Raw genomic sequence first — 551,235 nt, 5'->3', positions numbered from 1 at the left:
TCTGTCCATGGGTATATTGGAAAGATATGCATGTTTTATTAAGCCCAGAATAAGACTTCAATATTTATATATAAATCTCAAACTTCCCTTCAGCATTAGGAAGGCTAGCAAGAAGCAAGGTTAATTTGATAATGTAGGCAAATCCCTTTGCCATTAATCCCATGAATCATACATGTCTCCTCTAAGAGTCTGAAATATGAATATTTTAGCACAAGTAAAGTATCAGGAAAGTAAAATCTCACTAATTGGAACAAACTGGGAAAAGTTAAAGTACATCCTAGAAGATTTAAATTCAAGGTCACCTTTTTATGTAGTACGTGCATGTTTATATGAACTTTACGTTGAAAGTAAAGTTAACAAAGTGAACAGGTCCTTTTCAGATAGAGGTCTCACCTTAGCTGTGTTCACATTGAACTTAGGAGCTCAGGAGTTTCAAAGCTTATTTGTTAGTATGCTTCTAGGTGCAGCCAGTGTCTGAAAGAACAGTTTTGGAAAAACCACCCTTGCACAACTGTGGACTACAACAGCCTACTTAGTACACCTTTTTCTCCCAGACAATTATAATGGTTGTTGTCACTTCACTGGGATCCTTAGTACACATTCTCAGCTTCTAAGCCCAAAATTTCAGAGTGCTCTAACTTTAATGATCACATCTGGGGTTGGCGGGGGTTCCTTACTTTCCCAAGCACTTGGATCATGGCTGTGCCTTTAATTACCAAGAACTCCCTTTAGGAAGATTTTTTTTTCTTTCTCTTGGGGAGAAAATTTCTCTTTCTGGAATACCTACAATGGACCTCTAGAGTGAAAGCCCTTGAGGGCAAGTACTATATCTATATTCCTGGACCTAGAAGAGGCCTTACACACAATAAGTGCCCAGCAAATGGTTGTTGAATTAATGCTATCCAGCTATCCCTGAAGTGGGCCTTAAAAATGGGTGGTAGCCAGGTTCCAAAGTGGCCCCTAGTGATCCCTGATTCCTGCCATTTCCCCCGAGGGTAGTTATCTTCTACACTGTGCCAACACTGAATAATGTGATTGATCAACAGAATATGGCAACGGTGTTGGCATCTCATTACTGAGTTTAGGTGAGAGAAGGCTGAAGCCCCCTCCTCCACTACTTCGGAGAGAAGCCCTATATAGAGGTTCTTGGTGAACAACAGCAGCCTCCTGCCCATAGCCACAAGTGAACCTGGAAGCAAATCTTACAGTCCCATTTCAGTCTCCAGAAACCACAGCCCTGGCCACTGCTTTGAATGCAGCTTCATGAGAGACCCTGAGCCCCACAACCACCCAGCTCAGCTACTCAATGATTCCTGAACCCCAGAAATGACATAAGGTCGTGAATGTTGTTTCAAGCTGCTCATTTTGCCTTCCTCATAGAATCCCACATGTTTCTTCCCCATGAGGAAGGCACTGGCTTCCCTCATCTACCAAGAAGGACTCAGGATCAGTGCAACAAAGATGCTTGTGTGAAACATCTCAGTTAAACCCCGAAATAAAAGAAAATGGATACAAACCCAGATCCCACACCTGTTGTCTCTCAGAGAACAAAATCATCACATTTCTCTTGCTCAAATAATCTTTCCCTTAAGTCTGTCACTCTGTTATCGTCTGGAATTTCAACATCTGGTAATAATAAGAGTAGCGATTATTAAAAATATACCAAGGGAAGCTGTTTGCATAACCCAGAAATGTTCGAGGTTTCATGGTCATGATTTTCAAGTAGAGAAATGACAACACATGGGAAGGAACTGATATGTTGAAAAGAGAATCTGAAAGCAGCACGGTTAGAATCATCTGTGAGTGTTTTTAGCACAAAGAAAGAAATCCTGTTGGCAGACATTGCTAAGAAGGTAGGTCCATTTTCACGTGCTGTACATAGAAAGGCAAAATGTCTTGCAAGATAATTGCTTGTTTGAGAACACAAAGGAGCATGGAAAATCTGAAGCAGGTTTCAGGAATATGGGCCTGTTTCTCCCCAGCCCACACTAAAATAGTGCAGGGGGACCACCCAGATGCAGTACTCCGGGGTCTCATCTCCACCAGCTTCCAAACATTCAGTAAAGACGCTGGCTCTGCTGTGCAGAGCTTCCAGACAAATCCCTGAGCCTCCTTCCTATTCAGAACTTCTGCAGCAGCCACAGGAAGTGGAATTGGAGCCATCCAGATGGATGGCACCAAGAACTGAAGGAGGCTGAGTGTGTCCCAGTGGCTCTTGTTCACGGAGCCCTGAAGCACTGGTGAGTGGAGATCAGCATGTGAGATGGCTACAAGATCTTTGTCAGATGACTACTTAAATTACTGGCTTTTCAAATAATTTTATTTTTTTTTAAGGATGGAAAATAAATACTTGGGGATGGAATTGCTGAGTCATATGACAACTCAGTGTTCAGCATTTTGAGGAACTGCTGGACTATTTACCAAGCCAGCTGTACCATTTATGAGGGTTCCTACCAGCAATGTGATGGGTACCAGTTTCTCTAGATCCACATCAGTACTCTGTTGGGAAGGGGATGGGGCTACGGCCACGGGGTGTGATAGCTTGAAGGTATGAGGTTTCTGTTTAGTTGATGCAAGTGCTCAAAAGCTGTGATGGATTATACAATGGATTGTACAATATATGAATAAACATTGATTTGCATATATTAAATTAGTGAATTGTAGGGTGTGTGAATTATATCTCAAGACAGCTATTGATGAAAACAATCAAACAAACAAAAACAGCAAATGCCAGAGGAATGAGGAAGAAGGAGAGATAAGTGCAGGCCAGGCAGTCAGAGAAGGCTTCTCAGGTGAAATGCCCCTCAGTTCACCCATGCATTCATTTGCTCATTCACAAGGACACATTGAGTATTTACCTGTGCCACATGGTGTTGTAGGAGACACGTCTACAACAGTGAGCAGAACAAAGTCCTTGCTTTGAAAAATAAAGCATAATAAAGAAATGGACAAAATAGGGAAGAGGTTAGATAAAGTAGTAAAGCCTCTCCTAGGAGGTAGTAGCTAAGCTGAGACCTGAAGGAAGAGTGGGAGCCAGCCACAGAGAAGACCAGTAGGAAACACATTCCAAACAGAAGGAATAGCAAATGCAAAGGCCCCAAGGCAGAACCATGCTTATGCATTGGAGGATGAATGAGAGAAGGAGATCGGTTGGAAAGCCAGGGGCCAGATCAAGCTGGGATTTGAAGCCCTGGCAGGAGCTTGGAATCCCCCCCCCCATTGGCCCCCAGTACAATGGGAGGGTTTTGAGAGGAGATGGTGTAAGGTGATTTATGTTTTAAGAGGATAATTATTTGTTTTGAAGCATATAGCCTGAAAGGTAAGGCTGAGGCTCAGTGCCCAGTTAAGAGGCTACTGTCGTTGTCCCAGTGACAGGGGATGGTGGCTTGGTCTTGGTAGAAGCAGAAAGCTAGAGCCAACAGGATTTGCCAGTGGAGTGAATGTAGGATCTGGGTCAGACTTAAAAATAAAATACTTACATTTATACTTCTCTCTACATTCTGGTTGTAAGTCATATAAGCAGAGGTTTCAAACTGGGGACCTGATATGTGTGTTCGCGTGACTGTGTTTTAGTCGGTTTTATTGAAATGAAACGTACTTACATCTAATAACATTCATTAATTTTAAACGAGCAGTCTGAGGAGTTTTGATAAAGGTACACAGCTGTTGATGTACCAAAATCATGACGTAGAACATTTTTCTCTCTCTAGAAAGTTCCCTTATGCCCATTTGCCATCAATCCCTTCCTTTCACGACAGCTTGTGGCAACCACCACTGGTCTGCTTTCTGTCCTTCCAGTTTTAAAAATGTCATAGAAATGGAGTTGTATGTCTTTGTAGTCTGGCTTGTTACCATAGTGCTTCTGAGATCCATCCATACTGTTGCATGGATCAGGAGCATGGGCTTTTTTATGTTATACAGTGTAATACAACAGACCATAGATTTATTGATCAGTTAACAGGTATTTAGATTTTTTCCAATTTTCAGGTATGATAAAGTAAGCTGCTATAAACACCTGAGTATAATTTCAATCTAGGGCTACTGCTAAGCCATCCAACCCATGTGTGTTAGGACAGTCGGAAAATTCAGCTTCTATTTCTGACCAAAATTCAGAGAACTGACAATTGTCCATGAGAGTGAATGAAGTGTCCACCATTGACCCCGTGACACAATAACACACAATAAGTTCAAAATATTTTCAGCATAGTACCTGGTGATGAACATGATGAATAACTGTAGGCTTTACATACATTATGTTTTCACAGCTTTCAAAGTTGTCCTTTTCTACTCCATACATATTATTGGCACCATCTGTTGGTAGTATATCTTAGCCAATTCCCCTCTTCAGGTTACACTGACTCAGTGTTGTCTCAGCTTATTTGAAAATATCCCATCGTTCCATTCAGACTCCTCACAAAGGCCAAGCCTACAATCACTTTAAGCTTGGCCTTAGAATCTTTGAATAAACAGTATTCAAATAATAACAGTTATATTAGACAGTAATTCTACTCAACTAATATTGAGTAGAATTGGTAATATCTGTGAACTCATCCAAAGCCAAGGAAAACTGCTTGAAATAATTTGCTTGCTTTACAATTGATGATAGATGTTGTTCCCATGTCCTCCCCTCTTCTCACATAAAACCTCCTAGTATTAAACAAGTTAATTTTCTCAGGACACATTTTTTTTTCAGCTGCTATATTCAAACAGTTTTATCAGCTCACTATTAGTAAAATGACTCTCCTTGTTGAACAGATGAGGTGCTTAGAAACCTACTTTGGTTGCATTTTCTTTTCTTTTCTTTTTTCTTTTTTCGGTACTGGGGATTGAACCCAGGGGCACCATATTACTGATCCATATCCCCAGACCTTTTTTTAAAAAATTATTTATTTTTTTAGTTGTAGATGGACACAGTATCTTTATTTATTTATTTTTATGTGGTGCTGAGTAACCCAGTGCCTCACATGTGCCAGGCAGGTATTCTACCACTAAGCTACAGCCCTAGCCCCCACCCCAGACCGTTTTATTTTTTATTTTGAGACCATGTCTTGCTAAGTTGCTTAGGGCCTTGCTAAATTGCTGAGGCTGGCCTTGAACTTGTGATGCTCCTATCTCAGCCTCCAGAGTCATTGGGATTACAGGCATGTGCCACCATGCCCAGCCATCTTCATCTTTATTCTTTACATTTATGAAGAAATTCTGATATAATGAGATAATCTATTGTAAATGTCTCATATAAGATAACATGTTCTACTTAAAATTTTCCAATTTTTCTGAAGGCTGCTCTCCTGAAAGTTGGGAATGTGTGGTAAGTGGTTAGTTTGTTAATGTACACATATATTCTTTCGGCATCACTGCACAATACTTTGTGCCACTCAATAACAGAATAATTCATGTTCCATTGGATTATTGTTCAGGCCTGTGTATGGGCCCAGCTTCTCCCTCTGCCCAGTTCTGCTTTCATCACATTTCTCACACAAGGGTGGATCCTAAGGGTATACCTTAATAATTATCTTGTATCTAAATTTGTCTCAAAGTCTGCTTCCAAAAGAAGCAAGAATACATGAGCAGTCTGGAAGGGCAAGTGATAAGATGGGTTTGGGAACTATATTACTCTTTGCCAGATGGGCACCAAGGACTTCATCACGGCTGGTATCTGGACCACAGCTTCTAGCATAAGGTGGTGGTCCAATTGTTATAACTTATTGGTTTGAGATGGAATGCTCACAAAAGGGAATATACTGGACATTTGAGAAATACGGGTGAGATAGTAACTACAAGGACAATGGCATTGGGTGGCAACTGCTAACCTCCACAAGGATGCCCTAGGAAAATAATACAAAAGACTAGGAATGATTAACAGGTAATTGAGAGCCATGTATAAAAGCTGGAGGACCTCCTTGACAGCAAACAATGAGGTGAACTTCAAGTATTTGAACTTTAAGGATCATTTCCCATTTAATTCACCAGTGTTGTTCCTGCAGAAATCAGACTGAAGCTGGAACATGATAGTAGACCTGTAAAGTACACAATCTCACACAAGTGGTAGCTGTGTGGCAGCCACCACACCAATTCTGGTATCTTTACTATCCTTACTATAGCAGGTGAACATGGTCTCAAGTACATTTTATGTGGGCAATGATTTGGCAAATAGGTTCTTTTCTATCCCTGTGAGAAAAGTGGATCCAAACTAGTGTGCATTCACATGGAACAAAAACAGTATACATTTACAGCTTTGCCCCAGGGCCATTATCAACTTTCAGCATCTGTCATAACATGGCCTAAAGAGATCTGGACCATCTGGACACAGTGCAGAACATCACAATGATCCATTACATGGCTGACATCACACTCCCCTCCGTCTGATGGACAAAAAGTGGCTTGCACATCAGAGGTCTTGGACTGTCACATGTATTTCATAGGGTGGGAGATAAATCCTATAAATGTTATGGACCTGTTATATAAATAAGATGTTTAGGGGTCCAGAGTCGGGGCATGCCAGAATATCCCATCCAAAGAAAAAGACAAATTAAATTGGGCATGGTGGTATATGACTGGAATCCCAGTGACTGGGGAGGCTGAGGCAGAAGGATCACAAATTTGAGGCAAGCCTCAGAAACTTAAGAGAAGCCCTAAGCAACTTAGTGAGACCCTGTCTCAAAATTAAAAAATAAAAAGGACTGGTGATGTGACTTAGTGGTAAAGCACCTCTGAGTTCAATCCCAGTATGCTCCCCTACAAAAGAGTACCTCTTTAGGGTGGGTATTTCCCACAATAAAGAAGAAGCATATCACAGGAGATAGCTGAAAAGACCTTAAAGAAACACAAGGAAAGGATAGGGCACAGGTACTTTTCAGAATAACAAAGTTGAAGTCAAACCCACTATGATACCTCTTGAGAGCTCATGGCTATGCAGCTTCTAGGTCCTTATGATAGGCCAGGAGCTGGCAGAGGGTATAATAGCATTGGTGAGGGGCTGGTTTTGAGACGATGAGGCAATATGCCTGTGGTGGAGGGTAGGGAGGCTATGATGACTATGGTGGCTATAATATAGGGTCTGATAGATTTGGAAGAGACATCAATTACTGCTTCTCAGGAATGTCTGATCATTTTTCCAGAGCACCACAGGGCATTGTGTACATATGAGGGGTTTGCCTTACAGAGCCACTGAGAATGATATTTACAATTTTTAATCTCACCTCTTAACCCCATGAGGGTACACATTGAAATTGGACCAGATGGCAGAGTAACTGGTGAGGCAGATGTTGAATTTGCTACTCATTAAGATGCTGTGGCAGTTATGGCAAAAGATAAAGCTAATACGCAACACAGATATGTGGAACTCTTTTTGAATTCTACTGCAGAACAAGTGGAGGGGCTTATGATCACAGCTATGTGGAAGTCTTTTTGAATTCTAGAGCAGGGGCAAGTGGTGGTGCTTATGGTAGCCAAATGATGGGAGGAATGGTCTTATCCAATCAGTCTAGTTATGGGGGTCCTGCTAGCCAGCAGGTGAATGGTGTTTATAAGGTGGCTATGGTGGTCAGAGTAGTATGAGTGGCCATGACCAAGTTCTGCAGAAAACTCCAGTGACTATCAGTCGAACCTTGCGTAGGAGAGAAAGAGCACTGAACAGCTACTACAGAAATAAAAGCTGTGCATTCATGGGAGCTGAAGAGAATGGGAGGGATGTCTAGAATATCCAGTATGATTGGTAAGTGGGAAATAAAATGATTCTGATCACTCTTGGTCAACTTTCTTTCTCCTCTTTAAAGAAAACAAACAAAGTTAAGGTTTAACAGTTTCGCATTACACACTTGTAATTCATGCTTACTGTAAAGTGGAAGTCAAGATTGTTTTAAAACTTTTAAGTTTTAATTAGTTTTGAACACTGAAACATTCATCTAGGATGTAATAGCAAAGTTCATAACTGTTAGAACAACTTCCAGCTTTCTTCAAGTTAGTGATGTTGTAGGAGTATATCTAAGCAGCAAGCATATTTAGGTTAAAGCAGTTTCACTTATGTTGAATGTTGCTCTTAGGGCGGGGTTTGTAGCTCAGTGGTAGAGTGCTTGCCTAGTATGTTTGAGGCCCTGGATTCGATTCTCAGCACCACATATAAATAAAATAAAGGTCCATTGACAACTAAAAAATATTTTTAAAAAATGTTGGCCTTATACCACAATACATTGAAAACTTTAGCTGCGTGTTGAGAAACATGGTCTTCTGTAAAACTCAAATATAGGAGCTGTGTCTGTGACTCAAAGTGAAAATATTTGACATGTTTATTAATTCTAGCTTTTGATTTAATATCCTGGAAGGCATGTGAGTGTACACTTTCATTTTATTTTAAGATCTAAGACAAGTTTGATCTATAATACCAATACTTAGGAGTTTGGTCGTGTCGTTTGTATGATATTCTGAGGCTTTGATTTAAATCTTTCCTTGTATTACAAGTTCCGTTTAGATGTATTGTACCAAGTGAAACTTGTTAAATAAATCCTCCTTTTAAAAACTGGGGGAAAAAGGAAGGAAGCATAATGCCCAGTATATGCCACCTACAAATACTGCCCTAGACCATATGCCAGGTGACATAAAAGGCCACTAGCTGTAAGTGGAGCTCAGAGCAGAAGAGGTTTACAGCAGGTCCAGACTACAGTGCAGGCAGTCCTGCTATTTGGCCATTTGTGTTTGCATAGTGTTATCAGTGGCATAAAAAGGTGTTGTGTAGAGTTTATGGCAAGCTCTGCCTGGTAAACTACAACACAGGCCCCCATGGGATTAGAGCTAGGTCATGCCATCTGCAGCAGAGATTTATGTTCTTTTGAAGAAAAAAATGTTGTGCTTGTGTGCTATTGGGTCTGCTTATGGGAAATCAAGTGACCACATGTCAGGTATTATCTGTAATAATCTGGGTTCCGTTAAACCCAGATCATAATATCAGACAGGCAGCAACAATCCAGGGTAGGATGGAACTGGTACATCTGCGACTGAGCACAACCAGGACCAGAGGGCACACACAGGTTCATGAGCTGGCATCCTAGACCCCATGACCGCTGCTATACCAGCCCCTCTCCCCAAGTTCCCACTTATGGCTATATGCAGGATACATTACAACCAGCTAACAAGAGGAGGAAAAATCCCATATGTGGCTTATGGGGGTTCTGCTCAGAATGGGATTTCAGATTGAAAATGGAGGGCAAGTGCTCTGTAGCCTCACATAAAGGCAGGGTTGAAAGAGAATGGTGAAGGAAAACATTTGAACGGGCAGGGCTTCAGGAGGGGCACTTGATCATCCACTTTGTGTGGACAGAGAGGTGCCCCAAGTTTACAATGCATATGAGCTCAGGGACAGTGATGAAAGGCCTCCTTGGCCAGCTAGGGGCCTAGAAGCAGAAAGATTTGAAGACTGAGGACAAGGAGACCTGGGATAGAAGCATGAGGTTGAATGTTAACACCCACCATAAAGCCGCCATGGAAGAGGTACCAAGAAGTCAAGAAGACAAAAGTGTCCTGGCCACTTGATCTTGGCTAGCCTTTGTTATCAGCCACCTAGTGCAGACACTAAGGGCACATACATAAAATGACCACGGTGGCAGAGACAGTCTCCCTAACAGCATGGGATGCCACTTATAGAGGCTAATCTAACTACTGCTGCTGATTGAACCCCACTCTAGACCAACTGGCCCTATGGGGGCAAGTTGAGTATACTGAACCCCTTCCACCTTGGAAGAGCCATGATTCATCCTGATGGGGATTGACATATATTCTAGGTACTGTTTAATATTCCTGCTCACAGAACCTTAGCATCACTGAGAGAGAATCAAGTACATATTTGCCAGCACTGGATCTCACATAACAATTTACTGCAATGGTGGTGCAGAAATGAGTCTAGGATTCCCTAAGCATTCTACCATTTAGATATTCCTGGCACCTAAGTAGATATTCTGAGGTAGGTATTGGAATGGCCTGCTAAGAACCCAATTGTGGCAGTGGCTTGGAGACAGTACTTTACAAGGATGAGGATGCCATGTACATTTTTTTGTGGGGGGTACTGGGGATTGAACTTGGGGGCACTCGGCCACTGAGACATATCCCCAGTCCTATTTTGTATTTTATTTAGGAACAGGGTTTCACTGAGTTGTTTAGTACCTCACTTTTGCTGAGACTGGCTTTGAAATCTCGATCCTCTTGCCTCACCCTTCCAAGCTGCTGGGATTACAGACATGAGTCATGGCACCTGGTGCCATGCACATTTTGAATCAAAGATGATGCTCTGACTTTGGGACCTGCTGGGCTAAAGGTCTTTGTATCCAAAGGAGGAATCGTCCACCAGATGACTCAGCAAGAGTCCTCTTGAGCTACAAGCTATAGATGCCACCTGGGCACTTTGTGAACCCTATGTGCAGGAACCAGAAGTCAAGAAGAGTCATCAACATCTTGGCCAAGATTGATTCACTTTTAGCACTCTCTTGCCCAATCATGACAATAGAGAGGCAAGTGAAGTGTAGCAATCCTAGTTTGAGAAGTGCCTGGTGGTCATCAAGGGACCACAAATCTCCAGAGTACAAGGCATCAGGTAAACCAGAACCTGGTGGAGATACTAGCAGAGAGAAGGGCATTCAGAATGGATGATGAGGAAGGAGACAATGAGCACCAGTGGTGGTGATCCCCAAATAACTGCAGCAGCTGGGGTTATAGTTTGTCCCAATAACCTTCCTCTTCAATTTCAAGCAAGAGTCCTAGAGGAGCTGCTCCTAAAATTGCCTGGGTGAAGCCCGTCTTCAAAGGCTGGCTGTGGCAACTCTTCCAGCTCTCTTTCTTCTTTTCTGTCTGGACAAATATTTCTACAAATGCTTGCTGAACAGCCACAAATAAGAGGCAGCTAATGGAAACTATGCATCCTGCCACCAAGACAGCACATAACTGAGTGAGAAAACACACGTAAACATCTATGGGGAAAATCCTCTAACATCAATATTTTCATACACACATTTCTCTGGTACTTGACCTGCACGCACATTCCATACCCTGGGGAGCATCTCATGTATGCCCAGAGCAAGTTTGGTCAGTTGTTACAGACTTTAGCTATTTTCTGTCTCTTCCTTTGCTCTGTCCTGCTCTGCCCGGAACCATAAAGTCCCATGGGCATTGTGCCTCTGCTGGGCAAGGCTGCTGCTGCTGATTCACTGGAGCCTGGGAAGTGCCAAAACTGCCCTGTGGGGTAGGGGTGGGGAAGCTTCTCTCCCCTTTTGTGTTTTGCTTTGTCATGGGTGGGGAGACAGAGAAGAAGGTTAATTCATATCTCAATTTTTAAAAACATAGTTTTAAATAAAATCTTTCTTTCTTTCTCCACCCCTCCCCCCAAACCAGGGCTTTCTCTTTCTTTCAACTTAAAGTATCCTTCTCTCTTTCTTCCACTTCCATAAGACTTGGATTTGAGTCCAGAAACTGGGTTGGAAGGCAAATGCAGTGATAAATGGAATGTTAAAAGGCTCTTCCCACAGCTACTTGTGGGGGGAAGGGGGGTCCACGGCCCTACTCTATTGCTCCTGTACAGATTTATGTTTAAGGTGGGTTCTCACTTTGTTCCTAGAACCAGGAGTGTGAAGAATAAAAGATTAATTCATGTAGGAGGATCAAGGATGCTCTTACACAAGAAATGTTACTTGAGCTGGGTTTTAAAGACGAAATAAAGATAAGTTTGTGAGGTTGGGAAAGGTTTAGAGGTGTAGAGGGACATCTGAGGAGACATCCCAGAAGGCGGATGGATATGGAGATTTGGTAGTCGCTGGTATTGAAGTCAAGATGTGGGAGGCACTGCCCAGCAATAGCAGAGTGGAGAAAAGAGGGCCAGGGCGGGCTTCGAGTTCAAAGCCTTTCTCTGCCTGGGCAGCTCCAGCCGCCTGACCAGCTGCTACGCCTCCTGCAGGCGTGCACAGGGTATTCCGCCTTGTCTTTGCACCATCTCCCTTCCCTGTTGTGTCTATGTGCATCTCCTAGAATCCAGCTCATATATAACCAGTTCGGTGAACCCCTCTTCCCATAATAGTAATATGCTTATGTTTTCTCCAGAATTCCTAAGGCCCCCAGGACAGGGCAATACCTTAAGAATCCTTTTATTATGTTCCCCTCGCCTGGGAAAGTGTTTGGCACAAGTGCAGCACCGATACTGTGAATAAATGAGTGGGCAAAAGAATGAGTGGCGCAAGGGTGGCCTTCATCCGGAGAGCAGGGAAGCCAGGAAGGAACTGCGAAGTTGGCCGGTTCATCCTAAAAACTTTGCCCATTTTAGGGCTGGGAGACCGTCTGAGCCTCGGTCCCAAGCACCTCCTAGGCCCCGCCTGGGCAGCTCGGCGCCGGAACTCCCCCGCACCCTCCCAGCCAACTACCTCACCTTTGCCCCACTCCGAGCCCAGCCCCTAACTTTCCTCCGCCGCCATTGGCTGCGCGACCGCCCAATGGGCAGGCGGGAGCCTCAAGCTCGATTTCCTAGCAGAGGGCGTCCGTTCTCGTTCGCGCGTCTCGCGAGTGTTAGGGTGATTGGCGGAGGCGGTGCAGCTTCGCGGGGCTTGAGGTTGCTGAGGCCGAGGTGACAGCTTGGCCCACTAGAGCAGAGACTATGTTTCGGGTGGCGGCTCCAGGGCAGCTCCGGCGGGCGGTGAGTCCGGTCGGGGAGGGCCGAGCTGATGACTGTCCGGCCTCAATCTGCCGTCCCTGTGAGGGTCTTGGCGAAGGTCACCGGCTCCTACAGCTCCGACAGGCCCAGGCCAGGCCCAGGGACTGCCCTTGACTTCTCCCGGGCCTCAGGCTTGGAGCAAAGATCGGGCGTCAGGCTGATCAAATAGTGAGCCTGCACTGCTCTGCTGCTGCTGCTGCTGTTCCTGTCCCCGGCCGCCCTCCCCTTGCTCACTTCCTCACCTTTCTGGCCCGGACTTGGCTTTCTTGGCCCACCCACGTTCTCCACACCTGCAGCTGCCTCCCCGGTGAATCTTGATCCAAGGGAGCAAGATGTCGCTCTGGGGAATGTCCTCTGGAGAAAGTTTAAAACTCGGGTTCGCCCGGAACCCGACATTTCTGGAAGCATACTCACTTGGCGCTTACTGGCTGCTCTGACCCACTCGTGGTCAAGGGCTTGGGGAGGGGCGGGGTGTGAGGATGCCACGTTGCTCTGCTTTCTGCCTAATGGGCCAGCGCTGAGTTGAGGTGATCGCGTGTGCAAAGCCCGTGGATCAGTTTGACGGCTTTGACTAATTTGAAGAAGCAGGTGTCTTTTAAACCAGGTTGTAGAAAGATAGTAGTACGTTTTTGATGTTTTCGGTAGTGACAAATCTTGAGTTTGCATCATTTCTTTTTTGTTGTTGTTGTGGATGGACACAATACTTTATTTTTATGTGGCGCGGAGGTTCGAACCCAGGGCCTCACGCATGCTAGGCAAGCGCTCTACCACTGAGCTACAACCCCAGCTGCTTAATGTCTTTTTGTTGTTGTTGTTGTGTCAGGGACTGACAGGAAATATATTTTTGCCCTAATGCTCTGGGAGAACAGTAATTGGAGACTGACAAACTACAAGTCAATTTATATTGTGGATTCTGTGGGTTTTCTAATTTACATTTAGGTTAAATGAGAAGCTAGGTTGCTAAACTCGCTAGGACTCTTGTCATCCTACCTACTTGGGAGACTGGGGCAGAAAGACCCCCAAGTTCCATGCCAGCCTAGGCAATTTAAAGAAACCTAGTCTCAAAATATAAAGGGCCTGTGTCTCCTTGGTAGAGCACTTGTCTAACATGTCCATGGCCTTGGGTTCAATCACCAGTAAAAGAGATTGCTAACCTTGGGTTAAAAAATGTCCTGATGTTGTGCGACTTTCATACACACACACACACACCTTTTTTTTTTTTTTTTTAGTGTATATGTTTTTTCCCATGCACCACTGAGATTTTTCCATAGCTGGTGGTCTTTTTGGGGTGTCTATAGACAGTTTTTTCCCTTGTACTTTCATAAAGTCCTGACCTCTTCCAAAAAGTTCAAGCAACTCACATCTTTCACCTCAGAGTCCTGTTTTTCCCTCAGGAGTCTTTTTTTTTTTAACCCCCTTAAAGATCTAGACAGAAGTAAATGTCATGTTTTGGGGAAAATTCCAAGAACCAGAGCCAGAGTTGTAAAATACCTCTCTGTAGGAGTTGGAAGGCAGTTTTGTGGGCAGATTGCGCTTGTGGTATAATTGTGAATTTAGGACTCAGTAATTTTGGAGAGCTAATAAAAAGTGGAATGATTAGTTTAAGTAATTCTTAATATCCTACACAGTTGGCCAATATACATAGACAGTATTTCCAAACCTTTTTTTGTGGCTTGCCAAGGACTTTGACCTTGACTTATTTTTAAAATTTGAAGTCAAATAGTAGAATAGTTGCTCTAAACTGATTAAGAATATTTTAGATTAGAATTTCAAGCATATAACAAATGGTGGAAACTCTTCTAATACAGACATCTAGATACACATAACACATTTAGCTTTTTAAATTTTTAAGTAATTTCAAAATTGGAGAAAACTTGCAAGAATAGTACAAAGAATTCTCAGAATTCCCTTTCTAGGTTCACTAGTGGTTAACAGTTTGGCACATTTGCTTTCTCTTTCTACATATATATACAGGAAATACATTGACAGGAATTATTAATAATTATTAAATAATATAACTTATTATTTTTCCAGAGTACTTGAAATTATAATGCAGATATACCCTTTCCTCCTAAGTGATTCAGAGGGTATATCAAAAGAACAAAGGTTTCAGTTTCATAACCATAGTATAATTAGAAAAATCAGAAAGGTAACAGTGATACAATGTTCTCATCTGCATTCATATTTTGCCAACCTTGTTTATATTGTTTAGCAATTTTTGTTTTTATGGTCTAAGGTATGGTCCAGATGTCTTGCATGTGGTTTTCTTGTCCCTTTAGTCTTTGTTAGAAAATTTCTCCAGCCTTTCTTTGACTTTGATGACATTGACATTTTTGAAGAGTACAGGTTTTCTATTTTTTAGACTGTTACCCAATTTAGTTTTTTTTTTAAAAAATATATATTTTTAGTTGTAGATGGACACAGTACCTTTATTTTGTTTATTTATTTTTATGTGGTCCTGAGGATCGAACCCAGTGCTTCACAAGTGTTAGGCAAGTGCTCTACCACTGAGCTACAACCCCAGCCCCCAACTTCATTTTGTTTGGTATTTCCCTCCTGATTAGACTCTGGCCATGTACTCTTGGCAGGGATGTCACTAAAGTAACATTCTGTCTCAGTGCATCATATTAAGAGGCAGTTGGCGTTAGTTTGTCCCATTACTGGTGATGTTAACTTTAGTCACTTAGGTAGCAAGTTGTTTGCCAAGTTTCTCCACTGTCAAGTAATAACTCCTTCTCTGTAATTTTACTAGGTGGGGAGATACATTGAAACTATGTAACTCTCATGAATATCACCTATTAGTCTTAGAATTTGTTGATGAATCTTGCCTGAGAAATTATTGCTGTGATGAAAAATGGTGATTTTTCTAATTCCACTGTTTACATTTATTAGTTAGTATTCTATTCTGAGTAACAGTTCCTTCTTGCTTATTTATGTATTTAGGGATTCAGGAATTCTTTTTTTTTAAAGAGAGAGGTGAGAGAGAGAGAGAGAGAGAGAGACAGAGAGAATTTTTAATATTTATTTTTTAGTTTTCGGCTGACACAACATCTTTGTTTGTATGTGGTGCTGAGGATCGAACCCGAGCCGCACGCATGCCAGGCGAGCGCGCTACCACTTGAGCCACATCCCCAGCCCTCAGGAATTCTTATTTAGTAAGTTATCATCTCTTTTTACCTGTATTTATTTTGATCCTCAAAGTGGGATTATTATGTTGTGAAAATAATATAAGTTCAATTTGATTTATTTTTTAAGCTCTTTTTTTTTAAGTTATAGATGGACACAATACCTTTATTTTATTCATTTATTTTTTTATGTGGTGCTGAGGATTGAACCTATTGCCTCATACATGCTAGGTGAACACTCTACCACCAAGCCACAACCTCAGCCCTGTGATTTTTAAAAAAATATTTTTAGTTGTAGATGAATACAATACCTTTATTTTATTTATTTATTTTTATCTGATGCTGAGGATTAAACATAGGGGTTAAATTTCATTCTGCCACATATGGATTTTCAGTTTTCTCAGCACTATTTGTTGAGAGGCTATCTTTTCTCCAAAGTATGTTTATGACACCTTTGTCTAGTATGAGATAACTATATGTACATGAGTTTGTCTCTGTGTCCTCTGTTTTATACCGTTGGTCTTCATATCTGTTTTGGTGCCAATATCATGCTGTTTTGTTACTGGAACTCTATAGTATAATTGTGTTATAGTATAATTGTGATGCTCCTGCTTCACTTATCTTGCTGAGGATTGCTTTGATTATTCTGGGCCTCTTATTTTTCCAAATGAATTTCATGACTGCTTTTTCTATTTTTATGAGGAACATCATTGGAATTTTAATAGAATTGCATTCAGGGCTGGGGATGTGACTCAAGCTGTAACGCACTCACCTGGCATGCTTGGGGCACTGGGTTCGATCCTTAGCACCACATAAAGATGTTGTGTCCACTGAAAAACTGAAAAATAAATATTAAAAAATTCTTTCTCTCTTTCTCTCTCTCTCTCTCGTCTCTCTTAAAAAAAGAAAAAGAAAAGAAAGGAAATTCAATCTGTATAGTGAGCGCTTTTGGTGGTATGGCCATTTTTACAATATTAATTCTGCCTATCCAAGAACATGGGAGATCTTGCCATCTTTTAAGTTCTTCTTGAATTTCTTTCTTTAGTATTCTGTAGCTTTCATTATAAAGGTGTTTCACCTCTTTTGTTAGATTTACTTCCAAGTATTATATTTTTTTGAGGGTATCGTGAATGGGAGAGTTTTCCTAACTTCTCTTTCAGCTGATTCATTATTGGTGTGTAGGAATGCAGTTGATTTATGGGTGTTAATTTTATATCCTGCTACTTTGCTGAATTCTTTTATGAGTTCTAGAAACTTGGTTTTTTAAAACTATAATTTTTCAATAAATTAAAAAAGAAAAATTATTAAACTTTTTTAGAATGTAAGTTAAATGACTTTTGTTTAGTATCTATATTCTGTTTCCAGTTTTGATTGATTTGTGCTACCAAGCAATGTCCTTCGTCTTGGGGAGGGATCCCCAAAGTCAGTTGTTAACAAAGGTGGTTATTACATCTATAATATAGAGCTGGAGAACACACTAAGGAGAAAATGGAGAGGCAGACAATTGAAATTGCAATTAGTTAACTTCTTTTTTTTGGTAGTACTAGGGATTGAATCCAGGGTCTCTGCCACTGAGCTACATTCTCAGACCTTTTTATTTTTTATGTTGAGGCAGGACCTTGCTAAGTTGTCCAGGTTGGTCTCAAACTTGTGATTCTCCTGCCTCAGCTTCCCAGGTCTCTGGGATTACAGGTGTGCACCACCATGCCCAGCTACAATTAGTCACTAATATTCTTGCGGGGTGACTAATCTAAATTTATATTTTGTTGATTTATTTTTAAGTGGATTTGATGACTAATAAAAAGATGCCAAAAAGTAAAAAATAAATATTCTGTGGAGAGGGAAGCAATACTTGCAGGGTCATTTGAGTGTCCTTAGGCAGATGGGAAGGAATATCTATCATTATTGAAAAGCTGAGAAACTTGTGAAAAGGAACATGATAGTTTTCAAGTCTACTGTTTAACATTGATGAATGAGATTTAACTCTAATTCACATGCAAATTTTAATTTCTTTTTGAAAGAAGAAAGAGAGCCAATTTTGGTGTGGCTCTAAAAGAAAATTTATTGCATAAGGTGAATTTAGTAAAATTATGCTGCCTGCCAATGTGTCTAAGTGTCTTGTCTGATTTTAAAATGAAGTAAATTGACTGTTTTTAATATTGTAATCAATGTCATATGATGTTTCTAGTTATGATTAAAGGTGCTATATTTTATTACTAAGGAGGTTAAAGTATTTAGTTTAAGTATAGAAATGCAATATACATTTTATTATTATGAAATGTTAAAATAGAGATAGGTGACTTTAATTATATGATTTATTCTTTTGAGAAGAACTTTGAAAGATTTTATAGCTTATGACTGTTTTTTTTTTTTTTTTAATTACGAAGCAAAAAAAACTTCCTCCACCTCCCCCATCCTAGTCCCTCATCCCACTTAGTTTTCAAAGATGGTTGCTGGGAAGTAAGCTAAAATTATTCTAGCTGCTTAGGTTATGAATGGGTTTGTCAGGGTGAAGTAGGGAATTGGACTCCAGCTGTTTTTTCTTCTTCCAGCATCTGTGGTAGTTAATTGCATGAGCATGCGGTTAAAGTCGCAGGAAGAACTCTAAAGAACTGAAGAAGTAAAAACTGTGTCAAGAACTATTGAGGTTAAATAAGAGAAGGGCCAAATGTATTCATTAGACTTGACTTTAGTATGGTTCTTGGTGACTTTGAAGAGGTCAGATTCAGTGTTGTGTTACAACTGAAAGCCAGGGTGCTGTTAGTAAAACAGAAGAAGGGAGGTGAGGCAATAGAATTGGTGTCTATGGGTGTTATTTTTAAGTGGTTTGTCTCTGAAAGGGTGCAGAGAGAATTATGACCTCTTTAAATCCTAACCTCAAGAAGTATGCTATCACGTAAAGGCCCATCAATTTTAAAAAGATATGCAGCTGGTAAACAGAAGAAAAATTTTCACATTTTGCTATTTGGAACCAAGTCTATTTAGTAGTCTAAATAATTCTCTAAAAGCAAATGAGGTGTCTGTTTTAGTGATTTAACAAGTTTATGTACTGCTGAGGTGCCCTTAAGTATGTGTAGATGGTTATCAATGATACAGTTAGAATAATTGCTATTTAGTTTTTGATTATTTAGGAAAACTTTTTATGTAGTCTATAAGCATTCATTGAATGCCAGCTATGGACCAGGCTCAAAGGTAGGTACTGAGATCACAGTGGAGAACAAGTCACTTGTCCCTGCCCTTGTGCTGCAAATAGATTGAAGACAGATAATAAACATATTGAGTGTGGTCAGTATTGAGTAAGAATGAATATGGCATTTGAGGAGCATAAGATAGGGAGAGGGTCAATTTTGTTAGGAAGCTGGAAAAAGTAAAGCATCTCTGTGAAAGTATTTTGTAGGCCATGGGAGGAATGGAGGAACCTTTGGATTGGGCAGAGGGAAGGAGGGGGAGGGCTTATGAGGGTAGGAAAGATGGTGGAATGAGATGGACATCATTACCCTAGGTACACATATGATTGCATGAATGGTGTGACTCTACTTCATGTACAACCAGAGAAGTGAAAAATTGTGCTCCATTTGTGTACAATGAATCAAAGAGCTTTCTGCTGTCATGTATAACTGATTAGAACTAATAAAAATAAATTTAAATAAAAGAAAGTACTTTGTATATTAAGGTCCTTCAAACTGTTTATTGTAGGATAAAGTAATAGTAAGGGTGAAGGATTTTCTTTAGATTAAAAATGTCATTTTGCTTTTTGAATTTTGTCTATGTTAAATCACTTTATCATTGTTTTGGTTCTGTTCATATCATATGTATTTTTTTTAAGTTGTAGATGGACACAATATCTTTATTTATTTTTTTATGCGGTACTGAGGATTGAGCCCAGTGCCTCACATATGCTAGGCAAGCACTGTACCACTGAGCCACAACCCCAGCTCCTCATATGTGTTCTTATTAGATATGTATTTTACTTTTTTAAATACGGTATCATTTCTACTTCTGTTGAAGTAGAAAAAAAATGAAAGCCTATTAGTTTGGTTATTCAAAATTAAAAACAAAAACTTATACCCATGTGGATTCTATCTAAAGTAATATGAAACACATTGAAGCAACGCTGGAAATTAGGAAAAAATAGTTCTAGAATAACTAGACATAATATGAAAAGGAAAATATCCGACCTCTCCTGTTTTAATTACCATCTCTGAGGGCTCATCCCAGCTTCAACAATCCCTTGGGATCAGCTGCAGTCTTTGTTTTGACAGTAGTGCAGTTCAGCTTCTCCCACTGCCCAGTGGTATTCCTTGATTGTTGTAGGTCTCAAGAATTTGCTCTAAGCACCTACCCTGCTACATACAAAAGGAAGATAACTGAAAGGTGGTGACAAACATTTATAAGCATCCACAGTATATAATGAATCAATTTCTTACTTCTGTGTATACGGTTGTACTAACAATAATCATTTTTCAAAAAATTAAGTAATTTTAGTTATTTAGTTATTGGTTCAAAGGAGTAGTGTTGAAGTATGGCTGGGTTAGAGTCTTAAAATTGCTTTTTACAACTCAATTTATAGAGTAAAATTATAAAAATAATGTTCTTAAAACAATAAAGTTTTTTTTTTTAATTTTTATACTGGGGATTGAATTCAGGGGCACTTTACCACTAAGCTACACGGAAGAACCTTAAATGCATTCTGCTTAGTGAAAAAAGCTAGTCTCAAAAGAACTTTTTATTTTTTATTTTGAGACAAAGTCTTGCTAAGTTGCTGGGGGTCTTGGTAAGTTGCAGAGGTTGACCTCTAAGTTGTGATTATCTTGCCTCAGCCTACTGAGTTTTTGAATTTCAGGCATGTGCCACCATGCTCAGCTACCACCAACGTGTTTTTAAAAGTAGATTATTTCTTAAAGAAGTTTCAGGTTGACAGCAAAATCTGATCAAAGTTCAGAGAATTCTCATATATTCTTGACCCACACACCCACTACCACCCCCACTGTCAATATATAGCATCAGAGTTGTACATTTGTCATAGCTATGAACCTACATTGACATTATTGTTATGCAAAGCCTGTAGTTTACATTAGGGTTCATTCTTGGTGTTGTACCTTCCATGGGTTTGAACAAAAGTATAATGACATGTTATCTACCTCAATAGTATCAGATAAAACAGTTTCACTGTCCTAAAAAATCCTCTGTGTTCTGCCTATTTATCCCTCTGTCCCTGTAAACCCTGGCAATCACTGATCCTATCGCTGTTACCATAGCTTTACTTTTTCCAAAATGTCATATAGTTGGAATAATGCAGCATGTAGTCTTTTGAGACTGGCTTCTTTCACTAAGCAGTATGCATTTAAGGTTCTTCCATGTCTTTTCATGACTTGATAGCACATTTCTTTTTACTTTTGAATAATATTCTGTAGTATAAATGTACCATAGTTTTTTTTTCCCCTATTAAAAACTTCTCGGTTGCTTTCTATTTTTGGTAGTTATAAATGAATGTGTGCAGATTTTTGTGTGGACATAAATTTTCAACTCATTTGGGATGAGTCCCAAGGAGTGTAATTGTTAGATTGTACGTCAAGAGTATGTTTAGTTGTATAAGAAAGTACCAAACTATCTTCCAAAGTGGCTATACCATTTTTCATTCCTATAGAAATTTATGAGAGTTGCTTCCATTCCACATACTTGACAGCATTTGGTGTTCAGTGTTTTGGATTTTTGCCATTTAAAAATTTTTTTTTCATTATAGTTGGGTACAATATCTTTATTTTTTTTAAGAGAGAGAGAGAGAGAGAATTTTTTAATATTTATTTTTCAGTTTTTGGTGGACACAACATCTCTATTTTATTTTATGTGGTGCTCAGGCTCGAACCCAGAGCCTTGCGCATGCCAGGTGAGCGCGTTACCGCTTGAGCCACATCACCAGCCCCAATACCTTTATTTTTTTAAATTTGTTTTTAGTTTTTTTTATGGTGCTGAGGATGGAACCCAGTGTCTTACATGTGCTAGGGGGAGTGCCGTACTGCTGAGCCACAAACCCAGCCCTGATTTCTGCCATTTTAATAGGTGTATAGTAGTCTCATTGTTTTAATCTGCAATCCTGTAATGACATATGATGTTGAGCATCTTTCATATGCTTACCAGCCATCTGTATATCTTTGGTGAGGTGTCTTTTCACTTCCTTTGCCCCTTTTTTTTGGCGATTGAAACCAGGGCCTTGTGCATGCAAAACAGTTGCTCTATTATGAGCTACATCTCCAGCCCTACTTTGCCCATTTTAAAATCAAGTTGTTTCTTACTGTTGAGTTTTAAGAGTTCTTTGTATATTTTAGTTAGATATGTTGAATGTCTGTTGAATGTCTTTTGCAAATATCTCCCCTCAATCACTGGCTTTTCTTCCCATTATTTTAGTGAAGAATATTTTAGAAAGATGTTCTGTTCATTCATTAGACATCTGCTCTGTACTGGATACTTAAGTAGAGGCTTGTGTTAATATTAGAAAAATCAAACATGACCCTATAGTTAATATCAGATGGGGGAAGATAAGTTCATCAAATGAATATAGTGCAATTGCGTAAGTGGTATAATGAAGGCAAATATGGGTACCATTTGGTGCTAGCACAGCTAATGAGTTGTAGGAGATCCAAAAAAAAAGCTTTATATGTAGCTAACGTTTAATAAGCATTTAATATTTCCTGGCATTATTCTAAAATCTTTACATTTACTAATTTAATCCTCACAACAATTATGTGAGATCATCATATTCCCATTTTATAGGAAACTGAGGTAAAGAGAAGCGATGGTAGAGATGAGATTGAGACCTGGGCAGGTTAACAGAGTCTGTGCTCCTTACCACTGCAGTTGTATGAAGGCTTTTAGGAGGAATTGTACTTTAAGCAGAAAACTTAAGAATAACTAATTAAAGGCTAATCAGGTAACAAGGTAAGAGGCCCTCTAGGCAGAGGGAATAATATGTTGGAAGACTTGAAGTCAGAGAGAGCAGGGTTGAGTTTAGGTAGCTGAAAATAAGGTGTAAACGAGTGAAGTATGTATGGTTAGGGAGGTAGATTAGGCCACAAAATCAATGCCTGGTAAATCAACCTGAGGAGTCTAGTTTACCATATGCTCAGGAAACAACTGAAGTGTTTTCAGCAGGGGAATAACATATTATATTTGTATTACGAATAGAGAAATGGATTGGAGGGAGGCAAAATTGGGTTGGAAAACTTTCAGAATAATAGAGGAATAGTGGCATATTGGTATTGATGATGGAAAGGACTAATGAATATGGAAGATGCTCCATTTAGCAGGAAGAATTATTATGAGTTCAGAGGCTGATCATATGTGAGGGTTGAGATCATGGTTTGGACAGCTTGGTAGAGAGTGGTGCATCCCTTGAAGAAGTTGGAAGAGAGGAATTATGGGGAGGGGCTGGAGGAACATGGGGGAAAGATGAGGTAAGGTTGGGATTTGCTGAGTTGGAAAATGTTTTGATGAGACGGGCAGAGTGAGCACTTAGATGTGCAGATGTAACCAATTATAGGTCTGTAGCACTAAGGAAAGAGATTTGAACTGGAGATATACACAGATGTGCAAAATATGGAAGTCATTCTCATATAGGTGGTAAATTAAGCTGTGGATTGCAGAAGGAAATAGTCAATAATTTAAAACATTAGTGAGAACAAGTAAGGTAAAGCTTGAAAAGTGTTGGTACTTTTGGTGAGGGGCGGGAACCAGATGCAAGTAATTGAGGCATGATGAAACATGAGGGATTAGAGAAGGTAGTGGCTAGAGTGGAATGTGGGGCAGTGGCTTTAATACAGGAGTTCTTTAAAATTGGGAGAGCCTCAAACATGTTTCAAAGTTGATGAGAAGGAAGGAGAGGTAAGGGCAAGATTGGAAACACTACAGTGATGAGTGGGAATTGCAGAAAGACATCTGAGTAGATTTGTAAGAATGGTATCTAGAGCCCAGGTGAAGGGAGTAAGGCCCAGGAGGAAGGGAGGACCCTCCTGTTTCCATTGTAATAGAGCAGGGTCAGGAATCTATGTGTTCTGTCGGGAGGAAGAGCAGGTTCTGATGCTGGCTTTAGGTTCATTGAGAAGGAGGAGGTGAGGCCCTCTTAAAGTAGGTGCATAATGGTTGGCAGCTTGAGAAACATCAGGATATTTGAAATAGTTGACATGGAGGGTGAGAATGCTGACAAAGAAGGCATAGTAATATTGCTAAGGCAAGTTTTGTGGATTCCAGTAAGGCCAGTGACCAAAAATTTATGGATGTCACTGACCTGCATTAATATATTTTAATTTAATAAGCACTGTTTTGAAGAGATTGGGATTCCTTTTCTGGGCAGTCACATTGTTAAGTATTTCAGTAGTTATCTTTGAAGTTTAAGAATTTGACTGTCTTTCCTCCTATAACCATTGTTTGTTTGTTTTGGTACTAGGAATTGAACCAGGGTGCTTTACCACTGAGCCACATCCCCAGCCCTTTTTATTTCTTATTTTGAGACAGGGTCTCACTAAGTTACCTACAGCCTTGCTAAGTTGCTGAGGCTGGCTTTGAATTTGCGATCCTCCTGTGTCAGTCTACCGTGTCACTAGGATTACAGGCATGTGCCACTGCCCCTGGCCTCCCATAACTAAGAGGGTCCTAAAGTATAGAGAGGCAGTGGGTCATAAAATAATAAAATGAAAAATAATTTTGCTTTACAGCTTTTTCAGTAATGAATTGTACTTGTTGACTCTTTATTCTGTACTACTCTCGTACTTAAAATAGGATTTTGGAGTGACAGAAGATTATTAGATAGAAATATTACCTGATATTTTCCTTTCTTCTTCTTATTGTTATTTTTACTTTATTTTTTCTTTTTGGTAGTAGAAATTGAACCCAGGGGCACTTTACCACTGAGCTACATTCACAGCCCTTTTTATTTTGAGACAGGGTCTTGCTAAATTGCGAGGCTGGCCTCGAACTTGTGATCATCCTGCCTCAGCCTCCAGAGTTGCTGGGATTACAGGCTTACGCCACCGTGCCTGGCCAGTGCTATTTTTTTTTTGCTGTTGTTAATGAAGGAACAGGGGTGGGGTTGTGACTCAGCAGTAGAGTGCTCACCTTGCACGTGTGAGACCCTGGGTTCGATCCTCAGCACCACATAAATAAAAAGCAAATAAACAAAATAAAGATATTGTGTCCGTGTATAACTAAAAAATACTTTTTAAAAAAGCAGGAACATATTTGCCAAGTGAAATCTTATAGGTCTCATATTTAAAACAGCTATAAATGGTGGTACTTTGACGTGAGCTAATAATTAAGAACCCAAATACTGGAGTCAAACTACCTGGAGTTAGAATATGCTTCCTAGATATGTAACCACACAAAAGTTCAGTTTCCTCCTCTGTAAAGTCAGGGTATAGTACTTGCATCATAAAGTTTTTATGTGTTTTAAATAAGATACTACCTGTAAAGTAAAACTACTTTGTACAGTGCTCTATAATTGTTAATTTAATACATCTGGTTAAAACAAAGCTGAGGGGTGTGTTCTAGCAGCCCTGATTGCCTGGTCCCAACTTAACCTGTGTGGTGATTCCTGAGGTGCCTTCCAGGAACTCTTCTATGAAGGGTAGTTTGAAAACTTATGATCTAGTTCATCCTCCACCATTTCATATGAGGAAATTAGGCTTCAGATTGAGTACTAACATTTTAAAGATCACTAGGCTCCATACAACAGCTAACTGCTGAATTTAGCCACATAATTAAGATCTGAGGACAGAAAGGGAAAACACTGACTTAGAAGGAAGCTTAATATTTTTTAAATTATAAAGAAGTCAACTGAGAGGTTTATTCTGAGACCTATGGAGAGCTCAGCTGAAGTTCTGGATTTCAGATTTTTGTTCTGGATTTGAGATACTGCTTCCCCTACATTTAAAAATCTCAGGACTCATGAAGAGAATGAGTTAAAAGCCAGCATCGTCAAATTAATGAGACCCTAAGAAACTCAAAGGGACCCTGTCTCTAAATAAAAATATAAAAAAAGGGGTGGGGATGGGAATCAGTGGATGAATGCCTTTGGGTTGAATTTCTGGTACCAAAAAGAAAACAACACAGACACACACACACACACACACACACACACACACTCTCTCTCTCTCTCTCTCTCTCTCTCTCTCTCTCTCTTTCTCTCTCACACACACACACACACACACACACACAAAATAAATAAATAAATAAACAAACAAACAAATAAATAAATAAATAAAAAGTCAACTGATTATATAGCATGCCCTTTTGACGTATGTAGGTTTTTTAGTAAAAATCTGATCTGCTAGATGAACTGAGGGTTGGCTTTTTGTTTTGTTTTGTTTTGTCACTGGGGATTGAACCCAGGGATGCTTTACCACCAAGCTACATCCCCAGTCCTTTTTTATTTTTTGTTTGAGACAGGGTCTTGCTAAGTTGCTGAAGCTGGCCTGAAACTTGTGATCCTCCTGACTCAGCCTCTTGAATCACTGAGATTATAGGCATATGCCACTGTACCTGATGTGAAAGGGTTCTCAACTATATTATTTTGTTGTTTACTTAGAAATTGAATTTTGAACAATCTTTTAAAAAGCATATGCAACTCTCACTGGAAGTTTAAAAAAGTCTCACACTTCCTTATGAGAACTACCCAACTTATTTTATGATAGAACTATAATTTTCAGCAAATATGGGCCCTCTGCCACCAAATCTTGGATTTATTCTTCAAATGGTGATGGAAATCTCATAATTTTTATAGTAAATGATGTGTGATACATAATAAAAAATATGATGTCTGATATATATTGGTAATAGTTACTAGCAATTCTTGTGAAATAGTCAAATCATAAATTATGTTATTGGTTCTTAATTAGAAAGTCTTTTATATTGTGCTCTTCTGATTAAAAGAGAAAAAATATATAATTAATTCTTCAGATGTAAATTTTAAAAGTAACATTATATTAGATGTTGAGCCTAGAAAAATGAACAGGTATGGTATTTGCTTTCCAAGAACTTCTTTCCATTCTAGAAATTGTGAATTCTTATGAATTGGCAAACACCCCCTAATCCCTACACTGGGTCACTTTACCATTGAGCTCCACTGTTGACATTTTAAATTAATTAATTAACTAATTTTAATTTTTTAGTTGTAGTTGGACACAATACCTTTATTTTACTTACTATTTTTATATGGTGCTGAGGACTGAACCCAAAGTCTTGCACATGCTCAGCAAGCACTCTACCGCTAAGCCATAACCCCAGTCTAGTTCTTAATTTATTTTTGAGGTAGGGTGTCACTAAGTTGCCCAGGCTGGCCTCAAACTTATGATCCTCTTGCCTCAGCCTCCTGTGTGCTGGGATTACAGGCCTGGCTAATACAGTTTTGACAAACCATTTGTATCAGTCTTTATAAAAAGCCTTGAAAGCTTGCCTATTCTTCTTAATCAGCTATTTCTGGGAATTTGTCTTAAGAAAGGAATTGTGGGGGGGCAAGGTACTAGGAATTGAACCCAGGTGCACTTTACTACTGAGCCACCGCCCCAGTCCTTTTTATTTTTTATTTTGAGACAGGGCCTTGCTAAGTTGCTGAGGCTGACCTGGAACTTGTGATCCTCCTGCCTCAGCCTCTTGAGTTGCTGGGATTACAGGTGTGTCCCACTGCACCCAGCAAGAAAGGAATCTTGAGATGTGCATAAAGATTTCTAATTTATTAAAAAAATATTTATTTTTTAGTTTTAGGTGGACACAACATCTTTATTTTATTTTTATGTGGTGCTGAGGATCGAGCCCAGTGCCCCGCGCATGCCACGCAAGCGCGCTACCGCTTGAGCCACATCCCCAGCCCCGTAGATTTTTAATTTTTAATTTGAGCTGCCTCCTTTCTTACTAGAAATTTTTTATTTGTAAAAAAAGAAAAAAGTTCTATAAACAGGAACTTGATTTGGCAGTAAGCAATTCTCATTTTCTGTCCTTTCCTTGCTACCTTTGAGTAAACAATAAGGTGAGAAAAAGATAAGAAAAGACATCTACTGGTACCACAATGTAGTGACTGCATCCTGCTATGATGTCTTCTTTCTTCTTCCATCCTCAGGGTAGTGTGACCCTGAAGCATTACTACCTCTTGTTGCATGTCCTAGGGTCTTGGGCCCTAGCCTTGATCTTGGTTCGTTGGGGGTAAAGCAAGTGTAGAAGGCTGGGGATGAAGTGGTAGGGATAAGTAGTTTAGGGAAATGAGGTATCCATCTTGCTGCAGGTTGGACAGAATCTGGCTTAGGAAATCAAAGTTTTCAGAATAAGTAAACTGGCCAAGTTCCAGTCAGAGGAAGGGCCGTTCTACACCAGAAGGAAATTTCATCTGTTGAGGTTGAGTATAAACATTTAATTAAGAGGATTGTCTTCTCTGCATTGCTTATAATAAGAAAATATTGTGAATAATCCAGATCTTACACTGGTAAGCCTATATACTATGAAAACAAAAAGGTGAAGAATATGATAACATAGCAATTGATGTTTATAATATAATAAATGAAAAAAGCATAATTTTATGAAAACTGCATATTAGTTGTGTAACAAGTATTATCCATTGTCTTATTTCTGGCTTGCCTTCAGACCCTCCTTGTAAGTTTCTAGCTTTGAGTAAATTTCATACTATGCTTTCTTTTTTAAAAAAATTTTTTAGTTGGAGATGGACACAATACCTTTATTTAGTATTTTTTATGTGGTGCTGGGGATTGAACCCATTGTCTCACCCACATGCTAGGCAAGCCCTCCACCATTGAGCCACAACCCCAGCCCTTACTATGCTTTCTTTATTCCAACTTCAGAGCTGAAAATTTTTGCTGAATTAAACCACACAACCGTGCCATTTGATTCTCAGTTCCATTTTCTCATTTCATAATGCCATTTTCCACAAGGGTAGTTCTAAAGCTTGTAGTGCTGACCTTCCTCATCTTTTCACATGACAGAAACACCTAAACTTCTTTCCTTTCCTTCCCTTGACTGTATTTCATGATCAGCAGACTTCATTTTGTTTCTCTTCATTATTTGAAAAATTCTTCTATTGTATAATGTACATGCATAAGTCTTATTTCTTGTGAAATCTTTGAGCATGAGGGTTACTATCTACAAGTATTTCTTTTTAATTCAGAGGCATATTTGAGCAGTTAAAATTCCAGTAAAATTGCTGTTTATTGTCATTTTTTTTCTTTTCTTTCTTTCTTTTTTTTTGGTATCGGGGATTGAACTCAGAGGCACATAACCACTGAACCACACCCCAACCCTTTTTTGTATTTTTAATTTAGAAACAGGGTCTCACTGAGTTGCTTAGTGCCTCACTAAGTTGCTGAGGCTGGCTTTGAATTCTCGATCCTCCTACCTTAGTTTCCTGAGCTGCTGGGATTATAGTGTGCACCACCATGCCTGGCTATTGTCATATTTTAAAAATAGACTTCCTTTATAATTTTAGTATTGAATCTTTTTTGCTAAAAGCAATAAGAATCAACTTTAGTGCAAAATGTGGTAGCACATACCTACAATCCCAGCAATTTGAGAGTCTGAGGCAGGAAGATCACAAGTTCAAAACAATTTTCAACAACTTAAAGAGGCCCTAAGCAACTTAGTGAGACCCTGTCTCTAAATAATAAATAAAAAATAAACAAACAAATAAGTAAATAAATAGATAGGGCTGGAGATGTAGCTCAGTGGCTAAGTGCCTCTGGGTTCAATCCTTGGTACAAAAAAAAAAAAAAAGAATCAACTTTAGTAGTTGTTTTCAAACACTTTATTTCTGAACTTATTATATTCTTTAGTATAGTGCTCCTTAGTGTGTAATTGGTGGTAGAATTTGACCAGTTCCTACTCTGATGATTAACATTTTCCATCTAAGGATTTTAAATTTAGGTATATATAACAGTTACACATTGAACATAGGCTAGTGGCAAAATTGTTTGAAATAATTTTTAAACATTTTCTAGCAATAGAAAACTCATCTGGGGGGCTGGAGTTATAGCTTAGTGCTGGAGTGCTTGACTTGCATGTGTGGTTTGATCCTCAGACCATACAATCAATCAATAAATAAAAAATATTGTGTTCGTCTACAACTAAAAATAAAAAAGAACTTATCTGCATTTCAGTTTTTATTAGGTGAGAATATTATTACAATGATAGACACAACCCAGTTTTTACTATTGATATAAATGTATTTCAGAAATACATTTACAGAGTATTAAGTACAGAATAGTTTTATTTAAAGCACAGAAACTTAACAATTAGAGTAAAAAAAAAAACCCTATGAATAACTTTTTTCTTTTCCCCCCTTTTTAGGCTTCATTGCTCCGATTTCAGAGTACCCTGGTAATAGCTGAGCATGCAGATGACTCGCTAGCACCTATTACCTTAAATACCATCACTGCAGCCAAACATCTTGGAGGTGAAGTGTCTTGCTTAGTTGCTGGAACCAAATGTGACAAGGTGAGAAATTTTTAAGGTCAGCCATAGCAAATATAATCTCCATCAAGAGACAGGAAAAGATGGCAACAGAGAATTATGCTGAGGACTATAACCCAAACTGGGCTCTAATCCCCATTAAATGGCCAGTGTCACAACCATTACTGTGTGTGAAAAAGGAACTAAAAGGTTTGCTCACTAAGCATTTTATCTTTTGGAATGAGGTAGAATATTTGATTTAGTTCCACTGGCATCATCATATGCCATCAGGTACCAAGTAGAATGATAATATTTGAGTCCCCTTAAAGGTTAATAGCCAATCCCTTTTTGTGTTGATGAATATACTTACTAATTGCTTCTAATTCCTGAACGTGGTAAATCTTGACAAAGTATCATGGGTGTTAATTTTTAATTGGTAGGAGAATTCAAATGTATTAGTCTTACCAAATTATAGCTGGTACTAAAAAATGTTCTTGTCATTGTTATAAATAAGATAATGAAAACTTTGAAAACCAACCCTCAGGAAAGATGCTGTAATGTGGGTTGCAGGGTCTGTGCACTGAGCTGCTGTGAAAATGAGTACTTCAGTATTCTCATGCCATTTGAGTCCTCTCATATTCTAAAGGAGTAGCCAAGTAGATGATTGAGAGTTTGAACCTCTTAGAAGAGTAAATCTGGACAGGGTATGTTTTTTCTTAGGCGATTTTATTTTATTTTTTTACTAAACTATCAATGCAGGGCATGTGATAATTCAGGTTCTGAATGCTAGTGTAATTTCTTATATGAAATTGGTATTTTCAAAGAATGTATCCTAGCAGGTTTAGGGTTAATGTGGACTCATTACCTAATAACTATTAACATTTATTGAATCTTATATAGTTGATATTAACCACAACATCTGACAATATGGCTGAACTATCTTTTTTGTTTACTCAATTTTCAGATACATACAAATTTTGGATTTGTCTTGCTATAATTTTAAATATTATTCTAATATTGTCTTAACGATATTTGAAATGATATCTACTTACAGTGTTATGTCATGTTCTGATCTCAAAAGAAAACAACAAATGACCATGAATAATGTAGGCAAATTTCAACTTTGTATTGTTTTTTTTGGGGTTTTTTTTTTTTTTTTTTTTGCTATTTATCATAAATAGAAAGTGATTCTTTTGTGAGGTGCCAGAAGATAAAAGATAGGACAGATGTGTAATCCCAATGACTTAGAAGGCTGAGGTAGGAGGATCTCAAACTTGATCTCAACTTAGCAAGACCCTGTTTCAAAATAAAAATAAAAAGGACTGGGGATGCAGTTCAGTGATAGAGAGCCCCTGGGTTCAATTCCCAGTACCTGCCCCCACCACCCAAAGAAAAAGATTTGAGCCAGGCATGGTGGTGCAGCAGCTTGGGAGGCCGAGGCAGGAGGATTGCAAGTTCAAAGCCAGCCTCAGCAATTTAGTAAGGCACTAAGCAACTCAATGTGACCCTGTCTCTAAATAAAAAAAAAATTTTAAAAAGGGCTGGAGATGTGGCTCAGTGGGAAAACATCCTGGGTGAAAGAAAGGAAGGAAGGAAGGAAGGAAGGAAGGGAGGGAGGGAGGGAGAAGGTTTGATAGGAAAACTCTGTTCCCATTTTATTTCTAGGGAGCTATAGCTACTTTGGAATTAACTTGGTTTTGTAATTAGAAATTCTCTTAAAATTAGAGAAGCTAAATACAGATGCATCCATAATAATGGGCCTCCTGTACAAGATAGTGTACTTTCAGAAGGTGGACTTTTGTGTTGCATTCTTTCTTCATTGAATATTGTTGGACCATTGAGAGTGGGAAGGGGGCATAGCCTTTTTTGCCCACTCGTCAGTGGATCCCTGAATCATCTTGGAGGTATACAAGCAGATGGTAATATGTCTGGTATGACTCTAATAAACAGAAACTGATCCTGCTGTATTAAAGATACTAAAAGGGAGAATTCTGATTGCCTTCTATATATAGAAAATCTGAGTGCCAAAAAGCTTCCTTAGAAACCTATCTTGATTCCAAAGAGGAAAAATGAAAAATTAAAAAAGATAATATGACAAATGTTTTATTATAGATAAATATATGTATGTGGGCAGAACTCAGCAGTTGACAGTAGGCTGTATTATAAGATTTTATTTGTTGCTCAGCATTATTAATTTTAATATCCAGTAAGATGCAGTGAATTTTAAAGTAAGATGTTTAAGTCTTGTTTTTCATCTTATTAATTTTAATATCCAGTAAAATGCAGTGAATTTTAAAGTAAGATGTTTAAGACTTGTTTTTCACCTTTAGGAAACCCTAATTCTAAAATGTATTGACTGCGTTATTAATATGAGAGAGAGCAATGTTGATTTTGGTTTATCAATTAGTACTTTTGTTTTTCAAGGTAGAATTTTTGTTGAAATTCTTTGTTGATAGAAGTTGAGGCTGGGATTGTGACTTAGTGTTAGAACACTTGCCTAACATGTATGAGGCACTGGGTTTGATCCTCAGCATCACATAAAAATAAATAAATAAAATAAAGGTATCATGTCCATTTACAACTAAAAATATTTAAAAAGAAAAGTCTATGTAAGGTGAATACTTAGATCAATTGGCAGAAGATTTTCTTTGTTTAAGGATTAAAAAAAAAAAACAACAACATTTGTTTTATTCCTAAGTGTCTCTTTTAATAGGAATAATTTTTGTAGTTAACTGTTAAAATTTTATGCTGTTGATGGTGCCTCTATTTGGATATTTCTGATAGATGGATGATTAGAAACTTATCTTTTAATCACAGGTGGCACAAGATCTCTGTAAAGTAGCAGGTGTAGCAAAAGTTCTGGTGGCTCAGCATGATGCTTACAAAGGCCTCCTTCCAGGTGAGGTTTTGCATTGGAAAAGTGTGAGTTATGCTTGATTATATGAATGTGAAAATATTATGAGATGCTTTTTTATCAAATGTGTTTAATTCTCAGAGGAACTAACACCACTGATTTTGGCAACTCAGAAGCAATTCAATTACACACACATCTGTGCTGGAGCATCTGCCTTTGGAAAGGTGAGAAGACTGGGAATGTGGAGTCTCATGTCACCTACTTGAAAGAGTTAGATTTCATTGTGTTAAAAATGTATAACAGGGGCTGGGGTTTTGGCTTAGTGGTATAGTGTTTGCCTAGCATGTGTGAGGCACTGGGTTCTATTCTCAGCACTGCATATAAATAAATAATTTAAAGGTCCATTGACAACTAAAAAATATTTTTAAAAAATGTACAACAGACTTTGTTTAGACAGGTGATCCAGATTTATCCACATTAATGGGTTACTTTTGCTACACTTTATTCTTTTAAAATTTTTTGTCAAATTTTCTGTTAAAATGCCATTTACATATTTTCAAATTTTGTCACAGAGATCTCTTTTGTTCTCTCAAGATTTTGTCATATGAGAATGCTACTCTACGATTTTAAATTTTGCCTTGGAGAAAACTCTATTAAGGCCATTGTTAAATTATTTTTGTTTTAAAATAGTTGAAAAACAGTTCATTTCTCTCTGTGTGTGTGTGTGTGTGTGTGTGTGTGTGTGTGTGTGTGTGTGTATGTGTGTGTTGTTTCTATTAGTGACCCATCTTTTTTTCACCATATATTTTCGTACCAGGGATTGAACTCAGGAGTGCTCAGCCATGGAACTACAGTCTCAGCCCTTTTTATTTTTTATTTTGAGACAGTGTCTCACTAAGTTGCTTAGTCTTGCTAAGTCTTCGAACTTGTAATCCTCCTTTCTCAGCCTCCAGAGTTGCTGGGATTAAAGGAATGTGCCACCATGCCAAGTTCCTTATTTAGTTTTGGTGCATTATAGTTGTACATAATGGTGGGATTTGTTATTATATATGCATACATGCACACAATATTTCCCCTTTCCTTTCCCTTCTTCCTCCTCCTGGTCCCTTTCCTCTACTTTATTGATCTTCCTTCGCTTTTCATAAGACGCCCTCACTTCTTTTCTTTTTTCCTCTCTAGCATCTACATATGAGAGAAAATAAGACACTTGACTCCTGAATTTTGCTTATTTTGCTGAACATAATGCTTTTAAGTTGTTTCCATTTTCCTACAAATGACATACTTTTATTTTTCTTTAAAGTTGAATAAAACTCCATGTGTATATGTATATATCAAATTTTCTTTATCCATTCATCTGTTAATGGGCACTAGGCAGATTCCTGTTAGTAACCTATCTTAAAAAGTGGTTTACTTGTGTGACTGATGGATATTTAGAGCAGGGCATGGTGGTGTGTGTCTGTAATCCCATCTACTTGGGAGGCCTAAGCAGAAGGATTAAACTTTCAGGCCAGTCTGGGCAACGTAGCAAGACTTTATCCTTACGAGGGGGAAAAAAAAAACACCAAAAAACAGGAGGAGGAGGAAGGGAGGGGGGAGCAGAAGAACAAGAATTTGTTCATGGATTTTTGTTGTTCTCTCTGGCCACGTATCATCTTAGCTCCCTTTTCTTTTATTCTATCTTCATTAAACTGTAGTTTATAATCTTAAAAAAATAGTAAGTTATACACAAATACATTCATAGAAAGGGTGCACATAGGATAGCAGTATGGAAAGGAAGGTATGAAGTCCCACCTTCCTTTTTTGTTTGATACCAGGATTGAACCATGCAGGGGTACTTTACCATGAGCTATATCCCCAGCCTTTTTTTGTTTTGAGACAGAGTCTCTCTAAATTGCTTAGGGCCTTGTTAAATTGTTGAGGCTGGCCTCAAACTTGTGATGTTCATGCCTTAGCCTCCTGAGTAATTGGGATTACAGTTGTGTGCTGCAGCACCAAGCTTGAGAGTCCCATCTTCTTATTCCCAATTCATCCTTCCCTCTTTAGAAGTATAACTGTTAGCAATTATGCATTGTTTTAGGTCTCTTTCTATAGATTTAAAAATTGTACATGTTCAGATATAGTTCTGCTTCTAAAATGGATAATAAAGCACCAAGTATTTTGTGACTAGTAGTTTTAACTTAAGAGTATGTCTTGAAAATATAAGCTCATAATGTGTATGGGTTTTTGTTTTTTTAAGTGGCTGTATCAATATTCCATATTTAACCAAGAATACTTAGATTTTTGGGGGTCCTTTGCATTTACAGACTTTGCTGCAAGGAAACATCTCTGTGCAATCATCTTTGAATACATGCACTGGTATTTATTTAGAATAGAGTTCTAGAAGTGAAATAGGTGGGTTAAGAACTCTGTATTTTAGTGTGTGTGTGTGTGTGTATGTGTGTGTGTGTATATATATACACATACATACACATACGCATATATACATATGTGTGTATATATATGTGTATATATGTAGTTAAGTTGCCAAAACTTGCTATTACACATTTTAACACTTCCCCTGCCCCTACCTGATGAGTGAAAAGATCTCTGTGGACCATTCTATCTCTGAGAGTATTGTTGCTATGTTGGATGATTTAAAGAACTTTATAAATCTTGAGTTTCTGTGATGACAGTTTACCTACAAAATAGACCAAGCAAGGGTGTTTTTTTGTGTCTTGGTAGCTAGTTTTTAATCCTCTGGCTTTGACTAGTGTGTTGTGACAGGTGGGAGTTTTGAGAATAAGGATCACATAATAGAAGCTGATACCACAGACTGTAAATGGGCTTGGAAGGAGAAAAGAGTCCATTAGAAGAAGCTAAATAGATCTGTTATGTTCTTTTACCAACTGATAGTTTTCTGTTGCTGTGACAAAATACTTGAGAAAATCAACTTAAAAGGAAGAATGATTTTTTTGGCTTATGGTTTCAGAGATTTCATCTCTGATTGTTGACCCAGTCCCTTTGGGCCTGTCATAGTGCTGAACATTTTGGTGGGGATCACACTGTGGGACAGAACTGCCAGCTAGGATTTAAAAAGATAAAGAAGGACAGGTAGGGGTTCCAATATGTTTTTCAAGGGCACAACCCCAACAATTTTCCTCTTAAAGGTTCTCCCACCTCACAATACTGCCACAGGCTGATGACTAAGCCTTCAGCAGATGTCTTTGTGGGACATTTAAGATCAAAATTATAACACCAACTATGGCTTTAAGGTGATACACTTTTATATTGGTATGCTAGAATTTTTAGGATCTCATTTTTTTGTTTAAGGAAAGAACACTTTTTTCTTTTTCTTCTCAGGAGCCATGTGGTCAAACCTACTCTATAAAAAGTCAGTGTACTTTTAAAAAAGAGATAGTTTTATCCATATTCCATCCACTCTCAGGTATTTAGATAGAAGACAGATCCAGAAAAACATGATTTTAAGCACCAGGATGATTTTTTTAAACAAAGAACATTTAAAATACAAAAGATATTGCATTTCAAGCAATTAAGAAAGTTCTAAAACTTTAAAAGATGTATAGTCTAGCTAGGCACAGTGGTGCATTCCTGTCATCCTAGCTGCTCAGGAGGCTGAGGCAGGAGGATCATGAGTTCAAAGCCAGCCCTAGCAACTTAGTGAGGCATGCATGGGGCACTGGGTTCGATCCTCAGCACCACATAAAAATAAAATAAAAATATTGTGTCCACATATAACTAAAAAATAAATATTAAAAAATGAAAAAAGTAGATGTCTTCTAAAACTTTTCATTTAACCAAATTAGAACTACATTTAATGGCACTTTAATTGTTTTCCCAAACTTTTTTTTTCTGTGAGATCTTAATTTTTTTCTCATTGAGGTTTTACAAATTAAGATACTTCTCAGTAGCTCTTTTTTTTTTTTACAGTTGTAAGAAATTTACTGTGTAATATAGGTAATGATAAAATGGAAATTAGAAAACCTCTCATATTGGAAAAATAGCAGGAGGGAAATTAACTTATTCTGTCAACCCTTGTTATCATCAGTTTATAGAGAACCACTTGTTAGATATGGGAGAGGAACATGAGAAATAGAAGGCACAGCCCCATAAATCTATTTGAGGATAATATAAACCATATATTAAAATTATTCTAAAATAAAATGCATGTTAGGGCCACTTAATATAGTGTAATTTTACATGCATGTGAAAGGAGGCAGAGTAAAGTAGTAATTACAGGACAGTACTGGGAGATTTGTTAGAGAACAGAGAGGAACTTGAATGATGATACTGAGATTGTGCCCACTCAGTGCAGTATTGTGCCAAGTTCAAGAATTAAGAACTAAGGTATTTGGGGGAAATCAGTGTATGGTTCAGCTTTTCTATTTGTATAATCAAATCATAGCATCTCACTTTAAAAAAATTACATACACAAAAGAACCTTGAATCCATAAAGTACTGGATTCATTCTTCATTAACTAACTTTTGTTTTAGAGCTTTAGGTCATAGAGCTTTAAAGTAGAAGTGTAGAGATTATCTTCGTTATGAGATGAAGATACTGAGGCCTGGAGAGATCATGACTTTCACAAAGATCCTGACCAGTGAGAGAAAAATTAGCACGTGTATTAATTCCAGAGATGTTAACTAATTCCAGATATATACTTGTGTTTTGTTGTTCTTTTTTATATATAATACATAGGCTACTTGGTTCAGGTTTGTTTTGATCTTTTTATGAAATCATAACTTCAAAAACAGGTGAAATGTCTGCTGAAATATTTTCTCTCATATCCATTAGTAAATAAATCCAAGAATAGTCTTTTCAAGTATTTGAAAATTTGATTCTTCTAAATTTTTCTAAATTCAGTGATCCATAACTGTCACACTTCGATATTTATTAAAGCAAATAGTCATAATTTAACATACTGAATTTAGTTGACTTACTGCTGTAAGATGCATACAACTCCAGTTAGAGTAATGGTAGGCAGTCACTTGCTTTCAAAGTCTAACCAAAAAGCTGTGCTTGACAATTTAGTATATGCAAATATGCATGTAAAATATGAAATATTTGATTTAAATTTCTACTGAATATATATTTGGAAGATGTCATGGCTCATAATTATAGCCATCCACCAGTATGTATGTGTGTAACTCACAGCTCATTTTCCTTTTAGAACCTTCTGCCCAGAATAGCAGCAAAACTTGATGTTGCCCCAATTTCTGACATCATTGCAATCAAGTCACCTGACACATTTGTGAGAACTATTTATGCAGGTGAGTTCCCAAGAAAGATAATTAATCAACATGTTAAATTTCAGTTAAAAAGTATAAACAAGTCTTGAAGATGTGTTCTAAAGCCATACTATGCTTTAAATGGATCGTCTTAGTCTAGCATTGCTGCTGGCTCATGACATGGCATTTTCTCTGAGATCCCAGTGCTTTCCTGCCTGCCCATTCAGTTTGCAGAATGAGATTTTTTCCCAGTAGTCAATAAGAATTAGATTCAATTTGTTTTATAAGTGACATCTGAGAAAGCAAAACTTTTTTTTTTTAATAGCATTCTCAATCTTCTTTGCTTTTCCTACTCCATTTCCATGTACATTAAGAAATTCATTTCAGTGCCTGTTTAGTTGATTGATCTTTTACTGAGCACACTGGTCTCTGGTGGGGTTGGAGAAGACGGAGAACTCTTTGTTCCATCTGATCAAACTTGTATGTTTCTGTGTAAATGGTCAGTTCTCAAATCAGACCTTTCATCTTTAGTAACATTTGAGAGCAAATATTTGATCATTGTTTAGGTAATTCTAAATGTGATTGTTAATCCATAAGAAATGTCTTAAATCCTTTTAAAATCTTGGTCCATCTGAACTTGTTTTTTATGTCCTAAAGTGTTATATATATATATATATATATATATATATATATATATATCCTCCTTCAGCCTGCATAGCAGCTACAATCTCATTAAGTTGTTTCAGCTCATATTTTTAAGTTACTGAATGTGTGTTTTTAAGAGAAAGAAGCTTTGTTCAATATTTCTTTTTGTTCATATTCTTTTTAAAAATTATATTTATTTTTTAGTTGTAGTTGGACACAAAGGTATTATACCTTTATTTTTAAATTTATTTTAATGTGGTGCTGAGTATCGAACTCAGGGTCTCACACGTGTTAAGCGAGCGCTCTTCTGCTGAGCCACAACCCCAGCCCCTCCTGTTTGTTTATATTCTTAGTGACTATTCCAGTGTTTCAATTTCTTGCTTCCAGGCTGTCAGCACCTGTCCTGTTTTTAAAGACAATAGGAGTTGTACTGATATCCACTGATACATTTTTTCACTCTTTTTTGAGATAAAGTATCACTAAGTAGCTGAGGGCCTCAGTAAGTTGCTGAGGCTGGTCTTGAATTTGCAATCCTTGTGCCTCAGCCTCCCAAGTCCCTGGGATTACAGGCATGTGCCACCATGCCCAGCTATTTCTTCAGTCCTTTTTTTTTTAGGTGTAGTTGGATAAAATGCCTTTATTTATTTATTTATTTTTATGTGGTGCTGAGGATCGAACCCAGAGCCTTGCTAGGAGAGCGCTCTTCTGCTGAACTACAACCCCAGCCCTCTTCAGTCTTATAGTCCTCTTTTTCCTCTACTTATTAGAGATAGAAAACAACTGGTTCATATATATTTATCGTCTTTTCTTTCTGAAGTAAATTCTGAGCCTGGAAGGAATATTTGTGTTTTACCTTTTGTGGTTGCTTTCAAAAAAATAATTTGTGTGTTTCAGGAAATGCTTTATGTACAGTGAAGTGTGATGAGAAAGTGAAGGTGTTTTCTGTCCGAGGAACATCTTTTGAAGCTGCAGCAACAAGTGGAGGTAGTGCCAGTTCAGAAAAGGGTGAGTGATTCCCCCCAACCCCAATTCAATCCAGGGCCTCATGGCCTACATTCTATCACTGAGCTACATTTCTAACCCCATAAGAAACTATTTTTTTTCCTTGTTTTTTAGTTCATAGATTCCATTAGATAAGAGATGACTTCTTGTTAAATTGCTAATGCAGAGTTCTTAAAAGTCATATCTAAATGATATTCCCAAGGTTATACAAAAATAAGAAACAATTATGTCTTTTTCACATCATGTTTGGTACTAAAATAGTGCTTTGGTAGATCAAGAGAGTGAAAGAGGAGGTCTATCAAGATTAATTTCTTACATTGATGTTAGGACTTTTTATTCTTTCTTTCTTCCTTTCTTCCTTTCTTCTAAAGATTGAACCCAGCGGTCGCACATGCTAGGCAAGTGCTCCACTGATGAGCCATAACCCCAGCCCCATGACTTTTTACTTTCTTCTCACTATTTCTAATTATAATATTTGAATGATTCAATATAATAGAATAATGTAATAATGGCAAATACATGGGGGTGCATTTTATCATAGATAGCGTCTTATTTGAACCCCATAGAGAGATTTTTCTGATTTTTATAGATTAACTCAGAGAATTAAATGATTTTTTTATAGCTAATGAGGCAAAGCCTAGAATCTTGTCCTCTTAAGACTTTTCATAATCAAATAAAATGAAATTTAAGAACACAGAAAATTCAGAGTAATTAATAAACTTAAATTTCATGGAATTATATATTTGTGTTTCTCTTAAAAATAATTATTTTAGGACTTGAAATTATTATCAGTTTTTTTATCATATGTATCAATGTATGTAGCATCAAGTACTTCGCCAGTGGGAGTGTCAGAGTGGCTTGACCAGAAATTAACGAAAAGTGATCGACCAGAGCTAACTGGTGCCAAAGTAGTGGTGTCTGGTGGTAAGTACAATATTAATCTTAGAAGATGACTAAACTTTGCAATATTTTAATTTTTTAAAGTAGTTATTTTAAAGCAGAGCAGGGTTTTTTTTCCCCCTCTAAATGTAAGAAGCTGATATTGCAAGTATTGTTCCCATTTTATCAATTAGGAAAATAAAACTATGAGCTTAATACACAATTTGGATTTTCTGTTGCACATCTATGTCATTGGCACCAGGGGGAGCATGGTACAAATCTCATCTCTAACTTTGCCACTTAATACTTTGTCTTACTGATAGACTTCCATGTTATTCTGCAGTGCATGATTGGCTTCTGAATCATAGAAAAACTGTTGGACCCTCATTGCCATTTTGCATATAATGCTGCTCCTTCATTCTGCTTTCAAAGGACTTCCAGGGTTGTTTAGGTCTTTGTTATAACACTATGAAAGGTTCTTCATGTTTAATATCAAAACTTATTATTGCACAAGACTTGCTTCTTTTTGTATATTATGCTCCTTTTTTTAAAAAAAAATTTTATAGCCTGACATTTTGAAAAAAATAAGGACTTTTAAAAAATATTTTTTAATTCGTTGATGTACCTTATTTATTTATTTATATGTGGTGTTGAGGATCGAACCCAGTGCCTCACACATGCTAGGAAAGTGCTCTACCACTGAGTCATAACCCCAGCCGTAACTACTGTGATTTTAAAATCTTTACAAATTAAACATCAAACAAAATAATTAGTCTCCCAGATACCTTTCTATTGCAAGTGACATTGAGAAGAAAAATTTAATTTTTTGAAAAAGATATATTTGACCTATTTATTCACTTACATATTCAGGAAATGTTTATGAAGTATTTGTTCTATGCCTGGCTTGTAGAAAATGCCTGGAGAAATAAAAATGTCATGGCAAAGTGTTCTTACTCTCAAAGAGTTTAAACTTTAGTGGGTGACTTCCATCCAAATAACCTCATTCATTATGGAATTGCCTGTTGAAAGGTGCGGTATTGAAAAAAAAAAAAAACAAACAAATAACCTCATTCAGTCACTCAGAATATATTTATTGAATACTACATACTGAATTTTACCAAATACTGCAAATATAGTAGTAACCTAGACAGATATGGAACCTGAAGTTGAAGAGTTTTCTTTCTAGTGGGAAGAATAGATATTGGAGATTACTCTGTTGCTTAACTAGCTAATTAGTTGTAGCAGCATTGAATACTTTGTAGGAGAAATATATCGGTGTCATAGAAGTCAGAAAAGGTTTTACAGAGGACATGGTTTGCATAATATAGCAATTATATAATTTGAAAATTTATTCAGGTATGCAAAAATATCGAAATTTTTATGGAACAGAGTTTGTGTTTACTGTATTTTTTTAATTCTTTTTTTAAATGAGGTCGGGGTTTGAAGAGTGGAGAAAATTTTAAGCTATTGTATGACTTGGCAGATCAACTTCATGCTGCAGGTAAAGTTATTTTCAGTAGAATGATATTGCCTTTTTGTTGGAAACATTTTTCTTTATTACTCATTTACGTATAAGTGACTCACAGCTCCAAGCTATTTTATTTTCTGTGGTTTTCAGGTTTTTTTTCTCTGAAATAGTTTTTCTTAGGCCTTCCAATAAATGATCTAGAATTCAGTGAGAAGAGGATGTCCTAGTACTTTTATTCTTACATTTGCCAAATCTTACTAGTTCATTTATTTGTTTTTCACTTTTAAAATACTGAAAGGTCACTTTCAGTGCCTGATACAGATTCAGGAATTTTTTGTTATATCATCTTTTGGGTAGTCTAATACACAAATAGAAGAACATTTAAAGTTGTTTCAGAATTATCATTAATTATTTACAGAAAAGAAAGACTTATTAAAAGTATATCAATGAGATGGAATTTTTTTTGAAAAATCTAAAATATTTCATTAGTTTTAAATTATACAATTACCATATGAATTTACCTTATTTTATAAAAAAATCTCTTTCTCACATTTTAAGGATTTCATGGATAATTTACAGTTTTTCTATGCTTTCCTTATGTAATATATACATACCCATCAAAATAATAATTGCTTTAATCCTGATTCTTTATAACCAGTTTGGTGTTGAGGATGTTTATTTCATTCATTGTTGCATTGAACAAATATTTATTAAATGTTTGCCATAAGGCTGGCACTATTTTAGGACCTAAGAAAATAGCAGTGAACAAAATAAATAAAAGTATCTGCCCTTGTGGAAATTAGGTCTCTATTTGGATAAGACATACCCTGTATTAGTTTCTTCTGGCTACTGTAACAAATTACTGCAAAGTTGATGGCTTAAAATAACAAAGTTGTTCTCTCATTGTTCTGGAGGCCAGGAGTATGTTGAAATCAAGGTATTGTCAAGGCCATACTCCCCCATAGAGACTCTCTTTTTTCTGGGGTAGATAATTTCTTATTTTCCAGCTTCTGGTCATTGCCCCAGTGTTCCTGGGCTACTGGCAACATCACTCCAATCTCTGCTTCTGTCTTCATATCACTTTCTCTATGCATCTGGGTCTTTATCTACATCCCTGTTATTAGTGTACATGTACATCTTGGGCCCACCTAGATAATCCAGGATAAGCTCCTTGTCCCAATCCTGAACTTTATATCTTACCTGCTGCCACCTACTTAAGATTGACAAATTCTGGGGATTAAGAAGTGAATATGTGGGCTGGGGTTGTAGCTATGAGCACCTCTGAGGGAGATAGTCTAGGTAGAGGACCAGTAACATGTAAAAAGCCTGTTAAAGGTAGGAAAAATCTGACCTGTTTGGTGAGTAGCAAGGAGTCCAGAGTTGGAATTTAAAATGCAAAAGAGAAAGTAATAGGATATAAGATTGGGAGGTGATAGTGGGGCTAGATCACTCAGGGCCATCATAGGCCATTGTAAGAGGTTGCTTTTCTCTGAATAAAATGGGGAACTATTGGAAGGTTTGAGTAGAAGAGTAACATGAGCAAATGTATTTTAAAAATTTTTTTTCTTTAAAAATTTTATCTTTATTTATTTATTTATTTTTAATGTGATGCTGAGTATCAAACCCAGTGCCTTACACGTGCGAGGCAGGCATTCTACCACTGAGCTACAGCCCCAGCCCCAGCCCCAAATACATTTTAAAAGGATCACTTCAGCTGCAATCTTGAGAATAAGGTGTAGAGGGATGAATGTAGTAACAGAGAGATCAAATTAGGAGGTAGAGATACTGATAGGCTACTGGACCAGAATAATGGCAGTAGATATGAAGAGAAATAGCTAGTTTGGATATATATACTTGAAGGTAGAGCCATCAGAGTTTCCCAACAGATCAGATTTGGATTATGAGAGAAAGTATCCTAGATGTTGATAGGCTGTAGTTAGTTGCGATTAGCTGAGATGGGGAAACCACAAGTGGAAGAGTTTCCAGAAAGAGAGATCATGAGTTCAGTTTTGGGCATATCAAATTTTGAGATGTCTAAGACAGACATATAGAGATGTCAGTTAATCATTTGGTATAGGAATGTGAAGTTCATTGGAGAAATTTGGGCTGGTGTTATAAATTTGGGAATTGGTGACATTTTGATGGTATTTAAAGCCACCAGATTGGATAAAATCAGGGAGTGGATGTCAATTAAAAAAAAAAAAAGGCATTACCAAAACTAAGCCATAGACACTGTAAGATTAAGAGCTAAGAAAGGGGGCTGGGACTGTGGCGTTTATGGTAGAGCACTTGCCTAGCACACGTGGGGTGCTGGATTAGATCCTCAGCACCACATAAAAATAAAATAAAGGTCTTGTGTCCAACTGCAACTAAAAAATAAATATTTTTTAAAAATGCATTTAAGCTGGGCCTGGTGTTGCATACATGTAACCCCTGCTAATTTGGAGGCTGAGGCAAGAAAATCTCAAATTTGAAGCCAGTCTGGGCAACTTAGCAAATGAAATTCTGTCTCAAAATAAAATTTTAAAAAAGACCTGGGGATGTAGCTCAGTAGTAGAGTGCTTGGCAGCATGCTTGCTTAAGCATATATGAGGACCTGGGTTCAATCCTTAGTACCAAAAAAAAAAAAAAAATCAAAAGGACAAACCCCCTCAACTGATAGAATTTAAGGAGAAATAGATGTTGGAGACTTCAACCTTCAGCCTGTTTTCAGAAATGGACAAAGCTAGTTGGCAAGAAAATCAGTTAAGGGTACAGTTGAATTCAATTCCATCTATCATCTGGATATAATTGTTATCTGTAGATTCATCCAACAACACACTCTTCTCAAGTTCATATAGATCATTCACCAAGGTAAACCACATTCTGAGCTGTAAATTACACCTTAACAAATTTAAGAATAGAGACCACACCATGTCTGTTCTCAAACTACAGTGAATTTTAACTAAAAATTAATAACAGAAGGCTAGTTGGGAAATCCTCAATACCTGAAGGTGGAAGAACACATTTTTAAGTAACACAGGAATAAATGAAGAAATATCCAGAGATATTTTTAAATATTTTGAACTAAGTAAAATGAAGACATCAAAATGTGACTAAGTAGTCCTGAGAAGGTCTTTTATAGTACTGAATGCAAATATTAGAAGCTATAAAAACCACTCATCAGAGCTTCTACCTTTAGAAACAAGAAAAAGAAGAGCAAATCAAATCCAAAGTAGGCAGAAACAAATAATAAATAAAAATTAGAGTATAAATGGGTGAAATTGAAAACAGGAAACCAATACAGAAAATCAGTGAAATCGAGATGGTTGCAGAGGATAATAATTACCCAGAATAGTCATTGTAAAATGAAGGGGATTGACCTATGTACGGTTGATAGACAATGACACAGTAGTAAAGGGTGGCATAATCTGATGACATGAGCTTCACAGCTGAAGGCTTTTATGGTGGAAAGAGGAAGAATTTTCTAAGTCCCACCTTCAGGCCCAGTGTTATGAAGGTGATGGCAGACAAAGCTATCTCAGCTGGAGAGGATTGCAGGGAAGTTGGTGTCCTCAGGGAATATGTATGTTTTAGTTAGAACAGAAGAAAAAAAAAGAATTTTGGCTTGCTGATATTGGGATGAGTTTCAGAAATCACAGTTCTGGGTTCCTAGAATTGAGGAGGAATAAAAGATGCCTGCAGATTAGGGAGCTTGAAAAGTGCTACAAGGAGCTGTGTAGGAATTATGAAGGTCTTGGGCTAGTCTGGGGCTTCTTGCAGGATGTCTTAAGTAAAGGGCAGGATGTGATTAGTCCTGGCTGACTTTAGAGAGAGAGTGGTGGTGAGCCTGAGAGTGATGGGGGTAGTGAGTTATATTGTCTATTGCTCCCTCTTGTCCTCTCCAGCCAGTGATGAAGAGGCCTGAGGTTCATCCTTGATTCTTACAGAGGGAAGGAGTGGTTTTACTCTAAGGATAAGTTTCCTTGTTGACTCCTATTGACTAAGGATAGAAAACCAGTTAAATTTCTATTTGCTTATTTGAGAGCAAGCATTGGTTAAACTTTTATCCTGTGTTATATAGAATTCTTCATCTGGTCATAAGAGATATTAATATTTTAGTACCTTTATTCAAAAGTTGTGAAGTTATTACTTATTAAAGTTATTACTTTTTAAAGGAGCATTATATAGTGACATCCTATAGGATTATAATATAGGTTTTATGAATGCCTTTTTGATAAAGCAAGCAAAAGAAGTCAAATTCAAAATCTGAAATTTGTGTGTATTAAGTAGAAGGTATTTTCTTGGAAAATGTACTATTAGTATTTAGAATTCTCATGACAGGGATTTTCTCAAAAATAAGTCCTTTATAATAGATGTTTCTAACTTATTAATGTCTTTGTTTGCAATTGTTGAATATATCACTAGGTAAATAATAAAGCTTGAAAAAAAATTACCCTTTTTCCCTCCTTAGTTGGTGCTTCCCGTGCTGCTGTTGATGCTGGCTTTGTTCCCAATGACATGCAAGTTGGTCAGACAGGAAAAATAGTAGCACCAGTAAGTATTGCCATAAAATATGCCATGCAGAATTCTGTGGGGATAAGCACTGTATGTATTTGTTGAACAATAATCTCAGTGATTTATACCTTACTAAATGTTTCAGAGCAGTTTGCCATGCCCAGTGTGGATGTCTCCTTCCTACAAGGTCTGCAGATTTCTTGATCTCAATAAAATGTTTAATAGTTTTTAAACCAGAATTATTTTTCAAATTTTTCAGACCAGCAGAACATTTCATTAAATGAAATCATATCATAACATTAACTATGAAACTTACAAAAGTAGCATTTTATTATTGTTATTGTTGTTACTTTTTGTGTGTATATATACAATGCTGAGAATTCAACTTAAGGCTTTGCGCATGCTACGCAAGAGCTATATTCCCATCATTATTTTATTATTTACTTGACTTTGTAAATTCATATTGTTTGCCAGAAAGCCTTTAGAGTATAAGTCAATCAATAAAAATTATAACCTCTTTTAATGAAGCCAGGGATTTTGCAGTTGGGAGCTATGAATGACAATTTTTGTCTTATATCTTATATAAGACAATTTTTGTCTTATATCTTATATCTTCTTGAACACCTAGTTTATTTCTACATTTGTAGTAAAATTCTGATTCATGTAGATAAGTGATACTAGAATGTTACTTCTTGAGTTAAATCTTCCCAAAACTTGCACAGTAGGAAATTTTGATTTCAAAATGCACAGATAATATCTAATGACTGCTCACATTTATTAGGTAATAACAGTTTTTAGTGAATCTTATTTTCAGCCAGTTTAAACCTTTATTGCATGAGAAAATGTGTTTTATGTAATTAAAAGCAAAGTGTGTGGTTTTTTTTAAACATTTTTAGACCTTTATTTTTGTTTACTTTTTTAAAAATTTTGTGCTAGGGACCAAACCCTGTACCTCACACGTGCTAGGCAAGCATTCTGCTGCTGAGCCCCAGCCCGCAAAATGTGTTTTTTATTACTTCAAAACAAGATATTAAATCATATCCATTTAAAAAATATATCTCAGTGCCCTATTCACTGAAAATTTCAAAATAGCATAGTTTTTAAAGGCTTATCTTTGAAGTTTGTTTTGAACTATCTGCTTAAGTCTTTTGCCCTTTAAAATTGGGCTGTTTCTTATTGTTTCTTTTTAAGAATTCTTTACATAAAGTGTACAAATTATTTGGCAGATATGTATCCTGAGTTTATTTTAATTTCGATAAAGTCCAGTGATGCGTCTTTCTTCTTTTGGCTTCTTTTTGTTATTCAGCTCATTTGAAGTCAGGTAAGATCTCAAAACTTAATACAGGCACTAAAACTATTCATAAATTAAGTCAAAACACCATGTGACCTGCTTGCTTGTCACACTACATTAGTCTGGCTGTGAGAGTGGATTTATTGAGCAGATGAGCTTGAGCCTTCCATGGCATTTAATTAGGTGTGGCACACATATATTTTTTGTGGAAATCTTGCTTGTCCAGTCTTACATGAGTAGACATCTTCAGGCCTGAATAAAGGATCATCAGCTCTCCTAATAAAAAATACTTCTACAAGAAATTCAGAGTTGAGGTGACAAACTTTTACTTATTTTGTCAGAAAACGAGCTTTTGTGGTTGTTTAATAACAGGGGGCAGGGAGTAACTGGTAGCATCCTTTTTTGTATGGAATTAACTCATAGAATCAGTTTTATTCAACATTGCTCTTATGAATATAGAATTATTAAATTTTTTGATAAGGAAAATATATATATTAAATACATTGAAGACTTTAATGTAAGTCATACACTCCCCAGTGTATGACTTTTTTTAAAAAATTCTAATTTTTTTAAATAATCTCAAATTTCCAGAAGACTTTCAAGAACAGAACAAACCTTTTTTTAAAAAAAATATTTGGGGCTGGGGATGTGGCTCAAGCAGTAGTGCACTTGCCTGGCATGCGTGGGGCACTGGGTTCAATCCTCAGCACCACATAAAAATAAAATAAAGATGTTGTGTCCACCAAAAACTAAGAAATAAATATAAAAAATAATACCTTTATTGAAATGTAATTCACATATTATACAGTTCACCCATATAAAGTGTTTAAATTTAGTGTTGTTTTTTTTTTTTATATTCGTGGAGTGGTATACCTCAGTTTCAGATCATTTTCATTACTTCAAAAAGAAACTCCAGGCACTGGGGTAGAGTACATGCCTAGTGGTAGAGTACGCTCAATGGTAGAGTACATGCCTAGCAAGTGTGAGGCACTGGGTTTGATCCTCAGCACCACATAAAAATAAATAAATAAAGATATTGTATCCATTTACAACAACAACAACCAAAAAAAGAAATTCCATGCATATTTTCTTTCCAACTCCCCTACTCTGGGCAATTTGCTAATCTACTTTCTGTGCATACAGATTTGCTTTTTATATATGAAGTCAGAATATTTTATTTATTTGAAGTTTTTTATTTTATTTATATGAAATCAGAATATTTGGTTTTTTTGCGTTTTCTTCCTATTTAGTATGATGTTTTGAAGATTCATCTATGTAGCATTCCTTTTTATTGACAAATAGTATTTCTTTGTATCATTTTGTTTATCCATTCATCACTTGGTGGACATCTGTGTTGTTTATACTTCTTAACTATTATAAATAATGTTACTGTGAACATTCATGTACACATTTGTGTGCACATGTTTTCATTTCTCTTATTTATATACCTAGGAATGAAATTGATGAATCATTTGGTAACTTAATGTTTAACCTTCTGAGGAATTGCCAGTTTTTCCAGAACAGTTATACCAACAATGAACCAACTTCCATGCTTGTTAATTGTTTTCCATTCTTTACCCATTTTCCATTTTATTGATTTATATTTTTTATTTCTTCCTTATAATTTGGGTTTACTATGCTTCTATTAATTTTGTATTTTTCTTGCTTTTAAATGTAAATAATAAAGCTGCCTACTTTTCTCTAAGCACCCCTTTAGCTGCATTTCCCAAATTTTGCTGTGTTGTTCATCTCAAAGTATTTTTTTAATATTTATTTTTTAGGTTTTAGTGGATACAATATCTTTATTTTACATTTATGTGGTTCTGAGGATCAAACCCAGTTGTCTCATGCATGATAGGCGAGCACTCTACCACTGAGCCACAACCCCAGCCCCTCAAAGTATTTTCTAATTTAGAAAAATTTGCTTTCTAGATATTTGTAGTTTTTTCCTAGATATCTTTCTGTTATGGATTTCAAATTTAATTTCATAGTATTCAGAGAATAGCTCTTATTATGTTTTAGTCTTAAAATTTATTTAGATTTATTTTATGTCCCAACATAGGCACTATTTTGGTGAACATAATGTGTGCTCTTAGAAAGAATGTGTATTTTGCGCTTGTCAGGTGTGAAGTTCTGTGAATATTAGTCAACAGGCAAAATCTGGACTGCTATCTGTTTTTGTACATGAAGTTTTTTGAAGTATATAGCCATAATCATTCATGTCCTTATTTTTCTGTGGCTGCCTTAGCTGTACAACAGAAAAGTTGGGTAGTTATGACAGAGATTCTAGAACTATAGAACCCAAAGTATTTACTATCTAACCCTTTCCAGAAAATGTTTCCTGATGACTACTATATATCTTATATGTCCTATTGAATTATTTTTGTCTAGTTATACCATAAATGACTGGGAGAAGATATTAAAATCTCCAACCATGATTGTAAAATTTTTGTTTCTTACTTTAATTCTACCAGTTCTTGCTTGATGTATTTTGAAACTCTTATTATTGGGCATTTGTATATTCATGATTATTGTCCTCCTGATAATATGGATCCATTTGTCATTATGTATTCCTCTCTTTATCTTTTTATCTTTGTCTTAAAGTCGACTTTATTTGAAACATCAAAATTAATATATATATTATATATATTACTATATATATTAATCTCAGACATTATAGTTTTTAATCTCTAGAAGTTTGATTTGGTCTTTTTATCTCTGCCTAACATTTTCAATCTTTACTTTCTTGAACATTCAGAATCTTGTTATAATTTTCATATACCACTTTTCCAGTTCTCTCATCTTTTTCATTTTGGGATAGATGTCAGTTGAATTTTTATTATGAATCATATTTTACTACGCCTTTTCATGTCTTGGATGCCAGACATTGTGCATTCTACTTTGGAGAATGCTGGACATTTTTGTATTTCTGTACGCATTCTTGAGCTGAGATGCAGTTGAAGTTACTTGAAGCAGTTTGATCCTTTTAAATTTTGCCTTTGAGCTTCATTATGTTCGAGCAGAGCAACTGCCTTTAATCTATGACTAACTTTTCCTTTCTGCTGAGCCAGTCCCTTAGAGTACTCTGCATAATGTCCCATTAATTATGAGGCGTTCCACTGTTTCCACTAGGAATGTGAACTACTTCTGGGTCTTCATGAGCCTTTAGGATTATTCTTTCTTTTCTGACAGTTCTTTCCCCAAACTAGTTTTTTTTTTCTTTTTACTTTTTTTAAAATAAATTTTTAGTTATAGATAGACACAATACCTTTATTTATTTTTATGTCATGCTGAGGATTGAACACAGTGCCTCATATGTGCTATGTAAATGCTCTGCCACTGAGCCATAACCCTAGCCCTTTAATTTTTTTTTTTTAGTTGTTGTTGCACCTTGTATTTATTTATATATGGTGCTAAGAATCGAACCCAGTGCCTCATGCATGCTAGTCAGGTGCTCTACCACTGAGCCATAACCCTAGCCCACTAATACTAGTTTTGTTTTTTTAAAGAGAGTGAGAGAGAGAGAGAGAGAGAGAGAGAGAGAGAGAGAGAGAGAGAGAGAGAGAGAGAGAATGAATTTCAATATTTATTTTTCAGTTTTCGGTGGACACAACATCTTTGTATGTGGTGCTGAGGATCGAACCCCGGCCGCACGCATGCCAGGCGAGCGCGCTACCGCTTGAGCCACATCCCCAGCCCAATACTAGTTTTTATATTAAGCACTCTGTGTATTTTCAAGAAATTAAGATAGGAGAAGATACTTTTTATATTTATTACCACATATTTACAATTCTGGTAGTCTTAATTCCATCTGAAAATGAGTTTTCTTCTTATATCATTTCCTTCCAGTCTGAGGAACTTCCCCATTTCTTGTAGTACAGGTATGACAGTAATAAACTCTGTTTTCATTAATCTGAATATATCTTTATTACAACTTCCTACTTCAAAGACATTTTCCTAGACATAGACTTTCAGGTGGATTTTTCCCTAGTATTTGGAACACATTGTTCCATTATCTTCTGGTGTCTTATTTGTTTCCTAATGAGAATTCATTCATCATGTTTATTATTCTTCTCTATGTATTTCTTTGTTGCTTTCAAGATTTTCTTTTATCTTTCACTTTTAGAAGTTCGATTATGATATATGTAGGGTATGTTTCTCTTTAAGTTCTAGGTTTTTTATTGGTTGTTTTTAAATTTTTTATTTCTCTGCTGATATTTCTTTTGTGCAATCATTATAAATATCTTTTCCCTTAGATGCTTGACCATAGATAGCTGCTTTAAAACCCACATATGTTAATTCTAAATCTCAGTAATTTGAGGACTGGTTTCTTTTGTGAGTATATTTCACAACTTTTCCTGTTTCATCATATGCATAGGACTCCTTATTTTTGGGTTGTGTATGGCATTTGTTGATGTGTATCATATCTATCAATATTTATTGTATTAAATTAAAACAGAAAAATTTAAATATTTTCTAACTTATTTGAAAATAATAAAAGTGTTTGTTACATAAATAACATCTTTAATGAGAATAGTACTACCATTTTATATTTTTGGCTTGATTTCTGGCTTAATTCTCATTTCTGCTTCCAGTGGTATTATATATTGGTTTGAAAAGTATGAGGAAAATCTAGCATCACACAGATAGATCTTTACAAAAAGAAGAAGTATTTTGATACCATTTTTAGATAATCATGAATATTCTTTACTTATTATATCCAAACTTGACATATATTAGTTTCCTAAAGTTTATTTGTAGTATAGAATCTGACACCACATCAGTGTACTTTTCATACTCTTACATTGAAATCCACTGGTGTGTCTTACACTTTGAATGAGTCTTTTACTATTTTGTGACTTTATACATGGTTCATTTAGAAAATGATGATTTACTGAATTATTCATACCTTCCAAATGTTAACACATTTATTATTATATAAAAAAAACAGGTCTGGGTTTGTGGCTCAGTGGTAGAGCACTTGCCTAGCATGTGTGAGGCACTGAGTTCAATTCTCAGCACGGCATATAAATAAATGAATAAAATAAAAGTCCATCAACACCTAAAAAAATATTTAAAAAACCCCCACATTAGCTGGGCACAGTGGCACCTGCCTATAGCCTTAGTGGCTCAGGAGGCTGAGGCAGAAGTATGGCGAGTTCAAAGCCAGCCTCAGCAAAAGCGAGGTTCTAAGCCAACTCAGTGAGATCCTGTCTCTAAATAAAATATAAGAAAGGGCTTGGGATGTGGCTCAGTGATTGAGTGCCCTGAGTTCAATCCCTGGTACCCCACCCCCACCCCCACCCTCCAAAGCCCCCACATTCATTAATATCACTACTCATCAGATGAGTCTTTGAGGCTCATAATCATGGATACAAGCTTTTTTTTTTTTAATTCTGATTCTCACTTAAAAGCTCAAATTTTGTTCTTGAGAAGAAATACTTTCAGTTGTTTTCTCAGAATTGACGTTTATTTTATTTTCAATAAAATGCCTGCCAAAAGCACAAATGTGTACCAGTTGTTCTTTGAAGTAAAAATGGTGTTTCATGACAAAGTGGCTAGTTTTGCTTACAACTCAAGCCATCACGAATGTTGTTCCTCAAGACTGTCATTGTGCTTTGGTATGCAGCACAAGTGCCCTCTGCATATTTCACAATTTGTCACCCAGAATATTAAAGATATGAGTAATCAGAGATCAAGACTTAGTGAAATTAATAATTCTTACTGCTTCATTTATCAAGGACATTCTTAAGTGAAATGGCTTCTTCTTCTTCTTCTTCTTCTTTTTTTTTTTTTTTTAACAACGGAATAAGTGGCCATGAAGAATATAATGAGGATGACTAGTCCATTTGGTGCCACTGCCTTTGTTCATGCTGAGGCTGCAGCAGTTTGGCCCACCATTGTTTTCACATCATCAGTACAAATATCAGTGTAGTTTTTTCCAGTATATACCATGAGAGTCAAAAAAGTTGTTTAATATGTTAAGTATTTCAGCATCACTTGTGTTTGTTACCAAGCATTCACATCCTTCACATAAAATAATTCCTCAGGACTGTGGATGTAGCACAGCAGTAGAACACTTGCCTAACATGTGTGAAGTCCTGGTTCCATTCCCAACACTGAAAAAAAATATCTATTCTTCAGCGATTAGTTGGTGGTAGTGCTGGATAAATGCACGTAGAGCAGCAAACCCAATCACGTCTGTAGATTTGTCTGTTAGGCACCAGTACAATCTATAGATGATGTTGACTTAGTATTGATGTTTATAGCTAACTCTCTTACTGAGCAAGTTACTATACATTGGAATGTGTCAGAGCCATAGTTTCTTTTGCTAATTTTTATCAAACAGATATACAGCAAAGTCCCCTTTCTTAATCTTTGTTTATATTGATAGTTACCTTTATTAATCTTCTTTGGACAATGAAAAATTGATAACTTAAGATGCTTCAGTGACTTTTTCAAGTTTGGAAAGTTAAATAAACTGCTTTTCAATGTCACATCTAAGTTTAAATAAAATCTAGTTTATTTTACTTTAAATTCTGAATGATTGTTAAAATGGCTGTTGCTTTCCTTATCTAAGATACAGTAAATTATTAACATCTATAAAGCTAAGAGAAATATAACTCATTTTTATTTCTTTATAATTTTACATAGTCATTTTTAGGGTAGATTCCTCTTTTCCATAAGTTAGAGAACTCTTTTCAGTTTCATCTTTTTCAGCATTTTTAGACATGGATATTGCAGTTGAGGGTTGAAAAAGTGAGTTGTGTTTATTTTAGTGTAAATATTATCAAAATCTAAAATAATAGTTTTAGAGGAAAATTTTAAATATTTTGAAGTTTTAAAAATTGTGTTATTTACATTTAAGACAACAAAGCATGCTGCTTCTTGCATTTCTTTGCAGGTGCAAGGAAATCATTGGGATTTTAAATACTGACATTGAATAATAATGAAATAGTAGAACTTATATAAGTTATAACTCTTAAGTGAACAAATTGCTGGATTATACTGACAACAAACTGAGTTAATCTCTAAGCACACATATATTTATACCTAAAGTGTTCTACCTTAAAATTTTTTAGGAAACATAAAAATATAGATGGATGCATTCTATTAGCCATCAGAATGGTGAATTCCTCAAAAGTCAGGTAGCCTCTGAAAAACTCCATTATATACTTGTGGGAGAATGAGAGAAAAAAAGGGCATATATGTGTTATTGTGAAACTAGTTGCAGACCCTCTGTAAGATCTTGGGCTCACAGGGCTATCTAGACCATCTTTTTAGAATTATTATCTAATATTGAAGGGTTAAATTATAGAGATATTGAATAATGTGTTGTAGAATTCATGGACTATAATTTTATTGAGGATATTAATTTTTTGTTTTAGTGGACAGTTAATGGGCCTGAACTCTAACTCCAACCTCTGTCTTCTTTGTTCAGTTCTTTTAGTCCTAACTGGTGGCTTAGAGTCCACATCATATATGCCTAATGCAGGGGGCAGCCAGAGTTTTGAGTGACATAGATATCCAAAATTTGTCCTCTCCTTTTTGGAACTTTTTCCTCATTTTCAGCTTAAATGGCTCCTACAAATACTGTCTTCTCTGTGTTTTTCTCAATTAATAAGATTATAGATTTTTATCTGAATACCTGCTTTCTGATTGGGCTTTTATCCCTTTGGAGGATCTGCAAATGCCCCAACTGAAAAGAGGAGCAATCTAGACTCATTTCAATATGTCTCCCTCTCATATAATGAGTTCTGGCTTCTCAGATGCTACCTATCTGGGTTGATCTCCAATGTATCTAAGCAGTTGCTATCTATCTAATTTTAAACAGGTTTTATATTGTTTTAGCAGAAGGGTAAGTCCAGTATGAGCTGTTCCCTCAGGTCGATAAGCAGGAGTCCTGAGTCCTAGAATTGAATGCATTACTTCCCCATGTGCTCTGACTAACACAGATTGTATTATTATCCCCTTAATAATATCTTAATTAATGCTCTTTAATGTTACATTAGGGGTTTGGCAGCCATATTCCTATTGGCAAGAATTACACTGGTGAACATCCAGAAATCTCTTCCCATTTGAATTGCCTACTAATAAACCACATCTCTCTCATCTAGTACTAATACCGTGTTTCTTTGTAGGTAAAGCTGAATACAGTGTTTTCATTTATCCATATTTAATTTGGATCTGTTTTCCCTATCACGAAGCCTTTTGAATCTCCCCTTCCCCCTGTATTTGGGATTGAACCTGGATTGTTACTACTGAGCAACATTCTCAGCTCCCTGCCTCTTTTGTTTGAGACAGCAGCTCACTAAGTTGCTTAGGATGGCCTTGAATTTGTCATTCTCCTGTATCAGCCTCCCAAGTCCCTGGTATTAGAGGTGTGCACCTCCATGCCTGGCTGCCTTTTGAATCTTGTAAAACTTGATTTCTTTTCTACTCACTTTCAACTTTATTTTGAGGATAACTTTTATTTTGTGTTTTGTTGCTGTTTTGTAATGGCTTTGGAAAAACATAAACACTGTTCTGATGGTAAGTAGTAAATAGTTCTCTACTTCAAGTAAGGGAGCACATAAAGTCAGAGTTGTTACCCTCTCAAAAATAATAATTTTACTTTCATTTTTATTTATGTGAGAAAATATGTAATATTCAAAATATATTATGATTTTAGACTTTTAAATGCTTTGTCATTCACAATAATTTACACATATGAAAGATTATTTGGCACATATATATGAAACAGTTTTTTAGTATCTTATGGATACTTCTTATGGAGTCATGCTTCCTCTAATAATTCAGATCTAGTAATTGGAATCTACTAGTTCAGATCTTATTATTATGAAAAGATTCTTCTTGTTTTTTAATTTAACTTTTTATTCAGAAGTAACTTCAAGCCAGGTATGGTGGCTCATACCTGTAATCTCAGTGGCTTGGGAGGCTGAGGTAGGAGGATCTCGAGTTCAAATCCAACCTCAGCAACTTAGCAAGGCCCTAAGCAACTTAACAAGACCCTTTCTCAAAAATGAAAAAAATAAAAAGGACTGGGGATGTGATTCAATGGCTAAGTGCCCTAGGTTCAATCCCCTGGTACGAAGGAGAAGGAGAAGGAGAAGGGAGAAGGAAGAAGGAAGAAGAAGAAGAAAGAAATATCTTCAAACAAAAAAATGAAATTACAAAATATTACAGTGTGGTGTGTGTGTGTGTGTGTGTGTTCGTATGTATGTGCACATATATGCATATACATATATTTTTCCTGAACTTTGACAATAGTAATAAAGTGGCACTTTACCCGTGAATACCTCAGTGTATATTTCCTAAGAATAAAAATATTCTCTTATACATCCACAGTAATTATATTTTATGTGCCAGTTTTGTCAGTTTATTTTCAAATTACTGTTTTCTATATTTTATATTTCAATTTTATCTATTAGCCTAATAATATTAGTTACAGTACCCCCACCCCCAATATAGATCTACTTTAGAGTCAAGTTTTGAATGTTGTCATATCCCTTTGTGGTTTAGTTCTTATGAGGGGATGATCTCAGTTCCTATTTAGCCTTACTTTTTAGCAGATCCTCTGTACCTAGACTTCAAGAGTTTCTCAGTGTTCTTGTCTTATTCCCCACATGTCTACTTATGGCAGCCAGACTCTGCCTTTATTTCTTGGTGGTGGGTGACAGTTTGAATGGTCTTGAGAAAAGATGTATTGAAACTAGGCAAGAGGTTTTTTTTTCTTGTTGTTTGTTTGTTTTTTTATACCAGGAACTGAACCCAGGGGCACTTAACCATTGAGTCATATCCCCATCCCTTTTTTAATTTTTATTTTGAGACTGGGTCTTCCTAAATTGCATATGGATGCACTAAGTTGCTGAGGCTGGTTTGAACTTGCGATCCCCCTGCCTCAGCCTCCCAAGCTGTTGGGATTACAGGCATGCACCACCATGCCTGGCTTAGAGGAAATATTTTAAATAAATTATATGTGGTCCTGTCCATTTGCTATATGTGGGCTGCAAATTTGGCATTAGGTTTTCTAGAAGCCAATTTCTATTGAGAAACAAGATCAGTGCCCTGATTAACAGTGTCCCAAAGGTAAAAACAAACTGTTACACATGGGAAGTATCATTTGGATTGGTATCAAGATCAAAGAGCTATGTATCCCTTGAGTCCTCATAAAGAGGACACTATTGATTGACATCCTCAACAATACCTTTACTATAAATAGGACAGTAGTTTTGTAAGACTGTTTTATAATGTCTCTGAATGTGGGCCAGTTGCCTAATATTAAGTGCATTTTCATGAAGGGCAGAAATTTGTGCATTTGTGTATGTGTGTCTTCTGTTTAGACTTATGCTAGGGCAAAATTACAGACTGTCAATTTAATTGTAGGGCCCTTCTTCAAATGAAATTTTATCAGGAAGAGGTGAGATTGGGTGGTATATGTATTATGCTACTGGCACAGCTCTTTCTCCCTTTCTCATTTTTCTGAGGGAGTGAGTCTCTGCAGAATGACTAGCATGTAGAACACTTGTCCAGAAAAAAAATTGGCGAATTGCATAACCTCAGGTAGTTCTGCATAAATATGTCTACTTGAACTGAATTTTGGTTTTGTTCTTTAATATACTGCATTATCTTAAATATACTACATTATACTTTAATATACTATATTATCTTAAGATGCCACCAAATTTTAAAATACTTTTTTTATCATCATTCACTTTTTGTCAGACATTGACTTTTTCTTCTACTTCACAAATAAACTTACTATACTCTCTACAAAAGCAGAAATGACACAAAACAAAAACCCATGCTATCCATATGTGTTAAAAACCACATGATCCTTTCTTTGTTTGATGCTAATCTCTCCCCCTGTCTTCTGGAGCCATCATTTTCTGCCTTCTTTGGGACAGTGTCCCATTTGTTACCCATTCCCTCTGGGTTCAGTGTCTCCCCTCCTCTACTGGCTCCTCTTTTGTAACCTCAGAAAGAGACCCCCTGTTTAGCCAGCAGTCTCTTTTCCTTTCAAAGCACCCTTGAAAAAGTAGTTTACATTTACTAAATTCCTTTTCATTAAAATTTTTACATATGAATTTATATAAATATGTAAAATCATGTAGAAATACAACAGTGAATATTATGTTTCTACCACCAAACTTAAAAGCAATATTATAATCCAGTTGAAAGTCAGATCTTCTTCCTTAAATGCTTATCCTTCCCTACCCTCAATAGTAACAAGTATCTTACACTTGATGATGATTATTCCACTACATTTAGTTTTTGCTTTTACTGTTTCTACAGACCCCTAAACAGTATGTAACTGAGCTTTCCAACTTGAATACTGGGGATGATAGAGGGCCAAATGTTGATTCTCTTGGCCTTCAGAACAGTAGACCAGCCTTATTCCTCTGCCACAGTGTACCATACAGATGCTGTTTTCTGTGTGCTATGATGAAAGAAGTTGGGGAGCCTTAAAACTTTATGTTGGTTTTAGCGTGTGTTGTTTTCTCTTATTTTAGTCAATTTTTGTATGAGATTCATCTGTTAATGCAGGTGGCATTTTTCCCTTGTATTTCATTGGCATCTGGTATTCCATCATATGAATATATCACATTTTACCCATTTTCTTATTAATGGGTATTTATTTAAGTAGTTTATAATTTCTTGCTTCCAAATAATGTTACCATGAAGACTCTTACATGTGTCTTCTTGTATGTATTTAACTAGAGAAATTCCAATGAAGGAAATTGTGCAGTTTTAGGGAATCTTCTGGAATCTTTACCAGAATCTGACACATTGTTTCTGAAGTGGTTATACCAATTTACATTTATCAACAGTTTTAAGTCACCTTTGTTTTCATCCTGTTCTGGAGGTGGATGGTGGTGATCTCCAGATAATGATCTAGAATTGTAGACTTTAAAATGATCAGAATGGTAAATTTTGTCATATTTTACCACATTTTAAAGATGTTTTGTTAGTCTGATAACCATTAAATCTCACTATGCTTTTTATGTGCTCTTTCCTAATTGCTAGTGAGATGTCTTCATATGCTAAATGTTCATTTATGGTCCTATCCCTGGGATATTTCATATGCATATCTTCTGCCATTTTTCTAGTAAATTGTTTGTACTTTTCTTATCAATTCTTGGAAGTTTGTTTTTTTTAAATTTTAATTTGTTATATATGACAACAGAATGTATTACAATTCATATTACATATATAGAGCACAATTTTTCATATCTCTGGTTGTACACAAAGTAGAGTCACATCCTTTGTGTCTTTATATATGTACTTAGGGTAATGAAGACCATTTCATTCCACTGTCTTTCCTACCCTTATTCCCCTTCCCTTCCCCTCTTTTCCCTTTTCCCCTTTGTTCTATCTAGAGTTCATTTAATCTCCGCCCCTGCAGCATATTATGAATCAGCATCCTTAAATCAGAGAAATCCATTTGTTTTTTGGGATTGGCTAATTTCACTTAGCATTATATTCTCCAGATCCATCCATTTACCTGCAAATGCCATGATTTTATTCTCTTTTATTGCTGAATAATATTCCATTGTGTATAATGTACCACATTTTCTTTATCCATTCATCTACTGAAGGGCATCTAGGTTGGTTCCACAGTTTAGCTATTGTGATTGTGCTGCTATAAACATGATGTGGTTGTGTCTCTGTAGTATGCTGTTTTTAAGGCCTTTGGGTATAGACTGAGGAGTGGGATAGCTGAGTCAAATGGTGGTTCCACTCCCAGTTTTCCAAGGATTCTCCATACTGCTTTCCATATTGGCTGCACCAATTTGCAGTCCCACCAGCAATGTATGAGTGTGCCTTTTCTCCCACATCCTAGCCAACACTTATTGTTGTTTTTGTTCTTAATAGCTGCCATTCTGACTGGAGTGAGATGAAATCTTAGAGTAGTTTTGATTTTCATTTCTCTAATTATGTCTAGCTAAAAATATTTTGTTGATTGTATGTATTGTACACATTTTCTTTTAGTTCATGTCCCTATAGGATGTAGAAGGGCTCTTGCCCCCCACTAGATGTAAGATAAGAATTAATTGAAAATTTAAGCAAACTTAGGATCAAAGTAAAACCCTTTATTTTACCTCAAAGATGAAACTAAAGTTAAAAGAAGTAAATTGACTTAATGTATCACATTAGCAATGGACACAGCTCCTAAACTCACACCTTTCATTCAATTGCTGTTAGGTAGTAGAATTAGTAATGAGCTGTGCAACGTGAACCAACAACATAGCAGGATCATAGGGTTTCTCTGAATTGTCTTTAATGAACAATGAAGTAACTTGCAGAACAACAGGTGTACAAACCCTGAGAATAAATAGGTTGAAGCCAAGGGAGCCAATTAAGAAATATGTCAAGGAGAAAAGATCAATGGAGCTTACTCCTGACAGGATCTACTGAGGTCATTGTAAAGTTAGGATATATGGTCATGTTTCTCAATGTATTTCAGAAGGAAATTTTCTTTAGTAGCACAGGTAAACTAAAGTTGGTCCAGTCACTGACCCCAATACCCATATTAACATAGGATTGGCTTGTAGATAAAGTTCCCCTGAACAGGATGGTCACCATGACAATTCTGTAGAGGACCAACTATGGTTAAAAACTCCCCAGTCCAACATGAGGGAGTAGATGAGAATCTAATTGGTGAAGATTGCATAAAATGGACCCCAACTTTCAAGGAAAATATAAAACAATAATAAATTTGGAAGCAGCACTATTTCCTTTGCTGTTTTCTGCTCAGAGATGACCCACTCATTCTCTTGAGAGTGTACTTTGCTTGAGTCTTAATTTTCTCTTATTCATAATAAAATTATCTTGTTTGGATTTTCAAAAAAAAAGGAAACATAGATATAACTTATTACCCAAATTTAGTCTATTCCAGAAATTTTGTAAACAATAAAGCTTCAAAGTATCCAAATCTATATTTTATTACCTTAAAAAGCGAGTATTAATAACTAATTCCTAGTCCAAGCAAAACCTTAAATAATTTTTCCTAAGTTTCAAAATCTTCTTAAATACCTGATATAAAAATCTCAAGATTTTCTGCATAATATAAAGCATTTAAAATATCAGATGCTTACTTATTTAACACTTACTAAATTCATTGGTTTGTGTGTTTTGGACAGATTACCATACATTATCAGATATTTCTTGTACACTGCTCCAACGTGCCACTAGAGTGTAAATAATGAGAAAATGTTAAAGAGAGATGGTAAATGCAAATAACTACTAGTTAATATCCATATATTTTGTAACAAATATTCAGATAGCAAAAAGTTAAATGAGGAACATTGGACGTAAAGGTTAATTTTGAGAGAGTTGTATCTTTGTAACATTTGGTCTTCTACCTGTGACCATAATTTACTTATAAAGCCATTTTTAAGATGAATACTGATAGAAGAATTGCCCATATGAGATTTGATGATGAGAGGTGAGACAGGGGTCTGTAATCCCATTTGTTGTTCAGTAGTTTCAAGGTATATGGGAGTAAGCTAGAAGAGGGGCTCTCATCAGATTCAAAGGAAAGATAGTTTCCTCCTCTGGGCTCGTGAAACTGCAGAAATAAATGACTGTGAAGCATTGTTAGACCAAGTGATGAGATGAAAAAAAATCTCAAAATGGATGTTTCTTTGTGTTGCTTTTGCTTGTAGTTACATTGGAGCATAAGATATGATCTTACCTGGAAAGTAGCTGAGATACAGCTGCTGAATAGACTGGATAGTCTCACTCAGATTCATAAGCAGCTTAAATATGCACTCAGGCTGATTCCTACTTTTGTTATATAGATATATAGATATGTAGGAATATAATTGATAGTTACTATCTCTTTTTGGTAGATACCCTGTATCAGATTAGAAAAATTCCCACAACAAGGCAGTGTCACATAAATGGTTAAAGATGGTTAAGAGTCCAGATTTTCTTGCCAGGTTAACTGGATTCTGCTCTTTTGTGTTACAATTTGTATACTGTTTGACCTTGGACAAATCACTTAACCTCTCTATACCAGTTTTCACAGCTGTACAATAGTGATGATAATAGTCCCCTTTTCATACAGTAAAGATTAAATTAGTACATATGTACACATATATACACACTTATATACATACATACATACATATACACACACATACATACGTATATACATACACTTAAAACTGTGCCTGGTATGTTGTATATGTTATACGTTGTCGATTTTTAGTTACTATTACAAATTCTCTTTTGTTAATAAGAGATTATTTTTTTCTTTTGAAATTGTGAACAAGCGTTGAATTATTTCTGTAATTGATGTTTGACATTTTCACTGGATTTTGTTAGCACATTAATATTTGTTGAGCTTAAGAGTTTCAGATTTATTTTATGACTAGAATTTAATTAGTATAGCTTTTTAAAGGCTCAGCATTTTTGGTGGTAGTTCCTGTTTTATATTTATTTCTGGATTGCTTTCTTTTAGCTTTGTTGACTATGCTAACATTACCTTCTAACTATCAAAACATATAAGCATATTGCAACCATTAAAGAACCTGTTATCTGATGCCAGGGAAATGCGTTCTTACACTTGGTGCAACTTCTTAGTGGGGATAGATTACTTTGCCTGTATTTTGGTGTTTTACCAACAGACCAGCTGTTCATTTACAATTCTGAGATTAAGTGAATGGAGTCAGTTTATAGTTACCAGATGAATAGTTTTGGGAGAATTTACCAAAACAATAAATTTTGTTGTTTTCTTTTGAAAGTTTTCTTTTGAAAGCTCGCTAGTGTTGAGAAGTCTTCATAGAAACAAACTTTATAGAGTTATTTGTATACAACTGGGACTGAATTTATGAGCTGTCCTCTAACTTGCTAAAAAGCTGAAGATTGACAACCTCTTTCATACTGCATTATCTAGCTTGGCTTTTAACTCCAAGAGAACTGTGTTCACAAATTGATGCTCTGTTCCTTTGGGGTTGGTATAGAAGCATTAAATTGTACTAAAATATTCATATGTGAGTGCATTTAGCTGAAAGCAATTGATGTTCTATTCCCAAGAGGACAAAGAGAAATGCTGTATGGACCTGCTGTCCAGAAAACACCCTAAGCATGCTTCTTAAAGGTAATTACATGGCCTGGATGATCAAAGCCCTTATGGTGAAGCTTAAAATGACAAAGGAGAAGTTGTAGAATTTATAAACTGTGGCTAGGATGTGTAAGTTATTTGGTTGTGCAATTTAATTGCCAAAAATTAGAAATTCTAACTATGTCTTTGGTTTGTTTTCTCAGCTAATTTTTATTAGATTGCTTTTGCTAAAAATTTATTCCAGGGGACTAATATCATTGAAGTTTTTTTTAAATCCATTACCATTTCATTATATAAAGTTAAAAGTTTTAGAAGTTTCAGAAATTCTATTCTTTTTTTTAAACATATATACTGTTAACTGCTAAAAGCATGCCACTGATATGATAAATTGACTTGTCTTATAGTCAATCTAATTTAACAACTGCCATGGAAATCGATAAGAGTAGAGAGCAAGTCTATGTTGTAGCTATCTTGGTGTGGTAACTTAAAAGGAATAAAACTATTCTAAATTTCTGTTCTGAGAAACCAACACCATGTAATTTTGGTTCTTTTATACAAAAACTAATTTATTTTCTCATGTATAGCTTCAAGGTATGATAGAAATGCCTATGAATGTCAAAGAACCTAAGATGCTGCATGTACCAAATGGAAATGTTTATTCAATGGATAATTCGTCATTTGGCATATGTGATTCAATACTTATATTCACTTCAGAGCCAAAGAGAAGAGTACTAAGATTATTAAAGAGTATATTAATAACTTAGTTTAACTCTATGTTAATGTTAACCAAACTTAGTGTGAAAGAGAATTTGGAAAATGATATTTGGGGTAGGGGAATGTATTCCATTTCCTTACAGTGAGATTGCTTTAGAGGATTTTCAGTTAGGTTGGATGCAGAGTAAATTTATTATTTTTCTACTGGCATTACCTTTTTCTATACTATCAGCTCTATTCCAATTCTTAAAACTTCAGAAAGTGCTTAAAGGAAGTTTTGTATAACTTGGGCTGCACTTCACAACTCAAGTTGCTTTAAAAAATAACTATTTTTAGAACAATTTTAGATTTATAGGCAAATTATGAAGATAGTACAGAGGATTCCCATAGATAGCATATCTGTTATAATTCCCTGTTAATATATGTGAACTTTTTATTTTTGATGATTATCAAAAAATCTCAAGATTCTAGAATTTTCTTAAAGTGGAAAATTTTGTGATGGTTTCTGTCAAAGTGATCATTTTCTAATGGCTTTTCATTGTGGGAAAGCATAATATAAAATTTGCCATTTTAACCATTTTAAATGTCTAGTTCAGTAACACTAATTATCTTCCCAGTGTTATGCAACTATCATCACTGTCTGTTTCCAAAAATTTTCATCACCCCAACAAAAACTCTCTATCCATTAACCAATAAATAATTCTTTATTACTGTCTAACTCAACCTCTTTTAATTGCTAATCTACTTTCTGTCTCTGTGAAGTTGTCTACTCTAGTTATTTCATATAAGTAGAATCATAATTTTTTAAAAAAATTATTTATTGGGGCTGGAGTTTTGGCTCAGTGGTAGAGCACTTGCCTAGTATGTGTGAGGCACTGGGTTAGATCCCTGGTACCACATAAAGGAATAAACAAATAAAATAGAGGTATAGGGGCTGGAGTTGTAGCTCAGCTGTAGAGCATTTACCTCGTATGTGTGAGGCACTGCATTCAATTCCCAGAACCACATATAAATAAGCAAATAATATAAAGGTCCATTAATAATTTAAAAATATTTTAAAAATAAAGGCATAAAAAATATTTATTTACTTTTATGTGGTACTAAGGATCAAACCCAGTGCCTCATATATGCTAGGCAAATGCTCTGCTACTGAGCTATAGCCCCAGCCCTAATATTTGTCCTTTTGTGACTGACATTTAATTTAACTTATTTTCAGATTTCAACTATGTTGTACCATGTATCAGAATTTCATATCTTTTTATGGCTGAAGAATAGTCTAATAATTCATGAACATTTTGTTTAGTCATTCATCTGATGATGGATACTTGGGTTGTTTTATTTTTACCTCTTGGCCATCATAAATAATGCTGCTATGAACACTCATACAAATGTCTAATTATTTGAGTCTCTTTTGCCAGTTTTTTCGGGGATAGACCTAGAAGTAGAATTGCTGGGTCAAATGATAATTCTGTGTATAAGCTTTTGATATTTTTCTCTGGTTTGTTTATGACTCTCATGAGCTTCTTCCCACTTACCAAGTGGTGAAGGTTGGGAAACCTGGGTTCTAATGCTAGCTGTTTCCTGTGGCCTCGATTTTTTATTGATAAAGAGATAATATGTAGATACTCACAAAGGTTCTTTACAGTTCTAAAATCCTATATAAATATGTACAATTTAACATATTTTGACTTTGATCAGTTAGGAATCTTAATGATTAAAATTTGATATCAAAGTGAACTTTGTATATAATTTGTTAAAATGCAACTTTTGTAATAGACTTGTTTATATATCAAAGTATTTTGATGTCATATACCCAAGTTTTTCAGTATGAACTATCTATCTGAATATATTTGACCAAGTATACTTTCAGATATATTTGAAGTATATTTTCATATAATTAAAAATTTGAGAATTATTGTAGAAGCTAATTAGGTAAATGCAAATCAATTAAATATTAAAATTACATTTTAATGAGAAAATATTCACTTAAGAAAAACTTGTTTCAGATTCAGAACATTCTGTGTAATTGAAATCTGCAATTAAAAAACAGTATGAAAAGATTAAGGGCTGAAATTTCAGTTTTTCTGGTTTACATTTAAGTTTTGAATTGCATTTCACAATATAGTCATTGTTTATGTTTTAAAAAATTTGAACTTTGGGGCTGGGGTTATAGCTCAGTGGTAGAGTCCTTACCACTGAGGAAGGCACTGGGTTCCATCCTCAGCACCACTTAAAATAAAGGTATTGTGTCCATCTACAACTAAAAAAAATAACTTTGTATTTGAACAAATGGGTTATTAAATTAACATTTTGAACAAAAAATAGGTACATGATAAAATACGTGGTAGTGGTGCAATAGTGGTATAAACTGCCGTCTGCTTTTGGCATATTTATAATTAGGCTAGTTGTGAAAAATATATTAACTTGATTCCCTCTACTTAGGAAAAAAGATGGGCTGGTAAAAAGAATATGGAGGAATTTATATCTACGGATGAATTTACAGTTTCAGAGAACCTTAGACCAAAAAGTCCCAGCTACATATTCTCCGAGTAATAAGCACCAGTCCATCTGCTGTGCCATGAAATGTCCACTTATGTAAAAAATCTTCAGGGGCTAGGTGAGGACTACCATTTCTTCTCCCAACTAAATCTTCTGGCTTTGCTTCCTGACATTTCTTTTTTAAAAAAATCTTTATTTTGTTTATTTATTTTTATGTGGTGCTGAGGATCGAACTCAGGGCCTCATATGCATGAGGCAAGCCCTCTGCCATGAGCCACAACCCCAGCCCCAACATTTCTTTTTAACAGTTATTTGAAACCAGTTATTGACTTCATTGAAAGCCAGATCCAAAATTTTAACCAAAAAGTATAAGCTAGTTTTCAGTACAGGCCTCATAAGTTAAAACTAACAAGCATTATCAACTATAAAATCAAGAAATAGGGGCTGGGTTATAGCTAGCAGTAGAGCACTCGCCTAGCACATGTGAAGTCCTGGGTTTGATCCTCAGCACCACATAAAAATAAATTAACAAAAAATATATATTGTGTCCAACTACAACAACAAAATATATATATATATATTTTTTAAATCAAGAAATAATTTCAGTTTTGCCCCTTCTGTGAGTCAGTCTCCTTGGTATCCTTGGAGCTGGTGCACATCTGCACTAGAGGCCTTCTCACTGACATGTGATCATTGTTAGAAAATAAAGCTAAAGGGTGTTGCTCAAGTCAATATTTCTGGTAAGGAGCCTAGAGATGATGTACAGACTAGTACTTCTAGTAGCACAGGGTTAAAGCTAAAATTAGCTAAAATTGACAGTACTGTTTTTTTAACATGCAAATGTGTAATTTTGCTATTCATCTGATCTCATCTTCTTTTAGAGTTTTTTCCATCTAATATAGATATATTTGTTGGAGTTTTAATAGACTGGTGACATCAGTGAAGGCAGTGCTGTCCACATTGTGTGGTATAGTAGAAAAAATGCTGAACATAGAATCAAAGGACTGAAGTTAACAAGTGCCTTTTAAGAGAGGAGGAGCATGGTGGGGGCTGGGGCTGTAGCTCAGTGGCAGAATGCTTGCCTAGCATAGGTGAGTCACTGGGTTCAATCCTCAGCACCACATAAAAACAAATAAATAAAGTTATAAAAAGAATATGTTTAAAAAAAGCATGATGGTTGCCAAGGGGTGAGGGAAATGGGAAATGTTGGTGAAAGTTTCAGTTGTGCAGGATGAATAAATTCTGGGGATTGAATGTACAGAATGGTGACCATAGCAAATAATGCTGGATCAAATCCTTGAAATTTGCGAAGAGAGTAAATCTTTTTGTGTGTGTGTGGTGCTGAGGATAGAACCCAGGGCCTTATGCATGCTTGACTATCCTTGAGCCTTGCCCTGGGCACTAAGAGATTAAATCTTATGTTCTTACTGCCAAAAAAGAAAAACAATAGGTAACTGTGAGGTGATGAGTATGTTAATTAGCTTTTTGTGGTAATCTTTCACAACATATACATATATTAAATTGTACATTGTATGCTTTCCATTTTTTTTTTTCAAAAATACCTTAATAAAGGCTGGAGTAAAAGCCTGCCTTTCACTAGATATATACCCTTGGAACACTTAGCAAGCCTGCCTGAGCCACTGCTGTCTTCTAGTAAATGTATATAATTTCTGCCTTATAAAGATGTTGTAGTTAAGTGAGATAATATATCTAAAATACAGTGTGGTTACTGGCAAATCATGGGCAGTGTATGCAGTTGTGGTGATTGGTAAGCTGTTTTGAATTCTGATAAAACATGAGCCCATCTCTGCAGGAACATTTTGTCTGATGGTTGGGACATAATTTCAGCTTCAAATCAAGAATGTGATTTAGCCAGAATCATGCCTGAGAGTCTCATAACATGGCAGAGGGCTGTTTTGAGAACAGAGCCATGGAGAATTGTACTCTCTTTTGGGGCCTCTTCCAAAAAGAAGAGTCTTAAACACAATTTGGCAAACAGAGGAAATAGTTTGGTCTTTTAAATGAGCAGCAGGATGAAATATAGCAAGATTAAAGCACAGGAGGCTCTCAGTAATTAGAAAATAGAATTCAGTCAATCTACTGCTCAAAGGCATTCATTATTTGCTATGATAAATTCATTTAACTTCTAACCTGGCATTTATCCTGTGTTATATGTATTATGTTTAGCTGTAACAGTTGCTATTTAAGGTTATGCCTAGAGTCTATTGAGTAAAGAAGGCTGAGAAAGTGTTTTGTTCTATCTGAAACAGTTTAAGGATATTGTTTTTAATCATATAGCAATCAACCTCCCTCCCTCGCTTCCTTCCTCCCTCCCTCCCTCCCTCCCACCTCCAGTACTGGGGATTGAACCCAGGAGTGTGCTACCATTGAGCTACATCCCCAGTTCTTTTTAACTTTTATTTTGAGATAGGTCTAGTTAAATTACTGAGGCTGGCCTTTAACTTATTATCCTCCTGCCTCAGCCTCCTGAGTTACTGAGACTACAAACATGCCACTGCACCCAGCAACATTGGACCTCTTAACTTCAGTAAGAAGTTTTTAAATTTTTTATTTAAAGAGATGCAGTTTTTCATATTTCTTGCCCAACTCTATCTAGAAAGGTAGACTGTTGGTAGAAAAGAAATTAAAAACCTTAGTTTTTAAAGAGGAAGCAATATTAACTTGGTTTTCCTGCTCCGAATGCTCCAGATTTAACCACTCTAAGCATCTCCATGTTTCATATAAACAAAAAGTTAATGTTTAATTCTCTCCATTAGTAAAGAGGATCTGAAGTTGCTGCAGGCAGAATACTGTTCCAGTTCTAGAGAAGTGAATTTATGAGTTTGTCTGTCATAAACTCATGATTTCAACTTTATTTATTTTTATTTTTTTTTACTATGTGATGTGTTTTGGTACATGAATCTGGAGTGTGTATTTCTGCATGGATATTATTAAGGGATTTATTAAGAAATTTACTCCAACATCTTATGCCAGTTCTGCCTAGGAATTTGAATAGAGGTTCCAATGTAGCCCACCAAGTTTTTGCCCTTCTGTTTTTTCGTGTGCATCTATGGTTATATAAATGTGTTTCTAAGTATCATGTGAGCTGCATCCCATAGGTTGTGACACACTCTGCCATGTTTGGTGCTTTGTTCCAACTATTTTTAAATTTCTGTTTTAATTTTTCAACTCAAATACTTTAGGTGCTTATTTTGAGAGTTGTGGGGTTTTGAGGATAAAATTTTCAAGTCCTTATAGAGTTTTAAGAAAAAAATGTACAACTTACCAGAGAGAAGAATTTGGTCCTTGGAGTGTTGCTTTTCAAAATATAAAACTTCCTGTACCCTAGTTTTCAGCCACTGTTGGTTTCCCTACAGGGGTGAGGGATTTGCATTATCTGTTGGTGACTCTGTCCCCTGACTGCTCTTTGGCTCAGGCCTCCTGTCTCTGATCCTCATCTGCAGCTCTGCCACACCATTGATTTTCCTCTCGGTCCACCCTCGCTGAGTTGAAAACAATCTATAGATGGATTTCTGAGCCAGTGCAAGCCATTCTGTCTCTAGATCTGCTGTTAGGCCATAGCACCCTAGTAGAGCTTATGTTCTATGATTATTTTAGATTAGTGCTCTCCAACTTGGTAACCACTAAGCCAAATATGGTTTGAGGGCACTTGAGATGTGGTTAAGTCTGAACTGAGATTACATTAGAATTAGTTTTATCTTAATGTGACTACTAAAATTTTAAATTAAATATGTGTCTTATAAGATACTTATGTTGAATATCTATTTGGGGCTTAACAGTAAATTGGACTAAAATTACAATGTGCAGCTAAGGGATGTCTTTCCCCCATGGTTTCAGCACTGAACTGAAGCAGGGCTCAGGTAATACCCCTTAGAATCCAGGTTTCCTGCCCAAGGTTGGGTAAAGCAGGAGTGGAGCCAAAACCTAATCATCTACCATCGTTCTCTGACAGTGTTGAATCAACCATTGTTAGATTTCTGTAAAAGTATTAAGATTTCAATCTGGTCGCCTTTTTGATTCTCAGGCATGAAGTTTTGTCATACAAGTAGGACCTTTAAAAAGCCTTTTGAAAAGCCCGAGGGAGCAGAGAGTAGATGGCAAGAGCAGGGTCCTGTTTGGCAAAGGGTACATAGTTCACCCCCTGATCTGCTTCTTGCTCTTCAAACCCTTCCCACTCCCCAGAGGCAGGTGCAAGTGAGGGGTTGCATAAGAGACCAGAGCCCTGTCACCCTTCTTTGCTATTTTCCTTTATTATGACCATGCTTGGCCTGTGTGGTTCGACTGTAAGCTTCTTGAGGACAGGGGACTGAAAATTTGTTATCCTTTATTAACTGTTAAGTACAAAAGAATGTTAATTAACAATAAAATCAGCTCACCAGCACCACTGACTATTCCCCTTTCATAGCATACTTAGAAAATTATAATATTTGTACCTCAAGGAGATTCTGGCTGCCTAGCATTTCCAGTAGTCCATTCAGTAACTCCTTTGTTTAAGTGTACAGCATACCCCATTCTCAAATCATTGTATTGCCATCTGTTGGAAAGTTATTGTAATAAAAATGCAGGTCAGTAAGTGTTTAGAATGGTGCCTCCCTCTAGAGTTGTTCAGTGTACAACCTGCTCAACTGTTCGTGGTCATCCTGGGACTACCCTAGGACCCCTCTCCACCACCCAGTGGGCTGAGGGAATTAATAATATTTGAATAAACCTTAATCCATGAGAGGCACACCAGTATTTTAGGAAACTAGATAATTCTGTGAGCACTGAAGCCTTAATAGTAACCTCGAAAGTAGGAATTATTATAATCTCAGTTTTTCAGATGGGCAAGGGGGGATGAGATGTTAAATGATTGATTATTAGTTGGCAGAGCTGGAATTTGAACTTAAGCCATGAGACTGCAGAGCCTGGTTTTTAACCACAGCAATATATTCCTCTGGCAAACTTGTTAAAAACCACATCAGACGTAGCAGTTCTAAGTCCTGTGGCTCAGTCCATTGTAAGACCTCAGCCCCGAGTTCTTTGGAAGAGTCCATGGTATTTTTCAGGTTTTGGCAAAGGAAGGGGGATCTGTGCTCTCTTTTGCCAGTGCTTGTCTGTGTTGGGTGAGTGCTGTTTCTTCTCTGCATTTCATGGTGCCCTGCGGTCCTCTTCCCGTCAGGTGGCTTGGCTTCTTCCAAGGGTCCCCATTCTGGTACTACACAGTGACCAGCCAGCACTGCTCCCAGCCATGTGGGTGGATCTGTCCTGCTCTCCTGTATTTCCTTCCTGCCTTTGCTAAAGCTTCGAGGACTATCTCCAAGACTACCCCTTCTTTTGGTGTCTGTTCTTTTTCTTTAACCCTAATTTCTTGAACCTCTAATTGCTGTTCTTCTTTGGAACATCTTTGCTCATTTTCTCTCCTGATTATTTTACTGATTTAGAAGGAAGGTGCCTCAGGGCAGGGATTGCCTTGTTATGTTGTGAAGCAGAATCTGAAGTGCTCCATAAATTAGCATCTGTAGAGAATTTCGTACATACTAATTATTATTATTGAAATACAGAAATGCTTTCTGAACCATGAGGAAGCATCTAGGATATTAGTCTAATTGCCTGTACGTGTTTTTAAAGAGGAAGAAGAAAGCCTCCCTTCCTGCCTGAGAGAGCTGTCAGGCCCAAATCCCTGCTGGCTTCTTGTTTCAGTGCTTTTGTTTTTATTCCCAGAACCATGTTTGCCAGACAGTGAAATGAAGTCCTGTTGGGCTATTTATGCTGGTCAAAAAAAAAAAAAAAAGGTAGATATGACCCCGGGCACCTGTCTTTACTTGGCTTTGGTCTGGAATCTGTTATTTCTTTAGCACACTTATAGTTAAGTCAATGGAATTCATTTTTGTGGGAGGGGGGACAGGAAGTTTAAAGCAGACATTTATCCTATGTTTGTGTTTACTGCCAGAGTGAATCAACATTTTTATTAGCATTTCATGATGGAATTGGAGCTTTTAAGACTTGCTGCATTTTAATGCCGACATATATGTCAGAAGATTCATTTATAGGGCTATTTATAGGACTATTGATCTTCTCCAGTGCTTGCTTTAAGAGCATACCTAGACGAGTGGTTAGTGAGGCCCTTTCTATCTGTCTAAATAACTTGCTTTAAAAATCATTATACTAAAATCTGTTGGCTTGATTTTCTTGGACATGAATTTTATTAAATGTATTTTGATTAACAATTTAATGAGTGTCCCTTTATGAATGAAATCCTGGTCAGAATAAATTGAAATGACCTTAAAATCATCAATTGAAGTTACCTGTACATCTGAAATAGAAAATAGTGGTGCATATTCAAAGAAACTTGTTTATCATTCATTCGACTGCCCTGAGTCTGAGGAGACAGTATAGTGACAGGGCCTTATTGCATTGTCCAGTTGCTCAGGGCATGATTGACACACTGGGTAGGTTCAAGATAGAGACAGGAAACCTATGTTAGCTTTTTACCTCTACATTTTACTTTCTGCAGAGACCTCCCCACTCTGAGACAGCCTCTTTAAACCACATTGCTTCAGGCTTTTGAGGGTAACTGTAGAACAAGTTGAATCAGAAAACAAGCTCAGCTCATTTTTTAGATGAATAATTTACTTTGAGGACTATATTAATTTTTTTCTATGTTATATAGAGGTATCCAGCTGCTCTGGAAGCATTTGGGCATTTTATGCCTTTAAAGAGAAGGCCCAGGATTATATTACCAATATACTGGACCGAGTCACAGGATTCAAGCTGCTGGAGAGCTGAGGGGTCTTCTCTCCTAGCGATCCTCAGCTTTGGATGCTCTGTAGAGTATCTTGGGGAGCTTTTGGAAGAGCACCAATGCCAGGACCATTCCTCCTCTGTTCACAGTTAGGAAAACTAAGACTCAGCATGGGGAATTGGACATACACACTCGGGTGCTATAGAAATCATGACGTTAGGAGTCTTTAGCATTATTCCCAGAGCCTAACTGAGATGCTCTCTTGTTTTGGAGTGAGAAGTTGTTAAATTAGATCACAAGGGGTGCAGAACACAAGCTGGGACCACATGACACTGTCATTGGCTTGGAATTATCTGCCCTGTAATAAAACTAAGTAGGACAGAGCCACCTCAGGACTTTCTTCATGTTGTCCATCTTGATGAAAGCCTTAATGTCAGTTGTGACAAAACTATAGTGTCAGTCTGGCTACGTGGTAGGTGCACCTCCTACCCAAGCTGGGGCTTGTTAGTTCAGTTTATGTATGGGAAGTGTTTTCAGCAAGACCTTTAGTCATACCTAGTAGGGGGAATGCAATAGCTAAGTTCTTTAATTAAGCACTTGTTAAATCAGTTTTCCGTGATGGCAGTGAGTTTAATTTTCAAACATACATACTTCAAAAGTTTTAATTAAGGGGATAGAACAGTAGTCAGTCATCTTTCTCTTCTAATTATTAGGGGAAGAAGCTCAGGGAGAGGTGTAATTATCATCAACATTTACTGAGAAACTATGATGTGGGGTCCCTTTAGTTAGGTGCTGAAAATTTTCAGCCCATGTCTTTGAGAAATGTTATTTTTTTTGTTCTGGGAAATTGTGTGTGTGTGTGTGTGTGTGTGTGTGTGTGTGTAACCTCTTGACACTGATTTGTATTTCTACTCTTCCTAAATATGAAGTTTAATAAATATTTCCTAATTACTATTTTCTTTTTTTACTTATTTATTTATAAATGGCAGCAGAATGCATTACAATTCTTATTACACATATAGAGCACAATTTTTCATATCTCTGGTTATATACAAAGCATATTCACATCAATTCGTGTCTTTATCCATGTACTTTGGATAATAATGTCCATCACATTCCACCATCATTTCTAACCCCATGCCCCCTCCCTTCCTGCCCTATCTAGAGTTCGTCTGATCCTCCCATGCTCCCCCTCCCTACCCCACTATGAATCAGCCTCCTTAAATCAAAGGAAACATTCAGCATTTGGTTTTTTGGGATAGGCTAACCTAATTACCATTTTCACAAATACTCTCAGAGAAGGCAGACAGCTAAATCAAAACCTATTTTAATACATTTGAATACAGCATGCATATGTTAATATACAATGTGTACATATTGTGGATGGGACATTCAGCACCTATGCTGCGCTGTAATATCTAAATGAGTGCCACAGGTAACAAGAAGATTTTTGTGAGATTGAGACAGTTGCTGTAAGATGCTTAGCACAGTGTTTGGTACATAGTAAATGCTTAACAATTCTTATTATTCATGAATCTATTATTATACCACCACTGCTATAGGAATTCATTGGAAAAAAAGAACTGGGTTAAGATTAGGGAAAAGGGAAAGCATAATTTAAGTAATGCATATTGTATCTATTTTACTTAACGTATCTTTTGCCTAAAAATTTCTCATGACAAACACTTTGGGAAGTATGGTATAATATAAATATGCATTAATAATATGGTCTCTTGCTTCAGGAGCTGTATATTGCTGTCGGAATATCTGGAGCTATCCAACATTTAGCTGGGATGAAAGACAGCAAGGTAATTGTACATAATAACTATGGTGCTTTGAGAAAAAATTTTCACTTTTTTTTTCCTTGTGGGTCTGGGGATTAAACCCACAGCCTACTTCCCGCCAGGCAAACGCTCTGCCACTGAGCCACATCCTCAGACCCATGTTTAGGTTTCACTGCATTTCCGTGTAGTTTCAGTGTGTATAGTTAAACCCTTCGTATTCACTTAAGCTGGGACTGAACGAAATAGAAGCCACTGTTTACCGCCTGAAGATGTTCTGCTGGCAGGACAGTCAGTGCTATGTCATGGGGGTGCCTGGCCCCAGTGGTGGCTCCACCACTAGCTTCCTACATGGCATGTCCTGTCTGGGCCTCAGAACACAAGTGTCAGGTGATGGCCACGAGCATCCTCTTCAGCTCTGACATTCTTTTTTTTTTTTTCGGTGCTGAGGATCGAACCCAGGGCCTTGTGCATGCAAGGCAAGCACTCTGCCAACTGAGCTATATCCCCAACCCTCAGCTCTGAGGTTCTGTGTGTAGAAAACATTAGGCTTCAATAGCCTGATGAGGTTCTAGCCATCTCAGTGGTTTGTGAAGTCATCATCCCTGAATCTCTCTTTGTCCCTTCAGTCTGTCCCCTAATTGTTCTACTCTCATATGTCAGGAGAGTCCCTCTTCTGGGTTATTACCAAACAATGTGACTGGCACATTTTGGGTTGGAGTATCTGGCTATTTTAATACATCAGTAATTACCAAAAGTGTGCTGTGAGACAGAACACTTGATTTTAACTCACTGCATGGACTACTTCTGAAAGTCCTGTGTAATGACTCTGTGAACATATATTTCAGAATATGACACATTAATTCATGCATAACAATGTACAGTTTGAATTATGAACTTATCTTTCATGAAGTCGGAGATGCCTCTGACACTACTGCATTTATCCATTCAGATGGAAGCTTGATATAAAAGATAATAAAACTTTTAACAGGCTTAACTTCTGACTTGAAGAAATGCATGCACTACCTCTTTGTAGCTTCTAAATGAATTGGTCCAAAACCAGTCAGATTTCACAGTTGGATGGCAGGTTTCTTTACTAAGCTCTGAAAACATCAGTGCCAATAGGGAAAAATGTGATTTATGCATTTAAAAAAAACCTTCTATACCAGCAGCTTTAAAATATATCTTCAGGTAGACCAGTTCAGACAGATCTAGAATTCAGTTTCCCTAAAATAAAAATTCTACATGCCAAGAAGATCCTGGTAAAAATTCTCTTCCCATGCCAACAGAGCTAGATTGTGAAATAAACAAACAATAGTATATGCAAAACAGAGAACAGTTGAAGTAAGGAGACCCATGTTGGGGGACAATCCATGAGAATAAAGTTCAGCTAAGACTTTGTTTCCATCCAGTCAACAAATATTTATTAACTATATTCCTTGTAATAGGTGCTAGAGATAGTTAAATGACAAAGACAGTCCCTGTTGTCACTTTCTTTTGTGGGAGACAGATGATTTCTAGTTGTTATTTTGGTTAGGTTCTAAAATGGGGTATTAGAATGGCTTAAATCTAGCAGTCGCATTGTCTAATATAAGCTGCAATTTTAATTATCATCATGGTTTACTTGAAAGAATTCGAGATTTGACTGTTACATCAAATGGGTCAATGTAATAAAAGCACTTTTTAACTATATACATAATAATATGGTTGAATATGATATGTGCATTTAAAAACTGTTAGGAAGAAGAGCTTGAATTTATAAGGAACTGTTGAAAGCTCTTAGATACAAGCAAGACTTTATCATAGTTGTTTACAGTTGATAATTCAGCAATATCATTTTAGTAATCTGAAAAATGATAAGCAACCCACATCTTTTTCCTTAAGTCACCATAGTAATTCTTTTCCACAATTAAGTGCTCTTTTAGAATAACTTTTGTTTAGTGGGATTAAAAAGCTTTCAGATGATTAAACTGGAGTTTTTTGAGTAGGTGACTTCCAGGAGAATCGTTAGCCATTACTAATTAAATAAATCTCTGCTTATAGCTGTGAAGCTGGCTATACATTCCCAGAAGAGAAACACTTAAGTGAAAATCAGTGCCTGTGATTTTAAGTATTTGTCCTTATGACTTTGAATTTGAGATTTATCTGAAACACCATTATCTCTTATTAGCCATTGCCTGGACTATCCTGTGCTTCAGTCTCAGATATTCTGGCATATTCTGCCCATCCCTTTGAGGAGCTCTGCTTAGGGAATTACATGTAGCCTGTATTTTAGGTCAGACTGTATCAAAATACTTAATATATTGATACTAGTGGTTTTCAAGATGCACTAATAGGTTAAAGCTTTACTTCTAGAAATTTGAATTATTCTGATATCTATTAAAATAATACCATATTTGAGTCAGAACTCTAATTTTAAAAACTTGCAGTGGTCTTAGAAGGATCCATGGGGAATACCAAATTACTACTACTTTTTTTGTTTGTTTGTTTTTTGTTTGTTTACAGTGCTGGGGATTAAACCCAGGGCCTTGTATATGCAAGGCAAGCTCCCTACCAACTGAGTTATATCCCCAGCTGTTGAATTACTTCCTCTTACTTCACTGTTAATAATCTCACATCACCTTTCATTTTTAAGAATACATTTATAAGAAGTGTGAGAAGTGTTTGACAAGTTTGTAAGAGATACAGCAATTTGCTTGTTTTATGACATTTTTTGCATACATAAGGACTTAATTTTTTTAAATTCTCCTTTAATAACAGGTTGACAAGATAGTTAGCTTTTTTTTCCTTAATATTTTTACATTTATGTGATGCTGAGGATCGGATCCAGTACCTCATGCATGCAAGGCAAACACTCTACCATTGAGCCACAACCCCAGCCCCAAGACTAGCTTTTTATTCTCATAACAGACCCATGATAATAATTTAAAGTAATAAATGGGACAGACTATATGGAGGACAAAATAGTTTGAACTACAATGGCTGTGAATTTGGGTATACACTTGCTACCCTTTTTTAACCCAAAACCAAACACTAGTTTTCACACAAAAAGAACTTTGTAAATAAATATTGATTTTAGGCCTGAGATTGTGGCTCAGTGGTAGAGCGCTTTCCTTGCATGTGTCAGGCACTGGGTTCAATTCTCAGCATCACATATGAATAAATGAATAAAATAAAGGTCCATCAACAACTTAAACACTTTTTTTAAAAACAGTGACTTTTAAACTCTTTATATTGAGACAAACTAGTGGTGAGTATGAGATAATCATGCAACCCAGAAACTTCTAATACATTTATAATATTGGCATAGAAGCATCAAATTCATATTATTTGATAGACATTTTAAGGATGTTAGTATGTTGTAAGAGGGAAGTGAAAAATAGAACCACCAATCTGTGTGGTATGTTTTCTTGATAAAAACCAAATGCTTTGTTTTTATTTCATAGACAATTGTGGCTATCAACAAAGACCCAGAAGCTCCAATTTTCCAAGTAGCAGATTATGGAATAGTTGCAGATTTATTTAAGGTAAGATGGACTTGAGAGAAATTACTGTTGTCCAGATTGTCATCTAAGAATCTCTTAGAGTTGGTGAGGGATGAAGCTATTAAACAAAGACTGTGTGTTTGTGTACATACTATTAATATATCACACATTTTTTCCTCTACTTAAAGTTAAGTTGCCCAAATAAATATGTGTTGCTAATATAGGGCACTGTAACTGTCCCTTTAAGGAGTCCAAATTGTCTTTAGAATATCCACATGGTTCTCGGCATCTCACTTAGCACACAACTCAAAGTGACTGGAGTCGCCATCACCTCGAATTGTATTTGGCAGCCACCCTGAAAAAAGACCATCAAGGCCACTCACTCAGGGTTGCTGAGAGTGGTGGAGCCTTTCAGGGGAAGAGCAGGTGCTTGAGGCCAGCATATCAGGAGTGCTTTGCTTGCTGTGTTTGAGGGTAAAATCTTCCACATGTAACAAGCTTAGAGAGAGTACTTCCTTCTCGCTCCTCACTCTCTTCACTTCTGAGCTTTCCTCTTACCCTGTCATCACCTCTCTATTTGCTTTCCCACAAGAAAAACATACTTTAATCATTAAGCTATTTGTTCAAGTAGCAAGAATTTAGTTCTTACTACGGTGAGAATAGAGGGGTAAATATTTCTATTATTTAAAAGTGAAATGAAATTTTCTAAACCCTGACCATGTACCATATTGACATGTTTGCAAATAGGCATCTGCTATGGTTGCCTTTTGTTTTCTACAAGAGGATATTTCAATACATTTGTAAGTGATTTTGCTTATTTAAAGGTGTTTTTCTGTCTGCCAGTGCACTATGTATTGCAGCTCTCGTGGGGGGCTTACATGATAAATAGATGAAGTGTCTAACAGTTGGAAATTATCAGTGTTCATCCAGTGGATGGATATCTGCCTTGGGGCAGGAGCGTATTTTTAGCAGTTGTTGAGGGAATGGCACTGGACCCTGCCTCCTGCATTAAAAGCAGCCCTCAGTTTTAGCAGGAGAGAGAGAAAAAGGAAAGAGAAAGTCTGTGAACTCAGATATCTCAAATGAAAGAAAGTCCTAAGACAGCAAAGTGAACAGGGACCTTGAAACTTTCCACAACTGGATTTCCAACCTCAGGTTCTCAAGCTCTTTTCAAGCTCTTTTTGGTGTCGTAAGAGACCCACATTTGACTAGAGAGAGACTGTTGGGACCAACACAGCACCTTATTTGGGTTTGGCTAGCATTGTATGAAGGCAGCAACCACCCCATGCTGCTCAGAAGTTCTTTCTATTTTTGTTTTGTGGTACTGGGGATTGAACCCAGGGCCTCATGCTAAGCAAGATCTACCACTGAGCCACATCCCTGACCCTCAGAAGTTCTGAAATGCAGTTAAGATGTTTTGGATTAATACAAAGGTAGAGAAGTTACTCAGCCCTTAAAATGGAGGTTGGAAAAAAAAAAACAAGTTAATGACTATGAACATATTAAAATACTGCTTTAAGTACAGAGTCTCATTTACTACTACACAAATAAAACCAGCCAGGCATGTGCTTCTTTTTCTTGGCGGTATTGGGAATTGAACCCAAGCATACTCTACTACTCTGCCCTTTTAAACTTTGTTTTGAACCTGTCTAAATTACTGACATTGGTGCAAAATTATGATCCTCCTGCCTCAACCTCCCAAGTCACTGGGATTACAGGCACACACAACCAAGCCCAGCCAAAGAGGATCTAGAGTTAATTTTGTGTAAAAATTTTAAATTGCAGACTATCATATGTAACAAGTATTAGACTAATAATTAATAATTAACAGTTATTAGACTAATAATTTCCAAGGTAATATTTAGCTCACCAAATGTAACCATATAAAGAATAAAAATTAGTATGCATAATATTTTATTCTTTTGTATTTACTGTTTTACTTCACCCTTCAATAATCAGGAATTAGAAAGGACAGGTTTCACACCCCTTCATAAAATATGAGAAGTATATGATACAGAGATTAAGAGCTTCAATTCAAATTCTCTGTTGGTCTCATACTAGATAAATGATCTTGGCCAGGTTAGTTAATCTCACTAAATGTCAGTTTCCTCCTTTGTAACACAGATACTACACTGCCCACCTTAAAGTGTAGTATTATATAGTACCCAATACAGTCTGTGATAAATATTAGCCTACCTGATTATATTCTCTTCCATCCAGGTACATAGTAAGTGCTCAATAAAAATAATATAAAAGGAGTTAGAGTGAGGGGGCATAGTGTACTACCTGACTTTGCTTTTAATACAACAGCTTTACTGAGATATAATTCACATGTTATAAGATTCACTTTTTAAAAATGAATGAGTGGTTTTTAGTATATTCACAGAGTCATGCAAACTACTATCTAATTTCAGTACATTTTTTTATCACACTGAAAAGAAACCCCATACCCACAATACCTATTCCCATAATCTCCCCAATTCTGAGCAACCATTAATTTACTTTCTGTCTCTGTAGATTTGCCAGTCCTAGACATTTCATGTAAATGGCATCATATACTATGTGGCCTTTTTTGGTTGACTTCTTTCACTTCACATAAGTTTTCAAGGTTCGACTGTGTGCTAGCATGTGTCAGTAATTTCTTTTTTTTGCCAAATAATATCCATCATATGGATATGCCACATTTTGTCCATTCATCATTTGGTGGATATTTCAGTTGTTTCTACTTTTGACTATTATGGATAATGCTGCTATAAACATTTGTGTATAAGATTTTGTGCATGCAATTTTTCCTTTGGGGTATATGTATAGAAGAAATAGAATTGCTGGGTCACACATGGTAACTGTATATTAACTGCCAAACTCTTTTCAGAATTGTTCTACCATTTTACATTCCAATAAAATATATATAAAGACTCCATTTTTTCCCATATACTTGCCAACACTTATTATTGTCTGTCTTTTTGATTGTAGTTGTGAATGTGTGTGTATGTGTATGTGTGTGAATGAGATAGAGAGAGGAAGAGAGAGACAGAAGTGGTATCTCACTGTAGTTTTGAGCTCCTTTTCTCTCGTGGCTAGTGATGTTGAACTTCTTTTCCTGTGCTTATAGGCTACTTGGTTTGTTTTCTTTGTAGAAATGTCTATTCAGATTCTTTGCCCATTTTTAAATTGCATTGTCCTTTTGTTCTTGAGTTGTAAGGGTTCTTTACATATGCTGGAAACAAGTTCCTTATCAGCTAAATGATTTCTAAACATAAGCATTTCTCCCATTTGTTGAGTTGTCCTCACATTCTTTATGACATAAACATTTTAAACTTTGATGAAGTCCAACTCATCTATTTTTTTTTTTGTCACTTGCACTCCAACAATTATATCTAAGAAACTTTTTCCTGATCTGATGTAGTGAAAAGTTTCTGTTCAAGTGCCTGTTTTCAGTTCCCTTGGGTGTATCTCTAGGAGTAGAATTGCTGGATCATAGGGTAATTCTATGTTTAGGGTTTTGGTGGGGTTTTTGTTTTTTTGTGGATTTTTTTTTTCCGAGAGAGAGGATCTAAGTTGCCCAGGCTGGCCTCAAACTTGCCATCCTCCTATCTCAGCCTTCCAAGTTGCTGGAATTATACGTGTGTGTCACCATGCTCCCAACTATGTTTAACTTTTTGAAGGACCTCTGATTTGCCTACCATAGAGATTGCACCATTTCACATTACTTTACTACTAGCAGTGTACAGCTGTTCCAGTTTTGCCACATCTTTACCAACACTTGTTATTTTCTGTTTTTAGATTATAGCCATCCTAGTAGGTGTGAAGTAATATCTCAAGTTGTAGTTTTGATTTACATTTCCCAAATGTCTAATGATGTTACGCTTATTGGCCATTTATATGTCTTTGAAGAAATGTCTAAGGTCCCCACCTCCCCACCCCCCCAGTACTAAGGATCAAACCCAGGGCCTTGCACTTGAGCTACATCCCCAAGTCCTTTACCCATTATTTAGTTGAGTATATCTTTTTTTTTGTTGACTTGAAGGAGCTCTTGATATTTTCTGAATACTAAATCATTACCAGATATGTGATTTTCAAATATTTTCTCTCGTTTAATAGATTTTTTCAGTTGTTGAATGTATAGTTCTCATTTTGACAGTGTTCAAGTTAGCTATTTTTTCTTTTGTTGCTTGTACTTTTACAGTACATTTAAGGATCCATTGCCAAATCAAAGGTAATGACTATTTACCCTGTACTTTCTTCAAAGAGATTTAAAGCTTTAGCTCAAATATTTAGATTATTGGTCCATTTTAACTTTTTTTTATATGATGTGAGGTTGGGGCCCAGTTTTATTCTTTTTGCTTATGGATATCCATTTGTCCTCTGTTGAAGTGTCTATTCAGTCCCCATTGAATAAACTTAAATTAAGTTGCCTCTTTGATTTTAGTGAGTAGTGACCTGCCTTTGTAATATTAAAAAATAAAAAAGGAAAAAGAATCTAGACTTTCAGATGCCCAGTGCATTAGACACTCAGTGAACCTAAGTTAAAATATTTCTTTTCCCTAAATAAGACATTGTTTGGTATCCTTGGAAAATTTGAGGTTGGTATAATTTAAAAAGTGTAATGATGGAAAGAGAAAGTCCCCTCAACCCTTTTGTGGGCAATGTGATGGTGGGACATTCTATAAGGTCTTTTTCTCTCTTTTTTTTAAATTTATTTTTTAGTTATAGGTGGACACAATACCTTTATTTTATTTTTATGTGGTGCTGAGGATTGAACCCAGTGCCTCACACATACTCTACCTGTGAGCCACAACACCAGCCCCTCTATAAGGTTTTTAAAAATTGTGTATTCTACCTGTGTTCAGTGGCACACATCTGTAATTCTATCGACTTAGGAGGCTGAGGCAGGAGGATCATGAGTTCAAAACCAGCCTCAGTAATAGCAAGGCACTAAGCAACTCAGTGAGACCCTGTCTCTAAATAAATAAAAAATAGGGCTGGGGATATGGCTCAGTGGTCAAATGCCCCTGAGTTCAATCCCCAGAACAAAAAAAAAAATGTGTATTCTAATCCAAATTAATGTTTCACCTCCTGGGGAAATAAATTGGGCTCTAGCCTATTTTTTTGCGAAAAACATTGATCCCACATGAGGCTCAGTTAGCATGTCATCTGTGTGACTGGCATGAGCTCATGGTCCCTCCACTGAGGAAAGCCAGGAGAAGCGGTGCCAGCACTTAATGCCACCCCTGAGCAAATGCCTGCTGGCTCCATGGTAAACATGGGCCTTTTAATAGGCTGGAGACAAAGTGACATTCGGAAGAAACAACATGTCGACAATTTCCTTAATAAATTTTGTACGAACACATTATTTCCACCTAATGGAAATGTAGCTCTCTTAAATAATTGAGAGGCTATATTCATCAGTGGCAAGTTCAACTGGGATCTTTGTGAGCTAGGGCAGCCGACAGCCCCTTGCAAGACTGGGTAATTGATATTTTACACAAGTGGCTGGGCTGGTGTTCAGAATGTCTGTGTGGCATTCCCCTGCAGTTCCCACGTACAGTTCACTCTGTTGTCCAAGCCATCACAAAGCAGCTCCAGACTGGGAGTGCTAGTAGTTACTGAACTGCCAAGACTAAGGATTAGTAATTAATAATTTTAAAAATAGGAATCAACTCAGTCAGTTTCCCTTTGCTGTAATTTCTATTAACCCAGGGGCATTTTACCATTGAGCCACACCCCCAGCCCATTTTTATTTTTTATCTTGAGACAGGGTCTCGCTAGGTTGCCCAGAGCCTTGCTAAGTTGCTGAGGCTGGCATTGATTTTACGATCCTCTGCCTCAGCCTCCCGAGTTGCTGGATTACAGGTGTGCATTTATTTATGTGCCACATGATAGTAATGTGCTCAGAAAGCAACTGAAATGTTTAGGAAATAAGTATGAATGAGTAAATGAACAATGAGCGAGTAAGTGCTAGAGGATATTGGCAGGAGTCCTGACTAAGACGGTGACTTTGGTGTGGACTTTGAAGGGAAGTGGTGAATGAAGTAAGGGTAGGAAGAATGCGGGGAAAAACAAGAAGGTAAAAAATACACCAGATACAGAGGTTCCCCTATAATCTCAGCTATTCAGGAGGCTGAGGCAGGAGAATTGTAAGTTTGACACCAACCTCAGCAACAAAGCAAAAAAAATAATAAGAATAATAAAAGGGCTGGAGATGTAGTTCAGTGGTAGAGTGCCCCTGGGTTCAATTCCCAGCCAAAAAAATTTTTTAAATTAGAACAGCACTGTGGTTGTGGTTGTGTCAGAAAGGCTCCTAGGCATAAGTGTGTGGGCCCTGGGCGTTGCCAGCTCAGGGGTTTGTACTCTCCCGCGGTGAGCGGGGAGTGGTACTTGATACTCAGTGTTGTACTCTTTTTAAAATTTTTTAAAATTAATTTTTTAATTTGTTCTAATTTGTTATATATGACAGCAGAATGCATTTCAGTTCATAGTACACGATGGAGCACAATTTTTCTGTCTCTGGTTGTACACAAAGTAGTCACACCATTCATGTTGGCATACATGTACCTAGGGTAATGAGCGTTGGACCTTTTCTGGTGGCCTCCACGAGCTGCCAAGAGCTGGGGATCTGTCACAGTGAAGGCTCTAATTGCTTATTACTGCTTTTTTTGTTTATTTGTTTTTGCAGGTGGTTCCTGAAATGACCGAACTATTGAAGAAAAAATGAATCATGCTCATGTGTCGAGAAGGAACGCTATGTCAGAGTATTCAACTGAAATCACAGAAATTTACAATTTGATGAAAAAATTTAACAGCAGCCAGATGCTTTTTATGGGATTATTATTATATTTCTTTTTAATTATGTGTAGTTCCAAATAATTATTTTTTGAAATTTTCTAATTCTGTAATAAAATCTGTAATAAAGCCTTAACTACAGCTTTAAAGCTACTATCAGAGACATGCGCAACTTCTTAAAGAAAGAGAAGAAAGGGAGTGAAAGTCCACTTACCATTTTTCCTTCACCTGTCTTGTTCGTGGAGTGCTTTGTTTCAGGCAGATTCTAAACATGAAAGTTCCCACCAGCCTGATCAATATAATGTAATTATGGAAGGACGTATCTCATAGGAGAAGGGAATGAGGTTGGTAAACCCAGAGTTTAAAAGCTGGCTACAAAGCAGGAGTATTACCCTAAACATACCCCAGTCTTCAGAAACCATTGCTAATGTGACAAAAGCAGACCTGACTTAAATCTGACCTTGTTGAATGTATTTAGTTGGCTTAAGATAAATTTAATTTTCCAATTCATTTTAAGATTTTTTCAGTTTTTATGACTTATGTCTGTAAAGGAGGACAAGTGGAGGAGGGGCTGCTTTGAAAGCATGACCTCTTATGCAAACAGATAGTTTGATATTATTATAAATGTTTAAAATCCTGCTCAGAGAATGCTTTGCTCTTTCCTCTATGCTCCTGATGGCCTCCTTCGTGCTCTTGAGAAAGCAGCCAGGCCCGGGAACCAGCCTGTGTGGTCACCTCTGGCACTCTCTGCTGCCCTGGGGCACAGCCCAAACCTGGTATGGCAGGGGCTACAAGCTAGTGGAGTGCAGGTATAAGGACAGGGGCAGGTGAGCCTTTGGCCAGGTCTGCAGGAAAAACGTGGACAGCTATATGAAGTCACAGAAAGACCAGGAGTTGACTGGCAAATAGAATAAAGAGAACTATCATCAGGGAGTAGGAGAGATGGGAAACATGACGGTTAAGAAGCAGCCCCAGTAGAAGGTGTGCTGGCTCAGGGAGGAGCATCCTGGGCGGTGCCTTTGGCTGGTTCCATGCCTGCAAGTTGAGCTGGTCGGTCCCTCTCCCTGTTGCTCACTGTTGTCATGGCTGCCCTAAGCTCAGCCCCAAGCAGCTGTTCAGTGAACCAGCATTTACTGCATACAGTTCATTATCATCATCAGAGCATTAAGAACAGTCGTGTCACCTAATGAAGGGGTAAGTTCTGAGAAAGGTGGTGTTGATTCATCTTTGTGTGACTCTGCTAGTGTGCACTCACACACCTAGATGCCCTAGCCTAGCACACACCTAGTGTATGTCACCACATGTGTAGCTTTTATACGGTGCAGCACAATAGATTTCTTTCCACCAGCATCACCCAAACACATGAGTAGCATGTTGTACTGTGGTATCCCATGTGATAGGGATTTTTCGACTCTGTTGTAATCTTATGATACCCCTGTCATACATGCCATCTGTCACTAACTGAAACATCACCATGCACTACAAAGCTTTGTAGTGGTTGCCATGTGCCAGGTGCTGTTCTGGCTCTTCACACATGTGCTGCTCCTTCATCCTCAGTAGCACTGTATAAGTCAGATGCTATGACTACCCTGTTTTACAGATGAGGAAGCTGGGGCTCAGAGAGATTATATAACTCACCCAAATTCAGACAACCTAAAAATGACCCAGAATGTGAACTAGGAAGTCTGGCTCCATTGTGGTGACTTTGTTAGGGTGTGATTCTCCCCCACCTCCTCTCAAGGGACAGGGAGACTTGCTGCATGGTAACCTCAGGTAAAGAGCACCAGTGCTTTCTGCCAAGTGTGCGGAGTACATTTGGGACCCTGGTAGAAAAGGAGAGACAGTGTTCTGGGATGGTCTCACCAGCAGGATTTCATGCAACTTGAAAGTTCTCTCAGTGCCCAGTTAGATTTACCTTCAAAAGTCAGTCATGGGGGGCTGGGCTTGTGGCTCAGTGGTAGAGTGCTTGCCTGGCATGTGTGAAGCCCTGAGTTCAATCCTCAGCACCACATATAAATAAGTAAATAAAATAAAAGATCAATTGACAATTAAGAAAAATTTAAAAAGTCAGTCATGGGGGACTGTGGTTGTAGCTCAGTGGTAAGTGCTTGCCTAGCATGTTCCTAGCATGTTTGAGGCACTGGGTTAGATCCTCAGCACCACATAAAAATAGATAATCAAAATAAAGTTGTTTTTTTTTTTAAAGTCAGTCAAGGGCGGGGGCGGCAAATTGTTGAAATTCATATATCCCAGAAGGTGCAATTTGAGGCACTTTTTCTCTGTTTTATTGGAAATCAAACTCCGTTCCTGCAGGTCCTCGGTGTGAACAGTACATACAGAGAGCGCTCCCTTTGTGGGTGGGCATGGCCCTTCCTCATGGATGGAAGAATGCGGGGGAGTGGGTAGAAGTGGAAACTTAACTGAGAGCTCACATGGTACTCAAGGCAGTGAAGGGCAGAAACGTGGCAATCGCGTGTTGGTTGGGAGTGATGGTTGAGACCAGTTTGTAGAGGACATTGACTGACAGGCTGAAGAGGCATTTTTCCTCATAGATCAGTGTTTCTCAGATTTTGTCCTCAAGGTACATTGCATTTCAGAAGCAGGACCAGTGATGGTAAAACGAAAGTCATACCACAGACATCTTTCCCTGATTTTTAAGAAAAGTTCATCAAAATGTACCCATCTTAAGTTTTGCATAATTTTAAACTCTGCTACCCCTTGTCTCCTTTGGAGTGTGAGCAGATCCCAAAGTGAATGGACAAAGGGCAGCTGATATTAACAAAGGTCAGCAGCCCCTGGCCCTTCACAGCTCTTGTTTTGTCTTATGGACATATGGGTGACTTTGTGGAATACTTAAAAATACCTTCTGCTAGATCCTTGTTTGCATGGCAGAGTTAAATATGTCAGTATAGTGAGTGTTCCACAAAGAGCTGCAGGCTTTCTGAGGCCCTGCCACCTGAGCAAGTCTTAAGAAGCACTCCCTGGCAATAGGGAGCCATTGACAGTTTTTGAGAAGGCCCTTAACCTCATCTGTGGGAAGCCATTCTTGCACGTGATTGGGCACCTCCCGGACTGGGTGTGAGGCGCTCTGGCCAAACTGTGTCGGAGCTTTCCCCCCCTCTCCAGGTGCTAGAGCCTGTCCGTGTGGGGGTGTGACTGACCACTGACCCTGAGGCCAATCACTGACCCTGACCTTGGAATGCTGCCCCCCTGACCTTCATTGGATGGAATTTTCCCCTGAATTTCTTGTTCCCCAATAAAAGGCCACTCCCTGGTGTGCTCTCTCCTGCTAGCCCTGAGTAAGCCTTGCTGCCCTACCGGGTGGTTCGAGGTATGAGCCAGAGAGGTGAGAGCTGTCTCGGACCTGGTCATAGAAAAAGGTAATTGAGTCTGTGTGTTTTATTTTGATCTCACTAGTTAACTTTTATGCCACAAACCTCTTTAATGAAACCAGTGTGCTGGTCGCCTGGTGGACTCATCTAGAGGAGTACCCACCCTGGTGGTATACTCAGGACAATGGTGAAGGAGGAGAAGGTGGAGGCACACCTAGGAGGCTCTCGCAGGAATCCTTTAGCTTATGTCCTGAATGCGTTTGACTAAAACCTCTTGGGCTACAGATGGACCTCTGGAACCCATGGAAGTGGGTCCAGCGTTGTGGGTGAGGTTTGCAGAGAGCAGGGCTCTCCCTCTAGAGCATGGGTGTGTCTGGGCTGGGCTGGAAGCTGGAAGCCCAGCCATAAATGCACTTTATGTTCTCCCTCTGAAAGGGATGGTCGGCTTGGCTGCTTTTCACGCTGACTCTGACTAGATGTTTTGTTGTGGTCTATGGAAAGGTGGGTTGAAGAACCTGGGGAACCTAGAGAACCCTATTGATGGTCACAGATGGATTTGGTAGCCAGAGGCTTGGCTGATAACCTTGTGAAAAGTCCACAGAGGATGATACACTGCTTCAATTTCACATGGCCCTCGGGTTCTTTAATTTTTGCAGAGAGCCTAAATGAAGAAGACTTCCAGATAATCCTTAGTGTACAAAGCACTTTTATGACTGGAATCCCAGTGGTGGGTGGAGAAGAGGAAATATTCAGATCAGGTACTGAGGCAAGGAAGCAGTTTTCTTCAGGGCACGGAGCAGGTAGTAGAATTGGAACAAACCAAAATTTTTAGCAAATGTTACTTACTAGGAATTCCCTATGTGTTGGGTATATTATGTGCCTTTATTAAAAAAAAAAAAAGATCTCCAAAGTGAGTGTCACCACTCCTACTCTGTAGATGAAGAAGTGGGCCTAAGGGGTAATGACCAGAGGTGCTGGAGGAGCTGTGGGCCCCCACTGGTCTCCAGCTCTGGGGGATTTGGCCTTTTCCCCATCCCTGGCTGTCTCTCCACACCCCAGCTTCTCCAGGGCTCCACTGTTTGGTGTGCATTGCCTCAAAGCAGCAAGCTTGTCACTAGAAGCAAGGAGCAGTAGTGGACTTAGGATTTACTGGCACGCACTTGTGTGGCATCTGCAGTGTGAGAAGGAGGTCCTTGGAGGCTGCCCGGCCCCGGCTTCACCTCCTTCACCACCCATAACAGGTCATGTGGATCAAGGCAGGTTGCTGCTCCCTTCTGAGGGCTCTCTGTGAGCTCATGATCCTTTCCCAGTGTGGGGCTTCATGGGAGCCTTGAGCTGGTCACCAGGACACTTGGGTTCTCATCCTGCCTCTTGTACTGCCTCAGAGACACCCTGGCCTCCTTCCGTCTCTTTTCAGGTTTCATTCTCTTCATGTGTGAAATGGTGACTTGAACTAGGTAATCTTTAAGCCTTAACTTGTGAATGTGCAGGCAGATCTCATACAGCCTGGGTGGATGGAGGGAATAATAATCATTTTTTAGAGCTTTTTATACCCAAGATGCTGTGCTCAGCCCTTTATATACAGGCTCTCATTTAATATCATGGCTTTAACAATGTGTAGTGTTGATTCCCACCTGGCAGACAGGAAACTAAAGCCTGTATAGCTTACAGCACCTGCTAAATCTGCTGCCAACCACATGCCACATCCTGAGTCCTCTATGGAAGCACAGAGGACTTCCTATTCCAGCTGAGCTGGGGTGGGCTGAAGTTTAGGGACCAAGGTGTAGCAGCATAGTCAGGCCAGAATGGCTGTCAAAATCAACCAGATGAAAATGCATCCCAGGCAGAAGGCCCAGCATGGCAAAGCACAGAAGTTCCTAAAAGCATGACCAACTCAAGTTCTTTCTCTGGGAAGTGCAGGTGTTGGACCCTTGTTCCTGAGTCCCCTTCTACTTTGACCCTCTCCATTCTGAGCCACTCCTTACTCAGGAAGTAGCTGTCTTTGCACTGCATTGTGGGTCCAGGCCTGATGTTGGCTCCCTCTTGGGGCGCTGAGTATGGCCCATATTGGGGATTGAACTCAGGGTCTTCTCGATGATAGACAAGTGCTCTACTACTAGCTGCACCCCCAGTATGTAACTGGGGTATATAGGGAGGGACCTGCTAAGTTGCCCAGGCTGGCCTCAGACTTGGAATCTTCCTGTCTCAGCCTCCAGAGCAGCTAGGATTACGGGTGTGGGCCACCTCACATGGCCCCCGCCCCTTCTTTAAGCAGTGAAGGTGGAAGTGAGTCCTCCTAGTTATGGGGTCTAAATTGATGTTGAGGAGGCTCCTGGAGTGCTCGGTGAAAGGTGCCCTGTAAATCTCAGGCACTGAAGAATTCTGCCACATTCATCACAGTGTTTAATGACTTGATTGATCTCCGGGGTAGTCAATTTCATTTGCTTGTTTCAGGATGAATAGGCAGCCTGGCTCCCCTGTGCTGCAGCCTGGGGCTCTGCATAAAATTATGTCAGCGCTGTCTCTTTGGTAGCTTGCCATAAATTAGCAGCAAATGTTCCATCATTTTCTTTCCATAATTAAATTAAATATTCACCAGGAGACAATACCAAACTTTTTAGCAGTACAGAAAAAACTTCAGAATAGTTATGATTTCCTACACATTGGTTAATTTGGGGGATTTGTAGGTTTGGGCCAGTACTGGAAAAGGGAGATGAAGGCAGGTAATGGGCCTCCTGTGTGGGGAACAATTGTGCTCTCTTGCCTGGCTCTGGGTGACTTCAAGGTACTGTTTACAGGGGAACAAATGGGGGTGTATGGTGGGATGAGCTCAGGGCCTGCCGTTCTGGAAGGGGTAGGGCACACATCCCTCCCACTACCGTCCTCCCCATACCAAACTATCAGTGGCAACAAATGAAATAACCGCACATCTCCTGGGCATCTGCCCCAGAAGTGCTGAATGTGCACTGGCAGGAAAGCACCCCGGGCATCTATTATTTATAAGGATGCCTTCGGTTCGTGTCTCCCTTGAAACGTTCTCAGAGGGCTTTCCCTTCCATTATGTCATTAGTCATCCCAGCCACCCTCTCAGGGGCGGGTGCACAGGAGTTATTATTCCTGTTGTGCAGAGGGAAGAAGCAGCTCCAGGACTTGCTTGGAGCCACAGAACAAGGCAGAAAGGGGGCTGGGCTAAGAAAGCAGGTGCCAGGCTGTGGCACACCCTGGGTAAGCAGTTGATTGGGTGGGAGGCAGGGGACCAGACTTCTCTCCAACCCTGAGATGTCCATTCAAAATTCGGGTTTGACTTGTTCAGCCCCCAGAATTTTGGGGTGTCTTTGTTAAGCAAACCTACACAAGTGTTGGGTGGGTACAACGTATCCAGGGTTTGGATCGCTCTCATTGGGGTTCTCAACAGTTCCGGGAACAGAGGGCCTTAACTCTTTAGAGACCAGCAAATGGCAACAGGACAGGAGCCTTGGTCTGCTGACAGTGGCTGCAGTCAGACGCTGCCCTGGGGGAGCTTGAGAAGGAGTTCCTGACGCAGGTGGGGTGGATGGAACCAGCACCCTCCAAAACAAAGAGAATTCCAGGCCACACAGGGTCTGTGAGCAGCTTCTTTCAATCCCTTGGTCTGTATGACTTGACCTGAAAAACCAAGCTTTGGGGGCTGGGGATGTGTCCGCCGAGAACTGAAAAATAAATATTAAAAAGTCAAAAAAAAAAAACAAAACAAAACAAAACAAAAAACCAAGCTTTGGGTTGGAGGCCTGGTCCACAGCCGGGAAGGGCTAAGTTGTTCCCTTTAACAAAGGCCTACAGCTCCCCATCCTGGGTGGACTTTGGGCCAAGGCTGTGTGCCTCCAGCCAGCTCCCTGGGGCTGCCACCTGAACTATTGGCTCTGAGCCTTACTGTCCTTGCTCCCAGGTTTAGCATGTCAGGGTGGCACCCTGGTCATGGGTCTAGCTCTTGAGGTGCCAGTGGCAAGGCTGAGCCTGGGGGCTGGTTCTGGAGGTGGCTGCAGGGTTACAGAGCTGGAGTCCTGATTTTTATCTCTGGCTTTCCAGATGGCACCAGGTTTGATTGACCACATCCAGCATGGCCCCTCACCCAGAGAGACCTGGGTTTAATTCCTACAATGACTAGTTAGCTGTGTGTACATGGGAAAATTGCTTAATCATTCGGTGGTGCCTCAGTTTACTTCCTTGCAAAGCAGGGAAAATATCACCCTCTGTGATGAGGAGGGGAGACCATGAAGAGCACCCGTCACCATGGGAATGAGTTAATGGGAGCCATTATTGTTACCAGCCTTCTGTTTCCTGCAGGAGACAGCAATTGGTACCCAGGCCTTCTTCCCTTCTGGGAGAGCCCCAGACAGCTCCCCGGGGTCCCCAGGCTGGGCTCTCTGAAAGGGTGGATGAGCAGAGAAGCCATTTCCAGGGCAGCAAGCCTCCCAGGGAGTGCTCGGGCCCATCTCCTCCAGCCCCCAGCTGCCACAGGCCGTAACTCTGGGCTACAGCCCTCGGGGGAGCTGTGAAAGCCTCAGCTTTTACCTCCATCTCGTGCACTCCAGGCCCTCAAGACCCACCCCAGGACCTGCACAGGGACGGGATAAGACAGGCCTGGCCCCCACCCTCCGCCAGGAAGGAGGGTAGGTAAGTTTGCAGAAAGAACTGCCCTGGAGGCTGGGGCTGGAGCTGCAGCTCAGCATTAGAGCATTGCCTAGCAAGAACGAGAGTCTGGGTCGATTCCCAGTGCCACCAAAAACAAAAAAACAAAAAACCAACACAGCAGAGGAAAGAGTGGCATGCTTTCCGTCTGAGGCACCCTCCTCTGAGCCCTCAGGGTAATCCCAACAGCCCAGTCTGAGACACTGCAGACTGGCCTTGGTGGCTTCTCCTCCCTCTGCCACTTCCCTTCCCCTCACTCCCCATCCAGAGGGTGCCATGACCAGTTCGGTCTCTCTGATGTCCCAGCTGCCCGTGGCCTTCATCCTCCTGCCCCTGTGAAGCTCCTGTGAACCCTGTGATCTCTCTAGACCCTGCCCCTGCTCTGGCCCCTCCCTGGTCACCCTGGTCACTCCTCTGCTGGCAGTCCTTTCTCTAAAGATAAAGGTCAACCCAGCCTGACCTTGAGGCCTTCGTCACTGTCCCACCCGCTGTCCCCAGGGTGTCCCTCACAGGGCTCCTTCCCGCCCTGCTCACATCTCCTCTTCCTGCACAGACTTCTCTGGAGCCCAAGCAGCCCTCCCGACACCCCGCTGCTCCCCTGCCCGCCCGCAGTGCTGTCCTGCCCCGTCCCCCTGCCATTCCCATTTGTTTTCAATGGTTTGACGCCTGACTCTAAGTCAGGGAGGCAATTCAAAATTCTCTGTTCACATTTTCTGGAAGTGGGTCAATTTTACATCTCAGTGTTTAAACTACTGCATGAAAATCACTTTCATAAATCACAAAAATAAAAAAGCTAATTCTGGTATTCTTATTCTTTTAAAATCCCCCTTTAAAAGTTTCCATCACTATGAGGTTTTCAGACATCCACAGGAAGGTGAGCAGCTTCTTCTGCCTGCACCTCTTACGCTGTGAATTGTCGATGTTGGGGAGGCAGGGGCCACCTGTCCCTGGTCTGTATATTCCTGTGGCAGCTCTAACACCGCGTGAAGGCCACAGCTGATCTCTTTCCAGGCACAGTGGCACACTCCTGTAATCCCAGTGACTTGGGAGGACAAAGGAGGAGGATCTCAATTTTGAGGCCACCCTCAGCAACTTAGTGAAGCTGTAAACAACGTAGTGAGACACTGTCTCAAAATAAAAAATAAAAAGGGCTGGGGGTGTAACTTAGTAGTTAAAGCATCCCTGGGTTCAATCCCCAGAGCACAAGTGCGCGCATACACACCACACACACACACACACACACACACACACACATGCTGATTTCTTGGGGCGGTCACAAGTTGCTGTGAGGCAAAACCCTGCCAGAGCATTCCCTGTTGACTTTACGTGGCCCTAGAGCTGCCATGGGAGTAGACGAAGACCAGGGACAGAGATGACGCTGCTTTCTCCCTTTCCTGTGGTTCTTCCCTGGAGTAGAAGTCCACAGCAGAGGTGAGTGCTGGCCAGTGGCTGGGGCTTGCCGTGCCCTTCTGGCCTGGACTCAGCTTACTGTGACATGTTGGAGTAGCTCTGGCTCAAGAGCTGAAGCAAAGGGAATTTGGCAAAGAAGATGTCACAGCTCAGCAAGCTGGGCCTGGCTAGGAGGGCGGCTGTCGGTCAATGGGCCCCTGCTCCTGTCCTGCAGATTACAAATCATGTGATGCCCTCTGGTTCATCACGTGGCAAAAGACAAGAATGACCTCTGAGCTTCTAAAAGCTCTAAGCTCTGGGAGCCCCAGTGTCTTGCACAGTGCCAGGCAGATTTGGGCTCCCATTTCAGTGCATCTTGACTACTGTTTGACCCTCAGGAAGTTTCTTTAGCCTCTCTGAGCCTCAGGTTCTTCATCTGTAAAATGGGGCTGTAATACCTGCCTCACAGGGTTGTAGACATGGGCACAGGCCTGAAGTTCCTTCCACTCTGTAACTAGCTGCTGGTGACCCAAGCTGCTCACAACAGCTACTCTTATCCTTTGCTTTGAAAGCCTCCCTGTGGCAGATCTTCTGGTGACATCATGAGAGTGGGTTGGTTGGATGCTGCCACATTAATACCTTTTTTTAGTGTGCAGTGCTGGAGATAGGGCCCACAGCCTCACACAGGCTAAGCAAGCACTGTAACACTGAGCTGCAAGCCCAGCCCTTTTGAACCAGGCACGGTGGCACATGCCTATAATCCCAGTGACTCAGGAGGCTGAGGCAGGAGGATCACAAGTTCAAAGCCAGCCTCTGCTTATTGAGGCTCTAAGCAACCCAGCAATATCCTGTCTCTAAATAAAATATAAAAAAGAAAGGGCTGGGGATATGGATCAGTGGTTTAGCACCCCTGGTACCAAATAAATAAATAAATTTATTTTGAGACAAGATCTGAGTTGCCCAGACTGGCCTCAAACTTGTTCTTCTTCAGCCTTAGCCTCCGAAGTACAGAATTACTGTGCCACCACCCTACTTTAACACTTTTTTTGACAACTGCTGATCTCCCCAAGAATCAGGAGGATGCTCTTTTCCAGCACAAGGTAATTTCCCTTGCTTTTAATTCTGCCATCTTTCTTTTTTTGGGGGGGGGGAGTACTGGTGATTGAACTCAGGGGAACTTGACTACTGAGCCACATCCCCAGCCTTATTTTGTATTTTATTAGAGACAGGATCCCACTGAGTTGCTTAGTACCTCACTTTTGCTGAGGCTGGCTTTGAACTCACAATCCTCCTGCCTCAGCCTCCTGAGCTACTGGGATTACAGGCTGCACCACCGTGCCCAGCAATTCTGCCATCTTCCTGATAGACTCTGTGTCCTTTTTCAGGGTCCTGGACTGCCAACAGGACTCAGGCCTGAGCCAGGCTCTTGAGGAACAGCCTGGGAGGGAGGCAGGGCTGACGCTGACCACGCCATGGGATTACTGTAGTGTCAGGGTGAGTCCCAGGGGCCGCAGAATCCAGGAGGACACCTGACCTCCAAAGTGCAGGGGAGAGGGAATGGATTGGAGAGGAGGCCTGGGCCAGCTCACAAACAGCTGTGAGCCACACTCGAGCTCTCTGGATGAAAAAGGAGTCCTTAAAAAATAAGTTCCCACCCGCTGCACATAAAGAAAACATGATGATCATAAACACAAAACCAATGTGGGCCTTTACGCAGGGAAGATGAGGCTGAGCCTCCTGGGAGGATGATATGGGGGAGGGTCAATGGGAAGCCTACACCACCCAGCCCCATTCGGATCTGAGCCGTAGTGAGGCTATGATGGGGCTGAGGACAGATAATTTGGAAAGTAGAATGGCCAGGAATCAAGACTGCTCGTAGGGGATGAGGAGGGAGCCAATGGACGCCATGTACATTTGTGACCAGCCAGATGACCGTACCTGGCTGGGAACCCTGTGGGTAAGTTTGGACCCGCTGAGTTTGAGGTCTCTATAGGGTCCCTGAGTCAGGGACTTGGTATGGGAGTCACGAGTGAGGAAGGCAGAATGTTGAGGTCCACTGTGGCAGGTGGAGGGGAGGGGACTAGCCTGAGGTCAGGGTGGGCTTGCACCAGACCAACCTGGCCCCGGGGCCTCTCCGCATGCTCCACCTGGGCTAACAGCCGAAGGAAAACCTCGCCAACTGGGAGTCTCAGTGCAGCTGGTTTTTATTATTAAAGCCAAGGTCAGAAAATGGCTGTGGCCCCTCCCCAGCCCCCCACCCTCCAGATCTGTCCGTCACATTGTGTGAAGGTGAAAACTAGATTTGTCTTGAAGAACTCAGAAATGCTCATGCCGGAATGAGAAATGAGGACAAATGAAATAGGCTCAGATGGTGGTCTGTGTCGGCTCCACCCAGGATTCCTGGAAAAGACGGCTTGGGGTGGGGCTGCAGCCCCTGCTCACAGTGCTGTTCCCGAGGGTCCAGGGTGGGCATCAGGAACGAAGGCAACGGAAGAGGCTGAGCTGGCCCCCGTACTCTACCCTGCTGAAACTGGGCCACAGGCTGGTTTTTGTAAAAATGGTTAAAAAAAAAAAACAAAAAACCATAAACAAAAACAAAACCCCAGCCATGAGCACCACCCTCCCCTGAGCAGGGCAAGAGGAGGCGCCAGCTCTGGGCTTTGAGGTCTGAGGCACGTGGCCTCCTGGTCTGGCATCACCTCCCTGGAGGCAGGCAGCACCCTGAGGGAGGCCAGGCAGGATCCTGGGCCCCTGTGTGGCCTTCGGTGGCCTCCTGGGTCCCGAGAGAGCTTCAAGATGGCTGTCTCCCCTCCTCCCCCAGTGAACTTGCAGGCTCTAGGCCTCAGGGACCCTGTGCAACTTTTGCTCTTTGGATTCCAAAGATCTGAACTTCTCCTCCAGCACGGCGGCGGCGGGCTGGAAGTGGATGACAGGCTTGATCTGAAAGACAGTGAAGCCCTCCTGGTTCTTCTGGTTGAACAGACTTACCCTGTGCTCCAGCTCAGGGCTGGCGTGGGCCGAGCCGGCTGGGCTAGGCCGGGCCAGGGGGGCTGGGTCCAAGGCCCTCTGGGATGGGCAGGGGTCCTCTGACAGGGAGGACAGCAGGTCCCGCACCGTGGCCTCTGCCATCTGCGGCTGGGGTGGGGGCGGCAGTGGCAGGGAAGAGGGGCCGGGCTCAGAGGATGGCTCTTCTCGGGCGGTGCTGCAGTCTGTGGAGGAGCCCAGGGTCTGGCTGCTGTCGCTCTGGGCCCAGGTGACTGAGCTGTGGGTGGCACCCTCCGAGGTGGCACTGGCGCAGGTGCCGTTGCCACCGAGCTTCAAGGGCACATCAACTGAGAAGAGGTCTGAGGAGATGTTGGGCTGGTGGATGTCGATGGCCGCCGTGGTGACCACACACACAGCTGGTTCTGGGACCCCGCTGTCTGCAAGGAAGGAGGCGATGCCGGTCACACCTCGCCTTTGGCCATGCCCCGCCCAGCCCTGGTATGAGCGGGGCTAGCAGTGGGGTTGGTGGGGTGGGCAGTGAGTGTGGGCAGCCTATGGGAGGCAGCCTGCAAGGAGGGAGGCCTCAGGGGAGCCCCCGTTCCTGGTCATTCTTCACTGCCGCTCATCTTGTTGAATTCAGGTGCAGATATGGGACATATTTTGATGTCATCTATGAGAAGTGACTTGTGGCACTTCTGAGTGAAAGTTTTATGAGCCAGTATCTTAGAATCAATGGTGGCTGCTCTGTGTGTTGGGTACTGGGCAAAATGACCTGGGAGCAGAGCCCGAGGCTACTTGCCTTGGGCCATTGGTGCTTTATTTAAGCCACCCAGGGGCAGGGGCATTTGTTACACTAACCTAACCCAGTCCATCTTAACTCAGAGGGCACCACGTGCCCAGACAAGGGGCATGGACTTCTCAGTCTTCGGAGTCACTGGATGTTTTTGAGACCAGCATGGGGAGTGGGGAGTGGCCCGATCAGCACTGGTCTGCAGAAGATTGATTGGCCTGTCAGGAAGCATGGCAGGGGCAGGGGACACTCCTCAGTTCTGCTCTGGGTGACACAAATCAGGGGCTGACTGCAGTGGGGGTAGGGAGGGAAGATGGGGAGAGGGGTCTGGACTAGAGACTGATGGTCTTTGAAACCAGCAGTTTGGATGAGGCTTGGAGAAGAGGAAAGAGGTCTTTAGGAGCCAAATGATAGAAAAGAAAAAAATTCAAATACATCATACATTGTGCAACTTAATATTCTGTCTCTACAATAGACATGCAAGGATTTAGGGGCTATGAATTCCAAACTTGGGGTTTAAGGTGTTGGCAAAAAGGAAACAAGATGCCAAAGGACAAGGCATTGTTTTAATACCTTGTCCAATCTTTCCTGTAAGTAAAACCCACTAGGCTTCCCTGAGACTTTATGGTAAGAAGGAAACAATCTGTTGCCCCTCGGCCCAGGCACATGGCCTCCACCTGGCTCACCTGAGGGGGTTTCAGGATGGGGGAGCCCATCTGGATCTCACCCCCCTTTCATTGTAAGGCTCCACTGCAGCTTTCATGGGTCAGTGATCACAAAACACCCCACTCCAGCACCCGCAGGCTCAGCCCGTGGCCACCCCAGCTCTGGCCCTGGAGTCTGCTGCCATCTCTGAAGCAGGACTGAGTTTTGCCGGTCCTCAGGTGTGGGGGTGAGGGGGTCGCAAGGACCTGGGGCTGCACAGTGGTTCATGCAGAACAGCTCCATCCCAGACTCACCGCTGCTGGGCCCGTTGTAGTACTGACTGATGTAGCTGTTCATGTCGTCCTTCACAGCAGCTTCTGTGAAGTGGGAACAGAGAAGAGCGCGTGGGGTGGCTTTCAGAGTCCAAGAGACAAGGACTGTGGCAAGTTCATGCTTCACCCCAACCTCCTGTCTGTACACCTATGGCCACGAGAAGAGGCACCTGTCTCTCAGAAGCCCTGCCTATGTGGGATGGAAGCCTCCTTGTTCTGCACAGAGCCATGTCTCAGAGTCCCAGGGTTGGGCTGTACCAGGAACCAGGGGACCCAGGTTCTGATGCATTATGTACCTTGATACCTGACCTGGACAGACCCTTTCCCTTCCTGTCCCCCAACTCTGAGATGAGTGGTATGGAAATAATTCCTCAGGACTTTTCCTGTCTAGATGCCCTCAGTGTCTAAATCTGCCTGAAGTTTTCAGGGTCACCAGAACTGCTGGTCTCAATGCAGGAGACCCAAGATGCTGTTAGCAGGAACACACAGCCAGCCACAGGACTGAGTATCCCTGACGACAGTACCCCTGGGCTCAGTCCACCTGAGGCCTCTAGTCTTCCATGCCATTAACCCTGGGGGACAGTGCTGGGGATCCCTACTCAGTTCCTACCCTGTGTATTATTGTTGAGAAGGCTATTTAGTGGTTGAAGGCTGAATGGATCAAGGGAGATGACATGAAACAGGGTCTTTAAAAAACATCAGTTCATTGTCCTGAGAGGAGTGAGGAGAGAAGGTAGGTGATTCCCAGAGTGGCCTGAGAGCAGGAGGAAACAATGGGTCATGGGAGACCCCAAGGCCATCCTGAGGAGCTTGGTCTGACCCAGTGAGGAGCCCCAGGAAGGTTTGAACATGGCCAGGTGGGATTTGGAGGGGGTCACTCCTAAGGTTGTAGGGACAGTGTCTGGAAGGGGACAGCCTTCAGGCAGGGAACAAGAGGTGCAACGCCCCAGGGGGGTGACAGGCTCTGAGGGTGGGCAGTGCCTCATGGGACAGGCAGGGATGGAGTCGAGTGATAACAAGAGAGTCCTGGCAGGGGTTAGAGTGATGGGATAGGCAACCTGTCAGGCTGGGATTGCTCACTCCACACCCCAGCTCCACGGTGAGTCTCTGAGCCTCAGTCTTGTGCCTATAAAATGGGGATGGTGACACCCAGTTTCCTGAGTTGTTATGGAGATGAAAGGAGCTAACCCTGAGTCAGATTTCTAGAGTGGGGCCAAGCCTTGCTCCTCCAGGCAGCCCAGAGCTCGAGACCACACCCGCGGGACTTCTCGGAGGAACGGAGCTCTGCAGACGTGATGCTCCTGAGGCCGCCCTCCTGGTCACACCTGAGTTAGCTGCAGAAGCCCATCTGCCCTCATACAGGGAGGCCGAGTGACAGCACAAGCAGAGGCCTGGCTCTTAAAAGCTTTTTTGGCCTCTTTTTATCTTTCAGTGCCTGCGGTCAGAGGTGTGTCTACAGTAATGCAGGAGCTGAGGGTGTGGCCGGGGCTGGCTCCAGGCCCCCTCCAGCATTAGCTGGCAATAATGTTTGCTGTAAATGCTGTCTGGCCCTGCTGGCCACCCCGGGAAGCTGGAGGTGGCAGGCATGGCTGCTGTCATTCAAGCAGTAGAGGTAAAGGACCACCAGGCCCGCGGGCCAGGCAGGAGGACCTCACTCTAGCTGTGTCCTGGTGCTGCCAGGTCACATTCCCTCTCCAGGCCTTAGTTTCTTCATCTGCACCTCGGCTGGGGAGGCGCCTACAGATTATGATGTGGCCGTGTCCGATGGCTCTGAAGCTCTAAGAGGTGACACAGCAGAGGGGGAAGGGGCTGGAGGCATCTGGGCTATCCCCTTGACCCCCAGTGCAGGATCACCTCAGAGCCCTCTGCCAGGTGTTATTGAGGCCAGGAGTCCTGCCTCCAGGGAACATAGTTGGAGCCCCCTGGGCATCCACTCCAATCTCCATTTCATCAGGAAGTGCCTACTATGTGCAAAGCTTGAAGAGCCTGCTTCTGCCTTCCCCACTGGTACCAAGGAGAAGCCTGAGGCTACTCACAGTTTAGACAAAACACCTTCCAGCTCTTACAGACCCCTCAGGCCCATCCTGAGCAGTGTCCTCTGCGGGTAGCCCCTGCCCAGCTCTGGCCCTCCCTACTTTCCAGCCTTTCCACACTGAATGCTTCACTGTGGGTTCCAGATGGGTACCGAGGCGGGAGGAGGCAGGAAGGGAGCCCCAGTCCTGATCAGTGCCACACACACTCATTTTGACCCTTAGCAGGGCCCTGCATGATGGGGACCATTGAACAGACTGGTCTGGCGCCATCATCCCCCCCAACGTCCTCTGTGTGTTGAGCAACTGCCCTCTCTACTGACTCACACGGAGCTTGGCTAGCATGGACGCCCAGGTCTCCTCTGAGGAGTGGGAGCCAGGCCAGGTCTCACCGCCCCACCGGGGCTTTGCATCCACTATCCCAGGTAAAGGTAGGCAAAGGTGGGCATGTCCATCTCAGTACTGAGGTGCAGCTTTCTGGAAGCATTCTGAGTGTGGGTTCAGCCTGCTGAGGTCTCTGACCCCTCTCCCATACATATTTGAGGATGCTCACATCTTAATCCAAGTAAAGATAACCTGAGCCTGGTGTCCTCCAGACCAGACCTTTTTCTAAAAAAAATTTTTTTTTAAAAATTGTAGATGGGCACAATACCTTTATTTATTTATTTATTTGGTGCTAAGGATCAAACCCAGTGCCTCACACGTGCTAGGCAAGCGCTCAACCACTGAGCCCCAGCCCCCAGACCTCTCTTTTGAGCTTAGACTGGTCTGCCTGTTCCCCAGGCAACTTCTCCTGAATGGCCTCCAGCTGCCTCTAACTCAACAAGTCCAAAATTGAACACAGCTTCTCCCTCCCCTCCAGCATCCTTCGCCTTGGTGACTTAGTTCCTCTGCCCACCTGCAGTGGGACCCTGGTCACTTCTCTGTGCCTCCTTTCTTTCTTTACCAATGACCCTGACTCCCACTAAGTTGCGGCCAGTCAAGGGACCCCTGAGCCCTCTGCTGCAGCCCTGTGTCCAGCCTTAAGTGAGACCTCACATTTTCCCCTTTGGGCTCTTGCCCTACGTGGGTTTGATGAATGGGATCACTCACTCATTACAGGTGTCTGACAAAGAGCCTGGGCCCCAGGTGGCCACAAAAACTCTGACCAGTATGCACTTTCTCTGCCGCCCTCACTCCCTCTGATCCAGACCTGAGTCACAGTCTGGGAGGGGGCCTGTCCAGACATCCCTGGGAGTGCTGACGCGGGCCTCATCTGCCCTCTGCTTCACACTGGCCCCCAGGTTCTCACCTCCCAGAACTGACTCCTTGGGCTGGGGTTCTGTCTGCGCCCCCACAGGGGTCTCAGGAGTCACACTTTACTCAGATTCCCTGTCACTCAGTCTGGGGTTTGGCATATGACAGCTGCTGATGGTGGCCTGGACAGAAGGCTGTGGCTGAGTCAGAGGCCTGTCTCCCTGGCACCACTCCAAGATGCCACAGGGCCACTGTGGGATGCTGTCTGCACTGGTCAGCCTGCAGCCTCACCCTTCCCACACTTTCTACTGAGAGACCCACAGGTGCTGGGTGTCTGGCAGCTAGGGAGACAGAACGGGAGGGGAGGCAGGTGCAGCCAGCCTCACAGAGCTGCCCTCTTCCACCTAAGCCCCTGCCGCAGGGTTTGTTTGGATTCAAGGAAACAGCCTGGGCACCAGCTCCAGCTCTGCAGGCACTTGCTCTGAGGCCTTAGGCAAATCCCTAGGACCAGCTTCCTCACTCATAAAATGGGAATAGCAAATACTTAGCTGCAGGTGTCCTGTAAAGATCCCAAGATGACAGTGGATCCAGAAGCTGAGGCAGGAGGATCACCAGTTCAAAGCCAGCCTCAGCAACTCATTGAGACCTTAAGCAACTTAGCAAGACCCTGTCTCAAAATAAAATACTGAAAAAGGGGCTGGGGATATGGCTCAGTGGTTAAGCGCCCTGAGTTCAAAAAACCCAAAACAAAAACCCGAGATGATGCGTGTCTAGCGGCCACAGTGCTTACCGTTGGCCCAAAGTCTCTGGTGGCTTCTGTGGCCGCTGCTCTCTGCCGCCTGGCGCCTTTCTTCTGGGGTGTGAGCACTTTCAACCCCACCTGACTAATCCTCCGAAAGCCCTTGGAGTGTGAGGTGCCAACACTCATTACGTGGGTTTTACTCCTTCAGCAGCCCCAACCTACTATTGAGGCAGAGAGGGCTGGTGAGTCAGCTGGACCAGGTTTCTGGAGGCGACAGAACCAGCCGTGCCTCACGTGCTCTGTGTGACAGAGTGGCAGGAGGTACCTGAGCTCACATCCTCTGAAGATCCATGCCCCCAAGACCCGGGGGAAGCCCTGATTCCTGGTTTGGGGTTCTGAGTTTGCTGGCTCAGCAGCCCTCACTGAAGGGGACAGTACACACTGAACACCTACTGTATACCAAGCCTGAAAGCTAAGCACAGGATGGAATGCCCAACCCTCCTCAGCGAAAAGACACTGCTGCTGTCCTCATTCTAGGAAGGTTGGGGCTCAGAGGCAGGACCAGCCACATAATTTATAGGCCTCTCATTCAAAAAGTATTAAGAATTTCAAGAGGGCGAGAGTAGAGCATCAAACCAACCTCAGGTCCCTGTGGGATCATGCAGATCACGACCATGAAGCCGACCCAGCTCAGAGGTCAAAGAACTTGTTCAAGGCCAAGTTGAGACTCAGCCTGGACCTGAGTCCTGAACCATGTCCATAATTGCTTCAAATGCTACTCTGTGAGGCTCTCTCAGCTCCAGTGCTACAGATCTGGGGCTCCCTGGGATCCCAGTGCCCCCATCAGGCATACACACTTGGGGGCCAGTAGAGGCACCCAGGAGTACACAGGTCCTGTCCTCTCCACAGGTAAACCCTGGAGTCAGCTCAGCTCCCTGCCCACTGCTCTTGTGGGGGGGAGGTGCAGCCAGGGCTGGCCCAAGGCAACTCTGTGGCCGTTTCCCTGGACGCTGGCGCAGTGTGGGGGGAGACGCCAAGGTCCGCTCACTGTGATATACGGTGAAATCTGTGGCACTCCTACCAGGGGCTGTAATTCATAAGTTATGGGCGAACTTCAAGACTAATAAATTTGGGAGAGAAGTATTAATGACTACACAGGGGCACTGTGAACTTGGCAGGCCCCAAAGCCTGGAACTTTGCAGCCCAGGTTTTAAAAATGATTTGTGCTACAGCAAGTCTAAACAGAAGCCCGTCCGCGTTGTCTGACTGACCTGCTGGCAATTGTTGAGACTGCAGAAGCCACTTCCTCCTCTCCAGACTGAAGCTGCTGCTGGGGCCGGCACCCCCACCTTCCCGGGGAGCAACAGCCTCACAGGGGAGGCGCTGGCCCCCTCCCAAGGTTCCTGTGACTCATCGCTCATGTCTGCAGGTTAATGTCCAGATCCTGTGTCCTATTGTGAATGCAGCAGGTCTCAGAGCCCTACTGGCCTGAAGGTCATGGAAGGCAACAGACGCTGCCCTTTCTTCATCTCCAGAGTGGCCCAGAATGCCCCCAGTTTGTCCAACCATAATTTCTAATGACCTGAAAATCCCTCCCTGAACACAGCTCCTGGTCAGAGAGAGCTCAGCTAGGGGATGCCCTGGGCCACTCAAGGCTGTGAATCCTTCATGCCTCCCATCCACCCCCACGCTCTGTCCTCAGCCTTAGAGGCACTGGCTGTGCTATTGAGGGCTCTGGGAATTGGCTGTGAAGTGGTAGATGGGGAATGCGTTACGTGGCTGCATAGATGGGCATGTGCAGGGCAGGTGAGCACCTGTGGAGCAGGAGGTGTCCAGGTGATGTTGCATAGGAGGTACCAGGCAGCCGAGGTGGGGTTCCAGGGCTGGGGAGGAGGGACATTTGCAATTGTTCCCAGGGGTGCAGGTTGGGTCCCTGTACAGGAAGCCTGAGCCTGCCTTATTTGGAATTCTCCCTCAGTGCTTTAGGAGGGTGAGAGGTGAGTGCAGACCCCATGACACCTGGCTAATGACATGCACCCCAAAAAGTTGACCCTTGAACCTGCCTCTGCCTCCCTCTTCCTCCTGGAAGTTGCCACTATGTGGGCTGCTGACAGGAGGAGCAGGATGGACAGTGACTCAGAGCTTTGTTGCACTGCTAGAATGTGTGGTGGGATTTGAAAGACTTGGTGTGTTTGGACTCAACTGTGGCTTCCAGTGTCCAGCATCTGCAGGCCACTGGCTAAGGGACAACAATCCCACTCTCATCTTCAGAGCCAAGAGCTCTGATGAGAGAGATGATAAGAGGCACTGGGGAGGGCAGTAGTGTTCAGACCTGCCTCAGGGAACTGGGCAGGCCCAAGCCCCATGAGCCTCAACGGTGAGGCTTCAGCAGGGACAGCAGCACAGCAGCCTCTCACTCACTTTGCTCCACCAGGGAGGAAAATCCAGGATGGGTCTCATGACTGCAGATCAGCCCCTCCTTTTCTGTGGAAGCCAGACCAAGGGGTCAAAAGTTGTTGCTCTTTTCCAGAAGAACTTTCAGAAAGTTCTTCCCTTTCTTAGGAAGAGAGCAGGGGGATGTGGCACATGGCTGAGGAAGGGGATGGCAAGTTTGAGGCTACCCTCTGCAGCTTAGCAAGGCCCTAAGCAACTTAGTGAGATACTGGCTCAAAAAATCAAAAGGACTGGGGACGTAACTCAGTGGTAGAGTGCTCCTGGGTTCAATGCCCAGTACTGAAAAGAAAAAGATAGTGGTTTCCACAAGCCTCAGGTTGGGGAGTCAAGAGTTAGGAGTTTGGGGTCTCTGGGTGTGGACTGTGTGGCAGCCACTGAGCACCAAGAAAGCTGAGCTGCAGGGACCCAGAGGGGATGAAGCCAGAGCCCTGCTTGGTTCAGTTATAGACTGGTAGACTCCATTCAGTCTATTTGAAGAGCTGCTGAGGCTCAGGCCTGGAGGAGCCCTGGAGACACAGGAGCCAGACAGATAGACAAACAGGGCAGTCCTGCATGGGGCCTAGTAGGAGTTGATGTGAGATCCCGAGGGCTGGGTGTGGTGATCCAGGAGCACACAGAGTTGGGTTCCAAGGATGAGAAGTTTGGCACGGTCCAGGCCATCCACTGAACAGTGTGTGGAAAGGCTCAGAACACTAACAGAGGCTCCTGGGTGAAAGCCAAGATGGGGCGAAGGAGGTGAGGTTGGGGATCAGCAGGGATCTCCTGCCACCTATTAGGGGATGAACTACTGTGTTCTTCCCAAATTCATGATGTTGAAGTCTTCAACTCTAGTGCTGGAAGGTGATCTTATTTGAAATCAAGGTGGCTGCATGTGTAATTAGTTAATAGGAGATCATACTGGAGTAGGTAGCCCCGATCCAACATGAATGGGGCCTTTATAAAAAGAGGAAATTTGGACACAGACACAAGGGAGAACGCCATGTGCAGACAGAGATTGGGTGATGCTCCTACAAGCCAAGAAGGGCCAAGGAGTGCCAGCCACCACCAGAAGCTCAGGAATCACCTAGGAACCAGCTCTCTGTTGCAGCACTGAGAGGAACCAACCCTGCCAACCCCTGTTCTCAGACTTCTAGTTTCCAGGACTATGAAAAAACTTGCTGCTATTAAGACACCTAGTTGATGGCATTTTGTTATAGGGGTTCCAGAAAACCAATATACCACCCTAAAGGACTTGGGTGTTTTCCTGAGGGACCCAGGGAACCAGTCAAGGGTGTCAAGGCATGAAGTATTTTGGGAAGATGGCTGTACAGTGAGGAGAAGGGACTGCAGAAGGCACCTAGGGTACAAAGCTGAGATCAGGAAGCCTTGCAAGGTCCAGAAATGGTGAGGACTGAGATGTGAAGATGAAGAAGGGAACATTTCAAGGTATATGTAGGAAGTAAATCCAGCAGGTACTGGTGATGGGCTGTGAATCCCATCTCCCGGGCCCTGGAGTGAAGGCAGGACTTGACAAGCTATGGCGGAACACAGATGAGTGTCCAGTTCAGCATGGGAATATGAACAGCCAGTTGCTCGCAGGTGGGCTACAGGGACGGGGGGCTCCGCAGAGCTATGTGTGGAGAGCGTGAAGCCTGGGTCTGCTGGGAGCTCAGGCCAGGGAGTCAGCACAAGGCTCAGGAGCCTTTGGACTTCATCTGGGAATCTGGGGTCCAGAACAAAAAAGCAGGAATGGCCCCTCATTACTGTCCAGGCCTTGGAGCTCCCAACAATTGCCTCAGTTCTGGATGTTACTCTGGAGAGCCCAGGGCAGGGAGAGTGAGCAAGAACCTGGAGAGTCTGTGCCCTGAGGACTGCCTGTGAGGATGCAGGTGACCATCCCCGGAGGGGAAAATAGTCTGTGAAAGGATGTCGCACCTGGGAGGGCACCTCTCTGTGCATAAAAACCACATCCACGAGGGGAAGGCAGGTGGGGGGCAGGCCTCAACCCTGTCTCAGGAAGCAGGTCTTAGAGCCATTTAAAGGAGGGTGGGCTGCTCAGGGAGGTGCTAAGTACCTCTTAGAGAAGGGTGAGCTGGGGTCTCATGGCCTCTTGGGGGAGTTAGAGATGGGCTTCTCTAACTAGTTTCAGCAGTCCCTTCTGGCCCCCAAATTCTGTGGTTCTAAGATCTGAAAATTTATCAGAACATCACATAGCAAGCTCATTGCCCACACCCGTTCTCAGCAGCATCAGGCCGCAGAGCTTCCTCCCAGCCACCAGTTCCTCATACTTTCTGTGAGGCAGACAGAGCTGGAGCTGAGTCCACTTCATGGAAGGAGCACTGAAGCCTCAAGTCATGGGACTGGGGAGTGGCAGAGCCCATCCACAACCTGCTCATTGCTCCAGCAAGGGGACATGGCATGCCAAGGTGAAGTCACCACCAGACACTGCATCAAACTGGGGTTTTGGGTTCTGCAATCCAAGTTCCAAACCCAGTTCTACCATTTCCTGGATACAAGGCCCTGAGTACATCTTTCAACCACCCCATGAGGAAGGCTCACTTTGTTCCCATTCGACAGCTGGCCAAACCAAGGTGCATAAAGGTTAAATCCCTGCCCAACGCCATAGCTGGCTGACAGAAAACCTGGGATTTGGATCTAGAAACATCTCATTTCTCTACAATGCCCTGCCCTGGATTGTGGCCCTGGTTCCCATTTCCACCCACATTGTGGCCATAAATTTGCTACTATCTGCAAAGCTTAGGTGCTGGGCTGTTCTGGCCCCAGGACTGGGCTTCTTAGCTGGGCCTTGGTAGGTGGCAGTACAATAGGAAAGTCCCAGGCATCCTGACTCCACCTTCTTCGTGAGGTGTCTTTGGATGGCTTTCTTGTGTCTCCATTTCTTCCTCCATAAAACAGGGAAGTCATGCCTCCCCTGTCACTTGCTATGTGAGCCCTAAAAAGCCTCAAAGAGCGGCCTGCACTGCTGGAGCACGCATCCAGTACAAGTCTCTAAGATCATGTTCTAGTTTGGATCAGGGTCACTTGACTAAATGCTCTGTCCTAGACTTGGAAAGGTACTCTTGAGGGCACTGACCTGGCGGTGCCTCCCAACCATAGGCAGAGGAGGGGGCGGAGTCCTGCAAGGAGCTCCACTGAGCCCCAGCATCTGTGCGCAGAATGGGGGGCGCGGGTGGGAGCGAGGCAGGAAATGCCCTGAGACTCTGGGGACCCGGAACTCACCTTGCGAGGGCCGCAGCTCCTCCACGACGCTCTCCGCAGCTGTCTCCTCGTCCCACGTGCCGGCCTCCACCACCTTGTAACGACTCCGGGGCTGGCTGAGCACGTGCGGAGCCTGCAGCGCAGCCTCCCGCTCCGCCGCCAGATCCAGGTCCTGCTGCGCCAGGTGTGCCCGCAGTTGCCGAATCTCAAACTGCAAGAGGCAGAAGGGCTGGGCTGGGTGTGCCTGCAGAGGCAGGGGAGGAACAGGGACCTGTACCCTGACACTTTACTCCTGAATGGGGGACATAGGCGGGAGGAGAGGGCTGAGCATCCAAAGGCCGAATGCTGTGTGCTCCGAAGAAATATCCCAACAACGAGAGTTTCTTATGTTTATGGAGCCTTTTCCAAGTAGTAAGGTGTGATCCTGTGGCTCAGATACAGCATCGCGGGACCCCACTGTGAGGCCATGAGAAGAAACACAACCGTGGTTTGTGGGAAGACCCCTCGATGGGGAGTCAGGAAACTTGGGTTTCAATCTGGTGCTAGCTGCTTGCCCAGATGTACCACTCCCATGGGTGCTTGACAAAATGAGAACCTTGGCCAGGTGCCTTGTACCGACAGGAGACCCAGGGAGACCCAGGGCTCATGCAACCAGCCCATCTTGGTATCACACGCCTGCTTGTCCATCCACTGGCTTCCCTTCCAGAAACATCATTTCCCTCTCCCATGAGGTGTTGGGGAGGATCCTCAGGCAGACGGGATTGGGCAGTGGTCCCTAGCCCTGTGGATGTGGCCTTAGTAATTTCCTTCACCTTCCCCAGTCTTGGTTTCCTTGTGTGTAAATGGAGTCTTCACCTGAGGACTTTAGCTGCTTCCTAAGGGTTTTGTAAAAAAAACAAAACAAAACAAAACAAAACAAAAAACTATACACTTTAATTTTGATTTCTTTCTTTATTTTTTGCTGGGGAGAGCTTCTTAGAAAGGCTTCCAGATGCCTCTTGGGTTTGTGGCTGGGATGGCTGTTTACACTCCCAGCCTTCCCAGGACTTCTGGGTGGAGGTGGGCTGACACTGAAGAGCCTTCACTGCCACCTAGTGTCTTGGGCTCCCATTGCGTTGTCTCCGTGCAGTGAGAATGAGCAGGAGGGAGGGGACTAGCAGAGTCCAGGGTGAGGTTCCTTCCCTAGAAGGTTCTCTAATTGCCACTCATGCCCAAAAGCATATCTCAAGCTCTGAACCACCCCCCCCCCAACCCCACCGGACTCTGGAATATCAGACTCACACCTTCAGCTACCTAGTGGCAGCACCATGTAGCAGTTCACAGGAGTTGCAAACTCAACCTGGCCAAAATAGGACTCCACTTTCCCCCCAAACCTGCTCCTCGGGTGTTTTAATCTCATGTTAGTTAGAGTCAGTGTCTGGTCTGCTCCCCAAACCCAGCTCCACCTCCAAATGCTATGCCAAGCTGCCCACTTCCCACCTCTCCTGCCAGCTGTCACCTGGCCAGCTACAGCTTCTGCATCCCTCAACTGCCATCTGCAACAGGAGCCACAGGGATTCTGGCCGACCTAAACCACCTCATGACACCTGTCCATAGGTGTCGATGGTTTACCACCTCACTCAGGAGAAAATCCAATCTCCTCACCCTTGGTTCACAAATCGGGTGCATTATCTGGCTCTCCCCACCTGACCAACTGCATCTCACCTGATCTTCCCTTTCTCCGCCCCCACCACACAACCTTCTCATTGTTCCATGTGGACACCAAGCACAGGTGGTCTCAGGCCTCTTCCCCAGCTGCTCCCCTAACCCAGATCACCTGGCCAACTCAGAAAGTCCTCAGAGGACTTTCCCTGACTCTCATACCACATCCACCCAGGCACTCAGTCACATCAACCTATGTGATTCTCTACATTTCATTTACCACATTCTGATGATTTTGTGTGTTTAATTATTTATTTTAATATCTTTATTCCATTCATTCATTTTTTTGTGGTGCTGAGGATCAAACCCAGGGCCCCACACGTGCTAGGTGAGTGCTCTATGGCTTGAGCCACAACCCCAGCTTAATTACTTTTATTTTTATGAAAGTAGAATATACACATAACTAAGCATTTACTAACCCTATGGTGGCCAGGCAACAAACCAGCATTGGACAACTTCCCAGTGTCAGTGTCTGTGTGTTTCGGTCTTTGGGACCACTCAGGCTTTCCAGAATTCTCCAGCCTCCTGCCTGGGGATATTCTTCTGTTTGCCTCTGGGCTGGGAGCAGGGCAGGGAAGCAGGCAGAAGGTCACTATTCTAGAGGAAGGAGGCTCAGCCCCGCACCTCTCCCCAGACCCCCACCTTACCCACTGCCTGTGTGTAGAGCCTCCTGGTTCCGTTTCTCCAGAGGGCAAACCTCCTGACTCTTGCAGGGTGGGGCATAGTCTCCTGGTCCTTTAGGATGTGGAAGGGGTTCATAGGGATTTTTAAAACTGTGTGTGAAGAGTTTTAGCCAACCCCCTTCCTGGTGTCGATTCACACCACATTGCCTTCCTCCTAGAGCCTCAGGGTTTTACGGGGAGAATTATTCCTTTCCTCTCACCACCCTTCTTTGTAGGCACGTTACTTATAAATTCTCCATTTTGCTAGATCAGTTACACTTTCTCATCTATTCTCCACCTTCCTAAATCCCCTGAAATCTCTCTCCTTTTTCTCCTGGTGGACAAAACTTAAAGAGACAGTTTACTTCTTATGCCTTTTCCACTTTCACTATCATTTTAGTGAAATGATAGTGCAAAAAGAAAAACAGAAAGGAAAAAAACACAGATAATTATGTGTGGCTCCTCCACATTTTCTGTAAGATCTGTTTACCTCTCTTTCACTTTCAGTGGTGTGCTGATAAGAAAAAGAAGAAGAAAGCCTGATTCACTGTGTATGATAATTTTATAATGTAAATACTCTTGCCATGACAAATTTCAAGTCACTGATATGATGTCATAGGGAATATGGAAGAAATGTACACAAGCAAGGGACAACTCCCCCACCAATGACACCCTTCACCCCCCCACCCATGGAGTATAATCTCCAAAACAGCAGGGACCTTGCCTGTGTTGTTGCTTGGTACACAGGAAGCACTGGGTAGATTGGTAAATGAAAGAAAGAATGAATGAATAAAACTAATTAGTTCGGTTCTGTGATTTCAGACTGAGCCTAACCCCAGTCACAGCCTGAACACCAATGCTAGCCCAAAGCAGAGACAAAGACTGTGCCCTGACCCTGGCCATGCACTGAGCCCTGATCGTAGTCCCATTCTGAGCCTTCACTTGGATCAGAAACGGAGGCAAATCCTGGTCATAGATTTAGCCCTAACTTTGGTCTCAGACTGGGCTCAGACTCTAGACCTCAACACTCAGCATGCAAATGGAGCTGAAAGTCTCAGAGAGAGTTGGTCTTGGAGTGGTCTTTTGTGCAGGGGCAAGGGTGTGAGCCACCTCTCTGGCAGCAAGATCTTTTAGAGGTCATGGAAGGTCCATGAGGTAACCCTGCTGAGCTCTGCTGGGGCCAGGAGCCCCTCCTTCTTAGACAGATCTGAACTTCCCATGGGCACACCCAGCCTGCTTTCTCCAAGGCCACACAACTGGGCCTACAGGCCCTGCTAATGGCTTCCTAGGCCACTCTGAAGGGATGCATTATTGATGGCTTGTAATTGATATGGAGCTGCCCTAGAGAGTCCCCCTGGAATTCAGGCCAGACAGCTGGAGGCCAGGGCTTGCCCAGCCCCAAGCCCACATGTACACACACTGGCACACACACAAAAACAAGTTTTAAACAAAAGATGTGAACTCCAAGTGTGCAGTAGTTCTCCCATTCATTCATTCACTAAGAGGTCAGGGGAAACCTTGTGCACACCATGTTAGAATTGTTATATATTTTGCAATGAAAATTCCTGTCCCAGCCCTTGAAGATGGATGGCTCCAGCAAGATGGAGTGCATGTGAAATCTGCTATACAACAGGGAACAAGTTCCCTATGAGAGTCACAAGAGCTGACCCTGGGGTGGTACTTATGACAGAGGAAACATGATACATACAAGAGACAGATGATCAGCTGGTGGCGGTGGGAGTGGGGGTTGGCAGGTGCCACTGGGCAGAGTGTGTAGCCATGGAAAGATGATTTAAGGATTTCCATCTTTATTTAAAGAGCAAGAAACCACTGGAATCTTTCACAAAGAAGGGTGGAGCAGGGGCAGTGTTGGTGCAGTGACTCAAAGGAGCAGTTTGAAAGGAATACACAGAGGGGGATGGGTCGGATGAGACCTGGGGGATATGGGGAAAACCATTGGGGTTACTGCAGTGCCCAGGTCAGAGAGGACCAGATTTGGACTAGGTGGAAACAGTGGAGATGGAGAGAGGAGGAAGACAAGAGAACTATTTAGGAGGTGAGAAAGTCGGCACAGGGCATGAACTGGGGTGGGGATGAGGGAGAGGGTACCTACTTATGGTGCAGATTTTTATAAGCTTCATATCCAGAGGGTGTGGGGTGAGAGCTGGATGCTCTCACCCTGAGAAAGAATGATTGACTCTTGAGAGGGAAACTGCAGATGACCAAATGGCTCTCAGCTCTGAGATAGGCCAGCGGTCTCAGGATGTTCTAGGGAGACCCTCAGAACCTGACTCCTCCCATACTTAATGTGGTAGCAGGTGCTTCCCCAGCCAACCAAAGGGCTATCCAAAGGTCCTAGGATGTCAGAGCCTCTTCAGTCAGATGGGTAAATTGAGATCTGAAAGTGGGAAGGAGTCCCACGTGCTGGGGGAAAGGATGAGGGAAAGGCTAGGACTACCTGGCGCCTCAGCAGCAAGCAGCAAGCAAAGCCTGGGCCTCTGGCTTCCAGGCCCTATGTCCTTGGGTCACAGGTCTTGTAGCCTCATCAGTGAGATGGAAGGGAATCAGCCAGGGTATAGGGCAGCTTGATGGAATCAGGCTCCAGGAAAGAGCAAGGACAAAAGCCAGGGCTGGAGGCAAGAGCCTGAGCTCTTGGCCCATTAGCCCTCCCTCATTCTGACTTTGACAAAGTCCCTTTTCCTCTCTGGGCCTCAATTCACTGTGTGTCCAATAAGAGGAAAGACTCGTGGAGTTCTGAGTCTCCAGGGAGCTCTCTCTTAGCTCTGGGACCTGAGCTAGGAGGGATGAAGTGCAGGTGTTAGTTAATCCTGGCTGTGCCTTTAGGGCCACCCCGTTCCCTGCTGAGATGTCCCACTCCTAGAGGACCTCCTCTTTAGAGAAAGATACATAATCCAGAACCTTTAAAATGCATCATCCACAATGCAGAGCATACAGTAAAAATTGCTGATCAGGCAAATCATCAGGGAAAAATGATCAACTACCAAGACAAAGAGACCCATGTAAATACTTGAGTTAACAGTTAAAGACTTCAAAGTAACTATGCTTAATATGTTAAAGAAAATAGCAGAATAGAGGGACAAAGTGAATCCAGCATTCCAGCAGAGAATTATAATCTAAAAAGCAATAGAGTAAAACTTTGAGAACATTAATATATAGTAACTCGGGGCTGGGGTTGTGGCTCAGTGGTAGAGTGCTTTTCTAGCATGCACGAGGCACTGGGTTCAATCCTCAGCACCACTTAAATGTAAAATAAAGATATTGTGTTCACTTAAAACTAAAAAAAAAAAAATTAAAAAAAATATAGTAACTGAAATTAAGCACCTAGTTGGATGGGGTGACAGCAGTCTGGACATAGGAGAAGACAGGGTTTTTGAATTTGAAAGTAGGCTTATAAGAATGCCAAAACTTACAACCCAGAAGGAGAGGGGCAGGGGAGGGAATGAATGCAGGATGGATGGAGAAAGATGTGAGATGTGCTCAATTGACCTAACTTACAAAATTAGAGTCCCAGAAGGAGAAGAAGGAAACAATGGGAGGCACAAAATTAAAAAAATCACTGGGGCTAGGAGTGTAGCTCAGTGGTAGAACATGTGCTTAGCATATGTGAGACCCTGGGTTGAATCCCCAGCACCAACAAAATCAAAACAAAAAAGAAATCATGGCCAAAAAGTTTAATGAAAAACAACAACCACAAATACCCTAAGCAGGATAAAAACCCTCACACCCAGACGCCTTGCAGTCAACATGCTGAAAACAAAAAGGGAGAAACGCCACAGCACTCCAGCTCCCCAGGGCTCAAATGGGCCTGGCCTCTGGGAGAAAAGGTGCACAGTGGCTTTGATGACGGAATGAAGCCAATCTTCCATTGGTAAACTGGACTGGCAGGAAAAAAAGACTATCCCCAGTCTTGGACAGAATTAAAGTGCAGTCACAGCCCCACTTAATGCACATCATTAGCAAAGCATTTCTAATCAGATAACCTGACCAGATCAGCTGAGATGCACAGGGAAGCCCGAAGCGTGCATTACTGGAGTGGATGGGCCCCTTCCGTGGGCTGGGTTTTTAATGCATGCCCTGGCAGGGCCAGACCCACTGGGGCCCAGGGTGGCCACACCCAGCTCTTCTCTGCCTTTAATGCTGTGGTTGTGGAGTCCAATTGACACGGGCCTTGGCCTGATCAATGCACACTTTGGCCAGAAGCTCGACAGTATCTAATGCAATGTAATAATTTTGCTCCATCCTATTAGTGCTGTCTGCACAGGCTGTCCTGCCTTCAAACCCATCTGCTATTGGGATGGCATCCAATGTTTATTTCCATTAGTTTTGCCATTGTTGGTAACAATAAAAATCAGGAGACAGTTGCAAACTAATGATTTAGGAGCAGGGTGAAGCTGAAATTGACCTTGGCCCCTTTCCATCCACTGTGAAGATGACGGGTAGTTGGCCATAAATTTAAATTATGGCAAAAGGATAACATAAGTTATTCCTCTGATGGCTAATTTTATCAGCTAAATAGGCTTGTCATTAAAGCTATCGGCTGGGGGCTGGGGATGTGGCTCAAGCGGTAGCGCGCTCGCCTAGCATGCGTGCGGCCCGGGTTCGATCCTCAGCAGCACCACATTACCAACAAAGATGTTGTGTCCGCCAAGAACTAAGAAAAAGATAAATAAATGTTAAAATTCTCTCTCTCTCTCTCTCTCTCTCTCTCTCTCTCTCTCTCTGTCCCCCTCTGTCTCTCACTCTCTCTTTAAAAAAAAAAAAAAAAAAAAAAAAAAAAAAAAAAAGCTATCGGCTGTTTTACAAATCACTTCCCATGTTAAAAAAAAAATTCACTTTCCACAGTAGAGATCTTGAATAATCCAGGTAACAAAGGCTATTGTATTAAGCTGGGGGATTTTGGCCTTTGCAGGAAAAGAGGAACTCTCGGGAACAAACTATTCTCAAGCCCCCTCCTCACAGTCAGGGTAGAACCCCTTGCCTGTTGTTTTCCCGCTATTTCTGTCCTGCAAAGCTCCTTCTCCCAATTATGGAACCATCTTCAAAGGTGAGCGGTTTGTGCAGATCTGTGGACATTCTCTCAGAGATGATGAGCACCAGGGTCCAGGGCAAGGCCAGAAAGGGAGGTGGGCCCCAGTTTCCATTCTAACCCCCCTGCACCTACCACGTCTGCCCTGAATGTGAGTATGGAAGGGAGTGGCCTGATATCACCTCCTTTCCCCGGCCTACCTCTAGCAGAAAGAGTCAAGATTACCACCATGGGTGCAGCTTAGTGATAGAGCATTGCCTGGGTTCAATACTCGGTGCTGAAAAAACATTGTCTTTTGTTTCTTCAAGAAACAGGCCAGGGAACTGAACTGTCCACCAGGCGCCTGCTGTATGGGAATGAGGAAAGGGGAGGGAGTCCTTGAGCCTGTTTCTTTGGTTTATGGGTTAGGTGACTTCTGTAGGTGACTGTTTTCTCTTCTTGGGCACACAGACCATTTCTGTCAGCATCTGGTACTTTAGGTGGGGGACCATGTAACTGAGTCTTGCCAATGAAATAGGGGCAGAAGCAACATCACCACTTCCAGGCCTGGCCAATAAAAGCCTGTGGTGCCCAATTCTCCAGTCTCCTTGCTCACGCACTGGCTGGCTTTAGAAGACCCAGTGGCCTTAGGGGAGCAAGGAGCCACAAGATGGAAGGAGCCTGGGGGCCAGAGTGACTGTAGAACAGAGGATCCTCCATGTCCCACACATTGCAACCAGCCCATGCCATGCTGTTAGTGACAAATGCACTCTTGTATTAGGCTGCTGAAATTTCTGGATTTGTTTAATGTGGCAGCTAGTGGCACTCACCCTGACTAAAATGCCCCACATGGATGCGCTACTTCCACTTAGGGAGATGAGGCTTCAAGGTCTGTTCCCAGCCCTTCCTTGACAAAGTGTACCTGGGCAACCTCTGAGCCTCAGTCTTTCCTCCTGTACAGGGGTTTAGTAGGACCTGGCTTCCCAACCTCAACCATCAACATCAACGTGAACTCAAGTATATGACAGCACATTTGTAAATGATCATCATTATGCAAATCAAATCAGTATTACCTGTACTCTTTCACACTTACCAAGAGCCTCTCTATCTAGTACTAGATTTAGTGTAACACTCACAGCATCCACATGATACAGCCTTGTTGCCTACATTTATCCAATGAAAAGCCTGAGTCTTGGGGACAGAGGGTTGAACTGAGCCCACCAGCTCCCTGTGTTAAGTGAATTTTCTCCACCCTCCAGCTACCTACAGGCAACTCCTCTTTTAGGAACTGAGGTTTATATAAGTTATAGACCTGTCCTAAGGGGCTTGCAGGTTCCATTGGTCTCCTTGGAGGCTGGGTTCTAAGTCACCCTACATTGAAACCTCTGTTCCTCCCTCAGTATTTTGCTAACAGTCTCAGGCTGCCCAGGAAGGAAAAAGCAGAGAAGAGGGACTAACTCCCATAGTGAATCAGATTGGATCACATGATGTTGGACCAAAGGCTGTTGCAAGACCTAAAGGGCAGCCAGGCATGGTGGCACATCCCTGTAATCCCAGCAGCTTGGGAGGCTGAGGCAGGAGGATCATGAGTTCAAAGCCAGCCTCAGCAAAAGCGAGGTACTAAGCAACTCAGTGAGACCCTGTCTCTAAATAAAATACAAAACAGGACTGGGGATGTAATTCAGTGGCTGAGTGCCCCTGAGTTCAATCTTTGGCACCAAAAACAAAACAAAACAAAACAAAACAAACCCTTAAAGGGCAAAGGGCAGGTAGAAGAGGGGTTACTGAATGTGCTTCAGTATTAGAGCAAGATCCTGGGCATGGATGTACATGATATTTCAGAAGTGGGTTTGTAAGACAAGCCAGAAGAATTTAATGTTGCATTGATTTAACTGCTGCATCTAAGTTAGCTTTGATTTCTGAAGCAGCCAGGACAAAGACAAAAAGTTCACACTGTCTCCCTGAGGGACAGCCACGAGAATCCCTCTATGTACCAGTGACACTAGAAACTTCTGGCTTCAATTGAGACAGAGAGCCAAGTAGAAGTGAGTACAAGAGCTTTCAGCTGAGCGGGTGTTGGATTTGGGGGTCTAAGGTGATTTGCCTCTGTCTTAGCAATGGACAGTCTGGATGCAGACTGTGAGGGTTGGCTAGAGCTCAAGAAGTGCCTTCCTCCCCTCCCTGGGTAGGTATCTTTTAGAGATGAAGTGCACACAGTGGGAATCATGGGAATGAGGGAAGCAGTGAATCCCTGTGACAACTGGAGGGACCCTGTGGTCCAGCATGGATGATACTGGAAAGAGCCACAGAGACCTCTGTTTCCATCCCACTCCCCCAAACTGTGGTGCAACGTTGAATAGACCTTTCTCTTCTCTGGGCCTCGGGTTCCCCATCTGCAAATCTTGGTTTGGCCTCTTGTCTTTAATACAAGGTGTTCTGGGGGCACTTTGGGCAGGGCCTGTGGCAAGAAACGAGCTGCTGTGTGGTACAGATGAAATGTAGACGGTCTCATGCAAACTGGAAAGCCATGTCACCTGAGAGTCTCCACAGGGTCACAGTAAGAAACAATTTAATTTTTCTAAAAAGCTAAGATTTTTTTTAAAAAAGTAATTTTACAGTGGAGCAGTGGAGAAACATGACCGACTCTGCCTTGGCCAAGTGATCAAGGTCAACATTGACAGTGACAAATCACATTGACAGATATGTCCTTGATGTGATGTGATGAGAATGGCATTTTAACCTCTATGGTCTTCCTTCCCCAAACCCAAAACCTACGTTATCATGAGAAAAAATCTCACACGAACCCCAGTGAGATGTTCTGCAAGAATACTCTTGAGTGCACCTCAAAACCATTAAGATCTTCAAAAACAAAGAAAAAACTGAGAAACCGGCAAGAGGAGCCCAAGGAAGTGTGACAACTAAATGCAGTATGGGATTTAGAGAGGTTGGGAACTGTTCTGTTACAGAAGCTCTGGGAACTCTGGCAGGGAGAGAGAGAACAAGTTTGTGACAAAGGTGACTAACATGTCAGGGGATGGGAACAGGCTGAGTGGGCAGCAGGCAGGAGACCGGAAACACCACTGAGACAACCCAGCAGGCGGGCTGGGAGGGAGAGCTGCTCTGGGCTGCTGATCGAGCTGCCCGGTCTGATCTGGGCAGTGTTTTCACGGAGCACTGAGAGGTGACTTGGGTAAATTGCCCCTCAGCAAGGTGGGCTGCGGGGGACAGTGTTCAGGACACTCGGATCTTTCCTGGCTGTCAGAGCCCTGGATGAGCTCAGTGCTCCTGGGCAAGTCATCACTCTTCGGATTTTTAATTTCTAAAACAGTGAGTGGGACAGCCAGGGCTTGGGTGGGTGTGGCGGGCCATTTGTGTTACTGTCACTATTTAAAATATCACAATCATCCTTCAAGGATTTTATCACTATCCCCATTTATCACATTAGCAAAACCAAGGTCTGAAGCCGTTTCCAGAATCACAAGATCAGTAAGTGGCAGGGCTGGTTTTGAACTTGGGTCTGTCCCTAAAGTCCATTTTTTAAAAAATAATTTTTTTATAGTTGTAGACGGACAGAATGCCTTTATTTTATTTATTTTATTTTTATGTGGTACTGAGGATTGAACCCAGTGCCTCACCCATGCTATGCAAGCGCTCTGCCACTGAGCTACAGCCCTGACCCCTGAAGTCCATTTTTAACTATTCCATGGGCTGCTCTCCAAGAGCAGATCCCCACGTTCCACGGGCAATTTGTTCATCTCTTTAAGGGTACTTGTTGCCCCGTCAAGTCCCAAATCTGGTCTCAAAATACTGCTGAAAAGTCAGGGTCTCCCCATCCTTCCCCCTGGGGAGTGGGCACTGGAGCTTTGGAGAGTGGCCATCCTGGTTTCTCTGCAGAAGCGGGACAGCCCTGCTCACCCAGGCCTCCCCATGTCCCCCCTGGGATTCCAACCCGTCTGGCCCCTTTAGCTGTCTTAACTGAGATGACAGCCTTCGGGTGTTTTTTAAATTAAAATGGCTTATTTCTGTTCATCTCTTTTCCAGATGTCACTACCTAGAGGGAATCTGTCTTTATTTATTGGCTCTTTCCTGTGCAGAAGCCAAGGGAGCCTCCCTCTGGCTAAGACCCCCCGGGAAGGAGGCCACATGTGGGGAGCGATTTGAACTACAGAAACCTGGGGTCCCCAGGGGGCTCAGGACGGGGGTCACGGTGGAAACTGTGGGAGGTGAGTTTGCCATTAGGATTTTCCTCTGGGCACGTGGCACATGGCACATGTGCTGTGGATGTGAGGCGTATGGCAGGTTGGCGTGTTCTCTGCTGAGTGCTATAAATTTACCAGCGGCGGATGCAGCCCTGGGCCGGGGTCTTTCCCCTTGCCGTCTGCAGCAGTGGATAGCACTCATCTGCCTATTACACAGTGGACTGAGAGCTACCTGATCACTTTCTAGTTGGTTTCATGTTGACACCCAGAATCGTCCTTTACCCCCATGGCCTATACTTCCCTTTGCCCAAACCCAGTCCTTCTCTCACTTGGCTGGTTGCAATGGCCTCTCAACCTTGTCTTCCTGTCCCCCTTCTATCCTTTCCTGCCCATCCCCAGCTGCAGCCAGAAAATTCCACCAAAAACTCAAATTGGAGAAGACAGCTCTCACCCCTGCTTCCATCCCTCTGGGATTCCTCTTCCCTGAGATGAAGCCCAAATGCCCTGGTCAGCCCAGAGCCCTTCCCAGGCCCACCCCAAGCCCTCTGGCTGCCCCTGCTTGCTCACACTGAGAACAGCCTCGTGCTCCCACCACAACACCCACGTCTGGGCTCGCACAGGCCCTTCCACTTGGCTCCCTTCCCAGGTGACCCTGCTCAAGGTCAGCTCTTCTGCAAACCCTTCCCCATCCTGGCCTACAGAGCCCCAGACACTTCCCCAAAGAAGCATGAAGGGCACCGTACTGCTGCTGTTGGTACATGGGCTGCCAAACTCCCTGAGTCACCGAGTCCCATGAGGTCAGGGACCATGACCTGGCCGGCAGGAGGCACTGCTGAGAGAATGAATGAAGCCACTGTGTGGGGGCTGCGATGTTCCTTCTCAGTCTAGGACCCCCTAGAGATTTCCCTGCTCCCAGGGTCCCTTGGACAATGTGCTCCTGTGGGTGGAGTCCCGGATGGCCCCTCTTGTCACTCAGAGGCACCTTATACTAAAATGAAAGGTTTTGTGTCCCCAAAGTAGATAAAAAGATTTGGTTTGTGACAGACATTCCAGGGGGATGATTTTGAAGATGCTACATGTGTGTGCCTGTGGGGACTTTTCCCGGGGTCACATTCCACAGACTTCCCACCCCCATCCGCTATGAGAGGTTGGGGAGGAGGACCAAGAGAATCACTGAATCTGCATTTAACCAGCCCCATCTCAAACAGAGCCGGGCTGGGCTGGGCTGGGGCACACATGTGAGCTAGCCAGGCCTACCCTGAGGGGCACCCAGTGCAGGGGACACGCTGCCCCTGTGTGCATGCCCACTCATGGTGGCGAGCACCCACCATATGAGAGCCACACTGGGAGCTGCCGGGCTAAGTGAGGACCCACTCTGCAGCCTTACTGCAGATCCCAGCTGGTACCCACCCCCTGAGCACCCCAATCCCCCTCCTCTGAATTCCTGTAGAAGGGGCTGTCTTCCCCTCACATGAAAGATACCCCTTCACTTTACAGATGAGGGCAGAGGTGGCATCATGTGGCTAAGTCCCCGTGAGAGGGAGCTGTGGAGCTGCACCTTGTGCAGGTACTAGATTCTGGGGCAGTGCCCCACCTGGCCCGGGTGCCTGTTCCCCTTGGCTCCACTGGGCACGTCCTTGGTACACAGTGGTACCCAGCCACCCTTCACACACAGATTAGTGTCCGCCTGAGGGACTGTTCCTCTGAGAATACTCTATGAATTGAGTTGGTAACTTGGCAGATCAGGTTGGGGAGCTGAAGGGTCACCATGGTGTAATGACAAGGACCCTGGCATGGGAGTCAGAGCTGAGTCCAGGCCTGGTTGGGCTGAACACCAGTGACCATGGGGATGTGTTTTCCTTCCTGGGCCTTAGGTTCCCCATGAGCCCAGCCATGGGCCCCTGAGTTCCGACATGGGCTTAGGCACAGCAGTGTCCCCAGCAAGGCCTAGACATAAAAACAGAACTGAGAGTGGCAGTGCATTACCCCTTGCTCCTGACAGATCTGCGTCAGTCTCTCCAGCTGCTCGTCTTGGGTGACCTTGGCCTTCTCATACTGCTGGATGACCATCTCCATCTCCACCTTCACTGGCAGGACGTATGCTGGAAGAAAGAGACAGCCCGTGAAGAACTGGGTAGGGGCAGGGCTCAAGCTGGGGAGGAGTCGGCCCTCCATTTGGCCAGCATCAGCTCTGAGGCCCTGGCTCAGTTCCCTGAAGATGGGAGGGGGGGACATCTAGGTACCCCAGAAAGTACAACCTGAACTTCTGGTGTCCAAGAGATCCGTGTTCCTCCTTTCCCATGGTGATAAAACCCTTCATTTTTGGAGGTGTGCACAGCTGCTGGAATAATGAGTAATCCCCAGCCTGTGCAGCTACCAGTGGCCAAGACACATTCTGGACAATGGGGTGTCACTGGAGGAGGCATGCTGTGGCATCCAGAAGCCTTCCTTAAAAGGCAGCTGGGGTTGGTGGGGTGCAGTGGTGTTGGAACCCTCGTACATTGCTGTGGGTGTGACCACTTTGGAAAACAGTTTGGCAGTTCTCCAAAATATTAAGCAGAGAGTGGCCATCAGACCCAGCAATTCTATGCCTACATACCTAAGAGAAGTGGAAACATACAGCCACACAAACACTTGGACATGAGCCTTCCTGACAGCATCATTCATAATAGCCCTAAAGTGGCAACAATCCAAATGTTCATCAAGGGATGAAGGGATAGACACAATGTGTCCTGTCTCTACAAGGAGACACTCTGGGAGGAATGATGTACTGTTAAATGTGACAACACAGATGAGCCTTGAAAACAGTATGGTAAGCAAAAGCCACCAGACATAAAAGACTACATATCATATATCTGAAATGCCCAGAGTAGGCAACTTCACAGAGATGGACAGATGCATGTCCAGGGCTGAAGGGGCATGGAGGCGACTGCTCAAGAGTATCAGGCTTCTTTGTGGAGAAAGGAAAATGCTCTAACCTTAGGTTTTGGTGTTAGTTGCAAAACTATTAGTATACTAAAAATCGTTCAGCTGCTTACTTTAAATGGGTAGATTTTATGGTATGAGAATTACATCTCAATTTAGTTGTTTAAAAAGAAAAGATAGCTCTTGTACCCTGGCTCAAGATGGCAGACAAGGACACGTGTCCTGTGATGTTGTGTCTGGGATCCCAGAGCGGAAGAGTACCTGGACCCCAAAATTGTGAGTTATGGGTGTAGTGACTGAAGGAGAAATAGCAGTCCCTTCTCCACTATGTAGAGGACAACAAGAATGGACTATGATTGGTTCTGACTGGAGTCCAACAAGGAAGGGGACCTTGTGGTTTGGAAATTGCTGGTACACCCATGACTCTTCAAATAGAAGTGTGACATCGAGTATGGGATTCCTATCACACATTCCACTACTGCTCTAGAAATTGTACTCCCTGCTGGATGGAAAGACAGTAAAGGTGTACAGGGGTGGAGAAATACACCTCAACAATCACTTCAGAGCTTCACGGGCTGGGAAGGCATCCAAGTTTGGACTGCCACATCTCGTGGCTGGCAGTAGAAACCCCTGGTCTGATTCAGAAAGGCATGATCTCACACGGGGCACTGCAGCCAGTGAAAGATCACAGTGCTGAGGGCTACAAATGGGCTACCTTCCTGTTTCTCCACCATATCACTCTTTATATGCATCTAACTCTCCCCACCCCTCCCCTCTTCTTTTTCTGTGTGTGACACTGAGCATTGAATTCAAGGGTGCTCTATTCCTGAGCTATACCCCCAGCCCTTTTTATTTTTTATTTTGAGACAGAGTCGGGCTAAGTTTCCAGGGCTGGTCTTGACCTTGTAATCCTCCTGCCTCCGCCTCCTGAGTTGCTGGGATTTCAAGTCTGCGTCATCCACGTTAGTTCTTACTAATAGCTGCAGCAAGCATTGCTGGGGGGAAATAGTACCGGGTTGCTATGCTAGGCTGCACAGGAAGGGGAATGGCCCGGGCCTTGGAAAACCAACTGGCAATTTAAATCACCTTCCCAGGTGGAGCAAGGTGAGGTCCTGGAGGCGGGTAATGTGGGTAATGAGGACATAGTGTTTTTGGTTTCTGGAGACAACCCATCAACCAAAGCTGCTTTCTCAGATAGATAAACACATAGCAGTCGGCCTTCCTTTTACTTATCTTCTTTCTCCTTTCTCCTGCCTACTGGCTATAATGAGGATGTGATGTCCAACATTGGAACAGTCATCTTAGACCATGAGGTGACTTTGAAAAGTAGGCCATGTGCAGCAGAGTGACAAAATAGGAGCCTGGGGTCTTGACTGCAGAGAAAGAGTGCCATGTCAATACCTGTCGGTAGTGATGGCAGACTTCCATGTGAGAGAAATAAGCTTCTGCTTTGTTTATGTCATTGTTATTCTGGGCCCTTTATAGATAATCCTACTCATAACTCATACACACAGAAGACCCGGAGGAGAAAGCTAGATTCTGAGCATGAGGCCCCATGCTAGAAGCAGCCCCTGCATCCCTCCTTGGAAGTTCTCTGAGTTTAGCAGCCGTGGGCTCCTTGGAAGTCTCAGGATTAACTTAACCTGACCTCTGCCTGACCTTTACACCCTTCTCACCCTTCTCAGAACCCAGCCCTTCCTGATTCTTCGGAAACTTTGCTCAGATGTGTTTGGTCTTGCCACTGCATTCTAGAACTCTGCAGGTCCACACTTTGCAAGACCCCATTCTACCCACGGCGTCCCCAACTCCAGATGTTCTCTGGATATTTGAGGCATCATGCAAAGAAGAAAATCAGGACTTTTCTGATTGCTTCTAGACTTAAGAATACCACGTGTCCCTGAGACCTTTCTCCAGGTCCAGAAGCTGCCCTGAACGATCACCTCCCAGCTCCTGATGAAGCCAGTTTACTCCAGGGTGAGAGTCGCAAATTAACACCCATTGCATTCACCAGTGAGTCTCCATTGTGAGGCTCCCAGTGCCTGAGGTGTCAGGGAAAAAGGGGAACAGCTGGGAAGGGTGTTCACAGTGGGGCTGTCAAAATCCATTAGTATGAGGGTGTGCAGCTGTTCACAGCTTGCAGAAGGAGCCAGAAGGCGCCGTTCCTGCACTGAAGGGAGCGGATGTTCTCATGGATGGAGCCAAGAGCACAGCCCTGAGCAGATGGGGTGAAGTGAACCACCAGAAGAGCACCGGAGGGTGTCACAGGTCCTGGGCTCCACTTGTAGCTCTGAGCCTGATTCACCGTGTGACCCCATTCCCTCTGGCCTCCATTTCCCCATCTGTCAAATGAGGGGAAGGGACCAGATGATCTCCAGAGCCTTCCCTGCCTTCCGAAGCTGGACCACGGCTCATTGGAGTTTGATGAAGATTCTGTGTTGGAGATGAGCTGACAGTGAGGAAACCAGGATCGATGTGTGTTCACAGGGTGGGATGGAGGGTGGGGAAAGGGAGAGGCTGCCCTCCTGGGGAGGGGAAACCCTGAAGGCTATCCCTGCTTGCCTTCAAGTGCTGGGCAAATGCTGTTGGCCAATCTCATAGCCACAGTTCCTATCATTAGCAGTCAAAATTCAGGGCTGGAAAACACCTTGACATCTATCCCAGTGGTTCTAAACTGTGCCCCAACTGCTCCTTAGAGGTGCCTTGGGGACAAGGAGAGGGCATGGAGGTGGGCTCTGGGCTGTCTTCTCTGATTCAACCAAAGCAGCTCCACTTTACACACCAGTGACTTTGGCACTGAAAAAGATAAAATTTGGGAATCACTGTGACAGGATTTCCATGTCACTCCAGGAGGGGACCTTGCTGGGAGAGTCAGACAGCACCTCTGTGGTTGGCTCTGTACCTAATGTGGTTGACAGAAGGTGGACCTCCTTGTCATGACGTCTGCAACCAAGGAGCACCCTCTGAAATCCAGAGACCTGGGTCTTCCCTCCTCCCTGAGATGATGTCAGCCCCCCTTCCTGTGTCTTTGTCCTCTGTGTCCCCATCCCAACACCCCACACCATTTTTCGGGGTTGAGGTTTCTAGTCCCCTCCCCACCAAGGCTTCTCTCCTCTGGGTTGTCACCAATTCTAGAATATTAGAGCTGCCCAGATTTGGGCACAGCTCTCTAGGGACGAGTGGCTGAGTGGGAAGGGCAGCCTCTGCCTTGACAGGAGCAAAGGCAGCGCCAAAACCGGAGCAGATCAGACTCTTTCTGGGAATGAAAACCCAGAGATAGGAAGATGCTGAAATGAGTGAAGCACCGGCCCTAACCCAGCCTGAGCCAGCCGTTCCCATGGGGATGTTTTCTGCTTGTTGGCAGGTGGACAGGCTCTCGGGGCACCCACCTTGTCACTGAGAGACACAGACCCGGCAGGGGCAAGCCTCGACTTAATGACCTGGACAGACTCACCACTGACTCTGTGGGCCATGGGGTGTGGGGGCAGCAGCAGCTGTGCGTCAAAACACCTGGGTTATAAAAAGTTGCTCTTCCCAGCATGGCAGGCCCTGCTGGAAGCTCTTATGAGAGGGGCTGGCCATGCGGGCACACATACATGGTTGGGTCAGAATGAACGAGTGCCCTCTCAAGGGGTGTTTGGAAACTCAGGTGTGCACATGCGACACCTGAGCAGTGTGTGAGTGGATCCCAAATACACAATGCTGCATGGCAGGGGCAGGCTTGGCTCTCTCCCTGCTGACATGCCCCCCAACAAGGATGGGGACACCCCTGCCCCCCAGGGCTCTCTCCTCTTTCAGTTGATTGATCTGGTTTCTGTCAGTCTCACTGGCCCCTCTCAGGCCACTCACCGTCAATGACCCTCTTCACACGCCAGATCCGGAGCATGATGATGAGGCTGATGGCATCCCAGGGGCTCCTGGGCCCATTGGCCACGGTAGACGCCACCATCGGGGCCAAGGACAGGATGATCACAGCCCCGTCAAACACCTGCAAAAGGAAGCATATTTCAGTGCTTTGGGCCATGCCACGTGTCCAGGACCAGAGAGCAGCCTGGCAGGCAGTTGGTGCTGGTCATCTTCTCCAGGGGGCCTGAGCCTGTCAGAAGGTCAACGGTCTCCAGCTGCCTCTCCTGACCCTTCTCAGTCCTAAGGAACCTCCTCACTGAGCTGCTCCCGGGCATTTGGTCCTCCAAGTGACTGCAGCCCATCTCCAGCTCTTGGTTCAGGTGGCCTTGGTCAGTCTTTTTCCCTTCTCAGGATGGGGCCTGCATTCTGTGCTCTGGACCCTGGGCAGAAGCTGAACTGAATCCCTGGCAAGGTGGGGGCTGATGTAGGTGTGGGGGGCTCTTCTTTCTGCATGGGTAGCTGGAGTCCAGGGCCCACATGTCATCTCTAACAGGTTCAGAGTTCCTAACCCCATGGAGAATGGGGGCAGGGCTAAGAAAGGAGGGGGCCCAGCTGGCACCACTGGGCCCTGACCCTCCCTTGCCTGCCCCAGCCTGGCCCTGGCCAGAGCTGTTTACAGGCTGGCTCTTCAAGTCAGCTTCCTGCACTGGGCCTGAGGCGAGGAAGGAGAGGGCAGCAGACCCTGGATACCCTGCATTGGCCTGAGTGCACAAAACTGCCTGCGACAGCCAGGGTTCTCTGCACCTCATCTCTACCCTGCCCCCCACCTAGCCCCTTTTACCTGAAGCAGAGCAGAAACCTAGGTGAGAGGGACTTTTAGTTTCCCTGTGCAGCTCCTGACCACTGTGTCATTTTGGAATGGAATTATTTGTTTTAAAACGCATTTCAAAAAATTTTCAAGTTGATTCAAAAATAATTTTGTTGTTGTTATTGTGCTAGGGATGGATCCCACCCCCTCAAGCATCCTGAGAAGATGCTCTACCACCAAGCTACACCCCCAGCCCAAGAATAAATTTTAAATGCTTGTAGAACTTCAAGGAGAATGTTTTAGAATGTTCTTTTGCTTGAAACCATCTCGGCTCACTCCTTCCCAGCCTCCACCTCCTCCTCACCCCATCCCATGTGCACAGCTGAGGAGACTCTTGTAGTCAAGGGCAGAGAGGAGGTGAGCCTTTTGATGGTTCCCACACTACAATGAGTGGGACAGTGACACTTTCCAGCAGCCAGGATGTCTGGATTGGGGGTTGGGGAAGCCACTGATCTTTACCTCTATTTTGTTTTCGATGTAATCCCAGATCCCCAGGACCACGATCCGTAGAACAGTCTGAGGAGACGAAGTGAGAAAAATGGTTATTGTTCTGCAATGCCTCCCTGCAGCAGAGAAGATTCCAGAGCTCAGAACCCAGAGCAGCGTTTCTGCATTCAGCGATATGCCTTCCCCACTCCCATGCCCTCCCCATCCCCAATGCAAGTGGAGTGCCCACCTCCAGTTCTCATGGTGGCCCCTCTGCTCACAGGCTTGGCCCCTCCCACACATATTCGTGCCACTCCTGGCCACCATTCATGTCAGCCCTCACTCAAAACCCTTCAGAGCTCACAGTATACAGAACATACTCCGATTCCCTCAGAATGAATCACAGGACCATGTCTCGCTCCCTCTCCAACGTCATCTCCTGCCACTCCCATTATAACACAAAATTCCTTACAAATCTTTGATCATGGAAACTCTCTTTCTTATTGCCTTGTTTTTGCATGTGGTAGAGGCTGAGGGTTGACTCCCCCCATATCTTGCCCATCTTAGGATGATTGCAGGTGAGGCTCAGCTGCCCAGCTAACAACTACATTTCCCAGCTGTCCTTGCATCAGGAGTGGGCATGTGATTAGATTCTGACCAATAGCCATTGAGCAGAAGCACTGTGCATAGCTTCTGGATTGTGCCCTTCAATAGACCAGGCTCTGCTTTTCTTCCTCTTTCCTTCTTCCCAAAGACTAGAATATGAGCATCTGGGTGTGGTGGGGAGCCATCTTCAACCAGGCCCCCAGCCACCACCAGCCTTAATTGCCTACCCCGAAAATTGGCCTTCCATGAAAGATATGAACCTTGCCTTGTTGAAGCCCATGCTTTTGGTTTTCTTGTTAGAGCATCTTGGTCTGTGTCCTCTCCCCCCTTGTCCTTCTAGCCTCAAGTCACTTCTGTGAAGCTCTTTCCCATCCTCCTGGCTCCCTGGGTATCTCTTTCCTGTGGCTTTGTACACCATGCTCCCATAGCTCTGTGTCATGTCTTGTCATCACCCACCCCATCCCTTAGTGAAGGCTTGAGAGACCATGTGACCTCTCCCTCCCGTTCCTCCTCCCTGGCACGGTGCAGCCCTGCGTGGTGTGCATTGTGAGTGAACCAGTGCACGCCTGAGTGGATTCTTCCTAATATCACTGCCTTTGGGAGTGGTTTTTCCACCACAGGGCACCTTCCCCCAGAGAAGGTTCTTAAAAGCTATCTTAGTGCATTTGTTGCAGGCTCTCCCTTGAGTCATGATGACTTTAATTCACACTGGATGGTGTCCTCCTTCCATGTGCCTTGGCACCAGGCCAGCCATCTGAACCCAGGGAAGCTGTGTGAGTCCACGGGTCACCAGCTTCCTATGCTGAAAAAAGACTTGGCTGGTAAAATCTGCTTTTCCCCTTAAGGGACTATCTTGGTTTCCATGAAGGGATGAGAAGGGGGACCCTGGTGGCAGCCAGTTATGTCACCTTCTTTGAATGTAGAAGGGAACATGTGGCAGCCTGATAGCCATTCCTCTATACTTGCCAGTATCTGAGTTTGTTCAGCCAGGCTTAGCTTCAAGACAGCTCCTAAGGGCTGAAGAGATCTGGGTGGGGACCCAAGATATCTTGAGGTTACAGTTCAGGAATGGGAATTGAATCCCCTCTCTGGGCCTCAGTTTCCCCTTCTGATGGAGAGGTGGTTAGGTGATACAATTCTTTCAGTTATTGATGAGAATAACACCTGCCATGTGTATATGCCAATAAGAGCCAGACCCCTGGGCCAGCCCTCCTTGCATGTGATTCTCAGTTTACAGAGAGTTTAAGGAAGCCGCCCAAGGTCACATAGGCAGTTAGTAAAGAGGTCAGCATTTGGGACCAGAGGCTTTCCACTCTGCATGGTGGACTCCAGCTGGGTAAGATCACCACATATTGTCTTGGTTATTTTGTTGTAATCTAATCCCTCTAGTTGGCTGAACTTGAAACATGGTGCTTGTTTCCTCTGAAATGCTACATTGACCACATCCACCCCAAAGTCCTAATTCTGGGGTTCTCAAAGCAAAAAGACCAGGCTAATAGAAACCAAAACATGTCCATCCAAATATGATTGCTGCTGTTGTTTCTCCTCTTCCTTCTTTTTTTAGAATTGGGGTAAAACACACCACAGGGAGCTTATCCATTTTCTCCACTCTTAGTGCACAGTTCTGCCATATCCTGCTCACGTGGTTGTGCAATCATCCCCACCACCCATCTCCAGAACTTCCTCATCATTCCAAACTGAAATTCTGTACCCATTCTCCCCTCCCCAGCTCCCAGCAGTCTCCACTCTACTTTCATCTCTAGGAGGCTTATGTTGGAAACAGCAGTAAAAGGCAGCTGTAGAGAGGACTGGGGACACACCTCAGAAGTGTGGCCTGGAGTCAGCTGCTCCGGTCAGGCTCAGAGCCAGAGTGGGAGCCCAACTCTGCAACAGCCACCCACTGGCTTATTCCCTGTAGCAACCGTCCTATCCCCAAACATGGTTTCTGAGAAGTCCCCTCTCCACAGAGACAGGGACTTGCTCCACCCTCTCTACCTGCCTGAGAATATAGGCTGACTTAGCCAATGTGCAGGTGAGGACTCCTGCATCAGCAACACCAGGAGCTTTTGTTTTAAATTCCGGGTTTTTCTCTTGGAGACCCCAGATATCAGAATCTCTGAATTCAAGGCTTGGGATCTGATTTTAAAACAAAGCCCCATGGGACACCCAACAGAACCACTGGCCTGTGTAAGGTGACACTGGTCCGAGTTGTAACAGGAGAGACCACATGCCCAGCTACAACTAGAAAGAGCATGAGATGTGGTCAAAAGTCTGGTCCTCTTTCTGGCTCTCACTGTCCCCACTAACCACATGACATTGGCCAAACCCCCTCAGCCCAACTGGACTGGGAGTAGAACTACTGCCCCTGGTGCTGCCTGCCTCACTGGGGCTGCTGCAGAGCTCTGGTGGGAAGCTTCCGTGCAGGGCAGAGCAGGGATGGCTTTATCACCCACCCTACTTCAGTCTTATGTCCTGCCCACCCCTGAGAGTTGCAAGGGCCTTTAAGGGAGGACCTGAAGGAACTGGGCTCCTCAGCTCTAGTTGACCTTTTCCCACCTGGGGCCAGAGGTTTTTGGCTTCCTTCATTCCAATCCTGCCTCAGGAGGCTGCTCTGATAAGCGAGACAGGTCAGACCCAGCAAAACCTCAGGGATGCACCATTTTTTGAATTCTTACTCTGAGCCAAAATTTTCTGTCATTGATAGATGCAGAAATGGAGGCTTTGGTGGCAGGTAAATCTTTTGTCTCCTCGGTACCTCTCTCCTTCCACCTTGCTCTTCCAGGGAGAGACTCCCTTCATCTCTTCCAAGGAAGGAAAAGGTGACTTTCTCAAGGGAAAGGGTTCAGTCTTTGGGCAGCAGGAGAGGAGGGTGGGAATTTTTGGCCCTTGTGTCTGGTCCAGGTCCTGCCTAAGTCAAGTGGCAGTGAGGACCTCCTGCCCTCCACCTATAGCCCTAATCCTTCCCCTCAATCAGCCTCTTTCGCTGGGAGGGGCCTGATGAGGCTCCTATAGTTTGGGAAACTTGGGGGATGCAGGCAGAAGCACCTGATAGTCTAGAAGTTGGTTTTGTTCAAATTTAAAAAGAAAGCCTTGTCTTGGCAGAAGGAGATCCTTTGGCTCACTGCTTCATGAGCAGAATGGGGACTGGACACCTTTGTGCCCTGCAAAGCCACCCCAAAGTGGGGTCCCCAGCTGGGGAGAAGGGACCCCTGCAGGGCTAACCCCTGAGCCTGTGACAGCATCCCTGGGGTCAGGGGACTGGTGGTGCATGAATCAGGGAGGTGGGGTTGACTCCTGGTGCTTCCTCTAGAAGCAGTCAGCTCTTGGGAAGGTTAAACTAAAATTGCAAGAGGAAGACATGGATCCCAGGATCGAGTTACAAAACAACAGTAAGAAATGTGGGCAACCAGTCTTGAACTGGTAAGTACTTGAGTTTTGCCAGGTGACTAGTCCTGTGGTTTGACAGAATTGCAGGGCAGCCCAGGAGCACCCCCTGGGGATAGGAGTGGATAAAACAGGGGCTCGCAGAAGGGACCAAATTCTCCAAACCCCTGAGAATTCAGGCTGGTGACCCAGGACTGCCTCTTCCCAGGGTGCCGCTTTCTCTAGGATTATGAAGGTGAACCCTCTGAGCAGACACAGTGGCTGATCCCTCCCAGGGGCCAGATTACTGTTTGTCTCTCCTTGTGCTGGGGTGGCAAATGACCAAATGTCTGTCAATTAAGGGACTGAGGTCAACTGAGGGCTCCTAGTGCGTGGAGCACTGCCCTTGGCCTTGAGTGAGGAGGAGAAAGACTGAAATACACAGGGTGTGTGAGCTTTAATTCCACAATTTCCTTGCAGAATAGGGTCATTCTCAAGTCTCCTGAATGCACCCACCACTCCCACTGACCCCAAGGCTCTCTCCCTTAAGACGCTGTCCTTCCTTTCTCACTCTCTCTCTCCTCCCCAGGCAGAGTCTTGAACAAAGCCTCTCCACATAACTGTTGTAACCTGACGTTAGCCCCTGCTGCTCAGGTAACCCGCTCACCCCTGGGCTACTGCACCCCTCATTGCCTCACCAGTCAGAGTGAGAACCTCCTTCTGTTCATCTCACTTACGTTCAAAGCACGTGGCTCTGCTGACTGCCTGGCTGGGAAAGTACACCTCCTTTTTTTCCCCAGAACATTCCCTACTCTGGTTTTTCCTCCTGTCTCCCTGGCTACACCTTCCTAGTCACCGCTATAGGTTTCTTGTCCTCTGCCCACAGCAAAATTGTTCCCCAGGGATCACTGTCTTCTCTCCTCAGTTTCCCTCTTCTATGGACAATTTTGATTTCAACTATCACCCAATGGCCTGAAGCTCCCAAATCCATGTCTCTAGCCTGCTGCTCAGGAGAGAAGGGGGCATCATGGTACCCTTGTTGACTAAGCCAGACCCCTGGGAATCGAGCTGTCCTGCTCCTTGTCCCTCACACACTCCCCACCCCTCTTGGATCAATCCTCCAACCCTGCCTGGTTTAGCTCCTTACTCTCTCTTCATCTCCACTGCCAGTTTTCTGGTTCAAACCTCTAAACTCTCAGCTGAACTGGACCTCCTCTGTCTCTAAATCACAGTCCACTCCCACCTCTAAGCCCTGCTCTACCCTGGCTGCCAGGGTGGTTACTCAGAAATGCCAACTTCATCATGCCCCACTCCTGCCTTGACCTCCCCTGTCCCTGGTCGCCAGGGACCCCACTTGCTATGAGGCTTGTCATCGGCTCCAGCCTCAGCAGTCTTTCTCCGCAGTTATGCAAAGTTACCATCCTAAACACCCTGCCTGGGACCTGTCCATTTGTCTGCTGTCAGTGCAGCCTGGTGTGTCCCCTGTGTGGATCTGCGCTCTGTGGTTGGAATAAGAGCACACCAACAGCAGGAAAATAATCTGTCTCCCGACAGCCTGACAAATACCCATTAAATCATAATAGTTTAAGATAAACAAGTTTCATAGTGAGTTCATAAAATATTCCTCGACTCTGTTGCTACTCTCTACTTTAACGCTCACGGTCTTGTTTTCCTTACTAGTCAGTCCTAAAATTCATTAACAGAATGTTTCGATTTATTAAAAACAGCGTCAAATCCAGCTGTTCTATAAGCCAGCAGGACAAGAAGAGAGCACGGCTTTGGACCTCAGTGGGTTCCCTCTGACAGAGTGACTTCACTGTTCACTTGTGGACAAAAAAACATGGCACCTCACTGAACAAAACGAACACACCAAACTGTGCTTCACCTTTTGGAATAAAAATTGGTAGTATTTCTCAAAGAATAAAAAGGTTTTAAAATGTCCACAGAATAGGCTAAGTGTAGAGTGTAAAAACAGCACGTGCTCGGCATTCGCAAAGCCGTATCTATTTGCGTTTTGTTCTATAGAATAATCGATACTCCGAGAATCAAATTTTGAAAATTTCTTTTAACAAATCAACTAGCAAGGCAATGAAATGAAAACTACCTCTTTCTCTTCTTGAAAATTGCTCCAAAGCACTAAAAAAAAAAAATGTAAATTCTCTGCATAAAGCCACCAGGCATCTTTGCCTAAACCTCAAAATGTGAGGACAGAAAGTAGACGTAGAAATAGTGAATGATATGAACTGAACTGGTCCCTTGGGTGAGAAGTCATGACAATGGGTGACATCGGAAATGGTGCCAGCTGAGGGCAGGGGCTGAGAGAAATTTGGTACAGAGGAGCAGGCAAGGATGGAGTCACCCACACCTCACCTGAGGAGGTGCTAGGACGGAAGGATCACTGTGAGTCATTGTAAGTTTGGCTGAGAATCTAATTTCCTTTTTGCTTCTAAGAAGCTACTTTTAAATCAATGTTGGAGGTTGTCGAGATTGGGGTGAGCTTTCGGAGCTGGTGCTGTTTATGATAGCAGAAATATGGAGACATCCAAAAGTTGAGGTGAGAGTCAAAAAGGGACATGCTCATGATGGAGTTGTTAGAGATGGGGGAGCAGACAGGGGAGATGTTAGGGCTTGACAGGGTGGGTGATGGGAACACAGGCGTGCATTAAATGACTCGCTGATTTTTGGTTTGCTCAAAATACTTCCTAATACTGGGTAGAATGCTCCTAAATATGTTGTTGAAAATAAATGTAAAACAACATGGAAGGACATTTACAAAATACAACTGGACAAAAGGGAAAGTGAGGGAAACGTGTAGATACACAGGAGTGGGGAAAGGCCTGGTGTTCTAAGATGAAATCAGTGGTGGTTATCTGCAGATGATGAGACTATGAGGGGTTTTGGTTTTCTTATTTTGGCTTTGTGCATGTTTAATTTTATACAGTGGGAAGAATTATTATTATTATTATATAACATCAAGACTTGTTTTTTTCCTACATCACAATAATCAGATAGAGTCTTGAGTCTCCCCTTGATGAGACGTCATCAAGATTGTGGCTTGGTGGGCTCCCAGCCCCTTCTGAATGTAACCCTGAGGGCTGAGGATCAGGCTCAGTCTGCTTCTGAGGCTGAGGGTTGGCAAGCATGTGCTTTTTCAAGAGAATGTTGTGGTAGGTAGAACATTCTGGATCTGGGTCTATTTCTAGAATCTCAGAGCTAGAAGGAGGATCTTAAGTATCATGTTGCATGGCCCAATCCCCTTCTAATGTTTTAAATCCTGTTCTAGCGGCTCAGCGAGTCGCCATCTAGCCTGAACTTGTAGAGTTCGGCTAACAATGAGCGTGGTACTGTCTAAAGCAGTGCATTCCAATTTGCTTAGAAAAGTCATCTTTAGGAGCTAGGATTGTGGCTCAGCGGTAGAGCATTCGCCTCGTACGGGCGGGACCTGGGTTTGATCCCCAGCACCACATAAAAATAAAGGCATTGTGTTGTGTCCATCTACACCTAAAAAATAAATATTAAAAAAAGAGAAGTCATCTTTATATTTGACCTGAAAGCCCGCCAAGATCATTGTCAAGGTGAAGGCAAAGAAAAAAGTGGGAGTGACATCCTAAAGAATTTCTCACAAACATACTGAATTTATGTGCTTCTTTGGTGGTGTGAGCCCTATTCCCAGCCCTGTGCCAGGTGATAAAGGAAGACAGAAGACTATAATAAGGCCCAGTGGAGCTGGGGACAAAAACCTCTGCCCAAGGAGGAAACAACAATGGGTTACACCAACAAGCTGAGAGCAGCGCTGGTCCATGTGTGGGGGGCGGGCAGGACAGGCTGCCTGGAAGAGGGATGCAGGAGCAGAGCTGAGCCTGAGAGGAGGGAAGGACTCAGAGATAGCACCAGTGGGAAGGTCCCTCCAGACAGAGAGCATAAGCCTGGGCACTTCCAAAACAAGAACATGGAGTCTGACAAGGCTGGTGCCAGCTCTTGTCTATTTACTGGAAAACTGTTAAAATATACTGACTTTTGAAAACTATGCATTTGACTGCCAGCTTCCAGGAAACTGTCATAATAAATAAACAAAGCTACAGCATGATCTGAACCACCTTTGCCATCTACGTGACCTTACACAGTGGGGCTGTTTTAAACTCTCCAACCAAGCTGGGCACGGTGACACACACCTGTAATCCCAGTGGCTCAGGAGGCTAAGGCAGGAGGATCATGAGTTCAAAGCCAGCCGCATCAATGGCGAGATGCTAAGCAACTCAATGAGACCCTGTCTCTAAATAAAATACAAAATAGGGCTGGGGATGTGGCTCAGTGGTTGAGTGTCCCTGAGTTTAATCCCCAGTACCAAAAAAAAAAAAAAAAAAAAAAAATCTCCAACCAAGCATCGCACAGGCCCTGTGCAGGAATTCTGAAGGTTTGCTCCAGTGCCTTCCCACTCAGGGCAGGCAGAGTCTGGGGTCTGGGGAGGAAGAGTGAATCTTTTAGAATGAGGTCTGACTCTAAGAGAACAAACATCGGCTGCTTGAGGTCCCCACCCACGTCCTCCTCTGGCAGAGCCATGTCAGGCATTATCAATCCTGCTGGGCTTGTCCTAACAGGTGGCAGCTACTGTTTATTCTGTGGATGGCCAAGTGAGGCTAGAAGTCCTTTCCAATGTTTTAACCTCTGGTCCAGTACCCCACAGACAGGGCTGGAGGGTCTGTGCAGGGGCTCTCACAGCTAGAGGGCAGCAGGCTTGGAACCCTGACTTCCCTGCACCATTCTCAACATTGGAGAGGGTGAGACAGAAAAGAAAACCTCTTCCCTGAAGCCTGACCACTGGCCCCGCCTTCCAGAGGGTCAAGAAGACATGAGATTGGGTTTTCTCACTTCGATGCCGGGGAAGCAAGGAACAGGCCAGGACAGTGACTTATTCAAGGTCACAGGGTGACTGGCTCCTTCAGTTGGATACTGAAGGGAATGAATTCATCCTTCATCTCTCAGAGCTTAGAGCACAGCATCCCCCTCTCCCCTCTCAGCCAGGGATGGAAGCTCACCAGAGCCCTTCTAGAGAATGCATAGGCAGGAGAAAGACCCCTAGTATCCAGAATCTTGGAATGGCTGCTGATGCCGAAAGATAAGGACCTTGCTGTTTGGTTTGGCAATGGATGTCTCTTGGCAAATGGTACAGGTAGCCCAAAGGCCAAGCTCCTGTGTGACCCCAGTGCAGCCCTGGGACAACCCTAAGAGGCTGCTGTCTGGAGAAGGAGGTGGCTCAAATAGCTGATGTGAAGAGAAGATTTGATGGGTTGATGACCAGATAAACAAATGTGGTCCATCCATACAGTGGAATATCATTCGGACATTACCGAAGTACTAACGCCTGCTAGGGTGGGAACAAACCACGTTATGTTAAAGTGACTGAAGCCAGACACAAAAGGCCACATAGTATATGGTTCCAGAATAGTTAAGTTTCCAGAGACAGAAAGCAGATGAGTGGTTGACAGCGGCTGGGGTAGAGAGGGCACAGGGAGTGGCTGCCTAGTGACTAAGAATCTCCTTTGGTGGTGGTGAAGATGCTTTGGAACTAGACAGAGATGATGGTTGCAGGACAGCTGTGTGCACTGAATGTAGAAAGAGTTATGCTGTGGGAATCCCACCTGCGAAGGAGGCAGAGGCGGGAGCAGGGGGAGGGAAGCAGGTATGGGAAGGGGAAGAGAAGTAGCAGCAGCAGCAGCCACCCCACTGCCACTGCTACCACCACTGCCACCACCTTGAGGCTCCTATCTAGAAGGTCAGCCATGGGTCAGCTTTGTCCTCTCCAGGGGAAAAAGCTGGGGCTGCTCAGGCCTTTCCATACCCTAAGATGGGGCCAACACCCCATGGCCTGCACTGCCGTGGGGTGGCCTGGCCTTGGTCAGGAGGTCCTAAGAATGTGTGCAATCTCAGGAAGAGTGAGGCCTCCTGGTTCCAAGTGGCCAGCTGGGCCAGGTCTTGGCCAAGGGCGGGGCTGTGCTTTGGAAAAATCTTTTGCACAATTCTCCATTGGATTTCAAAGGCTCTGCTTGTTCTTGGTGCTGCAGGGACACATGGAAGGGCAGTGACCCCATCTGACCTAGCTGAGCAGGGCCCAGAAAGCCTGTGGGTACCCCCTCTCACTGTGGGCCCCTACTAAGACTACCCCCACCCCTGGCCTTCCTGATTGAGCACCATTTCACTCCCTTGAGAAGTACCTGTCTTACTGTTCAACAGTGTGGACTGTTTGAACAGGTGTCCTCCAACTGAGCCCAAACCAGCCTCTCACCTCCATTCTGGGGCTAGCTCTGTCCTCTGGCAGGGCAGTGGACAGCTTGCCCAACACAGGTCTGCATCTGGCTCTCCACGGCATTCCTGCATGCCCTTGGCAGGTTTGCACTCCTCTCCAGCCCTCAGCTTCCTAATCTGTAACATGCTCTGCCCTTCTTTACAGGGCTGTCCGAGGCTCGGCTGAGGCAAGAGGACAGGCAAAAGGCTCCATGGAACAGGAGTCTTAGAGTGCAGACTTCTGGGAATTTGCATGTGCAGTACAGCCCACTCACTAGGCCCAGAAGGCCTGGAGTGACCCTTCACCCTTGGCTCTCAGCTGTACCCCTGGGTCCTGCCAGAGAAAGAAGGGGCCAGATCTGAAGGGTGACATTCATTTCTCCCAGAGGAAGAAGGAGGGCTGGTTGTTCTTGGGTTTTGGTCAGAGGTCTTGCTAGGTCAGACTTTTTCTTTCTTAATTCCTGGTCCTGGACTTTACCCCAGATTCCTAGTCCCCTCCCAACCTGCTGGCACCAAGGCCCACAGAGGAAGTCAGTGGTGTGAGACCAGGTGAAGTACCAGAGTCTTGGGTCCAGTTTTGGCTATAACTGGCCATGAAACTCAAGGCTGCTTTTCTGATGTGTGTGGGGTTTTTGACAGGCAAACATGCAGGTCTGATGGGCTGCTGAGGGACATTGGGCTCCCCCAGCCCTTCCTATTCCAGGACCCCAGTCATTGTGAGCACAAACAGCCTCATGCATTTCCAAACCTGGGGCAGGGACCCCTCTGACCATACCAGCACCAAAGTTCTGAAACTTGGTTGCCCGCAGTGCTCTGTGAGGCTATATTGGTTAGATAGGCTGTTCCCATGTGAGGCCACCTTGCACCAGCCTCTTCATCCACACTGGGCAGGGTGCTCTGGGGGAGGCAGGCAGCCCTGCTGCTGTGTTGCTGGCTTCAGTCCACCTTTACCAACTTCGACAAAGACCAAGGCAGGGACCAGCCTCTGTTGGCCTGGCTCCCCCTGCAGAGCCTGTGGGAAGCCCCAGCCCTGTCCACACTCTGGGAGGTGCTTGCTGGGGGGCTCTGAGGCTGCGATTCCTGCATACAGGCCCCTGTCTGTTTCAGGTGGCTCGTCTCCGACAGTGACAGGAAGGGAATGCCAAATTAACGCTGGGTAATAAATTCTGCAAAAGCCAATAAAACCAAAGCAGAGGGATAGAGGGGAAGAACCACAGCAACTGATTAAACATTTTTGTTGGCAGTCACAGACACATGGTACATTTTCCAAGGTTTGCATCAAGGAACCATCTGGCCCTGGCCCAGGTGTTTGTGGGAGGGAATCCCAGAGAGAAGAGACGAGGGCCAGGGAGGCCAGAACCCCCATAGGGGCACTAAGCCGGGGAGCAGCACCCCCAGGGCTGTGGTCTCAGGGAGCTCGTTGGGAAACTTCCCAGGAGGACAGGGTTGGGATCTGCTCCCGCAGTCTGAGCCTCAGGCCCAGGCTCACCGGCCAAGTCCACGAGCCGCAGGAGCTGAAGCCTGGGGAAGAGAATGTTCTGCTGTGCAGCCAGCACAACCCACACCCAGACTCGGGATTTTGTACTCAAGACCCAAGGCCCAGCTCTCCCCTCTTTTCTAGGGAGAGAGTTATCAGGGCCACTGGACCTTCAGAGCTGGCCCATAGGAGGCCCTTGGACTCCTGACTCCCTGGGTTCCCTGATCGTACCACAGAATGCTCTCTTCCTCTGTCCCCCAGCCCATGCTCTCCTACAGCATCCCTGTACCCTCCTCCCTCTGAGGCTGCATTGTACTGTGAGGTCCAGGGCCCTGTGCCTTCAAGGTAGAAGAGCTGAATGTGTTTGTGTGTGTGTGTGTGTGTATGTGAGAGAGAGAGAGAGAGAGAGAGAGAGAGAAGGCTCTGAGCCTTACTTGTGTCTGCTTTTCTCTAAAAGGCCCCCCTGGGGCTCTGTGGGCTGATGTGTACCAGTGGTGAGAGGTGGGGACACATGAGTGGAGTGGGACAGTGGCCAGCTGACGTGCCCAGCCCTCGACTCTATTAGAAGGAACTATTTTTCCACAGGATGCTCTCCTGACCCTCAAGGACCGCCCCCCCCTTTCAAACTTTCAGCCCCTCCAGGAGGTCCTGCCTGTAGCAGCTCCAAGCCAGTGTCCCCCAAATGCAAGCCAGAGTACCACTGTGATGGCCTGACAACTGCTCAAAAGAGAAGTCACTCAGCCCACGTAAAAATAGAAGAATGTGCTAGAATCCCAGTTTCTTAAGCGTTTCAGTCCCCACACGGGGGCTACTCCTGGACCCAGAGGCCCAGGAACCTCCAGTAGCTTTTCAGACATGGTTTTTATCCACTAACTCCAGAAACCCCAAGGAGACCTGATTCACCACTTCAGAAACATAACCCTTGGCTTAGTCACACCCTATGCCCCTGGCAGGGCCTGCTCCAGTCCACTGTCCAGCCTGGTGACCGCATCCTCTGTCCTCTGCATGCCTCAGCCTTAGGGTCAGCCTGACTGTGGCCTTCCTAGCTGCTTCCCATCTCTAGCTTCAGTCGCGACCTGCCTGCTCCTTACCAGCCACACCAACCAATGCTATTCTTCAGCTCTGCCTACTCAGCCTCACCTTCACAAGGCCCACCCCTCACCTGGACAACCCCTGCTCATGCTCTGAGATTCCACTCAGGGGTCACCTGCTCAGGCCAAAGCTCCCTGGCTGGGTTGGCGGACGCTCCTGTGCGTCTCTGGCTCCTCCCTGAGCCATCACCTACTATAGAACTCAGGTGCTTGGATTGTGTCCCTCTTTGAAGCCTCAAGCGCTAACAGAGGGCCTGACATATAAGAAATATGTGGAAAAGCAAAGCTTGGTTTCCCAGAAAGGAGTTGCTCTAAGGAAGGGGCATCAGGGCCCAAGTTTTTACCTACCTCTGAGAAGAACACAGACAGAATGACCAGACTGATCCAGTGGATGACGCTGGCAAACTGGAATGCACTGGAAACTGCAAGGAACATAGTAAGAGCCAATTTTAGGAGCAAGGAATTAGGTGCATTGGTAGGGGGGCTTCACAGCATCAAGGGGGACCTCTGGGACTCTAGGGCCCACTCTGGTTGAAACTGGGTCAGAGAAGAAGGGCAGCTTTAGAAGTGCCTGTGGTGGAGGTCTGGGAGCCTGGTGGCCAATGGTGCTGTGGGCTGCTCTCCCTCCAGTCCCCGGGGCTCTTTGCTCCCCACAGGCCACCTCTCTGAGATCCTGCTCAATCCTTGTGGGTTTCTTGCCATAGCCTGACTTCAGGAAAGGAGCCTCCAGAGGGGGTTCTCAAAGACACCTGTGGCTAGCGGACCTGTGCGGGCAGCTCAGTCAAGCCTGGATGAGCTTCAGAAGCTCACAGCACAGTGCACCCCCAAAGCACTGTGCACTGTCAGCGGGACTCAAGGCAGCTTTCCTGGACCATCACCCTGAAACTTTGAGTGGCAGAGATGGTCGCATCAGCAGCATGTTTTGGAGAGGTGGCTGGAGGGAGGCCGGAAAGAGGGGCTAGACATGGGACGAAACTAGCAGAGCCTGTGGGCTGGGAGCTGCCAGAGTGCCATTCACCTTCCAGGCTCTGGAGTGAGAGCAGGGAGCTGTTGGCCACTGACGGCTTCAACTCCACCGTCTGCTAACAGTCCTAGAAGTGAAGGTGCCGTCTCTGGGGGAGTCTTCTAAAGTCCAGGAAGCCAGGACCAGCCTCCGAGCCCTAGCAGGGTCTAGTTTACCAGTTAGTGAGTCCACAAGTGGGTGCTGTGGCAAGGGTCAGGTGAGTTTTGATGGAGAAAGGGTGGGAGAGATTCCTCCCAGAGGCAGGCCTCAAAGAGATATGTAGACATCTTAGGGCAGCGGACAGAGCAGAGAGAGGGCAGGGATGCACTGCCAACAGGCCTGCACTGCCTCCCTAGCAGGCCTGCTTGGTGTGCTGTTCAGAATCCCCTAGAGCTGACCGTAGAGGCCCAGTACCTTCAGTGGAGAGGGCTGGCTTCAAAGAGGAACCTTTGGCCTTTCCTTATGTTCTGCGACTCCTGGGGTGTGTAAAAACCAGGTCATGGAGTGAATCTAAGGGGGAGAAGGCTGCAGGTTCCAGGTGGGAGACCCTGGGGTCCCCTGGCTTTGGGCCTAGGTGACCCTCAGAAGCTGAGCCCTGGAGATGCTGTGGATTCCTTCCCCTCCCCAGCCACAGGAATACCAGTGGGAACCAAGAGGCTGAGGCCTGTGTGACTCTGAAAAGACCTCCAGATGATTCTGAAAACATAAAATCTCTCCCCATTATTTCTCAAATGAATTCCTGTGCCTTTTTTTACGGTTTGCTTTAGAAGAGCAATAAATCTCTGATTGTGCATTTTATGGAATTTAAGATGCCTTTTATGAGCTGCTATTGGATCTCCCACCAAAATCAATCTCCTGGATACTTAATTTTAAGCAAAATTCCAGTGTCGGCTGAGTTCTCAGTTCTATTCAATGCCTCGCAGCCGAGGGCCCCAACGACAATCCACCACAGGGAAAGAAAGACCCCGTTATGGTCAGACCTCATAAAAAGCAGACAGTATGGATGAGTGGGAGGGAAAGTCTACAACATGGTTTAATTGAAGACAGGTTGAGTGTAAACCCAGTGCTGGTCACTTTACGCTGGAAGATCCTTTAATTGGAACCAAGGGGCCACCAGCTGCATAAAACCCAACTAGGCTTATCAGACAAAAGCAATTCTGTGCTCGCCGTCATCCTCACTTAGAGAGCAGAGGAGGCTAATGTGACTTGGAGGGAAGATTTGACAGACCCTGACGATGGATGATCCAGTAGAGGAATTGAGGGCACTGGAGAAAACAGAGCCCATAACAACCAAATGGGTTTTGGGGTGACTGAATCTGCAGTCCTGGATTTTGTCAATGACGGGGAAGGAAATTTCTCGGGGGCCAATAATTTCACCTCTTTTTTATTTTCACTTCAATGACTCACTTTCTGAATCAGGAAAACAGGGAACCGGGATCCCAACCAGAAACCACTTACTCATTCAAGGCCAAGGGAGTCAAGACCCTTGGTCCCTGGCCCTCTGGTGTACCAAATGGCAGAGAGCAAGGGTCTGGGCAGGAAGTGGGCCTTCCACCCTGATAGCCAGGAGCCACAGCCAGGACAAGAGGAAGCGGCCAAGCCTCCTGCTGCCCTGTACATCAGGCTCCAGCAAATGTGAAGCGAGGACAAATCCCGAGAGGACCTACGCGGGAGGACGGGCCAAGCAGTAAAGTGATCCGGTGACTGGAAGACCCATTTCTGCTACCTCTGACCTAGGGCAAGTCTCTTAACTCATCCAAATCTTAATGTACTCTGCCATAAAACAGAATCATGTCAGTCTTGCCCATCTCACAGGGGGGTCCTAGGATCAAATGTGTGGAAAAGTTCTTTCAAAACTATCACACTACATATAAGTAACACTGCCAACTTACAACTGCATACAAACCCCGGGAATCTTAGCCTCATTGTAGCTGCTGTCATTATTAGTTACCACACGGTGATATGCCTCCACAGATGAGGACTCTCTTTACACTACAAAAAAAAACCCTCCAACCTGGAAAATTCTAAATGGGAACGATAAAAAAATAAAATGCACACAGGGGTCCCCAACATTTTTATCTCATCAGTTTCTGATCATGGAATGCTGGGGAAGGGGGCTGAAGAGGACACATTGGGCAGAGAGGAGCAAATGCTGCTGACCAAGAGAGAAGCTGCCAGACACATTTCCTCCCCAGCGGCAATCCCCATGAGCCCCCTGGGCCAGCGCCTTGGCAGTGGCATGCTGGTTGGGGACCCCTGATGGATGCAGATGCACAGTGAATATTGACATCATACGTATTTGCATATGTATCTCTCTGGCTACTCACACTGGAGAAGCTTTATATCTATTAGAAGTTCCAGAGTCAGGAGAATCACCACCAATATTACACAGGCTACCAGGAAACTGTTGAGACTTGCACTGAGCAAAAATACCTGCCATACGGCTGCTCTCTTCCCACAGCATGGCTTCAGCCAGTTAGACCTGTGGGGACAAAAGCAGGGAGAGGAGGGGCTGAGAATGGAAGGGGACAAGGGTAGATCCCGGCCACAGCCCTGCCTCAAACCCCAAACCATACCCCTCCTGGACTCTGCGTGGCTTCACCATGAACATGATCTTACTTCAGAGGCCACTGGGTAGGGTCATAAAGAGATGGAGCTGGATTTGCATGCTAACTGTGGCAGCTCACAGCACCATCCTGTGCTTCAGTCTCCTCATCTTTAAAATGGGTAGGAAACCCACACCCCATGGGTTAAATGTACAGTGCCTATGTGGCAACCGCTACACAAAAACGAGTTGTTATTCTTTTTCTGTGTATCTTAGAACGTAGCTCGTCACTTAGGAGAAACTCAGTTTGCATTTAGTGAATGCTCAAGGAATTAGTGAATTGGTTTTCCGGTTTTTCAGCTATGTAAAGAAAGACTTGAACTAGCATCCTGTTTTTCAAAGCAGGTTGTCTTCAGAACACTAGTTCCATAGAACGTTACAAGTTGTTACTTGATTTGAAAAAAAGAATTCCACGGTTGGGAAAGTTTGGGAGAATTTGGGTCAAATAAAGTTCCATGGATATTTTTCTAGGTGGGACATTTCGGTGCTTGTTGGGCCAGGGTATCCTTTTGTCACAGAGTGCCTGGTGGGACTCATGTTCTGTGGACCATCTTTTGGGGCACCCTTGACTAGGTGATGGGGAACAGTCCCAGGAAAGATGAAGCCACAGACTATTTTCAAAGTAGGTTTGAAGTAGGGAGGGACCCACAGGAAAAAAAAAAAAGCTGCCTGGGTCCCTTCGGGTATTTGATCCTCTTTCCTCAGGAACACAAGAGGGGCACCTCTAAGGTGGGCAAGGAGCACCAGGCTGACTGTGCCGAGGTCAACTGTCATAGTTTGATTACAGGCTGGACCTGACTGCCCTTCCTTGCTAAGGAAGAACCAGGCATCCTGTAGAGGCACAGTGCCAGCCGGGGAGTCCTTACTTCTGGCTCTACCTTTGGCCACTTGGGGGCCATATGTGAAGGTACTGGGCCACTCTAAGACTCTGCTTTTGGTTTGCAAAATAGGAATAATACTCCTTAACTCATAGGGTTATTGAAAGCTAAATGAGAGAATGTATCTGACCTGTTAAACGCAATGTAGCTGAAATGGCGTGGTGGTGGTGGTGGTGGTGGTGGTGGTGGTGGTGGTGGTGATGATGATGATGATGGTGGTAAAGTATCTGATGGCCCGTCACCCCCTGTCCTTCCCATCCAGAGAGAGCAAATCTGCTGCAGCCTGCCGCAAGGGGGCCAATGCCCACTTCCTGAAGATCCCGAGGGTATCACTGGGCTGGGAAGGCAGCTTGCTTTGAGGTTCTCCCTTCTCTTTGAAGGAACGTTGCGAATGCTTCCAGGTGGAGAGTTCTTCCTCACAATCCATCCAGGAAAAGCTTGAAGGACAGGGCCCAGCGCTCTTCAAGAAACTGGGCTCACTCAAGCCTTCCTAGATATTTTCTAACACTTTGGTAATGGCAGGCTGGTCCTCGGCTCTGTGTGGGATACAGAGTCTGGGGTTTGGTCCCCAGTCTTGGGAAGCTAATCCCAGAAAGAGAGAGAGGAGGATTTTGACAGGTGATGGAGGAAGGCAAGGAGGTTGTTTTGGACAGGGGGGTGGTTGATGTGGACCTCCATATGGCCCAAGAGCATGGGACAAGGGATGAGGAGACTAGCCAGGTCAGAAGAGACGGCTTCTCTTGAGGAATAAGTGGAAAATGGGGAGAAAGTTCAGTGGGGGGCAGATGGTGAAGACCATGGATGCCGCAAGTGCCCCTTCATGGATTTCAGAGCACCACAGAGGCACCTTTCCATTTTTTTGTAGGCACCCAGGGCCAACCCACAAGCTAGAGGCTACCAGGCAGGCCCCACACCATGAAACCTCAGGGAGCTCAGCAGGGTTGCCAGATCCAACACAGGCCATCCAGTGAAATTCAAATTTCAGATAAATAATGAGCAATATCCTAGTGTGTCCCAAACATTACAGAGGATCCATTATACTAAAAAAATTATCTGCTGTCTATCTCAAATTCAAAATTTAACTAGGCATCCTGTATCCTTACTTGGGAGATCTTGCAGGTCTAAACTCGGAGCCAAGCATCTCAAGGGGGCCCGGTGAGGATGGCTGTGATGTAGTCAGAGAAATGCAGGAGCAGCCTCGGACACAAGAAGGAGCCAGGTGAGAAGGCCGCCTGACCCAGATGGGCAGGAGGGCGGGACTCAGACAGGGAAACCTCCACTATGCATTCAGAGGGACATCCCCGCGCCCGCCGGCTGGAGGCCCCCAGAAGCCGAAGGCTGCTGCCCACAGGAGCAATGGCCACACAAAGATCCCTTGAACGTTAAGGTCTCTGGGACTCTCATCAATGCCCTCCTCACCTCCGGATCCATCCCACCTGTCTCACTCCCCTGCTTCTTTTCCCACCATGTGACATTCCTGCCACCCCCCTCGTCTCTATTTTCATCTTTCACACCTCTCACCTGCCCAGCCTCCCAGCTGCCTCAGCACCCCACCTCAGCACCCCTGCAACTTTCCTTCCTCCCAGCCCCAGTCTATGAATCCTCTCCATGGCCGCTGGCGCTGTCTTTTCCAGGGCCCGAAGAGACCTAGCTCCAACCCCACATCCTCCCTGAGACCCACCACAATGTTGGTGGCCCCTAAGACTGATGCCATCTCATTGTTATTTGGAACTGGAGCCAATCTGTAAATAGAAAGGGCAGCTGTGAAGGCTGTGTGCCCAGGAGTGTCTCCTCTGGGCAGGGAGCCTCGTCCTCACGGTCAACAGGTGCAGTCAAATGTCTGCCCACCCTGTACCGTGTGCATCCAATGAGTGTGGGGTACTCCCCGGAGAGACAGCCCCTTCTACCCTGAGAGGGGAGGCCCACAGGGAGAAGGGAATGAAGGGAACCCCAGCAACGTGACTTGAATCTTCACTCACTGCTGTGGGAGGGAAAGGCTACTTTGTGCTGCTGTTTAAAATGTGTAAAGATTGATTCTCTTCTTTTTAGGGGGTTTGAACTCAGGGGCACTTGACCATTGAGCCACATCCCCAGCCCTATTTTATATTTTATTTAGAGATAGGGTCTTAATGAATTGCTAAGCACCTTGCTTTTGAAGAGGCTGGCTTTGAACTCACCGTCCTCCTGCCTCAGCCTCCCAAGCCGCTGAGAAATACAGGTATGCGCCACTGTGCCTGGCAACTTCCCTCTTCTTTTGACAGATCTTTCTTTTTCTGAGCTGGGGTCTCTCTCTGTTGCCCAGGCTGATGATCTCCAATTCCTGGGTTTAAACTACTCTCCTGCCTCAGCCTTCCTTGTAGCTGGGACTGCAAGAGGCCCAACCCCCGTCTTGAGATGCAGACAGGTATCTATGGTCACCTGTGGCCTAAAGTTAGCCAGTGGCTGGCCTGGCTCTGAAATCTAAGCCAGGTAGAAGACCAGGCAGATAGCATGATTTACAGGCATGCTGGACACCCACCTGGTGCTAGGTGGCACTGTGAGCAAAACAGGGACCCCCCCCCCCACTCCCCGACTTTGGGCAGTTTGCACACTAGTGGAAGAGAGTCCAACAGTAAATGGAACAAGTTACTGTTGAATGAAGGGAATGAAGGGAACCCCAGCAACGTGACTTGAATGCTACAAGGAGCATGAATGCTACAGCATGCTACAAGGAGATAGACACTGTAGGGAAAAGGCCAGAGATGGATTAGGAGGGATTAGGATGGTGAAGGGTGAGCTGACATTTTAAATAAGGTGGTCAGGGTAGGCCTCATTGAGAAAGTGACATTTGAGGAAGTTGAAGGGAGTGAGGCCTGCAAACAACCGGGGGGCAATCCAGGCATGGTCGGATTGTACATTTAATAAAAACTGTAATTGGTCAAATTCTACTCAGCCCCCTAAATACCTTCAGCACTAGAAGGACAGGAGACAGGAGTTGGGATGTGGGAAAGGACAGCAGTGGGTGTAGCTTACCAACCATTTACCCCTCAGGGCAGATGTGCTGGTGTTGCCAATGCTCTTGCCACAACCAACGCAGCACCCCAGGAATCGCAAGGCAGCTGCAAAATTGAGACTTACTGCTCTGGTCCTGCTCTTTCACTCCTATGCCATCTCAATTGGGCACCCACCATGAGCTTGGCCTTCAGCTACCAGTCGCTACTGAGCCAGTGTGACGGTCAGTTTACAGAGGCCCCTTTGCTACTCAACTTCTAGGGGATGCCATTTACATCACTTCTGTGTGGCCCTCCTTCTTCCCAGTGACAGCAGTGGACTCCACTGAAGCAGATGACAGAGGTCTGCCTGGCAAGGAAGCCATAGTTATGGTATCAAGGGATCAGTATCTGGTGAGGATGGCTGCCTTGGGCAGGGAGGCAGGGAGGTATAGGGGTGGGTGGGAGCATGGATCTGCATCCAGGTCAGTGATTCTCAGCCTGGGATGCAATTAGAACCACCAAGAGAGCTATAAAAATCCCAGTGCCCAGGCTGCACACCACACCCCTTCAACCACCACCTCCAGGCTAGGCCCCAGGCTTCGGTGGTGTGTCACCTCCTCAGGTGATTCCAATGTGCAGTTGAGATGGAGAACCACTGTCCTGGGTCGTGACACTCTTGGGACCCATGGACCAGAGCCATCAGCATCACCTGGGATCTCATTGGAACTCCAGAAACTCAGCCCTCCCCTATGCCCACTGAATTAGGGAGTGCATTTTAGTGAGATCCCCGGTGGTATAGGTGAGAAACACTGCTTTATGGGGCAAGAGGTGATAGGTATCTTAGAAGGTGAACAATGTATGGCAAAGGGGGTTTAGGAGCAGGAGAGATGAAATGGCAGGGATCCAGTGAGCTCAGGGGTTGGGAAGCATCGACCTTGCACTGGGGGCCAGGCGAAGCAGGCAGGCTATGTGGATAGCTGTGAAGGGGTTGGGATGGGGACAAAATAGGCTCAGGGCTTTGAGCTTCTTTTTGAATAGCAGAGATGGGGGAAGAGCTACACTACTGCTGTAGGGACATGGACCCCAAGGCCCTAGGACAGAGCCCCTAGTATAGATGGAGTCTTGCTTGAGTGGTGGGGCTGAAGCTGTGCATTTTCTGGCTGACCCCATATTTGGAAATCCCAAGCTGCTAATAAAATTTCCTCTAAAACTCAAATGACTCAGACATTCCTAGGAGACTGTGTTTTAGTAGCAAAACAAAATGTGTCCAGTTCCCAAAGATCCCTGAGTGGCTTACTAATGACTCAAGGGCCTTAATGGGCCACAGGGGTAATCAGCATCGACTGTTTAATTAGAGAAGGTGCTTTCCTCCATCTGAGGCATGTAGCACATGCAGGGCTGGCTCTCAGGGTGGTGTCATTCCTTAAATCACCACCAGAGGGCGGGTGTCTCCCTCTTTTCCATCTTGGTGCTGCAACAGCGAGGGGACTGCTTTGGGGACCGCTGGGGCTGCCAAACTCTGCAAATACCAACAACCAGATGGCTTTGCCTGGCAGGTGGACACATATTCTACCTTGAGGTTCTGCCAGTAACTCCTGAGGCCTCAGGGGAATCCTGGGGCGGAAGGGGAGGTAAGCATCTTTGCTGTTCCTGCTTTAAATTCTTAGGCATTTGGATAAAAGTTTAAGAGAACAAACTCTAGAATATGAAAATGGACTTTGGCAAATTTCTGATGGTGTTTTTAGGGGCTAAAAAGCCACAGGAGCAGCCTGAGAGGAGGTGGCTCAGGTCACTGCTACATTGGGCAGTGTTCCCAAGCCTGGCACTAAAAAAGGCCCATCCTGAAAGGTGAAGGAGAACCATGTGCATGGGATGGCAAGGGCTTGGCTTGCTCCTGCAGTGCCCAGTCTCCCCCACCCCACTGTCCACTGTGCGCTCAGGCTGCGATGGCTATCAGGCTGGCTGGGGATAGAAGAATGCACGATGGGGCAGGGGTGGCTGCACTAATTCTCCTCGCCTGGAACTTGGGGAGGGGCTGGAGTATACTGTGTATAATTATAACAGGTGCATAGACTCCTTGAATCTCACAGATAGGTCATCTAAGGAGACCTGGGCTCCTGATTAAAATCCCATGGTTGGGTGGTCTGAGGCTCCTCCTGCTCTACGTGCTCCAATTCTATGATGCTCAGCACCTGTGTGCTGGGTGCCTTGCCAGACTTGGTGTTGGTTTTGATCATCAACAGCACATCCTGCCCCCCCCTTTACTTTACTGTGTATACTCCAGCTGAGTAAAATAATGTCAGAAAATCTAACTTTTTTCATTGACATGGGCTTCATTTTTATTGATTTAATTGGCACTTACATGGTACATCCTATGCACCAGGAGCTGTTCTGCACACTTACAAATGTTATTTCAGTTGTTCAAGAGGCAAGTCCTTCAACTTTCTTCTCTGGTGGGGAAGAGCTAGGCTTTTTCTAGCTTGGTTTCTGGGGGCAACTATCGTCTACAAATCACAGCCTCACATTGACTGAACGCTGAGTGCAGTCTTTTTTTTTTAAGAAAAAAAAAACTAATGTATTAGTTGTTGATGGACCTTTATTTTATTCATTTATTTATATGCAGTGCTGAGAATCAAACCCAGTGCCTCACATATGCCAGGCAAGTGCTCTACCACTGAGCCGCAACTTCATCCCCTGAGTGTGATCTTTGAGTCTTAGTTTCCTAATCTCCAAGGTGGAGATCTCTGCCTTTTCAGGGGTGTAGTGAAAGTTTAAAATATTAAAAAGAGCATATGTAAAGCATACACATTACTTACCATGCACATCTATAACAATGATGGTTCAAATACAGGTACATTAAAAACGAATCTAATTATCTAACCCTGGGTAGTTTCAACAACCATTCTATTCCACATCTAGTTATTACGTGCCCACTGAATGCTAGGCACTGCACTGGGCACATGAGGCAGAGAGGGCCTTTGTTTCCATGGAGGCTACAGCCTTGTAAGTGAACTCAGCCTGTGCAAGGAGCTCCTAGCCTTAGACCATGTGAGAAAGCAAAAACAAAAACAAAAACAACAAGCAAAAACATCCATAAAACCACCAAGGGAGAAAAAATCAGGTGAAGGATGACCTATTACAACTACCTACCTAATACTTACAGGGACACCCTTTTACTGAATATGTGAGATGATTACTGGAACTTCTTCCTCCCTTTCTCAGGGAGACTAAAAAGGAAAGCACCACTGAGCTTTTCCTTTGTCCCTGTACCCATTTCTAAGATATCTAGAATTAGATTAGCTACCCAGAGTTAGATAATCAGTCCCCTTTCCTGTATCTGACTCATCATTGTTGGAGATATGTGTGGTAAACAACATGTTATGCGTTAATACATGCAAGCCACAGCAGTACACATAGACCCAGGAACATGAGCACACAGCATTCTTCACCAAAGTACTCTCGGGGTGGAGGTGAGAGGTGACTCTCCCTGCCCTCTGGGGAACTAAATAAATTGCAATTCTCAGGCAGACAGCTTCTGTTCCACAGTCGGAGCTAAAGGTTAGCCCCAATGCCATGGGGAGGAGGGAAAGGGATGGTGTGCAGCTGGGGTCCCCAGAGCCTGGCATTTGCTTGTCCCAGAATCTCACATGTTTTGCATCCTCAGAAATGTCAATTCTGGGAAAGACAGCAGGGTATGGTGGCAAGAGCTCAGGGTTAGGAGGCAGGAACTATCACTCTACTTGGCAAGCTACTAACCTTCCAGCCCTCCTGGGAGGGAGTACAATGGCCAACACACACCATGAACTGGCTGTTCCTACCCAAGGGACCACAGGCGTCATCCACACATTTCTGAAGGGCTGCCATCTAGGTAGGATGTGGTCAAGAAATGGTTTCCCAGTTACTTGGCAAGGGGTTCAAGCTTGACTCAGGGGAGTGAGAGGGGTACTGCTGGACCAAGGGCCCATGAGGCCTCCTTTAACCCCTGGAATCCTCAATTCTGGGAACTGACCACAAGAATCTCCTTTGGGCTGTGCTTTGCCAGCAGGGCTGCCTGGTGAGGCTGCTTCGTAACTTAGTAGAGGTGACTTAGAAGTTGGCTGGAGTTTTCCAGCACACCCCTCTTCTCCACTGTGGAGCTCTCTGGGTTGGCTGTGGTTCTGCAAATCCTGGGTTGGCCATGTTCTCCCTCCTTCTCTTTGAAATCTGGATCCCAAGCACCTTCCGGGATGATTGGGGGGTGGGTGTCATTTTATCTCAGGTGCCATTAACTCCAGTGCCATTAACTCTGCTCATTTTCCTTGGGGAACCTGGCCTTACAATAAACTTTAAACTTTTCTCCCCTCCCTGTGGGCACCATGCACCACCCCCAGATATCTGAGGCGCTCTGCCGCCATCTAGTGGTCTCCGATGGCTGTCATGCATATGCGTAGGTGGCCATGGGTGGATGTTTTGCTGAGAAATCAGGTATCTGAACTTATCGCCCTTTTCATGGGTCTTTAGGGTTCCTGGACTACAGGAAAATGAAATAGCATGCATTCACCAGGAAAATATTCTGATCTGAATTAAGCCTGTATTCACTGGTTGGGGTTTTGAGAGCTCTGGCGAAAGCCTGAGTCTTCTAAAATTATAAAGAGGGTCATGGATTTGCAAGGTCAGCTTGGGGACAGGGGCAGCTGGTACACTAGAAGGGTGGTGTTTTCTTATAGACAAGTCTCACTGCATTAATAAAGTGGATTAATGAAGCTCTAACAGTCTTCACAAACCACATGATGCAGAACTTCTGGACTTCCCATTCCCATGATCGTGGCTGGGTGAACTGTTAACCCTGAACCCCCAAAGGATTTTCCTTCTTCTAACAGGATGCTATTCTTACTAAGTGAAGCTGGCATGTTCTGTGGCAAATACTATTTCTTTTAGATTTAGTGGGGGGGAGGTGTGGAGTTAGCAAGGATGCTCAGAGTGAGTGCGCCATCATGTCCTTCTTGACATCTGGGCATGAGAAGCCTGGTCCCTCCCATGTGGCTCTTCCTCCTATCAGCAGTCACCTCTCTCTGAGGGCACCTGACTCCCCCTTCTGTCTTCTGATCCTTATCTTTACCCAGCCCCACCCACTCACTCACTCATTCATAACAGGCTCAGTGTTCCAGCCCCTGGCCCAGTACTGGAGACAGACTTGGAAAGAGAGGAGGGGCTCAGGGTTGTTTCTGGGCATGGTGAAAATGAAGGCAAAGGACTGTGGGAGCACTGAGGTGAGGGCGAGGCTGCGGGGGTGGGGGATGGGAGACTTTCTGGGAGGACCTGGTCCTTAAGCAAGACATTCTGGGAAGAGAGGGAGATATTTTGGGCCATGGCTTCACAGGCTGCTCCCCCTCCCTTTTCTTTGCCCCCAGCCTTTGCTTGCTGGCATATCTAAAATTACTTCAGTCCTTATTTAGAGATGTTTGCTATATTGGATCGTCTTATTTTTCTAACCTGACATCTCAAAAATATTCCTGTGCCCCCGTTATGTTGTCTTCCTCTTACTGTGAAATTTTGGCAGACATGTGCTGTTGGCATCATCTCTAAGTAACAGCACCCCTTTTGGCCTACCCAAGACCTGTACTTCCTCTAGCCTTCTGCTGTCTGGGAGTCCAGCCCTTACCTCTTTTAGGACCCAGTTCTGAACACTAAGAGAGAAATAATCACTTCACTAAATGTGGAAGAGCCATCATTTCTTACTTTAATTTTGGACAAAGATTACTCCACAAACTCTTCCTTCACCCCCTCTGTTCCCCGTCTCCCCCTCTGCTGAGTGTCTGTTTACCCCTGTGGACATGCATGGAGGTTTTGTTATCACTATTGAGGGAGGGAGGCACTTGGTTGGGGGGACACAAATAGGAAGGGAAAGGAAGATGGCGGAGCCGGCCTGATGTGCCAGCACAGTGGATTGAACTGGACTGAATTAGAGTCCTGGATCTAGAGAGGTAATGGCCAGAAGCATAAAGGACCAGAGCCAAGGCCATAAGCAGCACATCGACAGCACTGTGTAGAGCTGGGCTGGGGAAGAACTTTTCTGGCTCACCCCGCATGCAGCCCATATTGCACTGGCTTTTGGTTCCCAAAGCTGCTGGACTTGGCACTAGCATTTTTATAATGGATGCCATCGGCAGTTATAGCTTCATGGGCACTAGAATGAGAGTGGAAGGAGCCAGAGCAGAGGAGGAAAACAAAATCCAGGGCTGGCTGTAAGTGGCAGGCTTCACACAGCTCTGGTGTGTCTTGGAGGACGCTGGTTCCTGTCAAGGCAAGAAGGAGGGTTTGGGTCTTTGTAAGTGACCATTGTATTTGCACGTGTGGCTCGTTTTGGTGATAATGGGTCGGTGAGGCCAGGCAATATCTAGGTTCCACTGGCTGGAGCCGTACATTCTGGGGATAAAACAGTCCCATTTGGGGCACACTGGGTTTGAGATGGCCAGTTGTGGCTCCTTGGGCTGGATTTGAGGGCTGCCACAGAAAAGGCTATTTTTAGCAATGACTTAGGTGGAGACAAGAACAGTTCTCCTCTCACACATGCAGGCAACTTGGAGGCACCAGGGCAGATAATCGTGTAGAAGCTTGTCAGGATTCTGAGGTGTTGTTGGGATCCCCATGAAGATGTCCAGGAGCCTAGGTGGATGGATATATGTCAGGCGTTTGAGCGAGAGATTCAGGCTAGAGGTACGGCTTTGAACATCACCAGCAGAAGGATTTAATTTAAGTTATGGGAATGGATGAAATTACCCAGTGTGCAGAGTAAGTAGAGTGGAAATGGCCAAAGGCAGAAAATGGAGAACCCCAACATTTACAGAACATGCAGAGGAAAAACAATTTTAAAAAGGTCTAAAAGGAACAGTCAGGGGAGGAGGAAGAAAGTCCGGAGGGTTTATATGTGATGGCAGATAGGGAAGACTGCTTCAAGAGGGAGGCAGGGGCTGCCAGTTTCAAACGCTAGACAGAGGACAGTATCAGGATCCTAGCAGCAAAGAGGCAGTTGCTGTCCTTGAGGGGGACAGTTTCCAGGGCATGGATAAGGCTGAAGCTGGACTGCAGCAGACTGATAGATGGGAGGGGAGAGAGGGTTCTTGGCAGGTGCCAATAAGGCTTCTAAGAAGTTTGACTGCAAAGACAAGGAGGGGTGGTGGTGGACAATGGGGACGTGGGGTCAAGGGAGGACATGAGGGCCTTGAATGTGTGGTGAGACAGGGAGGGGCTATAGCTGATGGAACAAGGTTCCCCAGAAGGCGGAGGGGTGAAATCAGAGCTCAGCAGCTGAGACTGGGCCTGGAAGGGAGAGCGGTGCAGCCCACGTGAGAGAGGAAGGAGGAGAGGGGGTCATCTGCTGGAGAAAAGAGAGGATTGAGGAAAATGGAAGAAACGAGGAACAGCTGCTGGGGACTGTCCAGGACCAGGGAGGAGAACTGTCAGGCACCACTGAAAATCAAGCAGAGGCTGGAGACCCTGAGTCTGGGGAGGAGCCAATTGGTACCATTGTCTGACTCTCCTCCCTGGGCCCGGAGCGGCCTGACAGTACAGGTGACCAGGTGGACGGCAGATAGTGCTGCAGTGTAGTGCTGCTAGGTGGATATGTCAGAAAGACAGAGGGCTCCTGGGCAGGTCAAGGAGCTGGACCCAGGCGGCTCTCCACCTGTGCCTCGGGGCTTAGCCTGAGTCAGGAGGACTGTTCCTTCCACTCACCTCCCAGGCTCTCAGGGAAATGCTCTTACAAGCACACCAAAGCAAATCAAATGCATTAGGGTGGCTGCTACCATCCCCCCAAAACAGAGAATAACAGGTGTTAGTGAAGCTATAGGAAAATGGAATGCTTGTGCACAGTTGGTGCAAAGGTAGAATGGTACAGTCACATGGTGGACAGCCTGGCGGACTCTCAGACATTAAAAACACAATCACCACATGATCCAGCAATCCACTTCTGGGTATGTATCCCAAAGAATCAAAAGCAAGGTTGTAAAGATGCTTGCTCATTTGTTCATAGCAGCATTGTTCACAATAGCCAAAATCTAAATGCAACCCACATGTCCACTGGCAGATGAACTGATAAGCAGAATGTGATATAGACAGACAATAGAATATTATTTGGCCCTAAAAAGGAAAGACATTCTGATATGTGCCTATAACTCAGATGAATTCTGAGAGCTTTATTCTCAGTGACATAAGCCAGTCACAAATAGGTGTTTATTATATGATTTCACTTATGTGAGGTACCTGGAGTAGTCAAAATCAAAGACAGAAGGGAGAATGGTGGGGGGAAGGGAATTGTTTAACAGGTACAGAGTTCTGGAGACAGATGGCAGTGATCATCATGTGGCACTGTGAAGGCACTGAATCATACACGGAAGATGGTTAAGATCATAAATGGTATGTTATGTGTATTTAACCACAGTTTGAAAAAAAATGCTTTTTGGGAAAAAAACAACAACAACAAACACACTAAGAAGTTCAAGGTATTCATTCAACCGAGCAGCCTGGCAGTGGTATCTCATGGTCAGTGGAGGGTGCCCACAGCCATAGGAGTGACAGGTAAAGGGACAAGTGATAAATGGAAAAGCCCAGTGTGTTGGCCTAGATCAGGAGCCAGGAGATGGGGCTATCCCTGTCTCTGTGTGATCTTGAGCAGGCTCCTTGCACTCTGGCCCAGTATCCTGTTAGGATGCTTAGAACATTCACCTTGTGAAGGTCTCCCCCAGCTCTAACTGTCTAGAACTTCAAAGCACTGACTGTCACTGAGCCCGAGAGAAGTGAGTGCAGGGCAGCTGAGTCCCTGGGCACCTTCTCTGTGGTGTCCCCGAGAGCTTTTCATTTAAAATAGAAAAGATACATTCCTATCTAGAGCACTCCCCTTAGCAGGAAGAAGGGTTACGGAGGAGGAAGAGGCTTAACCGAGCTCAGCACTGTCCATACAGACCCTTCGTTTTGGTTTACATTGCTTTGGAAAGGGCCAAGCTGGAAATTTGGGAAAACCCCAGGAAACGTGGCACGAGCCAAGATTGTGAGGAGAGGCACTGTCCCTGCACAGTGTGCTCTTGTGCCTCTGTCCTGTGCCTGCTCTTCCTTCCTCCAGGAGGCCCTGTGGCTGCCAGTTGAGCCCCTCCACAGGCTGCTTCCTATTGACCCAACGGGAGCAGCTTCCTGGGCACACCTGGAGACCCAAATCAAACCAGGGCCTCTCTGCCTGCAGGCACTTCATCTGTATTCTCCCGCTGATTGGAAGAAAGACTTGCAGGCCCCATTCAAAAGCAAACTTAATGATAGAGCAAGGCCTTTCTGACAGCCTTTTCTTTGAGTTCAGGTGGGGGAGTGGCACACCTCAGTGTGGCATACCTGGGAGGGAGGGGTACACCTACATGCAGTGACACACACGAGGGGAAGATGTGAACATTGCTCTGAAATAGAATCATTGGCAGTATTCCTGCCTCTCTCCACGCCCTTTCACTGTTGACTTGGAAAGAGTCTAAGGTACCCTCAAGCCAGGGCCGGGAATGAGTTTTAAGAACATCCATGCCATTCCAGGTGGCTGCACTACCCTGTTTGACCACCAGGGTGCAGTCACACAGAGACTTGCTGGGGGCTCAGAGAAAGACTCAGTGAATTTCAAAAGGAGAGACAGGCCTGACTGTTGACAAGGGCTGAGCCTACTTCACAAAAGACAGCGCTGCCACCACCTAGCATCCCTCAGCTATCTCCTGCCTGCTTGCCTGTCTTTTTATTCCAAGGTCCTGCTGACTGTATGCACAATACTTGGAAAAATTATATTTTCAGTGAATGCCACTGGGGTATCGTTTCTGCAAAAGAAAGTGTAGGGTTTCACGATTGTTAGGCAGTTTATCTTGGAACCAGGAGAGCCCCTTCAGGAACGAAGCACAGGGAATCCAAGCTCTTCAAATCTAGCTATAGCTAAGACTTCTTGTTTGCTTCTAAAATACCCACAAACCTTAATTTTGTAATCAAAGCAGCCAGCATGTTCTAAGTTATTTACAGGTATCTGGGAGAGTCGCCCAGAATTGGCTCCTGAGGTCCTCACTGGTGTTTACAATTCTATGTCTAAGAGCTGCAGGGTTGGGCTGGGGAAAGCAATGTTGTGAGCTGCTGTGTGGACCCTAGGACTTGTTCCTGCCCTTCTTGGGCCTTCAATTCTTCAACCTGCTACTGCTACCAAACAGGGCATCAAACATCCAGCTGGAACACTCTATCATTGCCCTGCAGAGAGTACATTGGTGAAGACAGATCAGGCTAATGAGAAGTTAATTGGGAAACAACTGATTGACAAGTTAGTATAGGATGATAAGGGGCAAACTGTTCTGAATTAGGGACTAACATTTCCTGTTGTTCCTTTCTGGAAAGGGGGGCAGATACTGTCTGCAAGGTCCTAGTTATATTCTGTTAAATTTCCTTACATGATGAGCATGTTCCTTCATGCAGAGGGCTTTGCTTGATAAAGAGAAGTGCAGTCCAAGTTCATCCTTATGGGCTCTGTGACTTGGGCAAATCCCTCATCCCTGTGGTTCTCCTGTTTCCCAAGTGTACAGAGGGGGAGTTGGATGGGCCATTTAAGGTCCTTCCAGACCTAAGATAGATTTTATTCTCTGAGTTCCAAGCAAAAGACACATAAGACATAAGAGGCTTTCTAGCAACAACAGGTATTTTCTGTGTCCAAAATCTTTTCCTGAGTAAATAATGTCTGAGGACAAAAAGGGCCAGAGAGGCCTGGTGTGACCCTCTGCTCTCTCACTGTTCAGTATCTCTAATCTCTGTCCCTGGCTCTTGGGAGGGAGCCAAGGACACTCAGGGAGTCACACAGGAGACTCCTCAGCAGGCTCAGCGGCAGCACCTACCCTTCTCTTTGGTATTCTTCATCCAGATTTGACAGGAGCTGCGAGCCGGCCGTGGAGAGGTCGACGGCAGCCAGGGGCAAGTCCCGATAGGCAAATGTCACCAGCTGTGTGGGGGCCATGCTCTTGGTTTCTTCATCTACTTGTTGGGAGATGACCTCAACTTCAGAAATCCCTCCTTCGACAGCAGGCCTGAGTTGGAGAAGAGGAATGACAGGAAAGGTTAGCTCCTAGGACCAGACTACTTTGTCCATTCCAAGAGAGGAGAGCAGGGGTTCCAGAATCTACGCAGTGCTGTTGGAAGGCTGGGGAAGTGCAAGGTTGCCATTCTTCCCACGGGCCACCCAAAGACAGGATCAAAGCCCTGACTAGTCCATTTTCTTCACCAGCTGGGAAGAAAGGGAGATGAGAAGAGGAATTGTTCACGTCTGGACACAGGCAGGTCTTCTATCATGGGGTGGTAAAGACCTAGATGATAACTCTGCCAACCAGCAAAACCACGGCTCAGACTTCAGGACTCTGAGTCATTACCCTTTATATGGGAATAGTATGTTCTTTTAAACTATCTTATGGGTTTTTGTGAAGGTCCTTTGAAATGTTTCTATCATCTGTGCCACAACTGGACATACTGCTGGTGGTTGGGACTCTCCTGGAGACGTGGAGGGCCCTTGTAGGCTTTGGGGTGGTGAGGGTGGGAGGGTGTCGGATGACTGGGGGTGCCTGCTGCCTTCCTACCTGAATTGGTCCTACCTTTTAAAGGTTGGGAGTAGGAAGGAGAAGTCAGCTGATCAAATGTCTGAGAAACTCTGGGGCTCTGTGGGTACCTCAAAGAACCCACAACTCTGGCATTGCAGGATGCCCCAGCCAGGGGCAGCACCACCTCCCAACCCACCAGCAGGTGTCTGGCAATTTGTGAGGCATTTTTTGGCAGTCACTGTTGACATCTGAACAGGGCAGGGATGTTATTAATTCTGCAGTATATTTAACAACTCTGCACCACCCTGACAAACTCTGTTGAGAGATGCTGGACAATTTTGCTTTTACTGCCTGGGTTGCCATTTTGGTTTCCTCCAACACATTCTTGACCCACTTTCATCCTGTAGAATCTGAGGCATTGGGTCTTGTGCCTCTGGTCAAACAAGAAAGGTTAAAAAGTTAAAAAGCACAGATGAAGAAGTATAAAGATTAAATGTTTGAGCCAAGTGCAGTGGTGCACGCCTGTAATCCCAGCAGCTCAGAAGGCTGAGGCAGGAGGATTGTGAATTCAAAGCCACCCTCAGCAACTTAACGAAACCCTGTTGTCTCTAACAAAAAAAAAAAAAACAAAAAAAAAAAAAAGAAAAGAAAAAGATTAACTATCTGAAGGAACACTAAGGGTCAGTGTCCAGGGAAAGGAGGCCAGTTTCAACACTGAGGTGACAACCCAGGCCGCCCTGCAATATTTCTGGGCTCTGGGGCCAGCCCAACTACCTCCTTCAGTGAGGCTCTTCCTGGGCCTCAGTTTCTCCAACTGAAACATAAGGAGTTGAAATAGAGGCTTCCTAAGAGCCATTCCTCCTTAGTCTGGGATCTGATATGGATAAGAGGAACACACAGCAGGCTGGAGAGCTCTGGAGTGACAAGCCCTGTCGCTTGGATGGGGAACTCTAAATTCCAAACTTTTCTAGCAACTGTTGAAACCTAACCAGTGACACCCAGAGGCAGTGATCCAGGAAGTTCAGAGATGAATCTGCCTACTTCTCCTTTTCTTGGATCACCCAGATTAATGGAGGGAAAAATAGGTTTTTTTTTTTTTATTTGAGTGCCACAGGTAGACTGCCTACACTACCTGAATTCACCAAGTAATTCCCAGAGCCCCAATTCTCTTTTGTAAGCCTTATTTAAACCTTTGCTTTTTGCTACCTGTCAAGTGTAGATAATAGTATTCATCACTGTGTGACATTTACAGAATGACTCGAGATCTTTAGGTGGAACAGTCATAGGATGTGCTGCTTCTATGTTTCTCAACAACTGATCTAAAAGCGTGGGTGTTTTATGGGGGGAATCCCACCTCCTCCAGATATTTCCAAAAATGTAGCTGCTGAATTGAATCTGTTCTCTTTTCTTTGAGACTATTGAAGGAAACTATGGATTTTTCAACTGTACAAATAGAACTTTCTGACCAATGAGGTGTTCAAGGAGGGCTAGAGAATTTCTAAGACCAGCAAATTATGGCTCCAAGAAGCATGGAACAAAATTACTTCTGCCTTCTTAACTCTCCCACTCTCTGTTCCCAATCTGCCAATGGTCATAGTGGACCAGCACCATCTCTAGCCCAATGGTCATCTAAGCAGAGAGTATTGAAGGTCCCACAGTTCATGGCCTGAGTATTAAAACTAAACCCTGGCCTTGGGTATGAAGTATAGTATGGTGAACAAAATGTGTTAATTCTTTATCCCTCCTTGATTACAGCCCTTTGCCGCATGACTTTACAGTCTCTCTCATCAAAAGGAAGAATAAATTTCCCCAATCTCTTATTCAGTCTTCTATTATGTGACTTGTTTTGACCAATAGTATATTAGCAGACATGATGCCAGTGAGGCATGATAAGGCGTTTGTGAATTTCTGCCTGTGCTCTCGCCCCTCCAACATCACCATCAGAGGGTGACCAGCCCAGGCTACTGAAAGATGAGTCACCTTGAAGAGTCCAGTCTCACCTAGATCAGATGACAGCCAGGCCAGCCCCATATCCAAGGGTGAGTCCAAGCAAGATCAGAGCAATTACCCCAGACATGTGCACAATAAGCACCTATTGTTGATTCTACTGAGGTTGGCTGTCCTTCAGATAACAGGTGCATGCTGTAGATGACTGTGTAGCCAGGCCCATAGCTAGAGAGGCCAGGAGAGCGTGGTGTAATAGAAGGAGTGTTATTCTCATCTTAGCATTTTTACCAGTGAGTTGCAAAACAAAATAAATCACCACCTGGTCACTTACCAAGCTGGTGCTTGGCAAGATAAAGTGGTTGGTCCACATGGTGCCTTAAGTCTGGGGAACTGAAAGCAATTCTCCCTGAAGAGTTCTGAGGCTGGTTTTAAAAACCCTTTCATGATTTCTAAATTTCCTTGAATTCCCATATTGTTAATTCCTTCAATTGCTTCCGAACCTTGTGTTGAGCTGGCTTTTGAAAGGTTTCCCCCATATTTTGTGGCCTCCCGTTAAAGCAAATGTATACAGTGGTTGCCTGAGTAGAAGATCCTGGTCTTATGGAGATTTATAGCAACATTTTGGATGCAGAGAGCGGTTCCCAACAGTACTTACTGTGGATCTGTCATGTTGAAAGATGCAGCCAGAGCCATGGGTTTTCTTGGTGTCTAGTGGGGCTCAGCTGTCCCGAAGCCTGCTGTCAGCATTTCCAAGTGTGGGTTCTACAAGACACATACAAATATAGTGCCCTGAAAACAAAAATAGGAACTTATTACCTTCAGATGCCAAATCAAAGTCCTCCTAAGCTCATCTAAAAATGGGAATCCTTAGCACTTTCTCCCATGTAGCACTTTTCTTCATAGTAATGTTGAATAGATTTTTCCAATAACCCTATAGAGGGATAACAACAGCATAATTTTTATTTTTTTTAAGAGATGAGGAAATAGGACCAGACTGACAAAGTGACTTTTCTGTGTTACCCAGAGATACAGGAAGAGCCAGGTTAGACCCAGGTTTTCTGGATTCTCATTCTTAGCGCTTTCACTAAGCTGCTATGCTCTCTGCCCCCCAAACCCAGCCTGAGCTGTAGTTCTCTCTATTCTTCTAGATTTTTCTTTTAGCTTCTTAGTTGGAACTGCAATGACAAAAGATGCAGAGCAAAGTAGCTAAGAGGACAGACCCTGGAGGCAGACTGCCTAGGGCCAGACCTCACTCCCACTTACCCCTCTGTCCTCAGCTTCCCCAGCTACAAAATGAGGATAATAATAGAACTAACTAAATGAGGCGATGTAAGTAAGATACTTAGAACAGTGCCTGGCACATAGTAAGTGCTATATAAGTGCTAGCTTTTAATTATCATAATTCTAACTTTTTATAAATTAAAATTGCAGTCTGTTGAACCTGAGCACATTCCAAAGCATTTGGAGGGCTGAATATAAGATTTCCTCCTAAAAATTTGGCCTAGGTAAACAGAATATTACTTTTCTATCAATGTGACAATGTGACAGTGCTACCCAAAAGTCTTCTGGGAGACAGTACAATTCAGCAGAAAGTACACAGACACAGACGCACCCTGCTCCTGGGTGATCTTGAACAAGTTATTGGGGGAGGGGGCCAACTCCAATGGGGTCATTCTTTTATAAGTTGCACTCATCTGCAAAGTGATGCTTCTACAAGAAATCAAGGCAGGATATAACCCACTCTCCCAATCCTGAAGCTCAGTGGGGCGGGGGAGGGAGGGTTCAACTAGGGAGCCCAACGGGGAGGATGGGTGTGTCACGTGGGAGGGAAACTGCTCCCACCTTGAGACTTACTGGGGGATGGTGGTTCATGAGCAAAGAGAGGAAGCTCTCTTAAGTTCTGTGTAACTAGGAGAATATGGAGTTCAAGCTAAAAATGCTTCAAAAAATCCTGGAGAAGTTTGACTATAGAGTAACTGGAAATAGAAGATGGGGAGCTTTTCTATTTGGGAAGAGTACCACCCAGTCCTGGAAACCATCAAATATTGGAGGGAGAAAGCTGGGACAAAGGGTCCAGGACAACACTAGGGAGCATCTGAGCAGATGTTTTGTAGTCACACCTTACAAGGATTTCACTTTGCCTTAGTTACCTTGGTAAGGAGGGTCTAAACAGGAAACAGAATTTCCTCTACAGTGTTTAGAATTGTATATTAATTTATAAGTAATTATATAAAGTTCTCCATTTAATAATGAAGATTTAATTAGTCTCAACTTTTTTCCTGTTCTTTTCATAAGTTCTCAAGTTAACAGTCTTGAGCTAGGCATGTTGGCACCTCCCTGTAATCCCAGTGATCACAACCTCCAGGGGTAATCTTATAACCTCCAGTGTAATCTGGAGGTTGCAGCAGGAGGATTACAAGTTCGAGGCCAGCCTTAGCAATTTAGCAAGACCCTAAGCAACTTCATGAGGCCCTGTCTCCAAGTTAAAAATAAAAAGGTTTGAGGATGTAGCTTGGTGGTTAATCACCTAAACAACAACAAAAAAAACCTCCAAATCTTCCTGGTCTAGAGTGATCATGTGATCTGTGTAAACTCTCCTGACAATAAAGTCAGGATGGAGATACTGCAACTGGAAGGTCAGGTGGGCAGTACCTGCTTCCAGAATGGTGTCTTAATAACTTTCACTAGTTTGAAAATTAGTGTTGAGATGCTAAAATAAAGTATTAGTGCTGTGAAGGATACAGTAGGAGGGTCCTTATGTTCATGGATCATCCAGTATGGCTGGGTAGGCAAGTTTTAAAATACACAAAAATCTAAACTTTTTGCATATACTAACTAGTGAAGACAGGTAAAAATTGATAAATCTATGCATGCAAATAATAAGCATGAGCTACTGCACTAACACATTATGGCCAATATAAAATGCATACATAAAGTAGAAATTAAAATGATGCAAACCATTTTAATTTTAAGAAGGAAAATGTCAAACATACTATTGTAGAGAGCTGTATAAAGGGCCTTCATTTCCCTCCCTTCTGACTTCAGTTACCAGCTTATGATTGTCTTATTTTCTCTACATCCCCGCCTACTCCCTACCACTATTGATTATTTTGAAAGAAATCCTAGATATCATATCATTCATCTGTGTCTGACTATGTAGCTCTAAGGAGAGGGACAAGGGCTATTTTTGAAAGACATACCACAAAATTATCATTGCCCCCAAGTCAACAATATTTTCTCAGTATCATTAAATATCCTTGTTTACATTTCCCTATTTTAAAAAAATGTTTTTAGTTGTAGATAGACACAATACCTTTGTTTTTTTGTTTGTTTGTTTGTTTTTTGTTTTTTTAATGTGGTGCCGAGGATCAAACCCAGTGCCTCTCACATGCTAGGCAAGCACTCTACCACTGAGCCAAACCCCAGCCCATATTTCCCTGGTTTTGCCTATTAGTTTTTAGAAGTATGTTAAATCGTTCAGACAGAGTCCACACATTTTGATTGACTAATGTGATGTAAATCTTATTTAATCTGCAGTTTTCCCCTTCTTTCTCATTTCCCCCATGCAGTCTATTGGAAAAATGGATCATTTGTGTCACAAAGTTCCCACAGTCTGGATTGGGGTGATGGTATCCCTTCAGTGGTGTTTGGCATATCCCTCTGTCCACTATCTATATTTCCTGGAAATGTTGATCAGTCTGTTGACTTTTTAAAAAATATTTATTTTTTAGTTGTAGCTGGACACAATACCTTTATTTTATTTATTTTTATGTGGTGCTGAGGATCGAACCCAGGGCCTCGAATGTGTTAGGTGAGCACTCTACCACTGAGCCACAACCCCAGCCTAATCTGTAGAATTTAACTAGATTCAAGTTTAAATTTTCTCATAAGTGTCATAACTTTCAGTAGGTGACATGCCATATCTTCTTGTCTCTATGATATGAACAGGCATTGATGATCTTTTCCTAGATAATTCATTCAAGTTTGCAGAATTATGCTTTTAAAAATATATTCCCTTTTTCCTTTTTCTTCTCTCTCTCTACCCCATGCAAAATGGTGATATTCTAATTAGATCCCTCTTCATTAATTAGCTTCTATGAAGACAAACTTTGCCTGCTCAACAATTATATTAGCCTTAGGTACAGTACATATAGGGAAAGGATAAATGTTTAACTTTCCTCTTTCATAATTTGATGCTATCTTATTTAATATTTATTTATTTAGTACCAGGGATTGAACCTGGGGTGCTTAATCACTGAGCTGCATCCCCAGCCTTTTTTATGTTTTATTGTGAAACAGGGTCTCACTAAGTTGCTTAGGGCCTCGATGAGTTGCTGAAATTGGCTTTGAACTTGCGTCCTCCTGCCTCAACCTCCTGAGCAGCTAGGAGTATAGCCAGGCTGGCTATACTTTCCTCTTTTTATCTTTTGATTTTAGAAACAATGACTTGGTATCTCGTCATCTTTTGAAGTGATCAGTGAGGTGCTGGTTGTTGTCTGGCAGCACCTGGACCCCCTCCCCCACTCTATAGCAGCTGTGGTGGGGGACAGAGGCCCTGAAGGGGAAGCAGTTTCCTGGAAGGGAGAGAGGGGTGTGGGGAAGAGACCCCACACCTCCTTCTTCCCCTTGTTTCCAGGAGAAGGGAAAAGATACGGAGGAGAGAGGGCAAAATCACATTACCAGAGAGTAACTGCTTCAGCTGGGAGCTTCGATCCTTCACAAGCAGTGCATTTCTAGAAGGCAGAATGCCTGAAGATGGTGGGAATACTTAGCCTGTATGTTATTTTAAAATAATATTTTCCAAACAAAACCACCCCCAAAGCACAAGCCCAGCACAAAGCAGGTGTCGTCTAGCACTCTATAAATGAACATCTGAAGTGCAAACCTGCTGCCTCATAAACCTGGTAAAGGAAGAAGACAAAACCTGCTTTGGATCGACTGCTCTGGCTCTGACGGGTGATGAGGTTGCTTTATCGACTTTAGTAAAGTGACAGCCTCTTCCTCCTGTTGCTCACACGTCTGAGAAGTTTGTTAGTCTTAACCTTCACTAGCACCGTGTTTGCTTGTTGCAGCCAGGTCTGCAAAGTCTCCCCTTCCTGAGCTGGCGTCTCTGGAATTTTAGGGCTAAACAGGGCTGCTGAGACGAAATACTCAATTTCCTCATCTACAGGTGAAAAAAACCTTATGGCAGCTCCTCTGCCTCTGCAGACCCCCATGTCTATTTCTTATCCCTTACTTGAGTGACAGCCCCTTGGTGCATGTGACCTGTTTTCATACTCATTTTGTTGGTTCCCATGTCCAGTTTTACTTAGACCTTTCGGGAAATATAAATTTATAGGCCACATTGCAGAAATGCTGCAGGTAGAGTCTGAGAAGTCGGTGAGATGCTCCATGTGTTTCTGATGTGCAGCCACACTCCACCTTGACCCTCCAGATCAGTGGTTCACTGGGGTCCTATCAAAACCTGCTTTGCTCAGTCCACCCATGAAATATCTAATTTAGCATGGCTGGAGTGGGAACCTGGAAGTTTACGTTTCCAACAGATTTCTAGAGGACACTCAGCTGCTGATGCACACACCACACTGATCTCCTGAATCAGTTTGCTCGAGATCGAGTAGGCATTTTTATCTCTCCTTTGCAGATGAACATAACTGATTGCAAAGCTACTCTGGTGAAGTGACCAGCAGAACCTACTCTAGCCAGATGGTAGAACCAGGGAGGCACTGTATCAGCCAGAAAGGCTTTTGTTTATAAGTCAGGGAATACCTCCTGTGGCCGAGGCAGTGAAGGCTGTCCTCATTTCTAACAGGGGGGCTGGAGGAAGGTGATTTCAGGACCAGAGCAGTGGATCAACAATACCATGGACCACACTCTTCCCCTCCCCACAACCTTATTGAGGTATGACTGACAAAGAAAAATTGTATAAATTAGGGTGTAAAACATGCAGTTCTGGCAGTGGGGCCAGCCTATAGTCTCAACTACTCAGGAGCTGAGGTGGGAGGATCCCCTGAGCCCAGAAGCTCAAGCTCAGATTGAGTAGCACCCCATCTCAAGAAGACAACAAACCCCCCATATTTTGACATATGTATATATTGTGAAATGAGTATCACTCTCTAGCTAGCTATCATCTCTATTACCTCAAAAATTTACTTTTTTTTTTTAATGGTGATGAGGACACTTGAGATCTACTCCAATCAAATTTCAAGTACATGACACATTATCATTCGTCATTATTGGTCACCATGATATATACTTCAGGTCTCCAGGACCTATTCATCTTATAACTGAAAATTTGTACCCTTTTATCAACATCTTTTCTTTGGCCTCATCACCAGTCCCTGGTAACCTACATGCACATCTTTGTTAACCAAATTCAACATTATTTTTAGATTTCACATGCAAGGGAGATCATGTAGTATTTGGCTTCCTATGCCAGGCATATTTCACTCAGCGTGATGTCTTCAAGTTTCACCCGTCTTGTTGTAAATGGAAAGATTTCCTTCCTTTATAAGCCTGAATAATATTCCATTTGTGTGTAAGTGTATGCATCACATTTTCTTATCCATTCATCTGTTGGTGAAGGCTGGATATATATTTGGTTTGGATCTTAAGTGTCCCCCTAAGGCTCATGTGTTGAAGGCTTGATCCTCAGGGTGGTGCTACTGTGAGACTGTGGAGCTTTTAAGAGGTGGGGGCCTGGTGGGAGGGCCCTCAAACGGGACAGAATGATCCTGGCCTCTTCCTTTTCCTTTTCCTGCCTGGCCATGAGGAAAGCCATTTTGCTCCATGATGTGCTCTCGCCACTGCCATTCAGCACCCTATCCAAATCCCTAAAAGCAATGGGTCTGCTTGATCCTGGATTGCAACCTATAAAACAATGAGCCAAAGTAAACCTTTTCTCTTTATAAGTTGATTGCCTCAGGTATTTGTTTTAGTATGGAAAACTAACTCACACAGAGCCTCTCGTTATTTCCATGCCTTGGCTATTGTGAATAATGTTGCAATGAATGTGGGAGTGCAGGTATTGCTTCAAGATCATGATTTTATTTCCTGTGTGTGTGTGTGTGTGTGTGTGTATACAAAAGTGGAATTGCTGGACAGATGGCAGTTTTATTTTTAATTTCCCTTGTTGGTTTTTTCATTCTAGTTGTACTAATATACATATCTATCAACAGTGGACAAAGGTTCCCTTTTTTCTGTATCCTTGCCAACACATATTAATGTTTAAGCTTTTAATTCATTTTGAATAGATTTTTATGTACAGGATAAGGGTTCAGCTTCATTTTAAAAATTTTTGCATGTGAGTATCCAGTATTCTGAGCACCAGTTATTGAGACTCTATTGTTTGCTTGGCACCCTTTATTGAAAATCAGTTGACTATGTATGCACAGATTCATTGCTGCTGGCTATTGTGTCCCACTGATCTCTGTGTTTATTTTTGTACTAGTATCATACTATTTTGATTACAGTAGCTTTGTAATATAATTTGAAATCAGAAAGTATGATGCCTCCAACTTTTTTTTCCCCACAAAATTGCTATGGCTATTTGGAGTTTTTTGTGATTCCATGTGTATTTTAGTTTTGTTTTTTTTTTCTGTTTGTGAAAAAAGCCCCTGGAATTTTGATACGGATTAGGTTGAATGTGTAGATATGACTTTGGGTACTACAGACATCTTGTGTTCATTTTAATCCATGAACACAAGATACCTTTCCATTTATTTGTGAGTTCTATAATTTCTTTCCATTGATATTTTATAGGTTTCAGTGTACGGAGAACCCAAACTCTTTTTATCCTTCTCTTCTTCTATCTTATATGTGATGCATTTCTCATGCTTGGTACCCTGTGTTTGCAGAATGGCTACTGTAGCCCCAGCTTGCACATTCTCATACCAGCTTCCCAAACACAATGATAATAGGCATTCTCTTTCTAAACTCTCCAGCCAACATCTCCTGATATTTTCCTGGGCAGAGCTGTGTCACATGGTCACAAGGCTGCAAAGGAGACTAGGACACAGGTAGTTGGCCAAAGGGCTTAGTAATTCTATGAGAGCCTAAACCAGTCATGACTCATTTTGGGGGGGGGATGGATATGTTGTTTCCATAAGCATAGTCTCAGTTCCCTTAGCAAGGAAAAAGTAGGAAGGAGTTGTTACATAGGTAATTAGTGTCCATCAGACCCCATTCAGACACTTCCAATATGTTCTGAGACTCAGCTGAATAAGCTTCATATGAGATTGGACAAATGTTGGTGAGTGGCTGGTAGAAAATTTGAAGGATGTGCTCTAAAAAAAAACAACAACAACAACAAAAAAATCCTGGGCCATTTTATTTGGAGATTACATTGCTTGTATGTGAGGTTTAATCTGATACTCAGTTTGATGTTCATGCCCCTGGGAGAAGAAGGCTGGGTTTTTGCGCTAGATGAGAAGGTGTCTGTACAACAGCACAAGGTCATCCTTGTTGTTGCCTTGACCCATTAATACCTTGCTCAATGAACAAGAAGCTAAAATGAAGAAAATCAATCATGCACCAAAGTGTCCTCCTGCTCCAATCTCCAGTCTATTGCAAAATTCTTAAATGCAGACCTGCTAAACAAGTGACCAGAGAGCCCACAGTGGCTCTTTTTAGGTGCAGCAGGGTCTCCTGTGGACCCCTCTAACTTTCTAGTGTTAGCTCTTTTTCACTCACACAGTCTGTCTGTTACTACCAGTCTCACAAAGCAGGGGAAGCACAAAACAAGACCACACAAAACTGCTGGACTTGGTGCACGCCTATAATCCCAGCAGCTCTGGTGGCTGAGTCAGGAGGATTGTGAGTTTAAAGCCAGCCTCAGCAACTTAGTGAGGCCCATAAGTAAATCAGTGAGACCCTATCTCTAAATAAACTACAAAAAAAGGGGGGGGCTGGGGATGTGTCTCAGTTGTTGAGTGCCCCTGAGTTCAATCCCCGGTACCAAAAAATAAAATAAGAATAATAATAATAAAAAATCACATAAAACTAGATCAAACCATCCAAAGGTGCTCAGGTATTCTGAGGTGAAAAGTATAAGAACCATTATCATAATTCTTTTCTTCCCTTTAGTTCCTTTTTTCCAAGGTTGAGCTTCTCAACAAGCATTTCGTAAGCTGAACATACCATGTGACCCTGCTGGGACAAAAGATTCATTGGCTCCTTGCCCCTGGCTGGCTTACGCATAAGATAATGCCATCCAGCAAGCAGGCATTTCTCAATTCCAACCTGATGTCCTTTTCCTTCCAGAAACCTGCGGGGCTTCTGTGGAGCTCAAATAGCTATGACTTTGGGAACCACCATCAGTGAGTGGGGCTGCAGTGGCTAACTCTAACCCCTTTTTACCCCTGATGAAGCAAACCTTAAGTGTAAATGCCATATTTAAAGTACTCTCCAATTCTTCAAGGCAATGTTCTGCTGTATATGATGTTCAATAAAATATGTTAGAAACCCAGATAAAATTAACTTTTCCCTTGAATTCGACCTAGCACTATGCAAGTGACTATTTTTTGGTAAAAGTTCTCTTTCTTCTTCTTTTTTTTTTTGGTACCAGGGATTGAACGGGGACCCAGGGGCGCTTAACCACTGAGCCACATCCCCAGCCGATTTTCTATTTTATTTAAAGACAGGGTCTGAGTTGCTTAGGGCCTCGATAAATTGCTGAGGTTGGTTTTGAACTCATGATCCTCCTGCCTCAGCCTCTGAAGCCACTGGAATTACAGGAGTGGGCCACCGTGCCTCTTCAATATTTCTAATACAAAAGCATGGTAAGATTGTCAAAATGACTCCATTTCTTACCTGCATGTTTCAATGCCTTCTATCATGATACACTTTTCATTGCCCTTTTACCCTATCCCTGGCACGAGGATCACAAGTTCAAGGCCAGCCTCAGCAACTTAGTGGGACTGCCTCAAAATAAAAATTAAAAAAAATTAAAAATGTCTGGGTATGTAGCTCAAGGGTAAAAGCACCATTGGTTCAGTCACCAGTACCAAAAAGTAAAATAATAAAGGAAAAAGATTTTTTTTGAGCCCACTGTGTTTTTCATGGAGTTTGTTAAGGACATGTATTTTTAACTGAACCTCTTCCCACCCTCCATTGGAACCCTCTCCCTTCTGCGCTCCAACTCTTTAGGACCCTGTGTCAATCTCATGTATAGAAATCCTTGCTTGGGATTATGCCAGCATGTGCTATTATAAACAGGCTAGTTTTTGTGAGTTTGTGTTTTACAAAATAAAATTAGCTCTATACTTTGCTTTCATCACTTATCAACAAAAAGCTGAGCATCATTTCCCATCAATATACAATAATTCACATTTTTTTCTAATTTCTTAATTCATACACACACACACACACACACACACACACACACACATGAACATCTATAACTTTGTGATAAAGTGGTGATAAACTCATGTTTTTAGTGGGGTCTTTTCCCTTTTGTGTTTGTTCCCCATCATGGCCCCACTGCTGGTCTCCTCCAACATGCATGTGAACTTGTACATACCAATGTTAACAACCTGTGTGTATATTTCTTTTTCTTTGTGCTCACAAAACTGCGTATTAAATATTTCATTGTTGGGGCTGGGGCTGGGGCTGGGACTCAGCAGTAGAGCGCTTGCCTAGCATGTGTGAGGCACTGGGTTCGATCCTCAGCACACATAAAAAATAAATAAATAAAATAAAGGTATAAAAAAATCTCATTAATCTTTTAAAAAAAGTATTTCATTGTTTATTGTATATTTAAAATGTATGTTGTTCATTCTTACCTGCTTTTGATTTTCCCATTCAACAATATCTTGTAGAAATCTACCCTCCTAAGTTAAGTAGGAACATTCTAATTCATTCTTTTATTAATAACTGCATTATAACCCATGGTATGAATGCCGCATAATTTAGTTAATAATTCCCCTGCTCATACCCAGTTTATTCTTAGTTTTTTTTCTTTTATTTTTTCTTGCCACTGTGAAAAATGCTTGTATACATTTTGTTACATTCTGGTATTTTTACTTATATGAGATAAATTCCCAGTAGTGGCATTACTGGGCTAAAGAGTATGTACTTTAAATTTTAATAGTTAAAACAAAATTGCTTTCCAAGTTTTCACAGTCCATAGCACAGTGTGAAAGTTCCTCTTTGAGGGAGACTCTCTTAATCCATCCATCACAAGCTGTTATGGAGCAGACAAGCCTGGCTACTTTCTTAGTTGTCTCCTCTTATCATGGAGCACTGGAGTTAAAACCAGAAAAATGGAGGGTAGTGGTAACACCAAACCTAGTAACAGATATCCTTACACCAAAAGAGAACCAAAAGGAATTACTCTCATCACAAAATTTCCATAACTTGTTTCAACAACAGCCAATTCCCTGAAGAATCTGTTTTCTTCCTTGTGCCATAAACCCTAACCCCCCAAACTAAACCAATCCCATAACCAGTTCTTGCCCTTGCTCTCCGCACACCCCAGGATGTACATGTTGGTAATGAGAGTACGTGCGATATAGCAGGCTTAAGTGTGATAGAGTGCTGGTCAACCAGATCAAAATCATCACCAAAGGAGGGGCACCTTAGGGAGAGTCATTCTCTTTCAACAACTAGCCTATCAGTATGGAGGGCAGTGCCTATTACTAGAAACTCTAAAGTGACACCAGAATTTCCTGGATTTGCCCCCTCCACTGTAGGGCATGCCTCTCCTCATTCCCAGGAAGTCAATCTATTATAGATCGCAGGTCCTTGTGTGAGCACAAGGGTCAGGCAGTGGACACTGTTGTATTTGAACACTAGTGACGCAATGCCCCTTGGCATCAGGCAGAGCCTGGTTTAACTGAGGACCTGGGGAAGTGCCACTCACCAGCACCTCTCTTTAAAGAACAAGGTCTTTCTGGGAGCCCCCAAATCACAGCTGTCCTCTGCATGATGCTCTGATGTGATAATTCTCTATACAAATCTCAGGGGATGCTGGAAGGATCTCAGTCCCTTGTAAACAATGTCATTCCCCAAAGAGTAGTGACTGGACAGCAAGCAGCCAAGGTCTCTCACTGCGGATGGCCACAGTATTGGTAACTAGCATCTGCAGAGCTGGTAGGAAGGGGAACCACAATGCAGTGATAGTGGGGTGTAAGGCCATTGTAGCAATCCCTGCCCTCGAGTCGCACACTCACAGTGGAGGGCCCAAGGCAGTACGGTGTGAACGGTGGTGGAAGAGGGCTTGCGCTGCATGCCACCTGGATGGTACAGAGGAAGGTGTGTCAGGATGGAGGCAGGATGAGTCAGTGTGGGCCACACAACTACAAAGACTGTGTTCTTCCTAAAGGTGTGGTGAGTGGGCCTTACCCTGGACCGGTTACCCAGTGTATGGCAGGGGGACTAAGAGAACTTCGTTTGGCCTTCTGGCCTTGAGACCACTGGTGTCCTCAGTAGCTCTAGCAGCAGCAGGACTGAGAACCACTCACAGAGTGTGAATTCCTGGGCCACCCTAGTGATTCTGACTGAGGAGGCATAGAACAGAATTTCCTTAGTAGCCAGGTGACTGACCACCTGAAGAACACTGGCCTACCTGTCCCATCCCATATCACTGTCACTGTCATGTCCTTCTCTCAAGAACCATAATCAGTGTCTCCTTAATTTCAGAAACACCATGAGGATTGAGTCCACTCCACTGCCCTCTCCTCCTCCCTACCCTCCTGTGGATCAATCGTCATTCTCAGCCTGTCTCCTTAGAAACACTTCTTCATTTCCAGAGGTTCCTGGCCCTGAGTCCATCTGTGACCCTTTCTTATCTGCCTTGAATCCCAAACTGCAGATGTATTCTCAACAGGGTTTGCATTCAGATCCCCAAAACACAATAAAACTACTCTAAGATGCAAACTGGTCAAAACACCCACCTGGCCTCTCTTAATTAGCAACACAGACTACATGGGAGGTGGGTGTGAAAATGGGCTAGACAAAGCAGATGTGAAGCTGGCAAACTCCTGAGTCAGAACTCAGTTTTGTTACAAGTGAATGAAGATGTCTGACTGATCGACCTCAGGCACTCTGTCATATTTCACTTGATCCTGGTTCATGACAGAATAGTACAACATGTGAGGAATTTTTACTCTTACCACCACACTCCCTGTCTCTAAGAAGCCATCAATGTAAGGCACACAGTAAATTTAATAACAGCTTGTCAATGAAAAAGATTTATACACTGTCATATCAAATTTGTGCATCAAGACTCTGATCAGGGATCCTGCGCAGTGGCTCATGCCCGTAATCCCAGCGACTCAGGAGGCTGAGGTAGGAGGTTTTTGAGTTCAAAACCAGTCTCAGCAACTTAGTGAAGCCCTGAGCAACTTAGTAAGACTCTGTCTCTAAATAAAATATAAAAAGAACTGGGGATGTGGCTCAGTGTTTAAATGCCTCTGGGTTCAATCCCCAGTACTGCTCCACTGCCCCCCAAAAAGACCCTGATCAATTCAACAAGGGGGAAATATGGAAAAGGGCTCTTGAATTAAACTTTCTCTAACTCAGGTCATTGCTTCCTTCTGGGGACAGTGGGAGGAGCCATCTTTCCTTTCTCTTCTGCCCACTTCAATTGTCCCTCTCTCAAGGGTATGAATCACTTTTCTGCCTTACACTCATGTACTATCCACTCTAGGTTACACATCCCTTCAGGTCAGGGTTCACAATCAGCAAATTAAAAAAGCATTCTCTCAGGCATATTTCTATCTGCTAGATTTTTAGTTCAATGGCTTTCTAAAGGCTGGAAAATAATGCAAGGCCCTTGGATAGCCTTATGCATGTGCTTTGTGAATTTAAAAAGTATTCCACAATAATACATCAAACTTGAAGGTCGGTTCTCAACAAGGTGATGCAATGCTGGGGACAGCTGGGTTGGAGAAGCCGTCAGCAGCAAATGTACAAGGCCATCTTTGCTCCAAAGAGAAATATAGTGGAGCATCCTCCCTTGGAAGTCAGTCACATGTTTAAAAAAATTAGTGAAAAAAATTTTATAGAAGCTTTAGGTTTGCAAAAAAAAATTGATTAGAAAGTACAGAGCATTCTTACATGCTGCACTCTTGGCCTTCTATATTTTCCCCAATTATTAATATGTTGCATTAGTGTACTAAAGTTTATAGTTTATATTAGGGTTCACTCACTGTATTCAGCTAAATGGGTTTTGACAAGCCCATAATGTCATGTATTCACCATCACAGTTATCATTCAGAAGAGTAAAACTATTAGCCCTAAAAATCCCCCCTTTTTCACGTCTCTCTCCCTCTGTCCTCCCAAAATGTTTGGCAACCCCTGATCTTTTTTATGGTCTTGATACCTTTTCCAGAACATCATATAAGTGGAATTATATAATATGTAGCCTTCTCAGATTGTCTTCTTTCACTTAATAATATGGTGGCTCGATAACTGGCTGTCTCATTACTGCTGAATAATATTGCATCAAATTCATCAATTGAAGGACATTTTGGTCACTTCCAGTTTTGGGCAATTATAACTATAAACATCCATGTGCAGGTTTTTGTGTGGACATAGTTTTCAACTCATTTGAGTAAATACCAAGGAATGCAGTTGCTGGATCATACAGTAAGACTATGTTTAGCTTTGCAACAAAATGCCAAACTGTCTTCCGAAGTGGCTGTACCATTTTGAATTCCCGCCAGCAACGAAATGAGAGTTCCTGTTGTTCCACATCCTTGCCAGCATCTGATGTTAGCAGCGTTCCAGATTTTAACTATTTTAATAAGTGTATAGTAGTATCTCGTTTTAATTTACATTTCCCCGATGACAAATGATATTGAGCATCTTTTTTCCGTGCTTCTTTAACATCTGCATATCAATTTAGTGGTGTCTTTCAGATCTTTTTAATTAGACTGATTTTTTTGTAGCCACAAGTTCTTTATCAGATCTGTTTTGCAAGTATTTTCTCCCAAGTTATGGCTTGTCTTTTCATCATATTTTTTTTCATCATATTTGGGAAAATAACTACCACTGCAGATAGGCAGACTTGGGATATGTCTGACCTCCAGCATTTATGGGCAATCCTCTTTGGTGGTCTGTCTGTGGGTTTGTGCCTGACTATATATGTGCCTTGAACAGAACTCAATTCACTAGCATCAAAAGAGAAACTAATTTTTAACTCAAAGATCTGCCATTACCACTTTTGGAGCATGCCAAGTGTGTAATCATTGCTGAGCATGTGGAGTCTTTTAATATGTTTGGTTATTACTGCTGTGTCTTTTTTGACCTTTGCGCGTTTATTCAACAAATGTTAGGGCCCTTGGAGACACTCAGAGCTGGGCCTGGCTCCTTGCTTGAAAAGCAATCACACTGCCCTTGTCACATGCCCTGGGCATAAGGTGATGAGGTGAGCCAGCATCTTTCTCCCTCAGGCCATGGACTGAGTTCAGAATGACTCAATACACCCCTCTGAGGCCCTCGCTAATTCTTGCACCATGGGTATTTCACTTCTATCCTCACCTTGCTATTCAGGTCTGGTACCCACTGAGCCTTTCTGGTCCCAAACTGGGGTTCAGCCCACTATGCTTCTGATCCCAGCAGCACCTGCCACAAAGACAGCCCCAATTGTCCTAACCCGAGCTGAACTTGCTTTACACAGCTCATGTGGCTTCCTGCATGGGAACAAGAGAGATCCACAGGAGAAAAAGATACATCCTTGCTTCCCACAATTTGGGTGGAAGACCAAGGTGTTGATGCAAGTGGTCTCTGATAAATGCCAGAGAATTCTACAGGTGGTAGATAAAGTTAGTACTATAGGGCATTGTACTGTGAGTTTAATTACGCCCCCCCCCAACACACACACCCCTCAGTCTTCTCACCTACAACAAAAGGCTGACAGGGATGGATTAGTCCCTTGCTTTCCAAGATGTGGTCCCTGCATCAGTAGGCGCATTGGCATCACCTGGGAGCTTGTTAGAAATGCAGATTTTCAGACCCCATCCCACACTAGGTGAACCAGAAATCTATTTTATCGAGATCCCCAGGAGATTTGTAGGACATTATAGTTTGGAAAGTGCCGGGATGCATGATCTTTAAATTCTCTTTCAATTCTAAGCTTTGATAATCTGTGACATTTCTTATGACCCTGTCAGGAGGAGGCTGACTGGCTGGGCCCTGAGCAAGCCTGAGGGTGCCTCAGCAACCAGGCTCTGGTGCCAGGCATCCAGGCGTGGCAGGCAGCCACTGGATGCTGGTCAACGTGACCCTCCTAGAGAGTCATGCTGCCCTCCTGCCAGGGAAACAGCTCGAGTTGTCACGATGGAACACGACCCTGAGATGGAAGCTGGGGGTGGTGCACTTTGCTCATCTGTGTGTGCTTCACTTGGAGACCTGGGCTCCTCATCGCACAGTCAGGCTCAGCTGCTCTGCTCGTCCTTTAGGTTGCTGGGCAGCCAGAGTAAGGAGAGGGGAAGGGAATTAACAAGGAAGACTTATGGCATGTCCTGAGGACATGGACACAGGGGACAGGGTACCTGTGAAACAGTCTCCTCTTGATACAAAGAAAGCTTCAGGTGTCAAAACTCCTGTGGTTTCTTGGGGCTCATCAATTGTTGGACAAAAGGGCAAGCAATAACAACAGCACACTGGGAACCAGCAAGGAGGGTTCTAGGCCCAGACTTTGCTCTCTTGAGTGATCTAGACCATTTTCCTTCCCTTTCTGGATCTGAATGTGCGCATCTATAAAATGAGACTTGATCTATCCATTCAATTATTTGAGCCCCTCGGACATGTGTGATATGTGAGTAGGTGCTGGGAAAAGGTGATGTCTATGGAGCTGAAGTTTGGGTAATTTTCTAAAGAACCTTTCAGCTCAAATATTATATTTTAAGGATAGGCTTTGAACTCAGACGTGGGTTACATATTTGAGCTTTGTGACTTACCAGTTGGGCACAAGCAACTCATTACTCAGTTTTCTCATACAGAAAATTGGAACAACAGTTCCTTTTTAATAAGGATGCTGAGGATCAGAGGTAAATGGAAAGCACCCACAAGATTGCTCAGTGCAATCACTTATTGGACATTTACCTTGTGCCCTGCATGAGCTATATATTCCAGTATGGAAGCCATAAGCCATGTGTCTACTGAGCACTTGAAATGTAGCTTTTCCAGTTGAAATGTGCTATTCGTGTAAGAAACACACTTGATATAGAAGACCTAGCACAAGTAAAAGCAAAATATCTCCTTGATAATTTTATGTTGATAACATATTGAAATAATATTCTGAATATACTGATGAAATAAATGCATTAAGATTAATTTTTTCTGTTTTTAGTTTTTAAAATGCTGTTAAACATTTTAAAATTGTACACATGGCTTATGTTTTATCTGTATTGGATACCACTGGCCTGGATGAAGTGAAAGCAGAGTATGCTTCTTGTCCAGAGACATAACAGAGTATTCTGTTAGTGTATGATATGTTGGGAAGAAAATGTGCACACCCGAATTCTTATCCAAGAGAATCCGCTGGAGGACAGGACTGGGGAGAAGGAGAAACGAGGACAAATTGGTGACTATAGGTAATATTAACTGAAAATTGCTAAGAAAGTAGATTTTACATGGTCTCACCCCAAAAGAATAAACATGTGAAATAATGTTTATGTTAATTAGTGTGACTTAGCCAATGCAGGATGTATGCATGTTTTAAAACATCATGTTGTATACCATAAATATGTATGATTTTTGTGTCAATTAAAAAATAAACCATGCTGGGAAGGTAGCTCAGTACTTGCCTAGTATTTGTGAGGCCCTGGGTTCCATCTCCAGCACAACAAACAAACAAAGAAACAAAAACAAAGAAGTAGGAAGAAAGGGTGAAATCAGATGGATTGGGAATCACTGAAAGGCTTAAGGAGGAGGTCATAAGTAGGCAAAGGGCACTCCCGGTGGGATGGACCAGACGGAGCTCCTTAAGGACGGCCATCTATGATTCTGTATCTTTCCTAACTTTTTTAGGGATAGTTGTCCTCTTAATATTCCCAGTACTCTGCCGAAAACCTTTTTTTTTCTTTTTTTTCTCTTCAGTACTGGGGATTAAAACCAGGGGCAATCTACCACTGAGCTGCATCCCTACCCCTTTTTATTTTTTATTTTGAGGCAGGGTCTTGCTAAATTGCCCAGGCTGGCCTTGAACTTATGATCCTCCTGCCTCAGCCTTTGGGATCACAGGATGACAGGCAGGCCCCACTGTACCAGGCTTCACTGTGGCCATACTGCATTGTTGCCATGTGTTTTCATCTTCCTCTATGATACTCTGTCAACTCCTGGTGAGCCAGCTCTATGCTTTACTTATTGGCAACCTTAGCACCTGACACAGGTGTCACCACTAGAAGACACACCAATGGATGCAGAAGGAAAAACAGGGGATGGAACCTGGGGGAATGATTATGTTCAGGGAGCAGGAAGAGGAACCCTGGTGGGGTGGTGTGAGTGTAACGTCTATGGAAGAAAATTTCAGGGATCTGGTCAAATACTGCAGGGAGGTTGCAGGAGATGAGGCTGTCACTAACTAGGAAAGGCCTAATAGGTCACTAATTTGGACAGGTCTCTGGCCACCTGTTGGACAAACATTCTAGTAGCATGAGAAGGGGTCATTGGAGGGGGTTGGGAGAAGGAGTGGGAGGAAGCAGCTCTTTCTGATCTGACCTCAACAACACCTGAATCACTTTCCCCTTTTTTGGCTTCTATGACACGACATTTTAACATCTCCTCAGATTCCTTCAAGGGCTTCTTGTTCCCTCCTGCCCTTTAAATGTCAAGGTTTCCAGGATTCTGTTTTTAGCTCCTATTTCTGCTTCATCCATACACTTCCATTGATGATGATTTTAACGAGCCTCTTTCCTCATGACCCCATGTCCTTATTCCCAGCCCAGGACCCTCCTGGAGCCTCAGATCCATTGTTAGTTCTGCTCCTGACATGTAGCTGTCCCAAAAGAAAAACAACCTCAGCCTTTCTGAAATTCATTTCCAATTGCCAAAAATCTCCCCCCCCACACACATAAATATCAAATATACCCACACCACCAAAGTTTTTTTGATGCTTCCCTCTAATCGCTTTTTATGTCTTGTCAATTCTATCATCTCAATAATCCAGAAATTCATCCTCTGCTTTTCTAACCTCACTTGCTATTGCTTAAGTTCTGGACCTAAAATGTCTCAGTTGCATTTCTACAGTCTTCCTGAGTCTACTCTCAATCTCCTCTACCATTCTTCATGTCACTTCCAAAGAAGTCTTTTTAATCTAGAACTTTTTAAAAATCGGATGTATAATTTGCATACAGTGACACACATATTATAAGCCTACAGCTTGATAGGTGTGAACACAGCCAGCAATGCAATCAAGATTTAAAGCATTTCCATCACCCAGAAAATTTCCTGTGACTCTTTGCAGTCAGCTTCCACACCCAGAGGCAACAGCTGTCCTGATTTCTATCACCATAGATTAGTTTTGCCTGTTCTTGAACAGTATATAAATAGGATCATATGGTATGGGTTATTTTGTATCTGGATTCTTTAGCTCAACACAGTGTTGGTGAGATTCAGGTAGGTTATTGCATTTATCAGCAGTATGCTCCTATATATCACTGAGTAGTAGCCAAATGTATGGGTGTACAGGCTACACTTTATTTCTCCATTTACCTACTGATGGAAAATTCAATTATTTCCAGTTTTGACTCTTCTAAAAAAGTCATGAGTGTTTTTGCATAAATATTTGTATAGTAGAGATATTTTCATTTCTTTTAGGTAAATGTCTGGGTAGATTTGCCAGTTTGTTAGATAAGTTTAACTTTATAGGAAAATTACAAACATTATAGGAAAATCAGAAACAGCTTTCCAGAGTGGTTACACCATTTTAGTACTGGAGATCAAATCCAGGACCTCCCACACACTAGCCAAGTCAAGTGCTTTACCACTGAGTTATTATCCCCAACCCTAAAGAAATCTTTTTAAAAATAAAATCTTACTGTGCTATTTCTTTACTTAAAAATCATCCCTTTCCAAATAGGCTTTAGTTCCACAGGAGATAGGCCAATTCTCCGTTATCTGGTCCTAATTCTCTGAACTCAGCTTTTCTGTGTCTCCATAAGCTCCATTTACTCCCAATCATAACCACCTTGCTCAGCTCACATCTTAGTTTAAGGCCCTTCCCTTTGCCATTCTCTTCCTTATCTGCATAGCTGGTGCCTATTCATCATTTCAGAGGTGTTTGTGATTACTTTACACAGGCACCTCCATCCCTACCCTTATGAGTTTATTGCCACTATTCCATGTTCCCAAAACATACAGGGACTCCACCATAATGCTCTGCTCAAAGCATTGCAATATATTAGTTTCTCCTCTCTCCCTGACCTGCTCTTGTAAGACACCTTCTTTCCTTCCCTTTCTTCTGTCCCTGTTTGATGACAGCCCACAACCAGTCAGACATCATGCTAGGAAACATACATAGGGATGTTTATTTACATACATAGGGATTTTACTTTACCAGTTATGTAAAGTAAAACAGTTATGATCCCTGCTCCCACAGAGCTTAGGGTAGACTGGAAAAGACAGTCAAATGATTGCACTCCTAAGTGGAGAGTTAGAAACTAAATTAAGTATTCTGAACCAAGTGGGAAATGAGCCCACCAGTCTGCAAAAGAATCCTACCTAAATGGGGTGGTAGTGTGGGGGTGGCAGGTTCTCCTGAGAAGAGAGTGCTTGAACTGGGAATTAGAGACAGAGGAGTTAAGTGGGTGATGTGTGCTCCCTCCCCATCGTGGGAATGAACATGAGACTTTTCGTGATATTGACTTTTCATGATATTGAAATTTCAAGACATTGAAATTCAGCTGAGATGGCTGGAGGAGAGAGACTGAGGGATCTTGAGCAAGAAAGGAGAGCTGGGCCAGGGCCAGATCAGAAGTTGCTAAAGATTTGTTCTTTATCTTGCACAAGAACAAAGAGCAGTTGGTATTATCCTCTGTCTACAACCTTGAGGGCTCCCTAGGCCTGTCACTGTACCTGTTAGTGGTCACATGTAATACATTTTTGTTAAATTCAAAAAGTCTGAAGTGATCAAGAAGTTTGACAGCTGAAGGAGTGAAAGGTACATGTAGCAAATTGAGTGGGCTGCAGGTTGAGGGAAGATTGATCTTCTCCCTTTATCGGTGGGGCACCTGTTCCAGGGACAGCACTAAATCCTATATCTACTACATTTTTCCTATCTATACTTACCTATAATTAACTCACACTGAATTGTGCTTTGGGACCATTGTTCTGTAAAGTAGGGGTTACCTGAACACAACACTGTGGCACTTGGACAGTTAATCTGATAACCCAGATAGATACTAAGTGACTAATGATGTATACAGCATGGGTACAATGGATAGAGGGATGACTCACACCCAGGATGGGACGGGGTAGGACCCACTTCTGGTGATCTTTTGAGCTCAAAGCACAAATGTCAAGATGGTAACCAGAGCAATCACAGGTGGGGCTGCCCTTAAAAGAGAAATCTATCCCAACAGGAGAAAAGAGAAGCCTTTGGAATAATTTTCAGAATGTCCATGTAAAGCTACAAAGCTCTGAAGGCCCTGGGCCAGGAGACAGGTGGCCACACCAGCAAAGAACAGCAGGTGATGTGGGAACTGGCTCCACCCGTAGAGAGCAATACTGCTTCAGTAATCTCAGCTAGAGGAGGGCAGGGGAGCCCCGTGGGTAGGCAGTTGTTCCCAGTGTGGAATGAGGCTTTTAGGGACCTTAAGAGAAGGCTTTGTGTCTCACTGCTGACACTAAATAGAGTGGCTTCTAATTCCTTCCATGCTTCCTTATGTTGTCTTATAGTTCTTGCACTTATACATTAAGAACTATTTAGTCTGTGCAGCACACTATTTATTTTGCCTGATCCAAGATGCACTCTGGCAGTGTTATCTTTTCCAATCGTCAGACCTGCAGTGGGTTGCATTTCCTGCCACCCCACCCCCCATGATATATGTCCATCCAGAACCAATGAATATGATCTTATTTAGAAATAGTGTCTTTGCATAGTTAGTTGAAATGAGGTCCTCCTGGATCAGGATGGGTCCTAAACCCAATGACAAATGCCCTTATAAGAAACAGAAGAGAAGCCATGGAGAAGCCATGTGAAGACTGAGGCAGACATTGGATGTATGTGTCCAAAAATCAAGGAATGCCTGGCTTTACTGAAAAAGACAAGGAAGGATTCTCCCCCAGAGGATTTGGCAGACAAGAAGCTCAGCCCTGCGGACACCTGGATTTTGTACTTGTATTTCTCAGAACTGTGAGAGAACAAGATTCTGTTGTTTTAAGCAACTAGGTTTTTACTACCCAGTTTGTGACACAGTGTACTTTGTCACACCATCCATAGGAAACTCATGGAGGAGCTAAAGGGGCACATTAAGGAGCTCTCTCCAGCCCTTAGCAGTTCCTCTGTTTTCCACATGTGAGCACTAAGAAAAAAATTCCTCAATACATATCCCAGATACTGATTTGAGGGAGAAGGGTGATATTCCCTTAGGTTGCAGAAGGATCAACAGTGACATGTGATAGTATCCGGAAGACCCAAAGGCTGCACATCAAAATCCCTGTGTGTCTTGAGCCTGGCAACTTTACTGCGTGTCAGGGTGGGACCTTTAATTTTGTCCATCTCAAGGTCACGTCAACCTTGATATTACTAGCTAAGGCATGCTAATCAAATTCACAAGCAAGAAAAATCAGGCTGAAAACTTTATCATCTCTATGTATGTGAGAAAGAGAGCAAACTTCTGGCATACAAAACCCTCGTGTTCTCTACCAAGGGCCCAGGGTCAGGCACCTGCAAGCTCATTGGCTAGTTATGTGGAATCAAAAGCAAAGAGGCAGGACCTTGAGGGGACTCCAGGCTATAGAAAAGCCCAGTGGACATCTTTCCTCCCCACTACCACAGCAAAGAATTTGTCTCCAACCACGACCAAGTTCAGGCCTGATAGTCTGAGACATTCACAGGAATGTGTAATTTTCTAGCTTTTCTTCTTTATATCCTGGGGCCACATGCCCTGCTTCCACCCACATAGCTTTCTCTAAACAGAGTGTTAAATAACTATTACTGGGTTACAATTATGTTTTGAACTTGCCTCCCTAATAGCACAAGGCAGGTCACCTTGAGTAAGGTATTGAGTTCTTCCAGTTCCACATTTACAATGTTTATTCCCAGAAGAACTAATACCACTCATATCAGTTTCCTGTGGCTGCTATAAAAATTACCAAGAATTCAATGGCTTAAAACAACAGAAATTTATTCTCTCAGAGTTCTGGGGGCCAGAAGTCCAAAATCAAGGTATCAGTACAGTTGGGCTCCCTCTGAAGGCTCTGGGAAGAATCTGTTCCTTCTTCCATCTTCTGGTGTCTCTGGATATTCCTTGGCTTGTGGCTGCATCACTCTACTCTCTGTCTCCATTGTCATATTGGCATATCTTCTTCTGTGTGGATCAAATCATTCTCTACCTCTTTCCTATAAGGACACTTGTCATGATATTTATGGCCCATCTGATAATCTAGGATTATTTCCTCAATATCCTTAGTTTAACAAATGGCCAAAACGTATATGAAAAAATATTCACTATCTCTAGCAATCAGGGAAATGCAAATCAAAACTACACTAAGGCTGGGTGCAGTGGTGCACGCCTGTAATCCCAGCGGCTTGGCAGGCTGAGGCAGGACAATTGGAAGTTCAAAGCTAGCCTCCGCAACTCAGTGAGGCCTTAAACAACTCAGCAAGATCCTGTCTCTAAATAAAATATAAAAAGGGCTGGGAATATGGCAATGATCAGTCAGAATGGCAATGATCAAGAATACAACAACAGCAGCTGAGTGCAGTGGCACACTCCTGAAATCCCAGTGGCTTGGGAGGCTGAGGCAGGAGGATTGCCGAGTTCAAACCCAGCCTCAGCAAAAGCGAGGAGCTAAGCAACTCAGTGATACCCTGTCTCTAAATAAAGTATAAAATAGGGCTGGGGATGTGCCTCAGTGGTTGAGGGCCCATGAATTCAATCCTCTGTCCCTCCTCAAAAAACAAACAAACAACAATAAATGCTGGTGAGGATGCAGGGAAAAGGGTACACTCATACATTGTTGTTGGGACTGCAGAGTAATAGAACCACTTTGGAAAGCAGTGTGGAGATTCCTCAAAAATTTAGGATTGGAAATACCATAGAACCCAGCAATCCCACTTCTTGGTATTTATTCAAAAAAACTAAAATCAGCTACCTCAATATTTATAGCAGCTCAATGCACAATAGCCAACATATGGAATCAACCCAGATGCCTGTCGACAGATGCATGGGTCAAGAAAATGTGGTATATATACACAATGGAGTTTTACTCATCCATAAAGAAGAATGAAATAATGGCATTTTCCTGTAAATGGATGGACATGGAGAACACCATGCTAAGTGAAATCAGGGGTTAAAAGTTTTCTCTTGTATGTGGAAGCTAAAGAAAAATGAGGGAAAGAAGGCAGTGGGAGAGAGGACTGGATATATAAAGATATAGGGAAGGTCAGTGGAGTAGAAGAAGAGTGAGAGGGAGGGAGGGGAGGAGGAAGAGAAAGGGAAAGAAATACAGAGTGAATTTAACAGAATCATGTTATATACATAGATAAATGTACCAAAGGATATATCTGTTTTATGTATATGTAGAGAGTACCAGTCAAAAATAAATAAAGGGGTGAAAGGAAGATCAGTAGAGGGAAGAGGGAGGAAAAGGCAGCATGAATGGGGATTGAAACCAAATTCTTTGTATGCATAATTATGTCAAAAGGAACCCAATACTATGTATAATTATAATGCTCTAATAAAAAATTCCTTACTTTAATCACATGGACAAAGACTCTTTTTCCAAATAAGGTAACATTCATAGAGTCCAGGTACTTGACCTGGATAACTTTTGGATGGGGCGAGGTCCATCTTTTGGCTGACCATATCACTGTTTGTGGAAATTGAAGACAGGAGCCTTATCTGTTTTGATATACATCCTCAGTGTCTCACACATGAGTGAGAATAAATAGATAAATTAAGGAAATATTTCCCCCAAATTCTAAGGTATCTTACCATCGCTGTGCACTACTAACTTTCCTCTAAAAGACAATCTAGAACTTTTATACCATAGATCCCTCAAGTACATGGATGGTTTCCTGGGTGTACAGGTTCAGTGTGAACTACCTCTGACGATGACTCTCTTCTGGCCAACCTGTCATATCAACTGTACTCTCACTGAGCATCACCTTAAAATTTGGTATCCAATAACCTCACATGGTGATCTTTTGCCACACCTGTTCAAATGCTAGCCCGACTAGTGCTCCACCTTCCCAGGAATCCTTTATGACATTTTTTTGACCCCTTCTCATGATCTTGCTTCATCTGAGGTCTTCTTGCACTGCCTGTGTGTATCATGGCTACTTGAGACCTGGCAAACTCTTCCTGAATGGAATTTTCTTTCTTAAATTATACTCAATGTATACACTGAGTATACATTGTATACTCAATGTATACTCAATTTTGGTAAAAAAAAAATCATTGCCTGATACACGAAAGGGAAACTAGTGACTGATAAAGCAGCCCAGAGTCTATACCCAAACAAGACCATCTGTTATTCTGAGACAGCACAAAATCACCCATTTTCTTGAAGGGCCCAAGGGAAGAGAGCATTTTGGACCAACTAACTTAGAAAATTCAATCATCTCCTGGAGGGTCATCCACCTCCTAGAGGTGTCTAGCATTCAGTGAGAAGAGGAAATTCTCTTATGTACCTGGTAACTGGTGAGACAGGAAATGAGAGATGTGGGTTTTTTTTAATGTTTTTAGTTGTAGATGAACACAATATTTTAATTTTAATTAATTAATTAATTAGTTAATTTATGTGGTGCTGAGGATCAAACTCAGTACCTCACATGTTCTAAGTAAGCACTCTACCACTGAGCCAAAACCCCAGTCTGAGATGTGGTTTTCTTTCTTTTTTTTTAAAAAAAATATTTATTTAGTTGTAGATGAATACCCAGTATCTATTTATTTTTATGTGGTGCTGAGGATTGAGCCCATATGTGAGGCAAGCACTTTACCACTGAGCCCCAGCCCCAGCCCCAAGATGTGGTTTTCTATTGAGAAGTAAGACATTGATTTTCTAATAAATGGGGTTGTATAAAACTAAAAATCTTCTTTGTAGCAAAGGAAACAATCAAGAACATGAAGAGAGAGCCTACACTTGCACCTCAGATAGAGCACTAATTTTCAGTATATATAAAGAACTCAAAAAACTTACACACACACACACACACACAAAATAAATGGCACAAGAACTGACACTTCACAGTAGAAAAAATACAAAGGTCAACAAATATAAGAAAAAGTGTTCAACATTTCTAGCAATTAGAGAAATGCAAATTAAAACTGCACTGAGATTCCATAAACTCCAGTCAGAATGGCAATTATCAAGAACACAAGTAACATTAAATGTTGGCAAGGACGTGGGGAAAAAGGCACACTCATATATGGTTGGTGGGACTGCAAATTGGTGCAACCACTCTGGAAAGCAAAATGGAGACCCCTCAGAAAACTTGGAATGGAACCACCATTTGACCCAGTTAACCCACTCCTTGGCACATGCCCAAAGGACTTAAAGTCAGCACAATTCACAATAGCCAAGCTATAGAACCAATCCAGGTGCCTTTCAACAGATGAATGGATAAAGAAAATGTGGTAATATACATAATGGAATATTACTCAGCCATAAAGAGGAATTAAATTATAGCATTTGCCAGTAAATGGATGGAACTGGAGGCTATCATGCTAAGTGAAAATAGCCAGTCCCCTCAAACCAAAGGCCAAATGTTCTCTGACATGAGGATGCTAACTCACAATAAGCAGGAGTAGGTAAAACAGAAGTTCACTAGAGGGCTGGGGTTGTGGCTCAGAGGTAGAGTGCTTGCCTAGCATGTGTGAGACACTGGGTTCAATCCTCAGCACCACATAAAATAAAAAAATTAAATATTGTGTCCACCTATAACTCAAAAATAAGCATTAAAAAAAAAACGTTCACTGGATTAGACAAAGGGGAATGAAGGGAAGGCAGGGGGGATGGGAATAGGAAAGACAGTAGAATGAATCAGACATAACTTTCCTAAGTTCATATATGACTACATGACCAGTATAATTCCACATCACATACAACCTCAAAATGGGAAGTTATACTCCACATATGTTTCATATGTCAAAATACATTCTATTGTCATGTATAACTAAAAAGAACAAATAAAACTTTTTTAAAAAGATATTGATTTTCAGGAAGGAAATTGGCTCAAAGAGCTATCTTCTCCTCACTGACAGGTCTTGGAAAGGAATCTACATAGGCAGAATATAGTCCCAGTTTCAACGTGCATGTGAATAGAAGAATAGAACCCTAGAAAATGAAAAGACTTGGATCAGGCTCCCTATACAGCTCAGCCTTAGACTCCTAACCCACTATGAGGCCATGGGCTGTGGTGTGATTCATTTTAGTCACTCTCAATTCTTAGAAGAGTGGAAGGCACATAGGAAATCTTTGATAGGTGTCAGACCCATAACTGGAGCAATAAAGTGTAGGGGGATTGCTTGATTCAAGAGCCTCCAGTTAGTCCTTCCACTTGGTTGTCACAGACTCTGATGTCTGAAGTCTCATCTCAAGCCTAAGCCATGACCTTCATTTCAATCTCTCAGACATACCATGCCACTTCAGACTCACTCACTCGTCTCCCTTGAAATACTTTATTTGCTTGGCTTTCAGGAGACAACACGGTCTGGGTTTTCTCTCTTCTCACTGGATGCTCCGTCCCAGTTTGCTTCACTGGGTCTTCCTCTCCCTTTTGGGCTCTCAATGTTGACATCCTTCATGCCTCATCCCTCTGACCTCTCTTCTTCATCTACCCCTTCTCCAGGGTTGAGGGGAGCTCATGAAGTCTCATGGCTTGAAATGTCACCCATATTGGCTATCTCTGCAACTTCTATCTCGAGCCCCCATCTTCTCCCTTGAACTCTGGGCATCTCCTGCTGCCTACTTGACATCTGCAATTAGATCTCTGATAGGCTGTAAAATGGGACATAATGGAAACAGAATTCTTCATTTCTCCCACTTAAAATGTTCTCCCCCTCCATCTCCACCTCAGCAACTGGAAATTCCATCCTTCCAGTTGTTCAGACCAAAGACCCTGAAGTCAATCTTGACTCCTCTCTTTCTTTTCCACTCCACATACAATCCATCAGCAAATTCCACTGGTTCCACCTTCAAAATAGATCCAGAAACCAACCACTTGCCCCCTCTTCCGCTGATAGCACATATTCCAAGCCACTTTTTACCTGGGTTACTGAATCTCCTCTCTCCTATTTCCTCCTGATCCTCTGCAGTCTGTGTGTACATAGCAGCCATGTGACCTTCATGCCAAACGCAATCATGCCACTCCACTGCCCCACACTACAGATGTGTCCCAGTACACTGTAGGAAATCCAAATCCTTGCTATGGTCTATGGAGTTCGATAAGCTCCCTCTCCAGTTTTATTTCCTATCCCTTTAATTTTGGCATTCTCATTACATAGGCCTTCTGGCTATCCTCAGCAAGTTATTAAGTTGAATATATATTATAAAATACAATATAAAGAGGTAATCAGAGATATCAAAACATAAAGAGTGGGGGGTATAAAGCTTGTGTTTAATGGATACGGAATTTCAGTTTTGAAAGATGAAAAAAGAGTTCTGGGCATGGCAATGGTTGCAAGACCGTGTTGATGTACTTAATACCACTTCAAAGAACTAAAAGGGCAAATTTTAGGTTGTGTGCATTTTACCACAATTGAAAATAATTTAAGGGGCTGGGGATGTGGCTCAAGTGGTAGCGCGCTCGCCTGGCATGTGTGCGGCCCGGGTTCGATCCTCAGCACTACATACAAACAAAGATGTTGTGTCTGCCAAGAACTAAAAAATAAATATTAAAAAAATTAATAATTTAAGAACCATTCATTTAGGTATATATGTAAAATAAATTTGAAAGGACAGGCACAAAAATGGATCATAATTATCTATAGGCGGTAGGATTATAAGCAATCTTGTCTTATTACCAAAAAGGGTTTCTAATTTATCTACTCCTTATGTGTAATTTTTATACATTATATAATAAAAATACATAATAAGCCATGCATAAAACTGATACCTAGTGTGGCAATAGTGTTTGACTACAAACAAAATCTAGCAGCAAACCATATGTGTCACCAGCTATGGGCCTGAACCTTCCCATGGAGTGTGGTCACTTTCAATGGCCTCATCTCTAGAGCAAGTGGAGAGGCCTTGAATCTAAATACAGGAGGGTTCAGGTTTTCAATGCAGACTTGGTCAAAAATCTGGAAGCACTGTGTTAGACACAGACCAATCATGCCACAGATGAACAAGCTGTTGCAAAATTTTGACTCTCTCTCCGATGTGTCATTTGATAATGTGGCATCTTTTGACACAGACCAAGTTACAAAGCAGCCTACGGTGTATAATTAAGGGTTTCAGATAGACTAAGGTTTTCTCCTGCCAAATGCCATTCATCTATGCTTGACTCTTCCAACAAATATAACTGAAGTACAATTTGTAAAGCCAGCTCACTGTGTGAATTATTTTTTTCCTGCTGTTTTAAGGCATGGCATGGTTTAGAAGAGTAGAGAAATTATTCTGGGATACCTAAACCTCAAAGCCCAATCCCATCAGTGGGCAGGAGAAGATGCCAGGGCCCGGAAAAGTTAAGCCACTTGTCTGAAGTTACACTCCTAGTTTGTGGAAGAGATAAGACTAGACTCCAGAAATTCTGATGCCTTAGTCTGGTGCTCCTTTTCAAAATTTGGAATAAGGCAGACCCTAGAGACATTGCAGATTCAGTTCCAGACCAACAAAGGGAGTAGCACAATAAAGACAGGCACATGAATTTTTTGGTTTCCTAAAAACTTATGTAAAAGTTATGTTTACACTGTAGTATTATTCTGTAGTCTATTACAAGTGTAATAGTTTTACTTTTTTTTAAAAAATAAAACAATGTGTAAACCTTAATTTAAAATATTTTATAGCTAAAAAATGCTAATAATCACCTGAGCTATAAGAAAATGGTGCCAGTAGACAAAAAGCCCTACATTATCTGTGAGGCTCAATAAAGTAAAGTGCAATAAAACATTTTTGGGAAAGATGCAACCAGTAATAGTCAGAATATGATTGCAAGTTGACATGGCTTTATTTTTTCTCAACCTTCGTCTAGGAACTGGCTCCACTGGTTCTCTCTTCTATCCCCTGATAACAACTTTGACAGCCTCCATAGCTTTCGGGTTACTCACAATTTCAAGAACCACCTCATTTAAGGCTAATTTTCATATGTTAAAAAAAAATCTCACCAGGCATAGTGGCACACGACTGTAATCCTAGCGGCTCTGGAGGCTGAGGCAGGAGGATCAAGAGTTCAAAGCCAGCCTCAGCAACTCAGAGAGGCCCTAAGTAAATCAGTGAGACCCTGTCTCTAAATAAAATACAAAAAAGGGCAGGAGATGTGGCTCAGTGGTTGAGCATCCCTGGATTCACACCCCAGTACCAAAAAAATTTTAAAATCTCATCTAGTTTAAATCAAATCATCTTCAATCTCACATCCAAACTCCTCCTGCATCCTGGGACTGAGCCACAGCCTGAGGCTTGAAGGGGACCAAGTCTGCTCACTCTGTCCTTTTCCCCTTCCTCCACTGTTTCTGGCTTTCCAGGGTCAGCAGTGAGCCTGGGTAGGGATGGGGACTGAGTAAAGGAGAGTCTTCACTTTGCTTGTTTGTAGATCTCCCCAGCTAAGAACATCCTCCGGATTGCAGATGTCCAAATGCTGAAAGGTCCAGAGGATACAGCTATGGGTTCTCAAGAGGCCTGTGGGCATCTCTGGAGGGTCTGAGTCAGGAACACCACAAATGAGGGTGTCCCTCATGAAACCTTCTCCCATGGTCAGGAGGAAAGAGCCTTCTCCCTGTACCTATTGGGAGAAGTAGAGACAGATCTTGGAAGTCTCCTCCACGTTCTCCCAGGAAATCGACTCTCCCTGAATGTCTAGACTTTCATTCACATAAGGCTACTGGTGGACAGTGGGGGCAATGAGCTCAACCCTCGTTTTACAAGTCTGGAGGGATTCTGCCCAGCTGTTCCTCTATAGAAGGTGGGGATACTCGTCTCTTAACATCTTCACAAGATACTCCCTTCAAGATGCTGCCACAGGAACACTGAACCCTGGCTTTGGGGGAGTCGTACCTCTTTAGGGGAAGCCCTAAAACAATACCAGGAGGAAGCAACTACAGGGAAGACCCTAGGGGAGGATGGAATCTTTCCAGGGGCTGCTGGGGAAAGGAAGGATGCTTTGAAAGACAAACCCCTCACCCTATGGAAGGTCAAGGAGCCCAAGGAAAAGACTGAAGGCCTCTACTTCCAGGGACCAACCAGATTCCAAGGGTCTGCATGAGAAAAAATTCTGGCTCTGCCCCTCACCTACTGTGTGGCACTGACTGAGCCCTTTCTTCTCTAGGGGCCTCAATTTCCCCAGCTGAAAAATACTCCTATGATGCCTTTTTGTCACTTTTGGATGTCTAGCAATGGAAAGCCCCTTCTATTTGGAGGGATCCTAAAATAAAGTGATAGACAAACTCCCCTTTGCCCCACTGTGGAAGCCTCATGGGGAAGGGACATGTAGTCTTCCCCCTGGCTCTGCCATGTAGCTGCATTGGGTCACCAGGTCAGCATGTGCCCTGAGCTCACCCAAGGAAGGCCTGTGAATCCTTAACAAGAATGCAGAAGTCTAGCTGTGGTGGAATGAGAACTGGAGGGACCTGGGAGCAAGTGGTGCCTGGAAGCAGTCATCCCAGACTGGTGAGTAGTGCCCCATGCCCAGGGCTCACTAGCTGTGCCTGGCCACCCTGCTTATTTTCTGACTGGCTCTCCAACATCTTATGATTCTGCAGAAATGCCACGTTCTTCTATTATAAATATGCTGGTGTGGCTCACAACCCCTACTTCAGTCCATTTCTTCCTTGACTCCCTCTAATCTAGTGGCCAAAAAGCAAAATACTTGAATTACGAAACTCATTAGCATGAAGAAGTGATCATGTGATAATGTTCTGTCTAATGAATCAAGGAATAAGTTTCTAAATATGAAGGAAAGGCCTGGAGAGGAAACGACTTTAACACTTCATTTTCATCCTTCCTCTTTCTTCCTAACTGGTATACTGATGAAAAGCCTGGAGGTGAAGCAGCCATCCATGACTATGAGGAATAACAAAAAAGCTAAAGAATATCAGCCTCTGATGACATCCTTAAGCAGCAGAACCAGCCAAGGACTGCTGTCTCCAGAATTATTACACAATGAAACAAGTTCCCTATTAAAGCCACAACTTCTCAGATTTTTTTCTATTTATTTCTATTGCTCTCAGATAACATATTCCTTCCTGACATACTTTCCAATAAACTTGATAAAAGTTGAGAATGGTATATAACATTTGTAAAATACTTTGTAGTTTATTTACTGTTGTACACTGCTTAAACCCATCAGGGTTTCTGTTGTTTACCACCAGAGACTGACTGGTACCACAAGCTTTCCAGGTCTCCTCCAGCTCTGATATTCTGTCCTTATAAGAGGGACATATGTTCCTCTGACTATGCAAACTCACATCACTCACAGTTTTTATAACACAACAAAAAAGAAGAGCAATCATCTTCATCTTGCTCTCAGTGTCACCTGAGATGGTCCATCACTGATCCTGGTCCCCTACCTCCTCCTGCCTCTGTTCTCATTCATTCCCTAAGGCTAAGGGCCAACCCCTAACCTAGTACTCTTACAGACCTACCTACTTGACAACATGACTGACTTACAATTTTCAGAGGCAGATTCCTGCTAACCATGCACAATCTGAGTTAAGTGTGGTATCGAGGATTGAACCCAGGGGAGATCAACCACTGAGCCACATCCCAGCCCTTTTTAAAAATATTTTATTTAGAGACAGGGTATTGCTGGATTGCTTAGGGCCTTGATAAGTGAGTATGACACATTTAAAAAGCATTTTGTAGTTTGGAAACTTAAACCTTTTTTGTACTTTGTCACTGACCCTCACAGCAATCCTAGATAAAGAGGGCAAGTATAAGATCCCTGATGCTCACAGAAACGATGCGCCATGGGTTGTAAAGACAATAAGAGCTCTGTGGGACCTCAGAAACGGTGCAGAGGGAAATGTGTGTTGCACTGGGAATCAGAAAGCACAGGTTCTAAGTTCTGGTCCCATCACTACTAGTATCTTGACCTCAGGCAAATCGGGTACCTCTCTAGGTCTCATTCCCTCATCTGTACGATGAAGATGCTAGATAGATTAGTTAGCTTGGGCTGCCATATCAAAACATCATAAACTGGGTGGAATAAACAATAGAAATTTATTTTCTCACACTTCTGGAAGCTGGAAGCCCAAGTAACAGCAAGGTTGAGTTCTGGTGAGGGCTATCTTCCTGGCTTGCAGATGGCCACCTTCTCCATGTCTTCACTTAGAGGAGGTAGAAACACAAGAATCATTCTTCCTCTTCTTATAAGGCCACAGTACTATATGATTAGGTCCCCACCCTATGAGCTCATTTGACCTTACTTACCTCCTAAAGAGCCTGTGCCCAGGAATAGTCATATTTGGGGATAGGGCTTGAACACATGTATTGTAGAAGGACCCATTTCAGGCCACAGCACTGGACATGATCTTTGGAGTTCTTTCCACCTGTTAGCTCAAGTCTAGAACATTGAAGGTGTTCCCAATCATTTGTGAAATGAGTAATGAATGCTTCCTTGCCTCTTTGATTCAAGAAACTACCCAAGGGGCTACTGGGGTTGTGATTCAGTGGTAGAGCTCTTGCCTAGTATGTGTAAGGCACTGGGTTCGATCCTCAGTACCACATAAAAATAAATAAATAAAATAAAAGTATTCTGTCTTTCTACAACTAAAACTCTAAAGAAAAGAAAAAAAGAAATTACCCAAGACTATTTCTAGACTCTTGGATAGGGAACATTTTGAAGGGCTTCTATGTATATTTTTCCTTCCCAAAGGCAATGAACAGTTCAGAGGTTCTTTGGTCAAAACAGGTCTCTCCCAAGGTTGGAGCTTTAAAGTTTTTCAGGAAGCATGTATTTATCTGTCACCCTCAGTCTTTGGGTGTGGCATGCAATTTCTGCAAGCACATTTCGAAAGAACATAATGGTGGCTGTCAATTGGAGTTAGGTTTTAAATCACAAGGCTATAGCTAAATTTTGTAACAGCCATGAAGATTACTGAGCAATTGTGGCTTTTCACCAAAGCACAAAATACCTTGTCACTCTGACTTCACCCTTGAAGCAGCTGAAGGTGCTGTCTTAGAGTGTGGCTATGTGGCCAGGAGCAAACTCCATGGGGAGAGCTGGCACACCTCAGGTGAAACATAATTCTTCCAATCGTAACCAACTATGATCTCTCTAGAAATGTTATTTTTGGTTTAAATACACTTATTGTCAAAATACCTAAAAGTATTTTGAGCATTTAAATACATGCCAAAAATACCCAAGAATGATTCTAATAGTCTCTGCATGTGCAGTTGCATCCAACCCCTGACCCGCTGAGACCTTTAGGAGCAAGATAGTCTGAACTTGTATAACTACTTTGTTTACATCTTGTTATTTGTGCCATAATCTGTAACTGCTTCGAAACATGAAACTTTCCTTTTTTTTTTTTTTTTTTTTGAGAGAGAGAGAGAGAGAGAGGGGGGGGGGAGGGAGAGGGAGAGGGAGGGAGGGAGGAGAGAGAAAGAGTGTTTCAATATTTATTTTTCAGTTTTTGGCGGACACAACATCTTTGTTGGTATGTGGTGCTGAGGATCGAACCCGGGCCGCATGCATGCCAGGTGAGCGTGCTACCGCTTGAGCCACATCCACAGCCCAAACTTTCCTTATTAGTAATTTCAAACTCAAATTTACCTTTAATTTTATTATAATATTCATCTTCATTTGACCCAAACTGTTCGAATTCTATATTTTACAAACTGGGAAGATGTTGAGTTTTCTGTACTGATCCTTTTGGGCAGTGGTTCTCAACTGGGGGACAAATTTTGCACCCAAGGGACATTAGGCAAATTCTGGAGACATTTTTGGTTGTCACAGTGGGGAGGGGATTAGTGATAGTACTACTGGCATCTAGTGGAGAAGGGCCAGGGATGCTGTTAAGTACCCTACAGTGCTCAGAACAGCTCACAACAGTTATCTCAAGATGCAAAGACCATGGTCCATAATGGCTTCCAGGGTGATAGAGAGAAAATTGTTTCATTAGCTGTTTAAGAAATTGTGACACTTCATGACCTCAGGGACATGGCAGATACTGATGTAAATGTAGGTTTTGCAAGGTTTTTCTTTGTTTTTTCCTTTCTTCCTCCTTCTCTCTGCCCACCCCCTTTCCTTCCAAGGTGGCCTGTTCTTTAATTTCCACCGAACTTCAGGGCTTTCTTCCCCTGGTACTGGGTAAAAAGAAAGCAGGACCAGAATGCAGAGGCTCAGCAGCAGGCCTGTGATATGGTCTGAAGGGTTTATATATTTACAGCTCTACCTCTGAGGGTAGAGGATGAGGATGGGGAAAACGAAAACAACAACAACACACAAACACACACAACTCCAAATCTTAAGTAAATCAATAAATAAAAATTCTAACTGCTTTCACTTGGTGGGAGTTCAAGCTACTTTAAAAAAGCATTCAGGGCTGGAGTTGTGGGTCAGGGCTAGAGCACTTGCCCAGCACGTGTGAGGCCCAGGGTTCAATCCTCAGCACCACATATAAATAAATAAAATAAAGGTATTGTACCTACCCACAACTAGAAAAAAATGTTAAAAAAAGCACATTCAATTAATTCCCTATATTCCCATTATTTTAATTATTTCTAGATATTCTTTCTCATTCCAAAAGGGTTCACTGTTCCAATGATGTTGACTCAATTTTTCTCATAGAAAACTTAAATGGGCTCTGGAATGCAACTGACCAAGTCAGGTTTCAATTTAGGAGGAAAAAAAAGAATGGGGGAGGACCAAAGAAACTATTATACTTTGGCAGATAAAAGATGCGGATGCGAGGTAAATTCCTACTATGTGTAAACTAGAGCGCTAAATGCCAAGGAAGGGTATTTTTTGTTGTCCTTGTTTTGTTTTTTGTTTTTTTAAGGCATTCATCACAACTGCTGTCCTTCCGTGATCTGCAATATGCGGGGGGGGGGGGGGGGGGGGAGGGGCAGGATACCGGGCACTCTGTGCTCCCTTCCTCCCCATAGGCGCATCCCTTAGACCCTCCCTCCTCTGGCTGTGAAGCAGGGGCAGAGAAGTAGGCGGTGAAGACCCTGCAGTGGGGACAGCACTGACTCAGAAGTCTCAGAAGTGGCAGAGCCTGGGAGAGGACAGGGATTAAACTAGAAGGGAGCTAGGTCCAGGGAGTTAGTGTTTTATTCCAAGATACAAGGGCATCTAAAGTTATCTAAATAGAAAGTCAGGTTGATCAGGGGTGATGTTTTGTGAGCACTTACTCTTTATTTGGAACACTTCATTTAATCGTTCTCCTGAGAATGCCATGATGTGGCTCCTCTTCTCCCTTTTTTTACCGATAAGCATAAAGGAGCCAGCCGTGGGGGCAGGGATGGGAGGTGTTAAATGTCTTATTTAAAGTAACGGAGTTAGTAAGTGCTAGGGCCAGGATTCAGATCATGGGCAGAACCTATGCTTTTAACATGTCACCAGATGGCCTCTCTCTCTGGATAGAACAGGCAGGATGAGAGAGCAAAGGGGAGACCAGAGAGACAGAGGCACGGCCAGGAAGGAGCTGCCAACAGAGAGCATTTCAAGGAGTAGAAGAAGTCGATGGGGTCAGATGCTGCTGAGCCATCAGGAACGAAATCTGAGAAACGGCCATTGGATTTGTGATTAGGCAATCACCGGTGACCTTTACGAGTTGTGTTTCAGTAGAGGGGCAGGGACAGGGGTTCCTTGTAGGGCATCAAGCAAGGAGTAATAGCAGACAGAGCTCTGGGTAAAAACTGGCAGTGTAAAGGCTGGGAGAGACAGAGAGAAATTGCCAAGACTTTCTTTTGAGATTCTGTCCTTAAACACTGGAACCTTTTCATTATTTGAGGTATTGCAATATGTTTCACCCTCTTTTGTTTTGATGGACAAACAGAACAAATTTTAGCAATTGTGGTAAAGGAGAATTAGGAAGTATCATAGAAGTTTTGTTGTTGTGTGGTGGTGTTTTTTTAATGCTGCATCATTCAAGTAAAATGCAAAGATTTAACTATTTTGAGGGAAACTGTTGCAGGGAAGGTTAATAGACCTTACACATTGCATGGGCTGGACAGAGCAGCAGTTTTATCGCTAAGGCAGGGTGGTGTGAGGGGATCCAGGATGTGATAACTTGCTTTGGACTTGTTTTGTGCCAAGCATCTCAGGCAATATGGTTTGATACTGAATCTGGGAAATTAGTTGCCTGAACCCAGTTTGGACTTCTAAAACCTGGGCTGCAAAACATAAAAATTCTCATAAAAAGTATTTGTTTTAATGAGAGTTGGGAACTGGGGTTATCAGCCTCTGCCTAGCTACTGGGCAGTTCCTATTACAAATCAAAAGCAGTTTTAGGGAAGCTGTGTTTTGAAGGGGAATTCTACTTATGAAAGATAATTCAGACCACAGACAGCAGCAATTAGAGCCACCAGGAGGAAGAGGTGGTGGCAGCAGTAGCTACTCAGAGGCCGAAATATAGTTTCACCAGGACTTCTTCCCAGGATCATTAACTCTCTTCAGCATCCAAGTCTGGTCCATTCTAAAGTGTTTCAAAGTTGAATTAGTTCTTAAAATTTTGCTCAGCCCAAATGAACTCCTGAGAACTATAGATGTATGAAGGATATATGGATAAGAGTCTGGGACTTCTTGGGCTGAAAGACCCTCAGATTACAATGCTCTTGGGATATGCTTCCTGCCAAAACATCTCAGACATACCAAGTAAGTACTTTGGTAGTGAACTTCCACACCCTGGCTTAAACAGGCATTTATAATGCTTAAAAAACGGCAGCAGGCTACTGTAGATAGTGCAGTGATCAACCTGCCTGGGTGCAAAGCTGGTGTGTGTGACCAGAGATTCCTTCTTTTTATTTCTAGTGACTCAGGCCACTGGAAAAGTTGGTGGTTGGCAAAGAAGTCCAGTTGTCTTCTTTGGAAGTCTTCAAAAACCTTATGCACCTCCAGCAGAGGGAAACCCATACAGGTCTCTTCTCTATCATAGGCCTTCTCCCCACAAGCTTCTGCTACCTCGTCACACCTCCAATTTTCAGGTGACTTTCTTTCTGTCTTCACAGGACCTGACTCTACCTGGGAGGTTCCTCTCTCCCCAACACTGGCCCTAAGGAAGACAAATCTTCCCTGATTCTTTTCCACTTTCCCCAAACAACACATAAAGTCTTTGCATCTTAGAGGTTTCATTGCTCACTAGAGGGTACAGTAAGGCTAAAACAACAAAAAAAAAAAAAAAAAAAAAAAAAAAAAACCAAGAAGCATGAGAAACTGCAAAGATTCAAGGATGCAAAAGTGGCTTGTCAGTTCTTTTACAACAGAACCAAAGTCAGGGAGTGAACAAAACAGAAAAACAAAAAACAAAAAAAAAAACTGTCTTCCAGAGTATTCACTCTATGGGGGAGATGGGCCATAAGCCTAAGAATGATTTAAAGCAGTATGCTAGGAGGTGCTATGAATACAAGACAGCGAGAAGGGCTAGGAATGCCTGTGGGGAGGTAGATTTAAAGGAGTGGTTAGACTTAAAGCCATGCCTAGAAGAAGTGAGATATCTTTCATGCAAATATCTTCAGGAAGAGAATTCCAGAGGAGGGGTACACTAATACTAAAACCCTGAGGTGGGGGACCAGCAAGAAGGCAAGTGTGGCTGGGGCAGAACAGGATGGAGGCCAGAGAACTATGAGGCAGAGAACAGTTCCTTCTTGCAATCAGAGCAGTAAAAGGGAAAGAACCTGGAGTCTGAGCTATGCTGACCTGGCCTTGAACCCCAGTTCTGTTCCTGTATCATCTATCCTGTACTCCACATCTCCTACTCTATAAACAGTTGAACACAAAACGTCACTGCAAAGGGATATGGAATGTGAAACTGCTTATCACAAGACACAGCCATGCAAGGTTCCCACTCATCAGTCACCAGTTCCCTCCTTCTTTCCTGGTTACAGGACTCTCCAACCCCACTTAGCTCCAACTCTGGCTGAATGGATGTCGTCTAGAAGAAGGCCATTCAAGGTCCTCCAAGAGGTCCCAGCTGTGTTACCAAGTACAAGAAAACAAACCACCAAACAACATTCATCTATGTATGTAGTATAGTATTGTTGGCAAACATTTTAATTTCCACATTCAAAAACCTGAAGGAATTTAGACTACACTATTAATAGTTGTCATTGTTGAAGGTGAAGATTACCAAAGATTTGGGACACTGACCTTCAACCATTTCTGAAGTTTGAACATTCTACAAGCACGTGTTGCACTGGCAAAAAGAAATCACAACACGAGTGTTGACGCAAGGGAACATGTCTCTTGGACCTGCCTAGTATCAGCACTATGTAGTCCCTATCCCATCCCACACCCAAGGGAGCCTGGTATGGTCTGACTTCAGGAACTCTTAGAGCTTCTTTATGGAGAGACTGAACACAGAAGGAACCAAAGGGAGCTCTAGGGTTCTCAGGTGAGACCTGGACCACAAAAGATCTTGGGATGTATGAAACTGAGATGGACCTTGGCTGGTGTCTATGAATTCCAACTGGTTCCATTTGAATAGGGGTGGAAAGTGAAGCACTTTCTAAATTAAATCAAACACCCTTGTTACAGCTGCCACCAAGGAGAGAAATAGAGACTGATGAAAATCCAAGTATTTCAAAGTACAAAGCCGATTATGAACATCTTTTGTGACTCAAGATTGCTGATGTTGAAAAAAAATTCACTTTAAAGAATACTAAATTAAGGGATACTAAGAGAAAAACTATATTTCACAACTAAGTGAAGCCTGCAAGGTCATCCAAGGAAAGACAAATATCCCTGTTGCCAGTGTCTTACTCAATAGTGTATTACAATGTGCATTATAACCAGTCACAGCAAGACATGTGAGTTACATCACTTGGAAAACTTTTAGTCCTCTCCCCCTCTCCAAAATATACATTCCTGGTGAGGGGAATAAAAAACAATGTCTAAGCATCTTTAATTGCCCATATGGCTTTTCCCAGTTTAAATATATGTTGCAAAAGAAAATGTAGTTCAGAAACATTTTTACATTCCCTGAATTGGCCTTTGCACCAAAAAAAAAAAAAAAGTGCTCAACTCTGCATTAAATGAAATTCTGCTTGAATGGAAGATGATTGACTAGTATACCTCTCGTTTTGCAATTATAAGATTCCCGATTGGAGAAGACAGTGACACTTCCCATAGGAAAGTCAATTCCCCCTCCCTCCCCAAAATTAAGCAATACCTCTCTTCTCTGCTTCTTCCCAGGTACCATCAGGACTCATCTTGAGTTTATCTTATCACAGACTGGAAATTCCCAGGGCAGAAAAATTCCAGTTCAGCATTTCCATAAGCACTCTTCCCAAACTGAGTGTTTTCCGTGAAACAAGATCACTATACAAATTGCTTTACTGACAACAGAACACAGAGCTGTATGATGAAAAAGGTAAAATATTGGTGCTCTAAAACCAGTCATATTGCCCAAGGAAGAAAATGAACTTATACAATTTACAAGAGGCAACCTTATATTTCCTGTTTAATATTATTCATCATTGGTCATTAAAAGTTGTAATGTCCATAGAATATACTTTTTAGATAATTCCTTATATTCACCTATACCTTGCTAACTACTCTCTCAATTTATATGACCTGATTACAAAAGCTAGTAGCTCCATTGAGAGAAAGTTCCACTGATGCAACTATAGTATTTTTTAAATAAATTTTTTTTTGTAGTTGTAGATACACAGAATGCCTTTGTTTTTTTATTTTTATTTTTTATGTGATGCTGAGGATCAAACCCAGTGCCTCATGCATGCTAGGCAAGCACTCTGCCACTGAGTTACAGCCCCAGCCTAACTACAGTAATTTTTAAGTCCATGAGAACTGCTAGGAATGTGTAACAAAATCCAGTACCTGCATTATAATAATGCACTTGCAAAAAAAGATTAAATAATCGTCCATGAGTAAATATACAAATTCCAAGAACTTTAAATGAATAATTGCTATAGTCACAGACTATATGATCTGTGATTATGGTCCATGGTACATGGCTAGTATGGATTCTTTCCCATTAAGGCACTCATACCAAAGTGTGATAGGCAGTGTTGTGAAGACCAGCAGTTAGATGAGAAGAGAGTGTGTGTGGGGGGGGCAGTGAGAAGGGTAAGAGTGGGATGAGATAATGAAAAATGATTCATTCTACTGGATTCATATACACTTAATAGGTTAATATTGGGAGTGGAACAACTTTTTGAACATAGCTGCTTGTGTGGGAAAGTTCAACAGAAGCATGTCTTAGACCCCAATTCTTAAAATAGGCTCAGGGCCACTGCAAAAAGTTTCACACAGACCCTTTCTGAAACAATGGTTTCTCTTTTTGGAAAACCACAAAGTGTGTGAAATCTATGAAGTGGAAAGTCAGATCTGGGCTAATGGTCTTGTGAATAAGTTTGATCTTAATGAAAAGGTAGAGGAACAGCAGCATTGGGGTTAAAGCTACCCTCTCTTCATTAATCAGATATTGTTGAGTTTGCATCCTTACCCTGTGCTGGACTGTATGACCTTGGACAAGTCTGTTAACCTTTCTAAGTCTTAGCTTCAACTTCAACATGGAAATAACAGGTTTGGGAAGGGGCCGCCAGGAGATCATGCACAAATGGATTTCAGCTCAGTATCTGGTGCATATGAGCATCCTTTTCATGATCAGATGTGGCACTACAGTCCAGCTGTCATATCCCAATATCTTGTGATAACCATTTTCATCTTATGCCACTAGCTCTTACTGTTCTTTTCACCACATTATTTGTGGGGGAGGAAAAGGGGTAAGCAGTTACATTCATCCCACTTGTCCCACTATTGCTCAAAACAAGATGAAAAGCCAGGGAAATAGGTAATGTACACTGAAAAGAAATTTAGTCCTTAGGACATGATGCTGTAGGAATATGGAAAATAGACAAATCATATAATTTCAATCTATAACATAAGGCATCAAATCATTGGTAGGTTTTATTCTAAAAGAAACAAAAGCCAAGCATCATGAAAGAGGATAGAAGGCACACATATGGGCCTATGACTATCTCAATATTGGTGACTATGAAACAGGGATTGGGGGGATATAGTATGGGGGGACTCTTATGGGGTCTGACTTCCAACAGGTGGCTAGTTTTAGTCATCTTCAGATGCAAAGCCTTAATGAGTTTGAGTATTCAAGTCGTGGGGATTCTGTTCAAGGCCTCCTCTTAGCTATCAAGCAAGATAATTTCCTGGGTTAAAACCTCATTGGCAAGTTAGTAAGCAGGGAACTGTCTGCTGTAGCTTACACCTGTCCCCTGAAAGGAATTCTGGCCTGATGGTGAAAACCCACCATTCTTTCCAAACAACCATCCGGCCGCTGGGGCGCCTCGCGACAAACGGGGGAAGCCCACTAGGAAGTGGTCACGATCAACCAAGCCACAAATCCCTAGGGTGTGGGATTTCCACCTCTATACCACGTCTAAAATCTGAAAATAGACACCCGCTTGCCATACTGCAATGGGATTCCCCCAGCAGCAACTCCCCCCCCCCCAGTTACATGTTTTATTAATAAATGCAAGATGGCACACGGAGGCAAAGAATGGGAGGTAAGGCATCTGCAGCTGGACCCGAACCAGGGCAGTTTGCAAAAATAAATAAGAAGCATGTGACAAGAAGCAGGTCCCCAAGCTGGAACTGAAGACCTGGGCTGCCCCACGCACCTTCGCCTGGCTTTCCCCACCAGGGGGATGAAGGTCAGCGGCAAGATCCCAGTCCTCCCGGGCACGCACCCTGCAAACCTTGACCGGTCCCTACCCCTTCCCCAGCCCCAGGACCCAGGCAGTGAGGCAGGGGAAGCCCCGGCCTCAGCCGGCTGCGAGGACACATACCTGCTGCCCGGGCTCGGGATTCGCTCGGCTCTGCAGCGGCCCGGGCCCCGGCTCTCGCTCCCTGGGCTCCCCTCTCAGCCCCCCCCGCCCCCTCGCGGCCCCGAGGCTCCCTCCGCCCCTCCGCCCACCGCGCTCAGGGGCGCGCGCGCGGCCTCGCGCCGGTGGCTCTCCCGGACCCGCGCCTGCGCCCTCGCCGCTCGCCGGTCGCGCGCGCGCCCCGGAGGCTGCGGAGCGGCGGCGCGGCTGTCTAGGAAACCGTGGCCTCGGCGGGCCCGGGCTGGCTGCGGGATCCCCGCAGGGGGCGGGGGCCGGGTCTCAGCCACCACGGGGGCCGAACACAGCGCGCGGGCTTCGTGGCCTGGGTGAGGCGGTCGCGGGGCAGGGCCGGGCGCCCGCGTGTGTGCGTGTGGACAGAGGAGAGGGTCACGAAGGGGAGGTCTGAAGGTGGAGGCGCGCGGGGCGGAGAAGCAACAAGTGCCGAGGCCGAGGGGGCGCTCGGGGAAGCTGGGGGCCCAGCCGGGGCTTTCGTACAGCCGAGACTAGAGACTGGGAACCTCCTGTCGCTTTGGTGCAGCGCTTTGCGGCTTCCACAGCTCATTCCCAGTTGTGCGGTTTTATCCGCGCCCTGTGAAGAAGCGAACGGTATGCAGTGTCCTCTGAGTTTGAAGGCCACAGAGAGGACAGCACCTCTTTGTGGTTGTGGTCGTAGCAGAATGAGAGGGAGACCCCTGACTCTCAGTCTACTGTCTGGGAGAAAAACAACTGTCAGTATTCTCATATGATGGTCTCAACTCAGGACCTCTGTAAGGCAACATTTCTCGCTCCATCTTCATTATCCTTAAGGCTTTGAAGACATTTCCCCCTCTCATTCCCACCCCCCGCGGTGAAATTCAACTATCACAGATGCAATGTGCACCTCTGCATATACTGTATGTATATCAGTGCTTTATATACACTGAGCAGGTATCCTGCCCGGATTGAGAATGCTCGTTCTAGAGCCATGATCACTAGTTAACTGGTTGGGTAAGTGGAGTCACTGAGCAATCTGGATGCAAGACAAATAGTCTCTGTAGATTAAAAAAAGAAAAGTCCTCACGCATAAATGTACAACTCTTTCTAATGTCTGCAGGTGCTGCTGTGAGCACAGTTATTTAAGCAGCTTCTGGGTTTATTGTAGCTTTTATTATTTGTAGTCTTTGTCAATTCAATAGCCATTTTTCTTATGGAGACCTGGCCTTTTACGTTAAAATACTTGAACAGATTGGAAACACTCATTTCTAGGACATAAAGTTCTAGATGGCCTTTGTTCTCATAGCTCTTATAAAGATTTTATTTAGTTAGGCCCATTTGGCCTCCCAGGAATGCCCTTTATCTTTCTTGCTTCCTTTTCCCATCTCAGCTGTTCTAGTGAGATGATGGAAACTAGAAGACTTCCAAAACCCACGTCAGATTTGCCCCAGGAGCTTGCATCAAAATTTTCTTAGTTATAGGAATATCTAGATAGGGAGTGAGTATCTAATTTTGGCAAACTTGGAGTATCAAATTCCTCTTCAGTTCTCCTTCACCTGTCAGCATTTCTTACCCAACTGGAGTAAATTGTGGAATTTCAGGGGCAGGGGAACTTTGAAGGAGATACCAGTAGAAGCTGCCTCATTTGGTAAGGATTTTCCTTCACATGTTGAGAGGGAAGAAATATGGATTGGAAAGGGAAAAATGGGAGTGGGTTAAGAATACTTAATGGAGGATTCAATGGATGGGAGATATAGTTTTCTGGCAGGTGGTGGCAACATTTCAACTGCACTTGATCTTGAAAGAGCTTTGGCATAGCTCACCCAAGTTATTACCCACTCCATGTTTTCCCCACTTAGTAGAATTCTACTTAAGATTTGAATGCCTTTGATTTGAAAAGCATTCAGTTACAATGCTAATTAATTAAAGTAGAACAAGTATTTTGAAACCTGTAGAGAGAAATTGGAAGACCACTTCAGCTTAACTGGAATCTTTGTATTCTAATACAATTTAAAAAAATTCAAATGAACATTTTTTTCCCTACAATGACTATCTATAAAGACCTAGAGAGATCTGCATAAAAATTACATGCTAACGTATTTTACCCATGTCTTTTAAGTATGCTGTTTCTATCTCTGTTTCTCTCTGGTAATCTAAGTTCATGGAAATTGTAGGTGCAACCATTTTATGTTGTAGTGTGAAGTCAAAAATCCCCAAACATTTATAATTTGTCAGCTCTATGTTTCCCCCTGGTGGTGTGCTACTTCCATAGCACCTATCCAAAGTAAAATCTTCCTCTATTTTGATAAATTCTTCAGGATGTTGAAAACCTAAATCAGAAGTGTAGAAGAGATGCCATTTGCTTTTCTCCATACTTGGCCTTCTTTGTTTTCAAATATCCTAGGATCTAACATCTGGAGAAGGATTAGCCCTTGAGGTTGATCCGTCTAGAGGAACTATGAAGATCTACAGCTGGTTCCCCTTTTGCTTAGGGCACTATTTTTAAACTCACCTAGTTTTTAAGAATCAATGGGGAACACTTGTTTACAAATGATTCTGGAACATCACCTCAAACCTAAAGCTATAAATAGTATAGGTGCTGCTTCAGTAGACTTCAGGTGACTAATGAAAGGAATTTTGTTGGTTGAGCTAACCAACCAGGGTTTAGGAGCTATAGAGCAGGAATGGAAGAAATGGTTTAAGCTTTGTATGTCACTTTCTTGCCAGATAGACCTGTTCCTAAGGTGGCTGTAATTGGCATGATCTCCTATACCAAGATAAGGTAAGCTAGATTTTCCTTTTGTCAAAAATACTGACTTTTCAGAAATGCCAAGATCACATAAGTATAAAATTTATGTGTGTGTGCAGCTGCAGGGTTATGGGAGGGCAGATTGGAGATTATGTTGATCCTGTGAATGTCTGAAAAAGATTGATGTCAGAATTAAATTTTTTATTCTCTTGAAGTGGCTACTTGAAAAAATAGAACAAATGAATCTGATGCCACATGAGTTTTTAAAGTTTGAATAATACCCAAAGTCAAATTGTTAATGTTTATGCAAATGTTAATATTTTGAAAGCTCTTCTAAATGTTGTTTTAGAAAGCTTCAATTATTCAGAATGCTGAGGGAGAAAGCCAATTTGAGTCAATGGAAAGCTTGCCGTGCAGAATATATGTAACTGTTATTTATTTTGAAATTTAAGTATGCACAGTTAACCAGAAGGGTTTTTAATTAAAATCCTTAATTAAAGTTTTTTAAGATAACTTAAATAAATGAAATTGACCTGTAATTAGCAACATCCTTGTATAAACAGTATATGTGGATACAACACAATTCAGTGCACTCAGTAGGCATTCAATAAACATTGTGAAGAGGTTTTCTTACAACTAGGTTAAATATGCTAACACAGCATTCTCATCTTTTTTTAAAATCTTTATTTTGTTTGTTTGTTTATTTATTTATTTATTTATTTATTTTTTATGTGGTGCTGAGGATTGAACCCAGTACCTCACACATGTGAGGCAAGTGCTCTACTACTGAGCCACAACCCCAGCCCCATCAGCATGCTCATCTTAAAAACAATACCATATGGATAGATTTCACCTTGATAACTGGTATACCAACCTTGGGACACTTAAAAGCAGTCACCTTGGACAAAGGTGGTAATTCTTATTACGTGTAGATTAAAACTATAATAAGACCACTATCTGCATTTTATTGCCAGTAATTTTTATATATCAATAATTCTCTATGATGTTGGTGACAAAATACATCTCCTTGAAAAATCTCATGTGGGGTCTAGGTTCTAAACAATTTAGACGATTCTGTTAAATTTTAATAATATATATAAGTTTCAAATTATCACATTTTGCTTGTGTAAGGCCCATTTTGCTTGTCCCCAGCCCCTTGCAAATAATTTATCAGATTGTAATGATTTATCCTTTAATAAACATTATATTTCATAAGGAAATTAATGTAGAGAACTACCTCTGATACAGTTGACTTTCACTAAACATAGATTCAAATACTGAATATGTTTCCAAGTAAATTCGTAAAAGTGTAAGGTAATTCAGTACTTCAGGCATAGTTCATGTAACAATCCCTTTGGTCCTACATAGCCTACATAGCCGTGATAGTAAGAGTAAAGGAACAATTTGGTTATTTCAGTGTTGTCATCCTGTGTGACCACTTAAGTTTTTATTTCTATGTCAAATACAAGAGTTAGAAAAATGCAAACTGAGGTGTAATATTTTTGGTTATCAAGTGCAAATTTTATTTCATATGTGAAATTATTTTTTAAATTACCAAACCAAAGTATCTTTAACTTTGAAATTTATTCTTTTTTAATTGTTCATATTTGCTTTAAAACTGACTAAAAAAAAATAAAATAAAATAAAACTGACTGAGTCTCAAGAAAATAGGAGATGTAATATTTCTTACTACTGGAAAAGACCAATATGTAGGCATAAGTTTTTTTCCTTTTTTCAAAAACAATAAATTATACATTTGGAACTACAGTGTTTTATCTCAGATTGTCATGTAAGTGGAGCTAAATAAAAGAATTTTCAAGGGACTAGGGCTGTGGCTTAGAGGTAGCTCACTTGCCTGGCATGTGTGAGGCACTGGGTTTGATTCTCAGCACCACATATAAATACATAAATAAAATAAAGGTCTATGAACAACTTTTTCCCCTGGCTACTGTTATTTCATGATCATTAAAGGAAATAGTCTCATCATATCAAAGAGGGGATATTAAAAAAAGATATTAAAAAGGATCTGGATGTCAAATATTCTGAGTATACCACACTAGGCCCAAAGCATCACCAAATGAATGCTATTTAATTTTTAAGGGCGTTTTATTATGTGTTTAACATAGTGTTTTATTATGTGTTTGGAATTTACATGTACTTCATGATGAAATTGTTCCTTTGACTGCATAATTCATGGGCCAAAATGAAATATCAACAAATATATATTTGGGAGCACAAAAAATGATCTAATGTTCCAATTAATGTAATTAGGTTACATTAAAACCTGGCAAATAACATGTCCATGTGTTTGTTATAGAATCTTAATAATTGTAGTCATTTATTGAATACTTACAATATGTTTGATATTATTTTATGTGTTCTAAATCTATATTTCATAATGATCCTTTTGGGAAGGTATATTTATTATCAGTTTCATTTTATCAAATGAGAAAACTAAGGCACAGATAGATGAATTTAGTAACTTGCTCAATATCACACAGATAAGCAAATGAAGGAACCAAGATTCCAACGTGGGCAGTCTGATTCAGAGACCTGAAGTTCAACCCAGGGTGTCTCACTGCCTCATATGTATATATAGAGTTATACCTACATAAGTTTAAGGAATCATTATGTAGTGGGGAAGCCATTCTGGATTTAACTCATTTTGTAACCTATAGTAAGGCAATCAAGTGAATGTCTCTGATTTAGAGAAGTTCTAACTTAACTCCATATAGAAATTCTTTTTGTTTTTTCTTCCCCAGAGTTATAGGCATGAATTTTATTGAAGGGAAAGGAAAAGGGGACACTCTCAAGGGAGACAGTAGGTCTCTCAGAAAAGAGAGGGACCCATATTTTTCTAGCTTTAAATTTTTATGATTATATGATTATTTTATGTAAAGAGTAAAATTTGACTTTTCACTTACTAACAGACTAAAAGTGAACCAGACAAAACCCAGCATGATTGAATTTGAAAGCAGATCAACTCTGATGTTTTGTGGTTGAAAAATACACTATTATTAAACCCATTATGTTCATTATATTACTGCATTCCAACAATTGGCTTGATATAAACATTTTTAATACTCATATACACCATTTTATATAATGAAGGTATTTGGAGCCACTGCCTTGATCTTCTTAGTGTCATATAGAATAAATGTTTTTTGGGAAAATGAGCTTTTTAAATTTTTATTTATTATTTTATTGTTTTATTTATTATTATTTTTTTGCAGTATTAGAGATCAAACCCAAAGCCTTACATGTGCTAGGCAAATGCTCTATACTGATCTATATCCCCTACCTTTTCTAAAATTTTAATTTTTTTTGAGATGGCGTCTTGCTAAATTGCTGAGGCTGGCTTCAAACTCTCATCCTCTTGCTAGTCTCTCTAGTAGCTGGGCTTACAAGCATGTACCACTGTGCTGAACTGGAAAATGAACTTTTAAGTGGAGGACAGATTATAATATATACCAAGTTCCCCTCTTTTTTCTCATGAATTCTACTACTTTATTGAAATAATAATCCATATTAAGCCTTTATGAAAATGCATGTAAAATTATTTCTCAGGGTACACAACACAAAGACTAGCATTCATAGTAAAAATATATATAATTCCTTGCCCTTTCCAAAAATCCCTACTTGTATGTTTGAAAGGACCTCCCTCCCCTCCAATAATCTTTTTAATAAAATTCTATTTCCTTTTTAACCCAACTTCTAGCCTTGTGTTTGGAAATAATAACAATAAATAGTTTTCTTGGGACCTTAAAAGATAGTAAAGAGGGCTGGTGTTGTGGCTCAGAGGTAGAGCACTCGCCTAGCATGAGTGAGGAACTGGGTTCAATCCTCGGCACTACATAAAGACATTGTGTCCACCTATAACTAAAATAAATAAATAAATAAATAAATAAATATTTTTTTAAAAAGATAGTAAAGAAGCAGGTAAAATTAAAATATTAACAAAGTGAAGCTTCTACTTATAAAGTCCTTTTAGGTATCACTAAAAATTCATATGAAATTTATAAACATAGCCTAATGTCTTGTTTTTAAGCATTATTAAAATTGTTATATTTTGTATTAATTTTTCCTTTATGGTGTCTACATTTCTTATTTAAGCAGAAGAAGTAGAGGTGAACCATAAAGAGAAAGTCAGTTTCCTTTTACTTTGCAATTTAGAAAAAATCTTTCATCCAAGAACAGAACAGGTAAGTAATTATTTATTCTTTCTTTTTAACACCTTAGGGCTGTATATGTCACCATAATTTGTTAATTATACTCCTAGATCATTGGTTTTCATTTAACTAAGAGACAATAAAGGTAGTCTCTACAGAGTAAAAAATCTTGCAATTTGTAGTTTTACAAGCCTCAATTCTAATATTTGAGAACTCTATACGTATAGAACTATGTTCAATTATATGTTAACTATTTATTTTTAAAAAAACAGGAACAACAAAATGCTGTAAGCTTGTTAAGTCTAGCCCAGTCTTTGTGATTTAAAAATAATATGAATAGAATTGGATAAAGTTTCAGAGAGTAAGAGTCTGGAGAAAGCCCAAGTTGTCTGCTTAGAAAATTGAAGGCTCAGGGTGACTATAGTGCTTTTCAAGTAGATAAGATGCTATTATTCTGAGAATGGTGCTGCCCTTTTTCAATATCCATAGCAGAAAAGTAGTAGGACAAACTTAGGTTAGAAAAGTCAGATTTTGAAATTAAGAATGCTCTAAGATTGGAATTATTTATCTTGGGAAGTTGAAGAATTCCCTTTCTAGAAGATCTTCTAAGTAGTGATTGTCTGCCAAGAATAGCTTATATATCTGCTTAAGTACCCACCATCAGACCTCCTAACCTTGTAATGCTATGGTTATTTTGAAAATCAGAGGGTGATTCAGGGCAACAGAACCTGACTTTAAGAATGTTATGGGGTAGGCACAGTGATGCACGCCTATAATCCCAGCTGCGTTGGAGGTGAAACAGGAGGATTGCAAGTTCAAAGTCAGCCTCAGCAATTTAGCAAGTCTCTAAACAACTCAGTGGGACCCTGTCTCTAATTAAAATATAAAATAGGGCTAGGGATGTGGTTTAGTGGCTGAGTGCCCTGTATTCAATCCCCCAAAAAAGAATGTTATGAAAAAGTACAAAGTTATTTTGTGAGTAGAGATACAGTCATGTATTTTATTGCATTATTGACCTTATGACTATCATTAACACATTCCATTTTTCTGGTTTGTGTCATGTTCAAGTACATATATGTTAACATTGATAGAAATTGAAATGTGGACGCTTAATGAATCACCTCTACCAAGAGTAGAGAGGAAGGTAGGATAAATTTCAAGAAGAGTATGTAGGATTGTTGAGGCCTGTTCTCAAAAATGTGGGATAAGGTGGATATTTCAGACAGTGAGAAGTAGATCAGAATGTGTTAATCTGAGAATAGCATTTGGGAGCAAGGAAAAAGCTGTTCCTCATGTTTTTCCATTGGGTCAGAGGAAAAGGACAAAACAAGGAGAAAATAGTTATATTGGAAAAGGCTCCTTGTGATATAAGGGAGAACAGATTGTCACTAGAGTGAAGTATCAAGAAATTAAAAATAAATTTATGACCGAGTTTGTCCTCAAAGAATTGACTTTCTAGTAGATATGGTTGAAGGGTAGGGTTGAGGGCGGAGGAGGAGGACCAAGAAGTTGAATTGTGTGTAGAGAAAGTGTGGCTGGGAGTGTTTAAATATGAAGATGTGAAGGTCAAAGGCAAAAGAGGCATGTGCTCAGAAGTCAAATAAAACAGAAACAAAAGAAAAAGAAGTCTTTGTGTAGGTAAGGAAGTAGAAAATTGTTAGAGGAACAGTAGGACCATTATGATCTTTCTCATAAACAAGGAAATATGTGGATGATCATTTATGTATCTAAGGACAAAGTGGAGTGGGGTGGAGAAATGGTAATTCAGGCCTGAGAAGGGCACACGCATGTGAAAAGTCTCAAGGTGATTAGCTCCCTTATTTCATAGGGCAGTATTCAGATACATCCTTTTGGGCTTTTTATTGATTGTAGTCAGAGTTTCTAGGCTTTGAGGACATAGGAAACCTCTAGGAAGATCAGGGTAAGGGACAACACTGTAAGGGGATAATGGGGCTGGGAAAAAATATAATATCCCCCTTTTTGCCATTGTTGTACAGAGCTGCAGCATTTTGTAGGAAACATGCATAATTCAAGACTATTCCTGGCAGTAAAGAGTGGAAAGTTTCCTATTGTCAAGTGATAGTAGTTTAAATGAGTTTATGAATCACTTACCAAATAACTTTGGTACTGTGACTTTTGATGAATTATTAATTTTGGGAAATTTTTATTTCATAGTTTTCATAAAAAGTTAATCTTTATTATCAAGTCATTTTTATATTACATAAAATATAGCCATTCACAATTTAGGTTTTCTAATTAGGAGTAATGATGATGGTTGACACTCATTGAGCCCTTCTTAAGTTCCAGGCATTTGCATACACAAATTCTTTTTATACTCATATATCCTTTTGAAATAGGTATAGGTTGAGCATCCCTTATCAGGAAAGCTTTTCAGATTTTGGAGTTTTTCAGACTTTGGAATATTTATCTAGATTTACTGGTTGAGCATCCATAATTTGAAAATTCAAAACCTGAAATGCTCCAAGATCCAATATCCAAAATTTGAGTGCTGATATGACACCCAAGAAGTTTCAACTTTTGAGAATTATGGATTTTCAAATAGGAATGCTTACAGTATTACGCATTCCTGTACTATTAATTTTACTATTACTCTGTTCCTCTTTCTGCCTTCATATGTAGATGAGGAAACTAGGCCCAGAGTCACACCTGTTATGGAGTGGGATTTGCACTATTATCAATCCTTCTGTCTTTAGATCCCAGATGTTGGATCCTGTATACTACATACCTTAAAAAAATATATATATATATATATATATATATATATTTATTTATTTTAGTTGTTTTTAGTTGTTGATGGAACTTAATTTATTTATTTATATATAGTGCTGAGAATCAAATCCAGTGCCTTATACATGCTAGGCAAGTGCTCTACCACTGAGCCACAATGCTAACCCCATACCTTTTTTAACAGGTAAAAAGATGAGTTGAGGATAGGGTTGCTTGCCAAGAATTATACTTTGAATGCTTGGTAACTTGAGCATATTTATGTTGGGACAATTTACACAAAAGTGGCTTTCGTGAGTTGCTACATAGAATGAGATTTATTGCTTCTATAAACATTCTACAAAAATTCAGTGATACTCAGTGATATGAAGGGCTGTTGTCTAGGATAGGCCAGCTGCTATTATTCAAAAGAGCACATCAAGTGGTACAACCATAGTAAACTTACAAAGATCTTATCCTCAGTCTTGTGGTCCTGAAAACTCAAACTGGTCAGTAGGGTCCCAGAAAGGATAAAATTACTCCTACAACATGATGCACCTAATGCATAATGCCAGAGTACAAATTAATTAATTTACAATGAGATAAAACAGTTACATAAACCATGTACCAGGATGATCAGTATATTTTCTTTTTTTTTTCTAAGAGATATTTTTTTTTATTGTTGGTCGTTCAAAACATTACACAGTTCTTAATACATCATCTTTCACAGTTTGATTCAAGTGGGTTATGAACTCCCAACTTTACCCCGTATACAGATTGCTGTATCACATCAGTTACCCTTCCATTGATTGACATATTGCTTTTCTAGTGTCTGATGTATTCTGCTGTCATCCTATTCTCTACTATCCCCCCTCCCCTCCCCTCCCCTCCCCTTTTCTCTCTCTACCCCTTCTACTGTAAATCATTTCTTCCATTTGTATTATCTTGTCTTACCCCTCCTTTCCTCTTATATATTATTCTCACTCCCTTTCCCTCCCACCTCTCATCCCTGTTTAATGTAAATCTTCTTCTCAAGCTCTTCGTCCCTACCCTGTCCTTGTTTACTCCCCTTATATCAAAGGGGTCATTTGGTATTTGTTTTTTAACAATTGACTAGCTTCACTTAGCATAATCTGCTCTAATGCCATCCATTTCCCTCCAAATTCTATGATTTTGTCGTTTCTTAATGCAGAGTAATACTCCATTGTGTATAAATGCCACATTTTTTTTATCCATTCATCTATTGAAGGGCATCTAGGTTGGTTCCACAATCTTGCTATCGTGAATTGTGCTGCTATGAACATCGATGCAGCAGTGTCCCTGTAGCATGCTCTTTTTAAGTCTTTAGGGAATAGACCGAGAAGGGGAATAGCTGGGTCAAATGGTGGTTCCATTCCCAGCTTTCCAAGAAATCTCCATACTGCTTTCCAAATTGGCTGCACCAATTTACAGTCCCACCAGCAATGAACAAGAGTGCCCTTTTCCCTGCATCCTCTCCAGCACTTATTGTTGTTTGACTTCCTAATGGCTGCCAATCTTACTGGAGTGAGATGGTATCTTAGGGTAGTTTTGATTTGCATTTCTCTGACTGCTAGAGATGGTGAGCATTTCTTCATGTACTTATTGATTGATTGTATGTCCTCCTCTGAGAAGTGTCTATTCAGGTCCTTGGCCCATTTATTGATTGGGTTATTTGTTATCTTATTGTCTAATTTTTTGAGTTCTTTGTATATTCTGGTTATTAGGGCTCTATCTGAAGTGTGTGGATTAAAGATTTGTTCCCAGGATGTAGGCTCCCTATTTATCTCTCTTATTGTTTCTTTTGCTGAGAAAAACTTTTTAGTTTGAGTAAGTCCCATTTGTTGATTCTAGTTGTTAACTCTTGCGCTATGGGTGTCCTATTGAGGAATTTGGGGCCCGATCCCACAGTATGTAGATCGTAGCCAACTTTTTCTTCTATCAGATGCCGTGTCTCTGATTTAATATCAAGCTCCTTGATCCATTTTGAGTTAACTTTTGTGCATGGCGAGAGATAGGGATTCAGATTCATTTTGATGCAAATGGATTTCCAGTTTTCCCAGCACCATTTGTTGAAGATGCTATCCTTCCTCCATTGCATGCTTTTAGCCCCTTTATCAAATATAAGGTAGTTGTAGTTTTGTGGATTGGTTACTGTGTCCTCTATTCTGTACCATTGGTCCACCCGCCTGTTTTGGTACCAGTACCATGCTGTTTTTGTTACTATTGCTCTGTAGTATAGTTTGAAGTCTGATATCGCTATACCGCCTGATTCACACTTCCTGCTTAGCATTGTTTTTGCTATTCTGGGTCTTTTATTATTCCATATGAATTTCATGATTCTTTTATCTATTTCTACAAGAAATGCTGTTGGGATTTTGATTGGTATTGCATTGAACTTATAGAGAACTTTTGGTAATATCGCCATTTTGATGATGTTAGTTCTGCCTATCCATGAGTGGGGTATATTTCTCCATCTTCTAAGGTCTTCTTCTATGTCTTTCTTTAGGGTTCTGTAATTTTCATTATATAAATCTTTCACCTCTCTTGTTAGGTTGATTCCCAAGTATTTTATTTTTTGGGGGGATATTGTGAATGGAGTAGTTGTCCTCATTTCCGTTTCAGAGGATTTGTCGCTGATATACAGGAATGCCTTTGATTTATGCGTGTTGATCTTATATCCTGCCACTTTGCTGAATTCATTTATTAGCTCTAATAGCTTCTTTGTAGACCCTTTTGGGTCTGCTAGGTATAGGATCATATCATCTGCAAATAGTGATAATTTAAGTTCTTCTTTTCCTATTTTTATGCCTTTAATTTCTTTCGTCTGTCTAATTGCTCTGGCCAGTGTTTCAAGGACTATGTTGAACAGGAGTGGTGAGAGAGGGCATCCCTGTCTTGTACCAGATCTTAGAGGGAATGCCTTCAATTTTTCTCCATTCAGAATGATGCTGGCCTGTGGCTTATCATAGATTGCTTTTACAATGTTGAGGTATGTTCCGGTTATCCCTAATTTTTCTAGAGTTTGATCAGTATATTTTCTTCTGGGTGACCTAGATGAGAAACCAAATCAAAATCAAGGTGTTTCTTAGTAAACAACAGGCACTTTGAATATGTTTTGTTTTTCTACAATCTTTATCTATTTGAGAAATTCTTCAAGGATTTCATCAATAATAGCTGCTATTGGCATGAGCTGTCAGTCTTTAACTTATAAAAATAGCCTCCACCTCTGGGCCCCACCACTAGGGACTCTGCTGCCATAGAAACAGTTGTTAGTAAACATGGGTATTTTAGAGAATATGTGGGTTCAGAATTGAAGGAAGGGAAGAATCTGTGCAAAGCAGAAGTCCCAAAGGGCACTCATTTCAGCAATAGATTCTAAATAGGATTAGTTTACTTAATTGGGGATCTCTTTACCTAAAATGTATTTCTGTAATATCACTTGAGTCCTTTCCCCTCCACTTTTGTTATAGTGTCTAAAATTTCACCAAATAGCCATTATTTGCTTAAAACTATAAATATCTATGTGTGCCAGATAATCTTGGTAGTTTCTCTAATACCCATTCTCCATTGCTTACCTTTATTTTCATAGGGCAGCAGTGTCCCAGAAAAAAAGCCCATACTAGTTGAAATCAGTCACGAGAATCCCATCCCCCTTTGCCAGTGATTGTGAAGGGAGAGTCTGCAGAGTTCTGGGAGGTCTTTGGCTTTCCTGACAAAAGGGGCCTTTAGTGGCTAGTATTATCCAATTTTACCTTTCTTCATGTCTTAAATGCAAATGTGAACCCTGGAACTGTAGCAGCCATCATGCAACCATGAAATGACAAGCATGAGGCTGCAAATGTGATTCCCACAAGGTGAGGGCTTTGAAGGAGAAAAATTGAAAGAGTCAGGGACATTGTTGAACTTCTGGACTTATAGGAAAAGGTAAGAAGAAGAAAGCTGTAGCCCTTGTTATTTGATAGCAAAACATTTGGTTAACCTGTGCCTGCTATTCCATGGATGGCTGACTTTGTGCAAATTGAGACTAATAGCATTAGGAGAAATGAGAGGAAAAATTTGGAATATTGTCAGGTTTTGGTTATCTCTTGTGACTTTGGTAGAATCCTGCAGGAGGGTGTAACTCAAATGAGTGCTCAGCATGAAAGAGAGGGTGTGGGTAAACATAGTTTTGCTTTAGAGGCACTCTGATTTTAACTCCTACTCTAAATTGACAATGAGCCCCATAATTTGGAATTTTGGCTATTGTTGGAATTGCCTCAAGTATATTATAAAAGTTCAGAGTCAACAGCTAAGAGATAGCGTCTAGGCCCAAAGATTATTTGGAATATTTGAGTAGGGGGCGGGTTGCGGTATTCATACAAGGAATTGATCTGAAGCAAATAAAACAGAAGTTGGATATGTTTTTGAGAGAACTGTGAAACAAAGCTAGCAATTAGTTTGATCTTTTCCTTCCTTCCTTCCTTTCTTCCTTCCTTCCTTCCTTTTTTCCATGGTGCTGGAGATCAAACCCAGGACCTCACACATGCTAGACTAACACTCTACAACTGAACTACACCCCCAGCCCTTACGAGGTTTTATTTTAACCTTCAAGCAATTCTCATCCTTACCTCCTTAATGAAACCAATGTAAGTAGCCTATAGAAGCTGTGGAGCTGTAGGAAGGGTATCCATTTTAAAATCTATCTTAGATAAGGTTGCAGAGCTTAATGACAAGATTCTCAGATTCAGATTAGAAACTACTATATTGTGTAATCAAAGAATTTGCTTTATTGCCTTCCAGGAAGTCTGTGATTTCTGTCTAGTGAGATATGATATGGATTGTGGACCATTGACCATTGTGTGCTTCCCATTATCCCCTTTTTCTGAATGGGAATTTTTATTGAGGTATCCCTGTTTTTTCTTTTTCATCATTATTTATATGGGAAAGGAGAAATTAAGAAACAGATGACTTTTAGCTGTATAGATAGGCAGATAAATGATGTCATATTTGGGCTTGATAGACAAGACAGAAAATCACCAAAGCTAGATATAGTAACTGGATGACATAGAGTTGTCTTTCTTCAAGAGACAATGGATATATTCTGTTTCATGCACAATATTTGCTGAGATTCCAGTAAACTCAAAGTTCTGTGGAAGCTTGGCAAACGCTTTCAAATGAACATACAGGAAGAAGTATGTGTGTATATAGGTTTGAGGACTATAGCAGATAATTTTTGTTGGCCAATCTAATGCCTGTTTCTTACCTCTACCATAAAAATTTAGAAAAGTATTTGATTTTCTAACATTTCTTACTCCTACAATGGCCATATTATGCAATTCTAGCCCATAAGTCTTCTGGAGGACCTCACAGAAGGCTTTCCTTTCTTTATGGAGAAAAGGGTCAGATAGGGCTGAGGTAACCCCTTTTGCTTGCTTTGACTTTAGATGTTGTGTTAGTTTTGCTTTACTGTGACCAAAATACCTGATGAGAACAATATAGAGAAGGGAAAGTTTATTTTGGATGATGGTTCCAGAGATTTAGTCCATGGTCGATCAAGTTCCTTGCTCTGGTGAGGCACTACATCGTGGTGGAAGGGCTTGCCAGAGGGAAACTCTTTAGTTCATGGCAGCCAGGAAGCATAGCAGGGAGGAAGGGGCTGCAGGGAAGATGAACCCTTCCAGGGCATGCCCTCAGCAGCCTGCCTCCTTCAGTCACACCTGCCTGCCTACAGTTACCATCTCAATAGTCCATTCAAACTAGGATGAACTGATTAGGTTATAGCTCTCACAAACCAATCATTTTGCCTCCAAATATTCCTGCATTAACACAGGAGCTTTTGGGGGTATAACTCACATACAAACCATAACATTCCATCCCTGGACCCCCCAAATTCATGTCCATCTTACAATGCAAAATGCATTTAGTTTATCTCCAAGAGTTCCATAGTCTATTCAGTTCCAACATTGCTCCAAAGTCCAAGTTCAGAGTCTCTGAGACTCAAGGCAAACTCCTGGCTATGAACCCCTATAAAATTGAAATCAAGTTACACACACACACACACACACACACACACACACACACACACGTATGCATAAAATATCTCTCTCTCTCTCTCTCTCTCTCTCTCTCTCTCTCTCTCTCTCTCTCCAATATACAGTGGCACAGAGTAAACATTCCCATTCCTAAAGGGAGGAATAGGGGCATAGAAAGAGGGATGGGACCAAAACAAGATTGAAATCAAGTCAGCAAATAAACAAGTCTTATATAATGTCAAATAAAAGTATTATAATGTCTAGGACACATGGTAGTGAGACATTCTCTCCAGAGCCTTGAGCAGCTCCAACCCTTTGGCTTTGCTGGTTGCAGCATGTATGGGCTCTCTCCCTAGCTGGCAGCTTTGCTTGGCAGACAGTCCACATTACTGGCATCTCTTAATTCCTGAGGTCTCCATTCCAGCTTTGGCTTCATCATTACAGCTTCATGCATCATCCTCTTGGGCAGCACAGGAATTACCACCCTGATACACTTTGCTTAGCCTCCCAGACCTTTGAAATATAGAAGCCTCCCTGACCCCTTAACTCCAGCATCCTGCATTCCTGCAAAACCAGCATCACATAGATAATGCCAAGGTCTGAAGACTACTCATATAATATCTGGTCCCCTTGGAAGTTGCAGCAGCTTCTGAGTGCCTGTGTAACTGAACATTGTAAAACAACTTCCTAGGTCACCTGTGTGAGCAGGGTGACCCCATGATCTTTTCTCAAAGGAATTTTCCCTTCTACATCCTTGAACCTGCAATGGGTATGGTCTTTCAAATTCCTGAGATGCCCCAAAGTCATCTTTCCTATTGTCTCCATACAAAGAATTTACCATCTCTTTAGCAGCTATAATTTCTTTAACCACCACAACTTCCTTGGCTCCAGTTTTACTTGCAGTTTTCTGGTCAAACTGCAAGTATTTAATATCCTCTGGCTTTGTTACCACCTCCCCCCTACCCTGATTCTTAAGTAAACCTAGCTAAAAATCTGTCAGCAAAATTCATGCCACTAACTGCTGTGCTGTCTTGAAATTTCCTCCACCAGATTAAAGTCAGCCTCACACAGTCATGGGCAAAATGTAGGCAACTTCTTTGCTAGAATGTAACATGGTAGCCTCTATTCCAATTCCCAACTGAACACCCATTTTCTTCTGAAACTTTATGAACACAGTCTGCATTCCTATTGTCATTCTGGTCTTCTGAATTCCTACCAAAATAGCTGATTAACTCCACTTACAATATTCGAAGACTTCTCCAGCCTGCATCCCCAGACTTTTTCAGATTTCTCCCCCAAACTAGTTCCAAAGACTTCTGAACCACATGGTCAGGTTTCTCACAGCAACAACCCCACTCTTGGTACCAATTTTTTGTGTTACTTTACTTTGCATCCCGTGACCAAAACACCGGATAAGAACAAATTAGAGGAAGGAAAGTTTATTTTGGCTCACGATTTAGTCTGTGGCCAACCAAGTTCCTTGCTCTGGGCCAAAGGTGAGTCAGCACATCATGGTGGAAGGGCTTGACAGAGGGAAACTCTTATGTTCATGATAGTAGCCAGGAAGCGGAGGAGGGGGTAAGGAACTGTAGGGAAGATGAACTTTTCCAGGGCGTGCCCCAATGGCCCACCTCCTTCAGTCACTCCACCTGCCTAGTTACCACATCTGTTATTCCATTCAAACTAGAATGGATTGATTTAGCTGCAGCTCTCACAATCCAATCATTTTACCTCCAAATATTTCTGCATTAACACAGGAGCTTTGGGGGGACCTCTCATATCCAAACCATAACAGACATGGTGCTTGAAGCTTCTGTGACTATTTTGGAACCATTAAGCAATAATCATGAGTGCAAAAAGTTAATAGGAGGATGGAGAAAAAATATTGGCAATATTGTTGACCTCAATGGTTAGTAATGTTATGCTCGAATTCGGGACCCCCAAAAGACCACCAGAGACCAAGATTGATGTAAGCAGCAAAGAAGTGTTTATTTCGAGCTAGCTCAGTCCTCCACGCACACACAGCAACTGGCAACGCTGAGAGCCCCGAGCCCAGGGTTTGCAGCAGTTTTATACACTCTTTGGGGAAGGCAGGGACTTCACATAGCATCTCTTAGTAAATCATCACACACTGCGGGAAAATCATAAAACAACTCTAAAACATGATTAGCACATTCACTGGTGGGAACAAGTTGGGTAGGGGTGACTAGTTACTACAAGAAGGGGATTCCTTTGAACTGATTGGTTTAAGCCAAGAGGGGTATACATTATCAACCACCATAAACTACTGGGAGGGGGGCTGGGTATGTGGCTCAAGTGGTAGAGCGCTCCCCTGGCATGTGTGCGGCCCAGGTTTGATCCTTAGCACCACATACAAACAAAGATGTTGTGTCTGCCAATAACTAGAAAATAAATATTAAAAAATTCTATTTCTTTTTCTCTCTCTCTCTTTAATAAGTAAATAAATAAACAAACAAACAAACAAACAAACAAACTACTGGGAGGATCATCTGGCATCCCAGGTATTTCCCTGTCTCATGCTGATTGATGGCTGCTGGGGGTTGCTATGGATCCCCACCTAGCCTGACTAAGTCAGGGACACCTGGTGCAGGGGATATCTCCTGTTATTTGTAGATAAACAACTTAGCTGTATGGGAATGTGCCCAGGAGTGCTTTGTGGGTCTTTCCAAGGACAAGGGAAAGGCTTTGATCTGAGGTACAGGCTGGTTTCTCAGTAAACCAACCTTAGCAATTGCTCAAGTTTTCTTGCCTTATGAGAGAAACTAGTTCATATTTGCTTAAGGTATTGTGAACTGTGTACCTAATAGCTGATGGCATCCTAAGGGCCAAAGATGTGTGGGACAAAAATCATGTTTTAAAACAGGAAGCCAGAGGTTCATTCAGGGGCTGGGTTTGCTCTTGTAACAACATACTCTTAGGACAGCTTAGAGTTCCCATTAGAGCTACTTTAATTCCTTCTGAGGACAGCTCCCACCATGACCTAAGGACCTTGCACTCAGCTTCACCTTTTTTTTTTTTAATGAAGATTAACACACAAAGCAAATATTAAAACTCAGTATAAATACCTGGACTGATATAATGTCCATTTTTGGATGATTTTTTCTTCTATTTAAATGTTTTTTTTTAATCTCTAAAGAAATCTTAAAGTGCTAACTTTATATAAAACAGACAAATTGTTCAAGTAATTAAGCCAATTTTTATATAACTAAACAAGGAACTAAAAGTAAACGTTAAGTGAAACAGAAGATATACCTGGAGGAAAAAACTGACAAGTTGTATCTGGACAGAGCAATAGAATGCTATTATATCATTGATACTTAACTGGTCATTCCCCAGTGTTAAAGATTAAACACTCAAGAAATGCCAAGGCAAGCATAGAAAGCAAGTTTTATTTAAGAGAGGGACAGAGATGCAGACTTTCCCAGAGAGAAGTGGGGCCCAAAGCTGAGTGCTTATGGGAGGGGGTGGTCTTGTCTCTTATAGATCCAAGAATTCCCCTCTCACCTTCTCTTCTCCATGTACTTGCCTAAGGGCAAGAAGGATCAGCACTGGGGATAATGGCTTGCATTGGAAGTATGAACCCTGGAGATTGAACAGGGAAGTGAGATGGATTTGGAGGTTAGCTGTTAGTTACCCATTGTCTTTTCTTTGATAACCAGCCCTCATCTTCTCAACCCTCATCATTCATTCATTACCTACAGGGCCAGGCCTTCTGTCACTGCCTCAGTTTGTTGAGGAATGTGACATTTCCTGTTCCCTCAGGCCAGACAGGGCTGTGGGCACATTGCTTTTTGGCTAAGAAAGCATGTGGGGAGTCAGAACTGGGGGCTCATTTTATAGAATGATTCTCTTAACTTCACATTCTCATCTATTTGTCCCCTTACAACATTGTGGCCTTCTCATTTTGATTGAACACATAAGCTACAGTTAGGTATCTGCTAGTTTTAGTACACAAATTCCCTTGGATTTGCTAAAATGTGTACTACAATCAATAGGTACACATGAAATCCTAAGGAAAAGCATGTCTCTTAAAAAAATCAACATTGCACACTAATTAAAGCAATCTTAAAAGATTGTTCTACTACTATAAACGAATCTAAAAAGTAATAGATCTTAACAAACTAAGAACTGCACTCTTGTCCAAAAGTTAATTACTCCTGCCCTCACTGCTTTTTCAAGGAAGTACATAGTAACAAATGGCAATTGAGGTATTTGCTACAATGTTTTTCCTTGCTAAAAGAAGGATCCCAGAAGATACAAACAAAATCTTCCTCAGTCACTTTGACTGCCAAGTCTTCCTTTGCATCTTTTGTACCAGCTTCTTGTGGAACTGGATGAGCCCCATGCTGAAACATTGTCATGTAGGTCTCTTCCATCATGACTGTGGATGCCTTTATCTTTATCAGTTTCCTGAGATTCTTTTACTGCCACAGTAACAGGAGGTAGGCTTTACCTTTTAAAGGTTTCACACCATTTCCCTACACTGCCACCCAGGACCAGGCTTCCCATACATGGATAAGAAACCATAATCGAACCATAGCAACAGGCATCTTCTTAATATGTGGCCCAGTCCACATTTTTACTTTTTGGAATAGATTGTTGGCATAGCTCAGCCTTGCACTTTTAATATAATTGGGGAACACCATCTGAAATTTGGTTTCCCATATTGAATTGTATGAAATGCTGAAAATGTTTACAGCCACATAAAAATCTTCAGAAAGAAATTGCCAAGTCTAATAGAATAGGTTTAATATAAAGTCATGGTTTTTGTATAGAGTAATCTTTTAGTTCTGCATTATCAACTGCTGGTAAATTTTTATTACTTCCAAAGTGATATTTTACTCTATATGTTTTATATCAGAATATGTACTTTTCCTTCCAGTTGGTCCTTTAAAATGTTTTCATCGTTTCAGAAAATAATTTTTTCCAGTTGTTTACTTAACTCTATGGGGGTTCAAGATTTTGCTTTTCTATTTTTGCCCTTCTAAAAATTATTTAGTGGTAATAGTCATGTGGCCTGTGTTTTATACCTTAAAAAGATGCTTGAACACCAACCAGAGGGAAATCTGAGGTTAAGGAAAACAGACATCTTTCTTTGGATGCAATTTATAGAAAAATCATATTTGACCTTCAAGGAAAGGTAGGTTTTTTGTTGTTGTTGTTGTTGCTGCTGCTGCTTATTCACACATAGACAAGTTGTGATCTAAATTTTCCTAGAAAAATATTTTACTCCAAAGATTTTGTTCATTTAGATTGAAGCCTAAAATTGAAAGCTTTAAAAAATAATCTGAAGGGGCATGGTACTGCAAATTATTACTAGATCTAAATGCATAAGAAATATTTGAGTGTTGAAATGTGTGGTCTTTACTGTGATTTTCTTGCTGCCTTCATACATAATAGTTTTGTTTTCCTTTCCTGACACACCTGAGTAAAGGTGGCAAAAACTACTAATGTTTTAATATTATCAATGTTAACATCTGAGTGAGAGATTGAATGGATGTTATAACTCCCCCATCCTCTGCCCTTGGGGTACAAACTGTCAAATCTCAACCACTGTGTAAAGGACTTAGAGTGAACTTTAACTTATTGCATTGCTCTACTAAAAATAATAGCTTGTTATTTTAAAATCCAAATATTAGTGTTTTTTAATCATTCCTTTTTGAAAGCAATTCAAAGAAAAAAAGAGGCATTCTTAAAATTATAAAGCAAAATCCAATCAAATGTATTAAGCTGCAGTGTACACAAGGCAAAAAATTCTAGAGTGCATTAAAATTTAATTCTTCTCTTCTGTGTGACTATGTATTGTACCACAGTAGTTTCATAAAATAATATAAGAAAAGTAGGTATGGTAATGAGCTTTGAAGGAGAAAATTTAAGACCCATTACCTCTTTTTAGATATTTTGTAAGATCTCTTCCTCTGACTCAACAAGAAAATTTTAAGACCTTGATGAAATGACTTATTAATGTTTTATCTTTATGGAAATAGTATGTGACCCTTCTGCTGCTCCTCATTCCATTTTTTCTTTTCTATAATAATATAGTTAAAATCCTTGAAGTATAAAAATCTGAGAACCTTATAACTTAGATCATATAAAATATTTAGTTGCTAGATCCTGTGGACATGGAATTAACAATAAACCATACCATCTTCTGCTCTGATAAGATTAGTTTATGTATATAACTTGGAAATCTTTTCTGTATTTTATATCATAGATGAGTCTTGTTTTTAGAAAACTTTTAGGAAGTGAAAAATAGAAAGGTCCACATGATATGATAAGCAACCATTGAATAAAAAGCTTTTGTATCTGGCTTCCCTTTTGTTGAAGAGAGGCTAGAGCGGCTCATTCCCATTCACTAGGTCCCTTTTAGTTACAGAGATGGGATAGAGTCATGAGGGGTTCTGATGATACTTTGGGCTCTGTTGCTACTGTAGGGGGAGGTCATACCTAGTTGCTTCTTTATAATATATTGTATTTTAAACTCATCAATTGGAAATTTCTTGATGAATCTGCTCCTTTCTTAATGTTAACAGTATTTTGGTTAAAGAATAATTTATATACTACAAAGTACACAGATCTTAAGAGTAGAGCTCAATCAATTTTGACATGTGTAGTGAAAGAATAAAATGTATTCTGTACACCCACAATGTATCTAAGACTTAGAGACTGCTTTTGCTAAGAGTACTGGCTCTTCACCTGGACCCACAGATGCCCAGTGAATAACTAAAAGCAAGATAGTAGCTTAGCATCACTGCCTCCATTTTGCATCTGTCTCCTTTGCTCTGAGTCCTTCTTCTCTGAAGTAAATTGGATTAAAAAAATGTCTGATGGATAATGAAAGCACAAATAACCAAGATGGGAGCAGACCTCAACAGATCCAGTGATTCCTTTTATTAAGCTGCGAAGTCAATCAGTCAAGCATTGGAGGGGCTCATTTTCAGGGTAGAAAATGGCCCCTTACAAGAGGGGTCTGTATTTTATAGTAAATTACAATGAGGGTTATTCACTCATTGGAGACTTCAGCAGAACATGCCAGTCAGGAAATTATAAAAGTCTGAAACCCATTTTTTCTGGGAAAGGATCAAGTCTCAAGCCCAGAATTCACTACTTATCTTCTTCCTCCAGGGTCCATTGTCACTGAAAAAGGATTAATGTTTCCCTTCTTCCCAGGGATTTTCCATATCCTTCATATAAATATCATATGACAAGATTATGTACCAGATCCCATCTGACTAATTTGACCACAGTTTGACCAAGACTGCTTGATTATGCATGCTTTTTGCCCCATTCCTGCCCTGTTTTGTTCTGTGCACTATTTAAACTTGTAACTCATGTTAGTCCCTAGACAGGCTGAGGATGGTTGGTCCCCCTTCTCTTCCTCCCATAACTATATTGAATAAATTCACTTTCTGCCTTTCATCATTACTGTTTCCATTTGGTTTCTGGGGCAATTGGCTGGATCTGATTTGTTCGGAGTCCCTAAATTCAGGTCTAGGCCTTCTGGCCTAGGGCTCCATTTGCATTAATACTTCTGACATTAAATATGTGTGTTTTCTACACCAAACAGTTTTCCAGTTTCCTACAGATACCATCTGAGTGGACTACAATTCAATTCTCTGACACTAATTACCCAGAGTTAGCACAGATCCCATGGATTAAGGTTTTGGCACCACAGTACTGTCCCTTAGGTGCCAATTGAAAGTCAGACATCTACTGCACTTAATGATTGCTTGACTATAAATTGGGAGTTGCTATGACCTTCCCTTTGGGTTTGATAATTTGTTAGAATAGCTCATAGAACTTACGAAAATAGTTTACTTATGATTACTGGTTTATTATAAAAATGTGTAATTCAGGAATAGCCAAATGGAAGATATGCATGGCATAAGATACCACGGAAGGAGCACAGAGCTTCCATGAATTTCCTAGGCATGCCGTTCTCTCCTAGCACTTATAGGTGTTCACCAACTTGGAAATTCTCCAAACTCTGTTGTTTAGATTTTTTTTTAGGTTCCATTACATAGACATTATTAAAATTAATTCATGAGTATTTGTGATTTGAACTAAATCTCTAGTTCTTTTCCCCTCCCTGAAAGTCTGGGAGTAGAGATTAAAGTACCAACTCCCTAATCACATGGTTGGACCAGCCTCATCCTGAAACTATCTAGAGGCCTCCAACCACTAGTTATATCATTAGCATACAAAAAGACACTTGTAACTCCAGAGAAATTGCAAATGTGGTTGTACCACTTAACATCCCCACCAGTAATAAATAAGAGCTCCATTTGTTCTGCATTCTCACTAATATTTGATGTTGTCAATCTTTTTGATTTTGGCCATTCTGGGGATGTGCCAGTGGTATCTTATTGTGGTTTTCATTTGCATTTCTCTGACATTGAGTATCTTTTCTTATGTTTATTGGCTTTTTGTGATACTTCTTTTGTGAAGTGTCAAAATCTTTCTATAAGAAGTCTATATATTTTCTTTATTTACCCATAATGTTTATTTATGTACACATATAAATGTATATATATTATAAGTTATTAAAGCTATATACAGGTATTATATATAGGAAAGTTTTAAAATACAGGTAAACAACTTGGCATTTTTACAAAATGTTTTATGTAATGCCTACAATTTTATAAATTAAATGTATCACTTAACATTTTGACACATTTATGAAATGACTTTTTTATTAAAAAAAAACCCAGCCTCACTTTTATTTTTTTTCTTCCTTTTTTTCTTTTTTATTGATTTTTTATTATATATGACAGTGAAATGCATTACAATTCATATTACACATATAGAGCACAATTTTTCATATTTCTGGTTGTATATAATATAAAATATATTCACACCAATTCGTATCTTCATACATGTACATTGGATAATGATGTTCATCACAATCCACCATCATTTAGAAATGATTTTGATGATGTCCCCCTGCCCCCTCTCTTCCCCTCCTGCCCCTCTACCCTATCTAGAGTTCATCTATTCCTCGGCTCCCCTTCCCTACCCCACTATGGATCAATCTCCTTATATCAGAGAAAACATTCGACATTTTTTTTTTTTGGGGATTGGCTAAAGGAGTCTTTATATATTTTCTACGTTAGTTCTTTGTTGGATATATGTGCTATGAATATTTTTGTTCATATTTGTGGCTAGCCTTTACTTTTTAAATCACATCTTTGAGGAGAAATTTAATTTCTTTTTTTTTTTTTTGTAATGCTAGAGATTGAACACAGGGCCTTGTGCATGTAAGGCAAGCACTCTACCAACTGAGCTATATTCCCAGCCCAAATTTAAAATTTTGATGATGTCTTGATATAATTTTTCTTTAATGGTTAATGCTGTTTGGGTCCTAAGAAATCTTTATCCAAAATTGTGAAGATATTTCCTAAAGTTTTCTTCCAGAAGCTTTATAAATTTAACTTTCACATTTAGGTCTGTGCTGCATCATAAATTAATTTTTGTATAAGATGTGAGGTAGGAGGTTACGGCAAAGTAAAGGTCTCCAGCTGGCATAGGTTTAACTTCTACTGTATTTGTTGGTCAGAAATTTCAAAAGGCTCCTCAGTTACAAGGAAGGGAGAGAAATTCCACATGTTGATGGAGTAAGACTGAAGGAATTGATGTTGGCCATCTTTGGGACAGGCTATTGTGTTCCTACCTAGAATGCAATTGATTTTTGATTATTGACCATATATCCTGTGGTCTTACTCAATCCACTCATTAGTTTGAGTAATTTGTTTGTAGGTTCTTTTGGATATTCCATACATAATTCTTCTATCTGAGACTATAATTTTACTTTCTTTCCAATTTTTAATGTTTTATTTTATGCTCCTAATGTGCTGGTTAAGACCTCTAGTATGTTGGTGACTAGAACTAGTGAAATTGAACATCTTTGCCTTGTTTATAATATTAGGGAAAATACTGTCAACATTTCAACATTAAATGTGTTAACTGGAGATTTTCAGTAAATATTGAAGTAATTTCTTTTCTTTTTTTCTTTTTTCAGTGTGGATCTATTAGTCAAAAATTTTCTCAGGTTTTGTTTTAAAGTATCATTATTTTTACCTTCATTTCCTAAAGAATGTTTTTTTTATAGCATTCTAAGAGGAGGAATTTTTATTCTATGGACACTTGGAAGATATAATCTTGTTATTCTGAATTGAATGTTCAGTTATTTGTAAGACTTTAACCTATCCCTGTACATACTTCTAAGTCTGTAAATATCCCTCTAAATGCTGCGTTTTTAAATCATAAGTTTTTTAAACATATTTTCACAATTAAAGTGTTCTAATATCTATTTTTAAATTTCTTTATCGACCCTTTATTTCTAGTTTAATGTCATTGTGGTCAGAGAAATAATTCTGAATAATTTCATTCCTTTGAAATTGTTCAATATTTATTTCCTTTGATGTACACCTGGGAGTGGTATAGCTGGATCATGTGGTAGTTCTATTTTATTGTTTGGGGGAATTCTTATACTGTTTTCCATAATGACTAAAGTAATTTAAAGTCCTACCAACAGTGTATAAGGGTTCACTTTCCCCCACATCCTTGCCAGGATTTATTTTTCTTTGTTTTCTATAATAGTCATTCTGATTAGGGTGAGATGGAATCTCATTGTAGTTTTAGTCTGCATTTCCCTGCTAACTAAACATTTTTTCACATGCTTATTGGTCATTTGTACTTTTTTTTTTTTACACCAGGGATTGAAACCTGGGCGCTTATCCACTGAACCTCATTTCCAGTCCTTTTTACTTTTTAGATTTTTTCCTACTTTCTTTTTACTGGTACATTATAGTTGTAAATATGATGGCATTTGTTGTTAGGTATTCATACATGCATACAATATAAAATATAACAAAGCAATTTGACCAAAATAACTCCTACCACTTCCCTCCTCATTCCCCATCTTCCACTCCTTGGACCTCATTTCCAGTCCTTTTACTTTTTAGATTTTTTTCCCACATTTTTTTTTTACTGTTACATTACAGTTTTACAAATGATGGCATTTATTATTAGATACTCATACATACATACAATATAACAAAGCAATTTGACCAAGATAACTCCCCAGCACTTCCCTCCTCATTCCCCATCTCCCATTCCTTGGACCCTTTCTTCCACTAATCTGCCTTTGATTTTCATGAGATTTGCTCTTATCTCTCTTTTCCTTTTCTTCTGTAGCTTCTGCATAGTAGAGAGAACATTCAACCCTTAACCTTCTGAGTTTGACTTATTTCTCTTAACATAGTATTTCCTAGTTCCATTCATTTTCTTGCAAATGACATAATTTAATTTTTCTTTATGGATGAATAGAACTCCCTTGTAAATATACCACATTTTCTTCATTCATTCATCTGTTGATGGACACCTAGGCTGGTTCCATAGTTTGACTATTGGGAATTGTGCTCCTATAAACATGGATATACAGGTACCACTGTAGTGTGGTTTATTGTTTGGGGGAATTCTCATACTGTTTTCCATAATGAACTAAAGTAATTTAAAGTCCTACCAACAGTGTATAAGGGTTCACTTTCCCCCCACATCCTTGCCAGGATTTATTTTTTTTTAAGATAAATATCAAGGAGTTCTATAGCTGGCTCATATGGTAGTTCCATACCTAGCTTTCTGAGGAACCTCCATACTGATTTCCATTATGGTTGTACTAATGTATAATCTCATCAACAGTGTAAAAGTGTTCCTTTTTCTCCATATCCTCTCCAGCATTTATTATTATTTGTATTCTTGATGACTGCCACTCTGACTGGTATGACATGAAATCTTTGTATAGTTTTGATTTGCATTTCCCTAATTGCTAATGATGTTTAATATTTTTTCATACATGTGTTGGCATTTGTATTCATTCTTTTGAGAAGTGTCTGTTTAGTTCATTTGCCCATTTCTTAAAAAAAATTTTTTTAATATCTTTATTTATTTATATGTGGTGCTGAGGATCAAACGTGTTAGGGGAGTGCTAGGCGAGTGCTAGGCGAGTGCTAGGCGAGTGCTCTCCCACTGAGCCACAACCCCAGCCCGATCAGTTGCCCATTTCTTACTTGATCCTTTTTGATACAGAATTTTTTTGAGTTCTTTATATATTCTGGATATTAATCCTCTGTCAGGAGTAGCTAGCAAAGATTTTTTTCCCCTTCTGTATGTTCTCTCTTCACATTCCTAATCATTTTCTGTGCTCTGCAGAAGCTTTTTAATTTGATGCTATCCCATTTATGAACTCTTGGCATTATTTTCTGAGCTTTAGGGGTCCTATTGAGAAAGTTGTTGCCTTGCATATATGCTAGACTATTGACCCTACATTTTCTTTTAGGAGTTGCATAGTTTTTGGTTTAATTCCTAGGTCTTAGATGCATTTTGAGTTAATTTTTGTGCAGGTAAGAGATAAATATCTACTCCTATTCTTCTACATATGGAGAACCAATTTTCCCAGAACCATTTGTTAATAAGGCTATCTTTTCTCTGGTGTATGTTTTAGGCATCTTTGTTAAGGATCAGATGACTCTGTGTGAGTTTATCTTTGTGTCTTCTATTCTGTGTTATTGCTCTGTGTATCTGTTTTTATTCTAGTACCATGCTGTTTTTGTTACTATAGCTCTGAAGTATAATTTGAAATCAGGTATTGTGATGTCTCCAGCATTGCTTCTTTGGCTTAGAATTGCTTTGGCTATTCTGGTCTTTGCTCTTCCAAATGAATTTTGGAATTATTTTTTCTAGTTCTGTGAAGAACATCATTAGTATTTTAATGGGGATTGTATTGAATCTGCTGTTGGTACTATGGCCATGTTAATAATATTAGTTCTGCCTTTATAGTTTTCAATGTAAAGATAGTTCACCTCCTTGGTTAGGTTTATTCCTAGTGTGGCTTTTTTTTTTTTTTTTTGAGGCTATGGTAAATGGAATTCCTGATTCCTTTTTCAACAGATTTGTTGTTGGTATATAGGAAAGCTAGAGATTTTTGTATGTTGATTTGTACCCTGCTGCTTTGCCAAATTTGTTTATTAACTCTAGCAGTCTTTTGGTGGAGTTCTTTGCATCTTGTAGGTATAGGATCATATCACCTGTAAACAGTGTTAAATTCTTCCTTTCCTATTTTTATCTGTCTTCTTTATTCTCTCGCCTAACTGATCTGGCTAAGATTTCTAGCACTCTATTAAACAGGATTGGTGAGAATGGACATCCTTATCTTGTCCCAGATTTTGAAAAAAAATGCTTTCAATTTGTTCCCATTTACTAGGATGTTGGCTTTGGGTTTTTCATATATAGCCTTTATGATCTTGATTTAGGTTTCTTCTAATCCTAGTTTCTTCAGTGTTTGTTTGTTTGTTTTATCATGAACGGGTGCTGCATTTTGTCAAAGGCCTTCTCTACATCTGTTGAGATGACTAAGTGATTTTGGTCCTTCTGTTTATGTGATGAATTACATTTATTGACTATCCTTGCATCTCTAGAATAAAACCAACTTGGTCATGGTATCCAATCTTCTTAATATGTTTTGAACATGATTTGCTAATATTTTATTAGGTATTTTTGCATCTAAGTTCATCAGGGATATTGGTCTATAGTTTTCTTTCCTTCATGTGTCCTTATCTGGTTTTGGTATGAATGTGATGCTGGCTTCATAGAATGAATTTGGAAGTATTCCATCCCTTTCTATTTTATGGAAAAATTTGAGGTGTATTGGCATTAGTTCTTCTTTAAAGGTTTGGTAAAATTCAGCTGAGAATTCATCTGGTGTTGGCCTCTTCTTTGTTGGAAGGGTTTTTATTACTACTTCTGTTTCAATGCTAGTTATTGGTCTGTTTAGGTTTTCTATGTCCTCCTGATTCAATTTTGGCAGATGTATTTGTCTAGAAATGTATCCATTTCTTCTAGGTTTTCCAATTTATTGGAGTATAAATTTTCAAAATAGTCCCTAATGATACATTGGATTTCTGTGAAGTCTTTGGTGATTTTCCCTTTTTCATCTCTAATTTTATTAATTTGGGTCTTCTTTTTATTTTGGTTAATTTAGCTAAGGGCTTATCAATTTTGTTTATCTTTTCAAAAACCAACTCTATTTCGGGGCTGGGTTTATGGCTCAGCAGTAGAATGCTCGCCTAGCATGTGCAAGGCCCTGGGTTCGATCCTCAGCACCACATAAAAATAAATAAATAAATAAATAAAAGCATCAAAAAACCTGTATCTCATTGATCCTCTATATTTTTTATTCTCAATTTGATTGATTTTGGCTCTGATCTTATTTCCTTCCTTCTATTGGTTTTGGAATTGGTTTGTTCTTTTTCAAGGGCCTTGAGTTGCATCGTTAGGTTGTTTACTTGGGATCTTTTTTTTATTTTTTTCTTTGTAGGCAGTCAAAGTTATAAACTCTTCCTCTTTGAAATGCCTTTATAGTGTCCCAAAGGTTCTGATATATTATATCACTATTCTCATTTGATTCTAAGAATTTAAAAAATGTTCACTTGATATCTTTTGTCACCAGTTCATGATTTTAAAGTATATTCTTTAGGCTAGGGATATTTTTTGATAGAGTGCTTGACTAGCATGCACAAGGCTCTGGGTTCAATCTCCAGTACCACACAAAAAAGTATATTCTTTAATCTCCATGTGTTTATATAGTTTCTTTAAGGTTTACTGTGTTGATATCTAATTTCATATCATTATAACTTAATAAGAAGCAAGGAGTTTTATTAATTTTTCTAAATTTGCTAGGAGTTACTTTGTGATCTAAAATAGTGTCTATTTTGGAGAAGGTTCCATGAGCTGCTGAGAAGAAAGTATATTCAGCTTTCATGGATGAAATATTCTATAGACATCTTTTAAGTCCATTTGATTTATAATATTATTCAGGTCCAAAAAGCCTTTGCCCAGTTTGTTTGTTTTTATTTAAGTCCTTAGCTAAATTAACCAAAACAAAAAGAAAACTCATTTAGTAGTGAGAGAAGTGTGTTGAAATCACCCAGTAGTATTGTACCAGGGTTTATCTGAGGCTTCAACTTGAGCAGTGTCTCTTTTATATAATTAGTTGCACCCACATTTGGGGCAAAAATATTTATTATTTTGTTGGATTGTTCCCTTTACCAGTATGAAGTGATCTTTTTTTTTTTTTTGTCTCTTCTGATTAATCTTGGTTAAAGTCTGCTTTGTCAGATATGAAAGTAGCTACTCCTGCTTGTTTTGGTATTCCATTTACATTGTATATCAGTTTGCATCCTTTTATGTTCACCCTATGGCTATCTTTCCTGTAAGGCACATCTCTTGCAAACAACATATAGTTGGACCTTATTTTTAAATCTATTCTGCCAGCCTATGTCTTATAATCGGAGAAGTGAAACCATTTGCATTCAATGTTATTATAGTGAGATGTTTACTAATTCTTGCTACTTTGATTTATTTATAATGTTTAATTTAGTTCTGTCTCTCATTTGCTTAGTTACTCTTCAAAAGAGATCTGTTCATTGTGACTTCTGGGGTTTGTTTTTTATTTCTTCTGTGTGGAGTATTTCATTAAGTAAGGTCTAGAGTGCCCATTTAGTTATCACAGTTTCTTTTAGTTTCTGATTATCTTGGAAGGTTTTTATTTCATTTTCAATTTTGAAGGCTAGCTTTGCTGGATATTGCAATCTTGGTTGACAGTTATTTTCTTTCAGGACTTGGAACACATCATTCCAAGCCCCCTGGATTTTGGAGTTTGTGCTAAGAAATTAAAAGTGATTCTGATGCTTTTAACATTCTATTCTTGTCCTGCATGTTACATATTGTAATTATAATTTGTTGTGGAGAGGTTGATTTTTGATCTTGTCTATTTGGGGTTCTGAATGCTTCCCATACCTGAATGTCCATCTCATTCTCAAGGTTTGGAAATTTTTCTATGATTATTTCCCTGAAGAGGTTATCAATTCCCTTAGATTACATATCACAAACTTCTTGAATTTGAATGATTCTTAAATTTTGTCTCCATGTTGTCCCAGAATTCTTGTATATTCTGATCATGGTTACTTATTTTCCTTAATGTTGTCTGAATGCTCAAAGCTGGCATTTTGTCTTCTAGCTCTGAGTTTCTATATTTAGCATGGGTTCCTTTGTTAAAGAGACTTTTAACATTTTATTTGATTTATTATGTCTTTCATTTCCAAGATTTCTATTTGTTTTTTTCAATATTTCTGTCTCTTTATTATTGAATTTCTCATTCATGCCCTGTACTAATTTTTCTCTTAGAATTCATAGGTCATTTTTATAATGATTCTTTTGAATTAATTATTTGATATCTCATCCACTTCAATATCTTTGGGATTAGTTGCTGGTGAATTACAACCATAGGAGGTGTCATGTTACCTTGTTTTTTCATATTTCTTGTATTTATATGTTGGTTTTATGCTTCTATTGAGATGGATTTCTTTTCTGCTCTTATTTGTGGGCCTTTTTAGGGCACAGTCTTCACTTATCAAAGTGTGATTTGGATTGAGACCCCCTCATAGGGGGGTCTGCAGACTTTGTGTTAATTCTCTTGTTTTGCTGTACTTGTGAATGTCCATAGGTGGGACTTGGGTGTGGGGGGTGGTCCACCCCTATCTGTTTCTGCTTGGGGCCTGGTTCTTAGTTTGGTTTTTATCTCTTCTATATTTTGTATTAAAGTATAGCTGATGATTGAGTGTCATTAATTTGTGTGTAGAGCAAGGCATGCTGTCTTTGGTTGAGTTTAGTTCAACAACAGATTCTCAACTTCGTGAGTATGTAGTGTTGTAGTGTCCCTGTAGGTTCTCAGTACCTCACAGAATAGGGCAATCAAACAATAGCAACAACTGATTAAAACAATATGTAGCATTAAAATAAATACCCAATTCCTACTGTGACATCTACAACATTAATTACCACACACACACACACACACACACACACACACACACACACACACTCACAAAATTTTTTAAATAATAAAACAACAAAAACGAAAACAGGAATGGTGGATTCAGCAATTGTCAACAGTAAAAATAATAACCACGAACTAGATCTGGCTTTAAAGCAAACAGCAGGTGTCAACTGTGTTATCAACAGCACTAAACATTACATCAGCATTCATTGTGGGAGCAGGAATTATATAATCCAGTTCTAAAAGATGGTAAAAAATACAGCTAAGAGAAAATAAAATGTTCTAGGAAGGCAGAAAAGAGTTTATAATTTCAAAAGCTGAACAGAGAGAATGCAGAAGATATGTAGAAGTATATGAGGTAGGATGGAGTAGGATATATAGTTAGTTGACGTTTGTCTACACAGACAAGATCAGTGCAGCCCCAGGGTGAAGCTGCTGTAGAGTTCTATGAACAGAGTTCTAGTAGGTTGGACTAAGATCTATTGAGGCCTCAGGAGCTTCATTGGGGGCTGTCTGCTCTGGAGAGATTAGATTAACACACCGCTAGGGCCTGGTAGTTGACAATCTTTGTTGGGAGTTTAGATCTCAGAAGCATCTTAAGAATTCTATTAGTGGGGCTAAAGAGCCAGTCTTCCACATGCTCTGCTGCATAGGAATACAATCTTCCAACACTTAGTCTCTGAGTGTATTCATACTTGCCTGTTTAGATTCCCCACCCAATTCATTTGGTCACATAAGTTTCCAGACTCAAAGAAGAAGCCAGTTGGCCTCCCCTTTGCTTTTCTGCTTTGAATCTGCCTAGGTACAATCTTCTTTGTGCCTATTTCACTACCTTCTTCTAGGTAAATCCTAGGCCACATGGCAGACACTTGCCAGGACAATGTGACTGTGATCTCCTAGCTCCCACAGTAGCTGCTGCAGTGTGACTACCTTGTGATGGCTCTGCCTTAGCTCTCTGTAGCCAGCTGGGAAATGCAGAGTACTTTTCAAGCACCAGTACACAGTGCAACTAAATTGGATCAGTTAAGTTATGGCCTCTTTTCTGATTTCTGTTTTTTCTGTGCCAAATCTGTGTTTCTCCTTATGTTTTCCCTCCCTCTATGGTGAACCAGTGCTGCCTCAGCTACTGCAGCTATAACCAGTTTGACTCTAAACTACTCTTTCTCCTTTGTTTAATATACCCAAATTTGCAAGTCTCTCAGACACTCTGACTAGACAATATTGAATTTTAGTGAAATCCCTCTATCACCCACCTTAACGAGGATCAATATTTCCGCCACTTGAATTTTTTAAAAAAATTATTTATTTATCCTAATTTGTTATACATGACAGCAGAATGCATTTCAAATCATAGTATACAATATATAGCACAATTTTTTGTGTCTCTGGTTTTATACAAAGTAGTGTCACACCATTCGTGTCTTCATACATATACTTAGGATATTGATATCTTTTTCATTCCACCATCTTTCCTACCCCCATGCCCGCTCCCTACCCCTTCCTCCCCTTTGCCTTGTGTAAAGTTCCTCCCTTACTCCCATGCTCCCCTCTACATCCCCATTATGGATCAGCATTCACATATCAGAGAAAACATTCGCACACTTGAAAAAAATGTTTTTTGGGGATTGGCATACTTCACTTAGCATGATAGTCTCCAACTCCATTTATTTACCTGAAAATGCCATGATTTTATTCTCTTTTAATGCTGAGTAATATTCCATTGTGTATATATATACACCACATTTTTTTATCCACTTGTCTACTGAAGTGCATCTAGGTTGGTTCCACAGTTTAGCTATTGTGAATTGTGCTGCTATAAACATTGATGTGGCTGTGACTCTGTAGTATGCTGTTTTTAAGTCCTTTGGGTATAGACCAAGGAGAGGGATAGCTGGGTCAAATGGTGGTTCCAAGTTTTCCAAGGAATCTCCATACTGCTTTCCATATTGGCTGTACCAATTTGCAGTCCCACCAGCAACGTATGAGTGTGCCTTTCCCCCATATTCTTGCCAACACTTATTGTTGTTTGTGTTCTTAATAGTTGCCATTCTGACTGGAGTGAGATGAAATCTTAGTTTTGATTTGCATTTCTCTAATTGCTAGAGATGTTGAACATTTTTCATATATTTATTGATTGATTATGTATCATCTTCTGAGAGGTATCTGTTCCGTTCTATAGCCCATTTATTGATTGGGTTATTTTTTTTTTGGTGTTAAGATATTTGAGTTCTTGGGCTGGGGAATGTGGCTCAAGCGGTAGCGTGCTCGCCTGGCAAGTGTGGGGCACTGGGTTCAATCCTCAGCACCACATAAAGATGTTGTGTCCTAACTAAAAAATAAATATTAAAAAGTTTCTCTCTCTCTCTCTCTCTCTCTCTCTCTCTCTCTCTCTCTCTCTCTCTTTCTCTCTCTAAAAAAAAGATAAAAATTTGAGTTCTTTATATATCCTAGAGACTAGAGATTAGTGCTCTATCTGATATGTGTGTGGTAAAAATTTGCTCCCATTCTATAGGCTCTATATTCACCTCACTGATTGTTTCTTTTGTTAAGAAGAAGCTTTTTAGTTTGAATTTATTCATTCTTGATTTTATTTCTTGCGCTATAGGAGTCTTATTAAGGAAGTTAGTGCCTAATCCAACATGATGAAGATTTGGGCCTCCATTTTCTTCTATTAGGAGCAAGGTCTCCGGTTTAATTCTTAGGTCCTTGATCCACTTTGAGTTAAGTTTTGTGCATAGTAAGAGATAGGCAATTAATTTCATTTTGCTGCATCTGGATTTCCAGTTTTCCCAGCATTGTTTGTGGAAGAGGCTATCTTTTCTCTAAGATATGTTTTTGGCACCTTTGTCTAATATGAGATAACTTATTTATGTGATTTTGTCTTTGTGTCCTCTATTCTGTACCATTGGTTTAACCAGTCTGTTTTGTTGCCATTAACATGCTGTTTTTTCTTAGTATTGCTCTGTAGTATAGTTTAAGATCTGGTAGAGTGATGCCACCTGCTTCACTCTTCTTGCTAAGGATTGCTTTAACTATTCTGGGTCTCTTATTTTTCCAGATGAATTTTATGGCTGCTTTTTCTATTTCTATGAGGAATGTCATTGGATTTTGATTGGAATTGCATTAAATCTGTATAGTGCTTTTGGTAGTATAATCATTTTGACAATATTAATTCTACCTATTCAAGAACAAGGGAAATTTTTCCACCTTCTTAGGTCTTCTTTAATTTTTTTCTTTCATGTTCTGTAGTTTTCATTGTAGAGGTCTTGCATTTCTTTCATTAAGTTGATTCCCAGGTATTTTATTTATTTTTTTGAGTATATTGTAAATGAAGTAGTTTTCCTAGTTTCTTTTTCACAGGATTTGTCACTGATGTACAGAAATGCCTTTAATTTATGGGTGTTGATTTTTATATCTTGCTACTTTGCTGAATTCACTTATTAGTTCTAGAAGTGTTCTGGTGGAATTTTTTGGATCCTCTAGGTGTAGAATCATGTCATTGGCAAATAGTGATAGTTTGAGTTCTTCTTTTCCTATTCTCATCCCTTTAATTTCTTTCATCTCTCTAATTGCTCTGGATAGAGTTTCAAGAACTATGTTAAATAGAAATGGTAAAAGAGGGCATCCCTGTCTTGTTCCAATCTTTAGAGGGAATACTTTGAATTTTTCTCCATTTAGAATGATGTTAGCCTGGGGCTTAGATAGTTTTTACAGTGTTAAGACATGTTCCTGCTATCCCTAGTTTTTCTAGTGTTTTGAACATGAAGCGGAGCTGTATTTTGTCAAACACTTTTTCTGCATCTATTGAGATAATTATCTGATTCTTTTCTTTAAGTCTATTGATGTGATGAATTACATTTATTGATTTCTGAGTGTTGAACCAACTTTGCATCCCTGGGATGAACACCACTTGATTGTGGTGCACTATCTTTTTAATATTTTTTTTTTGTTTTTGATTTGCCAGAATTTTTGCACATTAGAAATATTGGTCTAATGTTTTCTTTCCTTGTTGTATCTTTGTCTGGTTTTGGAATCAAGATGATATTGACCTCATATAATGAGTTTGGAAGTGTTCCCTCTTTTTATATTTCATGTAATAATTGAGGAGTATTAGTAATTAGTTCTTCTTTGAAGGTCTTATAGAACTCAGCTGTGTATCCATCTGGTCCTGTGCTTTTCTTGGTTGGTAGGCTTCTAATTTGTTGATGCTTTCGATATTTTCTATTTTATTGGAGTACAAATTTTCAAAATAATTTCTGGTTATCTTCTGTATTTCTGTAGCATCTGTTATGATATTGATATTTCCTTTTTTATCATGGATGTTAGTAATTTGAGTTTTCTCTCTCCTTCTGTTTGTTAGCATGGCTAAGGGTCTGTCAATTTTATTTATTTTTTTAAAGAACTAACTTTTTGTTCTGTCATTTTTTTCCTATTGTTTCTATTTCATTGAATTCAGCTTTGATTTTAATTATTTCCTGTCTTCTACTGATTTTGGTGTTGGTTTGTTCTTCTTTTTCTAGGGCTTTGAAACATAGTGTTAGGTCATTTTTTGTTGACTTTTTTTTTTTTAAGGAATGAACTCTATGCAATGAACTTCCTTTTACTACTGCCTTCATAGTGTCCCAGAGATTTTTATATGTTGTATCAGTGTTCTCATTTATCTCTAAGAATTTTTAAATCTTATCTTTGATGTCTTTTGCAACCCATTGTTTATTCAGTAGCATATTATTTAGTCTCCAGGTGTTGGAATAGCTTCTATTTTTTATTTTATCATTGATTTTTAATTTTATTCCATTATGATCTGATAAAATGCAGGGTAGTATCTCTACTTTTTTGTATTACTAAGAGTTGCTTTATGGCTTTGTGTATTTTAGAGAAGGTTCCATGTGCTGCTGAGAAGAAAGTGTATTCATTTGTTGATGGATGAAATATCCTTTATATGTCTGTTAAGACTAAGCTAGTGATTGTATTATTGAGTTCTATAGTTTTTTTGTTTAGCTCTTGTTTGGACGATCTATCCAGTGGTGAAAGAGATGGGTTAAAGTCACCCAGAATTATTATTTTGTGGTTTATTTGACTTTTGAACTTGAGAAGAGTTTGTTTGATAAATGTAGATGCTCCATGGTTTGGGGCATATATATTTATAATTGTTACATCTTGTTGATATGTGGTTCCCTTAAGCAGTATGAAATGTCCTTTTTTATCCCTTTTGATTAACTTCTACTTGAAGTCTACTTTATTTGATATGAGGATGGAAACCCTGCTTATTTATACAGTCCATGTCAGTCTTTGCATGTCTTTTCCTATGAGATAAGTCTCTTGAAGGCAGTTTATTGTTGGGTCTTTTTTGAAATCCAATCTGACAGTCTATGTCTTTTGATTGGTGAGTTTAGGCCATTAATATTCAGGTTATTATTGAGACATGGTTTGTACATCTGGTCATTTTTGTTTATTTTTGGTATTTAACTTGACTTGGTTTCTCCTTTGATTGGTTTTTCCTTTAGTGTAATACCTCCCTTTGCTGATTTTCATTATTGTTTTTCATTTTCTCCTCATGGACTATTTTGTTGCGAATGTTCTTTAGTGCAGGCTTTCTAGTTGTAAATTCTTTTAACTTTTGTTTATCATGGAAGGTTTTTATTTAATCATCAAATCTAAAGCTTAATTTTGCTGGATATAAGATTCTTGGTTGGCATCCATTTTTTTTCAGAGCTCAGTATATGTTGTTCCAGGATCTTCTCGCTTTCAGGGTCTGGGTTAAAAAATCTGCAGATATTCTAATTGGTTTCCTCCTATATGTAATGTGATTCCTTTCTCTTATGGCTTTTAAAATTCTCTCCTTATTTTGTATGCACACTACAATAAAAATTTGCATTATAATGTGCCTTGGTGTGGTTCTGTCATGACTTTGTACATTTTATGTCTTGTAAGCTTCTTATATTTGATTTTCCAATTCATTCTTCATGTTTGCAAAATTTTGGTATTATTTCATTGAATAGATTGTTCATTCCTTTGGTTTGGAACTCTATGCTTTCCTCTATCCCAATAATTCTTAAATTTTGTCTTTTTTATGTTATTCCATAATTCTTGAATATTCTGCTCATGGTTTCTTACCGTCTTCACTGTGTGGTCAACATTCTTTTCAAGATTATATATTTTGTCTTCATTGTCTGAGGTCCTGTCTTCCAAGTGATCTAATTTGTTGGTAGTGCTTTCCATTGAGTTTTTAATTTGGTTTATTATTTCTTTCATTTCAAGGATTTCTGTTTTTTTCCCCCAGAACCTTTATTTTCTTATTGAAGTAATCTTTTGCTTCCTGTATTTGCTCATGTAGCTCTTTTTTGAAATGATCTTTTGTTGCCTGTATTTGCTCTCTTATATCATCCTTTAATTCACAGAACACTTTAATTATGTACATCCTAAATTCCTTTTCTGTCACTTCTTCTGTTGTACGGGCTGTGGATTCTAATAATGTGGTATCTTGGTTTGTTTGGGGGCCCTTTCTTCCCTTACTTTTTCATGTATCTTCCCTTCTAGCAGTGTGGATCCAAAGCATTACAGTTTTTACCCTAAAGGCTTATAGTGTCCCTGCAGGGTTCCAATACCTCTCCTTTAAGGGGGAGAACAATGTTAACAGATCCTAATACAAATAATATACAGCCTTAAACCAAGTAGCTGCTTTTAAGAAGTTTACAGTTTTGTCACAATATACAGAAATGGTGAGTTCAATTATTATCTACACTATAAACAGCAGGTCTGCAAAAGGGTCTGCAGTTTCTGATGATGGACAAAGAGCCAGGGGTGAGGTATAGGATGAGATGTTAAGGATGTAGGAGTTGTTAAGGATGAGTTGTTAAGGATGTGTAGATGTTAAGGATGTAAGATATAGTTATTGGATCTTAGAAAGCTTGAAAGAGGAATCTAAAGAAGTTGGTTAGTAGGAGGAGAAGACAGAGAAAGTTATTTTGGGGAGATAAGTAAGTGGAAAAACAATAGAGTACAAAAAACAAACATAAATATTAAGAAAAATAGGAAATAAAAGAATATACAACACAACTATAATATATTATTCAGACATCCTAGTCCTCAGTAGCCTAATTCATGAAAAGTACTTGGTTTCACAAATGTTAGGAATGTGAGGGCACGAGAAGACAGAGAGAGAGAAAAGAGGAAAAAAAATCTCGAAGGAAGATACAAGGATTGTGTTTGTTGGAGATCAGTCTTTCCTGCTTTCCTTCTCATCCATCAGGTGGGGTTATCTATTGTTTGCTGGTATCTCCACCCTCAGGATGGTGAAGGTTATTAGGGAGGGTTGGTCTTGGGGGCGGAGCTCCTGCAGGTGGGGTATAGCGTGTGCTCCCTGATGGAGGAATGCACCCCAAGGATTTCCGTTGGGCCCTGCTTGTGTGATGTGGGTGCCTGGACTTATTTTTCTCCTTATATCACCTGTAGACCTCACAATTCCTAGTCTCTAGTTTCTAAACTGTATCTCACTCACCCCTCCCTTTCTACTTCCCAGTCAAGAAGGTTTGAGAGCTGCCCACCTGTGGCAGAGAGCTGGTTTTGTATTGGGCAGTTCAGGACCCGCATTTGTGAGGTACAGACTAGCTGCATAGAAGCAAGCACTGTGCCGGGTTAGTGGCTGCCAGGGAGAAGAAGGAGTTGGGGACTATAGGTACCTTGATTTTGCTTCTAAGCCCCAGCCAATGTCCCCAGCTGAGAGTTGCCCCAACTAAAGATGGCAACAAAGGTATCCCAAGAGGGAGGTGGCTGCTTTCAGTAGTGGGGTGTTGGGTAGGTGGGGCCAGGTGGTGGCATTGGGTGATGTGATCAGAGATGCAGCTCTTTGGTGTGCAGTGTTGTGGCTGGCGACTATCTCCAGACCCTGTGCATTGTCCCCATGGCAGGCTACCACGTGTAGGGGACTATGGCAATGGTTACAGTGTCCCAAGATAGAGGCCACCAGGGAAGCCCCATGTTGGTAGATGGGGGTTCACTTGGGAGTGGCAGAAGAGATCATGATCGTGGGCAGCGACTGGGTGTCCTGTGGGAGTGCTGATGCTGGGGGTGCTGATGCTGGTGGTCCTGCTCGGGCACCCAGAGGTCCTGTGTGGGTGAATGGCCCGGAGTTTGCCCTGACGCTGAGGCCTGAAGACCTGCACAAGCACAGAAGCTGTGATTCCTGTGCAGAAGCAGCTGTTGGGGGTCTTCTAATAACTCACAGAGAAATAGTATTCACACTACTTGAATCCCAGCTATTCTCCCCATCCCACCCTCCATCCCACTTGAATTTTGAGCCATGGAGCAACTAGCAATGCAGTCTTCCTCTTAACTGCCATCTTGAATCCTTTTTTTTTTCCTTGAGTCAGGATCTTGCTAAATTGCTGAGCCTTAATTTGAACTTGGAATCCTCCTGCCGTAGCCTCCTGAGCTGCTAGGATTACAGGCATGTGTCACCATGCCAGGCACATTTTTACATCTTCTTTTGAGAAGTGTCTGTTCAGCTCATTTGCCATCTGTTGATTAGATTACCTGTCCTTTTGGTGTACCATTTTTTGGGTTCTTTATATATTCTGCATTTTAATCCTCTGTCAGATGAGTAGCTGGCAAAGATTTTCTCCCATTCAGGAGGCCATCTCTTCACTCTTGATTTTTTTTCTTTTGCTCTGTACAAAGTTATTAATTTGATGTAATCCCATTTGCTGGTTTTTGCTTTTGTTTCCTGAGCTACTTGAGGCCTGTTCAGGAAATCATTGCCTATACTTATATCTCAAAGTGTTTCCCCTATATTTTCCTCTAGTGGTTTCAAGGTTTCAGATATTACGTTAAGGTCTTTGATTTATTTTTACTTGACTTTTGTATAGGGTGAGAGATAGTGATCTAATTCCAGTCTTCTACAGGTAGAAGTCCTATTTTTCCAACACCATTTGCTGAAGAGGCTATCATTTCTCCAATTTTTGTTTTTGTCTCTTTTATCAAAAATCATATGGCTATAGAATGCATAGGTTTATTCCTGGGTTCTCTATTCTATTCCATTGGTCTACATGTCTGTTTTTTATGCCAATACCATACTGGTTTTGTTACTATTATTCTATAGTATATTTTGAAATCAGATATTGTGATATCTCCAGAATTGTTCTGTTTGCTAGAATTGCTTTGGTAATTCAGTGTCTTTCATGTTTCCAAGTGAATTTCAGAGTTTTTTTTTCTAGCTAATTCTATTAAGGATGTCATTGGAAATAAAAAAAAAAGGATGTCATTGGCATTTTGATGGGAATTGCAATGAAAATGTATATCACTTTTGGTAGTATGGCCATTTTAACAATATTAATTCTCCCAATCCATGAATATGAGATATCTTTCCATCATCTAGTGTTTTCTTCAACTTCTTTTTACTGTGTTTATAATTTTCATTGTGGATGTCTTTCACTTTTTTAGTTGTTTATTCATAGATGTGTGTGTGTGCACGCTCATGTGAATGTGTGTGTGCACACATATGCTCACACACACACATATGAATCTATTATGAATGGGATTGTTTTCCTTCTTATTTTTAATCTTTTTTGGTGTGTGTGTGTGTGTGTGTGTGTGTGTGTGTGTGTGTGTGTGTTGCTGGGGATTGAGCCCAGGGCCTTATTCCTTATACATACCAGGCAAGTGCTCTACTACTGAGCTATACCTCCAGCCCTGTTTTCCTGATTTCTTTCTCAGCAAAATAATTGTTGGTATATAGGAAAGCTACCTATATGTTTTCATATGTTGATTTTTGTATCATGCTACTTCGCTGAATTTATTAATTCTAAGAGATTATTGTGGACTCTATGGGTTTTCTGAGTGTAGAATAATATCATCTGCAAACAGGGATGCTGTATCTTCCTCGTCTCCTGTTTGTATTACTTTTATTTCTTTCTTTTGCTTGATTGCTGTGGCCAAAGCTTCCAACACTATATAGGAATAGACAAATGGTAAGAATGGACACCCTTGTCTTATTCCTGATTTTAGAGGAAATACTTTACTTCCTCCCACCCCTCACCCCCCCCCCGCATTCAGTATGATGTTGGCAATGGATTTGTTGTGGGTAGCCTTATTATGTTGAGGTATCATCCTAGTTTATTCAGGATTTTTATCATGAAGGGATGTGGAATTATTGAAGGTTCTTCCAGCATCTATTGAGATGATGCAGTTTATGTGGTATATTACATTATTGATTTTTGCTTCTTGAATTAACTTTACATTCGTGGAATGAAGCCATTTTCATCATGGTATATGATCTTTTTCATTGATGTTAAATTCAATTTATAAATAACTTATTGAGGATTTTTGCATCTGTGCTCATCAAAATTATTGGTCTATGTTATTGTATTTTGGGATTACAGGTGTGCACTATTGTGTCTGGCAGTCTGTGTCTTTTAATTGAGGAATGCAGACCATTTACACTCTTGGTTGTTGTCGTTATTATTATTTAAACATCAGGCCCAGTTCTTATTTTTTTAAATATTTTTTTAGTTGTCAATAGACTTTTATTTTATTTGCTTTTATGTGGTGCTGAGAATTGAACCCAGTGCCTCACACATATAGGCAAGCGCTCTACCACTGAGTTACAACCCCAGTCCTGGTTATTATTGAAATGTTCCAGTTCCTTACATTTTGTTGTTTTTCTTTTGGTTGTTTTGAGAATTTTATATTTTTTTCCCTTTCCCTCATTCATCTTAGGGGTTTGATGATTTACTGAAATAATCAGTAAAGAGAAGAGGCTGTTAAGTCTTAGAGATTTAAAAATGTAGGGTCCCTTCCTATTTTTGATTTGCATAAGTACTCTTCTAGTGCAATTTATTCTTTCCTATGCTTTTGTGGTCGTATTTATCTTGCTTCCTCCTCTAGACATAGGATTTCTTTGAATATCTTCTGTAATGCTGATTTAGGGGTCATGAATTCTTTTAGTTTATGCCTATCTTGGAAGGTCTTTATTTCTTTTTTCAATTCTGAAAGATAAATTTGCTGGACATTGTCATCTAGGTTGGCACTTACAGCTTTTAGGCCTTGAAATGTATCATTCCATTCCTTCTGGCCTTTAGAAGTTCTCAGAAATGTGCTGCTGTTCTTGTGGGTTCGTCTTCATAAGTGAATTGATGCTTCTCTCTTGTAGATTTTATTACTCTGTACTTTTGGTATTTTAACTATGATATGTTATGGAGAGGTTCTTTTCTTGTCATGTCTCTTTGAAGTTCTAAGTATGTCAAGGTTTAGATATGAGGTTTAGATATGAACTCATGTGTGAGACAATGCAAGAAGATTCAGAGGTGAAGTGATTAGATGATGATAGTTATAATCCAGTCAGTGGATTAATCTTCTTATATGGATTAACTGAGTAATAACTAAAGGTAGATAGGCTGTGGCTGGAAGAGATGAGTTATAATATGGGTATAAGCTTTTGGGGCTTATGCTTTGTCCCCAGTGAGTGGAGCTCTATTATTGCTTTCTGATTTCCATGTCCTGAGGTGTTTTCCTGCTCTACACTCTTCCACCATGATGTTCTGCCTCACCTCAGACCCATAGCAATGGAGTTGGCCATCTGTGAACTGACCTCTGAAACCATGAGTGCCAAATGAATTTTTCCTCTTCTAAATTGTTCTTGTCAGGTTTTGGTCACAGTGGTGAAAAAGCTGAATAAAACAAAAATGGTTCTACTATCTGGATTTCCATATCATTCTCATGATTTGGAACATTTTCTGTCATTATTTCACTGACAAGGGAGAACAAAACAACACAGAACCAAAAAAAGACAAACACAAGAACAAGAAAAGTCAAATGTTCCTCCTTGATATGATATTTGAAATTGAGATGCTTCTTTCCCAGACCTCTACTTTTGGAATCTGCCAGTGGGGTGGGTCATGGGTCTCAACTGCAATCCAGTGTGTTTCTTCTTACTTCCGAACAAACCAGTTATAGCAGTATTTAGGCTAAGTCTCCACTGCATATTTACCCACTGGCTCAAGCTAAACCAAAGTTGTCTATAGCTGGGACAACTTTAAGAGGACAACTTTAAGAGAGATCCTACAGAATGGGAAAAAAAATCTTTGTCACTTGCACCTCAGATAGAGCACTAATCTCCAGGATATATAAAGAACTCAAAAAACTTAACACCAAAAACAAAACAAATAATCCCATCAATAAATGGGCAAAGGAACTGATCAGACACTTTATAGAAGAAGAAATACAAATGGTCAACAAATATATGAAAAAATGTTCAACATCACTAGCAATTAGAGAAATGCAAATTAAGGCTACACTGAAATTTCATTTCATTCCAATCAGAAAGGCAATTATCAAGAATACAAGTTACAATAAGGGTTGGTGAGGAAATGGGGGAAAGGGCACACTCATCCATTACTGGTGGGACTGCAAATTGGTGAAACCACTCTGAAAAGCAGATTGGAGATTCCTCAGAAAACTTGGAATGGAACCAAAATTTATCCGACTTCTCAGCACATACCTAGAGGACTTAAAATCAACATAGTGACATGGCCACATCAATGTTCATAGCAACTCCATTCACAATAGCCAAGCTTTGGAACCAACCTGGGTGCCTTTCAACAGATGAATGGATAAAGAAAATGTGGTATATAAACACAATTGAATATTACTCAGCCATAAAATGGAATGAAATTATGGCATTTGACAGGAAATGGATGGAACTGGAGGATATCATGCTAAGTGAAATTTTCCAGTCCCACCAAACCAAAGGCCAAATGTTCTCTCTGATATGTGGATACTGACTCTCAATAGGTGGTGGTATAGGGGGTAGACAAGGAGAGAAGAGTGGAGGTTCACTGGATTGAACCGGGACAATATGGGGAAGAAATGGGGGATGAGAATGGGAAAGGCAATAGAATGAACTGGACACAACTCTCCTATGTTCATGTATGAATACATGACTAGTGTAACTCCACATTATGTACAACCACATGAATGGGAAGTTATACTCCATGTGTGTATATGATATGTCAAAATACATTCTTCTTTCCTGTATAATGAAAGGAAAAAGAAAAAATAAGTAACCCTTTTCCCCATATTTTTATATTTTTTCCTTCTGTGACTTCCATAATGCAATCATTTGTTCACTTGATGTTGTCTCATGAGTCTCTTGATGGCTGTCTTGATTCCTTTTAATTTATTTTCTTTTTCCTCTGACTGAGTGATCTCAAAAAGACCTATCTTCAAGTTCACAGATTCTTTTATTTTGTTTGCCCTATTCTTCTATTAAAGCTTTTGATTGTATTTTTAATTTTGTTTTTTTTTTCAGCTCCAGGATTTCTGTTTGCTTCTTCTTTTATGGCATTTATCTCCATTGAATTCCTCATTCAGGTAATGAATTTTTTCCCTAACATCACTGAATTGTCTATTTGTATATAGCTAAGTTTTCTTAAGATATTAATTTTGAATAATTTTACAGGTGATTAATACATTTCCACTTCTTGGGGGTTAGTTTCTTTTTTGGGGAAATTATTATGTTCCAATAATGTGCTGTTATGTTTCCTTGCTTTTTCATGTTCTTGTGGCCCTGCATTGATCTTAATGAATTTTTTGTTACTGTCACCTCTTCAAACTTAAGACTGGTTTTCAAGATTTTTACCTGGGATGGGCCTGAGGATACTGTTTGGGCAGTGTACAGTGGTTCTGGTTCCATGTGGGTACAGTGGTATGACCTCCATGCCGCTTCTTCAGTTGTCATCAATTTAGCTGTGACTGGTTGCCTCAGCAGTGTGGGTGCTAGATGTTTGTGGCACTGATAGTGGCTGCAAAGTTGTTTAGGGAAAGAGCTTTAGGAATCTTCCTGTTCTTGTCTTCTTCATAGTGGAGAGTCTTTGATGAGGTGATCTCTCATAGTTTAGGGTCTGACATATCTCACAGGCACCCACAAACAGCACTAGGATTCAGGGCACAGGTGCATATGGTGACTGTGGAGCCAGATTCCTAGGATCATGGCCTTGCAAAACTACCATATCACCTGAATCGTAGGGTCATTCTCCAAGACATGAGTGAATGCAGTTCTACTATGCCAGGATTTGTTGTTTTGAAGCATAGTCTGGCAGCTCAGGCTCAGGGGGCTGGGATATAGTTATGGTTCGGATTCTGGGTGGTAAGAGGACGAACTGGCATGGCTCCAAAGAAGTGTTTTGGAGGCCCAGGCCTTAGGGACCAGGGCACAGCTATAATTTGAACCAGTAGACCACAGTGGCAGCTCCCACTTCAGGATGAGGTACTCTGCAGTTGAGACTCTGGATCCTGGGATAGTGAGATACAGCAGTAGCCCAGCTCTGTGAGGCTTGGTGCAGCAGTAGCAAGGACCAAGGAATGTCAATATGTCTGGGGGTGCAGGAAAATAGCACAGCAATGACTTTACTTCCCACAGAGGGAAGTATCTCAGCAGCTTGGTCTGTTAGGGACTAGTCTAGTTCTGACTAGTATGGAAGAACATCATACTAGTTTAGCCAAGATTCTGATTCCCTGGCATGTGAGGCACCATATCTCCTTGGCCTCAGAAAGTGTGACTACATGAGTCTATGGAGCCTCTGGATACTTGCGGTTGAGACCCTGCATTAGCTATTATGCTGAAAGATGCAGCTGCTTCTGTGCCAGAGGCTTGGAGTTCATAGGGGATGGCTACTGCCTCACTTTTGACACAAGGGAGTATGTTTGCTCCACATGCAGGTGGCTTGAGATTCCTGGCTAGTGGGGTGCTGCCTCAGCTTTGGCACTAGGGGTATAACTACTCTAGTAGTCTGAGACTCTGGCTCTTTAGGGATGGGTACCACTTCAGCTCAGCCATAGGGGCACAGTGCATCGGTGAACTGGGAGAGGAGGATGGAGCAATTCTGGTGTAGCTTGCCCTAGGGGCAATAGCTCTGTTTAGGGATCCTGTGCTAACTGGTGGGAGTGGTTTGGTGGAACCTCAGGTTGAAGAGGTGCAATGGCTATTTTCACTTGGAGCAGGACACAGTCTAGGAGTATCTCTGTTTCCCAGATGGTGAAGCTCAGAAGCAGCACAGGAAGTTGAACATAGTATCAGTGCCTTCTCTGGAAGCAGCTCAGAATGTGGCCTCAGGGGAACTCCCACAGTAGTGAAGACACTTGATTTTGTGGTGATGATGGGGCTGTTGGGGTCCTTTGCCTTGCCTTTTCTGCTGCAGGTTGAAATCCCACCTAGTTTGTGGCTGACTCTGACTGGGGGAATGGGTTGGTAGAGGCAAAGTGTGTTTCTTCCCTTCTATATATGGCTATCTTGGGTTTCTGTGCTCTGCAAGATTTCTGCTACATCCTTGTTATTCTCCACTGCTCTCCTTTAGTTATTTTGGTTGAAATGTAGTTTATTGATTGCTTTGGGGTTTTTGTTGGAGGCAAGAATTGTAGGATTGTCTGGTCCCCCATCTTGCTGATGTGCGCCCCAATGTGAATTCTTCACTTACCAAAGTTTAATGTTAATCAGTACTTTTCCTCTCCTCCCAGAAAACAAAAGGACCTTTGGACTCATTTCATCTATCCCTTCCAGCTTTTGTATTTTTGTTTTCAGATATTTAATGCTATGAGTATGTTAATTAAACCCAAAGGATAGTATCATTTTTATATAGTGCTCAGTTAAATATACCACGACATTTACTGTTGGTTTTTGTTTTTGTTTTGTTTTGTTTTGTTTTTTTACCTTCACTTCTTTTTACATCTTAAACTTTTTAGCTAGGATCATTTTCCTTTATTCTAGTTATCATTTAGAGTTTACTTTAATGAAGCAATTTTAGCTCAACCTCTTTTTTTTCAGTTTCAGTTTATCCCCAAAGTTAAAATTTTGAAAAGTAAATCTGCTATGAACATTTTTGTGTTAATCTTTGAACACATATTTTCATTTCTTCTAGGTAATTTGCTAGGAGGAGAATTGCTGCATTGTATGACAAATATATGTTTAAATTTTTAAGAAACTGCCACACTTTTCCAAAGTGGCTGTATCAGCTTACATTTCTGTTAGTAGTAGCAAGCTCTCAGTTTCTGTATATCCTTGCCAACATTGTATTATCAGTATTTTTTATTATATCTGTTCTAATAGGTATGTAGTGGTGTGTTATTAACATTTTAATTTCAGTTCCCCTAATAATGAATGATTTTGAACATCTTTTCATGGGTTTATTAGTCATTTATTTATCTTCTTTGGTGGAAGAGATTACAGGTGTGCACCACTATGCCCAGCCAGATATAAACCTAGTGCTTTTAAGTGTAAACTAAACGTTGGCTCTAGGAGCTCTTCATCATCTCTAGGTGCTTCATCCATGAGTTTTTATTGATATAATTAGGGTCCCCAAGAAAGAATATAGAAATTGCCCTTTAAAGTTGCAAATATCTCTAGCCATCTTATAAGTTGAGGATTAGTCATGCCTTGAAGAAAGAGGGGAAAAAAAGAGAATGTCTTAAAAAGGATAACTCTCTTCTTCAAATTCGCCTGCTTTTCAATTTTTTTCCTTTTTTTCAAAAATATGCTTTATTTTTTTAAGAGAGAGAGAATGTTTTAATATTTATTTTTTAGTTTTCAGTGGACACAACATCTTTAGTTTATTTTTATGTGGTGTGGAGGATCGAACCCAGTGCCCTGTGTATGCCAGGCGAGTGCACTACCGCTTGAGCCACATCCCCAGCCCCCAAAAATATGCTTTATTTTTAAGAGCAGTTTTAGGTTCACAGCAAAATTGGCTGGAAAGTACAGAGTTTCTATAAATCTCCTGCCTCTGCATATTCACTTTCCTCCCCACAGCTACCAACATCCCATTGACACATGATTATCCAAGTCCATAATTTACATTAGTGTTCACCTTTGGCATTGTATATTCTATGGATTTTTTCAAATGTATAATGACATTTGCCTCCCATTATAGTATCATAAAAAGACTTTTACTCTCCTAAATATCCTTTGTTCCACTTATTCATCCCTTTTCCCTTTAACCTATGGCAACCATTGATTATTTACTGTCTTTTTTTCCCACCAATTTGTCTTTTCTGATTGTAATCATACAGCCTATAGACTTTTCAGATTTCTTTTTTCATTTAGTAAAATGTATTTAAGGGTCTTCCCTGTCTTTTCATGGTTTAATAGTTTATTTCTTTTTACTGCTGAATAATATTCCATTGTCTGATGTTCCACATTACTTACTGAAGGACATCTTGATTGCTTCCATGTTTTGACAATTATAAATAAAGGTGCTATAAATATTTGGGTGCAGATTTTTCTGTGGGAATAATTTTCCAACTCCTTTGGGTAAATACCAAGGAGTGGCAATTACTGGGTTGTATGGTGAGTATGTTTAGTTTTGTAAGAAACTGCCAGACTTGCATTCCCACTCTCAAGTGGAAATTCCTTTGGTCCTCCATCTTCCCCAGAGTTGGCTGTTGCCAGGGTTTGGGATTTTGTCTATTCTAATAGGTCTATAGTGCAATCTCATTGTTTAAATTTTCCCTGATGACATATGCTGTGGAGCATCTTTTCAGGCACTTATTTTTCATTTGTCTATCTTTTTTGATGATGTGTCTATTTGAATAAAGTCTTTTACTCATTTAAAAAAATTGGGTTGTTTCCTTATTATTGAGTTTAAGAATTCTTTACATATTTTAGATAAATAGTTCTTTATCAGATGTGTCTGTGGCAACTATTTTCTCCTGGTCTTGCCCTTTAAATATTTTGTCTTTTCATTCTCTTGACAGTGTCTTTCTTAGAGCATAAATTTTAATGAAGTCCTGCTTATCATTATTATTCATGGGTTATGCTTTTGGTGTTACATCTAAAAATTCATCACCAAACTCAAGGTCATCTTGATTTTATCTTATGCTGTACTATAAAATTATTATTGTTTTGCATTTTACATTATGTCTGTGATGAATTTTTAGTGAATTTTTATGAAGAATGTAAGGTCTGTGTCTAGGTTTTATTTTTCTTTTCTTTTTGCATACGGAGGTCTAGTCATTCCTGCACTAGTTGTTGAAAGGACTGTCCTTGTCTTGTCTTTATTACTTTCTTGTAAGTTTTGAAGTTAGGAAGTTTCAATTCAATGATTTTATTTTTCTCTTTCACTATTGAGTTGTCTATTCTGGGTCTTTGGCCTTCATATAAAATTTAGAATCAGTTTGGTGATATCTGAAAAATAACTGGCTGGGAATTTTGATTGAGCTTGTATTGAATCTTTAGATCAAGCTTGGAGGAACTGAGATCTTGATAATATTGAATCTTCCTTTGCATGTACATGGAATATCTCTGCATTTGTTCTTCCTTGATTTCTTTCATCATTTTTTTAACTTTTCATTCCACACACACACACACACACACTTTTTATATTTTTACTTACATATTTTGTTAGATTAATACCTGAGTATTTCATATTCTGGGGTGCTAATGTAAATGGTACTTTGTTTTTAGTTTTAAATTCCATTTTTTCATTTTCTAGCAAATAGGAAATTGACTTTTGTATATTAAATTTGTATTCTGCAAACTTGCTGTAGTTGCTTATTAGTTAAAAGGAGTTTTTTTGTTTATTCCTTTGGAATATTTACATAGATAATCTTGCCATCTGTCAACAAAGGTAATTTTATTTCTTCCTTCTCAATTTCTTATTATTTGCCTCCACTTCCAGTATGATGTTGAAAAGGAGTGGTGATAGGGGATACCTTACCTGATTCCTGATCTTAGTGGGAAAGCTTCTAATTTCTCACCATTGAATATTATGGTAGCTATGGAGGGTTTTGTAGATGTTCTTTATAAGGTTGAGAAACTTTCCCTTTATTCTTAGTTTGCTGAATCTTTTTTGTGAATCTATGTTGGATATTTATCAAATGCTTTTTCTGTATATATTGATATTATGGTGTGATTTTTTTTTTACATTAGCCTGTTGATATCATGGATTACATTAGCTGATTTTAGAATGTTGAACCAGCCTTGTGTAGGAGGGATAAATGCCATGGGTTGTGATGTATAATTCACTATGTACATTATTTGTTTTGATTTGATAATATTTTATGGAGGGTTTTTGCATCTGTGCTCATGAGAGATATTGGTCTATTCCTCTTCTTGTCCGGTTTTTATATTATGGTAATCCTGTCTTCAAAGAATGAATTAGAAACTACTCCCTCTGCTTCTGTGTCCTGGAAGAGGTTATAGAGAATTGGTATTAATTCTTCCTTAAATGTTTGGTAGAAATCACCAGTGAATGCATCTGGGCCTGGTGTTTTCTGTTTGGGAAGAATATTAATTATTGGTACAATTTTTTAAATATATTGCCCTATTCAGATTGTTTCTTATGTGAGTATGATAAATTATGTCTTTCAAGAAATTGGTCCATTTTACCTTGGTTGTGAAATTTGTGGGCATGGAGTTTTGAAAATACTCTTTTATAATTCCTTTATTCTATTAAATGTATAATGATGTTCCCTCTTTCATTCTTAATATTGGTTAGTTTGTGTTTTTTGTTTTGTTTTTCACCTGATGAGAGACATAAATTATATTAATCTAAAAACCCACTTTTTTCAAAGAATTAGCTTTTGTTGATTTTCTCTATTGATTTCCTATTTCAGATTTCATGGGGGAAAAAAATATATATATAATTATATGGCTTACTTTGGATGTAGTTTTTTTTTCCAGTTTTCTAAGGTGGAATACTAGAAGATATTTCTTCTTTTCCTAATATGTTCACTTAATGCTGTAAATTTCCCACTAAGCACTGATTTTACTGTATCCCACAAATTTTGCATTTTTTAAATTTAGCCTCCAATTTTTATAAATTTCACTTTAAATTTCTTCTTTAACTCATGTTTTATGTAGAAGTATATTGTTTAAAAGAAAACTTTCATAAACTATATAAACACAAGGATATCGAATAATACACTTTTGAATGATGAATGAGTGATAGAAGACTCAGGGAAGAAATTTAAAAATTCCTGGAATCGAACAAGATCGTGATACAACATACCAGAACCTCTGTGATACCATGAAGGCAATTCTAAGAGGAAAGTATAACTACGAATGCCTACATAAGAAAATCAGAAAGATCCCAAATAAATAGCCATGAGGCATCTGAATGTCCTTGAAAAACAAGAACAAACCAATTCTAAAACTGGAAAGAAGGAAATAATTAAGATCAGAGTTGAAATCAATGAAATTGAGAATTTTTAAAAACCCCATAAAGGATCAATGAAACAAAGAGTTGGTTCTTTGAAAAAATAAACAAGACTGATAAACCCTTAGCCAAACTAACCAAAAGAATAAGAGAGATGACCCAAATGAGTAAATCTCTAATTTAGATTAGAGAAACAGACATCATGAAAATTTAAAAGATCATTAAGAAGTACTTTGAAAACTGATACTCCAATAAATTGGAAAACCTAGAAGAAACGGATATATTTCTAGACACATATGATCTGCCAAAATCAAATCAAGAGGCCATAACCTAAACAAACCAGTAACTAGCAGTGAGAAGCAGTAAAGAAAAGCCTTCCTACAAATAAAAGACCAGAGCCAAATGGATTCTCAGCTAAATTCTCAGTCTTTCAAAGAAAAACTAATGTCACTGCTCCTCAGATTATTACATGAAACAGAAAGGGATGGAGCACTCCAAATTCATTCTATGAAGCCAGTATCACTCTTGTACCAAGCCAGATAAGGTTACATCAAGGAAAGAAAACCAGACCAATATTTCTGATGAACTTACATGCAAAAATCCTTTAATAAAATGTTAGCAATCCATATCCAACAACATATTGAGAAGATTGTATATCATGACCAAGTTGATTTTATCCCAGGGAGGCAAGAATGGTTTAATAATATACACAAATCAATAAATGTAACTCACTGCATAAATTGAATTAAGGGTAAAAATCACAGTCATCTTAATTAATACAGAGAAAACCTTTGACAAAATTCAGCACCCTTCATAATTAAAAAAAAATAAAAACACTGAAGAAACTAGGGATAGGAACCTACCTCAATATCATAAAGCTAAATATGACAAAACCAAAGCCAGCATCATAGTTAATGGAGAAAAACTAAAGCATTTTCTTTAAAATCTGGAACAAGACAAGGATGTCCACTTTCATCTCTCCTATTCAGTATAGTTTTTGAAACTCTACCTGAGCAATTAGGCAAGAGAAGTGATGAAAGTAAAAGGGATAAAAATAGGAAAGGAAGAAGTCAAATTTTCATTGTTTGCAAATGATAGCAACTAAGAAGATTCAAAGAACTTCAATAGAAGACTTCTAGAGCTAATAAATTTAGCAAAATAGCAGCTTAAAAAATTAACATACAAAAATCATACCAGTAATGAATCTGCTGAGAAATAAATCAGGAAAACAATCTCATTCATGGTAGACTCAAAATAGAATATTTAGGAATAAATCTAATCATGGAAGTGAGAGACCTTTACAATGAAAATTATAGACCATTAAAGAAACTGAAGATACAAGAAAAAGGAAAGACCACCCATATCTGTGGATAGGCAGAATTAATATTAAGATGACCAGACTACTAAAAGCAGTATACAGATTCACTGCAATCCCCATATAAAAATAAATAAATAAATAACATTCTTCAGAAAACTAGAAAAAAGTAGTCCAAAATTTCATTTGGAAAAATAAAATACCCAAAATAGCCAACGCAATTCTAAGTTTAAAAAAATAAAAACAGTGCTGGAGACATTATAATACCTGACTTCAAATTATACTGCAGAGCTATTATAACAAAAACTAAATGATATTGGAATAAAAGCAGACACATAGACCATTAGTACAAAATAGAAGACACAAAGATGAATCTACATGTTTACAGTCCTCTGATCCTTGACAAAGATGCCCAAACCATACACTGGAGAAAAGACTGCCTTTTAAGCAAATGATGCTAGGAAAATTGGTCATCAATATGTTATGGTTTCAATGTGAGGTATCCCCTGAAAGTTAATGTGTGAGACAATGCAAGAAGGTTTAGAGGTTAAATGATTGTATTTTGAGATCCTTAACCCAATCACTGAATTAATCCCCAAATGGGGATTGGCTGAGTGGTAACTGTAGGAAGGTAAAGTGTGGCTGGATGAGGTGGATCCCTGGGGGCATGACTTTGGGATTTATATATTGTCCCTGTTGAGCAGAGTGCTATCTCTGCTTCCTGACACCACATTTCCAGCTGCTTCCCTCTGCCACACCCTTCTGCCATGATTTTCTGTCTCACTTCAAGCCCCTGAGGAATGGAGCCAGCCATCTATAGACTGAGACCTTTGAAACCATGAGCCCCAAAGTAAATCTTTCCTCCTCTAGAATTATTCTTGTCAGGTTTTTTGATCACAGCAGCAAAAAAGCTAAATAATACACCATAAGTAGAAAAATAAGATTAGATCCTCCTTTCTCACCCTGTACATTTTAAGTAAACTTAAAATGATTAAAGACCTAGGAATTAGGCCAGAAACTATGCAACTCCTAGAAGAAAACATATAGTCAACACTCCTCATAGTCACAAGCAATGACTTTCTCAATAGGACCCCTAAAGCTCAGGAAATAATGCCAAGAATTAAAAAAGGGGATAGTATCAAATTAAAAAGCTTCTGCAGAGCAAAAGAAACAATTAGGAATGTGAAGAGAGAACCTGCAGAATGGGAGAAAATCTTTGCTAGCTGCTCTTCTGATAGAGGATTAACACCCAGAATATTTAAAGAACTCAAAAAACTTTACATAAAAAACTTAATAACCCAATTAACAAATGGGCAGATGAACTAACCACACTTCTCAAAAGAAGAAATACAAATAGCCAACAAATATATAAAAAAATGTTCAACATCTCTAGCAATTAGAGAAATTAAAATCAAAACTACTCTAAGATTTCATCTCACTCCAGTCAGAATTGCAGCTATTAAGAACAAAAACAACAATAAGTGTTGGCAAAGATGTGGGGGGAAAGGCACACTCATACATTGCTGGTGGGACTGCAAATTGGTGCAGCCAATATGGAAAGCAGTATGGAGATTCCTTGGAAAGCTGGGAATGGAACCACCATTTGACCCAGCTATTCCACTCCTTGGTCTATACCCAAAGGACTTAAAAACAGCATACTACAGGGACACAGCCACATCAATGTTTATAGCAGCACAAATCACAATAGTTAATCTATAGAACCAACCTAGATGCCCTTCAGTAGATGAATGGATAAAGAAAATGTGGTATATATACACAATGGTATATTATTCAGCAATAAAAGAGAATGAAATCATGGCATTTGCAGGCAAGTGGATGGAGTTGGAGAATATAATGCTAAGTGAAGTTAGCCAATCCCCAAAAAAAACAAATGGCAAATGTTTTTCTCTGATATAAGGGAGGCTGATTCATAGTGGGCTTGGGAGGGGGAACATGGGAGTATTAGAAGAATTCTAAATAGGGCATAGGGTTGGGAGGGAAAAGGAGGGCACAAGAGGGTAAAAAGATGGCGGAATGAGATAGATATCATTACCCTAAGTACATGTATCAAGACACGAATGGTGTGAATATACTTTATATACAACCAGAGATATGAAAAATTGGGCTCTATCTGTGTAATATGAATTGTAATGCATTCTGCTGTCATATCACATATAGAATAAAAAGTATAAAAACAATAATAAATGCTGAAGATGATGGGGAAAAGGAACACTTTTATACTGTTGGTAGGATTGTAAATTAGTACAACAACTATGGAATCAGTATGGAGGTTCCTCAAAAGGTAAGCAGGGAACCACCAGATGATACAACTACACTACTCCTTGGAATTTATCCTGAAGAATTAAGATCAGTATACTACAGTGATACATGCATACTCATATTTATAGCAGCATAATTTATAATAGCTAAACCACAGACCCAACCTAGGTGTCTGTCAATGGAATAATGGATTAAGAAAATGTGTTATAGATACACAATGGAGTTTTTTTTTCATCTCTAAAGAAGAATGAAATGGTCATTCTCGAACGTTATGTTAAGTGAGATAAGCCAGACTCAGAAATTCAAGGATTGTATATTTTCTCTGGTAAGTGGAAGCTAGAGAGGAAAAAGGGAAAGAAGGTTGGCTGGATGTGTGTAGGGGTGTCTCATGAAAATGGAAGGGATAAAAGTAGAGTGAGGAAAGGGACCTTGTACTAAGGGAGGAGAGAAAGGGAAAATACTGGGGACTGATATTGACCAAATTATATTGCGTCCTGTATGAATATGTAACAATGAATCTTACCATTATGTACCATTATCATGTACCAATAAAAATATGGAAAAAATGAAAAACAACACATAATAAAGATTTATCTGTCTCCATTAAAGTTAATTGTTTAATTTTTCAAGTATTTGGGGACATTTTCCAAGTATCTTTCTGTTAGTGATTTTTAAATTTAATTTCACTGTGATCTGAGAACAGACATTGTACTATTTCTAGTCTTTAAATTTGCTAGTATATGTTTTGTGTCCTAAAATGTGGTCTACCTGGGTGAATGTTCCATGTGAGCTTGAAAAGCTGATATTCAGTTATATCCAGTTAACTCATAGTGCTGTTGAGATCAACTATGTCTTTAATGGCTTTCTGACTGCTGAGTCTATTACTAAGATAATGGTGTTGAAGTCTTTTTTTTTTTAGAGAGAGAGAGAGAGAGAGAGAGAATTTTTTAATATTTATTTTTTAGTTTTCGGCGGACACAACATCTTTGTTTGTATGTGGTGCTGAGGATCGAACCCAGCCCCACGCATGCCAGGCGAATGCACTACCGCTTGAGCCACATCCCCAGCCCGAAGTCTTTCTTTTCTATTTCCTAGTTTCGTTGAAGTAAAATTGACGAAATTGACAAAAACAGTATACATTTGAATTGTATAACATATCTTGATATACATTGTAAAATTATTACCAAATGAAGCTAATTAACACATCCATTCCTCACACAATTACTTGCTGTGCATGTGGTGAGAACAATTAAGTTCTAATTATTTTTAGCAAATTTTAAGTATATTATATAACATTATTAACAACGGTCACTATGTTGCACATTAGATCTAGAACTTCTTCATTTTATAACTGAAAGTTTGTACCCTTTGACCTATATCCCCCATTGCCCCTTCCTAGCTCCTAGCAACCACCATTTTACTCTCTGCTTCTGTGAGTTTGACTCTTACAGGTTTTTCATATAGGTGATCATACAATATTTTTCTTTCTGTGTCTGGGTTATTTCATGTAGCATAATGCCCTCTGGGTTCATTCACATTGTCAGAAATGACAGGGTTTCCTTCTTTGTTATGGCCAAAAAGCACATACACCTACATCGATCACATACACACATCCACACCCATACTCACACACACACACCACGTATTTTTATCCATTCATCTGTTGATGGTTGGTTAGGTTGTTTTCATGTGTTGGCTGTTGTGAAGTCCTTCAATAGCTTTTCACACTTTATCCTCACCAGTTGAGCAACTTGCAAGGGGTTAATTCATACAAATTTAATTGAAGAAAGTACTGAATACACATGCAATTTAATTTTAATTTTACTTGCAATGAGAGTAGATGAAAATATCACATGAGGAAATAAGAAATCAGCATAAATAAAAATCCAGAAATAAGTTGATTCTCTTAATTATCTCAGTTTAAATTCTCAAAATTATAGATTTAGGTTTTCACACTGTACTTAGGATACAATACAAATAGCCATCCAATAGATCAATTTGAATTGTGTACATTATGAAGCCTTTAGCCATGTCTCCCCCACCCACCGTTTTTAATCTTGCTCAACTTCAGCCCAGGGAACTCTGAAGGCATTCATGTTGAGATGACTTGAGAGATCACGTCTATTGAATGGTGCTGTGATCATCTGACAAAACCAGTTTTCTATACTCCAGCTATCTTGCATCTCTGTAAACTGACCATCTAGATATGTTTATTCTAAGTATAGCATAACCTAGTTGAAACTAATAAGAGATTATATTCACAGCTAATATTTAGTAATTACTCATGACAAGCCAGGAACATCCTAAGGGCTTCACAAAATTAGATTTTCCTTTTGAAGATTAATAGAGATAAGGAGTCAGTTGTATTACCATCTATTTTACAGATGTAAAAAACTGAGGCTTAGAAGGTTAAGTTTTTGCCCAAGGTAGTTTAAGTGGCAGAGCCAGTTTCCCACTTTCACTCCAAAGTCCACTCTCTTGATTATGTTACCATGCCTCTCAATCATCAGGACTTTCTAAGTTAGTTTTAAAAATCAATTGAAAGTAATAGAACATCATGAAACTAGTGCTCTTTTGACAACAAAACAGGGTTTTTTTTGTTGTTATTTTTTCTAGTTTTGTAATTCTTAGCCACAGAGATTATTCTCAGAAATACAGCTTTAGCACTCTTTACTTCCAACTAGTGATAAATTATAATTTATATCAAATTGAGAACATAAGATATAGCCAAAGCACTTAGATGGCATTCCTTTGAAGCTATTGCTTTCAAGGGAGAAAGACAATATATTGATGAATGTTTAAGTGATTGTATTATTGTCAGTCAAAATTCTTCTTTCATTTTTTTTTCATTGATTGTGGCACCTTGAGGAAATGACCTTAGCATTTGATATTTTAGTGTCTAATTTTGTAAAATGTGCCATTTTATATGTTCCCTTAAGTGAGATTTAGGGTGAAATTAATTTTATGTTAATGGTGCTAAATGATTTCATCTGTCACTTTAACTTATGTGTTTAATAAAACCTCTCTTGTAAAGCTTCAACAAAAATATAGTTACACGTTTTCTTTCATAGACAGTGGCTTTGTATAAAAATTACTTCTTTTGTTTTCTATTTATTAAAAATATGATGCAAGTCATCTCTATTCTTCTCCACCAACAAACAGAATATTTTTATATGGTGGTTGGTATTTATTTTTCTAAAAAGTACTGATTTTGTGTTTTTATATCAATTTGTAGTGAAAGCTTTGGTATTTAACATTCTACCAATCTATAAAAATGTTAGTCTTTTTCCCATATAAAGTTAAGAGTGGCCTCATCATTCTATAAAAATGCAAAAGCTTCCTTTTATGGAATTAACAGTTTTTAATGAACAGTACCATGTCTTGCTTACATTTATGTTTCTTGAGGATTTTCGAGATGGCTAACTGAAATACTTGAAGACCAAATGTGGAATTATAGCTTGAATTGTCTGCCTTCCACAAAATTGGCCAGACAGTGTGAAGTGTCAAAATGGAAGAAAAACTGGTTTTAATGTAGTCTCTAGTTATAAAACTGAAATGATCTATTAGCTGGAAGTTTTTATAGTTTCTGAAGTGTGTTTGAAAAAGTATGTTCTGTTTGAGTACAAAGATCTATGGTATTTGTCAGATCAAGCTTGTTAATTGTATTACTATTTTTCCTTACTCTATCACTTCTGTTTGCTTCCAAACAAAGCATGTTAACATCCTCCGGTGTGTCTATGGATCTATCCATTTTTTCTTGTATTTCTATCTATTTTTATTTTATATATCCATCTCAAAATAGTGTAGCTAGATACATAACAACATTATTTTCTCTTGATGAATTGTATATTTTAAAAGCATAAGGTATTCCTGTTTGTTCCATTTCATCGTTTTTGCCTTAAAAATATTGTTATTATTAAGTATGTTATTATTAAGTATGCCAGGTTAGCATTTGGCTGTGGTATCTTTTTTCTGTTCTCTTTTTTAACTTTGTCAGTTTGTTTAGATATGTCTCTTGAAAATAAAGCTGGATGTTAAATGTGTCTTATTGTACTCAATTTAAAATCTTGTCTTTTAATCTGAGAATTTTGATTACTGATTTTATGGAATGGTTACTGTCAACTTATGTTATGCTCTTTAAATTTTCTATTTTCTTTTTTGCCTTTTATTCCCTTAAGTTGGTCAGATTTTCACCACCACCATCCCCCACATCTTCCCGTCTCCCTCCCTCATTTTCATCTAATGGTTTGAGAATTTTCATGTTTTTATTTCTCATTAACTTATGTTTGCAGGCAGAAATATCTTAACTAATGGAGACTTGATCAAATTGTGACATTTTTGATAAAATCATGTTTCATAACATTATTTTGCTGGGCAAGCAGGTGTACTTTCTGTTTTTAGAGTTAGAGGCAGGGATTTAGAGTTAGATGGTCATGTTCATGTCTTAATACTATATTCTTCAGACTTAAGCTATGTACACACGAGAAAGTTACCTAATTTCTCTGAGCTGGGGTGGGCAATTTTTTTTCCTGTAAAGTACCAGACAGTAAATATGCAGGTTTTGTGGGCCAATATCTAATGCAGTTACTTAATTCTGTGTTGTAGTGAAAAAACAGCCATAAATGCTGTGTAAATAAATATGTGATCATATTCCAGTAAAACTTTATTTATAAACAGTTATATTTTAATTCTATATAATTTTTATATATCACAAAATATCCTTTCTCCCCACCTATTTAAAACTGTAAACAGCTATTTTTGGCTCAACGGCCATGAAAAAATAGGTGGAGGGCTGGGTTTGATCCATAGGGCATAGTTTGCTGACATTTGCTCTAAACTATAAATTTCTCACAAAAATCTGATTTTGAAGTAGCAGATTTTTTGATCATTCACAGTTTGACAGTTCTTCATCTAGGAAGCAATGGATTTGATGAATTGGATTTTTAGGGCATAATACTTCATGGTGTTGATTGTTTTATTCCAAAAGCAATTTTTTGTAAAAAAAAAAAAAATTGAAGGAAATGGAAGCATAAATGTCCTTCTGAATTATTAAAGCTTGATCTCTGAAGATATTAAATCAACTTGTTACTTTGTATTATTTCTTTTAAAGAATAGGGCTTGGGCTGGGATTGCAGCTCATTGGTAGAATTCCTTCTCTAACATTTATGGGGCCCTGGGTTTGATTCTCAGCACCATATATAAAATAAAGGTCCATTGACAACTAAAAAGAAAAAAAAACATTTTAAAGAAGAATAGGGCTTATGGGCTGGGGATGTGGCTCAAGCGGGTATCGAGCTCGCCTGGCATGCGTTCAGCCTGGGTTCGATCCTCAGCACCACATACAAACAAAGATGTTGTGTCCGCCAGAAAAAAAACTAAAAAATAAATATTAAAATTCTCTCTCTCTCTCTCTCTCTCTTTCTCTTTTTTAAAAAAAGAATAGGGCTTGTATCTCAAATGAGAAAAGTTGTGATTGCAGATTATAACTAAAACTCTGTTGTTAGAATAGGAGTTCATGTCATTTGTCCATTTAGGAAACAGTTTTCAGGTCATACCTACAGAGTTTAACTGTGGATGAACATTTTCCCCCCATCTCTTCTAATACTGACTGACCAAGAGTGGGGAGTTTAACTGCCCAGGCATTGCAAAGAGAATCTTACTAGTCAAATGTTTACAAACCATAAAAGCAATATCTGAAAATAGCATAATATTAACCTGCATAGATATAAAGGAATCTGTAGTGAAATGAATTTTGTCTGATTTCTGTCCCTTAGATTTTTGAATTTTTAATCTTGATTTTTTGTTTGTGAAATAGAGCTATTAAATAAGGCCTGGAAAAAGATAGTGAATTTCTTTTTGATCTTGGTCAAGGATTCCTTAGAATACTAACTTGGAATTCTTGTAGAGTAAAGGAAATAAAAAGTAGTTAGCTTTATGAGAACTCAAAAGTTAGCTATCATTTTATTTATTTTTTTATTATCTTCTGTATCCTTATTTTATGACAACTAGAAATGTTGATAAATCATCATTAGTTTAGTATTTTTGTTCATTTCTCTTCATATCTAAGTTTTGGTTTAAAGATTTTAATTTATCTGATATGTAATTTTATTAAATTATTTAATTCACTTAATTTTTATTAAATTCTAATTTTAATGTTATGTAGTACAAGATGGTTTTATGATATTTTCATTAAAATTATACCTTCTCATTATTTATTTACTTTTGCCTTAAACTAATTGGTCTGACATATCACAACCTAGGTTCTGTTGTCCATCTTCTGTAATCCTTGTTGTTGTTGTTGTTGTTGTTTGAGATGAAGTCTCACCATGTTGCCCAGAATTCAAATATCACTGAATTCTATTCATAGAATTCAAATGTCATTGTCTATCATGGTCTCAAACTCCTGGGATCAAGTGATCCTCCCAGCTCAGCCTTTCAAGAGCTGGGCCTACAGACAGATAACACCCCATCTGGCTCATGCTCTGAATTTCTTGATATTTAATTTTGGGTGTTTTTCTTGGAGCAACACATAGTTGATTTTTCCTTTTATCTCAAATTATTGACAATAAATGTAAATCAATAAATGATGTATCTTTTATATTCCTTAGTCATCTTCATGTAATTTTTAAATTCTTTCTTATTAATAATTAATAGCATTTACTACATATTTTATTTCTTTAAATCTTTACTAGTATTTTGAAATTTGCATATTCTGTTTTTAATTTTAACAGTAGTTTCTTTTACCAGTTTATAAACACCCCTTTCTAATCTGTAGCTATTTGTCAGAGGTGGGAGTGGAATAGTGAGAACTGATTTTCTGGATCAAGTTGATAGACTGCACATATTAGTTATGCTCTTGTCTCAACCTAACCTCCATTAAAATAGGTTAGGGACATATGAAAATGACAAGAAAAGGGAAAGGGGAGTTAAAGATTACCAACAGACATGTGATTTCTTTAATTTTTTGGAAGATGTAAATTAATATTGGAAGGCTGAAACCACAGCCCAAAATGTGCTATAAAGAGGCCATAGTGACTTGGAGAGTTTCCTTCATGGTAGAACCCCACAGAGGCTTAATCTTAGACTTACTATGCAATACTAAGAGCAAAAGTAATAAGACTGAATGCACTTGGTGGGGCAGTAATGAAGGTCGATATACAGAACAGCCTTGATAATAGACCCCACCCACATATCCTCCCTTTCAGAATAGACTGGGAGGAGGGCACTCTGGTATATCTGCCCTGGGGTGGCGGGAATCTCTTTCCTAAAGAAATTTAATGAAATCGGGACTTCAACATAATTGTTGGCTCTGGAACAGGGACTAGAACTCTTTATGTAAAGTATCAGATGGTAAATATCTGAAGACTTGCAGGCCATATAAGACTATGATTTGTCTTCATGCTGTTATAAAAAGTACCATCAATTAGATAATTTATATATAACAGAAATTTATAATCATTCTCCACATAGTGACATTTCAGTGAACATAGTACCACAGATATAGCAGTGGCTATGCTGTGTAGTCAAGGTGTGTAGTAGGCTCTATCTTTTAGGTTTGTGTAAGTACACTCTATGATATTTTCTCAAGGACAAATTTCCTAACACATTTCTCAGAATGAATTCCCCATTGATAAGCAATGCATGGCTCTATTTTCTCACAGTTCTAGAGAGACAGGGAAGTCTATGATCAAGGGGCCAGTAGGTTCAGTGTCTGATGAGAGCTGCTCATCTTCCAAGATGACCCCTTGTTGCTGCGTCCTCTGGAGGGAGGAGCACAGTGTCCTCTCATGACAATAAGAGTAGAAGGGCAAAAACTCTGAATGCTGTATGTATCCTCTTTTTTAAAGGCCGTAGTCCCTGTGATCTTCTAAAGGTCCCAGTTTAATATAGTTGATAAATTTCAAGATTTTTGGAAGAAGTACAAACATTCAAGTCATAGCTGTTTTTGTGCTATATCCCCATGTGGTTTTTTTTTTTTAAATTTTGGGTGTTTTTTTTAGTTGTCAATAGACCTTTATTTTATTTAGATGTGGGCTAAGAATCAAACCCAATGCCTCACACATGCTAGGCAAGGGCTCCACCACTGAGCCACAACCCCAGCACCCCCATGTATTTTTTAATGTTTGTTTGGCTTTTATGGCTCTTTAAAATGTATTTAAAAAATTCTCAGCTCAAAGGTCATACAAAAACAATCTGGCTTGTGGTCTGTACTTTGCTGTAGAAGAAGCTCCTTCTCATTCTGTCATCTGATAGTTCTGCAGTCTGCTAGCTGGCTCCTTATAGCTTTTCCTGAAAATAAACCTGCCAATCAAATGTTCTACCAGGTACACAGAGTACCTAAGCCTACATCCCACTCAGAATTTGAGGTGTACTGGGAAACAGATGTACTTACATAACATCAGAGGAATGCACACCTCTTGCTGGAAATGAATAGTCAATCAAGAATAAACAACCAAGACATCTGAGCACACAACCAAGGCTTAACAGATATTTGAAGAAAATCAACTTATTGAAGAAGACCAAGATAACAATTACTGATCCTGGAAGTAATGTAATACAGGGAGCTAAAGAGATCCTGGAGTATATTGTGAGAGATATAACCAGTATGTTGTGAAAGATTTGAGATGCTGTTGCCTTCCTTAAACAAGAAAAGCTGTAGAAAATGAATAAGATATCAAAGAACTCTTTATAGATGAAAAATATTACTAACATCTTAAAAGGTCAATAAAAGGGATACAAAGTACAGTTGAAAAACCCTTCTGGAGGCTAGGGCTCTAGCTCAGTGGTAGAGCATTTGTCTGGCCACTGAGTTCTATCCTTAACACCACATAAAAATAAATAAATAAAATAAAGGTATGCTGTCTATTTACAGCTACCAAAAAAGTAAAGATAAATAAATAAATTAAAAAGAAACCCCTCTGGAACATTGTTTAAAAAAATAGAAAGAAATTATGATAAAATACAGAAGTGAAGGTGATAAACCTAGAAATTATAGAAGTTTTATAATGGAAGGAAATAAACTGTTAAAACAAACAATAGATGAATTTTCCAAGATGTAAGGAACATAAGCCTTCAAATAGGAAAGGCCCAAATTGCTGTCTAGCACTATTTGAGAAAAAAATTTTGAGGATAAGGCTAGGTAACATTTTCATAAAATTTTAGAACCCTGAGCAAAAAATAGATCTTAAATACTTCAGGGGAGGGGACAAACTGGTAACTTAAAAAGTTTTAATGATTAGATTGGCATCAGACAGACTTCTCTGGATACTGAAAAAAGATAGTGTGCATATCTAAATTATTTTCAGTGTAAATCAACATGACTAGCCCAATACTCTCATTTAGCTGTGAAGACAAAGGAAAAATGTCTATAGTCATGCAGGAAATTAATGTTTTTGCTGCGCTCTGTTTTAGGGAGTTGGTTGATGACCGACTCTAGCAAAAAAAAAAAAACAGAAAACAGAGGATGTAGGAAACTAGAATCAATCCAGAAAATCACTGAAGAGAAATTTTTGGAAAGATAGTTGCATTCAGATACAGTTTTAGAGAATATTCAATTCAAATTTAAGCTTTGGAAGGGATGTTTCAGAAAATAAGAGGACTACATGAAATAAATAGCATGATTAAGAAACTAATATTTGTTATACTATGATAAAGCACATTATTCTTTAGCCTCCCCTTCAAAAAGAAAGACAATATAAGAAAAAGTTGTATAAGAAAAACATAGTACAAATATATGCGAATTAAAATGTGGTATGATTTTAATCATCTTACCAAGTTTGAGAAAAGAGAATCTATTTTATTTTGCTGCTTGGAATATTATAAGTGGTATCATGATATGAAATAAAATGATACATTATTCTTATGTACTTCTTGGATCTGTCATGAATGATAATTATATAATAATAATAATATAACTACTTCTATTGCTTTTCAACTTTTAGAGTAAATTTAGAGACAAGGTACGAAAGACTTTATTAGGGTTATGGACCAAAATGTAAATGTTAAATTTATATTTAATGTTGATATTCATGATATAAGAGTCAAGATATAGCTAACGAAGAAGGGAGTGGGAGGAGAAAGATAGAAGGAAGGCTAATGGCACAATTGATTGTTTCACATGATAAAGAATCAGTCTGTGAACTGATCTGGCCTGTATTAAGACATGGTACATTGGTGGACTTAACCAACTGGGGATCTAAAATAGTTTAAAACATTGTTGCATCTATACTGAACCTGGACATGTCTTTTTCTTGTTATTGTTTCCTAAACAATGTAGTATTATAACTATTATATAGCATTTACATTGTATTAGGGAATGTCTACCACTAAGCCACATCTCCAGCCCTTTTATTTTTTATTTTGAGACAGGGTCTCACTAGGCTTCAAACTTGTGATCCTCCTGCTTTAGACTCCAGAGTTGCTGGATTACAGGTAGGCACCACTTTTCCCATATAGAAATGATTTAAAATATATCAAATATATGATTATTTGCATTTACTTTAAATTTCCAGCCCAAGTCAACCATCAATCTACCCTCTAGCCATATAGATTTGATTTTCCTAGACATTTCATATAAATAGAAATGGCTTCTTTCACTTAGCTTTTTTAAATATTAATTCATGTTTTAACATGCACTAATACAAAATTCCTTATTATTGCTAAGTAGTATTCCATTGACTGGCCATGGAACATTTTAGTTATTCATTCATCAGTTACAGACATTTAGATGATTTCCAGTTTAGGACCTTTATGAATACAGCTGTTCTAAACATCTATATACAGGTCTTTGTGGGATATACATTTGCATTTCTCTTGGAAGCATTTATATGATAAACTTATGTTTAACTTTTTAAGGAATTCTCAAACTATTTTCCTAAATAGTAGTCCCACCAGCAATGTATGAGTGCACTGGTTCCTCCATGTTCTTGTCAGAACGTGTTATTGTCTATCATTTTTGTTTAATCATTCTTGTGGGTATGAAATTGTATCTTATGGTTTTTAATATTAATTTTTCTAGGGGCTGGGTTGTGGCTCAGCGGTAGAACGCTCACCTAGCACATGCGAGGCCCTGGGTTCGATCCTCAGCACCACATAAAAATAAATAAATAAAGATATTGTGTCTGACTAAAAAATAAATATTTAAAATTTTTTATAATAGCTATTCCTTTACTTGTTTAATTTCAACAATACTTGAAAATCATCTTTGAGTTTTCTTTATTTCTTACCATACTCATCTATTTTGTGGTTGTACACCTTAGTATTTTTTAAATTACCCTTCTCCGTTATCTTAATTCCTATTGCTTTGTTTGTTCACTATTCTTGATGATTAAAATAGCTTCTAAACTGCTTTCTCTGATACCATTTCCTCTACAGGTTCCAATCTGTTTTCCATACTTCCATCAAAATGAATTTCATAAAATGTAGATACAACCATGTCACTCCTTTGCTAAGAACCTTTCAAAGGCTTCTCAATGCCTGCAGATATGGACTCTGTTTGCCTCATACATACTACTTATTCTTGCCACTTTTATCCCCACTATCCCACTTTCTTATAAACCTGTGTACTCTCCATATACACATACCTTATACATATCTTGGCCCATGATCTATCTATAATTATCTGACTACCTTGGAACTTTTTTCTTCTTTTATCTAACTACCTTGGAACTGTTTCCTCTATCTGGAATGCTTATCCATCTCTGTTTACAAATTCTCACTCGTTTCTTTAAGGTTAAACACAAATAATTGTACATCTTGGAATCTTTTACTGATTTTCCTTAACAGTTAAACTGTGTGTGTGTGTGTGTGTGTGTGTGTGTGTGTGTGTGTGTGTGTTAATGTCATGGTAAACATATGTTTGTGATAAGATTACATTGAATCATATAAAATTTTCCTTATTCTAAGTAAAAATAAGGTATATATGAATTTCTGTGTGAGTTAGCTTTCTGTGTTGGTGAAAAATACCTGAGAAAATCAAATTAAAAGAGGAAAGGCTTATTGTGGCTCATGGTTTCAGTCCATGGTTGGTGGCTCCATTACTTTTGGGCCTGTGGAAAGGCAGAACATAATGGCAGGGAGCACATAGTGGAGCAAAACTGCCATTTCGTGGTAGCTGGAGAGCAAAGAGAAAGAGAATGGGATGGAGTCCCACCCACATCCCCTTCAAAGGCATTCATTCATGACCTAACTTCCTTCAATAGGCCCTACATCGCAAAGGTTCTACCACCTCTCAATGGCACCATCAGCTGTAGACCATGCCTTCAGCACATGAGCCTTGGGCAAACAGTTAAGATCCAAACCTTAACAAGGAGTCAGTCTAAAACATTTTTGCAGTTACTTTTTTTGTATCTGTTATTCTCCAATCTAGCAAGAGACTGTCATTTGTTTAAGGGCAATGGGCCACCTAGTGCTGTTTGTTGACAGGTTAACAGAGAAATTATTTTTAAATACATTGCATTTAGAGTTAAATGTTGCTCTTTAAAGTCATTATATTTTCTACTTTGGAGTCACTTGGCTCCAAAGGCTGTTTATATGCATTGTGTCAAAAATAACTCAGTATAAAACTGTCATGCTATATCTCTTAATAAGTACATCTTCAAATGTCATGGATAAAGTCACAGATTCACAGATTATTTCTCAAGTGCAATTTAATAGTCATTTCTGTGTTAGTAGACAACATAATAGTTTCATGGTTCAAGTAAAATAACAAAGGATACTGATTTTTCATAAACAAAACAAAACAGCATTTTGCTGGACATGGTGGTGTATGCCTGTAATCCCCGTGACTTGGAAGTCTAAGGCAGGAAGATGGCAAATTCAAGGCCAGCCTGAGCAACTAAGCAAGGCCCTGAGCAACTTAGTGAGACCCTTTTTAAAAAAAAAAAAAATAAGGCTGGGGATGTGCCTCAGTAATTAGGCCCCTGAGTTCAATCTAATATTAGAAAAAAACCAAAACAAAATAAAAATATCATTTTGGAATTCTTACACCATAAGCTAAAATGACTTAAGTATGTGTGTATATATACATATATAATGATTATAGCTATATAAAATTTGCCATTGAATGTGGGAGATAATATATGGCAATGAAAAGAAATGTTTTCAGAGTATGTAATTATGAGTTTATTTTAATACTTTTTAAAAGAACAAATATATTAGTTTTTGTGTTTTACATCAGTCAAGTAGTGATATTGTCTGAATTGTGGCTTTAGAAAAGATAACCATCTAAATACTTGACATAATTTAGATAGCTATATCTAAGAACCCTGTACTTCATTTAAACAAAATTATAGTTTTAGTCAATATTTTAAAATATTTTTAAAATTTAACTTTCCTTAAGGGATATATAATAGCTTTGCTATAGTTTTAAAGTCATTATATTGTTATCAGTAGTAGGTAAGTTCAATAATTATATTTTAAATCAGACATGGGGTTATAAGTTCTATTAGAGCTATTATCATCTTTCAGTTCTATAAATTCTTCAAGTCATCATAAATAAATTTTATGTGGTATATAAAGAAACTATTTTTTTTTAAAAAAAGCCTTGTGGAACAATTGTCCATTAGCTCCACATAAAAATTCCTTTTCTTCACAAACTTAGATAGTACTCTTGAATTATCCAGACATGCAAAGGTAAGTAAGGAATCTAAATAATGTGATTTAATTCATAACTTTAAAACACGAACAGTGACTTGGAAGTACAGCTTAGTACAACTCCTTTTCTAAGTAAAATTCTGCCCCATTTGTGACTCTGAGCATGTAGACTGAAGGGTAGCTTTCTTAGTGGTGCCTGACCTCTGGGTACACCTTGGTCTATCTGCCTCGCTCTGGTTCACACTGCAGCCATATAAATCATTTTTTTGACATGTTATAAAATGTAAGTCACAGCTGCTATAGTCTACAGTATTCAAAAACTTTTGCAAAACTGCATGTCTAAATTTATTTTTTAATGAATATAAGTTTTTATTGAGGTAAGCCCTGTTTCTTTGGAAAAAAGAAACTCCAAATGAGAATTTCAAATTAAATAGTTTTAATGTGTATATACACTCTTTCTCTCTCCCTCTTTCTACCCCCTACCCCCTCTCTTTCTCGCTGCTTGTGTAAAAAAGAAAGAAAGGGAGTGATTGGGTTTGGGAGAAGACCTTGGAGTTACACCTGTGTAAAAGGAAGTTGTAGATTAAGATTTCTGTTACAAAATCTTTATGCTTAAGTCAGAAGTAAATAGATTTTATAAAAAAGAATTAAGAAATTGTAATCATTATGTAAGTATAAATGCTTCATCTCTTCAAATTTATCTTAATTCCTTGTTTCTGTTATAGCAGAAAACTTCAAACATAAGCATGCCTCTTTAGCTGCTTGGCTTTACCAGATGCCCAACATTTTTTAAAGAAAGGCATGTGTAGATTGATAAATGTAATGTGCAAGGTATGGTAAACTCAAAAGTGCTTTTAATGGTTCTAAAGAAATTTTAAAATTTTTAATGCTGTTGGAGATTTTTATATTCCCTGTTTGACCATTTTCAATAAATTGAAAAATTGGAAGCTACTGATTCTACTTAAAAGTTAGATTATTAACAAATAGGCTTTATGAAAAAGCAAGAAGTTCAGGTCATTCAGTTTCATTACTACCATATATGTTTCATATTCTCATATAGTACATTACTACATTAAAATGTTTATTAAAAACCAGCAATAGAACAAAAAGTTTTAAGATTAAATTATATTATTTTAGGAAATTATTTGTATTTAGTGCACTTATACTTTATAATGTTGATCCTTTGGTTTTATCTGCACAGATTTTTTAATTGATATATTCAAAACATAGATATCTAACTAATTTTGTCACTCACAAATAAATGTCTTACTTTCAACATTTAAAGAGTATCACTATTAGAATATTTGATGTAACTCCCTCAAAAGAATATTTTTTCTTAAAGTATTAATTTTAAACTATTTTAGGTGCTGTTTTTCAACCCTAATCTTCTGACCAAGGATGAAACTATTTAAAAATTAAGATGCCAACAGGTAATTTCTTCTGTTTATACTTTTGTCAATGTGTGTTATTTTGAAATAGAACAACAGATGTACATTAACACAAGATTATATTGTTCCTTATCTAAAATCCTCCCAAAAATATGAAATATTTTAGTTTTGAAGTACTTTCCTATATAACATAAAACTTTTATTTTGGGTTTATGTGTTTTATTGTTCTTTACAAACTGACCAATTCTAGCTTTCTCTATATCTAATATCAACTTCCCAAATAATAAGTAAATTTGAAACCAGAGCAAAGAATGAAAATAGATTCAGAGATAGTGATTCAGGTTAGATGAGGTTTTTTTTATTGATATAATATGTGATATTATTTCAGTAAATATATGTCTGGATATAATTAGTTAAAAAGGACATTACTTTCAGCTGTGATAAAGTTAATAGAAAATCATATGGGATGATTTCCATGATTCTGATGTAATGTAGTTTTAACTGGGATTTTTGTCAACCAAATTATTCCTGAAAAATTGTATAGATTATTAAAAGTTGTTTAATTTTAAAGATGCATGCATTGTGTAAAAAAGAAAAAACCTTAAAGTATTAGTTTTAGCTGGCTTACTTTCTTTTTCTTCAGTTCTTTGTAGTTCTATTTATGTCTTTATATTTTTGTACTTTTATGGTTATAATATGCTGAAATAGGTTTTTCTCAATTCTGAAGTAAAAAGAAAGTTTCAAACTTTCAAATTCTGATTGTGAAGACATCTGGATCATAGTAGTTATCATTCATATGTGTGTGTGTGTGTGTGTGTGTGTGTGTGTGTGTGTGTATGGTGTAGATGGACACCATACCTTTATTTTATTTATTTATCTTTATGAGGTGCTGAGGATTGAACTCAGTGCCTCATACATGCTAGATAGGTGCTCTATCACTGAGCTACAGTCCCAGCCCCAACAATTATATCTTAACAGGTATCAATATCTTAGTGGCAACCATGTTAGAGAAAGTTTGTTTTTAACTAGTAAACTATCTTTAAATGCCAAACTAAATGCTAAATGAGAGAATTGTCATTGTCTGCTTCACATTAGATGATTCTAAGTAATTTTTAGACAATCAGGAACTACCAAGGTAAAATTTTAAAATCAGTATCATTCTCCTTTTAAAGCCAAAAGATAAATTTTTCAGCAATTTCCTAATCACAAATAGTAGTATAATGACCCAATAAATTTGACTATGGTTACTTCTGATTTTTTCTATACTGGCTGTGGTTAAAAAAAAAACTTTTTGTAAAGAGATGGTGGGGGTGGGGGTGGGTATGAGGCTGAGTCTAGAAGGAAAGAGAAATACCAACAAGAGAGGGAAGGCAGAGAGAGGAAGAAAGATAAAGGAAAGATCAAAGATAAAGAGTGAGGAAAAGAAAAAGGAAAGAAAGAAGGAAGTGACATGGAGAAAGAGAAGGGAGAGAAAGGAAGCAAGAGGAGTGGAGGGTTATTTTCTTATTATTCTGAAAGTTTTGGCTATATGTTAAGCACAAACTTAGATTTTTAGTTTTACTTTAAGATTTTAGTCTTGTCAGTTATTAGCTTTTACCTAAAGTTCCCTTGCAAATAAAAACCTTATGAGATTATATTTTATTTTTCATGTTTGACTTTGGTTGTCATAGAAGAGGAATATTTTAAAATAAATTTGGAAGCAAATTTATTTCAATTATCTAAATTTTTTTTCCTATCACAACTTCAGATTTTAAATATTTGAAACATCAAAAGAAAAAGAAGAATTTAAATGCAAACTTAGGACAGGAAAGCTCTAAGTAATACTGTAAAATCTTGGTGCTAAATGAGAAGGACCTATTTATTCTATGATCCTAATCACTGCCTTTTAATCTAACTAATGCAGAGATTTATTATTTCTGTTATGTAGCTTCTAAATTCATTATAATTAACAACCATATCTGTAAGATGGATTCATTTTTCTTTCAAAGTGATAGATTTTTCTTTCAAAGTGACTATGAAATAAGAAATAAGATTCTTTCATTTTGAGGAAAAATTCCTCATTCTAATTTTTAGTATTGCTGCTTCATTCTAAGACTGGTTATTCCTGTTTCTAATTTCATCAGAAGTATTTTAATATGCTTTTCTCTGTTCCATATGCATGTGTGTTTTAGATCACGAGGAGCCCTGTGGTCCCAGTTACAGGTCATTTTGCCTGAATGGGGGGATTTGTTATGTGATACCTACTATTCCCAGCCCATTTTGTAGGTGAGTGAAATGGACTGGGGGAGAGGGTAATATTATTTCCTACAAACTTATTTGAGAAGTGAGAAAAAGTAAACAAAAAGTGTAAGAAATATATATATATATATATATACACATATATATATACACACATTTACATATATATATGTAAATGTAAGAAAATATGAGAAATATTCTTTGTGTTTTTATTATTTTTAAAATAGGCATTGGTAGTTTCTAGCCATATAGAGTATTGAAAATAATCCATTTTAATGAACTCTGAGTTTTAGCAATTTAGGGAAGGCAGTTTATGTTTAATATTAATAACAAAACAACTAGAGAATTTATTAATTAAAATACCCAATATAAGACACATTGTTTTGAATTTAGACTGACTGAGTTGGCACTAAAACTTATATTTGGTATATTAAAAAGAAAGTGAAAAGTTAAGTTTTTCTAATGTTGGTACCAAATCTTAACCACTATTGTTTTAAAATAATATATTATTTTGGGAGTACAGACATAGCAGAAAATCAGTAAAATGATTCAAAATAGAATTTGTGTAGTACTTCCTGTGAGTTTAATTGACTAGTATTTTTTTTGAGAGAGAGAGAAGAAAGAGAGAATTTTTTAATATTTATTTTTCAGTTTTTCAGTGGACACAACATCTTTATTTTATTTTTATGTGGTGCTGAGGATCGAACCCAGCGCCCCGTGCATGCCAGGGGAGTGCGTTACTGCTTGAGCCACATCCCCAGCCCCTTAATTGACTAGTGTTTAAGGGTATTAAAAAAAAAAAAAAAACTTTTTTAGTGCATGAGCTAGGAACAAAGAACTATCACTGAGGCCCATAGATTTTGTGGAGTAACTCCCTACAACCTCAAGATATTTTATAACCTGTGTGAATTACTTGTTTGCTCTTTAACTGAAATAAGAAGTATAGAATATAAATTTAAGATTTAAGTTCTTATTGAATATAAGGATAGAAAAGTCAAATTTATGGGAAAAGTTAAAGATATTGGGATCTGGTTTAGAGGAAAGGAGAGAGGTAAGTAACGTCATTCTTATCTGGAAGTTTTTAGTGAACTCTGACTTTTAGCAATTTAGGGAAGGCAATTTATGTTTAATATTAATAACAAGACAAAAAGTTTTTAGGGTTTTTTCATATTGGGAACAGTATTCATATTGGGAATAATGCCTAGAGTTTTTTTTCCTCAAATGACCATATAAAGGGAATGGGGAGGAGGAACAGACCAACAATTACTCAACATCCACCATGTGTCTCAACAGTATGTTTTTTAAAAATCTATCTTACCAAGATATAATGTATGTATGATAAACTACACTTGTTTAAACCACACATTGAATTTTAGCAAATGTCAAACCCATGAAACTGCCACAACCTCCACGTCAAGATATAGAACATCTCCAATGCCCCCCCACCCAAAATTTTTTTGTTGACCCTGTTCTTTATTTATATTTTAACACTTTATTCTCAGCAACCTTAGAGGAAGGAGGCAGGGGAAACTTAAGAAATAGAAAAGTATGTAGAAAATGAGAATTAAAGTGATTTGCTAAAGGTCATACTTCTTTTGACCCCAAAGGCTGAATCCTTTTTCCTTCTCAGAATAGTGGAACTAATAATAAGACCAGGCACCAATTGAGTAGCAAAGAAGACTTTTATTCTTGACCAAAAATATGAGAAGTGCAAGATACACTTGCAAATCAACTTTTCTCAGCGGTCAGAAGGTTGTAGATACAGGGCACAAGACATGAGGGAGAAGGGTAAGGTAATGCTGGCGAGGAATGTTCAGGTATTCTATTATAATGAAGTGAAGTTCCAACCTACTTTATCTAGCCCAGCAGAGGAGGAACTTCTAGTCTTTGGGTGTCTTGTCATCAAAGATGTTTAGGAAGGATAAAAACTAGGCCACCTAGGCAGTCATCACCAGAGCAGGGAAGTAATACAGCTAGAAAGAAGAAAGGAATGACCTTTAGATTCAACTTTCAAGATGTGTTTAATCTTTTAATACATTTATGCTGCATCCTTTCTAAGGGGACATGGCACATGGCATTTATACAATGAAATTATAATGCTTATCAGAAGATATATATTTAATAATTAAAATGTACTATAGTTTTTTTTGTCTTGATCTTGGTGGTGACAACATGGGTGAAAAGACTGTTCTTCTTTATTGAATTGCCTTTGTACTTTTGTCAAAACTCAATTAACCAAATATGTGTGGGTCTATTTATGGATTATTCTGTTCTGTTGATTTTTTTCTGTCTTTTCACCAACACCGAATAATTTTGATAATTATAACTTTATGATGAGTGAATTGTGTTCTGTGATTCTAAACCCTATTTTGGGGGTTAGGGAAAGGGATGTTCATTGGTCTTTGGCCTTCTTTTCTAATAGATAGTGTGTATTGCTTAAAAAAATTCAAAATAGTTTAGTGTCATCTTTAAAGAGACTATAGTTGTTGAGTTTTAAGTTTAAAATTTTTGTTATGGGGGCTGGGGATGTGGCTCAAGCGGTAGTGCGCTCCCCTAGCGTGCGTGCGGCCCGGGTTCGATCCTCAGCACCACATACAAACGAAGATGTTGTGTCAGCCGAGAACTAAGAAAAAATAAATAAATATTAAAATTCTCTCTCTCTCTGTCCCCCCCCTCTCGCTCTCTCTTTAAAAAAAATTTTTTTTGTTATGATTTTTTTTATTAGCCAATGGGTTTTTTTTTTTTTTTAAGTTTATTTAGCTCACAGTTTTTGAGGTTGAAAGTCCAGGATCCTGTGGCCCCATTGGTTTGGCCTCTGGGTTCCTTCATTTACATCACAACATGGTGGAGGAGCAGAAAGGGAACCCAGAACATGCAGAAGGGGACCAAGCATGTGGCCTGACTTTATAACAACCCACTCTCATGAGAACTCACTCTATGAGGCTAGCCTTAATCCCCTCAGAGGGTTTGCTTCCATGATGTGATCACCTTCCGCGAGGTCCTATGGGGGATTCTGATTATCCTTTATAGTTATATCTAATTTAATTGCATTGTGATCAGAGTACTTGATACATCAAGCTGTCTGCACTGAATAAATTGAAAGAATTAGAAGCACTGGGATTTGGAAATTCATTAAATTGGGAAGTTTGTCACCCTGCCTTTGTACCTTGGATAGATGCATTCCTAGTGTACTTTTAAAAAGGTCTATGAAAGACAATGGGCAACTTGACTGGTAACCCACACCAAATTTAAAAGTCTAATTCTTTCCTAATTTTGTATTTTAAGAGGAGTACTTAGGGAGTGGTTGAAAGCATGCCCATGGGTTTTGATGGATAGAGTTTGAAGCCAGGTTTCCATGTGGCACAGCCTCAGGAGGTGAGTGAATTGGCATCCTCTGTGTGATCATTAGTGCATCCAAAGAACTGTGTGGCACCCTGGGAGGAAGTGAGGGGCTGGGATTGGGGAACATGAGGAGGACAAAAAGAACACTGAGAGAAGGAAGGAATTCAGGGGTTGAGGGTTCAGGAAAGTTGAAAGGCAGGTTTATTTTAAGTCACATTTTATAAAATGTAATTGCAGCCAGGTGCGGCAGCGCACACCTGTAATCCCAGCTGCCCAGAATTACAAATTTGAGGTCAGCCTCAGCAATTTAGTGAGAAAAGTTTCCCCGTAAAAAGAAAAGTAATTGCTTTCCAGTGATCTTAGGACCATATTTTTAATATGGCTCTATAGACTGTTATAATAATATCTAAGAGTAATAAACTCATTTTCTATGCCAACTCATACATTCATGCACAGGGATGTTTCTATCAGTGACATCCCAGCCATCTTGTCACTGAGAAATGCAGATTCACCTTTGACTGTATTATTGGCTCCTCATCTGGTTGTCAAATTATAGTTCTTTGTCTTTGATCTCTCCAGTCCATTCTCTTCTGATTATCATTATACTAACTCAAACCTTCTTAACACCTTGCTGTTGTCCATATAAATAGTCCCCAGATGAGTTTCTCTTGAGCTTAATTCTCATCACTACTCCCACTAAAAAAACAGTAAAACTTCAGTGACAGTGTTCACACCTACGCATCTACCACCTATGAAATAATATCTCACCTTTTAGTTTAGCTTTTAGAGCCTTTAACAGTTGGGCTCCAGACTGCCTTTTGGCCTTCTCTTCTTTGGTCTGTGTTCTATTCAAAATCATTTACTATTTTTGTTAGATATGTTTTGCATTATGTTGCTTGCCTTGAATTTGTTCTCCTGCCCTTTCTCTATAACTATGCATTTTCAAATCCTTATTTTTCAAGCCACCCTCCTCCCTAATTCATTACTCTATCATAATTCAGAATTAATCTGTCCCTCCTCTGAACTGCCACAGAAATATGAGAAATTTATTAATTTTTATTTTGTATCATTTATATACATGGGCAAATCATTCTTATTAGAATATTAACTTTCCTCACTGCATCCCACCACCTAGAATAGTGCCCTTCCCACAGTCAACAACCATATAAGTACTGTTGACTGAATAGATGGAGAATTTTTAGAAATAATTTCTTTTCTTCTTTTTTTGGTACCAGGAATTGAACTCAGGAGCACTTGAACTCAGGAGCACTCGACCTCTGAGTCACATCCCCAGCCCTATTTTGTATTTTATTTAGAGACAGGGTCTCACTGAGTTGGTTAGGGCCTTGCTTTTGCTGAGGCTGGTTTTGAACTTGCAATCCACCTGCCTCAGTCTTCCAAGCTGCTGGGATAATAGGCATGTGCCACCACACGTAGCTAGAAATAATTTCATCTCTGAGTCAGTGGGTAGTGTATTTTCTTGAGGGAAATGGGTAAGTAAATTTATAAAATTAGAAATGCTAAAATGGAAATGTACAAGTGTGCTTTACAAATTTGATTAATCTCAACATATATAGAAAGTAATCTTTCCTCTTTATTTTTTTATTTATTGTACTTTCTTTGAACATATTCTGGTTTTCTTATCTAATTTCATTTATTTTATTAATTAATTTTAAGATAATATTTTAAAATTACTTGATATTAATTCTTTAGTGTCTGTTGAGATTTTTTTTGAAGACTGGTTATTGACAGTGTTTTAAATGGTCTATGTGTACTAGAGAAGAATCTAGATTCTTTAGTGATAAGTCCAAAGTTGTATATTTGTGTATTAGGTCAAGCTTGTTATAATGTGCTATTTGAATTTTTCATATCCTTACTGCTTATTTATCTGTTAGGTTTGTCAGTTACTAAAGAGGTATGTCAAAGTTTCTTGCTGTGACTTTGCCTTCTCAACACAATTTCTGTTAATTTTTGCTTAACATGTTTTGAAGCAGTGTTATTAAGCCCAGGTGAATTCAAATGATTGTATCTTCTGATAAAAATTTCCTTTATATTTTATTTTCTGGCAAAATTTCCTGCTATATAATGACCTTTTTTTCCTAATAGTACTTTTTTATTAATTATTTTTATTAGGTTTATATGACAGCAGAATGCATTTTGATTCTTTGTACACAATTGCAGTACAACTTTTCATTTCTCTGGTCAAACCCGAAGTAGTGTCACACCATATGTGCAGTCAAACATGTACCTAGGGTAATGATGTCTATCTTATTATACCATCTTTCCTGCCCCCATGCACCCTTCCTACCCCTAATACTGCGTTTTGTCTTCAAGTCTATTTTAGTGACATTAATGTAGCCAAACCACTTTTTTGTTGTTGTTACCAGGATTGAACCAAGAGGTGCTTAAGCACTGAACCACATCCCTAGCCCTTTTATTTTTTATTTTGAGACAGGGTCTCACTAAGTTGCTTAAGGCCTTGCTAAGTTGCTGAGGCTGGTTTTGAATTTATGATCCTCCTGCCTCAGCCTTCTGAGCCACTGGGATTATAGGCGTGCATCACCACACCTGACCAAACAACTTTCATTTGTTTAATGTTTAACTAGTCTAGTTTTTTTTTTCCCTTTCAACTTTTTATTGTGTCTACAAAATGGATTTTCAAAAATTCAGTCTAAAATTTTTCTTTTAAACAGAGTTAATTTATGTTTTTTGTAGTTATTACTGAATTTTAAAATCAAATTTTACCATCTTGTTTTATGATTTCTATTTATCATTCTTTTTAAATTTCCTTCCTTTTTGTCTTCTGTTCATTAATTTTTCTTTATTTTTCTATCCCACATTCCATTATTTTTGTTTACATGTCTTGAAATCAATAGTATTTATTTTTTAATAAAAGAAAAATATTAAATAGTGCATAGTAAGTATAAGTAAGCGATAGGGAGGGGTCCAAACTGTTACAGTTTGAATCTGGAATATCCCTCCTCCTTGTATTGAAGGCTTGGTCCTTAGTGAAGCAATGTTCAGAGGTAGGGGAGTGCTTGAGCCATGAGGGCTCTAATCTCATCAGTAGAATAATCCACTGAGGGATTCATAACTGAATGGACTATTGGGAGGTAGGGAAAACTGTAGGAGGTGGGACCTAGTTGAAGGGAGTGGGACCTTGGGGCGTACCCTTAGGAACTGTGTCTTTTCCCCAGTCTCTTCCTCTCTCCCTGCTTCTTGGCTGCCATGAAGTGAGCTGTTCTTCTTCTCCATACTTCTCTACCAAGATGTTTCTGCCTCACAACAGGCCCAGAAACATTGGAGCTAGCCAACCACAGACTGAAACCTCTGAAACCATGAACTAAAATAAACCTTTCTTCCTTTAAGTTGTTATTCTCAGGTTTTTCTTACAGCTATAGAAAACTGACTAATACAGTCACATTTCATTATTCACTAAGTCTTGCCTAGATTATCTCTGGAATTCCTTCTTCTATTCTCTTTGACCCTTCCTTAGTGTCATTGCCCTACTAAAGTAGTTTTAGTACCCTTCTTTCTTCTATCTTAATCTCATTTGCAACATTGCTTATAGTGATCTTCTAAAGTGTAGATCTGACTTCCTTCTGTATTTACAGACTCTTTCAAGGGGTTCCTATGTCCACAGTATAACTACAAATTTCTTAGTCTAGCACTCAAGGTTCTTCATTGTATCTGTGTATTCTATTTGGCATCCTCTCCAGTAACTGCTTCATACATATCTTGAGTCCTAACATTATGAACTGTGTGCAGTTTGGCACACATGTTAGCCTGACAGTAAGCTTTGTCTGATGCTAGTCCCGTGCCTGAAATGCCTGTCGTCCTTTGTCCATGAAGTAAGGTAACTAATCCCATCTTTTGTGAAGCCTGATTTGTCCTAACTAAGCAAATTTAGGAATTCATTCCTTTGTGCTCCTTTCAAAGGAATGCGATATTGGCATAGGGGGCTGACATAGGCTGGTTGTATACAAAAAGTATTAATTTTTATAAAATTCAGTTTGTCTGTTTTTTCTTCTTTGTCATATCTTTAAGAAATCATTGCCAAATCCAATGTCATAAAGCTTTTCTGTTGTGTTTTCTTCTCTGAGTTTTATTTCTTATATTTAGATTTTTACTCTATTTTGATTTTTTTTTTCTTTTGTGATATAAGGTTTTTTGAATGTGACTTTCCAATTTTCCCAGTACCATTTATTGAAAAACTGTCCTTTCCTCATTGAATGGTCTTGGCCACTTGACCATGAATGTGAGGGTGTGTTTCTAGATTGAATTCTACTCCACTGTTCTACATGTTTGTCCTCATGACAGTATCACAGTGTTTTAATACTGTATCTTTATAATTTATGAATGCAAGACAAGTAAGTCCTCCAATTTTCATTTTTAAGAATGTTTTAGCTATTTGGCATACCTTGAAATTCAGTATGAATTTTAGAATGGGTGCAACTGAATATAAAGAAATGCAACTAATTTTTTTCTTTGTTGACTTTATGTCCTACTACTTTGCTAAATTCATTTATTAGCTCTAACAATCTTTTTATGGAATATTTAGGGTTTTCTACATATAAGATCATATAATTCATAAACAAAGACAGTTTTACTTCTTTCTCTCCAAGTTGGATGCCTTTTATGTTTATTACCTAATTGCTCAGGACACAATAAAGGAATTTAAATATTTAGCTATAAAAAATAGACCTTCTACTACTATGTTGAGTTCTATTTCTTATTGAATTACTACTTCTACTAGTAAAAGTGAGCACACTTGTCCTGTTTCTGATCATGAAGGAAAGTTTTTCATCTTTCACCATTGTGTATGATATTCACTGTGGAGTTGTATGTATGGTTTTTATTTTGTTACAGTAGTGTCTTTCTAGTTGAGAGTCCCTCATTTTCTGCACTTGTGACATCTTTTGCATTTTTATAGCTAAATATTTAAATTCCTTTATTGTGTCCTGTTGTATGTATTATGTAGGTTTTTTTTTTTTTGTGTGTGTGTGTGTGTGTGGTTACCATGAGGATTACAGTTAGCTTCTTAAAGTTATAACACTCTTATGCCAGCTTCAATTGAATTTATTCCAGCATAATTTCAATATCACACAATAACTCTGCTCCTTTATAACTCCATCCCCACTCCTTTCAGTTACTGATGTCACAAAATGTTTTTATATATTGTGTACCCCTAAACATAAACTAATAATTCTTCTAAATACATTAGTATCTTAAATTATATAGAAAACAATGTAGAACTATAAACCATTGTTATAATCATATTAGGTTTTTGTTTTGTACTACTGGGGTTTAAAACCAGGGGCCCTAGACTACTGACAACATCTTCAGCCCCCTTTCATTTTTTATTTGATACAGATCTTATTAAGTTGCCCAGTCTGGCCTCAAACTTGTGATCCTCTTACCTCAGCCTCCTGAGTAGCTGGAATTATAGGCATGTGCCATTATACCTAGTCACACTAGCTTTTTAAATTACCTGTGTATTTACCTTTATGGAGGTATTTGTTTCTGCATGTGGATTTTAATTACTGTCTAGTATCCTTTTATTTTATTTCATCCTGCAGGACCGTAGGACTTCCTTGAATATTTCTTGAAGGATGGGTGTAATGGTCATGTACTCCTTCAGCTTTTATTTATCTAAAATTGCCTTAATTTCTGTAAAAAGTGTGTGGGGGGGTTGCTGGGCGATCAAACCCAGGGCTTTACACATGTTAGGAAATCACTGTAAGCACTGAGCTACAATCTCAGCCTCCTAAATTTTCTGTTTTGAAGGGTAGTTTGTTAAATACAGGATTCTTGGTTTGCAGCTTTTTTCCTTGAGCCCTTTGTGTATATTGGCCTTTTGATCACCATGTTTTTTTAATGAGAAATCTGCTGGTGAACTCTTTTTAGAGTTCCCTCTTGGAAGGAGTCACTTCTCTCCTGCTGCTTTCAGAATTTTCTTTTTGTCTTCTGAGAGTTTGATTATAATGTGTGATTGTCTTTGAGTTCATATTACTTGGAGTTCATTGAGCTGCTTCTTGGATTTTAAGAGATGATGGGATCTTTAAGAGGTGGGGCTCATTGTTAGTTTTTATAGGTCACTGTGGTGTTTCCTCAGAAAGGATTCAAGTAGTTCTTCTCAGACCACAGTGTGTTCTGACTTCCTATTTCACTAGGTAAATGCTCACCCCTACATGTTCCTTGTTATTATAAAGTAGGATAGGAGAGGCTGAACACCTGAGGAATTTTTAGGAAGCAGATTTATTGACTGCAGGTTTCAGAGGTGGCTCTTGCTTAAGAATTCTTCCTTGGAACAAAGATTCTGGAAATTTTTTAAACTTTATTTCTAGTTGTGGGGGTTGGCTTGGAGGTTTATATGACAAGTGTTCTTTTTTATCCCCTAGACCAGACATAGGTTTTATAAGTTTTTGTTTTGTTTTGTTTTACCAAGAAAATATATAATATCCTTTTGTACAACAAACTTGCAGACTAACTCTGTCACACCTTTTGTGTGCAAACCTGGCATTTACAAGGAAAAGGAAGCCACTAACTAGGCAATCCTACTGATCTGACAGGAGGAGAAGCTTAATTATGGCCAGAGTCTTTTGGCTGGGGGAGCTGATCTGCTTAATTTATGCCATTTATTATAATATCGTGCACTCAGGGAGGCCCTCACAAGAGTCAGTGCCATATGTTTGGACATTCAGCTTCCAAAACAATGAGCTAAACAAACCTCTTTTCTTTATAAAGTACCCTAACTCAAAGATTTCACTATAATAATAGGAAATATATTAATGTCATAACTCAGACTCAGTGATTTCCATTTCTTTAAGTTGACTGATTCTTCTACATGCTCAATTTCTTTGAATTCTTTTAGGCAATTTTTCATTCAGTTATTATAGTGTAGAGCTCCAAAATTTCTTTTTGTTTTCTTTTCAAGTTTTCTGACTTTATTAATACTTATTTCCATTTTGTTCATTTTTTCCTTGACTTTTTCCATATCTTCCTTTATTCTTTTTTAAGATATTTATTTTTTAGTTGTACATAATATTTTTATTTTGTTTATTTATTTTTGTGTGGTACTGAGGATCGAACCCAGAGCCTCACACGTGCTAGGCGAGCACTCTACTGCTGAGCCCCAGCCCCAGCCCTTCCTTTATTCTTGAGCACATTTAGGACAGCTGTTTTGAAATTTTTTTTTTTTTTAAAGAGAGTAAGAGAGGAGAGAGAGAGAGAGGAGAGAGAGAATTTTTAATGTTTTTTATTTTTTAGTTCTCGGAGGACACAACATCTTTGTTGGTATGTGGTGCTGAGGATCGAACCCGGGCCGCACGCATGCCAGGCGAGTGCGCTACCGCTTGAGCCACATCCCCAGCCCTGTTTTGAAATTTTTGTCTAGCACATCTTCCAATGGGTCTTTTTCAGGGATACTTCTGTTGACTTGTTCTGTATGTCATACCCTCTCCTTTCTTTATATGCCTTGTGATTGTGTGTTTGTGTGTAAGAAAACTGGGCATTTAAGTCTAATAATATGGTAACTCTTAAAATGAGATTCTCTTCCTTCTCAAGGGTTTACTGTTTTTTGTTATTGTTTGTATATTATTGTTTGTATTTCTTTTTAATGTCATAGGCTCTCTTTGTAATGAGGATCAGCCCAAAATGTAATCCTAAGGTCTTCACAGGTCTTTTCTGATCTTCTTAATAAATATACAAAGGGGCTGGGGATGTGGCTCAAGCGGTAGCACGCTCGCCTGGCATGCGTGCGGCCCGGGTTCGATCCTCAGCACCACATACAAACAAAGATGTTGTGTCCACCAAAAACTAAATAATAAATATTAAAATAAATAAATAAATATACACAGTCACACTCTAATTTTCCCCATGTGTGCAAATTTTAAAAAATGTTTTGGTTTTTAATAACTGGCTCCTAGGAGAGGGAAAAAAGAAAAATGAAAAGGGTGTGGCCTGGCTCTTTCATTTCCCTGAACATCACATCAACCTGAGGGGAAAGTACCTACAACTGTGAAGGAAGTGGTACTTCTGTCTGCCCGTCCTTTTATGACCTGAAGCAGCACCTAGTGACCAGGATACACATGCCTGATATTTGGTGGGCAAGGTCCTTTTTGTCTATCCGACTCCTGCAAACTGTGTGTGAGCTGCTCCAAAAATATGACAACTAAAAAAAAATATTTAAAAAAAATATGTGCATAGCCATTTGCCATAGGGATCAGGGTGAGGGTAAATAGCTGTTACTATGCTCAGAACTGAAATTGACCAAAATTAACCAGGATTTACTGTCTGTGGCTTTTCCTTGAAATTGTAAGCCTCCTGTAGACTCGCAGAGTTCCAATAGCATTACATCAGGCAGATTCTGCTAGTACATTTTTCTAGGTGAGATTTCTGGGGCTGCTTATTCTATCATGCTCCTAGAATTCTCATAATCAACTTTTTGCGTGGAATATAAGGTGTGGTCAACTTTTTTGTTTAGCATTACCTCATAGATGCTTTTTTACATTATATCATATTCTTCACATTTCTAATTTTAATTCCTGCAGTTATATCTTATAGGTTGCTTAACTGTATTTCCTGGCACATAATGAGCAATGACCAGATATTTGTAGAATAAGTAAACTTCTCTATACATATGGAGTTCAGTATATTTGTTTTTATGATGGAGTAATATTCCATCATGTATATTTACCACATTTTCTTTATCCATTCATCTGTTTAAGGTCATCTAGGTTGGTTCCATAGCTTTGCTATTGTGAATTGTGTTGCTGTAAACATCGATGTGGCTGTGTCACTGCAGTATACTGATTTTAACTCCTTTGAATATATGCAAGGAGTGATATAACCAGGTCAAATGATAGTTCCATTCCTAGTTTTTTGAGGAATCTCCATACTGCTTTCTAGAGTGATTGCACTAATTTGCAGTCCCACCAACAATAGATGACTACTTTCTTCCCCACATCCTCACCAACATTATTGTTACTTGTATTTTTGATAGTTGCCATTCTGACTAGAGTGAGATGAAATCTCAGTGTAGTTTAAATTTCCATTTCTCTAATCATTAGAGATGTTGAACATTTTTTCATATATTTGTTGACCGTTTATATTTCTTCTGTGAAGTGCTTGTTCAGTTCCATTTCCCATTTATTGATGGGTTATTTGAGGTTTTTTGGTGTTAAGTTGTTTTAGTTCTTTATATACCTCTTGGTATAGCCTATAAGCCTTCTTTTGACTGGTATTTTACATGGCTTATCTCTTCCTATCCTCTTTCAATCCATCTATATCTTTATATTTGAAGTGTAGCATCTCCTGTAAACAAAATATAGATTGGTGTTTTTAATTAAACCTGATAGTCTGTGTTTCAATTGGAGAATTCAGTCTATCTGCCTTTAATACAGTTACTAACACAGCTAAGTCTGAACCTACCATATTGCTGTTGTTTTCTCATTGTCCAATCTGTTTTCTTCCCTAGCATTTCTTTTTTTCTTTTCTTTTATTGGTTAATCGAGTATTTTTTATTTCATTTCATTTTGTTAGCTTTTTAGTTATATCTCTCTATGTTATTCTTTGATCATCCTAGATATTGAAGTATACACCTTAATTTGATACAGTTTATACTCAATTAGTATATTTATTCTTTCTGAACAAGGCTAGGCTCTTATAACAGTTTGAATTCATGTAACATTTTCCCCCTTTGTACTATTATTGTGCTGTCAATTATATTTGTATTTGTATTTCATGCAGTTTTTGAAATAGCTGGGTTAACATTACCCTTTTCCTGTTTTCTGTTTGTCCTGTGTGTTCTTTATTCCTGTTTTTCTTTGGGAGATTTCACTTAGCCTTTTTGGATTGACCCAATTTTTGGTTGTGTGGCTTTCTAGTCTGTGTACTCTAAAAGTTAGTCCCTTTAGAGTTTTGAATTTAACTTTATAGCTCTTTTTTTATTTTGGGGGTACTGGAGATTGAACCCAGGGGTGCTTAAGCACTAAGCCACATCCACAGCCCTTTTTATATTTAAAGACAGGGTCTCATTAAGTTGCTTTGGGCCTTGCTAAGTTGCTGAGGCTGGCTTTGAAGTGGTCCTCCTGCCTCAGCCCCATGAGCTTCTGGGATTACAAGCATGCACACTTTATAGCTTCTTTTTTCATACAAGTGCTAGATATGGCTGCAGTGTAGCTGGAAAAAGGAAACCTGTCATGTGTTTATTGTAGCCCCCTCCCTCTAGCATAAGATTGTCTCCCAAATGTCATGAAACAAAAAGAAATCGATTCTTCCTTTATGGGTTGATCCCTGTCCTCCTGTGCCACTCCACAATTCTATATGTTTCAGAGGGAGAGTTGACTGTGTGTTTGGGAATTTTATAAGCCCACTTGGCAGTCTGTCATCAAGAATTCTGCTGGCCCCTCTTTCTCCTACTAAAGTCCCCTTGCCAGTGGCAAACCAAGTCCTCAACCTATGCTTAGACTCTGTAAATGCTCGCAGGGGAGAAAATGGTAATCAATCTGAATTCACCAATGAAAAACATTTTTCTGTCTCGGATTTTAGTTCATCTAGTCTTCTTTGTTTCTACATACTTCTGATATTTTTTAAAATATGAATTTTCTGATTTATTTTTTATTGTGTAGTTATTGTAGTGGAAGTAATGGCTTATTGTAATCTATCTTGCCTTGTCCTTACAAAAAAAAAAAAAAGAAAGAAAATTGAATTAAAGTTTAAAATAGGTAATATGTTCACATCTTCCAAAGATCCAAAGTGAAATCAAAAAGTATATTGAGACATATTTTCACTTCTCTCTTTATTGATGTTTTTCCTCCCTGTGTGCTATAAAAGCAATAAGCTTTTACCTAGGCTTCTAGGTAACTTACTATCCTATCAGCCTTAATTAGACCCTCTCAAACTATTTCTTAAAAACTAAAACTCCTTATTTCTTCTATTTCCATTCTTTGTTCCTCCAAATTTCTCCCCATCTACTAACATACTACAAAATCTATAATAAATAAATAAAAATCTACTTATTTATTTATTGTTTCTAAAGTAGAATATAAACTATGGGTAAAGATATTTTTGTCTTTTTTGTTCTTTGATGTTTTTACATGCATCTAGACAGGTGTAGAATAGGCATAAAATGATTATCTGTTTAATCAATGAATACCCCCACTACTTTGAATTCTTTTATTGTTTGAAAAATATTGTTTGAAATAATATTGTTAATTATCTTGGATTTCTTGTCATGTAGAGTGGAAATTGGTAAAGTACAGTGCTCTGAAACTCACCAAAGCTTTCTATTCTCTATGAAGCTTTTCAAAGTAGAATTAACCATTCTCCATTTTATGCCCTGTGGCAGAGACTTCTAGTGTCATATGAACCCCATGTGGTCCTCTTCACTTCCCAGACTCACTTATAGTTAGATGGGGTCCATTTGATGGAGTTCTGGACAATGGGATATCAGCATAAGGTGTGCAAGCCACCTTCAAGTCTGGTCCTGATAAAGCATCTCCTGAAAAATTCTAGCCCATGTGTTTTCCTGCCCAGGTGACCTTTAGGCCATGTTTTCCTGGAAGCAGAGCTAAGAGGTGGAGAAGGCTACCTTTGGGCATTGAACTGTACGGTGAGCAGGAAATAAATTTATTGTATTAATCCACCAGTATATGAGACTTTTCCTTTAGTGGCAGGTAGCATTAATTTTGTTGATTATTATATGCCCAAGTTGTAACCAGACATATTTCTATCTTTCATGTCTTTACTGCACTTATAGGCTGCTCCCTAATAAAGTCTAAGTTCCTTGGGCAGAATTATTCTCTTATTTGTCTTTGAATTTTTTCTGTCTAGCATAAAGCATGGACTTTAATATGTATTTATAAAGATTATTGAGTAAATTATTGAGAAAAATAGGATAGACAAGAATTTTGTAACTCTTACCATTAAAAACAATAGAGAAGGCCTAGTAATGTAGCTCAATGGAAGAGCACATGCTTTGTATGCTGGAGATCCTCAGTTCAATCCTCAGCACCAGAAAATAAAAGAAAGAATAAAAAGGAGTATTTAAGAAAACAAGACTGAGAGAATATAATAAAGAAGAAATTCTGTAAAGATTATCTTTTAATATAGTAGATTTTAAAAACAGTTGTTGAATTAGTACAAAAAATTAAAAATTTCTTATTAGGAGAAGTCAGGGAATGAATTCCCTCATGAAATGTTATTTATAATTTTTACAAGGATGTTAATGAATGTTTTTCTTTACTCTTCTTATTTAGCTTATTTTTCCTTCTCTCATATCAAGTTGTTATCAAGTTGATAACAAGTCAGCTCTCCTAAAAATCTCAAAAATGTTTTAGCCTGATAGAGACTTAAGTGAAAACAGACTCAAATGAGGGGAAGGTCGTGAAAAGTCCTTAAAAATACCATTGAAATTATTTTCTCTGTTTTGCACCTATCTCATCCTTTTTACAAAATATCTCAACCAATATGTGTTAACTGAAAATCCCAAATATAGAGATGATCCTGACCATCAGATAGCAATGTGTAATACAGATATTTATGGATCCTTATTTTGCAATTCCCATAATACATTTCACAAGAAATTTCTGAGGTTTGATTTTCACACTCTGATACAACCATTTCATTTTATCCTCACCAAAAGTACAAGCAGATATAGTAATGATAAATATAATATTGAGATAAACGCTCTAAGCAAGTTAATAGCCAATGTAAAAATAAGTGATTAGAAAGGAATTTGGCACTTTTTCTGATTTTGTGAACAAATTTCTTTGCTACATCTAAGGGAGTTTTTAGAGAAGGACTTTTTATTGGTGCCTTTTAGTTATACATAACATTAGGATTCATTTGACATTATTATAAAAGGATGGAATATAATTTGCTCTAGTTCAGCCCCCAATACTGCTCTTCCCTTCCCCTCCTTTCTCTCGCTCTTCCCTTTCCTCTACTGATATTTCTGCTGTTTACTTATAGTTTTTATTTTGTTTTGATTTTTAATTAGTGTCTTGTGGACATACATGATGATGAGATTCACTGTGGTTTATTCATATATGTACCATAGAAAAGTTAGGTCAGATTCATTTGCTTTTCTTCCCTTACCACATCCTTTCCCTCTTCCCTCCCCTCCCCCTCAATCCCTTTTGTCCATGCCACTGATTATTATTCTCTTTTGATGGAATCCCTTCTCTTTTTCCCTTTTATCTGCCCCCTCCCCATTTTGGACTAGATTCTGCATATCAGAGAAAACATTCAATCTTTGACTTTGGGGGTCTAGATTATTTTACTTAGCATGATAGTCCATCCATTTTCCTGGCAAATGCCATAATTTGATTCTTCTTTATGACTATGTGTTATGTATATGTACCACATTTTCTTTATCCATTCATCAGTTGAAGGGCACTAAGTTGGTTTTATAACTTGGTTATTGTGAATTGTGCTGCTATAAGCATTAATGTGGCTGCATCCTTATAGTATGCTGATTTTAGATTCTTTGGATATATATTGAGGTGTGGGATAGCTGAGTCATATGGTGGTTCTATTCCTAGTTTTTTGAGGAATTTCCATACTGCCTTCCAGAGTGGTTGCACTAATTTTCAGTCTTGCCAACAATGTATGAGTGCGCCTTTCTCCCCATATCCTTGCCAACCCTTATAATTATTTGTATTTTTGATAATTGCCATTCTGACAGGAGTGAGATGAAATCTCAGTGTAGTTTTGATTTGCATTTCCCTAATTGCTAGAGATGCTGAACATTTTTCACATATTTGTTGACCATTTGCATTTCTTCTTTTGGGAAAGTTCTGTTTATTTATTATCATTTATTAATTGAGTTGTTTTGTTGTTTTGGGAGTTAAGATTTTTGAGTTCTTTATATATTCTGGATACTAATGGCCTATCTAAGAAGCCAGTGGCAAAGGTCTTCTCCCATTCTGTAGGCTCTTTCTTCATGATCTTGTTTTCCTTGCTGTGTAGAAGCTTTAATTTGATGCCATCCCGTTTATAGGTTTTTAAATTTTATTTTTGTGCTTTAGGAGCCTTGTTAAGGAAGTCAGTTCCTCTGCTGATGTGTTGGAGTGTTGGGCCTACATTTTCTTCTAATAGTTGCAGAGTTTCTAATCTAATTCCTAAGTCTTTGGTCCACTTTGAGTTGACTTTTGTGCAGGGGGAGAGATAGGGTTTCAATTTTATTCTGTCTTTTCTCCAATGTATGTTTTTGGCACCTTTATCTAGTATGAGATAACTCTATTAATGTAGGTTTGTCTCTGTGTCTTCTCTTCTGTGGGTCTTAAGTTCTGTTCTATGTCTGTTTTGTTGCCAATACCAGGCTGTTTTTTTTTTAACTATAACTCTGTATTAAAATTTGAGGTCCAGGATTGTGGACCTCAAATCCCTCAAGTGCCTCCAGCACTTCTCTTTTGGCTCAGTCTTGCTTTGGCTATTCTATTATTTTTCCAAACAAATTTTAGAACTGCTTTTTCTTGTTCTGTGAAGAATGTTGTTGTTATTTTCATGGGGATTACATTGAATCTGTGTAACACTTTGGGTAGTGTGACCATTTTGACAATATTAATTCTTACTGCCCAATAACATGAGAGATCTTTCCATTTTCTAAGATCTTCAATTTCTTTCTTGAGTCTTCTGTAGTTTTGTTGTAGAGTTCCATTACCTCCTTCACTAGATTAATCCCCAAATTGTTTTTTTTAAGATTATTGTGAATGGTATGGTTTTCTAATTTGTTTTTCAGGAGATTTATTATTGGAATATAGGAAAGCAATTGATTTGTATATGTTGGTCTTGTGTCCTGCTATTCTTTAAATTTGTTTATCAGCTCTAGAAATCCTCCAGTGGAGTTTTTTGGAGTCTTCTAAAGATAGGATCTTATTGTCAGCAAAGATAATTTGAATCTTTCTTTTCCCATTTGTATACCTTTAATTTCCTTCTCTTGCATGATTGCTCTGGCTAGACTTTCAAGTACTATATTGAATAGGAGTAATGAGAGTAGGAATCTTTGTCTTGTCCCTTGTGTCTTTATTCTACTTAGTCTTATGTAGTTAAGCATACATAAAATTTTTTTTGAAAAACCAATTTGTTTAATAATCTGAAGAATTGGACTTCAAGCTCTTGTAGTTAAAGCAAAAAATTGCAATACTCAATGAAGTTAGCATATCTAGAGAATAAATGGCTTTGCCAAATATTGTGTGATCATGGTATTATCACAATCTGAAATCTCCTGTGAGCTTGTGTGGTTCAGAATCTAATTAAGTACATTGTGAAGGGCTCTTATCTCTCATAAACAGATACATATGGACTAGGCTTATAAAGATTAATATCTAAGCATTACAATTTATTAATTTATAATGAGGTATAACTGACCCAGAAAGGAAGCCAGATTTGTAGTCAGAACATTGTTTAGTGGATATGGAAAAACCAAGAAAAACTATAAATTTGAACGTATATCTCTAACTAGCCTGATGCATTGATTTCCATGACAGGTATAATTTTGCATAGAATTATAGTAATGGGAAGTTTTATGGCTACATCTGCCTCTCTACTTGATAATGCTTAAATAGATGGGCATTGCTGGCATCTGTCTCTGTGCCCTTTAAATCCCTGGATTTCCCTTACTGACCAACAACTTCTCAGATTAATGGGCTCTTTCTTTACATCTATTAATTCATATTCAGCCTCTCTCTCTGTTATTTAAAGTTACTTTGCTGTGTTTCGCTCTAATTCACTAACTTTATAATTCAATTTGAATTTGATAATTCTTTCTTTTAGTTCAGGTATTGGAGATTACATCCATTTCCCACTTACACTTAAATATACAATCTAAACATAGTTGGGGTGTATTAAAAGTATATTCTTATGTTGCTTATTTTTCTTTTAGTGTCTAGGTTCTGACTTCAGGAATATTATTCTTATTACCGATACATCATTATTCTTTAATCTGAGAGAAAGTACATATATTTAAAATCCTGTGGGTCCTTTTCTGATTGAACAATCATCAGTATAAGTTCTGATTAAAACCATTTGCTTTATGTAAAACTGGAGAAGCTCATATCAGACATAACTCCTCACCTTTTTGAATGAAAATGATAAACTCTGTACAATTAGAAACTATACTATCTGAAAGCATCAGAGAGTAACTAAAAGTAGGAAGAAACAGAAAAGGAGTTGTCTTTGGAAAAAAAGGAATATCACTAGAAGCTGAGTGCTGTGGCATATATTTGTGATCCTAGCTACTTTATGGGCTGAGGTAGGAGGATTGCAAATTCTAGGCCAGCCTGAGAAACTTTGAAAGATCATGTCTCAAAATAAAATATAAAAGGGCTCAGATACTTTCTACTGATTCCGAATGAAAAATATAATTAAATCAGTGACTTATCAAAGCAATGTTAAAAGATCAATATACTTGTAATAGGAAACTCAGTAGAAAAGAGAATACAACAGCAAAAACAATAAATTGAACCCAGAGACACATTACTATTTACTAACTCAGTGAAAGACAAATTTTCAGGCTCAGTGGTAGAGTGCTCACCTGGCACGCATGAGGCACTGGGTTCAATTTTCAGCACCACATAAAAATAAAAAGTATTGTGTCTGCCCACAACTAAAAAAAATACATAAAAAAGAAAATACAGTTTCTATAAAGTGCATATTTCTTTCATACCATCATGAAGTTGAAAATGTGTAAGTCAAACCATTGTAAATTGGGGACATTCTGCTCAGATAGGAAAAAAAAAACAAGAACAGAGCTCTCAGGGACCCATAAAATGATATCAGGAGGTCTGACATATATGTGATAAGGTAAAGAAAGTATATTTGAAGAAGTAATGGTCAAAAGTCAATAGATGGGCCAGCAGCAGTGGCGCATGCCTGTAATCCCAACGGCTCAGGAGACTGAGACAGGAGCATAGCTAGTTCAAGTCAGCCTCAGCAAAAGTGAGGTGCTAAAAACAACTCAGTGAGACCCTGTCTTTTATTTATATATATAATAGGGCTGGAGATATGGCTCAGTGGTCAAGTGCCCTTGAGTAGTTCAATCCCTGGTACCCAAACAAACAAAAAAAAGTTGATGGGATATTTTACATCCTCTGACTTTTACAGACAAGCAGTGGCTGAGAGCATTCATCACTATGCTATAAGAAATGATAAAGGAAGTTCATTAGTAAAGGTAAACTGAGATCAGGTGAAAATTTACATCTCCACAAAGGAATGAATGTTCAAAATTTTGAGAGCATCACAAATGGTGCTCTTCTACCTTAAGAAATTAGTGCAATTCTGTTTGGTACCTTCTGGGATAAATTTTTGTCTTCAGTCTCTTCCCTCAAGGAATCTGTGCTCTCATCTGTAATCTGATTCCTGATATATCTTTCTACCTGACTACTTCTGTTAAAAGGATACAGATTTGTTGATTCACATGAGAGCTAATATCACTAGTTGTCTCCTTGACATCTTATATATTGTACCATTTACGATCAATGTTTAGTGTGTGATACAGAACATAAGCAGTTCTCCATTCAACTAAGACCTACTTTTGTTGTCAAGAGATCAGGATATTTCGCATCCTGAGGAACTTTTGTTACCTCTGAACTCTGTGAAATGTTTCAACATAAAAGTGAGAAAGTTAGGAGTTGTAAGAGTCACCTTTGAGGCTGGCACCATCTTTGACACATGCTGTATTTGTAGAACTTCTTTCATCTAGCTGTTGAATCTTCACAAACTGTGAAAAAGTTTGATCACATCTTGAACTGCCTTCAGTATTCAGGTAATGTCAAGATAAATGTTCTATGTCTGAAACTGCTCAGTAGTGGAAACACTCTTTGGGAACTTCAGAACACTTGTCTATATGACTGTAGCCATTCAGGCCTACTTTCTCTATGGAAGTCACAGTTATATCAAATTCACATGCCTTCCTGCTTTGATTGTTGAAGATCCTCGACGTTTGAATGTCATAGATGTCAGTGCCTTGACAGCATTACCAGGATTATTGGGAGCCTGAATAATATGCACCTCAAGGCTCCTTGCTGGAAACAGATCTTAGAGCTCTTTCTCTAAACAATTGGCAAGAGTTGCTCTTTGCATCGGATTCTGCAGTGTGGTATTCAGCTGGCATGATTATCTGTATTCTGGAACAGCCATTTTCAGTGGGTTCTATTGCTTCATGGAAGTAAAAATGGATTTTGGAAAATCCATCTATAGACCATCTATAGACCATCTAAAAATATGTATCCAGACCCTCTTTTGACTTGAACTTCCATCCAATTTGAAGTCCAGAATTTGTGGGTAATTGATAGTTTTATCGAGCAGGTTCACATTTGGGTCCTCATGGCACAACAACCAATGTGCTATCATACTAATTATATTAGCCACCACCACTATCCTTTGTGTCTTATTCTGTATTAGCTGAAGTATGAGAACACTATAGACTGGGTGATTTAAACATCGAAAATTTATTTCTAACAGTTCTGAAGCCTGGGAATTCCATGGTCAAGGTACTAGCTGATTTGGTTCCTGGGAAAGTTTGCAGATGAACTGTTACCTGCTGTATACTTATATAGCAGAGAGAAAGACAGAGTGCACTCTAGAGTCTCTTGTGAGACACTAATCCCATTCTGAGGGATCTACTCTGGTGATCTAATGACCTCCCAAAGATCAAACTTTCTAATACCATAATAGTGAAGGTAAGGATGTCAGCATATGAATTTTGAAGGGTCACAAACAGTTGATCCATAACACTCCCAGTATACAGTAGTAGTACAGGAATTGGATAATAAAGTCAGGGAAAATAATAAACATAAAATAATCACTGGTCTATAACAGTGATCATATTACCTTTAACAATAATTGTGAAACCTCCTTGCTCCAAAGCAAAGAAAATTCCTTGGTTAGCCACTCTGGCAGCTTTTCTGGGAGGAGCTTTCAGTCCACTGACCTTCATAGCCCCTGGCTCTGTCCTCTTATGGTCTTCCTTAGTTATTTTCTTCCAAAGCCAAAGCTAAGGTAGTCATTGAAAAGTACAACCTCCTTGGGGACTCAGAGCATTTGTAGTTCACTTCCTGCTGTTGTTTTTGGATTTGAGCAGACTTTGCAGGCCAGAGTTATGGTTTCTTTGGCTGTGCAATTTGCTCAAAAACCAGTAGACTAGATATCTCCCTATTTCCACTCAGTTTCATATGCAAGCAGCCACAGCTAAAGTTCTAATATAAAAAGTTTTTAAACTTAAAAGACTTAGCTCTTTCACCTTAATGTCTCTAGTCTCATCCATCCCTTCCCTTCCAACTTCATGGCAGTTAAGTTAAGGCCATCTGAAACTATGGGTTTTGTTTAGAAAGGCCATGTCCTTAATCTGATTTTTGCCTCTAAGCTAGCCACCATTGTCTGGCAAAGATATGACTAGAACAAGGCTTGGGACAGTTTTTTATGTCACGTTATGATTATCCCTTAGCAACTATCTCTTACCACTGCTTCAGTGTTGGTTACAGAAGCTGCTGATATTTTAAAAGTTGATAATAGATTCAGGTGGTTTGAAACTTAAGCAATAGTGAAAGGATACAATGAAAATGATTTCTACCCTTCACTGAGAGTGTCTGTTTCTACTCAACTCCCACTATTCAGTTTTTGAAGTGTAGTTCTTATCTTCTAACATGTTTATGTGTATTAGTCATGTACTAATAATGGGAGTATGTTCTAAGAAATGTGTTGTTCTATGATTTCATCATTGTGCCAACATCATGGGGTACAATTACACAAACCTATAATGGTACAGGTCAGTCCCTATAACACAAACCAGTAACACAAACCTGGAAGGTACAGGTCAGTCCCTCAATGTGGCCTCTTTGTGTAGTCAAGAGATGTTGTAAACAAGTGTACAAGCCTGCCACTGGCATACCACAGCATATTGTTTCACAGAAAACTTACATTTTTTACAAATAGGATTACACTAAAATAATGATGAAAAGTATTGTATGATAATTACATAAATAAGTAACAGAGTTTATCATTGTAAGTATTAGGTACTATACATATTTGTATGTGTCATACTTTTTGGCAATGCAGTAAGGTTTGATTACATCCACATGACCACAAGCATGAGTAATGTTTGTGTTACAACATTATGATAGCCTCATGTGGCACATAAACATATAAGCTGATAACAGCCTGAAATCTTATCTTCTATCCATTTTTACACTGTTTTCTACCTTGCCTTTTTCACTTTGTAATGTTTTAGAGATCTTTCAATGTCAATACATAGAGTATTTTGTTATATCTGCATAGTATTAGATTTTATGCAGATACTATGATGTATTTGTAAAATTTTTTTTCTTTTTAGTTGTACATGACAATAGAATGTATTTTTATACATCATACGTACATGGAGTATAACTTCCCATTCATGTGGTTGTACATGATGTGGAATTACTCATATATGAACATAGGATAGTAATGTCCTACTGTCTTTCCCTTTCCCATCCACCTGCTTTGCCCTGTTCCCTTCTGTCCAATTTGGTAAACCTACACTCCTCCCTTCCCACTCAACCTATTGTGTGTTAGCATCCAAATATCAGAGAGAATATTCAATCTGTGATTTGGGGGGATTGGTTTATTTCACTTAGCATAATTGCCTCCAGTTCCATTGATTTATAGGAAAGTGCCATAATTTCATTTCTCTTTATGGCTGAGTAATAGTCCACTGTATATATGTACCACATTTTCTTTTTTCATTCATCTGTTGAAGGGCACCTAGGTTGGTTCTATAGCTTGGCTATTGTGAATTGAGCTGGTGTGAACTTTGATGTGGCTGTGTCACTATAGCATGCTGACTTTAAGTCCCTTGGGTGTATGTCAAGGAGTGGGATAACTGGATCATTCTAAGTTTTCTGAGGAATCTCTATACTGTTTTCCATAATGGTTGCACCAATTTGCAGTACCACTAGCAATGATTGAGCGAACCTTATTCCACACATCCTCACCAACATTTATTGTTAATTATGATAATTGCCATTATGACTGGAGTGAAATGAAACTCGGTGTAGTTTTAATTTGCATTTTTCTAACTGAACATTCTTTTCATATATTTGTTAGGTTCTTTTTGGGGGGGGGTGTTAAGGTTTTTGAGTTTTTTATATACCCTAGATATTACTGTTCTATCTGAGATGCAGGTGGCAAAGATTTTCTCCCATTCTGTAGCTCTTTCTTCATGTTCTTGATTGTTTCCTTTCCTGTGAAGAGCTTTTAGTTTGATATGAACCCATTTGTTGAGTCTTGATTTCACTTCTCTGCTTTCAAAGTCTTGTTGAAGAATTTGGTTCCTAAGTTGACATGATGAAGATTTGGGCCAATTTTTTCTTCTAATAGGTACAGAGTCTTTGGTCTAATGCCTAAGTCCTTGATCCACTTAGAGTTGAATCTTGTGCAGGGTGAAAGATAGGAGTCTAATTTCATTTTATTACATATCGATTTCCAGTTTTCCCAGCACCATTTGTTGAAGAGGCTACAATTTCTTCAATGTATGTTTATGGTGCCTTTGTCTAGTATGAGATAACTATATTTATGTAGGTTTTACTCTGTGTTTCAACTCTGTACTATTGGTCTTCATGTCTGTTTGGGTGCCAATACCATGCCATTTTTGTTACTCTAGTAATGTAACATAATTTAATATTTGGTATTATGATGCCTCCTGCTTTACTCTTCTTGCTAAGGATTGCTTTGGCTATTCTGGGTCTCTTTTTTTTTCAAATGAATGTCATGATTGCTTTTTCTATTTCAGTGAATAATGTCATCAGGACCTTAATAGGAATAAGTTAATAGGAATTGCATTAAATCTGTATATCACTTTTCATAGTATGGACATTTTGACAATATTAATTCTGCCTATCCAAGAACATGGGGGATCATTCCATCTTCTAAAGTTTTCAATTTTTTTCTTTTGTGTTCTGTAGTTTTTATTGTAGAGGTCTTTTACCTCTATTGTTAGATTGATTCCCAAATGTTTTATTTTCTTTGAGGCTATTATGAAAGGGATAGTTTTCCTAATTTCTCTTTCATTTGATTCATCACTGATGTATAGGAATACAGTTGATTTATGGATGTTAATTTTATATCCTGCTACTTTGCTGAATTCTTTTATGAGTTCTTAAAGTTTTCTGGTGGAGTTTTTTGGGGTCTTCTAAATATAGAATCATGTTGTCAGCAAATAGGGATAGTTTTCTTCTTTTCATATTTGTATCTCTTTAATTTCTTTCTTCTGTCTAATTGCTCTGGCTAGAGTTTCCAGGACTATATTGAATAGAAATAGTGAAAGAGGGGGCTGGGGATATGGCTCAGTAGGTATAGTGCTTGCCTCACATGCACAAGGCCCTGAGTTCAATCCCCAGCACCACATACACACACACACACACACACAAAAAAAAAAAAGAAGTAGTGAAAGAGGGTATCCCTGTGTTGTTCCAATTTTTAGAAGGAATGCTTCCAATTTTTTTTTCCATTTATAATGATGCTGGCCTTGGGTTTAGCACATATAGCTTTTACAATGTTAAGATATGTTTCTAACTAGTTTATCCCTAGTTTTTCTAGTGTTTTGAACATGAAGGTGTGCTGTGTTTTGTCAAATGCCTTTTCTGCATCTATTGAGATTATCCTATAATTCTTGTTTTTATGTATATTAATATGATGTTTATTGATTTCCATATCTTGAACCAACCCTGCATCCCTAGGATGAACCCCACTTGATTGTGGTGCACTACCTTCTTAATATGTTTTTGTATGCAATTTGCCAATGTTTTATTAAGAATTTTTGCATCTGTGTTCATCAGGGACATTGGTCTAAAATATTCTTTCCTTGTGCATCTTTGTCTGGTTTTGGTTTATGGTTATACTAGCTTCATAGATGGAAGTATTCCCTCCTTTTCTATTTCATAGAATAATTGGTGTTAGTTCTTCTTTGATGGTCTGGTAGAACTCAGCTGCGAATCTGTCTGGTCCTGGGCTTTTCTTTGTTGGTAGGCTTTTTTTTATGGTTTTTTTTAATTGATTGTTCACAACATTACAAAGCTCTTGACATATCATGTTTTATACATTAGATTCAAGTAAGTTATGAACTCCCATTTTTACCCCAAAAACAGATTGCAGAATCACATCTGTTACACATCCACATTTTTACATAATGCCCTATTAGTAACTGTTGTATTCTGCTGCCTTTCCTATCCTCTACTATCCCCCCTCCCCTCACCTCCCATCTTCTCTCTCTACCCCATCTACTGTATTTCATTTCTCCTCTTGTTTATTTACCCATTCCCCTCACAACCTCTTATGTGTGATTTTGTATAACAATGAGGGTCTCCCTCCATTACCATGCAATTTCCCTTTTCTCTCCCTTTCCCTCCCACCTAGTGTATCTGTTTAATGTTGATCTTTTCTTCCTGCTCTTCCTCCCTGCTCTGTTCTTGGTTGTTCTCATTATATCAAAGAAGATATTTGGTATTTGTTTTTTAGGGATTGGCTAGCTTCACTAAGCATAATCTGCTCTAGTGCCATCCATTTCCCTGCAAAATCCATGATTTTGTCATTTTTTAGTGCTGCGTAATATTCCATGGTGTATAAATGCCACATTTTTTTTATCCATTCATCTATTGAAGGGCATCTGGGTTGGTTCCACAGTCTAGCAATTGTGAATTGTGCCGCTATGAACATCGATGTGGCAGTATCCCTGTAGTACGCTCTTTTAAGGTCTTCAGGGAATAGTCCAAGAAGGGCAATAGCTGGGTCAAATGGTGGTTCCATTCCCAGCTTTCCCAGGAATCTCCATACTACTTTCCAAATTGGCCGCACTAGTTTGCAGTCTCACCAGCAATGTACAAGAGTACCCTTTTCCCCACATCCTGGGAATCAACCTAACAAAAGAGGTGAAAGATCTATACAATGAAAACTACAAAACCCTAAAAAGAGAAGTAGAAGAAGATCTTAGAAGATGGAAAAATATAAACTGTTCATGGATAGGCAGAACTAACATTATCAAAATGGCGATATTACCAAAAGTTCTCTATAGATTTAATGCAATCCCAATCAAAATCCCAACGGCATTTCTTGTAGAAATAGATAAAGCAATCATGAAATTCATATGGAAAAATAAAAGACCCAGAATATCAAAAGCAATTCTAAGCAGGAAGCGTGAATCAGGCGGTATAGCGATACCAGATTTCAAACTATATTACAGAGCAATAGTAACAAAGACAGCATGGTACTGGTACCAAAACAGGCAGGTGGACCAATGGTACAGAATAGAGGACACAGAGACTAATCCACAAAGCTACAACTATCTTATATTTGATAAAGGAGCTAAAAGCATGCAATGGAGGAAGGATAGCATCTTCAACAAATGGTGCTGGGAAAACTGGAAATCCATTTGCAACAAAATGAATCTGAATCCCCTCCTCTCGCCATGCACAAAAGTTAACTCAAAGTGGATCAAGGAGCTAGATATCAAATCAGAGACTCTGCATCTGATAGAAGAAAAAGTTGGCTCCGATCTACATATTGTGGGGTCGGGTTCCAAATTCCTTAACAGGACACCCATAGCACAAGAGTTAATAACAAGAATCAATAAATGGGACTTACTTAAACTGAAAAGTTTTTTCTCAGCAAGAGAAACAATAAGAGAGGTAAATAGGGACCCTACATCATGGGAACAAATTTTTACTCCTCACACTTCAGATAGAGCCCTAATATCCATAGTATATAAAGAACTCAAAAAATTAAACAATAAGAAAACAAATAACCCAATCAACAAATGGGCCAAAGACCTGAACAGACACTTCTCAGAGGAGGACATACAATCAATCAACAAGTACATGAAAAAATGCTCACCATCTCTAGCAGTCAGAGAAATGCAAATCAAAACCACCCTAAGATACCATCTCACTCCAGTAAGATTGGCAGCCACTATGAAGTCAAACAACAACAAGTGCTGGAGAGGATGTGTTGGTAGGCTTTTAATGGCACCTTCAATTTCCTTTCTTTAAATTGATCTGTTTAAATTTTCTACATCCACTTGATTTAATTTGGTAGATCATATATCTCTAGAAATTTGTCGATGTCTTCAAGATTTTCTATTTTGTTGGAGTATAAATTTGCAAAATAGTTTCTGATTATCATCTGTATTTCAGTATTGTCCATTGTGGTATTTCCTTTTTCATCACAAATTTTACTAATTTGAGTTTTCTCTTTGTTAGGTTGGCTAAGTGTTTATTATTTCTAGTGATTTTTTTCAAAGAACCAATTTTTGTTTTGTTGAATATTTATTTCTTTTGTTTTGATTTCATTGACTTTAGCTTTGATTTTAATTATCTCCCGTCTTCTACTGCTTTTGGTGTTGATTTGTTCATCTCTTTCTATGGTTTTGAGATGTAATGTTAGGTTATTTATTTGTTGACTTTCTATTCTTTTAATGAATGAGCTCCATGTAGTGAACCTTTATAGTGTCCCAGAGATTTTGATATGTTGTATCACTATTCTCACTTACATTTAAGTATTTTTTTTATTTCACCTCTGATTTCTTCTGCTACTTATTCATCATTCAATAGCATATTAATTAGTCTCCAGATGTTAGAGTAGCTTCTATTTTTTATTCTGTCATTGATTTTTAATTTCATTTCATTATGCTCTGATAGGATACAAGGTATTATCTCTATTTTCTGTATTTGCTAAGAGTTGCTTTGTGGCCTAAGATATGGTTTATTTTAGAGAAGGATTCATGTGCTGAGAAGAAAGTATATTCAGTCATTAATGGATGAAAAATTCTATATGTGTCTGTTAAGTCTAAATTATTAATTATATTTTTTAATTCTATCACTCTTTATTTGGTTTTTGTTTGAGGATCTATCCAGTGGTAAGAGAGGTATGTTAAAGTCACCCAGTATTGTTGTGTTATGGTCTGTTGCTTCAACTATCAACACTTATTGATAAGGGTTTGTTTGATGTACATAGGTTGCTCCATCTTTGGGGGCACAAGTATTTGTAATTGTTATGTCTTGTTGATGTATAATTCCCTTAAGCACTATGAAATGTTCTTCTTTGTCCCTTCTGATTAACTTTGGCTTGAAGTCAACTTTATCTGACATGAGAATAGAAACCCCTACTTGTTTGGTTTTTTTTTAATCGATTTTTTAAATAATTAAATGACAGCGGAATGCATTATAATTCTTATTACACATATACAGCACAACTTTTCATATCTCTGTATATAAAGTATGCTGACACCAATTCATGTCTTCATACATGTACTTTGGATAATGGTGTCCATCACATTCCACCATCCTTGCTAATCCTCTGCCCCCTCCCTTACCCTCCCACCCCTCCGCCCTATCTAGAATTCATCTATTCCTCCCATTCTCCACCTCCCTACTCCACTATGAGTCAGCCTCCTTACATCAGAAAAAACATTCGGCATTTGTTTTTTTGGGATTGGCTAACTTCACTTAGCATTATCTTCTCCAACGCCATCCATTTACCTGCAAATGCCATGATTTTATTCTATTTTATTGCTGAGTAAAATTCCATTGTGTATATATGTCACTTTTTTTATCCATTCATCCACTGAAGGGCGTCTAGGTTGGCTTCACAGTTTAGCTATTGTGAATTGTGCTGCTATAAACATTGATGTGGCTGTGTCCCTGTAGTATGCTGTTTTTTTAAGTCTTTTGGGTATAGACGGAGGAGAGGGATAGCTGGGTCAAATGGTGGTTCCATTCCCAGATTTCCAAGGAATCTCCATACTGCTTTCCATATTGGCTGCACCAATTTGCAGTCCTGCTAGCAAAGTATGAGTGTACCTTTTCCCCCTCATCCTCGCCAACACTTATTGTTGTTTGTCTTCATAATAGCTGCCATTCTGACTGAAGTGAGATGATATCTTAGTTTGATTTGCATTTCTTTAATTACAAGAGATAATGAATATTTTTCCATATATTTGTTGATTGATTGTATATCCTCTTCTAAGAAGTGTCTGTTTAGGTCCTTGGCCTATTTGTTGACTGGGTTATTTGTTTTGTTTATTTTTTGTTTGTTTGTTTGTTTTTTGGTGTTTAGCTTTTGAAGTTCTTTATATACCCTAAAGATTAGTGCTTTAGGGAGCATGGGAGGAATAGACAAACTCTAGATAGGGCAAAGGGGTGGGAGGGGAAAGGAGGGGGCAGGGGGTAGCAATGATGGTTGAATGTGATGGACATCATTATCCAAAGTACATGTATGAAGACATGAATTGGTGTGAATATACTTTATATACAAACAGAGATATGAAAAATATGTGTAATAAGAATTGTGATGCATTCCGCTGTCATGTATTTAAAAAATAAAAGTGTTCTATCTGATGTATGAGGGGTAAAAATTTGCTCCCAGGATGTAGGCTCTCTGTTCACCTCACAGATTGTTTCTTTTGCTGAGAAGAAACTTTTGTGTGTGTGTGTGTGTTTGAGATTTTATTGGCTGTATTGAGAAACAGTACACAGACATTTCACTTTGTACACAATTCTTAACACACGTACCGGAAATCTAAAAAACCTTATACTGTGATTCTTTTTCAGTTATTCCAGTGACTTTCCAGCTTTTAATTTGAAGTCAATTTTTTCTTAATAGAATATCAAGTACCAGTGACTTTGAGTGTTGTTGTTACTCAGGTTCCACTAATTCAAAACTTTGTCACACACAACATACTCAAATTTTTCATCTTTCACAGCACATTAAAAATATTAGGAAAACTAGATTTCCACAATCAAAGTTGTTACAGAGTACATACGATTCTGGCAGCAATGATCCAGTAGTGGTCTTATTTAGGAAACAATTCTTCTAAAAAACACAAAAATAGAAGTAATTTAAAATATTCAAGACATTAAATGCAATATTGTGACTCCAAACTGCCATTTAATATGCTTTGTATTGTAGGATATAAAACTAACACCCCCCCCCACCTATGGAATGTTAAGCTGACACCAAAGATAGTCCAAGCCTCCCATAATTCAATATCCCACTATTTTCTGGTTGTACCCAAAAATAAACAACCAGCAAATGATTTCACTTCTAAAAAAAAAATCATTTACACTTAAAAAATGGGATGAGGTGGGATTCCCTCCTTTTTAAAAATGTTTTTAGAGCTACTAAAAAAACTTGCATTTACAAAATAGTTGATAAAAATATTCCTCTGGACTGTACAGGAAGGGAGACGGGACCACTGAAAAGACATAGTGTATGATTAATCAGACTTGGCTTCTTTCTCTTCTGCTTCATCAGAGGCTGGACTCTCCTGCAGGTAAATCTTCTGCAGGTAAATCTTCTTTAGTTTCTTGGGTAGCCACTTCAGCCTGTTTTCCCTGTGCTCCCCTTTTCCCTTTTTGAACTTTTTTGTCTGATCATTTATCCTTGCCGGCCGCCTTCCTGGGCTTGGGCTCCTCCTTTACCTCGCCTTTAGCGGAGCTGACCTTCCTCTTGGGCATCCTGGAGGCGCACAGGGCATGTGCAAGTGCTGCGAGCTGAGGCGTGCCTAAGCCTTCCGAAGCTCTGAGAAGAAACTTTAATTTGATTTCACCCCATTTATTGATTCTTGATTTTAGTTCTTGCTCTATAGGAATCTTATTAAGGAAGTTGGGGCCTAATGCCATATGATGAAGATTAGGTTCTACATTTTCTTCTATTAGATGCAAAGTCTCTGGTTTAATTCTTAGGTCCTTGATCCACTTTGAGTTTTGTGCATGGTAAAATATAGGAGTTTAATTTCCTTTTTTTGCATATGGATTTCTCATTTTCCAGCACCATTTGTTGAAGATGCAATCTTTTCTCCAATGCATATTTTTGGCACCTTTGACTAATATAAGATAATTGTAATTTTATGGGTTAGTCTCTTTGTCTTCTATTCTGTACTATTAGTCTATTAGTCTGTTTTGGTGCCAATACCATGCTGTTTTTGTTACTATTGCTCTGTAGTATAGTTTAAGGTCTGGTATAGTGATGCCACCTGCTTCCCTCTTTCTGCTAAGGATTTCTTTAGCTATTCTAGGTGTCTTATTTTTCCAGATGAATTTCATAATTGCTTTTTCTATTTCTATGAGGAATGTCATCGGATTGTGATTGGACTTGCATTAAATCTGTATAGTGCTTTTGGTAGTATGTTCATTTTGATAATATTAATTCTGCCTATCCAAGAGCAAGGTAGATCTTTCCATCTTCTAAGGTCTTCTTTGATTTCTTTCTTTAGGGTTCTGTAGTTTTCATTGTATAGTTCTTTCACCTCTTTCATTAAGTTGATTCCCAAGTATCTTTTTTTTTTTTTTGGGGGGTTATTGAAAATGGGGTAGTTTTCTTATTTCCTTTTCAGAAGATTTGTCACTGATATACAGAAATGCCTTTGATTTTTGGGTGTTGATTTTATATCCTGCTACTTTGCTGAATTCATTTACTAGTTCTAGAAGCTTTCTGGTAGAGCTTTTTGGGTCTTCTAGGTATAGAATCATATTGTCCGTCAGCAAATAGTACTAATTTAAGTTCTTCTTTTTCTATACTTATTCCTTTAATTTCTTTCGTCTGTCTAATTACTCTGGCCAGTGTTTCAAGAACTATGTGGAATAGAAGTGGTGAAAGAGAGCATCCCTGTCTTGTTCCAGTTTTTAGAGGGAATGCCTTTAATTTTTCTCCATTTAAAATGATGTTGACCTAAGGCTTGGCGTAGATAGCCTTTACGATGTTGAGATATATTCCTGTTATCCCTAGTTTTTCTAGTGTTTTGAACATGAAGTGGTGCTGTATTTCGTCAAATGCTTTTTCTGCATCTATTGAGATGATCATATGATTCTTACCTTTGTGTCTATTGATGTGATGAATTACAATTATTGATTTCCGAATGTTGAACCAACCTTGCATCCCTGGGATGAATCCCACTTGATCATGGTGCACAATCTTTTTGATATGTTTTTGTATTCTATTTGCCAGAATTTTATTGAGAATTTTTTCATCTATTTTTCATTAGAGATATTGGTCTGAAGTTTTCTTTCTTTGATGTGGCTTTGCTTGGTTTTGGGATCAGGGTGATATTGGCCTCATAGAATGAGTTTGGAAGTGCTGCCTCTTTTTCTATTTTCTGAAATAAGTTGTAATAAGAGTATTGGCATTAGTTCTTCTTTAAAGGTCTTGTATAACTCGGCTGTGTATCCATCTGGTCCTGGGATTTTCTTGGTTGGTAAGCTTCTGATGGCGTCTTCTATTTCATCACTTGATATTGGTCTGTTTAAATTGTGTGTATCTTCCTGATTCAATCTGGGCAAATCATATGACTTAAGAAATTTGTTGATGCCTTCAACATCTTCTATTTTATTGGAGTATAAGATTTCAAAATAATTTCTAATTATCCTCTGTATTTCTGTAGTGTCTTTTTTCATCACATATGATGGTAATTTGAGTTTTCTCTCTCCTCTTCATTAGCATAATTAAGGGTCTGAAATTTTATTTATTTTTTCAAAGAACTAACTTTTAGTTTTGTCAATTTTTTCAATTGTTTCTTTTGTTTCAATTTCAATGATTTCAGCTCTAATTTAAATTATTTCTTGCCTTCTACTGCTTTTGCTGCTGATTTTTTCTTCTTTTTCTAGGGCTTTGAGATGTAGTATAAGATCATTTATTTGTTGACTTTTTCTTCTTTTAAGGAATGAACTCTGTGCAATGAATTTCCCTCTTAGTACTGCTTTCATAGTGTCCCAGAGATTTTGATATGTTCTCATTTACCTCTAGGAATTTTTTAATCTCCTCCTGATGTCTTCTGTAAGCCATTGTTCATTCAGTAGCATATTGTTTAGTCTCCAGGTAATGGAGAAATTTTTATTTTTTATTTTGTCGTTGATTTCCAATGTCATTCCATTATGATCTGATAAAATGAGTGGTAGTATCTCTATTTTTTTGTATTTGCTAAGAGTTGCTTTGTGGCATATTATACGGTCTGTTTTAGAGAAGGATCCATGTGCTGCTGAGAAGAAAGTGTATCCACTTGATGCAGGTTGAAATCTTCTACATATGTCAGTTAAGTCTGTTATTGATTGTATTATTGAGTTCTATAGTTTCTTTATTCAACTTTTGTTTGGAAGATCTATCCAGTGGTGAGAGAGGTGTGTTAAAGTCACCTCAGATTATTGTGTTGTGTTCAATTTGACTCTTGAACTTGAGAAGAATTTGTTTGATGAACATAGCTGCACCATTGTTTGGTGCATATATGACTGTTATGTCTTATTGGTGTATGGTTTCCTTGAGCAGTATGTAATATCAATCTTTAACCCTTTTGATTAACTTTGGCTTGAAAGTCTACTTTATTTGATATGAGGATGGAAACCCCTGCTTGCTTCCACAGTCCATGTGAGTGGTATGATTTTTCCTAACTTTTCACCTTCAATCTGTGTATATCTTTTCCTATCAGATGAGTCTCCAGTAGGCAGCAGATTCTTGGGTCTTTTTTTTTAATCCAGTCTGCTAGCCTATTTTTTTTTTTGATTGGTGAGTTGAAGCCATTAACATTCAGGGTTATTATTGAGACATGGTTTGGATTTCCAGCCATATTTGTTTATTTTTATTATTTAACTTGACTTGATTTTCTTCTTTGATTAGTTTTTTCTTTAGGGTACTACCTCCCTCTGCTGATTTTCATTGTTGTTTTTCGTTTCCTCTTCATGGAATATTTTGCCAAGGATGTTTTGTAGTGCAGGTTTTCTAGCTATAAATTCTTTTAACTTTTGTTATTGTGAATGGTTTTTATTTCATCTTCAAATCTAAAGCTTAATTATGCTGGATACAAGATTCTTGGTTGGCACTCATTTTCTTTCAGAGCTTGGTATATGTTGTTCCAGGAACGTCCAGCTTTCAGGGTATGGGTTGAAAAATCTGCTGTTATCCTAATTGGTTTTCCCCTATATGTAATCTGATTCCTTTCTCTCATGGCTTTTGAAATTCTCTCCTTATTCTGTTTGTTGGGCATTTTTATTATAATATGTCTTGGTGTTGGTGTGGAAGTGTTGTGATTTTGTACATTTGGCATCCTGTAGGCTTCTTGAATTTGGATTTCCAATTCATTCTTCATGTTTGGAAAATTTTCTCATTTATTTCGTTGAATAGATTGTTCACTCCTTTGGTTTGGACTTCTATGCCTTCCTCTATCCCAATAACTCTTAAATTTGGTCTTTTTATGCTGTCCCATATTTCTTGAATGTTCTGTTCATAGTTTCTTACTATTATTGCTGTGTGGTTTATGTTCTTTTCAAGATTATATATTTTTATCTTCATTGTCTGATGTCCTGTCTTCCAAATGGTCTACTCTGTTTGTGATGCTTTCATTTGAGCTTTTAATTTGGTTTATTGTTTCTTTCATTTCAAGGATTTCTGTTTGGTTTTTTTAGAACCTCTATGCCCTGTTGAGGTGATCTTTTGCTTCTTGAATTTTTTTATGTAGCTCCTTGTTGAAGTGATCTTCACTGCTTGTATTTGCTCTCTTATATCTTCCTTGAGTTCACAGAACATTTTAACCATGTATATCCTGAATTATTTCTCTGTCATTTTTTCTGCTGTAGCTGCCAATGATTCTAATGATGTGGTGTCTTGATTTGTTTGTAGTACTTTCTTCCCTTGTTTTTTCATGTTGCTCCTGTGTCTTCCTTTCCAGCTCTGTGGGTCTGGGGTGTTATTGTTTTTATCCTATAGGTTTGTAGTGCTCTTGTAAGGTTCCAAGATCCCTCTTTTGTGGGGAAAGACAATGTTAACAGATCCCAGTATCCACAATATTTCACCTATGAACAATTTGTTGTTATTAAGACATTTACAGTTTAGTCTCAATGTACAGAAATGTTGGATTCAATTATTATATAAAATATAATCAGTAGTTTCATAAAAAGGTTTACGGTAGACATTGATCTGGGGGTGGGGGCGTAGGATGATATGCTGAGGGGGAATGATGTGAGGGTATGGGGTTAATATATCTTAGGAAATGTGAAAGAGAAATCTAATGAAGAGAGTTGGTAGCGAGAAAATAGACAGGAAGTAATTTAGGGTAGACAAGTACGTGGGAAGACAGCAGAGTATATGAAACAAACACATATATGTATTTAGAAAAATACAGGATGTTAAAATTTGGAGGGGGGAAGAAAAATCAAAGAAGAAAAAAGAGAAAAGGGGCATATACAACACCTCTATATTATATTATTCAGATGACTCAGTCCTCAAAATTCTATTTCATGCAAAGTTCTTGGTTTCACATATGTTGGGGATATGAGGGCTGGAGTATAGAGGGGTAGAAGAGAAAGAGAGAAAAAAATACTTGAACAAAGAAACCAGGATTGTTGCTAGTTTTAGAGATCAGTATCTTTTCTGTTTCTCTTCTCGTCCAATAGGTAGAGTTTCTATTTTAAGCTGGTGTCTCTGCCCTCAAGATGGTGTAGGTAACCAGGGTGGGAAGACTGGTCCTGTTGTAGGGTGTCTGGAAGTAAGGAGTGCCACCCGCCAGTCCCTGCAAGGAGACTGCACCTCAAGGGTCTCTTTTTGGGACTGCTTGTCTGACTTGAGTGCCCGGTATTGTCTCTCTCTCTTGCCTGGATATTTTCCAGCTCCTGGTGTCTCTGTTAGGCTCCAAACTTTAGTCCCATCCCCTTTCACTTAGCAGTTCCCCCTGCAGGACCTCTCACACCAAGGCTCATACCAGGTGGGTGGCACCCTCGTCGTACTGCACACCTGCCCAACTGGGAGCTGTTTTAGTGTTGAGTGGTCCCTGTGCCTAGTTATCGCCGCTGGGGATGGTGGGTGAGTTGGATACCTGGTACCTGGCCAGATGGGGATCTGATCTGAGGGCTGCCCCCACCAGATATAGTGAGAAAGGATATCCAAGATGGAGGCAGACTGCTTCCAGTGCCAGGGTATCTTGTGAGGTGGGGGGAGCCATGTGGTGGTGTTGTGCTGTGGGTAGGTAGTAACCAGGGGACCTGTGTGGGATCGGAGCGCAGTCTGGAGTTCTGCAGAGGTGTTGATAGGTGATTCTGCTAAGGTGCTTGAGAGCTGTGCATGGGCTAGAACTGCAGGCTTTAGGTTTTGGGAGCCAGGTGTCCGGAGTCCTGCTCGAAAGCTGAGGCTCTGTTCCCTGCATGGGAGTCACAACGCTGGTGATTTCTGTGGAAATCAGCTGTATAGGAGTCCTCTTACACTCTCTGAGATGCAATATTCCGACTAGGTAAGATCTGGGTCACTGAGCATAATATAAAGGCAGATAGTAGGTTAATGATCTACATGACTTAACATTTCAAGATAGGAAATAAATTTATATCCCAACATCAGAATGTATGAAGTGCCACTGAGGTTTTAGAGAGGGTTGTTATCTGGTCAGAGAAAGCCAGGTATGGGTGAGTTCAAGGCATGGGCAGGAATTCCAAGCAAGTTTAGAAATCTCGGTAATTTATAGTAAAACAGAAATTAACTTTTCATGACTTTGTGATGAGATGGCTCCCAATCTTAAAATGGAATTAGGCTGTGTTCATCAGTCTAACATTTAGTATTTTTTTTTTACTATTTTTTGGCATTGATGTAGAAGGACTACCCTCTTTAGGACAGAGTGTTGAATATATCAGTCAGATCTTCTTAATAATGTTTTTTGGTTCCATATTCTTGTATATTTTTCTATTTTGTTTATTATGGACTATGAGAAGTGAAGTTTTCTATTACTACTGTGTTTCTCTTTTCCTTTACCTATTCTAACTTCTACTTCATGGTTAGTTCTGCTATATTATTTGCTGTAAAAATATTAATAACTGTTACATCTTCATTGTGAGTCAGCTTTTTGCTTTATAAAATAATGCTTTGTCTACTTTAATACTTTTTATCTTGAATTTTATCTTTTCTAATATTAAGAGCATGATTTCTGATCTTCATTTTCCCACAATCTTTCATTTTCTATCTTTCTGATAGAAAGTCACTTCATTTTAAACGTGTGTCACAATAAAATTGAACTTTACTTTGTGGCCATCTTCTTCTTTGAAACCCCTTTAATACTTGTTGTTATGGTGTATGTTTGGTGTTAGGCAATGCTGTGGTATTTTTTTGTTTGTAACCTTTCTCAAAAGTTCTCCCCCATTTCTTTAGATAACCTCCATTGGTTCCAAGGAACAGTAATGGGAAAAAAACAAAAACATGTATCTTCTTTTCCCCTTCTCTCTTTCACCCTTCAGTTTTAGGTAAAATTTTTTTCCAAAGTGTTAAAAAAATAACTTTAATATGATTATCCTTCTACTATCTAATCTTTTGTTGCTAAATTATATTATGACTACCAGCCAATATACGCTTTAACTATGTCTTCACTCCACCCTCCATTTTATTTTCCCCTTCTCTTCACAGTTTTTTTATAAGTTGTATAGTTTCTATTTTGTTGATATGTAATCATCCTGTTTTATCAGTTCATTCTCTCAGTTTTTTTAGTCTAACCGTAGTTAAACATATTCTTTCTGCCTACCTTCCAATGCTCTTCAGTTGTGTAATGATGAGCTAAAGTTCATCTTCCAACTGCCATCCACAGTAAGCCTTTCAGGTCAACATTTCCTCCGTGTTTCAGCATACTCAAACATTTATGCTATTTTCTTTCTCTGATCTTCTATTCTTTGGTTGCATCACAGGCCATTGTAAATAAGAAACCTAGTTCCTGTGAGTCAAAATGAGTCCTTCACTTTCTCAAAGCATTTTTAATGGTGCACACTGACATCTACCACCGGGCTCCTTCGATAATCCCTACAGCTGTTACTTTGTGGCTTCTGCCCAATCTCAGATTCTTCTGATTTTACCATTCATATTTTAGTAATCTTTGGTTTACACCTTTTTAAAAAGTGTGAAGGAGGAAAAGAAGACGCTTTTCTTTAAGACCTTTTCTGAAGTTGGAAGTTACACCATCACCTTCTGATACCCTTTTGGTTAAACTTTGTTACATGACTATACCTCCCACAGAGGGACTGAGAAGTGCAGTTTTTATTCCACACAGCCCTATGCCTACCTAGGGATTCTAAAATTGGAAAAAGTGATAATATAATGGTCTAGACAGGACATCTAACATTCTTGGCCATATTCCCACTGTTTTATCAAACATACAGAGCATTATTGTCTAAAATACACATTTAAATGATGAAAAATAGCATGTATAGCATTGATAAGGATCAAAGAATAAATATGAACTTTCAATCCAGAATATGAAATATTTCTTCTAACAATGTGACTTGATTATTATCTATAAATTGTGACGTTCTATGTTACATGCAGATGATCCTGAGGGATTAATGCTTTAGTTATGAATAAGTATTACTTGATAGGTATCAATTTATTAGAACCAAATAAAACCTCTGAGGGATATAGGAAGCACAGAGTAATTTGGAACATGGAAGCTTCCCTAATTTTGCTGCATTAGGATGTCCTAAGTACCTTTGATCCATGTAGCAACAGAAAACTGTGAAAAGTGAGGTGAAAGGATGCCCAAGAAAAGAGAAGACCTTAAAACACTTTACCTTTTGCTTGGAAATACCCTAGATTATGCCTGACATTCATACTGAGTGTGCCTGTCCTTATACTTTCTGTTGGTTTGTTATATTTGATTATACCAAATAGCATCAGTTTAAAAAAATCCCCAAAGGAAAAAAATTATCCATTTTGAATTTTTTGTTCAGTGTTTTTCAATCCATTCCCACTATTTCTGCTTTTACTAGTCTCCTTTTTCCTTTTACTATCCCCTGGAGACTACTACAGTTTGGAAAAGCTAGCAGGTTTTTGTGTGCTTTGTAAAAGTTGCTTGAGATGTATTCTTTTCAGTTTGTTTTTCTTCTGAAACTACTTGTTTTATTATCAAACATTTGGTTCTTGTCCAGTTCTAGACTGTAGACCCTTGTGAAGCAAAATTTTTTCTCATACATGTATTTTGAACATATTCTAAGATTATCAGATGAGAAATAATAAAAGAGTCAATAAAAGATAATGTTTTAGGTACTTTACATATGTACACAAATGTTTTTCAGGAAAAAATCATAAATGTCCTGGTTTTGCTGCACTTAATAAAATAATTCTAAGTCTTTCACATGATAGCTATAAGATTTATAAACTAAAACTAAGAAAAAAGCCCAAAACACTTGCAGTGTAATCTCAACTCAACTCTTTATTGTTTCTCTTATTTTGTTTTAAGAGGAATTCATTTAAATTATTGAGAATGGGCATATGAAGGAGACATGAAGATTAATAAGTTAATTATATTAATAATTAATAATAGATTAATTAAGTTAATTTGACATGCAAAAAATTAAATACTAAAACACCAATATATTCCATTTTATAACCTCTTACATAAGTTGTTCTAAACATGATACTCAGAAAATGGAATATATCAGAGTTGGGTGCACAGTGAATAATCATTATTGTTGACATTGGGACTTAGTATATTTTTGTGTTTTTTTGGTCAGCACTTTACTGATCTAAAATAGTCAGAATTGGAGGAAATGTAACATTTTAATAAAATGTAAACTTTTAAACCAAATTTTAATTTCAGCTATTTTGATCTTTATAGATAATATTTCAAAGTGACAACAAAATTGTGTTTCCCTTCTATACCCACATGTTCAAATAAGTGTCATTTAAAACAGCTCAACTGAAAAAAAGGGGGGTACAAAATCCACTCTATTGGGAGATAAGGAAAGAACAGTATGAAAGAGTTTTGCTGACATAAACACAGGCTAATGCTATTACTGCCTAACTATGGTTATGCTGAGCCGTTCTGCTATATTCAGGTGTCAGCATTTCTATTATGTACTTACATTGTACTCGTAAGAATTTACTGTAATTTATAGTCTGGAATAAAGTACACTATTGTTTCTGAAATTCCAGCTGAGTGCATTAACACAATAGGAAGAAAATATAGCACAAGTTAGCTGTCCAGTCAAATTAATTAGCTTTATACTCACTTTACAAAATTATATGCAACTATCAAAAACTTTTTGAAGAAATTTTAGAAAACTGATTATCCTGTCTTCATTGACTTATGTAGATAGTATTAGTTTATAATCAAATACTCTATACATATAAAATTTATTTTTTTTAATAAATAAATTCCAGAAGTTTACAATCAAACCTTTTGTGTGTGTCATATTCACACCATTGGGCTGAGGGTATGGCTCAGTGGCAGCAGTATCCCTTTCTCCACTTATATACATTTCCTTCTCAGACTTTTCCTACTTATCACCATTCATAAATAAGAAAGCAGCAAGCAATCAGTTGCTCCCAACTATGATATATTCCATTTTCTGAATATCATGTTTAAAACAACCTACGTAAGAGGTTATAAAATGGAATATATTGGCATTTTAGTATTTACTTTTTTGCATGTCAAATGCAGCTCATTTTCAAGAGCTTAGAGGATAATTTATTTGCTCATAAACATTATTGAGCACCTCCATATGTCAAATATTTTGAAATACATTATTTCATTGAATCATCCCAAGATCCTTATCAGGTAGGAATGAGATTCCAGATAAAAAGTAACTTATTTCAGGTTATTGGCCCTTTCTGCTACCACACAGCTGCTTGATTTTGTGTCCCCAAGGCTTAACTTGGAAACAGAATCTAATGACTGCCCAAGAAAAAGGTGGTTGTTATCAGGGACCAACTGTGAAGTAGCAGGAATTTTTTTTTTTGTTGCTTTTTAATTCATGATTATTTTCCTTATACTATGCATTCTTTCTGAAAATCTGCATTCACAGTGAGGAATCAATGTCAATGTAGCTTAGTGTCTTATTTTCCAGAGATATTGATATTTTAACTTTCTGTAGGAAGAGAGAAGAAGCAAAATCTTATGCCTCCAATTTGTCAAGACTTTTACTTATTTTTCATCAAAGCTGTCGTTAAATTTGTTGGACCTAGCCAGGTGTGGTGGTCACACTTGTAATTCTAGCTACTGAGGAGCCTGAGGCAGGAGGATTACAAGTTTGAAGGCAACCTCAGCAAGACTTTGTCTCAAAAATAAAAAGGGCTGGGGATGTAGCTTAGTTTGAGAGCCCTTACCAATGGTTCATTTCAAATTCTTTTGTAACTCTCTGTCAGTCTTTCTCATTATGAATATAAAAATCTCAAAGATTATTTTTTATCATAAGAAGTGCTGGTGCTGCCTTAGGTGGGAGCATGAAGAATGTTAAATATATAGGTCTTGAGTGCTTTTGCAAATTTCATTCATTCAATGTTGAATATCCATGAAGGTTACAAAATTAACTTCTGCTTTTATCTACTATCCCAAGGCCAAGAAGCCAAGCCTAAGAAACTCACCAGATTTCACCTGTAGTACCTAAATTTATGTGAGTTCCTTTTGTCTTGAAGGCCCCCAAATTTACTAAGGTTCCTAGACTGACAAAAAGTGACTTCCTTACCATCTGGAGCCTATAACTTAGGTATGAGGCCAGTCTTACTAGGTGGACTTTGTAGTTATTGGATCTGTAAGCACAAAATGATGGTGCAGACCTCAACAGATTCAGGGAAGCTGTTTATTGTTCTTTGTGGACTTGGGCACCTAGGGTACAATTAGGGTGGTTTCGTCATTGGAAATTGTGGATTTGCCGTTCATATAGTCAGGGGCTGGTTATGTAGATTAAAACTTTTAACTCAGGAGGGCAGCTATAAGAGATTGAAACTCATTATTACTTGGAGTGATAGGAGTTCAGATTGTGAGGGATGGATATTTCTTTTTCTGGAGTTTATTGTTTCCCAGAATTTCAATATTTGCCTCCTTTCTTCAGGGCTCATTGTTCAGTATATACTGTGTGTTCTTTTAGGAATAATTTGCAATGGAGGGAGGTTAAAGTCCAGAGCCTAACATTCAGTACTCCCCTCCTTCCTTTGGGGCCCATTGTTATCAGGGAAGGATTTACTGGAAGGTTAATATTTGGCTAGTTTCCTCTCCTTGCTCCCAAGCTTGCAGTACTTTGCATGGTCCTTTTCTTTGCAACTCTGGAACATTTTCTCTGCTTTTCTTTTGGGGTTGTTTTGTAGGATTATTATTTTCCATAACTCTCCAGGAGCCACAATTAATTCAGCATAGTTCTGTAAAAGTGGCTCACCTTACCTAATGGAGAATCATTCTCAAATATGACAGTTCACCTTAGGCTTTGATAGTCCTATGATTTTTCTAGTTTTATCTTAATACAAAGGAAAACAGATTCTTGATGAATATATGCAAATAACTACATTGCCATGAAAAGTGAAGAGTCAGAGCTTCAGAACTTGGGGGTCAACAGAAATCAGATCATTCAAAAATATTTTGTTTTAGTTTATAAAAACAGTGTATACTAAATTTTTGTGGGATATTGATAGCTTTAAATTAAAGAGAAAGGATTTTTAATATCAAAAGTTTAGAGCACTAAAATGTCAACAGAAATATGAACAATTTCCAATAACAAATGCTCCTCATTAGTTCATTAAGTCCTGTGCTGTTTTTATTTTGGGTTACTAGTCTGCTTTCCTAAACTGTCTGCTTCTGAATCATAAAGAATCCTTGAAATTTTGACTCAGCTTGTTGGTTTTGTTTAAAAGTAGTGTAAACCATAGCCAAAAGCCTGAGAAGCAATAATAATATCATATCAGAACCTGTACCCAAGACTATATTCTGTAAAGAAAAGATTGCAGTACTTTGCATAGTCCTTTTTCTTGCAGCTCTGGAACTGATCTTTTTGGTTGAAAATAGAAACTCTGGCCAGTATCCTAGAGCAGAGCCTCTGCCAAATGTCAGATTAAATTAAAAAAATATGTGGATGACAAATAATGCCTGTGGTTAATTTATATTTGCAACCCATAATATTATAATGGAGAGGGGTAATATTCTCTATTGGAATTCATTGTATACTGTTCCATGAGTTTTTAATCTGTATTTGCTCTGATATTGAAATCATGGGAGCTGGGCAAAGTGATACGGGTCTATTGTCCCAGCCAATGGAGAGGCCCAGGGTCAGAAGGAATCACTTGAACCCAGGAAGTAGGGATCAGCCTGGGCAACATAGTGAGAACTGTCTCAGAAAAGAAAAAACAAAATATACTGTGAAAGTAAGGACATGGAGAACTCTCCAGGAACTTCTCAGGATTGTTTATTGTTGTTGTTGTTACTATTGGGTTACTATTCTATCATCTTTTAATTTTTTAAGGTAAAAAAAAATTGGGCTGGGGCTATAGCTCAGTGGAAGAGCACTTGCCTAGCATGTGTGAGGCACTGGGTTCCATCCTTAGCACCGCATGAAAAACTGAACAAATAAAGGCATGCTGTAATTTGTAATTTTTTTCCAGCAATCTTCTTTAGGTATATAGTATCTGGAAAATGTAAGGTCAGGCAGTGGGGACCAAAAGGAGGCAGATTGAAAAGGCTGCTGAAGGAGGCTTTATTGAGATTTGCTAGGAGTGAGACCCTCCAGACCAACAGAGTGGGTCTGGGGAGAAGGGGGGCTCAACTGACTAGAAGTTTTATTGGGCTTAGGGCAGAAAGGGAGGGCTTGGGACAGGAAAGGAGGTTTTTAGAGTCCCTTGTCCTACTGGGGTTGGTCGGGGGAGCTTGCTGAGATCCAGGATTGGTCAGGAGACCGCACTAATTGACAGGTAGTTCTATCAGTGCCTGATTGGTGGTTCTTCAGCAGGTGCTAGTTGCTTGGTGCTTTGTTCCTCAGCCAACCTCAAATCGACCAAACAGAAAATTATATTTTATTTTCCCTATATTCAAGATACAATTGAGGGAAAGCCAAATCAAAAAATGACCAGAGATTTGGACACTTGGTTAAGATACTATCATAGGCGCCTGAGGAATAATACTTTTTTACTTCTTTACTCAGAGGGACAACAAACATTTAAAATAACATAAAAAGTAACATGTTTATAAGGAATCTTGGTTTCCTTCCTCTTCCTCCCCAATTTTCTTTACTTGCTTTTTTTCATAAATAATGAAAGAATTTAAAAGTCAATATTGAGTGCAGAAAAAAAATTCTGATAAGACACCAAATCACTGCTTTATGAGCAGATCACACAGAAGATAAGTCTTTGATATTGTACCTTAAAGCATTAACCAGTAAACCAAGAAAGCAAGTCCATTATAACTGAGAAAACATTACTAAAATTTTAACATATCACTTAGCTTCTTTTCAGATTCATAAGACAAAATGAAATATACATAACAAGTTCTGTTTTTTATTATGCCTTTTCATTTTCTGAAGCAAACTAACCCTTTAGTTATCCTTCTTCTTTCCTAGGGGTTCTACTAGGTCAAAATCATTTTCATAACAATTCTAAGATGTTATTTTTCATATGCTATGTACTTATTATTCTTATTTCAAATGAATCAGTAAATATTTTTTAACAATTGTTTCAATTTCCAGTTTGGCATAAATACTAATACTTCTAACTTACATAAACCAAAATATTCTGGAATCCTCAGTAAGTCCTAGGGTCCTTTGGTTTCAAGGCTAAAAAGCTTGAAAACTACTACTTTTGAAGAAAACTACCAGTTTTCCTTGAAAAACAAGAGTAGTGTACACTCAGGTGTATCTCTCTGTCATGATTTCTCTCTCATTACTATCAATTACAACTTTCAGCCAAGGAACTAATTTCTGTTTCTCACAGAGAAAACTAGGTGGGGCGGGATGGATAATTTAGAGCTGTTGAGCATACAAAAGCAACTTACTAGAAATGCATTCTAATTATACATGATAATGGAATTCATTGTTACATATTCATACATGTACACAATATAACAACACACTTTGGTCAATCAATTCATTCTCCAGTACTTCCCCTTTTTCTTTTTCCCTCCCCCCCAGGGTCCTTTTCCTTTACTGTACTGGTTTGTCTTCTATTTTCATGAGATTTCCCCTCCCCACTCACACACCCCTTTCTATTCCTTTTTCCTCTCTAGCTTCCATATATGAGAGAAAACATATAACCCTTGACTTGACCCCTGACATCTCACTTAACATAAACTTCTCAAGTTCCATTCATTTTCCTGCAGATCACACAAATTTCATTCTTCCTTATGGTGGAGTAAAACTCCAATGCGTGTGTGTGTGTGTGTGTGTGTGTGTGTGTGTGTATATATATATATATATATATATATTACATTTTCTTTATTCATTTATTCGCTGACAGACACCTTGGCTATTGTGACTGTCAACATGGGTATACTGTACACATGGGTATGCATGTAATGTTGTAGTATGCTGGTTTTAATTCTTTCAAATAAATACTGAAGAGTGGTATAGCTGGGTTATATGATGTTCCATTCCTAGTCTTTGGAGGACCCTCCATACTGATTTTCATAGTAGTTGTACTGACGTACAGTCACACTAACAATGTAAAAGTTCCTTTTCCCCACATTCTCCCTAGCATTTATTGTATTCTTGATGGCTGCCCATTCTAACTGGAATGAGATAAAAATCTCAGTGTAGTTTCAATTTGCATTTCCCTAATTGCTAGAGATGTTGAATATTTTTTTCAGATATTTGCTAGCCATTTGTATTTCTTCTTTTGAGAAATATCTGCTTAGTTCATTTTCCCATTTATTGTATGGTTTTTTTTTGTTTGTTTGTTTGTTTTTGTTTTTGTTTGGTGGTACGTTTTTTGAGTTCTCCATATACTCTGGGTATTAATTCTCTGTCAGAAAAGTAGCTAGGAAGATTCCCTCCCATTCTGTAGGCTCTCTCTTCATACTCTTAATAGCTTCCTTTCCTGTGCACAGCTTTTTAATTTGATGCCATCCCACTTATTAATTCTTGGTATTAATGGTGCTTGGGATTGAACCCAGGGCCTCCTGTATGCTAAGCACATGCTATACCACTGAGTCACACCCCCAGCCAAACATATATCCTTTATACAACCTTTTAAAGTGTCAAAAATGAATATCTTCATTAACGTGACACAAGCCATAACCTTTACATTGTAAACAAAGAAAGAAACATAAAATTAACTTGACTATTAATGTTTAAATATTGGTACTTAAAAGGTAGCTATCTAATGATATCCATTAATTAATTCAATTCAGTATCAGTCCAAAGATTTACCCTGGAAATTATCTACTATAAAATATAATTATGGCTTAAACAAAATATCAGAACTAATGATTTAGTTGAACACAGTTTTACATTTTTCTTAATTTTTAATAATATATGTAAAGTAATATTAATTTATTGATCAATAAACCTGTATAAGTTTAGGAAAAACAGACCTCAATAGAATAAAATGTATGTTTGTGTTATACTTTTTTCCCATGCATGTACATAATGGTGGGATTTATCATTACATATTCATATGTGCACATAATAGAACAATATAATTTGATCATTAGCACTCTCCAGTATTTCCCCGGGTCCCTTTCCTCACTTTACTTTTATCCCTTTGATTTTCATGAGACCCTGTCACCAACCTTCTTTTCCTTTTTCCTCTCTAGTTTCCACTTTGAGAGAAAACAAAAAGCTTGACTTTCCAAATTTAGCTTATTTTGCTGAACAGTGCCCTCGAGTTCCATCCATTCTCCTGCAACTCACATAATGCCATTCTTCTTTATGGCTGAATACAACTTCATTGTGTATATGTGTATATACACATATTTTCTTTATCCATTTATCCATTGACAGACACATAATTTGGTTCAATAGTTTAGCTATTATGAATTGTACTGCTATAAACATGGGTATGCATGTATTCCTATACTATGCTGACTTTTAATACTGAGGAGTGGTATAGCTGGGGCATATATTGGAGCCATTCCTAGCCTTTGGAGGAATCTCCATATTCATTTCCATAGTGGTTGTTCTAATTTATAGTCCCACCAACAGTATAAAAGTATTCCTTTCTCCCACATCCTTTTTAGTATTTATTGTTATTTATTTATTTTTTAAAGGTTTTTTTAATTGTAGATGGACACAATACCTTTATTTTATTTATTTTATTTTTATGTGGTGCTGAGGATCAAATCTAGTGCCTCACATGTGCTAGGCAAGTGTTCTACCACCGAGCTACAACCTCAGCCTGGTTATTTGTATTCTTGATAACTGCCTTTCTAAATGGAATAAGATAAAATCTCAGTGTAGTTTCAATTTGCATTTCCCTAATTGCTAAAGATGTTGAATAATTTTTTCATACATTTGTTGGCCATTTGTATTTATTCTTTTGAGAAGTGTCTGTTTAGTTCATTTGCCCATTTCTTACTTGATCTTTTTTTTTATTTTTTAGTTGTAGTTGGACACAACACATTTATTTCACTTGTTTATTTTTGTATGTGGTGCTGAGGATCGAACCCAGGGTCTTGCACGTGTAAGGCAAGCGCTCTACTGCTGAGCCACAACCCCAGCCCCTTTACTTGATCTTTTTTGATGTAGAGATTTTTTTAGTTCTTTATATATTCTGGATATTAATCCTCTGTCAGAGTGTAGCTAGCAAAGATATTCTCCTATTCTTAAGCTCTCTCTTCACATTCCTAATAACTTCCAGTGCTCTGCAGAAGCTTTTTAATTTGATGCTGTCTCATTTATGAGCTCTTGGCATTATTTCCTAAGTTTGGGGGTACTATTGAGAAAGTTGTTGCCTGTGCATGTATACTGGACTGTTGACCCTACATTTTCTTTTAGGAGTTGCATAGTTTCTGGTTTAATTCCCAGGCCTTAGACCTATTTTGAGTTAATTTTTCTGCAGGTAAGAGATAAATATCTAGTCCCATTCTCAATATATATATATATATATATATATATATATATATATATATATATATATATGGAAAACCAATTTTCCCAGAACTATTTGTTAAAAAGACTGTCTTTTCTCCATTGTATGTTTTGGGCACCTTTGACAAGGATCAGATAACTCTGTCTGTGTGAGTTTGTCTGTGTGTCTTCTATTCTGTACCATTGTTCTGTGTATCTGTTTTTATGCTAGTACCATGCTGTTTTTGTTACTATAGCTCTGTAGTATCATTTGAAATCGGGTATTGTGATGCCTCCAGCATTGCTTCTTTGGGTTAGAATTGCTTTGGCTATTCTGAGTCTTTCATTCTTCCAAATGAATTTTAGAACTATTTCTTTTAGTCCTATAAAGAATGTCATTGGTATTTCAATGGGGATTGTACTGAATCTGTCTATTGCTTTGGTAGTGTAACCATTTTAACAATATTATTTCTGCCTTTCCATGAACACAGGAGTCTTTCCATCTTCTTGTGTCTTCTTCAGTTTCTTTCATCAGTGGTCTAAAGTTTTTATTACAGAGGTTATTCACCCCCTTGGTTAGATTTATTCTTGGGATTTTTGTTTGTCATTTTGGTGTTGAGGCTACTCTGAATGGGTATGTTTTCCTGATTTCTTTCTTGGCAGATTAATCATTGGTGTATAGGAAAGCTATTTATTTTTGAATGTTAATTCTGAAACCTGCTATTGGCCAAATTTATTTATCAGCTACATAAATCTTCTAGTGAAGTTCTTTTGGGTCTCCTAGATATAGGATTATGTCATCACAAAGATAATTGACTTCAGCTTTTCCTATCTGTATCCCTTAAATTTTCTTCTTTTGCCTGATTGCTCAGGCTAGAGTTTCAAGAACAGTATTGAATAGGCACTCTTCGAATGACCATTCTGACAGTGGACATCCTTGTCTTGTTACAGATTTTAAAGAAAATGATTTCAGTTTTTTTCTCCACTCACCAAAGTGTTGACATTGGATTTGTCATATATAGTCATTATGATGTGGGATAAGTCCTTTCTCTCCCTAGTTTCTTCATTTTTTTATCATGAATGGGTGTTAAATTTTGTCAAAGACTTTCTCTGTATCTATTGAGATGACTGTGATTTTTGTCCTTAATTCTATTTATGTGGTAAATTGCATTTATTTATTTGTATGTGTTAAACTACTCTTGCAACCCTGGGATAAAACCAACCTGGTCATGATGTATAATCTTCTTAATATGTTGTTAAATATGGTTTGCTAATATTAAGGATTTTTGCATCTAAGTTCATCAGGGATAATGGTCTGTTGTTTTCATTCCTTGCTTTGTCCTTATCTGGTTTTAGCCCCAGGGAAATACTAGTTTTATAGAATGAATTTGGAAATATTCCATCTCTTTCTGTTTCACAGACTAATTTGCATTGGCATTAGTTTTTCCTTAACGGTTGTTTGGAACCTTTCTGATTTTCTTATACAGGCATTTATAGTTATAAACTTTCCTCTTAGAACTACCTTCATGGTCTCCCAGAGGGTCTCATATTTTGTATCACTATTCTTGCTGGAGGCTAAGAATTTTAAAATTTCATTCCTTGTTTCTTCAGTCACCCATTCATCATTCAAAAGTTTATTGTTCAATCTCCATGTGTTTAGTTTCTGTAGGTTCTTTTGGTGTTGATTTTTAACTTCATACCATTATGATAAGATATAAGGAATTTTTTGTATTTGCTAAGAGTTTCTTTGTGACCTAAAATATAATATATTTTGGTGAAAATTCCAGGAGCAACTGAGAAGGCAGTATATTTGGCTATTGTTGGATGAAATAATTTATAGGCATCTGTTAAGTCCATTTGATTTGTAATATTTTTAGGTCTAAAGAGTCTTCACTGAGTTTATGTCTTGATGACCTATTTATTAGTGAGAGAGGTATATTGAAATCACACAATTATGTTTTGTTCTGAGGTCTATCTGAGTCTTTAAGTGGTATCTATTTTATGTATTTAAGTACATAAGCTTTTAAGGCATAAATTTACTATCATTATTTTTTTGTGATTGCTGCTTTACTAGTATGAAGTGACTCTCTTTATCTCTTGATCAATTTTGGCTTGAGGTCTGCTTTGTCAGATGTGAGATAGCTACTTCTGCTTTTTGGGGGGGCTCCATTTGCTTGGTGTATCAATTTCCATTCTTTCACTTTCAGCCTATGGTTCTCTTTTCCTGAAAAGTGAGTCTCTTGCAAACAATATATAGTTGTATCCTGTTTTTAAATCCATTCTTCCAGCATATATCTTCTAATTGGAGAGTTGAGACCATTTACATTCAATGTGTTTATAGAAAGATGTTTATTAATTTCTACCATTTTGATTTAATTCTAATATTTAATTTGGTCCTATTTCTCATTTGTTTAGCTACTCTTCAAGTGAGATTTGTCCATTTGTGAGCTCAAGGCTTGTTTTTTTTTTTAAATTTCTTCAGTGTTTAGTATTATCCTAAGTATTTTCTGTAGGGCCAGCTTAGTAGTCATGAATTCTTTTAAGTTTCTGCTTGTCTTGGTAGGTTTCATTTCCTGTTCCATCATGAAGGATAACTTTGTTGGATATAGATAGCAATCTTATTTGACAGTCATTTTCTTTCAGGACTTAAAATCCCCTCCTGCATTTTAGAGTTTGTGCTAAGAAAATAGAAAAAAAAATGGCTTACTTCTAAATGTGACCTGATGTTTTCTCTTGAGGCTTATAAAATTCTATCCTTGTTCTGTATGTTAGACATTTTAGTGTGTCATGAAGAGGTTCTTTTTGATTTTGTCTATTTGAGTTCTGAATACATCCTGTATCTGGATGTCCATTTCATTCTCAAGGTTTGGAAATTTTTCTCTTATTATTTTCCTAAAGAGGTTACCCATTTATTAGCCCACATCTTACAACCCTCTTCAATTTCATAGTTTCTTAAATTTGGTCACTTAAGTGTCAAAGCTGTTATATATTCTGATCATTGTTACTTCTTTTCTTTAATATTTTCTGAATGTTTGGGACTTGCCACTTTGTCTTCCAGCTCTGAGATTCTCTCTTCAGCATAGTCTACTCTATTTTGGAGACATTCATCTGAACATTTTATTTGATTTTTTGTGTCTTTCATTTCCACATTCTTTTGTTCTTTTTCAGTATCTCTATCTCCTTATTGTTTTTTCTCATACATATCCTGTACTGACTTCTTTAATTTATTCAGTGGTTTTGGTGTGTTCTCTTGGAATCCATTGGTAATTTTTATATTAACTCCTTTGAATTCTTTATCTGGTATTTCATCTACTTCAATATTTTCGGAGTCAGTTGCTGATGAATTATGAACTTCAAGAGGTGTCATAATACCTTGTGTTTTCATACTTCTTAGGTTCCTATGTTGGGTTTTATGCATATGTTGGGATGGATTTCTCTTCCAATCTTAAGTGTGGGCCTTTTTAGGGCACAAAGTGTTCTAGAGTGGTTAGATTGAGATCCCCTTGTAGATACACGTGTTGTCTATCACCTTTGTGTTCATTCTGTTTTTGCTGTAGGAGTAGATGTCTATCAGTGGGACCTGAGCCCCCTCCCCTAATAGCTATTTCTCCTTGGGGCCTGGTTATCTCTTCTTTGTATTCAAATATCACTGAAATTTGAGTTTGGTCAATTTGTGTATGGACCAAGACATAGTATCTGTTGGCTGGGTTTAGTTGATCAGCAGAGTCTCTACCCTCTGTTGATCAGTAGTGTCCTCATAGATTCCAAGCATCTCATAGAAAAGGAAGAAACAAACAATAGCAATAACAGAAGCAAACAACGTATAGCATTAAAGTAAATACCTGTTGCCTACTATGACATCTTCAGCACTAATTACCCCCCAGACACTAATGGTGGAGTCATCCATTGTTGAAAGCAAAAACAATAAATAGCCGTGAACTAGATCTGGCGTTAAACAATATGTGTCAACAATGCCATCCATAGTATTAATCACTGCAGCAACATGAATGGTGGTATGGGTAGGAGTTATATAAACTAAATAGTTCTAAAAGATGGTAAAAATACAGTTCATTAAGAGAAAAGAAAATGTGATGTGAAGGTAAGTCTGAATGAAAGAAGTCTAGAATGTTCAAAATGTGAAAAGAGAGAAAGCAGAAGAGATGTAGCAAGTAATAGCTATAAAGGAGGAGAAAAATAATTTTAAAAAACAAAGTAATGAAAGAGAAAGAATGATAGAATTTTGGTTGTTAGAGGGAGAGGAAAAGAAAGAAAGAGAAACAAACAAAAACAAAACAAAAATTAACAAAAAATCCTAACCTGCAAAAGACAAGGAAAAATAGCAATCATTTAAAATGCCAAAATGAGAAAGAAACAACTATGTATGTGTGTGTGTGTGTGTGTGTGTGTGTGTGTGTATATATATATATATATATATCCAAATATGTACAGGTATATATGCACATATATATATTCATAAACCAATCAGCACAGCAAGAACACCAAAGGGGGGATGATTCTTAATGAAAAATGAAAGAATTGTCTCTACTAAGTTGGTCAAAACTGTCGATGAGGTTGGATGGTCACTACCTACATCTGATTGTCCTCCTTTCCATTTCTTCTTGGGAGAGAGAGAGAGCGCGCACGCACACACATATATGCATGAGAGAGAACAAATAAGTGAGGACTAGGGGTTTTTTTTTAAGTTGTAGTTGGACACAATATCTTTATTTATTTATTTTTATGTGGTGCTGAGGATCGAACCCAGGCATCGCACATGCCAGCTGAGTGCTCTACTGCTGAGCCTCAACCCCAGCCTTTGGGTTTTTTTTAACACCTTCCTCTTTTGTGTTGCTCACCAAGCTGCTAGCTGGAATGGTCTAAAGCTGAAACTGCTTAAAATAACTTACATCTTCCCTTCTGACCAGCAAAAGGTAGGATGGAATGGGAAGTACTGTAGACAGATCAGATCACTAGACTCCCAGGGTGGGGCGGCTACAGAGTTCTTCTAATGAGGAGTTCTAATGGCAAGGGCTTAGTTCTGACCAGGCCTTAAGGACATTTTTAGTTGGTATCTTCTCTGGAGAGATTTGCTAGCCTACCTCTAAGGCCAGACAGATACCAGTCTCTGCTGGGAATCTCAATTTCAGAAACCTCCTGATAATTCTACTTGTGGGCCAGGGAAGCCAACCCTTCAGAGGTCTTACACATTACAGTACCCATGAACACAGCTTTCCCAGGCTTAATCCCTGAGGTTAATCACATCTGCCTTTTCAGTTTCCTGACCCTCCTCAGCTAGTTGTGTGGGTCACCAGACTCAAAGGGAAAGCACACCCCTCCATATCTCTGAATTCAATTCCCCTGGGTACAATCTTCTTTGTGCCTGTTTCACTCATGTTCTACTACATACACCTTAGGCCACATGGTAGGAACTTGCCAGGGCAGTATGGCAATATTTGCTATAATTTCTCGGACTCCTGTAGAAGCAAGTTGTGTCATTACCTCCTCGAGATAGCTCCCCGCTTCAGCCCTCTGCTTGCCAGTTGAGAAATACACAGTTCTTTTCAAATAAGTTTGCTATACAGCCTCTTGATCAGCTAAACTCAGGCTGCTTTTCTGATCTTCAGTATTTTTCTGTGCCAAGTTTGTCTATTGTCTTTCTCTCTGTTTGTTTATCCCTTCCTCTGTGGTGACCCAGTACCACTGCTCCTACTGTAACCAGGTTGGCTCAAGTGTACTCTTTCTTGTTATTTTTTTCTTTTTAACGTTCTTGTTCTTTGTTCAATGCACCCACATGTCTGGTCTCTAAGAGACTCTGACTGCCTAATATTGAATTTCAGTGAAGACTCTTTCACCCACTTTGCTTGTCTCCCAAGCCATGGAACACCTGGAAATACAGCCTTCTCTAATCTGCCATTTTGAATCTGTAATACATAAATGTACTGTTGTTAACCCAGGAAAAAGATATAGCTGTTTTTATTAAACCAAAACTATTAAGTTAGTCTTGTTTGTGAAAGATTTGCTCTTATTAATATGAACTGGATTCTCAAAATATGTCTTAGTGAGAAGGATTTTATTTAAGCTCAGCATATTTCAAGCATTAGAATTTCAGTTTCCTTATTCTGGGAATTTTTGGAATATTCAGTTATATAAGAGCTTCTTTATCCCTATGTCAGTCAGAATAGTACTCCTTTAATTTGAGAGGCTCCATACTGTCATTTATTAATATTCCCTGTAGATACTTCATCCTCACATAATGAGATGTAAGAGCCTTTCTGAAATTTAGTCATACAGAGACAGAGCCTATCATTTCAGCTGTACATATTTGGCACAAGTCAAGAGTAAGCACAGAGACACAAAACTCACTGGTCCACATGTCAAAGAGATGTTCTCCTTTCCAGTGAGCATAACATTTTTAATCAATTTGAACTAAAAAAAAAAAGAAAGAAAGAAAAGAAAAAAAGACAAATAGAGAAATAATTATTTTCCAAGCCTGACAAATCAGATTCTCTTATCCAACATATATATATCATCATCTACCTACTATAATCTTTAGATAATCATACTATGAAACCAAAGCCCTTATCATTGCTCTTACTAATGGGAAATAATCTATGTGCCATAAATGAACAACAACAACAAAAAGACATAAAATTAGTAGAGAGGGAAAAAAATCTAATGAAACAGAGAACCAACTAATTTAAAGTTCTGCTTTGGATTTACCTCTGAGAACCACAAAAAGACAGGCTAGAGTATAAACTGCTCAGGAGGAAGACTTCTCTTGGAATTCCATTCATCTGGCTCTGCCAGGTGAATCCATGGGCATCCCAATGGATTTAAAACTGATTTTTTAAAAAAATATATTTTAAAAAATCATGATTTTCATACACATTGTAATGAGTGGGCTATTCCATTTACATAGATAAACAAGTTTGCATCTTTCCACAATGCCAGGATTTATTGAACATCAATAAATTCACAAGCTACATCAGTTTCATCAGCTTTAGTTCACTAAGTACTCCTGATTTTACTTGGTAGTCATGACTGAGGCAATTCAAGTTATTTATTCCATTCCAATCTTAATTACTAATATCTATAACATGCAAATCACTCATCACAATTCATGTAGTGGTAAAAAGGTTACAAAGAGGCTGAAAAAGAGTTAAGGTGGCCACAGAATACGAAGAGGTAATACAAAGAACAAATACAAATACAAAGAACAAATACAAAGAGCCACTGCAGATGATCAGAAAAGGAGTTAGTGAAGACAGCCATGAAGCTAGCTGTCAAGGTGAAAGGGTCTTGATAAGTCCTTAAATCCATGTGCCCCTGATTTAATTTGATAAGGTAGTAATTTTTTATAAGCATGAATAAATTATCAGTATGTGCCTTATAATTGTTCTTTAGAGCTGGTGGTGGTTCTTTTGTGTGTCCAACATGTGATGGTTTTCTACTTGCACAAACAAGATGCTGGTTCATTTTGCCTTAGCACTTGTACTGCAAATGGAATAACTTGGGACAGGGCACAGCCTGCTCTCTTCAGATATAAAAGGAAGATGTATCAAAATGTATTCAACTGATTAATAAGGAATAAATTATTTAATGAGGAAACCAATAGATGTCAAAATTGACCCAGAAGAGAATTTACTAACACAAACATATGTAAGTTATCAGACATGTTGAAATGAATTTATAAACAGGTATGAAACTGATCAATACTCACAGGGCAGTTTTTTGTCTTACACTAAACAAAATGTATTTGTATTACTATAAGTTGTCTACAATTTACTGAGTTGTAAGATAAAGACAATGAAAAGTGCAGCCATATAGTATCAGATAACCCCAAAAGACACATTTGACAAAAAACCTGGTAGTCTTTTTGCTGTTGTTGTTGTCTACTTCAAACAGAACAACCCAGGTAGCAGCCCTTTCAGTCCTTGGCTTTTTGGCAAAGTTAGACACAAATCAAACAGCCTTCCGTCTACAACTTAGTAGTCTCTTAGAGTAAAAGTGGGGGGAGGGTTTGTGTTCACCTATGCCTGCACTACTAGCTGGTGAGGCCTTGACTTGTGGCCTCACTTTCCTCCGGGCATCTTATGACCTATCCTGGGATCACCTAGAAATAAGCATTGCAGGGTAGAGGTCGGACTTTGTGATGAGTTTAAATCAGCAAAGCATGATCTGTGGAAGAGTTACCCAGAATGACTATTAGTAAGCTCTGGTTTCACCAGAACCCTCCCAAGTGGTATTTGCTCACATGGCCAGAAGTTCAGATCAGAGAGGGGCTTTGCTGCCTTGGCAGAGATTAAAGTCTGTGCTATCTACAACAGTAGCAGTCTCATTGTTGACAAGTCTCATCACTTGTCAGGTGGTAAAATGAAGACAGATCTATTTAAGAGATGCAATATAGAAGTAAAAACATATCATCTCTGAAAAGCTAGTTACAGGAAGCTAAAATGATTACAGCTAAGAATCAATTATAATTGGAAAATACAAGAAATCCATTGTGCTTAAAAACTACTGCATTTGATATGTTGCCTCATTGAATTATATGTTGTATTTTTGGCTATCAGCAGTGTCTATCGCTATATGTTTTATTAAACTTGGTTTCCAAAAGGAATATTAGTATTTTGAATCATTTTATTAACCATAAAAAATTTTATATTTTTCTTAAGGTTAGTTGGTTAAGATAGGCTGGTTCTTGGCATTTTTTTTTCAAAGATAAGACTTTAGCTTTTGCATCTCTAAATTTAGTAGAAGGTTATAGTTCAAAGAAAAAGTTCAAAATGCCCCTGTGATTAATTGGAGCAAAATCCTTTTTACTTTGACTTTTGGCATTGTGCCATGTGCTTTATCAAACATCAGGAATTATCTTGATCTTTAGAACACCTTTATGGAACGGAAATAACAGCCTCAAAGCTGATAATAGAAGAACAGATGCAAATGCATAAAACAGCTGTTCTATTTAGCTATGCATTATAATGCTTTTCATTTTAGTAACCCTCTGATTAAAGTTCTCAGTAGAAACAACTGATATCGTTCTTGACCTCACCATATTTAGAACAAAACTTAATAGGATGAATCTCCTTGACACCTCATATTTTGCAACATCATTGTACTTCTCATACAGGGCAGGATATGGTTATACAACAATGGAAACGTATCTGCTCTCTCAGGACGACTTCTCTTCTACTTGAGTTTTTCTCACTGATTTGTGTCACTTGTTCAAGAGTTAAAAATTACCCTTCAGAACCAACTTGGCTTATCTCATGCTGTTGAAGCTGAGGGCCAATGAAAAGCAAGGTATATCTTGCTTTAAATTTCTTCATTTTCTTCTTATTGTTGCATAATGAAGTTATATCAAATTATGTGTTTTTTCCTGAGGTTTTTATGTTTTGTTCACTCTCTATCATACACTATCTCATTTGGAAGACAGCTAAAAATATTCCTTTATCTTATCAATAAGATTTCATTTGCTACACAGGAATACCATGCAGAGTGACAACTGTGACTTCTGCCCAGCTCTAATACTTAACTTCTTTTGTCAGGAAGTGAACTGATGCTGGCTTCTCTTTGTCTTATTCCAAGTTGGGGCATGACATTTCCCCTGCATTAGAAGGTTGTTGAGTCCTGAAGCCTGGGAAGGTAAGATGCCAGCACGAATACATTTAGAACTGTGGTTTAATTGTGTAAGATTTTCCAGATGTTCCTGGTTTACAGTCTTGAGCCCTCAAGTTTTACCAAACATGAATGGGGAAAATCTCTACAGTTGGAAGGCCCACTTACATATTATTCATAATATTTAAGTATGACTTTATATTTATTGAAAATACTACTTAAAGGGAAAACTAGTATATACCAATTTTATGTATAAATACTTTGTATATGTATAAATACTTTGTAAATGTATATTTTTACCAAGAATCATAATAGGTTATTTCAAAACATATATATGTGATTTGATAGTTTTAATTTTTTCTTCTTATCATTTTTTATTTTTTTAAATTTTTTTTAAAGAGAGAAAGAGAGAGAGAGAGAGAGAGAGAGAGAGAGAGAATTTTAATATTTATTTTTTAGTTATCAGCGGACACAACATCTTTGTTTGTATGTGGTGATGAGGATCGAACCCGGGCCGCACGCATGCCAGGCGAGCACGCTACTGCTTGAGCCACATCCCCAGCCCCCTTATCATTTTTTAAATAAAATTTTTTAAAGAATAGTTTTAGATTTTTCTCCCTGATCATTTTTTTGAGGTAGACAAAATAGGAAGAACAGAGACTTGATCAATTGTTTTGTTAATATGGAGAAACAAGACCACATTAAGAAACTAACAAATCACAAAATTTTATCTCATTGCTCTGGTTAACCCAGCCAGTAGTATTCCAGGGTGTTTCTCTAAGAAAGTATTCATTGGAGAAGACTGGCCAATGCAAACTCCATAATGAAAATCATATTTTTATCCTGCTGTAGTTGACTCTCATCATTTTCTTGACATGCTTCCTTTACTTCCTGTTCTTTAGCTAGTTTCAGTAAATAAAATACTTCACATTTTCACAGTAATTTACTTAATCTAAAAACTTACAGTCCTTCACATTAAAACTATAAATAATACCCTGACTAATGACAAACATGGATTATTCTCTATGCAGTCTATTTCATCATTTATATTCAGACATAATCTATATTGTATTTCAGCATATGAATTAGCTGGGTAATAGTCAATCTTGAAGAAGTCTAGGATTTTGCTTTTTAATCAGGCTTATATTAGACTCATAATTATCTAGAGATACAACAAAATTTTTGCAAGATTGAATATTAGTCAAGTTATCTATAGACATTATTAAGAATATAATAAATGCTTAATAAGGTTACATTTAGGGAACTAGTTAATAAAAGAGGCAAAGGTTGTGATCCAGTCTTCCCTGAGTTTTTGGCATGTCAAATCTGGTAGGAGTTTCATAGGATTTTGGCTATATATGTTATCATATGGCCTTGAATGAACTATTAAAGGGATCCAAGCCCATGTTGCCAGTTTATTTTCTTAAACACTTCTGGTAGTTTTCTTTTTCTTTTTGTTTTGGTTTTTCATTTTTCACATGTTACAGATTGAACTTTGATTGCCACACAGAGTATTCGTTAACTAGAAGTCACCTTTTGCATATGCCAGTATTTGAATTTTTCTTTCTAGGATAGCTGGAAGTGAGGTGGCACTGACATTGAATCTTTCTTTGGCTTGTGAATTCTTTGATTATTATTTTATAATTCTGTTTCTTGTTTCTGAGAAATACTTAATACAACTAACAGAACATTTATTGATCACCATGCTCTTACCCTTTTCTAGCTGTAATTTTTCTTAGGCATTTTATTCCCTACAGATCAATATTAAGTAAACACGGCCTTTGCAAAATGACTACTTTCATTTCAATTTCACTTGTATGATTCAGTATTCACAACAATGTTTGACATTGTCTTATTTCATTCTGACAATAGCCCTATGAAATAGTTAAGGCAGGTGTTGCTCCTTTGATTTTGACTTTTGAGTAGCCCAAGATCATATATCCAACAAGCACCATAGTGGGGTCAGGAAACTAGTTTCCAGCTTACAGTCCAGTGTTTGTTCTTGAAACCAAATGGCACTCTGTTCACATGATTCAAAACCTGGTTCTTTTTACTCATGCTAAATGTCTCTAATGTGTTAACAACATACCTTGAACACAGCAGAATCTGAAATACTTTGCAGTATACTCAACATAGCTACAATATTTAGGGTCAGATTGTTGGTGGTATAAGCTGAATTCTGAGTTTTGGAGCTGCTCATCCTACTGAGCATTTGTATACATTCCAGCATTAATCTTAGGATTCCAGGAAATGGGCATGATCCCTTAGTCCTTGGTATTTACCTCATTAGGTAGCACAACTCTTTACTACTTGGAAATCTATGCAGTAATGAGGCATATAAGTAATTTAACAAGAGAGTTATTCACATAAAGACAAAAGCTACTTAGTTTCGCGTAAATGTGGGTACAAAACTCAACCTTTCTGTGTTTTTCTCGGCTGGTACAAAAAGTTCTCTGTCTGTACTTCATTAAACCTGTTTACCTATAAAAGAGTTGTTTGAAATTCTACATTTGTATTGTAACTGGGTCATAACATTTTCATAAAAGAGCTAGAAGTTTAAAAGTGGACTCCTTGTGCACAATCATTGGTAGGCAATATTTGCTTTTTTATATAATAAATACCTAAAATTGTAAAATTCATTTTTAGGTTAGCCAATTCTACTTCTTAGATAAGAGTATAATATTTAAATGTGACTTTGCCTTTCTCTAAATTCTGATGACTCATTAAACTATAACAAAACTTTTTTCTTGAATTTAAGTTAACCATCAGGATTTCCTTTCCTGCAAGTGCATGTGTTTGCTTTGCCCCTGCAGTGAGACAGAGAAACCCCTCTTGTTGACTGGTTTCCCTCCTATGCCTTTTCCTATTTGCTTACACCCTGATCTGACCCCTGGGCTTATGTGTACACCATTCTCCTGACTCCTTCCAACTTAGAGCATGGTCCAGATGAAAGATTTATGTTAGTTACATCAGCTAGTTTGTCTTTTTTTTTCCCCCTTAAAGTCTAATCTTATCTGAATTTGAACAGCCTTAAGACATCCAAGTAATAAGTTTATAGTTTTTTTTAAATAAATATTTCTTATCAAAAGAAATTATACTGCTTCATTTCAGGATTTATTTATTTAAGGCTTAAGTTAATTTTTCTAGAATATAAATTGAATGCCATTTAAAACATTATTTCAAAAATTGAGAACTTTTTTTTTAGTTATGACAGGATTTTCTTTCAGTGGTTAAAACTTAAAAGAAAAAAAAGTTAGAAGGCATGAATAATTGGTACTTGCTCAATTCTTTGTTTTGTTCTTGTGGTACTAGGAGTTGAGCCCAGAGCACGCTACCACTGATATACATCCCCATACCTTTTTATTTCTTATTTTGAGACAGGGTCTCACTGTTGCTGAGGCTGGTCTCAAACTTGAAATTCTCCCTCCTCAGCCTCCTGAGTCACTGGGATTATACTACCATGCCCAGACTACTGAATTCTGTTTAAAAACAAAAATAATTAAATTGTGGAAGAGTTTTCATTTTATGTTTTGGTTACCTGGGAGATACTTTCCTCTGCTTATCTGTGACAGGGTGTGTGCTGACTGTGATTGTGTGTGTGTGTGTTTGTGTGTGTGTGTTCCCCTTTTGGGAAATGGGAGGTGGAGAGAGGAGAAAGAAATTTTTTCGCTTTATCTTTTTTCTCCTAGTGCTTGTTTAACTGACCTTACTTGTGGAAAAATTAGCATATTTAGACTTTAAGTATTTGTGATTTTACCCCAGAATATTTCCACTTAAAAGCATTTCAGTCTGCCCCCCAGGTCTCATCCTTACTTTTCCTTGTTTACCTCCTCAACCTGATCTTCATAGTAGTTTGAAAGAATATGGATGCTGCTTTACCTAACCCAACTCTGGCAGTGGGAGCTCCCACAGTAACACTGCTGCCTCACACAGCCCGGCCGGAGGCTCATGTGGAACCTTTCCTCTGCTCAGCTGGCTAAAGTTGATCCTGTGTGCTATACCTCAACATCCTTTCCTTTTATTTATATGTAGACTACTTTATTAGTCTATCACATTAGTTGTCAAAGCTACTGATTAGTTTGTGTGTAACTTTTAAGACCTGTGTCTTTATTAGTCTAGAGAAATGACAGTAAATTTCTAAATATCTACCTAAGCTAGAAAGAGGTAAGGAGGAGAATTAACTTAATACTTTCTGTTTTTGATAAAACAGCTTAAAATATAACACCCTTTTTTTTTTAAACACAGAATTAGTGCTAAATTTAGTTTACTGTGGATTTACTCCATGACTTCTTGGGTTGCTTTATAAATAAAAATTAGTTATATTAAGATACTATATCTTAAATGCAACTGCAAAATAGTAAAATTAATCTAATGTTATGTCATTCTTGTTAATTTATATCAATCTTTGCGTTTTATAATCCTTTGAACACATTGACAGGGAGAAAGGAACTTGTTAATACCAAAGATTATCATTCTTTGTCATATAGTATTATTTCTTTTGTTTTTGTGATGCTGGAGATCAAACCCAGGGCCTTGCACATGCCAAGCAAGTGCTCCACTACTGAGCTACACCTCCAGTCTTGTCATAGGCCTAGAGAGCTAAGGGTAATTTGCTTTAAAATATTATAGTTGGCTCATGAGAATATTAAAAAGTATTCTAACAAAGACAACTAGTAATGTAGGGAGTAGAGCTACACTATAAAGTCACAATATTGAAGCAATGTGGTAGAAGTCAAGATTAGATGTACAGATAATTGAAGAATAGAAATACTATTATTTACACAAATTTGACGTGTTCAAGTAGGCATTGTTAAACAGTGGGTAAGGTATTGAATACTTAATAATGAGGTTGAAATAACAAGTTAGTAATTTTGAGGAAAAAATTCATTTAGCGCTAAACCTGTACCCAAATGCAACAAAATTAATTTTAGATATGAGTTAATTTGAGTTATGTTCAAACAATCACATCATTGAAAATCTAGAGGATAAGTCAGGTGTCATGTTGCTGGCATCACAACTCGAGGCTGAGACAGGAGAATCACGTGAGCCTGGAAGTTTGAGACCAGCCTGGGTAACTTAGCGAGACCCTATCTCAAAAGAAAATCTAGGGGCTGGAATTATGGCTCAATGGTAGAGCACTTGCCTAGCATGTGTGAGGCACAGGATTTGGTTCTCAGCACCATATATAAATAAATAAAAGTTAATCGACAAAAAAAAATTAAATAGAAGTCTGAATATAATTTCTTTATAGTTTCTTAGCCATTAGAAAAATGGAAAAAGAAGACAGCAAACATTGGTCTAGAAGCCCTTCCACTTCTTACCATCCTTAAGTGGGATGCACCCTTATAGAATCTGCCCCTATCTTGTAAGAAATCTATTTGTTTCATTGTAACTGTATCCCTTGAGCATCATAGGGCATGTCTCTTCCACAGTTATAATCTGAAGATTAGTCTCTCCTTCCTTCATACAAGCTACCTTTTGCTGTCCAGATTAGCTAATGGAGCAGAGATGCATTCTTTATCTGATATTTTATCCCTATAGGTGCGTTGAAAATTACACAGGAGCTCGTTGTGAAGAAGTTTTTCTTCCAAGTTCAAGCATTCAAAGCAAAAGCAACCTGTTTGCAGCTTTCCTGGCATTGACCGTTCTTCTAGTAACACTTACCATTGCAGCCCTCTACTTCCTTTGCAGGTAACCAAAATAGAAACATGCTCTTGAAAATAAATGTAGCACATAAAGTAGTAATTCCACTAAATAATTAATATGCTTTCACTCTGGGAGGTTTTATGTTTAGAATTATTCCTCTAATGCAGCTTTTGTAATTAATTTAAAAGTAAATTTTAAAGCATCTTATTACTAAGTAGTCTCAATTTGTCCTTTTTTACTACCATCATAATTTGGACTTTTTGGACTTTCTTAAACAACTAAGGTTTAAACTTACTAAGGTAAGACGTCACCTAAATATTTACGTGTTTGCGGCATGATGACTATAGTGAGGGTGGGTCTACCTTCTCCTAAATATTTAAGTGAGGTCTGTTTTAAGTTAAGTCTTGAATATGAAAGAAAAAAACAACTTATGCAATACTGGAAATAAAAGTTTAAGACATGTGGTTAATATGTAGAATTTAGAGCCTACTGTACTGTAGGCACTGTGCTTCACATAATTAATCCCATACTGAATAAGGAAGACTTGTTCCCTAACTTCATAGGAGATTTAAATCTATGTAGAGAGAGACAAATAAGCAGGCAATTAATTTGGGAACACTGGTAACTCATAAGAGACAAAAGGAAAAATTACTTTCATGGAGAATGCTGTACACTGAAGATTACTTTCATTCATCAGTTTTAATCTTCAGTGTTTTTTGAAATTGTGTGAAAATGTGAAATTTATTAAATTTAGGAGTTATCCAATATCATAACTCATCATTAACATTTACTAAATGCATACTGTATGCTATTCATACTTGTGAAAAAGAGCTAAGAATAATCATAAAAGAGGTACAAGTTGGCTTAAGAAGTTTATATTCTAAAAAAATATGTAGGTAAAATAGTATTTCATAAAATATTGATTTCTCTCTCAATTGTTTTATGTCAAGGAGTAATTAAGATTTGGAAGGAGTTCTTTTTTAAATATGTGGTATCATGTATTTTATTTCAAAATACATCATGAAGGCAATCCAGTAGGTTTTGTCTCTCATAATTTTAACATCTGACTACTTAAGATACAAAAAGTTACATACAAGCCCATTGGATCAGGTTGTGTTTCCCAAATATAGCCGTACAATAGCTTTCATTTCCACATACTCTTCTGCAATGTGATCTTGCCACTCTCCCATCAAGAGGTAGTTTATTTCTCTAAATCTTTGAATATGGGCAGGCACTATTATTCCTTGGGCCATAGAATTCTGTTCATTTCAGTTTTGAAGTGGCCTAAAAGCTTCCACTTCTTGCCACCCATACACAGGATGCTCCCATATAGAATCCATCCTTATCTTGTAAGAAATCTAAACAGCACAAAGAACCAGCCCCACAGCCAGTGACAACTGTCAGCCATTTAAATGAGCCATCTCAGACGTCCAGTTCATTTGAACCTTTGATTGACTCCTGACTTAGCTGCTGATTGCCTATAATCACAGAGACTCCAAGCTAAAAATGCTCAGCTATCAATCCACAGAACCATGAGCAATAATTTTTTTTATTCCACTAAATTTAGGGTGGGCTAGGTGCAGTGTAATGCCTGTAATCCCAAGTGACTTGGGAGGCTGAGGCAGGAGGATCGCGAGTTCAAAGCCAACCTCAGCAATTTAGCGAGGCACTTAGCAACTCAGTGAGACCCTGTCTCTAAATAAAATATGAAAAAGTGCTGGAGATGTGGCTCATTGGTTAAACACCCCTGGGTTCAATTCTCAGTACAAAAAAAAAAATAGGGTGGTATGTTATACAGTATTAGATAATGAGAACAGACATTGGGATTTGATTTACCCTTGACTTTAAATGTGTAAATGTCTGGAATAGTGAATGATCTATTCTTATTCTAGTCTTCTAAACATTTGTCAGTCAGTATGCTAAGGGGAAAACTAGCTGATTAACTACTCTAGTGCTGGCTTCGGATAGAGTTTTAAACTTTTAATTGGACAATGAATTACTCTTTGTACCACCAGTTATGATCGTCTAGGTTTGGCTATAGTAACTATCAGCGTACTATGATTTGAATTTAGTGAGCTCCAAATTTTATGCATTGGAAACTTAATTCCCCAAGTAATGAGGGTTCTACCAGCATGAATGAATGAGTAATCACTAGAGTGGCTTTGTTATAAAATAAGTGCTCTCTGGCTTGCTGGCTCTGTCTCCTCAAGTGATGCCCTCTGCCATGACAAGACCCAGATCAAAGGCCCTCATCAGTTACTGAGCAAAATACCAGTGCTTGTAAATTTCCCAGGCTGTGGTATTCAGTTTTAGCAACAGAAAAAAAGAAAGACTAAGACACAACCTTAATAGTTAGTGACTCAAAATGTTAAAAGACTATTCCTCATATTTAATATGTAATTATTATGAGCTAGTACACATGGTTTTGCTAATCATATTCACTTAAGGACTCAAATTATGGAGTAATCACTAATTTCACTGCTGTCAGTTGTCAAGCCAGAGGAAAAAAAGAGCTGGAGGGTCTCATACTTGAAATGATCTGCCTAAGTGACACACATCACTGCCTACTTAATTAACTGGCCAGAACAAGTTTCATGATCCTACTCAATTACAAAGAGTGTCAGAAAATGCAGTTCAATCATTTGCTTATAAGTTAGAGAACCAGAAGTACATGTCTAACAGTTACCAAAAGTCTTAATAAGGAAATTCGATATTCTAGTGGGATTTGTTGCCAGTGGATTTGTATGGTTTTTAAATCCATAGAATTTAATATTCCTATAATTATCCAAAAATTATTTTGTCAATCCATAGAGTTTGTGAAGAGCATGATATGTTGTACCCCACAGTGCTCAATGCCACTGAGCATCAAAGTCTCAGATATGATACCTTTCTATTCATAGTTGCTCCCCAGACTGCCAGAATTTAGAAATATTTTTAATATGAAGAGCACTAAAGTAGACAAAATAATGTCTTTGGGGTAGAAAGCATAGTCATAATAGAAGAAATAGATTATATAAGAACAATTAGTTCTAAATAAAAGAAGGGGGAAAAATTCTTTAATTACAAATGCTATGTGGATTTGCATTCTTCCTGAATTTAGACACTCTGAAGTGGGAGGTGGGTGGTAAGAATATAAACTAGTCCAGGCTGGAAATGTTTCCAGGCTGTTGACAGAAACAAATACAAATCAATGCTGGAAGAACCTACTTTCATTCTTTACCTTAAAAAGCATCTTAACATCATAAAAAGAATACCAAACAGAAGAGAAAAGGTACCATTAGTTAGAACTACCAGAAATAACTGATAGTAGACTCAGATATTCAAAATTTTTACTTTTCCAAAAGAATCAGATGTGATATAAATTACTTATGTTTTATATCTATCAAAAAATAAATGAGAGACTTAAAAATAAGCAGATTTTACAAAGACCAAAACAGAACTCCAACAAATAATTATAATTTTTAAAAACTCAGTATATGTCTTAGTTCAAAAGAATTTATTTAAAGATTAGCTAAGGGCTGCCAGCTATGGGTCAACTCATTAGCATATGAAAAGAAACCAATCATTTCAGAGATTCCAAGGATTATATGAATTGTGTGCCAGGAAACAGGGACTAAGACTCCATTCTCATGACCTGATTATCTCCCAGAAAATCCTATCTCCAGATACCATCACATTGGGGAAGACTTCAACATATGAATTTCTTTTAGCCTTCAGGGACACAAGGCAGTATATAAAATTAGCAAAGTCTCAAAATACAAATCAAAATTTGAAATATAAAGGAAAATTAAACAAAACTACTATAATAGTTAAATTGTAATGTATGACTCAGAAATTTATAGGTAGATAAAAATCAGTAACATAAGATTTTAACAATATAATTAACAAGGTTAATCTACTACTTATAGTAGCCAATAGCTACAAAATTCTTTACAAGCTCATACAGAATATTTTTTAAATTCTTCTGTCAATAAAGAAGTTTTTATCACAAGAGGCAAGAGGATCATAAGTTTGAGGCCAGCTTTAACTACTTAGCAATATCCTGTCTCAAAATAAAAATAAGAAGGTCTGGGGCTATAATTCAGTATACATGAGGGCCTGGGTTCCAGGCCCAAACAAACAACAACAACAACAACAAAAAAAAAAACCAGGCCCAGTTTTACTAGTGAGTTTCTTAAAACAAACCACATGCTATCATTGAAGATAGATAAACAGAAATATTCACTTTTTTTTTTTTTTTAGACTAGCATCATTTTGATACATCTACAAAGTGTACTAGTCTGCTAAGGCTGCCAAGACAATATGCCACAGACTAGGTACCTTAAATAACAGAAGTTTATTTTCTCCCAGTTACAAAGATTAAAAGCCCAAAATCAAGATGCCACTGTAGTTGATTTTTGGTAAGGCCCCTCTTCCTGGCTTGTAGATGGCCGTTTCTCTGGGTGTGCATGAAGAGGAAAAAAACCTCTCTGGTGTCTCTTCCTATTATAAGGACACCCATCATTTCGGGTTAGGGCCCTACCCTTAGCCTAAAATTACCTTCCCTAAATACCACCTTCAAATACAGTCACGTTGGGAGTTTAGGGCTTCAACATATGAATTTTGTGGGGACACGATTTAGTTCATAACAGATAACATTATGTATTAGAACTCTCAGATGAAAGAGAACCAGTAGGATGTAAATGTGTGTGTGATACACACACACACTTTTTAAGAAACTGACTCAAGCAATTATGGAGGCTGCCAAGTCCAAAATCTGCAGGGGCCAGCAGGCTACAGATCCAGGGAAAGACTGCTATTGCATTTCAAGTTCATAGGCAATCAGGTTGGGAATCTAGAGAAGAGTCAGTATTCATTTCAATTCTATAGGACACAGAATTCCTTATAACTCCAGGGAGATCATTCTTTAGTTATTAAAACCTTCAGCTGATCAGATAAGGCCCATCCACATCAGGAAAGCCACTCTGTTTTACTCAAAATCCAGATTTAAGCATTCATCTCATCCAAAAAACATCTATCTGATGATCTTGGATTTATTCTAGGAAATGCAAAGTTAATGGAACATTAAAAATTAAGCTAGCTAATATTAAAAATTACAGGTGGAATGCACCTGTAATGCCATCAACTCAGGGGGCTGAAACAAGATTGCAAGATCAAGACCAGCCTGAGCAACTTAGTAAAACCCTGTTGTTGTTGTTGTTTTGTTTTGTTTTGTTTAATAGAGTTGGGGATGCAGTTCGGTAATAGAGCACTTGCCTAGAATGCAGAAGGCCCTGGCTGGATTCAATCCCCAATACTGAAAAAATAAATATTTCATTTTACTTATAGATTGAAGGAGAAAAATCTTTTAGCCTTCTCAATAAAAACTTATACCAAACTAAGAAGAAAAAAAGTATGACTATAAAAAGCCTAGAGCTTTTCCATTTTCCATTTGTGCAACATATGTAGATATTTGACATACAAAAGGGATGGTATTGCAGAGCAGTGGAGAAATAATGGGCTTTCAATAAAAGTTTTTGGCATTATTGCTTATCCATACAGAAGAAAGTAAAATTGAGGTTTTGCCTTACAGCATACGTCAAAATCAGCTCAGAGAGATTAAAGGCTTATATTTGAAAAGCTAAATGAAAACTATTAGAAGAACATTTAAAGAATATCTTTGTATCTTTAGAGGATAGGGACAGATTTTGGAAATAAGAATCATAAAGCAAAAGATGACAAAAGAAATGGCTAATAAATTTGCTTTTATCAAAATTGAAAACTCCTAGTTTCCAAGATACCACTAAAAAAAGACCAACCAAGCTACAAACTAGAAGAAGATATATGCAACACAAGAAATATAGTCATGGATATTTATTTCTTGAATATATCAGATCACTAAGAAAAAGGTAAACATGTAGACAAATGGGAAAAAATAATTGAATTTATAAAAGATGAAAGATCCAGAAAATAAACATGCAAGCCTTGCAACCTTTTTATAGAAATGCAAGTCATACCCACAATGAAAAACCATTATTTCACCTGTGAGCCTGGCAAAATAAGTTTTTTAAATCATAGCCAGACAATATAAAATGGTTTTATATTAAAATTTGAAAAGTTTTAACACTTTTGAATCAGTTTGAAAATACCTTGTAAAGCTGAACAAGTGTGTGCCCATTCTTCTTCTGGCTACAGGTATCTGATAAATTCTTGCAGATGTTTACCAGGAGTTTATAGTAGAATGGGTTATAATAATAAAAATATTGAAAAGTACCCAAGTTCTCATGAACATGAAATGGACGAAAAGTTACATCATTCAAAAGAACAATATGTAAGAGAAGAAATGAACTACAGTTACATATATCAACCTGGATAAATCTTACAAACATAATTTTGGGTGAAGAAGCAAGTTACAAAAGAAAACATGACAATAAAATTCCATTCATATAAAGTTTAAAATGAAGCAAACCCAAATATATATATGTATATACTCACGCACACACACATATTCATATACACACACATGTGTATATGATACATGCATACACACACATACACATACACACACACGGTGGGTATAAAGAAAGGAGAGATACTGGTTACCACAAAATACAGGCAGGTGGTAACTACTGGTGTGGACAGGAAGGATTCAGTTAGAGAAAGTACACATAGGGCTTTGAGATATGTTCATAGTGTATTTCTCATCTCATGCTGGGTATATATATATTTATTGTTCATTGTCTAACTTTATGCATTTTATTCACCCTTTTTATTTGAATGCTTTATTTCAGAAAAAAGCAACAATTTGCTCATAAAAGTTAAACACATTCATTTTAGAACATTTGGAAAATGGGCATAACTTTAATCAATGAGAAAAAATAGCATTCTTACAAAAATGACTAATTTTCAGGGTTGTAATGTTCTTGAAATCATGTACTTTCCATTTTCAAATGACAACATAAGCAGAAGTAATTTTTTTGTAATTATGTGAGTAAAGATGTGCCAAGAGCAGAATTAATTTGAAAAATAACATGAGTAGCTATTGCTCATGAAATCTAGAGATTAGATTTGGATCTGTTGTATACCGACCATGTGAAATGTATTTGTCTTTTGGAAATGTGGTTTTAAGAATGAAACCAAGGGCTGGGGTTATGGCTCAGTGATATAGCGCTTGCCTAGCATGTGTGATGCACTGGGTTCAATTCTCAGTAGCACATATAAATGAATAAAATAAAAGTTCATCAACATCTAAAAAAATATTTTAAAAATGAATGAAACCAATCATTGTTTACTATAACAGTTTTTGGGTCCTTTAGTGGTTTAGTAACTACTTAGGGTCATCTTTGAATGAGGTCCAAATGATACCTCACCAATGCTAACCTCTGGGCTAGAATCAGTAGCTTTCAGAAGTAGGCGCCATTCTACATTGAGAAAATATATGCCATTTTGCTAAGGTAAGATGATTTTGAATTCATTTTCATTAATGTAAGTAAATATTCTGAGTATTGACATATTGAAAAAATTAAAGCAACTTTACATTCCAAATTTTTATTTAATATTTCAAGTAGTTTTTTATAAAAATCTGTCATGATCACATAAATTCTAACCTATATTCGTTGGTCAGATGACCAAAAAAAAAAAAACCCCTGATAAGCTATAACCTTAAAGAAGGTCCAAAATGGGGGCTGGAGCTGGGGCTCAGTGGCAGAGCACTTGCCTTGCATGTGTGAGGCACTGGGTCTAATTCTCAGCACCGCATATAAATAAATAAAATAAAGACCCATTGACAACTAAAAAAAAAAAATGTTAAAAAAACAAGGTCCAAAATGAATTTTTTAAATGCCATTAATAGAATAGTTCACTAAAGCCACCCTATGTCAGATGAGGGTCTAACTAATAATGGAAACTAACCTCTTGAAAAGGCACAAAAATATTCCTGTTACCCTAAAATGTAGTAGCTATGCTGCCATAAAGGAAGAAGGCTAAATGGCATCACCACCCCTGACTGCCCTTCAGATGACCTTCCACGCTGGTGCATTTGTTAAATATGGCAGCACTATTTTAGGGCAGTACTGATGGTTTCAGGTAGTTGTGGAGTTAAAATAATCCTCCAAATATTCAAGTTTAAACTTCCTTTCTAGTTCTTCTGACATGCTTTTCATTTACCCATTTTTCATTTGTGTTTCTCTCCTCTCTGCTGTAAGGAAGGGCCACCTTCAAAGAACCAGTTCAGCCCAGTGTGATATCAACCTGGTAGAGAGGAGCAGTACCAGAGCACACCACAGTGAGTAAATTCATGCTTAAAGTCCTGGATGAGACTTCTGTTGTTACATGTAAAGATTTGAATCCATTAAAAAAAAAGAAGAAGAAAAAAGTTGACCTTAAGAATTTTCAATGGATTTTGTGTTAGGCACCACTTTTCATGTGAAGATAAGTTTCCTATTAGCAGTATGACACAGGTCATATTTCCCCCCCCACACACCCCTAAAAAAAAACAATATAAGTGATACATGAAATTACAATGTTAGCTATAATGTGCTACAAGGATATGAGGAACTAGTTTCCAGAAGTATTCTGAAGTGGACTGGCCTATGAGGAGAGGAGTTTTACCTGTGTGGGTAAACAAATCACTGAGAAACTTACAGACAAATTAACAGTTTAAAACTATCTGGAATAGCAGGCACTGAATTTGCTTCTTTTCACTTGAAATAAACAAAAATACATGAACAATGGTTTTCAAGACATTGACATTAGGCAACAAAGTACTGTGAGGGATGGGAATCAGACAAGATGAGCCAGTGATTGCCTTAGATTCCTGCCTTGAAAGCTTCCAGGTTGCAGTGCAGTATTAGGGAACCCAGGCTGAGCTTGGTGAATTCCCTGAGTTAAGAAGATGGAGCTGAGAGTCCTTGAAAAGATGAGTGGTGCCCCATATTCACACAGGGCCTCACATTCATGGGTCTTTGGAAGGTTACACAAAATGTGTTTCCCTAGGAGCAGGGAATGATTTGCCCTAGGTTAAGAGCTGCTTCAGTCCTGTCTAACAAACTTTAAAAACATGAACTGACAGAATCAAATTGTTTCTAATAATATAAAAAGTATACAGTATTCAACAAGTAATTTCATAGTGTTTCACATTCAATAAAAAATTACCAATCTGCAAAGAAGCTGGAAATGCATTTAAAAATGAGAAATACCTAATACATTGAAATTCCCATAGATATTAGAAATAGCAAGCAAGCATATTAAGTGTTTATTGTAAATATAGCTCATGTAGTCACAAGGTGAGACATGGAAGATTTTTTTTTTTTGCAACCCAAAGTGAATTTCCAAAGAAATGAAATTGAAAACAAGTGTGTAAAATAAAACATGTTGGATAGTAATAATGTCAGATGACAAAACTGTAAAAAAAAAGATTCGTGAATTTGAAAATACAACATTATACACTATTAAAAAAGAAACAAAAATGTTAAGTGAAAAAAATCAATAGTGAATTATGTGACAAATTCAGGCAGCATAATATTGTGTTAACTTGAGTTCTAGGAGGAGATAAGAAGGGAGATAGAAAAAAATATTTAAAGAAATAGCCAATTTGTTCAGATTTTATAAAAACTATCAAAGTACAGATATAAATTGTTCAATAAACACTACACTTAAGAACCATAAAGAGCTGGCTGCAGTGGCACACGCCTGTAATTCCCGCAGATTGGGAGGCTGAGGCAGGTGGATTGCGAGTTCAAAACCAGCCTCAGCAAAACCAAGGCACTTAGCAACTCCGTGAGACCCTGTCTCTAAATAAAATACAAAATAGGGCTGGGGATGTGGCTCAGTGGATGAGTGCCCCTGAATTCAATCCTAGTAGTAGTAGAAGAAGAAGGAAGGGGGTCGGGGGGAGGGGGATCTAGGCACATCATAATCTCTCAAGACTAATGATTGATTTTATAGGCAGCCAGATAAAGACACATTACATATAGAGAAGCTAAGACAAGGATGACAAAGGATGACAGCAGGCTTCTTTTAAGGAACAGTGTAACCCAGAAAGGAGCAGAGCAACTATAATGATTTTTTTTTTCTAATTAAAAGGCTGGGGATGTAGCTCAGTAGTAAAGCCATGAGGCTCTGGGTTTGATCCATGACACTGCAAAAAATTAAAAAGATAAATCTAGAATTTTATATCTTAGAAAAAATATCTTTCAAAAACAGGGCAAAATAGAAAATCAATCTTGAAAAAGAAGAACAAAGTTGGAGAATTCAGTTTCTGATCTCTAAATTTACAATGAAGACTCCAGTAACCAAGACAGGGTAGTGCTGGTATGAGGATGGACAGAGACCCGTGGAATAGAATTGGGAGTTCAGCAATAAGTGCTTGTTTATTTCTTTAAATGTGTCAAGGCAATTAATGGGAAAAATAATGGTCTTTTCAATAGAAGGTACTAGAAAACTGTATAACCACTTACTAAAGAATGGATTTAAACCCCTACCTCAATATATAAAAACTAAATCAAAATGGATCAAAGTCAAAACCATATATAACTCTTATTAAAATAGATAGGTGTAAATCTTTCTGACCTTAAGCAATAGATTTTTAGAAATGATTCCAAAACTATCAGTAACAAAGGTATAAATAAATAGTATTCATCAAATTCTTTTTTAAAAACCATTTGTGCCTTAATGATTCCTTCAAGAAGGTGAAAATTACAGAATGGAAGAAAATTTTTCAAATCATGAGATAAGGAACTTGTATCCAAAAATCATAAAGAAACTTACAAGTCAATAATAAAAAAAACAGCTAGCGCAATTTAAAAATGGATGAACGATCTGAAAAGATAGTTTTCCAAAGAATGTACAAATGACCAATAAGCACACAAAAAATTCTCATCATTAGCCATCAGGAAATGGAAATCAAGACTATAATGAAGCTGGACATGGGGAAGCTGGACATGGTGGTACACACCTATAATGACGGTGACTCAAGAGGCTGAGGCAGGAGGATTACAAATTCAAGGCTGGCCTAAGCAACTTAGTGAGACACTGTCTCAAAAATTTAAAAAGGGCTGGGGATGTAGCTCAGTGGTTAAGCGCCCCTGGGTTCAATCCCTGGTACAAAAACAACAACAACAAAACTCAATAACAGATTATCACTTCTTGCCCATATGGATGACTGTATTAAGAAAGAACAATAACAAGAATGTGAAGAAACTGGAGCTGTTGCACATTGCCAGTAGGAATATAAAATGGAGCAGCCACTTTGGAAAACATTCTGGCAGTTTCTCCAAAGTTTGTATGTAAAGTTACCTTATGACCCTGTGATTCTACTCCTAGGTATACACCAAAGAGAAATGAAATGTATCCACACAAAACCTAAAACATTACATTTCATGAATGTTCATGGCAGTATTATTTATAATAAAAATTTCTATCTATGGGGCTGGGATTGTGGCCCGGAGATAGAGCGCTCGACTCGCATGAGTGAGGCACTGGGTTGGATCCTCAGCACCACATAAAATAAAATAAAGATATTGTGTCCACCTATATCTAAAAAATAAATATTTTTTAAAAATTTCTAACTAAAGGACCATTTTTACTACATTAATTACATTTTTACTACAGAAAATTATTAGGCAAGAGACAGAAAGGAAGTAGTTAGTAATAATACATGCTGCATGTAATAGGGATGAACTTTGAATACAGTATTTGAAAGTGAAAGAAGCAAGTTACAAAGAAAACATATTTTGTGATTGCATTTATATGAAATGCCCAGAATAGGCAAATTAACTACAGAGACAGAAGCAGATTAATTGTTGCCTTACATTGAGTAAAATTAGAGAATTAGAGAGGTGATGGCTAAGGAATGGAAGTTTGCTTTAGAGGAATAAAAATATCCTAAATTTCATTACAGTGATGGTTACACCATTCTGAGTACTAAAAGCCACTGAATTGTACGATTTAAATGGATGAATTATATGGTATATGGATTGTATTCAATAAAGCTATGAATCAATTAAATAATAAAAAAGTGAAGGCAAATAGAGTTTTTTTCAGACATACAGAAATTGAAAGTTGAATGAATGTGTCATCACCAGATCCTCCAGGCAAAACAACAATGATATCAGATGTGTAATATGAACTTATTTAAAGGAATTAAGAACACTGGAAATGGAAGTTACATGGATAAATAATATGGGTTTTTTTTTTTAATTTTGTTTTGTTTTGACTGTGTTGGCTATTGAACTTAGGCCTTTGCACATGCCAAGGAAGTGTTGTACCACTGAGCTATATCATCTGACCTAATGTCTTTTTCTTACTCTTTGAATCTACAAAAGAGATAACTGACCATTTCATTAGAAATTATAAAGTGTGGGGTTTACAACACATATAAAAGTAAAATGTATAATGACAAAATACATAGGTTGGGAGCGGAGCAATGGAAATATCCTATTGTAAGTCTCCCATGCTACATGTCAAACAGGGTAATATCACCTGAAGGGAAACCACAGCAGGTCAAAGATGCATGTTGCACACCCCAGTGCAACCTCTCAATGTCTAAATTCCCCAATTAGAAGGTACAGATTATAAAACTGGATTAAAACTATTTATTATATGCTACCTATAAGAAATGTACTTTAATTATAAAGATGCAAATATAAATCTACATGCTAACATTAATCACAAGAAAGCTTGAATGGCTATACCAATATTAGACAAAATAGATTTCACAGCTAAGAATATTATGAAGGATAAAGATTGTCATTTCATAAAGGGGGCAATTTGTTAATAAGTCTAATAATACTAAATGTTTATGCACTATGATAGTTAATTTTATGTGTCAACTTGGCTGGGGCTATGGTTTGGTCAAACATTATTCTGGATGTTTCTGTGAGAGTGTCTTTGGATGAGATTTGCATTTAAATTGATGGACTCTGAGGAAAATATCAGATTAGCCTCCATAATGTGTGTGTGCCTCAATCAATCAGTTAAAGTCCATAGAACAAAAGGCTGGCTGCACTAGAGAAAGAAATCCTGCAAGCAGATTGCTTCAGATTTTATCTGCAACATGGGCTCTTCCTTGTTCATCAGCAGGCTGCCTCTGGACTTCAACTGCAGCTTTCTCCCGAGTCTCCAGCCTGCCAGACTCCCCATCTGATTTTGAACTTCCCAAGTCTCCACAATTATATAAGTCAATTCCATAACATAAATCTCTTTCTGTATATACACATATCCTATTGGTTCTGTTTCTCTGAAGAACCCTCTCTAACATGCACCTAAATGCAGAACTTTTAAAATACATGAAGCAAAACTGATGAAACTCCAAGAAGAAAATAGACAAATCCATAATTATGACCAGAGATTGTAATAGTGTTATCCTAATAATTGGCAGAACAGATAGATTAAAAATTAGTGAAGATGATATAACAGATTTCAACAGTATCAACCTTTTGGACCTGATTAATATGCAGAATACTCCATCTAACCAACAGAACCATATTCTTTTCAAGTGACCCAAATACTCACTGTGAATATAACAAGTTCATAATATAATAAACTGGTTCATGTAACAAGTCTCAACACATTAAAAAGGATACAAGTCATGCGAAATATGTTTCTCTGACCACAATGAAATAAGAAAGTAATAACAGAAATATCTCTGGGAAAAAACTTAAATATTTAGAAACTCAATAACATGCTTTTAAATAACCCAAGAGTCAAAAAGAGGGAAATTAACCTTTTCCACTGAATGAAAATGAAAGCATACCTTCTCAAAATTTATAGCAGTAAATATCTAAATTAGAAAAGAACATTCTCAAAGCAATAATCTCATCTTCTCTCTGAAAAGCCTATTTAAAAAAAAAATCCAAAGTAAGAAGAAGAAAAGACATTAAAGGGGGCTGGGTTTGTGGCTCAGTGGTAGAACACTAGCCTGGCAGGTGTGAGGCACTGTGTTCACTCCTCAGCACCACATAAAAATAAATTTTAAAAATAAAGGTATTGTGTCCATTTACAACACACATATGAAAAGACATAAAGGCTAGTGTAGGAATCAATGAAATATGAAACAAAAGAGCAATAGAGAAAAATCCATAAATCATTGTAACTAAAAGCTGGTTCTTTAAGATCAATAAAATTAGTAAATTTGTAGGCATGCTGGTTAGGAAAAAAACATGGCATAAATTAACAATATGGAGAATAGGCTAAGTGGCATTCCTACCAATAATATAAATATTGAAAGGATAAATAAATAAGGGGAGATTTGAAACAACTTAAGACAAATATTTTGAACATCAAAAACTAAGAAAGCACTCTCAGAGATAACTTGAATAGCCCCATATGTATTTAAGTAGTTGAATTTGCATATAGAAACTTTCCCACAATGACAATTCAGGCCCAAATGGCTTACCTAGTGACTTCTGCCAAACTTCCAAGGAAGATACAATTATTCTACAGAAACTCTTCCTAAAAATATTGTAAAAGAGAGGACACATTTTATGTGATCAATTAATTAGTAGTTTAGCAAGTTGGAAGACAGGATCCATATTACAAGGTCAGTTGTGTTTCTATGTATCAGTAACAATTGGATATGCAAATTTTTAAAATAATACCATTTACAGTGATGTGAAAAGATGTGGAATACCATTTCAGTAAAATCTGTAAGAGAAGTGAAATTAAGACCACCTAGATAGAGGGATGTACTGAGTTCACAGGTTAGGAAGATCCAATATCGTTAAGATGTCAGTAATCCTCAAATTGACTGATAGAGGCAATGCCATTCCAATAAAAATTCCAGCAGATATTTTTATGGAAGTTGATAAGATAATTCTAAAATTCTTCCAGAAATGCAAAGGACCTGTAACAGAGAAAACAGTTTTGAAACAGAACAAAGTTGAGGCCTCAAGCTATCTGATTTCCTGACTTGCTATAGAGCCACAGTATCATGCTGACATCAAAACGGATACAGAGGTCTGTAAATAGGACATAGTTGCAAATCATGTTTGATAACGGACTCTTTCAACCCAATTATTGTATACATTTAATGTATTAAGAACTCGTTCAATTATTTTCAACTCAAGAATTAAAGAAAACCAAAATTTGGGCAAAATATTTTATTAGACATTTTATCAAAGAAAATACACAAATGGCTAATAAAAATATAATAAATAATAAATATATGACATTTTAGGGAAATGAACAAGAATTTAAACCCAGGGAAGTCTGGCTACCGGACCCATGTCTTTCTCATGGACTTAGGCTTCCACGGTGTGGGCGGGAGCCTCAGGGTTCCTTGGCTAGAAAAGCTTTTGTCTGCACATCATAGCCCCAGTTAACCATGGGATATTTTGGTCCTTGTATTTGATATTTTCTTCCATTTTATTGCCATATGTTACTTTCTTTGTTGTTAGAGTGACTCAAGTTACTCACTGTAGCACTTTTTTCCCCCTCAACCAACCTTCTAGATTGATTATCTTCAAAAGATCACCAGGCTTTTTAGAATTTTGGGTAACAGAGTACTGAACTTGTGTGAGTCTAGAATACAGATGCTGACAAAACTGTTTTCTGAGAAACACTGCAGGGCAGGCTGCTGGGAATTTGGGGTGTTCTAGGTTAGTTCACCTACACTCTAGCAGAAGCTATGAGTTTAAGCATGTGAATATGAGGCCAAAGCAGGTAGGTATATATACGAAGGAAAACTGAGATGGAGAAAAATCTCAGTTTTAATTGTTTTCCAAAGGTCATGAAGAAACATCAAGCGGACTATATCTTTGTTTTTATTTTACAAAAGCAGAAAATGAAACACCATAAGGTAAAATGAAGCAAAAATGTAATCTCTTCTTCCTTAAACATGAGACAGTAACTGTCACTCCATGTTGTGCTGACAGGCGCATGTGCTTCTGTATGTGTATCAGCTCATATGCAACAGGCCAGTGGTGGCATTAGTAGTATGCAAGTCAGAGTGGTCCAGCATGATTCCCCAGCAAGCTAAGGTGGCAAGGCAAAGGAAGCAAACTTCCTCACAACCAGAGAGAAACCCTCAGGAATATATGGAGATAGCAAGAAAAAAATGATGAAAAAATGACTGGTTTAGGGTTTCAAAACACACCTCACTCTTTGCTCTATCTAGGAGGCTACAACTACACAGAGATGAAACATCCAAGATGACATGTTACCTAGTGAGTAGACAGAAGCATTGACCGATAAAGACATCGCTATGTCATATTTTTAATATTGATGAAAATGGTTTCTGTTAAAAGTGATTTAGTTCAAGGATTTTTATCTCAAAGAAACATAAACTTGAAAGTTTAAGGCTGAAAAAGATGGAATAATTCTTAAAGCATATGCCAATGCAAATTTAGGATTGTTAATCTTACTACACAGGTTACTAAGTCCCAAACCTGTTTTCCTCAAAAGGCCTGTAGTTTTTAGTGCATGATTTTGCAGAATACCAAATTTTCATCTTTTAAGGGGCAACACGGAGAATTAGCTAGGTCAAGTGCTCCATTTTTTTTCCACCTGTTTAAATTACATTGAAACATAATAGAAAAAAAAAGCTATAGTGATTGTTAGTATAGAAAGTCTTGCAGCAGATTGGAGGGTGGGTTTTCTGACCACCAAAGGTCTAGGGTTGGCAAAGAATTGAGGCAGAGGAGCAAGCACCGGCGATGCACAATCCCATTCCCCAGCCACGTCTTTTTCAAAACTGGTATGCACGCTGGCTCTTCTACACAGTCTGGCCCAGTGTAGGCCCCGTATATTAAATTTGTCACTAGTGTTTAATTTATTCATCCATTCACCATAAATCACTATTTAACAGATGAGTCTGAGGTACTGAGAAAGTAGAAAAAAATGATGTGATTCTTTAAATTTAAGACTTTTAGAAAAAATCTAGATTAGAGTCCCCAACTTATGATTTGACTTAACAATCGTTCAAGTCATTATTTTTCTATTTTATGGTAGTGTGAAAGTGATACACATTCAGTAGAAATTGCACTTTGAATTATGATCTTTCCTGAAATAGCACATGTGCTCATCCCCTTCTGATGCTGACCAGCAGCAGCAAAGCCCTGCTTGTCAGCCACATGATCAGAAGGGGAACAACCGGCGGCCCACAGCACTGTAATGTTTGGTAGGTTAAGTGTACCAGATATATTTTTGACTTTTGGGTATTTGACTTACAATAGGTTGGGAGAATGTAACCCCATGGTAAGGAGCACCTGTATGGGAAAGCTGAGCGACAGTACAGAGTCCCCCCATGCTCCTCTCCCTCATCCTGTTCCTCTGTTAGGAAACACCCTACACCAGTGCAGCACATTAGTTTAAATTAATACACCAACATCGATATAGTCTTACCAACTAAAGTTCATAGTTTACATTAAAGTTGCTCTTTTTGTAGTAGTTTTTACAGATTTTGATGAATGTATAATGCCATATATCCACTATCACAGCATCCTATACTATAGATAGTAATTTCCATGCCCTAACAATCTCCTGTGCTCCATGTGTTCACTCCTCCCTCTCTCCCACTGAACTTCTGACAACCGCTAATGTCTTTGCTTTCTCCAGAATGTCCTACACTGGAGATCATACAGTATGTGGTCTTTCAAACTGGCTCCTTTCACTGAGCAATATGCATTTATGTTTTCTTTCCTTGTAGCTGGAGTTATTTTTCTAACAACTAACCCATATTTTTTTCTTTTTTGTGGTTTTTAATGTATTTTTCTTATTTTATTTTTTAATATTTATTTTTTAGTTGTAGATGGACACAATACCTTTATTTTATTTGTATTTGATGCTGAGGATCAAACCCATTGCCTTACGCATGCTAGGTGAGTGCTCAACCTCTGAGCCACAACCCCAGCCCCTGGTGCATTTTGATAAAATATAAAGTTTACTGTTTTAACTACTTTGAAGTATATAGTTCAAGGACATAAGTACATTCACATTATGTACAGCCATCACCACTATCAATCTCTATATGATCCCATATTCAATCTTTGTACTCCTTTCCACCATGCGACCAGTGCATTGGTTTCATTAATGAGGTTCTTGGCATAAAAGTTAACTAGCGAGATTGAAATAAAACACACAGACTCAGTTACCTTTTTCTATGACCAGGTCCGAGATGGCTCCCCTCTCTGGCTCCCACCTTGATCCACCTGTAGGGCAGCAAGGATTACTCAGGGCTAGCAGGAGAGAGAGAGTGAGCACACCAGGGAGTAGCCTTTTATTGGGGAACAAGAGATTCAGGGGAGAATTCCATCCAATGAAGGTTGAGGGGGGCCGCACTCCAAGGTCAGGGTCAGTGATTGGGTCCCCGGGGTCAGTGGTCAGGCACACCCCCACACGGATGGGCTCTCTCATCAGGAAAGGGCCGGGAAAGCTCCGACACAGATTAGCCAGAGCACCTCAGACCCAAACTGGGAGTTGCCCAGTCACGTGTGAGAATGGCTCTCCACATATCCTCCCTTTCTTTTCTTAAAAATGAGGCAGCGGTTCACTCTCTGGAGTTTCTGTATTCTTGTTCCGAAGACTTGCCATCCTATAATTACAACACAAAAGAGAATTAACAGCAAAGAGAATAATCCAATAATGTACCAGGCTGAGTGTTTAAGAAGATTTCCAGGGTTGAATCCATTCAACTCCTTCAATATTTGGTTAGCCAAAGAAGAAGGATCTGAAAAATCAGCTCCATTATTTTGAATGTCTTGGATATGGTGATGAAGTTCCAGAATATCCAAGCTATTATTACTATTTTGCCAAATACCTAACAAATAGTTTTTAACCTTCTCCCAATCCCAGAAAGAAGCATTGCACTTGGCAGCAGTAACACATACATACTTATAATTAGCATGGCATTTAAGCCTTTCTTTAAATTTTAAGGCTGAAAGTTTATTACCTATGTCTATAACAGTCGCCTCTAAGGCATTTAATTTAGTCTCAATCCTTTCATCAATATTTACTTGATTACACAGAGCCTTAGAAGTATTTTGAGCTAAATTATTAAGAAATTTTGCATGCTGAATATTCTGAGACAATGTCAGAGACACAGAGACAGTTGAGGCAATAAAGGAGACTAGTGCCAAAACACCAACAATTATAACTCCAATAGCATGTTTAGGTCTTGCTAGCTGGGCATGAATTTGCTGCAAGACTTGTAAACTAGTATCAGCATACCATGGCTCTGAAATATTTGCAGGCAATAAAACAAAAGAGGGCTGATGAAGTATCAGCACTCCTTTTCCTCCATTATACCTAGTAATACAATTGGTTAGGTTACATTTATTACAAGTAACAATATATCTGTCATCTATCCATTTAACTTTTACATTTCCAGTAATTAAAACATAAGGAGATTGGACACAGGCTCATAAGCCATAGCAAGATCCCTCTTTACAGTTCTTGCCAACAAATTTTGGTAAAGGCTTATCTGTAAAATGTAAGAATTCTGAGGCAACAATTAAACACCAAACATCCTTTTGAACACCACCTTCACTATAAGTCAAAATATTACTAACAAATCCTGCAGGTGTCACAGAAGAATTTCTTCGTAATTGTCTCTTATCAATTTTTGGAGACCAGTCTAAAATATACCCACTATCCTTAGACACCTTATGTTGTACAGGAAAGGTATTTACACAATCCATCCATCTAGGAAAGGTGCTAATCTCCACTGTAGAACTATTTGGACAGTGGGGTATCTGTGGGGGTTTTGCAGAAATGACTGGCTTGTTATGGGAAAGTCCCATCTTAATTACTGATCTAGTATTAGGTTTTCAGTCCCCATAAATAGAATTATTTGTCAGTCTAGGTCTACCAATCGCTGTCTTTTCTTCGAATGACACTTTCAGACAGCCAGCATGTTTATCGTGGGACCAACACAAAGGTAATTGGGCACTGTAGCCAGAATAATTAAATCTAGTCACATGATTGGGAGTTATATGAGTATCTGTAAATCCTCCCATCATGAATGAGTCATTAGTAAATACTGGAATAGATTCTCCAGTCCTCACAGCTGGGTGTACCAGGGGTGGATCTGGGAAATATGTCCAGTAAGTGTCTATTTGATTCTCCTTTACCTGACAGCCCAGCAGGGCAATTAGTGTTGCTACCATCATCACTGGGGTCCTGTTCTCTCCTAGGTGTCGAAGTATTCGGGAAGCCTGGGTTGTTAGCTTCTTCACATCTTCCCATGAAACCAGCTTTTCGACTGGTCAATCTGGTCTTTCTTCATCCTTTTCCGATATCTCCTCCTTTTGGATAGGGGCTCCTCCGGGTTGATCCTCAGTCGCTTGAATCTTGGTTCTACCTCTTCCATGTCTGATAGCACGTTCAGGCACCCAAATAGGACAAAAAGCACTTTCTGGAAATATACAAGCATGACCTCTGCCCCACATAATCACTGGGTCTGGGCCTTTCTACTGACTGTTCTGTAAATCTTTCCACAAAACTCTGCCTAAAGGGCCTGTTACTGAGGGAGACATTTGCCTCTCAGCAGCAGTGTGACCTTCTGTGTCAAAGTTTAAAAAATTTAAAACAAATAAAGCATGATTAAGGCTATTTTGGGGAGTCATAACCCTATTCCCCCCTTTTAATTTTTGTAATTGAAGCTTACTAGATAAATGAGCTTGTTCCACAATGGCTTGACCTTGGGGGTTATAAGGAATTCCTGTTTTATGATTAATTTTAAACTCTTGGCAAAATTGTTGAAAAGAAGAGCTTACGTAAGCTGATGCATTATCTGTTTTAATCTGCATAGGGCACCCTAAAACAGAAAAAGCTGCTAGGCAATGAGAAATTACATGTTGAGAATTTTCCTTAGTACGTGCTGTGGCAAAAATAAATCTAGAATAAGTGTCCACTATGACATGCACATAACATTGCTTACAAAATTGAGGAATATGAGTTATATCCATTTGCCATATTTGATTTGGTTTTAATCCACGGGGATTTATGCCTGATGGCAGAGATGGAGTGTGAATAACACATTTAGGGCATTGGCTTACAATCTGACAAGCTTGTTCTCTAGTAATATTAAATTTTTTACATAAGCTAGAAGCATTTTGATGATGCAAGGAATGGGAAGCTAGTGCACAGTCATATGAAGACATCTGTTGACAAAAAGTTACTAATTTATCAATTTTGTCATTACCTGAAACTAAGGGTCCTGGAAGATTAGTATGAGCTAGTATGTGTCCTATGAAACATGGGTATTTTCGCATTAGCACTGCCTTTTGTAAATTATGAAATAATTCAAATAACTCTTGTGATGAAGTAAACCCAATAACTGAAGTTTCTATATTTTTAGTAACTCCGACTGCATATAAGCTGTCAGAATAAATATTAATAGGCTTATTTGAAAAGTAATTTAAGGCACAAATCAGAGCTTGAAGCTCTGCTTTTGGGCAGAAGTATGAGAAGTTTGCATTACCCCTGTGTGAACATGACTATAAAAACCTGCTTTACCTGAGCTCGAACCATCAGTGAACACCGATAAAGCTTCATCTATAGGATGTGCACGTACAATCTTTGGAAAAATAAGTGACGTTTATGATGCAAATTGTATAATCTTATCACGAGGATAATGGCTATCTATCTGACCAGGAAAATCAGCAAAAGCTATCTGCCATGAGCTAGAAGTTTGAAAAAGCCAATTAGTCTGTTGAACAGAAAATGGAATAATTATGATATCAGGCTCAGATCCAATTAATTGTAAAATCCTAGTTCTACCTTTAATTACTAATTGAGCTATGGAATCATGAAAAAGAATTAATGTTTTTTGAGGGGAGAGTGGGATAAATAAATCCACTCAATAACTCCTAATCTTTGCCATATGACTCCTGTTGGGGTATGCTCAATTGGAAATATTAATAAATACACTATTTCTTTAGGATCAACTCTAGTAAGCTGTGCATTTTTAATTGCGTGTTCAACTCTCCTTAAAACTGGTCTAGCCTCTAAGGTCAGCTGATGTGGAGAGGTTGGAGAGGGATTTCCTTGTAATATCTGAAATAAAGGACTTAACTCAGAAGTAGTTATTTTTAAGGATGGCCTCAGCCAATTAATATCTCCTAATAGCTTTTGAAAATCATTAAGGGTATGTAACTCCTTAACTCTTATCTGAAGATTTTGAGGACGGATTGTACGTCCTTGAATTATTTGACCTAGATATTGAAAAGGAGGCACCTTTTGAATTTTTTGAGGAGCTATACATAAACCCATTGCTGTAAGCGAAGTCTGGATTAGCATGAGCCAATAATATATCATCCATAAAATGAATAATATACACATCAGGAAAGCTATTTCTTATGGGATCTACCGCCTGGTCTACATATTTTTGGCACAGGGGTAGGACTATTACGCATTCCCTGGGGGAGTACTTTCCAGCAATATCTTTTAACAGGTTCCTTAAAATTAATTGCTGGAACAGTGAAAGCAAATCTCTCACAATCTTCAGGATATAACCTTATAAAGAAAAAACAGTCTTTAAAATCTATTACCATCGGGGCTGGGGATGTGGCTCAAGCGGTAGCGCGCTCGCCTGTCATGCGTGCGGCCCAGGTTCGATCCTCAGCACCACATACCAACAAAGATGTTGTGTCTGCTGAGAACTAAAAAATAAATATTAAAAATTCTCTCCCTCTCTCTCTCTCTCTCTCTCTCTCTCTCTCTCTCTCTCTCTCTCTCTCTCTCTCCTCTCTCACTCTCTCTTTAAAAAAAAAAATCTATTACCATCAAGCTATAGTCTAAAGGGATGGCTGTGGGGGAGGGAAGTCCTGGCTGTAATGATCCCATAGGCCGAATTGCATGATTTATCGCCCTTAAATCCTGTAGCAATCTCCAATTTCCTGACTTTTTCTTAATAACAAAAAATAGGTGTGTTCCAAGGACTAAGTTTTGGTTCAATATGACCAGCCTGAAGTTGTTCCTCAACTAACCTATGAATTATTTTAAGCTTTTCCCCTGAGATGGGCCACTGAGAAATCCATATAGGCTCCTCTGTGATCCAGGTGATTTTTTCAGCTGTCTTAGGGATCGGGGAAGTACTCAGGGCCCCTAGTAAAAATTTTGGCTTGGAGCATTCACTAATCTTTGTCGTGGAGACTGGTTTGTAAACAGATACTCTTCCTGAAGGGTCTCATCATCTCCAGGAAAATACCTCTGATTAACTTCCTCAACTGACCTTATAGAATTTGGAATAACTAATAACAATCCCATTTTGGCTAAAATATCCCTTCCCCATAGGTTAGCTGGTAAAGACTCTAACACATAAGGCTTAAATACTTCACTGTTCCCATCGGAATCTTCCCAACAGAGATAGTTGGCACTTTGAGCGGGCTGTGAAACCTGTCCTATTACCTCTAGGTTAGCTGGTACTACATGTAAGGGCCAGTTCCTAGGCCAGAATCTACTAGAAAAGACAGAGATATCAGCACCTGTGTCTACAATTCTTAGGAACTTTTTATTATTAATTTTAAGTTCTAATAAAGGGCGTTCTTGTCGCATTAACTGTGACCAATACACTCTGTTTGGCAGTTTAGAAACAATCTACTGGCGGGTGTCTCCCTGAATCACAAGGCAATAAAATCAATTGGGCAAATGTATCCTTTGGAGTGAGCCTTAGAGCATAATTGGACCTTACAGTAACATTTAATTGTCCTTTAAAATTTGAATCTATCACACCAGGTATCACCTCAATGGCTCCCTTTAAATTATTGCATCCCAAAATTGAACCTATAGTATTATCAGAAATGGGCCCGAAAATCCCAGAAGGGATTTGTTCTGGCCCTGATTCAGGATTCAATTCAACTATCCTTGAAGGTCCTAAGAAAACTGCAATCTATGTTCCAGTAAAAATCGCGGGCTGTCCTTGTCGGCACCAGTGACGTCACACTGTGCAACCTCTCCTCGAATTCCCCGTATTGTTGCTCGGGCCGGGGAGGCGCCAACCAGAAGTTTTTTGTCCTCCCGCTAGGAGGAAATGACCATGTAGTTCAGCACATACACCCCTCTTGGCTTAAACCAATCAGTTCAAATGAATTCCCCTTTTGTACTGACCAATCACCCCTACCCAACTTGTTCCCGCCAGTGAATGTGCTCATCATGTTTTAGAGTTGTTATTTGATTTTCCCACGGTGTGTGATGATTTGCTATGATCTATGTGAAGTCCCTGCCCTCTCCAAAGAATGTATAAAACTGCTGCCAACCCTGGGCTCGGGGCCTCTCAGCGTCACCAGCTGCTGTGTGTGCGCAGAGGACCGAGCTAGCTCGCAATAAACACCTCTTTGCTGCTTACATCCATCTTGGGTCTCTGGTGGTCTTTGGGGGTCCCGAATTCAAGCATAACAAGTTCAATCTCTGGTACCCCGCCCCCCCAAAAAAGACGGCGAGAAGGCGGGCTGATCCGTGCCATCTTGATCTGCCACATGGGGTTGAGTCCTGCAATATCATCGCCAGTAGATGGAGCCCTGAACTTAAAATTGCACATGTGACACTCCCGTGCAAAATGATTACTTTTCCTGAAAACGTAGCATCTCCCGTGGGGCTTTCGTTCTAAATCTTGTGGCCTTAAGGTTTCTTTTAGTGCCGCAGCTAGGGCTACTGTCTGCAAATGGGTAAAGACTATGTCAGAACATAAGTGGATAAACTTAGAAACTGTCCCTTTTTTACGGTGCGACCTAAGAACGTCTTGACAATACTTATTTGCATTTTCAAATGCCAATTGTTTAACAATAAATTCATTCACCCCCGGTTCCCCGATCGATCTGTTTGCTGCCTGGTATAATCGGGCTGCGAAATCTGAGTACAGTTCACTGGCACCAGGCCTGATTTTGGTAAGAACTAAATTGGATTGATCTTTAGAGATAATCTGCCTCCAGGCACGTTTCCCAGAATCAGTTATTTGATTGTATACTACAAATTCATAATTTAACTGTCTTTCTAAATCAGCAAATTCACATGTTCCTAAAAACATTTCTACCGGCGTCTCTAAATTCTGTCTTCTATTCTTTTCTGCCTGTTCAGTACAAAAATCAGTCCAATAAGTACGCCAGAGCAAGAAATCTCCCCTGCTCAAACAAGATCTAGCTAAAGAAATCCAATCACAAGGAGGAAGGGGCTGCGAGCAAATATTTTCTATCAGGCTCTGTACAAAAGCGAATTCAGACCATACGTCTCACATGCACTTTTTAGTTTCTTAATGGTTTTAAATGGGATTACAGTATGAACTTTAACTCTCTGATCTTGCTCATTAACTTGCTCAAAAACTGGAAAAAGTTGAAAACCGCTAGTATCCTCCCTTGCTTCTTGTGCTTTCTTAATACCTTGCTGGAATGGGGTAAGAAAAGTCATTGTTAATCCAGCGTACCTGTTAAATTTTGTCCTTTTAGAAGGTAATGGCCGAATTTGAATAGCCTGGGCAGGCGGTGTTAAATGCAGCCTGTTAAAATTTCTCTGTAAGTCCTGAATTTCAACGTCTGATTTTTCTCCCTTGGACTGAGAGTCATGAGTAGACTCTGCGCTGTCACCATTTTGAAATTGGGTTTCTAACCCACGTGGCAGAGAAGAACTCTGTGCCCCTCTAAAAATTTCTTCCGGATTTTCCTCACCAGGAAGATCCTCTACCTCTTCCAGAGGACATTCTAGGACTGTGGAGGTTTCTTGTCTATGATGTTCCTCTCTATAATCTCCCTGTGGGCTAGCCTGATCCTGCAAGTTTAAAGTCACATTTTCAACCTTTGGTTTAGCCCCTAGCTCCTTTGTTTTTAAACGGCTCAAGGGAAAGGGAATTAACTTAGCCTCAGGTGGATTTTCCATTTGAATAGACCTAATAGCTCTCTGAATGCCTTTTAATAGGTCTTCAGGGGGCCACGAACTCTGGCCCATATATTCAAAAAGACAAACTTCTAGAGCCGTCCAAGTTTTCTGAATATTATCTATGCCTCCAGGTAATTCATTAGAAAGACAAACTTTTTGTAACTTCCTTCCTAATTTCTTCCAAGTAAGTAAATTTGGAGACTCTTGTTCACAAAACCAAGGACAATATTCGCCAACAATCTTTAAGAATTGTAATAACTGAGCTTTCTTTATCTGTTTTCCTTTTTTGATTAATTATACTGTCTAAAATAGTCAGATACATTTCCTTATCCGTAGAAGTTGAATTTCCCATTTTAATCAATTTAATGTCTCTTTCCTTCAATATCTCCAGGTACTTTTGTGACCCAAATTGTCACCATTTCCTTTATCTTTACTTTATAGCGCGCTCCCACTCGATCTAGCTAATCTAGAATGTGCCCCACGTTGGGCGCCAATTCCACCATGTGTCCAGTGCATTGGTTTCATTAATGAGGTTCTTGGCATAAAAGTTTAACTAGCGAGATTGAAATAAAACACACAGACTCAGTTACCTTTTTCTATGACCAGGTCCGAGATGGCTCCCCTCTCTGGCTCCCACCTCGAACCACTTGTAGGGCAGCAAGGCTTACTCAGGGCTAGCAGGAGAGAGAGAGAGAGTGAGCACGCCAGGGAGTAGCCTTTTATTGGGGAACAAGAAATTCAGGGGAGAATTCCATCCAATGAAGGTTGAGGGGGGCCGCACTCCAAGGTCAGGGTCAGTGATCAGTTACATCCCCACACGGATGGGCTCTCTCATCAGGAGAGGGCTGGGAAAGCTCCGACACAGATTAGCCAGAGCGTTGCCCAGTCACATGTGAGAATGGCTCTCCACACTCCTTAAATAATCTCCCTTTTACTCCTCCCCCCAAATCTTTTTTTTTTTTTTTTTTTTTTTTTTTTTTTATTGTTGGTCGTTCAAAACATTACACAGTTCTTAATACATCATCTTTCACAGTTTGATTCAAGTGGGTTATGAACTCCCAACTTTACCCCGTATCCCCCAAATCTCTTGATGGACAGTAACCACTGCTCTACTTTGTCTTTATGAATTTCACTATTCTACATACCTCACATAAGTGGAATCGAATGGTATTTGTCCTTTTGTGACTAGCTTATTTCATTTGACTTTTTTTTTAAAGACTCATGAAAATTTAATTCCTTTTAATGGCTGAATATTCCATTGTATAGATAATATATTTTGTCCTTTAACCTACCAGTTATTTCCAACTTTTGACTACTATGAATAGTGCAGCAATGAACACTGGATGTATAAATAAACCCTCAGGCCCATACTTTCAATTATTTTGATATATTGTAATAGGAAATACAATGGATTAAAACTGTTTTCTATAACTGTACTTCTTTATAGTTCCATCAGCAATGCATAAGAATTGCAATTTATCTGCATCCTTGCATGTGTGTGTGTGTGTGTGTGTATGAGAGAGAGAGAGAGAGAGAGAGAGAGAGAGAGAGAGAGAGAGAAGAGAGAGACATCCTACTGTATCTCATTATAATTTTCATTCTTGTGCTCACTAGCCATCTTTATATCTTCTTTGGAGATTTAAGTCCTTTGCCATTTTTAAATCAGGTTTTTTGTGTTATCATCCCATTTTAGTTCTGTATGTATGCTTTTTTTTTAAGAGAGAGAGAGGGAGGGAGGGAGGAGAGAGAGAGAATGAGAATTCTTTGATATTCATTTTCTAGTTCTCAGCGGACACAATATCTTTGTTTGTATGTTGTGCTGAGGATCAAACCCGGGCCGCACGCATGCCAGGCAAGCGCGCTAACCGCCTGAGCCACATCCCCAGCCCTGTATTCTTTTGTTAATATTTATTTTTTAGTTTTAGGTGGACACAATATCTTTATTTTACTATTATGTGATGCTGAGGATCAAACCCAGTACCTTATGCATACTAGGCAAGCACTCTACCATTGAACCACAAATCTAGCCCCCAAATTCTGCATGTATTCTTGATGTTAAATACATATATTGTGCAAATTGCAAATATTTTCTCCCAATCTGAGGATTGCCTTCTCTCTTGAAATAGTACCCTTTTCATGCATAAAATGTTTAAGTTTTGATGAATAGTTTGGTCTATTTTTCTGTTATTGCCTGCAATTTTGTTGTCAAATACAGCAACCTTAGAGTTCCTTATTTTCTTCTAAGAGTTTTAGTGTTAGCTCCTGTGTTGAGGTCTTTGGACCATTTTGAGTTCAGTTTTATATATGGTGTTAGGTAGGATCCTACTTTATTTATTAGCACATGCCTGTCAAACTTGCACAACACCACTTGTTGAAAATAGCCTTGGTACTTTTCTCAAAAGACATTTCATTATACAGAGGTTTCTTTCCTAGGCTTTTCTATTCCATTGGTCTTTACATGTCTTTTTATACCAGAATCAGAGCATTCTGAAATCCAGGAGCGTGAGTCCTCTCACTTTGATTGGCTGTTCAGGGTCTTTTGAGATTATATCTGAACTTCAGTGAGCATTTCCCCATTTTTCCAAAAACAAAAAAAAGGTTTTGATAGAGATTGCATTCAATCTGTAGCTCACTTTGAGGAGTACTGTTATGTTTCCAATTATTTGTCTAATTTCTTTTAGCAGTATTTTGTAATTTTCATTGTACGTCTGCTTTAGTCAGTTTGTATTGCTGTGACCAAAAGATCCATCAAGAAAACACAGAAAGTTTATTTGGGGCTCATAATTTCATAAGTCTCAGTCCATAGATGACCAACTCCATAGCTCTAGGCCCAAGTGATGCAGAACATCATGGTGGAAGGAAAGCAGCTCAGAACATGGCAACAGGAAGCACAAAGCTCTGCTCACCAGACAGAATATAAAGCCAAAGGCACACCCTGTGACCTACTTCTTCCAGCCACACATTACCTGTCTACAGGTACCAGTTAATCCATGTCAATGGATTAATATGCTAATTAAAGCTCTCATAAACATAACCATTTCACCTCTGAACATTCTTGCGTTGTCTAACACACGAGCTTCGGAGGATACCTCATATCTAAACCATAACAAAGTCTTTCACCTCCTTGGTTAATTCCTAAGTATTCTTCTTGATGCTATTATAAATAGAATTGTTCACATGATTCCTTTTCAGACTGTTCACTATAAATATATAGAAGTGCAAATGATTTTTGTGTTGATTTTGTATTCTGCGCCTTGGCTGAATTCATTTAGCTCTAACAGTCTTTTTGTAGATTCATTAGGGTTTTCTACATATTAAGATCCTACAATTACAAGTTATAATTTAAAACGATAATTTATAATTAATTTTTTTCTTGCTAATTTGGAGGACTTTATTTCTTTTACTTGGCTGATTGCTCTGGCTAAGACTCCAGTAGACATTGAGTAGAAGTGGTGAAGGTGAGCATCCTCATCTTGCTACTAAACTTAGAAGGAAACACTTTTATCTTTCCCCACTGAGTATGATGAGCACTGTGGGATTTTCCTATATGGATTTTATTGTATTGAGGTAGCTTACTTCTACTAGTTTGTTGACTGTATTTTCACTCATAAAAGGGAGTTAAGTTTTATCAAATGCCTTTTCTCACTGAGATGATCAAGTAATGTCCCCCCATTAATATAAAGTATTATATTTATTTTTATATGTTGTCATCCCTGCACTCTAGGAATCAGTCCCACTTGGTCATGGTGTATAATCCTTTTCAACCTGTTGCATTCAGTTTCAAGTATTTGAAGTGAGGAATTTGCATCAATATTCATAAGGGATGCTGGCCTAAACAATAATCCCCCTGTATCCACAGGCACAACATTCTAAGACCCCCAGTGGATGCCTGAGACAACAAGACAGTCCCAAACCATATATATATGCAGTTATGTACTAAATAATAGATGGTTTGGTCAATAACAGTAATCCATAAGGTTATATTCCTAGTGATGTTGTAACTTAGTTTGAGAATACCTTATGATGTTTGTACAGTGAAGGACACATTTCTTAGTGTATCCTTGTCTCTAACCAACACATGACTGTACATACATACTTAGGATAATTTATAGGATTAGGCACAATAAGAGATTAACAACAGAGCTGGAGGGATAGCTTAGTGGTAGAATGCTTGCCTTGGATGTGTCAGGACCTGGGTTTGGTCACCAGTGCGTGTGTGTGTGTGTGTGTGTGTGTGTGTGTGTGTATGAAAGTGCACATATATATTTATAATATATATTCGTAATAGTACAAATATAATAATATACTGCAATAAAACTGCCAGCATCACTATTCTTGTGTATTCCTGTGCTTCAGGACTATTACTAAGTAAAGGGTGGCTGAACACAAGCACTAATGTGCCCCTGAAAAGAATGGATATTTTGTAGCTGGAACTAGGTTTGTATGTCTGTCGTACATAGCTGATGTCCCACGAGTCTGTTATGCTGTTTGCTTGTCTTCATTCTTTTTTGTTCTTTATGCTGTGTTCACATATTTTAATTTCTTGTTTTCAATTGTCTCTAAAAAGTTTGCTCATCTTTTCTTCCCCCATTCAAATCTGCTGTATCCGTCTAGTAAAAATTTTCTTATATTTTTCTCCTCCAGAATTTTCTGATTTTTTATAATTCCTTTTTCTTGAAACTGATTTTGTTCATTTATCATCATCTAATTCCTTGACTATATTTTAGATTTTTTTTTCTTTTTCTTTTTAGTACTAGGGATTGAACTCAGGGGCACTTGACCACTGAACCACATCCCCAGCCCCCCCCCCTTTTTTTTTTTTGTATTTTATTTAGAGACAGGGTCTCACCGAGTTGCTTAGCATCTTGCTTTTGCGGATGCTGGCTTTGAACTCATGACCCTCCTGTCTCAGCTTCCCGAGCCGCTAAATCTTTTATCTAGTAAGTTTAATGTCTGGACTTCATAAGAGACAGCGTGTTATCTTGATTCTTTGAATGGGCCTTATTTCCCTATTCTTTTGTATCCCTTGTAATTCTGAGTTAAAAAAAAGCATTTCACCATTATGATAACTCTAGACATCAGATTCTCTCCTTTTCTCAAAATTTGCTGGCTGATTTATTTTTAAGGGCTTTTATCCAGTTGTTTTGATAGCAATTTTTACAAAAACTGTTCTTTGTGTGATCATTCAAGTCTCTGGTTTCTTTCTTCTCATTCAGCTACTTTGACAAAAATTCCCTTAAATGTTCTGGTTTTTGCAGACTGACTCTGTGCTAGGGCGATTCTCCAACATGGACCACACAAGCTTAGGGTCTTTGCAAGTGTCTTCCTAGGCATGTGTGACATTCTAAATTGTTCTTGTACACTACTGCTTCTCAATGTCCTAATTCTCAAAGCGTCATTCCAGTTTCTCCTCTGGCCCTAGCTGGTCTATTTTACATCTCTACCCACAATATCTTGACCCAGGCATCAGTAGATCCTTAATAGTTCTTAAAGCAGTGCCTACCTTCCAAGTAAGGTAAAATAAAGACCTTGGGTCAATCCTTCAGATGTTGAACAGACAAGTTAAAAAATGTTTCCAATAATTTGTAAATAAGGTCTATTCCACATCTTCAATTTTATGGATGGAAATTGGATTTTTACTGCTTCAAGAATAAGATTGTCAATCACTGTGCCTGGGGTAGGGGAAAAAAGTAAGTCACAAAATTTTCCTACCATTTTGAAGATGGTTTTTTAGTTGGGCATTCTCTTGATTGCAATGAACCTCTTGACTATTTTCCAGAGCTCTAACAAAGTTGGTTCAGACAGTTGCGTGTTTTTGTTGTTTCTTTTGGGGAATGAGTTGGGAGCTTCCTAATCCATGATTTTGCTGGTGTAACTCAAGTGAACTGTGTATTAATCCCATCTGTAATTCTAGTATCATGACATGACTTTGAACAGAGTATATTTATTAAGAACCAAATGTATGGTGATTGAATTTTGTTTAGTCGGAATTAGAAAAAGGTTAAGACTGTCTCAAAATTCTCCACAATCTGATCATTTGCATTTAAAACCAATATTAACCAATCTCACTAAGTCATTAGAGATTAAAAACTTTGATAAAAAAGTTAAAAAATGAATAACTCCATATAACTCTTAGCACCAAAACATTAAAAGACATTTATTGGCTTCTGCCAGTGTTTACAGTTGCATACATTCTAGTAACTAGTCTTCAGTTGTGGCACAGGGCAGAAGTGAAATATATACAATAAAAATAACGTAAATACTTGACCACTTATCCTACCCTATATAGGGCCCACGTTAAAATAGCTTTCTAGTACACTCTACATATATATTAATTTTGTTCATCAAACAAAGATGTTATTACAGATTTCATTTAACATTTTCATTAAGCCGACTTATACTCAGTTTTTACAACTGAAAAATCAAATCAATCATGGAAATCATGATTTACCATCAGGGGAATTTGGGGTCTTCTGTTTCCCTTAAAACTGATTTTATGGCAATGCTAATTTGGACCAGACCGTATGGGTATGACAAAAGCAATTATATTTTTACTTGAAAGGTTCTTCAGATTACATAGAAAGTTCTAGATTTGTATATTTATTCTTGCAATATAATTCTTGGCACGTTTATTTTTTGTTAAATGTGCAGTGTAAATCATGGCAAATCTTTTGCTCTCTGGCTTCATGGGTTGAGATGATCCTTTAATTTTAAGCAAAATTGAAAAAATCGTAGTGAAACAACCTACTGGTACATCATTCCACAGGGTATATCCCCAGATCCACCTTCCCTCTTCCTCCTATTTCTATTTGGCTGTTAAAGAGTTTTCATTCTACTTGGACCAAAGGGAATGGAAATATGTTCCTTGATGCAGCCTTTTATAAAGCACACTACAGCCCCACAAATGATTTTGTTTTCAAAGTATAAGAAATCTGTGTTTTTAAATGTCTTGATTAAATAAACCATCATATCATCTGATCTTAAGACAGCTCAGCATGTGAAGACAGTAAGGATTCACCTTTATGTCTTTTTTCTTTTTTTTTTATGTGATCATTTTTGCAGTTTCACAAGTGGCTACAATGGTTTGCCATCTCAAGGAATTTCAGTAATTACTCTTTAATGCTTGCTTGTAGGACAGATCTTTCAAAACTGTAATATAGCTCTGACTTTAGTTAAATTACCTGCATACAACCTCATAGCCTCTGAGAAGCAGAAAGGATGGCTTTTGTTATCGAGATATACTATTACTTCTATTGGGTCAAGTTCTCCCCTTTTTACTTTGTACTAAGATTACAACCATGTGATTGAATGATTTTATTGTCTCTGACAAGTGCCAAAAGGCTAACCTATTAAAAGAAACCCCAAAACAATGTCAGATGTTTAGCAAGTTATCCTGTGGCAGATTCTCCTTTGAGAAGTAGCAAAACATTTTATGAGTATTAATTTTTTTAAAAATCCATGTAATTCTCATGCCTATTTTATTCATAATTTCAGTTTTTAAAATCCTCCTTCCTCTATTATACAACCAATTCTGATTCATATCAGGAACAAGATTTCTAAAATATTTGTCTATGTTTCTACTTAAGCATATTCAAGGACTAGGATTTTGGAGTTAGCACTTATCAGTGTCAAATAACAGAAAAGTTAATAAATAGAAAAGTTAACAAATGGCTAAAGAGAAATACAGATTAAAAAAATCTCTCAAACTTTTCTTTAGACTTTTCTGAAACTCCAAAAGGAACTAACTCTTCAGGAATATTTAAAATACTCATAAAATAAAGAAACCTTTTAAGTATTATACACATGAATAGCAAGAGAAAAATCTACGAGGTAAAAAGTTGGAAGAAAAGTGACAGAAAATCAGGAACAATGTTAATACATTTGATATTACTTATATTGCAAGTTTTCTACTGTCCTGTTAAAACCCCTAATCATTACAAAAATGCCACCTCATTTATCTCACTTTATAAGATCATATACAATAAAGCCTTAGGGATGGAAGAGGAAGGCTACTTAAGCAAGCCGATTTCTATTTTGTAAAACAATTAGTTTGGAGTCAGGCAGGTCAGGTCTGCTGTGGAGGTACTTCAACAAAGATACACAGGGACCCAGAATCTCTGTCTGGTTTTCTTCCACAATGGGTATTGCCTCCTTGGCAGCATCCAAGATGGTTCATGACCAGATGTACATTTCAAACAAGATAGAGAAAGAGGCAGAAAAAGGGAATCATTTCCCATCATGTTCTTCAGCCAAAAAACAATTATACCTGCAAGAGACACTGAGAAATGTAGTCTTTGTTCTGGGAGGGACATGCCCAAAATGTTTGTTTCTATCACTGTGATAGAATAAAAGGTAAGAATGGATATTAAGGGGATACTGGTATTCTTTGCCCCTCTCAAATATTTGTGTGTCAGAAATTCGAACTTGAATGATAGGACTGACCAGCTAACAAATACCTACATTCCAGTTTTTCATTTACAAAGGATTAGTTTGCTTTTGAAATACAGAAAAGTATCTAAATGAGTTTATAAGGTATGTTTTATTGGTATAAAATCAAAATAAGGTGATAGAATTTTCTGGTCTGCCAATTAGCTATACGAAACTATGAGAAAAATTTCTTCTCTTGGAATTTCTTTATTAAGGAAAATAGTTTTATTTATAAAAGTCTCTCAACAATTTTATCTGACTGAGCAACTTTTAGAGTATCAAAACAAAGTTAAATTTTTATCATAAGTAAAAAAGTAATTATATTATTACAGTATCTGGGAGGGGACTGGTAAAATTGGAAAGCAGAAAGATTTCTCAATCCATTTCATTTTTCTCTGATATTAAGGGAGGAAAAAAATATCTTCCAGATTCTGCTAAAAGGTCATTTCCAATACAAAGAGGTAGATGCAGAATGCCTTAAATCTTTATCTCACTGGTGAATTACCCTTTGATCATTCCTTGCAGGAAGTCTATATTGAAAGTCACCTTATACAGCAGCTTCGACAGGTGAACACAGCCACAACTTCTTTGCTTGTGCCCAATGCAAAGCTTTCAACTCGTGGTGTGTGTTGTGTACAAAGTTGTCCTTCATCTAATATATTAAAAATTACCCAAATGTGATCTCAGAACATCTATCAAAGCTACAGTACAGACAGAGCTAAAGTTATCTTTTTTTGAAATATACATATCCCAAATTTCCATTTTGTGGAAAAAGCAGAAGTTGAAAGTCAATACTTTGAATACTGCAAAAGCCACTTTAAAGATGGCTTTATTTAGATGACCCCAGGTGAATCAGTGCCATTATTGTTGTATAGCTGTGAAACAGATCATCATCCTTTACCTCATTACATTTTCTCAATATAAAGTTCCCAGTGACTATCCGGTCACATCCAATTTCTCCATTTCCAAAGAAGCCAAACAAGGGAACATTAGGAAAAAACTTCCTAAATGCATCAGCCTCGACATTCCCTTTGGCTCTATAATACTGAAAGCCCCTGCCAACGCATGCAAACATGAAGCCAATGGTATTCTGTTCTGGAATGTTGGCTGCTTTGAGGCGCTGCATGGCCGCCTCAGCAGTCTTCTCATCATTGACTTCCTCATTAAGAAGCACTGTGGCACTCTGGATTCGGTGCCCACTAAATGACAGTCCAGCCACGCCTGTGGCATCGATATCCAGAGGGTTCCTGAAAAAATAGAAGAGGGGCAATGTATCAAGAAATACCTAAAGTAAAGAAGAAAACCCCTATGATGCACTGAGGGAGAGACACTGCTACCTTTAGCAGCCTCTGCTTGGTCAAAGACCACATCCCAGATATAAGTGGTATGTTAGATTGTTGAAGGCAGATCAAGAAGTAAGCAGCTGTCCTTTTCAGCCACAAATACAAAGATATGTCATGCACATTCACCAATATTTTCTCATTTAGAAACCTAGTTAGTGAAGCTTCTTGGTATGATTTACACTGTGGTATTCTTCCCTACCACCTGTCAAATTCTGAAAGAGATGTATTTAAAAATAATCATGGAATTTTAAAACTTAATTTTAAATAAATATAATTAAATTTTAAATAATTAAAAATAATCATTTTAAATTAATTAAAAATTAATTTTAAATAATTAAAAATAATCATGGAATTTTAAAAGTTAATACTCCAGAAGTCTTAGCTTTATATTTGTTGTGTAAACAAATACTTACTTTGAGCCTAGAATTTGGCTTAGTCTAATCATAAGGACTTCTGCATTGTCTTTATTTACCTGGCACTTTTTTTTTTTCATTAGAGTTATAAAGTATAGATAGTGTCAGAGTTATAAAGTATAGATAGTGAACACCCACTGGGGGAAAACAAAGTAAATGCCTTACATTTCTAATTTCTATCATTTTATCAACATATGAATCTACAAAATGGTTAAGATTCACTGGGCTAGCAGGAAACCAGACTTAAAGATTAAGAAGATATTAAGAATAGCCTGTGGAAAACCAGTTTGAAAGAGGCAGAGTCCATCTTCCTTTTTTAATTGTTTTTAGTTGTAGATGGACACAATATCTTTGTTTTATTTATTTATTTATTTTATGTGGTGCTGAGTATCGAACCCAATTCCTCACGCATGCAAGGCAATCTCTCAACCACTGAGCTACAACTCCAGCCCCTCCATCTTCTTTTTAGGTTTCCTTTTGTCACATTTCCTCTTTGGCATACAATTGTAATACATGTTATCACTCTCTTGCCTCAATTATTTATCTTTTGGGGGGCTGAGGCAGGTTGGGTTATCCGCTCGCTGTTAAGATGGAGCATTTATGGGCTCTCTTAGCCACTGACAGAGAACAAAGAGTACGTTAAAATTAATGTGTGAGGTGTAATTATTTTAGGGGGCTTATTTCCCATATTTGTATAAAAAATAGATGATAAATAGCCACACCAATAGATTTATAAGTCTGAAATAGATGTTAAATCACCATTGGTTATTTACAGTTTAAAGGTATTAGCAAAGAAGAAAATCTAGGGAAGAGGGAAAATAGATAGTGCCACTGAGATTCAGATGTATGTAAAGTCTAGTATTTGTTATCCTACTGTCTAAAATTTAACGTACTTTCTTTCTCACTTGCAGTCCAGGGACATTGGACTTAGCTGTTTACATCAATGGAGGCTACCAGGAGAGACCCTGTAACTGGGATGATGTATATTGGGATGATGTATATTACTCTTTGTTCCATGTCACCATTCCAGGATCCAAATACTAAACACAAATACAGTGAGGAATAAATACTAGTGTTTAGAAATGGCATTGGGGGTGGAGTAGGAGCTCATGTTACTGCTTTCAGAAACATGTCCATAGCTCAAACTCAATTTTGAAACAGAGACCCTGTGCAGCAACAAAATGAAACAAGATTGAGAAGGAAATAATGGATCCAAAGATAGGATATTTCTATCTCTAAAAGCAAAAGTTTTAGTAATAAAATCAATTTTCAAACTTGAAACAACCTTTCAAATGGTACAGAATTTCTAAAATTATATGTTGAAAACTAATAAAATACCTGCAAGATGTTCCATGGAGAAAAGGTTTTGTGACCAAATAGATTTGAGAACTGTCAGATGTTATTCCACCCCACATCCCTAACACCAGAAGATTTCTAAAACACTGAACATATTAGAGGCTCTGTCTGAGAAGTTCTGCCCTAAAAATACACTTTAACCATATGTGTTCTTTTAAAGAAGGAAAAACAGAAAGTGTGGAAATAAAATGGCTATAGTTTGCTCAAGAGAATTCCTCTGTGAGCCTTGGAACACACTTAAAGGCTGTAGTTTGCCTCAATCTTTAACCTCCAAACAATGCTGTCTGAAAAGAATATAAGACCCTAGACTAGTATTTGTTATCCTACTGCCTACAACATTTTCCAGTCACAGAGCTTAGACTAACTAGCTGTCTGTTTCGAAAGACTGCTTACTGATGACGTTCTTGCAACAGCCCCCTATACTATACAGCTTAACATGTGGACTGACCTCAACATCAATCTAAAGTCACTGAAAACAACTTGAGTAGCAAAGTCAATTAAAAATTGTTCAAAACAAGTTACTTGGCCTCACCCCATTCCTCCCCCTTTCCCTTTAAAAACCTAGTCCTCTTTCCCCTTAACAACAAAACATTTGTCTGGTTTCTAATTGAACCTGTGTCCCTGATTAGCAAATCTATTCTGTACTTGGGGGAAAAATGCCTTTGCTTTTATTTTATTTTAACTTAATTTATGATTTCTTGTTATGCAGAAATGGCATACACTGAGGTCACAGAGTGTCAGAGATGATCAACAGGCAATGCTGAAAATCAATTTTAAGAAGAATGTGAGTCCAACTAAGAAGACATTCTTAAAGGACAATACAAGTTATGTTTAATTCTTCAACTATAAGCAGAATTATGTTGAGTAAGCCCCTTAACCTAAGTCTACAGTAATGAAAACCTGAGACCATTTCCCTTCGTTCACAGAAGAAATCAGAAGCACAGAAAGCTTACTTTTCAGAAGTAAATGATGACAGGTTGTCCACCTGGCCTCCAGCCAAGATGATATTCATATCACTGAAAGTGCTGACTACTCGCTGCAGGTAATTACTGGCTCCCACCTTGCAGCAATTATAGCCAAAGATGAGGACCACTCGAAGTTCAGGGTTATCTAGAAGACCTGCAGAGAAACGAAAAGCAATAATTAAAAACAGCCTTAGAAGAGGAATTATCTTATACATCTTGCAAAATGAAAATACTGCTAATTACTGGTACTCCTAATGAAGTGCAATTTAGTGCTTCAGCTGTCAAGTTTCCCAGTTTTTACAAACTTTTAAATACTAACTCGAATTCTTAGTTGTAATTATTTTTTTTCATTTGAAAACTTATTTGAAAATAATACAATCAATACCCAACAAGTAAGAAAGCAATTATGTACTGAGCAGCAGCTCTCTATGGACACAGCTGGTTCCAAACAGACCACCACCTCAAATGAAAGGGACACTGGTTTGCAGAGAACAGTAGGATTATCAGCTGAGGAACTTAAAGAGCCAAAGAAATTGCAGACAAAACACACCAACTACATATAGTGGAGTAAATGGTACCCCCTACAGTGTATATCCACCTTAAACCCAATCTATCAATGTGAGCCTCTTTTTGGAAAAAGAAGCTTTTCAGACCTCACTAAGGATCTTGAAATGAGATCACCTGAATTATCCAGGTGGACACTTAAGTCCAATGACAAGTGCCCTTAAAATAAAAGACAGACAAAGGAGAGAGACAGAGGAGGAGGCAATGTGACCACAGAAGTAGAAACTGCAGTGACGCAACCATAAGAAATGTCAGCAGCTATAAAAGCAGAAAGAGACATCAGATTTGCCCCTAGAGCCTCCGGGAAGGAGTGGGGCGCTACTGATACCTTGATTTCAGACTTCTGACTGCTTAAATGTGACAGAATAAATCTGTGGTGTTTTAAGTCATCAAGGTACTTTGTTACAGCAGCCTTAGGAAACTACTATACCACAGAAATGTAGGTTCTATCCACCTACTGCAGGGAATAGGTGGGAGTGAAGGTGGATTAGCCTTTGGAAAACAGGAATAGGTTTGACCTGTGGCATATGGACTAAAAGCAGCTAGCAACAGGGGGTGGCAGAGTCCTAGGGATCAGGCTGTGTTTGGGCTCCCAAAGCTCCCTCCCAGGGTTTCACTTGAGCCTCTGGCGCCTTGTTTATAGAACATCAATTAGAAATTCAACAGCATTATCAAAAAGAGTGGCTTCTGGGTCAGGAAAGAAATCCAAAACCTAACCACACTCGTGTTTCCATTTGATTTGGCCACATGACTTCCATCTTGATAGACCAAAGGTGAGGTTACTAGAAATAAGGCTCGTTCAACAAAATACGGGGGTAGGAAAATAACTAATTACCAAAATCAAATAATGATTCTGGGAAACTGCCTCTGGGTCATTTCTAATTCTCTACACAATAAATCACTGATTTGGATAATGAAAGGATGTTGTTATTTCTTAATACCGGGTCTCACAGATCACTACTAAAGGGTCTTTTTTTTTTCTATTATAGACCAGCCTAGCAAATTCTGAGAGAAAAAAAAAATTATAAAACAGATTTTCAGTTAGAAAATGCCTCTGGATCAAGGGTCTAATCTTATTTTACAAACAAAATTGATAACCCCAGAGAAGTGACTAGCCCAAGAAAATGTCATGGCTAGTCAAAGAAAAGTTAGGAAATTACTCAATCTACTTACTGAGTAGTCTCAATAAAGTCTTCAGTGCAAAAGAGAGGGATATGACAGAAATATTACCTCAGTAAGCCCAGGGCCGTCAACACACTGATGAGTGCCTTCCCTCCCAGCTTCACATCACTGAAGCCGGTCAGTCCCCTTTGCTTCAGTTACCATTCATCACCTGATGGTTCTCAAATTTGCATCCTGCATCCAGACCACTCTCCTGAGCTCTGACAGTCAACTGTCTACTTACTATCTCCATCTCAAATTCAACATGTTCAAAACAACTTTTTTTTTTAAAGAGAGAGAAGTTATTTTTTTTATATATATATTTATTCTTTAGTTTTTCGGCGGACACAACATCTTTATTTATATGTGGTGCTGAGAATTGAACCCAGCGCAGCGCCCATGCCAGGCAAACATACTACCGCTTGAGCCACATCCCCAGCCCCTCAAAACAACTTTTAATAACTCGATTCCTCCAAACTGCACGGTCTAGTCCGTTCTTTACTGTGAAACTGTATCCAGCCAAAAACCTAGGTGAGATCAATGCCACTTCTCTTATTCTCAATGTCAAATATTGAATCAGTCACCACATGCCATCCATTATTCACCTCTGAACCTTCTCTGGAATTGATCTACTTCTCTTCAACTCCACCCGCTACTACCCTTGCCCAAAATGCCACTTCTTCTTGCCTTAACCAATACAACAGCATCCTGTTTTTCCTGCATCTGATTTTTAAAAAATTTAATGTGAATATATAGCTATTATGTACAAAATAATGTTTTGAAATATGTACACTACAAAGCAAATTAAACTCATCCTGCATCCACTCCTGTGCTCCTCTGCAACGACCAGCACCCTGCAGCCACAGCGGCATTTTCCAGAGACATTTCTGATCATGCCATTCCTGTGTTGAGACTCCTAGCTTCCCAACAGTTCTCCTTTGGCCTTCCTGACTGGCCTCTGCCTGCGGGTTCAGCTTCCATCACAGACCCCTCCTCTCATGCCTCCCAGTCAGGATATTTTTTAGGTTTCCCAACTGAGCTGTGGGAACTCACTTCTACACCCTCACAGTAATTACCAGGTTTTTCTATTTCGTTCTTTGATCTCTTGGCTATCTTGCTGTTTTTTTTGTCAGCAACCAGCAAAGAATATAAAAACCACCCACGATACTCCTTCCTACCCAAGCCTCCTTTCCATCTTCCCAAGGTTCTATTAAGTCTATTAAGCCCCCTGGTTGTATGTTTTCTAGCACATCTGTGTTTCTACCTGGCAGTATGGTTTTTCATTCAGTCAGCCTGCCCTGCTGACTGGGAGGTCCAGAAGGCCAGGACAATGTCATCACAAACAGAGGTTTACACACAGCATATACCCAGACAGTTTTTCTTTTTTCAAATTTTCCAAAAATATTTTTTAGTTAATGCACCTTTATTTTTTATTTATTTATATGTGCTCCTGAGAATTAAACCCAGTGCCTCACACTTGCTAAGCAAGCGCTCTACCACTGAGCCATAACTCTAGCTCCACAAACTGGTTTTTATGAAATTTTACTGAGATAGTTTTTGCATCCTGAAGAATCAATTGTGGGTTTTGCCCCCCCTTCTCATTCCAGAGACTAATTTTAACACAGAATATTACACAGACCTTACAACAATCTACACCTACTCTCTTAATGCACATTCTGGTAAGATTCCTCCAAAAAGAATATAACAGTATGTGTATAAAATTATGTGTACTATGGCACTAGGTCAGATTATGTCATCTCCTATATGCAGGGTCTAGCTAGTAGAACTATAATTAAATCAAGCACAAGATCCCTTGTCTTCAGGGCCATTGCCAGTTTTATAAGAGAATTTAGTCCCTTTGCTTATTGTGAGTCTTTCACAGGACATCTTATAGTCGCTGCAGTTATGTATGATAAAGTAAGTGAAGACAAACTAAGTCCATAGGTCAAATCCAGCCCACATCCCCTCTCTCTCTATAAACAGAACTTCACCTGAGCACAGCCATTCTTCTACACACTGCCAACTGCATTTGCACTCCCATAGCAGAGCTAAACGGATGCACCTAAGACTATCTGGCTGGCAAAACCTAAAACATTTACTATCTGGCTCCTTACAGAAAAACTTTGAGGGACACTGATATGAACAGAATGCTTCCAGTGTCATAAAAGACAGAAAAGGATCTGGCTCCAGGTATCTGGTTCAGCAACCCAGGTCCCACATCACAGCCTCCAGCCACTCACTCACTCCTTGTCTAATTGAGATGGTCCAAATTTAGAAACACATAAAAGTGGGACATAAGACAGCATGAGAGAACAGAAATTACCATCCCAATCTAGGCAACGCTTCAGTTTCCCAAAGGATGAAAATGATGTCTTGGCTCAAACTGATCACAACAAGTAGCTCAGAAAAGAACAGTATATGAAAGCATCACCAAGCAGGATAAACCTGGGGCTGTGTCCCCACTCCTATATTTGGTCCACAAAGCAAACATGGTCTAAGAAAAATTACAATTTTATCATAAAATGGATGCTTTCTTCTGCTCAAGATTTTGGCTTTCTTGTGAACTGACAAAATGAGGATTCTAGCTTCAACCAGGGCTACGTATAAGAACCCCACTGAAGACTCCCAAGGTACCCAGGATAACAGAGGAGAAAGAACTGCCCAGGGAGGCATACCACTCCTCCAGACAAAGGAAGCAAAAAGATTTGGCCAGAAAGCCTTTAGCAAAAACATTAAATCAAAAGCCAAAACAAGTGTCTCAGAGGGGGTCTGATTTTCCTAATTGTTTCTCCCACATCTTGCTGCTTCTGCCCCAGAGTTCCCTACATCTGCTCTCTGAATCACCACTGTCCCTATCTCCTAGATACAAAATTCAGAAGTTATCACTAAGTCCCCCAGTCTCTCTACTTCCTTAGACTGATTTCTACTTCCTCCAACTGATTTCCTTTTCTTCAGGCCCTCGTGCTTTACATAAGTCATTCATTTAATCCCCATAACTCTGTAGTTATTTTCACTTTATAGAAAAGTAAACAGGTTTAGAAAAGTTAAGAAACTCATCCTAAAAGCCTGGACAGTAGCAGAACTAGGGCAGATAAAAAACTGAATTCTCAATAGCTACACTACCCTGCCTCACAGAGCTGGCTGTTTAAACTTTCCATACTCTTCCTATATATGTTTGCCATCCTCCAATTAAATGGCCTGCTGCTCATAGCTACTAGTCTTAGTTGCTGATGCCCAAATTTTGTGTTTTGGCCTTTTTACATTGTCAAGGGTAGTTGTAAATACTAGTCTTAATGTGGCTAGTCCCCCCCCCCAGCCCTGATTACTAAACCAACCAAATCTTCTCTTTGTTGCTACACATTTTTTTTTTTTAAATTCCTGCTGGGATAAGCACCACTTCAAATAATGGAGACTTATCTGTACCTTAATTTTAATGAGTTAAGGCCAATCAGTTCATTTGCAGATGTAGATAAAAGGCCTTCACAATGTTTTGCTTAAGTAGCTAGTTTGTTGCTTACTGCATTAAGTTTTTTTCATCAAAACTTGGACCCACAGCCAGCCCTCTATCTCTTCACATTCACCTCTCATGATTCACCTCTTCCAGCCACACTTCCTGTCTGTTGGTCCCAGTACAACCCTGATTGGATAGACTGTGCCTTCCCAGACCTTTCCTAACACTTCCCAATTTCACTATGCCAGTTCCTATCTTATTAGTCCACTTAGAGACAACTTGTTTCTTCTAAAACCTTTTATAATAAATGTTTATTTATAAGTGTAAAATACTTTTCAGCTTACAAAAACAAAACTAGGCAAAATTATAAGATACTATTCAAAGAGCAAGAATTCCTTCAAAATCCATAATTAAATACAAATAAATGTATTATCCACAGAGTACTAATGTAATTGTTTTCATTCTGTCCTCTTGGGCTTTAAGACAAACAATTTAAAAAGCAAACCAATTCTAACAAAATGTATAGTACTGCTTTTCAGCAGTGGCAAGGTCTGGCCCTGCAGCAGACGTCAGATTTAATCGTTAATTTCAGCGCTCCCGCACTCCTTAATCTCCAACCTTCTCAATAAAATGATTTGACACACACACACAAAAAAAAAAAAAAAAACCCACAAAATGTACAGTACTAGCTTCTGTGAATCACTGGCTTGAATTAGCTATGTTGCCAGTAACAGGTGTACTTCATTTGGATTCTCTTAAGGGAAACTAATATCCACTAACAAGCCAAAATTAAAACAAAGTTAACCAACAAAACAATTAACAATAAATAACAGTAACTTACCTACTTCAGTAAGTTGATGTCTTTCAAGTGTTAAGTTCTTTGGATCTTTAGTAAAATGAAAGGGCTGTATTTTTATTCCTTCAATTTGAGGAAATAATAGAGCAAAACCTGATTCTCCAATTTCTATTTCCTGAGGTCGATTGCTACCTGTTCCCATTGGAGTTACTAGGGAAAAAAATTGCAGTTTTGAGAACAGATTCAATAAAAACAGAAATTGATTTGGTAACAATGTAAATTGACCAACCCCACCTAGATAACTGCAGTTTAAGTCACTAATACAAATGCCAAGCTAAATAACCACTATTGGGGGTAAATTATGCTCAGCTTTGGTGTTTTTAGGGTGTAATGTCATGATGTCTATAACTTACTCTCAAATGGCTCAGAAATAAATGGTTTTTATAAACAAAGAAAAAACAAATGTTGCAAAAATTTTTTCAATGGAGGACACAAGGGTGATTACTATGTATTCATTCTATCATGCTACTTTTCCACAGGCTTTAAGTTTTTCAAAACAAAAAGTTGAGTAGCAAATATATTTTCATAGTAAATCCACTTTTTTTAAATTTATCTTTTTTTTATTGACTGTTCAAAACATTACAAAGCTCTTGACATATCATACTTCATACATTTGATTCAAGTGGGTTATGAACTCCCATTTTTACCCCGTATACAGATTGCACTTTTAAAAATTTATCCCAAAGAAATTTGCTAATTATGTAAAGTATATGTATGCACAACTATTTTTATCATAGAATTAACAGAAAGTAAAAGGGAAAAAACCTAAATGCCCTACCTTAGTATTTAGATTAAAAGCTTCATATATACAACAGAATGTAGCCATTAAGACTGATGCCAGATATGTATCTGCTGACCTGAAAATGTTTGTAATGTGCTTTGCATTTTAAAGGCAGATGTAATAGACTACCCCCTCTCCAAATTCATATAAGGCCTAACTTCTCCTTTGTGATTGTACTTAGAGATAAGGTCTTTAAAGAGGTAAAAGTTAAATGAGATCATAAGAGTAGGCACTATTCCATCAGGATTAAAGTTCTCATAAGAGGGGAAGAGACACAAGGCTCACAAAGACAAGGTATACAAAAGGAACAGAGAGAAGAAGGCTGTCTGCAAGCTTCAGGAAAAACTAATGCTGAACTTGGACCTCCAGCCTCCAAACTATGAGAAAATAAATTTGTTGTTTAAGCCATCCAGACAGTGGTATTTTGTCCAACCCTAGCAGACTAATACAGAATACAGTAAGTTACAAATCACAGAAAATTATATTCTGGTTTTACCTACACCACAAATATAAACACAAACCTCATAAAGTTAATAGAGTGATTAAGTCCGTGGTGCTTATTTTTTTTTCTTTTGTGTAATACTAAATTATTATTACTAGTGTAAAAAAGAAAAAAAAACTGGCTGGGGTTGTAGCTCAGTGGTAGAGCACTTGCCTAGCTTGCATGAGACATTAGGTTCAATCCTCAGCACCATATAAACATAAACAAATAAAATAAAGGCATTCTGTCCATCTTTACCAAAAAAAAAAGTGTTAAGCATATCACAAACTAAATTGACCAAATTTAGGGCAAAATAAAAAAATATATATACTCAAAAAGAAAATTTCCAAATCAAACCAAACCCACAAAATATATTCTGAATTAAATACATGAAAACAAAAATTCAGAATTTATGATAAGGCCCTTTGTTCCACGGAAAATATCAAAACGTAAGAGCAATTTTTTATATGTGTTTAGAAGACTGCAAAACAATCTGAATTAAAATAACAAGACTCTTTTGTAGAAATTGATATACTGAAAATGTATGTGAAAATGCAAAGGACCCAGAGAGCCAAATAATCCTTAACAAGAACACTGATGTCTACAAGAATCCAGATGATATTATTTGGTTTAAGGATAGAAAATAGATTGAGGGAAGAGAATAAAACCCCAAATCAGGCTCAATTATTATTTTTTAAAATTTTACTTGTAGATAAACATAATACCTGTATTTATTTTTATGTGGTGCTGAGGATCAAACCCAGTGCCTCACACATACTAGGCAAGTGCTCTACCACTGAGCCACAACTCCAGCCCTGGCTCAATTATTTCTAACAAATTATTTTTGACAAAGTTGCCAAGACAACATAATAAGGAAAGAAAACTCTCAAAGACATGGTGACAGAATAACTACACAAACATGGGGAAAAAACTAACTTTAAACACCTACGTTACAAACAAATTTAAAATTAACTCAAGTTAGGCCACAGAACTATAAGCTAAAACTATACAGTTTATAGAATAAAACATGAGATTAACCTTTGTAAATCTGAGATAGACAAAGATTTCTTATAAAGGACATTTAAAAAATGAACCATGAAAGAAAAACATTGATAAACTGAACTTAACTAAAGTTTTCTGCTCATCAAAAGAAACTGTTAAGACAATAAAAAGCCATAGACCAGGAGAAAACATTTATAATACCTACACTTGTTAGAGGACTCAAACTATATAAAGAGCTCCTATAACTCAAAAAGACAAACATTCCAATAAAAAAAATCAGTAAAAGACATTTCATAAAAACTGACATAGAAATAGCCCATAAACTCATGAAAAAGTTCTCAGCATAATTAGTCATTAGAAAAATTTAAATTATAACTATCATAAGCCTCTTCATGCCCACTATAATGGCTAAAATTAACAAGAATCATGACTATGGGGATATGGAGCAAATGGAACTCTCATACATCACTGGTTTGGAAAACTGGTATTTCCTTTTAAGTTAAATTTACATCAATACTAAGATCCTCCTATTCCACTTCTTGGTGACTGCCTAAGAAGAATTGTAAGACCTATACACAAAGGCAAATGTTCTTAACAACTTCATTCATAATACTTAGGAACTGGAAATTATAACAATGTTCATCAAAAAGAGAATGAGAAAAAAAATCATGATCTACTTATATAATGGAATGCTACTTGAGAAATTTTTTTAAAGAATTACTGATTAACATAACAAACAAATCTCAAAAACACATTGTTAAAAATATTTATACTGAGTGAAAGATATAACACAAAAAGAGATCACATCCATTTATGTGACATTCACAACAGGCAAAACTAACCTACAGTCACAAAAATCAAAATAGGTTTTCAAAGGCAGGAATTAACAGGAAATGAGAAGAAACTCTCCCAGGTGGTGGAAGTATTTTCTATCTTGACTAGTGGGATGATTACAGAAGGGCATAAATTTGTCAAAACTCAATAAATTTTAAACTAAAGATTTTACATTTGACTGCAGGTAAAGTTTATCTGTGGAAAAGTAACATATGTACCTGTAAAAAATGAACAGATTTTTCTCAAACTTGAAAATTTTCCAACCATAAGGAAGGAAGATGGGACTAGTAACTATCATGGCTGTTTTAGAAACAATCACTGTACAGTGGCCTAAGAAAAATTATCTTGGTGGAAACTTTGTTCAGGCACATGAGGAACTGACTCAAAGAAAGTACCAGCTGTAGAGGAATCAGAAACAGTAAAAAGGGTAATAGGGAACCAAGAAGATACAAGAGTCCAAGCCCTGACTAAAGGAGCTGGAATGGCACTGTCCTGACATCAAGATCACAGCAGAACTTAGGGGGATAAGAAACACAAATCAAAACTAATGCCGAGTAGGACCAAGGCTCACAAGGGAGAGTGTCACCCAGGTCTGGCCCTACCCTCTCTGTCCTCCCCTATCCCTGTCAGCAGAAATTTTAAAAAGGAAAAACTTGTATGTTTAGAGAAGCCACAGTAGATACAGAGGGGAGACTAAGAAAATGATGATGCAAGGAAAAAGAGCTATGATTCTGTATTTATTAGTAACCAGTAATGGTAAAGAAATGATCAATCATTTAAGGACAATTCAAAGGTTTGAAGAAAACCAGGGTCACTACTATCGTTTCCTTAATCCAATCAGAAATGACATGCCTGAGTGAGTGGACAGAATAATAGTACACTAGTGGGGAGCTGATGAAACAGTCCCTATCAACTATGTATTTACCCTATTCATTTCTCTTGAAATTCTTTGTTTCATTATACAAGATTCCCAAATTTATAGCAAAAATCTTTTGGAGCTACAGATATAGCTCAATGGTGGAGTGCTTGCCAAACACAGGAAGCCCTGGGTTCAATCCCAGGCCCACAAAAAAAAAAAAAAAAAAGTTTTCAGTGAAGATTAAAAATGCCAGATTAAGGAGAGCTGGGGCTGAGGCTCAGATGGTAGCGTACCTGCCTGGCATGTGTGAGGAAGCACTGGGTTCAATTCTCAGCACCACATGTAAAAAAATAAAGGTCGGTCAACAACTAGAAAAAGAGGCCAGTTAAAGAGTACTAGGTACTATCAAGTCAAAACAAAACAATAATAGCTAACATTTGCTTACTGCACATCTCTTTTTAAATGCACTACAGGTATTAATTCATTTAATCCTCACAATACTCCAGGGATGGTTCTATCACCACCATCATCATCATCCCATTTCATTGATGGGGTAATTAAAGCCCTACAGAAGTCAGATAACTTGCTCAAAGTGCCACAGATACTAAGCAGTACTGCTGGAATCCAAGTAGGTATGTATCTTAGCCACTATACCTGTACTGCCTCAACAGACTCTCTTGCCCCCATTACCTACAGAAAAGAACAAAATAATAATAATAATAATAACAACAACAACAACAATAAAAACAGCAAAAATTCAGTGATCAAACATTCCCTCTAATGAATGGCTATTGAAAAGAGATGCATTATATTTGTTTTATACAGGTAGCAGCACTGAGACTTGAATTACTAACTACAATAAACTTAAGTCAAATGTAAAATCATGGCAAATATGACCAACTTTATTGTATTTTAAATGACCAGAAAGAATAATGTGCTTTTCACCTACAAATAATGCACCACTCTATAGGACCCCACTTTAAGCAAGGAAGAAATCATCAAGTTGCCAATTTCTCTCACCTACAATTCCTGGGGCCACAATCCCAAGGACTTGGCATCGTTTTGGGAATAGCTTCTCAAGTGCCAATGCAGTTTCCATAGTAGTTCTTTTCCTTGCTATAATAACATAGTAGCAAAATTATTAGATATCATCCATTTACATTTAAATCTGACAATGTTAAAAAAAAAAGGCAAATATTTGACAAGAGAATGATTTAAAAGAAAGCCTAAAAGCTTCAATTAAAACAAAAGGTTTCTCCACTTTGGCTCCTGCTGTATATTTTAAACTCTAAATCTGACATTTAGCATTACTAGTTTGTTTTTGACATTTGTTTATGTACTGCTCTTGGCCCAGTGACATCAAATTTACCAGCTACAGCTAAATTTGAAGCTTGCTGTTTACTGTACCTCTTCATTTAGCTGATGTTACAGCAGAACTACCATGACTGAAGAGTCAAATTAGACAATGATAAACCATTGTCTAAGTCAAACTCTGGGCCTCAATGTGCCCATCATGGATGCTTCGTCTGCTTTTTCTCTTAGCAAGCCAAGAACACACAATTACCTAGAGGATCTGTAGGTAAAAGGGACCTGATAAGCCAGCACACTAAAAGCCTTGCTTAGGCAAAGTCATAAATAACTCTATAAAGAAGGTACAGAGTGAAATGGGGGTGGGGAGCTTTTTCTTTTGATACTTACCTCTCTTATGGCCACGACACTCTTCTAGACTAATAAAAGTTTCTGAATCAGCCATGTAGAGAACTGTCTGTGGTAAGATACGAACATTCTGCAAAAAAAACAAAAAATCAAATTGAATCCCATAATCTGTGACCACTTTCATGGTATCTCCCTGGTCCAAACTACTGATGCCCCCCCCCCATCTTCCCTTCCTTTAGGGCAATGTTTGGTTCCGAGTTCATCTACTTCTCATTCTTCACTCTAGCCCTTGCATTTTAAGATCATTTTACTGAGCACCTAATTACTTCTTGAAGTCAAATCCATCCCAGCCCTCAAGTTCATTTTTATAATGGTAATTTAAGCTCTTAAGTACCAGCAAAAGATGCCACCTGCTTTAACAGAAACCTTTCACCAGACTGAAGGTGCGATGCTGCTCTATTACTCCTCTCCTTGCTGCCTAGCATGTCAAATAGTCCAGGCTTTCCTCATATCTAGCCCCACCTTCAAGCTTCCTTGAAGAACCCTTAGTTTCCTATTATCAGACATGCCCATTTCCCCAGGTCCCCTGCAGCTCTCTTCCTGTCTTAGTCCGCTCCTAGACTCCCTCAGTACTTGGGATCCTTATTTGTGTCCTATCTCCTCTACAAGCAGGGCTTGCTTATTCATATTCATTGATTTTTCACTAAACTTCACATTACAGACATGTGGTTGAATTAAAAGAAAGAATGAAGATATTTTTCTTTTGGTGTGTGAAAACCATCAGAATAAAATACTCAGTTTATAATAAAGTTTCACTATTGGTCAGATGGGGAAAAAAGATGATTCATTATAATTTGGTAAGTTCAGAGTAGATTCCAGATAGATAAACTTATAAGTTACTAAGCATGATGACCTGTGGTAGCCTCCAGGCTGGATATAACCTATAAATATACATTCCTTGGTCCCCGTGGCATTTTTTAAAAACTGCAAAATGGTTGCCAAAATTTAAAATTCCACAAAATTTCTGGCTAAAATGAGGATTTCCACATTCTTTTGAAAATCAGAGCATTCTAACAACACAGACTGCATGCCTCCTGACAGAAAGACCTGCTATGGCCTTACTACTCCTCTGAGCCACTACTCCACTTTAACTGCCTTTCTGGCCGTCAGGGCATTTCAGTCTGTGAAACCTAGGAAAGGGGCCAAGAGGGTTAGGGCTTAGTACTGCCTCTGCCATATGCCAGCAGAATAATCTTCACAAAGTTTTTAGGCTTCAAGTTTTCTATTCTTAGACAAATATTTGAAGTCTAGTCCTGAGATGTTATGATTCTGTCTTTTTTAGTCCCCCTGAAAAGCAACTGCTGAATTTCCCTAATTCTCATATAAAAATAATGCCTGCCATGGTAAAAAGCTGAAAACCACACAAAGTTTAAAAAAGCATGGAAAAAAATCTCAATTCTAATCCCAAAGGAAACTTATACGAACATTTTGGAGATTACTCTTCCTTTTTGTTTTTAATAATACAGATTAACTAAACATAATTTAGTAACCTGTGTTTTCACTTTCATTTTGTTTTATCATTAAATGAACCTTGAAGTTCATCACATAATGACTTCATTTATTAGATTAACATTAGGTTCTTTTTAATTTCCTATATAAATGAAGCTCCAAAGAACATTTCTGTGGAAAAGTTTTTGCTTGAACTTCCAAGTTTTTCCAAACAACAAACCTGGAAAGAGCAGGATTTAGACCAAAGTGTCAGAAAAGAAAGTTTTCCAACAAGTCTGCCTTTATACACTGACCAGCTCCCTGGGTCTGGGTCCCAGAGCCCAAAAAGTTAAGGTGAAAACTGACACAAAGAAACAAGAAACAGGAGCTGGGGTTGTGACTTAGCAGTAGAGCACTCGCCTCTTAGGTGTGAGACCCTGGGTTCAATCCTCAGCACAACATAAAAATAAATAAACAAAATAAAGATACTGTGCCCATGTATAACTAAAAAAATATTAAAAAAGAAAAAAAGAAAGAAACCAGAAACTGACCATCAGTCACATATGGGGCACTCATCTGCTATCTAAATATAAGAAAGATGAGAGCCAAGTTTTTCACTGTCCAAAAGGGAGGTACAAGTATGAGCAGAAAGAAAGAAAGAAAGAATCCTATGTTGGATTATGTGCCAGGTGCAGTGGTGCACGCCTATAATCCCAGCAATTCAGGAGGCTGAGGCAGGACTATCACAACTTGGAGACCAACCCCAGCAACTCAGAAACCCTCAGCAACTGAGTGAGACCCTGCCTCAAAGTAAAAAATAAAAAGGACTTGGGATATAGCTCAGTGGCAACACACCCCTAGGTTCAATCCCCAGTTCCACCCTCCAAAAAAAGAGAAACTCATGAGTTTCCAGATATAGATGGATAGAAATATGGTTGTAAATGGGCAAGAGATGTATATACATACATAGGCATGTTACATTCGGCACCCACATCTGTGGGTTCTGAGTTCAGAGACACCAATCATGGTTGAAAAATACTCAAAAGAGAAAAAGTTAATCTGTACTGCACATGCACAAAATTTTCATTATTCTCTAACATTATTTTCATTATGCTCTAACAATACAGTATAAACTATGTGGCATTTCCATTGTATTGGGTATTAAGTAATCTGAAGATTACTGAAAATATAGATGGATATACATAGGTTATCTGCAAATACTATATCCTTTACATAACGAACTTGAGTATCCAAAGATTTCCAAATGTGGATGGTGGGGAGTAGGGATGGGGTTGTCCTAGAACCAATACACAGTAGATCCAAAGGGATGACTATAAATACATATATACACTCCTTGGTTCTGTCCACTGACTGGGCTTTAAAGCAGTAAATCTCTCAAGAGCTAAGAGTACACTTAAAGTACAGATTTTAGCTTCTAAATGCCATTCTCCACTTAAAGGAACCAGGGCTTCTTGGAGAAATCATCAATTTTAGGACTGAAGCAGATAGCACTTGACAAGCTTAAACCACATTGTGCCAGAAACCAGGCAAGTGTTCAAAGATGATGGAGTCATCTCTGGAAGACAATGAAGACAGCCTGAAGGGGCTCCCACTCATCAAACTGGGGATAATTTGAACACCAATATAAATACTGATAGTAACAGATGTACCTTTGAATAACAGACCAAGACTATTTACAAATATAAATGATTAAACTGAAAGAGGACTCAAACAGTTTCAAAGTATTTCTCCACAAAACACTCATTACAGCAAGAAACTAATTTTACAGTAAAGACACCTGATAGATACCAAGCAAATCAAGTAATTTAAGATAATCTCCTCAGTAATGAGACAAATGAAAGCCACATGCTACCTGAAAGAAGGCCATGAGAAGCGCAAACACCACTTCTGTGCAATTCTTGCCAAAGAAACATAATCTGAATTGAATAAACCTCAGACATAACCAGTTTATGTATGCTCTACAAAACAACTAGCTTCTAATATTCCTAAGTATCAAGATTGGGAAAGTCAAGAAAAGCTTGAGAAACTGTTCCAGACCAAAGAATCTGAACTTTATTTAAAGTGACTGATTGGTAAAAGAATTCCCCACTGAATCCTTTTGTTATGAAGAACATTACTGGGGCAACTGACAAACTGAATGGAGTCTGAGGCTATCTGATGGAAAAAAATAGATCAACTACAGTTTCCTGATTTTGATGGCTGCATTGTGATTATGTAGAATTTTTTTGTTTGTACATTATACATACTCAAGTACAGAGTGATTAGAGTATCAGGTTGACAATTTACTCTCAAAGGGCTCTCTTTCACACCCTAGTGAGATATCAATCTCACTGTCTAACTTCACAGTCCACGTTTTTACCTCCCACTTACTGGCGCACCTTTTGAAAAGGGGGCCCAGAGATAGTAAGTAGTACAGGGCAGGCGTTGAAATACTTGGGAGTAAGTTTTGTTTCTTGGCTTTCCAGTGTGTAGCATTGAGCAAGAGACACTCAATTGCATTACCTGCAAAACAGAGACGAAAACCACTTGCTTCAAGGGAAAGGATCTGTGAAGCTTTATTAGAATAGCTAACATCTGATGAATAGTCAAATAAATCACCCCATGCCCTTACCATACAGTTACTAAAGCTATCGTTTATTACAAAAGGCTTTTCACTGGCACAAGAAAATGTTCTTCAACAAAAACAAGGACACATACAATACTGGGAGTTTTAAATTTCAACCCTGCAAATGACTGCAGACACCCCTTCTTACTTGCCTCAAGCTCCTCTGCTACCACGCGGACCAAGCAATGCCCCTCCAGGTGGCCGGCCTCCGCCAGGCCCGCGGAGATCCAGGTCACACTTCGATGGGTCCGCAACACTCTGCGAACACACTCCCTCCACAAGCGGCACACACTGGGGATGCAAATGCATAAAAGGTCGTTGGCATTCACCTCTTCCGTGGCTCAAAGACCGCCCCCCACCCACCCGCTAGCGTGGCAGCTGGAGATCCCTGCAGGATCCAACGTCCGCAGGTGAGGTAGGTGTGTGGGTGCTGGTTCGGCCGAAGAGCCGAATGTTGAAAAAAACCTCAGGGGGAACTTCGCACTCAGAAAAGTTCCCGGAACAGCAAGGGCACTTCATAGGTCGGGGTTGCCTCAGGACAGACGTGGGAGCTCTTAAGTCCAGAAGGTGTCTTCCCACCACGCCAGCCCGGGGAATGCCCACCGGTCAGCTTCCCGCCTCCCCTCTCCTCACCCAGCCACCCGCAGCAACGCCTTAGCGGGCAGGAAGGTGAGCACACGCTCCACCACCTCCGCTAGGTTACTCAACACAAAGGTGCTCCGAGGGTCTGCGGAGGAGGAGCCGCAGCGGTCGCCGCCACCGCCCACCGGCTCCATTCCTCGCCAACCCGCTCGCACAAGCACTACGGCGGCTCGGAGGCACCCGGATAGGCCGGCGTACGATTCCACAGTAAGCGCACACTGCGCAGGCGCAGGCGCCACTTCCGGTCGGCCGGGCAATGGAGGGGACGCTGCGGAGGCTTCTGCGTGACCTTTGGCCGCTGGGTTTCCGGCGCGGAAGTTAAGAACGCTCGTCTGTTCTGGAATGTTGTGGGTGCGTGTCTTCTGGTGCTCCGAACTTCCTCCCTCCTGCAGTAGAAACGAGTTCTCTTCTGAACTTCTCACTGTACTTGGAGCCGCTGTATTTTGCCAGTTCACATCTTCGTCTAATTCGTGAGTTCCTTTAGTGTAGGAACTAGGCAGTATTTATTGGTCTTTATAAAATGCTTGTTTAGCATGATCCCCAACTTTTGGCAAGATCCATTTTTAAAAAATTACTGTGAAAAATCGCCGCCTTTCCTCAGCGCCTAGTGAAAGTAGTTGGTTTGTAGTCTTTTTAGTTTTGCGTAAGCCGGCATTAGTAGCACCTCCTTTTGTAAGGTAGCCAATCATTACAGGGGAATCTCGCCCTAAACCATGCACCGTTTCTCCGCCTGTAGCATCATTCACCTGGGAACTATTGTTTTAGCATGTTCTCTTTACCTCAGGTTACTAAATCGCCACAGCATTGTGTGTTTCAACAAACTTTGTGTCAATTCTAATGGATGCTGAGGAAGAGAACCACAACAGAAGGAATGGAAGTAGACCTGTTAATATCAATTCCAACAGCGCTCTTCCTAGTTAAGGCATCCTTGATTCGACTCCCAGCTAGAGAGTGAAATTGGATGATCTGAACTAGTGGTTCTCATTTTGGCCTCCAGGACCTTTACACACTTAAACATTGACACCAAATAAAACATTTTAAAATAATTCTGTGTATTAATTTAAGTGAAAACTGATTTCCAAATCTCCCTCCCCCCAGTAGTAAATAGTGTGACATCATTTTACACTTTGAAAATCTGATTACTGGCTTAACAGGAAATGTGGATTGTAGACTCCGGGAAACTCCACCATCCTTTCAGAATGAATGAAAATGGCAAAATGTTTTTGTTAGGAAAGTAGTTTTGACCTTAAAAGCCTCCTAATAAAAGGTCTCCAGGATCTCTGAAATTTGAAAACCATTGGTCCAAACTAATTAGGATGGTTTTATTCTTTCCACTATCCACTGGTTTAGGGGTGGGCACTAGGAAAATTAAGAGGCAGTGTTCTTGGTGGAGTGGGACTTATAAAGATTTCCTCATCTCCTAAGGAGACACTCAGAAAGGAGTGTTATCTAACCCAATACCAAGTAAGGCGTGACTGCAAGTCCAGACATGACATTCAATCCAAAGATGAAACTGGCACAGAAAAATCTCAAGCAGAGTATTGCCCAGATATACTGAGCCTACAGTTGTCCTACCTCTGAACGTCTTATGAGATAACCTGACAATTGTGTAAAAGGAGGCCATAGGTATATAAAAGGAGGAACAGATTATTTAAACTAGGGAAATTAAAGACAGGCATGAAGAAAATGACAACTGAGTGTGGATAAGGGAAAAGACTGAGGGAAAGCTGAGTATACCAGGCATGTACACAGTTTCTAAGTTCTCTAGCTTTCTAGTTTTAAAGTCAATCTGCCTCTTCCTCTCAAGCCTCCCCACATCCCAACCCTCTTTAAATACCCTATTCCAGAAATTCAATAGAGGCTACCTGAAACATACCTAAAGCACTGTATCTCTTATGAGGGAAAGGTGACAAAGTAATTTTTAAATGGTTCTTTATTCATAAACTTGATGCAAGTTTACAAAATTTACTGTACATTGCCAAATAAATCTGCAATGAAAAATAAAATCCAAAAAACAAAGCATGCCAAATGTGCAGCTGTCAATCTGCTAGCCATCAGGATATTAAAGAATTCAATAATGTATTCAAGATTTAGCCTTAGGCTTAAGGAACTTTAATGCTTTAAAGAATTCTGCCTTGTCACTTGTTATCTGAGCAGCTGGCAATCAGAGCTTTATATAAATTTAAAGTGAGCAAGAATGCCAGAAGATCTTTATCTACTGTCCTAACCAAAATAAAATCAAAAGAAACACAATAATGCATAAGTGTCAAATCTCTCAGATATGGTTTACAAAGTTAAAAACAATCAAAGCAAATGCATAAGAAATGTGTTTCAACTTTGTAACTGGTTTGTGCAGAAAAATGTGCTTCTGGGTTTCTTTTAAAAAGTGCTTAATAACTAGAATTTATTTTTAAATCAAACTTGGGTTTATTAAAAAAAAAAAAAATCTCTCACCAACCAAACAGGACTGATTCGTGTAAGGCAGTAAAATGGAGAGTACATTGATTTGAGTCAGGTTGTACAAAAGAATAATGAGTTCCTATTAGTCTTCTGGTTGTAAAAGCCATTGTCATGACAACAAAGAGTCTCCAAATCAGGTATCTTTTTGTACTTAACTATATAGCTTTTTGCTCAAGGAAGTCTGTTTTCATGCCAATCACTTTATAAGTTTATTAGTTTACAAATCATTGCAACATCCCGTTAATAAAATGGAAAGGTAAAATGACTTAGTATTTTAAATAACTTCAAGCTCCATATTGTGGCTCTTCTTTGTAAGAAATATTGAACCAAAAGAAACCAATTCGATTCAGCCCAGCAAGACTCTTCTGCCCCAGTGGAAATTACTACTCAACAAGCCTTAAGTGGCATTGCCTTACTTTGCTTTGCCTAAAACGTACAATTCAAGTAAGAGCATATCTTCATGAAACAGTTCATATCTTCACACAGCCATAAAAAATTTTTTAACAATTTAATGAGTAAATTTCCTGTCATTAAGTTGGCAATATCATAAAATGGTTTTAGACCTTAAAAGGCCGTGGTTTAGAAGGCTTAAAATTTTCTAAACCAATTGAACATTGATTAAACTTTTATTGGCTCTAAATGGAACAGTATATTGCAAATCCTCAAAACCCATGAACTCAGTATAGGAAAGCTACTGCCAAGTCGCAACCACAGTAACCTGATGCTGACTTGCCTGCTTAAAAGATTTCACTTTTCAAGAAAAAAAGATAAGGAGTGGCCAGTAAGTGTATTTATCAGGAAAATACAGTAAAGGCCCCACTGCTCAGTCCAAGATAACTGAAGTGAGCAAAATGAAAAGGCTGTAACTTATACTCGATGTCAGTTGACAGATTATCCACTAAAATATCTATTAGCTAACATCTTCAGTACTGCTGTTATAGGGGCACTCAAAGCTTGTATCTGCATGTTGGAAAGATTTTCTTTAAAGCAACATTGGTCCAAACATATGAGAGTCAACATATTTAGCCATCTTCCTTTGGAGGAGTGTACCAGCCTGAAATAGAATGGAAAAAAAGTTAAAACACTTTAATCCTTAAGCCAACTAGGAGAGCTGGCATTTAAGGTTAGGCAGAATCTCTACTTCAAAAATTTGATGTTTAAATCTACTGTAAAAATTACACTGAATTAACACAGCATTTTGTATTCACAATATCAAATTATTTTCTATGCATAAATTGTACTTGAGTTTACAGCATAAGATCTCTGTTATTAATGGTATTCCTAGCTAAAGACAACAGTGTGTAATAGTAGATCGAATGTTAGGTTTTCATTTCACCTTTGTATTTGAAAGTAAATCTAACTGATATTACTATCCAAAAGCAAATTTCAAATAAGAGAAAATTGAAAATCATCAGTGTAATGATACTATGAAGAAGCCTCAAAGAAGATGTGGTAACCAAGTGAATAGTAACAGAACCAAAACAGAATTCATCTCTATGTACTGCATTACATGGTGACTATGTTAATACATGTATTCTTGAAAAATACTAAAAGTGCATGTAAGCATTCTCACCATAAAAATTATAGGTAATGTGTTAATTAGCCAGATTTAGTTATTCAATGTGTGTATGTAAATATATACATATTTATGTCAAAACACATACAAAACAAATAATAGTATCTGTCAAATAAATAAAAAATATGTACATATTTAAAAACAAAACTAGAATCCATCTCTCCTAATTCTGAATCTCTTGCTCTTTCATCATAGCTAAGTTTACACACACACACACATACACAGAAAGTTCTGTAAATGTATTTAAATGCCACTTGTAATGTTTAAGATAAAATGAAAGATAAAAAAAAAATGTGATCATTCCCAGGCTCCACAAAAATCTAAGCTCCCTATAGAAAGGCAAATTAGACCAAGTACTATTTGGTATAAAACTGTCATTGAAACAACCAAGATTTGTGGGGCAGCTACAAGATTCTGAAGTAGTAGTGTTTTTGGATCTACTCATTGCGGGGCACTAGAAATGATCATTAGGAAAACCTGGTCTTGTCCTGAAGGTCATCATCATCTTTCTCATAAGCTTGAAAATTATTCTGAATATTACTTCCAGAAGCAAGCAATCACTAAAAAAGTGACAAGTTTGTCATTAAAATAAAAGTGAGTGTAAAACACAAATCCTAACAAACTACCCTATCTCTAGCAAAGTAAAGAATATTTACTACAAACTCTCCTCTTTAAGGAAAACTACTTCCTGTTATTTATTTGGCACAAAAGGGTCACCATGCAGTGTGTCACTACTACGATGAAGTGTGTTTATTAGCACTTGTTTACAAAGTATTATACATGCACACTACTCTTCCTTCCCAAAGGTGGCAAGACATACATGCCAAATTTAAAAGATTGGAAATTGAGGCTTACTCAGGGTCACCAGTGCCTAGTGGGTGACAAAAAAACGGTACTTGAAAATAGGTCTTCCAATTAGTTCATTGTTTTTTTCCTCTCATTGTTAAGAGACAAAATCCTCAAAATATGTGCATTGTGAATACAAACAAAACTTAAAGGCCATTAAAGTTAATGAAAGATATTTTAAGAAAGATATTGCTCAGAAGTATATGCTGAAATTAGAATTGTTCTTACTTGAATAGAAAATTGTATAAAATTGTCAAAAACACTACTACTCTGAAGATGTTTCAGAAAGAGCTGATTATGATCCTTATTGAATTTACCCAATTATAACAAGAACTGTGCCTATAAGGAGTTGCCTTTAACTCACTCTCTATTCTAAAGAATACATTTCAAGTGAGTGCTATGATTCGCTCATTAATCTACTTGAAAAGATACTGAAAGAAGCAGAGTGTTAACAGATTCATTCAAAGATTTTGGATGCAGCACAAGTTAAATTTTTTCACTGTGATAACTGTACTTGATTAAAAATTAAACAGAATATCAATACATTTTTTTACAAAACTTCATAATGACAATAAATACTTATTGAATTAAACTTACCATTTTTCTCATGTATCTGTACAATGGAATTATAGGACTGTTGGGCTCTTGCTAGATTATATTGATTCTGAAAGAGAATTACACATTTTAAATCAAAACTGTAACTAGGTGAAAATTGTTACAGTAAATGTATGGATGCATCATGGCTGTGCTCAAAATAATATAGGAAACATAATATTTATTTCTGAAACAATTTTAACTTAATGTCACATTTCATTATTCTCTACAATTTTTAATAACAACAAAACCAAAATTGTACGCCAATAAAAGCCTAAAAGCTTCAGGGTTCATTTTTATAAGTCTTCCTACCATTGATCAAATACAGAGCTTTCTAGTGTCCCCCTCCGTTCTAATGGATCAAGTTAAACAATACTCATTTGGACATGAATAAAATCCATGCTCTCTTCCTCATTAACATATCCAAAAAGACAAAACTACAAAATATTACTTTCAAACAAGATTCAAGTACTATACAAGTGATTGATATTTTTAAATTAGAAATCTAAAAAAATGCCCATAGTTGGCACCAAACTATTACTAATGGAGTCCTCTTTTGACAAAAATATAGAATCTTCCTTAAAGAGCCAAGTAAGTATATGATAGGTTTTTGTCCCCAGGAGTACAACTGACATACATCTTAATTTCAAACTATATATCATGTGCATTCTCCATAGTGGTATATACCTATCTACTATATTATGTCATAGAATTTTTTCTGAGTAATAAATTTGCTTAGAAGGATGGGAAAAAAAAGTGCAAGGACATTCTAAGGGAAAACTTTTTCTTCTTTGCTACTTCCAACCACTCAGTTCCCTTCTCCATCCAAGTTAACAACTAATATCCTTGAGGATTTTACAAGAATATGCACAAGTAGTCGGTTGTTGCAAGAGCAACGTATACACAGATGTGCAAAGTACTGGTAAAATGGCTAATGTAGATCTGAGTCAAGACATGTGCCTTCATAATTTTGAAGTGCCCACTCCAAGACTGCCCTAAGCCATCTATGAATGCCTCCATACAACCTCATTAATAGTACTTCACCAAATCTTTGCTATTTCTGACAATTGGTGAAGCAGAATTCAGTTGTGTTTTGTTTTTCCAATATTTTTTCATTGTCAATGATATTTATTTTTATATATGCGGTGCTGAGAATCAAACCTAGTTCCTCACATGTGCTAGGCCCTAAGGGCTGTTGTACCACTGAGCCACAACTCCAGCCCTCAGTTGTGGTTTTTGATTTGCATTTCTATTACTGGGTGAGGTTGAGTGTGTTTTCATATATTCAAACTGTAAATAGACTCATTTAAAAAAAAAAAACGGGAAAAGGATATAAACAGGGTAGTAATTTTCAATTTCTAAATAGTAAAAACCTGTCATAAGGCATGTCATCTAAAAACTAAAATATATAAAATATGCAGTAGTGTCATCTCAAAAATAATTTTAAAAGTGTTTTTTTTCCCACCCAGTCTATATTTTCACAAAAAGGACAAAAATAAAAGATACTCAAGGCAAAACTGTACTGCTACCTGTCCCAACTCCTGCTACCTCTCCTACACAGATCTGCTGAGTTCTCAGCTCCATCCTCTGACCCTATCTCCATCAGGCCTGTTGAAGGGAAACTTCAGTTTTTCAGTACTTATACTTACATCATTTTAGTAACATTTTCAGAAGGCAAATTCATTCATTTAGAACAACAGCTGACAGTATTTTTTTTTAATATTTTGAAGTAAGAGTTAAATGGCAAATAGAAATTCAAAGACCACAAAACAATTTAAAGTCCTCTCATCTCTAACTTACCGACCAATATTTTTTAAAATCCTTATCAGAAACAATTAGCACTTGTTACATACTCTTCCAAAGATACTCTATGCTTACACAAACACATCTATATGTTCTTGTCTGTTTCTCTTATGTGCCCATGCTGTCTTCCCCCCCACACACACACACACACACACTCACACTCTCTCTCTCTCTCTCTCTCTCTCACACACACACACACACACACAAATAGCATTTTTAACACCATTTAGCTTACTATTTTTAATTTTTTTTTTAGTTGTGGGTGGACACAATACCTTTATTATATACTTATTTTAATGTGGTGCTGAGGATTGAACCCAGTGTCTCACTTGTGATAGGCAAGCACTATACCACTGAGCCACAACCCCAGCCCCTAGTAGTGTCTTACTTTGACACCTCTCCCTCCCCCCCCAGGTTTATTATCCCAGGTATCATCATCATTGTTGTTATTATTTTGTGTGTATGTGGTACTGGGAATCAAACTCAGAACCTCATGCATGCCAGGCAAGCGCTGTCACTTACCTGCTCCACCACAGGTTTTTTTTGTTTGTTTTTGGTTAATTTTGAGACAGTATCTTGCTAAGTTGCTGCAGCTAGTCTCAAATTTGCAATCTTCTAGCCTTATCCTCCTGAGTTGCTATGATTGCAGGTATACTCCACTGAGTATAGCTTCACAGGCTTTTATTTAGTTTCAGGTTTTATTTTTTTTTAATAGTATTTCAAAGTTAACATTTAGACCATTCCCTGCAGACTTTTTAGAACTGAGGAAGAAGGTGAAACTCATTATGCAAAGTTTCCAACTTCTTAACTGACAAATATTTCTTAATAAGAAAAAATGAACAGTGATTTTTCATAGCAATTCACTAAACAAATTCAACTTCTAAGACATACACAGTTAATGCATGGCACAACACTTCAGTCAACCAACAATGGAGGCCGGCATGTAGAATGATGGTCCCAAAAGATTATATCACGTAGTGACATCATAGCCATCTTAGTTTATGTAATAAACACACTCTATGATGTTCACATAACAAAACTGCCTAACTACATTCCTCACAAAGCACAATTGTCTTTAAGCAATGTCACTGTATTTTAATTGATTGATTCAAAGAGATCTTCAACATACAATAAAGATAGAATTTTAAAACTGGAGGAGACTTTACCTATCCAATTGTATTCCAGATACAGATCAGAGGCCCAGAAGAAAGTTTGCATAGTGAGGTACTGACAAAATCTTTCAATTACAAAATAAGATCATTAGTTTGAGCCCTTCAAATTTTCTCTTTTAAAAAGAAAATGAGCTAGATATTTTTTTAAATGAATACAATTTAACATTATGTTCTACATATAAACAGATGCCAGGAAAAAAAATATTGAAAAGACCAGAAACACTATTAACTTTTTGGCATATTTCTAATAGACAAGTTACAAGTGACATTTTTAGTTTTTTATACTTTTATCTACTTTACAAACTCTACATTTAGGAAGAATATATTTCATCATTAAAAAAAAAATTTAACCTGTAATCCCAGCTAATGTGCAGCCTGAGGCAAGAGTATCTTAAGTGCCAGGCCAGACTGGGCAGCAAAGCAAAACCCAACCTTCAAGTAAACAAAATATATCACATTTTAGTACATAATCATTTGATTGCCACATTTAAGCCTTAAAACAGTATATATATTTACACTATTAGGTTAGATGTGATTAACTAAACACTAGAAAATTGTTCAACTTCTGGATTTTATATAAAATGATATTTTGTTCCAGTGTAAAGAAACACCTGCTAAAAAATAAATCATTGTTTAAAATGACCTTTTCAACATTTTGCTTTTTTGTGAATTAAGATTCTAGTGGGGGCTGGTGTTATAGCTCAGTGGTGGAGCACTTGCCTTGCACTGGGTTCAATCCTCAGTACCACATAAAAAATAAAACACAGGTATTTTTGTCCATCTACAACTAAAAAAGAAAAATTTAAAAAAAGACTCTAGTAGACTCACGATTTAAGGTGCAATATGGTTACAAATATATAATGCAACATTTGCAAAGAACACTGGGGGAAAACATTCAAATAATAAAAAATTAAATCAGGATTATTTCCATCACACATATATTTTTCAAAAACACACTACCCTCAGTGTATATCCTTAGCTCATTTACATATTATTGATAACTACAATTCTACCTGGAAAGATGTTTCTGATAAAGTATGGAATTCAATAACAGCAAAGACTACAGTGAGACTCTCTAGTTCCAATGTTTGTTCTGTCACTATGACCTTAGGTAAGTTACCTAACTTCTGTGTCTTTCAGTTTCCTCATCTGGGGCAATAACATACCTTTTTAGGTTATTAAGGGAGTTCAAAGAGTTAACATAAATTTAGATTGGAGTCAAGCACATTAAAGTTGACTTAAGAATTAACTCTTATAGTTCGATCTCAGTGTGAAGAAACCAAAGTACTTTTAATTTTTTACTTATTAAGGTATACATACCAAAAATAATAAGTTTAAAACTCTAGGTATGTTTGCCTATGTAACTATTAAAAAGACTAAAAGAACAGATATTAAATAATTATCAATGAATATCTTAATTTTCTTACACTTCTTTTCTACAGTTCACTTTTATTAACAAAACAAATCAAATGACAATGAAATAAATTGTCTCAAAAAGAATGAAAGCAAGACAGGAAGAAGCTTCGTAAGGTAACATAAGATGAATCTTACGCTTTATGTGAAATTCCTATTAAAAGTACCTTATTTGCTCCAAACTGCACTCTGGCCTTGCCTTTGACTAAAGTGGCATTTATTTGCATGATGACTGATTCTATTGAATAGGCACTGCTCCAGCCCTACAGGAAAAAGAAAACATGTCTCTCAAACAAAGCCATGCAGTATTCCCTAACAAAATGGCATATAAAAACTCAACAATAGCAAATCAGCATTAGAAAGAAACTGGGCCAGATGCAATGAAGTATGCATGCCTGTAATCCCAGCAGTTTAGGAGGCTGAGGCAGGAGAATCAGGAGTTCAAAGCCAGCCTCAGCAACGGGGAGGCACTAAGTAACTCAGTGAGACCCTGTCTCTAAATACAAAAAAGTGCTGGGGATGTGGCTCAGTGATTGAGTGCCCCCCCCCAGTTCAATCCCCAGTAACCCCCATCAAAAAAGAAGTTGGTATTAAAGGGTTTCCTCTTTAAGAGTAAGAGTTGGTAAGAGCTGGACCACTTTCAGAACCTTACAGATAACAAAAGAATCCTACATTCTAAGTGTGCACATAAGCAAATTATAAACTTAAATGAATAGCATTCTCAATGCTTATTCTAGCATGGAATCAGCACAAAGTACAATGTCATTTTCCTGGTTTACTTTAAATAACTTTTTCATTATTAAAAAGTAGGTGCCATTAAAACAAAAAATGTTTTATGCTGTTCAGCTCAATTTACAATAGCTAACCTATGGAACTAGCCTCAGTGCCCTTTGACAAATGAATGGATAAAGAAAATGTGATATACATACAGAACAGAATATTATTCAACTATAAAGAAGAAATTATGAAATTATGGCATTTGCTGCTAAATGAATAGAATTGGAGACTATCATGCTAGATGAAATAAGCCAGTCCCCCAAAACCAAAGGCCAAATGTTCTCTCTGATATTCAGGTACTACATACAATAAGGAGGGGTGGGGCAAGTAATAGAAGTTTACTGGATTAGACAAAGGGAAATAAAGGGAAGGGAGGGGAGATGGGAATAAGAAAAGCAGTAGAATGAATCAGACATAACTTTCCTATATTTATATATCAATACACAACCAGTGTAATTCCACATCATGTACAACCACAAGAATGGGAGGTTATACTCCATGTATATATGTCAAAATACATCCTACTGTCATGTATAACTAAAAAGAAACAATAAGATTTTTTTAAAAGTAGATGCTATTACATAAGAACTTTCTCCTTAATATCTAATCTACATAATCAAAACACTCTATTGAGGCTGAAAATTAAGGACCATAAAAAAAAAAAAATCACCTGTTTTGTGAGAAGTTCCATACATAATGCTCCTCCACCCAAGACGTACCTTAAAAAACAAAAAAGAATGCCAATTTCTCTAGATCTCAATGTTTCTTCTTAATCCATTTTTAAGTACCATTACTAAGAAAATATACACAGATTAGAAGATAAATACAAAAATGAAAACAAATTGTTAGGGATATAGGACTATGGGTAATTCGAAAAAATTAATGTCATTGCTCTAATACTATCAATTTAAAAAATAATGACTCTTAATAACAGAATATATTCAGATTTCTAAGATTTAACTAAGAACTTAACCCTCAGCACTCCAGGGAATGGGAGCAGAAGACTGTTTCCTTAACTAGCATTCAAGTGGTTCTCTGCATCTCAAACTTTATCTACAGCATGTTTCACACCCAAGAGTTTTGATTCTGACAAAAGCACTGACTTTTCTCTATCCATAATAATGAACAGCTTCATGGTACTTAATGGAGTAAGTTATTTTTATCCATTCTATTGTGAAACTTCAAATGGTTCTGACCACGGAATCTCTCTCTAGGACTCCTCAATTTCTTTTTAGGTCTGGAACTATTCTCTAAAACCAAAGAATTTGTGGAAATATCTCTTTAGCAAATCATTGTTTAGATCAAGAATCTTCAACCTTTTTATCCTTTCTCGAATTAATTTCATTCCTCCTTTTAAATTTCAAAATATTTAATATATCAAACCTAAGGACAAAAAGTCAAGGGAATGGCAAGTTTTTAAGATTACCACAGTTTTTCTTCTAAACAAGCAAAAGCCACCAACTAGGTCTTTGTGAACACTGCATCAACTACAAACCATTCAGTCCTCTACTGAAGCTTTGGCTGTGGTTCCTTCCTAGAGCCACACTTGCCCCAATTTGCCAAAGACTATTCTAGCCAACAAATCTATCCCAGCTAACCATACATTCTTGTGCTGACCAAACCAAATGACTTTGCAGAGAATCTAAAAACATCTATGTAGACCACTCACTTGAACAATAGTTGTTACAGCTTGATGCAGTGGCACACTGTAATTCCCACAAGCTTGGGAGGCTGAGGCAGGAGAATTGCGAAGTTCAAAGCCAGTCTCAGCAAAAGTGAGGCACTAAGCAACTCAATGAGACCCTGTCTCTAAATAAAATATAAAATGGAGCTGGGGATGTAGCTCAGTGGCCCCGAGTTAAATCCCCGGAACCCCCCAAAAAATAAAATAATAGTTGTTATGGTGAAAGTATTTAATAAGAAGATGAGGAAGGTAAGTACTCTAACTATCCCATCCTGAAGTAGCAGGAGATTCTCCTAAAGAGAACTGAGAACTTTCAGAGTAGAAGTTTAATGGAAGAGAAAGAAAACCTAAAAGAAAAACATTAAAAAATTGTGTGGAGAATCACAGGATTTAAGAAAAAAAAAAAAGTACATACTTTTGTATTCCTGAAACACAAGAGTCTAATTCTTTAAAATGCCTTGGACTAAAATAATGTAACAAACACTTGTATTTAATAAAAACTGAGTTGACAGAATTAGAAAAATCTAGGTTCTCTTTTAAATTTTGGTTTTCCCATGATTTCTCAAAGTCTAGCAATGTGTGATTTAACATCATATTTGATCTATATATTTTCAAAATGCTCAAGGAACAGGAGGAATTGCTTTAGACAAGAAGGTATGCAGTAGATATTAAAATACTCATTATCTAACCACTAACTTTTCTTTTAGCACCAGACTCTTCCGCTGAAGTGTGCAGAATCACATTAGGTGGGAAAATAGGAAGTGTTTTCATATGTAGTTCAAAAGAAAGTATATTTCTACAAATACATAACAGTTATACTAATGACTGTCTAAACATAAGACACAAGTAGTTCTAGTTCCTCCACAAAAAGTGAGATAATATAGTCATTTCCTATACCCTTCTCTTCCTGGCAATCACTAATCTACTTTCTGTTGCTCCAGATTGCCTATTGTGGCTATTTCATATAAGTAGAATCATATGCACTATTAATAGCATTAATACCTAAAAGAAGTGGTCATTTCTATATTGAATTACATTCATTTTATCAATATATGTTCCAAACTCTTATTGCTCTTTGCCTCCAAACAAAGGGTTCCTGCTTAAGACAGTTAAAGGACACAAGGAAAAAAATTAATCCAAGAGTCATCTAAAGATAACATATCACATACATGAGCAGAGTAGGAGTCTCAACTTTTTATTTTATTTTTTTTGAAAAATTAAAAATTCCTTAATTTTTTATTCCTGGTACCACTACCACAATTTACAGGGCAATATATCTGAGTAATGAAAAAGAAAACTACAACAGATAAAAGACCTCAGGAATGTACATCTAATTGACCCTACATTGCATTAATCAATAGCTGCACTTTTTGCAAACTGTCGCTATGACAGTCCTAAACAAGAAGGGGTTCCTGTTTAAGCTCAGTAACTTTTCTGACTATGGATCATCGTTCCTTCTGTGGCAGATTTTTACAGTTCCTCTAATGCGTTTGGGACAACTGCAGCTTTCCTGACAACTCGTCGCTCTCTCCTGCTAAGAACTGTAGCCCTTTTCTGCTGTTTTTAAAACCTTCTGCTACCATATCCACCACTTCCACCACCAGATCCATAACCACCACCATAGGGACTGCCAGAGCTTCTTCCACCAAAACTGCCCCGCTTCATGGGTCCATAATTTGATTGCTGTTGACCACTGTAATTTCCAAAATCATTATAGTTCCTACCACCATAGTTACCACCACCAAAATTTCCTCCTTCATTGTAATCATCATATCCTCCTCCACCACCATATCTAACACCTTGGTTTCCATATCCACCACCATCATAACCTCCTCTACTACTATAACCAGGACCACCACCATAGTTGCCACCATCACCTCCAAATCCATTTTATCCACCATCACCTCCCCATAACTATCTCTGCTGCCACCACCTCCATCACCATAGCCTCCTCTTCCACCAAAGTTTCCACCATGGCCAAAGTTACCTCCACCACCTCCAAAGTTTCCTCCACAACCCATAAAGTTGCCAGATCCACCTCCACGACCTCTTTGTGATCCAGCAAACTGCATCTCTTGTGTAAAAAGGGCCTTTTTCATTTCACAATTATGCCCATCAATAGTGTGGTATTTCTGAACAACAATTTTGTCAACTATATCATGATCATCAAAAGTTACAAAAGCAAATCCTCTCTTTTTACCACTCTGCCTGTATTCCATAACTTCTATGTTTTTCTTTTTTTACTGGTACCACTACCACAATCTTGCCATACTTTTCAAAGTAATCTCTCAAATTATATTCTTCTATATCTTCTTTAATACCACAAACAAAAATTTTCTTCACTGGTAGATGGGCACCAGGCTTTACAGAATCCTCTCTAGAAACAGCTCTCTTTGGTTCCACTACACACCCATCAACCTTGTGAGCACACATTGTTGCATTCACCTCTTCAACACAAATCACAAAACCAAAGCCCCTGGAACGTTTTGTTTGGGGGTCTCTCATTGCCACACAATCTGTGAGTGTGTCCCATTTCTCAAACTGTTCTCTTAAACTATCATCTGTAGTTTCAAAGCTCAGACCACCAATAAACAGCTTCCTCAATTGCTCTCGTTCCTTTGGATCATGGGAATACGGCAATTAGGCTACAGGTTATCAGGTAAGTAAACTCGTACAAAGCAATATTATTTGTGTTGCAGAAATCAGAATGGGCTCAGCACATCCATATACACTGAATAAAGCCATACTTTTGTTTATTTGAGCTTTAGACAGAAACCATGCCCAGTAACTATTCTGTAGTATCAATACCACAGTCAACACATATTCTGAGTATACTGAGAAATCATTTTCACATGATTTGATTCCCTGCAAAACAGAAATAAGTGTATAAATACTGTATAAATTAGAAGCAGACCATTTCTGGAAAGGTATGAAGTCTATTTCAGTAGTCATCCATATTTTTTACCTTAATGTTAAACTATTACTATCTCAATCACAGAAATGATTGACTTAAGGACTGGATATTTTTAGAATTTATCACTGCCAAATGTATTATCTCACAAAGTGAAATAAAATGTCCATCTGAAAATGCTCAAAATTAGTTTAGCGGCTCCTACTCTAGGGTTCTATAGGACACTTCATAAGTAACCTAGCTACAAATTCTTACGTTTTCCCCTCTCTCCATAAGACTATCTATGAAAAAGCACAATATAAACTTCAATAAAACTCTGACAATAACCATCTGATTCTACTAAACTGCAGCTATTTCCTCTAGAAGGAAAAGCCAGCCACCAGCTTTACAGGCCCATGAAATCTTGTGATTACTCCTATAAGTACCATTTAGGAGTGATCATCAGCATGTAGGAATCACTCTCCAATCATAACTCACATCCTCAATCACAATTTATATTTGTAAAAAACTTATTTTATGGTAAGTATATAAAAATAGGAACCATTAAAAACTCTACCTATAAACAACTAAACAATTTATACTACTGGTTCTGAATGTGGGCTCCAAATCAGCAGTATCAACTTCCTAGAAATGTAAATTCTCAGGTCCTACCCCAGACCTGCTGTATCAAACCATGCAGTAGAAGCCTAGCAATCAAGGCCCCTAGAATTTAATTAGTTCTCCAAATGATTATGATACACACTATCAAAAACAAGTAATCACTTAAACTTACCCTCCTGAGAGAACAGGTAATACCACTCGAACAAATGGAGGATCAAAGGGAAAGTTATCCTAAAGAGCAAATGAGCAAGTTTAATTAATTTCAAGAACATCTTTAATATTATACATTTAGAAGATTTAAAAATTATCTATAAAGAATGCACACATTTGGTGTCTGATATGAGGATCACAATAGTAAAATCAGTACCAAGAAATAAGATGAAACAAAAAACAAAGTAAATAAGAATGAAGTTAAGATCAGGACCAAAATAGTGTTTTAGTAAATATCTACTTATAATAGACCTCTGTAAATAAAGAATCATTCCAATCACTGACTAATTGACAAACTGCCCTGACAGGAATCAAGTCCAACTTTAAATCATCTCAATCCCCAATTATTCTAGCTTGCTTCAGTCCAAGTCCCTGACAAGGGAAAATGTAAATCCTCTCACGAGAAAAACACTGCCCAAGGTTTAAAATCAGCTCCAATTTTTTTTCATATGTAACAAATATCACTGACAATAACTAATTTTGCAGGCATGTTAGCATATGCCTATAATCCTAGGGTTTCCAGAGGCTGAAAGGCAGGAGGATCACAAGTTCAAAGCCAGCCTCAGCAACTTAGTGAAGCTCTAAGCAACTAAGAGAGACCTTGTCTCAAGATAAAAAGGTTTGGGAATGTGGCTCATTGGTTAAACACCCCAGGTTCAATCCCTGGTACCAAAAACAAATACATAAATAAAAATTAACTAGTCACGTAAGACTTAAAGATAACAGTATCAGAAAACAAGAGAAGTAAACAAACACAAAACCACAAGAGAGTTAAGAGTTAGCAGACATGCTTTCAAATGACTGTTGAATATTTTCAAGAAAAGACAAGATTGAAAACCTTGGCAGAGAACTGCAAATTATAAATTTGAATCATGGAAATTCTGAAAATTAGAGATACAATAACTACAATTAGTAACTTAATGGATGAGTTTAAGTAAGTACAGAAGAGATCCCGTGATCAAAAAATAGGTCAAATAGCTAAAATGAAGTTGAAACAAAAAGGTAGAAAAATAACAAGACAATATAATGAAAGGTTTATCACATATATTGAGTCCTAGGAGAAGGGAGAATGGAACAGAGAACTAGATGAGAATTTTCTAAAACCAAAGGCTTCACAAGATTTAACCACTGTAAGTACTTCAAGAGAAGAATAGTCTACATATAATAAAATGGTATCATCAAGGTACCAAAATAAAGAATTGCCAAACTAGAAATCTAAACCTAATAAAGACTCTTCAAAATTTTAAAAAAAAAGTACTTATTTTCCCATCCACAGACCCACAATGAAAGAAATACTAAAGGATATATTCAGGTAGGAGAAAATATGCCAGATAAAAACCTGGAAGAAGAACGAACATGAAAGTAGCAAATATGCAGACAGATTCTCCTGAATATTAGTTATTTTAAAAATGTAGGGGGCTGGGGCTGTAGCTCAGTGGTAGGGAGCTTGCTTGGCATGTGTGAGGCACTGGGTATTTCAATCCTCAGCACCACATAATAAATAAATAAAATAAAGCTCCACTGACAACCAAAAAAAAAAATTTTTTTTTAAAGTGTAGGATTTTAGATAAATATAGAACTAAAATGCATGACAATAACAGAATGTTAGGCAGGGAGTATATGAACTCACAGTGTTCCAAGGTTGTTCTACTGACAAGGAAGAAATAGAAATTAACAAATTTATATCAGACAAGGCAAGGATATGTACTGTAATTTTAGGGTAAGAAGGAAGAGTAAGAGCTGGAGTTGTGGCTCAGTAGTAGCACACTTGCCTGGCAGGTAAGAGGCACTAAGTTTGATTCTCAGCACCACATATAAATAAATGAATTAAATCAAAGATCCATGAACAACTAGGAAAAAAAAAAGAAGGAAGAGTAAAAGAACATACAACTACTAAGTAGGAGTAATGGGAAACTGGAATTTTTTTAAAAACAAGAGAGAGAAACATGAAACATGAAATACAAATAAAAAATAATCATCCATAAAATGATAAATTTAAACCCAAATATCAGCAGTAACACTAAATGTCAAAGACTGCTAGGCACAGCAGCACATGCCTGCAATCCCAGTGACTTGGAAGGCTGAGGTAGGAGGATTCCAAGTTCAAGGCCAGCTTTAGCAATTTAGCAAGATATTGGCCCAAAATAAAAAATAAAAAGAACTGTGAATGTAGCTTGATGGTTAGAGCAACCCTGGGTTCAATGCTTAATATTGAAAAAAAGAAAAAAGTCAAAGAATATCATACTTGATAAAAATATGGATGGCCTCGAAGATGAGGAAAAAGATAACTTGGGAACTTCTCAGGCTAACAAGCACACAATTGGAAACTACTTCCAGAATAAGAGCTTTTCTCCTCCATGAACTGAAGCAAAGACAGCAGAGTGCTAGAGGTCAGTTCCTTCATGGCCAAAAGACCAAGGCTGCCCCTCACTCCCTTAGAGCAGTCAGACAGGGAAATGGCACACTGCCTTAATGAAGACATGACAGGAAGTCTATGAGAAATCATCTCCAATGCCTACATTAAAACAAAACGGAATTAAAGGGAACTAATGCATTTTTTAAAAACCAATTTGAGGACAAGAGATCCAAACAAACATTTTTCTCATTTAGTTATTTCCAAGAAATAAAACCCACACAAATTTATTTAACTGAGAGGAAGCAGCAGCATAATTTCAGTAACTTACTTTACCTCACACCTTCTGCCTACTCTCAAGTAAGACTGATTCTGAGGAATATAAAAATTATGAAAATTCAATCCTGCTAACAGAAGAAGGTAAAGCATACTTCTGATGGCTAAGCTGATAATCATGAAATTTCTATTGCAAGTTGGAAAGAAAATCTACCTACAAGATACTACCTTAATAACAGTTATAATCTACTTTCAAATAAGGGCTCAACATTTACTCATTTTTTAACAGCATAATGAAAGGCATGGATGCAAAGCATGGTAAAGTGGAACCTCATTTAAACTTCTATTTTTCTAGATCTTAAAATATGTGATCCCATTCTTTTGAGAACTATCTTCACTTTAAATAGTTCTTCAGAATCATTTTTCTGTATCAAAACCTGGGGACTCTGCTCCAAAAATGCTGTACCCTGGAACGTAACTAATCAAAATTTTTCAGAAATAAAATGGAGTTCAGTGAATAAAAAAATTTGAGGTTGACTGTTAAATAGAAGCTTGAGTTACCATAGAACACTAAATCAGAAACAGACTCTCAGGCTTGCAAGTTATCTGATTTCCAATATAACATTTTGGCCTTGTAAGCTATTCTTAAGGATGAATAACATTCTATTTTTGAAAGACTATATCATCCAATGGTTCTAAATAGTTACAAATCACTGCCTTATATGAGTTGAAAATTGCCTCTTTATAATTTGACATATTAGTTCTAGTTTTATATCCTGTGTACATCAAAACAAATAAAACTAATGCTTCCAAATATACAGTCCTACAAATAGCTGAAGACAAGTTATCATGAACTCTAATGTTCTACTATCCAATTCTACAAATTTAATAATCTTAAGACATGGAATAGAATCTTTTTTCCAATCCTGGCTACTATTCTCTAAATGAACCAAAATTTGTCTGTCTAAACCATTCTTTACTAACTCAGAATTCAGTGCAATGATTCAGATGTGACCTGAAAAAAATCACTTCCTTAAAAGCAGTGTTCAGTCAAGCACTATGGTGCACACCTGTAGTGCCAGGCTCAGGCAGAATGATGGCAAGTTTGAGGCCAACCTCTGCACCTTAATAAGACCTTGTCTTAAAATAAAAAATAAAAAGGGCTGCAGATATAGCTCAGTAGTAGAGTGCCCTGGGTTCAATCTCCAGTACTAAAGGGGGAGGAAAAAAAAACTCGTGGAACAGATTTACAAAGTTGCTGACCAGGTACCATCCCCATTCTTATGTTATACTTCATGTTCTATTTTTCTTATTATCCATGACTCTCCAAGTTGTGACTATGGATATCCGAGACCATAAATATATTTAATTCTGGCTCCTTCCTGTGAGTCTTTCTTTCTGAGTCATACCTGCTATCCTCCAAAGTCTGTGAATCCCGATACTAATAACTTGGCAATTCAGTTTAAGGTCCTCTTCATAAGGTCAGTTAGCTCAGGACAATCACATTCTTCCCAGGTCTCTTAAGAAACACTCCAACCCTAGAAAAGGCCCTTCTTTCTGCTGTCAGAAGACATGGTCCAGTAACACAAATCCAATAGAATTTCAGCCATTTACCTCCCAGATCGTCCCCTCCCTGAAGTTCTACCTAGGGCAGGAAAAAATAATGAAAACACTACCTGCAGTCACAAATTCTCCTGACCAAGATTTCATATTCCTCTTAAAAGACCTCCCATACCTGTATTCCCAGCTACTCAGGATGCTAAGGCAAGAGGATCACAAATTCAAGGTCAGCTTGGGCAATTTAGTGAAACCCTGTCTCAAACTAAAATAAAATGGACTGGGAATATAGCTCATTGGAAGAGTGCTTGCCTGGCATTCAGGGGTTGCTCTGGGTTCAAATCTTCAGCAGCACAATCAATAAAATAAAAATAGCTTCCAAGGAGGAAGTGAAAGGGAGGGGCACAAAGTAGGTAGCTTCAAGGTACTGATAAGTTTCTATTTCTTAAGCTTGGTGTTGGGCATCTGAGTATATGATTTAACAATGATTTTCTCAGGACAAAATATTTTGCAAGAGGTTCTTTTTTGTTTGTTTGTTTTGTTTTGTTTGTTTGTTTTGTTTTAAATACCTTCCTGGTTTTCAGTAGTTTTGTTTGCTGGTTTGTTTTGCTTAGGTATTTAATTCACTGCCCCATTTAAATTCAGTAAAAGTGAAGATTATCAACTTCAGTAAATACATGCCCAACTCACATTCTAGGAAAACAACCCTAGGTAATAACTGAAATAGTTTCTGCATTAACAAAACTGAGAAAAAAGTACTAAAAGTTTAGGCTATTTCAAGAAGTACAGTCATAAGATAACCCAAATCAGAATATACACAAACGAAACCAAAGTAAGAAACTTTCAAAAAATTATTGCCATTCTTTCTATAAGTATTCTTTTCAAGTCTTTGTTTTCTTCTTTCAAAACACCCGATATCCATCTACTCTCACCTACTTCTACTACCACCTATGCCAGGCTGTCAGCCTTTCTTGTCAAGATTAAATTATAAACCCCAATTTATCCTCCAGAAATGTACTCTAGCCCAAACTCTGCTCTGCCACTGAAGGCACAATGACTATTTAATAAAAAAGAAAAATCCTCAAAGATCAACTATGTCTTTTTGTAAAAACCTCTAATGGCTCTTTACTACATAAAGGTGAGAGCCCAGACTTTTCACCATAACCTCCAAAAATGGCCTACAGCCTTCATCACACTGATTTTTCTCCAGAAAGACTACAGGCTCTTGAAGATTAGGGATATTTTAGATGATGTCAGATCTAAAGCCCTCCATCACCTAATGCATAAAAGCTACCTAACTGAAATGGGGGGAAAAAATATCTGGTAGGCATTGTTGAGTAAATTTTTCCTCACAATTTAAAAGAGCCAATCAAAAAGAAGTTACATATAATTCAACTGTAACTACTTAGGGATACTTCCTAGTGTTTTTAATCAAAAGATTCAATATATTTTTTAAAATTTAAGCCACTACATTTTATCAAAACATTTTAATCTAGATTCCATTGCTATTCTTTCTAAATATTTGTAGCATCTTAAGAATAACTGCTAAATATAATAAATTCAGAAAAGTGTATAAAATATAGAGGTACACCTTAACAGGCTATTGTAAGGCATGTGCCCACATAACCAACACCCTGCTCAAGAAAGACTACAGTCAGTATCCAAGGAGCACACAAATGCCCTTTTAGCTCTCAACTCCTACATGGACTCCTTATCCTAACCTGTATGGTAATCACATCTTTGCTCTTGATAAGTTTTACTGGCCCAGGTATGAATCCATGTCAGCATTTCTTAGCCTTCTTTTAATTTTTATCACCCTCAGAAATCCTTTTAGAAAAATTTTTCCTAATTTCAACCCACCCAACCCCTCTATATTTTGACACCACAGAACTGCATATTTGTTTGTTCTGTGGCCCTCTGGGGAGCCATGGACCGTATGATGGATTTTTTTTCACACCAAGGATCAATTTTCACCTCACTGGGATGATAGTGCCTCCACTGAGAATGCCCAACACAATGCGAGTTTCATTTATTTTTGAACTCTACTTAAATGGAACCGTTTAAAATAGGTTAGAGATCTGTTTTCTCTTGCTCAACACTATACTTAAAATTCACCCATCTTGTCGCATATAGCTGTTACTTCTTATGAATACCATAATTCTCCATTTAATTGAAATCTGGGTTATTTACTGTTTGGGCCTATTATAAACAATGCTGCTTTTAACATTCTTATGTACGTCTCCTGACATGCCCAAGTACTCATTTCTTGTGAAGTATATGCTTAGACAATTCCTGAACTAGAGGGTACAAATGTCTTCTATACCAAATAGTTTTCCAAAGCAGTTATACAAATATGCACTCCCATTTGAAACCTATGAAGTCCCATCACTATATTCTTACCTTAAAAGAGAAGTTAAGCAAAATATATTCTATGCCTTCTTTTTCTTTTAAGATCTGAAGATCACTGTGCAACGGACTATCAGGGTCAACCCTAAGAATAACAAAACAAGAGCCAATTCAAACAGAAAATTAGAGAATTTTTCTTACTAAACTTAAATATGAACCAGTCCAAGAGCCAAAGCATAGCTTCAGAGTAAGTTTCACACAAAGAAATTCTAATGCTACTCTAGAGCCCCAGGAAAAATAGGCCAATATGGTCTGTAGTTCCTTGAGAATAAATGCCAAAAATAAATAGTAGTACTCTTAGTTTTGGTGTTTTTTTTTTTTTTTTTTTTTTTTTTTTAGTTGTAGTTGGGCACAATACCTTTATTTATTTATTTACTTGTTATGTGGTGCTAAGGATCGAACCCAGGGCCTCACACATGCTAAGCCAGTGCTCTACCACTAAGTCACAACCCCAGCTCCTCTAAATGTATCCTAATAAGGGAATTCAAAGTTAACAGTCATATGTACATAATTTTCTCAAGAACTCAAAAACATTTTAACAAACCTTCCTAAAATTACATTATTAGCCAAGGGGTTCAGGAGAGAAATCTGTCACTGACAAAACCATGAAAAGTCAATCACTGTAATAAAAATCTAAATTTGTCTCCTGGCATGCCCAAGTACTCATTTCTTGTGAAGTATATGCTTCCTGAACTAGAGGGTACAAATATCTACTATACCAAATAGTTTTCCAAAGCAGTTATACAAATATACACAGTCATATATTTAATAGTCATATAAATATACCCAAATCCCCTATTTCAAACATAAATGGGTTATATTATAGCCTCATAAGGTTATTTTTTTAAGCTATCCTCAATGTGGCCTCATATTTATGTAATTTTTGTAGAACACACTTTAAAATTTTTTTTATAACTTTTAGTTATTTTTATGTGGTGCTGAGGATTAAACCCAGTGTCTCTCACATGCTATGCAAGCACTCTACCACTCAGCTATAAACCCAGCCCTCATTAGGTTATTGAATACACTTTTGTTTCTAAGTTGCCATTGTCACAAAGTCCATGAACCACTATTTCACAGTTGGTACCTCTTTCTCAGACATTTACTAAGCCTCAGTAACCACTCAATTTAACAACCTTATTTCCATAGAAATAAGGTCTAAAGTTCTAAATAAAAGCTGTATTATAAAGGTGTCAAAACAGAAGCAAAAACCCCACTTTACTGTGATAGTCTAACTTTGCAAAGAGTGGTTTAGCACCAAAAAGCCACTTACTTCTGCAGTTTAACATGCCAGTCATATAAACTGTCATTTATGAGTTCCACTGAATAAATCCCTGAAAAGATAAAAGGTATGCTGGTTATTCTTCATTTGATTGCATAACTATTACTCTGGTGTAAACATAAATACTAAATAGTCAACAAATCTATAAATTTTGCTATTAAAAAATGAAACACCTCCACTATACTGTAAATATTTGACCACTGGGACTAAGTCTCTTATACCTTTAACAGATAATTAATGCTATAAATTAAGAAGATTCTTTAATGAATTCAGAAACTGTTTACCATTACCTACAAAAAAATAGATTACACAAAATCATATGTATTTAAGACTTTTCTTCTAAGTATATGAAGAAACATTTCTAAAACAAGGGAATCCTACATATATTGTTTTATGCTTTCTGGGACATCTCTCCAAGTCAATATACATAAATTATACTGTCAATCTTTTCAAAAATTGTAATAATTCTGGGGCTGGGTTTGTGGCTCAGTGGTAGAGCGCTTGCCTAGCATGTGTGAGGCACTGGGTTTGATCCTCAGCACCACATAAAAATAAGTAAATAAAATAAAGGTATTGTGTCCATCTACAACTAAATTTTAAAAAATGTGGTAGTTCAACTAATTCTACCTACTATCTGATTTTCTTTTTTTGCTGGTATAAACAATGCTAAAACAAATTAAGTTATTTATTAACATTTGAAGATAAAACTAGTATCCAAACATTTAACTGTCTAGGTTTCTACAGCTAGAACTTTTCTTCTTCGTAAGAAAAACTATTGGGGTACTCAAAGTTCTGATAATTCAAATTTGGCTTATCATGCACTCTAAGTGGAGGGGTTGTTTTGAGTTTCTAAGCAATTCTAATGATTTTCAAATAATCACTGAGGATTCTTGAATAGATCATAATGCTAACCTTCCACCCAAAGATCAGTTCTCTTCCCAATAATACTCTAACAAGTACTTTACTTCTAGTTAAAGAGGTTCCACAATATTCAAATCTTACTGGGTAAGAAAGAGTCAAACTATGAAATGGCAAAAAAAAGAAAAAGGAAAAAAATCCATCTATTTTTAAAATAGTACCATAACTACCCCTGTAGCAAGAGTTTATTATTTTTAATAAAAATAAACTTGGCAAAATTCTCTTTGCATAATGAAATATACAAAATTTAATCTTAAAAACATTTTACAAGGGGCTGGGGTTGCGGCTCAGCAAGTGTAGAGCACCTGCTTCACTTGTGAGGCACTGGGTTTGATCCTCAGCACCACATAAAAATAAAAAAAAAATAAAGATAATGTGTCCATGTATAACTAAAAAATTTTAAAAAAACATTTTACAAAGCAATATTACACTTTTTCAAAAAGATCAGGAAGAAGGTGAAAACATGATGTATCTATAAAGAACGTTTTCTTTGATCCAAAAACTTAACTCATCCTATCTTATCTCCTACATCTTTTGGAACTCCTACATCTTTTGGAATTTGCATCTATAAAAGTTAATAAACATTTCTTTTTCTATCCAGTTATATGAAATGACATAAGCTGAAAATAGAAATGAGCAAAAGGACAGAGACAGTAGAAATCCAGGAGTCTTTACCTGTTTTATAACTCTGTGATCTGTATATGTCCCTGAGCTCTTTCATAAGTCTATCTGAAGCTTGCACTGACCCAGACACCGCACCCTGAAACATAAAACTTACTGTTTACAAGGTCTATTGAGGCAAGTAATTAGATTTAAGGTATTTGATTTTAACATAAAAGTTTACAATGAATTACCATTCTATACTTCAAGAAGTCGAAAAAAGCTCAATTAAATGAAGGATTATCAAGTTTAAAAGGATTATAAAACTGGGGGGATAAGTCTGGTTCATTTAGCGTTGCTTATAATCTGGGGAGGTAAAGGTGAGTCTACCCAAAACATAATCAGACCATCATGGACTCTGTAACAGTGTAGAATTACACTGGGACTTCTTTAAAGATGAAAATGTGCCAATATCTTATCCTAAGACTGAATATGAATGGAACTATTCTTTTATCATGTGAAATTTCAATCATGTAAATTTTAAAGATTTTAAAGGTTATACTACATTTAAAGGGAAAAAAACAGTACAAAGATATTATTTCCTAACTAGGTGATCTTAAACTGATTTAAGTCCTAGTTTTCACATCTATAAAATATAAAGAAAGATTATCTATTTCATACGGTGGCTATAAAAATTTAATGAGAAAGCATAGAAAATAAAAAGTACTTAACATTGTGTTTATCAAGTGAAAAGTGTTCAATAATTTGTAATTGTTCTGACTATAATGCATCTTAACCGGAGTCAATCAAAAGATATATAAGTATAATAATCATTAATTCAATTACCACAAACTTATTTTAATAATCAAGATATGTAGTTAGCTAAATTTCCTTATTATATTAAAAAGATGTGCCATATTAAATTAACATTAAATAAGACTGAAGAAGGAAGCATTTTCTAACTATTTACAAATCTTGGCACTTACTTGCATAACAATGCATTCCCTGTGTTTGCCTAAGACAAAGTAACTGGTCCTCAGATTTCATGGAATTAAGAAATAACTCTATTACTCAGCAATAAAAGAGAATAAAATCATGGCATTTGCAGGTAAATGGATGGCACTGGAAAAGATAATGTTAAGTGAAGTTAGCCAATCCCAGTAAAACAAATGTCAAATGTTTTCTCTGATATAAGGAGGCTGACTCATAGTGGGGTAGGGAGGGGGAACATGGAAGGAATAGATGAATCCTAGATAGGGAAGAGGGGAGGGAGGGAAAGAGAGGAGGCAGAGGATTAGCAAGGATGGTGGAATGTGATGGACATCATTATCCAAAGTACATGCATGAAGACACGAATTGGGTGTCAACCTACTCTATATACAGAGATATGAAAAATTGTGGTATATGTGCATTAAGAATTGTAATACAAAAAAAAAGACTACATGTATAATGGCATAAGTTGGCATGAATATACTTTATATACAGAGATATAGAAAACTGCTCTATATGTGTAATAAGGATTGTAATGCATTCTGCTGTTGTGTATTTAAAAAAATAAAATCAATTAAAAAGAAATAATACAAGGCACGTGGTAATGAGTGATTAGAGAGCCAGTCTATTATTTTGATGTCTCCTTCTCTTGGAAATTATTTACATATGTCTATAAATATACACACACACATTTATATATACGCATATACATGTACACATTCTTATTTCTCCCAACAGGCATCCAAAAGATATGTGTTATTTGCCCACACTTTACAGTTGAGGAAACAGAAGTCACACAGGCATGTTTGTCAAACAGTGTTCATTTCATACCCCCATATGCTTCTTCAGATAAAGAGGTGTGAAGTAGTCAGGGCAGGACAGACCAAAAGTCAGATTCATGGAGGAAAAAGAAACCAAACAGTAAAAGACTGAATCTGATTATACAGATCCCACAAGGAAGAGGGTAAGCAAAGAAAACAATGAACAGCTGGAAAAGGGGGGCACACAACAACATCACAGATGGTTCCAGGATGGAAAGAGTAGATGACCAGAGTAGAAAGTGGCTCGTCAAAAAATATGATTGAACACTATTAAAGCAGGGTTAGAAGAGACCATCTAAGATTGGTCTCCGAATGAATTGCCTGATATTATCTATAATTACTTAACCACAAAAGTCCAGGTTCTAGATATTTATACACACTTACATTTAAATGGTCTTGCCTTTGAGTCTTCCTAATTTTTTCTAATATTGCCAAATTTTCTTTTTCAATTCCTTCATCCTCTGACTTTTTCCCATTAATAGGCTCTTCTTCCTTCATCTCATAATGATCCAAGTCTTCTATATCCTACAAAAAGAAGAAAAATAATAGCTTACTCAAGTTATTTTTCTTCAGTAGTTTCTTATCCCTAAAGTTAAGTTAACCTTGACTAGAATAAAAAGGAACAGGAAAGAGAGGTTGCATCCATTCAACATCGAGGCGGAGAGGAAATGAATATTCAAAAGGTTCCCTTGTATGATATTCTATGTTTTGTTTAAAAGCCAGACTATGAGTAAGGCAGAACTAAGTTTTATAAAAATCATGACTCTTACCAAGTATGCCGTCTTATAAATCAATTAAGAATTTTTTTTTTTTTTAATTAGAGTTTTCCTTATGTTGCCCAGCTGGTCTGAAACTCTTGGACTCAAGCAATCCTCCTGCCTTAGCTTCCCAAGTAGCTGGGACTACAGGTACATACCATCTGCATGAAACAAACTTCTGAAACAGTTTAGCAGCAGACATTAAAAATGTTAACTATTCATACTTTGTTCCAGAAACTTGACTTTTAGAATTCTAACTTTGACCAGTCTAAAATGTGAACACACATTTAGACATAACTATGCCTTTTCATCTTAATAACCACAAAAGCAAACACAAAATCTGCATGTTATAAACACAGTAAAACCATTATTTCAGTGGAGTACTATAAGGAAATTAAAATACCAACACAGCATAATTATTTCTTCTGTATCAAAAAAAAACTCCTTTCAAATGAAAAATAAAAAATACAAAATGGAAATCACGGAATTTCAATTATACCAAATGAAGTACTAAAAAAGAACAACTAGAAAGACATACTGAAATGTTAACAACAGTTGTTACTTCCAAATGAATATTTATTGCTTTTCCAAGTTTTCTATGTAAGCATCTACTAACTTTTATTAGAAAAAGAATTTTAATACCACCCCTAGAACAACATCTTTACCACATCATTTTGCTCCCTTTTTTCCTGTATTATCTGCTCTTACACATATACAAATCTATGCAGGATTTTTTAAAATCCTAATTCTTTCAAGTATCTAGCTTTTCTCTACTTCAACTGCAAAAATTTCTAATTACAATCTTCATTTTTCCAAGCAGACTAATTCACTGTGATTTCTAGACCAGGCTAATGACCACCTTGTGTCCAGACTCTGTGGGTCTCTTTCTTAGAATGCTGTACCTTCAGGCCTTAAGACATTCTGTTTTTATTCAGACCCAGCCCATGACTCCATTTCATGAAACTCTCTTATGATGAGTACTTTTGAATCATAATCTTCCTTCCTATCCTTGTTTCCTGCAGAGTTCTCATAAATGCCCTTAGCCTTTCTCTTCTTCCTACCTCTTCACCCTCAATCACATTCTTACCCATAAAACGCCACTTGAATCCTAATCAGCACATCCCAGAGAGAATTAATCATTTTCTAAAACAATATCTTGTCATACTACTCCCTGCTAATGACATTCTTATCAATAAGCATACCAAATATAAATGTCTGTCACTAATTTAAAATTTTTAACCCTCTGCCTTTCCTAACCAATCTTGCTTACCATGACTCCAACACATCAACTTCCTCTCCCAAAAGGATAGCATCCATACACCTGTGTCCAAGATTGTTCTGAGCCTTTGCCATCCCCACATTATTTTAGTAGCCTGGAATATCTTCTTTTTACCTATCCTACACATCACCAAAGTCTAGACTCCTACCTTTCTTGATTTTCCTAAGCATTACTGTCCACTGTTTTACCTTGTGAGGAAAAAAATGAAAAATATCTGAACTCTGAGTACAATGTTACTTCACTATATCCTAAACCCATTGAAAAGGTTTAACCCATTAAGTCCCAACTTTTAAACTCTGAATATTTAGGTACAATAAAATAAATTGGAAATCACAATCTAGAGCTTTTATACATTATTATATAATTATATACTTATTATTATACTATATGTAATTATATACTGTAAGTTTTTACAGGTTATTCCACATCTGCGATGATGGAACAAAATGGGTTAATGTTTTCATAAAGTTTATTTCACCTAAAATGAACTGCAAGAAAACATTAAACAGTTTACTCCAAAAAGTCATTCCAACAGGACAATTTTGAGAATTATTTACTTCCAAAAGCCCACTACTACTTCTTTAGGTTTGAGGCATTCTGAAAGTGTATTTTAGATTAAAAATTTTCAAATAAGGTAAAAGCCTGAATTAATAAGATCAAAAAAAAAAAGTTTTTAAAGTCAAGACCATGGAATCCGTGTATTTTTTTATCTGGTCTATTCAGAGACATAGAACTGCCTTCCAAAATTTCAGTTTAAATGCAAAGTCTCAGAGCCTAAAAACCTCTAAAATTATATATCTAACAACTACTTAGTTTGTCTTTGAAAATTTGTTCCACTAAATTTGCTAGGGTTTAAATGTGTCCCCTCCAAAATTCACCACCAATATGACGATATCAGAGGTGGAGCCTTAAAGAGATAACTAGACCTCAAGGGCTCCTTCCTCACTAATGAAATTAAGGCCCTTATAAAAGTGGCTTCACAGCATTGGCTAACCCACTGTCTCGTCCTTCTGCCTTCTACCATGTGAGAACACAGCAAGGTGACCCTCAACAGACACCAAAAACTAGCACCTTATATTGGACTTCTCAGCCTTTTGGAGTCGCAAGAAAATCAATTTCTTGATACACATTACCTAGTCTCTAGTATTCTAAGTACAGGACCACAAAACAGACTGAAATAAAGTTCTTAGATGGTTTTTCTACAAAAGACTATATCATTTGTTCCTAATGAGTAGTCCCTAAAATGTTCTCAAATTCCTTTTTTCAAATGTAAAACTTCCTCAGAAAACTTGGAATGAAACCACCATTTTACCCAGCTATCCCACTCTTCTTCCTTTGGACTTAAAATCAACATACTACAGTGACACAGCCACATCATTGTTTATAGCAACTCAATTCACAACAGCCAAACTATGGAACCAATCTGGATCCCCTTCAACAGATGAATGAGTAAAGAAAACATGGTATATATATATATAATATATATTATATATAAAACACACACACACAAAATAGAATATTACTCAATCATAAAGAAGAATGAAATCATGGCATTTGTAGGTGAATGGATGGCGCTGAAAAATATCATGGTAAGCAAAATAAAACTGAATCCCGAAAAAACAAAGGCCAAATGTTTTCTCTAATATGCAGATGCTAATTCACGATTTGGGATATAGAAACAGAAAATAGAGATACTTTGGATTAGGCAGAGGGGCCTGAGGGAGGGAAAAGAGGTATGGGAGTAGGAAGAATAGTAGAATGAGTCGGACATTATTACCCCATGTACATATATGACTACACGACCAGTTTGCTTTACAACAAGAATGAGAAGTTATACTGCATTTATGTATGGTGTGTCAAAATGCATTCTATTGTCACTTAGTGTAACTAATTAGAAGAAAAAAATAAAAAACTTCTTAAACCCAGTGGTTTTCACTAAAAATAACCAAATGAGTTAAATATTGATTTTAATAGTAATCAATAAATGTAAATATATTTTTAGTGCAAATTCTTATAATCTAAAAAATCAAATTCAAGGAAGTCAGAATAATTTGCTCAAAGCCCTATCATTTTTGTTACTAATATATTTTACAGTGGAATTCATTTTGACATATTGTACACAAATGGAGCACAACTTCTTATTCCTCTGGCTGTACATGGTGCAGTCACTCCACTAGTGAAATTATACATGTATATAGGGTAATTGATGAGGTCCACAACCAAGTTAAGATGGTGCCTGGCAGTATGCTAGAAGGAGTGGTTTCTGGGCCAAGGCCAGTGAACCATTAAGATGCGAGCCATTAAGATGATAAGGATTTCTTAATGACTGACTGATGTTTCTAGTTTATTTTAATTAAGTTAAGCTGTGTGTAATTAGTTGGGTATATGTACCTCTGCACTAGGGTACCGGGTACTTTGAGTTCCCGCTGAGTTCACTCGCAATAAAGTAGTTCCCGCCTCAGCCTTCAAATTGGTTGTCATCTCCTGGTTATTTCGCCCAGCCAGACAACAGCAGGTAATGTCTGTCTCATTCTACCATCCTTCCCAGCCCCACCTCTCCCCTTACTCCCTTCTACACAAACTGAAGTTCCTTCATTCTTCCCTATTCCCCCCGCCCCACTGTGGATCACAACCCATGTATCACAGAAAATATTTGGCTTTAGTTTTTTGGGGATAGCTTATTTTACTGTCATGATTATTCTCTAGTTCCATCCATTTACCTGTAAATGCCATAATTTCATTTTTCTTTAAAAACGCCTATCATTAATTAGAGGTAAAGCCAGAATTTAGAAACTATATTCCATTCCAAATATAACATGTGTTTCATTATTCCACATTAACATTAGTTTTAAAAAGAGAGTAAAGAATAACTGAAGGAGCTGGGGTTGTGGCTCAGCAGTGGAGAGCTCACCTAGCAAGTGGGAGGCCCTGGGTTCGATCCTCAGCACCACATAAAAAAATAAATAAGGGTATTGTGTCCAACTACAACTAAAAAACATCTTTTAAAAATTAAAAATTCAAAAAAGATAACAAATGTTCACAAATAAAGATATTTATGAAATGATTTTCTTACATAAAATACCTACTTCAGCCATCTCTTCTTCCTCCTCCTCTTCTGAAGTCACTTCTTCTGTTGTTCCATTCTGAAATACAGAAATAATTTACCAGTTCTACACAGAACAAATAGACACATGCTGAGTATATTAGTTTGACCTAAAAGCTGTGGTACTGGTGTTCTATCAATCATTCATCACTGCAGTCCACTAACAGAGGGTTTACTAACATTAAAACAATTTATTAAAAATTTTATTTTAAAATCTAGCTTTGATTTAAAAAATACATTTGTTGGCCTTCTAACAATAATTTTAAACAATTTAACCGCTGCCTTAGGAATAAAAAAAGCAATAAGTCAAATATAAAACTGAAAAAGAAATTTAACATAACCAAATAAATATTTTATTTTAAATTAGCTTATGTGTATAAGGAAGGTCAATACCAAACCACTGATTCCTTAAATATCCTTTTTTTTAACTTGAAAAGCATGAATCTTTATATAAATTCAACTGCTTCACATTTAAAAAGGCCAGATGTGTTGTAAAGGAGTAGATACCTCACAAACTAAAAACTATATAATCACTTCACTAAAGAGCCAATTTCTTTCTAAAAACATTCTTAACTAGAAAATACCTAAAACACAATTTACTGTTCATACTCAAATTAATCAATGTTTTTTAGGAAAGGCCTTTATATACAGTTTTGGCAAAGTTTTTCAAAAGGACAAATTTCCTAGGCCACAGCACAGGTATAGACATACATCTTTAACTATGAAGGTGAGCTTAAGTTAGTACTTAAAATGTCTGAGATCAAGAAACTAGGATCTAGAGACCAAACCAAACCAACAAAAATCTCAGCAGTATCTAAACATCCATTCTTAGCTATTCTGATAGTGTAATTCTTATGAAAGTCATTATCTCAGAAGATAATTCTGCTGGAAAATTTTATGTGGGCGCACACACACACCCACAATGCAGAAGAAACTTATATTTGTATTAAATTTGCATCTCTTTAGACATTTATTATTCATCTCTTAGAAACTGAATGAAAAAAGGAAGCAAGCAGCAGCTCCCAAAATAGTGTGACTCATCCTTTCTTCATTTCCCTAAATTATATATTCCAAACCAGACTATTTTTGGTATGTAAAGAACATACCTAAACTAAAAGTCCCACATACAAATTGGAATTCATCAGTTACTGAGAGAGCATTTTAAAAATGCTACTTTCAGAACTTGCTCTCAGAGAACCTATTTTCAAAAAGTTCTTAGAGGATTCTGACATGTAGCCTCACCTATAACCATCACCTAGTCCCTGAGCAATGACACTTTCCAGAAAAAGACAAGTAATTAAACCAAAACAAAGCTAGTTAGAATTGTGAACCCGAAGAGGAATTTTATTTCAAGATGTAGCCTGACCTTCAAAACTCCACTGAAATGACAGAAGAATTTTATAAAAGCTCATTGCTACACTAAGAAAACAAACAAAAGGAATACCATCGGTGAACCAAAACTACAGAACACTTTTGAAAATAGAAAGCAGACGGAATCAGACTGCTGGTTTGAGAAAGCCATACTCAATCTAGATAATTTGGGGAATAAATGAAAAAGTTAAAGGAAACTTTAAGATGAACCACACATTCATTTTTGTACTTGTCCCAAAAGGACAAGAAGGATGGCTCTTCTATAGGAAGCCTAGCTTGATGGCCTCTTACTATACGTGTCAGACCCAATAAGAATGGACAAAATGTTTTCAATACAATGATGCAGCAGCAAAATCTCTTAACAGATCATCTTTTTCTTTTACTTGGGAGTTGGAAAATCCCACCTGCCAGTACCTCCCTATCCTTATGCCACAGGAAGAGCAAATGTCTGCATGCCAGGAATAGGAGACCACAGCAGAGAAAAAGGAAAATTCTGCAGATACCCATATCAACAATTGCTACTAACCAATGGTATACCTCATCTATAAATGAGCAGAAAACCAAGTATCACCTGAAAACCAAGTATCAGCTGAAGAAAATGACAACCTTGAAAAGTCCCTTGTCAAACAAGCCAAACAAGTGACCTGAAGCATTACTAGTAAAGGAAATAAAACAATTTAAAAAAAAAACTAACTGGAATCTTTAGCAGTAACTGGGAAGCTACTGCATTTACTAAATAAAACAGATTAAAGGACAAAACAGTTCTGGGAAATAAAACACAAGATTTTAAGGAGAGGAGAGGAAATTATATTGAATGGGCCAGAGAGCACAATGGATTTGACTGAATAAAGTATTTATGATCAAAAAGACCAAACTGCGGGGGCTGGAGGTGTAGAATACTTGCCTAGTATACCATCTGGCCCTGGGTTTGATTCCCAGCACTGCAAAAACAAAACAAATGAAAACGACCAAATTGTGTCATTCACTTAGAATATGGAGAAAAAAGATAAGGGGGAAAAAACAGAAGAACTGGAAATAAGAGAATAGTTAAGGGACACAGAAGGTAAAAGTACAGAAATCCAATATTTTTCCAAAGAATTCAGGGAAAGAAGAAAAAAAAGAGATAATTGTTGCTGAACTAAAGAAAGATTGTAGAATATTAAGAGTTCTGAATGTCCCAAAGAAAAACTGACAACTTAAAAAATCCAGACTTCACAGTTAAAGAGAAAACCAAACCAGTTTCCAGAAAGGGGGGGGCGGGCAGAAAGACGACTCAGACAAGCATCAGACTTTTCATCTGTAAAAATAAAAACCAACAATGAAAGTGTAAAGAACTGGGAAGAGGGCATGGTGGTGCACACCTTTAATCCCAGCAGCTTGGCAGGAGGATTAAGAGTTCAAAGCCAATCTCAGTAACTCAGCAAGACCCTGTATCAAAATAAAATTTTACAAAGGGTGGGAATGTGGTTCAGTGGTTAAGCACCCACTTAACCCTGGTTCAAAAAAACTGGGAAAAGACTCAAATATTAATATACCCAGGGGACAGTGTGGCAGAGAGTGTAACACAAGAAACAGCAAATAAAAAGACAACAAAAACATCAACAGTTGGGCTGGGGATGTGGCTCAAGCGGTAGCGCACTCGCCTGGCATGCGTGCGGCCCGGGTTTGATCCTCAGCACCACATACAAAGATGTTGTGTCCGCTGAGAACTAAAAAAAAATTAAAAAAAATAAAAAAAATAAAATCATCAACAGTTAAGTCTAAGAAATTGCTAATAATATAGCTGAAAGTCACAGGCCCATATTCTCTAACCACAATGACAAACTAGAAGTAGCCCAAAAAATCAGCTGAAAATGTTTAAAGTTCTCCAGATAACTCTTTAGGCTCAAGATGAAATTGACCCTCATACCCTAGTAAACCAAGATAAATACTAGTACAGAGTTACCAAGAAATACAGACAAGAAGATTCCTAACAGCACTTTCCTGAAAGCAAAAACTGAAAACAATCTTTCAAATGTTTATGAAGAGTCACATGAAAAAATGTTGATACGAATACAACAATAAAAAGAATTGTAGCTATACACAATATGAATGAATTTCACACACAATGCTGAGAAAAAGATATAAACACATATAGTATGACTCAATATGAAGCTCAAAAACAGGTATCACTAAACTATATTGTACAATGATGCATATATGAGTGATGAAACTAAAGATAAGGAAAGGATTGCTAATTGGAAAATGAAGATCTGGTAGGAAGCTGCAGAAGGTCCTAACAATGTTCTGTTCCTTCTCCTGGGTGATGATTAAGTAGTAGTTCCTAGGAATTAATTGCAACCATGTGTTACGCTATGTATTTCCAATACATGTTTATTTCACAAAAATTTTGGTAGTAAGAGTAATGTGAACAAGGATGGGAATATAATCTACTCAGAAATACAATAAAATTTTAAATTTGTGCAATGAAGTGAAACATCACTTAAAAGGTATACTCTTATATATTTGTTTAAAGAGCCAATAGTATCCTTCTGACACAGCCAGCTATGACAGCCCAAAATGGCTCCAGATAGTTTCAATTGTTCTACTGGAGGCCAAATTGCCTCTGGTTGAAAATTATTGGTTTACACTTTTCTACATCATAGAAGATGTAACGCTTCCCAAGTCATAACCCTGACACAAAAATGAAACAAGAGCCTGAAAGGAAACAAAGAACTTTACCATGAGCTTACTTAAAAATAAAGTATTACAATATTCATTCCAATAATGTTTATCGTGTGGAATGCAAGGATAATTCAAAATAGAACATTCTGTCATGTAATTCACAAATTTTGTAAATGCCTAAATACAACTCTATATACAATAAGGTAGACTCTACATGCCTTATATCCATGACATACTATTAACTGAAAAACACAAGTTGCAGATATCCCAGAGAAAGAAGCTCAATATAGAACACGTATTTCTCCCATCTACTCTCTTTCCTGAGGCTTCAATAAAATTACAGTGAGACTAGACCCTGTATAAATTTAAATTAAAAAAAAAAAGGAAGAGGACAAGCATGGTTGCACACACCTATAATCTCAGAGAGTTGGAGGCTGAGGGAGGAGGATTGCAAGTTTGTGACCAGCCTCAAGAACTTAACAAGGCCCTAAACAACTTAGGGAGACCCTGGGAATGTGGCTCAGAGGTTAAGCACCTGTGGGTCCAACTCCCAGGACAAAAATAGGGAATGATCTTACCATCACAAAAGAAAATTCAACTACATTAGAAGATTACAGTAAACAGAACAAGATTAATTAATGTAATGAAGTCAAGTAAAGGCACAGGTTAAGGGAATAATGAGAAGGTTCCTTCTATAGCATATATGGAGAGGTTCAAGACTCTGAGATACCAAGTACATTGGAAAGTAGGAATAACAGGCAGAACTAAAAACCAGAGACTAACCAAAAGTCTGTCCAGTCCTGAAACATGCTGTTCTCCCCATTTCCTTAAGCAGAACCCAGGCAGAATCTACATAGGCAAAAGAGCAAAGATTTCATTACCAGAGAAAGTGAATAGTTCCAGCCATCATTTATTCCTACACCAGGAAATAGAAGAGTGGAAGAGAGCAATTGCCAGTTAGCATAAATTCCCCCTAAAAGCTATCAGTTGACAAATCTTGGTCACAAAGAACTCCAAACCAGTTATTCAAAATCTAAGAATGAGCGAAAAGAGAAGGGTATATATTAAAAGGACAACATGAATGAGCAACTTGTAATACAAAGATATGTTAGCAAAATTCTTAAAAACAAAAACAAGATAAACTACAGTATATATTACACATACATTATATATATTAATAATTATATATTTATATATAATATATATATTATATATATTAAGAGTTAGGAAGAACACATAAGAGTACCAAAATAACTTCTTAAAAGACAATTATGAAATACATCACATTTATAAGACCAAAATAGAATGCCAGGAATAAGGAATGATCAGAAGAAAAAGTTTTCAGAGCATATGGTTCCACATTTGGAGATAGTCCCAAATGAGCCACACTTCCCAGCATTCAGTCACCTATGGTCCCATCCCACAGTTGGCCCTGTGACTTGCTTTAACTTACGAATGCAGCTGAACTAACACTGAAACTGTTCTAGGTCTAATAAGCTTTATGAACATCTGGCAGTTTCTATTTTCATGCTCTTGGAAGCCAAAAATTTGAGTTCTGTCTAGCCTCCTAAAGAAAGAGAAGCCTCACAAAGAAGCCCTAGAGGATGAACTATAAGGTAAGAAGAAAAGCTGTGTGAAGAAACGCCAAGATGACAGACATATGGGTGGTAAAGAAGCCATCTTGGATATCCCAGTGCAGTCAAGTGTCCATATCACACCAGCGTTGGTCACCATGTAACTACACAGTGAGAACCTCCAAATGAGGCCAGCAAAAAACCATCTAGATCAGCCTTTTTAATTCACGCAATAGTAAGAAATGGAAGAAATTGTTGTTTTATGCCATTACATTTTGAGGTCACTGAGTGAGCAGCAATAAGTAAAAAACTTAAGACTGTCCAAGTAAAATCTCCAAAAGTTGAAAGAAAATATTCCAGAATTTAAAATTAAAAAGAATATAGAAATAACAAGAGACAAGAGATTCAAACGAAGAAGCTTAAAAATCCAATTAGTAGGCATTCTAAAATAAACTGGAAAAGAGAAAGTTAATGCAAAACATAGTAAGATTCAAGATTCCAAATTTGAAAAGACATATACCTTCTGAGTATCCAGCACAATGAATTTCATAGACCCACAACTAAGTATACTGTTTGTGGTATTTCAGAACACTAATAAGAAAAGCACAAATTCTTAAAAACTTCCAGACAGAGTGTCATGAGTAAGACTTACCAGGCTTCAACACCACTATTGGCTAGAAGATAACAGCACAGTCTTTGAAAACCTGGGGTAATCAACCTCAGTTAAAAATTCAAAAAATAAATTAATTTTAAAAATTCAAAGTATCAATCATGTAAAAGGGTGAAATATAATGTAGTTACAATTTATTAGGGAACAAGTGCACCAGGCAATGTTCTACATGATTGACATGTACCAACTCATTTAATGCTCATGGTTTCCTGCAAAAAATAGGTACTAGTGCTATTATTTCCCCCATTTTGCAAATGGAAAATAATGCAGTGATTAAATGATCAGCCCAAGATATAAGCTAATAAGCAGCAGAACCAAGATTCAAACCCACTGTGGTTTGGCTCCAAAACCTGAACTCAAGGCTGTTTTTTTTCAGAAGCTAGAACTCAGGAAAAGACCACTATTTCATGCTTTCTCAGGCTTTTACTTGAGGTTGTACTCAGACAAAATGAAAAAAGGTTGAAAAACACAATGTGAGATCCGGAAAATGATGAATCTACCCTAGGAAAGCATACAAGAAATACCTTAAGATGAGAGCTGTACAGGCAGCCCAGAGAACAACCTGCCAAGGTCACTGAAGAAAACTTAAAGGAACAGAAGATAGGAGGATCACAGAAAGAGGTTAAGAACAATATTTTCTTTTTTCTTTTTGGCAGTACTGGGGATTGAACACAGGGGCACTCTACCACTGAGCTATATCCCAGGCCCCTCCCCCCAACTTTTGAGACAGGGTCTCTCTAAATTGCAGTCCTCCTGTCTCAAGATTCAGAATTTGCAATCCTGCCTCAGGTTCCTGAATAGCTGGGATTACAAGCAAGCATGGCAGCACCCAGGGTGAACACAACTAAAATTATAACACAGATGTTGCAAAACAAAAGATGGAATAACAAGAAAGGAAATATAATAGAAAACTTGGCTCTATACTACAAAGTTCTATACTACAAAGTTCTAATCATAAACTAGTGATTATTCATATGACTGAATATGTGTTAGGAGAGATAGGTGGGGAAGTAATGGTTTAAGAGCTAAATCTTTATTATAGTAAAAGTCAGTAACTGATGCCTAAATAGGTAATTCTATTCCAAAATAAACTAGAAAAGAGTTTACTTAGGGGTGGTGTTGAGCTAGATCTTTTTTTGAGGGGGAGGGGGGTACTGGGGATTGAACCCAGAGGCTCTTTACCACTGAATTATATCCCAGCCCTTTTTTATTTTTTATTATTTTTTTATTATTTCTTTTTTAATTTTCAGACAGAGTCTCACTAATTTGCTAAGGCTGGCCTTGAATTATAATTCTCATATGCATTACTATGTCTGGCTGAGCTACTAGAAATTCCTGTTGCTTAAAGAAAATAACATTTGGGTTGGGCCTTAAGAAATACAGATAGATAAAAAAATTAAAAGGGGTGGGGGGTATGTAGTTCAGTGGTAGAGCATCCCTGGGTTCAAGTGCCAGTACCACCAAAAGAGAAAAGCACAGATGGATTTAATGAGATGGCATCCTAGTGAAGGTATTAAAATAAACAAAGGCAAACAAACAAGAAATACTTATAGAAACCAGAAATACTAACAACAAAACAGTGGGGTAGGAGGGCAGTTGCTTGCCTATGAGTTAAATTCAAGCAGCTCCAAGCAATGAAAAGTATATTTTTAGTACCTTAAAAAAAAAAAAGGCAATTTAATAGGAACATAAAAAATTCTAAATAAGCTGTTCAATAATAAAAAGATAAACCATCCTAGTTTACTTCTGATTGAGACAATTTATTTCAGCTCTTGAACACTAGAGAATTTTTACTTTACCTGACCCGTGGGTAGTGGTTGATCTAGCATCTCAACATCCAGGTGCTTAGGAAGGTTATATAATCTGCAGAGTTCACATATCAACCACTTCAATTGCTGACGAAGCTACAAAACACATTTCAGTAAATAAGCATTGTGTTAAAGAGCCCTTAGAAGACATGAATAATGCTATAACTACTGTAATCAATCCAGAAGGAAAAGGTTGTTACTGCCCAACTGCAGCCTATGGACAGAATATAGTCTTTAAAATATTTTTAAGGGCTGCTCATGTAAAAATGTTAGCATAAATACAAAGACAAAAAAAGCAGATATGGCTTAGGTACAATAACTGATCCCTAATAGAATGACGTCAACAAAAAGGCAGAAGAAGGGAGTTCCAGACCTTGCTCATTTTCTAACTGCTAACTTTTCTCAGAAATTTACAACTTCAGACAATAAAACATTAATGCATTAATAAGGCCACAAAAAATAGAGGGAGTGTTTATATATGAATTTTAAAATTATACACACCAGAGTCATATTCATTTAAAAGTACAGAAGCAAATGTAATCTAGTAGACAGAGCCTTGGAATATAGATGACTTTGAATATGGTATCTAACTCCCTGGGTTTGAATCTCCCATGTATAAAACAAAGCAATCAAAATGTTCTCAGAATGGAAAAGATTAAATGAAACTGTCTCTGAAAACACTTGATGTTTAGTAGGCTCTTAAGTGCCTGTCAGGGAAAAAAAAAAAAAAATCACTAGGAAAACTGCCAAGAATACCTCCTTAAATTTCCATTTTTAAATCCAGATTATTTGGTAAGCACATTAACTTTAATCAAGCAAGTTAAAGTATGTGCACAAACATGTTTTTCATTGTTTAAATTTTTTTCAATATTTAAGTTAAACAACTGCAATTGAAGAATGGTCGATACCTGGTAGGCTCAGAGGGGAGCTAAAAGACAACTTACTTCACTTGTTCAGAACTAGTTCCCTGGGTGTGTCTGACCAAGAAAAGATGAAGAGGAAGAAACAGGTTTATGAAAGACTAAGAAAGCAGGGCTGGGATTGTAGCTCAGTGGTAGAGCGCTTGTCTCGCACACATGAGGCCCTGGGTTTGATCCTTGGCACCATGTAAAAATAAATACATAAATAAAAATAAAAATTTTTGTGTCCATCCACAACTAAAAAAAAAAAAAGTATTTTTAAAAAAACGACTAAGACAGCAGACAGAATTAGAATGGGTTAAATCAAGTAAAAAAACCCTTTCCATAGTGGACAGAGAAGCAAGTGGAAATGAAGAAGGCTAAATACTAAATTAGAATCAAACAAAAATCCTCATGCTTAAAAGGAAGCAAAAGCCCCACTATGGGTTTGTTATCTATCCAATAAGTTCTATTTTATATTAAGTACACAAATGAAGATGAAGCAGGGTGAACAGGAATATAGCCCTGGACGCTCAGACCCCCAGCACAGAAGCAGATATGGGAGCATATGGGAGAGACAGCAGGATAGTGGAGTCTGACCAAGCAATAAGAAAAACAGGGTAGTACCTCTTTAAGGAATTTCTCAACCCAACCTGAAACCCTTCCCCCCACAAAATGTTTGAGGGATAGGGGAAGAAACTAAGATCATAGGGAAGGATTTAAGAAATTCAGAAGCCTGACCCACAGGTCTTCAAAACTTATTTTGGGGGTTTAGAGAACAGAGGTTCAGGTACAGGTGTCCAGTTTCATTACTTCATTTTGTCCCAATCACAATCAAAATGAGAATTAAGAAAAAATATGACAGGGTGGTAGAGTACTAGGCAACAGATGAGTGTAAACTAAGATGTGATCATTTCTTGTGGCACTTCTGAGATTCCCTGGACATATATGATATATACGTATGGATTTAAAACTCTGGAGATAATTTTTAGCAAGAGATAGAAATTTAGAAATCCCTAGATTATATATAGGTTATGACTTAAATAATAAGAGTAGAAGAGATTACTCACAAAAAATCACAGAATGAAAACAGAAGAGGCATACCAAGAAGAACAGCTCAGAGAAGATCAAAGGAAGAAAATAGAACAGGAGACAGTGATCTGTCAAAAGTCCCTATTAGATTATCAATTCTCAGAGGACAGAGACAGCCTTGTCTTTTTATAACCACGACTTATCACAAAGTCTTGCATAGAAGCCAATCAATATTTTTTTTAATATTTTTCTATGTTCAATTAACAGCTTCCTGTATTTATCCAGAAAAAAAAAAAGATATGGATAAACCAGCATACAGACCTTTTACAACACTGTATATAAAAGGGAGAGGATACATAGACTGTTCCTTGCATTTTCACTTAATATATCTTGGAACTTTCATATGTCTAACAGAAAGACTGGCTGCATTCTTTTTTAACTACAACAGAATATTCTATTATACACCTATACACAATTTTTTTTTATTTTACGAACTATTGGTGACACTATGTAATAAATGTTTATTGAATGGAAGAATATTTCAACAAAGGAATAATCAACAATATCAATATGCTACAGAGGGGGCAATATGGAAACTAAAAATGGAGCCATGAAATCAGACAACTAAAAGATAAATTTTAGTCCCACAATGAAAGCAGAATCCAGATTTGAGTTTGGTGACTTAAAAGTGAAAATATAAAGCTTATTCTCTCTAGAAATTAAGCAAAAGCCATAAAATGAGTGAAAGGGTTTTTTTTCCCCTTCATGTAAATGTTTGATTTTTAAAATAAAAATTAGCCCAATTTTATATCCATTTCATTTAACTGTATGAGCATTTTTTTTTTGGGGGGGGGTCCTACCTGGGATTGGACTCAGGGGCACTCAACAACTGAGCCACATCCCCAACCTTATTTGGTATTTTATCTAGAGACAGGGTCTCACTGAGTGCTTAGCACCTTGCCATTGCTGAGGCTGGCTTTGAACTTGTGATTCTCCTGCCTCAGCCTCCCGAGCTGCTGGGATTACAGGCGTGTACCACCACGCCCGGCTGTATGAGCATTTTTGATATAACATTTTAGACAATGAAAAATAACTGCAATCATTCCTGCTATTACAGAAGTAGTATCCTCATTTTCAGAGGCAACCTCCTAAAAGGTGGTATTAACAACAGGGTTATATCTAGCACTCTGTCCATTATCATAACCCTGTGCCAGAGATGTGAACATGTATCTCTTTTAATTTTTACCCCTTACCTTTCATGGCTCTCCAAATCAACCTTAATTTTTAAAATATTTTCAAACTGATGTCCTTTTGTTCTTAAAAACAGATGTGTTTAAACCACCTATAGCTTATTTTTGACAAAAATCTAAGTTAAAAACACTAATATTCCAAATAATCAGGTCTCTCAAAACTATAATCTATTCTTTATTGATTTAAAATACCACGGGGGGCTGAGGCTATAGCTCAGTGGTAGAGTGCTTGCCTCACAGGTGTGAGGCCCTGGGTTTGATCCTCAGCACCACATAAAAAATAAATAATAAATAATGATATTAAAAAATAAAATAAAATACCACGGGCTGGGGTTGTGGCTCAGAGGCAGAGCACTTGTCTAGAATGTGTGAGGTACTGGGTTCGATTCTCAGCCCCACATATAAATTAAATAAAGGTCCACTGACAACTAGAAAAAAAATATTTTAATAAAATACCACATTTACCTTAAATTCTCATCTGCATGACTATTTCTAAATTTCTTCTGACACTTCCAGTGTCAGTACACAATATTTTATTTTATTTAATATTTGGATTCGCAGGTTATCTTACTACCCGTTTAAAATTTTTATTTTTTATTATTTGCTCTTCATAACAAACTTCAGAGCCATTCTGTGAAGTTCCAAAAATAAATCTGTTGGGAGTTTTACTGGTGATGCATTAAGATTTATAAATTAATATGAAGACATGGGGGTAAGTGACATATTTATAACATAGGAGACTGCCCTTCCAGGAACATAGTGCCCAGTCTTTATTTCACTCAGCAAAATTTTGTAGCTTCATTGATACAAGCCCTGAACATCTGAGTTTATTCCTAGATGTTTTAATTGTTGTTGTAATTATCAGTAAAATAGTATTATATTTGCTATCTGATAATTGGGGATGCTATTTTTATAAAATAGATTTTAATCAATCATCCTAAAAATTTTCAGTTGATTCCTTTATATTTTTTTGGTAAACAATCATATCACACACAATGATGGGTACTTTTCTATAGGACTTTATGACATCATGGGAAAACATGATAATGTCTAAAAAAGAAAACCAAAGAATATGACCTCAATTATTTAAACATATGTATAAGGGTATATATATTTTACTAGCAAAGAAAAAAAATTGGTAGAAAATAGTCATATCATTAATGGTCATATTAGGTGAAGAAATTAAGGGAGATTTTAATCTTCCTGGTTTTGCTTGACTGTATTTTACCAGTTTTCTCACAATGGACACTTATGAATTTATAATCAAAGAATAAAAATGTTTTTAAATTTTTATAAAATGAAGATACATTTCTTCACACGGTAGTCCTCCCTTGTCCCCAGTTTTGCTTTCTGTAGTTCAAGTGACTTGGATCAAAACAGTCTGAAAATGCTTAATGGAAAATTTCAGAAGTAAACAACTCATAAGCTTTAAATAACTTTTATTACAATGTATTGTTATATTGTTCCATTTAATTATTTTTTATTAATCTTACTGTACCTAACTTATAAATTAAACTTTATCTAGGTATATTTATGTGTGTGTGTATAAGAAAAAAACACAGCATATTAGGGTTAAGTACTATCCATAGATTTATGCATCTACTGATAAGGGGGTACTGCTATTTAAAAGGAAAAAAAAAAAAACTTCTATTTGAATATCTTTGGCTTTTGTTGCAGGCTATTGACCCTTGACAGAAAAAGCAATTCCTTAACAGTAGTATTTGCCTCATTCTATCATTATTCCTTCACATCTGCATTAACATTTTTCCCTTTTCTACTCCCCACCTTAGCTAGTAGTCTTTACCAAAAATGCTTGTTTGATTTAATGTGAGGATGCTGGGAAAAGAAATTTCTAATTCCTAACCTAAAGCAAGGCTATTCTTGGGGCAAATTTAAGAAGAAATAAACCAGCCAACCAACCAAGCAGGTAGTAAATACATCCTGAAGAACTTAAAAAACACACGCACCCACACCTTGGTATTTGACCCCTGTATTATGATTATCAATCATTAATCATTATGATTACCTCTTAACACATAAATTCATGAGAAAAAAAAATAAAGTAGGTTCTGTCTTATTTTCTCACCGTGTTGTTGTTCTTAGTATCTTCTAGACGTTCCAGAACCGATGTCAGAGTTGGGTCATCAGAGTCCACAAACCATATTGGTGAAGAAGATGGGTAAGATTCCTGTTATAGAAATACCTATGTAAAACACATTTACATACAGACTAATCCAGATATGCATTAAATCATATCACTGAATGGCAAAATGTCAAGTGAAATGTATATGGGGAAGAAAAGTAACATTTAAATCCATGGGGGATAATCAAATTTCCTTTTATGGAATTTAAAAAGCAAATAAAGTTTTATAGTTCAATCTTGCCTATCCCATGCCACACAATTCATTAAGTCTAAAAATAAGACAGAAGTACTTTCCCCAGCAACCAACATGAACAAGTGAATGCACTGTAAAACTTAAAATTTTTCAAAAGCAAATACAAAAGATATTCAAGCAAGAAAACAGGCTTCCCTCCTTTACAAAGAAAGGTCTACCCTTGCTTGGATTCTCCAGCTTTCACCTTTTTCCAGAGCTTTAAAATCTGGAATCATAATAAAGCACTCAAAGAACAAAAAATGTTTCTTAAAAGTACAGTTTATAGGGCTGGGGTTGTGGCTCAGTGGTAGAACACTTGCCTCCCATGCGTGAGGCACTGGGTTCAAACCTCAGTACCACATAAAAATGAAAGATATTGTGTCTACCTACAACTAAAAAATAAATATTAAAAAAGTACAGTTTATAGATTTAAACTCTACTACTTTTACCTTTTATCTAAAAGAGATCTAATTCTGAATTCTTAAAATAAAGCCAGGGAATATGTGTCTCTAAATTCTTGCGAAATACTTTTGTTTTTCAGGATCTTTTACTCACTCTTGACTTCTGAGTTGTGTTAATTACAGAAGTTACTTTGAGATTTCCCCCCACTTAAAAAAAAAATCTAAAGTTTATCCCATTTAATTTTGCCATTTTCCAAATAATTTTCCATTCCTTTTTAAACTAACACAGAATGTTACTTCTAAAGAAACAGATTTACTAAATGAAGTTAAGATTACTTCTTAAATATAGCAGGTGTTACAAGGCAGAATGAACAGCAACACAGAGCTTTCACAGTGGACACTAAACTTTCAATTGCTTCAGGAGTTCAATTGCCTTTTGGGACAGTCATTCTCTTTGCATAGCCACAGTTATGTTCACAATGATGCTCTTGAGCTCTATAGAAGGCAACTTTTAAGATAACCCAAATAATCCTCACCTCTTGTAAAATTCCCTCCCCTGGACTTAGTGGTTCACTTCTATCAAACAGAATACAGCAAAAGTAATGAGATGTCACTTCTGAAATTGGGTTACAAAAAGATACCGTCTATCTTGCTCATCTCTCTTGTTCTTCCACTGACTGCTCTGATGAAAACCAACTGCCATGTGGTGAGCTATCCTATAAAGAGGCCCACATTGGCAAGGAAATGAAACACAAACATTTCTGACCAATAATAGCAGTTAAACCAAGGCACTTAAATTAGTCCAACACCCTGTGAGAAGATGGATCCTGCCATGAACTCCAAGAATAAGCCTAGAGGTGAATTCTCTTAACCTGTCCAGCCTTAGATGCCTATGACCTCTGCCAACAACTTCCTTGCCCCATGAAAGACATTAAGCCAGTGAGCCCCAGGTAAGCTGTGCAGATTCTTAACTCACAGAAAACTGAGAGAACATTTGTTGTTTTAAACTGCTGGGGTTTTTTGTTACAAACCAATGTATCTATTGCCAATTCAAATACCATAAATTTCTAATATTTCATTCTATCACACAAACCAACTAAAATTTAAAGAATTTTGCACAAAGAACCACTGCTTTGAGAACTATAAGCTCAATTATAACATAGCTGAAACCACACAAACTGAATATTTTTAAAAGCATTTTACCAAATATTCTTTAAAAAAAAAAAAACTACTGAAACAGGACATGATTAATGGTACCTAGTATACCTGTTTGTTAACAGTTTATTTTTGTGTTCCCATTCCTTTCTTACTGTGTCCCAAATATCTTTACAGGAAAAGGTAAACTATCTTTATAATTAATCCTGTTTTAAGGAAAACCACTTGAGTATTGCCTCTTGGGAATATGCTGTGTAGACAAAAATTTTTAGTGTTTTAGTTTTGTATTTACTTTAGCCTTTGAAAAACAAAGCAAGACTAGACTTAGAACTTCAAAGTATAAGCGGGAGCTGGAGCTCAGTGGTAGAGCACTTGCTAAGCACGTGTGAGACACTGGTTCAATCCTCAAACAACAAAAATAAATAAAGGTGTTGTGTCCATCTACAACTAAAAAAAAAATTTCTTTTAAAAACAAAATTCAATGTATAGATTAGTGTTTGTCTAAAAAACTTCTGCATGAGGAAAAAAGTACTGAGATTCCTCACAAACATATTAAAAAGAACTGGAAAAATCTTAACAGATCAGTTACTAAAACCTTTCTTTAACCCTGCACATAACAGACCTGTGCAATGGTTCTCAAAGTGGGGCGCTCAGACCCCAGGTCTAAAATTTTTACAAGAATATTAAGATATTGCCATTTTTTTAAAGAGACGAGAGAGAATTTTTTAAATATTTATTTTTTAGTTTTCGGTGGATACAACATCTTTATTTTATTTTTATGTGGTGCTAAGGATTGAACCCAGTGCCCCACACATGCCAGTTGAGCGCGCTACCACTTGAGCCACATCCCCAGCCCTTAACTGCCCTTTTTATGGTAAAGATATTTGCATAAAAGTGCAAATACAGTGGTAGGTAAACCTACTGGTACCTTATCACAAATATAGGCAATGACACCATACTACTAATAGTCATATACTTAAGGTGTTTGAAAGGGAGGAAGGTCAGTTTTGCGTAAGAATGTCTATGATGATGGGCTGGGCTGCAGCTCAGAAGTAGATCGCTTGCCTTGCACGTGTGAGACCCTGGGTTCGATCCTCAGCACCACATATAAAATAAATTAATATATATAGGGGTATTTATCTTTAAAAAAAAGTCTGATGAAATGGCAAAAAATATTTTTATTAAATCTTGATCCTTAAATATGTTGTTTTAGTACGCAGTAATCAAATAGGAAGTATACATGAGCACTCTTACAGAACACTTGAGAAAAAGCACTTGTGTGATGTGAGGTGAACTAACCATGTTTATGAAATACTATTTTTACTTGAAAGGACAGGTGACTAACAATTATTATGCTGACTTGGGGCTTTTTTTTGGTTTTTGTGGGGTTTGGAGGTATGAAGGATTGAACTCAGGAGCACTTGACCACTAAGCTATATGGCCAGCCCCATTTTGTATTTTATTTAGAGACAGGGTCTCATGGAGTTGCTTTTTCTGAGGCTAGCTTTGAACTCACCATCCTCCTGCCTCAGCCTCCCGAGCCACTAGGATTATAGGCCAACTTGGGGTTTTGGAAGATATTTTTCTCAAAAATGAATAGAGATCCTGTCATTTTGAGGAAAACAAAGGACGGTATATATTGCCAAAAATAAAATTCAAGTTTTCAGGCAAAAACTCAGAATTCTGACTTTTATGAACTACTACAAGCCTGTAGCTTCCCAGGAGTACTGCAGTAAGACTGATGGTGATATCATACCAATGAACATAACCTTTTTTTTTTCCTCTCCCTCTGGGTTTTTTTTTCCTTTTTTTATTAGTTGATCAAAACATTACATAGCTCTTGACATATATTTCATACATTTGATTCAAGTGGGTTATGAACTCCCATTTTTCCCCCATATACAGATTGCAGAATCACATCGGTTACACATCCACGTTTTTACATACTAGTGTCTGTTGTGTTCTGCTGTCTTTCTTATTCTCTACTATCCCCCCTCCCCTCCCCTCCCCTCCCATCTTCTCTCTCTACCCCATCTAAGGTACTTCATTTCTCTCCCTTGTTTTTTCCCCCCCTTTCCCTTCAGCTCCTCTTATATGTAATTTTGTATAAGGATGAGGGTCTCCTTCCATTTCCATGCAATTTCCCTTCTCTCCCCCTTTCCCTCCCCCTTCTCGTCCCTGTTTAATGTTAATAATCTTCTCATGCTCTTCCTCTCTGCTCTGTTCTTAGTTGCTCTCCTTATATCAAAGATGACATTTGGCATTTGTTTTTTTAGGGATTGGCTAGCTTCACTTAGCATAATCTGCTCTAGTGCCATCCATTGCCCTGAAAATGCCATGATTGTCATTTTTTAGTGCTGAGTTGTACTCCATTGTGTATAAATGCCACATTTTTTTTATCCGTTCATCTATTGAAGGGCATCTAGGTTGGTTCCACAGTCTAGCTAGTGTGAATTGTGCTGCTATGAACATCGATGTAGCAGTATCCCTATAGTATGCTCTTTTAAGGTCTTTAGGGAATAGTCCAAGAAGGGGAATAGCTGGGTCAAATGGTGGTTCCATTCCCAGCTTTCCAAGGAATCTCCATACCGCTTTCCAAATTGGCCGCACCAATTTGCAGTCCCATGAACATAACCTTTTGATATTGTATAATGAAATGTCTCAACATATAGAAGATCTCAATGAACCAATAATTTCTAATAGGGCTGGGGATGTGGCTCAAGCAGTAGCACACTCGCCTGGCATGCGTGCGGCCTGGGTTCGATCCTCAGCACCACAAAGCTGTTGCGTCCGCCAAAAACTAAAAAATAAATATTAAAAAATTCTCTCTCTCTCTCAAAAAAAAAAGAAGAAGAATTTCTAATAGCCAATGCAATAATATCATGAAAGAATAAAAGATCCATTCAAAATTCAAGAAGGACCAAATTTTGCAGAGTATCAAAAAATAATATTCACAATTATCTAAAATGTCTATTAAAATATTTCTTTTTCCAACCAGGTATCTATGTGAGCTGGACTCCATTACAACCAAAACAAGATATCACACCACAATCTGAATATGAAAGTAAATGACAGAGTAGACAAAGCAATTAGGAGGGGAAATTTTAAAAAGTCTTTTTTGCTATTTTTCTCACTAAAATTTTTTGGTTTAAAAAAATGTTTTTTTCGGGGCTGGGGATGTGGCTCAAGCGGTAGCGCGCTCGCCTGGCATGCGTGCGGCCCGGGCTCGATCCTCAGCACCACATACCAACAAAGATGTTGTGTCCGCCGAGAACTAAAAAATAAATATTAAAAAAATTCTCTCTCTCTCTCTCTCTCTCTCTCTCGCCTCTCTTTCTCTCTTTTAAAAAAAATGTTTTTTTCTATAAAAACATTTAACAATATGTATTAAGTTTAACGTTTTAAATATGTCTGTTTAAATTTCTAATGATAAATATCAAGATATAATGACACAAAAAGTTCCTAAGGCCAGGCACAGTTTTTCAAGCCTGTCACCCCAGCAACTTGAGGCTGAAGGACCAGTTTCAAAATTAAAAAATAAACAGAGGACCAGGCAAGTAGCTTAGTAGTAGGTTCAATCTCCAATATAGGAAGAAAAAAAGAAAAAAGAGAAAAAGAAAACTCCTTGAGCCATCAATACATTTTTTAAAGTATGAAGGAGTTCTTACCCCAAAACTTTTGAGAACTACTGCCTTCCCCTCATTTTACTTCTACCTATCCCCACAGAACGTCTTCCTTGGAAGAAACCACCTTTCTTCACCAATCTGGTTCCACTGGAGCTGCTTTTTTGCTACCACCTCCCTTGACACAAAACCTCAATAAAAAACTCTAACAACCTATCCCATTCTCAGTGATAAACTGTCAGGTAGGTGAAGCCAGAAAAATCTGAGACTTTGCTGAGACTAAACTTCTCTCCAGAATAGACTACACTTCTCTTTCTAGGAGACCTGGAGTCACTGGAACAATTTGGCCAGTCAGGGTAGCCAGCATTCATCTTGCCAAAACTCGGAGAATACATGGAGTCACACTGCTTCATGGAGGGCTGTATGTAGGTAGGTAACTATACTTTTGCAGTGACTGAGAAATTCATTTCATTGAACACTTGATATCATTTTTACCCATCTGATACACAAATGCTAGTACCTGGAAAGACAAAAAAAAATAAAAGCTTCTATATGGTACAACGTACAATATAATTTGTTCCATCTCCAGAAACCAATTCAGCAATATGAACTGAAAGCCACCATTTTTAGGAACATTTCAAACACATCTCCTATATACACAAGGATTCAGCTCTAGCTGTTGATGTTCAGAGCAGCAGCCACCTATATATCCAGTATTAGGAGATCCAGCTGACTAGAGATAATTAAAAAATAATTAAAAGCACACAATAATTAAACACATTGTAGAGGCCTAAGCTATGACATACCTACAATACTGCTAAATGAAAAAGATTACAAAACAACCTGACATTTTTCAAAAGGGAGAGGGAACATATATAGACATAGCAGAAAAAAAGATGATCACAAGATATTATATCAAAATTCTGATCATGAGGCTGGGGATGTGGCTCAAGCGGTAACATGCTCACCTGGCATGCGCGGGGCACTGGGTTCGATTCTCAGCACCACATAAAATAAAGATGTTGTGTCCACCGAAAACTGAACAATAAATATTAAAAAATTCTCTCTCTAAAAAAAAAAAAATCTGTTCATGTCTTCATCAGGCAATTTTTTTCTAGTTTTGTTTATCTGGTTTCTAAATTTCTTACAATACAAATGTCTTGTTCCTCATATTATAAAATATCCACCACCACTCTTGTACTCAATGTTCAGCATAAACTCATCAAGTTCAAGGCTTGTTCAGTATAACATTTAAGACAATTTACTTTGAAAGGTATGTAAAATGGTGACAAATACTTAAACCTATAAATTAATATTTTCAATCTCTCATATATATAAACTTTGCAATTTTTACAAGGTTTATCATTTTTCTTGCAAAGATAGTTTTCTAGTTATTCCTCTTTAAAAGGACCTGTGATATATCAGTTTTTAAACATTATATGGTACTCAAAAATCTCAGGCAGTCTTTCCTGCTGCGAATGTTTAAGCGCTTTCATCAGTAATGAAAATCTGAAAGACAAATACAAGTATCTAATTATTCAAGACCTTTATCTCTCCTCCATTCTACTATTAGTTTTATAGTGACGTTAAGGCTTGTAGAATGAAACTGTCTCTGTCCCCATAAAGTTTACCCATAGCGGACAACTTTACACAGGTTCACTACTACCATCACCACTATAAAACTGTCCTATTCTGGGCTAACACAACTCAAGGTTAATCATAAAGATTTCTTTACCTGTCCTTGTTTTAGCAGTCTTTTTGTCTTGTCCAGAAATGCCATTTTTCTACATAAACCAACCACAGACCAACAACATGTCTACCTCAAGAACCAGCAAAGCTGGCCACCAGAATGCTCAGATTGGGGCATCCTTCCAAATGGAAGGATACAACTATCTCTAAGGATTTTGTAATTTTTTGAAAACCAATGAGCATACTTCTTGTAGGTTCAGAGACAGCAGTGTTATGGAACACATTACCTTCACATTTTGCTGTTCAATAAATGTGGAATGGAGCATAAAGTAAACTGACAGAATTGACTATACAGTACCTTAAAAAAATCTTAAATGCTTTGACAACATAAGATACCAAATGTGTGTATGTAGTTGTTTATTAATGACTTTACTACATAAAGGATGAAGTAATAACTGTGAGCCCACAAAAGCAGAATAAAAAATGTTAACAGTCAAAGAAAAGTGCATACATACCTTAGTGATTTTTAAAATATGCTTAAATATTCAAAGACAGGAAGCAAATTACAGTTACTCAGAACATCATTCTTAAGTGAAATGAGGCAGAGAAAACAATGGTGCTGAAAAGGATTTGAACCACCTAAGCTACAGAAACCCAGTGAAAGGCTTCCATGGTTCTTCTGACTAGCCATCATCTTTCAGAATGATCTTTGGAAGATAATCCAAACCGCTGTTACAAAAACCTTGGTGGAAAGCCCTGTTTTATTACTCTCCAGTAATGCTTTGCATTTAGTAATGAGTATTTCAATTCAATTTTCCACCCCTCAACTAGCTAACATTTACCTAATACTATAATCCTCCAGGTCTAAGTTTAGCCAAAACAACCACAACAAAAACACAAGTTACTAAAAGACACACCACTCATGAAAGAGAAACCCAAGTTTCTTCTTCATATATCCCTTTCTTTCAAGAAAAAAAAAATAGGGAAGGGGGAGGATAGACGAATTTGGCCTATATTGTAAACTGATCAGATAAATGAGAAAACAATGATTCTGGATTGAAAGTACCATGTAAGAGCTTAAGACAGTCCTGATAACTGTAAATGTTTCTCTCAGAGTTTAATTTGGAAAGGTAACCTGTCCCAGGAGGAAAAACCAAAGAAAGGTCTTAGACTCCTTAGTCAAGATTAGTTCATTATTTCCTTTGTACAACTTGGGTGGGACTACTTTTTAATCAGTGTAAAAACCAGAAAAACAGGGGCCAGGTTGTGGCTCAGCAGTAGAGCGATCGTCTAGCACATGCGAGTCGCTGGGGGTTCGATCCTCAGCACCATATAAAAATAAATAAAATAAAGGCACTGTGTCCAACTACAACTAAAACAAAATTAAAAAAAAACAGAAAGTCAAAAATGAAGGTTAACAGCATTGCCTTACTTCCCATAAAAAGCTGTCATAATAAAGGAATTTCAAAATAAAGTGTTATTCAGACACAAATGACACCATCACTTTCATATTTGTACAGTATAACTGCCAAAGAGGGAGTTCCCTATATATCTCTTCTAGGGCAAAAAGTATTACCTACTTTATGAAGAAACACAGTAAAAAAAGTGATTTGCTTTTTTAGGTCCTAACTACTAAATAAAAACTGGTATGAGCATGAGTGTGCACACACACCCTATGCTTACATATTCCAATTTAGTGTCTTGCTGTTGGAGGAAGGGCTTTTTGGCAAATAGAAATGTAAGTAGCTAAACAAAGAAATATTCCACCAAAATACCGTGGTAAATAGCCACTCGTGCAGAAAAAATAATGCTATGCAAATAATATAAAAATGAAGTTTCATTTGTTTATCACCTATTTTAACTTCTGGGTTTTGGGGGGCGGGCGGGGGGGCGGTTAACTCTAAAACAACAAATCCCTACCAAGAGTTCCCAGATGCTAAGTCCATAAAAGGAGTTGTCAGCTTATGTTAAATACTTCAAAAGGACTAAAAGAAAGTTATACACAAATTCCCAATAAGGCTGCACAGGTTATTAAAACAAGCTGCTTTGCTTTTTAGAAGTGATCATAGCAACTGGATATTAGCACTGACTGGTAATTTGCCTTAATTTCTGAAAATGCAAAAACAATATTTAAATATGTATAGCAGACAATCTTTCATGAGTTCACAGAAAACAATAAGAAAGACTCCTTGTGGTTGTAAAGAGCACTCTTTTCCCTTGATATTCAAATCAGGACAAATTTATAAAACAAGAAAAAAAAAAAAGAATAGGTCAATTCCCTTGGCCTACAGAGTAGAACATCTATTTTTTTTTTTTACTTCCCACAGTCTTTCATATGTAGTCAAATTACAGATTTCCTATCAAGCCCTTAGCAACCTTTAAAATATTTAAGACATTATCCATGATACCTTCTTGATTTTATCTCTACACTTTTGACAAACTCTTGGCAGTTAACTTTTATTCAAACAGAATATAGCTTGAATGGTGGCCATACAGTCAATAAAATAAATATTTACACAGAAGATAAAAAGCACAATTATAGAATATGCTCCTGCCAAATTTAAAAAAAAAAAAAGATCTTTAAGGACTTAAAACAATATAAACTACTTAAGAATATTTTTTTTTAAAAAATAACCAAAACAGAAATAGTAAGAAATAAAGAAGGGAGAAAGGGGAAAATATCACCATACACTGAACATGACCCAAATGAGTGACACATGGAAGAACAGATTGAGGTTGGGTAAGAGGTAGGAGTCAGGGACACATTTCACATGGAAAAAAGTTACACAGAAGCTTTAGGGGAAAAGAGTACAGTATCTTTAGAAAATAAGAGGAACCCATAGACATGCTCATGTTTGTAAATAAACATCTAGTGAGATACCATTCACAAATATTACAAAAACTGCATAAGGATATGTCTTGGGGGTTCTGGGATATAGCTCAGTTGGTAGAGTGCTTGCCTCCCATGGACAAGGCCCAGGGTTCAATCCCCAGCACCAAAAAAAAAAAAAAAAAAAAAAAAAGGATATGTCTTGCTAAGGGTAGAGAAGATAGTGCCTGGCGTATAGAAGAGCTCAATAAATATTAGAGCTGTGTAAAAAAGGGAAATATTGGAGAAGGGGTCAAACACTTTAAACAAAACAGCTACAATTTTTCACAGAATAACAAATCACAAACCCAGTAGAGAGGCCTTCAGCACTTGAAATTCATCACCATTTTTTCTTTGCTCTTTTCCTTCTAAGCAAATGGCATCAACAATTTTATCAAAAACACCCATGTTTAAAGAATTTTTATCTTTTAGAGATACACATGGAAAGACAAGAGGAAGTGATATGTCTGAAATCTGCTTCAAAATAATACAAGATGAGATACAGATGAAATATGACTGGGTAAAAGCTTACCAATGTTGAGACTGGGTACATAGTTTCTCTACAATGTTCAAGAATTGTATGTTTGTCCCACTTACATTGAGCATCTATAATAATTATTTTCTAATAATGTCGTAATTTACTAGCAGCTCAATCTTAATAGTTTCTAACAGTAGTACCTAATCCTCACCAAACTGTCCTTTCTCTGAATGTGCTAATTCACTTCTGACTTTACTCCCAACGCCACTGCCTAGTCTAGGTCATCATTCATTATCTGTCTATAGCAGATTTCTATCAGCCTCCAGTAGGGTTCTCAACCGGACACTGCTGGCATTTTAGGAGGGATAATTCTCCCATGTGGTAGACCACTTGAACATTACAAAACATTTGGCATCCTTGTACACCTGGCATTAAAAGCCAGCACAGCACAGCAACCCCATCCACATAGGGATAGTCAAAACCACACATATATTTTCTGCAGTGCCACCCATCCTGGATGGCAGATACATTTCCCAATTTACCTGATTAACTTAGTGGCTCTCCACTGCATACAGAGTTCAGTTTCCAATTATTTAAATCAGCTGTACCTTTCCCTGGCCACACCCAACTTCTACCAAAATAATCACCCTCCAAGGCATCCAGGCCAGTCTCCTTACTAACATCGACTCTATGCTCACACTACTTCTTGTTCCCCAGATTTGGAAAATTTCCCTCACCAGCCTAAATTCTGGACTTCAAGTCAGAGCATAAATTGTCCCTTACTAAGCAAACCACATTTTCTCAAGCTTTGGTGTCCTGTTTGGGTGGAGTTTCCTCTGTCTGGAATGCCCTTCCCTTAGCCTTCCAAAATTGTACTCACCTGTGGAAGATCAACTCCTCAAAGTTTTCTCAGAGGCTATCTCCCCCAATTCAAAAGTAGTTGCTCTCTTTAACTTTAGTTATCACATTGGATTATAAAAAACTCTCCCTGGAAGTCTTGAGTGCTCAAAGCTGGAACCGCTCTGTCGAGTTTTGAAACCCCAGTACCCACAACAGAACACGGGGACATGAATCCTCTCCTCACTACAACACTAGATTGTAGTTTTGTTTTGTTTGGGGGAAGGGGGGGCGGTGTAAATACAGTACCCACCTTCTCCCCAGAGTCTGGTAACTTCAAGGCGTTTGCAAACTCCCAACAAGCTGTAGCCACTGGAGTAAACCCACGGACTCAACCAAAGGGCATTAAAGACAACGGACTAGGTTTTAGCCATCCTGACTCCTATTATAAGAAAGAGTATATTCTGCATTTGGACCAATACCCTAAAATCCATTCCAAAACGAAAAGCTTCAGAATATACTTTTATGAAGTTATTTAATACTTCAATATTTTTCCAAGTTTTGAGCTTTCCGATTAAATGAAAGGAGTGAGCTCTTTTTAAAGTGTCTTTTCAGCGTTATAATAGAACATGACCTTTCTGAGCAGTAAACCTGGGCACGTATCTCCGGTCCCCATCAATGACTTTCGGGCTGAGGCACAGGAGAGGCTACGTAAACACAGCCGTCGCACCACCTGCCGCATCCAGGGCACAATGCGCGTTAGCGCGGAGTGAGGTCGGGAAAAGGAATACTTCCAAACAGTACCAGAGGCTGCGTCCTAAACTTTTTTTTTTCCTTCAATGAATCCGTTTTCAGTTCACCCTTACACACCAACTTAAAATTTTTTTTGTTGAGCAAGCAGGCACGAGGGAAACCTGACGGAAGAATGAGTCGCTAAAACTTAACGGCCGTTCTCCTTCCCCACCTGAGCTCAAACAACAGCCGGAGCTGACCCGCCGCGCCGCAGTTCCAGGAGCAGGCCGGCTGCGGGCGGCCATGGCGACCCGGCGAGGGCAGGGGCCGCCGCGGTCTTCGCTTCGGGTCGTGGTGACGGGGGCCGTGAGTGGCCAACAGCCCCGAAGCCATCCCCGCGCCCTCCGCCTCCTTCTAGCCAAACCCGGAGCCGTCCCAGCGAGGCCTGGGCCAGGCCACTCGCTGGGGAAAGGGGCGGACCCGCCCCGCCCGGGGAGCCAGGGCCTCTCGGGGCAGACTCCCCTTTGTCCGAGGACTCCAGTGCCCCCAGTTCGCCCTCGCCCGGCCCCGAGGGGCTGCGGCCGAGCGCCTCACCGTGATGTTGCAGTGGAGTGTGAGCGGCGGCTGCGGTGAGTGCGGGCTGCCCGGCGGCGCCGGCGGCGGCACCAGGAACTGGCAGTGCAGTTCGTCCAGCTTCCAGCTGACGATGCGGAATCGCTCGTGGTTCTTGTCGAAGATGGACGCCAAGAACTTCAGCTCGGTCTTGAGCCCTGACACCGACATCTTCCCCTCATCTCCGGCGGGAGGGGTGCGGAAGGGGAGCTGGGCCCGGAGCCGCCGTCACGGCCGCGACCGCCCCGCGGGGCCGGCCCGGGCCGCGCTCTTGCGGCTCCGCCTCTCCCCGCCGCCGCGACCCGCGTCGGAGCGCGGCTGGAAAATGGCGAGGGGCGCGAGGCCTCAGCAGGCAGCTGTGCGGCGCCCGAGCCGCTGCTCCCTTTGTAACCGACCCCACGGGCAGGAGGCGGCGGCCCCGCGGCTTAAAAGGGTAAGAGCGTCGCCGCCCCGCTACCGCCTGGGAAAGGGCTGCCCCCGCCCCGCCCCCATAGCCCCGCGCGCCCCCGTTCCGGCGCGTGCTCGTGGCCAGTGCGCGCGCGCCCGGCCGCCCCCTCCTCGCCGTGACCCAGCCCGCTTCCGCCTATCCCAACTGCTCCGCGACTCGCACCCGCGGACCACAAGATTGGGGCCAGGTGTCTCCAGGGCTCTGCACAAGAGGAGGAGCCGCAGACCCCCGCGCGTCCCCGGCCTGGGGCCAGACACGTGCGCGGCCTATTGCACCGGCCACGTTGGCGCTGCAGCGGAAGCACGCTGGCCGCTGGGGGCTGCTTACAGGCTTGGCCCTCGGTGAACCACTCACTCACCTGACTTTGGTGATAGACCAAGGTGCACGCCGTTTAGTTTCATCTCAACTACTCAAAATTTGATCAGCACCACAACTTCTATAGGCTCAGGTCTAAGGACCTTCTCACTGAATGTGCTGTTCTCTCCATTGCTCTCAGTCCATTTGCCGAAGACGATGATTTGGCCACGGCCAGCAGCTCCCTCCCATTTCCCATGATTTCCTCCTTTCCCTTAATCACCACCTTGAGCTCACTCTGACATTGTATCTTCTTCCCCTTCCCCCATCCCATCTCAAGTCTCTGTCTCTCCAGGAGTTCTTTGCCGTTTCCCAGCTAACTCTCCTGCCCGCCAGAGGGTCTGAACCACCCAATCTAAAATATCCACCCAAACACTATATCACATCACTCTATCCTAATTTATTGCTCTGCACCAATCACTATCTGGTATTTTCCTGTTGATTTTTTCTTTGTCTCTGCCCAACACAAGTGTCTTATTCAGAGCTGTATTTCCAGGATCTAGAAAAAAGACCTGTTACATAACAAAGGCCATCTGAAATCCCCAGTAGTGAGCACAATCCATGGCACATTCTAGGTGCTCCAAAAATAGATGAAGGACTGCAATTCAAAGGAATACAAGATAATTGGGGAGGCATAGTGTGTACAGTAATGTGTACTAGAGGTAGGACCAGCTTCGGAGGTATGTGACCCATGTATTTACACAGGACTTCTAACTTAGAAGGATCCAGTGCTTAATTTAGTGCTCTGCTGCCACCATCTTGAAATTCTTAAATTTCAACAAAGGGCCCTACATTTTTCTTTTACACTGGTCTCAATCAGAGGTACCTAGTCCTCCATTGCCTACATGTCTCCTGCTTCATGATCTACAAGAGGTCTTTGGTCTACTGATCCCCTTAGGTGACAAAATACGGAACACAGGGAGGTGTTAAGTCCACTGAATAAGAAACATTTTTAAAATTTTTTATTTTCATTTACTCCTGAGTGTTATAACATGTTACATTTGCTTCTCAGTCTTCAAAGGGTCACAAACAACCTTTGAGAATCTAATTAAAGCTATAATCCATCTTACCGGGAAAATACTTCTGCATATAAAATTTGCAGTGACTCCAGTATAGACACTGGGATGGGAGAAAAAGTTTCAATCCTGAGCTTTAAGCAAGAAATAATTCAATTCATATGCTGTATCGGCATTAATGCTGGGTTAAACACAGTTGTGACTTGTCATTTTCGTTTTCCTTCAGTCCCCAGTATTTAGGACCCTAACAGATATGGCAGTCATAAACAAGGATCTGAAGTAAAGGGGAACAACCTAGTCACAAATATGACCGAGAAATAAAATGCCCTAAACAAGTTATTTAACCTATCTAAACTTTATTTCACCTCTAAATTGATGGAAGACAATAAAGAGATCCCTAAATTGCAATTTATTTGTATTAGTTATATCTCAGAAATATGTACAGTATTAATTTAACAATCCTTTTTGAGAATCTACAATGTGCTTATGCCCTAATAGAGCTAAAAAGATGTTCCAAATTCAAGAAATTTAATATATAGCATCAAAAAACTTTAGACTGCAAGTAACAGAAAACTATGATTGAAAATTGCTTGAAAAATAAGGAAATGTATTGCTTCACATGATAGGAAGTTCAGAAGCAGAGCAGGCTCCAGGATTGGTTGATTTGAGCCTTTAAAATATCATCAAGAGCCCAGATTCAATTCGGTTTGTCAAGCTGAAAGCAAGCTGGCTGAAACTTTTTTTTTTTTTTTTTTTTTGCAGGTCATATCCAGACTTAATGCAGTGGCAGAAAGGACATATTCTTCCATATGTCCTTCCAAGACATGGGAACTTTTCCAAGAATTCTCCCAGTAGATTTCCCTCGTGTATCGTTGGTCAGAAATGACAAAGCAAACAAGCAAATAGATGCGGTCACTCGTTCGATTTCCAATCATATAGTATACAGTGGATGCTGAGGACTTACCACAGTATCTGATACAGACACATAAATAAAGACAGAACAGATGTGATGAGAGATTCAAACTACTGAACTACTAACTATCATGAGAGAAAGAAATTAATTCCAGATATTAATTGCATAGAAGTATAGCCATGTTCAGAGAATATTCAAGAACCCACTTGATTATGCAGTACAGGAAGGAGCAAAGAGAAAGAGAAAGCTGAGAATTTTTTGACCAGATTTTTGGAGCCCTAACGTACCATGCCAGGGACCATAGTTTCATTTGGTGAGAGTCATCACTTTTCTTTAAATTAATTTATTTATTTGTTCTAATCAAAATGGGGCATGGTTTTTCACTTCTCTGGTTCTACACAAAGTAGGGTCACACCATTTGTGCAATCATACGTGTACCTAGGGTAATCATGTCCATCTCATTCCACTATCTTTCCTATCTCATGCTCCCTCCCTTCACTTCCCTCCCCTTTGACCCATCCAAAGTTCCTCCACTCATCCCATGCTCCCCCCTGCCCCATTATGGATTAGCACCCACTTATCAGAGAAAACATTCAGCCTTTGGTTTTTGGGGATTGGCTTACTTTGCTTAACATAATATTCTGTAAATCCGTCCATTTACCTGCAAATGCCATAAATTTTATTCACTTTTAATGCTGAGTAATATTCCATTGTATATATACATATACCACAGTTTATCCATTAAGAAGTCAATGGATAACTTATGCATCAAGTTATTTTGAGAAAGGACTAGAAAGATGAGGATCAAGAAAAGGCCACGGGCATTAGAATTAGGAGGAGGTCAGTGGTATTTTAGAGAAAATCATTGCAATAGAATGGTGGGCATGGGATCAAAATGATGTGGAAGTGAAGAAATTGTACATAGACTATGTCCTTGAGAAGTTTCAGAATGTGGAGGAGGAGATATGTGTTGAGAGCCACAGCCAAAGGGGCCCCAGCAAACTTCCAGCTGCCAGCAAACTTCCAGTTGCCGACTGATGATCCAGCTGCCAGCAAACTTCCTGCTGCCGGCTGATGATTGGCTCACAGCGGCCCCAGCAAGAATTATTAAATATAATGAAAAGGAAAGGTGAAAGTAAACAAACAGATCTGTTAACCTCCTTTTTTTTTTTTACAAATTAAAACAATTCTTAGCAGTTATTTACCCAATTTAAATTAAAGTATTTAAATCACGTGAATAAAAAAAAATATTTGGATCCATTTTTTCATGAGCGCTCATCATATATGATATATGGACATACGTACATTCAAACATATAACACAAAACACAAGTGTGCACACATAATATAATACATACAACACATTACATAATAATAAAGGCCTTATAACTTTTTACAGGTAAAATCTCTATTGCAATGTTTAAAAACTCTATAGTCAAAAAAAAATAGAACTGATCAGCAAAACATTAACCTAGGTCTGTATGAGCTCAAAAAAAATAAAATAGAACTTCATGATATGGGAAAGGGCAATAATAAAATAGATATTGAAAAAAGCATCCTGGTTCTGTCATAGATGTAAGGATAGCCAAATTGGAGTTTTGGATATCAGCTGTTATGGATTTGAGCTAAATCATCTTCTTTTTGGTCTGTAGAAATCACTTTAGTTAATCTCTCTGGAATCCAAATCGGCTGCTGTTCTCCCTGTGGAAACACACAAACAGGCCCCCGACTCCAGACAATCACTGGGTCAGGATTTTAGTTAATCTCTCTGGAATCCAAATCGGCTGCTGTTCTCCCTGTGGAAACACACAAACAGGCCCCCGACTCCAGACAATCACTGGGTCAGAACCTTGGTTAATCTCTCTGGAATCCAAATCGGCTGCTGTTCTTCCTGTGGAAACACACAAACAGACGCCCGACTCCAGACAATTACTGGGTCAGGACCTTTCCATTGTCCTGTTAGAATATCTTTCCAAAGTACTTTGGGCTTATGTACATTTTTTGGACACATATGCCTTCCTCAGTGGCCCTTGACTAAAGAAAAGATACAAGTAGCCCATGATCTGGTCAAACAACAATTAGCGGAAGGACATATACAACCTTCTGTATCTCCCCATAATACTCCCATTTTTGTCATCAAAAAGAAATCTGGTAAATGGAGATTATTGCAAGATTTAAGAGCCATTAATAATGAAATGGTCATTATGGGACCTGCTCAATCAGGGATTCCTCAATTGTCTGCTTTGCCAAAAACTTGGTATGTTTTAGTTATAGATATTAAAGATTGTTTTTTTTCAATTCCAATTCATCCTGAAGATAGTCCACGTTTTGCATTTACTATCCCTGCACTAAATCATGAAGGTCCTGATCAGAGATATGAATGGAAAGTACTCCCTCAAGGGATGGCTAACAGCCCAACTATGTGTCAAATTTATGTTAACAAAGTAATCCAGCCACTTAGAAATCAAAATCCTGAACTACAAATATTTCATTATATGGATGATGTATTATTAGCACACAAAGCTAAAAACACGTTGCTAGAATGTTATGCCACACTTACAAACTTATTAAAAAATTATAATCTAGAGATAGCAATAGATAAAGTACAATTAAATTTTCCAATTAATTATTTAGGAGTTCTATTATCCTCAACCATGGTCCGTCCACCAAAAATTCAAATACGAGTAGATCAACTCAAATCACTTAATGACTTTCAAAAGTTATTAGGAGACATAAATTGGATAAGGCCTTATCTAGGTATTCCAACAGGAGAATTGGGACCTTTATTTGATATCCTAAAAGGTCCATCAGATCCAAATTCACCCCGAATGTTAACGCCTGAAGCAAGAAAGGCATTAAAAATCATTGAAACATATATGGAAAATATGCATTTGGATAGAATTGATATAAGTTTGCCTTTATTATTTATTATACTACCAACAAAAAATATTCCTACAGGAGTATTTTGGCAAGAAGGTCCATTATTATGGATACATTTATCTTATTCTCCTAACACTATTCTTACTAGGTATCCTGAGGCTGTAGGACAATTAATACTCAAAGGAATAAAAGCAGCAAAGGGAGTGTTTGGAATTTCTCCCAATAAAATTATTACTCCATATACTATGAATCAAATTGATGAATTAGCTAATGAGTTAAATACTTGGGCAATAATCATGTGCAAATCTAATGTTTCATTTGATAACCACTTACCATCTAATCCTTTATTGTCTTTTTGGTCATTGCATCCTGTAATTTTTCCAAAAATGACAAGAAAAACACCTATCATGAATGCTCCAAATATATTCACCGATGGGTCAAATAATGGTACAGCAGCAATAGTTACACCTGATCAAACTTTTACATTTTTAGTACCCAAACAATCAGCTCAAAAGGTAGAGCTTAATGCCGTATTACAAACTTTTGTGATGTTTAAAGATTCGGTATTTAATTTATTTTCTTATAGTCAGTATATAGTTAATGCTATAATATCCCTTGAAGATGCTGGTAGGATTTCCCCTTCTTCTACTGTTTTCTCTTTATTTTCCACTATACAAAGTTTAATCTGGGACAGAAAAGATCCATTCTTTATAGGACATATCAGGGCACATACAGGATTGCCTGGAGCCCTTAGTTTGGGCAATGATTTAGCAGATAAAACTACACATGACATACATATTTTCTCTACACTAGAAGAAGCTATAAATTTTCATAAAAGATTCCAAAAAAGCATTTTAAAGTAACTAAGGAACAAGCTAGACAAATAATAAAACAATGTCAAAATTGTGTGACCTTTTTACCACAAGTTAATCTTGGAGTCAATCCTAGAGGATTGATACCTAACCATATTTGGCAGATGGACGTCACACACTTGCCAGAATTTGGAAAATTAAAATATTTGCATGTTACAGTTGATACTTCTTCTGGATTTTTGATGGGCTCACTTCATGCCGGAGAAAAAACTAAAGATGTTATAGCTCATTGCTTACAAAATTTTGCCACTGTGGGCATTCCAAAACAGTTAAAAACAGATAATGCCCCTGGTTATACGTCTACTTCTTTTAAACAATTTTGTTCATCATTTGGCATTACTCATATAACAGGAATCCCATACAATCCACAGGGACAAGGCATAGTTGAAAGAGCTCATCAAACTATTAAAATGTACTTATTAAAGCAAAAAGACGGAATTGGGAAGGGGTATATATTCCCCAAAGATAAACTTAAAATAACCCTTTTTACTCTAAACTTTTTAAATTTGGATTCATCAGGATTTAGTGCTGCAGAAAGGCATATGTGTCCAAAAAATGTACATAAGCCCAAGGTACTTTGGAAAGATATTCTAACAGGACAATGGAAAGGTCCTGACCCAGTAATTGTCTGGAGTCGGGCGTCTGTTTGTGTGTTTCCACAGGAAGAACAGCAGCCGATTTGGATTCCAGAGAGATTAACCAAGGTTCTGACCCAGTGATTGTCTGGAGTCGGGGGCCTGTTTGTGTGTTTCCACAGGGAGAACAGCAGCCGATTTGGATTCCAGAGAGATTAACTAAAATCCTGACCCAGTGATTGTCTGGAGTCGGGGGTCTGTTTGTGTGTTTCCACAGGGAGAACAGCAGCCGATTTGGATTCCAGAGAGATTAACTAAAATCCTGACCCAGTGATTGTCTGGAGTCGGGGGTCTGTTTGTGTGTTTCCACAGGGAGAACAGCAGCCGATTTGGATTCCAGAGAGATTAACTAAAGCGATTTCTACAGACCAAAAAGAAGATGATTTAGCTCAAATCCATAACAGCTGATATCCAAAACTCCAATTTGGCTATCCTTACATCTGCGACAGAACCAGGATGCTTTTTTCAATATCTATTTTATTATTGCCCTTTCCCATATCATGAAGTTCTATTTTGGTTTTTTTGAGCTCATACAGACCTAGGTTAATGTTTTGCTGATCAGTTCTATTTTTTTTTTTTTGACTATAGAGTTTTTAAACATTGCAATAGAGATTTTACCTGTAAAAAGTTATAAGGCCTTTATTATTATGTAATGTGTTGTATGTATTATATTATGTGTGCACACTTGTGTTTTGTGTTATATGTTTGAATGTACGTATGTCCATATATCATATATGATGAGCGCTCATGAAAAAATGGATCCAAATATTTTTTTTATTCACATGATTTAAATACTTTAATTTAAATTGGGTAAATAACTGCTAAGAATTGTTTTAATTTGTAAAAAAAAAAAAAAAAAAGGAGGTTAACAGATCTGTTTGTTTACTTTCACCTTTCCTTTTCATTATATTTAATAATTCTCTTCAAGACAATGTAAATTGTTAAGAAAATTGTTTTCTTTTAGTGCCTTCTGGAATGTTACATAATTTTTTCTTTAGCCATTATTGCCATAATTTCTATCTTCATCCCTGTGCCGCTGAAGACAAAGATAAAACTAATCTACAGCTTCTGCAATAGCCATCACTGAACTGCTTGCAGAACTTGCCTAGACTATGTGTCACTTGTATGCATTGTGAACTATCTGTTAGTGCATCAACTTGTGGTAGTGTTGGGGTATTTTTGCTGATGATGTCATCAGTGGTACAATTTTTCCAACAAGAGCCATCAATTGGCTTGGTGTATCTTCCTCCTTTCTGCTTGTCATGATCATTCAGCTAAAATTTGGGGGTCAACAGAGGTGAGGCAAAGAACCTCACTCCCCCGCTGGTACAAAGACCTCTCCACAGGTGTGGCTGTATACTGGACCGGTAGTCAATGATGGGTAAGATCCAATTACAGTGGTACCAACCTAAGACAGGAGGCTGACGCCCTGAGGTCAGCTCATCCGAAGACGGGTAAGGACCATATGTAGTATTGGACAACCTAAGGCAGGCATGGTCCCTAAGCCACATGCTTGTTGTTTAAATAGAGAGGGGGAGATGTTGAGAGCCACAGCCAAAGGGGCCCCAGCAAACTTCCAGCTGCCAGCAAACTTCCAGTTGCCAGCAAACTTCCAGCTGCCAGCTGATGATTGGCTCACAGTGGCCCCAGCAACATCTAGCTGATTGGCTCCTCTGCGGTGATGTTCATTGGGCTGTTCCCTGCCCTTCAGACTGCCGGCTGATGATTGGCTCACAGTGGCCCCAGCAACATCTAGCTGATTGGCTCCTCCACGGAGCTGCTCATTGGGGTACTTCTTTGGCTCTGCCCACGCAACCCAGCCAATCAGCCTCAAGAGCAGGAGGATTGTGGGAGGTTGAGAGGCTGGTGTGGGGGTGAGAGGCTTGTGGAAGCCGGTGGTGGCAGTTGGGCTCTGAGGGTTTTTTCCCTGAGGAGCTGTTTTGTTTGGCGTTTGTAGTTCTAAAAATAAAGTTAGTTTCTTTTGACAAGTGGCTCCTGAATTGTGCCCAGCCAGACTGCGGCAGATATGGAACAATGGTTTGCAGTAGTAAACAAAAGGAAATTTTGGTGTTTGGTTTATTTTTATTTTAGGACAGAGGTAGACATACTGTGAAGTAAGCTTCAGGACCCCTTACACAGGCTCCTTCTGAATAAATCTTAACTTTAATTTGGTATTTACAATTTTATATTCTTTTTTAAATTTTTTTAGATGTTGATGGATCTTTATTTCATTCATTTATTTATTTACTTACTTATTTATTTGTATGCCGTGCTGAGAATTGAACCCAGTGTCTCACGCATGCTAAGCAAGCACTCTACCACTGAGCCACAACTCCAGCCCCTGTATTCTTTTTCTTAAAGAGCATTTGCAAGGTTAAGTAAACTTAGTGCCCTACAAATCCTTGATTTACCGCTAAGGAAAGAGCCTTGTATAGACAATAAAAACTGAAGTAAGAAGATAAAGATAAATCCCTCCCTCCACACTGTTGGGTGTGAGGGAGACCTTTCCTTTTAACATCACATAATCCCTTATCCCTCCCTCTCTGAAGGGCATCAAGCTGAAGGGCGCTAAAGTCAAAAGTTTTCTCGACCAATCCGCGCTGGACACAGTGTCCACTTGCCCCTTCCTGAGTCACCCTGCCAATCAGTACCCACCACTTCGCCAAAGCAACCCTTCTTAAACTGAAGCTTGCAGGCTCATGCTGCTGCTCTCTTCCTCTTCTTTTCTTCCCCTTCGGGCAGCCCCCACCCCCAATAAAATCTCTTGGTTGAATTTTATTGAGTCACTCGCCTTTCACACACAGCACTGGGAAGCAAATTAGGGAAGACACAAGGAAATGCTGTGTTAAACTAGAGAATTTAAAGACCTCATATGGAATGAATAACCTTGATTTTAGCAAGACAAAGTAGACAGATAAATACAAAAGCCAAAGGACAAGGGAGTGCCATCAAAATTTATTACAAACCCTGAGCATGGAGTCTCCCATAGAAGTACAAGAAGGCCCATGAGAAGAGGATGGTTAGAGAGTTTGGAAGTCTCCAAGAAGACAGCAAGTTCAGGACGAAAGCAGAAGCCAGTGTCTGTACCCTGGAAGGACTTAAGATTTCTCAAACTTAAACGTGGAAGAATTTCCAGTGATAGCATCTTCCATGCTATTCTGTTCCAACATATCCCCTAAGGATGTGCTCAGATGCCATCTCCTTTATCACACCTTCTCTAGTCCCATAAATTGAATGTAATTGCCTATTTCAAAATTTCCCAGCAGCTGGCCTGTTGTAGCACTTCTTTCATTGTGCCTTGGTTATAACTAGATGTTTTCATATTTGTCTCCTCTGATAGATTATGAAGTTTTCATCTTAATCCTTTCATATCTGCAGCACATGGCCCATGATGATCTCTGAGACATACAAATCAATCAGTCATGTTAAGTGAATATAGCCTACCGGAAGTAAAAACTACGTGATATCCTTGTTAGAAGACTGCAAGCACGTTGCAGGAGAAGTGATCTAGTTGCATGAAAATCTTGAGGAAGCCATGAGAACCTCTCCCTGATACAGTATACACCTATCACATGTGGCCACAGAGACCCAGACAACCACAGAGCTACTGGGTAGACATAGGAAACTTAGCCCATCCATGCTGAGACCAGCAAGTGACTCATTATTCTACTGCAGCCAACTCAGCCAGAAAGTTAGATAAAACTTTCACAAGTTCAGACTCTTGACTTATAATAAAACTCCTAACTGTGATTTTAGTTTTAGTTAGTGATGCCTATCATTTTTTTCTTGCCCATATGATAAGGGGCTTCCAACCCAATGTAGAACACCTCAAAATTGTATGAATTCGAGGTAAATCTGCAAATGATCTACCAGGAGAACTTTCTGCACTGAGGGAAAAGTTCTATACCTGCCACTGTGTGGTGGCCACTATATTGGATAACACAGCCCCAGATAATTCTATGATAACACAGATAGTTCAGTACTTTTAAAAACATGTCTATCCTTCCTTATCCTTTGAAAGTAGTGACTATGTGTTACTAAGTATTATTTCTTGAGTACCTGACACAAACTCAGTGCTTAATAAATGCTTATTAAATGAATAACAAAAAAATCAAATTTCACATTTTCCCTGAACTTAAGTTTCTAAAGAAGGAGTGCACTAAGATTTTCTAGCTCAAAAAAATTTTTTTCATATAGTTAGCAATATTTACTCATTCAACACATTTTTATTGAGTACCTCCTACATATCAAATTACTTCATCTTTGTAGTCACTTTAGTAAATTCTCATTATGCCTCCTAAATAACTAAATTTCAGAAAAGGGAAATAATTTGATCAAGATTTGACCAAGATTTACACAGAAATAACTGACAAAGTCAGAATTTGAACCCAATTCTGTCTGTTTGCACTACACTGCTGCTTCTATATAAATTACAAATACCATAAAAAGGCAAATATCATAGATAAATATAAATAGCAAATAAACTAGCATTGAATGACCAGGGTGGCATAAGAACTTCACTTGATTGGAATATATATCTTCTTCCTATGCGTTCTGTGTTCTACAAATAGACTCTTGGTTGCTGAGCAAGAGATGCCAGCTCCTTCAGGAAGACCATTCAGGCTATTAAAAAAGGAGGGCTGCTTCTCAAGAGAGGCTGATCACTGCAGTGGGAGATCCTCCTGACCTGCAAAACACTGAAGAAAGTGGGGAAGAGGGCAATCAGACTGGAGTCCTACTATAATAAGTCATTAGGAAACTTTTAAAATTCTAAATAATAAACATTTTTAATAATAATCCCCCCTTCCCAGCATATGAAAACCTCAAGTAAAAAGATTTCTTCCTCATTCCTTCCACAGTGACTTTAATGAAAAATGTTCTCTCCGAACATTTAAGATTAATAAATGAAAACATTCAGATCTTTCTGGATCTAAATTTAACATACCTTGGACCTCATAATTTCAAATGTAAGCATTTATCCTAAAGAACTAACTAAGCCTGTATCTCAAGATGTAGTTACCAAAAGTAAAGGGCAGTAAAAAACAGTTATGAAGCAACTGGGAAATTTTAAATGTTAAGTAATTTCTGATAATACAGAATTACTGTTTAGCTTTTCTTTTTTCCTTCAGTACTGGGGATCAAATCCAAGATCTCAGGCATGCTAGGCAAGTGCTTTACCACTGAGCCACATCCCTACATTCCCAGTCCTATTTGATAAAAATTTTAGGTGTGCTAATAATATTATATTTTCAAATAAGATTCCTATTATATTTTCAAATAAGAGTCCTTCTCTTTTGAAAATATTGATGTATTTATTGATGAATTTAAAAACAAAGATTTGGTTTGTTTTTAAATCTCCCAGCACATATATATATATATGCTGTAGATGGACACAATACCTTTATTTTATTTATTTATTTTTATGTAGTGCTGAGGATCGAACTCAGTGCCTCACGTGTGAGAGGCAGGTGTTCTACCACTGAGCTATAACCCCAGCCCCTATCCCAGCTCTTTTTGTAACCATAAAAGACAAGAAAGGATCTAGAATTTTAAAATTTTAGCATGTCCATATGATAGAGTAACATGGAACCATTAAATGAGTTTGTGTCTATATCTGAAAGGATGCACCAAAATGGTAACAGTAGTCATTTCCTGATAGCGACTTTTCAGGTGAATTTTTTTTTTTTCCAGTACTGGCAGTGGAACCTGAGGCTTTGTGCATGCTAGGTGAGTGTTCTACCACTGAGCTACATTCCCAACTCTTTTCAGGAAATTTCAATTTTCTATCTGCTTATTTTTCTTTTCCTGAAATATTGGTTTTGATCATATACATGCCATTAACAAATAAATAATTTTAAATTGGTTTCTGGGAATTTAAGATAGAAAGAGGTAAGTCACAAAAGAATATGTATTTTTTAACTCAGCAGTGTTTAACCACTGAACCCTATCCCCAGCCCTTTTTATTTATTATTTTGAGACAGGGTCTCACTAAGTTGCTTAGGACTTCGATTAATTTCTGAGGCTATCTCTGAGGCTATCTTTGAACTCACAATCCTCCTGCCTCAGCCTCTGGAACCTCTGGGATTACTGGCTTGTGCCACCACGCCCAAGCACCACAAAAGAATTTTGCAAAGAAATTTTCAAGGGCCAATACATACTTGACTGTTGGATTTTGTTTATTTGTTTGTTTAATCACAAAAAGATCCCTGAAATAGGTGCAGCTCAGAGATTGAATTACAAATACATGACTTCAAGTGCCCAGCAACAGCCAATTCAATTTACCCTTCAGAAGTTTTATTCCTCATTGAAGGAATTCCTTCTCCCAAGATCAAGATCAAGATAAGTAAGGGTCTTGCTGCTTTGGGTTCAGGATAGAGGTTTACACAGGCATCTTCTCCCCTGGCTTGCTTCTTGTAGTATCTTTCATTTAACCTGAGGTCCTTCTCAGTAGAGAATGAATCAACACTGCCCTGTCCATACTCCAGGTTTCAAGGGGTGCTACTTCCAGGACGAATTTACAGAAACACAGACTTGATTCCATGTTTGGGGTTTGCCAAAATCAATTAATGCAGTATAGGAATTTGAATAGCCTGGAATCATCTCCCTAGTTACAATTAAGTCTCATCTTGCAAGATATGAAAAATTAAGTAGTAACAAGCACAGTTCTTCAGGCCTGACAGAACAAGGGAAAGACAACCTGGCTCACTCAAGACAGGGATATTTTTAACATTTCCAAACATGCTGTTTCTGCTAAAAGCCTTGGACTCTACTCAGAGAAGATGAAAACAAAACCCAAAAGGAGATTGTGTTTGCAATAGAAAACCAGAGGCATGGTCAGGGACTGGGGGCTAATCTGTCTCCTTTGTCACTCTCCAGGGAACATGTGACCCACTGACATCCTCTAATTGAGCCTTGGTTTCTTTGTGTGTCAAGAGGTGTGTTGGACAAGGTCCATTTTTTCATCATTCAAACACTTGCTTACTTTCACCAATGTGCAAGGCAGTTTGTTGGCTCTAAAGGGAATAAGGATCTAGGAGCTTATAGGCCTGAGGACAGAAAAACAATGAACACTGCAAAAGACCAGAGAATGAGAGGGGAGGGTGGTAAACAGTGCTTCTTGGAATAGAGGGGTAAAGGGTAGCAGAAAGAGAAAGACTTTGTCTCAACTGAGCAACTGATTAGTCCTCTGCTTTCTAAATATAAAATTATGTTATTTAGTTTCCTACTGGATTTCCAGGAATCTCAGATCTGGTCTTAGTCTGGGCTCTTCCAGAAGTAAACTATGTTAGCTTCTCGTTGCTGTGATCAAAACACCCCACAGGAAGAATTTAGAGGAGGAAAGATTTATTTTGGTTCAGGGTTTCGGAAGACTCAGTCCATGGTCAGTCAGCTCCAAAGCAGAAATATCATGGCTGAAGGGCATGGTGAAGGAAAGCCTTAGCTCATAGAAACTGGGAAGCAGCAGGGTGGGCGGAACCAAGAGTAAATATCATCCCCAAGGGCACACCCCCAGTGACCTACTTCTTTTGCCAAGCCCTACCTGCACACAGTTACCTCCCTGTAACACAGTCACTCAAATTATTAATCCATCAAATGAATTAATCCACTGATGAGATTACAGCCCTCACAATTCAATCATTTCACCTCTGAACCTTGGTGAATTGGGGATCATGCTTTCAACACATGCGCTTTTGTGGGGACATTCTAGATCCAAACCATAATATAAACTCTGAAGCAAGAATTCCAGTACAAGTACTTTGTATTGGAGGTGATCTCAGGAAGCACTAATAGAGGATTGGGGAAATGAAGCAGGGAAGGAAAACAGGTTTCTATGCATGCAGCTCATTCCTTCTGGGGAACTCTGGGAACATTCTAGAATGTCTTGAGGTTATCCCAATTATGGAGAAGAAAGCCGATATGTTTATTCACCAACTACCCATTCAGTATGCATTACAGGCTGCTTCTGGGGCATTCACTGGCACACCCAGATTGCATTGCCCATGGCCAACACACTCCCATGATAGAGGGCTACAATAGCAGCCAAATCTCTGACTCTTAGTTTTGGATATTTATGTTCTCTCTGTAATTCCTCCTAATTCCATCCACTGTTCCTTTTTATTATAAGGGTTTTCATTAGATATGTGGCCATCTAACTAGACTACCTCTTCCAACTTCTCTTGCAGGTAACTGTGGCAGAGTAGCTAAGATATGGACAATGGAGTATATCTGGAAGAGATGTACACAACTTTCAAAGGATGAGACATGCACTTTAGCATATACTCCCCCAACCTCATTTGCTGCTTCCTTCCAGTGAAGACCAGAGACCAGAGCTGCTGACCTGGACTCAGTGATGGAAACCATGTGTTGACAGAAAAAAGCCACCATTCCTTCCCTTGAATGCATTTCCTGACTGTTATGCAACAGGAGGAGGCCAGGTTTGGGGAAAATGATGTTCAGGTAAGTATGGAGAAGATACAACTATTTGAGAAAGTAAGGCAGAAAAACAATCTGTTTTCTAATTTAAATACTAGAGTTTGGGCTCTCTTTGTTATATCAGCTTAGCCTGTACTCTAACTAATATACTCCATTTCTCTCAGGACTATTTATTTTTCTTTTTAGCTTTATCTTATTACTCTTATTGGATTTTGTCTTTTAGCACAACTTCTTAACATCCTTCTTGGAAATAGGCAAGTAATTTTAAAAACTAAGAACAACTAAACCCCTGTTATTGATATTTGCCATATTCATGGCTGCCAATCATAAAGTCAGACATTAGTGAAAGCAATGAAAACAGGTTTTATTCAGTAACTACTGACAGTAAGAGAAAGAGTTGAGCTCCAGTCCAATTTGTGCAGAGGTGACGAGGCATTTCAAAGAGAGAATAAGGGAACAAGGAGGGGAAAAAACAGGATCCAAAGTGAAAAATTGCCAAGGATTGTGTAAATGTGATCAGGTCAGCTGTGTCTGCTAGCTGGTAATTATCATAGTTAGGATTCTATCCTCCCACCAAGACTGGGAGACAGAGGTCCTGTCCTTTCTGATTATATTTCAAAGAAATGGCTTTCAGATCTTTGAGCAAAACACTCCTGAGTTATAGGAGGTTCCTGTATATCTCAAAGAGACAGAGAAAGTATTCATAACTGTAAGACCTTTTTAGTAAATGCTCTAAGAAAGGGAAATCAGAGGCCTCTTTCAGGTGTTGACTAGAACAAATAGCATTTTTTTTCTTTTTTGATAGCCTTGAGCCAGACAGAAACTCAAATAGGATTGGGTTATTTTAGGGATACCACCTTAGAATACTAGAAGTTATGTTAAGCTTTGGTCAAGCCCCTTAGGGCAGGGCTGTGAATGGACTGTTTGTGCCAAGAGTTTCTGCAGTTCTCAGCTTCACACTGTGAATCCCACCTACCCAGGGTAAGAACTCACATTTCCAGGCTCTGTACATCTTGTTGTCAGGTATTTGGCCAAGTTTCTACTCTATTTCTGAGGGTGTAAGTGAGCAACAGAAGGAGGCCAGGCTCAGGGAAAATGACTTCAGGTAAGCACGCAGTTGAAGACAAAGGTATTTGAGAGAGTGTGGCAGGCCAGGTCTGAGAGTTTATAAGTTCTGCAAATGGAATTACTTGCTCTCCTGGAACAAAGTGCCACCACTTCGAGAAAGTGAGGCAGAAAAACAATCTGTTTCCTAATTTAAATACTAGAGTTTGGGCTCTCTTTGTTATATCAATGAAATGAAGTCCTGCTGTTGGGCAATGCAGACAGGAACAGTAAGCAAGAATTGGAAAAGAAGCTGGGTGCACTTGTTCACACCTGTAATCCCAGCGGCTCAGGAGGCTGAGGCAGGAGGATCACAAGTTCAAAGCCAGCCTCAGCAATGGTGAGGCACTAAGCAACTCAGTAAGACCCTGTCTCTAAATAAAATACAAAAAAGGCTGAGAATGTGGTTCAGTGGTTGAGTGCCCCTGAGTTCAATCCCCAGTACCTAAAAAAAAAAAAGAAGAAGAAGAAGAAGAAGAATTGGAAAAGAAGAATCCTTCTGTTTTCTCCAGTCTTTCAGTCATCTTCTAGCATTCCCTGATGTTTCAGAGGCAAAGCAGAAACATGGTCTGTAGCTCAGCACCCCAAACTGAGCATACAGAATAGTTTTGAAACTGACAAATAATATCATAAGAGCCAGCATCTATCTTAAAAATTAAAATGTTGGCCGGGTGTGGCGGCACATGCCTGTAATCTCAATGGTTTGGGAGGCTGAGGAAGGAGCATCAAGAGTTCAAAGCCAGCCTCAGCAACTTAGTGAGACCCTGTCTCTAAATAAAATATAAAAAAGGGTGGGCATCGGGGCTGGGGTTGTGGCTTGGTGGTAAAGTGCTCGCCTTGCATGTGTGCAGCCCTGGATTCAATCCTCAGCACCACATAAAAATAAATAAATAAAATGAAGGTATTGTGTCCAACTACAACTAAAAAAAAAGGGTTGGGAATGTGGCCCAGTGAGTGGTTAAGCACCCTGGGGTTCAATCCTGAGTACCAAAAATAAAAATATATTGTTCTTAGGTGTACATCATTTGTCACTATAAAGCAAACTAGATTAATTCCTTCATTGATCTCTTCTTGGCCCAATCTCTCTTCCTAAATGAGATCCTTCATTCTCATGGCTTCAGCTACTATCTGACATGACCCCCAAATTTCTATTTCCAAGGCACTTCTTTTCTGTACTACAGATTTGAGTATCCAACTGCCTTCCCTGGAGCTTGTCCCCTTTGTCTCCCAGACCCCTCAAAATAACATGCCCAAACTGTTGATCTCTCCCCAGGGCCTGCTCCTCTGGCTTTGGGAATATACCACCATTTCTCCCATCTCATGCCAACACACTGAGAATTCTGCTTAATATCTCCCCCTTCCACATTTTTCACATTTAATAAGTACCTACTTACCTTCTAAGTGTCTGTGCTATCCTCTTCTTTTTCCTCATCACTAGCCCTACCCTAAGCCCTCTTCCTCTTTCACCTGAGCAGTTGCAATGGCCTAAGGAACTCACTGCATCAACTCTGGCTCCTGGCCAGCGCAGTTCTCTCATTGAACTTTCATTTGTTTATTGTTTGTTTAATTAATTTTTGCTGTGCTGGGCATTGAACCCAAGGCTTTCAGTGCTAGTCAAGCACTCTACCACTGAGCTGTATCTCTATCTCTTCTCAGTGAGCTTCTAAAAATCTGGTCCATAGCACTTCTGTGTTTAAAACCCTCAAGTGGGGGCTGGGGTTGTGGCTCAGAGGTAGAGCGCTCGCCTAGCATGCATGAGGCACTGGGTTCCATCCTCAGCACCGCATAAAAATAAAATAAAGTTATTGTGTTCATCTATAATTAAAAGATATTTAAAAAAAAAAAAACCCTGAGTGTTTTCCCACTACTTTTCAGATAAAGTCCAGAATCTTACCATGGCTTGCTTGTACAAGCTCTAAATGGCCTCTATCTTCCCACCCCATTTTATATCCCATATCTATGTATACTAGGCCAAGCCATTATTTGTTTAGTCTTCAGTTATTTCAAAGCCCCATCTCTTTCCTGCCTTGGAATCTTTATGCATGTCTGTCTCTCTACCTCTGTTTCTCTTTCCAACTCCCAGGTCTTTTACCTCAGTATTTTCTCCTCATTCCTCAAGTCTCAGCTTACATGTCTCTTAAATGTCTCAGGGAGTCTTCCTGGATCTCACCACCATCACTGTCACCTAGGCTAGGCAGTACACTCAAATATCACTAGCACCCCCTCTAATTCTTAGCATTTGTCACATTTGTCATTGTCTGTTGTATCATTATTTGTTTAGTCCTTTTATTAAACTTAAGCTCCATGAGGACAACAACTGTCCTGATCAGCACCATAGAGACATCACAGAACAGTAGAAATCACACAGGACTAGTAGCCACAAGACCTGGATCCTAACCCTAGTTTTATCATTTCCTGGCTAATCTTCAGCAATAATTAAAGCAATAATTGAGCTTTAGTGTCCTAGTCTTTAACACAAAGGGATAATGGTCTCTCAGATTTCTTGTTTCCAACACCCAGGGAGTATTCTTTTCTAGTGATGACCCCGGGGGGCCACATGAAAGGGTGACTCTGTGTAGACTCCTATTCTAGAAGGGAAGAGCAATACCATCCTTTGGCTTTCCAATTAACCTTTCTCTGTTCCTCCCAGTCTCATCACTTTTGGTTTGATTACAAAATAAATATTCCTGTCATTTCCACCAAACTAACAGTTGACTGATCTGTTTGAGAGATTAAGACATAATAGAAATTAAGGAGTGTCAAAAGTTCAGCAAAGACAGGAAGCTGGTTCTCTGAAACAGCTTCTCTTGTAGGGCTTGAGAATTATGGAGCCAATTTCATGTAAGACTGTGGATGTTTTTTTACCACCCACTCTCCCAGATTCTTCTGTTGAGGTACAGACTGTTCAGGTAGGAGCAAGGAATGGTGCTCAGGGTAGACTAAGCTGACACAAACCCCCATTCATTCTCAGCAGGCCCTGGGATGGGTTGGGGCCCGCTTGTCTGTGGGTGTGTCAGGCATTCTGGGAATTCATGTCAGACAAAATTACTCCTCTACAACAGGAAGGGCTGAATCACAAGACACTAACAGGTTTTCCGGTTTCTCCACCCTCCTCGCTCAAACTTTTCTTTCCCTGCTCCCCAACCCACTCAGGAGAACTGTGCCCCACCTATGGGAGTGATGTCTAGCTTCAGCCAAAAAGAGCTAGTTTATAGTACCTACTATCCCATCCTGGCCCCCCAGCCACATCCTGCTCTCAGCCACAGACCAGGCAGGCATCTTGGGGTCTTAGCCTTTCAGAGGCAGCACAAAGACATCCAAAAGAACTGAAGAAGCATTTACTCGCAGAGGTCTCATGGCCCCTTTGAATTACCATATTATCTATCCACACTATGACAGCAAGATTCTCCTCTTTTATTCAGGAGGCTAAGGAGGAAACAAAGATCACCATGCAAACAAAAATATCACATTCCCACAAAATCTGAGACACATTAGGCTTTCTCAGAGAATCATACTTACTTGGTTACCTTTCTAAGATGGAGTGACCTGCTGGCTTGCTCAGCTAGGGCAGATCAGCTGCCAAAGATGGTGTGTATTGACCAAGAGTATTTGACTTGAGGGGTTGAAAGCTGGTCCATGTTCCATGCTTCAAGCCACATGTTTTAGAAGGCTACATCTTTCAGAAACTACACCTTCTTTAAATTTTCATACAAGCTAGTAGGAGTTCTGGCCTAGGACTCCAGATCAGCAGGAGATGATGACCATCACAGGAAGAGGACCATGTTCATGTTGTGCCTTTGGTTTTCTTTTCTGAACCTCCTGCAAAACACTATTTTATTTCTTCAAAACAGTGTCTGATCATTTCTTTAGTAAACACATATCCATCTTTTGTGTGCTTAGTAGAGTGTTACCTTAGGCAGCGGGATCAGAAAACATTTCCAAGAGAAAATAGATGGCAATCTTAGATTAAGATAACCCAAGAAGGAGATTTATTAAAAATACAAAATGGCAATTTATAAAGGTGCCGAAGTACCATAAGGAATAGCACAGTAATCTAGAACTAGTTGCAGCCAAACTATTACCATGACTAGGCTCCAAGAGAGGAGAGGAGGAAGGGAACACTGGATTTTAGAACAGAGAGAATCAGGTAGAGAAGTGTTTACCTAAGTGTGATTCACAGATCTTTGGAGGTCTGTGAATGGTCACCTGTCTATGATGAGATATGGATGGCAATCCAAACTAAATGTTTAGAAAATTTTAATAGCAATTAGTCATTGTCATAATGTCAAAGTATGAGATCACATCAGCAAATGTAGTTTGGAGTTTTGTATAGAAATATATTCTGCTAACACAGCTGAAATGACCAGCAAATGTTCTAGGCTCCTTATTGTGATTAAGAAGCTCTGTGCCAGAATGTAAGTTGACATGCTATTTCCTTCATTGAAAAAGTTGCCTCCCTACGGCACCCTCCATAAATAAACAAACAGGCTTTTGGTGTGCTAAGTGACATGGTAAAAAGTCTTAACTCCATCAAGACTAGCTAATGTGTTCAATCTGAGATTATTTCTTTATTATGTGATGATATGGAAAGCTGATCATAAACAACTGTGATTGTGTGCCATGGTATGATGGTTACCTGAGGAGAAAGTTCTGTCAAGAAGATTTGAACGATAGAATGAATTCTTAGTGTTTCATTTGGTCCCAACCTTTTCAGATTGTGAATTAGACAGCCCGACTCGCCTTTTTGTTTGACAGATTGAGTATTCTTTAAAATATTTTTTGTAGTCGTAGATGGACAGAATGCCTTTTTTTAATTTTTATTTTAGTTGTTCAAAACATTGCATAGTTCTTGAAATATCATATTTCATACATTTGATTCAATGCCTTTGTTTTATTTGTTAATTTTTATATGGTGCTGAGGATCGAACCCAGTGCCTCATGCATGCTAGGCAAGCAGCTTTGCCACTGAGCTACAGCCCCAGCCCTAGGTTGAGCATTTTAATGATCTGAATTCTTGCATACAAGGAAAGAATACAAACTTGAAAGAACAGAGCTCTGAAAATTTGGGATAGCATGTTCTATTAGTTCACAGTTATCAGTGAAGTTGGTGATAATTCTGGTATTGCACATCTGTGAAAAGTTAACACCAAACATTTTATGAATTTGATAGGATATATTCAGCTTTGTTTTTCATCAAAAGACAGTTCACACTTAGGAATGAATGGATCCAGAACTATAACTTTATAGAAAAAACTGTTCATGCTGGCCGGGTACAGTGGCAGATGCCTGTAATTCCAGCAACTCAGGAGGCTGAGGCAGGAGGAGCATGAGTTCAAAGCCAGCCTCAGCAAAAAGTGAGATGCTAAGCAACTGAGTGAGATCTTGTCTCTAAATAAAATACAAAATAGGGCTGGGATATGGCTCAGTGATTGAGTTCAATCCCAGGTACAAAAAAAATGATAATAATAAAGGAACCTGTTCATACTGGCTACTGATAAAAGATTAGAGATAAATTTTGAAAATAGCATCATTCGGCTTTTTTACTTTGAATAGAAGTATAAAAGGAATAGTCTTAGACTGCTGAAATTACCTGTCGACATACTTTTAAAAATTTTTTTAAAATTTTTTGTAGTTGTACACAATAACTTTATTTTATTTATATATTTTTATGTGGTGCTGAGGATTGAACCCAGGGCCTTGCATGTGCGAGGCGAGTGCTCTACCGCTGAGCCATAACCCCAGCCCCCTACATACTTTTTTAAAGACTGATTTTTCTACTTTAAGTATAATCTTTAAAAATGTTAACACAGTTTACATACATATCACGTCCTTTGTATATGAATGTTGTCAATCCAAACTAGATTGATAAATCAACCATCAAAAAGCAAACTGTCACATTATAAAGCTAAAATATTGATATATACATTGTTCCTTCAAAGGATGGGCAGGTATTTAATATGAGTAATTATATAGCCATTTTGGGGGGTTTAGATATGATTGTAGGACAAGAAATTGTGCAGATAGCAGTAATTCTCTAAAGCAGTCACGTGTATGCAGATTTTCATCGAGCATAATGTAAAATGCTTTTGTAATCGTATTCTTTTCCCCCAGATTATACTTCTTCTGATTACATATTTTAATATAACTTTATGCCTAGTAATAAAAATATGGCCAAATATTTTGCAAATCATTTCTTTTTTTATTTTTCTCGTAATTTTTAAATAATTTGTGTTTCACTTTATTTTATAAAAGTGTATTTTGCACTTGATAGGAAGTAAAATAAAACAAACTGGTTCTCTAGCCCAGGTGGAGGAGTCAGTCATAGAAGAGGAGCCTTGGATGTCAGTGAGGACATAGCCAGCCCAGGCCATTGCCCAGGAAGGGCCAGAGAACAGATGCAGACTGCCTGGCTCCTGTCTCTGCTGGAGCACTCCTGTCATCCTCAGCCTAGCAAGCAGAGGGCCCAGGAAACCTACTGAATAGTCCTTGCAGGTCAGCCTCCAGGACAGAGGGGAGGAAGGAGGATGAAGGATAGGAGAAAGCACATCTGAGATGGCACAGAGATTAAAGATAAAAGCCACAGTTTGTGTTCCAAGGTCCCATTGTTTTGTGAGCTAATAGATAACCAGGCAATCTGGAGGTAGTGTAATCAGAGCCAGGACAGAAGGACAACCGGGGTGCTATGGGTATATATACCTAAACCAGGGCCCATCTAACTCAGCCTGGGCATTCAGGACAAGGGGTAGGCAGAGATGAAGTGACTACCTAGGGAACATGATGTCTAAGCTGAGGAATGAAGAAAGATAGCAGTGAGCCAGGAGACAGGCTGGCAGTGGGTGGGAGCAAGGAACAGAGGGAACAGCCAACAGAGAAGCTGAATGACATGAACACAGAAGGCAAGCGGGTGAGGCAGGACAGGAAGGTCTGGTCAGATCATGAGGCATCTACCTTACTCTCGGGTACAGAATTTGACTTTATCCTGAAATAAACCAGGACTTAGACTACAGAAGGAATAACTGAGAAGGTCTTGCTTAAAAAAAAAAAAAAAGGCAGGAAAAATCAGGAAGCAGCGAAGTCTGTATTCAGGGAGGAACAAAGATGATGGTAGTGACAGGGGAGGCTTGGAGCTGGCTAACTGGGTGCCACTCCCTGCTCTAAGCTCTTAACATGCATTAATTCATTTGCTCCCAATGCCTCTCCAGAAGGAATGTTGTGATTGTTCCCACTTTACAGATGAACAGATTGAGATATTGAGAGGCTGGGTAATAACCTAAGCTCACACAGTAAAAAGAGCTGGGATCTGAACCTAGGCAGCCTGGCTCTAGCATCTGTGCTCTTAGCCACAAGCAAGCAAGAGCAGAGAGCCTGGGGTGTGGAGGAAGAGAAGCTGATGTTGGCCTTCTTGACTGTTTTCTCCACGGAGAGCCCAGTGAACCCTAAAGCTGCAGCTACTCCTTCTTCCAAACTGGCTGTTCCTCAGTGCCTGATTTGTCTTTGCCCTGGACCTCAGGTGCCCAAACCTATCATGTGTTGGATGAATTTTTCTCATTTTCACCTTATATCTTGAGTCACACTATAAAGGCAAGATCACAAGAGATGGGACAGGTCCTGCTCAGGTCACTGAATGCATGGTTTCCCTATGAGCAACAAGCTGCCTTCTTCCAGTGGTTCCCTTTCTTTTTGCGTAAACTGATTCAAATTTGCTACCTTTGTAGATTGATAACACTCCCTCCCATTATAGATTGTTTTATTATTGGGCCCTGACTCTGGGCATTTGCTTTTCCAGTTGATCTGCATTGCTTATGAAGTGATTTGTCATCTATTAATCCAGGGCAGCTACTGAGTTCCTGTAGGTGGCACAAACACAAGCAAGCAACTGTGTGTGTGTGTGTGTGTGTGTGTGTGTGTGTGTGTGTGTGTCCCAAGGGAACAGGACACTGCTGAGTTCAGGCTGATTATTAGCTCATCATCTGCCAGCAAAACACATTCACAAGAAAGCAATGTGCTGTTTTGTCTCTTGCATTGACGTCATGGAGCTCACGTTTTATATTTTTCAGAGTTCATTAGTTTTTATTTGTTCTCAGTTAAGATCTTGCCCAATGGATTGTGAAGTATAATATCCCTAAACTCAAAGTCAACTTAAGCTGTAGTTGAAATAAGTGACTCTAGATATTAAGGACACAGGATCCTGGAGCTAGACTGCCTGTGTTCAAATCTGGGCTTGGCCACATGCTAGTTGTAAAAACACTTAACAACTTAAAATCTCAGTTTTTTGAAATGAAAAATAGAAATTATTAAATGAGGCTGTCTACATGAAAAATTTCAGCACACTGTTTGGCTTGGGGAAGTCCTCAACCATTATTATCTGATGATTATCACTCTGACTACACGTGCATTAATGAGGCAGGAGAGTGCTTCAGGACAACTGAATGTCCTCATTTCCTCATCAGGAGAGATGCATGTGTGTGCATGCTCCTATTTTCTCATTTTTGCGTCAGGAGAAGTTCATGTGTGTGCATGCTCAAAGTTCTTAGTCTAGCAAGGCTCTTGAACTCAGAGGCCACGAACTGTGCAGTTTACAGTACAGTCATCACTTCTACTGGTCAATGAAGTTGAAATAATGCACCCCCCTTTGTTTTTTTGAGCACCAACCAGTTCCCTAGAGCTGTCTGTGTCAAGGGCATGCTTCAGTGAGCAATCCAACGTGGGAAAATGAGGAATGGCAACATGGAGATAAGGGAAATAAACACTGAGGATAGAGATCACCAAAAGTCTGGAAAAGGAATTGGGGTACAGTATTGAGTTAAGACAAAGTTGGCCATCTTCTAGTCCTACAAACGGCTCCAGGCCCCAGATGCTAAAGGACTACCAGAAGCTCTAGGCTGTCTATGGAAGAGGAGCAGAGGGTGACATCTGGTTGGGAGAAGGGACAGGAGACATGGCTTGAGCCTGCCTTTACACACTGAGTCCCTGAGTATCTATGTGATGAGGAGATTATACCCTCATTAGGAGACTTCCAATCAGAACTCTACTCAAATATCCCCTGCTGCTCAGGTTTTCTGTACTGAAAATGATGGATTAACTAGTTGGAGACCCAGGAAGACCCTCACTGTGGTGCCTACTAGGCCAGGTGTTGCCGAACTTGGCCTGTGACTGAAGGCAATACCACTGGCCCTAAAGCACCTTTATATCCATGGAAAAGCTTTATATCCATGGACATACCATGGCCCACAGAAAAATATGTGCAGGGTTCTTTTGATTGAAACATGGTCCTAGCAGTTGTTTTATAACTATATGTTTGTAAGGGGTGCCAAGAGCTTAGTGCTACCCCAACCCCAAGTGAAAGGGTTGCTAGTTTTGTTTGTCTTATTAAAAAAAAAGATCTGTTATTTTAAAAATATATGGAAAAAGATTTATTGGAAGGGAGCTGGCTTGAGCCCTCAAAGATTTCTCTTTTAGTGGAGCACCAGATTCAGGATCCTGGCTTAGCCACTCAGCTGTGTGGGCTTTGAAAATTAGCTTAACTATGCAGAGCTGTGGCTTCTTCACCTATAAATGAAGGTGATGACATCACTAATGTGAGGAGCACCTACCACTAGGCACTCTTGTACAGAGATGATGAAGGGCAAATGAAAAGGTACTTTTGACGTGCACATTATGTCATCAGGCACATGCTAGGTTCTTGATAAATGGTACCTCCAATAAACTTTACAGTGTTTGGGGTGAGAGTATCTCTTAGATTCAACCAGTAGCAGAAAGCATTTGAAAAAAAAAAAACTATCTTTTATGATGGCTACTTCTTGCAGGTGCGAACATCTCCCTATCTATACCCCCAGAGATCCTGAGAATTTCTCAGAGGGGTCCCTCATCTTCTCTACTCTCATTTTGGGCTGTAGAAGTTGCCTTAAGGCTGAGCAGGAGTGTCACCACAGCCCTGATTGCTGCAAGAATCCCTTCTTCCCCCAGGCTAACCACAGGAAAGCCACTTGCATCATATGACTACAGGAAATCAAAGGGAATGAAAACTGCTAACATTGAACCATAATGTAGTCAACAACTCTCTAGTTGGTAGGCAACAGGTTTTTGCTGTTGCTCACAGATCTGTTCATAACACTCTTTGTGCACATCTCCAGTTTTAGATAGGTAAGAATTTCTCTTGATTGCAGAATGGAATTGCTGGATTGTGAGGTATGTAGATATTCAACCACCTCAGACTCAGCCAAACTGTTTACTAACGTGGCCATACCAACTTACATTCCTAGCAGCAGTTCATAAGTGACCTCAGGATTTATGTCCTTGAGTAGTATCATGCAGCAGTTAAAAAGACTAAATACTAGCTATAAACAATAAAGATGAATCTTGGAAATATAATATTAAGAGAAAAAAGGAAATGCAGAAGGATACATACAGCATACTTTATATAACTTGGAAACAGCTGAGAAGAAATTACATAAACAGAATAAACTATCAAAAGAACTCAAGGAAGAGAGAAAGTTGCACACACATGTTCATAGCAGAAATATTCAAAATAACCAAAAGGTTGAAGTAACCCAAGTGTCCATAGATGCATGTATGGATAAAAAATGTGATATAGTTATACAATAAGATATTATTCATCCATAAAAAGCAAAGAAATGCTGACACACGCTACCACATGGATGGATCTTGAAGATTTTATGCTAAATGAAATAAACCAGTCACAGAAAGACACATCCTATATGATTTCTCCTTATCAGAAATAACAACAACAGTCAAATTTAGAGAACTAGAAAGTAGAATGGTGGCTGCCAATCACTGAGGGATGGGGAACACAGGGAGTTGTTTACTGGATATAGAGTTTCAATTTTTCAAAATGCAAAGTGTTCAAGAGATTGTTTGTGTAAGAATGTGAATATATTTAACCCTATTGAACTGCACACTCAAAAAATGACAAGGATAGTGTGTTCACCATTTTATGTACCTGTGACAAAATACCTGAGGTGATCAACTTAAAAAGTGGAAAAATTTATTTTGACTCATAGTTTTGGAGTTTTCAGTCCACAAGCAGCCCCATTTGTTCAGGTACTATATTATGGAGGAAGGATGACCAAGAAAGCTGAAGAAGCAGAAAAAGAGATAAAGAGGAGAGGCTGGGGTCCCCATATTTTCTTCAAGGGCACATCTCTTTTGACCTAACTTCTTCCCCTAGCCCGGCCTCCTAAAGGGTCCACTACATCCCAATAGCACCATAAGCCGAGGACCAAGCCTTAACATGTGGGCCTTAGGGCAACATTGAAGAGCCAAACTATAGCAGACAACAAATTTTATGTCATATGTATTTTACCAAAAATAAAATAAAAAAGGAAAAAAGGAACTCAAAGGAACTAGGAACATAAAATTCAGGAAAATTGTCACCCATGGCAGGGGGAAGTCATGGGAAGTAGGGGCAGAGGGCAGTATCACATAGCTTCGTGTAGCTAGCTATTTTCGTGTTGAGTCATGAATTCCCTCAAAAAATAGAACTTATGCTGGCATGGTGGCACACACCTGTAATTCCAGCCTCTCAGGGGGTAGAGGCAGAAGGATTGTAAGTTTGAAGCCAGCCTCAGCAACTTAGACCCTGTCTCAAAATAAAAAATAAAAAAGGGCTGGGGAGGTGGCTCTATGGTAGAGTGACCCTGGTTCAATCCTCAGTAACCTAAAATAAATAAATAAAGCTTATTATGCTTTTAAAATTAATATATATATTCATGTACCAATAATGAGATCCTGTCATGAACCAGAGTATTGGATCAGTCTAATTCTATATTAGTGGAGGGAGAAAACATCCAATCTCAAAATTCTCTATAGGCAATTATTATCCATTTTAAAATTTGCAATGAAGCTGTGACCCTTCCCCACTGATGTCTTCTTCTTCTTTTTTTTTTTTTTCCAAATCCTGATTTAAAGGACCCTTCCAAGGGCTGGGGATGTGTCTCAGTGGTAGGGCACATGACATGGACAAGGCCCTGGGTCAAATCCCTAGCACTAAATAAATAAATATCTCTGCCAGGTATTATTGCAGCTAGAAACCTGAGCCAGAAAGACCCCCCCAGCTCATGGAGGCTGACTCTAACCCCCACCTTGCAGCCCCATCCACGAACACTTTTCTTTCTAGGCCTGACGGCCCTCCCATTCCCACTGTGCTTCCAGCTGCTGTGGCTGCTGCTGCTGCTGCTGCTGCTGCAGGTGAGGCCTTCCATGGAGGAGAAAGCAGCCTTCTTACCTCCCATGAGTTTCCTCTGTACCTTCCCCAGCCCAGCCCTTATGGAGCTCACAACACCACCACCAGATCTGGGGTAACCCCATTGTGTAGCTGGTCACCAAGCAGACACGTCTCCTCTCCCAGGTCACCTCGGCTGTCTATAACAGGTCCCACAGCATTGTCTGAGATGACTCTCCCACCCCAACCCCCTCCCCACTCTCATACCCAAAGGACCAGAGCATTGTTTCTCCAAGAAAAGCTACAAACTCCAAAACTGTTGGGCAAACAAAATGGAGATTGAAGTGCAGGAAGGGGTAAACTGGCCGCTTCCCACGTGAAATAGCCGTGGAAACAGAATTCAAGGAAATCTGGTGCCTTCTGAAACTGGCTTTAATTAGGATGTTTTTCCAAAGCTGCCGAAAGGCAGACAGCAGCTGAGGATCTTTAATGTCACAAAATCGCAGAAAGGCTTTATACCTCTGAAAGGGGGAGGGGGTGGGGAGCGGGCATTCAAGGAAAAGCATGACATCTTCCTTGAGTCATGTGAGGACACTGACAACCTCTGCTTCACCACCTAGAATCAAATTAAAGGTCAGGTGGCTCCTCTCCCAATTGAGGAGCACAAACTCCTCTTAAAGCCACAGGAAAGACTTTGGAGAAGATTCCTTTTTCAGACACGAGGAAGTGAAGCACAGGTCAGGCTGGTCACAGGTCACTTAGGTAGTTAATGCTTAAAGTCACTGACCCTGGCTTCTGCCCTGGACCTCAGACTCTTCCTTAGCACCTGTATCATAGCCAGTGGGCCTTACTCAGGTGCCCTGGGTGAGTCATACTAAATGGTGCAAAGAAACATTACAACTGAAGGTGCTTCCTCAGGAACATACTGCTGTTAGTGACTAAATCAAATAAGAGACCTCCCACCATTAGAGAATGGGAAGGGACAGAAAGGGACTGGAACTCACAAGCCAACTGTGTGCTAGCATGGGGAAATCTGCCTTGCAGATGATTTCTCTTTTAGTCCTCTCAACAAATCTGGGTGATTATACCCATTTTGTGGACAAAAACATGGAGACACAGAAATAGTAAGTAACCTACCTAAGGTGGCCTCATTAGGAGTCAGCTATGCCATTTCACCTCAGGTCAGTCCGGAGGACCTGGATATTCCTGTCTGTCACACAATCAGGACCACCCCCAGGCCATAAGAGGCAAGTCACAGCCACATGGAGTTTTAAGAATCTCAAAGTCAGGTAGAGATATATTTTACTTTGACACTTCAGGAAGACCCTCAGCAAGCAAATGAGATTGGGAGTAGGTGTGGGAGATTTATTTTTTACCTGGGGGATATTTAATCCTCATAGAAAAATAAAATATTCTCAAACCATTTGGCAGTAGTTATTTTAAATGTTTTTATTAGTGCATTGCAGTTATACATAATAGCTGGGTTCACTTTGACATAATCAGACACGTATGGAATTTAATTTACTCCATTTCAGTCCCTGGTCCCTGACCCCTTTATTTTCCTTCCCCTCCTTTCTCCCCCTATTCCCTTTCCTCTACTTTACTGGTATTCTTATAATAAGGTATTCTATAATAAAGTATTACTGCTAGCTCATTGGCCTGCATCTTTGAGGAAAGGAAATTTTGTATTTAACATTTAAAATGAAATAGTTTTTTTTTTAAATGAGGAATACTATTTTGTTTTCCAGCTAAGGTATACTGTTTGTCCTTTATTCAATTCAAGGACTACAGGGAATTGGGGGTGCTATAAAAGTTGCAAGGGCAAGAAGCCCCTCTCTCTTGGAGCTGGGGCTCTTCTGCGCATCACATTTCACAATGGAACTGTGTCCCCTACACTCCACCATTACCTTATTTGTGGGCATTTATACAGTTTTTCAGTTTTTCGAGTATTCTCAACCATGTTCTAACAAACATTCCCTATTTAAGTCACAGATGATATACAACAACATTATTTCCCTAAAATGAATTATTAGCAATTACTGGTCAGATTTAAGATTTTTTAAAAATTTTTAAAAATTTGTTTGAATTAGTTACACATGACAGTAAAATGCATTTATGCATTTTGATATATCATACATAGATGGGATATAATTTCTCATTTTTCTGAGTGTACATGTTGCAGAATTGTATTGGTCATGTAATCACATATATACATAAAGTAATAATGTCTGTTTCATTCTACTGTGTTTCCTATTCCCACATCCCCTCCCCTCCCCTCCCATCACAGGGCTGAGAAACTATTGAAAAGACATTTGATACACATTGCCAAATTGCTATCTAGAGTGCTACAATTTATGTAGGTACAGTTAGTAGTGTGTGAGTTTTTTGCCCAGACCCTGGTGAATTCTGGGTTTGCTTTTCCTTTTTTAAAAATTATTTATAGTGAGTTTCTGTTTTTAACATTGCTAAATAAATTAATATACTATTATTTATTATTTTATATTATTATATTTTATTGCATTTATGCAAATTTCTTTTTGTGATGCCAGTTTACTTCCTTGATTAATTTTTCTATTACTACACTTGTCTTTTTACAGTTGAAAAGTACTTTTATATAGTGGGAATATCCATACAGATACAGTTCATTATATAGAAATCAAAACCAAGTTAAAACACAGATGAGAACTTGAGAAAAACAAGCTGGCAATAAATATAACAATTTTCTCATATAGTTTCTATACTATTTTACTCTAAGTCCTTTATCATCTCAAAGACCATGTAAATATTCATTTTTAAAAAATATGTATTTTTTTAGTTGTAGGTAGACACAATACCTTTATTTTATTTTAAAATATTTTTTTAGTTGTTGATAGATCTTCATTTTATTTACTTATATGCAGTGCTGAGAATCCAACCCAGTGCCTCACACATGCCAAGGCAAGTGTACTACTGCTGAGCTCCAGCCCCAGCCCTGCTTTATTTTATTTTTATGTGGTGCTGAGGATTGAATCCAGGGCCTCACACATAACAGGTGAGTGCTCTACCACTGAGCCCCAGCCCCAACCCTAAATATTCATTTTTTAAATTAAAAATTTTTAAAAATTCACTTTTGTTTTCTAGTAGTTTGTTAGGATATTTGTGGTCTTATTTATTACATCTAAACCTTTACAAAACTGGAATTAATTTTTGGTATGAGATTTACAATTGTAATGAACTCAACTTGACTTTTTCCAGGTAGTTAATTAATTGCTCTAAAATTATTTTCCTTTCTCAAGGATCTTAATGCCATCCTTCTTGCATACCAATATATGTTCTCATGAAAGTTTAGGTTTGTTTCTGGACTTCCTATACTATTTTGTGACCTGTGACCTCTTCTAAATTCTCATGCTGTCCCTATTTCAACAAAGGCCCCAGATTTAGGAGTAGAGTTTGCTTTGGAAATCTCTGTTCATATTCTTATCTCTTAGACTAGGCTGTGAGTTCCTTGAGGGCAGAGTCCTGTTTTGTTCCACTTTATCCCCAAGGACCCTTGTGTGGTGTGATGAAACACAACAGCACCACAGGGCAGAGGGCAAGCCCCGGATTTAGCAAAGTGCAGGTCCCATATATTAGAACATCAGACAAATGCACCAGGTAATTTTTTTGTATAAGTATGTCCCATGCAGTGTTTGGGATGTGCTTATCCTCAAAGTTATCCAGACATCTCCACTGGAATGCCCATCGTCCTCACACCTCACACCTCACACCTCCCCTTTCCGTGGATACAAGTTGGCAAATAGAAATTCATCTTTTACATGCCAAATGCCACAACTGACATGCTCAAGTTGGAAGCTGGCTGACTGAGCCTGAGGGTGGGGAGGGCAGCCAAACAGGCATGGGAGGGCTTGACTTTTGGCCCATCTTCCACAAGGCCCTCCCCCTCCCTGGGCCCCAGGGCCTTGACCTGAGTGGAGCAGAGGAGACATTCTATGATTCTGCAGCTGAGTGTTCATGTCCCTTAATCTTTCCTTCTTGTGTAAAGGGACAAACAGGGCACAACTTCTCTGATGCCACCAGCGTGTGATACCAAGTCAGAACATGCCCGTCAGGCAGCGGTGGCAAAGCAGCCATCCTGTTTCTCTATTTTAGTTCTGCAATTTCTCCTTCACGACAGCAAACATTTTAGTCACAATTATACAAGTGACTCAAACCCAAAGAGTCTATGCACTTGGTCAAAATGTCCCCTTAGTTTGTGCCACAGTGCTACACTGGTGAACAAAAGCCAGGCTGGCCCTTGATGTCACGAGGTTTACAGTCTAGTTATAAATCACATATCAAATTTTTGTTTCATTAAGAAGTTATAGAGAGATGTAACAGCAGACAGTAGAAATTCTAATGTGTAACCAGGCTGGGAACCACTGGCATATTGGCTCCTCTTTTGAGACCATCTCTGTTGGCCCTTTGGGCTGGAGTTATATTAGAAAGGGCTCCTATTATGCTTTGGGTATAAGGCATCCTCCCAAAGCTCCTGTGTTAATGCAGAAATGTTCAGAGGCAAAATGATTTGGTCATGAGTGCTGTAACCTAAGCAGTAGATTATTCCATTTGATGGATTAATAATTTAATGGACTAATTGGGTAACTGTAAGTAGATGGGGCATGGCTGGAGGAAGTAGGGTCACTGGGGCCATGATTTGGGGAATAAATTTTATCCCCTTTCCTCCCTCTCTCTGCTTCCTGGCTGCCATAAACTGAGCAGCTGTCTTCTACCACAGTCTTCTGCCGTATTGTTCTACCTCACCTCAGGCCCAGAGCAATGGAGTCAGCCAATCATTAACTGAGACCCCTGAAACTGTCAGCCAAAATAAACTTTTCCTCCTCTAAGTTTTTCTCATCAAGTGTTTTGGTCACAGTGACAAAATCTGACTAACACACCTTCCGTTGCTGTGCCTAAGACCACACTGTCCAACATCCCAGCCCAATCTGAGTTTAGGTCCTAATTAAGATTCTCAGAGACTCAAGACACTGCAAAAGTTACTATTTGTCCCTCACCCTATCTTTTAAGTAGTTAAAAATGAAAACAAGACTAAATCATAAAATAAAATGTCTTTTTTTTAATGCACAAAACTTACACGGCAGCTGAAAGTAAAAGCTTATTCCTAGATTTTCTCTAGTGTGTTTGTGTACCCACACATATATGCACTCTACCTTGACTGTGGCCCTACACATGTACTTCCTGTGTCTATTGGGTAGATCTGCATACTGACTGCTTAATGTCCAGCAAACTAAAGCTCTACACAGCCCAGTTTCTGAGCAGTCAAGATGGAAGTAGCAGCCTCCTTCTGGGTTTAATTTGAATTAAACTTCCAGACTATACTTGGTCCAGGAAACTGATAATTCCCAGCAAGTAATCTGCAGACGAGGCAGTTTACTGTCCAGTGTAACTCTAGGGCCTACTTTGCAGAGGGACCAGAGGGATCTCCATGTAGAGCACATTCCCATCTGAGGGAGCAAGCTCCATTAGAAGCACAAGACAGGCTAAACGAGGCCTGCCCTCTAGGAAAGTGACCCTCCATATGTCTAGTTTTAATGGAGGAGAGCGCTTTCTGCAATGATCAGTTCTGATGGGAGAATTATTCAGGGACACAGTCACTGCCTTTCCCACTTGTGCCCCACAGGGTGCCCAAGCTCAAGGGATAAAAAGTTCCAGGAGATAGATGCAGTGTGGTATGCATGTCAAGGCTGCCCAAACTGGGCTCCTCTATCACCCCTTCGTCCCGCCATGGACTAGGTGCCGATCCAGACAACACCAACCAGAAAACTTCCTCGGGATTTTCCTGAACACAAACAATTGGAGAAGCTTTCCTCTTTTCTTTGAGGCAAAGCCAAGAAGATGGGAACCTTGTACTTCCAACAGCCTCATTCCAACCTCTGGGGAAAGCTGAAAGAGGGCTCTGAGCATGGTACTTTTGACCAAATCCTTCCCTCTGGTCCCCCAAGTGTATGAGCTGATCTTTGCTCCCCAAAAGGGCTGAAGGAAGCCCCTAATGGAGGACAATTGATATTCACACTCCCTGAGTCCTTATCACACCTGACTCTACCCATACCAGTCATCTACTCTGGCTAGAACAGTCCTGTCATGTTCTGCCTCTGCAGTCAGGGCTCTTTTGGTATGAATGACAGAAAACCCACTCTAAGTTAGCTTAGGTGAGAAAGGAAATCCATTGATTCCATATGTGAACCACAGGTAGCTGGTCCTCAGGAACACCTGGGCCCAAGGTCACCAACACAATTAGTATTTACAGGTTTCTTCCCCGCCCCTGTCCTTTGTCTATGTGTCAGTTTTGTGCTTCTAGAACAACCTTTCCTATAATGTTGGAATCAGGGTTTTGATAGCAATAGACTTCCATAAATCCAATTGCCCCCGAGAATGGATGGGGATCCCTTCTATTAGTTCCTATTCTGAAAGATTCAGAGGAAAGTTTCTGGCTGGATGAGCTGAATTGGCTGTCCAAGCCTGGTAGCTGGGCCCTCTAGCATCATGTGGTTGGAGTTGCCATAACAAAATGCCACAGACTGGGTGGCTTAAATAGCAAGCATTTTTTTTTCATAGTTCTAGAAGTTGGGAAGTCCAAAATCAATGTGTCAGCAAGGTGGGCTTCATTCTGAGGTTGCTTCTCTTGGCTTGTTGGTGAGTACCATATTATTGTGTGTTCACCTGACTTTTTTGTATGTATGCAGAGATGGTGAGCTCTCTAGTGTCTCTTCTTCTTTTTTTAATGAGGGCATTTTTTTAATTTTTAATTTTTTTATTTTCTTTTTATGTGGTGCTGAGGATCAAACCCAGGGCCTCACATGTATGAGGCAAGCGCTCAGTCACTGAGCCACAATCCCAGTCCCTGGTGTCTCTTCTTAAAAGGACTCTAATTCTATTGGATCAGGACCCCACATTTGTTACCTCATTTAATTATCTTAATTGCTTTCTTTTTTTTTTCTTTTTCTTGTACCAGCCATGGAGCCACATCTTCAGCCCACCCCCGCCAACTTTTTAAATATTTTTGTAGTTGTTGATGGGCACAATACCTTTATTTTATTTGTTCATTTTTATGTGGTGCCAGGGATCGAACCCAATGTGTCATACATGCTAGGCAAGTGCTCTACCACTGTGCCACAACCCCAGCCCTCCAGCCCTTTTTATTTTTAATTTTGATTCAGGGTCTTGCTATGCTGCTTAGGGCCTCACTAATTTTCTGATGCTGGCCTTGAACTCACTGTCCTCCTGCCTCAGCCTCCTGAGCTGCTGGGATTACGGGCATGCACCACTTAATTGTTTTTCTAAGAGGCCTCAACTCTTCAACATTTGAATTTGGGCAGAGGACACAAACATTTGAGTACATAACATGAGGAAGATATCATTCACCCAAAGAAGGCCAGAATAACAGGGTAAACAAACCTCAGATGTCCTTCCCCCAATACACACACAAGCACTTGTCATGGTCCTGCATTTGACCCTCCTCCAAGACTATCCCTACTAGGTAATTATTTCCTCCCTACTACTCAGCGCCCTGCAGCTGCACCTTCCCCTAAGTTAGGGCTATTGAATGCCGGGTGCATGTACGCATAACTGGGGACCTCCTGGACCATGTGTATCCTGAGCTTTGTTCATGAAACTGAACAAGAACTAACTGGATCTTGACATTCTATTGTCCTCATGGAGGAGCCTCGCCCTGGGACATAAGCTCAGTGGGTGCTGGAGTTTACTCCCTTTTACCTCAGAACTTCTTTCTCCCCCATCCACTTATGAGGTTCTCAGGGCCTTAATACCCCTGTCCTCGAAAGAAAGAAATGGGATTCCCAGATCACACAAACCTGGTGGTGGCTTACTACAATAGAAGGACAAATTTTCTAGGGCAAAAGAGTCCACCAAGTGACCAGCACAGTGAATGAGGAAAGATCTACAAGACACACCAATGGGAAATTTCAGAAAACCAAGCATAACAAGCAAATCCTAACATCTTTCAGAGAGAAAAACCAAGTCATTTATAAAGAACCTAGACTCAGCATGACCCAGGCTTCCCACACCAAGACTGTGAGCTAGAGAACAACAGAGCAATATTTCCAAATGAGAGAAGTGACATTTAGATTGGAGAATTGTATCCAGCTAAACTATTAATCAAGAATACAGAGGGGGCTGGGGTTATGACTCAGGCGTAGAGCACTTGCCTCGAACACGTGAGGAACTAGGTTCGATCCTCAGCACCACATAAAAATAAATAAACAAAATAAAGGTATGGAGCTGGGAATGTGGCTCATGTGGTAGCGCAGTCGCCTGGCATGCGCGGGGCGCTGGGTTCAATCCTCAGCACCACATAAAATAAAATAAAGAAATAAAATAAAGATGTTGTATCCACCGAAAACTAAAAAATAAATATTAAAAAAAGAATATGGGTAGAACAAAGACATGTTCACATATCTGAAAATTCAGAAAGTTGGAATCTCCTAGTCTCTTTCTTAGGAAAAGCCACTAGAAGATGTATTTCCACAAATGAGGGAACAAACCAAGGGATAAGAAGATATGGGGTCTGGGTACCAGGAGAGCCACACAGAACTTTAGAGCAGAAGAATGGAGACTCTACAAAGGAGGTCTCCTAGAAAGCAATGGGGTTGTAGGTTATCTGATGTATCTTAGTGTTTGAATAACTATTGCTCAGCATTTGATAGATCAGGTGGAACATTTGAAAATAAAATGTTAATAAAATGAAAATAAAGAAAATGAAGGGGGAAAATCTGAGGCAATTTTTAACTCCAGGGGGAAAAAGTAATTTAAAAATGAAACAATTTCAGTGCAGTGCTTAGGAACAATATGTCACAAGAATATAAATGCTATTGATTTCACAAGACTGTGCTCCAGCCAAATCGGTAGGATGGAGGCAAGGAAATTGATAAGACTATTAAAGAGAGGTAAGTCATTTACTATGACATGCGAGTATGTCAATAGATACTGACAGAAACAAATCAAGAAATAGCAACATAAACATATTGTTTAGAAACACAGTTATAAATACCCGAGGAATCAGTTTATGTGAGTTTCAAGTGATTCCCGTTGGGAATTAGAACTCAAAGGAAATAAAAGGAAGGAAGGGAAGGACAGAGGAAATGCTTTTTTGATATAGCCTTTTATTAGCATTTTATTTTTAAGCCGTGTGTAGGTACTACTTTAATCAGAAGTAAATACAGTGCTATGTGTTTTAGAAAGCTATTGTACGAGCATGATGAATACTATAATTTATAATAGTGCATACCTGAAGATTTGCATACTTGAAATTAAGAGTAGCTCTTAAATGTTCTTACCACAAACAAATGATAAGGACATATTAGGATGTGTGAAGGATACGTTAGTGAGCTTGACTTAATCATTTCACAATGTGTCTGTATCATGTTGTACGTACCCTGGAAATACATTCAATTTGCACTTGTCAATTATAATTAATAAAGCTAGGGGGATTAAATACAATCTTAAAACAAAGAATAATTGCAAAAACAAATGAAAATCATTAATCTAGTCCAGACTAGCCTTTTACAAATGAGGTCATTGAATTTGAGAGAGGTGAATTGACTTGCCCAAGTTTACACAGCAAATCACTGGCAGAACTTGTTCTAAAGTCCAAAGCTAAGCTGTTTTCTATCACCTCCAGACCCTTCAGTTCAGTTCTCCTGGAGCTCTGCCTTAGAAGTTAGTAGCAAAGGAAGTTCAAGAGAACGTGCACGGGGGTCTTCATTCAGATCAACACCCAGATTATGCTGGGGAGTTGGAGACAAACAACATTAGCTCACAAAGAACAAGCTCCCTTGCTGCTTTTCTCCTTTTCCATCTTCCCTCATAACCAACCTCAGCTAAAAGTTCTCAGAAGAAAATGGAATTTGAGATGATTCTCACTAAAATGTCAATTACTTCCACCGTGATTTTGATTTTATCAAGACATAAATCCCAAAACAGTTTGATGGTTAGGTTTCCAGGCAGTAGAATGAAGGTAGACAAGGAAACTTGCTGGAAGTGGGAAGTAATTTGGGGACATTGGGACCCTGGTCATTTTATAAAGAACATTTTAGAAGATGTTCGGCACAAGGGCCTCTGGTCTCCATTACCTAGGATCCACAAGGCCAAGATCTGCTCTTACAGATTTGCTTATAAGACAAATCGTACCCATAGTCATGCTTCATTTATTTTCCTCGAAGAATTGTGGTGTCACAGAGAGTTGAGATAATTCCAATTTAAAGGAAAGTCATCTGTGTCTTAATTTGCAATGCATCCTTATATGAATCAATAATAGATTTTCATGGATCTCTTTATAATTTGCAAATATGGCTCAAGTCGGAGACCCCAAAGAACACCAACTTTAGAGTTGCAGACCCCTGGGTTTAAATGCCAGCTGAAGGACTGTGAGTGTCATTAGCCCACTTTGATCCTGTATCCCAATTGTTTGCATGATCACCTACTTCCCATCTTTTGTGAGGTGGGAAATAATGTATATGAAGTGCATACTTTGTGCCTAGTACATAGTCCAAGCTTAGGATGTTTGAGTTTTCTTTCTTTCCCTCAATATTAAGGTATTTGTTAAGTTTGGAGGAAGACAGCCTGGAGGAGAATAGCAACCAAAAGGCTCCAGCTGTATGCTTCACAATCCTACACCTTACATATCAGAATTAGGTTTCAGTTTCCCTTCTATAAAATTAGGCAGCATGGCGGGGGTAGGAAGAGAAGGAACTGGTTTTGTTGGTTTCAGCTGAGTCCGTTTGATTCCAGGGGGCTTCACTGCCTATTCCAGCCCACCCCACAGGCAGTGCTCCACAAGCTCTGAATGTCTTTTGGGTAAGTCTACCGTTGTGGAGAGAGGAGTGAAGGGAGAAGAGTGTTCTTCCCTCGAATAACCTGCAGGTGGCACCAGAGCAGCGCGGAAGCTGAACAGCCCTCCGCAGCCTTCCCCGACACCGGAGCAGGGTGGGGCAGGGCAAGCAGAGGCGCAGCACGCTGGACGGCTATACGCTGCCCGGGAGCGCGCAGTCCACACCCATTCGAAAATGGCACTTGGGTCCTCTGTCTAATGTCCTCTCTTTAGTAGGTACTATGATTTAGTGCCCAAACCTAGACAATTGGGAGAGTGAAAGGGGGCACTATTAATAATTCTGCCCAGACAACAGGAGTGACCTTATCTGCACCTGACAAACTAGGACATGGTCACCCTATCCTCTGGTCTTTTTTCCTTCCCGCTTTCGATTCTTCATTTTCTTTTTTCTTTTTAAAAATACAACATTCAGTTTTCCTGAAAGCCATTGTCTTTGAAGATGCCCTTGCAACCGCGATTTTTTAAAAGATCCTGCGTTAGCTTCTTGAGTCTGAACAGAGCGTCTGCACCTCCCGGATGGCTGCTTTTAGCTTCCAGCCAAAATACTAACCCGTGGGTTACCATCCTTGTGACTCAAGAATTAAAATATGTCACACGTGGGTCAGTGACCCTTATCTCCACTTCAGTGCTTCTTTTAGTCCTCTTTAGTAATTTCATTCCTGTAATTTCGTTATAAGTGCTCATGTCCTTTATTTCTTTGAATTTAAGTACACTGGTTTGTTGAATTGAAAATAGACAAGTTCCATTAGGCAAGATTCTTAAATTTCCAAGATCATCCCATGACTCCATTCAACCTCAAATTAGCATGTCATTTTTCCTCTTTGTGCCTAGTACATAGTCCAAGCTTAGGATGTTTCTGAACCCTCTTCACTTCACTTAATAGCTTCATAAACATCTATCCATTGCAAAACCTTTTCTCACTTCCATTTTTGGCTGATTTATTGATATCCAGTAACAGATTTATCTGTGAGAGTTATAGAAAATTGTGCCCTTTAATTAATTTTTGTAGTTGGGTTCTGCTTGTTATTTTCTCTATATATAATTCACACATCATTTCAAAGGGCTATGAGTTTCAGACTTAACCTAAAGTCAAAGTCAGAAATTTGTTTTTTATCTGCATAAAATATGTGAGAAATTTTTAAAAATCACTAAAACTGTCAGGTGCAGTGGCACATGCCTGTGATCCCAGTGAAAGGGGAGGCTAAGATAGGAGAATGCTAGTTCTTTGCTAGGCTTGGCCAAAAAAAAAAAAAAGATTGGGGATGTAGCTCATGGGTATAGTGACCCTGGGTTTTATCCCTATTACCAAAAAGAAAATTACTAAAACTTTCTTCAGCTAAGATGACCCTCATAATCACCAATATGTGTGTACACATGTAGAAATGGGCTCTGATTATATGAAATCTTAAAATGTCATGTTTAGAGACAAGATTCCCGCCCCCCTTTTTTTCTCTTTAGTAAAGTCTATCTGCTGTGGTCTGTATGGTTTTAACTGGGAGATAAGTTCCAGCATATCAAAATTCACGTTGGAACTTAACTCCCAGGGTGATAATATTGAAAGGTGGAGCCTTCAGGAGGTTTAAGACGCCATCTTGCAAGTAGGGTCAGGCTCCTTACCAGACACCAAACCTGTATGAGCCTTAATATTAGATTTCCCAACCTCTAAACTGTGAAAAATACATGTCTGTTCTTTATAAATTGGCCAGTCTCAGGCCAATTTTGTTATAGCATCATAAATGGAGTAAGTTTATATTACATATAGTAAGGTGCATATACCTGAAATGTGTGTCTCTGTAATTTTATATACATACACACCTATAAAATCACCAGCAGCTCAAGGTATAAATGTTTCCATCATGGAAAGGCTCCCCATGCTCCCTCTACATGATTCTCCTCCTTGAAATTAACCACTATGCTAACCACTCTCACCATAGGTTAGTTCTGCATGTTCTTGATTTTCATATAAGGAATCATACAACATGTGCTCATTTGTGGCTGACTTTTCATTCAACATAACCCTGTAAAAATTTAGCCATGTAATTGGTACTGTTAGCTGCTTATTTTTCATTTTGTGTAGTTTTCCACATTTTATTTACCACCCTCCTATTTGTATGTTCAACTCACTAACTTGTGGGATCTACTGGTCCTTTCTGACTAGACCGAGATATTCAAAATCTACATATCAATTTAAAGCATTTTTTAGAAGACAAAAGCCCAAGAACCCAACCATCCCATCTTCGGCCAAGTTTCCTTCTCACGCCTGCTTTAGTGGCTCTTGCCTGTGTAACTGATGGAAAAAAATCACAGAATTCAAAAGTTCTTCATGGAGTTATCAGCTTAGGGAAGCCTGTCATCCCTAACAGGATAGAACTTACATGCACTGACTGCTGTTCATAGTGCTTTACATATATTATTTGGTCCTCAAAACTCCAGGAAATAGATACTATTCTTGCCATATCCACTTTTCACACGGGGAAATTGAGGGATAGAGAGGCCAAGTCACTTGCCCCAGATGGTAGAACTGGGATTTTTACTTGGATGGTCTTGTTTCAGAGCCTATATTCTTCACTACCGTATCACATTGTATTGTGGGATATTTCATGTATTTGAAGAATTTTCTTCTATTAGTCTTGGGAGCGTTTTGTGTATAATTCAGATCTTATAAATTAGCTTCAAAGAATGCAACTAAGTCAAAATAGAAGAGCTAGTGTGTGGTGTTCTTGAACAAATTATAGGTGTCTCTGGTTTTGTATAAAAATTATTTGCTTATCTTGTGGCTTCCATCAGACAGGACCGAAACATATGGAGTGTCCTTTCCCCTCTTTTCCGTAAGAAGAGATAGGTTCAGCAACAGGCTAAATTCCTCATAAAACCTCATCAAGCTTTCCCTCATCCTCTGGAAAGCTAGAAGTAGGTTTGTGGCATTCTAATTGGTTGAGGAAGACAGAATGACACTTCTAGCCTGGTGAGTGTAAGAAAGATGTTTTTTTCTCATCAATTCTGTTGTGCAGAGTCCTGTGAGCTTTGGCTCTTAACCTATGTGATCAACAGTTTTCTAACAAAAATTATCAGGATTCCACATGAAATCGTCTTCAAATTTCATTCTGTTGCTTAAGTTCTATATTCCTTTATGAATGAATGAATTGATTCTTTGTTTTTTGTTTATTTTGTTTTGGGGTATTGGCGATTGAACTCAGGAACACTCAACCACTGAGCCACATCCCCAGCCCTATTTTGTATTTTATTTAGAGACAGGGTTTCACTGAGTTGCTTAGCACTTTGCCTTTGTTGAGGCTGACTTTGAACTTGAGATCCTCCTGCCTCAGCCTCCCAAGCTGCTGGTATTACAGGTGTGCACCACCGTGCCCTGCTGGTTACTTCTTTTTTTTTAATCTTTATTTTTTAGGTGTAGATGGACACAACACAATGCCTTTATTTTTATGTAGTGCTGAGGATCGAACCCGGGTCCCGCCCGTGCTAAGCGAGCGCTCTACCGCTGAGCCACAATCCCAGCCCTGGTTACTTCTTTTAATTAGACATTTCTCTCCTCTCCATGCTAGGCTTTATGTCTCTTTATTCCCAACTCCAGGTTTTTTATTCCATCTGCAAGAAAATTGCTGAGATTTTTTTTATCTCTTCTTAATCTTCCCCTGAGCACACATCGTACACATGTACATACAACATAGATATATACACAAACACTCACAGACATACACACATACCTACACATATGCATAGATATACATTCCCATGCAGACACTAACCCACACACATGCATACACCTCATTTCCATCTTCTTTTCAGGACACAGTTTCACAGTGGAAAGTATTGCCCCATGAGTCAAGCATCAACTATGTAAACTTGCCAAATGTTTCTCCTTTGGGGTCTCAGTTTCCTCATCTGTAAAATGAGAATAACAATAACATCCCTACCTACCAGTGAGGGTTACTTCGAAGATAAAACAAAAAGGATAACCGAATGTGTGTTGTATAAGGATAAATTAAACCTTGCTCCAAAGAGATCTGGCTTTTGTTCTCGGCTCCTACGAAGCCATCTACACTATGGGATGTCTGTGGTTCTTGGGGGCCTTGGATCATGATGGGCAGTCTAATAATGTGATTTTGGGTCAGCTCATACCTACATGATGGATTCCCAATAAAACTGTGAGCACTGAGGCTCTCTGGTTGGTGATACTCATGTGAATTGTCACACGGATGCCAGGAGAGGAATGCATTCTGACTACCTGAGAAGAGGAGGAAAGAAGGTCCATGCCTAGAACTTTCCTAGCCTCTGCCCTCTGTGCTCCATCCTCTGGGTGTTTTTAATCTGTATGCTTTCCCTGTAATAAACCATAACCATGGGTATCACAGCCATCAGTAAGTTCTCTGTGTCCTTCCAGACAGTTGAGGCTGGAGCTGGGTATACCCCTCATGGATCTTCTAGTCCAGCTCCTGCCCCTTTTTTGGGGGGAGCACTAGGGATTAAACCCAGGGGCAGTTTGCCATTGAGCCACATCCACAACCCTTTTTTGTATTGTATTTAGAGACAGGGTCTCACTGAGTTGCTTAGTGCCTTGCTTTTGCTGAGGCTGGCTTTGAACTCAAGATCCTCCTTTCTCAGCCTCCCAAGCCACTCCCAGCTCCAACTCCCTCTTGTACAGATTTTGAACATGGGGCTGAGGGCACTTGCCCCAGGCCAGGCACAGACTAAGGTCTTGGTTGGGGCAGGTGCAATCCCACTCAGGCACATGCTTACAGAGCTCTTTGGTTGCAAATGAATGAGGGCTTTTTGGGGTCACAGCCCCTCAGGACAGGGGACAGGAACAGGCCAACTCTTCCACTTCTAGGATTCTGCTTATGAACTCAGCTAGACAATAGTGAGGTAACAGGGAGGGAGTGTCCTCCTCCTCCGTTTTCCACATCATCCCTTCCCCGCGCTGTGATTTACCTTGGAACTCAATGTGGAAACAGCCCTTTTGAACAACCTAAACCTGAACTCTGGGCCATATGCCCAGTTTCCTGGCTTGTTTCCTGGCCTCCCGCTGTGGTTGCTCCTTCCCTCCACTCATCACTCATGCCAGATCCATCCCCTCCAAATATCCTTTCCATTATGTCACTCGCTCCTCATGACACCTTGACACGACAAGAAATGTCTCCAACCTTAGGCTGCAGTCAGAGCTTTTCCTGATGTGGCCCAACCCCTTACCACTTCACCATTTCTCCCCTTGGCCCTAACCAAATCAGACCCATCTTCCCTATACACAGCTGGGCTTTTTCACTCCCGTACCATTGCTGATACTGTGACCTTCCTCCGAATGTTCTCTTCCTCCTTCTCCTTGAGTCCAAATGCTATAGACTGAATTATGTCTCCCCCAAATCTGTATGTTCTAACCTTAATCTCCTATGAGAGTATATTTGGAGATAGGGATTTTAGGAGGCGATTAAGGTTAAATGAGATCAGAAAGGTGGGTCCTAATCTGATAGGTTTGGTGGCCTTATGAGAAGGCACTTATGTTGAAAAAAGTGCATGTGAGCACAATGGACTGCAACTCAAGGAGAGAGGCCTCACCAGACACCTATCCTGCTGGCACCTTGAGCTTGGACTTCCCAGCTTTCAGATTGTGAGAAAATACATTTCTGTTATTTAAACAACCCCTGTCTGTGGGATTTTATTATGGCAACCTAGGACTACTAAGAAACCAAATTGTATTCATCCTTCAAGGACCTGGCTTATATACTAGGTCCTCAGAAAGATTCTCTCTTATTCCCTGTCCGTTCTGGCCCTTTATGCATATTTCCCTTTACATTTGACTTTGCATTAGAGTTGCATCCTTGTTGTAGTACCTCAGCTAGACTGAAAGCCCCTTCAGGGCAGGGACCTATCCATTCAGGTCTGTATACCCTATAACACCCAGCACAGTAACTTACGTGCATATGTGAATGAATGATACAGATGAAACAGATACTAAACAGATACTAAACCTAGGGGGTATCAGAGGAAAGGACTCACTCCTAGAAGCCAAGATCCATCCTTCCTTCTTTGCTTCCTCCCTCAGTTCTGTTCCACTTGTCACACCACAGCCAAATTGTAACCCAAAGTTGCACACAGTGGCTCAGTGCCTCTCCCTCCACCCCTGCCCCTATGTCCATGCGGCCCAAGTCATGAGGAGTCTCTGAGGATAGGGGGATCTAGATAGACAGGAGGGTGTAGAAAGATCTCAGAAGTGGAATCATAGAGACCTGATGTGAACAGATCTGAAGATGTCAGTCTGTCTAGAGCAGAGGTTCCCCAGAAAGGCAGGAATGGTCATGTTTACAAACTGGGGAGAAAGATTTGGAATTGCCAGTCAAAGAGGGATGGACTTGATGACCTTAGAGGTAATGAGTCAATTAATTCTGAGTTTTTACAGTGAAAGTTCTAGGTGGGTGAAAAGGAGCTGCCTCCCCCAAGGAGAGTTTGATTTCCTTTTCCTGTTCTGAGCTTGTCTCTGCCTTTACATAATGACAAAACTGTGTTCCTTTCTCCTAGTCCTGGAGATCTGTCTGCAGGAGGAAGTAGGCCTTCTAGCAAATACTTCAGGTGTTGTGTGGCTAGAAAGAAAAGGCCAGTGAAGTGAATGGTAGCACTGAACTAGCCAAAGACCAAGATCCTTTTTGTGGCCTTCAAGGTCTGTGGTGTCTGGCCAAAGGGAGATTTGGGGCTGGAGGTATATGTGCCACACCTGCTATGTGGCTATGGGCAAGCCAGTCAACCTCTCTGAACCTATGGTGTTATCTGAAAATTGGGAACAACACTGCTATCATCTCTGGGCTTGGAGAAGGACCAAATAGAAGTCTAACTCTACAGCTACTTGTCACTACTTGATTTACAGTCTTCCTGAACTCTTCCTTGCAAGCTTTCAGTTGCTTATTTGCTGGGGCTAGAGATAAAAGGCCCATTGGGATGCAGCTGGGACCTTCTGCAGAAGTGCCCCTGGGTAGCAGAATCATGAAGTGTGACCAATAAAAGATTCTTAGTGATAAAGGATAATGACAGAAAGGAAGGGAGAAGGGTTTGGGGATGGGTCGAATCCATTCGTGCATCTCTCATTTATTTGAGCCTACTATGTGCTAAGCACCGTGCTGGCCCTGAGGACTCTGATGAACAAGATTTACACTCATTTATTGAACAAACTGTTATTGAGGGACTTGTATGAAGATGCCAGACCCTAGAATAACCCAGGAGAGAGAGAGGGATTCAGGCAGGCAAATAGCAATTGGAACACAGTGTGGCCAGTGACCCCAGAGGGGGATGTGCAGGGTCCTCTGAGAATGGGGAGAAGAAGCAAAAGGCGTTGCAGATAGAAGGAAGTCTCCTGCAAGGAGGTCCCCAGGCTGGAGGGGCAACTTGTGCCAGGATGAGAAGGAAAGCTGGAATGTCAAGAAAGACCCTGAATGCCATTGAGGGCTTGGGCCGCATGGACATGGGGGCAGGGGTGGAGGGAGAGGCTCTGAGCCACTGTGGGCAGCTTTGGGTTACAGTTTGGCTGTGGTGTGACAAGTGGAACAGAATTGAGGGAGGAAGCAAAGGAGGAAGGATGAGGCTCTGGAGACGGCGGGGAGGACTGGTACTGACTGACTTCTAGGAGAGAGAACAGGCAGCCATGACCATCCTGTATTCACTGATATGGGAGGTGCAGCAAGGTGGGGGAGAGCAGAGGGGCCTGTGCCATCTGAGTGGATGTGTCCAGTGGGCAGACCAGAGCTTGACGCTCTGATTGGAAGTCACTGGTGCATTAATATGTAATTCTTAACCCTGGTTGCCTATCACAGGCCCCAAAGGAATGTACTGACCACAAGGGTTGCCAGGCCCACCCCTGGACCACTGACTCAGAATCTGGAATACGTATACCAGTTCAGTGTCCCCAGCCCTGGTGGCTGTGTCAGGGATCCCCAAGACCAACCAGCCTTAGGCTTAATAATTTGCTAGAAGGACTCAAAGGATTTAGAAAAGCCACTACATTCATGATTATGATCTATTATAGTAAAAGGATACAGATTCAGATCCTCAGAGGGAGAAGGAACATGGGGGAAAGTCTGGAAAAACTAGATGACAGTCTTCAGTTGTCCTCTCCCAGTAGAGCTGCAGAGTGATTCATTCTTCCAGGAATGACGCGGGACAACACATGCTGAGTGACATCCGCCAGGACAGCTTGCCTGTGTCTTGGTGTCCCAGGATTTTCTTGGGGGTCAGTCATGGAGACATGCAGGGGCTGAGTGACTGGCTTTAGCTACACTCAATCTCTACCCCCACAGAAGCCAAACGGACACAGCAAAGTCCAGGGCCTTAGGCACACTAAACACCTTAGGCTTATAGTGTGAGAGCTCATAGGTGATCTCACCAGAACCAGCCAAAGGCCCATCCTTCCTTGGAATGTACAGGGTTTGAGTGACCTAAGCCTGATGAACTAAACCTCTACTGCACTATGTATTTTAGAATACCCTGGGGAGCTTCCAGAACTCACCAGCTCAAGCTGCTCCCCAGACCAATTACTAGAGTCTCTGGGGTCAGGCCAAGGTCAAGAGCCACTGACATAGTAATTGGCATCAAAGCAGGAAGTCGTCTCATATGAGGCGAGAAAGGATCAGAGATGGACAAAGACCGTGGACTGAGAAGCAGCAGAGGGAGAGGAAGACACAGGAGAAGGGTGGCCTAAGGGACCAGCAGAGAATCCAGGCCCCTGTAGGTCTGGACAGCAAAGGCAGAGAGAAGGCAGTCAGGTCACATGGGCAGCCTGGTGCCTTAGCTCAGGCTGTTCTTGTGAAATGCCGTAGACTGGTGACTAAAGCAGACATTTGTTCACTTCTCACAGTCCTGGGGACTGGAAGTCTGAGATCAGGCTGCCAGTGTGGTTGGGTTTGGTGAGGGCTCTTTTCATGGTTTCCTCATAGGGATGCCTGCCCCGGACCACCCATTTGCCCAGCCTTTGAGAAACCCCACGAGCACCATGGGATGGGAAAGGCCACTGGAGTCACTAATGGTCTTCCTGGGGCAGGGCTGTGCTAATGCCTCTGTATTAGCCAGCACTCCTCCATTACACCCTAATGGCCCAAAGGGATCATCCTTGGGAGCACAAGGGCTCTCCTGTGTTATTCAGAGCTCTCCAGGGCCAGCCCTCCATTGATTGCTGATGTGACTCACTGTGGGCTGGAGGGCAGCTGAACTCAGGAGAGACCCAAGTAAACAGAAGCCCTCCCCAGCCTAGAAGACCCTGATTGTCATCATTCCTGCAGTATGAACTACAGAGACCCAGAAGCTTGAGGATTTTGGAGGTGATCTGGGCTCCAGGATTCTTTAAGATAGGTGTCCAGGAGGATGTGAGCTACTAAAGTTTCAGTAGAAACCCAGGCCACAGCACAAGGTGGCAACAGGTGCATTGTGGGAGACCTGGGGCAAGACCTGTGCCTAATACATGGCAAGATCTCAAAAAACTAATGGTGAAATCAAATTCCCACCAGCAGAACCAATCCAGGGGCACCAAAGGGCCTTCTGCCACCCTGTGTGATATACTTTGCCAATGCTAAAGATCTGAAACCAATTATAGATAAGCAGTCAGTGGCCTTCTCGCAGCCTGTCCCTCCTGGCTTCCAGTCACATGCCTTCTCCAGGAAGCCGATGGTATTCATTCACAATGTGGCTGCCTCTGATCTGGTAGAGGATCTGGGTATGACCTTGGCACTGAAGTTGTTTGGATGGATGCAGACTCTCAGTCTCTGTTCAGCAACATTGCTCACTAACCTCATGGTCTCAGGCAAGCTACTTAATTAACTCTCTGAGCCTCAATTTCCTTATCCACCAAATGGGGACTAATAATAGTTCCCATTAGAGCTCCCAGAGTAAACACAGCATGGCAGAGTGTCTGGCATATGTATTATCTGGACAAATGAATGGGTGAAGGAAGAAAGCAGGACCTCTCCAGGGATTGGCCCAGGGAATTATCCCCTAGTTTTCTCCCCAGGAGGATTTGGGCCAGACCTTCCCATCTCTCAGGGGACCTCAAGGGGCCAGCAGTGAGGAGGTAGGAGAGGGGCAATAACGGAGGAAGTCTAAGGGGGCCCTTCCTGGCACCAGGCGGTGAGGGAGAGGAGCGAAGGCAAGAGCTTTCCCAGGACTAAATGACCTCATTGATAATTCAATTGCAGGCTCCCAATTTATGTGTTAAAGCTCCATTTGGAAAGAATGGGAATAACATTGGTTTTCAGAAATGATTTAACCTCATATTGAAAGACTGCCAGCGGCAGATATAAATGTGAATGTCTACTCCAAATTCAGTCTTCTCCATAAAGGGTCCAAATCCTGGAAAGATGGTTCTGTAGGAGGCTCCTCTCCTACCCCCACCCAGACCCTGCCCCAGTGGAGCCTCCACCACATATAGAGGGAAGGTGCCCTGTCCCCTGGGAAGGAAAATAGTTTCAATTGCTACCAAGCCCTACAAGCTGATTCTTTTGTGGATTTTTTTTTTAATTCTGTGATCTTTGTCATCCCACTCCTTTCAAAAGCTATGGTCCTTTTGGGTCATTGTGTAATATCAAGAAAATGAAACTTGCTTGGCTTGCCAAATCTTGGGAGATTTTATTGTCATCCCAGGAGACTTGAACCTCTTTTTTTTTTTTTTTTTTTTTTTTTGCGGGGGTGGTGGTACCATGGATTGAACTCAGGGCACTAGACCACTGAGCCACATCCCCAGCTCTATTTTGTATTTTATTTAGAGACAGGGTCTCACTGAGTTGTTTAGAGCCTCAATTTTGCTGAGCCTGGCTTTGAACTCGTGATCCTCCTGCCTCAGCCTTCCAAGACATTGGATTACAGGCGTGTGCCCCTGTGCCTGGAAGACTTGGACCTCTTTTACCTGGAGTTGGAGTGGACATTTCAGCCACTCGTGATTTAAGTCCTTCCCTCTCCCACCATGTGACAACCAGGGACTCTATAGCCAGACATGGTGACATTTGTCCAAAATTGAGCCTACCTCTCCTGGGAGCCCTCTCCATATTCCACTGACTCTATTTGTGACATTGACCTTGACATTTTAGTGCCAAATTCCTCCCTCATTTTTCCGAGCAGCCACAGACTAAATGAATGCAAAAAAGTACTACGTAAGTCCTGTTAGTCAAACAAGGGAAAAGTGAAGACTGATCATCCAAAGAAAGAGAGGTTAGATTGTCTCTCACTTATGGTTCAGATTAATTAACCTAAGGAAATACAGGCTGATAAAGGACTTCAAGATGGCCTGAGCCAGGAGACGTGTGGGAAAGAAATGCCAATTCTAGCAGCATGTTCTTGGGCCCTGACAGGGAAGCTGAGCCACATCAGGTATCCCATGGAAGCCCCTGTGGGCAACTGTTCACTGATGACCCATCACACTCATGACTCACTTGTGTGACTTGTTTTGACCAATGAGATAGTAGCAAGTGTGATACGAGCAAAGCATGCTGTTCCTCCTGGAAGCCCATCGACATCCTATAAGTAAGTCCCAGCCATCCTGTTTTAAGAGAGAGACGGCACACGCAAAGGCCTGCAAAATAGACACTCCACCAGGGACAGGCCTCAAGAGAGAGGACACTTGTAATCCCAGCTCTTCAGGAGGCAGAGGCAGGAGGATCACAAGTTCAAGGCTAGCCTCAGCAACTGAGCAAAACCCTGACTCAAATAAAAAATAAGATCTGATTGGTAATGCTACATTCTGGCTTCAATCCCCCCCCTTTTTTTTAAGCAAAGTCATAAAGACAGAAAGTTGAATAGAGTTTACCAGGATCTGGGATGGAGGGGATTGGGGAGTTTAGTTTCATGTGTACATTTCCTGTTTGGGTGGTAAGAAATTCTGGAAATGGACAGTAGTGATGGTTGCATGACATTGTGAATGTTTTTAATGACACTGAATCATACACCATGAACGAGGGTATCTTTTATGTACTTACCACAAAATTAATTTATTTTATGAACTGCCTCAGAATTTGAGGAAGTTTCCCTGCAAGACATAATTTATTTTAACGTGTACGTTTTACAATTTCATTTTCTTTTTTTTTAAAGAGAGAGGAGAGAGAGAGAGAGAGAGAGAGAGAGAGAGAATTTTTAATATTTATTTTTTAGTTCTCGGCGGACACAACATCTTTGTTTGTATGTGGTGCTGAGGATCGAACCCGGGCCGCACGCATGCCAGGCGAGCACGCTACCGCTTGAGCCACATCCCTAGCCCCATACAATTTCATTTTCTAATAACCACTTAGTGAAAGTTTATTTAGTTGCCCACCAGTTTTAGTGACAAAACTAATGAGTGGTGGACCCAGGACCCCAGCTCAGTTCAGTCTTATTCCAAAGCTCAGACTCGCAGGTGCCACACACCTTCTAGAGCAGGGATCAGCAGACTTGTTGTTTGAAGGGCCAGATGGGAAATATTTTAGGTTTTGCGGGTCAAATGTGATCTCTGTTGCAAGTAGCTACTGAACAGCAAAGCAGCTATGGGCAACACATAAATAAATCAATGTGGCTGTTTCCAATAAAAGCACACCAAAATGGGTAACAACAAATCCCATCATTATGCACGATAATGCGCCGACCAAAAATACGGGGGAAAAAAGCAGACTGTGGCAAGATTTCACTCATAATCCTCAGTTGGCCAACTTCTGCTTTATGGCTCTCAAGTCCTTCAGTTTTAAAAACCGGGACAATAATAGTACCAACCTCATAGGGTGGCAGTGGGAATCAAGGGGGTAAAGTGTCAAATGCTTTGCTTGTTGACTGAGAGACTAAGTACCTAATAAAAGTTTATTATTGTTCATGTGGTTGAGGGATGTGCTGGAAAGTCACCTTTATTGAGCACCTACTGTGTGCACAGTAAGGTCAAGTCTTAAAGGGACAGGACTTCATTTTGTTACTTTTGTTAGTTTCTAAAAAGGCTTTGAAGTTGGCATAGAGTTTGTGCTTTTGGTCCATTAGCTCATGTCGCTTTCATGATTATTCTCTTCAGTAAATGTTCTGGATCAGGAAATCAGCCTTCCAGATTCCATTTTGCTAGGGAGAGTAGAGACAAGGCTTGAATTCTCAGCCATCTTAATTCCAAACCTGTGTTCTCAGCCAGAGCTTGAACTGACCACCCCTACTCTGCCTAGTCCCTACCACCACCCAGGAGATTGGGGACTCTCTGGGAGTTTGGGGGAGGGGGTATGATAGAATGGGGAGGCACTACTAGAGTTTAGTGACCAGGGTCTAGGAATGCTAAATGTCTTGCAGTGTCATTTAAATGTCTGTAAAACAAAGAATTATATCCAGTCCGCATGTCAGTGGTGTACCACAGAGGATCCTTGCCCTACACCGTGTTACCCAGACATGTTACCCAGCCACAGCCTTGTGTGGAGATGGGTTCCCTGGGAGCACACAATGGTTAACACAAGGCCAGTGTCTACAGGGGGCAGGAGTGAGGTGGCGAGGGGAGGGTGCCTTCAATGCCCAGAGTAGAAGGGACTACTGGGGCAAGTCCTTAAAATTTAAGTTCAGCCTATTCTTTACATAACTCTCCATTTGCATGAAAGAAATAGCCTTCAAAGTGTAGTAGAAAGAGTGCTTGCTTGTCAGAGGTTGAAGGCATTGACTTGAATAATAACCCACTGAGCAAGGGGGCGACTGACTTGACATCTCTGGGCTTAATATCCCTACCCTGAAAAGAGGCTAATGACACATGCTGTCTCTCCCTGGGGTCGAGGAGAGCATCCGATGAAGCAACAGGATACAAGTGCATAGATCTGTACCAAACGGAAGCATGCTGATTCATAAAAGTCATCAACAATATAAAGCAATTCCCATTTAAAACTTGAGATTGGCCTCCAATCTCAAGTTTCTCTAACCGCCCAGGTATGGGGCCACCACCACCTGCCCCCCCCCCACAACAAACAGATTTAGCTTTGATCACATATCCAGCAAAACCAGCCAGAGTGAAAAATGAGCCCAGAAGAGAGCAACTGTGCACCCCCTGATCATAACTCAGAGTTGTGGAGGAGGATATGAAGCCACAGAAGGGACCGGAACAGCTTGATGGGGTCACCTGCCGGTCAGGCCCCACAGCTGTTTGTCTCCCAGTAGGGGAGGGGTTAATAGTTCCTTTGGTCAAAATGTCAAATTGGAATTAATCTATTTAAATGTCAAGATTGCTCCGAATGCACAAATAAGGTTCACCGCAGCAGGAAGTCTGTCTACAGGACAAGCCGCAGGCATTTTCTCTACAAGGCACTGGTTTCTATTTTCCCATCCTGGGCTCAGATGTCAGCTGGGCTCCCTGCCTCTTGAGATCTAGCTCACTCTGGTCCTAGCTCTGCAATTCCATGTCTGCTAAGCCTTCCTCAAACTACCTACAAGAGCTTAGGGTTGTATAGCATGGCCTTGCCCAAGGGGCCATGAAACGGAGGCCCATTCTCAATTTCAAAAAGAAAGAAAAGAAATCAGCCAAGAGGATTCCTAAGAGAGACGAATTTGAGAAAGTTGCCAGGACAATAAATAGTCCCGTTTTGCAGAAAATGGATTGTGGAACAGGCCCCATAGCGCACACTTGTAATCACAGTGGCTCAGGAGGCTGAGGCAGGAGGATAGCGAGTTCAAAGCCAGTCTCAGCAACTTAGTGAGGCCCTAAGAAACTCGGGGAGACCCTGTCTCTAAATAAAAATATTAAAAAGGGCTGGGGATGTGTCTCAGTGGTTAAGTGTTGTTGATTTCAATCCCCATTATTAAAAAAAAAGGATTAAGGTGATAAACTTCTCAAACACCAACTCCCTCACTGACTAGTGGGGTGACCTCAGGAAGTCTCTTAACCACAGGCTTCAGTATTTCCATCTGTAAAATAAGGTTGCCAATCTCTATATTAAAAGGCTATTGTAAAGACTAAATTGGATTTGTCATGTAAATGGCAGGCGCACAATATGTGCCCGTTTCAGTTAGAAATTTTTTGGCTACGAATTAGTTTAAATAGAAGGAAGTGTAGGCTGGCCAATGAAGTCTGGCAATCGGACAAAGTTTGATCAGGGCTCTGGCTGTGTTCCTTTGCATCCATCCTCAGGGCTCTTCTCTCTTCTATATAATTGTTTCCTTTTCTGTCCAGCTTTTCTCATAGTCGCAAAACAACTGCAGCTGTTCCCAGGTCTCCCGTCCAACCTCTGAAACATTTAGAAGAAAGCTCTTTTTTTCTTTGACTATTGAACAAAAGTCCTGGGACTTCTTCTGATTGGAACAAGTGCCCACTGCAGAAGCAATCAGTACAGTATGTCCTGCTCTGACCGGTTTAGGCCTAAGTGGCAAAAGGATGGGATTTGGGTACCCCGAGATACCCCAAAGGCCAGGCTCATCCCTGTAGAATACTGTCTTCATATCTGTATTCCCAGAGTATGGTAGGACAATGTTGATACACAAAGAGAGGCTCAGTAAAAGCTTGTGGAAGGAATGATGATGACTATTAAATGAGGATTACGAAATCTAAGGAGAGAATTGTGTATTTGTGTGTGTAGGGTTACGGGGTGCAGGTGGGGGTTAGATCATCTCATCATTCTCTCAATCAGTTGTTGCCCAGTTAGTGGTAATTTCCCAGCTACTCTTTTCAAAAAGAGTCCCAGTTTGCTGGCATTTGTTGATCTTCTCCTTTTACCAGAAAACAGCTTGCTTCTTCCAGTAACACCAGTGAAGGTCTGAAGATCTCCTTTGCCAGACCTCACGAGGCCTCGGAAGCCTGCCCAGCGCCACCTTCACACAGCTAACTTTAGCCAGGGAGCAGGAGAATAAAAAAATTCAATTCAATTTTTAATTATCAAGTGCAATAAAGAAGATTAAATTTATCTTTAAATAACTTCTTTTTCTTTTTCTTTTTTTTTTTTTGATAGACATGGCCAAGCCCCAGGAAGCCAACCAAAGGGTCATTCTCTGCAACTAACTAAGATTTCAGCAGGGTAAGGGTGTAGGGTCCAGGAAGCTAGAGCACAGTGCCAGGCCACAAATGGATACCTGCTCTGAGGTCCAGCCAGGGAGGTGGAAAGCTGGGACCCACACTTTAGAGACCCCCTTGTCCTGGACTTGGCTTAGCACTGAGCATGGGAGACAAGGGGCAGCAGCCGATCCAGGTCACACAGCACTTAGCACAGCCTGCAGGCCCTGTACCTCCACTGCCAGTGTCAAGGAGCCACCGGACACCCATTCCACAGTGCCCTGAGGGTGGGGTGGGGATAGGGAACCTCAAACAAGGAGCTAAACACATGCCTGGGATTCAGACGCCCATATTTTGCTCACCATTTCCTGGAAGGTTGCTCCTCAAACTCACCCTGTCCAAATGCAAGGTCATCGCCTTGCTCAGGCCTGCTGCCCGCTCCACACCCCATCTCTGTAATCCCAGCACCCCAGACTTCCTAACCAGCAGTTTGGCATCATCCTAGACTACTTCTCAACCCCCAGTCACAGCTATTGCTTACCAAGACCTGTTGATTCTACCATCACACCTGTCCCATACATCTCTTGACACCCTCTCCTGCTCCTCCTCCTCCCCTCTCACCTGGGTTGACCTTTCTAATTCCAGTCTCATCCCTGCCAATTTTCTCTCCACAGTGTCACCAGATCTGTGCTTCTAGCACCCAGATCATATCCTGCCATTTACCTCCTCAGAAATTGTCAATGGCTTGTCCATTGCCTACAGAAGAAAGTCTGTGTTGTTTTTTCTTTTTTCTTTTTCTTTTTTTAGTACTGAGGATTGAACCCAGGGGGTTCTGCCACTGAGTTACATCCCCAGACCATTTGATTTTTTATTTTGATGCAGGGTCTTGCTAAATTGCTGAGATTGACTTCGAACTTTCAATCCTCCTGCCTCAGCCTCCCAATTCACTGGGATTACTGGCTTACGTCATCCTGCCTGGCTCCCAAGAATACCCAAGACCCACGACTTGTTTTCTTTTTTCATTTCCAATGTATGAAAAGCCACCTCCTGGGACACTTTCCTGTGTGAGAGCCTTTGCCTGTGCTGCTCTGGGCTGACTCCCCACTTCCCTCTTCCTCCTGAGTCCTATTCATTTTCCAGGCTCCTAAGGGCACCTCCCATGGGGTGTGGGGTTGGGGTGTAGGCAACGGGTGGGAAATGGTTTCCTCCCTCCTGCCCCTGCCCTTTGCTGGTGTCTCTATTCCATGTTTTCCATCTTGCTGGGGCAGTGGGGCCAGTGGCCTGCTAACTATGATATGTTAAACACTGACCTTGTACTTGGCACTAGCCATGTGAATTTAATCCCCACAGGAGAGGTGGTTGTATCCCATTTCACAGACAGCAACCTGGAGTGAAGAAAGGAGAGGCACTGTGCCCAGGGAAGTGCAGCCGGTTGCACTCAGGAGTCCGGTGAAGTTCCCCCTCCACCTCCAGCAGCCCCTCTGTTCTCAGTTGTATTTAAAAGGCCCTTGGTTCCAAGGCACTGGCAGAACACACCCCTGTGATCACTAATTCACATTTGTCTTCCCTCCCCAGCCCCTGCCCTCCCATCTCCTGCCATGAATCAGGGCCCCAGGCTCAGGACCGAGCAGGTTTGCATAATTTCCTGAATGTCACCAAACCCATCTGTCACTCTCCAGCTTCCCCAAAGCCATCCCCAGTACACCCAGGGAGGCTCAGAGCCATATGGCCAGGGAGCCCCACTGTGAAATCCCATTACTGCTTTCAGCTAATTGGCTTTAAAAAGAGCAAAGTAATTAGGAAGGGGCCATGGGAAGCACACCATCCGGGGAGCACACCATCCAGAAGGGCTCTCAGAGCATCTTCATCTCTCCCTGCCCTCCCTGAACTCATCTCCTCTGATTGTCTGGCCTCCCTCTCTCCCATGGCCTCACAGAAGGACTGAGTAGCAAAATGTTCCTATTCTCACAGATCGGAAATTGTGATGGGAACAAGTGTTGAGACATTAACTCATGCTTTTCTCTGTTCCCTATTCACACTCCCCCTAGCCAGGACAGCTCTGCACTTCACTGATGTGGGCACAGGATATGTCAGAGTTGGGGAAGGGAGGCAAGAGGCAGGGAGAACTCCCAACCCCGGTGCCTGGCATTTCCCCCTTCCCCAGCAGCAGGGTGATGTGTGCAGGTTGGTCCTGGGCCTGCCACAGAACAGAAATGATGGATGGAAATGATGGATGTTTCCATGGCAGTGTAGGTGGAAGGATAATGGAGGGCAAGTTGTCTCCCTGCACCCCAGCCCCTGACTGCATAAGACCATAAAACTGAGAGCCACTTTACTCCCCAGGGGGGAAAATATTGAGCTCAGCACAATGGAGAACACCTGTAATCCCAGAGACTCCAGAGGCTGAGACAGAAGGATCCCAAATTTGAGACCAACCTGGGCAACTTGAGAGAAATCCTCAGTAACTCTGTGAGACTCTCTCAAAATAAAAAATAACAAGGTCTGGAGATGTAGCTCAGTGGTAAAGCACTCCTGGCTTCAGTCCCCAGAACCACCACTAAATAAATAAATAAATAAATAAATAAATAAATAAATAAATAAATAAATAAATAAATAAATAAATGGGGCGGGGTGGGGGGAGAGGGGGAGAGAGAGAGAGAGAGAGAGAGAGAGAGAGAGAGAGAGAGAGAGAGAGAGAGAGGGAGATATCTTCAGTTTTAGAAACTCATATGTTGCATTTAAGAAGATCAAGAGTGGGCTGGGGTTATGGCTTGTTGTAGGGGACAGATGAGGCAAGGCATCAAAGATAGCAGGAAGCAGTTTCATTTGGCTGCAGCCAGGTTCAGAGGGCACAGCTTTCTCTGTAATCAATCAATCCCCTGAACCCCAAGTTCAGGTAGTTTCAGAACTTCATACCCAGCATGTAAGGGGAGGGGCTCAGAAGTTCACAGTCTGCAGAAGTTCACATAAAAGCAGCTTTTTCTTTCATTGTTTTAGGCAAGTTAACCCTTCAAGGACAATACCTGAGAAGGGGAGAGCTTCTTCTCCCCTTTCTTTCCTCCCCCTGCCAGCTGCTACCATGGAGCCCGATTGTTAGCTTCTCTTATCTCAGAAATGTAGACATCTCTGTGAAGCCCAGCTCAAGGCCAGAGGACTTGTTAAAGGATCTATCTTTTTATTATCACATTTTGCATTTGTGAACACACTTCTACAAACTACTATATTGGATAAATGTTTGTGAAAAACTAGTAAAGGGGCGTTTGCTGATTTCTTCCAGGCCAGTGGCCAAGTAAAATAGAGCAACAAGAAAATAGGAAGTTTACCTACAATGAACTCTTCTGTGGAGACTTGTTTAGACTGATAGTCCTAAAATCAATTATGGTGAAGATTTCTGGAGAAGCTTAGTTAATATTTTCTGTGGAGGAGGGGGGGCCACTACAGCTCAGTGGTGAGTGTTTGCCTAGCACATATGAGGCTCTGAGTTTGATCCTCAGCACCATATTAAAAGTAAGTAAATAAAAAATAAAAGCATGGTGAAAAAAAGAAGCTATTTTAAAAAGATCAAGACTGGCAATCTCTCTTCTATATCTGAGTTGTGACTTGGGATTGGGCCCTATTGAAGGAGTCCTGATTGTGTTGGGGCCAGCACTTTGCATCCCTTCTCTCTGACCTCCCAGGAACCCACTGAGGAAGACAATACCACCCCATTTCCCAGATGGGTCAGAGGCTAGTGGGAGGCCATGGGGAAGAAGACGAGCAGGTACCTGGAGTCTGAGGCTGACTGTAACCAGGCCAAGGACCTATAGTCCCTCACTCTGAGGGCTATGTCCATCAGCTCCTCAGGAGGCCACACTGGAAGGGACTGCAGTTGTGGACACACAGTTACAGAGTCTCCCAGGGCTGCTGCACCATTGCTGGAACAATGGAGGAGTCCCTGCTGGGCAGTGAGCATTCTCTCTGGCTGGAATCCTGAGATTGTCATAGTGGCCCAAGGTGCAGAGGGCAGGGCATCGCACACGCTTTCCAGAAGGAGTGAGGGAGGCTGAGAGAAGATGCTGGAACCCAACCAGGAGGGGCCCCAGGGAGAAGGGGGTGAGGTGTGTGGGGAGGGAAGAGTGGAGGACTCTGTGGATGGCGAGCTGCCTCAGCTGGTAACTTAGTTTCCCCTTATCCCTCTGAATGGGCACACCTATTCAGGAGACCCCAAAGCTGAGGAGACGGGGAACTACAGGCCAAAGAGGTGATTTCTGAGGATCCTCCCACTGTGGAAGGGTTTACAAAGTGATTAAGGCAACACACAAAACAGGAAAGCTAATATTTAGCTAATGGAACACTGACAAAACCTGCTAAAGATGTTTGTCTCTGAGTAATTCAAATGGAGCCAAGCCAATGTTCTATTTAAAAAAAAAAAAGATACCAATCTGACTGCAAAAGCACTGAGTTGTGACATACATCACCAGTGGTAGTTTTGGGAATACGGAGGATGGGGTTACGGGTACATCACACAACAAAACATCCTCCAAATCTGTCCTCAACATTTCTCTTCTCCAGCCCAATCCTGTCAGAAGTTGTCCAAATCTCTTTTCCTTTTTCTCAGTTCTCTCTAAAACTCAAAACTGTCTTTCTGGGTTAGGGTTGTAACTCAGTGGTAGAGCATTTGCCTTAGCACCACATAAAAAATAAATAAATAAAATAAAGTTAAAAAAACACCCACTATCTTTCTGAACTCCACCCTCCCCTTCTGGAACCACCTGGATAGTCCCCCACTTTCCCAGGCCTCTCCTTCCAATGATCCTCCATCTTTCCTGGAATGGACCAGTTGAGTTCTTGTTAGCTGCTCTTCTCCTGCATCTCAATCTTCTCCCTTCACTACACAGTAATATTCAGGAGGCTAAGAGCCCATAGACATGGTACCTCCTTCCTCAAAAGGGGAGGAGTGAGCTGATTAAAATTATTTGGTCATAATTGTCTTCCCTGCTATACCTGTTTACCGGGGCAGTGCTGAGCCCAGTCCCAGGAAGATCCCAGAACCCAGCTTCCATGGGCCTCTGATGAGCACCTGGCATCCCTCTCCACAGCCATGCCTGCCCTGCCCTCTGCCTTCCCCATCCCAAGGCCTGCCCTGCACTGCCCCATCCTGCCCCTGCTTGACCAGGGAGGTCACTGCCTGAGGCTTCCAGGAGATTCAACACTGATCAGGCCTGAGGACGCAGCCTGACACATCCAGACTGCAGAGACCAGCCAGGACGCTAATGTGGACAGGGCTGGCCCAGGGTGGAATGGTGAAGGAAGCAGGCTGGTCCAGGCCCTCAGCAGTGTCTCCCGTTCCGCCTTCTTCCTGGCACCCAGGTACCACCCTGGGCTCATGTCAGTGCACTTCTGCTACTGTGCTAGAGGGTCCTGAGGTTATCCACTGCACCCCCCTTCTATGCTCCCAGATGGGGACATGGAGGCCCAAAGAAAATTTCTGACAGAAGGAACTGGAACTCAGGACTCCTAACTTTTTTGCAGTGCTAGGGATTGAATCCAGGGCCTTGCACATGCTAGGCAAGTGCTCTACCACTGAGCTACATTCTTGGCACCCCCCTCCCCTATCCCCTAACTTCTAGGCTAGGGTCCACCCACCAATACAAAGGGATTAAATAATTTCTAAACCTGGAGAGGGAGGGAGGATGGGTGCTGCTCAAATGAATGAAAATGAAAATATAAATTGTAGGTCCTCCTACTTTATTTGCATTTTAAGTGAAACTCAAAGACCAAAACATATTCTTGACTCAGGCAAATTCATAGAGACAGACAGCAGATTAATAGCGGCCAATGCGTATGGGACAGATAAGTGGACAGTGGCAGCTGCACAGGTATGGGCTTTTTCAGAAGCCATGAGAAAGTTCTGGAACTAGACAGTGGTGACGGTTGCTCAGAAATGTGGGCACTTAATGCTGCTGAATCAAAAAGGTATGAAGTGTATTAAAAAAACAACAGCAACTCCTTGACTCAAACCCACAAAACCTCTAGTGAGGAAAGGTCAGCAGTTTGTTTCGCTTCTTCCCTTCTCTCCTTCCATCCCTTACCTGCTTGGTGCTGGGAGCGCTCTGGTCTAAGGAGGAGAATCACACAGAGTAGTATTGCATTAAGAAACAAAACAAAACAAAATGTTTCTGAAATAGAGGAGGGAGCACAGATCAAGTCAGGAGAGAGGCAGCTGTGACAGCTGGTCTACCCAGCAGCGTGCCACTGCATACTCTGTGGCAGCCACACCCCCTTATTTCACCTGTCCCTCCTCTCCCTGAAAGTACTCTTCAAGCCCTCCTCCCGCTTACTCCGCCAACTGCTGGTTATGCTTTCACTCCTTGTATTAGAAGAACCATTGGGCCATGAAGATTTGCAAATATTTACCTGCTTTCTGTAAAGGTTTTATCATCAGGCAATTTCCCACCAGTTTAGAGTTTAAATGTTTTTGGTTTTTTGTTTTGTTTTGTTTTTTTTGGTGGTGGAGAGGAATTTTCTTGTTTGTTCCTCTCATTGAACTCCCCAGGCCTAGAAACATGTTTCATGCCCAGTAGGGCATTGGCAGGATGCTGGCAGGTCCAGCCTAGGGGCTCTGAGCACTTGTTCCACAGTGCTGAGGGCTGGCTATTCTCTTAGGGCAGGAGGGGGCTCCAGGACAGGCAGAGGCCTCTCTTCACCTCCAGAGCCTGAGTTCTCCCATAGGTGAATGTTAGACATGTGGTGGGAGGCGTGGCCAGAGCACCGAATAGTTCCCCAAGGGCCAGATACAAAAGGACACAGCTTACCCATTCATGGAGGAACATTCTTGACCCTTGTTATGATTTGGATATGAGTTGTCCCCCAAAAGTTCATGTGTGAGACAGTGCAAGAAGGTTTGGAGGAGAAATGATTGGATTATGAGAGCCTTAACCCAATCTGTGAATTGATTAAGTGGTGGCTGAGAGCAGGTGGGGTGTGGCTGGAGGAGGGGGGACATTGGGAGCATGGTTTGGGGATATATATTTATATCTGGCCAATGGAGTCTCTGCTTTCTGATCATCATGTGAGCTGCTTCCCTCTGCCACTTTCTTCCCCTGTGATATTCTGCCTCTCCTTGAGCCCCAAGGAATGGAGCCTACTATCTATGAACTGAGACCTCTCAAACTGTGAGCCCTCAAATAAACTTTGCATCCTCTACAATTGTTCTTTTAGTCACAGCGGCAAAAAATAGCTGACTAACACAACCCTATTCAACTCTCTCCCACTCCTCGTGCCCTGCCCCCATACATACCTCTTCCTTCCTCAAAAGCTCTGTAAAAATATTTCTTCTGAGTGGGCAGGGAGGCCGGTGCTGGTCTCAGCTCAGCTACTGATCAATGAATGGCCCTAGTGCCTCCCCTCTCTTGGGGGTGGGACTGTGGCCTCAGCGGCCTTTAAAGTGCCCCTGTTTCCCTGGCTGTGTGATGATGACCCAGGGGACCCCGATTCCCTTTACCTGGCATGTTCATGTTCACAGAGTTGTCCCTGAAGTCACTCAAGGAGCCATCCCACTCTCACCATGGTAAAATGAGGAGGTCAGGGTGAGTGTCTCCCTTCAAGACCGCTGATCCTTCCTCTCAGCTGGTTTTGAAGGTGCCACCACTCTGCTATTGGTCACCTGGACACAAAGCCCTCCACACAAAGACTCCCTTAGGCCTGCAGGAATCATACAAGGCACATGCTTCCCAGTGATGTCCCCTCAGCTGACCACAGGGAAGCTTTGAAAGTACCCCTTAGAGAGGGCTTCATTAGAGCTCATTCACCCCATGTCCATTTGGGGAGAGGTCTGATTTTTCCAGTTCCATTATCCCCTTAACTCTGAAAGTCTGAGTCCTGCAGGCCTAGGTGGCACAGGGAGGGCGAGGTAGGGCGTCCAGTCCCCCCTAGAGGCTGCCATTGGCTTTGCCGAGGCCTGATCTTGGAGGAACTGACCACATGGTGGTGTGTTCTCACTGAGAGTCAGAGGTTTCTGTCAGGGAGGAGGGTGAGGCCCTGAGAGTGGGGGAGGAACTTGCCCAGGCCTCCACAGTGAAGCCAACACCTACTTCAGTGTCCCATGCCCAGGAGGTCCACAGGCCTGAGCCTATGTAGCATCGATCCAGGGTAGTCTGAGCTATGCCCCTCCATTTCCCAGTTATGTCAGAGAGTAACAAGTGGGCACAGACCTCAACACCAGGGCTCCCTAAGGCCAGAGTGGACAAAGACAAAGGTAAAAGACAGAGAAGCTGTCCCTAGGCTGGAGAGGGTGAGGGGTGAGGGAGGTGATAGAGAAATTCTGGCCAGCACCACTTTGCCCCTTCTAGCTGCCCTACCACCAGCTGGAGCTTGGCCATCTCTGAACTTCTGCAGATGTCCTTTCCTGGCTCAGGTAGCCACGGCTCAAGGACATTGGTTCTTAACTCTTTTTTTTTTTATAATATTCTTGTATTTTTTATACCTTTATTTTATTTATCTTTATGTGGTGCTGAGGATCGAACCCAGTGCCTCACACGGGCCAGGCAAGTGCTCTGCCACTGAGCCACAGCCACAGTACCTGTTCTTAACTCTTGATTCACATTAAGATTCCCTGGTAGACCAGGCACAATGGCGAGATTTGAGATTTCAAAGCCAGCCTCAGCAATAGCAAGGCGCTAAGCAACTCAGTGAGACCCTGTCTCTAAATAAAATACAAAAAAAAAAAAAAAAAGAAAAGATCTGGGGATGTGGCTCAGTGGTCAAGTGCCCCTGAGTTCAATCCCTGGTGCATAAACAAAGAAAAAAAAAAGGTGGGGGGAGGTCTTAAGGGATACTCTGGGGCTAGGGATGTAGCCCAGTAGTAGAGTGCCTACCTAGCATGGACAAGGCCCCGGGCTGGGGCCCCAGAATCACACACATAAGAAATGACTGCTCTGGTGTTACCAGTCACTGATAGGTAATAAATTTCCAACATAAAAGTAAAGGTAGGTGCTATCTTCCTGTGTTAGGGCCGTTCTTCCAGTTGCCCCAAGAACAGACAGGACCTTTCCAAACCCCAGCTGTGGTTGAATTCCCCCAGTGTTCTGGACCCAAAGCCACTATTCCGGTGAGTCTTCTCCATCCACTTCAGCCTGGCCCTTGTCCCTCTGACCTGCCCCCACCCTTCCAGATTTCTCCATTTCCTTCCCTCTCTTGTGGGCTCACACTCACTTATGTGAAGTCTGTATCTGTGTCTTGCTTTGTCTAAATGTCTCCCCCTACTGTTTATTTCTGTTACTCCTGTTTTTCTTTATGACTTTCTCTGATTTCCTAACTCTATCTCCTATGGCCTCTCTTAGTTTCTTTCAGCCTCTCCTATTCTGTGTTTCCTGACTCTATTTTTTCTAATAGATGAAAGAAGCAAGAATGTTACGCTGAACAGAGAGTCACCCAAATTCACTCCTAGAGTCAGCTAATACCTGTGTGGAGACCTGTGTGGGGACCATAAGCCCTAGGCCCCAAGGTTTTTCCTAGCACTAACTACCACCTGCCACTGGCTGTCAGGACTGTTAGGGCACTTCGAGCAGAGGCCAAGCACAGGACTTCCTGGAATGGGCCATAATGAGGGCCCAGCATCACACAAGGCCCTGCCCTCCCAGTTCTCCAGGCCCTCTGCTCCGGCCTTCCAAGTCTTGTTTCTGGGAAGCCAGATTAAATTAGCTGCTGGACCCATCTGGCCAGCCTTTGGCCTAATACCGTCTGGCAGCTCATGCCTCAATGCCAAACTCAGCCCCACGGCCTCAGGGCCAGAAATCCAATTTACCTAAGCTTAATTGAGCCCTGGACTCCCTAGAGCATTGGCCCTCAGGCCCTCCTGCTCAGCTAGCCGCAGATTTCCCGGTGATTAGTAAAGGAAGAAAAAAACTGCAGGAGCCAAGTTAATTTCAATTACCCTCATTTTCTCCCTGGAGCAGCGCATACCCCTTGCTAAGTGCATCTTTGTGTCAGCTGCTTTGGATGCTGATAAGTATTAAGTACTTGGAGTTCTGAGTGCCCCAGACACCTTGCATTTATCTGCTGATTCCAGAGAGCAGACTGTACCCCCACCCCCTACACAACCTGTTGGCCCTCAGCATTTCGTCCTATTTTATAAAACCTGGAGAAGCACCTCAATGGGCATGGTGGCACATGCCTGTAATCCCAGCGGTTCAGGACACCTGAGGCAGGAGGACTGCAAGTTTGAGGCCAGCCTCCACAATTTAGTGAGGCCCTAAGCAACTTATCATCGAGACCCTGTCTCAAAATAAAAAGGACTGGGATGTGGCCGAGTGGGAAAGCACCTCTGGGTTCAATCCCCAGATCAAAAACATAAAAATAAAAATAAAATAAAACCCAGAGAAGCAAGCTTGGATGTAGTTAAATGCCCATGCAGGAAAAGAAAGAAATATTTTAATAGTCTTTTCAGACAACTGTGGGTTTTTAAAAAATTTGACACCAAAGTTCATGGAGTGGTACTTTATTATTATTATTATTGTTATTATTATTTATTTTTTGGTACCAGGGATTGAACCCAGGGGTGTTTAATCACAGAGCCACATTCCAAGCCCTTTTTATTTATTTATTTTTTTAATTTTGAGATAGGCCTCTGTTAAATTGCTGAGGTTGGCTTTGAACTTGTGATCCTCCTGCCTCAGTCTCTGGAGCTTCTGGGATTACAGGAATGCGCCACCACACCCAGCAAATGGTACTTCTTAAAGATTAGTTGCATTAAAATCTATTCTATCCTGCACTTTGAATGGACCTTTTACCTATACATGATTATGTAACATTGTGCATTTCTCATTTAGAAGATATTGGTTTCTGAATTATGCAGAGCTTTCAAATGTTGATGCATTTTATCAAACAGTATTTTTGAAAATCACCTTCATTAATAGGGACTTAGAAAAACTGCCTTTGCTAAAAAGCACTCACTTCATTTAGCCCTGCAGATCCCCAATGGGTAACTAAAAGATTATCCCAAAAGCTTTTTGTGGTTGCCCAGGTTGAGCAAATCCCTTTTTTCCCCTCAGTCTCCTTGTTTGAAAAGGTGTCAGACAAACTAGTTATTCTGAGTTGTTATGTCAGATTTACAATTCCTGTTCCATACCCCTGGAATGGCACCAGGAATCTCCAGTCATTGTTCTCTATCTTCTAGAAACAATGAAACTTTGCAGGCAGGTCACCCAATGATGAGACTGCCCCTGCCTAAGCAGAAGCAATCACCTCACAGGAACTGAGTTGCCCTCCCCCTTCCAGGATCATAGGTCTGATAGATAAACATCTGAGAAGCAATGGAGATTGTCCCTGCAAGTCATAGGATTTACCCAGAGCCACCTTGCAAAACCAGAACTGAGATAATGATCAGTCAGACCAAGACTGCATAATCATGCATGCCTCTTGCTCCCTATCCCAATTCTTCATCTAAAGCTCCTGTCAGTACTCCTAGAAGACAGGGCTGAGATGCTTGATCTCACTGTCTTCACAATATGATCATGTTAAGTTCCTTTCTTGATTGTCACCATTATTTTTCCATTTGTTTTTTGGGGCAAATGACTGGACCTGATTCGTTGCGATCCTCCCCACCCAGAGTCAAGCCTCTGGCCTAGGACTCCAGTAATTTTAACATCACCACAGACTTCATTAGAAAAGTCATAAAAACTGGAAAGATGTTCAGCTCATGGTAGCAGATACAAGTTTGCCAAAATTTCCATCTTCACTTGAAAGCTCAAATTTTACCATTGCCAATAAGTACTCTCAGTTATTTTCCTGGAAACGACAAGCTTATTTTATTCATTTTTAAAAAAATGCTGGCCACATACCCAACTCTGAATAACTGATTTGTCTGACACCCTTTCAAACAAGGAGACGATGGAGGATAAAGGAGGCACCTACCTCAATCTGGGTAACCTCAAAAGGCTTTCTGGACAAGGCAAAGCTTCGGCTCCTGGAAGGTGGTAGGTGGAGGAGAGATGGGAGTCCAGACATGTTACACTGATGGATGCCCCTTCATATATGAGGAAACAACAAGAGGGGGGCAGAAGAGTTCCTATCCCCAACAGATAGCTTAAACCATCCAGGAATAGAAGGGGTAAAGGGGGCTCCAAGCAGAGAAACTTAGAAACTAATGTGACTCCATTTTTAAAAATAAATAAATAACAGCAGCTTCTACCTGAAGGCCTGTCCTAAGGAAGGGGTGTGTCCTTGGAAAAACCCAAGGAGCACTCCTAAGCACACACCCACCCTGCTGAGTTGTTTGTCTGCAAATAACAGGAGAGGTCTGAGGCACCAAGTGTCCCTGACTCAGTTAGGCTAGGTGAGGACCCATAGCAACCCCCCTAGCAACCTCCAATCAGCATGAGACAGGGAAAATACCTGGGATGCCAGATGATCCCCCAGTAGTTTATGGTGGTTGATAACATGTTGGGAAACCATGTAATTCAGCAGGAACACCCCTCATGGCCTAAACCAATCAGTTCAAAGGAATCCCCCTATTGTACTCACCAATCACCCCTACCCAAATTGTTCCCGCCATTGAATGTGCTAATCAATGTTAAGAGTTGTTGTTTGATTTTCCCGAGGTATGGAATGATTTGCTGTGCTATGTTGTGATGCATAGAGTATCCCCCCCAAACCTATAAAATCTCACTGAACAAAGGACCGGGACTCACTCCCTGGGACCACTGCATCTGGAACGGTTGTGAGTCCAGGCTCAAGCTTGCAATAAAGAGTCTTGTGTGATTGCATCGGATTCGGCTCCTGGAGGTCTATTGGGGTCCCATGAATCTGGCGTAACAAAACCAGCATGAGTAAAGTCTGGGAAGCAGCTAAAAAAGTGTGGCTCATTGAGTCACTACAAAAAAGACACAGGCAGAGTTCAGCTGATAAAAGGCCTTGACGGTCATGCTAAAGATGGCAAATTCAATCTAGCTTGTTCTAGCTGGTTGACTGAAGAGTTCAAAGCAGGAAAACCTCATGCTGAGATCTGTGCTTTTAGAAGATCACCCTGTGGCAATGGGTGCTGGGGAAGGGAAAGGAGGTGGCAGGACCCTGTTGACCTTGGGCAGGAAAGTGAGCCTGAGTTAGGGGAGCAGCTGTGGAAATTCAGGAGTGTTGAAGGTTAGAGAGGCTGGTGGCCTGTAATTCCAGTGACACAGGGCAGGAGGATTGCAAATTCAAGGCCAGCCTCAGCAATCTAGTAAAAAAATTAAACAATAAATTAAAATAAATAAATAAATAAATAAGGGCTGGGGATTTGGTTCAGTGGCTAAGCATCCCTGGGTTCAATCTCTAGTACCAAAAAAAAAAAAAAAAAAAAAAAAAGGCTACAGAGGAACCATAGGAGTGTCCCAGGTGAGAAACAAGGTGCAGGAATCTCGGCTGGATTATAAAGAGACCAGGAGAATCTGCCACCCAGACAAATAGGGGCGTGTTTAGGATCTACAGAGTGTCCTCATAGAGTGACTGGTTATTAGGTTTTCGAGGGCTCAAAACTGAGACTGGCATTGATCCCACCCCTGTGACAGCTGGACAAGTGGTAAGGTTTTAGAACAGCAGGATCCAGGGTCAAGGTGGGGACTATGAAGGCACATTTAAATGTTCTCCCTCCATTCTAGGGATGATTTAGTGATATTTAAAAAGTTAAAGCCCACAGAAACAAAGAGAAAACAAGGGGATCGCTAGCGGATAAATGATTTCAACATGGTTCTAGGAAATGAAAAGGAGAGAGAGATTTTGGGGACAGATTAGAGGGAGCAGAAGTCCAGGAAATGTTAGGGGGATGGGGTCCAGAGGTAGGGGGTGACTCATCTGCCAGTGGACCCTCTGGGAGCCTCTGGGCTCTAGGGCAGGTATGACAGAGGGTAAGATGAGAAGTGAGGCTGCGCCATGCAGAGAAAATGAAGATCCAGGTGTGGACAGTCAATGCCCCTTCCCAGGTCATGGAAGCAGTGGGATACTTACTTCAAGGGGAAAAAACCCAGAGATTCTCTTATGGGAAATGAGCATGATGCCTGGTAAGAGGAGGTGCTGCTGCTGTGGGGGTCAGTGTTCTTGAGTAAGTGCTCCTTGCTACAGAATTTAGGGTCCCATCCTGTGTGTAACTGGTTCCCCACATGTTTGCTCTAAGCTCTGCCCACCTGCACATAACCCAGAGTCAGCCTGTTAAGATACAAAAAGGACACCTGGAAGCCCCAGAGCTTTGAGAAAAGTTTCCAAAATGAAGAAGAAGAAAAAGTCTTCAGAGAAAAATTCCCAAACCAAAAGATAAAAAAGAAAGATTGTGTCCTCAGGCAATCTCAAGAAAATACTGCATCCTTAAAACAAGCATGATTGTGCACGCACGTGCACACACACACACACACACACACACACAGTAGCACGGGGCAGTGATGCACACTTCCAGTCCCTACTACTTGGAAGGCTGAGGCAGGAGGATGGCAAGTTTGAGGCTAGCCTCAGCAAGACACTGTCTCAAAATTTTAAAAAAAGGATGGAGATGTAGCTCAGTGAGAGAACCCCTGGGTTTGGTCTTTAGTACTGCCCCCAAAATTGTGGTTTTAATATATATATATAAAAGGGTAGAAAATATATATATTCTACCCTTTTATTTTATTTTTTTTTTAGAGAGAGAATTTTAATATTTATTTTTTAGTTTTCGGCTGACACAACATCTTTGTTTGTATGTGGTGCTGAGGATCGAACCCGGGCCGCACGCATGCCAGGCGAGCGCGCTACTGCTTGAGCCACATCCCCAGCCCTATTCTATCCTTTTAACAATTTTTAAGTGTGCAATTCAATGGCTTTAAGGATATTCACATTGTTCTAAAACATTATCTCCATCTATCTCCAGAACTTTTTTCATCCTGCAAAACTGAAACTTGATGCCCACCAAACAATAGACCCTAATTCCCCGCTATTCCCCCAGCCTCTGGAAACTACCCTTCTACTTTCTAAGTATCTGAAATGACTCACGCGGTATTTGTCCCTTTGTGTCTGGCTTAGTTCACTTAGTATAATGTCTTCGAATTTCACTTACATTGTAGCCTGTGTCAGAAATTTCTTCCTTTTAAAGTCTACATAAAAAAGTCTACATAATATTGCATTTTGTGTGTGTGTGTACCACATTTTGTTTATCAATTCATTCACTGATGGATACTTGAATTATTTTCATCTTTTGACTATGTGAATAATATGTCTATGACCATAGACCTGTAAATGTAAAAGAAATAATTTTTTAAAACTAAAAACGTGATTACCAAAATAAGACTTTTAATAGATGGCTTGGGGAATAAAGTTGGCAGAATCTCCGGAATGTTGTAAGGGTAAGATTTCTAAGCTGATTCTAAACTGCAAAATTAAAATGTAAAAGACCCGGGGCATCGCAAAGTTCCTCTGTTACACCCAGATTCCTGAGATAGTTAAGACAATGCCCTACTGGCCATTTAGCCTAGGCCCTGTGCAGTTTGTCACAGGGCCCGAACCAATCAGTTTGAATGTGTAACCGCTTAGGAATGACCAATCACCCCCGACCGACCTGTTCCTGTCAATGAGTTGTTCAATTTTCCCGCGCCTCATGATGATTTGTTCTGATGTATGCAAAGCCCACCGCCCTCTCCAGAAAGTGTACTTAAGCTCTGCTTGACCTCTGCTCTGGGCTCCGGGCTGCTCTCCCTTCTTGAGTGAGCACGGGGCCCCAGCGCGCTGGAATGGATCCCCAATAAATCCCCTTTTGCCAGTTGCATGGAGCCAGTCTCTTGTGTAGTCTCTTTCTCCGACGCTCCGCCAGACCCTTACATTGTGAATAAAATTTCAAAAAGAAAAAAAAATCAAAGATGAGAGATAAAATGATTAAGAGGGCTGATTTAAGAAGATCAACATCCAATCAGTTGGCATTCAAGAAAGAGGACAGAGAAGAACAAAGGGGAAGGGGTTGTTAGAGGAAAAATATTACCAAATCTCCCAGAGCCATAGATTGGCAGTGTTGAGGCCCAGCTATGTCACATACTGTGGACACTATGGTACCCATTAACGTGGGCGTGCTGTGTGGCTCTGAGAATCTTGGAAGCGAGAGACAGAAACCAAATGTTTGCATATATTAATTTAAAATTGCTAACAGAATCCAGAACACAAAGGAGGTTCTAGAAACTTAGGTCAGGGAAGGGCTTTCTTTTTTTTTTTTTTTTTAATTTTTAGTTCTCGGCAGACACAACATCTTTGTTGGTATGTGGTGCTGAGGATCGAACCTGGGCCGCACGCATGCCAGGCGAGTGCGCTACCGCTTGAGCCACATCCCCAGCCCAGGGAAGGGCTTTCTTGAGATGAGACAATCAGAGATCAGAGGTAATCAGGTAGGAGGAGGCAGAAGAGTTTTTCACAAAGCATTTGCAAAGACTGAGGCCACAGGCAGCATAAAGATTTGCAAGAGATGACAGAAGGCTCACATGGTTGGAGATAAGAACAGGCTTCCTGGGGGGTAATGGGATGAGAGGTGGTTCCAACCACATGGGGCTTTAAGTACCCAAGAGCATCAAGAAGCCAAGTTGGGGTGAGAAAGCCAGTCCTTAAGAAAACAGGAAATGCTTTCTATTCTTTCTATATAACCAAAAATAAAGGTTAAATCCCAAGTCCTGCTCCACTGAAAAAGGCTGAACACGTCCTATTGTGCATACCACAAGGGGGCGCAGTGAGGCTCAAAGCAGACAAGCTTGGATGGGGCTTTTTGGACTAAATTACAGATTCTCCTATGCTTAAATTTGAATATCGTACTGGGGTAAGAGCCAAGTGAACTGGAGGAAGAGATGTCTAGATTTGTGGTTGTACATTTAGATAGTTTCCATTTTTCATGTATGAGTGCCACGGTGATGCACGCATATCAATGCATTCATTTATTGCATCTGATTATTTCCTTAGGGGCCATTTCTAGAAATGGAATTTCTAGTGCAAGCCAACAGAAAGTTTTTTAGGACTTTGGCTTTACAGAGCAGTCAGGCCAACTTACAGCCCCACCCCTGTGAGTGTTACTCATATTCTGTCTGGCTGTCCTTTTTACAATATCTTTCTGATCTCTGCCAGTTCAGTAGGCAAAATGAGATTGCTTATGGTTTTAGTTGTATTTCTGTTATGGTTTAGATATGAGGTGTCTCCCAAAAGCTCCTATGTGAGACAGTGCAAGAATGGTCAGAGATTAGATGATCAGATTATGAGAGCTATAATCAGTGGATTAATCTACTGATGTGGGTTAATCAGGTGGTAGCTGTAGGCAGGTAGGGTGTGGCTGGAGGAAGTGGGTAGGTAAGAGTGTGCCATTGGGGCTTATACCTTGTCACTGGTGAGCTGAGCTCTCTTAGCTTCCTGGTTGCCATGTCCTGAGCTGCTTTCCCCGCACCATGTACTTCCACCAATACACTGGGTCTTACCTTGTTCTCAGAGCCATGGAGTGAGTCAGCCAGTCATGGACTGAATCTCTGAAACCATCAGCCAAAATGAACTTTTCTTCCTCTACATTGTTGTTGTCAGATCTTTTGATCACAACAACAATAACAAAAGGCTAACTAAAACAATATATTTACTGGTCATTTATATTTATTTTTAACTTATATTGAGAAACTGATGTGACTCCATTTTTGAGAAACCAGCCTCTACCTCAGAGCAAAGCCTGGCCAAGGCAGGGGGCGTGACCCTTGTCCTTGGAAAGACCCACAGAGCACTCCTAGGCACATACTCACCCTGCTGAGTTGTTTGTCTACAAATAACAGGAGAGATCTTCGGAGCCAGGTGTCCCTGACTCAGTTAGGCTAGGTGAGGACCCATAGCAACCCCCTAGCAACCACCAATCAGCATGAGACAGGGAAATACCTGGGACGCCAGATGAATCCCCCAGTAGTCTATGGTGGTTGATAACATGTTGGGAAACCATGTAGTTCAGCATGTACACCCCTCGTGGCCTAAACCAATCAGTTCAAATGAATCCCCCTCTTGTACTAACCAATCAGCCCTACCCAACTTGTTCCCGCCAGTGAATGTGCTAATCAATTTTAAGAGTTGTTAGATTTTCCTGCAGTGTGAAATGATTTGCTGTGTGATGTTGTGATGCACAGAATATCCTCCCCAGAAAACTATAAAATCTCACTGAACAAAGGACACATAGAGTATCCCCTCAAAAACCTATAAAATTTCACTCCCTGGGACCACTCTGTTGGAAACGGTTGTGAGTCCAGGCTTGAGCTTTCATCAGATTGCATCTGATTGCATCAGATTCAGCTTCTGGAGGTCTATTGGGGTTCCACGAATGTGGCATTACAATATGTTCATGCCTGTGCACATTTTCCTAATAAGATGCCTTTTTCCTATTGATTTGTATTGATACTAACCCTTCATAAGATATATATTGAATTCTCCCAATTTATCATTTGCTTATTAATTTTATTTGCAAACATTTTTTTCTACATTTTATTTTTCACTCAGGATTGAACCCAGAGGCACTTTACCACCCATCCACATCTCCAGCCCTTTTAAAATTTTTTATTTTGCTTCAGGGTCTTGCTAAGTTGTGTAGGCCCCCACTAAGTTGCTGAGGCTGCCCCTGAACTTGCAATCATCCTGCCTCAGCCTCCTGAACCACTAGTATACAGGCGTGGCCACTGTGACTGGCCAGTACAAAATTTTTTGAAGTCACATTTTCAATCTTTCTTTTATAGTTTCTGATTTCCTTGTTAAAATTAGAGTTTGATATTAACCTTATGTAAATATTTTCCTCTGCTTTATTCTATTGTCCTTTATTCTTTTTACATTTAATTCTTTATCCCATCTAGAATTTATGTTAACAAGTATTTTGTAGAAAAATCAAATTCTTAATTTTTTCAGCCGTATTTATTCATTTCCTACCTGTTTTAAAGTGTCATATTTGTCATATCATAAATATTTAATGTATACTTGGGACTTCTGGGCTTTCTATTGTATTACATTGGTATGTCTCTTATCCATCTTATTTTATTATTCTTTGTGGATTTTTTTTCTTTCAGTATTTGACTTTTCTCTTCCATTTACTAGAGGTATTTAGAATGAATTTATCAAGTTCACTACCATCCCCCACAAACAATTCCTTTGAGATTTTGATTGGAATTCATACGTTAACTTAAAAATAACGTCCCATCCAAGTGTGTTGTCCAATCTCTTGTCTTCAGTGCCCCATATTAGAGCATGTTGGTCATGAGCCAATGTCAAAGCTGGGTGTCCGCTGTTTCCTGGCCCTGCTGGGAAGCCCAAGAACCACCTCCCCCTGCCTGCCGTGCAGGCCACCCACAGGCCTTGAAAGGCCCATTAGGAAAGGACTGTCCTCCATCCTCATTAACTCCTGTGCCCAGTGGGCCAGACCAGATGCTCTAGGAAGTAGGAAAGGCCTCTCCTGTTCTCTCCTCAGATGTCATCTGCTCCCTCAGCAAGGGACATGCTGGGCAGCAACTGCAGATTCACCACACCTTGGTCCCCACCCCAGTCTTAGCCCCTGAAGTCAGCATTGCTGGGGCTGCAGGGAGGGGTTTGCCTGCCAGCACGGTGGGGCCCTCATTGGATGGGGTCCCCTGGGAGGACAAGAACAGAGGTGTTGTGATGCTCTTTCTTTTACTACTGAGGGTGTGTGTGTGTGTGTGTAGAAAGGTTATTAATGACAATTCACAAGAATAGAAGAGAAAGACAAGGAGAGTCTAAAAGAAAGAAAGAGAGGATGAGTTGCTTGCCCCAAATATGCCACCACACAGCTACCTAGACCTTGACCTCCTTCATTCCTCTCTTCTCTGCCTACCCCCTCCCTCCCACCTCTACAACCCTCTATAAAGTGTAGCAGGTGGACCTGAGAGTTTGTTAGAAATTAGAAACCTGGACCCTACTCCCATACTGTGGAGTCAGAATCTTCATTTTAACCCAATCTCCAGGTGATTCTGAGAAACTAATGTGACTCCATTTTTAAAAATAAATAAATAACAGCAGCTTCTACCTCAAGGCCTGTCTTAAGGAAGGGGGCATAACCCTTGTCCTTGGAAAAACCCACAGAGCACTCCTAAGCACACACCCTCCCTGCTGAGTTGTTTGTCTGTAACAGGAGAGATCTAAGGCACCAGGTGTCCCTGACTCAGTTAGGCTAGGTGAGGACCCATAGCACCCCCCTAGCAACTTCCAATCAGCATGAGACAGGGAAAATACCTGGAATGCCAGACGACCCCCCATGCTGCGCCCCTCCCCTGACTCAGGCAATGGCAAGGCCCTACTGAGGTGGATGGCGCAAGGCGTCCATCCTCTGGAGGAGCACAGTATGTTTCTGGGAATGGGCTGATTTGTTTTTGTATTCCTTTAATAAGTATAGTTTTGATTTCTCATATGACCATTAAGTATGAAGGAAAAATCATGACTTTCCCAATTAATGCAACTACTTCTAAAGCATAGATCTGTTTGCTCTAAATGCAATGATTCAGCTGTGGAGTGTAAATTGTTAATGTCTAAAGAAAAACTCCCTGTATCCCTGTCAAGAAAGTTTTTGAGAAATTAAATTAACATCTAGAGAAGAAAAATTAATGTTAAGAAGATAGATTAGTGCTTAGTACTGGGCAACTTGTTCTTGTTCCTGTGCACAATGGTTTGTGCTCTTACTTTTGTTTGATTAAAAGTAATAACAAATCAACTACTTGCCGTAACCATGGCACCGGTTCCAGTCAGTAAGTCAAGAAAGAATAGTCAAGGTATAGGCCAATAGTTTGGGACATTTGTAACTATTATTAAAAGTTAACTAAGCAGAACAGCTCAAAGCAAAACGCGAACTGAAAGTACAAATGCTTGCTTATGCATAAGCCAAGATACATTCTTCTATTCTAATTGTAGCTACGTAATATTTTGTTTTGTTTGAATAATGATTTCTGTTTTGTAACCACAAAGTACTGTAAGCCTGCCAAAATGAAAAGTATATATGATCAACTTCACAAGTAAAGATTGGGATCAACACCTTCACTTTGGTGTCTGTGTTGTTTCTCCACCCCCTCTTTCGCCGACTCCTCACCATCCATTCGTCTCCTGAGACCCCCTGTTGGAGCTGGTCTCCGACACCCCCAGTAGTTTATGGTGGTTGATAACATGTTGGGAAACCATGTAGTTTAGCATGAACACCCCTCGTGGCCTAAACCAATCAGTTCAAAGGAATCCCCCTATTGTACTCACCAATCACCCCTACCCAACTTGTTCCCGCCATTGATTGTGCTAATCAATGTTAAGAGTTGTTGTTTGATTTTCCAAAGGTATGGAGTGATTTGCTGTGCTATGTTGTGATGCATAGAGTATCCCCCAAAAAACCTATGAAATCTCACTGAACAAAGGACCAGGGCTCACTCCCTGGGACCGCTGCGTTGGGAACGGTTGTGAGTCCACGCTCAAGTTTGCAATAAAGAGTCTTGTGTGATTGCATCGGATTCGGCTCCTGGAGGTCTATTGGGGTCCCACCAATCTGGCATAACAATTCTACTGCACATAAAAATTTGCAAAAAACTCTAGAGGAGCGAGGATGGTGAGGTGCCAGGATCCCAAGGCACACCTGAACTGGATGACACACTGGGCAACATGACCCAGGTACACTTCTTCCTGGGTAAACCTGGCCTCAGGAGCAGTGCCCGGGCCAGGTCAGGGAAAACTCTGAAAAGTGAAAGAAACAAAACTGGTCTCACATGCCAGGTTCATCAGAACCAAGCCTACTTTCTGTCTTGACGTGTATGTGGCGTGAGGGACAAACCTGAGGTCAGTGTGACATGCTTGAGTTCCAGTGGCAGCACTACCCCTCTCTGAGCCTCAGTGGACTCCCTGTTGAGTGTAATAACTATACCTACCTCATTGACTTGATGGGAAGGCAGAGATACTCTTTGTCAAATTCCTGGGAGAGAATCATACTCATAGGGGATGTTGATTAGAAAGGATGATATTCTGACTCACTATAATACAATCAGGCAGGAGGATATTATGTCTGCTTCAGTCCAGAATGAGAAGAGGGAACAGATCACTAATCAATTTGTTCAATATACTTTCATTGAGCACCTATTCTGTGTCCAACTGTGCCAAGTGCTATGGAGATGGTGGCAAACAGAACCTGTTGCTCCCTATGCAGTTTCCTAGGGCTGTCATAACAAGGAACCACAAACTGGGTGGCTTGAAACAACAGAAATTCATACTGTCTCAATTCTAGAGGCCAGAAGCCCAAATTCAAGCTATGGGGAGCCCTGATTCCTTCTTGAGATGCTGATGGAGAATCTGATCCATCCCTTTCTTCCAACATTTTTTTTTTCGTACCAGGGATTGAACCCAGGGTTACTTAACTAATAAGCCACATTCCCTTTTTAAATATTTTATTTAGAGACAGGGTCTTGGTAAGTGATAAGTTGCTTATGGCCTCCCTAAGTTGCTGAGGCTGGCTTTGAACTTGCAATCTTCCTGCCTCAGCCTCCAAACCTCTGGGATTACAGTTGTGCACCATTGTACCTGTCTTCTAACTTTTGGTGGTGGTCCTCAGCTTGTGTAAGCATAACTCCAGTCTCTGCCTCTGCCCTCACACAGCATTCTACCTGTGTGTCTGTCCTAGGGTCTCAATTTCCCCCTTCATGTAAGAACACTTGTCATTGAATTAGGGCCTGAAAGGAAAGCAAGGAACCAGGAGACAAGTGAGCAAGAAATGAAAGATGGAGGCCAGGCAGAGATACACAGGAGAATTTATTTGTCAGAGCTGACAAATAAGGGCACATCTCCCCAAAGACAAAGAGAGGCAAAACAGGCTTAGGGTTTGGGAATTTTATGGGGCAGGATCAGGGATAAGAGTGGGGAGGGTTCTAATGCAGTGGTTAAGGGTGGGGTTGGTATGAGGGGTTGGTGATGTGCCCTTGGGCGGAAAGCGAAATTTTTCTTAGAATGACAACTGTCACTTAATATAGCCGTCCAGATGCTAATCAAGGACCTTACAGGTTCTACCCTGATTCATGTGACTTTAATGAGATTTGTCCCCAAAGATCTCATTTCAAAAAGGCCACATTCACAGGTCTGGGTGATATCAAAGATAAACCCAGACATTAGAGTGGTACAGATAGATTTTCTTCATCAATAACCACTGCAATAGAAAAGAGGCTCCCAAGTGAAACAATCCCAACTTCAATGTATGCAGAGGTGACTGGACATTTTAAAGGAAGAATGAGGGAAGGAGAGGATGAACAAATTGGGGAGAGGAGAGACAGGGCTCAAGCAGAGACTGGATTTGTTAGCTGGTGCTTATCTGAAGGAGAAGCAGACTTCTCCATCTCTACAACCTGAGGTAGGGAGGCAGGTTAGAGCAAGGTGTCCCCAGGCTGAGAGCGGGGGGAGCTATTTCCCTGAGTATCTGCACTTCAAAGAGACTTTGGATCCTGAAGAAGATAGTTCAGGGTGGTGGAAAGTCCGCATTTCAAAGTGGGAGAGAAAGGATTTTACAACTGTAAGCCCTGCTCTCAGGGCTGCTGCTGCTGGTGGTGGTGGTGGTAGGGGTGATTCGGGGGCAGTGTGTCTGTTCCAGATTCTAATTGGAACTGGGAGCTCTGCACTTCCCCAGCAGATACTTTAGTGGGGGAGGAGTAGCCAAGGTCATCCATGCAGCCTTGAGCTGTCCCAAACTATCTAAGTGCTCCTGGGGGTGTAGCTCTGTGGTAGAGCACTTGTCTGGCATGCAGGAGGCTCTGGGTTGTCCCCAGCACTGGGGGAAAAACGTTAGTGTTCAACTGTTTCAGCGAATGTATGGCGGACCAGGGAAGGCGGGTGGACAAAACCATTTGTGCTGAGAGTTTGCAGTTTTACAGGCCAAAGTTGAGGCCTAGCTAAAAAGAGGGCTCAGAGGAGACCATCCAAAGTCAGGTTAAGAAGAATCTTTGGCAGTAGACATGAATTGGGGGGAGGGGTCATTACTCAACTCAGTATGCCCCTCAGTCCTCATATTGTAAGAAGAGGCTTATAGTTCCCCTGGTGACTCCAGTCCACTCCCAGGAGTCATCCTCCAAACCTCCTTGTGCTCGTCCCCACCCCCACACACTCAACCATCACTCCCCCCCCCTCCCCCCAGCAAGGCCTCGTGTTGGCTAGATATCTAATTTGTCTTTTTCTCTCCATCCCCACATTTACCATCCAGGTCCAAGCCACCGACATTTCCAGCATGGATTCCCGCAGCCCTAATGGGTCCTAATGGGTCCCTGCTTCCCCTTTGGACCCTCAGACTCTTATCTTCATCCCATAGCCAGAGCAAGCCAATTGAAACAATCATGTCTTGTCACTTTCTGCTTGGAACCTTCTAGAAGGAGTCCTTAACCTTTTGCCTGAGTCTAAGACCTTCAGTGATAATGGTTCCTGCCCTGGTCTCTGTCTAACCACACGTCCATCCCTTTTGCAGGCTGTGGCAGCTGCATCTGCCAAACCTGCCCCTCAGCACCACTTTGCCATCTCCATTCTCTGTCTGGTATACAACTTCCCCTTTTTCTGGTCATTCAGGTCTCAGCTCAAATGTCACCTCCTCAGAGAGCTACAATGTCCCTTCCCTGTCTCTCTGTGTCCCAACACTCTGTTGTGTTTTCTTCTGATGTGTTCACACATCACCACAGCCATGTGATATCCTACACATGCATTTCTTTACTTGATCTTTTTTTTTTTTGGTACTGGGGCTTGAACTTAGGGGCACTCGACCACTGAGCCACATCCCCAGCCCTATTTGGTATTTTACTTAGAAATAGGGTCTCACTGAGTTGTTTAGCACTTTGTCATTGCTGAGGCTGGCTTTGAATTCATGATCCTTCTGACTTAGCCTCCTGAGCTGCTGGGATTACAGGTGTGTGCCACTGCACCCAGTTAATTGGTTATTCTTCTTTTACCCTCACCACCCATAGAATGAATGAGAATAAGGACTTTGTTTTGTTCCCTGTTGTGTCCCTAGGACTTAAACTTTGACAGGGACATACTAAGTGTTCAGTAAATGTTTGCAAACACTGGAATACAGACAGATTTCTCTCTGGAGCCCTCCCACGTATCTGCTGACCATGCATCAGACCAATCCAAAGCACTGGTTAAAATACAAATCCCAGGTGTCACCTTCAGATGAACGGATTTGAAGTTCCAGAGGAGAATCCTGGAAATCTTTATTTGGCAGTCACTGCTTTAGATGACCGAAAATTGGTCCAGGTCATGACTCTAGAAGAAAGGCTTTTATTTTTTCCCTCAAAGCTTGTGGTTGACCATCTGTGCTCTCCAGAGGGCATTAATAGCTTCACCCAATTTTGATTCATCCTGGCAAGCAGGAAGCACTTAAGAACTATTATTTGGAGGGAAAATGAAATAAAATCTGCACTTAGTTGTCACAACTTTCTTGGTGCAATAGATAAATAACTGGTCTGGGAAACATAATAACAGGATTTGTACCCTAATATTGCTGTTCTTTTTGGGCAGTGTCTGAGCCTCAGTCTCCTCACTTTTTTTAATATTTATTTTTTAGGTGTAGCTGGACACAACACAATGCCTTTATTTTTATGTGGTGCTGAGGATCAAACCCGGGTCCCACCCATGCTAGACAAGCACTGTACCGCTGAGCCACAATCCTAGCCCCAGTTTCTTCACTTTTTTTAAAAAAAGAGTAGTAGTACTTACATCATATAGCTTTTTCATTCTTTCCTTACTGCTTTCAATTATTTTAATATTTATAGAGTGTCTTCTGTATTCCAGAGCTGAGCCAAGGCATCAGTAATACAGAAATCAACAAGATTGCAAGGAATAATAATTTATTGTGTTAGTCAGCTTTCTATTGCTGTGACAAAATACCTGAGAAAACTGACTTAAAAGAGGAAAGGTTTTCTTTGGTTCATGGTTTCAGAGGTTTGAATCCATGGTCAGCTGGCTCCAATGTTTCTGGGACTGAGGTAAGGCAGAAATATCATGGCAGAAGGATGTGGCAGGGCAAAACTGATTACCTCATGGTGCCCAGGGAACAAAGAGAAAGAGAGTAAAGGGCTGGGGATAAAATATAGTTCCCAAGGGCATGTTACCAAGGACTCAGTCCCTTTAATTAGGTCCAACTTCCTACTGTTTCTGACACCTCCCAATAGACCATTCAGCTGTGGATCCATTGGTGGATTAACCTATTGATAAGGTTAGAGCCCAATTAGTTCCCCAAAGCCCCACCTCTGACCATTGGGAAATAAGCCTTCAACACATGAGCTTTGGGGAACATTTTTTGGGGGGATTTTAGATTCAAACTATAACACATACGTATCCCCAGGACCATAGACATACCCCACCACTCTCTTCTTAAGATAAGAGGTAAGTGTTGTGGTTTGGATCTGGAATTTCTCCCAAAAGCCCAGGTGTTGAAATCATGGTCCCCAATGCTGCAAGGTTCAGAGGTAGGACTTTTAGTCAATGACTGGATCATGAAGGCTCTGACCTCACCACTGAATTAATCCATTTGACAGATTAACCCATTAATAGCTGAATGGACTACTGGGTGATGGGACCTGGCTGGAGGAAGTAGGTCACTGGGGGCATAGCCTGTAAGTGGAGATCTTGTCCCCAGTACCATGTATGCTCTTCTGTAGTCTCATAGTAATTCTGCTCTCCTTTTAGCCCCTTGACATCTGATTGGCTACAGACCTTGCCAATAAGCACTGCAAGAATTCTCCCTTTACCTTCTATCTTGCTCCTTCTAATATCTCTTCTGTTAGAGAGAGAGAGAGAGAGAGAGAGAGAGAGAGAGAAGAAAAAAGAAGAGTTAATAAAATGGTTGTTTGTTTTTCAGCACTAGGGATGGAACCCAAGCACTCTAACACTGAGCTACATCTGTAGCCCTTTTTATTCTGACACAAGATCTCACTAAGTTGCCCAGGCTGATGTTGAACTTGCAATCCTCCTACCTCAGCCTCCTAGTAGCTGGGATTAAAGGCAGTCACCACCTCTCTGGCTCATAAGAGTTTTTTGAAGCAGACAGTTTGAAAGTAAAATTTCGAAAATCCCATTTAAAATGGCATCAAAAATTATAAAATACCTAGGAATGAATCGATCAGACCTCTACACTGAAAACTATGAAACATCGTGGAACTAAAGGAGATCCCCCCCCCAAAATGGAGAGATATGCCAAATTTTGGTTGGGGAGATAAAAAATTGCCTAATATGTTAGTTCTCTCCAATTGACCTACAGATTCTATGTAATCCCAATCGAAATTCCAGCAGGCATTGTTTCTGTTTGCTTTTTAGAATAATTTGAAAAGTTGATTTAAAAATGCATATGAAGGGCTGGGGTTGTGGCTCATTGGCAGAGCGCTTGCCTAGCATATTTGAGGCACTGGATTCAATTCTCAGTGGTATATATAAACAAATAAAATAAAGGTCCATCAACAACTAAAAGAAAAATTTTAAAAAAGCATATGGAACTGCAAAGGATCTGAAATCACTAAAGCAATTTTAAAAAAGAAGAACAAAGTTATAAGGAAGACAACCTTAGTTTCTCCACTAAACAGATGAAAAAACTGAAGCACAGAGGTTAGGCAGCTTCCTCAAGGTTGCACAGCTAGTAAGTGAAAGATGGTAAAACCAAGAAACCGTAGTCTGTGACTAGCCTGCACAATCTCTTTGCAAGGGTTTCCCTGATGCACTTAGTTAGCATAGTGCCCAGAGGATGGGAAGCACTCAGTAAAGGTCCTCTGTGTCACTATTATTATTATTTAAGATGTCTCCATTGAAAAGACTCTGGAAAAAAGAAACAAAAGGAAATCAGACTCTGCCAGAGAAGATTTTAAAATCATTATTCCTTGAAGCTGAGCATCCAGCAACATTACCCCACTTCCCTTTGAGTATTAGACTTCCTCGGCATTGTGCCAGAACCTGAGAACAGAGCATTAGTCTGCTTATCTCTGAGTTCATCCAGAGCAGGGATCCTGGCTTCATATCCACATGAAGGCTTGGCATAGGGATGGGGGCACAAAAAATGGAAAATTGGAATAGAAGGTTCTCAGGTCCCTTTCAAGCCCACGGGGATCTGCAGTTCTTGAGGCCCCAGCCTCCTCTACTTGGCATGTCAACCTTCAGCCCAGTCCTTACACCGTTCTGGAGATGGGGAGACCTGCAGACAGCAGATGCTGAAATGTAGTTAGGGATGGAAGAGGGCTTAAGGGCTTGGGTAATGATTGTGAAGGATAAGAAGGGAGGAAGCTGGGGTGCAAGGAGAGACATCAGACTGACATAGAGTCCTGGGTTGGGCACGTCTGTGACCTCAGCTACTCAGGAAGCTGAGTCAGGAGGATCACAGGTTCAAGTTCAAGGCTAACCAAGACCTGTTTCAAAATAAAATTAAAAGGGTTGGGGATATAATTCAGCAGCAGAGAGCCTCTGGGTATTCAATCCTCAGTACTGAAAAAAAGGTTTTTTTTAGTTTTTTTTAAAGAACGCTGAGGGCAAACCTGATGATGCCTGCCGCCAGAAGCAGCAGCTCACGGCACTCCTTGTAGCTGAATGATCCGAGTGTCTCCACAGCAGTCACCGTCACACAAAGGAAGACAAACACCCAGCACCTTTTCTAATAGAATCACAGCCTCTGTGAGAGTGCCCAGGGACACCCGGGGAGCCCGGTGCAGCAAGATATGCACGAATACTGAGTCAGGTCCTTCAAGAGGTGAGAAGGTAGAGAACAGGAGAAATCAGGGGAGGCTGCCTGGAGGCGAGTCCTGAACACCCAGGGCCAAGATCATCTGGAAGGATGGAGGCAGTCATTCAGGATGAAGCAGAGTGGACACTTAAAGTCAGTCTTTAGAAAAGCATAGTTTCCTGCCTCCCTCTACACTCTTGGATAGAAGTCCATAACATTCGTTATGACCCTGATGATTGAAGAAAAATAGTCAGGATTACTCTGTGAAGGGATCATGAGGATATGAAGCATCTGCTGAGTGCTGCTCAGCCGTAAAGGAGACTAGGGAAAAGGAGAAGGAAGGGGCGATGTGCTTTCCTGTTCATTATCCCACTTAAGCCTCAGACCAACCTATGGGGATGTGGGCGTACAGATATCTTCTTTGTTTTACAGATGGAAGAACCAAGGCTCAGAAAGGTGAGGTAACTTGCTCACCACCACTACTAAGCGACAAAACTCGGATATGAAGTCCATCAGGCCCAAAGTTCTTGCACTGTCCCCCATGCCACAACAAGTAGCCCTTGTGCAGCCGTCACCTCTGAGCACTTCTGAGCATCCCACTGAGCACTGAGCACCAAGTCACCTTGCTACACACTTTGCCTGTATTATCTCACTTAACCACCAGGACAATCCTATAGATGAGGAACAGGAGAAAGCACTTGTCTAAAGTCACATATCACTAACGTGGCAGAGCCAGGATGGAGACCTTGTCTGTGCCTCCCTTACATTAGCCTAAGCTATCAACTACAGATGGAAAGCCATGGAGTCTCTAGGCTGGAAGGATCATGGAGAAAACTCATTCCAAATGCTGGGTAACAGGATTCTCCAAGACTGAGAGTGGCATTATGCTAGCAGCAGACACAGAAATGGCATCAACCCAGATGGTGGGGCTTTTGAAATGCCTGTGGGCAGAAGCAGTCAGAGGCTGGGAGCTGTTGTTTCTGTCTCAAACCCCAGGTTAGGTGGTAGTATTCCCTAAGGTTTTGGGTCTAGGTCAGCCCTGACTCATGTCCCTGGGTCCCAGCTACAGAGCCATCTCGGTTCACTGACAGAGCCACCAATGCTGCTGGCTCTGTGGCCTCAGCTGCTGTGTGTCCCAGATGCTAACGAGCATCTTTATGAGCCAAGCTGTGCCAGAGGAGAAAGAAGGCAGGTGGAGGAAGGAGAAGGGGGAGGAGCAGAGAGTGATCCAGGGAGCAAAGGCCAGGGAGACCAATAGAAGCCAGATAGGGACAGGAACCACTCCACTCCCTGCTCCAGCTGTGGGCAAGTGGATAAGTGAAGGGGCCTGTGGGACTTGGTGCTTGGTATGTGGATTCAAACCCCAGTTCTACTCATCTCTCCCCTTGTTAGTTTTCTATAAAATGAGGCCAGTAATGTCTTATGAGGATACATGAGAGCATTAATGATGAAGCATCTGGCACCTATTGGTTGCCTGGTACATTGTGACCTCCTCAGCACCTGCCCAGAGGATCAAAGACCCTGCCCTGTCTCTCCAGCATTTTTCAGGCTAGTGAGGAGCAGAGTTGAATCCTCTAACAAATAATTCTGCTAAGAGGCAGAATGATGCAAGCCTCACTCTGGAGCTACCAAGTGAGAGAGGAGAAGTGCTACCCAGGGGAGGAAGCATCCTCCTCCCCTCGAGTTCACAGGGCCCAGCAGAACACATGCCACTCAAGCTCACCTGAAAGAAGTGTCAGAGTTCAATCAGGGAAGTACAGAACCACACACATTATGGGCTCAAGGGTTTATTACAGGAATTAGACTTCACCCCACTACGGGAAGGCTGGGAAGTGGAGATGCAGAGAAGAGGTCATCATTCGGTCAAATCTGAGAAGACAAACCCCCTCCTGCCATCAACTGGGACTGCCTCTGGGCAGCTGGGCCTTGCTGGAGCTCCCACATCTGTGAGACTGCTGAGAAGCACCTGGTGGTAAGCCTGGAGCTGGTGTGGGCCAACAGGTCAGCAGTAGGAGAAGGACCAGATGCAGGCCAGAGAGTGAGGACAGCTCGAACCCCTGGCACTGCAACATCGATCAAGTCTCTAACCATGGCCCCCTCCAGGCAGTGATGGCTGCCTCTTCACTTTCACCTTCATATTAATTCCTCTTGCAGTCAACTCTTCTCTCTGAGGCTCCTCCTTAAGGGCACTGGCACTGATGGGTACACAGTTCAGGAGGAGGGAGAAAATCCAGGAATTTGGAATCTGAGTTCTGTTCAGCCCCTGGCACTTTGGTTCGAGAGGCTGGAGCCCAAGGCATCAGACATGGGCCTCAGAAACATGGGCCTCCCATCCCAGGAAGCAGAACTGGATGAATCCTCAGAGAACATGAACTCCACCACCTCACTACAGATGACAGCCAGGCCAGGCTGGGCTATAGATTGTGGCAGATCCCAGGCCACTACTCCGTCCTCTCAGGCTAGCACGACAGCAACCTGGGCCTCAGCTGGTGAGCTGGCTGCTCCCACTGCCCAGGCAACTGTGAAAAGAGCAGACAGTCCTGGGCAGAGCCCTGGGCCAGGTGCCAGCTTGCCTGTCTAGCCATGGACAACTGCACAGCCTGCAGCTGAGGCCAGGCCAGGCCAACTGAGGGAGCAGGTGCACAGCAGGGCTGGCGCCTGCCCATCCCCACAGCCACTGCCTTCCTGGGCACCATCATCACAAGGCATTCATTTAAAAAAATATATATTATTATGAAATATTTCAAATATATATAAATCTGTAATCATATAATGGACACTGGAACATCTATCCAGTGTTATCAGAACTTAGACTCATATTTGTTTCAGATCCTGTTTTTCTGTTTTATGAAGTAAGGCATTTTAGATTAAAAAAAAAAACCAACAAGATAAAACAGAACAATCAGAACCTCTTCTTAAGCTCATTCCTCTTTCTTTCCCCAGAGGTAACTGCAGCCCTAAATTCAAGGTTTATCACTCCTAACTAATTTTTATAGATTTGCTACTTATATGGGTATCTTTAAACATGCTAATGTCCACATATGTAGTAATATGTTATTGGTACCTACTCTTATGCTTTCCACTTTATTATTATTATTATTATTATTATTATTTTCTTTTTGGTACCAGGGATTGAACCCAGGGGCACTTATCCACTGAGCCACATCCCCAGCACCACCCCCCCCATATTATTTTGAAAGTTTCTTTTAAATCTTGTTTTAAAAATAGTTTTTAGGGGGTCAGGGTTGTGGCTCAGTGGGCAGAACGCTTGCCTACCATGCATGAGGCACTGAGTTCGATCCCCAGCACCACATAAAAATACACAAATAAAATAAAGGTATTGTGTCCATCTACAACTAAAAAATTTTTTTAAAAAATAGTTTTTAGTTGTCAATAGATCTTTTGTTGTTGCCGTTTATTTACTTATATGCAGTGCTGAGGATCAAACCCAGGGCTTCACTTGCCAGGCAAGTGCTCTGCTGCTGAGCCACAACTCCAGTTCCCCCAGCCCTTTTTTTATATTTTATTTAGAGACAGGGTCTTGCTAAGTTGCTTAGGGCCTCATAAGTTGCTGAGGCTGGCTTTGAACTGACCATCCTCCTGCCTCGGCCTCCCAAGCCACATGTGCCATTGTGTCCAGCTGCTTTTCACTGTTTTTAAGATTTACATTAATTCACATGAGGCTAGATAGAGGGTCAGCAAAGCTTTTGTATTTTGCTTTTGTTGTTATTTTGTTTTTTCCATCTCTTTAATAATTAAAAAACATTATTCATAGCTCCTGGGCTGTGTGAAAACAGGTCATGGGCCAGAGTTGGTGGATTGGTGAGAGTTTGCCAAGCCCTGCTCTAGGTCTAATTCTCCAGTATGAATACCCCATAGTTAATTCCTCTGTGTTCCTAGTTGTTTCTAATTTGTCACTACTACACACAAGAGACTGTTACATCATTGTTTAAATGTGTGAGTCCCTCTAGGATGCACACTTGGAAGGAAAAAGGCTGAAACATTGGCCATAATCATCTTTGACTTCACAATACAGTGCCAAGTTTCTCTCTGAATTGGCAGGGCCAATTTACACTCCTAGCAGGATTTTAATGAGAATTTTTGTTGTTCCACATCCCTACCAGAACTTTCAAAATAATATGGTTGGACACTAGGTGTGGGTGCATACCTGTAATCCCAGCAGCTCAGGAGGCTGAGGCAGGAGGATCACAAGTTCGAAGCCAGCCTCAGCAAAAATGAGGCGCTAAGCAACTCAGTGAGATCCTGTCTCTAAATAAAATACAAAAAAAAAAAAAAAAAAAGGCTCAGTGGTCATGTGCCCCTGAGTTCAATCCCCGGTACCAAAATAATAATAATATGGTTGGGGGCAGTGGCACACACCTGTAATCCCAGCGAGGCAGGAGGATTATAAATTTGAGGCCAGCCACAGCAGTTTAATAAGGTCTTAAGCAATTTAGTAAGACCCTGTCTCAAAACAAACAAACAAACAAAAAATTAAAAGGGCTGGGGATACAACTCAATGGTAAAGCACCCTTGGGTTCAACCCATTGTAAAAAAAAAAAAAATTGAAATAGTATGAAATAATATTTCATTGTCTTTTCTGTTTGCAGTCTATTCATTCCTATTATGGTTAAAGCATCTTGTCCCATGTTTGCAGGCCATTCAAGTTTCCTCTTCTGTGAATTACATGTTCATATCATTGCCTACTTTTCTTTTGGTTGACTTTTTAAAAATATCAACGTTTATAGGAATTCCTTAAGTATTATATATTTGCATCCTTTGTTGAGGTTGTTAACTGCAAAAATATCTCCTCCTAATTCTATGATTTCTCTTTAAACTTTGTAGTATGTTTGGTTGAATAGAAGTTTAAATATTTAAAAAGTCAAAGTTTAAGCAGAAGTCAATCTGTTGCTATTTTTCTTTGAGCTTATACTTTGAGTATTTTGTTTACGTAATTACTTTTTACCTATTAGGGACCAAATGCATGTGTCCTTACAAAATTCATATATTGAAATCCTAACCCCTGATGTAATGGTGTAAGGAGGTGGAGCCTTTGACAGATGCTTAGGGTGGAGCCCTCACAATGGCATTGATGGCATTGATGCTCTGATAAGAGGAGACCCAAGAGAGTTTGCTTCCTTCCTTTCTCTAACCCCAACCCCCATATGAGGATATGGGAGGAGGGTCCTCACCAATATCCACCATTCTGGCACCCTGACCTTGGACTTTGAGCTTACAGAACTGAGAGAAATAAATGTTGTTTGTCACCCAGTCTATCATAGTCTGTTAGAGCAGCTCAGACAAAGACACCACCCTGGACCGAATAATATCCTCCTCTATGTTCTAAATGCTTTTAAAGTTTTGCTCTTCATAATAGATCTTTAATCAACTTGGATTTTATTTTTGGAATGATGTGAACTAGGGATCTAATTGTGTTTACTTTCCATATGGAGAAGCAATTGTCCCAACACCATTTATAGAATATTTCATCTCTTTGCCAATGATCTTCAAGGCAACTTCCGTTTCATTTCCAGTTTCATTCCCATGTCATGGTCTCTTGCTGGGTTCCTGTTTTCTTCAGTAGTCATCTATTTGCCCACCCCTTCACAAGCATTAGAACACATCTAAAAATCTTAGTAAGTTCCATTACCCACCAACCCTGTGTCATTCTTTTTTTAATATTTATTTATTTTAAAGAGAGAGAGAGAGAGAGAGAGAGAGAGAGAGAAGAGAAAGAGAGAGAGAGAAAGAGAATTTTTTAATATTTATTTTTTCAGTTTTCGGTGGACACACATCTTTATTTTATTTTTTTATGTGGTGCTGAGGATCGAACCCAGCGCCCTGAGCATATCAGGCAAGCGCATTACTGCTTGAGCCACATCCCCAGCCCAATATTTATTTTTTAGTTATAGTTGAACACAATACCCTTATTTCATTTATTTATGTTTATGTGATACTGAGGATTGAACCTAGGTGAGCGCTCCACCGCTGAGCCACAACCCCAGCCCACCTCCCCATGTCATTCTTATTCTTTAAAAATGTTTTCATTTGGGTTCCCCTAGAAACAAATCCTGAGACAAGGATTTGGGTACGTTTCTTCCCTCCTTCCTTCCTTTGGTGCTGGGTATTGAACCCAGGGCCTTGTGTTTGCTAAGCAAGGGCTCTATCACTGAGCTACACCCCTAGCCCTACACTATTCCACTATTCTTGACCTCTTGGTTTCTTTGTGGTTTTTTAGATCAGCCTGTTACATTCTATGAAAAATTCTACTGGGATTTATGTAAGATTTGAATTTGATTTACAGATTAACTTGGTGAGAAATGATATGTTTATAATATTGAGCCCTCCTATTCATAATATGTATATATTTTCATTTAATCAGTTCATTCTTGAAGTCTCTGAGTAATTTTTATATTTGTTTTAATTTATTTGGGCTACCATAATAAAATATCTGAGATTGGGTAATTTATAAATAGCAGAAAATGATTTTCTCAAACTTCTGAAGGCTGGGAATTCAAGATCAAGATCCTAGCAGGTTTGGTGTCTGGTGAAGGCCCAGTCTCTGTTTCCAAGATGGCACACTGAATGCTGCTTCCTCTTGAGGGCACAAATGTGTGCTCACAGGGTGGAGGAGTTGGAAGAACAGACTCACCTCTACACCAAGCACTTTTATAAGGTGCCAATCCCATCCATGAAGGCTCTGCCTTCATTATTTCATCATTTCCTAACTGCCTCACCTCTTAATATTGTCACAGTTACATTTCTTTTTTTCTTTTTTGGTACCAGGGATTGAACTCAGGGGCGCTTTACCACTGAACCACATCCCCAGCCCTTTTTTTGTATTTTATTTGGAGACAGGGTCTCACAGAGTTGCTTAGAGCCTCGCTAAATTGCTGAGGCAGGCTTTGAACCTCCTGCTTCAGCCTCCTGATCCACTGGGATTACAGGCATGTGCCACAATGCCCAGTGACAATTAAGATTCAATACATGAATATGGGGGACATATTCAGACCATAGCAATATTGAAAGGTCTATTTTATCTTTTGATAAATATACTCTCAGTTTTTTGTTGCTCTTATGAATTGAATATTTTTCTATTACATCTTCTAATTTGTCATTACTGATGTATAGGAATGCTAATCATTTTTAAGTTGATCCTGAATTCTGCAACCTTGCTCTCTTACTAGTCCTAGTCCTAACAATTTATTTCTGGGATGATTGATTTGATGGATTTACTACATAGACAATCATATTGTCTACAAATATGGGTAATTTTCCTTTCCAATTATTAAATTATATTACCTTTATTTCCTTCTATTATAGGTATAAATTGCTGATGTTGAGCAGTTTGTAACCTAAAGAAATGGCAATTTCATTCATAGGACCTCCAGTGCAATGTTGAATAAAAGCAGTGATAGAGGGCATCCTTGCCTAAGTCCTGACTTTGATGGAAATTGCTTCTAAAGTTTTACCATTAAGTATGATAATTGTTACAGGTTTATTAGGTTAAGCGAGCTGATTTGCATTAATAAGTAATTTGTTAAGACAGTATATTACATTAATGAATTATCTGATGTTGACTCACACTTATATTCTTAGGATAAAACATAATTGCCATGATGTATTACTTTTGGTGTGTGAGCTGCTATATTCCTCTTGGTATAATTTTATTTAGAATATTAGAATCTACTGTTCATAATAGGTAATAATAGCTAGCATTTATTAGGTTTTATTTGTTCCAGGCCCCACTAAGGTGATTTCTATGAATTATTTTCATTTCATCCTAGAAGGTTTACTGTTATGGTTGTTTTTCCCCAAATATGAAGGTATTAAGGCACAGAGAATCAAGTTACCTTCTGAAAGTCGCAGAGAAGATAAACAATGGCCCCAGGATACAAATCCAGATTGCCTGGCTCCAGAGGCCATGCACACCACTGCTTTATGCCATATCCTTGTGTTAAATACCCGTAAGACAGATTGTTCTATAATGCACTTTTGGCAGGGAGGTCGAGGAATTGAATCCAGCGGCACTCAATCACTGAGCCACATCCCCAGCCCTATTTTGTATTTTATTTAGAGACAGGGTCTCTGAGTTGCTTAGCACCTTGCCATTGCTGAGGCTGGTTTTGACCTTAAGATCTTCCTGACTAGCTTCCCAAACTGCTGGGATTACAGGTGTGCACCACAACGCCTGGCTATAATGCACTTTTATTGTGTGTCCTATAGTAATATCTCATCTAAAACGAATTCACTGATTTCTTTATTCTATTGGCTATCTTTTTGGGCCTTCGATTTTTTTCATATATTTTTCAAATCTCAGTTTTTAGACTTATTTTTCTTTTTTCTTTTAAATCTCAAGTTTATAGAAAAAATTGCAAGTGCCACACCACTTATTCTCCTACATCATTTGGAAGTACATTTACAACAGGATGTGCTATCACCTCTGAATACTTCAGTGTGCATTACTTACAAACAAAGATATTCATACAAAGATAGCCAAAAGAATCTTCAATATCAGGAAATTACCAGTGATATATCTAATCCTCAGCTTCCATTCAGGGTTGGCAGTTGTGCAGTAGTGTTCTGTATAGCAAAAGGATCCCTTTCATTATCACATGCTGTATTTAATTTGGATATCTTTTTGGTCTCCTTCAATCAAGAAAAGTTCCTCAGTCTTTCTGTAGTTTTTTTTTTTAACCTTCACACTTTTGAAAATAACCAATTATTTTGTAGAACATCTCTTTACCTGGGTTTATCATGACTAGATTGAAGTCATACATCTTTGGCAGGAACTGCACAAAAGTGATTCTGTATCCTTCCTGTTGCATCCTTTCAGGTGGTTCCCAGTTTTTATTTGCCCCATTTCTGGTGATGTTAATTATACTCACTTGGTTAAGTGGGTATATTAGTTTCCTAATATTGCTGTAATAAGTTACCATAAATGTAGTGACTTAAAACAACTTGAATTTTTTCTCAAGCAGTCTGGAGATTCAAAGTCTAAAGTCAGTCTAATCTAAGTGACTTTAGAGCTAAAAATGGTCATATGGCAGGGCTGGTTCATTCTAGAGGTTCTGGGTGACGACAATCCATTCCTTGCCTCTTCTAGCTTCTAGAGGCTGCCTTGGGATTCCTTGGCTCATGGCCACTTCACTCCAGTGTCACCTTATATCTTCACCTCTCGTTCTTCCTCTCTGGTTCCCTCTTTCCTTCTTATAAAGACCCCTCTGACTAAATGCCCCCCAGATAATCCA

General features: G+C 39.7%; 5 protein-coding genes, 1 long non-coding RNA gene and 3 pseudogenes across 40 annotated transcripts; 3 read left to right on the top strand and 6 right to left on the bottom strand.

Annotated features, from left to right (window-relative positions):
• Positions 1-6,889: 6,889 nt before the first annotated feature.
• On the top strand, positions 6,890-7,615 carry LOC101955038 (heterogeneous nuclear ribonucleoprotein H2-like; annotated as a pseudogene).
• Positions 7,616-12,103: 4,488 nt separating this feature from the next.
• Positions 12,104-13,119, bottom strand: LOC144377692 (uncharacterized). The gene is made up of 2 exons (XR_013438679.1): positions 12,922-13,119; positions 12,104-12,811 (listed from the first exon to the last, which is right to left on the bottom strand). It is a non-coding gene; the product is annotated as an uncharacterized LOC144377692 (long non-coding RNA).
• Etfa (electron transfer flavoprotein subunit alpha) lies at positions 12,503-86,331 on the top strand. Its single transcript, XM_005316839.4, has 12 exons — positions 12,503-12,661; positions 30,139-30,285; positions 33,058-33,139; positions 33,236-33,318; positions 38,263-38,362; positions 39,860-39,970; positions 40,790-40,891; positions 42,279-42,347; positions 46,768-46,850; positions 75,872-75,937; positions 79,357-79,437; positions 86,072-86,331. Exons 1-12 carry the CDS (start codon positions 12,623-12,625, stop codon positions 86,108-86,110), a joined length of 1,002 nt encoding a protein of 333 aa, XP_005316896.1. The 5' UTR covers positions 12,503-12,622; the 3' UTR covers positions 86,111-86,331.
• An 11,422-nt stretch (positions 86,332-97,753) lies between these two features.
• On the bottom strand, positions 97,754-206,982 carry Tmem266 (transmembrane protein 266). 10 transcript variants are annotated; one of them, XM_078049177.1, is made up of 11 exons: positions 206,848-206,982; positions 164,070-164,176; positions 160,775-160,963; positions 145,779-145,933; positions 142,797-142,870; positions 129,663-129,719; positions 128,339-128,477; positions 123,554-123,669; positions 110,001-110,223; positions 100,302-100,364; positions 97,754-98,989 (listed from the first exon to the last, which is right to left on the bottom strand). In XM_078049177.1, exons 2-11 carry the CDS (start codon positions 164,105-164,107, stop codon positions 98,403-98,405), a joined length of 1,641 nt encoding a protein of 546 aa, XP_077905303.1. In that variant the 5' UTR covers positions 164,108-164,176; positions 206,848-206,982; the 3' UTR covers positions 97,754-98,402. The 10 variants fall into 10 exon arrangements, with proteins under 10 accessions (XP_077905303.1, XP_077905302.1, XP_040130579.1 ...); XM_078049176.1 differs by having other exon boundaries at positions 206,800-206,906; XM_040274645.2 differs by lacking the exon at positions 206,848-206,982 and adding an exon at positions 206,672-206,809 and having other exon boundaries at positions 164,070-164,203.
• Positions 206,516-400,294, top strand: Nrg4 (neuregulin 4). Of its 18 annotated transcripts, none has more exons than XM_078049199.1 (10): positions 206,894-207,033; positions 209,412-209,462; positions 213,543-213,631; positions 252,573-252,634; positions 277,963-278,028; positions 280,158-280,251; positions 344,457-344,606; positions 352,745-352,824; positions 362,281-362,356; positions 382,592-384,330. In XM_078049199.1, the coding sequence occupies exons 5-10, from the start codon at positions 278,019-278,021 to the stop codon at positions 382,605-382,607; spliced, it is 426 nt and encodes a 141-aa protein (XP_077905325.1). In that variant the 5' UTR covers positions 206,894-207,033; positions 209,412-209,462; positions 213,543-213,631; positions 252,573-252,634; positions 277,963-278,018; the 3' UTR covers positions 382,608-384,330. The 18 variants fall into 18 exon arrangements, with proteins under 18 accessions (XP_077905320.1, XP_077905319.1, XP_077905321.1 ...); XM_078049196.1 differs by lacking the exons at positions 362,281-362,356; positions 382,592-384,330 and adding exons at positions 273,374-273,436; positions 357,621-357,745; XM_078049194.1 differs by lacking the exons at positions 206,894-207,033; positions 362,281-362,356; positions 382,592-384,330 and adding exons at positions 206,516-206,536; positions 357,621-357,745.
• Positions 311,435-312,053, bottom strand: LOC110598487 (non-histone chromosomal protein HMG-14 pseudogene; annotated as a pseudogene).
• On the bottom strand, positions 376,476-399,490 carry Fbxo22 (F-box protein 22). Of its 3 annotated transcripts, XM_040275325.2 has the most exons (8): positions 399,240-399,429; positions 398,759-398,897; positions 394,535-394,622; positions 393,857-393,952; positions 393,130-393,165; positions 388,865-389,029; positions 382,836-383,001; positions 376,476-380,017 (listed from the first exon to the last, which is right to left on the bottom strand). In XM_040275325.2, exons 1-8 carry the CDS (start codon positions 399,380-399,382, stop codon positions 379,600-379,602), a joined length of 1,251 nt encoding a protein of 416 aa, XP_040131259.1. In that variant the 5' UTR covers positions 399,383-399,429; the 3' UTR covers positions 376,476-379,599. The 3 variants fall into 3 exon arrangements, with proteins under 3 accessions (XP_040131259.1, XP_005316898.1, XP_040131261.1); XM_005316841.5 differs by lacking the exon at positions 393,130-393,165 and having other exon boundaries at positions 399,240-399,490; XM_040275327.2 differs by lacking the exons at positions 388,865-389,029; positions 393,130-393,165 and having other exon boundaries at positions 399,240-399,431.
• An 869-nt stretch (positions 400,295-401,163) lies between the features above and the next one.
• Positions 401,164-458,619, bottom strand: Ube2q2 (ubiquitin conjugating enzyme E2 Q2). Of its 7 annotated transcripts, none has more exons than XM_078049183.1 (14): positions 458,483-458,619; positions 444,992-445,093; positions 439,716-439,820; positions 436,456-436,521; positions 431,621-431,677; positions 426,882-427,022; positions 424,762-424,846; positions 423,160-423,220; positions 421,881-421,971; positions 415,257-415,315; positions 410,560-410,608; positions 409,280-409,375; positions 404,728-404,794; positions 401,164-402,762 (listed from the first exon to the last, which is right to left on the bottom strand). In XM_078049183.1, exons 3-14 carry the CDS (start codon positions 439,743-439,745, stop codon positions 402,731-402,733), a joined length of 834 nt encoding a protein of 277 aa, XP_077905309.1. In that variant the 5' UTR covers positions 439,746-439,820; positions 444,992-445,093; positions 458,483-458,619; the 3' UTR covers positions 401,164-402,730. The 7 variants fall into 7 exon arrangements, 6 of the variants coding, with proteins under 6 accessions (XP_077905309.1, XP_077905306.1, XP_077905308.1 ...); XM_078049180.1 differs by lacking the exon at positions 458,483-458,619 and adding an exon at positions 457,659-458,161; XM_078049182.1 differs by lacking the exon at positions 458,483-458,619 and adding an exon at positions 457,297-457,435.
• On the bottom strand, positions 413,124-414,213 carry LOC101975362 (heterogeneous nuclear ribonucleoprotein A3 pseudogene; annotated as a pseudogene).
• Positions 458,620-551,235: the final 92,616 nt, after the last annotated feature.

The sequence above is a fragment of the Ictidomys tridecemlineatus genome, chromosome 5, assembly GCF_052094955.1.
Source record: "Ictidomys tridecemlineatus isolate mIctTri1 chromosome 5, mIctTri1.hap1, whole genome shotgun sequence".
Lineage (NCBI taxonomy): Eukaryota > Metazoa > Chordata > Mammalia > Rodentia > Sciuridae > Ictidomys > Ictidomys tridecemlineatus.
Note: the sequence above shows the minus strand (reverse complement) of the source record. Positions and strands in the feature narration are given on the sequence as shown.

Excerpts from the sequence above, each read along its gene's own strand:
- Ube2q2 (XM_078049180.1), bottom strand. The coding sequence starts at position 457,847 with ATGTCGGTGTCAGGGCTCAAGACCGAGCTGAAGTTCTTGGCGTCCATC. Across the intron at positions 436,522-439,715 it reads AACCACTACCCACGGGTCAG|ATTCTGCCTGGGTTCTGCTT; the intron begins GTAAAGTAAAAA and ends TTGCCTATGTAG. Across the intron at positions 431,678-436,455 it reads CAGGACTGGACAGACTTTTG|AATGGAACAACAGAAGAAGT; the intron begins GTTAGTCTCTGG and ends TCTGTATTTCAG.
- Tmem266 (XM_078049177.1), bottom strand. The coding sequence starts at position 164,107 with ATGGCTCTGGCTGCATCTTTCAACATGACAGATCCACA. Across the intron at positions 129,720-142,796 it reads TGTCTGTGTTCTTCTCAGAG|ACTGTTCTACGGATCGTGGT; the intron begins GTAGGTAAAAAC and ends TCGTCTCCTCAG. Across the intron at positions 98,990-100,301 it reads CTACAACGGGCCCAGCAGCG|ACAGCGGGGTCCCAGAACCA; the intron begins GTGAGTCTGGGA and ends CCTTCCTTGCAG.
- Etfa (XM_005316839.4), top strand. The coding sequence starts at position 12,623 with ATGTTTCGGGTGGCGGCTCCAGGGCAGCTCCGGCGGGCG. Across the intron at positions 38,363-39,859 it reads TGTGAGAACTATTTATGCAG|GAAATGCTTTATGTACAGTG; the intron begins GTGAGTTCCCAA and ends TGTGTGTTTCAG. Across the intron at positions 40,892-42,278 it reads CAAAGTAGTGGTGTCTGGTG|GTCGGGGTTTGAAGAGTGGA; the intron begins GTAAGTACAATA and ends TTTTTAAATGAG.
- Fbxo22 (XM_040275325.2), bottom strand. The coding sequence starts at position 399,382 with ATGGAGCCGGTGGGCGGTGGCGGCGACCGCTGCGGCTCCTCCTCCGCA. Across the intron at positions 393,166-393,856 it reads TGTGGCCCCAGGAATTGTAG|AATTGAACCCAGTGCTTCCT; the intron begins GTGAGAGAAATT and ends TGTGGTGCTGAG. Across the intron at positions 389,030-393,129 it reads TCCTCACACATGCCAGGCAG|TAACTCCAATGGGAACAGGT; the intron begins GTACGCTACCAT and ends TTTTTTCCCTAG.
- Nrg4 (XM_078049194.1), top strand. Across the intron at positions 280,252-344,456 it reads ATTCCCAGCCCATTTTGTAG|GTGCGTTGAAAATTACACAG; the intron begins GTGAGTGAAATG and ends TTATCCCTATAG. Across the intron at positions 344,607-352,744 it reads GCCCTCTACTTCCTTTGCAG|GAAGGGCCACCTTCAAAGAA; the intron begins GTAACCAAAATA and ends CTCTGCTGTAAG.